Source organism: Nesoenas mayeri (genome assembly GCF_963082525.1).
Source record: "Nesoenas mayeri genome assembly, chromosome: 2".
Taxonomy (NCBI): Eukaryota; Metazoa; Chordata; class Aves; order Columbiformes; family Columbidae; genus Nesoenas; species Nesoenas mayeri.
The window spans coordinates 127487758-127897297 of NC_137543.1; the positions used below are offsets into that span (position 1 = coordinate 127487758).

At 40.4% G+C, this 409540-nt stretch overlaps 2 protein-coding genes across 3 annotated transcripts; one reads left to right on the top strand and one right to left on the bottom strand.

Moving 5' to 3' along the window:
* Positions 1-95763: 95763 nt before the first annotated feature.
* Positions 95764-98058, top strand: TRIL (TLR4 interactor with leucine rich repeats; the record flags this gene model as incomplete). Its single annotated transcript, XM_080339610.1, has 1 exon — positions 95764-98058. The coding sequence occupies exon 1, from the start codon at positions 95779-95781 to the stop codon at positions 98056-98058; it is 2280 nt and encodes a 759-aa protein (XP_080195736.1). The 5' UTR covers positions 95764-95778.
* A 57581-nt stretch (positions 98059-155639) lies between these two features.
* CREB5 (cAMP responsive element binding protein 5) lies at positions 155640-409280 on the bottom strand (the record flags this gene model as incomplete). 2 transcript variants are annotated; one of them, XM_080339004.1, is made up of 11 exons in its annotated part: positions 155640-155803; positions 156996-157104; positions 158166-158393; positions 164122-164445; positions 221328-221438; positions 223560-223686; positions 324023-324195; positions 356368-356489; positions 364899-364992; positions 368137-368208; positions 409251-409280. In XM_080339004.1, the coding sequence occupies 10 exons, from the start codon at positions 368188-368190 to the stop codon at positions 155640-155642; spliced, it is 1506 nt and encodes a 501-aa protein (XP_080195130.1). The 2 variants fall into 2 exon arrangements, with proteins under 2 accessions (XP_080195130.1, XP_080195129.1); XM_080339003.1 differs by lacking the exons at positions 324023-324195; positions 356368-356489; positions 364899-364992; positions 368137-368208; positions 409251-409280 and adding an exon at positions 252520-252566.
* Positions 409281-409540: the final 260 nt, after the last annotated feature.

Consider the following 409540-nt stretch of genomic DNA (forward strand, 5'->3'; position numbering starts at 1 on the left):
GAAGCGGCGGCGCTGCCGGCCGGGCTGCCGGCCCCGGCTGAGCGGGCAGGGTGGGTCCCGGGCGGGCGAGCCCCGGCGGAGCGGCAGCCCCGCCGAGCGACGGCCAAGCTCCTTTCCGGCCGCCGCCGCCTGGCACGGGGCTGGCGGCGAGCGCGGCTCCTGCCATGTGCCGGCGCCCGTCCCGCCTGGCCCGCCGGGGCGGCAGCGCCTGTTGAGCGCCTCGGCTCGGCTCCCCCCTCGGCGGTGCCGCAGTGTGGGCTCCGCGCTCGGCTGCGCTCCCGCGGGCGCGGCGCCCCGCCACCTCCTAGCCTTGCCTGCGCTCGCCCCCCCGGGGCCGCCGGAGACCAGCGCTGGAGCGGGGCTGCGCACCTGGGGCAGGGCTTCGCCCCCGCCACCCTTTGTCCGCCCCCCTTCCTCTGCAGGTTGCCCTCTGTTCCCGCGGCTCTGCTCCCCCCCTTCACTTTTCTTTTATATATATATTTTTTTTATTTTTTTTTAAATTCCTCCTGGCATACGTTTTCTTAAAATAAATAAATAAATAAATAAAGGAATAGGCTGGCACCAACACTGTGGTCTCCCTGTTCTGCAGGACCCCGGCCCAGCCACAGTTGGGGCCTGCCACCCCGAAGTGCTCCAGTTTTGGGGAAACACAGAAGTCACCCACTGGGCCGGTTGCCAGACACACAAAGGGGGCACGGTGGGTCTACGGCAGACCAGCCTGGGCTGCTTGCCCTGTATCCTAATGGGCAAGTGGGAAAGAGGAAGAGCCAAGAAAGCATTACTTGTAGGGTTCCTCTTGTTGACTGCCCTTCATGTTTCCTTCACAGTGGTTCATTGCCAGCCAAAGCTTCCATCTCATTTTATATAACAAGGGCAAGAAGACAGCAGGAAGGTGGTCGGCTGCCCTGTGGTTCTTAACAGCCAAGTGGCATGGCAAGTCTTGCTGGCACAGGATCTGTACAAAGTCTACAACCCATTTGCCTTGATGATGATTTATGAAAGACTTCCAGGTTTCGTAACAGAGAGTCTGTAACACAAAGTTACTTCTGTATCAGCGAGGAAGTCCATTAAAGTTTCTTTGGCAAACGAAGCCCTACCCACCCAGCTACACAGTGGGTCAAACGAGCGTGCAAGCCGCCTGGCCTCTCTGTAACCCGCACCCAGCCCCTTCCCTTTCTCCCAGAGCCAAAATAGAACGAGGGCTCCCCAGGCCCTGCAGTCGGCTCCCATTTTTAACTCCGGAAAACAGGTACCGAGACCCCCTCTAGCGGCAGAGGCACCGGTAGCAGCGATCCCGCAGCCGCGGCGAGCGGGACCGCCGCGTCCCGCACCCTCCGCGGGATTCCTGCCAGTAGCTCCGGGGACGCGGCCGAGGCCAGCTTGCTTTTCCAGGTTTTATTTTGTAATGACGGCTTGCTCCATACGCGAAGGAACAGGCTTTAAACCAAGATTTAGCATTAAGTTTCATTAATCTGTAAATTGCCCTGTGACATACTTAAAAACAGGACAGGCGTGTCACTGCTTTTTGGGCTTTGGCCAAATCTTTTGTGTCACGCATTTTAAAGATTGAATGCTGAGAGCAAAATAAGTAAGGTAGAAAGTTATTTTATCTGCTGGATTAGGTCATAAAACCAGGGTGATACCTGGGATGTAGGAAAATACTGTAGTAATATGGTAAACGTCAAGATTGTAATAGTAAATTTTTCATTTGCAGAGTACATAGTATTGAAGTCATATTTGCTTGTCTCCTACATGTTTGTTTTTTTCTCTTTCTCCTGCTATATCTTTCTGTCTAGTATTTGTCTCCCCGTAGTCTGTTATATGTCTTCATTTTCCCTCCATAATCTAGCACTGTCTTGCCCTCTTGTCTCTCCAGCAACTGTTGGAAAACCATGTCATATGAGGAGTGAAATACAGTGGTGTAAAACACACTAGCAGAATCTGCAGGGAAAGAGAGAAAAACCCCTTCACTCTGCTGAGACTTTGCAGACAGGAAAGTATTTTCATAATTAATTTTAAATTATCTTTCCAGCTATAGATCTGGATAAAGCAAGAGAGGAATTTCTTCAGTGAATGGCTACTCCATGTATTCCAATAATTGCAAACAAAGTATATTCTGTCTGAAGTCAGTGAGGCTGGACATATCTGGTTATGAATGTGTATGCCTTTAGAGGACAGGCAACTGTTGATAATCTTTGTGATAATAAGAGGTATGAGGTCAGGTAGTCTCAATTTCTACAACATTGAAAGGTAAATTAATAAAATGAAATGTACTGTAGATTAAAAGTAACTTTTTCACATTTCAAGACAGGATGGCTTTTTTCTTGTTAGTAGCGAAGAACATAAAAGCCATGAAATTAGAGGGGAAATTACTAGATCAAAGGGGAAGCAAATTTAAAAGAAACAAAAGTAGCCTTGTTATGTGTAGAAGGTGCAAAGTGAAGACAATGCAATCAACTTCTATTCACTTCTATTTTATAGAAACTGTGAACAGATTCTGTCTTAGTCTAATTTGTGCAAAGCCCATATTTACTCATTACTAATACAGGAAATACTCAGATAACTAGAATACACTTTAAATTGTAAACTAAATACTGTCTCTGATGTAGACTATTCCTGAGCTTTCCACATGTATGAGCTTCATATAAGCCTGATAAAAATCTTGCACTTTACACTCCCTATGGAACTAAATGTAGTTCTTGCTTGCATGATATTTGCACTTTTATGAGAAGTCCCCGGTTTCAAAAGTTTTGAGGAACTCAGAAAAATCACATTTCCATATATATATGACCTTAGAAACCCCCCATGGTTGGACACTGCCATTGACATTAGCAGTGACCTGCAAAGGAAAAATATCAAACTGTATGTTTCATGAGAAATATCTGAAAGCTTTCCTTTTTTTCATTCCCGGGGAAGATTCCTTGAAAGTTTCGTTGCCTCTAGATTGATTAAATGCAATTTTTACTGATGGATTTTCAATTGTGTGGTTCTGTGTGTTGTTTTTTTTTGTCTGGTTGGTTGTTGTTGTTTTGATTTTTTTTTAAATGAAGACATTGGGGAGTTTGTCAAAGAACAAGGGTTTAACAAACCATTTCTCAGTATATAACTAAATGACAAAGAAGTGACTGCCTGCCTCAAGCTAACATCCAGCTAGCAACACAATACTTGAAATTACATTAAACTTGCCACAGAAGAGACCATTGTATTGCAAAAGCTAATAGATATGGGAAGCCCAAAGTAATGGCTGTAAGATTAAAGGAGCCCAAAAGCATTGCTGCTAGTTTCCAAATAAATTTATGAAAAGATCTAAAAAGTTTCTCCAGATTTCCAGTGTATCAGGTTATTTCTGTGCCTGACTTTAATTACCCGCTCTTACACTTCCACGTGGTAGGATTCCTATTCAAGCTAGAGCTTACACACATTTCGTTCTCAAATAACCAAAAATGAGTAAATACCATCTAATTATGGCAAATAATAAGTCTTACAGCTCAAGGCCTATTGAACCCAGCAGAAGACTAAGTGACATTACATTTGGCAGCAACTCTTTCACAGTGTAGTCCTGAACCTGTTGATGTGCAGGTCCATGCACAATTAAATTGTCACATTAAGTCTAGTGGAACAACATATTTTGGTTAAAATTACAGGTGTGAGCAGGATGAAGACCTGCATTTGGAGAGCCATTGGTGCAAATCATTGTGATTTTGACAGCTGTGGACATGTCTAAGCTGCTTTTCTGCTGTGGAGTGGCCTTGGTTCCCCAGACAACTGGGCTGTGCTGGTTTGTGTCCTTATTTCAAAACAAAGGCTCTGCGGAGCAGACAGGCCAGCTGCCTTCTGCACAGACATCAGTGGCATAGCTAACTTGTAATGACTTTGTGAAGGTAAGGCAAATCGTAGCTGATAAATAGGTTTTTATGTTCCCATGCAATAAAAGCTAGTCCAAAGCCACCCTCCCCCTGGACAGAGGGAGGAAAACCTAGAAATAACAAATAAAGGCAAGTGAACAGAACTGTGCTGGTTTCCTTCAAGAAGGCGGGTTTTCCCTTTTTGACCAAATTGCTTATTGCATGTCAAAATATGGACACGTATTTAATATCCTGGTTTCCTTTCATTCAACTTAAGACATAGTAGGCACTTCCACTGTGGAGGCAAAGACCTTTGCTTATAATTTCTTTCATTTTCCTGATTTGGCAGAATGCTTTCTGCTGCAGAAAAAAAAAGAGATCTGAAACACAAATATAGATTAGAAAAAAGAAAAACATAGGTCACTAGACGGGGCCTGTAGCAACATAAATCCTGGCATCAGCCTGGCTTACTCAGCCTGAAAGACATTAACCTAAGCAAGACAATAATTTATATCTCTGTCTTCCCTTAAGTTTTTCTTAATATAATATCTAAGAGTAACTCCAGGTAAGAGCAAAGAGAAAGAGCCAGGCTATTGAGCTAAATTATCTGCATGAGTAGGCAAAGGAATGCTACAATATTATCAGAGAGGTACTAGGAGTGATAGAAGCCAGTGTTACTTTAAAAGACTGGAGATGAAAATGTTCCCAATCTTTCTATCACCATGACTTTCATTTAAGAAATCATTACTTTCAATTATCACACAGGATCACAGAATATTTTTCATTATTTTCTCCTTCACTTGTTTATAGAGTTTCTAACCTTCTCTGTTGTCTACACTCTGTAATAGAGATTTAAAAAAGCACAGCTACTAATGTCTTAATCATGTTGACATGAAACCTATATCTTTTCATAAATCTTCGTTTCTATTTTTACCCAGCAGTGGCTTCCTAATTCCATATTTCAGAACCTTTGAGAGAACAGTTAATGCTGTATATACAAAACTCCCATTGCTGTAGTTGATGGGAGCTGCGGCTTGTCTCAAATACAATTTATCTCAAACTTCTATAGGTTATCTCAAAGAGACTGTTGAACTGATAGTTATCAGTTCCACCTGCTGAAGTCTCCCTTATACAGGAGCCATTTCCTAAGAGCCCTCCAGAAAGAATCTCACCCAAAATTAGTGTGCATTAGTGCCCTTAGCCATAAGGCCTCCCCTTCCAACAATGAAGCCAAGCTTCATGTTCAGCTCTAGCAGCCAAGCCTCTGTGGATGGCTGCGGTGCCATCCTTAAAGCCCTTCTGGATTTGCAGTCATGGTATCTCAGATTATGTTTGTGGGATCTGGCGTAAACTGCTATATCTGACTGCAGAGTTAATACACCAGAGTGACAACGACCTACTTTGCACCATAAACCTGGTGGGGAGGACAGGAGTTTGAAACCTAGTTAATGAATTTATTTCAAGATGAAAATTTGTGTTTATTATTGGTGGGTTTAGATAGCTTGGCAAAAATGTTGGGTTTTAATTAATTATGCAAATTAGAGGAAAGTAAAGACATTTGGCCCACTGCTTTGATTATGTAATAGCTATAGAAATATAAATGTTCTGCACAAGACAGCAAGACATATGACACAAAGATTTAGTGTTGTCAAATAACTAAAATGCTAATCCTTCCTTTGATGTTTATATCGCTTAGCTGGAAAGGGAGGAAATGCATTATTCATTCTTTGATGTTATGAAAGGGAAAGGCCTTTATAAGCAATATATAAGCCATATTTATGTACTCTTCACAGTACTTGGAAATTTTACTCAATATAAGCATAAGCAATAATAAAAAATATAAACCAAAACATAATAAATAGCAGATGCACACTGTATTTGGATATTAATAAATTATGTGAGCCATTATGGCTGCAACAGCAGGTGGTGGTGTAGTTCAAGACTCTCTGTGATTTCTCACTTTTTTTCCTCATACTCCAAAGGGGAAGGTTTGAGTCCTCTAAGACCTGGTGCAATTTTTAGCTCTGCACCTTTCATTGATGAACAAACTAGAGGTATCTACTGAATTTTATTCACTCTGCAAAAAACATGCAGCAAACAGGCTGTTTGTCACTGGTGAGTGCTAAACCTGCTGCTATGACTAATTTATGAATGTTCATCCTATTTGTCCTTTCATCTTTCTTCCTGTTTCATACATCCTATTTTAATTAAATCTCAGATTGAGAGTTCACTGAGGCAGAGAATTTCCTTGTTATGTTGTTTTCAAAGTTTTTTTCATACAGTGGAGCTCTAATCTGTAATTGGAAGGTGATAAAGATTTTGAAGTCACTAGAGTCAGCTATGTAACTGCCATCTACCTGATTAAAATAAATAATTGTACAGAAAAATTTCTAGTGAAATTGAACTTTAGTGTTTTGTTTTTTTTTTTCATTTATTAATAATAAGCAGCAACTTTCAGATCCCTTGCCTTAGAGTACAGAATTTGAGAGTCCAAACTACTTGTAGTATAGTTCTCCTTCACATCATTATCAAACTCTCCCTTTGGTACATGATAGCATTTTGCTATTATTTTTTCCTGAGACGGAACCCAAGTCTACTAAGTATTTAAGCAGATATCTATTCTTTTTTTACCAAATGATAAACACTCATAATTTTGGACCATGAAGCCTTTTGTTGGTCCAGGCAATAAGTATCAAACAAGTACAACATATATAGGACAAGAGGTTTTTCGTCCATGTTTTTGTAGCACCTTTCTCTGAACAGAATGGGTCACATTTAAGTGTGAAGGTCATGTTTGTATCTAAGCTACTCTCAACCTCTCTTCTATAATTATTTGAAACAATAGCATTACCATATAATTTAATGCAGGTGAAGAGGTGGAGAAACAAGAATAGAAACAGTTTTGAAGAACTTAACAACAATCAGTCTTTTTTCGCTAGTATTCTGATTCTCACGTTACTCCATACTAAAAACCTGAACATAAGATATTGGCCTATTGTTACGAAACTGAGATTTTCTTATAGAAATGTTCCAAGCAGAGCATCCTTAAAACAAAACTCAATGGCGTACAGTGCACCACTTTTATTAAACTTTGGCTTTTTATCTAGACTGACATTTCAATGAATTCTTTTCCTCATAGTTCAACATTTCCTCGTTCTTGAACCTGCAGTAAAGTCATCATGTTGAATTCACAGCTTCCCAATTACCATGACAATGCAGTGATATCAAAGCCTCAGCTTTACTCTTTCATTAAGGCGGAAGAAAGAGCAGAGCTCAGAGCAGAGCTACTTTAACTCTTCTGTCATTTTTTTTCCTTGTATTTGAATTGTATGCAAACCTATGAAGATTTAATTAATTAATTTATTTGCAATTTCAGCATCCTCAGTGCATTTCTTTGTACTGACAAACTTTAGCTAATAGGTTTGTTTGACAACTGTTCAATACAAAAATGTATTTGGATACTCAAAATTAATGAATTGTGTTGGAGCTGCATGATCCGTTATCTAAGTTATGTGTTATGAGCCTTTTGAAGCAAAATCGGCAGTTGTCCAAAATAAATTTATTTCAGCTACAGAACTGAAAATTGCATTCATCAGACTCTTGCAAAAACAAAGCTTTGCTCATTTATTTGTCAAAAGTAAATTAGTCAAAACATCTATTTAGAAGTTATTTACTTCAGATGTTAATGAATTATTTATCTCAATATTTCTCCTATTTAACTGTGATCCCAAATTCTCTTAATCAGCTACAAATATTTGAAATGATAGAGGGGCAGCTGCTAGAGGAGAATTCTCATCTTAATGTGTGTTTTATTTATAAGCATTTTCTGCCCCTTTATAAAATTCTGTCTAAACATAATTTTGTGTACTTTGTAATTTACTAATATAGACTAGGGTAGCCTCAGGCTTGGCTGTTTTATTCTTAAATATGTTCAGATATGGATGCTCTGTATTACATATGCAAACAGAAAGCCTACAGGCTATAATGGTTTTGCAGTTGGGTTCTGTTTTCTTCATTTATAAAATCAGAGGTCATATGTAGAGATTTTGGATATTTCATTGGACCAACATACCATTCACCTATGTAATACAATTTCCTAAAGACCTCCTGATATTAGGCATCCTAGGTTCCAAATGAAGGCATTTCTCTTCTCCACAGTTTTACTGAAGAGATAAAATCAATATACAGCTCCACATTTGTCCCTTAATGCTTGGACTGGAACCTTGCCTCTGCTGAAGGCAGTAATAGTTATTCTCACTGACTTCAAAGAGGCCAGTGTTTCACCCTTCATTTCCCTGCTGGATACTGCTTTTCCCTTTAAGCTACCATGTATCATAAAAAGAGATATGCTTTGGGAACTATAACACACCACAGTAAAAATTGTAATGCCACAAGGCAATGTCGATATATATTTTTATGTAGTAGAGGAGGGAGGAAATAAACCAGGAGAGACAAATGTTCCTATTCACAAAGCTCAAGAGTTTTTGTTGTATTTATGAATGAAAACACATCCTTTCAAGCAATGAAACCCCCATATACCTGCTTAGTACCATTCCACCAAGGGCAGCTGTCAGGTAAGCACAGCTTTACCAACAAATCTGTTCTTATTATTTCTCATGCACAAAGAAAGTTAGAAATATGATTTTGAGCACTAATGAGTTTGTGAAAAACGGGCCAGTATCAAAGATGTTCTGTATATCTTAGGTACTGAAGCATGATCCTGGGAACTTAAGTTCAACTTTATTATAAGATATGGCATCATGGATTACCTTGCTTATTTAGTTCAGTTTTTATATGTATCTTCTGCCTGAAATGTAGTTTAAAACATCCAGTCCAAAATATATAAAGGATGATACTATGGAGTTCTACCAAAAAGTTAAAAATAAAAGTGCCTGTATCCTGCAAGCAATTCTTGTCTAAATGCTCAAGAAAAGAAGATAACCATTGTCTCACATGCAGAACTGGATAAAGTTATCTTGTAAGCAGACAGTAAGGAGCAGAGATCCATAGAAACACCAAGCAGTAGGGACAGGAACTCCTATGATTTGGGCTGTTGGCCTCTTTTAATTTCCTAAGTCAGGTCCATTCTAAATATGTGAGGGCCCTGACCCTGAAGGGAAGGCCAGGCCTTGGCCCATCACTGTTAAAGCCAAACCTGCATCAAATTCACTATCAACAAAACCTCCCCCTGTGAAATGACCCACAGTAATACTTGGGTGAAATCTCTATGTCTAAACCTGTTATTTGCTGTTTTGGGGGGCATATTTGGCCTGCAAGCATAAAAGCACAACTGAGGGAACATTTTAATGAAAAAGTAGTAATGAATATGTCTACCATAAGCAGTTTGCTATAAGTATGTATATATACATGGTCTATACAATAAATATAACCTTGCTAAGTAAGTATCTGAGATTGGCAATGGAAAAAGCTGACAAAGTGAGCCAAAGCAAAGTGAAGTCTTCAGTTTAAAATCAGTGCCAGAGGTAAACAACAATACCAGGAAGGGAATGAATGTCTCCTCATAGTCAAGCCAGGAGCACAAGAGCCTATCTGCAATACCTGTCATAGCCTTTCTAATTTATTTTTTTTTTTTACAAAAAAAGGATGCTTGATTAAGCCAATTCTTTGGCTTACTCCATTTGGTGCTTAATTAACTGGATATTGAATACTCATTTTGCATGTTATATAAAATCAGTTTAAGTGGGCAGGAAAACACTCAGAGTACAAATGAGCTTTCATCAGTGACTGAAGATCCTATTGTCTATGACTCAAAAGAAAAGTAAACAGCAGTGCCCATGCCCAACCTGCCTTTCATTCCACAGATCTAAAAAGAAAACAAAACATCAGAAGTACTGCTCTTATTATAATGCTGACATTTTGAAACATGCAAAAACATTGAGTCAAATGCAAATTCTAGTGAATTTTATCAGAGGCGAGTGCCTCAAATGATATGGTTCTAAAATTGCACATTAAACTAAAGATCAAATTAGATGAAATGTATGTAAAAGAGTAATAAATAAGTATCTGTGTGTAAATAGCATTAATACATCATGAGTTTAGCTGGGCAGATTGGGGGCTGTAAATCTGTTGAGGATGGTTTGGTTCAAGATTGCAAGGGAAAAGAATGTTGGCTGTCATTCAGTTAAACTCCTGCTGTGAACACCAATAAAAATATGACCTTTTCAGGCTCTGCAGAAGTCCCATTTAGCAATGATGGTTTTGCCCAAGAGCATTAGGAGCACTGTGCTCTCAAAAAGTTAAGAAAACAAAGGGAAAGAGCTCCGCCACAGAAACAAACAGCAGAGTGTATGTCTTCAGGAGAAAATGCCTCAGAAGAGTGGAGAATTACGTCAAGTGACCTGCTAATAACCAAGAACTTATATCAAAGTTTGTCCTGAAAAGAAAACGGAAATGACTGTTGCAAATGTTAAGTATGAAGTCACAGCACATCCCTCTGTGGGAGTGCCACTGGGCAGCTGAGGAAACTTGCCAATGAATAATTCTTCACACTCACCCAAGCTAGTAGAATTCAGGCAAAACGTGGCACAGGGCAAATAAGGTTGTTTGCTAGCCTTTTTTGGTCCTGTTAGCTATCTCTGTCAGCTTATTAAACACTCAGATTCAAAACATACATGAGTTAAGCAAAATTTATCTTCTTTTATCCCTAGCTGGAAAGATGAGCAGAATTTCAGACAGCCTCACGCCGTGGATCAGCCTGGTTGGAAAGAGGCAATGACTGAGAAGGATGTGCTTGTGTGAGTCTGTTAGATGTCACCCACCTACACATCTATGAGCATGTATGTACCACTGCTCACATACATATAGCCTTGGTAAAGCCAGAAACATTACATGACTGGCTGAATATGAAGCCCTTTTTCTCTCTCTACTGGTATAGAAAAAGAAATAATTTCTGTGGTCGTTAGAAGGTTGCAGATAATTTTCTTAAAACATTTTGCCACATCTGGGGGCCTATTTTCCTCTCCATAGGCTGCTTAGCTCTTATTAATATCAATGGGAGTTATACACACATGTGGAGAATAAATTAGATTCTTCATTGTTTCCTTCTGATAAAATTAAATGTTCTTTCCACATGTTAAAATTAGCTAACATACTGTTGTTCTCATGGTATTAGAAATAGAGAACATTAGTCACCTAATGAATCTTAAATTATTTTGCTTCTTAATAAAAGACCTTAGCTTACTTCTTCTGGAATCAGAAACTAGTTGTCAAAAGTCTCAGTCAGAACTTGCGTACCAGATTTGGTATGGTTTTGCAGCTATTTAGTTCATCCTCAGGCTGGATGGAAAACCTTTTTTCCCAGTGTGGTGCATTATACAGACTAGATCTGTGAGTAGCAGTTGCTTCACACTAATAAATTGATAAACTCTTATCCAGTAAAAATTTTTATCAATAAGTGTTTATTTCCTTTTTTTTTTTTCCTTAATTAGTAGCATTGGAAGACAAATATTTGTCACAGCTTGTATCAAGACTGTCTTAACTCATTTTCCTGTGATGCCTGTAAGTGAAAAGTACTAAAAGAATTTTCACTGACACAAATTTGAGTTGCAATTTAACACTCTCATTATACATGGAGTGATTATTGTGCATGATGTGGTATATGTAAGATGCTGAGATGGATTTTATACTGTTTGAAGCGTTTTTTGTAGGACAAATGCTTATATTTATAGAAGACCTATTAATATTTATCCTTGACATTACATCAAAGAAATAGCTACAGAGATTATTTTGTAGACCTTTTGACATTTTTAGAATATGGAATGCTGAACATCAACATTCAACTCAGTCATAAATGCAGTTCCCTGAAGGCTGATGACATCAAACAGATTGGACCATCTTCTTAGAAACTGCATCCCCTGTGGATCACTCAGTAGCAGAAAATGAGTAAGCATTATAACTTCCTAGGACAGAACTGGAGATGCAGCTGCATCTGCAAATGGAAGAGGAATAGTGTGTCAATAACATCTGCCAACTTTTCCCAGAAGTGGTGCGAGATGGGTGAACGTCTACAACTTGAGAGACTGGGAGGTTCTGCAATATTAGAAACCTCTTGTTGTAGAGAAGTACTCAGAAAATTTGACAGAACTCTGTTGAATAAAACCTGTGTGAGCTCGACTTCAAGCTACAGCTAAGAAAAGTCAAGAAACCAGAAGAACTTGTACCTACACCATAGACAGAATCAAGGAACAGGAGTCAGTGAAGTTACCTGACCCAGGAATCAAGCCAGTATAATCAGAGAAAAACTGATAATCTAACTATCAGAGAAGAAATTGTATAACAAGAAATAAAGGTACCAAAATCCAGAATTAGGGTTTTTTTGCTATTTTTTATTCTAGTGTTTAATAACATGAACAGTAGTTTTTCACTGCAATTCATAAACTATTTAGACTTCATTCTTTTTTTCTCAAAACTGTAGTTAACTGTCCTAAGCTACAGGAATTTGGATTTTATTCTAAACTCAATATGCCTCTGTGAGTAGCAGTTACTTCACACTAATAAATTGATAAACTCTTATCCAGCCAAAATTTTTATCAATAAGTGTTTATTTCCTTATTTCCTTTTTTCCCCCCTTAATTACTAGCATTGGAAGACAAATGTTTCTGTCACAGCTTGTATCAAGACTGTCTTAATTCATTTTCCTGTGACGCCTGTAAGTGAAAAGTGCTAAATGAACTTTCACTGACACAAATTTGAGTTGCAATTTAATATTGCCATTATGCAGGGAGTCATTATTGTGCATGTTTGTATTTGTGACCTTAAAACAAGATACAATCTGTTTGATATCTAGTTGTACTTTTCAGATTTGCTTTCAGTTTTTTCTCAAAACATGCTGGAAAATCAAAACTATAGTTTGGGGCTAAACAGATATGAAGAGTAGTAAAATTTATTTTTACTCCTGATTTTTGCTCCTGATGATACTTTTAGTATTCATTTCTGAATGTCTTTCAGGCTTAACTGAAATTCAACATACCTTCTTGGTCCTTAGGTGCTCTTGTTTGTGAGACTCTGACTGAGAAGACTTGCTATGATCCATTCAAGTCATCCCATAGTGAGTGGCATCCACAATATCAGGAGGACTACATTTAGGCACCTAGATGCTTTAGTGACTTAGGTCTGTTATAGTCAGTCAAGATTTTTTCAATAGCACCAATGGACCTTAAAGAGCCATCCAGCTGCCCAGGTAATAGGCATCTGTTTTAGAGAGAGAAGCTGATTCTCCTCTGCTGGAACTGAATCCCATCAAGATCTGAGTCCTACTCAGAGCTTCAAAACAATTGGATGTTCCTCTAAATCTTCCATCTTATTAAACTCCATCTTTTTTAGCCCAGAGGGATAAGATCTGGTTTACTGCTTTTTGTCCTCTTGGTTTACAAGGGTTAGAATGAGGGATTCGTTTTACTATGCCAATCTGTTCTCTTTACTAATCCTGCATTTTGTTTCAGTCAATTGCCCTGTGACGGTCTTAACATCACTGTCTCAGGACACCTTTCAGAGATGAATCCTGGCACTTAGTAGAGAGTTGACAGTTTTAAGATAACCAACTGGCTGATAAGCCTTGGGTACAAGCTCAGGGTAGAGAGTAAGAGCTTTGCACAGGAGTGAAAGCCACTCCTATGCTCTAGGAATAAACAACAGTGTTGGCATCTTGTAGGCACTTGATTTAGTCATTGCTTAGCTATTTTCTCTGGAACTCTCACTATAATATCAGCTATGTTTTGCAAGCTGATAACAAACACCACACCTGTAGCTCCAGCCCCTGCAAGCAGTAGTCTGTGTACTTTTCTGAGCTTTTAAATACAGGTTTTTTTCAAACAGATTAACAGGTAAAATCAAATATCATGAGTTGTTCTCAAGGGGTGAACTATTTGGTTGTTGGACCTTAATTCAAAACTAGTCAGGGAATTTGGGGGCATAAATATACAATAATTTCATTGTTTAAGGCTTTAAGGTCTATTGTGAGGACACAAAGCTGTGCGATTGTGTTTGTGAATGATTTTTTGTCTACTGTGACATCCTTGGTCAAGGTCGATTTGCCACATGTGTTCATAGTGGCCACTAAGAGTGAAGTATTTCAGTCTTTCCTAAAGGGATCCTGTCAGATAACATGGAACAGTAATTATGCTGAAGTATTACACTGAAAGATTATTTTCTTAACTTTTTATGGCTAATGAAATTCTAATTTGCAAGTGTTGGTTCAATTCCTGATATGCATGTGGGTAATATGGAATTCTTCTGGCTAAAACTGTTCAAAGGAGAAGCCTACAAGCCAAATATATTATGCAGGAGAGAATTAGCTGCCTTCCCACCCTCCCCTCCTTGAATTGTGGTTAATCTATGGTCACTTTCTGTCCACCATGTAGGCTTGAATTTACAACCAAATCTTGTATTTCAGCTTTGTTCTCCTAAAAACCAATAAATTATTATATGGCAGTTGAAACATGTTCAGAGATTATGTTGGCTTTCTGATTGTCAAGCATACATTGAAGCAAGAAGTTTCCACAATCTGAATGCCTTAGTTTCTATCAGCGGTACTATGAACTTCTCCAGCTTACACCATAACAAAACACCTTCCAAATCAACTACTCCAAATATTAGAGGAAAGTTTTCAAATTAAGTGCCAGTGCAGTGCCTTGAACTTCTTGATACTTTTAGTATTCATTAACATATCTAAAATGTATTTTCAATAAAATAAAATGTGGCTTATTGCTCTGTGTTTGCATATGGTACAATGCACAGTTATGAATGATTTCTGCAGATGGATTTTAATGCACATTATCTTGCCTACTTTATGTTATGACTAGATTATCCTCATTCTGCAGGCTCAATCCTCTACATCTGTAAGATGCAGTGCAGCTGCAAAAAGCCCCTAGTACTCCTGCCATTTAGTCACATGTCTTAACCACAAGATCCTTCCTTAATTATAGTAGTACTTCTGCAGGGACAAACATATATGACGAAATGTTATACTCGGCTTTTTTTCCCAAAGGAAATATATTGGTTTTGAATGCAGAATCAAACTCCATGGGTGTGTATTTAACTATATACAAATTCAGTTTCTGTAAGGTGGATTCTTGGTATTATTCAGAACTGTGGATGGAGGTGGATGGAAATGCATTTATGTCAGATTTCTGAGCTGCCAGCAGTGCAGTGTGCCTACCCATTTTCCACTGTGCCACATCCACTCTGACAGAAGCTTCATTTTAAAAGTTAATAGTCTGTCATTCATATGGAAAACTAAGGGCTTCTCTATGAGCTTGTTATTTGTAGGTGAGAGATTTAGAAAACATGATGTTCCTTAAACCAGCTTCTTGCAAGACCTCTGCTTTTAGTTATTTCCTGAGAAACAACTTTGACATAAATAAGAAGTGTCTTGGCTTGCCCTTATCTTGAGATATGCTTTAAAGTTAGAACAGTTTCGGATGCCAAATTCTTACCCTTTTCACTTTCGCAGAAGTGCTCATGAAACATGTCACTCAGGATTGGCTTTCCTTCCCCTCTATATAGTCACACAAAAACAATAGTGAAAATAACTGTCTTTAAGTGGAAAGTTTTGGCAATACAAAGACTTGGGCGATCACTTATGGTCTGACTATGTCCAATGTCTGTTACCTACTATCTTAACAGTATCTTGGTTTGCTAGAGGAATTTTATCATTTTTCTAAGCTGTAGCTTGCTGTCCACTGAAGCTTCAGAGCATTGACATGTCACTTAATGGCAATGGGAAAGACCCAAACATTTTCTTTCTGAAAGTCACTTAATTTATCATTCTGTAATACCCATCTGGCTCCTGGCATCTGCACTCTGAGATGTGGAAATCTGCATATCAACCGTTTAGTCAACTTGGTGTGTCTTATAAAAAAAAAAAAGGCTGCTTTTACTGAGATGGGGTGAAGTTTCTCATGACTTAAAGTAACACTGCCAGACCCCAAAATTACCTTAATTGGGAGTGATGTCAAACCATAGTCGAAGATTTTAGATGAACCCTCATTTACACCTGAACCTCTTTGACCTGATAAGCAACTGCAGGCTGCAAAAATGTCTTACCTGTATAGAAGAGGAATGGCAAGAAGGGGATTAGTTTGGTGGCTGACCCTTCTGTCTCATGCAAGAGCTTAAATGAGGTTAGCAGAGGAGGACAGAAATATTTGTTGAGGTTGAGACAGTGTTGTGCCCAGCCGTGTTGACTGATGCATTCCTCTGTGAGCATCTCAAAGCTGATGAAAGCTCACCTACCAGCACCTCTTGTAGGAGCAGCAGAATTTTGTTTAGCTGTTGTATTTAAAATTAAAGGAAATGTTTTGTTACAGTGATCTGGAGTCAGAGAGAGTATAAGATCTACATGCTTTCTTTTTATGCCAAGGTAGGAGAACCGGCAATTATGAAAGGAAGTTATGGTCCCTCACACCTTTCCTGCCTGTTTTCTGGAAGGAGATCTTCCACCCTGCTGGTTACAGCCTGCCAGCTTTTATTTGTGTTGGTTTCCCCTAACTGGTGTTCAAGTTGGTTTTGGTGCCCTCTCCATGCTGCTCCTCCTTTCACACAACCTCCTGTGACTTGCTCCTGCTACATTGTGAAAACATCAATTGAACCAGACTGGCGCATCGTTGTGTGTGGTGGTCGCACTTCCAAGAACCTTGATGGCGCCTCCCAGAAACGGTCTGCTCAGGGTTATTTTCCTCTTATTTGTGCTTCTCACAAATGTATTTCAGCTGCCAAGAGAAAGAGAAATGCAGTCCCTTCAAGTGCAAGGGTTGTGTCTGGTCTCCTCTGACGTGGTGGTGTTCGCTGCCAAACTCTGCTCCAGGGGTGCAGTGCTGTGACCTCACGGTCGGGTGTAAAGCTGTAATGTAAACTGCATAAATCTCTGCTGTGCTTGTTGCCGTCTCTCCCTTCTCTGGAGGAATGAATGTGCTTACCAGATGGTTAAAACACAAGCAACACACAAACAGCATGCTGTCAAAATATCTAACTGACATATTAGATGCACATTTTACACGTCAGAAAGCTTGTCTTCAGCCAGGCTGCTAAACCAAGGCTCCCATTTTAATGTGAATTCCACTTGTATCCCTAATGTTGAACCTGATTTCTGGTTTACATTCATTCATTACTCTATGTGCTCCTGTGTTTTCAGTGAGTCCTTCCACAGGTGTGGATGTCGGGGTCCCACCTGTGATCCTCCCAGTCAAGCCCAGCAAAGGCCATGAAACAAAACCATCCCAGGCTTTTCAGAGTGCTGAGTCTAAGACATCGCAGAGTGACGACTGAAACACCTGAGGTGACTGTATTGCTATACACAAGATTAAATTGAGAATTCTGAAGAAGTGACTCACTGGTATTTTATATCAGAAGCAGCCCAGGGCCGTCCTCATTGTCTAGTCGCTAATCTGTGTTTTCAAGTTTCAGCCTTCCTGCTGTCTCCTTCTTTAAATCCATTGAAAAACTCCCAGTGACAGGCAGCAAGTTCACTGAAGGTCAACTGGTTTTGTACGAACAGAACACGCTTTTGCAAAAGGACAGTTTAGCATTATTTTCTGTTCCATGTCCTTTACTTGCAGACTACAAGCAGCATGGCCTTGCTGAATGGCTGGGAAAGGGGCATTTAAACAGCCTCTGCTCACTTGCTTTTCCTCAGGAATCACTGATGAACTGTGGAGGAATTTTGAAAATGCTTAGAAGTACAAAAAAACCTGCTTGATCCATATACGCATGGTCTAAAAGTCAGCCTTTGGGAAACTCATACAGGAAGAATGTCTGAGGGTTGGCAACTGTCCTGGCAGAGTGACTAACACCTGAAATGAAATTAGCATGATAAATGAATTTTAGCATTGCCAGCGCAGGAAAGTCACATTGGCAGTTTGGTCTTTCTGAGAGACAAGTCAAAGCAGAAAGCAATAGCTGGATCCTGTACTCGGCACTGGTGAGGCTGCACCTGGAATCCTGTGTTCAGTTTTGGGCTCTTCACTAGAAGAAAGACACTGAGGTGCTGGAGAGAGTTCAGAGAAGGGCAATGAAGCTGCTTAGGGGTCTGGAGCACAAGTCTGATGAGGAGCAGCTGAGAGAACTGGGGCTATTTAGCCTGGAGAAAAGGAGACTGAGAGGAGACCTTATTTATGTCTAGAACTACCTGAAAGGAGGTCGTATCATGGAGGATGTTGGTCTCTTCTCCCAAGTAGCAAGTGATAGGATGAGAGGAAATCACCTCAAGTTGCACCAGGAAAGGTTCAGATTGGATATTAGGAAATATTTCTTCATGGAAAGGGTTGTTGGGCAGCAGAACAGTCTGCTCAGGGAAGCGATTGAGTCACCATCCCTGGAGGTGTTTAAAAGATGTGTAGCTAAGATGTGGTTTAATGCCTGAGTTAGGTTAATGGTTGGACTCGATGATCTTGAAGGTATCTTCCAAACAAAATGATTCTCTGATTCTACGGTCTTGATGAGTAGCTGAGCAATGCATCATACAGCTCTCAGAGCATGCTACAGCCGAGAGCAAGCACAGCTTTCCCGGACCCATGCTCCCATCTTGCACACCCAGCTGCAATGAGCCCAGGGAGGGGGAGCTGTATGTCTGCCTCTGGGGTGTGATGAGAGTGACAGTCCTCAGAGCCCCTTTGTGGGCTCTAGAAGTAGATAGGAAGACCATTACTACAATGCTTTTGTCCTTCATTTGCCAGATTGAGAATGCTTGATAAATTATGCCAGCAGCAGAGTAGCAAGTAGCTGCTCTTATTTGAAGAATCTGGCCTACAATACTACGTATTTGGCTCCATCATATTCAGTATGTTTTTACATGGATTTATCAGAAAAAAACCCAGTCTTTTTACTGCACACTTGAACTTGCTTGAGCATCTCAAAATATATTAATTTGCTAGGAATTCTAGGAATTCTTTTTTGCAAAAAAAGGTGTGACTTATACCTTCCCTTCGGATGTAACATTATTAGCTTTCTGTGATGATGTGAAAGTAAGTGATTTTGTTCGAAAAAAACCCTGCCATGTATGATGTTGTTATGAGACCATAATAACTGATATTAACCAATAGCATTCATCCATATCACCTGCATGCATCTGCTCCAGGAGAGAGGCAACAGTGTGGTTCTGCAGTATAACTGTAGGCTAATGATGTCTTACTAATCACACTAACCAGAGCAGTTTATCTTCGAACCCCAGTCAAGAGGAACTCAGCAGGTAGCTTTTGCTGTCAAATTCCTTTAATATCAGTTAATTATCCAATGGGCATTAATTTTCAAAAGCAGGCTTCTGTGGCAACAGTGGGTCAGCAAAATCAATGTAAGCACTATAAGAAGCTTGGTCAGAAAGTGGATTTTTTTCAAGCTTTCATGTATGACTGAAATCCCAGGATACTCTCTCCCAGCCTTACTTTCTTCCTGCTCTGCTGCAAGAAGTCCTAGCACAAGGATTTGCTCTCTCAAGTGTCTTCTTCCAATGGTCAGCACAGTGTAATTAGCATTAACCCAATGGGAAAGGGCATGGCTGACTAGCATGGAGTATCTTTTTAGAGCAGTCTGTGCAATGGCTGTGTCGGGAAATCAGAATATGCACGCAAGTTATATTGTAATGACTTGTGCTTGGTAAATGGAGCACCCCGCATTGATTTCTGCCTTGTAAGAAGTCAGGGAGTGAACAATGCTTATCAAGCAGTATCATCTTCAAATGAATCACTGCCACTAATCCAGATACAGGAGCAAATTGCAGGTTTTTTTCTCAGATTTTAGCAATGTTGTAGTTCAACTATTTCTTTCCTGCAATATTTTTCTTTACAGTTAAAAACTGAAAGGCAGATCAAGGGAACAGTTTAAACTCATCCATTTCTTATGGTTGCGAAATATCTGTAGGTGTAACCACCAAGTTAATTTTGCTACAGACTTCGCAGTCCAAATGTATACTGCAATAGATATTGAAACATGAAACAGCTCTGCTCCAGCATAGCTGCTGAACCCAAATTAATCCAATGATTAACCAAGGCCTTTATCTAACCTGTCTAGGCCTATGGTTTAAGAATAGCATGAGGGAAACATCTTTGCTTGTAATACAGTTGAGCCTTTGTATGAATGAGGTTCCATCTGTAATATTTTGTAAAATCGTGAAGATTTTCAGTAAATGAGAGTTGTACATGAGTAAAGAAATTGTTCTATTTCGTTATTTTCCCTGGGATGTCTCTTTGCTCCAAGGAGTTAAGAAAGGCAACCTTGAATTTTGTTTTCTCATTTAAATACTTGCTTGTAAACTATTTTAGGACATGGAGCATTCAGTGCTGCCTGTTGTAGCCCTGTCGTATGGGCAGGAAAATCAGAATGGATCTCTCCTGGGGAACAAGCAATACTGGTTTCTACCTCTGGAAGTGAGAGAATCAGTAAAATCTGGCACTCACTTCTGCTGGCTTAGAGTTTTAACTAATGAGTCATTTAAAGAGCACCAGCAACAGTGTGGCTCCAGCCCTTTCTTTAGATTGTTTCTCTTGATTCAAATCCAAAAGAATTGAAGCTGAATGAACTATCCTGTGTCCAAAACCACCAAGTGACCTTGCTCACCAAATAGTTCTTTCAGACTTTCATTTCAGCAATAAAAATACCTTTTCCTTCTCTTTTTCCCCGTGATTCAGACAATCTCCAGAAGACTATCAGTTATTTACAGAGCCATATTATACTATTTTCAGGCTGTTGCCACCTTCCTTCCCATACTCTCCAATGTCATACAGTTTTCTTGGCCTTTGAATTAGCACACATATGCCTGTTTTCTCTCAGTCACAGAAGCTGGTGTTTGTTCCATACCTCCTCTAGCATATTTTGTGATCTCTGTTACAAATGCAATTAAAGCCTTGAACGGACATCTTAAGGCATAGTTGCAAACTAGTGATGCTGGTTAGCTAGTTTATTTTGCAGTGTTTTATCTCACCACAGATCCTGTCTTCAAATGAAGAGCAGGTTCTCTTTTCTATTGCCAGCTTTGCACACATGTGGTTGTGGAACTACATTCACCTGCAGACTACCTTCCCCTGTGAAAATCTTGGACCTTCTACAGGAACTGGTATCCTATTGCAGTTTTGTACCATTAAAATCCTTTTAAGAATATAAACGAACTGAGGAAAAAGCCCTCCATCTTTTCTTCTTTAAAATCTAATGTCAGAAGGCCCCAAGGAAGAGCTATTTTCTGTTCTTTATTGGAATAACATCTGAGGCCAAACTCCACAAAATACACGCTTTTTTTCATTTGCTGGAAGTTCCGTAACAGCCTGAAAAACTGTTTCAGGTTTAGATAAAACTGTGTTTAAACCAAACTGTGTTTAAACTTTCTTTTTTTCCTTTATTTTGATAATGTCAAAATGATGAAGTTTATTTTGCTGTACTAGGTGAATATTTATTTGAAACCAACATATATTTGAAAAATGTTTTGATGTTACCAAGTCCTTGGAGTTTTTCCTGGGAGATTTTTTCTAGCTAAAATGTTCCTTCAGTATTCTTCCCACAATCTCAAGGTCCTGAGCAGAGGTTTGTAGGACATTGCATACACAGAAGAAAAAGACCTCTGTCCTGAATAGCTTGAACCCTTCCTAGTCTCTGCAGCTTTTTTTTTCTTCATTGTGACATCAACATATAAAACATTTTAGAAGTGCTGTTTTTAAAATCCAGAATTAGCTTGTAATACCCTGGCAAAGCAGCCTTAGATCTGTATCTGAGAGCTGAACAATCCCAATGTGCAAGAGGTTCAGGACGTGAATGCAAAATCTGTAGCTGGAGCCTTTCTGAAGTTGCAATGTACTGCTTCTGATCCTGCCTTTTAAAAATGTGTTTATGAAAGCTTTCCGCTTCTCCTTCAGTGGTGCCAGGAGGGCACGTTATCTGCTTCCTGCCATAAGTCATCAGAAACTTTCTTTTCCTCTGGTGTATTACTGTGAAAGTGAGAACAACTTAAGGAAGTGAAAGCAGTTCATTCTGCAGGAGATATTAGATAAAGGGTGCTTAGAGGATTCTTCATGCCATGTTAAAATGGGGTTAAAATGGAATGACATGATAGGTCATTAAGCAAAGCAGAGTAAGCACAGCAGCAAAGTCCTTTCATGTCTCAGACCTGTGATACCTTTTCCTGCCTCAGATGATTAAATGGCAGGGTCTAAGGCAACAGCTCTGTTGGCTTTGCTGAGCTGGTGTGGGACATTAGAAATCAGCAGTGGTCTATCTTCAAAGAGATCAAGGACTTCAAACCATCAAGAGAAGATCCAGGGCAGCTGCTCTTGCTTACCCCTTCTTTTGAAAATGCTAACACAGTGAAAACAACTTTATGGACTCCTTGCCCAGCCTTCACTAGGGATCTGGAGGCCCCTGCCACTGCCAGTTTCTGAAGCTCGAAGAGTTAAGAATCAAAGCAAGAGATTAAATGAGACTGCAATGATATAGGTTAATGTACAGCTCAGATGGCAACAGTGGAGCTCATTAACTGTGCCGGTGCTTGAAATATTACTGAATGCACTGTTGAGCTACTAATTTTTAAAGAAATTATTGGAAAATTGAGACCTCTGCTCTGAAAACTTTCTGAAAATTTGAAAACTAAATCACAAGAGTTGCAATTTGCATTAACCAAAGAGGGTTTTTTTTTTTAATCCTTCCTAATAACAAGTTAAAAAGTGCTCACACTTTCCAAATTACTACTAAATATCTAGAAAAATCCATGATCCTATAAAACTATCTGAAGTGAAATGCCTCATAAAAGAAGAAAGAAGATCATTAGCAGGCTAAATTACCTTTGTCCTTCACCGCCCCACCCCTGCATTTTACATGCTCTGTTTTAAGGGAGAATCACTTCTATTTCCCTTCTGGTCCTCAACTCTTGTGTGCTCAGTCGGAGCTGGGCTGGGCAAGGGGGACAAGTCCTTTCCTGGATCATGCTGTCGCCCATGGGAGGTTTTGTCTGGATCCCAGAGGCTCACTCAGTAACTCTTATGCTGCACACTGGGCTGGGCATCACACAAGCTGCAGCAGAAACCAAATTCTTTGTGGCATTTATCCTAAATTAGGAAGCTGATGGTGTGGATTTTCCCTTTCTTTACAGCATGTAAAGAAAGGAACAGCTTCTTTGAGTGTGAATGCCTAAATGGTAATTTTAACTTGGGCAATGGGATGTGTGATATTGGACTATCCCCTTCTTCTCCTTCCATCCATCATAGGAAAGAAATCTCTGTTCATCAGTTTATGCCTTGTAGTGACAGACCCGTTAAACTGAATGGCCTGTGTCTGCCCTTTGGGACCCTGTGCAGCTGGACAATGACCCATTTCTGTCTGCTGAAACCAGGGCTTTTCCTCACCCAGCCACCTCTTTTGTGGTGTGAGGAAGTCTGAATCATCATTGTCACCTTGGTTAGCAGAATAAATCAGAACAAGTATTGAGGTGAAAAATGTTGCATACAAAGACACGCTTTGAACTGTAAATATATTGAATTTTCAGTATATGAGTAAAATGCCTGGAAAGCTTATCAAAATAGTGTATGTATTGGGTTAACTAAAACTAACTTTCTAACAAATGTATTGAGCATATACTCCACTCCTTTTAAACACTTGTTTTAATTTCCTCTTATTCTTTGGGAAGGAAATTAAGTTTGGTTGGTCCCCTCCAAGGAATACGCGTGAAAAGTTATTCCAGTTTCCCAAAAATGAGCAAGACTTGAAGCAGCAATCTCTTCTGAGTCCTCTCTGCCAAAGCAGAGTTATCATGCAAGAGGCTGGCAGAGATAAACCTTACAAAACAAAAACAACCCACCCCCAAACCTCAGCATGGCAGTTCTTTCACTGTTCACAATAGGAAGATGACATTTCAGAAGAAAAGCACTATACCTTAGACACTAGCTATTGAACAAGCATACAGAATAGCTCGGAGTTAACATCTGTGTCATGGAGACCAGATAAGAGCAGTGATTCCTCTGGAGGCGCTCACTTGCACCTTGTGTCCTTTCTCTCCTGCCCACCACATTCTCACCAGCTGCATGTTGGCTCCAAACTGCTGCAGGTTGTTGTAAGAGCCCAGAGTGATCCCAGATCAGCTTATGTGTGTCCGTCAAACTTTGGTGACCTGGCTCAGAGGGCTTTTTGTTTTTCTAAAAAAACAGATGACAGAAGGAGCAAAAAGGTTATCAGAACCTTAGATTCCTTTGTGCTAATTTCCCCCTGTGAATTACCCTCAGTGCGATTCTCTTGCCTCCAACTCATCTCACAAACATCCTTTAGAAATATCTGTCTTCTGTTTCTCCTTTTATCCATCCCCTTTATATTCTTTAGCTGGGAATTATCCCACCATATCTACCTCATTCTTTCCAGGCCTTATGTATCTTTTCTCCAAAAAATTATGGGTGATTGGTCCTGTTTTTTCGAAGAAAGAGTAATTTTAACCTTATAAAGCAGGTTTCCACAGCGCACTGTATCTTGTTACATCCGGCTAGGGTAGTGGGGTGATTCATTTAATGATGTGTGATTACAGCTTTTCTCCTGAGTACCGAAGTAGAATATTTCATCTCAGAAAGCCAGCCTTTTCCAAACTGCTAGCAAAATAGATTCCTTATGAGAAATGTATAATCTACACAGTCACCAAGGTTAAAAAAGAAAATAATGAAAACTAGCCAGCTAGTGTAATTTTGTCATATTTGTCCCCGAGGACCCTGATACTCTGCACCAAGTTGGAGAAGAGAGCCCAGCAATGACTGACTCTCAGGCAGGTATTGCAAATTCTTGGAGGGCATTTAGTAGGGAGAAGCCACCTCACCACAAATCCCGCAGCTTCTTGAAGGGGACTGATTCTGCATTAATGCTGCCATTGACTAATTTCAGAAGTTTGCTCATCTGTATGAGTCACTATCACATGGAGGCAAAAGCATTTGACAACAAGCTGGTATCTTTAGGTTAGAAACAGCAAAGCTGCATGTCCCCACAGGGATGGAACAGACTCCTCTGAGCCTCACGTACCACAGGCACCTCCAATTTTACCCCCATATTTGGCGTTACACATCTCCGTGCTGTGTTGCTCCATCAGCCTTCTTTATTCTGCCTAATTAGGTCGGCGTGAAGGAATCTAGAACTGTTTCACATTTTGGTTGTACGTGTTGGAACAGGAAGGATTGCATATCAGTAAGTTCATGAGACAAGCTTAAATGGAAGCAGCTGCTTCTTAATAAAATAGGTATTTTGATTTTAATACAACCTACAGGTGTTTGGGGTTTTTGTTTTGTTTTGTTTTGTTTTGTTTCTCTCTCTTTAATGTTTTTCTTTCTTATTTTTTTCTCTTTTTTCTTGTTTTCTTTTTTTCTTTTTTCTTTTTTCTTTTTTCTTTTTTCTCTTTTATTTTTTCCTACAAGGATTTGGGCTCCTTATCCTGCATGGCCTGCAGGGGGCATCGAAAGAATTCAGTGGACACTGAACATCGTTTTCTTACTCTCTTTATCCATAGCAACACTTAAATGAATTATTTTACCATTAAATTAAAAAAGCTGAAGAACACACTTTCTCAAAAGAGAGGATGACATTTCACTGCTTCTTTTCTGGGTCTTCTGGTTGCTTGATAAAGAAAGTGGATTTTAAAACACATTCATCCCCTAAAGTCTTGATATCAGAAGATATTTGCAGAGAGGGCCATGGGAGATGGAAATTCTAAATACTTCAGTCACTGTTGACAATAGGATTTAGAAGGCTTTTAAAGTTTCTGGGAAATAAGGCAGACTATTTCAGAAATTCCTGTGTTTTCTCTATATCAATGCAGGCTACCTTCAAATATTAAAGGGCATAATTATCTGGGCAGAATCTTATATGAAGAGTTTTGTTGCACTTGTAAGGGAGAAAACAGCTCTGATGGTAGCATCCACATTTCTTTGCTGCACTGTAAGTGTAGTTATAGAGAATTTGACTTGGAACAATTGAACTAAATTTACCCTACACTTTCTTCTCCTGAATCTTCACTGTTAATACTGCCCCATACTCCCTATAACTTCTAGCCTTGCTGTTTTATATTGGGATCTCTTGACTCAATGTTTCTTCTGATTGTACAGTGCCCCACATCCTAATGGTCCCAATACATAAACCATTGAGGCAAATCTTAAACATTTATAATGCTTTTAAATATTTTTTCTGTACTTTCCTGTAGCTTGTTAGACTTTTTTAACTCTGCAATACCTATTTTTTTTGCTTATCTCCAACATAAATCACAGTTACATTTTGCCCTCAAATAGGAGTCCCTGCAATATGCTTCTGCCTGTCTTTCAGTTCACTGCTTGCTTGTTTGTTGTTTGATACAGGTTGTTTCCTAGTATATAATTTTCAGGAAAAGATGTTATGGATGAGTTACCTAGAGTATACTGTAGTGTTTTCTTTGCAATGAACACTATAATGGTTGTTTCTCTGTTACTTTTATATTTTGAAGAAATGTTTTCACCAACATAATCTCCTCTTTGTGTTTTCTTTGCTGCACACGTGTGATCATAATGTTTCATAGCCTTTGGTGAGGTCTCTTGAAAACTAACATTTATCTTCTGATACAGCTGTTGCTGGATGTATTTTGAAACAGGTAACATTATACAGGAGACTAACTAAAGCTGAAAGAAATTCAGATATCTTATTTTGTCTAGTTGTTCTTCTGCCAAAATAGATTATAGATTGTTCAGCATCTTTTTGATTTCCTTGGAATGATTAAACACAACTGAAGAGGAGCCGTGAAAGCATGAGTGAGAGTTGTGAGTAAAATACCTCAAGGAAGACTGAGCTAGGGTTACACAGGCAGCTTTAATCTGAAATATTTTAGCTTTTGAGTCCTTTATTTGACAATAACATTATTTCAAAAGGCAGGTTGTTGTTGTTTTCCAGTGAGGCATAGGTTCTTCTGACACTTCTTTTCAGCTCCAAGTCTGACCTTCTGATCTGTCTTTCCCCTCTCATCCATTACTGTGCCAGGCCTGTCTCTTCCCTAGCCTTATGTTAATATTTTCCTCCCCATTTTCCCAGCCTTGAGTATAATTTTCCTTACCCAGTCAATCCTTCCATACCTGCCGTCTAATATTGGCATGCTCTGGGCTCCTGAGCTTCTCTCGGGCACTTTGTTCTACCATCTCCACTTTCCCCTGGAACACGGTTCCTCGTTGGATCTTTCTCCCTTTCCACTTTCTATCTCCTTCTCAAGTTGTCCCTCCTGCAGTTTTTCATCCAGTTTTAGTGTTCTACATCCCAAGACACTTCCAAATCCAGCCTTAGTGGGAAGAAGGACTGCTTCCACCATCCTCACCCCAGCCACATGTGTATTATCATTTTACCTTCTTTGTCCACCAACCCATCTTCTCCCATCCTCACTCCTTTCTGTGTCAGCTTCATCTCCCCTGGCACATTGTGGACGGACTAATTGTCCTGCCGAAGTACTTGCTTCGAAGTCCAGAAACACAGGACATGTTTAAAGGGAAAACCACCAGGATGCTTTCAGATAACTCTTGGAAATGTTTGAACCAGCAGAGCTGAAAATATTCTCCTCTAAACTCTCTTGGGTCAGAACACTTGCATGGAAAATTTCAATTTAACATGCCTGAAATTGGGCAACTGGAAACAGGTCTTACAGTGGAAAGGGTCCAGCACTTATAATACAGAACATACTGGGAAAATACAGTAGCTGCTGTGTCTCTTGTGCACATTTTCCATGGCCATATTAATTTTATGACACTGATATTATAGCTATTTCTAACATGTGCCACTGGAATTAGTGGCACATGGATGTATTTGGAATACCAAATGAGAAAAAATGCAAGTATATCTTGGCTATATGAAATTTAGTGGGCCTAAGTGTAATTTATTTATTTTAATTTCAAGAAGGAACATGATGCTATTTTCCTAGACGGTAAAAGGAAAAGCGGGCAAAACCCTACAAGTTTTGTTAGTGATAAAGAGCTGGAAGCAGGCTTTTCTTTTTCATGTATCCTAGATTTTCTTTTATTGTTAGGTTGGGATTAACTTTAGTTATGATAATGCAACAGGATGTGCAGTAAATGAAGATGATGCGGGAAGGGGTTTTTAAAGGCAAATGCTGCTTCCTTGGTTATATTATTTCTCTTTTTTAAACATTTGCCCTCTGGGCTCCCAGAAGTTGGTACTGCTAACATCTCCTGGGCAACTTCTAAAATCTTTTCAGTTCATATTTTCCTCCTTTACATTTTAAAGAAATTTATGTAAAAACAGGCTATGAAGAAGTTACTGCTTTTAATGATAATTGCTGGTGTTAAGAAACCTCTCTGGAGCACCAAATTGTCATTAATACCTATAATACAAATTTTAAACTGAAAGAAGATCAGAAATAGAAAACTTAAGGGAAAAATAATAGTAGATATTTAAATAATTATTCAAAATAGTGGAAAAAGAAAATCACTTGCCTCAGCATTCACCCTCATAGTACCTGATCCCCACAAAAGAGGCTTGGAACAGGTTATCTCTAGCCAAAAAAAAATCATAAGATTTGTCTGATTCATGTCTTTAAGCTCTTCTTCTCCTGTCTTGGTGTAAATGCTTCCTTTTTTCTCAAAAAAATATTTCTCCACAATCTTGCTTACAAGCATCTGCCTTGATCTTTTTGTGTAAATAAACACACTGTGTGAGAAGTCTGCTTGTGGACTTGAAGCCTGAATCTTTACAAGCCTGTTTGAACGGCTTTCAAAACAGGGCTAGGATTTCAGAGTGCTAATGGTTTCTTCAGAATGGATAGCCTGTTATTAGCTACTAAGATTTTTTTTTTAATTTTCTTAATTCCTAGTTGAAAAAGAGAATCACCTGCTGTTTTGAGGCTTTACTGGTGTTCTGAGGAACAAAATCTTCTTCCTGTATTAGATATGCTTAATTTCCTCCTGATATATTTTCTCCTTGCATCCCTGAGCAGCAAGACACGATCGTGTGGGAGGCTGAACACTGAACGAAATAGGTCAGGAGCACTGGGCTGCATGGAGACAGAGTTTGGAGACCCCAGCACCACCACATGTCCAGGTAGGTTTACATTGTGGCTGTTCTCCTCTGTTAACAAATGTTTTACTTGCTTAATTAACAGGAGCTTTGATTTTGATGCATCTTTTCTTAAGAGTCCTGAAGATGCTTTTAGCTATTAGTTTCTACCCTTGGATCTTGTTGCCGATTTCAGCTGACCTTCTGTGTGGCTATTGACTGAGAGCACGTCACTCCTCTCCTCTTGCATGACATATGAAGAGAAGCTAATTCAAAGCATCCATTGTTTATGGCTGTGTTTTTCAGTTCTTTTAGCTTCAGGGGTTTAAGGCTGGAGAACAGCTAATCAAAGGGTAGTGCAGAAAACTGATTTCAGCTGTCTCTTTATAGGTTTCACATTTTTTCAGGCATCTGACCCCCCTCCCTAATACAGTCCCATTCTCTATGAGTGAGAGGAAAGCAAAGGCAAGTTTAAAATTTCCAGAAAGGCACATCTAGCTACAGGAAATTAAGGGCTGGTGGACCATTTTTACCTTTATGCCCTCCTTTCCTTCACTTAAATACTCAGTCATCGCTGATGGTTGCCTCCAGAACTAAGAAACTTCATTCATAAACCCAGGACCGCTCTCTCCAACCTTGAACATGTTTACTGCTTACTTGTCACCAGGGAGGCACATATAGCACCTCAGAGAGAAAAGAGCCCCCTTTATGGCCAGAGCTTAAACCAAAGCCAGCTACACTCCCCACTCTTTGTCTTTTTGAAAGGACGTATCTGTTTCCATTGACAATACTGTTTATAGCTTCAGCAGATGAAAACTGTCATACCCCATTTCCACTTAGACTGACTGATATCTATTGGCTGGATACAGGATTAAGAAAACAAAACTTAGTTCAGCTTTAATGCTTGCATAGACACCATGCAAATTTCCTTCCAATGAGCCAGGAAATTCTAAATATCATCTTGTTGCAAAAAAAAAAAAAATGCTGTCTCCAAAGGTCAATTTAGAAATGTTGTGACCTGTGATGTCCTTTAGTATTGGCTGCATTTCCCAGAAACTATGTGAATTCTGGATGAGATGACTGCTCAGACTGGAGTTATGCATTCAACACCAAGTAAGGAGACAGTTGTATCTTTTAAAATGCCGTAAACCTAGTAAAATGAGTTTTCTAATGATAAGACTATCATGTCCTGCAAAATCTATATGGAATCCTCCTGTGTATTTCAAGTAAATGTACGTTAAGATGTGTTGCTTGAAGTGGATGAGCATTTCCTATATAAGCCTGATGTATATTTTTATTTAGAGTCCAGCACATTTACCCAGTTTTTCTAGTGATTTCTGTGCTACAAAAAATCATTTCTATGGTACTGGAGAAATGACTTTGGATAACACTTCCCCCAGTCCCTGGAACTATCTTACTTTATAATTACCTGGGTGTTGGAAAAATAAATCTTCATTTCCTTATGCACAGTGACAGAGACGAGTGAACAAAATGATGAAAGGGAAGATTTAGGATCTTCCTATGGTAAGGAGGAGTAGGAACAATTTTCTGTTGTAAATCCCGTATTCCTTCTCAGATGAATATGAAGCATTTGAAATGCAATGTAATTCTCTGCATCAGAGTCTGCTTCTTAAGGTTTCTATTGGCATATTTCAATTTTGCTACAGGATTAGCAAAAGATCATCTGACAAAAGGATGGAGTAAATTTACTATATATCTCACAGGGAAAGTAGTTACATATATCTTTCTTGTTTATACACATTCCTCTCCAGTTCCTTCAGAAAGTTACTTCAGAGAAGCGGTCTATCAGTGGATGCTACCATTACTTTTAAAGTATATGAGACAGATTATTAACCAACTTCCCCAAACTTATTACGGATACATTCTAGATAAACCTTTTCTTTACTGTTTTGTTACTCACTGGATTTATACTTAAAAATTAGAGACCTACCTAAAATGGTGGGTTTTTTTTTTCATTTTAGCTCCTTCATGGGATGCGTTGTTATAGTAAGTCCATGAAACTGTCATTGGAACTTTTACAATATAATCAAATTTCCATCAGGTTTCAATTTTGGCAGAACAGGCAGCAGCTCCTGTTGTTAGACAAGCTTGGATTCTGAAACTTGGATTTCTAAAGCTAGGCTCCCAACAACGTTCGGAAATCAGTAAAGTGCCCTGTAACAAGTCCTGGGGTTCATCTGGAAGCTTGCTAGAGGGTACTTCTAGACATTATCTTTGGAAATAATTTCCTCTAAACAATTTTTTCTACCGGTTGAAACATTTTTATTTTCCATCATCCACCCCATATGGAAGGTTTGTTCTTGGAGACTTCTACTGGTCTTTTTTTCTTTCATTAGAGAAATGCTATGATGTATATGTAGGGGTGCCCTATAGAGGTGCAGGTGTTTTGTTCAACTGTTGGACCTTAAAAATGCTAACAGAAATCTAGGTGAAAAGCTGAAGATTAGCTTTTTTGTGTCTTTCACCCCATGAACAACCATGGTTTGCACCCTGAGCATCACCTTGACTCACATTGCAGAGCTGGCTAAAAGCTGAAGTCTCCTGCTGAAGCTCCTCAAGGAGCTTAAGGCAAAAGCTGAGACACACCATCTGACCATGGTCTGGTATCACCACTGCCTCAACAGACACAGGGAAAAAACATGTTCTTCATTTGCCAGAGCTGCTACTTTATCTCCTTTATCAACTTGAACTCCGTTCACTTGGACCTTGTATTCTCCTGCACCAAATTAGCCATATTCTTGATTCAAGGCATTGCAGAAAACTGAAAAGAATACGAAGACTTTTCAGTTCTTTAGTCACGAATTTAGAGATGACTTTGGAATTAAGTAAAATCAATAATCAGTCTCCATAGGGGTCTCTGGCAGGTGACATTCCTCTGAATTCAACTGCACCTGCAACATTTTCTTAATTTGCTTTCTCAGTCCTGTACTGATATCACTTATAACCAAAACAAGTTATTTCTGTGGAATATTACCTGTATTTCAGATATCGAAAAAAATTAAAAGGTGCTTACTTTTTCCAGGTTGGTGTAATATGAACAAGCTGCTCTTGTAGAAGCACTTGCCAGTGCCCGTTTTTCATAAATAGAGTAACTAGATTCCTATAATTTTATTTCAACTTGCCTGTCTAGTACAGGAAAATAAATATCAGGCCCCTACTGAAGAAAAAGGACCAAACAATCCAACAGAGCTCTTCATGAAAGACACTCTCACTATTTATAAAGAAACACAAATAATGGAAGGATTGTTCACTGGAGAAATTTAGTTCCTAGAAGCCCTATTTTTTTTTCCTTGGCATCTAAAGGAAACCTCCACTTACATTGAAAGCATATAACAATTTAATCTACCCAAAAGGTGTAAATTAAGAAGAATTATTAAATTTCCTTTGCTGACACTTCCTAACATACTTTCACTAAACATACTGAAGCTGCATTTTATTTTTACAGTAACTTAATAAAAGAAAGTATGCCTACCACATTTCAATTAGATTTGCCTAAAAAGGAAGGAAAGGAAGAGAGAGTAATAAGGGTAGGAAATAATTGAATAAAAGATAACAGAAAATAATTTTCCTTGGTAAATAAATAATTAAAAAAAAAGTTCAGAGACAAAACTAAATTTCCTGGTATCCCAAGTAAAACCTCAAACAAACCACAGCTGGGTGGATGAGAAGCTGCTACGTGTCTACCTAAACCTATACCGGGTTATTACAGTGAATGGATTCCACAGGCTATTTTTGAGATATTTGAGAGCATGTGCTCAGTCCTGCATGCTTTTCACTGAGAGGACAATGCTTAAAAGATAAAAATCCATTGAAAATAACAGTTAAAATATGCTTTAGGGAATTCTGCAGTGGAAACCACTATTTTCCCGAATTAATTACAATGTCATGTGAAGTGCTATACAAGAGCGCAGAATTATAGGCTCATGTTGTTTGTTTAAAGTATGGGGTTTTGTCAGGGTAAAGTCTAATTAAGTGTGTGGAGATGAGAAGAAAGAGTAAATGTTTGATTTCATGTGTTATCTTTTGATACTGCTATCAGACAACTCAAGATAATATGCAGGGCCCTAAACATCAGTCTTTTTTCTTCTCCACACTGTACTGTTATCACTACTGTAAGCTCTTTATAGGGACAAATCTTTGCACATGTAAAGATATTAGTGAGCTACACAAAATTCAGCCATCAGTAGTAGCATAGCCCTGGGAAATGTTCATAAATTAACCAGCTGAGGGAGCACAAGACATTGACTTTTCAGTAATGGCACAATAGATTTTAGGGGACTTTCAGAAGAAACAGAATGGTAGTTACTCTGTCTGCTTCACTAAACTTTTCAGTGAAACATCTGGAGTACTTTCTTTCATACAGTATAGTTTGGGTCAGAATTAATTTGACAGTCATGATTTTTAAAGGATAGGGCTGATCTGCTGTTTTATTTAACATTCTTGTCTAGAATAGATATATATATATATACATTTAAATGAAGCTTATTCCCACTTAGCACTATTTTGTTTTAAGGATCTGAGGTGAAATCCTAGACCACCTGCAATTAATGGGAAAGTATAATTTATGGGATTAGAGCCGAGTGTTCATCCCTGGTCTAAATACAGAGTTGTATCAACAAGTGACTATAAGAATTACATAATATCAGAGCTACGGGCTGCTCAGCCCATGATGCTGGCTGTGGCAGCAGAGCAATAGCAACAACTGCAAAAGAAAGTAACAGCAGAACAAGCCCAGAGAGTTCTTGAATCAGATGTAATATTTAACACTGATTTGACAAAACATTTAAATGGCTAAGCCAACAGAAGAGTGTTGGTCTGTTTTCCTGTGGGCACTAGACAGGTTTTGCTTTTCTGTAGGACGGAAGCAAGCTGGGGTCTTCTGTTCGGCTTTAAAATGCTGGGTGTCCACGCAAGGATGTGCTGTGCTGTCACCAAAGCAGTGCATGTTCCTGTGACGAAAAGCCCTTTGAACTTGCTTTGCAGACCGTGATTATGTAGATAGGCAGCATTGAGAAAGGCGGCGACCATAACCGCTAACACATGTGAAATTCTGGTTGGAGGGTATTGTTTTCATTATAGTTTTGTTCTCTGCAGCTACCCTGGCTCTGAAATGTCAGATTCCAGTTTGATTTCTTCATTAGGAAAGCTGCTGCTTCAGTAGTAAGAGGCAACAGAAAAAGCACAAAACCCCCTGATAACTGTTATTTTTGTTTAAAAAGTTAGCCTGGCTTAGACAGTGTCTTACACTAGCACCTGGGATGCGTTCCTTTCGTTATGCTTTGCATTTCTGGAAATGAGGTCAGACTGTTTTCACAGAAATTGCTTGATTCATACAGCATAGGCCAGAAAAGATATATAAAACAGTAATGCTTCTTCTTTTCAAAAAGAAGTAAAATTCACACTACTTCCTGTAAAGAAGCTAAGTTATGCTGTCATTCGGCTTATCTACCACCAGAGCCCATCTTGTAACTTCAACTTAGTGGAAATTTGGTCTCCCATTTCCTGAAGCAGAATTCCGGTCTCACATTCCTGTCAAGCACTGTCCACCTTCAGAGCAAAATGTGATATCTTCATATTTTTTGTTCATAGGAAATATTATGGGATACCTGGATTTTTATGGTATTGAATTTATGTGGCTTTCTACAGATTTATGAGAGTAAATAAGCCCAAGTTCACTGTTCTTTGCCTTTCCCTTAGGGGAATCATGCTTGAACTTATTTTTTTGTTTGTGCTTCAGGAAATTTCTTCTCTTCCTGCCCTGGGCAAAAGCGGAGTTATGGTAATGAAAATATGCACATAATATTAAAGGAAAAAAATCTTTGTCCAAAAGGAAATGATAAGGAATGCTTTAAGGGTAAATTAATTCCATTTTAACTACTAAAACTTTACTCCACAGTCTCTGCTTGCAAGAACTAAACTACTCTTGATAAGAAAAATACTTTCTTTAGGTCCTGTATAATTAGTTCGGGAAATGAGATAGGTGGATTTTGAGGTGATGGTGGAATGTGAAGATTAAATTTTGAAATTTGACCAGCAGTGTTTGGAAGACAAGGAGATGACTGAACAGCAGGAACACCTGCAGCTGCCAGCACAGGTAGCCTGCATTTTTCTGCTGGAATGAGACTCTTCACACTGCCCCCACTTTTCTAGCATCAAAACTGATGAAACAGTTTGAGATTGAATCTTTGTTCACAAAGAAAGCCAAAGGCATATTTTGCTAATGCTGTAGGGATTTTCTAAACTTGGTGATGGGATTATCATGATTTAGGACCTATGTGCGGACCTGAGCAGAGACACAGGCAAGGGAAGATGTTTATGTGCCATTTACTCCTTGTAGCATTTCTCTTTTTTAGTCTTGACCAGAATCACTGCGTTCCTGCCAGATTCAGCTTGTGCCAGCTGCTTCTCATTCAGCATTTGATTTTCTGAAGATGCTCTGGTGGAGTCACTATAAGAAATAGGAAATTCTATGATAGAGACAAGTAAGTCTCACTCTATTACAAATAAGATTAACTTTCCTATCAGATAGCCCAAAGAGCAAGTTGGGGAAGAAATAGTCGACCTCTCACATTTTCTGCCCATGTGAGACTCTGAAATGAGATGTGCAGTAGATGTGCACACCCTACTCTCACAGGACTCTGGTCCAGGTGCCCTGTTGGCCTGTTGACCTTGACTCTTGAGCAAACAGGGAGAATCAGTCTCCTAAATGACAGCAACATAGGACACCACTTTGGAAGCTGATTGGTTGTCAGTAAATGGGCCAGTCAACTCTACGAAGAGTTGCTGGTGTAGCTCTGCCATGAATGCACGCCTGCACACATTAGAAATTTCCCATGGGCATAAGCCCATCAAAGGGTTCCAAAAAGAGCTATCAAATACCATCCAGTCCAGTCCTGCCCCATTCTTTCCCCCGTCTCATGCACCTCCTGGCTGGGTGAATATGGGAATGAGAATGAGTACTTCCCCAGGAGAGTGGTTGGCACCCTCACCTGGGAAGAAGGAGAGGCCTAAGACTCACAGTGAACTACACTGTACGGCATGTCACCCTCAAGACACCCTTGCAGCATAGTGACCCTCATGCCAGCCCAGAAGGAAGTGAAGTCCCAAATGCGGTCCCATGTCAATGTGGTCCTGCTGGCAGCTGCATCCCTCTTCCTCTCTGTCCAAGGCTGCTCTCTGGGGTCAAGCTCTCAGGGCTGGGAGCAGCCAAATGCCACCATGGCTAACATGCTGCTGGGACCTGGTCCGCTGCAGCACAGATACGTTAGCACCATCAGAGCTTGCTCAGGAATCTTTAACAAGGTACCTAGTATTTACAGTTCGAAGGTTTTCAATCGTATACTGAGCCTTACCTAAGGAGAAGAATGACTTGCCAGATTCTGACATTTGCAGGCTACGGATTTCGAAGCCATTTTTCATCATACTCTCAGTTAATGGAAAGGAGTCTTTTCTTTCTTCTTGCCTTCTTTTAGAGGATAGAGGTGAGTTGGAAGACAAGTTTTGTTCTGTACCATTTCGCTGATCTGCCTTACTCCATGTTCAAGCAGGCGCCAGAGCTGGCTCAAAGGAAATGGCAGAGGAGGAGAGCAAGGCCAGTTTGTGAGCAGTTTGCATGTAGAGTGGCTCAGCTGTATCGTAAAACTACACCTTGGTCTCACTGGGATGAATAGGGCACTTGATTGGTCCTAGAGCTGCAGTTCCAGGTGCTCTGCACCTGTTATTCTGCTCAGACATTGGCCTTTTTCTTTGCAGCCATAACCATTATAGACCCTGGTAAAATAAACTTAATATTGTGTGCAGTGAACTAGGAGCTTGAAAACAAAGCTGGTATGTCACGCTTCCATGTTCCTGGATAATGACATAAAATCATTCAGCAAAAAATACTTTTAAAGGATCAGATTTCTATGTAGTTGGACTGCTCAATTTCCATTGTAAGTAATGAGATTTTGTTATTCAAATCCTCCAGTTGATTTGATAGTTTTTGCCCACAGAATCTTGAGTCCCTTAGGTTATGATATTAAGTATAATTTTTGCTCATTAGGAATTGATTAGGTGAACACTGCAAAGAAGTGGAAAATAAAAAGACCAGAAAACTATAGTCACCATATTAAAGCTGAATTTAAAAAATATTGTTGGGTAGTTTAACAGAGAAATCCTCCAGCCCTAACACACAACAGACCACTGTAATCTCATATTGAATCTCATTGAATCAATCACCCTAGTGGTGATTGGAAGACAAGGAGATGACTGAACAGCAGGAACATCTGCAGCTGCCAGCACAGGTAGCCTGCATTTTTCTGCTGGAATGAGACTTGCCCCTAGCGGTCCCCTCAACCTTAAAATGGGAAATCTGCCCCTACTGTTGAGTACTATATTCACACCTATAACCCCAGCTCCCAGCTTCAAAGGAATTGCTTGTGGATGTGGATCATAGGAGCTTTACCTTTTCTTTGTTTCTCTATTCTCTTCTTTGCAATTAGGAAGACTTATTTTTCCTACTTGAAAAAAAAAAAGCCATTTTGCAAATTATTTTCTAATAGCTTTAAACAGCTAGTGGCTGTTAAAAAAAAAATCAAATGTGCTTAACTGTTATTTGTTTTGTTGTCAAATATAAACTGTGTTCTGACATGTTCAGTTTTTTGTTAGAGGTAACTAAAAGCAAACAAAAATTATCTTTCAGAAGTAAAATAGCCTTTCCCCAGGAATGAGTTTCAGATCTTGTATGTCCATCTGAAAGGCGATGGCTGCAGAGTTCCCCTCCCGACATGCTGATGGGGCAGGAGGCAGAGGGGCATGTCCAGCAGCCTGAACAGGCCCCTAAATACCTCCAGCAGAAGAAATGGAGGGATGCCACTAACATACATGCTGAAGGACCTGGCGCTGGCCTTCTGCGATTAAAACCAGCTGGGCGGCCGGGGGTCAGAAAGGGGCACAGGAGAGGTCAGAAGCTGTCTGGCAAAGGTGTCCCTCGTAGTGGCGCCGAGGGGGGAGAGGCAAGCAAGGGGAGAGGAAGAGCTGGCCGCGGCGTTTGCTTTGGCCTAATTTCAAACAGAGCGCCTTCAGACTCTGTTTATACAATCCTGTCTTTCATGCGCTGTTTTAATTCCTTTAACTAAATGTCTGCGAGCCCTGAAGGTTTGACTTATCCCATGGAAATCAGAAGAAATGCAGTCTAGAGAGTTGATGTGGACATGACCACATGGTTTATAAGTTTCACATTGAGGAGCCGCGGCCCTGTTTTAAGGCACATCTGAGCAGGGACTGCGAGGAAGCCTTGTGCTCTCTGATGGATATCACATTGTAGTGGCCAAGAGGGTTACGGTACAGACACTTTCTAAGCACAAAGGAATACGTTACAGAAAGTTCTACTTTAATAATCTTATCATTTATATGTCTAATGTGTAACTTTGCTTTTTCGATAAATATTTGCACATCATATGTTTAAGTATTGCCCATCCCTTGTAGTGGGCCACTACGTGTTTAATTATGTAGCAAAATCAGGACAACTTCCCTCATTAATATTTGCAAAAAAAAGCAACAGACTAAGACAGAAGATAGACTTTTTTCAGAAAAAGTGAAGCACTATTAGAAGTCTTCCAAGAGGTCTGGCAGTGCAGTACTCATTTTGGAGAGGAACGCTTCGCTAGTTTGATAAGGCTGGAGCCTGAAACACATTCAGCGTGGTAAAAAGTTTCAATTGACGTGCTTGCTGAGAGCTGGACACCTTCCTCTGAGTCCTTGGAAATGTCACGTTTGATTTGGGCCAAAACATGAAGGCTCTGCTCAGAGTCCCTTCTGCTGGCCCAGCGGCATGGTGCCAGGGCTGGGCATCCTCCTGCAACACAGCTGGCCCCAGAGCAGCCTGTCCATAACCCTGGGACAGTTGGCCTGAGGACAATGAGATGTTGATATAACTCTGCTGGTCGGTTAGGAGGTGAAGAAAATAGCCCAGCAAAACTGCATATGGGCCAGAGACATCTGCCAGCTTGTATTACCCTGTCTTGTTTGGCTTTTGAGGGACCATATGCATAAGGCACACATTTTGCTGATATGGCTGCATCCACACAAATATTCTGTTGCTGTATTGTTCCTGTGTTTCAAAACCTGTAAAGTCTCTCAGGCAAGGCACAGATCCACCTGACCTGAATTCCCTCTTAGTCCTTAGCTGGCTGTTTCCAATTACCTCAATGCCTTTAAAAGCTTGCAATGAGGCCATGGGGCCCCATGTCCCAGTGTCCCTGCTGTAAAGTAGGCAAAGCTGAGTGTTTTGTCTTGTAAGGATGCTACAAAGGTAAATTCTTTAAAGACTATGTGGTATTCCAACCCTGTAGGAACAAGGTCAGGTAAATACTTGTATATCTGCATCCACATTTGACTAGCAAATCACTTCCGCAAAGATAACATCTGCCGCTTGTTTACCTCCAGTGATGAGATATTCATATGGCTGAAGATAAAATTTGACTCCTGTTAGGGAGCTAAACTTTGGGATATTCAACTTGGAAACTGTGACAGACAATGTTCTCCCAAGGCCTACATTTTTGTTTGTTTGTATCTTTACCTACAGAAAACCAATGTCAAGCTTTTCAAGTAAAGAACTTTACCTTTCCCAACAAATCTTGCTTTTCTTTGCTTCAAACTAGCACTGTCATAAAGTTGCCACTTAGAATATTCCAGAGACTGGATTGAATTTGGATCACTAAATTTAAGACAAATGGCAGCAAAGTGGCAAAACTCATAAATGCCCGCTTAAGTAGGGCCTGATGTAGTTCTCAACATATCCAAAATAAAACATTGCCATCTGCTTCTGTGCTCCATCATGGGATAGTGTTGAGCCCAAACAAAGAAAAAAAATTAATCTGAAACCAAGAGTTAAGATGCTTTGGGAACACCAAAGCCTGTATTTATTCTCCAGCCCAATAACTTCTTTACTAAAACACAGTAAAGAAGGATCTTAGGGTAAAATCCTAAAATATGGTAGATATTTAGAGAAGGACACTATTCTATGACTTGAGCAGAAAGACCTTGTCCTGTTGTGTTCTGAATAACATAAAGGGACTGAGACATTAATGGACTTTAACTTAATGTCACAACACACATGAAAAATAAATGTTTTGAATAACAGGGTGTCAAGTAGAAAGAAAACAAATGTTTGAAGGTGGCTTTCGTAACCTTGCAATAAAAAAATTATTGGACTACAAAGCCAATTTACACTATATGTTCCATTAATCTTCGTCTCAGTAAAAATGAAGTAATGTGTCAACCCTTAAATGTAAGCGAGAATTTTGTGTCTCTGATTTAGTATATTCTAGAGATTCTTTTGTGTATTACATCGGTGTGAGTAATAAAAGCTATCGCAGTACATTAGAAAAGGGGTATTTGTTCAGGCCAGAAGTTCAGTAGCTATGAAGTTATCATTAATCTATCTATTCTGAGCCTACTGTTGCTGGCTGCCATCTTAAGTGAACTAATTTGTGACAGAAATGTCACAGAGCAATACAAGGTGTTCCAGTCCAATTCTAAATCCAATTCAGTGCTTTCTCATATGACCACAAGCTCTCGTGTTTAGAAATGAAAGACCTGCTGTGGGAGCCAAGGTAGAAAGACTAAAAATTTTGTAAGAGGTTTAATGTACCTGATAGGACCTCCAGTAAAACAGTGGAATAAATTACACTATCACTCTGCTTAAATTTCAGATAATTGCTTAAGATTATATTTAAGTGATGTGAAAGTCTTCACAGAAATACATGCCAGGCCATTTTGTGAGACAAGTTCAAACCTAGGGATCACTCCTCTTTCATGGTAGAACCTTAGGGCAAATGATAATTCAGCACTTACTGGCTACCGTTAAAGAAAATAAATTGCATTACAGTTACTTTCAATGAGAATTTTTGTGATAATTAGCCAATACCCCATGCAGTTGAACTTTTCTTATAATACAATGCATGGTTACCATAGGGACTTATAAAATAATAGCTGAAACTACCTATAAAGTAGTTGAAAAAGCTGCATATTTGCTCTCCATTTGCACTGTGCCTGGCATAATGGGATCTGTCTCCTAATGAGTATTTTTAACTGCAATGGTAACACAGGCGAGGATAGTCCTCTGTCAGTCCTGCAGGGACTTGTTATTCAGATGCATGTATAAGCCTTCTCTTAGCCCTCTTTTTAGGGGTGGAAGCAAAGCAGAGATGCCTTTAAAAAACATTAGGCCTCAGGTCTTTTGAAGTAAAATCCAAACTGGAAAGTTTCTCTGAGAACACCTTGAACTGGGCATGAATTCAAGGATTATTGGATGGAGGCTAAAAAATATTGTGAAGTCCTAAAGACCTCAATATTTCAAACTGAATTGTATGTGGAAACTATACAGAATCTAGTGTTTAGGAGGGAAAAAAAGAAAGTGAAGCCCCATTATTCATGGGAGACCACAATATTTCAGTTCAGACTGTGTTTTCTCTATGGTTGATTGCATCTCAGTCGCCAATAGAAAGTGGAAAAAAGGAAAGTTTAATGACTTTGAGTAAATGCAACTACTTACAAATATTAACAGACCTATCTTACACTCTATAAATGGTCTTAAAAGATCTTCCATGGAGAACAGATAACCTTTGACTCCTCTCTACAATAGATCTAGGCTGTAAATTTGAAACTGCTTAAATTAAATAGTAATACAATTCCTTCCAGGTGTGAGGGAGCATTTTATACAATAATATGAAAGCATTCTCTTCTCTCACTGGGGGTTTGATACAAGGAATGTAAACAGTTATTTAATATTAACACCCAGAATGAGATTCAAATATAAACTTCATCATAAAATGACCTAAAAAACAAATTCAAGAAGAAGACACTTTTGATTATAGAATTTGTGTTTTAAATACAGACATACATCTTGGTTTACAGTGATTGTTTCTCCAGATATTATCAGGTTGGCTAAGTAATAGTGAAAACCATCTTCCTTCCCTCCCTAAGAATGTTACAGAGTATATTAAGTTCTATAATTTATTTTATTGCCAGGCAAGCTCTCAGTATAATTCAAACAAATGACCTTGCTATGCCACCCAGTTGGTGTACAAGCAAAACCCAATAGTTTAATGTAAATAAATTTCTTATTCTTATACTAGCACTAGGAAATAGCATAAGTGCACCTAATGAAAAGCTTAGTTTATCCTTGCCATCTACTTGTGCATTTCACAGTATGTCAATCCAAGTGTAGGAGCAGCTCATACATGTAATATTTGACTTATACTCTCCTTTAGGTTAAAGCCTAGACACCTTTAGTGAGGACATTTTGAGACATTAATGAGCTTCTCAACAGCTCTTACATTCAAGCCTGATCATGTTTTATATTAGAGCTTTGTCTCTAGCTAGAGAGGAATTCCTTTCCACACAGATCAGAAACAGAACAGCTTAATTGCATAATCGTGGTCTCACCTCTCCTCCACTTCACTTTTTCGTCAAAGCACTTCCCCTTATGGTTGGGGTTATTTGAACATTGCAGTGGACTTACAAACACAGTGAAAAAGTTTCAATTATTTGGATTATGGTCTGATCTTGGTGACTGAAGTCAAACTGCTAAAAGTTGCTGCTCAGTTTTTTTGGCACTTGGATATGAAATTAGAAGCTGAAATGATGTATCTGATGATGCTCCCCATAACTGTTATAATCCCTTCTAGAGCTAGGATCTTCCTGAATTCTCACAATAATGAGCCAAAATGTTTGATAAGAGTATGTCATAACTGGATGTTTGGGGCCCATGAGAATACTTGCTTAAGAGACTTCTTTGCTTGTTGCTGATATTATAGGTGTCATTTGTTGGTTATTCATACATTTAAGTCAGTCAGAAGATGTTTACACTCTATGAAATCATCTAAAAAGGGGAAAAGAAATTCTTAAAAAAGTCTTAGTTGTACATGCTGCATCTGGGAGGAGATCAGATATTTGACATGACTGATAGCAGCTTTTTTTATAAATGACTTATTGAAGATACAAATTCACCTCAAACCCTGTATGTTTTGCTACAAAGAGTTATTTAAAAGACTAAATTTTAAGCTCAAGTGGTTCATCTCTTCTGTATAAAATACAATTTGTGTCCTATCATGCAGTCCAAAAGCAAAGCCTTATATCTGACCTTGTGAGCATGGAGTTCAACTGACCAGGAATACGCTAAAATACTGCTGAGAGTGGGTTTGATACAATTAGATTCAGTTCATTGCCTGGCATGCATAAAATGTAAATTTAAGTAGCTACTCATTCCCTCTCTCACAGAGGAGGGGGTGAAGACAGACTACGTGTGACACCTTTGCTTCCCTGCGACACTTTCCTCTTGGGAGAAAGTGGGATTGTGGCCGTGGTATCTGAAGCAGGACTGGTTTGCAAAGAAAATCTTCCACCTTACCTACCATTAGAAAACGTGTCATCCTCTGGATCATGGGTGGTGTCTGGTTTACTTTGCTGTTGTTGTTTTCCCCTCTTCTGACACAATGAAATGCATCAAATGATTTAGGACTTCGAAGGGCTAAAGAGAGGTTTCAAAAATCAGGAGAGGTTTTCTTTATTAGTGTAGTCATTTTCATAATATTCCATTGAATTTCTGCATCATGCTGATGGAAATAGGTGCTGACTGTGTTGTTTGGGGTACTTCTTATTCTGTTTACAGCAACTTTCCCAGCAAATTTCCCTTACAAAAGGAGACTGAAGACTGAGAGGATTTTCAAAACTTTTCATTGTTCCCAGAAGTGAATAAATTCACCCACGTGAGAAACTGCGTTTTCTACAACAGGACTGTAGTTGCATAGTTATTAAGTGAAATATGATGAGGAAAATAAAGCCTTCTTAGCTGCATTAATGTGTACAAGAGCTTTTAACCACTTAGTCTCTGGTCTTGTTTCTGTGCAGGAAGAAGTTTTCTCTGCTGCTTATACACTGTCTATATCCTATCTCCTGCCCATCCACAAATCGTTGATCCAGACATTGGGAAGGTTCTGCCAAAGGTTCCCGGTGTATCATAAGAAATGAATCACAGATAAGGTGTTGGTTTTGCTAGATCTGTTCATGTGCTCTTTTCATAATTAGGAAAAACTACTAGGTAGAATATTAATCCTTCTGGAAAATTTCCTGAAAGAAATCACAACCCCCCAAATCAGTAGATGGAAGTTTCAGCCCTAAGGTTTTTGAGTGAAATATCTGGAAAATAAGTTTGTAGTTCTTAGGAGGAAAGAGGGGAATAAAAAAAAATCCACCAAACATCTGAACTCTGACTAGACTCAGCTGTAGTCAAGCGACCACTAATGCACCTAAAAATACAGCTGGATTTATAATACAGCTTGCTGTAACTCACTGTGTGGGATAAGTGAAGGAATGTCCTGTAATAACTGCCGTGATGGGTCCTGGGGCCCTCTGCTCTTTTATCAGGGCATAAGCACTTGTGGATGAAGTACATGCCCAGCGCTTTTTTGTTTGGTACTTGAAATTACATCAGAAAACGTGTATAGCATTTTCTCCAGAAACTGCTTGTAGCACCACTCTCCTTTCAAGTCATGATGTTTTTCTTCAGAGGATCTAATACAAATAGTGTAGTTTTGTTTGCAAGTGGAAGCCTAAACTTTCTTGCAAAAAAAAAAAGAAAAACAAAAAAAAAGAAGCTGTAAGGATGTCTTTGGCCCAGTGAAATGAAGGTGGGGAGAGGGCAACGATGCTGCTGTGGAGAGGTGGGAGCTCTGTTGAATTCAGTCCCCTGAACCATCGGTGCTGGCATGGAGGGCACAGCAGGACCTCCATTGTATTTGGGTAACACAGGTACACAACTTGGCTATGTTCTGGGCATGCAGGACCAAATCCATCCCCTCAGTTCACACATCTGAGGGGCCTGCCCTAGGAAAGTGGCTGTTCACTCCTCATTCAGTGATGAGGAGGACCAGTCACACCCCAGAAGGTGATCTTAGTCTCGGATGAGTATGTCCCAAACACACACCTCACAAGCAATTATCTGCATTTATGTGTCTGGACGGAGAGAGGCTATTCATCATCCTGAAAGACAGACTGCAGTTCTTGAACATATTGGTCATTGTTGCTGTTTTTAAAAGTTGCAGAATTACAATCACATAAAAAAACCAATAGTGTTTCATGTAATCAGCAAGCTAAGCAGTCGCTCTCCAAGACTGAACTGGCAAACGCAGTTTTACCGAAGCTTTTGTTTTGCGAAGTGTTCTTCCAGCAGCTGCTCCAGCCGACCATCTTGCTGCAAAGCTATTACACTTTGCCATTGGCAGTGTCGGTACTCTGAAGAGTTTCTGGCTTCCCCTAATTGAACAGAAGAAACTAATTTAAATTTTAAAAAATATAATTAGTTTGACTTCCTCTACCAGGAGTTCTGTAATTGATACTATGAATAAATTATGGAACACAATTGTGAGGGTTCTTAATTACAAAGGTTCTTAGCGGCACAGCTTCTGTGCTGATGAATGATATATGCTTTGTCCTCCAAAATAGAGCATAATCCTTGTCATAAAATACATCTTGCATGCCACAAGCTGGAAGTATGGGACCGAACTGAGGGCACAAATCCTGACTGAATACTTGCTGAGGCAGGTATCGCTCAGCTTATCTGTGCAGAATGCAAATACAAAGCAAAGCAACTGGTCCAGGCTCGTCCAAAAGCCAGAAGGTATTTTAACTTAGTGATTACAATTAGCTTAAGCCCTGTGCAATATGTTTTATTTTCCATGTGCCTGAATTAATTTTCAGCCATTGTCATGCTTTCCAGCTGCTGAGTGTGAGTTTCTTTTTCTCTGAGCAAATTATCCGCTAAGAAGTAATTCAGCCACTTCTCTCCCCTTTTCCTCATCTATAGACCCAATTTCACTTTCAAGCATTTTGTTAAGCACAAACGACATTGCATATTTGCTCCAAATTTACAGAGAAAACTTTAGTATATGGTTGGATTTCATAGTTATTTGGGGTAAAAATTAAATGAGAATAAATAAATCTCTTTAATGAAACGTAATCTTATTTACTGAAAACCTTTTGATCTAAATAATAATATAGACCTTTAAACATCCGATTTAGTTAAAAATCAGTGAAATCTCAAGCATTAGTTGCCTCTAGGGAATGTATAATGGTTGTGTTTTCTCATTTCTCACTGAGATGAAGCTACCCTTTCACAGGCTTCACTTCCCATGCAGCAGACTTTATTTCTTCATCCCATGTGAAATTACCTCTTTATGTACTTCTTAAACTCAATAGCTAGCATTGACATTACTGAACTAAAGAGGCCAGAGGCTATTCAATATCCCTGAGGCAAAGCATTCTAGCTCATCTTGTATCATAGAATAGTTTGGGTTGGAAGGGACCTTCAAAAGTAATCTAGTCCAAACCCTCTACAATGAGTAGGGACATCATCAACTAGACCAGGTTGCTCAGAGCCCCATCCAGCCTGGCCTTGAGAGATGGGGCCCAGGGATAGGTCATCTACCACCTCTCTGGGCAACCTGTTCCCTACACCTATTAGCGCTTTCTTCTCAAAACTGGATGACTGCCCCCAAACTGCCCTGTCCTAATGAAAGGGAAGGAGGGAAATATCTGTTCTCCAGCCTCAGTCACATCTCAGTCTTGATTGTAATTGCCCTGGACTTGGTGATTTTGGCCCTTACTGCAGTTTTTGTTTGATGCAGCTGTCAACAATTTCCTCACCATCTGCCTACCCAAAATTCACTACCAAGCCTCCTGCAGCTTCTGAAGTTTGTTGTCTTCACTGATTCCAAGGCCTGTGAACCTCAATGCTTGCCTTTCCCCACCTGGCCAGGTGATTCTAGAAATCACCAATAGCCCAGTGGCTGAGTACTCACTGTTCCATACTGCTCTAAAGCACCAAAGAGCAGCCAGAACTAGAAAACCCATCCCACCACTTTGCAGAAGTAAGTGTTTTCTCATGGTACATATCTTCAAACAACTATTGTACTAAAATATTTTTCTTTGACTTATAAAATTTAGATTATATGTATAAAATCTTTCATTTTAAAAAATACAAGGAAGTGGTATTGAACTGCAGTTGAGATAATGTATAAATCAGTCGTTTAAGATAATTATCATTAGAATAACCAGTATGTCCTTAGGAAATCCAGACTAAGATTAAACTTCAAGACAGACAAAACAGATACAACAGTACACAGCTGAACAACTTTTGCATTTGCCTTGGAGCATGCAGGCGAAAAACATCTTCAATACTTTCCATATGCTAGTTGGGATTCAAGCTCCATGTTGCCCTGGTCATAGCAGAGTATTCACTGTGTGGCAGCAAAACCAGGTGGAATTAATATGAAAGCTGCTTTTGTGGCTAGTGGTAACAAGTTGGTTTTGAAAATCAGAGGCAAGAGGTCTTGTTGATAGAGGATTATCAGTATATGTAACTCTTTACTACATAACAATGCAATAGCATTACTGGGCTAAAAAGTTTCTGGGAAACCTTTTTTTTTGTTATAAAAATTAGTTTAAGAGGACTGCTGGAATTACTGGGTGAAACTGGAGGAAACAGAGGCAAGGTGATTGTTTCCAAATGGTTGCTTATGGTCATGCACCGCTCACACTGGAATGCGGGGGTGGATAATTTCCATCAGTTTATCTATTTGATAAATTACAATTATGAGGGAGTTTCTGCATTAGGTGGACTTTTGGCTGGATACTCTTGCAGAACAGATGACTAAATCAGACTCAGTCTTCTGGAGGGATCAAAAACCTGGTGAACTTGCTGCTTCATCCTCTCAAATCACGTTAGGTTCCAGTATGTTTCCAAAGGGGTTTTAATTAATTTGTATTATTCCACTGGAGATAAAATGTGCAAAAACCTTATGAAAATGTTTTCACTGCTTGGACATAGGGCCAGGATTTCTTACCTTGGGCTATTTTTCTGTGCTATAGTTTGGAGGTTAGGCTGTGTTTTTTCTTCATTATTTGAACATATGATTGTATCAAGTTGCCTCTAAAGTAAAAAGAATTTGGTACCTTTCTCTCTCTCAGCTGTTTAAGAATTTCATTGCATTGTTTACAGATTTTTATCAAGCTTTTCAAGAAGATGTTTTATATCACCACTTTCAAGGAAATGTTATACCAACAGGTTTAGGCAGTAATTAAAATATGGCACACGAGAAAACTGGCCATATTTCAAGGGTCTCCCACAACTTTGGCTGTATTGTTCGTACTGAAATTGGAAAAAGACCTCAGGAATTAATTCACATACCTTTAATCTTCTTGCATTAAGTGTTTGGCTGCTGTTACTTGAATTGAAAAAAAAAAAAAGGTGAATGGTAGACTGTATTCTTCAAACCCCCATGACTGTCTGAGAAAGAGATGTGTAAAAAAATGGTAACACAGCAAATTGTCTCATTTTCCCCCAACCCATGGTTGTGCTGTGCCACTGGTATATGAGAACGGTACAAAATCCAAGTACTATGAGGAGCAAGCTGTGGTTGGACAGTCTGTGTTATAATGGCCTGCCAACATGAATTGTGTGCCTCTTCTACTTATCTCCCAAAGACTTGCGGTACATCACTTTTCACTCTTGTGTTAGTTGGCAAGGGATAATTGCAGACGTTGTGGCAGTTATTTGAGGAAGGTTGGATATAATTATTGTTGGCACTTCATTCTATGGTCTTTGTGTTCCAGATTGAGCTATTCAGTTGGGACATTAGATGACTGTTGAAAGCTTTTGTCATAGTTGGATGCTATCCACTCATCTCTGAAAGTTGTTTTGCGGAACCTAAGAAGTGTGCAAGCAAGTGGTCTATAAAGATAAGTGAGGAAATAAAGAAAAGCAAGGACTATCAGCAGTCCATTAACTCTGATTCTGTGAAAATGCAGCTTCCCCATGAAGCTGGATTGGGAGCACGCAGATAGACATGCCAGGGTCAAAAGGTAGTCATGAGACATCTCAGACCTCTTGTTCCTTCCTTTTTCTGCTCTTACACTTCCTCAGAGCACAATGCACCATGCTGCTGGAAAGGGGATTCCTCTACAAAACAGGTCCTTTCTGAAGAAAAAATGGGCTGGATTTCTCCAAAAGTAGGTAAATGATGGCTCTACCTCTACCGCAGAGATATTCCCCCATACAGCTCACTGTTGTGCAGCATGGCCCCCAAGACTGCAACTAAATCCACATCCTTCTCCACTCCTGCCAGTTGCCTTTGCCCATTTTTAGCTAAAGAGATAAAGAGAGGCATGTCCCCAAGAATCATCTTGGTACAAGGTGGCTGTGTCCTGGAGCCCTGCCTGCAGCCTCTGGGCTTCCCATCCCATTGACAGGATAAAACAGAAGAAACTTTCTTATAGGAGAATTCCATAGTGAAGCACTTACAGTCTTTAAATGCAAAGATCTATCTTGCATAATCATGTTTCTCCTTGCCTAATTAATTAAATAGTGAAGAGTGTGTGGCAGATTTGAATAGTCATGGGTGTTGGTGACAGTGCAAATGAAGCATTAGTAATATTCATCTGTGGCTAGACCAGCTTTCCAGCACAAAAGGTATTTGGTAATTAATTCCTAACGATGTTAACTGAGTTGCAATTGTATTTGACTCCTTTTACAGCTAGATAAGGCCTCGGTTCTCATGCAATTTCATTACACATTACTCTTCTTGTAGCAAAATTGGCTTAATGTACTCCTGCTCCCTTGTCACATCAGTCGTGCCTTCTCTGCTGGGCAAATGTGACTACTTGTCAGTCAGGCTGGACATTGGATTGGGAAACAGCATTTAAAAAAGGCAGCAAAGTAAAAAAAAAATCTACATTTTGCTGTCAGCCTCAAAAAAAAATATCCTGCATGTCAAAGCACTGAGGAAGCGGAGAGTATCAGACTGTGGAGAAAGGCAGGGAGATACCACAGCCTGGTAACGTTGCTGAGGATTTCCATGTCATCACATGTTTCACAGCCTCAGAACTTCTGAACTGCATATCAGAACAAGTATTATCTCCTTGGGATTTTTGATAAGCATGCAGTTGGTATTATATTGCTAGCTTTATACACCCGTCATAACACATACATAACAGCAGAGATAACAGATGGGGGTGTTTGGGGAAAGCCGTGTTCAATCTGTTTTCTTCATTACTTCCTCCCTTGCCACCCACTTTTGAAAGATGGGTTTTGTTTTGAAGTCCCGAGCAGTGCCATGCATGGTGTGTATGTGTGTGTGTATAGATATATATCTATATAGATATATCTATCTGGTTAGTGTACGTTTTCTATGGATATGACCATGCTGCTGGGCTTTTTGTCAAACCCTGGCTGTCTGGTGCCTCCATGACCTATGCAGAAATCCTAGATTGTGCTTGAGCATGAGCAAGAGCCCAGCCTCTTGCTGTGTGCACAGGCAGGCGGTACTGGGGTTTAGCAAGGTCTTGGGTACCTCTAAGGACATTTGTTGCAGGAGAATGGGATTTTTATCATTCTCTTTGACCCAGATACTTAGATTCTGCCAAACTCTCAGTATAGGCAGAATCTAGATATTTTGGAGTTTTCCAGGTGTTCTTTCATGGTATTGTCTCTCAGTTTTGTTCTCCATAAATTCTGTTAAAATGGAAAGCCAGAACAGGGGATGCTGGCTTAAAAGAAGAATAGGGGTAAAATTCAGGCCCTTTTCCATGGAGTGCTTATTGGTCACAGCAAATGTGTGCTCTGTGCTAAAGGAGAAAAAGGAAGGAAGGAGAAAAATTTTTAAGTGATCACACAAGTATGGCACACGTTACAGTTTATCTGTTCTAGAAAGATTAAGATATAAAAGAAAATATTTGCTTTTTTTTGGCTTTTGAAAGCATTAGTGATATGTTAGTGTCTCCCATAGGGAATCTGAGGACTTCATCATCTTCAAATAACTTTTTAATGTGTTTCAAATAACTTTTTGTCTGTCACATTTCCCATGTTAAGATTGGCAGTGAGAATTTGACATGTTGGAAGCCATCGACAGTCAGAAACAATTAATGATTGCAATCACTTGATTCACAGCCCCATGTTTTATCCAGCAGATTTTCTCTTTGGTGTTTGTAAATGTTACAGAGTTTTTATAGTGTTGGGTTTTGCTTTCTTTCTAGGATTGCTTTTCTGGTCCTCTTTTATGAGGTGTTTTATTACAGGCTTTCTTTGTGCATCCTTTCCATCACTCAAACCGTATTTGATGTGGCTGCACATATTGCATGCCCTTGATATCCTATCTGACTGTGGCTACTTCAGAGGATCTTCTTGTCATTAGATAAACTCTTCTAGCTACATAAACTAAATTATAAGGAGCAGGAAAAAAAATGTTTAAACTAGCACAGAAAATGGTGCTTGCTCTGATCAGAGTGAGAACTTGCCCTGAAACTATAGGAATTTCCTGATGCTAAAATATTGTCCTAAAAACTTTGCAGGCAGTTGTTTCTCCTCTGGGCAGCTAGAAAGGTCAGTGTGCCTTGGGGTAGGACGTAGGGTTGCAGTGTTTAAGAGTTCATCTAGTCAGGAAATTATGACTGTAAAGTTACATAGCCCTGTCACTTATCATTACACAGCTCATTAAATCTCAGCTAATTGCAGTTTCCCTCTAGTATCCAGGTCCTAATGTTTCTGTGCCTAATTAGCACACTGAAATCCTAAAATCCAAATTATTTTCCTTATTTTACTCACTTCTTGTACAGAAAGCAATGGAATGCAGAGGTTAAACTTGTTCAGAAAAGTAAAAATTGCCCCCTGATTAGTGAATCCTTTAGCTCAGTTTTTCAAGAGTTAAATGCTTATTCCCAGAAGTGACTGGAAATGCAGAGGAAATCATATTTTTTAGGGCAAGATACTCCAGTTCATGCCTGAAAGTTTCTCTTTCATGTATTGTTTATTGTATTTCTTTTGCTTCTTCTGTTCATTCCCATGAATAACTCTCTGAAGAATTATCTATAAATTATCTATTGCGTTTTGTCATCATATGATTTGCTAGGAAGAGTCATGTCTCCTTGACAATCAAAGAAATATTTCATAAGCAAAATCACAAGAAAAAGCATCTAAGTGGTTATTTGCTATAAATAACGCACCTTTACTTTTCATTAGAACATTCAAAGTATATTTTCACATCCAAAAAGTTCTGCTGCCAATGTCCAGCTTAAAAAGTGTGCTGGAATACATCATATCCTGTGTTTGAAATATAGATAGCATGTAATTCTTAGATGCTTTTGACAAAACTGGGTATTTTTTATCATGACAAATTGAGAAAGAAGTTGTGACTTAGACTCACTCATAATTTCACATGAGTGTACTTAAGGAGCCATCCATTAGTTAGCGTTGTGATAGAGTGCTTTTTCCTCCAGAATGGGCTTTTGAAGGTGGAGAAAACACGCACCTTATTATTATCCTTGCTTGAATGACTGATTTTTGTTTTGCATTTAAAGAAACTGATCACTTCCAGTCACGCATATAGGATAATGAGGCAAATATAGCTTTTTTTCTTATTCTTCCCAAACTACCCATTTCAGTTGACAGAAACCTTTTTTTTTGGTCAAAAAACAAAACAAAACCAAAGCAGAATAACCCCAACCAAACAAAAAACCACAAACCTGTAAGTAGTATAGTTATTCGCTGTGCAAGTTTAAGAATTTTTGTAGCAATGGGAATAATTCCATTATAATTTGCATTTAGACCACTGAAATGAATTTAAAATTATTACCTTTTTGCATAAAACTTCTGCCTTGTTAACATTTTCATCATCATTATTCCACCTCAATATGCAAGATTCAGTGTCTTTTCAAATTAACCAACTTGGTAAATAAATTAAATTTGTAGTTAGACCTCCTGTTTGAGATATGTTCTCACTGTGTGATTTTCTATGAGGAGCTGGAATTGAGTAAACCTGCTATTACATTAGGTATTGCTTCAGGTTTTACTAGGTTTTGCTACATTTGCTAACCTAGATTGATTCTGTTAATTATATTTCACTTACCTATGGGCTGTCTTTTCAGACACTGTGTATTTTTGAAAGTGATAAAGATCAATCCCCAAGGGAGAAAACTCATAAAGTTAAAAAAAAAAAAAAGCAGTTAATCTAAAAATCTACCATACATGAGATTTCTCTAGGCTGTAATACAGCATGCATTTAATTTTTACAAAGCTAGCCTTTTATGTGTAGAAAGTGGCAATAGAGTTCTGCAAGATTGCCCATGAATCTTCTAAAGCTAAATACTGATGCCTAGATAATAACTATTAATTGCTCCAAGAGGATCTCATCACAGTTTTTCCTATTCAGAAACTCTGGAGCCCTGATACTGTCTCATGAGACGTATATTTTCCATACCAGAGCAAGTTTATAAATACTAACAAATCAGATCTTGCAGAACTTGGGTGGCGTATGGAATCTCTTTATTTTATAGATGAAAAAAAACAAGAGCCTGAGAGGTCAGCATTGGGCAAATTAGAGAGAAAAATGTCAATGAGCTGGTGCTAAAGCAGGTGGTGACCAAGCAGAGTCATCTTGTGCCACTCTTGGTGTCACGTTCTCAGCCTTTATGGACCTAGAACAAAAAATGGTCTTGTAAAGCGTGATTCCCAGCTCTCCTGCTTGCTGATATGAGCAGCGCTCGTGCGACTGCTATTTTTAACCACTATTCACTTACCATTTGAGACCTATATATGAAATATTGCTATCTAGCCATCATCAGAACAAATGAGTCTTATAGTTTACATCTGGAATAAATGAGGCAGCGTTCCAAGCTCCCCAGGAAAGCCTGCAAGGGCTTCGCATGGCTGTTTGGTTGATAGCTCTCTCAGAGTCTCTTCGCCTTCCTCTGCTGATTGATGCTGGGGCACTCTGCCCCTGCACACCTCCACACAAAAATACAAATGGTCAGCCCTGAATTTACAGTTCATCACAGATCGGTTATTAATTTGCATTAATTTATCAAGTGCTGGAGGCCAGAAATATTCCCTCAGACCCTTTTTTGTTGTTGTTCTTGTTGGCCGTTACGAAGGGGACAGGACAGTTGAGCACTCTGGGTTGGATATTCTTGGTGTGGTCTGTTTGATATACTAAAGCATGCTCATGCTATTACTCTTTTCAAAGCCAGTACTGCTTGATCTTGCTGAAATGCCTCTGTTTGTTACCAATACTGCAGCTATTAGACAATGCGGAGAATTCAAAAGTGGTGGCTCTCCCACAGACAGATTTGTTTAACCCCTGATGTCCTACCAGTCAGGGTGGCAGACTGAGGTCAAGCTGGGAGTTCCTCTGCTCTTTTGGGCTTCACACTTTGCGTTGTGAAACCCTCTGCAGAGGGAAGCTGTGCTGCTCAACATGCTGGTCCCCCAGGGCTTGGAAAGTCATCAGCAAAGCCTGTGCCAGGCTCCTGGGGCTGCACGTGCCACTCACAGCCTTTAATAATTATAGAAAGTGACAGCTCTGGAGCACAGTAACTTTTACTTAAATGCTGGACTTCCTTTACTTTAACTTTCCTGGACCTGAATCATGCAGGAATATTTGTCATCGTAATTTCTAAATGAACTTGAAAATGTTAATGCTGTTTTGTGGTTACCTTGCTCATGAATTTCCAAAGGACAAAATTCATGATGTGCAACTGCCTGTGGCCATACACTTTATTCTGAACTCATCCCACTGCTCAGGAGTGTTATTGCATTGTCTCCAACTCATTGGAAAGCAATTAGCAGAACCGTCTCTCTTCCTAATTAGGTCAGGCACTATGGTGTCTCGTTTCATATTTTGGATCTAATTTTGCATTTACTTTAGCAATTAGGAACACACTGGTAAAAAAATGTAGAACTTCACTTTGAAAAGGCCAAAATAAATACAGATGTTGTTGCAGGCTGTGCGTTTATTTTTCTTCTGGAAAACTGTGGATATCTAAGATTCAAATTGATAAAAATGCATTGATCATTTATTTTCTGTGTAGGAAAAGACTCCACAAAAGACTCAAACATGTAAGCTCCTCGGGCCTCTTTGAAAGCAGGTGATCACTCAGAAGAAAATATTTTTAATTGAAAGATTCAAACACCTTGTGATGTTTTAAAAACCCCACAAAGATATTTTTTCATCCATGAAAGAAACAGCAGAATTAACCAGCCTCAATTCCCATGGCGTTGTTCCTTATAATCCTTACAGTCACAGCCGCAGCACCTCTCGATTCCTCCTGATGCAACATCATTAAACTACTTTGATGTCTCTTAAATCCTCCCACAGTACTGTTGTCTCTCCCCTCTGCCTCCTGAGTGACCCCAGACTGCAGCCTTGGTTTTGGTAGAGTGTTACTTCAGGTTTCTTTCTCTTCTGTTTAGACATGGTTTTACATGAACATTGGATTGAGGTCAGCCAATAGGTTCCAAAGTGGTTGGGTAAGGTGGGGAGAGACAGATGGACGTCAATGCTGCAGGAGCCCCAGATCCTTTGGAAATCAGGTTGAAAATCACACTGTTGCACTCCTTGTCACACTCCAAGTCACACTTAGCGTCACCTCGCTGCAGGGCAGGGGGTGTTGCAGAGGCCCCATTGCGGCGTGTGGCTCTTCTCTCCCTGGGGAGCTGCAGGGGCTGATGATGATGTTGCGGGGGGCTCCCAGGGGATCTGAGCTTGGCTGTGGGTGCTGCGGACTCTCTTCCATCCCTGCAGGTCTTGGCAGCATCCAGCAGCATCTGCCTTTCCCCCCAGGAAGGGACAACTGTGCCAGGCAGGCTCTGCACCGCCTTCCCTGCCCCATAGACACCCTGGGCATGGGGATGTGCTGCAAGCCTGGCCCTGGATGCAGCTGGAGGTGATGTGGGTTCAGAAGAGATGGGGCAAAATGATGGAGGATGGGCCAGGTGGTGCTGCTGAATGTCACAATCCCTCCTCCCATGGGGCAGGGTGTTGGTGGCAGGGACACAGTGACCTCCCCAGGGATGCCAGGCTGGTGGCCGCCAGCGGTGAGCATGGAGGAGGGCAGAGAGGGCGCGGGCAGAGGGCTGTGTGCTGCTGCTGGGGCCAGGCATGATCTCAGACAAAACCCATCACGGCCTGGCCGTGCCGAGCAGATGGAGGGGGCTCAGCTGCCCGCGGATCCTCCAGGGACGGCTCTGCCGCGGGTGCCCGGGGTGCCGGCAGCTCCGCAGCTGCTGAGCCAGGGAGGAGAGAGGCCTGAGCCCAGCTGCAGTTTTTCTCCCCACTGCAGCGAGTGTGACTTGTGACTTGCACAAACTGGCTATTATTTGGTATTACTTGTCAAACAGAAACGTGATCTATATATGCCTTCCTCAAAACATAAGCAGAAAATCAGATCCTTTGATTTGGCCACTTTTAGGCCGTGCTGGCCTATCTGTGGTTGTTCAGACAAGGCGCAGCGCAGTGCACTGTCAGGGGCTGGCATTTGAAAACATCAGAATTTTGGTCTGCTCTTTTCTGCTGGCTGACTGGGTGATTTCGAGGTGGCCCTTTAGTTTCTTGACCTGTGTTTTCGCTTCTTGTTCAGGCTGCAGCTCCTTTGCATGGGGGGCTGCAGCGTGGCAGAGGGGTGAACCTGTGGGGGAGATGCTGGGGCTGCGGGAGGAGGAGGAGGAGGAAGAACAGGGGGCTGAAGGTGTTGCCTTCTGGCAACAGTAGACTCTTAGACCAACTCAGCTGCTCACCAGACCACAGTATTAGGAGTTTTTAAGAGTTCAACTGTTGACTTTAAGTTTGGGGTAAATGTAGACTCAATTACAGCCCAGGCAGTGCTGGAGGAAGACTGTTCTGCACAACTCCCTTTAAAAATTCCCCTTAGCTAGCACCTCCAATTTTTCAGATACTAAAATTTCAATGAGAAAAGTGGGAATTCAGTTTAACTGAGAGAACTGGCTGCAAGTAACTTCAATTACTATGACAGGTTTCAGGTTTTCTGTGTAAAGTGATCTCCAAATTTCTTCCATAAACTTGACCAGAGAAAACTTTTCCAGACTAAGTGCATCTTGAAAAATAGATTTTAACATGGTTTTCAAAATGATAGTGAGCTTTAGAACAGGAGAAATAGGCATTTTTTAGCAGTGACTGTTAGCAAAATCAGAGAAGGAAAGTTTAAAAAAATTATGAAGAAGCTTCCAGATCTGGGAGATTGTCTTTTCTCAGCATCTCATTTTTAGTCAGTCTCTCTGAGAGGGGTCAGAGGGAGCAATGGGAACAGAGCGCTATGGCAACTGTGGACATTTTGAAGATGAATTTCCAAAAGTCAAAGGTTATTATTTCTCTCTTTGTTACTAAGAGACACGACTATAACAGTACTTAACAGAACTTTTGACGACCTTGAGATTGCAGTTATCTTTTATCTTCTCTTGCTATTAATAGTTTAGCTTATTTTCAGAATATCAGAAATAACTTTCCATTTGAGATGGATAAATATTTCTATTTTAATGATTGCATTTGTTTGTGACTGTTGAATGTATACTCATCTCTGTTGGCTTGTTTGACATAGCTCAATGGATTTGATGAACTCCAACTCTGTAGCTTGTTTAAGTGTTTAACTGAAAAGAACTAATATTTTAAGCTGAAACTATTCTTGGTAGATCACATCTTTGCAAAGTCTGTAGTACAAGAGAAAAATGTCATTCAAACTTGCCATTTTTCTATTGTACAGCTTTATTATGAACTTCAGTGATAAACTTTAAATTCAAATGCTCAAACACTTGCGTTATGTGACCTGTCCATCAGCCTTTAAGTGTCTTTGGCTGAAAAAGCACAAACTGATGGCAGTGATTTATCTGAATAGTTTTATCTAAAGTACACTGAACATTAGATAGGTGAATATAAATTTTGGGTTGAAATAATTCCTAAGATTATCTCCTTTTAGTGAAAAGCATTTTGCATAAATCAGAGAATGAAGTAAGCCTTCCTTTGTCTGTCAAATGGAGTATCACAGGTGTGTGTATACACATACACACACACATATTTATACCCATATTGCAGTCTAGTGCAGCTTTTAGAGTCTGGTGTATGATATGGCTACTCAAAATCTTCACATTTTGCCTCTAGTAAACCCTCTGAAATATCACACAATACCATGGTTGATTGATAACTGATTAAGAAAACCCCCAAAACTCTGGACCTTACCTAACTTCTACCTTCTTAAAGCTATGTAACCTCAGCAAACCCAGCTGTATAGCTTGCAATCTGGCAATAAAGACGAGCTGACTGCTATATAGCTCTTGCAGAGGACGTATAGAGGTCTTCTTGCATCTCTATTAACCTTAGAGGGAGCCTGGATGAGCAGTATAGCTTAGATATCAAACTTCTTGATTGCTTTTAGGCCTCTGGGAATACAAGTTGAGTTTACGAATCCAAGTAAATAGGCTTATCCACATAAATGTGTGCAGATGCTCTCCTGATGTACTCATGCAGCCATTTCTGGGATATGGCTGTCTGAAGCATCAAATAATGTTTTCAGCTTGGTGAGGAAAATAACCAAAGTTCACACTCATGGGGACCTGGGCCTCAGAAAGTGCTGGGTGTGCTGCCTGGGTCATTTTTATCCAGAATGTTCGTTCCAAAAAGTTCTTGAAATTGTAGAGTATTTAATAATATCCATACGCTTCTCCTTCAGGCATGCACAGACACTTGCAAATGTAATTGTTTCAGAAGCTGAATAAACCTGCCCTTGCCATGCTGGTAGATGCGATGCAAGCAAATGCTAATTCTGTAGAAACTTTCTTTTCTTTGATTACAAGTTTTATCTGAAAGGAAAATCTTTATTCAGACTCTTTTTGCTTAGTCTTTTCACCTAGTATAGCTCAAATAAAAAGATAGTTATGTTTTAAATAAACAAACTAAAAAAGAATTGCAGGTAAATTACTGTATTGGGTAATGTCTTCCTTGATACATGTTCAGAGTTTGACTCCAGGTTTAGTAAATGTTCTTTTAATATATATTAATGCTCAAATAAATGAGTGAGTGAAAAATACAGTGAAAGGAACTGTCTTTGCCTTGATACTTGTCTGCTCACAGTCTACTAAAACTCTAGCTATAAATCCTTAACAGCATTCTGTTTCTGCTACTTTAAATTAGCCTTAATGAGGTAAATCCAGCCATTGGTGTCTAATCAGGCTTTAATGAACTGAATTCCTCAAGAACAGATTTATGGAGAGTTTACCTGCCACAAGAAATTGCACCAGGGAAACTCCTTCTCCTCCCTTCTCCCCTGCAGCAAGGGAGAAACACAGGAGACATGAAACAGCACAAAGCTGAAACTATTGTGTTGCTGTAGCCGAAAGCGTTCTCAAATTAGCCAGGAATCTCCAGCGGTAGAAGGAAGAAATATGTTATCTTCCTTGCAGATGTTTACTGTTGTCCTGGCTATTGGCTTGTTCTGGTCAGTGAATAGAAGAGCGGACAAAATGCAGACGCATCCCCCTCAGCTGGGATCAATCTGCTGAAAAGAGCCGAGGTTGCTGCTCCAGAGCTTCCCCATGCAGGAAACCACAAAGTGTTAGAGATTAAGGTCACTGGGTCATTAGGAAAGGCACATAGGTTTGTCTACAAAATATGACCTTCTCCTAGAAACAGGCCTAGATGTAATAGAGAAAATAGTTTAAAAACTCAAAAGGAGTTGAGATGGAAGAATAAAACTTCCTTTGCTTCAAGCAGAGAGCCTGAAACAACCTCCAGCTGTTACTGTAAGGGTGTAGCTAAGTGTGTCCAGGAGGGTGTGACTTGTTTGCACGCTTTGGCCCCTCACCTGCTTTTCCAGGCTATGGCTCAGTGCGGAAGGATGTCTCCTAATTTCCTCTTGCTACCTGCACTTTGCTTCAAAAGGACCCTTATTCTGTAAACAGATTTCAAAACCGTTTATGCCAATGGTTCTGAATTTTAAGTTCTTTGTTTATGCTCCAGGTAGGGCTTTATCTCCTTCAAAATACAGATTACTTTATTGACAGTTCTTATCCTCTAAACATCTATGGCTGCATTCTCGGTAACATCATGCATGCAAATGCAAATCTAAATGAATATAACAGGTGTTTGCATGTGTGCTGTTAGCTAGTGATATGAAATGTTGAGCTAATAAATTCTTTAATCAGAGCTTCAAATACAGACACTCTATTTCGTATCACCTAAAAGTAAATGAAGAATTTGCACTGGCAAGGCTGTCCCGCTCTCTGTCTTGTAAATGGAGAACCGTGTATGAACTTAATACAGGTTTTATGGAACAGTCATGAGCTGCTCTGGATCCTCAAGGATATCTGACGTGCCATTGAGCATTCAAAAATCATGAACCAGGCTTCAAATATAATTGGATTGCCATAGGATTGGAACACTTTCTAAATAAATAACAAAACAAAGCAGGCAATTTTTAACTTGTGGCTCTTTTAATTTGCTTCTCTGATTTTTGAGCCTCCTGTTTGCAGCAAATTTAACTTTGCAAATACAGTGGCTAGAAAGTGTCTCTGTGAGGGAGGGAGGGAAATGAGAGTTCATTTTCACAGAAGTCCTGAGCTCTGTACTTTCAGAATAAAATACCATCATATTGGACCCTGCAGCAGTTTCAAGGCAAAATGGGGATTTCCTGGTATTGCAGCAAAGGGTAACTCCTCCTACAGTAGAACAATTTTGAAAAGCATGCAAAGAAACATGAGGTTTTCTGCCAAAAGGAAGATGACAAGACCTCCAGTAGCCTTTTTTTTTTCCCTCTGGCTCAGTGGCTCTGGGCCATAGAGCAAGTTTCTACTGTGAAAGTCTGGAATAAATCTAAATCCTTTTTGCTTCAGATAGCAAAACTCCCCAAACTGCTTAATATTAAATACCTGGCACCAGACAGAGTGCAATTTGAACATGTCTTCAATCAAACTTTATTACTGTTAAGCGTGGAAGGCAGAATATCTTTAATACAAGCATCACTACTTAGAAGCTGACTTGCTGCCAAGCTGCCTCAGACCTGCCTTTCATACGGTTGGCTTTCCTGGGGTCTCAGCTTTCTTATAGAGCCCCAAGCAGACATCCCCACCAGCGACCATGTGCCCTTCATGGCTGGTAATATGGGAAGGAGCGTAAGGCTGGCTCAGAGCCCAGTCCTAATACCGAATCTGCCATAACTTAGCTGCCATGAATATGTCCCCGTGAATTCCTCATCTGAAAATTAATGGTATTTGCTTGGCTCAGTACCTGCATATCTATCACACATTTATATAAGAGGGGCCAAAATACTGGTGGCATATTAATAATTACCACTGAGTGATCCTAGGGCTTTAGGAGGAGAAAAGACAGAGCTGGTCGAGAGAGAAATGATGTCTACCAAAAATAAAGGAAATTCTAGTAAACTGATAGTGCATTTAATAAGTCTCTGGCTGCTTCTGAATAAAATAGCATTAATGAGAAAATGTTTTATATGCACTGGAAGGAATGGTCTAGCTCACCTTCTCATTTTGTATTATTTTAATAATCTGCTTAACACATACAAACCTGCTGAGTTTTCTTGAATGTTAGAGGTCTTGTTCTTTTCAGTAAAAATCATGAAATTAGCAATTCATTCTTCTGTGTCAAATAAGCTCCTATTACAACAATTACTAATGGAGAAAATTATGAAGAAAAGCTATGGTTTCTAGCTGAACTGTATTGTAGTCCCATATTTGTGTTACGTTGGAATACATCTTATTGCATTTTCTAAGTAGATAAAGCCACATACATTTAGCAGTAACAAACAATAGAAGAAATTAATGCCAACAATGAATGTAATCTGAGTGCTTGTTAACATTTCAGAAAGAATACTTTACAAAATAATATCACAGTTAAAATGCATAATCTTGGGTATATAGTAATTTTCTATGTTCTCACCCATAATGTGGTATTTACCACAGATATAATGGTGTCTATGCTGGTAAATAGGGCAACAGCAGAAAATTCTCTTAAAGTTATGAGAAATCCAGACCTCTCAACATCGCTCATAGATATAAACATTGCAAGTATCCATTCATCTAGTTGGGATGAACCTTTTCAAAAAACCTTTTGTGCTTGTCTTGAGATTTTTGGCAGCTCATATAGAAAAGATCTTACTCTATACACAAAACGATCTTTATCTTGGTTTAATCCTACCAAATTGCTGGAAGCTCCTGATTGATACAAAATGTAAATACTAATTCAGCCTGGAATTTTAAAGTAATATTACCCAATGTATTGGGTTTTTTACTATTGATAATATGTCTCCTCTAAACTGATGTGTCCCTTCAGCATAAAGGAGTTTTTTCTTTACTCCTGCTCCGTGGCTAATGGAGAACAAAAAGCACCAGCCTCTTTCCTCCTAACCTGGTGGAGTCCACCCATGATGGAGTCCAAGAATATCTGATTTGCACACTTATTGCAGTGTCTTCTGTGGATTTATAGTTCCTCACGCTGCCATCATGAACCTATACCAGGAGATGCTCAGAAACACGGTTCAGGAGTTAAGTGCATTTTTTACTATATCAACCAGTTTTGTAAACGGTGTTTTTGAGGAAACATTAAATCTTACAGTGTGTGTAAATATTTTATCAAAGTTTTTACCCTGCTTTATTTATATGCTGCAACAGTTATATACCATGTTTTGAATGACAGTTCTTCAAACCGTTCCTTTTTGTACCGTAAGTGCACTTAGGAAAAGACAGGGTAGCATTTTTGCTCACATAAATATGCTAAGGGCATCAAGGGGTAATTTTTCAGACATTGTTAGTATTTGGTTGCTTCTACAGATGCAATTAATTACAAAAATCTTTTCAAACACTGAAATTCTAGTTCAATTACAGTTATGAAAATGTATGGTGAGACTGCCATAATGTTTTTGTTTAATTAATGGCTGCATTAAACTATCTGATTTCCAAACTGCCGTCATATACAATCTTCTGCATTGACATTTAGAGAAGTGTTGATGGAGACTAATCTCTCCGCACTTCCTCTACAGGCTCTGGGAAGAAAGGGGCTCCTTCAGAGCTACGATTTAGAGTGTCTGAAGTTAAGCTCCTGCTCTAAATCATCCCCCACAAAACTCCCTATCATTGACGCGCCTCCCCATTGAAGTGAACCTTTGTGAATTCCTCCTTTGTCATTGAAATATGAAATGTATGTACACTACACAGGAAAATGAATAGCCAGATAAAATCCCACTGAAACTTCTTAAAAAGTGATGCTTTTATTCAGACTCTGAAAGTTCTTAGAAGTCTATGGAGAATGTTGGAGTCAAACTTGCCTTGTAATATTTGGATTTTTAGATCTTTCTGACAGCAACTTTGTTCTAGCACAGTCTCTACAAATGAACTAGTGATCACCAGCTAGTGATAGCCTGCTTAAGAGAGAGGAGCGGGGCTGTGAACTGATGGCTTGCAGAAGCCCTGGTGAAGAAGGAGAAAGGTAAAGTAATTTCACAAACTAGTCAAGAAGGAACTGGTGATGTTCCCCAGGGTCCCCACTGGCTCCAGTACTGTTCAAGATCTTCATTAAAGACCTGGATGATGAGGAAGATTGCACGTTTGCTGATGATACAAAACTGGAAAGAGTGCAACCTGGAAAGAGCTATAGCCAAGGAATCCCTTAGGATTCAAGCTGCCACAGGTACCACTGAATGAGAGCTAGGACAGATAACTGACATCAGTCCAACTTTGCATCTTGGTTTTGTGCCCTTTTGTATTAATAGCTGTGTTTTGGGATGAGGAGTTTAATCCACTGATCCTCTGTGATCCTCTTTAAGGTGGTTTTCTGATAAGTGGCTTCCCGACAACTCTGAAAAACATAGAACACTCCCTCAAAAACCAAAATGCATTCAATCAAGCCACCTGGCTTCAGAAACCTTCTGCTTGAAAATGAAAGCAAATCAGGACAGCTGGCATTGGGTCTGTGCAGTCCCAGGAGATAAATAATTGCTGAGAGTTGTTAACTAACACAGGGCTGGCAGAGGGCAGAAGACAACCCACAGCTGTGGCCACAACCACACTGTGGCCTGTCCCTGCCTTCAGCAAGAAACTTGGAGGCTCAAGACATTTCCTCACTATGACTGTTCTCTTGCTCAAAATCAAAACAAAGGCTTGGGCCCTACTTGAAAAAGTGTTTAATATGGAGATCAGCACTAGTTTCTTTAAATTCTTCACTGCATCTTCAGCCAAATTATCACAGAATTAACAATGGAAATATAAGTATCAAAGGATCCAGGTTCTTTACAAGTTTGAAGCATATTTATAAGGTTCCTGTGATATTTTTCTTCTTAAATATGACCTATTTGTGGCCCTTGTTAAATTTACTGTTAACTGAATTAAAATTCTAACTGTAAGTAATTTCTTTATCACAGTACAGATAACTTTTGTGGGTAGCTGGAGAACACCAGTAGAAGTGCTTGGAGACTGGATGTTGGGGACAAGTGCTAACAGCTCACGGTGCTGCATTTTGCCATACTTTTTTTTCAGAAACTGGAAACTAGCCAGTTCATGAGAACATTCTAATTTTGGAATATAGCTATAAAAGCGGAGAGTCTAGGCCTCTTACGGTCATACTAAGAAGCTTGCAAAATGCTCCACTAAATGTATTTAAATATGAAGGACAAACTCTTGAAGGGGGCTGGCAACATATGGAGATTCATATCACGACTGAAAGCTTCTTTGATCTCTTTATTGACCTCTTCTCAAAACACCAAAATATATATAGGGATGTGATAAGGATGAGTTCAAGTGTGTCATAATGGAAGAAAATACACCTATTATCTTAAATAGCACCTCAAAGCATTGTTTTGTTTTTCTTCAGAGTATTCTTCCAGAACTCTGTCTTGCTACAATATGCTTTAAATAGTCTGTAGTTGCTTCTTGGTTATAAAGAGAAAATTAAAATGTGTTAAAAAATAAATTTGATTTGACTCCCTTCCACTTACACACAAAGTTGTTAAGAAAAAAAGAGCCAGAGTACACACTGATCCTATAGCTAAAGCTGAGAATAATTTTGTCTGCAACCTTCAGGATCCAGAGTCATAAAAATGGTGCCCCTGGAGAGCACAGAAATCCTATGTATTTCTAAGTGCTTTGGGTTGAATTTAGTCTGCACCCACATTTTTTATTGTGCAAATTGAAGTAATCTCTTTTGAGAACAGGTCCATAACTTTCTGTCCTGCTCTGCTCTTCTGGGCTTCCCGTGTGCCTCTGCTCCCTCTTTTGCCCCCTCTGCCCTCCACCCACACATCTTTCTTCTCCCATTCAATTTGCCACCTGGAGAAAGCGCAGCCCTTGGCTGAAGCCCGTGCAGCTCCCTGCCTCTGGAAAGTCACAGAAATGCCTTCTGGATGTTTTGTTTGATGACAGACCCTGTCCAGGGACAAAGATTTGTTGAGCAGCTCGTTGCACAGAGAGCACTGAGCAGCTGCCCTGCATTGCCACACTGCATCGCTCCTTGGCCAGAGACGCTCCTGCCCCTGCTCCTGCCCCAGGAGGGCATCACAGAGGGAGAGGAGGGACCTGCATGCACAAATATGCGTGTTCTGCTGTGGTTCAAGCATGTCCATCCTCATGTGCCACACTGCCCCAGGGCATCCTGCAAGGTTGCTCTGTTTCTCTGCTAAAGCTGGCCCCAAGAGTCTCCACAGTCACGCCAGTGATTCTTTGAAGGGCTGTGGATTTGCTGTGGGTCAGCAGCTGGAGGATTAGCTGGAAGGTTTAGCCTGCTGGAGTGTCCCCTATTGCTGCGTACTTCAGAGTGAAACATAACTAAGCCATCCTGGAGTTTAATCTACTACAGAGAGTGTAAACCATATATCTTAAAGTTGTTTTCTGTTTCGTGTCTGGAGATATATGGTAGGTAGGACAAAAATGCTAGGCACAAGCTTCCCTTTCAAAAACAAGCTCTTAGGAAACACTCAGGTTTTCTTCTGTATTTTCTTTCTGTGTATGCACTCTCCCACATTTCTGCCTGGTTTTGTGACAACTGGTGCTCTTGGAGTACTTAGCAGCCTGGAAGGTGGATCCAATTCAAACCAGAATAAGCCAATTGCAGGTATGCGAAAAGACAAGCAGAATTAGTTCATTGAAAGCCTTATCAGAAACTACTGCCAAATTACAGGGTGCAATTAATTCTTTCCATAAAGTAAAGCACATAATCATAAATAAATACCCTATAGCTGGCTATATTATCATTGCATCTTTCTGGTGAAAAGCTTCTCCAGAAAGAAGTTACACGATTTTCCCTGGTGCCTGTAACAAAGTCAAGGGTAGAATATCTGGGTCTTAGAAGTCTAAGCCTAGTGATTTATCCAACAGACCACACTGCCTCTACTCATATGTTGAGAAGAGATTCTAACATTTCGTAACATTCAGAAAGGGGAAAAAAGAGACTTACATGTGTTTGCGATAAGTAAGAAGTGTTTAATTCTGTATCCAGGCCTTTGCATTTTTATATAGGTGATTTAAAAATTTTGGCAGAGATCCTGTCTTCTCACTGCTCAAAAATCAAATACGATTGTCGAGCAGTAACAAAAAAAGCATTCTCCATGAAACTTGGATCTGTAGAGACTTTACAAATGGTAAGCGTGTGGTAATGGAAAAATGGGCTGTAATTGCTATGGACTTTCATTTTAGCATTAGTTACATAAAACAGAAGCATATGCTTGTGTTGACCAAAATGAAAACTTTTTCTGCCAAACCCTTTGCCTCTTAACTTTAAAACAAACTACAGTATGATAGATGTCTACTGTCTATGTTCAGTGTGTTAAAGAGAAGGGAGAAAATGTTATCTTTAAAAAAAACCCCCAGAAAATTAAGAGCAAAGAAACAAGTCCAAGTAACTGGGTACAGTCAAGTTTTGATCTTCAATGCAGTGCAAGCTCCTTATTCAAATGAACGAAAGCTAACATATTACCAGCTTAAGATGGATTGAGAAAAGTTTAACACAGTTAAGTGTGGCTGACTCACTTTACAATGTATTTTACCTGTTACAATCCTCTTGTATAGATGAGGCCAAGGAAAGGAGAACATGAAGATTTAAGGACATGCTACAACCACGTCTGCAGTTGCTAGTACTGACAGTGATATGAATCTTAGCACATCTGATGAATTAGAGTCACAGTATCATTTAGTTTGGAAAAGATCAGTCCAACCATAAACCTAATACTGCCAAGTCCACCACCAAACGATATCCCTGAGTGCCACATCTATATATCTTTTAAATGCCTCCAGGGATGGTGACTCAACCACTTCCCTGTGCAGCCTGTTCCAGTGCCTGACAACTCTTTTGGTGAAAACCTTATCAGTTCATACATCAACTGACATTTTAGGAACTGGGTAAAACTAAAAGTCAGTCTAGCCTGATGTCCTGCCTCTGACATTGGCCAAAAGCAGATTCCCAGGGAATACTATGAGAGCTGAGCACGGGCTAACCCAGCCTGCAGCCATTGATTGCTCAGGGACTGTCTGAACCAAAAGTGTCATCTATGAAATCCCTGCATAGTGTCCCTTTGATTTCCTATCAGTTTCCAGTATTCACAGTAATGTGAGAGAGATTCATTGCCTGCCTGTGAGTTTGATAAAGAACCACCTCCTTTTTTAAAAAACTTTGCCTAGCTTTATTAGCTAGTCTGTAGTGCTTGCATTGAGAATAGTGAACAACTGGTTTCTATCCACCCTCTTCACGCATCTCGTGATTGAATAGATATATATCTTATTACAACTGTCCTCTTTCAGACTGAGGAGACCCGGGTTGCTCACCCATTCCTTAAGTGGAAGCTGCTCTGTTCTTTTCCTTGTTCTTCCTGCCCTGCTCTGCACCTTTTCCAGTTCTACTTTATCCCTTTCAAGTGGAGGAGGGAGTGGGAGTAGAAAGATAACCTCATGCAGTGTTCAAACCTTGTGTCAATATATGACAGAAATAGAAAACAGATGCAAAGTTGTCACATGCCAATACCTTGGTAAAATAAGAAAAAACCTGCATAGAATGATTACACATTGCAAAGATGGACATACTGGAATGTCAAAATACTTGCAGTAAAGTCACGTTAAAGCATATTTTACTAATAGGCTGCTGCACTTGTACATTGAATATTGAATTTTGATTAATCTTCCAAGTGCTAGTTTATTAAACCAAACCAGAACCAGTCTAGATATATTTGCCTGGCAGCAAAACAAAACCAAAACTCCCCCAAACAAATCCAAATCTCTTTGCTTTAATTTCAATGAAGCAAATGTGTTATTCATCAAACCTTAATGCTTGCAGCATAGTTTTTAAAGCCTAAATGTTACTGTATGTAATGACCTGAGAGAAAGTAGTGCAGAATTTTAACCAAGGCAATTGAATAAATAAAAACAATGCTTAACAACTTTCTAAGCAAGACAAAATATACAGGTAGCACACTGGCAAATGTTAATCAAATATTTCTGCTTTTCCCCATTGCATTACATCATATTAGCCAATCTGCAAGCTGCTAAATAGATTTGGGATAATTATTGCTGGAGCAGCTCTTTCTCAGGAAGAAAACCTTGATTTTATTGTGGTCATTGTTAAATTAAAAATGCAGATGCCGGCTCTGCAAAGCATGGAACTGGACTCACATTTGCTGTTTAGGAACAGCTCTTAGAAAAGAAAACTTAGCAGATAGTTTGGATATGGCACATAGGCAGCATAGGCACTCTGAGTATTTTATACTAGTTCTTCATAGGTACATGCACATGCAGACCGAATAAATGAATGGGTACTTATTTTATAATCATCAGATTCTCCTTTTTTTTCCCTAGAAAAAAAGTTCTTCAGTATATGTTCATTTCACAGCTCCACTACTGAAAACTCAATCATGTATACCAGAGGCCGTGTTCAAAGAAGCTTAACTACACTAGGATTTTGGTTGGGCAGCCAAATACAATAGGAATTAACCCATCTTCTGCATTCTCAAGATAGCAGTGATTTTAAATAGGAAACGATTCCACAAATTAGGAAGTGGCAGAACAGTAGCTTATTGTTGTTCACCATATCACCTTTTAAATTTATATCTTAAAATATTTGTAGTGTTTGTCCATTCTGTCAAAATCTGTGTTTTATTTTTTATTGTGACCCTGCTTATTTTCACAGCTTCTCGTAATCCTAACGTGTTAAACAAACTCTTCTTGTCCAGCCACTGAAAAGATTAACATGCCAAATGATTGGTAGCTTTCCACCTGAACTGTTGCTCATGAAATTGGGATTATATGCCTGCAGGGCCACACGTGGTAACTGAGCCTTGTCTTGGATTCCTGCTGTGTTTCTAGTACTTCTACAGCAGCAGCTGAGGCTTCCAAAAGCAGCCTGAGTAACACAAATGACTGCATGGTTACTTTAAAGTGCAACTTGGAAGTTAACTTTTACCTTTATGGAATAAAAATACAAAAATTACAATTTTTTTCTGACCATTTCTCACTCCTTCTTTCACCTAGTGAAGCGGATGTGAACATCACACTTCAGCTACTTACACAGACGCAACTAAGTAATGAGGTTACTCACAGATACCAAGAAAAATAGTAGTTTCTGGTTGAGGTAAATGTGCAAGTAACCAGGTAGCAAGTGTTGAAAATATTCTGAAAAGAGGACTAATTATCCTCTCACCATACCACCATACTGTATGGAAGTGACCTGCAAGAAGTCATCTAGACTGGACAGAAAATTAAGCCCGAGGATCTGCCTTGGACTCCAAAGAAATACACCTCTAAGTCTGAAACACAAGACAGCTGTAGTTTTAACTAGACATTTCATGGGCACTACTGTAAAATAATATTTTATGATAAAATTATCTAGTTCTGAATGATATTCACATTAAAAAATCTAGGATTGACTCCAGTCTAGTTCATTGATGGAGCCTTCTTCATAAAGCAAGCAACTCCTCCTCTCAGATCTCCCTCCAAGACTTTTCCTGCATTTATTTAAAGTCGATGGCTTTAACTAACTTCAAAGAAGTTCTCAGTGACATCAGTTTTATTTTGAAGCTTCAAATTCCCCCATTTAGTTGCTGAATCACCAGGGATTCCACTGTCTTGGAACAAGACTGAGTGGTGAAGCCGACACATACAACACAAGGGTGGCCACAATGAGCAGCTTAGTATGTGCAGAGTGAAGAACTGCTGCATTCATTTCAGCTGGCGAGGGTCAAACTGGACAGGCACAAGCCACTGTCATACAGAAAATAGCTGAGAAGACACTTTCATTTGTGCTGGAAGAGAAAAAAGGGGCTTTTAATAGCACAATTTTCTTTTTCATAGTAAGAAGTGGCAGCAAATAGAATGGGTCTTTATATGGCCCAGTGTCTGCAGCTGACACAGAGTAGGTATTGCACTTGAAGCACGGACTATGAGTCAGTGGTGACTTATCTGGGGTGTGCTGTGGAGAGAGGAGTGAATCTCTCTGGCACGCTCTTCCCTAGAGACCGCAGGATCCTCTTGCATTGCACTAACTCTTGAAAAAAGTAAAGAAGCAAAGAACAACAAATGGTCCTTTTCCAGTGCTGGTGCAGGGAGCCAACAAAGGAAACACACTTGTTTGGTTCATAAAAAAATTAGACTTGTTATTTTTAACTGTACAATTTGTTTGGATTTTACAATTTTGTTTCGCTGTTCAGGATGCTGTTTCATCTTTTCCTGTTGGGTATGTGAGTCAGTTCACATTAAATTCTCACTGTCTTTATTACTGTAAAGACATTGTAGAAGATCCAGGGTATATTATTAAAAAGAAAGCAACTCATTGCAGTAGTTACGTTTAATTTAAAGTTTAAATTGAAGAAAACTTGAACATGATCCTGGAATGTTTCATGCAGATTTTTTTTTAAATAGAAAATTTTCATTGTTTCAGCATGAAAATAATGAAATAATGTTTCAAATCTGCACAAAATCTGGTTGCAAAAATCTTAACATATGAATTATGTGATATCAATGTTTATTAATTCAGTACTCCAGTCTAGTTTTCTATAGCTACTGGTAACTGCAGATGAGACCATAAGCCAAGACACCCATTCTACACAATCAGAGCTATTCCAAAACCAATCTGAGGCTCCTGGATCCTCACCCACTCCACAGCTCTTGGTCATCTTTCACTTCACATTGAGACTGTTTCCTGCAGTTGCTGGACCTCTGCATGAGGAGTGAAGCTGTATCAGAGTTTGCTCTCCAGTTTTCCCTCTGCAAGGCAGGTCGCCCTGTGAATTTTGGAGCAGAGCTCGCTGCTTCCACAGCACATCTCAGCCAGGGAACAATAATCCCACATCAGGAATCCAGCTGCTCTCCCAAATGATATTGCACTGTATAACCACAAAGCCACAGGGCTGTTCAAAACACCCACAATCAGCCAACTCCATTCCCCTGCCAGAGATCAGAAAACAAGAACACGCTCAGGCTTCTCCGCTCAGCGCTTCCAGCGGTTCACCCCCCCCAGTTATGCTGGGGTCTGCCCACATCTGTTTCACAGTACTTCTCTCACTGGCTTAATTGTACATGCTTACCGATATCCCAGACAAGCCACAAGGAACCACTTGTATAAAGTCAGCTAATGAAGAAAGGAGAAAAGAAAGACAAAGAAATATCAGCATTTTAACAAAAATAAATGTAAAATAATCTTTGTTTCTATGTCATGAAAATAAATGTAATATAAATATATACATTTGCTCTTTGCAGATGTTGCTAATTACACACATGAGTTTAACTGTTGTTTTTTTTTTTTTAGCTTTAAAGCTGCAGCCTTCACTTTGTATCTCTGACTTGTCCTTAGCAATGACTTTTTTTTGGAGAAAGGGAAGGATTCCAGTGAGACCTTGTTTTGGTGAGACCCAAAACAAACACACTTCCCCTTTAATAATCCATTATTTCTCTAATAATATCCTTTAGGGAGACTGTCTACTTCCACTGATTGTTTTAGTACTTACTCTAAACAATAGGCTTATCCATTTAACAAATTAGGTTAAAATTTAGAAGTCACCACTTGGGGTACATTGACATTGTTGCTCATCTAAGCTATGGGACAATGCTGCTCTGTGTTGGAGAAGTCCAGTGCAGAGAATACTTTCCCTCCAGCTGTTTCATGTGCAGTGCTGCAGAAGTGTCCCGAGGACTTTCCAAAGCCTTCCTGACAGCAAGCCACCAGAGATGGCTGTTAGGATTCAGCCCATAGCTGAGCACAGTAAATAACAGCAGTATTTGTGTCCATAATGATCATGGCTTCTCTGCAGGAGGTATGTTGTGGAGACCTGACCACTCTTCAGTAGAGCGGTGTTGATCACAACTACTGGAAAGATTCAGCCAGCAGATAATAGTTATCACAAGTACTGGGGGGGAAGGAAGGGATAGAGGAATGGATATGAAGAGGATTATCTGGAGGCACTTAGTTCAGCTACTGGAAAAAGCCGGTTACAGGAAAAGAAAGCCTTTTTCCTTTGAAATGGTGTTATTTATAAAAGAGGAAAAAGTGGCTTAAAGTAAAAGTAAAGTAAATAAATACTAGCTGGAAAGAAACATTGCCCTGCTCACCATGTCACTGGCCTGTGGGACCTATCATGGCACCAGGCCAGATGGCTGCTGTCATTCCCATCCTAGAGAGGCTGACAATGTTGAAACTGTCATCTGTCCTTGGACATGGTAAACCTGACACATGTGGGGAAGGCAAAAATTTCTATCTGCAGTTTGCTCTGCCTGAGATATGTATGGATTTCTGCATGCAATGAGCATGCAATCTCTCCTGCGAGTCATAATAAAACTAAAAACAGAGACTGAAGACTATACTATTTTAATTGGACTATACATAACAGGAGTAGAACCTCCGAGACACACCACAATGATGTGATTCAACCAACTTGATATTTGTTGATCTTATTTAAACTTCTGATTGTGCCCAGTCATGCAGGGTAACTACATTGACAGGCTGAAAGAGTTGGGGTTGTTCAGTCTGAAGGAAGCTCCAGGGAGACCATATTGCAGCCTTGCAGTACATAAGTACATACAGGGGGTCTATAAGAAAGATAGGGACAGACTTTTTAGCAGCACCTGGGGTAATGGTTTTAAACCAAAGGAGGGGAGATTCAGGCTGGACATAAGGAACAATTTTTTTACAATGAGGGTGGTGAAACACTGGCACAGGTTGCCCAGAGAGGTGGTAGATGCCCCATCCCTGGAGACATTCAAGATGAGGCTGGACAGGGCTCTGAGCAACCTGATCCAGTTGAAGATGTTCCTGCTCATTGCAGGGGGGTTGGACTAGATGAGCTTTGATGGTCCTTCCCAAAGCAAACTAATCTATGATTCTATGATCCTACAGCCAGTGCCCTTCTTCCCAGCAACACGGAGGTCAAAGAGGAAGCTTGGGCCACAGCCAAGGTAAGCAGGGACACCACTTCCCACTGCTGCCCTTGTTTCTCGGGAGGATGCCAATTGCAGCTGAAACATGAGGGGTCAGCTAGGGGACCCTCTCCTGGCAGTGCTTTGCAGCAGAGCCTGGAGCAGGGGGGCTGCAGATGTTCACCCGTCTGACTGAGCCAGCTATTGTCTTGTGCCTGAAGCTCCTGCAGGCCAGCAATTAAGACAGAAATCTGGAAATCCACAGCTCAGTTAGCAGCTTCTGGTCATGGTGGTGATTGGATTAGGGGAGAGAGCGCTGTCTGGAAGGATACAGCACCAGGCGCTCTGGGAATTTAAATTGATCCCCCAAGCCAAAGGAAAATTAGTGTGGTGGCTGTGGTTTTCTTTCCGTTAACATTATATTACAGTGTATATGTCCTAACAAAATTGGCATAGCTGGCAAATCCTGGGAGTAAGGCCTAAAACTGATTTAGCATGAAGCCTGAACTTTCTCTCACCCTTTGAAGTCCAAGTTTTCCTACTCAGTGTCAAGGTGAAGGGAAAGAGTAACACAGTGATGTTTCTCCTCCTGCATTTTCTTATTTGGCGTGCATGTCAGAAATCCTGGAACCTGGAGATTTTTTAATAAATCTACTAATCTTCCCATGGGAATAATACATTTTAAACATGTCTCCAGAAAAGAGAATATCATACTTTAGAAAGTCAGATACAGAAATTTTCTTCTCAGAATTTAATTACACAGGTAAAATGAGTTGGATAGAAGTTTTTTGGGTTTGGTTTTGTTGTTTTTTTTTTTTAAAGGTGAACGTCATGAGTCAAAAGTAATACCCTGGATTAGAGTATTTTACGCCAAAATACAACCAAACATAAATGATAGGGGGGTTAGTTTACATGCTGTTGGACAAAAATGTAGCAGAAAGATTAAAGAAAAGCTGTCATTCTGGAATATAAATCAGATTTTCTCTTATTTAAATTTAGTGGGCTTTTCTTTAAACAATAAAGATTAGCTAACAGACCTCCTTGCTCATGTTTATATATAGTTGGAAGTACCATTCAGATGTTTGATACTGGATGTATCTAATTGTGCTGAAGCTGTATGCAATCTAATACATACTGAGTTAACTGTACTCATTTTTGACATGATTAATCCATTCAAAAATTTTACCAGAGCAAATGCTACAGGAATAATTAATTTGCAAATGTCTATTTGCTAAAGTGTAGGTTTTAAAAAAAATGTATCTTAACAATATGAGGATAAATTTTCAAAAGGTGCAAATTTCCTATTCTCAAAAGCAAGTTGGATGGAGAGCATAAATCACTCATTAAAAAAAAGGGAGGGGGAAGAATGTCAGTCTTTATATTGGTTAAAGGCATTCAAAACCATTCTCCATAATTGCCACTTAAAAATCCTCTGCTAACCAATCAAAGAAATTCAGAAACTTCAACCTGTACCCTTTTTAAGGTGTACAGCATTTTGGAGGTAAGCAAAATTGGCTCTGTACTTCACTAGGTTGCAAAAGACATATTCAGCACTATGCATGAAGAAGCAGCTCAGCAGGAAGAATTACCTATTGAATCAGAATGATTCTGCCCCCGATTAGCACTGAAGAAGTGTCTCTGCATGATGTGAGGAGGCACTGAATGACTTACTAACACCTCTCAGACACTGAAAGATTTGTGACTATTCTCCTGAGCAAAGAGGTTGCAGGAGAGGACTGGATTTCAGACCAAGATGGATGGCAGAGTTTGGATTATCAAAGATGGGGCCATCAAGGAGTTGCTACAGCCATCTGATTGCACTTAACTGTGTCATTTAGAAATGATTTTATGCTGAAAAATAAATATCAGAGAGGGTGCAGCACTAGAATTTGTGCTGATAAAACCGGTGTGCTGCAATCCCTGAAGCTGGAGAGAGGCAACTTAGCTCAGAGCAGGTGGACAGCTGTCTGTAGGTTGCCTTGAAATAGGCCTAGGTAGTCAGGGGATACTGGCTTGCAAACCCAAACTGCTGCAGACCCTGGAAAAGTGTCTGCCTAGTGTATTGATTAATACTGATGCTAATCCACTGTCCTCTGAATACGGCAGAGTTTTAGGAAGACTTAAACATCAGGGTTGCCAGAGAAACTTGGTTTCTTGCTGAGTCTATACAAAGGTGCTGAGGACCAGGGCAATGTAGCTGCAAGTACTTCTGGACTGGATAGGAGTTGCCGCTTTTATTTTAGGATTGGGGTCAGCACCATTTTTGGATGTGAGCTGAAATCCTAACAGGAACTTTGAGCATGGGAACTTCTCTGAGCTAACATCAAGAGTTTTAGAAATCACCTACCCATGCTTCGGCTGTGATGCTTGAGAGAAACAGCTGTCTCTTCCTGAGGTTCAGCCTGGAAGGTTAATAAAAGAGCTAGCTGTTAAGAGCAGCAACAAACACTTTGCACCCCTTTTGTAAATAGGAACATGTATTTCTATTTACGTCTTCATGTGGCAGGGGTATCCTATGGAGTACTGTCAGTGAGTTGCCCTCAGGTAAAACAGGCCAGAAAGGATGAGGCTACAACTCAGGGTTCTCCGGTTTGTTATAGGGCTCTGTCTAAGGAAAGGGCCGTTGTTACATTTAGGGCCAGTGTTTGTTTTTACCATCAAAAACACAAATCCAACCTCACTGATCTGATTAGACCAAAAGGCTACAGAATCTTTCCTGCTGACACCATCCTGAACCCTAACATGAACACTAATCCTGAAATTAAAGCTACACCCAAATTAGCAACCCCTATCAAACTCTGAACTAATTACTGCTCCATGGCTCCTTTGGTGACAACATGAAAATGCACACTAATTAACACCTAGATCTGGGCAGCAACACTGACTCAGTGGTTCTTATCACTTAATCTTTCACCTTGCCCCCACAGGGCCTTTCCATAAACCAGCTTCTTACTCTTCACCAGCAACCCCAGCCACACCAAAAGCCAAGCAAGGCTTATTAGTCCTGTTTAAAACACACTTAAAATATCCCAGCATCCCCTTTTAAATACCACAGTAATGTGAACTCACCCACCACATGTCAGGCTGACTTCTGGCCCTTAAAAATATTTTACCCTTTAAACTAAATCTGTCTAGCTGAAACGAAGGTGCTATCTATAGGAAGTCAACCAGCAACAGGCCCAACTCTAGATCAAAAAGCTCTTTTCAAATGCAAGATTACTGACAAAATCATAACCTTCCCAAGCCTTACATAGTGATCTGACCTGAAGTCTAACCCTGGTCCGCACTGTAACGCATCAAAGACTATCAGTTGCAGTTTTCCATTTCTTGATCCTAATGTTCTGGGGTACAGCAAACTGCACTTGTAATAAAACTGGGTGTGTTTACAAATTATTAACCCTGAGTCACTATTTAGCATCAAATCATCCAGCTACCCAAATTTTATATTCTTAAAACTGGTAATTAAACTTGAAAAGGTACCTTTTGATGCTAAAGAATTAGTGTTAATCCATCCCCCACCATCTCAGAAGTACTTGTTCAAGACATGCACTACCCCAACTAGCCTGAAAGAACACTCGACTGATGGACAGATTTGGCCTGGAAGAGGATAGTACAATAAAGATTAAAAAGACAGTATTAATCAGCTGCCCTTCCAAGTATTTCAAAGAAATTATGACTGAACTTTAGAGAGAACACTGTCATGTGGAAATATCATTAAATTGAGAATGACAGTAATTAAGTAGATGGAAGAGTCCTTTATTTTTTTTCTTTATTCTTTGATGAAAATTATACTTTGATGAAATGCCAGGGAGAACAATGTCTGCACCTCACTTTCTGAAGTTGCCTAGACTTATGACATAAAGCTTAAATCTGAAAAAAAGTGAATCAAAAGATACATAAGAGTTTACAAAAACTACTAAGTATTACATTTATGCAGAAGAGCCCTAATTCCTGCAGTTTCGTGGTATCAAGCATGGATTATTTTTAAAAAGTAATGTAGTTAGTTCTAGAATTAAGACTTTGGTTCTTAGTCGGGAAGATGAAGTTTACAATAAACTGAATTGTTATGACTCATTATTTAATATATTCATATAAATGCTCTAAAGAAATATTCTGTCTACATAGCAGCAAATTTTCAGGCTACCATTTAGGAATACTGAGTTAGTGAGACTGGCAAAGCTCCTGCGTGAATTCATAAACTCCCCAAGATCCTCATAGGCTGAAGTAACTCACATGATGAGGGAAGAGGCTGCGTATCTCACCAGGAACTATTTTATTTGGTCTCCCATTGTGGAATGGGGTCCATTCTGCACTGCCTTCCAAAGTCTTTGCATTTCGCAAGTGGAAAGCAGGCTGGTATATTCAACTAAAATGTTTCCTAGGTCAACTGGAGCTCCCAGCTGACAGAGCACCAGGGCAGTTGGTCCCATTCTGCTACTCCTTACGATATCTGACAATTTTGACAGGCTGATTTTGTTGTTACAAAATGAAATTTTCATAGATGAGTGACACATGGAGAAAGAGCTAAATCTCTTCAATTTTAAGCTTCTTTTTTTTAAGTGGTTTTTTTTTTTTTCCCCCAAAGTGTCCAAGCTGCTGACAAGTCAGTCTGATAGTAGTCATGAAGAAAGAAGACAACCTGTTATTATCTAATGTTAATATTAAAAAAGCAGAGGGGATAACAGGAATTACACATAAAGATTAAAAGGTATTGAAAATCTCACTGTCTTCTTATACATTCTTCATAATCCAGAAACATGGCACCATAGTCTAGTTAACAGCAGCTGAGTGCCAAGACAGAGCATGTGTGTTCTTTCCCAGTCAGTTTAGCAGAATCAGTTTAATAAAAGTAGAGGATCAAAGCACTTCAGATGAGACAAGAAAGAAACAAGAAACACTGTCAGCCAAGTCACACTGATCCATTACACAGAATATAAAAGCAACCAAAAGAAGAGAGAAAAAATGTTTGCATTAACCCAACAGTGGTCAGTTGAGAAAGTCAATTAAGAAAGCTTAACTGATTGGTTTATTTTGGTTTATTGTGCAAGTAATAATTCATATTAAAATTCTTTACTTTGTAAAATTAAGCTTGAAACAACTGTATAAATGCTAAGTAGCTTCAAGAGAAAATTAATTTGTAGTAAAATAAGTAGAGGTTATCAATTTAATATTATCTTAATTCACCAAACAATCCAAATTCCTACAAGGGAATACTATAGATACAAATGTTTGCCGTTGTTAGACAGTGAAACACTGGTCATCAGCTTACTGCTTACCTTGTTGGAGACTACACCATAAAAATTGAAGTGTCATAGGTCACTCTATGATGAATCTTTTTTTTAAAATTTTCACTAGAAAAAGGCTGCAGAGAAGATAACCTAAATCAAGGGATGAATCCTTGAGACAGAAGATTCTTAAAGGTATTGCAACAATACCTCCTTGCACATCACCTATCAATTCCAGTGAGCCCATGAAAAGCATCTGTGCAGGACATGAAATTCAGCCCATGGTTTCAAGCAATTGAACTAAGTGTGGTTTTGTTCTAAGTGCAAATTTTCTCCAACCTTATGTTCTAAAAATTCTATATATTCTTCTCCCTGGAAGCAATTTCAAGATGTGCTCATCCCACCTTGCTAGAAATAAAGTGAACAGAATGAACACTTCTGCTGAATGAAGAACTCACACAACTGTAATAACCAGTTATTCATGATTAGTAATGCACTAGGACCAAGGAAGTGAATAATTAAAGAGATGTTTCTTCTTCAGAAAAAGATTATTAGGCTGAAGGACCGATTACTGTGTCCTACAATGAAACTTACTTCACATAACTGATAATCAATACTGAATTAGGCGTCTTTGTCCTGCAACTGTCCATGAAAACAAGATGGGTGAAAAGCGCAACCTAAATCAGTCCTCCTAGCTGTCTAGATCAAAATTGTAGTTTACAAAGAACACTAAACAGACCCTCCCTGCAGTAATATGAACCAATTTTCTCTCTCAAGTTACCTAATGTGTTCTTCAAAATTTTATATTTAACTTTTTGCCCTCTAAATCACATGGATCATCTGGATGATCAGGCAACCTATTTCTCATGCTCTCCTGCTGATGGACTGTGAAATCAGTCCATCTTCTTTGGTTACAAAAGTAAAAGAAAATAGAGAAAGATAGGCAAAACAATTGACTAAGCTTCTAAATCCACAGTTCGATGTCTAAGTTAGTTCAACAATGGATTTCCATATATCCAACTTTTTTTCTTTTTTTTTTTTTGCTAAATAGTTTACACTGTTATTGTGGAATAGCATGAAAGAGAGTCTGCACCCCCTTTATTCACAGCAAACAAAAGCTGATTGTGAATGAACCTGATGAAGCAACATGTGTGGCCAAGACCAGAGTGGAGATCAAGCATTGAAGCTTCTTTGGATATAATGTGCATTAACAGAACATCATTTGCAGATGTTCTTTATCCAGTTGGATTCCCTGGCTTTTCGCTATCTCTGCTCATATGAGCCATGGCCAAAACAAACAAGTTGTCCTTTCCTCAGCAAAGTGCATTTGATGGTGCTGCACGGATGGGAGGCCTCCAAAGCAATGGTTCTCAGCATTCCAGCTGATGAGCTCTTCTAATTGGCTGTGTCTCCTCGCATCCCAGGATCTTCTCACAATAAATTTGGTTAGGAAAAGTTACATAAAATGCAGTATCAAGGAAGTAACAAGGAGATGATGTGAAAGTAACACTGCTTTTCAAGCTACATTCCTAGCATAGAAGACCAAGAGTTTATTTCCTCTTGGCAGATGTAGAATGTAAACAATCTTTCTTGGTCATTTTGCAGCTTGATCATCTGTTTTTATGTGGCTTATATCCTGTCTTATCATTAGCAAGTATTAGGATGGAAAGCACAAGAAGAAATAAACAAGTTGGGCTGTGCTGATGCTCCTCAAAGTATTAAAACTTCTCCAGGACAGGCTGCTTCACCTTGTGCACACACCCACTTAAAAAAGTCACCAGAATTAAGATCAGAGAGACACGTCCTGCTGGGGTTTTTTTGCCTGTAGCATGTTTATAGACACTATACATATATATATATGTATATATACTTCTAAAAGATCACACAGAAACTACTGACCAAAGGTGGTGTTACTACGGGATCCCAAGGCATTCACAATGCTTCATCTTTCTTCTTATAGCAGTTTATAACTCTTGGCCTTTTTTATAGGCTTGTAGAGTGTGTGGTGGTTAAGAGGTACCAAAGGTCCTTACACCCTTTATGATTAAACACCTATTGCACAGTTATCTACAAACACTAAGACCTGGAGCTGTTGTCCAATGCAATTACTTCTATTCCTCTGTCCTTATAAAGGACCAACACAAGTCATAGATTGTTAGAGGGCTGCAGCTGGAAGAAAAAGTCAATGCTTTAGATAAATAGCAGAGTCTCCTGTATTTGGAGTAAAATTATCTGAGATTATTACAAGGTGCCCAAGTGTAGGATAACATGTAAAGTAGCTCTGGAACCCTGATCCACAACCGCAGCCTGCTAGACTAAAGCTTCTTTAGGTATCTGAGGTTTCTTGCCTTTTTCAACGGTATATAAAAGCCTTACACTTCAGAATGGGCTCCGTTAAAGCAAACATGCTTGTCTGATACAGTAGAAGAAAAGGAAATTGCTATTAACCAACTGTGAAAAGGCTGAGCCAGTTTATTTGATTCTCTAAAGTCCTTCATGCAAAATAAATGCATGTTCTCAATAAAAGTTTGCAGCCAGGAAAGTTCAACTTCAAATAAGAATTGTAATGAATTACAGTACATACTTATAAATCAAATATCTTCAATGACAAATCACAAGTTTTAAACTTGAAAGAAGTAAAATACCTGTTAGATGCAACATTACACAGGTCATACAGGTGGTTTCTGTGAAACTTAGAACCAACTTACCAATAGGAATCTCCAAAGAGCAATATTGTCAGAGATGAAATTTCCATGTTTCTTCCTCTGTAAACCAATTCCTTTTAAACACATTACCTTTTCCAACAAGATTCACCTGCAAATGTAGCTGTAAAGTTACAGCAAACCTATTAAAACTACTGTTTATTTTGGATAGCAGTTATTTCACAGAATGACATCTTTGTTACACACATTCCTAACAAGGCCTAATGATTACATACAACCTAGGTATAGGGAGCTAAAAGTTTGCATTTTTAATTTCCTGTACCTCTCTTGTATTTTTCACTTGGTTATTTGGAAAGCTGATACACATAAATATTGATTGACTTGGCATAAAAAGTGAATCAAATTCAATATCTACCTTTCAGAAAGACTGAACAGACTAATGGATTTTTTAAAAAACTACTTCTATGTAGGGCATTTGAAATATGTTTGCAGTTCTGTTTAAGTAAGAAAAATGCAATGACTAGCTTATATAATCCCTTCCCCACTTGACTGATATATTTCTAATTTTCTTGATTTTCAGTATGCGGACAAGCAGCAAGGATTAAGGAAGGGTTGAAGAAAGTCGTCAGGAACCAGAAACGGATATTTAGAAATGTGTCAGACCGAAGTCACAGAGCTGTTTGCCATACTTACGCATTCAGTTCATGCAGCCTGGTAACTGTGAAGTGAGTACTTGACACAAAAAGGGGGGAAAAAAAAAGATAAATCCTTTTTCTACTTGAGTTTCCAGGCTTAAGAGTTGGCATGACAACTGTAAGTAAGTAGTCAAGTCAGGCACTGACTGAGAGTAAGAAGCCGAAATAACACAACAGAAACATAAAATCCAGGAATACGGAGAAATGCTGGGGAAATAAATGATAAAGTGTGGACATCACAGAGGTTTAGAGGTGCGGGCACTAGCACAAACAGTGAGTAACTGTGTCCCTGCACAGCAGTAGGCAGAGTATCGTATAGCTGAGGTGGTGACTGGCTGTTTCTCCAGCAAATAAAAAGATTGTGCTACTCTAGGCAAAACTCCAGCTCTGTTGTGTGCCAACAGAAATAGCTGATCAGGCTGCACGAGAGCAATTTCATAGTGAACTGCAAGTAGCAATACATAAAGAAGTTTTAAACTTCCTTTACCACAGAAGCAAGTTTGATTTCCAGAAAACAGATATTTCTAGCTAAATCAAAAGGAAACATTAAGAATTGTGTAAAAAATAAGAGCATCTGACAATTTTACGGATAACTCTAAATCATATTAAAAATAAATAAAAATAAGAAGAAAAGGAAGGACAAAAGGAAGAAGAAAAGGAAGAAGAAAAAGGGAAAAGTAAAAAGGAAAAAGAAAAAAAGGAAAAAGCGAAAAAGAAAAAAAGGAAAAAGCAAAAAAGAAAAAGGAAAAATGAAAGAGAAATGAAAGGGAGAAGGTGAAGAAAGAAAAAGAAAAAAAGAAGAAGAAAGAAGAAGAAAGAAAAAGAGAAAGAGAAAGAGAAAAAAGAAAGAAAAAAGAAAGAAAAAAGAAAGAAAAAAGAAAGAAAAAAGAAAGAAAAAAGAAAGAAAAAAGAAAAAAGAAAAGGAAAGAAGAAAAAGAAAAAAGAAAAGAAAAAGAAAAAGAAAAAGAAAAAGAAAAAGAAAAAGAAAAAGAAAAAGAAAAAGAAAAAGAAAAAGAAAAAGGAAAAGGAAAAGGAAAAGAAAAATTAAAAAGAGAAAAAGAAAAAAACCATAAGTTTGTGAATAAAAGGAGACATTCATGATATAGTAGGGCAGTTTATTCCACATCTTCCTCTGTGATTTTTTAGTTTGTCATCATGACCTCAATATTTTCACACAATAGATTCTCTTCTGTCTCCACTGTCAGGCAAGCTGGAGAGCAAAGCATCAGCCCTACTCCACAACACTGTGCACAAAGCCTTAGATTTGCCTCAGAAACCATGATCTTCTTATATTCTGGTACCACTGTCATGTGTGAGGACAATTCAGGCCAGATTAGCACACAGCAGAAGTCTTCAGTCCCATATTTCTCTATCTAAGTACAGTTTTTAAAATGTTATACATTTAATAACTTATTTCAACTGAAATTAGGACCTGAAGTTTTTTGTGCACAATCTTATTCCTTGCATTTTCTTTCTTTCAGAAACTTGGTCGTTATTGTCATGCTGGTCAATTGACTAAAGTCTGAGTATTTTTATTCCACTTTCAAAAACAGATCTATTTTAAACACAAATGTAGCACTGTGTATTTTATTTTCTAGCCTACTGAGGATTTTTTTTTTCCTGCCAGAAGCACACCTTTAAAATAAGAGCAAGACCAGAATCTCTCCCACTTTTACTAAGTAAAATGGGTGGACTGACCCCACTGCCCCTGGCATTTCCTACTTGAGATCCCGAAAGCTGAGGGAAGAGACTCCCACCTGCACTTTAACCTTCCTTTCAAGCAACCCGTTCTGTGTTTAATCTGCCGGTAAGTATATTGTTTCATTACAGATTCCAGTTAAATGAGCATTTTGTTAAAGACTGGTCTCCATACTTTCAGACTAGATAGCAGATAGCACTGGTTTGTGCTAAGCAAGTATCCTGGTGGCATTAGTGGGGTTTTTTTGGTTGGTTGGGTTTTTTTGTGTGTGTGTGGTTTTTTTTTCTTTTGGTATTTGCATTATTTATACTTGTTTCATTACTTAATAATAAATTAAAAAAAAAACCAAGAGTTTAGCTTGTGTGCATATAATAATGAAAGCTGAGGAGGTACCTACAACCCACCTTTTTCTCACATGGACTGTACAGTAAACTAGTAGGTAACTAGTCACTGCAATATACAATTATTTATGAAAGAATAAGGACAATCAAATAAGCCATTTACAGTAATAACAGATCAGAATGACCGAATTCTTCAATAAGTAAGCTGAAAATACCATAAAAATATAAATCAACGAGATTCTTCCCCTATGTCTGCAGTTTTCTCTTCTGCCTCTATTCCCTTCCTCTGCCTCTGAAATCAACCTTCTGAACCTACACTGATTAAGAATGAGATATCTGTAACGCAATACATTTGCACTGATCCTTTAGATTGCTGTTAACAAGCAGTTCATCACAAATGTGGCTTCCATTAAGTTCTATTACTTTCACAATATTAAATTTGGTACAGCTTATTTTTTCCTACTTTTGTGCAAAAACACTGCCCATCATGTCAAACAAATGGAGGTGAGAAGAGGGAAAAAATAAGAGCAAATTATAACAACACTGACAGGACAATGCTGATATAGGTATGTAAATAACCAGCATTAATCACATTAATCTGAAATGGTTTCTTTTTGACACTTAATTTTATAATGACTAATTCAACAAGACTAGGCACAAGCCCTCTCAAGACTCTAGGACATGTTATTCTATTCATATTATACAAGGCTACAGAAATAAAAACTGTATTATATGTGACTATACAAATCTATATTCTAAATTCAGTGTGCTACATGAGAAGTAGATGAGAGTTCTTAACCAAAGAAAATGCTGAGCTTAGAATATAACTCAGCATCCACTGTCCAAGTAACTTCAGACTTCCCAGAAAATTGTGATGTTCAAGCAGGACCGTCAGTTATCATGGTGATACCTGGCAGCAGGTGAGGATTGTTCTTCACGACCTGATATGGAAAACAAAAATAGTTAATATTTAGATATTTTCTTTCATAATGTATGAAGAAAAACACAGTACCACCATAGTTCACAAGAGTATTAGAGTACTTCAAAAGTTAATAAATTAAGTCAAAAATACATAAAAATCACATTAAAACATACTATGATTCTAAAAGTTAAGAAATTCCAGAATTTAGGTTGCAATCAAACCATGTCAGCATTTATGTACGTATATATTAACATACATTCTAATACGAATTATTGCAGAGTTCTTTATGAATCAGCAGGGATCTTGGGGTAGTGTCATGGAAGCTCAAAGGCTTGAGGCGGTTGTCACCAGCAGGAGATGAGTGTGTAACTGTACAGGAGACAAGAACAGGAAGGGTTAAGGAGAAAAAGCATTTCTTTAGTCCAAACACTTAAATGCTGCCACAGAGAAGTAGATTCTATCTTTGTCTGTATCGTAGAACAACCCACAACCCCCACAACTTTGGAGTCCTTTATTTCATGGCTGTGTAATTTGAAACATCTGGGAAGTCTGATTTTCAAAAGAAGTGACCTTTAAATTAAAGGTATAAGTTTAGTTAGGAAAAGCTATACTCTAAATATTTTAATATTACATAAATTTTAATGACTATAAAACAGGTGATGAGCCTCTCAAATTAGACACTCAAAAATTATTGAGCTCTGTTCCTCAGTTAACCACCCTGACAAAAAGGTAATGCTTCGTTGTCTTGCCAGCATGTTTGTAAGATAAGACTTGGTTACAATGGTGAAAATAACAGACATGCACGTTACACCAGCCTATATACCCCCTCCTACTACCAAAACTGCTATAACATCATCCTTGCTTCCCTCTCTGCCTACATTCTTCCCTTTACCATATCCTTTTTGGGATTATGAACTACTTTTTTCCTCAGACCATTTAATTGTCAAGTTAATTTTGAACTTGCACGCAACCCTCCAATATCTGCAGTTCCTCCCCTGTGTAGCCTTGCCAGCAAACAAAAGAACATATTGTATTCCATCATCCAAATTTTTAATGACAGATAACAACGCACAGCAGACACAGGACAAATCCTTTCAGAACCAAAGCTGATAAACCTGACAAGTTTTAGAGTAATTACCAATGCACGTCAGGCACAAGTTTTCCAGACACTTTTACTGCCACCTTACACTATTATTATCTAGCCTACATGTTCTTGGACTCTGAGAATATCAGAGGAACTTATTATTTATGTTAAGCGTTCTTAAAACTCTTTCCTCATCAGCTCTATACATTAAGCTATGTGTCATAGCAAGCCTCTCTTTTGTCCACAATGCTGGACAGTATCACCTACTCTTCTTTGGAGCTAAGTGGAACATATTCAGCTAAAGTAATTTGTAACCCAATACTATGACATATAATGGAATATTACCAATAAATCAGCCATTTTAAACAAGTCTCAGCTCCAGCATGAGCAACAGCTTTGATCCAATACCACATTTCATCATATGGTATTAAGTACAGTGCAATAAAAATGCAAATATTTATAAAAATAGAAGAATGCAATGAGTACAATGCTTTTGCTTCTACTTCATTTTTCTAGGTCCTCTCATTTTAATTAGTAAAAGTTTTGAAAAACTCTAAAAACACTTTATCAAAGTACTTATACAAATGAAGTGGCTGCACAGAGAAATTCCCAATACAAGATTAAAACTATGTATGTATCTGCTTCAAAGGCTCACTGTCTGCAGTGTTAAGAGAAAGCATGTTTATGTCTGCCCCCCTAACTACACATATATCTACAGGTCAATTTATACAGAAATCTCAATGCTTAAGACTGAAGGATTATATAATGCTGCCTTACTGCCCATTTTTGCTAAAAATTATGACTCTTAGTACCACATATGACCATATATAGCAAAAAAGTGGTGTTAAGAAGCAGTGACAAAATTCTACAGATTTTTCAATAAAACCTAGAGGTGTCACTGTTGACATCACAAATATACAAGTTAGTGAAGTGGGTTGAATGAAACGGCCTTAAGTGATTTCAAACTGAGCATAATTTTAAGCATATGAAATGCTCTTCAGGCGCTGAAGATGCTTTATCTGGCTGGGTGTAGATTTCTATCACTCGTATCCAAGAAAGAGTAATTAAAATGAAGACGAGACACATTAGCATCTACAGGAGAATCAAGAGTCTGTCTGTGGCAGCTTAAACCAGCTTGGATTGTTTATCACAGCAAAACTGCCTGAAGGCATAGGACTGGGCTCTCCGTAAATATCAGAAGACTAAATGCCAAAAGATAAGTAGGGTTTTTTTTACATTAAAGGATAATTTAAACCCCCAAGAAGAAACATATACTAAACAGAAAGAAATTATATCAGAAACTGGAAGGTTGCCTACTACAGCCAGAATGTTGTCACAGATGCTTCCAGTAGCAGCAAAAGGAGAAAAAAAACCCATGAAATAACTTCTCAGAAGGACATGAATGGACTCATATGATATGCTTGGATGGCAGATGTCTAAACCTGATGATGCAGTCAGTCTTTCTAATAAAAACTTTGTCATGTGCTTAAATGGTTTCTTAAAGACCATCTTGAACTTGAGACCAGATCTTTGGGTGAAAGCACATGAGCACACAGCTCATTAATGTTCAAGATATGCTGAGTCATTTCAGTTTAGGGTCTAGCACGTAGTGTTCAATTATTTAAGATTAATGTATACTAATTATGCAACAGGAGTTAGAAGCGCATGTTGATGAAGTGTGTTGATGACAATTTTTTGATACAGGTGACTGACAAACTAAGTAGGTGCTCTGTTGGACCTATTTCCACAAACAATCAAGAAGCAGTTGGGGTTATGAAAGCTGAGGGGAACCGTAGCTGCAATGACCACAACATTATGGAGTTTAAAATCCTGAGTCAAGTGAGCAAGATAACGTAAAAAATTTGCAATCCTGGCCTTCAAGAAAGTAGAGCTTGCCTTGTTCAGGGATCTGCTTGGCAGAACCCATGGGATACTGCCATAAATGACAATGGAGCCCAGAAGAGTGGGCTGATTTTCAAGAACAACCTTATCAAAGCACAAGAATGGTTCTTTCTGACACTCAAGAAAACAAGCAAGTATGACAGAAGACCAAAGATGGACACAGAAGTGGAAAAAGGGAGATATGGCTTGAGCATGCTGGGATGCAGACATGAGAGCCAAAGCTCAGGTGAAGCCAAAACTAACTAGAGATATGAAAAGCAAAAATAAGGAAGGCTTTAATGCCAGCAGCAAGAGAGAAGAACAAAGAAGAGGTGGGACCACTCCACAGGCTAGGAGACCTAGTGATAAATAAAAAAATCTGAGATATTAAATGCCTTTGTGCCTCTGTTTTTATTGATAAAGTTTTTTCTTAGGTGTCCCAGTTCCTTCATCTCAGTAGCAGAGTCTGTGGGAGTGAAGCATTACCCACAACGAACGATGATCAAATCAGGAACCACTAAAGCTACTTGTACATAGACAACTCCATGGGCCCAGACAGACTGCATCTGAGTTAGCCAATTTAATTGCAAGGCTGCTCTCGATTATCTTCAAAGGATCATAGGAATTGTGGGAGGTCCCAAATGACTGGGAAAAGGCCATCTTTAAGGAGGGCAATGAGGATCCAGACCACAACTGACCACTCAGCATTGCCTTGGGTCCCAGGAGGGTTATGGAGCAAGGCCCCTGGCTTGTCATTTCTGAGCACATCAAAACGGTGACTGAAAACATCTAGTGTGAATTCATCAAGGACAAACTGGGTCTAACCAACCTAAATGCCTTAGGTGATAACATGACTGGCTCAGTGGACATAGGGAGAGTAAAATATTATGTTTATTTTGATTTCAGCAAAGCTTTCAACAGTATCCTGTAGTATCACTGTAGCAAAGTTCGTGAGACATAGGCTAACTAAGTGGATGAAGTGGATGGAAAATCAGTTGGACTCTCGGACGCATTGGATTCTGATCAGTAATACTAAGTCAAAGTGGCAGCCAGTCACAATGGGCACCCTCCAAGTACCAGAAGTGGGTCTTTACCCACTCTTTAACATTGTTTAATGCAGTTTAACACATTTATTAACAAGCACCACAATGGGACAGAGTGCACGCTCTGCAGCTTCATAGATGATAACACATGGGGAAGCACCTGATATGCTGGAGGGCAAGACTGATCTTCAGAGGGACCTCAACTGGCTAGAGAAAAGAGATACTTGAAACCTCCTGATATTGAACAAAGGCAAATGCAAAGTGCTGCACATGTGACAGTATAACCACCATGCAGCACTACAATCTAAGATGACTATAAAGCAGCTTTGCTGTAAATGACATGGGACACCTCACAGACAACATGATGAACATGAGTTAGCAGTGTGCCCTTCCAGCAAAGGTCAACTGCATACTGGGCTGGATTAGCAAGGGGGTAGCCAGTAAGTCAAAGTGATCACTCACCTTTATTAAGCACTTGTGAGCACATGGAAGTACTGTGTCCAGCTTTAGAATCCCGGAATGGTTGTATTTGGAAGAAACCTCCAGAAATCATGTGGTCCAAGCCTCTGCTCAAGCAGGGTCACCTGAAGCAGGCTGTCCAGTACCATGTTCAGGCAGCTTTTGAGTATCTCCAAGGATGGAGACTCCACAACATCATTAGGCAAACTATGCCTGGTCACGCTCATGGTGAAAAGTGTTTCCTGATATTTAGACAGAACCTCCTGTGTTTCAGTTTGTACCTACTGCCCCTAGTCCTGTCACTGGGCATCACTGAGAAGGGCCTGGTTCTGTTCTCTTTGCACCCTTCTCTCAGGTATTAATATAAATTGATGAGGTCCCCTCTGAGCCTTCTCTGGGCTAAACCGCCCCCACGCTCTCAGCCTTTCCTCACAGGAGAGATGCTCTGATCCCTTCTTCATCTTAGTGGCCCTGGGGTTTTAGCTGCCTCAGTACAAGAACAGCACTGACATATTGAAGCAACCTCAGTGGAGGGCCACAGATGACCATGAGGCTGAAGCAAGTCAATATATGAGTCAAGTCAACGACTGAAAGAAAAGGATTTGTTTAGCCATAAGACAGCTCTGCTGTCTTCAACCAGCTAACGGGAGGCATTGTAATGCCTCCATCCTCAGAGAGCTGACAGAGCCCTGAGCAACCATACCTAGTCAGGAGGCTGGACTAGATGACACCAAGCAATTCCTTCTAACCTGATACAGGTCAACTGCATCAAACAGTGACTTTTTATATTTTATGTGCATCTATCAGAACATGTTTTACCAATTAGTAATAGAAGTCCTGGTCCAAGTGGTACTTCATTTTAGGGTTTTTCTTCTACAGACTCTCCAAATTACAGGATGACAGGAATAGAAAAGAGCATCTATCACACTAAAAACATGGCAAGAGAGCACTATCCATTATGAAAGAGATTGCCATAAGTACACATATCCTTTTATGGAGAAAGAGAAGAAACTGTTCACAAGAACAGTTGCCTGATCTGTTACCCCATTAAGGAAAAACCCATCTAACAATACTGAAAAGATTCAGTATATAAACAGATACTCATGCAAAAGAATTGCAGACACTGCAATAGCTAATTTGCCCCACATAAGCTACAGAAGCGAGGGTTTTACATAAATTGCAGCACTGTTAACCTGACACAAGTAGGGTTCTCTCCTTTCTTACCATCACAGATGTTAAGCTATACAAAAAGTATGTATTTCCATTAAAGAGTTTCTCCCTCAGGGAATAAGTGTTGGATAAAGCAAAAATATATCAGCTAAATAACCGAAGTTTGCAAGTATGATTCAGCCAATCTAACTGATAAAAGCTAATCTGTAAGTGATCCATACTGGCAGAGATCACTGCACAGAACAACTGATACCTACCTCTCCATTTATTGTTATGAAATGCTATTATTATAGCAATAACTATCCATTACTTGATTTGCATTTAATTGTACAGATGGAGCTAGCCGATTTTCACTTACAGACAGAACCTGTGAATACACTGTTACCTGCAGATACAGCTACAATTTGTTTTGCACAGTCTACAGAGGGAAACCCAAAAAAACCCCAGAGTTGAAATTCCTTGGGTAGCAAACTAATACGCCCAAAGGAATCAATTGCTATAGTCAACATGAACTCCTGGAACTGCCTGTCCAGAGGAAGTCTGAGAGGCACATCCTACACCATGGGAAATTCCATGGGTTTGATTGCTTAACAGTGCATGCAAACAATGGCAAGGGCACATCTAGACTAGCATCATATGTCAAAACCCTACAAATGCTTTACTCGATGTTTAATTCTGAAAAGATGTAAAGATATGCACAACCAGCCAAGCCTTGTAGGCCAGAGGCCTCTATGGGTGATAGGACCAGATATCTATTAGGCACCTGGTAGCTTTCGTTCCATGGAGCAGAACAGACATTTCACATTAACTGCTGGCCTGGGAGTTGTGCTTTATTTCTGCAGAACTGAATGTAGCAAGCGACAATTCAATACAAATGAACACAAACATACGACAATTCAATACAAATGAACACAAACATATTAGGAAAAAGTTTTATTTAAAATGTTAACACTACAAAAAGTGCCATGAACATAAATTATACAACATAGGTGAACTGTTTGTGCAATTTCAAAGGAAAAAAAATAGCATGTTTTGCACTAAAATTCTCATGTTTTCCTAAACTATGGTGTTTGCATTATTGGCACTGACATATAGAATAGCACTGAAAATGGTGACCACTTCAAAGATGCTTTAATCCACAAACTGCAGGAGCTGCTAACAAAGACACTGATGGTATATGAACTGTTTTGTTAATACTTTGCCGTGCTCCGCAACATTTTTAAATCTTCAAAAAGCAAAGATACATACAAAGGTATAAATTTGTACACTGACACTTTATCAGCTAGAAAACAGGAATGGTGTAGTATCTTTCTGTTTATCTTTACTTGAGGGTAATGTAGCATGACTCATGAAATAATGACATTTGCCACAATTTCCAATGGCAGCATAAGTCAACTCCAAACTAAGTGTTTACATTGTAACCACCTAAACAGATTGATATATCAATTTAAAGAAGCTTTTTGTCTTCTTTTCAATGGGAATTCTGACACTAAACTCAAATAGTTTAAAGTTTCTATGAAGCCAGCGGGCTCAGTCAGAAATACAGTTTAAAGCTAACACTTCTAGAAACATTTTGCACAAATTGAGATGAAAACACTTTTGATGTGCAGCGGGCAGAAGAATTGTACAGACAATGAAAATTTCCTCTTTTTTTAAAGCTCCAGTTCCACATAACTAGTTACCACTCCTGATAGGTGCACAAAGCTATGAGATATCAGCCCTTAAACTTACCAGTTCAGCACTACGTCTCTTATTCTGGAACCAAAAAAAAGAGTAATTCTATTTAATGGAGGTTTCTCATGGGGATATTGCCACAATCCCAGTATTCGCTGGGACAGGCTACACTGAGCACACTACTTCATTCACTCTGTTTTGCATTCTTCCTACAAATATGTGTTCACCACTTTCAACCATCCGTCCTCTGATCAGTGCCTAGATAATATCTCTAAAAAAAAAAAGAAACAGAAAAGAAGAAAAAAATCAAAGAAGGATACTATGGATACTATTTAGCCATGAAAAAAAACCTGATTTAAAGTTGGTTCTCTCATAATCATCACAGGAATACATATGTATCAGTGAAAAGACAGTATTTCTGGGCTTGCTATTTGTTCTTGGTCTTTAAAAGTCCTCATACTTCAAATCTTCATCATGAAGGTGTATTTTAAGAAAAGCTTTAAAGCTTTTAAAAATAGGCTACATTCTAATTAGTCCCACTCAGTTTTTCATAGTCAGATTTACGCTTTTTCAGTTTGGACTAAAGAAGTTTACTGTTCCTCAATCATGCATTTAAAATGTTATTCTGTGCTTGCATAAGGAACTAAGAACTACTGCAGGTAGGAAGTTCTTATTTCAAAGTAGGAAAACAAATGTAGCATCTTTTATGTGAAGAGATGTTTTCCTAATGTATTTAGAAAAATAACTTCCTACTTCAATTAAAAAAATATTAAAAATCAGGAAAACCTTCATTATATTTGTTCGTTTTGTTTCTGGTATAAAATATCTCCAGTGTGAGAGAAAATGTGATGAACTCTCTTCTTAAGAATCGTTAGTGAAAATTATTTATTAAATTCCTGTCACTTATAATTCCCCAGACCCAGCAAAAACAATAGTATTGGCTGTCAGAAAGCATAAATCAAAAGCAATACACAGGACATAATTTGACTTAAACCTTTAGTATTTGCAATGACACATGACTAGCAAAAGATCTATGGTGCTTCTACAAAAAGGACAGTTCATAAATTGCCATTATAAGCTTAAGCACGTTTCAAAAAGATAAGCCCAAAGGAACAGAAAATAAGCATACCATTATACAGAATGGCTTCTAAAATGTCCCTATTTAAAGTACGCCACAGTGAAGCGAATTTGTTGGGGGAAAAAGTCACTAGTCAATTACACTTTACTCAGAATTAAAGAAAAGTTGGAGAGCCAGGATGTCCTCCCTTGCATTGTAACGGCTTTGAGAATGAGGAAATACATACAGTCTTCGTAGGGTGAAAAAATCCCTCTACTTTGCCCTGAATATTTGACATAATGTGATAGACACCAAAAAGAAAAATCTGGCATATGAAAAGATATTCAATAAGGAAGAAACTGAGCTAAAAGGTCTGCATTCTTAACCCACAGACATTAGAATCATGAACAAATGCTGGATATGCTTCTTTTGTAACCTGCAAAAAGAATTTTAAAAGTTAGCGAAAGTTCCTCCTGTAAAACTTGCTCAGATTTCAGGAAAAAAAATACTGATCAAGTACACACTGCTCAAAATAAAGTGTTTACAAATAACAGCAGAAAGCAGAACCTTTCCACTTCATACATGAAGCTGAAAAACTTCTGTCCACCCTTAGAAAACAAGGCAGTGACAATTTAGGACACAATTTTAAACCAAGTTAAGCAAAGAACATGCTTATTTGATGACATGATAGTGCATATCTGCAGAAGTCAGCAAGTTCTGGAATCTGACAACTCAAATTTGCACCATTGATAATTTTTCATGCAGTATACTGTGATGTATTCCTCTATAAATAGGTTTTTGTGTATAAGTACCTAATCTTTCAGCTGCTCTTTTAAGTTATCAAGACTGCCTATGCAAATGCCAATTCTCACCAAAAAAACCCTTTAGCTTTAAATTTCACAACTGCCTTTAGCCATCCTGCCATAAGCACATTCCACCACATTTTTGTTCACATCAGGTTTTCCCAGTGAGACAGTTATAATTAAGAGCTTCTCACTTGATTTTAGAAGATATTTGCAAAATTCATCTAGATTATCTAAAATATCACCCTCTTGCCCCAAATGTGATTTCCCACATCAGCACTATGCAGCTTCCACTACAAAAAGATTCTTCTTCTTAATGTCCAGCCTCAGCTAACTACAAGAACTAAGATGCTCATGGTGACGTTCCTTTGATCGAGCTACGCCTTATCCCTTCTCAAGGTTTTTTCAGACTTGCCAGTGTGCTTCTGAGGCAAATCTGCTGACCACCTCCACATACAATACTGTGCTTCACACTCCAGAGCACACTTGGAGCACACTTCATCTTCTCCATCTGCTAAAAAGCAGAACCAAAACAGAGTTAGCTCAAAGTAACACCTCTCCATGAAATCAGACAACAGGGACTCAGTACAAACCACCACACCATGCTGCCTGATCATACTGACACCACCACTCAAAACAAAGCTTCCTTGAAAGCTATCAAAATTCTACCTTCTGGTGAGAAAGGGGCATGGCTTGTACATTGCTTCAGTCCAAAAGTGTGTGCAAACTGTATTCAGCTGACTACAACTTCACCTGATGACACAGCTTCCAATGTATTTATTTAATTTGGAACACAGTATTTGGGACACTATCTTCTCTGTCATCCTTGACAGCCCTATACAACTTTCTTATCCAGGTACTTCCTCCTGTCCTTAGACACTTATTCACCCCATTGGCAACATTTTAGGAAAAAAAAAGCGGCGAACAGGAAAAAAAGAGAAGTCATTGAATGGATGGGTACACAATCTATTTTGTTTTCAGTATGCTTTCCAACACATTCCTTTCAGTCTCAATTTGTATGATGTCGAGACGATTCTTTTAAACGGAAATGATTTTAATCTTGAACACTCTTCGTGGAGCCGGAGCTACGTTCAATTTCATCTTCACTGGGAGCACTGTCAGGAACCCACTGGGCAGGATAGCACAGAGAATGAATATTCATTCTTTGATGTACTATAGACGGCTTAGTCCTCTGATCGCCATTTGCTTAAAACAAAGCAAAGACTTTAATCAGTGCTAAACTGAAACTATTGCTTTTGGCAGGTTTCTAAATACAAGAAAAAAAAAAAAAAAGGGTGGGTGGGCAACGACTTCTGTTTACTTCTGTTCCCTTCCCCCTCCTCGATGCGCGGCTCTATCTGCAGCCCATGTGGCTGGGAGGCAGCCACAGCCGGTTCCAATTCCTACTTTCCCACTTTGCGCCCCTGCTCGCTGTCGGGGCTGAGCCGAGCCAGGACCGGCCGCCGCTTCCCCCCTCCTCCCCGCCGCGCCGTCCTCCCTCTCCCCCGCTCCATCCGATCCTCCGGTCCCCCAGGGCACAGTGTGGGAAGTACGAATTTCCGCTGAGTTTTCTCGGCGAGATTCGGAGCTCGTCTTTCTCCAGCTCCCCGCTCCGCCTGCCACCCCCCTCTCCCCGCTCCGCCCGCCCCCTCCGCCCCTGGGAGAGCCGGCGGAGCAGCGGGCAGCCGCGCTGCTCCGCTCCGGCACCCCCGCCCGCCCCCCGCGGCAGCACCGGCCCCGCCGCCGCCGAACCGCAGCCTGCGGGCCGCGACGGGCGGCGGAGCCCGGGCGGCGGCAGCCTGCAGCCCTTCCGGCCACTCCGCGCCCCCGGCCGGCTCGGGCGAGCCCATGGTGCCGGGCACCGCGACCTGCAGCCGCCGCCGCGCCTGCCTGCCCGGCGCGGAGCTCAGCCCGGCGCGGAGGAGAGGAGGGGCCGATTAGCAGCCGCGGAGGAGGAGCGGGGGGATGCCGAAGAGACACAAAGCCGGCGGGGGAAGCAGCCCACGGCTCGTCCCGGGATGGAGGCGCCACGGCGGGTCCGCCTGATGGTGCTGCCGCGGGTGCTTTGGGGCTCCGTCCCCCTCTTCCTCCTGCTGCTGCCCGCGGCTGAGCCCATCTGCCCCGAGCCGTGCGACTGCCAGCAGCACCAGCACCTCCTCTGCACCAACCGGGGCCTGCGCTCGGTGCCCAAGGCTGCCGAGCCCCAGGATGTCCTCACCTACAGCCTCGGGGGCAACTTCATCGCCAACATCTCCGCCTTCGACTTCCACCGCCTGGCAGGGCTCCAGCGCCTGGACCTTCAGTACAACCGGATCCGCTCACTGCATCCCAAGGCCTTTGAGCGCCTAGGTCGGCTGGAGGAGCTCTACCTGGGCAACAACCTGCTGCCAGCACTTGTCCCCGGCACCCTCAGTGCCCTTGCCAAGCTGCGCATCCTCTATGTGAATGCCAATGAGATTGGCCGCCTCAGCGCAGCTTCCTTCTCTGGCCTTGGCAGCCTTGTCAAGCTGCGCCTGGATGGCAATGAGCTGGGCTCACTGGGTGACTCCACTTTCTCAGGGCTGCCAAACTTACTCTACCTGCACCTGGAGTCCAACCGCATCCGCTGGCTGAGCCGCGGTGCCTTCACTGGCCTGGCTAAGCTGCGCTTCCTCGACCTCTCAGGGAACCAGCAGAGCTCCCTTCGCCACCCAGACATCTTTGGGCCGCTGCGCTCCCTCCACACCCTGCTGCTGGCCAGCAACAACCTGCAGCAGCTGACAGGGGGCCTCTTCCAGCACCTGCCCGGCTTGGCGAAGCTCTCTCTCAGTGGCAACCGACTGGCTCACCTGGCCCCAGATGCCTTCACAGGGCTGGGATCACTGAAGGAGCTGCGCCTGGAGGGAAACCTGCTGAGCCACCTGCCCGCTGCCCTGCTGGAGCCGCTGAGCAGCCTGGAGGCGCTGGATCTGAGCCGCAATGTGCTGACCACCCTGCACCCGGCGACCTTCGGCCACCTTGGCCACTTGCGGGAGCTCAGCCTGCGAGACAACGCACTGGCCACCCTCCCTGGGGAGCTCTTTGCCTCTAGCCCAGCTCTCTACCGTCTGGAGCTGGAGGGGAACGCCTGGAGCTGCGACTGCCGTCTCCGTGGCCTCAAGCACTGGCTGGGGGCCTGGCACTCCCAGGGCCGCCTGCTCACCGTCTTCGTGCAGTGCCGCCAGCCGCCCGCCCTGGCCGGCAAGTACCTCGACTACCTGCAGGACGCCCAGCTGCCGCCACCGCAAGACGGCGACCCCTGTCCCGACGGCGCCTCTCGCTCCTCCACGTCCCCCCCGCCGGCACCGGAGGAGCAACGCCAGCCGCCGCCAGCCGCCGAGCGCCTCGGCAGCAACAGCAGCGGCGCGGGGCTGCTCCGCGGGCCGCCGGGGCCGCCGCCGTCCGCCTCCACCGCCCGCCTGCTGGGGGCGGCACCGCCGAGAGCCGCGGCGGAGGCCGCCAGCCCCACGCCGCCGCCGCCCGCCCGCCCGGCGCCGCCCAGCGCGGCCTGGCCTCGGCGGGCCGGCAAGCCCCGCTCGGTGCCGGCCGCCGGGATCCCGCCGCTGGTGTCCGACCCGTGCGACTTCAACAAGCTGTTCCTCTGCAACCTGTCGGTGGAGGCGGTGGGCTCCAGCTCGGTGACGGTGCGCTGGGCCGTGCGGCCGCACCGCAGCCCACGCCTGCTGGGGCCGGTGCGGTTCCGCCTCCTCTTCGACCGCTTCGGCACCGCCGTCAAGTTCCAGCGCTTCGTCTACCTGCCGGAGCGCGGGGAGCCGGCCGCCACCCTGCGGGAGCTCCGCCCGGACACCCCCTACCTCGTCTGCGTCGAGGGCGTCCTCGGCGGCCGCGTGTGCCCGGTGGCGCCGCGGGACCACTGCGCCGGGCTGGTCACCCTGCCCGAGGGCGGCGCGGCCACGGGCGGGCCCCGCGGCCCCGACCAGCAGCTGCTCACGCTGGTGCTGCTGGCGGTGAACGCGCTGCTGCTCTTCGCGGCGCTGGCGGCCTGGGCCTCCCGCCTGCTGCGGAAGAAGGTGCTGGGGCGGCGGCGGCGGAAGGCCGCCCCCGTTCACGTCCGGCAGCTCTACTCCACTCGGCGGCCCCTCCGCTCCATGGGCACCGGCGTCTCCGCCGACTTCTCGGGCTTCCAGTCCCACCGGCCGCCCCGCGGTGCCGCCTGCGCCCTCAGCGAGGCCGACCTCATCGAGTTTCCCTGCGAGCGCTTCATGGACAGCGGCGGCCGCCACGCCGACGACCACCTGCTGCAGCGCTTCGCCGACTGAGCCCGCCGAACTACCGCTCCCGGCAGGCCCCGCGCGGGGGGCGGGCGCCGCCGTGCGGCGAGGCCCGCTGGGAGCCGTAGTCCGTGCGGGGAGGGAGGCGGCCGCCGGGCTGGCAGGGGATGGAGCCGGGACCTGCGGGTCGCGGCCTCCGAGCGGCAGCGCTGCGGAGCCTTTACCGCAGGCCGGGGCTGGAACACCGGCCTCCTCGGGTCACGTCTGCTGGGCGGTCAGCGTTTCCTCGAAGTCATCACTAGCCCAAGCAGAAGCGCTGGCTGTGGCGGGAACTGTTCCTCGTCATGAGGAGAGCAAAACGGTGGGAGCGACTGCAAAGAGCAGCTGGTGCCTCCCTCACCTGAGCTCAGCCTTAATAAGTGTAGTATTTTACAGGTGGTTTGTGTTTTTTTTCATCCTGCTGCAGTTGGGAACGACAGTGCCAGTGAGTGGCCCAGCCCTGCATGAGGACACTTTGAACAGACCTTTTCAAGGCATCGACCCTTCCTAATTAAAAATTTGGACTGAGGGTCGTCTTTGTTGAACTGTGCTGTCTGCGAGTTGGCTGGAGGGCTGGGAATGTCTGTTTGGTGCCGGACAGTTCGAAGGCTGTGCCGTTTTAACTCAAAAACGAATGTTGGGCAATTTGATGTGCACGAGTGTGTTTTCATACTTCTTTGTAAACGGGGAAACAATAATGCAGCTGGTTTTACAGGAATATATTGCTGACACCACTAGGAATAACTAACAGAGTTTTGTAATATGTTTACAAATGAGCTATTTTTAAATTGTTTTTGGATAAATACTGCTTGGTACTTGTACACATTATTGTGTGCTGTAGTTGTCTGGGTCTGTGACGGTCAGTAGGTCACTGACCCTCACATAATCCATCTTCATTTCTAAATAGGTGGATGCAGAGGTGAACTGTTGATGAATAAATAATATTAGTGCCTTTCTCCACAAACAATAATAAGTGAGAATGTGTCAGGAATGTGAAACGGTCTTTAACCTAACAGGCAATTCTCTCTTAGCCTTGACCTACTAAAGTTATAAGCTCCATGTACCTCACTGTGAAATAAACATTTTTGTATATTAATCTAGATTCCGTGTTTTGTGTAGCTGAGTGAGTAATGCTAAAGTTAAACCCTTATGCAGTAGTATATGATGTTTGAGTTGGTTTGTTTGGGTTTTTTTTTTTAATTAGAATTTGCTTTTGGTTTTAGAGCAATGCTAATCATTTTATGATCAGTTGCTCTCTACTTTCTCGGACTTTTACTTTCCTAAATATTTACAGAATGTGGTTCTGTTACTATGAAATATGGTGGTTTAGTTTACATTAATAATTCTCTCTGTGTGGTCTAGAAGTGAGCTAATTAAAAAGGTCCAAACTGTGGTTACACTTGAAATGCAAATGTTTCAGATGGATTTGGGTAAACTGTTGAGACCATTGGTACTACTTCTGCTCCTTTGAATTTAATGTGCAACCTCAGATGAACTCCTGTGGAACTGAATGGCTTGAAGGACATGTTAGTGGACTATGGAGACATTCATCTCAATATCCTCCATTCATTGCTGACCTGAGGTATTCATGACTACAAGTTGTTTATTACCGTAATTGCAAGTAAGCAATTTTTTTTTCTTTTATTTTTTCAATTTTTTTTTCAGATGAATGAGTGTTTACAAAAGACACCATAGTAACTGGTACCTTCAATTGGAGTTCAGGGACTGAATGGAGAGAACAAGACTTTATGTTCTGAGGGAATTTTGTTCAGTCTTTAAATTCAAATAGGAGGAGAGGAGAGAGTGGAGAAATTGATTGTCTTAATCTTTGTTTTTTAAATAGAGAAAAAAAAAAAGATTTAAGTCTCGATTCTTGAGTGGCAAGAAGTCCTTTGGGATTTCATTTTGACAGACAGCAGTTTTCATGAATATCAAGGGCCAAACTCAATTGCCAGTGTATAGATTAAAATAAATAACTCTTATAGATACAGTGTTGAATGGAATTAAAACTGAAAGAACCCAGGATCAGGTTTTATTTTTGTGAAGAATCTCAAATTTCTGGTCTTGTGGACACCTGGGTGCTTTCGGCCATTTATGACTGATTGTGGAATACCCCACTGTTTGCTGTTAGAAATACAGTGGGGATTACTGAGTATAGCTGTGTATCACACTAACGTTAGCTCTATCACCGGATATTCTTCCAATGGGAGATGCATAGATGCTGTACATGGTTATAATCAATTATGTCAATAAATCCATTTGCTGAAAGAAAATTGATGTCTTAGATTGTATCTCATAATGCATCGCTCTTCAATTATAGACCGGCTGTAACTTTTTCATATTACTGAGACTGCTGTTTCTTGGGACTGCTGAGAGTGCCTCATCATTCATTCCCTCATGTCTTCTCACCATACATGATGTTTTCCATTTTAGTTGCAATATGTTTGGATAGTGCAAACCCTTGAAATAATTTAAATGGTCAGTTTTGAAATAAGTAGATCACTGTCCCCACATAGAGTAATAAGCTCCTGTTACATGAATGAACTAATGATTCTTTCTAAGCTAAATAAGAAATTGTTGTTTGGGATTACATATTTTTTTTGTACTCATAGCAAATTACAGTTCTGAGGGTTTTTCAGTAATATCAGGCTAATGATATAATTATGTTGTCACATTCAGCATATACATGTTGTTCTAATTAAGAATTCACTGCTTCTTTTAGAATTTATACAAATGACTGGAGAATTGCTTGAATGAAATATCTCTCTGCTCCAGCCTGGGAGAAGTAAATACATAGATCAATGCAACAACAATAACAACAAAAAGATGGGTAGCAGAATGAAGTTGGTGACTTCTTCAAGGTCACACATACTGTAACTCTAGGATTATTTGGGCTTTGTGTACAGCTCTTTTTGGGGGGGGAGCTGAACTGGTAGGTGTGTGAGGAAATAAATGTCAGTGACATTTGATGACTGAATGATGTAAATACAGGGTGTTTCAAAGAGATGGGCCCAATTTGAAATCGCTGTATTTCTGCAGCCACGAACTGCCCAAGAATGAAACTCTTACCACTTGAAAGAGCAGTGCACAGAGTTTCAAATGGTCCAGATGACCTCAAAAACAGGATCATGGCAGCAGTGACCTCAGTGGAAGAAGACACTTTGAGAGGTGTTTGAGTTGAATTCAACTATTGTCTTGATGGTGTCCGTACGGCAGGTGGAGGGAACATGCAGCATTTTTATATAAAGAGGTTACTAAACCCAATAACTCATTAAACTGCTTGTAAATTTTTGTGTAATTGTAACAGGTTGCCACTGTGAAATACACTGCTTTGAAATTGGGTCCATCTTTTTGAAACAGCCTGTGTTACATGACTCTATTTTTACCAGTAGTAAAATATTTGTAGATATTTGTGTCATTTTTAAAGTAAGATCCTTTCTACAGAATGACTGTAAAAACAGCCCTTTCTAAATGGATTAATCTGCCATCAATTTGTGCTTAAAATGTTTCTCCTTCCAGCAGAAAGAGAGTTTTACTGCCCTGTACCCTCCCAGAACCCATGCACCTTGGGGAAGACTGAACTGGGTGCTGTTCTCTTGCTAAGTAACTACCGAGCATGTTATCTATCATGGATTGAAAATCACCCAAATATTGTCCCTTCAGATTAAGTGGGTGGCTGCTGGGGGGTCCCCACAAGGTACTGGGATTTCCCTGGTGGCAGCACTGCTTGGTTCAGCAGCCTCTGCCCGCCTCCTTCTCCCCCCAAGTCCTCGACCCTTCGCTGCAGTCAGCTGGCAGGGTTGTTTGTGCAGCTGGAAGGTGAACTGCAAAATTGATCCTCCTGGAAAACAACCTTTCCTAGTACCTTCCCGCACCTCTATTTTTCAGCCAGCTCCGTTTCTTTGATTCTGTTCAACTTGCAAAAGTATTGGAAGAAGCAAAATGCGGAGGTGCAGCGCAGGGGCAAGAAAAAACAGTCAAAGATGGGAAGTTGCTTAAAACAATCTCAAGTAGCCTTGACACCCATTCTGTCTACAGCCTAAGAAAATCTAGAATATTCACAATACAAAAAAAAGTCCTGTGTAGATAATATACCTGTACCAGAAAATCGTTAGTGACCTGCAAAACTGAAAACAATTACAATTTCTCCATGAGACCTTAGAAACAGTGATGTTACAGCACAGGGCTGGAGAGATAATCTGAAGAGATCAGGGCTTTAATGGTGTCAGTGAAGGTCAACATGTGCATGAAAACCCTTGTTGAAAAGCACTACTACTTGACTGTCAGAGCCTGTGTTAACCCAGTTGGATTTATAAAAATATTTATTTCTTTATGCAGTGCTATATTTAAGTTTCACAACGCATTGTGAATGCCACTCTTTAAAATACCATCATCATTTAAACCATGTTATTAGCCTTACAAGAAGGAACCTGGTATATTTTATGTCTCTTGTGCCTTTGGAAAATGAGCAATTGGGAGAACAAAGAAGAGTCTACTCCAGTTCCCTCAAGATATTTATTTAAATAGTAAACCTACATTTAGACTATAGTGTGTGAGTCCACAAAAAATCATTTGTCCTCATGACAGTATATGTATTTGCAGAAAACCCCTTCCGTGAGCAAGAGAAACACTACTTCATTTCCAAAAACCTGTCTGCTTACACTAACTCACGTTTCTGTGGCCACCAAGGGTGTGCATATGTTGTGTGAGGTCCATAAGTGAAACTTTGGTTTAAAAAATGATTTTTAAAATCAAATCAGCCAGATCATGTGTACACAGTGATGTACCTGATTTTTCATGTGGGGAACTCTTTTGAGAGGAGTTGGTATATAAATGTTGATCTGTAATCTGATATTTGTTAAGTAGACATGGGGAATTAATGTAAGGAAATAGTGTGTGTGCTGGACGTTGGATTTGTTCTTTTTGGTCCATGCTAAATATAGTGTAGTTTTGGCTGCCTGTCCAACTACTGCTGTTGTGTTTTTCTCCATAAAAAGCTGAGTTTTCTCAAGAGTGTGCTTTAATTCCCACAGAAATTAAATTCCCATAGACAAATCAGTCAATTGTATTTAAACATAAATATTTATCTTAGTATCATTGTACATGAATTTATTTACATAGATGCTCTTTTATCTACTTTTTATAAATAAATCTATATCTCATTTGTTTTCACAAAGAAGACCATAAGAATAAAAATGAATAATACTGTATGAATAAATAGCTGGAAGAAAACTGCCTAAAAACATAACAGGCATATTTACTAATGAAGAAGAATCTGACACTTTAAAGATAATTTAAGAGTATTTTTCATGTGACACATATGTAATTTATTTTTTGATTTTTAAAGGTACATTTATTTTTAATTGTATAATATATGCATAATAATTTTATGTCATAGAAATAAGATATTAGTCAGGGATGGAGAGGCCCCACGTATATAAATATTAAAAGCTACTGAGTCCTACAAACAAAATTGAGGCATTGTTAGAGGTATTAATTATTACTGAAATATTACCTGTTTTTTCATCTTAAAGTGTATTTGAAGTTGCTGGCAGGCAGAGCAGTCCTTAGCTAATACATTAAATGGTGTCTCTTGACTTCAAATAGATAGATGTAATCCTATTCCTTACTTTACTGAGGTTTCATTTAATGTTTAGAAAAACATATTCTTAAATCACATTAACTTTTTTTTCCAAATATTTCAATTTTTTTTGTATTTTGTATTTCAAGATACCTCACTGCTCTGTTGAGATCCATCCATCCATGTGGAACCTGTACCAGGAGACAATCTGAACAAACATTGGAGCAATCTGTCATTCAACATATGTATACTACTTCACAATGTAGCAAGTGCTCAGGGGTTGTGAAGTGAGGGTATTGGTTTTTATAATCTTGTGAGAATGAATGACCAACAAAATGTTCACATAGGGCCATAGCTGTGCCCTCTAGCTATGGCAAATATATTGATGTAATACAGCATCTTATGCATTAGCCTCGTCTAGTTTAGGTCGTTTTGTCATGTGAGACTGGCAAAATAAAAGAACAAAAACTAAAAAAACACAAAAAACTTGATTATGAGACCTGAATTTCAAGGAAATAGAGTGGATAAGCTTTTTATAGACGCCCTTTGACAAAAATCCTGCTAGCCAGACCCTTGCCTAGTTCATTTAACTAACTTCTCAGACATGCAGTTTGTGTCATTGTCATTAGTTTACTGTATGTTTGTTTAGTTGTAGTAAATGTTTAGAAGCCATTTGAAAGCCTGGATATATACAATAGATACAAATCATACATAACAAAATAATGAGACAAATTTTCTCATAGAGAGACTTGATTTACCTCATAAGGGGCAAGTATTTCAGAGATGTTGTCTTTAAAACAAACCTGAATGCCAGTTATAAGACAAGAAAGTTATTCTCTTCTCTTGGAACAAGAAGAAGATAGGAAGGTTGTAGGTAATTACATTTAAAACCTTGCCAATAAGAGAAAATATTTGCATTATGTTAATAAATAATATTACATGGGGATATGCATGTGTCCTTTCTGGATCCAGAAAAGTTCACTGAAATGATGTCTGTGCTATGACTTTTAAACTAAGAGGTGCACTGTTACACTTTTGTGCCTCATCCTGATAGCAGAGAAAGATATGTCCAAATCTGTGTTTTAGTACAGTCATTAACTTCATCTGTCATTGTACCATTGACGTATGTATCAGTGGATATTAATTTTCTTCCCATCTTGCTTAATATTTAAATATTGAAGTTTAAATTCAGTTTAAATGCTGACATTACTTAGCACGGTTAGCAGCCCCTATCTGACTACTATAAAACGATTTGAAATTAGGAAGAACACTCCTTGTTGATACCTATATCAGATGAAAGGTCAGAAATAATTTTACTCTAGATGAATACACTCAGGAAAAACATGCTTTCAGGAAAAAAAAGAAAAAGAAGTTTTGTTTATAACTGTTATAACAGCAGGATAACAGGGTTTATTTGCCATTACTATGTCGTGATCTAAATCTTGAATGAGTGTACTAGTACAAGACAAGGCTCATATGTTATGAGACTTATGAGACAATTTGGAGAGTTGCTCAGTACACATAGCAGATGTTTTAGCATGCCATTTTTTTGCAGCAGCAGCAGCTTGATCCTTCTTCTGGTTTTGCTCTGGTAGATGGAAAAGATTTCAAGACTTAATGTAAGTTCCCATTGGTAGTAAGTCTGTGCCAATGGAATTAATTGTATTGCAGAACTGTGCTCTTAAGATTCAGTGTTCATCTTAAAAAAGAAAAAAATACTTAAGTCTCGGATCTGATCAGCTTGGAGGGAAGAACCTGAGTGTTAACTGGCATGGAAATGTCTTTCTCAGCTGATAATTACTGAAGAGGTGGAATCTTTCATGATCACTGTAGTTAGTTGTTAACTCTCAAACCTAAAGAAGTCAAACCAAACACCAATTTTTTCATTGTTGACAACATTACCATAAGGGCCTAGTTAGCTCGTTTTCCCCAAAACCACACTCCTCCACTTCCTCTTGTTGCCTAAAAAAATCTACTTATAATTTAAAATATTTTATCAAAACCTTCTGTTTTTCTTTCTCCCAACAGCACTCCAGCATTAGATGTCAACAGTATAAAACTCTGCAACCTGTTGCAGCTTTATAATGCAAGATGGGCAGAAGTAACTCAGAGATAACTGTACTCACTGAGTTCAACAGGAAAATGAATCAAGTAGTAAATGTGCCACCCGATCTGGAACTCGACAGTAGTTCTCGTGCAGGTGCTGCAATCCTTGCTGTACTTTCTTATATCTTACTCATTGGCACAGGGTTTCCTCCAACAGATTAGGGGCATTCTGTTTAGCCTTGTATCCATCCAGTTATTTGGTTTTCCTTATTTTAAAAATTCTATATAGTGGGTGTTTGCTTTTGTTTTATCTGGTTTGAAAGACAGATAACAGCCATTTAAAATAGAGCCTGCTCTTAAAAAAGAGGAGGAAGGAGTACATGAACTTTAAACAAATATTGCTTAAACGGAAGTTATCTTATTCAGAAACAATTTGTGATTGGAATGATTCACTGAGATCTTACTGATACAATTCTGCTGGCACAAAGGGAAGTTCAGAGACTTCTGGTTTTCCTGCCAGAATGTATCCCCAAGAACCTGAGACTGCACAGGTCCAGTGGGAACTAAAGACATTCCTTCCTTCCATTTCTGTGGCTCAAATGGAAAAGAGATTCAGAGTCAGCAGCTCTTTTGATGGAATGGCTAAGAACTTTATTTATTCTATAACATATATATTGACCTAAGCTAATTTTGTAACTGGAGAGAGATAAATATGTTTCATACTAAAGCCAGCATCAAAAACCTGTCATTTTTGGAGACAACACCTCCTTACTTTTCCTCTCTAAACCTGAAGTCAGCACAGACTGAAATATCTGACAGTTTGGTGAAGGCTCTTTGAGGTGCCTGTAATGTGTGACTGGGTAAACTTTATCCAGTTAAAATAGTGTCTCATATATTTTATTTAGAGGTATTTAGAATATGTCCCAGGCAGAAAATACTAATTAATTCCAAACCGTTAGGTTGTAACTATACTGACCTACTTAGATTTTGGAGTCATTTGTTGTTTAAATTTGCACTTGCAAGTGCACCTGAGACTTTCCTGAACTTCAGTCTCATCATATGTTTTTACTCAACCTGCTAAAATCACCTGCCATTCCAATTAGCACAACTGTACCTGAAAAACTGCTGCTGTTCTCACTTACAGCTTTTTTTTTTTTTTTTTAGCCTTTTCACTTATACTATGGTAGCAAATCATCTTAATCTATGAACTCTTAGGCCTTGAGATGTGCAATTGCTTATGCAACAGCAGAATGGACAGTTTTCCCAGCCTTCTAAAGACTGCCAGACTCTAACAACCAGAACAGGTTTGGGTGTTGTTTTTTTGGTTGGTTGGTTGGTTGGTTTTGATTAGTTAGTTTGGTTATTGTTGTTGGTTTTCTTTTTTAATTTTCTGTGTTAAATGATAGATTAGAGCTTGCAAATATGCTACTGTTGAGAAAGTTTGCCAGTAGTAACAGTGGTGGCAGGACCCAGATATGTATACACTGGAATAATAATTTGGCTGTTCGGATTGGGAACTCTACAAAATTTGGCCATACACAAAACATCACTAGAACTGATTTTAGATCTTTAGGATTTACTAGTTATGTTATTGTGTTGTTTCATTTTATTTTGTTTTCCTCAAAATGTTCTTTGTCTTCTACCCCATTCTATTGCCTCCTTTTCTGTTTGGCCAGAGGGCTTTGGATTAACGTGGCAAAAGTGACTGGAATATGTGTTTAAAAATGCTGAGTATCCAGCGTGTCTGAGAAGCTGCTGGTGCCTAGAAAATATGATGTTTTAGAAAATGTGTGAAATTCCGGAGGCACTCAAGTTCAACATTGTGGCCAGTACACAGATAGCTGTCTAAATTCAGCTATTATCATCCCTGTTTATCCTGTTATCATGGTTAGCTTCCTTTTATTTCTCTTTGTGATCTGCAATGAGGTGTCAAGTTTTGTACCTCTTACGTTGTGTTTTGACCTGGCCCTGATTACTGTAGCCACTCATTGCATTCCTCTCCAGAGCGGCCAGAGCATGTATTGTGTATTGGTTTTATGTAGTATCAACAGAGTACAAGAGGAAAAAGATTATGGATTTAGAAAACGTGTTTCTTGCCTGAAGCTTTGACATTCTACTGACAATAATTCAGGCAGACGGCCCCAGTGATCTATAATTTGGTCTGATTCTTCAGGAAGACTGCTGCCTCTCTCCTGAGAGGGGAAAAGCTGTCAACCTTCTTCCATTCTGCGTTTGTGATCTTTCCGGTTTGGATGAAACTAGTTTCTGAAGTTTCTTCACAGAAGGAGGTAAACTCCTGACATATGGGCCAACGGAAGAGCTTTTATCACCTGTATGTGTTTTCACATCAAAGAGTTTGTGTAGCTGCCTGTTTCTCAGACTCTGCCCTTTGGACCTAAAGTGTCAGAATCAGACAGGAATGGTCATAAACCAAATTTTTATTCATGAATCTGAATAATCAGACCAAGAGCATTTCACACATTACACAGAGGAATTCTGAACCAGGAACAATTTTTCCTAAAGGCACCAATCTCATTTTAGGCAGCCTTCTCTTTCTGGTCACCAAGGGAGCTGCCCTGCAGAGCGGTCCCTCTCTCCTGTGCTACCTCTCTGTGCGCTGCTGGGATTAGCCTCCATTTCTCAGAAGCCTTTGGAGGCATTTTTTGCTTCTTGTTTTGTTTGTTTCCTGCTGTATAATAGGCCCTATCCATGTCTCCTCTTCTTTGCCTTACCAAGTTTTTAAATGTCAGGATTACAGCAACTGGGTCATTACAACAGAGCTGCTGAAACTGATATAATGACCTCTGTGCATTTTTCAGGCAGGAGTTAGAATCAATGCGTTGTAATGCTGAAACATTTTAAACAATCTTTGTGTCACAATTGCTCTGCCCTTTTTGTGTCCTCAGATTCTCAATTTACTCTTCTAAATAAGTAAGTGAAGCTTTTCTGACCCATCTTTTCCATGTAAAGTCATTATGTCTGACCCATAAATATAAACTTCCAAAGAGCAAATACTTTGCATCTGAAAAGGTCAGAATAGCATGTATTTTCCTGAGGGGAGAGAAGCCCTCTCAATATATCCAGGAAGACTTTATTTACCATTCACTTGAAATTATATAAAGTTAAATACCACTTCGCAAAAGCAATTGTTTTGGAGAACAGCAGGGGTGTAGTTAAAACTATATTTATTATATATTACTAACAAATTTGGACTACAGAATTACAGCATAAAGCCACAGTTGTTTACTAATCCTCCAGATTAAATTATTATTCCTATAATTATTTATCTGTGTAAATACATTATGGCAAAATGGTGCAACACAATGGATCCCAAGGAAGCCAATTTTTTGCTAATTTCAGTGGATCTACATCAGACCTGAACGTGAGCCAGTCTTTCTGTTTTCCTGCTTCCCCTGCAAAAATTAGCTGTGGGTATTAAGAAGAATTGGTCATCTATTTAAACAGAAGTCTGATTTTAAAAAAAATCAATTATTGATCCCTTTAATGTAACCGCAAAGTTATATACTCATAATCTGTGACACAGTGTGTGAAACAAATTAATTTCTGGAAAATGTTCATTTGTGATTCAGCTATGTCTGTTATACTTCTTGGAATATCACACGGAAAATGAAGCTACCAAAAGGAAACATCTGTTTGCATCTGAAAACCCAAACATTTCTGAAGTTTAGCAACATGCATTCTTCTTGGGGCTGCCACCTATTATATTCAGCTCTAGAGCAAATACCAAAAGGATACTTGAGGTGACCTTTTGTATCAGATTAAACAAAATGAGAAAACACTTGGCAATCAGACTTCCTCTGCTGGGCCATGGGAAAAAGCAGAGCAGAGGAACAGATACAGTAAAAACATATTCATTCAATCTCATTTGCTTTAGGAGAGTCCAGCAGTGAAAGGAACAACTAGCCGTGAAAAACCTGAGCTTTCTGTAATTTGGCACCTCTTGAAGCCTGTCTAGATTCTCCTGACAGGGGCTATCTCAAGCAGCAATAAACCAGGAGAGGATGAAGAAAAACAAAGGGCTAGAAAACATTATGTGGGAAAAGGTTTTCTTTCAAAAGCAGTGCCTTAGCAGAAAAATATCCCCAGTGGACTGAAGTTTCGATATCAGTGTTCTGTTTGCATGTTAACACACACTGGTTTGGAATAATTTTTTTCACATGTTTCTTTAAAACACTCTGTGGATTTCAAGGTTCCCCGTGCTTGTGTAAATCTGTGACTCCCTTGTTTGTTGGTGCACTGAACAAAGCTGCGGGAGGGAAACAAACTGTAGTTTCCCGGTGAGGTTAAGCTAGCACAAGCCAGAATGCTGTTAAAATAATAGTCGTGTTTACTGGTGGGTGCTCATCCCTTCCATCTGTCCATCCAACGCATGCTGGGTAAGGACATATTGCTGCTCCTTGGCGCTTGTTGGTGAGATCACTGACTGATCCCACTGGGCATATTATCTGTTCATTTTGAACCCTTCTTTCATATACAGTGTGCATTTGGTTAACTGTTCATCTGATAGGCAGGGATATAAATTCCTGTTATAGCTAAATATTTCCCAAAGAGAATTTGTGCTGGGGTTAGTCCTATGGGTTGCCATGGTGTTTTTCAAACATCCCATAGAGCTAAGTTAAGTGCTTCTGGCTACTTTAATCGAGTGTGTGCATATTCTAGCTACTTTTTCTTTTAATATCTTGTTCATTCTTTCTACTTGTTCTGAAGAGTGTGGATGATTTGGAGTATGCAGATTTTTCTCTATTTTCAGTGCTTTACACTGCTGTTTGATTATGGTTGCTGCAAAATGGGTACCTCTGTCTGACTCAGTTGACTCTGGAACCCCATATCTGGGTATAATTTCTTTCAGTAAGGCTTTTATTACTCCTCTTGTATCTGTTTTTCTTGTGAGAAGGCATCTACCCACCCTCATAGCTGACCTACTGTTACTAACAAATGTTTTTATCCATTTGTAGCCAGCATTTCTACATAATCTATTTGCAATTGTCAAAATGGAAAATAGGCCCGTGGTTGTCCTCCTAACTCTGAGTTTGGTTTCGGATTTGAGAATTTTTGGCTGGTTGGGCAGCTCCTGGTGATTCTTTTTGTGGCAGTGTAAACACCCGGTGCTGTCCACACTCTCTGTACCTGGTTGGCTACTCTGCTCCTCCATGACTTTTGTCATGAAACCACCTAATCACAGCAGTTACATATTTATTTGGTAGTATCAGTTTTGCCCCAGTTGTCTATGTTCCATCGTCATCTTGTTTTGCTTCCCACTTTTCCTATTGTCTCTTTTCTCCTACTCTGCGAATGACGGTGCATGAATAATAGGAATAGTCACCTCTACTATGCAAATGACAGATGTATGATGAAGTGACCCGCTCTAAAAGGTGAACAGATAAAGCAGTCATTAGGGAAGAGAGGATAAATGCGAATGTTTAACTGTTATGATGATTTGGATTATTATGCAGTAGGTCTAGACAGCAGGGCCCTACCTAAGGAGGTTCAACTTTAGACCTTCAGTGTATTAGGAATAGTTCAGTTTGGTTTCCTCAAACCAGTTGTTCAATATCACAAGTAATTCTCTAAATGTTGCAGCCTGGCTCCAGCCTGCCTTGCTCCTTGCTGCTTCTGCTTCCCATCCACAGCAGTTGCACGTGCTCCGATCTTGGAGTCCTTCCCTGTCTGCAAGCATTCAACCTTTCCAGGCTTCTCCTAACTGGATGGGGTGCAAAGGGCAGCCTCCATCTACCTTCCAGAGGGGAGCAGCTGCAGGGAGAGTGGGAAGACATAAGGACACCGAGGTTTCCACCACAGCCATGCAGGGAAGAAGCCCAGAGGACAAAATTCAAGACCTCGTATCTAGCCACTAGGCAAGGATGGGGAAAAAAAGAGAGGGAGACTTTGCCTGGAGACAAAACTGCAGCAATGACAAGGATGATGGCCAAACAAGGGCTTGGTGAGGATAAAAGTTTGCAGCATGGAGAAACTTTGACTGGGTTATGAAAATTCAAGGCCAGAAGCATTCATAGGGTTGTTTTGGCCTTGCTGCATTGTTTTACTTTTACAACCCTGTCGAACATCCAGGAGAGAGAGGTCAGTGTTTACTTGTTGGGTTTTTTCCTTTCAGAATAAAGGAATATGAGTGTTTGAGCACCCTTCCCATTCTTGTCCATCTGTGCACTAAGGAGTCAGAGATAGCAGGTGACAGAATTTTTCTTGACAAAAAAGTGGTCCATCCTTGGCCACTTTTTCTTGAAAAAAAAAGTGGCTGCTACCTCCAGCAGCAAAGTCTCATTGTTTAGCAGTAAGAGGGTCTAAAAGCACTTTCAGTAGGATCACAGACTCTTCCTGGCTCTGGGCAGCTGGAAGGAAAGGCACCACAGCCAAGTTCCACCATTGCTACATAGCTTTGCTGCTTCTCCATTTCTCCCTCCATGTGTTGTAGTATATCACACTCACTCTGCCAGGCACCTGGCATGAGTCTTACGGCTGTAGATTGATGCTGTTCAATCACAAGTAATGGCAAATATCACATTTCTTGGAAATAAAAGTAATTCCTTTAAAAGTTGCTGAAAGTCACAGGAGCTTTGGACTGCTGAATGAGGTGTATGTTTAAGCTCCCATCAGGGTAATGGTGGTGTTGGCTGGATGCTGCAGGGTAATTTTTAGCAAATAGTAGCTGAATTTTTGGAAGTTTTGCAACTAAGGATAGAGAGAAGGCAGGAAGGTGGGTGAGTGAGGAAGCACAAACGCATATACATTTCTTGAAGTGCAACCCTTAGGCTATTTTTTTCTTTGTATTTTTTTTTTTTTTCTTCTCTCTTTTTCCTTCATTTTTTTATGTTCACCCATTTTTCTGAGTTTTCCTTCTACTTTTTCTCTAACTCCCTGCTACTGACATTGCTCTCACAGCTCTGTTAGAGCCCTCACAGTGTTCTTTCTGGCTGAGTGTTCATTAACCTTTTATGTTGTATTGCAGAAAAAAAAAAACAGATTAATTATGTTTTGAAGATTCCCAGCATCTCTACTGACAGATTTTTTCACGGTAACTTTGACCCGTTGCCTGAGCACAGTTTCTCTCTTCTCCCTTCATAAATATGTGAGGCTTACAAATCAACTTATTTAAGTCCCTTGAAAATTCTTGGTTCAAGCATGTGTCCTCACAAGTTCATCTTTGGGGATGTGAAATTTACCTCGTCAGGATTTTGATGTTGTTGCACATAATTGAAGAATTGCTATATTGGAATTATAAATGAACTAGTAATTAATTCAAAAATATATAAACAAAGCTGGATGACACAAAAAAAATCTTAGCATATGTATTCTCTGCCTGAGTTGCCCTAGCAGTCTGCAACATTCATGCCTCCAGGCCTTTTCTCCCTGTACATGGTTCCTCCTGAAACTGGGGAGCATTTCTAGGGCAGTTAGTTTTCTTTGACCCCTTTCTCCCTGTTGTACTTGAATCCCTTTTCACAATACAAAAGCACACTTATCTCTTTCTCTCACTTGTCCAAACATCCTTGTTTGACTTAGTGAATGAGTTTATATGTCTCTTTCATAAAATTTGGAAGTATATTTATTCTGAAACTGGTAACTTTCAGTCTCCAACCACCTTCATAGACATAGAAAAAAAAAGGTTGCTTTATTAGGTTTCAACCTTCTCGTTGCTTGAGTCATATTCAGTTCAGTAGATGATATTTGGTTTAAAGACTATAGACTCCTGTGTGGCAAACTCATGAAATAATCCTGCTCAGATATTGAATGCTATCCCATGATTATGTCATAACTTCAACTGGAATAGATTTCCACATGTTAGTTCAACGGGAAAACATTTTAACATGTTAACATGTGTCAGATCCTTAGGGCCTGCCTGCCCTCATGGGATATGTTGAAAGGATGCTGTTTGAGGAAGCTGGGGCTTACTTCAGCACAGTTTTCAATAAATAGTAACACATTACAGCTGAAAACCAGTTTAAGGTTGTTGGTTCTTCCTTTCTTTTTTTACTGTTAACATAAACCAGACAGATTAATTTCTGGGGAAAAGTGGATGAAAAGTACAGGGTGTTTCAAAAAGATGGACCCAATTTCAAAGCAATTACTTTGAAAATTAATACTGTTTTTAAAACTGGTTCATGTAGTCAAATAGGTATTTTGGAATACATCTGCTTGTTAGGATATGAAGGTGCAAACAGTATTGACTGCATGTCTGAGTACCCACATCTGGCAGCAGATCTGGCCCCAGAATGCTTCTTCATCTCCTAGCTTAGGTTGAAAACCCTGTCAGCCTTTTGGGTGAGAAGGGGCATGGCCTCTGGGAGTTACCTCCCCATTCGACATTTTCCTCGCAATTGTGTTGTTTCTGTGGTAATAATTTTCATGTTACTTCCTGTTGCTTCCTGATCCAGTTTTTCTCTAGAACCTAAATAACAGCATCACCTCTTCCAAGGTACTTAAAGAAAACGAATAGTTTTCACAATGTTTTCTATCAGCAAAGTTTTGCTAATAAGTAACACAAACCGAAGTTACTTTGTCAAACTAAAGAAGTTAAATAATAGAATTAGTGACGAGTTGACTTCACAAACCATTTAGACGTGGTCAGAACTGTCTAGACACAGTCTCAGGTAACCATTTCTATGAGGACCTGCTTGAACAGAAGGGTTAGACCAGATGACCTCAGAGATCTCTTCCAGCCTCACCTTTTCACCTTCTGTGATTCTGTGTCTTAATTTCAGCCTTATCCATTTGCATTATTTAAGCAGTAATGGAAGCTATTTTCACCCAAGGTACAAGCAGAACTGCTAGTTGAAGATATGTAGGGTTTTTTCCCCTAATCACATACACTGAAGTATATGCACTGCTGAAGTTCATTGGGTGAAAATCAAATACCATTCTGTGTCTAGATACTTTGAACATCTAGTGGTGGGGGGGTTGGTTAGCCAGGGGTTGTGGGATTTGTTTGTGTTGGTTTTGTTTTGTTGTTGTTGTCATTTTTTGTTTGGTTGGTTGGGGTTTTTTTGGTGTGTGTGTGTTTTGGGGTTTTTTTTGTTGTTTCGTTTGGTTTGTTTGTTTGTTTGTTTGTTTTGTGTGTGTGTTTTTGTTTTTCCCAGGATGAAAATGCCATCTTTGTAGTCTGATTCTAGCTTTGTGACCCTTAAGCCTGTTCAGATCACTTTCAGCAAACATGTGCTAAATTAAGTAATTCTTCCTATCTATCTACTGTCCATAAACAGTCAGTGGTTTTCCTGTGCTGTACCCAAAACAATTCAGTAGATTTTTGCTATGATCAATCTTTAATCTTGTTTCTCAATGACTTTGGGAGTTGATCTGTGTTTTGGTATTCAAATATTGTAGCTAAAACCACAGTCAGTGTTATAAATAGCCAGCTAAATAGCATGGAAACTTCTGATCAGGTGGCCCCACCTTTGTAATATACTACTTCCTCCTTGGAGTAATCATATCATCACAACAACTATAATCACCTTTAGTGAAAATACAGGCATAGACATCCACTGACACTGGGTCATGTCCAATTTAGAAGTCACCAGAGTAATTGCCAGCAATTTACCCAGCTGCAGTCATCTGTGCTTTTAGTTCATTTATTTTTGTGTGTGTGTGTCAGTTCTCCTTGTAGTTTCACTTTGATCAGTGTCTGGGGTGAAGAAGTAAACAATTGTAGCATTGGTCCACACATGCACATATTCTGTTTTGTTTTGGAGAAGGATTTTGCAGAAATACTGAAGGGAATACAAGAGTGGTTTTCATTTACACTTTCCCCATGCTCTTTTAAAGCCCTCTCATAATGAATAGAATAGTAACTTCTTATTTTATTTATTTATTTATTTATTTATTTATTTTTCTTTCTCTGGAGTTGGTGTTCATTTTAATTTGCTTTCAACAGTTTGAATTGTACTGTTTCCTATCTTAAAAAAAATCCATGTGACTGAAAGAGCTGGAAACATACTTTAAAGTAAAGAAAAACAAAATCTCTCTTACAAAAATGTGGATCAAGAGCTGGATAGGTGAAGGAAAGTAGCAATATTTATGTAAAGATATAAATTTGAAATGCTGTCATGCAAATCAGACTGTAAGACTCATCACCAGAAAATAGTGCCAGATAAAGAAAAGGGGTTGTTTTTTCAAATGAGGGAAGTCTTAGATATGAATGTTTATGTTTAACTTCCTGATCAAAATCCCAGTCCATGTGAGTTTTGTGGCTTGATTTAATGGGTTCTAGACCATTTTGACAATCCTTTCAAATGTTGTAGAGTTCAGAATCAAGTCCCTCAGTTCTAGGTAGAGATTTTCTTCCTCTTACCATCTGATGAGGCATATTTGGTTGTTTAAAAAACTTTGTGAATAACAATTTCTGTAAACAGAGAGCAAAAAAAGTGAAACAGCTATACATGATTTTTAAAAAGTGTGTTCAAGGGAATTAACCTTCTAAAGTAATTTTACATGTACATTTGTGCTACAGTTAAAAAATTTGGCTGTCTTGAGAAATCATGTTCAAACATAAAACATTTGAGGTAATTTAATAGTTGGCACTTAAAGTAACTGCAATTTGATGTTCAATTCAAACCAGATGTTTATTTTTTGCAAGAAGTCTATTCTGTTGTCAGGGGAGAGAAAAAGCATTCAAGGTTATGGAGCAGACATTTCTTAGTGCAATTGATTAGAACAAATTACCAAGAGCTACACTTCACATTTGAAAGACTGAGGCGTTTATGATCTTAGGCCCCAATAATTAAAGAAAACCAAAATAAAGGGATTGAAAGTATACATACTGTGAGCAGTTAAACTGCAAGAATGTTGTGGATCCCAAACAGCTGGATTCCATTTGAACTCAAAAAGTTTAATAGCATAAGCCTGCACATCTTCTTTTCCACTTCTGAGGATCTTCTGCCAGACGGAGAAGCCCCCCCTCTCATTTCCTTGCATTGTACAATTGTGTTACAGAATAAAATGTCTTGATGTGTTGGAGCAGAACCAGTACTTTTAAACCAGGGGATGATATATAGCTCTTAAAGAACATCAATTTGATGTAGAGGAAACAAAGGTAATAAAACATCCAGCTTCAGCAGTTAAATGCCTGCTGGAAAGTTATTTTATTCAGGTACAAAGCAAACTGGCAACATTGATGCGATATTGAAATCTGCATTCCTGGAAAGTCGATTGCCTTAGTGATATTATATTTTAAGGTCATGGAATCTTAAAATGTGCCCAAAAGTTATTTCCTATTCATCATTTTGGAGGATAAGTCTCTTGTTTTCATTCTAATTGGACACTTGACAATGACTCCTCTGCACACTATCCAAATTTAAGATTTGGAAATAAATTTAGTGAGGAAAGAAATAGGGCAAAAAGTAATCCTTGTTCAAGACAGTAGCGATCCAGCAACAGGGCTGAAAGAAATCAACAGTGTACAAGACCTTGCTCTAAGAGGAACTGCAATTTAGTGCTCTTCAGGCTCTTGCTTCTGTCTCTAGTCACACACAGGGTCTGTGGAGACCATCTGTGGTGTGTTAAGGAATGCAAAATTCCTGTCTCACGTCATAAAAGATTGGTTCCCAAGAAGATACTGGTTCTGCTGTCTGTGAGACCCTTTATGCACATGAAAGGAGAGGAAGAATTGCTTTTTGCCATGTAATTTAGCATTGCTAATTAAATAAAGATATCCACAGTGCACTGAGTACCATTAATTACAGCCCATTTTGCAGAGTGTGTGTGTGTTAGGGGGAAATTGCACAGAAGCCAAATCACAAATTCATTTTAAGTACATGTACTGGAACTCCACCAACTCCAGCTCTAATAGCAGCTCAAGTGGGAAAGTCCTGCTGCTGACCCTTGGCACTTCAGGGGAAAGAACTGAAAAATGTCTTTGGGCCAGGCTTGATTTGCAAGCTGGGCCTGTATGAGACAACTTGGCTTTCAGGCAATCAGCTTCCCTTAAGTGCAGCTCAGTCTCAATATGCAGAGATGAAGGGGAAGCCAAAATTGGTGAGATGGTCAGAGGGCTTCTGTGCTTCTTCTGACTTGGTTTACAGTCAAATAAATGCATTCTTCACTGTAGGACAAAAGCATATAGACTTCCAATGCCTGAACAGGTTATCTTTGGCTGTAATGCAGAATTTCAGCCCTGAAGCATAAGCCTGCACAGGAGGATTAGATGGTGCTTTAAGCAGCAGCTAACTGACCCACACTGGAGAGGATGCTGAAATTTTGGTGCAGTTAACAGATCAAGACAGCAAGGCCACAGAGCTGCTGGGATGGATCATTACAGCAGTTCACTGGCTACTAATTCAGCATCTCCCTGGTGCTAAACAAACTACTTCTTATATAGTTCACTTTTTTCCAACAGCGTAGTGCTTCTGACAGAAAATAAAAAGGCTCCTCACTTGAGCCACAGTGTGGTCAAGCTTATAGAAATCACTTGCCACTCCAGTAGTGTGAAAGAATTATATATGATCCTGAGACAAATGTCCTCAGTCTGTTAAGATTTTTAAATCACTTACTTTGGTAAGAACTAACGACATGTGGCACATCATTGGCCTGTTTTAGAGGGCTTGAAAAGAGATACTTCATTTTCATGTTTAGCTTTCTCTAATCATTCTATAAGCTATTTCTTCAGTTTAGAAGTAGAAAGATGCCTTTGGTAACTTTTGGTCCCAAGCTCCATCTGAGTTTGAGGTGGAAGCTGGGCTTTTCCAGTTTATCTGTCACCAGTGATAGGATTTCTGCAAGCTGAAAGATACCTGTGGAAACCTGTTGAGACTACTGGGGCCAAGCATAGCTTACTCAGTATTTATATATGAACATAAAACTGCTTAGAAGTGTTGGTGCACTGTCTGTCCAGACTCATCAGTGGATGGCTAGACATGTGGAGTAAATTTTTTGCAACGAGGGTGGTGAAACACTGGCACAGGCTACCCAGAGAGGAGGTAGGTGCCCCATCCCTGGAGACATTTAAGGGCAGGCTGGACGGGGTTCTGAGCAACCTGATCTAGTTGAAGATGTCCCTGCTCATTCCTGGGGGTCGGAATAGATGAGCTTTGAAGGTCCATTCCAATTAAAACTATTTTATGATTCTATGATATTGCTCTCTGGCTTGAAAGAGATGCGCTTCCTAAACAAAAAAGAATTTTTTGGGATTGAAGAGCAGTGCAAATTATATATGTGATGATACTGAGACTGCAAAAATGTGAATGCATTTGTATCTACATACTTTGCTGCATCTTTCACTGGGACTACCATTCAAAAACATTTTCATTCATGGGATTCCAGGTGGTATTTGTGTCTAGCAAGTCTTTCTTTTTAACTGGTAAAAGAAGTGTCTCAGGTGTGCTGGAAGCACCATGTGTGTACGAAAGCAGCAGGACCCGTGCATTGCCACACTTGACCCCCTCAAAAGGGACTAAAGCTTATGCAGACGGTAAGAGAGCATCTGCAGGACATCCATAGCCTTTTCAAACAGCTACCGGGGGCAGTAAATTGTGGGTTCCGTAAAACCCGTGTGGTTTGTAAGGGATGGGAAACGCTGGCGGCTCCGGGCGGCCGCGCTGCGGACTCTGCTCCCGCCGCAGCTCCGCTTCGCACCCGAAGGCAGCCAGTACCACCCAGTGGTGCTGGGCGTTATTGCAAGTTTCCGTCTCATTTGGCTTCTATTTCGTAAAAATGCCCTGTTTTCCTTCGTAGTGGAAGAAGCAGCCATAAACGAGGCCAATAATATCTATAAAGAAGTCTACGTTTGCTGGTATGAAATGTCCTTCCCAGGGCTGGAAGCAAGATAGAAGTAGAGGGTCACAAAAATATGTGACATTTCCTCCTTTGGATGCCAATGAATTGCTTGTGTTTCAGGTGTTCCAGGATGATTTATTCTGGTTCTGCCAACTCTTCTGCACAATAACGTGTATACTCACTTGCAGACTACAAGTGTTTGGATACCTGCAAATTTTGGGCAGCTTCAAAAAAGTTGTAATGCTGTCAGTGATCACAGCTTCTTTGTAAACGGGAAATGAAAGCATTATTTAATGTATAGAAGGCTATAACAAGGTTTCAAAGATTGTTCAAATGCTGTAAAACCCTCTTAATGTTGTGTTGTTTTGTTTTGTTTTGTTTTGTTGGGGGGGGGATGTTGTGGTGTTGTGGTTTTTTGTGTTTGGGGTTTCTTTTGGTTGGTTTGGTTTTTTACTTGTTTTTTGTTTGGTTGTTTGGTTGTTTTGTTGTTGTTTGTTGGGGTTTTTTTTTGCCATGGAGTTATAAAGAATGGAGAAAATGATTGTTAAACAGTGCAAGAATGGAAAAAGATGTGACTTGAACATATGTTGTAGTTACCACATTATAATTAACTCTGTTATTCTGTTGATATTAGAGCTTAATTCTGTATTGGTTGCAGGAAGCCTTCAAGTCTGAATTTATTTCTCCTTTTCTTTTCTTCTTATTCTTTTATGTGCCAGAGCAAAAAGCATGTTTTAGAAGTATAATTATTCAATTCCTATATAGATTGTGAAAATAAAATCTTGGATCCAACCAGCAGTTTTCATGAAACTCTGAAAAAAAAAAAGCCAGCAAAAATTACAAAAATACCCTGTCATCCTAGTGTATTAACTGTATGATTAGTTAGTGTGTGTGAATTGTGAAAATGAAACCAGAAACAAAGAAAAACTAAAAGGGAAAAGTACTGTAGATAGTGAAAAATACTGAACATAGTGGATTTCCCCCCTTTTATACCTTAATTTTGCAGAGTCTAAAATCTTTTTAGTCACATACAAAACCAGTCAATTAAAATTATTTCAGCAAGGCCTTCATTACAAGTGAAAATGTTTGACACTTGAGCTTAAGATGTAGAGTCTGGAGGGTGCTAGAGAATACACTTGAGATCTTTGTGTGCAGTAGTGTGGTGGATTAGATGATCTAATAAGGCTTTTCCATCTGTAACTTTCAGCAGCTTTATGATTTTTTATTTTTTTAAATATCAGAACTCATTCATGCCCCAAACCTATCGTTAGGGATGTGTGCTGACATGCACAGTTCTGGAAGACACTGTGCTTGTCATTAGGCTTCTAGTCCAAATTTAAATATCAGGCCTGGTCCTGCAATATTTTAACATGATCCGTGGTGCTGAATTTAACTTTCTAGTTTGACAAATTAAAAAACAAACAAACCAAACAACAAAAAAACCCACCCAAACAAAAACCAACCAAACAAAACAACAATGACAACAAAACATACCACCCCGAAAAACAACCAAGTTGAGGAGAAGGAGAGATTCATCCACTGCAACAGAACAAAAGATATCTGTAAACTACTGGGTTTTTTATATTATACCAGGTTGGAAGGCACCTCAAGTATCATAGAATTGTTTTGGTTGGAAGACACGCTTAAGGTCATGAAGTCCAACCATAACCTAGATCTAGCACTAAACCATGTCCCAAACAGCCTCATCCACACATCTTTTAAACAACTCCAGGGTTGGTGACTCAACCACTTCCCTGGGCAGCCTGTTCCAATGCCTGACAACCCTTTCTGTGAGAAATGTTTCCTAATATCCAATCTGAACCTTCCCTGGTGCAGCTTGAGGCCATTTCCTCTCATCCTATCTCTTGCTACTCAGGAGAAGAGACCAACATCCTCCATGCTACAACCTCCTTTCAGGTAGTTGTAGACAGTGATAAGGTCTCCCCTGAGCCTCTTTTTCTCCAGGCTGAACAGCCCAAGTTCCCTCAGCTGCTCCTCATTAGACTTGTGCTCTAGATCCTTTACCAACCTTGTTGCCCTCTCTGAAATCTCTCCAGCACCTCAGTGTCTCTCTTGTAGTGAGGGGCCCAAAACTGAACCTTATAAAACTGTTTAGTTGAAATTCTTGTATTCTTTAGATTATATTTTATGTTTATTTTAAGTATGCAATTAACATTATCCCATTCCTTTGAATGTACCAAAACCTATTGACTCTGCTAAGGATGGCAATAATCTTTGGATTTTCTCATGAATTCACACTTTTGTGCTACAGTTAAGAGATGCCCATTTCAGAGCTTGGGCTGATATTTCAGGAGCTGACCACAGGGGAGCTCGAAGTTTTACAGCAGACTTCATGCAGCATATTCCCACCAGAACCAGCTTGAACAGACAGTTAGACATGCTTAGAATTTACTTTCTTTTTACTTTTGTAGGTGATTTGGTTCTAGTATTGTAGTATAAATCCAGGTGGAGTTATCCTGTTCAGCCTTTAAACAGGTGGGAACTAAGAATGTGGGAACACGTGAGTCTCTACATATTTTGTATGCTGCTTCATTTGGAGCAATACATACATTTACAAGCTGTGTAACAAATTGCTGTCAAGGCCAGCAAGTCAGGGAGGTTGGGAAATTTCATAATTTTAATATTTGGGGACTTTTTTGAAGAGATGTCTCTTACAATTCCTAGTAAATCAGTTCAGTTGTTACTGTAGATCAGTCCTTCTCTCTTTCTGTCCCTTTCTTGTTTACTTGTGGTTTAGCTCCTTCCTCGCCTGCACCACCTTGGGCCACCAATATTTATGGAGGAAGGCAGGTCTGGGAACTGAGCTGGTTGATGAGTAAACCAAGAAAAAATGTGGGCGGTTGCTTTCAGCTGGATCAATTCCACAGAGACACATTGGCACGAGAGAGGTGGTGAGGGCAAGCGGAGAGGGATGCGAGAGGGGAAACATCTTCCTGCAGCAGGACAGACTAAGGCAAATACTGAATCACAACCCTGCCTTAAAACATGGACAGGATGAGTTTTCATTTTCTCATTCTGCATAGTAATGGTTTTCACCTAATAATGAAGCAGCAAAGAAATCTTTCAAGTCTTCCTTTCATGTTAATTCCCATGCCAGAAAACTTCTCAAAACTCCATCCTTACAACTCTTTAACTCTTTCATGTCTCCTCCCACCTCTTTTCCATTCATTTTAACTGTGTACTGGGGTCATAAAGTCCAGTACCCTCTCAAGTACTCTTTGTGTTGCTTTTAAATAAGTCCTTTGTATATTCATTTATAAATGCTTATTTTGGTAACTATGTGCACAGAAGATTACCCAGTTCCTCACTTCAATGATGGAATAAGATTGATTGCACTAAATGTCAACAACGACAGCCAGGCTAGGGAGGCTGCTGTGGGAGGCCCCTGTAAAACTTCTTCTAACTTGGATGAGAACAGAGTTTGGGACTATAATGGCTGATGCAAATAGCCAGGACTGCTATCACTGCAAAGGGTATAGTCCCTTGGGGGTAGGCAAGTGAGGGCAGCTTTGTGCAATAGTTGTCATAAAATGCATAAAATAAGCATTCTTCTTCTCACAATAAATGGCCTGGGGTTTGATTCCTGTTTTTCCTTAATAGAATATTTTCCTGCTCACACAGATATTATTATTCCCAGTGGCTTTAGCTGAACCATTTGGGCAAGCCAGAGATGCAGGATTTGAGCCCGTTTGGCATGTGCAACACACATTTAATAACATGACATAATTTTAAGGGACTTCACAGATGTTAGTGGAGCCTCCTACCACCTTTATGAAGTTAATAGGTGCGATAATTTGGGAAAGGGTGGAGAAAAAGGACCAGGACTGAATTTTATTACTCCAGAAGTGTCTTTCCACAGTCCTTCCTGGAAGCCACCTCCCTGCTTCTGCTGTGTCCTGTCCAGGCTACCCATGTTCTTCTCCTTTCACCTCCCACATCTGCTTGCTCACTCTCCCAGCCCTGCTCTTGGTGGTGGCTTCCTGGTGGCAGTGGGTCATGCAGGTGTCTCCTGCCAGACTCAAACTGTCTCTAATTTGCGGATAATGAAATACGATAGTTTTGGGTCAACAGGTCACGTCATTGACTAAATTAGTGGTTGTAAGTGTGTGTGTGTGGAGAAAAAGATGTGAGTTATGCCTGTGGTTACCAGTAACAGTGGTTGTTGAAACACTTTAAAATATGAAAACTTTTTTTATTGCTTAAGTTTACTGTATTCTGTTTTTTCCGTTGTTTACACACACAAATATGTTAATTGGATTCATTTAGACTCCTTTTCCAGTTCATCTCACAGAACGATACAGCGTTGCTGGGACACAAAAGACTTTTCATGCACTGCTTTCTGGAGAGATCCATTTTGTTTTAATTTCTAATTTGGAAACAGTTCTGTAGGGTATGGGTTTATACTGGCTTCGATTTTATGAAACTAAACAGTTTGTGGGTAAATTGCTTTTCTTTTTAGTTTTCCTGTTAGTTTTCCTTTAAAGTAATTCTCACCATTCCCAGCATGGTGAAACATTCTTGAGGGGAGGGGGCTTGTTCATTGATTGCCTGGGAATCATAATTCAGGCTTGTGCTTATATTAACAAATTACAGACTCAATAAGGTAATTATGATGTCTTTTTTAGTCTTTATTTTAATGTTTTCTTTGTTAATTGGATGGATTCATTTGGAGCCATTACAGTTACAGTCCTTGCTATGAGTACAATCTCTGTACTTGCTTCGTGGGCTTTGGGTAATATCTCCATGCTTTATTACTTTGATCTGGTTTTTCTGTGTTTTTTTTTTAATATGGCTGGACATTTCTATCCCTTCCTCACAGGCTGGTTATTACGGTGATTACCAAGGATGTGGTGACACGACCAATAAACCAAGTTCCTGGCCAAAGCAAATGTTCATGGACAATACATCTGGAGCCTTCACACCTCTCCCATTCTTAGTTTCCTCAAAGAATAGAAAGGACATAAAGGCATCATAAATATGCTTACTAATTCTTATTAAAAAGAGGTAGAAGCACATAATAAATCAGTTGTGAAACTACAACTGGTACAAAACCAGAAAAATATACAGATCTGTTCTCATTGTAGAGCTCGTGATTTGATCCAAGAGGTCATGTACGCCTGTGTCCTGCTTGACGAGAAGAGAAGGTGTGAGAATCCTGCATCAGCACGCATTGGATGACTGGCCTCCCTCATTGGAGTTAGCCTTTAAGGATAGGCTTAACCTCAGAAGTGTGAATTTTAATGTCCTGTCCAAAGTTATCATCATTAACAATGATTTATCCACATGAATCTTTGGTTCATTTTTGACTCTTGCTAAGTTCATGGCCTCAACAGCTTCCCATTGTGGTGAATGCTGAAGCCTGTTTGCACCCCATGCAGAAAGGTGTTTTCTTCAGCCAGCTCAGAGTTTTGTCAACACTTGAATTGAATGCTTCCTTAAGGTCATGCTATGAAGCAGATTAGGAACTTCTCTCTGACCTCTGTTTTGGGAATAGCACATTATTTTATATCCTGTTTCAATGTCTCTTATTGTCTTCTAAGGTGACCTCTCACAGCATTAAGTCCTGCCACTCTTGTGCATGAGGCTTTTTTGTTTTAATTCACATATACAAGCCAAGTCTACTAGTCTCTGACACTGATCAACAGTAGATATCTGGGGGAGAGTTTTAAGAGAGGAAAATATGTAGTGATGCTTCCCTGACAAACCCTCCCAGCCTGCAAATGTTCATTCTCCGGGGTTGCCTGGACCCAAGATGGTGCCTGTAGATTTTTCTCCATAAATTTCACGTCCAAAAATTGACACTTTATGCAATATGTTGTGGATCTACTCTGTACAACTGTTAGTCAAGAGAGTCAAGTTTCTCCTTCTCCTTTAGGAGAAACAATGAGTTGCCTTTCTTTCTTGGCCAGGGCATTATTCTGTACTTCAGAGTCTTGCTCAGGTCTTCTAGAGAGTATCTTCAGGAAAACTGCCTTTGGATTCAACTTGTAAGTGTCCTATTACTAGTCTTCTTTATTTTTGTAGCATTTTGGATATTTCTATATGAAGCAGATAAATATGCCCAAAGAGTTTGAAAGTCTAAGGCAGTTCTAAGCAGATCGGTCTATAGTTGAGTTTAAACCAAAGAGAGCTTTTCCTGCTAATTAGATTTTTTTGAATGAAAATATAAAAGCCTGTTGGTGAAATACTGGATGGCTCTCCCAGAATAATAAGGCAAAATTAACTAGGAGTGAAATTTGGCCACAGTCAACAAGGTCAAGAGAGCAGCTATTTTCATTCTGCGTGAGGTTTGTAAAACAAAGAGGTGGTGACATCCTTTAAGCTATTTATACTGAAAAATTGTCCTGGTTTGGTTTCATAACATACCTGCACCATTTCCCTATGAAATTATTTTTTGCTGTGTGTGCAGTTCAAGCACTTGAGCCCAGTAAAATGGCCATGTTTCACGTGCCTGTGGGAGGGGTATGAGACCTAAGGGACATCTAAAAGAATTAGAGCAGGTTAGTGTAAAACCAAGGAATTCCTCAGACAACATTTTGGCACTGGGGAGCATTATGTCATTTACCCAGGGGTCGGATTTAGCTTTAGCACTTTTCATTGTTTCCATTTGCTGCAATCTTCAGAGAAGGGTCTACAGTTATATATCGCCAGACTAATTCTCACACTTTTCCGAGAAAACGGATCTAAATGGGTAGAACAAACCTAGGCACTTAACGTCTTTCCCTTCTCAAGTCTGCAGCTAGCCCTTTTGAGTTCATGTTTGCGTGCATAATGTTCAACAAAAATATGTGAGCTGTCTCCAAACTTTCTGGGCCATTTAGGATGAATAACCATAGCTATTCTTGGGGTAAAAAAAAAAAAAAAAGAAAAAGAAACTTGTGGCATGGCCAGTGTAGACCTCTAAATGTCCGTCAGCGGGTGAGATTGTTTGAGTGCTGTCAATGGGATTCTGTGTGGGCGAGGGGGGCTGCCACACTGAGGCCATTGTGGGACCCAGACCTTCCTCCCCCTCTTGCAGGATCAGATCTATTTGAGGACCAGGCACTTAACACAGTCCGGTTTGCAGGAGGTAATGAATAACCTCTCATCCTGCTCTTTAAGGCCCCCTTTAGAAATACGCTTTTTCTGAAGTTTCAATGTAATGTCTGGAGGGGGCCGGGAGGGAAATCCATAATCGGTTGCCTGAGTTTTATTTTTATCAAGTGTTGGGAGAAGTGGGGGAAGGAACCCTATGAACCTAAATCTGGTCTCTTCATCAAGCTGATCCACGCAAGCGTGGTGGGGAAGGTACAAATATGGGCTCTCTCTTTGTTGTTCAGATGAACTTCATACTCTGAATATGCTTTGGGGGGAAGAGAAAAAGGCTTCCTATTTTAACCTCCATCCCATCACACTCATAAGTTGCTGTATTTCAAACTCCCATGCAAGAACAGCTGGAGTTGTCTGAAGACAACTGTGTTCACAAATAATAACAATAATTTATTTTAAAAAATCAAATCTCTCTGTGAGTGATGGAGAGACACTGAATCCTTAATTTCCTCCCTGAAAGGCTATAAATCCCTTGAATAAGGGTTTCTTTACACAAAGAAACACAGCACAAAGAAATTACAAGGAAAAAGAAGGGAATAAAATGCAGACCAATTATGCTCTAGCTCTGGAGTGTTGCTGCCAAGGCTATTTATTTTCACAGACAGTGTTAATTTTGTATGCACACACACAGCTTTGCTTGCTGATACCACAGTGAATTTTAATTTTGGAGGAGGCTCTGGTTCTTGTCACCCTTAAATTCACTTCCCCCATTTACTGGATATGAGGATATTTTTGACTTGAGGTCTCCAGGTTATTTTCTTACATCTGTTTCTTGTGTTTACATGACACCATCTAAAAATATTGGCAGGTGATTCTAACAAAATCCTTCTTGAATAGTCAAATAGGCCCAATGGAGTTGAAGCCTTTCCACTGGGTAAGACACAGGCAAAACAACCTCTCTGATTGAAAGTGCCAGGTGAAGATGAAGGCTCAAAGCAAGGCCACTGAGGTGATGGTGACACAGCGTGATGCTCTGGTGTCTTCTCACAGCTGCCTTTGTATCCTTGCTTTTCAGATAACTATAGAAAGAACACAGCTAAATAACGCCACACATGACTTCCAAGTGAATAACCTCTAGAGCATGTCCTGAACCTCTCTCTCCCTCACTGGAAAATCAGTCTTTGAGTTTGTGGTGCAACAATTTAAAAGGAGCTTTGCAGTTCTCATGTGGCATTGGGTTCTTTAGCTAGAAAGAACTTAATTATGAATTAGTAAGGCATAATGCTGACAATCAAGAGTGAAGGTACAATACATGAAGCTTTACTGTAAGGACTGCAAGGATTCACCTAGTATTCAGTCTCTCTTAGGAGGCGCTCTTATACATGTAGGATTGCTCATAATTATTTTCTCTTTTGTTATAAGGCATTCTTTCTTGTTATGACAATGTCCAGTCTTCTGTGATTTAATGATCTTTGTGAAGTGAGAAAGGCAAAAGCAGAGCTGTGTATTTATTCGTTTCTGTTTTAACTTGATTGCTTAGGTGCAGAATTAAAACACTTAAATTTGGAGGAAGGACAGAAAAACACCTGGAAATAAGGTTAATCTGCATAAATAACTGCATCATATTTTATGTTAATTAACTCTTTTGTGCCTTCAGTACACTAATTGAAGAGTGGAATGTCTCATTCTCCAGCCTTTGCAGGGGGAACTGCAGGTGCTGAGTATTTTTGAAAAGTAGGCCAGCATGGTGCACACAGAATCAGAAGCCTCTTTGAAAAGCCTGTTTCTATTTGCTAAACAAAGCTCTTATTTTAACCATGGCCTCTCAATAAATTTATCCTTGGGCTTTCCTAAAAGCCTCAGTGAGGCCAACAGAAGATCCTTATGAGTTGAACCCCTACTGAGGAATGGTGAGGTGAGGAATAGTATAGTTATCTACTAAAGCATCATAAAAAGGTAATTTTGCCCTTTTTGATAAATTCTTTAGCAGAATCTCCAAAATGTTAGTTGAACATGTCAAGTGTTGTTTTGGGAAGTTATTGCTTCTCTTCACAGGAACCACTCCAAAACTTGGGCCACCAAATAAAGCTTTTCTTTTTAACTTTCTTCAAGTATGACAGTGTTTCATTTTGGAACATCTTATTTCACAACATGTGAATTTCACAAATGGAATTCAACAGGTTGTAGGTAATTCTAAAACTGAGGAGCTCTTTGAAATGTAGAAAACTTCATAAATTCTGTGATAGCAGTCATAATCAGGAACTGTGAGATGGTTTGGATGGACCATGAAGGGGCTGTGTTATCATTTGCTGATAGTTTTGGTTGGATCCCACTGTTACTCTTCAAATAAATAGCAAAGAATTATGTCCACATTAGGATTAACATGGTTTATATGCTTGCAAAGTCTCATTGAAATACTTCATTTCCACACATCCAGTATACATTTGGTGTATTCAAAACCACCTCTTCTGGGTTGATTACAAATATACCACTGGGATAATAGGTGTCTTGTCTTGAGATTTCTTGAGCATTTCTTAGAGTGAAACTGCAGCCAGCCTCTTATTGCCAAACAACAGGTGAGATCTGGTGAGCATCTGGTCAGGGTTTGGTGTGATCTGAATTGTTAGACCATACTCTGTGGTTTCTTTGAGTGTGAAAGATGTTTCTGAATTTCTGTTCCCTGTGTTGCCTTTGCAGCTTCATGATCAAACACACCTTCAGACATCCAGCCTCTGTGCTGAAGAATGTTAGTTTATAAGAGTGCATTGCTGTCAAGGTAGTGTAAGTAAAAGCTCTAAAATTCAGGTTGTGTTTCACTAATATTTATCTAACTTTTGCTTAATGGAAAGCAATTAAATTATTTGTGTTATATACACAAATGAGGGTAAATAAAGTGTGTTTCAGTAAAACTGAAGACGTTTATAGTGAAATTTCTGTGATGCCATATGGAACATTATCTTATCTAGACACATTATCCAACTTCCCTGAACAACAAGTTAACAAAATAAAATCGTGGAAGCCCATTAGATCTTACTTTTCTTACTCTCCTAATAGGTCTGCTGCAGGTTGGTATTTTTTTCCTTTTCTGACTTCTGTTATTTGATTGCCATGGGGAATGTATTTTGAAAATTTCACCTCCTTTGCTTGCCAAATGAAAGCAAATCAAGTCCTTTTTCAACAATCAGAAACATACGCAACAAATTGTCCACAGAGAGCGGAGGTATCATGCAATGTACTTGGCTCATGTAGAAGGTATGTGATGACCTCACAGCCACCCTGAAGTCAATGATGGTGCTGCAGTGGACACCATGACAGCCCAGTTGTCTCTCCTTTGTGGTGTTATCATCTACTGATTTCCATGTGGGTAGATGAACTATATCCACACTGGCAGCAGCAGCTGACTGCTACCTCCTTAACTGTACAGGGAAGGGAAAAATACTCCCTTTGAATCCACCTAGTCCATCTGCAAGGTGATTGTTGCTGTAAGCCATTTGTATCAAGACAACAACCCCAGAAAGTCTGGGTGCCCAGCTGAGCTGCAACCGCAAGCTGTTCCAGGGAGTAAATTTGGGATATGGTGCTGGTAATAGAGGGGAGCTATGGTGGCCTGTCTGTGAAAGGGAGGCATTAGTGACATGATGGTAAATATACACAAAAACAAGCAAGTGGTTTTTTGGTAAATAAATAATCACTCTCCACTAAAGTGAGAAATAAAATCTTCATTATCCAAATTTGAAATAGAAGACTCTGTTTTTGTGCCTCTCTGTACCAGATGGAGAGTATGTGGAAAAGAGGAGGGTCTTTGAGGTTGATAACTGATAGCTCCTTGGCATGGCACGTTTCACTTTCACGGCTTTTGGGTCAGTCAAAGGTAACAATAACAGTGAAAAACTCCTCTCCAGAGCTATATGTGCCAGCCTGAAAATCCAAAACCTGCAAGTCAGTCACAGTATGGCTGAGGAGGGTAAACGTTTTTTTCCCATAAATAGAATTAAAGATCAAATCTCAGTTAAGCAGTGATTGAAAATTGTCACCTCTTTTGAGCAGTTTAAACAACTCAGTGGTCTTTTTTTTTCTGTTATGAATGATGTGATGTTTACATCTCAGAGGAGCACAACCTCAATAGGTATCTTTCCATGGACCTGTAGAGAGGCATCATGTGGTAGGCAGGAAGACTGAACAAGTCTTTTTGCTTCCTGGACTTTGTGGGGGATTTACATTTACCCAGCATTGTACTTAGTCCTCTATATTAATGTGCAATGAATCCAGATGAGATGTGTTGCACTGCTTTTCTTGCTTGCAGTATATTACGATGTGAACTCTCACGTGGCGCTGGTAGGGATGGCTCAGGGCGGAAGTGGACAGAGCCATCAGCATCACTAAAGGCACTTTGGTGGGACAGCCTCTTCTTATGATTTTCTAGACAGAAACTCTCATAAGGATTGACAAACTTTATATTTCAGGGTGGTCATTCAAATTTATTACATTTCTGTGCCCACCTCCCCCCTACCCCGCAAAAGAAAAAAGAAAAAGCAGCAAGTACTTGGTTAACAGAGTTTGCACCATTTTTTTCTATAACAATGAGTGCAGTCTTCCTGCATTTGGTAAAGGGCTAAGTCTATGTCAAAGAAGCTTCTGACCCAGGGACTCCCATCCTGAAAACTCCGTATAAATTTCTGCTTACTCCTGTGAGCAATTACAGTGACATTCAGAAGTGTTTGGGTCTTGTGAGGGAAAGCGGATTTTGAAGAAACCACTTCCTATGTGTTTCCACTTACTGGGGTGCAAATACTGCATATTTCTGCTGTAGCAGAAGTTTTCATCAAGTGCTTCTATGCCTTTTAATTTGTTTTGCATATCTGTTTTGCTACATTTTAACATTCCATCGATCCTATAGTACTTTTTGACCTTTCAAGAAGTTAATATTTGCTTTTCAAAAGCTTATGATAGAATCCAACTCTTAAATAATTTTAAAACAACTGAGCATAAAGTCCAGGGGTTATTGCAATTATTGGTGTTTCTGACAAAGTTATGGAAAGTGGGTTGATTTCTTCTCTATGTGGGATGCAGAACTAGAGCTTTTTTCTATTTCTTGGTGGCATTTTTTGTTTTGTTTTTTAATTGCTTCTCAGTCTACATCGGTATCAGAATTTTTTCCAGAGGAGACAGAGAGAGGCTGGCGGTTCAAGAAAAAAAATAGGAGAGGTTCTCAACAAGAGATGGGTAAATGAATTTACTGAGCACTCCCCATCATGCAAATTCCAACACCGGCCTGAAAGGTTTCTGAAGTACTCATCACTTTAAAGGCTGCAACTATTTCTAGTGAGTGGGTGGTAGGAGTGCTGAAGTCTGAAAAGCAAAGTGGCTGCAGCTTGGATCCTCAGTTTTCTGGAAATGCTCCTCTTTCCTTCCTGCCCTGAAGTCTGTGTCTGTCAGGATCTTGTCTGTGGGTCCTTCTTCTCGTGGTATTCATGGCAACATACCCAAGCTTAAGCAGTTTCTGGCCCTCTTTGGCTTTTGTGTAGCTGGCACAACAGATGGCTCAGGAATATACGTACTTTGGGACCTCTCACATTCCAGCTCCCCCTTTCGAAATCCAAACCCTCATCTAATATCCATAATCCTCTGTGTCAACTGTTTCACATTAAATAGAGATATATTTTTGGTTTGCTAAACAAAATTTCCTAAGGGCAGACCTGCTAATGATTAGCTGATGTAACAATGCCCAATAAAAGGAACATGTAGTGGTGAAGTAAATATTACCACACCCAATAACCAATGGTGTAATTTCATTGTTTGCTGATTTGTAGAATTCAATTATGAAAAGTTTTAAGAAGACTAATGATGTAACTCTTGCATTCACCTCATGAATACTTCAGTAAGTTGCTCAAATTTTTACTAGCAATAACCCAGCTTCTACCATCTTCCATTTGAATATTTGAAAGTGCTTTACAAGCAAGTCTCTGAATACTATGACTGCACTAGTTTTTCTGTGTTGCTTTCTTAGTGGGCTGTTTATTTCTTCTCAGATCATTCAGGTGAACAGGCAAGGTTAATGGCTTAAGACATAACAAAAGTTGCATGCAGCCATGGTTTCTTTGCTCTTTTGCACTGGACCTAACACTTCTTTGAGTGTACATGAACTAGTCTACAGCAGGATGCTGAAATGGCCATACAGCTCAGGAAGTACAGCTGAACCCAAACAGGGAAACTCACTGGGACATGAGGTGTGGCATCAGCACCAGATAGGGGAACACACGTGGTAGTGCCAGTCTGAGAAGGGTGACACTGGAAGGGAGGCATTACCAATGTGGTCTGCTGGGTGGGTTATGACCACAGCGAACAGAGAGCCCTTGCTTTGGTTTCAGTTTTTAACCTGTGGCTTTCTCTTTGTCATTTTTTTAAAGTTATGTTTTCAAAGGAGAACACATTTTTACAAAGGTCTAACATGAAAAAGATGGTATTTCATATGATGTTGCTCTGGTGGGATTCCCGTTTACATTTGGGAAACAATCAGTAGTTTTAAAATAGTGGGTTTCGTCAAAGGTCTGTTAGCCTTTAGATTTTAGGGACAATTTTTAGCCAGTTCTACCTGAAATAGGAGAATTACTCAACTTTTTACCAGACTTCATCTTAAAAAAAAAAAAAAATCTCTTGGTGCAGCTACTTTTTTTTCAAGCAGTGCAAGCAGCCCTGTTATAATAAAAATAACTGTCACAAACTCATTTCTCTCTGAAGTTTGGGCAGGATGGAACTTATCTTTAAGGAATAACATTGGCACTCTTGCTCCTGCTCTTGCTGTCTCTTTGGAGACCAATATTCAAATGCAAAGAGTCAGCTCTTACTGCCATACAACTTTTTAATGAAAGATCTAAGTTCCAAGGGTGAAACGTATACCAGATTTTATTGAACCTGGAAAGAAAAGGTTTCTCATTGAGAATGCCCAGAATCAGTTTAACTTGAGCAAAATAATTACCTGCAGTTGTCACAGGTGAAAAGTGTTAGCCAAGGAGGCACATATGCCAGCCTATTAATTTGCTGAGAGACTAGGTAGAATACTTTGAACTGCATTTCTCTGCCTATTGCAGAAAAAAACTATGTCCCTTGACTGACTCCCAAAACGGTATAATTAATGACTCCAGAGAGAGTAAGAAAGTTAGAAAATTCTTTGAAAGGGTATTCTGAGTTCTGAAATGACATATTTTAACACAAAGTAATCAGCAGATTAGATTCCCCAATCCATTTAAATATTCAATACTTTATGCATAGTGACATCAATCATTCTCATAAAGCACAAGCTCCTGAAATATCTCCTATGTTTCTCCTTTCCACCAATTTTTACAGGAAGTATGCAGCACCATTTATTACCTAGGTCTGTGTATGGAATTTCTATTGACACTAGTAAGAGGTGTGTGCTCCCAGTCACAGGTACAGTTTGGCCTTTGGGTAGTTCTCCTCTAAATGAGACCACAGGGAACAGTACCACACTGAGCTGCCAAAGGAGCTCTAGTTTCCATGATTTTGTAAAACTTTGCAACTTTCCAAAAGCAGTAAAGATCTAGTCAAAATGTAAGTTCTAAGCCAAAAACAAAGAAGGTAAGGGAAACATCTGAAGCAACAGATTTTTTTTAAACAGTAAAGATCTAGTCAAAATGTAAGTTCTAAGCCAAAACGAAGAAGGTAAGGGAAACGTTTGAAGAAACAGATTTTGTTTAAACAGTAAAGATCTAGGCAAAATGCAAGTCCTAAGCCAAAAACAAAGAAGGTAAGGGAAACATTTGAAGCAACAGATTTTGTTTAAAGTTATTTTTATTTTATTTTCAAGGCTCTACGTTTGATTAATCTTGGTTTTCTTTAGAATAACTATTCCAGAATTGTTATTTTGCTATGTCTATGGATAGACAGTCTTATTCTGTACAATTCTGATTTCAACTCAGTTCACTTTGGGTAACTACTGCTAAGGACACTTGATCTGGAGTAACTATTTCACTAAACGTTCAACTGTAGAAAAGTGCAGAGACTTTTCCTCAAATCGCAGTGGAGGTGAATGACTCTTGTCAATAGGAACATACTGGTTTCATAAGGTAACTTAGATGAAGCCAATGCTCCTGAATTTGTCTTTTTGCCTTCAAGCATCCTTTACTTCCCTGACTGCTCTGGATTTCCCACCTGCAGCTAACTCCTGAAGGATCTTCCTCTTGACAGGAAGATAGAAGGAGAAATCCAATAAACACTATGGTATCATTTCCATGCATCTCTTCTCATGTGTGTCTACTCTAAAGTCACTACAACATAAACATATTCCATCCAGTCTACTTACTATCTACTTCTTCACGGAGATGCTATTTCCTCTTCAAGTTTATATTGACTTGTAATCTCTCTGACCACCCTCACTCCAGTGCCTTCCCTGCCAGCAGCTTCTGTTGCCTCTGTCTTTCCAGGTCTCAATGTTCTTTCATAAGCTCTTCAGTACGTTCATCTTCTCAGAGTGTAAGTTAATGTCATCAAACACATCACAGCTCAATTTCAGCCTTTACTTTGGTCAATCTGCTGTTCATCCATACTTTTAAAGGCTTATGCTCTTGCCACCTTTAAATAAACACTTGTTGGTCATTTAGTCATCAGTGTTATATACCATGCACTATGGGATAAAAACATCAGAGTAAGTGAATATCTTCTACATTGCCGTAATACTTACTTTTTAGTATTATGGTATTACAAAAGTCTATGCCAGAACTTACTTTATGGTGAGACACAGAATAGGATATAATAAGTAATACAGGGATGCATGCTCTCTTGTGTTTCCCACTAAACCCAGAATCAGAAGAATTTCAAACCTATGCAGGAATAAATTACAATAGTACATAGCAATCTCAGTGCCTAAGCCATAGTAACCAGTGCCATTTCAGACACTCTGCCTGCCCTTCACCTGCTTTTCCAGCAGTCACAGATGTGCTGTAGAATCCTGTGTCACATTTGCCAGCCTTGAGCAGGTGTCTGGGAACTGTAGGATATCAAAGGCTACTTTGCATCTATTGCATTAAGTGCCTGTGCTTTGGTAATTGGGTTGTACTTTCTGTGCCATGAGTCCCAGTCAAATATCTTGGCCACACACATTTTTTCTTATGAAGATGAAAATTCTCCTGTCATTACAACTAGGATGGAATATAATTCTTCATTTCAGAAGGTATTGCAATGGAAGCAAATTCTGCTGAGTGCTTCTCAATGACATAATTAAAGACATAACATGAACATGAAAACTGCAAGTCTGTAAGACATATTGGAAACTTTCTCTCCTCCCATCTCTTTGAAAGAATATTTGGAGTGAAACATGAAAATTCTCAACAATCCCTGTTTTGTAAGACCGCAAACATCTTAAGTGATTTATTATCATGCTAGGTATTTTCTTTACCACACTTGGCTTTGAAACACTCTTTTAAATACAAACATACCCTCTATTACTTGCATAGCGTAATACTGTAAGCACCAGGGTGCAGCAATGGTGGGTGGGCTCTTTTCCTTGCTAAACACAAGAATTCTCTAATGTTGCAAGTACCAGCACACATGAACAATCCGTGTGGGATGGTCCCATTCTCCCACTCCTCTGCTGCCTCTCTTTCCTTTCAGTTAATTCAGTAAAGCCTCATGAGTGTTGGGAGGTAGAAGATGAAGTCATGCAAATCAACACACCTTAAATCACTGGGCAACAAAGGAACCCTGTTGATCTCCCAGATTTTTCTGCTCAGGAATGAAATCCCACATGAGGCATAGTAAATGCTTCTGCTTGTAACAGAAGTGCCGATTCCTCTTTCTGGGCCAAATGCTACTCTTAGATGCACACATGAGGCCCAGCTGAGGGAAATGGAAGCCGAATGGAGCATCCACCAACATAATTTGACCCAGAGATATCAGGGAAATTCCTAGTCCTATTAATTGTCTGCAATGGTGACACTGAGGTTGTTACTTACATCAAAAAGTGATGTTCCCTGCCTTGACAATTTTGCTGTGAAGATCTCCCCTGCAGCACAGGTATAGGTCTCTCCTGTATTTTCCCCCATTCCCATTTCAAGCAACCAATGTTGACATGTGTGATGTGCCACATTTCTTTCCCCCAAAAACCTTATTTTAATATCTCAGACTGTGATTATGTACTCTCAAGAAAATGGGACAAGCAACACATTCTCTTGCTGAAACCTATTAGAAGCTGGGAGAGATGTGAAGAGCCAGATTTTCTGCTGCACTGAGACATTTTGTACTGCTAGAACAATGGGACCAGAATGAGATTGATCTTCCCATCACACAATTTATCCCATTATTGGGAAATCTTTAGCCCCAGTGGCTTCTGCAGCTGGTGGCTGGCAGAACGCTGAAGACATATGACAAGAGCAGTATTGCTGTCCCCTGCCTTTGCAAGCTCTTGATAAACATCTGGTTTAACTTAGAGCAGCCCCAAATCTGTTTTTTTTAAAAAACAAAACAAAACAAAACAAACAAACAAAAAACTCCTCATGAACTTGTTTAGATAAAATTAGAACTGGGAAGTAGCATCCAGCTCCATTGTCATCCTTCTACCTTATAGCTGCAAGTGGCAGCTGCAGGGTACTGCTAAAAATGCCCAGGGACTTGCTGCTTATCCTTGTCAGTGACACAGGAGGCTGTGCTATGCCTGCTGCTGTCTCCACGCAGTTTCCAATAAAGACGTGTTCCCTCCCTCTCTGATGTAAAAATTAACTCCTGCTCCTAAAGAGTCCTGATTGCACATATTCCTTCAGTCTCCGGGACAAAGAAACACTCTGGGTGCTCATCTGCAATGATCCAGGGAGGGAGCAAACAGTGGGTGTCTGCAAACCCACCAGACTACATGCTCAGTCCTTGCTACCTGAGGGGTGGTAGAACCCTGGCTTTGTGCCTCGCATCTGGATGTTAAGGACTACGCTCGCATCTTTGCCTTGTCCCTTGATGATGGGACAAGAGTTCTCTCTCTCCTTTATCTAGCCCTTTCCTTTCCTGAAACTGATTTGGGCTCTGTGACAGCTGCCCATCTGCCTTTTTGAAATTGTCCAGTGGTTACAAAAGTTATTAGCAGGGACATAAAGATGTATGTTCACTCCCCTGCATATAGGGCATAACCATACCTTCCTTAGGAAAGTAGATCTAAAAATAAAAACAAGAAATGCAGCTAATTTTTGCTATGTTCATAATGCTGGATTTACATTAGTGTCACACCAGTAATGCCACTTGTTCATAGAGGCATGACAATCCCAAAGCTTTACCCTTTTTTTACACCCTTGTAATGAATTACACCAGGGGAAAGCAAGTTTAAATTGCTATCACTTGAACAGAGTAGCATTTTAAAATCACTTTGTGGGATATATATCACTTCAGAAGGTTCTGAGTAACCATGAATCAAGACTTGAACCTCTTACTCCATGTAAGGAGACCATCTAAATCTTCCCATCCTCTCAGTGAAGAACCATTGCTTTCACTTGAAGAGACACTATTAATGGCAAAATGGATTAAAAAAAAAAAAGGAGGAGAAAAGGAATAATAATAAAAACCCCTTCAATCAATTGACTTACAGATGCAACTAATTGATTTGAGGGTTGGCAGGGGAATGCCATAGCAGTTAGTTTGATGTAGTAATTAATGCAATCATCCTTCTTTGTTATTACTTTAATAAGGTAAACACCCTGTTAAAATAAACTGAAACAGTTGTCTCTGGCCAAGAGCTTACAGTTGTGGTGAGCAGCGTAATAACCTCACAATGTAAAACTTGGACAGGAAAGAATGAATTACATTAATCCCCGAAGGTTCTTACTGCAGACTTTTGAAGTTTTAACTTCAGAGTTAGAGTGGAAAAGGAGATCTGAAACTTGGAGGCTATTCACCCTGTGGCTCCTGAGAGAAAGCAGTGTGTGTCTGCTTGAGTACCCTGAATCCTGCTAATACAGGCTGGAGATAAGCTCAGTTTCTGCAAACACTCATGCTTGTGCTTATCTGCACTACCATAAATAGTCTCATGGCACTAAAAGTTTTAGGCAGGCACAAAAATCAGCACATGCACAGGTAGCTTTTGTACCATATTGGAGGATCAGTATGAAGAGGGAGGGTTTCAGCTTTGGTTTTAACCTAGTGACTGTTTTTTAGAAGTGGTTTCCAGCAAAACCCACTTTCTGTAGCATGATTCAAAGGGCTGCTTTGTTTGCTTGGGTTGCTCGCTTCTGACGTTCATTCTAAACAAGAGCATTAGGAAGGATAGCTCTGCCATGTTGTTAAGGATCCCTTCAATGAAAGGGAGATGCTGGAACACACAGCAAAATGGAGCAAAACAATTTACTGATGAATAACAATATTTTTCTCTCCTATTTATTTACAATGCTTTAAGAAGTGTCCAACTCAGAATTTTGTTCAGATATTTGAGATTTCTCTTACATTCTAAACCCCTTGTTTTAATGGTTTTACGTAAAATGCACAAGCACTCCTTTGGACTGAAATCTTTGCACATGGCCTGAAAACTTACAAATATTTTATACAAAGCCTAACTGGCTTCTTTGAGAAGTCCCATGTGACCAAAAGATTTGGATTTCTTCTCAGCTCCTGCTCCTCCCATTGATACCTCAGGCATCAATAACCTAAATTATAATTTGCCAGATTCCCAGAAGATATAGTTACAAAGATGAATTATACCATTGGAAATGTATGAGTAACTTTTGCAAGGAATAATGTAGTTTTCAAGGTGGTGAGTGCAGACTATTTTGTACTGGGTTGGATTTACAGTGTGAATGGTAACAAGGGGTAAAGGCCTCCTTATTCATGTCAGCCAACATAATGTGCTCAGGGTGTCACGCACAAAATATTCTCGATTTGGTTTCTGTCTGCCATGCTGGGTGTATTGTTTTCTTTCGGCTCCCACATGCTTTTTGCTGATTTGCCTCTGCTGCTCTTTGCCCTTTACTTGGGTCACCCTTGTCTGTAGTCCCTCAGGGCTGTCCGTGCCTCAGCGCGGGTTGTCAACAGGCCATGGTCCCTCAGAGGTGTCTCCCTCTATGACAGGAGAGCCTCCAGCCAAGAGGCCCCTTCTCTCCAGCTGCCTCCTCCACATCATCTCTAGCCTCATGTCTGAGTCAGGGCACCATGTATTCCTCAAGTTGGCAGAAATTTGGGCAGGTAGTGGGGTGTTTCCACCTGTTTCAGAGATGGTGATGGTTGGCACCTGGCTCTTCATGGCCTCCTTCCACACCAGTCATCCACTGCCACTAACCAAACCCCTGCCACTTATGCCCAAAGCACAGGGTACCTCTGCAGGCTGTGCTGTCACCTCTATAGAGAGCTCCATGCTTCTCATTAAGTTCTTTCAGGGCTAGCATTTTAACAGGAAAAGCTTCAGAAAGCTGAGGACTGCCCTTGCTGTACAGAAGAGAGAGATGCATTATTCACAACACATGGCTCTGTGCATTCTTTATAAGCTCTGGAGCTTTACTCCAACTGAGTATATTCTTGTCAAATTTTCACTTTGTCATTTCTATAACAGTTGAAGTTGGTAACAGAAATAGCAGAGTCCACAGAGAAAGCAGTTGAGATATATATATATTATATATAAAGAGTAAGGGTGCTATTAATGACAACAAGTCTTTTAGTTCCCATGTTTTCATTGTCTGGAATTCTTAAATCACATTCCTACAGCTGCATCTTTATAGTTGGTTTCTTGCTGAAAAATAGAAGTAGATTGCAATTTCAGGTTTGTAGTAAGTTACATGAGAGGACAGTGAAAATTGTCAGCTATGAAATAGGAAAGGAAAGAAACGAGCATTGCAATCCCTTTCCCCTTTGGGCTGGCATTGCGGGAAGAGCAAGATGCCAGCCCATTGAACCCATGGTGTTTTTCAGTGCTCTCCTGCAGATTAAAGAGAGACCCTGAGAATGGACATCCATTGCATGAATCGGGACAGCATTTTCCCATAGCTGTTAACCTGCTGCACTGTGGGGTTGTCACCAAGCTGATGAGCACTGTTCCCTACTCCTGGAAACAAAAAAAAGTAGTATTGCACTGCTTTTTCTTTGTGAGAGACCTAGTGCCTGCGCAACCAAGGCACTGTCTGACTGGGGCAGGAAACAATTCCAGACCTTTCGGTGGTAATTTTGATCTTGCTGGGGTTTGATGAGTTAATTTTCAATCAGATCAGCTCATGGAGACAGTTTGCCCCATACCCACCTGTGTCAGAGCAGGAAGGAAGAACAGCACCACCGCTTTTGATAGAGACCCGCACAGAGGGCTGACATCGGCACCGGCTGTCGCCCCACGTTCGTAGTGGGTCACCCGGCCGAACAAAACAGGCCCCCGGTCCCAGAGCCAGCACCGCAGCCGGGCTGCCCGGGACCAAGCGGCGGCGGCCACCTGAGCTTCCCGGGCGTGCCACAGGGGGGCACGGCCGGACTGGGAACGCACCGCCCGCACCGACCCGCGCCGAGCCGAGCCCTGCCGAGCTGTACCAAGTCGAGCCCTGCCGAGCCCTACCAAGCCGAGCCCTACCGAGCCGAGCTCTGCCTAGCTGAGCCGCGCCGAGTCCTGTCGGGCCGAACTGGGCCGAACTCCGCCCCAGCCGAGCCCTGCCAAGCAGAGCCGAGCAGTGCCGAGCCGTCCTGCTACCATGTTCACTTATGGCCAAGCGACTCTCTCCCCGCCGTGCCGCGCCTCGTCCCGGTTCATGCCCGGGGAGATGCTCCGTCGGTAACGGCCGCAGCCTGACCTCGCCTGCGGCTTGGCCGGTACGGCGGTGCCTGGGCTGCCTGGCCGAACAAAGGCAGCTGCCGGATGCCTTGCAAAACTTGGGACCTCCGCGGGTTTGTCCTCAGCCACCTGCCTGTTTGGCCGTGGTGGGAGAAAGGCTTGTGCCCACCGGGGCTGGAGATAGCAGCAGGTGAAGGAGTAAGCTAGCAGGGCTTTGTAATGCTCACACTCATTGTCAGCCTGAAGGTTTGGGAGTGGATGGCAAAGCCTTTTGCAGTGTCCATGGAGAAACTGGAAGAAGTATGGAAGGCAGACCTTCCCCTTCCCCTTTCCTTCCCTTCCCTTCCCCTCGCCTGTATAGATGAGAGGTTGTCTTGTTTCATGTTGCTGTAGTTGATGAAAAGCTCTGGTAACCATTCACGTAAACCTGATTTTGTGTATGGACCTTGATGATCTCCACACAAGCAAGTGCATTTGGCCAGTTGCAGGAGGAGCAGTTGCTTTTTCACACCTCAGAAAGCACTGACATAAACTGAAATGCAGAAATCCTGTCACTATGGTGCAGGTGATGGCACGGTTTTGTTACACACTACCATGCCCTCACCAGCCCCTCACATATGTGTATCCCAATAACTTGGCCATACTTGGTGTCTACAGTCAGAAGAGATGTCTCCTCCTCACTCTGCTGCCACAAAGGTGTATGAATGTGGAGGACACTTGCTGTCTGCAAAGCAGACCTCTCTCAGGTGACCAAAGCAAGCAGAGAGGCATTTCTTCCCTCAAAATTTCTTGCACTTATTTTACTTGTAGGCCACAGTTCTGTGTATATGTACACGCATATGGAGGTAAACCACTGAGGACTTCAGTGGGACAGTCCCTCTGCACGTGTGTACATGCATTTGCAGGATGGGGGTCTTGCACGTTCCACCCCCGTTATTACAGGTGAAGCTGAGACAGAAGGGGGCCTTTTTAAAACCAGGGGATTTTATAGTGGAGTGAATGGGAATCGGAGAGCAAACACACCTCTAAGGAATGAACATAGAAAGGACCCCGTGCCAACTATAATAATCAGCGTGACTAATAGGGAACACTGAGAACTGCTCCATTATATCATGAGACATTACCTCGTGCTTGAAAAAACAGTATTTGATGACACGCAAAGGACTGGCAAGTGCATTTCAAGGAATCCTCCTTCATTTCTTCAAGGGTTTCAACCCATGTTCATCGTGTTATGCATAATTTAACTTTCTCTGCAGTTAGGTTGAACTCACTGGTGTGGGTTTTATATGTTTGTAATTTAAATTTGGGGGAACAGAAGGTGTATGAACTCATTTTAAAAGTTACTAATTTATAATTCCTTGGAGGAATTAGAAACTGGGACTTTACGATAATTTCCCCATGTATTTCCAGACCTCGCCCAATGTGCTATGGTTTTGTGAAACAGCAGATATTAACAAAGCTCTGTTTGCATTTAGTCTTATGGAATGTATAGAGTAAAGTTTCTATATAAAGTATTGTGATATCGACTCTCATATTGTAATTTTAATATCACAAGTGTCAATCAGGAAGCAGATTGTTGCCTTCATTACAACTAATACAGTAGAGCCAAACAAAGATCTTTTTAGAAAATGAACATGCTCTGGGGAAATTCAATAAATCTTTGTTAGAAGAAAAAAGGTCTTATATATAAATATATAAAAGCTTGCTGTGTATTGTGCAAAATTTGCTTACTGCTGAAGGAGTAATGCATTGTAAATCAACAGTGGGTCCCATAGCACATTATGGTATATTTTATTGGGTTTTTACCTTAAGGTAAGCTCTTTTATTAAGAGTATATAAGAGCACACTCTGCTGAATGCCTTGTTTTTCACAGTGCTCTATGCATAATGGATTTTTTTTTACTTGCTTCATTAAACATTCTTGTAATTAATGCATTTAATGGGAATCCAGCAGTAACAAATATAAAATTTATTGTGTTTTTTTTTTTTAAAAAAAAAACTTGCTTCAGTTACTAGATTTTCCATTAGCAAATGGTGATGACCAAATTCCTCAAAATATTTCTGCACTCACCCCAGAAATCTCCTGCTAAAACAGGTGATGTTTTCAACTGAGTAATGGGAAAGAAACGCCACATAAATAATCCTTGTGAAGGGCTCAGTATAAACGTAGAGGGAGAGAGAACCAAAAAGTGTCTTTAAAATAATCCCTCAAAAAAACCCCGTTCCAAGCTTGATAAGAAGACATCTGTGTTAGCACTGGAGCTTGCTGGGTGAGTTATTAGGTGTTGAAAGACACCGTCTAGGAAGTCTGACCCATCAGAATTTGAATGTAAAAGGCAAGTGACAACTGAATACATGAAAAACCTTAGAGCGCGGTCCCAAAGCCCTCTTTCCCCGCCTGAAAAGCCCGTTTATCTTCAGATGAATAAGAGTTACAGAATTAGAACCTAAGGAAAAAATCGATGGTATCTGTGGCCAAGGGAATGTCTCCCTCCCACCCATTTGATTGTAACCATGTGCAAGTTTGGCTAATGAGACTACAGGGCTTTCCCCTCGCCTCTGTGGATGATTGTGGCATTTTATTTGAATGCCGATATGGTTTACCATTCCTGTTCCTTGCAAGCTTTTGGTCTGGACAAATACAAAAAAAGAAGATGTCAGAACCAGAGATTCTTTTTACAGCTTATAAAAATCTTCCCATCTAATCCAAGAGGAAATAGTAATGCAAAGAACATTGGTGTTTTAATGACTTCCTAATGAGGACAAGCTTGGCCAGAGCTTTGAAGAAGACAAATGGAAAGCAAAACAGCTCATTTCTCCTGGAGGGCAAGGATTACGATTTCTAGAGAGGGCTGCACAGATATGGCTTCAGCAGGTAAATCTTCACCTGCCTGAAGTCTCCTGGCCAGGCCCTGATGTATGAGCTGTTGGCAAGAGCAGCAAAGGGGGGTAGGAAAGTGGGGGGCATGCTCATGTTTTCTGGTTTCTCTGTCATTCTATTCCTCTCTGCGTGCTGCTGGGAAAAAATGAAGACAATTGTATTTACCTAGATCCCTGGGTAATTAAGGCACTAAACCCAAAGCCTGAGAAGCACTTTAAACTCTCTGATAAAAGACCCCATACATGGACAGCGTGCTCATAACCTTACGTGTCTGGGGTTCTCCCTAAGGTATGGAGGATACACAGCAAATACTCTGTTGAGCCACAGATAGGTGATCATATCTAATTTAAAAGCCCTCATTACTCCCTCCCGACAGGCCTGGATGTTTGCCTGCCTAGTTCCAAGGCCAGCGCCGATCCATTTAAAATTAATATTTTTCATTCCTCTCTCCACCGCGTGCATTTAAAAGCTGTCCTTGGCTTCCTCTCCCGGCTGCTGGCTCCGATTAGCCCGGCAGCGGCTGCTGGAGCTCCACTTCGTGGCGCTGGCAGGATCCTGCTGCTCCCATGCCCCCTTAGCAGCAGAGCTTTCCTGGAAAAGAGGCTGCCTTGTTCCTGACATCTTCCATGACTTCGGCAAGCCGAGGAAGCTTCATTTCCAACCAGGAAAAATGGGCCTTTCTCATCTCATCCCAGAAAGGAGCTGTGAGTGCCAGGGTCTTGCTGGGTGTCATGCTTCCTCTTGCACTCGTCTGGAGCTTGCAAGGGAAGGAGAAATGTTTTTGTGAGAGGAGCAAGGACTTCTGTGAGAGCAAAAGGGACTTGGTACAATTCTCCTTGGGCGACATGTGGCATAACATGGCAGAGGAAATTGCCCTCATGAGATACACCTGAAGATTATCCTAAGCAATGAAAAATGTGGGTCCTGTTCCAGGAAGCAACCTTAAAAAGAAGAAAAATATACTTTGTTTTAATCAGCAGCTTGGTTTTTCCTCTGTCTGCACAGTGAGGTTTGCTGACTTTTTGAAGGCAGAGAGCAGGTCATGTTTTAGATCTCCTTTTGGCTTTGTGGGCTTTGGAGGGGCAGTACAACTCTTGCCGGTGTGTTAGCACCAGAAGTGCTGTCGAGTACATAAACCCTGCAGGGGCAGCAGGGTGGAACCACACTGCTGATGGCACAAATTGTGGACAACATCTCTCTCAGGTTTCCATCTGGTGCATTGAATACAGCCCAAGGGTACAGATTCATCATGCAGCAACTCATGAACACCTTGGCCATCTCCAGCCCACCACCTTCCTGTGCTCTGCTGCTCCTTGCCACCCACCTGTGACCCACACTTGCTCTCCAGTGGCTCTGCATGCAGCGAGCTGCTTGGTTAGCCATGACAGTTTGCAAATCTGGCAATGTGAGAAATAACTTCTGTTGCATTTTTCCCCGATTTTAGTCAGTCAGACAACAGATCCACTTTGGTTTAGCTCGGCCCTTGTGGTGTGGTGGCAGAAGCCACCTGCAGTGCTGGAGCTGAGTGGGTCAGCCCACTGGGATCCCTGCAAATCTTGCTGTCAGCAAGGCCAGGGTGCTTTAGTATTGCATTGTGTTGCTGCAGAAACAGTCGGCTTTGGGTGTTCCTGCAGGTCCTCCACCTCATCCCATGGAGGTAGAAACACCTTCACAGAGGGCTGATAGTCCCTCATCTGGTTTAGGGGATGGCCTTAGGAGAACTATTTGAATTAGGGGTAAAGGAGCTGTTGGTGCAGTTTGTAGCTACTCCAGCTAAATGATAAAAACCTTGCCTCTAAGGGCAAGCCACCCTCGTGGCATGACAAAAGCGAAGCTATTGCTTCCCCATCCTCCCTGTTCAGCCTGTGAAAACTGCCTGGCTTTAATTCTAACAACTTAACTTTTAGATCAAAGAGCAGGGAATAGCTACAGCAGAACACCAACAACAAAAAAACCCAAGCCAAAACAACAGCCTGTATTGTGATACCAAACACAATCCTGCATAACCCGAATCCGTGGCTGTGTCCCACTGTGGACGGTTCCTTTTTCTCATCCAGGGCTACATGTTGTCTTTTCAGCACAGCTTCTTGAAGCTAAGAAAAACTTTTACTAAGCTGGAATTGGCTTGGCTACCTTATAACACCGAATGAAAATGATTAGTGAAACAAAAGTGCAAGGAGGATATAGAGTCCTTCCATACAAAGCCTCCTGCCTTCCTGTGTGATCCATTGTGATCCAGAGGGCCCCAGATTTAAACTAATCTGTTTCTGCCTTTATTTATTTTTTTTACTCAATTTCCTACATTAACTGGCCAGTTATGTCAAGTATTTTTCTTTCTTTTAACTTGAATTGCTGTCAGCTGAATGCAATGCCCTGTGAAAACACCTGCTGACCTGCTGTAGACACATATACACACATCTATACCATCTACATCTGTATGTATCTATAGGTCTGCCTATCTGTATCTGCTTATCTATATCTAAATCTATATCTATGATCTGCTGTTAGAGTGGAGCACACAGGTTGCAAATTCCTCAAGATTCTGCAAAATACACCTTCAAGGTCCCCTGTCATTTGGGAAAGGCAGGTGCTCCAGTGATCCCAGTTCAGGCTGCGCTGGCTTGCTCTTCTGGCAAGTCCTGTGGGAATAGGCTGATCAGGTTCACTAATGGCCAGACTCATGTGGTATTTGCTTACTTAACACAATCAGAACACGCGTCTTAAATATTTTATCAGCTCTGTGGGGTCATTCTGATACCATGACATTGTGTTGTACTGGAGGATGGAGCAGACTGGAGGAAAAATGGTGCTCAAGAGTGCTGCAGAAAGAGGGTTTTAAGCTAAGGGCAAACACAAATGCCCTGCTTAGAGCCACTGAAACAAATAACCCTTTTGCATGGATATTTTCTCCCAGGATGGGGTCAGACTCGCTTTGGATCTTTTATGTAGAGGATCAGTGTGATATCAGAGAACTTTGCATCCTTGTATGTTCGGTGTTCCCTCTATCCCAGTATTTTTTAAAAATCACCCAAAACCTAACAAAAATGCACTCATCTGCTTGCTTCTTCGTCCCCCTGCTGAAAGGCTTCTTTAGCACAAGACCATTTCCAGTCTCTCAACTCTTGCCTCTATTTACTTCTGGGGTCCTTTGGGTTTGTGTCTGCCCCCTCAGCCCCACAGCCCTATTTTGGGAAGTGCCTGCTTTCTCCAAACAGTTGTTGCCGATCCGTTATGCTGCCTGCCTTGGGTCAATGCCTCTGGGGACATATGATGCCCTCTATACTCACTGATCATCCTTACACAAACTCTGCTACATTGCCATTACCCTCGAGTGTCCTTACAACATGTAGCTGAGGCTGCAGCCTTAGTCCAGGAGAAAGCTGGGGGAAAGGTGAGCTGCAAAATGGGTCCAGCCAAAGCACAAGGGGCCAGCCCCTGGGGGAAGAAGTCTCTCTACACCGCTGCTCGTACTGATGTAAACTGGAGCAACACTCTTGCTGATTCAGAGCATCCTCAGCACAGTCTAGTTCTGGCTGCATCCTTGCAAAAGAGAAGGGAAGAAGTGTGTGCTCACATTGATTCAATTTTTTCTAATAATAACAAGTTTGTTACGGTGCCCAAAGCAGCCCGGAGAGAGCAATAGTAATAGTGGACTGCCTGGAAGGGGAACAAACACTGCGATCAGGTTTGGGAAACCATGAATCAGCTCTAAAGGGCAGCGTTACCTCAGCTTGAATACATCTTGCTTAGCTCATACTGTCAGATGTAAATATAACTGTGGAGAATAAAACAGTCCTGTGATATGCCTTCATGAGAGGCATCTATTTTTACAGATATGATGATCCCCTTTCAGTATTTGGTACCAGAGCAATAGTCTTGCTGTATAATTACAGGTTAAGCTGTGGTATGTCAGTCCTGCTTTAAAGGCAATGCAGAAGTATATGGCCTCAGAAATGGCTCCAGCCAATGCCAGGCCTTGATGTTTGAGGAAAACAGCTGCTGTAACCTGTTAAAAGAGGAACCATGTACACCCACTGCGCCATCTTCCAGCTTTTACAAGGGGAGAATGGGAATAGGGGGATGGCTCTGCCTTTTTCCTACCCATTTTAGGAGGGTGAATGCTCTTGGCCAGATTTAGCCTTTTGAAAACCAGGGGGAGAGCAGCAGGACCTGTGTCTGTGCCAGGGCCTCCAAGGGAGGAGCATGGCCATGTCGCATGGGGCACATCTCCTGCAGCGTGACACGGGGACCAAGTTCTTGCAGGCAGGCTGGTCCCTGTAGCTGAGGCTGCACCTCTCAGGTCTCGGACCCCATTGGGTGAGCCCATCGCTCTGGGACTGTCAGCAAGGTCATCAAGTTGCATTGATCTAAAGCTGGCTTTCCCACTGAGGAGTTGGGTTCATCCTGACTAACTTTAGATTACAGTTTACGCCTCATTGTGCCAAGGTCTGTATTGGACCAATTTATAGTGAGAAATGAGGTTGGCAAGATAACAGGGGCATCACAATTAGAGCTAATTAGCTCAGCAGGAAATCCATTTCCAGGCAGCTTTTGGCAAGAGGCAAGGTTGGCGGGATAACAAGCATAGAGTGTATTTTGATATAAGCACACTCCAGCTGCAAGGAAAAGTAAAATAACAGCTTGTCTCATCCTTATGCGGAGGCCTCACGTCAGGCTCCACCACGTAAGTCTTTTTGTTTGAGGCTTTGCAGCCTCCATGCTTGGAAAAGGTTCAGAGAACTTGTTCTTGCAAAGTCACCGTGGCTGCCAGAGGGCAGGGGTGGGCTGGAAGGTCTGCACAGCCCCCGCTCCCACCGCCAGATAGGAGTGTGCCCAGCACTGTGGTCCCCCTCCAATTTCAGGGGAGGTGAGGGATGCAGATCAGGATAGAAATCACTGAAGAGTAACTTGGTTTAATTGCAGGAGTTATCCATACTGTAAAATGTCTGGGGTATAGACACAGACAGACTACTGGAAGTATTTGTATTTGAGTGCTTTATTATATTGGAATTGCGGTGATATTATTAACATTTGTACAAATGCACAAAATTCCCGTCTCTTCTAGCTAGAAAGAGATGTAAAAATCTGACCTAGTTGAACAGTCTCAATGAACTCATTGTCCATTTGTAACAATAATGGGTTCACAATGCAACAAAAAGCTTAACATAAAAGTAAACATATTAAATGCTGCAGCAAGTATTTACACTTATGTACCCAAAAAAAAAAAAAATTATCTCCCTCCAGTAAGGAAGGTGGTTGCTTTACAGAATAAAACAAACAGACAAACAAACACAAAACCTTTGCATACAATAAAAACAACCTCAAGCCCAAAACTTACTGTGACAGCACCTTTTTTTTAATATAATATATATATTTATATATAAACGTCGATAGTTTAGGCTTACTCCAAGCAGTGCTAAAAGTTCCTTAAAACCAGGACAATAGTCTGAAGAAGCAATGTTTATCGATGAGTGCTACCCAGTGTTTGAATGGAGCTGCTACAGAGAGGGGTGCAGAGCTCATGGCCATGGGCTGGGAAACACTTGTGTCCCAGAGACAAAGTCCTTGGCAAAATTCTCAGTGGCAAAATAGTTTGTCTTGTGGAAGCATGGTAAAGGTTGTCTCTGACAGGGATCTCTTTGCAATTGCAGCTCTGAGGAGTGGGGAAAAAAATTATCTGGAATTTCCTAAATTCCAGCAAGGAAAACATTTCTCTTGAAATGCCCTATCAGCCTTCCCCCCTCCCTCACTTCCTCACGCTGCTGCATTTTCTGCAAAGCCAGAAGGAGCTTTCATTCTTTATTCAGAAGGCTGTTGCACAGATTTTTATTTGAGAGTTGTGTCTAAGTCTCACGGCATCAGGTGTCATGCTTCTACCGTGGTCTTCGGGAACAGTTCCACCAGGCGAAATTCACCATAACTAACATTTAATTTGCATAAATACAGAACTGGAGATCCTAAATCCCAGGTATTGATCTAAATATAGCGAGTTGCAATTATTGATTTCAGTCCAAGGAGAGCCTGGGAAAAGATCGGATTTCCACTTAGAGAATCAATCTTGTCTGTGAGTGTGTGTGAACACTGACATTTTTGGCCTCATGCAGTTTAGGATTTGCTATAAAGTAATTTTGAAAGCTATGGAAAACCAATAATGGTAAGCAATTTAGCTCTTAAGTATAAAGCCACTGATAAAACTGAGATAACTGTAAGCTCTGGGGGGAAAAAAAAAAGAGGTTATGGATGTAAACAGTCTCTTTTGTCTTTGCAGTAAGATGATTATTTCAGATGACGAAAAATTGAACTTTTTTTTTTGGTGTTCGGATCACTTGAGATTTTATTGCTTTTGTTTGTCCTTAGAAGTTTTTAGTCTCATTTCTTGTGACTTTTTTTTTTTTAAAGGTGCTGTCCCTAGTCAAGTTATAAGGCAACATATTTTATTGATTCAGAACTCTAACACATAGTATGGCCACTGTTATCACTGCAGCTTCGCAGCTACCGTGGGTTGGACAACAGTCAAAGTGCACGGCAATGCACAACAGAGCCAGTCTCCTGACCTGACGATATACAGGACACTTTGGTTCTCGGGATGAGAGATTACAAATGTAGCTTAAATGCTGCCTCACACACTTTGCATAATAAAACATTTATATGCTGTCATGAAGAGGATGTAAAGTCTAAGTCACACTGCGCACTGGCTGTTCTCAGCTTCTCTGTTCAGGCAGGTGTGAGAGACAAGTTGTAGATATGCCACCAGTGAAAGCATATAAATGTGTCTGGTGCAAACGTTTTACAAGAGTATTTATAAATGATTCAACAAGGGAGAGCAAGAAAGAGAGTGAGAGCTAAAGTGCAATTTTAAAATAATATAAATAATTGAAACGTAGAAATAAGATACTAATTAGTTGTAACTGGTCTTGTTTTATAGGCACAGTTTAGTTTTTATGTCTACAAATCAATCTTTTTCTCTTCTTCCCCCTCCAGTAATTTTCTCTGATCTATAATGGAGTTTCAATGGTCTAAATCCTAGGAACACTGCTTAGTAAGAGGACAGAAGAGGCAATGATAAGGCAGTATAGTGCAACTCACTATGTGATATTAGGAAAGAAGTAAGGATGGGGTTAGATCTTCCATGGTGATGTATAAAATCAGCCTTGAAAAAAAAAAAAGGAGAAAAATAAAAGACAGGCTTTCCAGTTATAAGTTGACCCATGCTTTCTAAAAAGAGAGAGCAAGTTTTCCAACACAAAGGGAACAACTGAAGGTTCATAATTTGTTCTGTTGTTAAAAAAGAAATTAAAAAAACACCCACACACACACACCAAAAAAAAAAAGAAAAAAAAAAAGCAGATGCTGCTTTAAGGAAAACATTTAATTCTAGGAATTTCTGTACAACTGACCTCGGCAAGCTTTTCCATCTTAGATGGATAACTTCTGCCTGAGACCCTGAAAGATTAAGATGCACACACACCTAAAGTAGTTTATTGCAAAACTAATATTGTAACTTAAAAAACCCAAACAGATTCTGTACAAGAATACTGTTAAAATGGAATGTGTTAAAATAACATTTATTAATAAATACTTTATAAAATTCTATGTGAATACTAAATTAATAGATTCCTGTTTTAAAATTGCTTTGGTCCTCATGAATTTTAATAAATTCACTCTATACGCTTTTTTTTTTAAAAAAAGGTATTAGCTGCTAAAAAAAGCACATTTTGCCTAAACTAAAAGGCTAGCTTTCAACACTAAATATTGTTGCTTAAAAAAATATGAATCCTCAAAAGTTGGGGATTTAGCAACAGTTATAGCTGGCTTGTTAGTGAATAGGACAGAGTCAGTTAACACACTGAATCCACACGCACTGAGGCACTGAACCATTGACTTTCCACTATTCAGAAGATGGGCAGCAGACATTTAGCTTTGTAGCAGGAATTAACTCCCAACAGCGTGAAATTCTCCATAAATCATCATCATCATTGTCCTTATAAAACACACCATGACAGCACACAAACTACTTGTCTCCCACAGGCAGCGTTACGAATATGGCTTGCACACATCGACTTGGGGAAGGGGGTGAAGGAACCAGATCACAGCATCATTTCTTTCCCATCAAAGTATTGTAGTTGTCCGTGGCTGAGATTTCCAACATGCTTCCGATGTCGTGTGATGAGAGATGCCGTCCATAGAAACGTCTCCTCCAAGCAAGGAGCCTGCTGGGGCTCGCTGCTGTGTTTAACAGCTCCTGGGGGAGCAGGCGAGGGATACGGTCCTGAACATCTGGAGGCAGAAGGACGGGGCACAGGCTGGATTTGCGGGGCAGGAGGAAAGTGGGGCGGTCTCCAGCAGCAGCTTGTGAAAAAGCAGGATTGTTCCTCGATGGAAAGATCCCGGGAAGTGCGTTTCGAGTGACATGCTTGGGAAGATGCTGCTGCCACAGATGGTGCAGCAGGACATCCTGGGGACAGAGGGACGGGGGCTTCTCCCGCAACCCAGGCTCAGGCAGCCACCAGCGCCCGGCTGGACCGGCAGCTTGAGGAAGGGCTGCGGGATCCCTGCCGTGGAAAACAAGAGCATTTTAACGTGGAAGCAAATCTGATGAATAATAATATAAGGTGCCTGGTACGGTTGGTCCTTTTACCGATGATATAGCTGACATAAAAATGCTGCGTGTTGTCTTGGCCTGTGAACCTGCGACAGAGTTACAAGAAGCAATAGCAAATAGCTTTTCATCCTTTACTTATTTCCACATCACTAGCGAGGATTATATCTAAAAGCCAATAGTATAGAGAGGAGACGTTTCATTGTAATTACACATTTAGGCCAACATGTGTGGTTGGCTTGCCTAGTTAGCATTAAAAAAAGAAAGAATTGAGCTATATATAATACAGATCAGTCAAACTGTCAAGTTGCTGAATTTAACAAAACTTAGGCAAGGTTTTTGTATTTTTTTTGCTTTTTTTTTTTCTTTCTAAGGTAGAGGCCTTCAGTTTAACAGCTAAATATTTTAATTGAGGAGACTGAATAAAACAAAGCTAAACCATAATTCTAGTGCAGTTTAGCTCAAATGGGTATTCTAATATTACCAACAACTTTGATTTTTTATTTTTTAATTCATTTAAGTGCTACCCATATAAAGGGAAGGTTGTTGTTTTGTTATTTTTTAATTAACCCTGCGATGGCATTTTCTTTTTCATGGTGAATGATGAAATTCAGACACAGGGGAAATGCTTATTTGGGTTTTTTTACATAGTGGATACTCAGCTGGACCATTTTGCTCGACTGCATATTTGAAAAAAGTTCCCTTGGGAGCTGTGATGAAGCAAAACCATTTGGCTACTACAACTGGAGGTTAAAAAAAATTACAGATTCAGTATTTAAAACACTTTAAAAGTATATGTTTGTCTAAAATATAATAGAAAATCATTTACATTTGTATTTTTTCATAATTTTTTTTTGGTTCTTAGACTATATAATCAAGTCAAGATTTACACTGTACATTAAAAATCTTCCTTTTTTTGAATGTATTTGCATAAATGGAAAGCAAACTGTTAAAGAATACTGATAAAAAGTTAGTTACTAAGATAGGAACTAATTTGGAAATGAATGATCCTCAGAATTTTGCTTTCCCTTCCAGGCGGGACCTGCTGCTTTTGGTGCCTCGTTTGGTGCCAGTCGTTTCACTTTCCCTTCTGCACAGAGAAGAGCTGCCCGGTTAAACTTCGCAACTCCTCTAAAACCCAAAGACACAGCCTTTGAGGAGAACTTCACTTCAGAACAAAGTCCGCTCAGGGCCAGAGGATTTGGCAGGAATAACGTGAATTAGCTTTTGCTATTAAAGCTGCAGCTCAAAATGCTCGAACGTTTACCCCCAGCTCAGAGCCTGCTTCCCGGGTCAGCAGCAGGAGGTTTTGTTGCTGACAGATTTGAGAGCAAAATCAGGTCTCAGTATACAGCAAGGCAGTGTAATTAACTGGCATCATCTCCATCTGATTTTCCCATTAATCAAGCGGTACCACTCAGGGATGCAAATCAGTTGCACTTAGGGGCAGGCCCAGAGTCGAAACAAAAACCTGAATTGTGGCATAAGGCTTTTTTTCCAGACCCTCTTTGTACGACTGAATTTTATCCAGAGTGCAATGGGATTTGCCATTCTTGCAGCACTTTTTAGCAGCTGCATGCCTTCCAAAAATTATTTAGCGTCCTAATGAGACAGTTCCTTACCCGCGGTAAACGAGCTTTAAGTGCCATCAAAGTCAGTGAAGCTACGCTGCTGTCTGCCAGCTCAGGATCGGTCTGTGGATGCTTAAAGGAATGCCTGCAGCGAGCAGGTCTTTCCCTGGGAATTAAAAATGGCATTTTTCCAACTGGTCAAAACCGTTACGCCGATTTACTTCTCATTTAGAGCTGTGAAACCTGAGGTTGTCAGCTTTTGGTGATAGAACAACATAACTGGGTCAGGGAACAGAACTTTTCTGAATTATTATATGCTACATGGATTTTATTTTTTTTTTTCTATGTTAATGACTGGCAGTGCAAAAGAATTGCTGTGATTCTCAGGTGTTGCTCGCTATGCCTGTATCACCCCACAGAAGCTTACAGGGGTGCTAGCATCAACACAGCTGGCTCTCACTCCTGCTTCACCTGGGACTGCGCTGCTTTCGCCTTTTGCTGTTTATTAAAAACACTAAATCAGGAGCATTTCTAGTTTTTTAAAAGCCGAACGCTCAGCACAGCGCAGCTGTTGGTGAAGAGCTAGCGAAAGCTACAGCCGCGCCGACAGCTTTGAGGTGGGCTTGAAGATTTTGTTTGTTCATCACCATTCTTTGAGAAAAAGAGAGGGAAGCGAGAAAGCCTTGGAATGAAAAAAAAAAAAGCAGGTAAAAATTAGCTGAAGGACGAAAAGGGTTTGGGAAGGGAAAAAGAAGATGTAAGAATAATTGGAGGAGAAAAAGGGCAGGCTAGGAAAGAGAGGAGAAGGGGGAGGGCTAGACAAAAGAGCATGTTATTTGGGCTTGATTTTGTCCTGATAGCCACATCCTATATAACCGCTTTGAAAGAGGCTCTGAATGCAAGACAGGGTCTGCTGATAGCACAATGCTAACTCATTTTTTATTATGCTGTCAGCAGATGCCCTCTCTATATATTTATAGCCTAATTACTCCTAGTTACCTACATATGACTCTGTTTAATACTTTTCATGCCTCACGTTGGCTAACAAGCTGCAGTTTAACACAACTCCATATTTCTGAGGCTTCAGGCTAGATTGGTGAGAAGGAAACATGACTATGTACAGAAACAGTTAGATTTATAAACAAGTAACTGGTACCAAAAAAACTGGAGAAAGCACCAAAGCATTTCTCAAGCTGATGATAGCATATTAATTGCATAACTCCCTTTTATGTAACTAAGTATAAAAGACATTTTAATAACTATAAAAATGAAAGCCAGAGTCTTTCAAGAACTGAGGAATCTTCCAGGCTTGAGTTAACAGTTGCAAATGTCCTTAGCACAGAGGACGCTTTGATACGCTACCACACCCCCCTCGCAGTTTCTGAGCAACCACTTTTAAAGGATGGGGTTGATGTCTGTTCTGTGGCTGGCGAGCTGGGTGAGAGTGGAGCTTCCCACGACGTCGCTGACCGAGGAGGAGGTCGTGATGGTGTTGTGCTGGATGACTTGCTGCTGGGAGCAAGCTGGGACCGGGCTCGCAGGAGGACTGCTCTCGGGACCTGGGAAAGGGGTGAGGGCACAGAGACAACACACATTCAATTATCCGTCCGAGTAACGAGCCCAGGTTGGGTGACACTCCTGGAAAACAGATGTACTAGTATGGCAGCAATACTAACAACCTGAGTCATGCACCAAGTCCCAGGATTTCAGAATACACAGTTATCCAGTGCTCTTTGTCTTCTGATCTTTTCCAGTTTTGTTTTCTTTTGTTTTGTTTTTCACCTTTTTTTTTTTTCCTTCTCAGGAAGCTTCTTTGACATCAACCTGACTGGGACCTTGAAAGAAGTCCAAGACCTTAATGTGTACGAAACCAATGTCAGGATAAAAAGCCTGATATCTAAAGGTCTATAAAATCAGTTCGGATGCTTAAATGCTTTATTCACTCCAGCAGGAATCAAAATTAGAGTGCGGTGCACTGCAGCACAGAAAATCTAATTCAAGCAACAGTTGATAGGCATGTAACGCAATTATGTATTTTTTCTTTGAGTACGGTTAAAGAGCCAGATGCATAGTGATGCAGAGAAGACAGAAAAGGGCTCTATTTTAGGAGAATGCTGCAATCTAGCAAATATTAACCCTGAGGCTCTTCTGCGCTGCTGTAGAACCAAGTAAAGAATTTGTCCCTAAATTACCACACTCATAAAATGCATCAACTAGACAGAATCGATTTGATGTCTCCATTAGATGAGATTTTTTGAAAAAAAATTAAAGACAAGAGTTATAAAAGAGTTGACAAACCTTGAAAACCTGCACCACGCCTGGTCTGCACCACTGTCAGAGCAGTACCATTTTTGCCGGAGAGGACTGTAATGTTTTCCTTTATAACTTTCCTTTAGAGAGTTATTTTAAGGTGCTGGCAGCACTGCACCCAGGAGGACTCTTGCAGGTTTGGAGCTGTGAGTTCAAGCAGGATCCTCCACAGGGGGTGAGCATCCATCCGTGTGCCTCTCCTGGCTGTAGTGAGAGCAGGGGAAGCTCTGACACAGCTCTGCTGTGTGGGATGCAAACCTGGGCTTTTTTCGATTTTCAGCAGGGCTGGATAAATAAGGGCAGGAGATCGGATGGCTTGGATGATGTTTGAGAAGACAGGTTCAAGTGAAAATATGACACAGAAGGGGATCTGGAGGGAAGAACTGGAAACTTTGCTTTCGTGTGAGGAGTGTAGAGGCTGCAAACATACCAGCTACTTACTTAGATATCCTTGCGATTCTTTCTGCATAGCTGTTATCGGACAGTCTTTATGCGTTAACAATAACTGTTTCAGCTGTGCTACCTCATTTTTCAGCATGGAAACCTCATTCTAGAAAAGAAAGAGAGGGTTTGGTTTGCCACAAAGCTTAAACCAGGCTCTTCCACAAAGTTTAAACCCAAGACAGACCCTGCTCCACAACTTCAGAAGAATGGCAAAAATGGCACTCAGTGCTCTTGTGTTGGGTTTGTATTAACATTTGACCGTGACATTACAACTTCTTCTGAAGGCAATTTGGCTTCCAAATTTGATGACATAAACTGACAACTGAACTAACCCTTCACATCACCAGAGATACTTCAAGCAGTGTTTTAACCCGCTTCGGAAATATTCTGGCTGTCTGCACTGGGACGGGGGGACCAGACCTGCGGGGGGGAAATAGTAGCCTGCCATGCTGGGCAGCGTGGTGGCAGGGCTGCTGTCACCTACAGTGTGCCACCTACTGATACTTAAAATTTTATGGTATCACTACGGCTCCGCTGTGGCCAGTGCCTGGGGGCTGCTCACACCTCTGTGTTTCGGAGGAGTATTTCTGGGGGGAGTGTCATTATGCCAATAGTCTTTCTGCTCTTGGCAGCACAAAGGCACACCTGTGGATGGGGCAGAAGTACTGTGTCTATCATAAGAAGGGCACCACCACAAGAAGGTCTTTCATTATATTAATTCAGGGTGCTTTCATCCATCCACTTCATTCTTTTCCTTACTGGCCAGCTGATCTATTTACACTCCTATCTCACTGGCTTTGAATGAGGGTTTAGCTACATTCCCTGCTCTGCAGAAGTCTTTTCCAGCCAAGTTAATGGCACTTCCAAAAAAAACCCAAACAAAACCAAAAAAGCGGTGACAAGAAAAGAAAATAAATACAACCCCATCTAGAGAAGGCTTCTAAATCCCAAGACAGCTTTTTCCTGGCTTATCCTGCTAAAATGCAATTATTTCTCTAATTGAGGCACACACATCTTGATGAATCGACTTTGATTATGCCCACGGTGCCGCTAGGAGCCGGCTGTGCCGTGGAGCCCCAAAGGCGGCGAGGGCCCTTCGGCGCCGCCAGCCCCTTCGAGCACAAAGAGCCCCTCTGTGTCCTCGGGGGTGCAGACAGTGGCTCGCACCTGAAGCTGCATGTTTGTCTGGGTGAGCTCTTCTGCTTTCTTTTCCAGTGACATCACCCAGACCTTCCTCTTCTGTCTGCAGCGTGTGGCGGCGGCTCGGTTCCTTTCCAGAAATTTCCGCCTCCTCTCATCCGGGTCTTCGTCCACCACCCTCCTCCGGCGACCTCCGGTCGGCTGCGGCGGCTGTATTGTCTGCGTGGGCTGCATCTGCTGCGCCGCCGGTGAAACCTGCTGGGGGAGAAGAGGTTTGGCATGGGATGCTGAAGGGGGTGAAGTTATGGAGGGGGATCCTGAAAGGGGAAGGGAAATCTCACACGCTTGTCCTGCTCCCCAGCAAGGTCTGCAACAGGCGCACGTTGAAAGGCTGCACCAGATGCCACTGAAATTAGCTGCTGGCAAATCCTTAACATTGGTCAAAGGGGAGACTTTTTTGAAACGACCCCCTGAAAATTAGTAGGGAAGATATTTTTCCCCTTACAGTTAGTTACTAAAAACACTCACTTAGGTACTTTCTCTGCCACCATCTATTTCAAACCTGAAATTTCAAGTTTCTCCCAGCAACAGTTTCAATCAAAGCAGAGGACTGCAGTGCCCTTACATCTGTTCCAATTTCCACCAAAATTTTAGGACATTTCTATTTCACAGGCTCCCCATCTCCATTGCACACTTTAGCACCTCTGGAGACGGAAGCAGCAGCACTCTTTGCACCTGAGTGGAACTGGGAAGTCGCAGGCTGGGATCACGCAAGGCTAGCAGACCTCAAGGCCCCTCAGTTGGGGGCAAAAGAAAGGATTTAAGTACCTGAACTCAAATTTACATTTTGGTATCCCTGCACTGCATGGAGAAGGGACATTCCCCTTATCATGTGTTTCCATTTGACCCCTGTATGCTATACTTCTTTTTACTCAGCAGCCTGGCTTTGACAGTAAAGGCACACCACATCCAGCCCTGATGCTACGAAACTATGGAAAAATATGTATTTATACTTTCTCAAGTGCAGGAGAGCATTGATCCTCCTCCTGAGAGTAACTGGCCCACGCCATTACAGAAAAGGCACGTGGTGGGGGCAGCCCCACATAGTCCGTGCTCCAGCTTCTGGGAAGATGAAACACATGCCCATGTCCCTGTCAGGAACCAGCATCAGACTTTAAATCCAGCTGCCTGAGAACAGCCAGCTTTTGGATTGCTTTGCTGCCTCTCCATGGAACCTGGGCCATGGGGTCTGGATTGCACTGGGGGCTCTGGAGCCCAGCCCAGGGGTCCCATGCTGGCGCCCCACAGGAGCCGCTGGCGCTGCTCCCGTCGCTGCCGCTCCTCATGCTGCAGCTGCCCTGGCACCATCTGGAACAGTCTGGAAACCTGAATTGTTGACTCAAAATTAACCCTCTTGTTCTGGCAAAGGCCCAAACCTCCAAGGTGCTTCCTTTTGACTCCAGGGAGTAGACGTACTCAGCGCTTTGTCAGGCTGAGCCCTGAATTTCAATTGCCGTAATTAACATGTGTTTGCCTAACACCTCTGTCTGTCTCAATTAAAATGATACTATCGTCTTGCAAGGTCGCTTTTCTGTCTAGAATCTTGCCACAAACTGTGAAGAGTTCGCACCCTTCCCCAGCTGACTTGTGTCAATTAAAGTGGCAATTTTATGTGTAATTATTCTGTGCATCTGATAGCACTTTTTGCAGAAAGCTGAATTTATTCCCAGCTTTATGTTGCACAGTCAGGGAATTGCTCTTGCAGGAGCAGAAGTTTATTTAAAAAAAAAAAATCTAAAAAGAAATAAAATGAAATAAGCCACCCTGTACATCCTGATGATGTTTTGAAATTTCAGCTTGTATTCAGTCCCTATGCTCACTGATAAAATCTCCAGTCCTCTGTCCACACCCGGGATTGGAGCCCCAGGGCTATGGCAGCTGCAGTGGCTGCAGCCACCAGCACTGGGCAGGACCAGTGGCCTCTGTCCTTGTCCTCACCAGCATCCCTGGGCTGCTGCTGGAGATCGCTGCCGAGGGATGCCATCTGCTCCCTGTCTACCGAGGCTGGGCACGCCACCTCTTTAGCAATATGTCTAAGTGCAGAGGCCTCAGAGATCCCTTTTAACGTCAACATCTCACCAAAGGCATTTCTTTTTCTCACATAGAACACCTTTCAGGACTTCAGAGATCTGTTATTTATGTTTCTGGGCACCAAACACTTTCCTTATCCCATTTCTCTCCTTTTTCATTTAGCTTTAAAAATACTTAACTCTTTCAGTGGAATTTGCTACACAGGCAGGAAAAGGTAACTATGTGGTTTTTTGTTGTTTTTTTTTTTCTTCTTTGCCCTCATATGGTCATTTTCTCCTTAATAACTAGTGAATCATTTTGGTTTCAGAATGTACCACTCAGTCTTCAGGCAGCTAGAGTGCATTTTCAGAATAAGAAAATCTTCTCTCCATCTTTGGCAGATATTAATTATAAAGGTTGCCATTACATCACTAATAATGTCACGTGGGATAATTAACTGACTCTTACTAGATAGCTCTTAACCCTGAAATCTTTTAGGCTCTTAGTAAATGTCTAAACATCATTCTCTAGCAGTATTTCCCTGCTCTGCCTATGGACATCTGTGCATATATTAAAACTGAGTGAGGGGTTTGTTGTTTTAGAGGATGCTAATCACATATCCATAATCAAGACAAATGTAGGACAGCTAACATAATGAAACAACATCCATACCTCTACTCTGTTTAACCTATCACTCTGGCAAGTTCAATATGAAGAAACCTTCATGGGATCAACACAAGAATAATAGTATCATTTTTGTAGTAGCTCAGACAACAAAGCTATAACTTGATAAAATATCTCTTTCTCAGAAAGATACCTATCAGAAGGTGATTTATGTTTTTACCCTTGATCTGATATATCTCTCTGTTCTTTGCAGCTTACCACAAAGCTAATACCTGTTCATTCATTCAATGAAAGTGTAAGTCCCTACGCTCCCATGTATCAAAATGGCAGCCGAAAAGCATGAAAAGAATTCTGACGTTAGAGAAGGGTGTGGTGTAGACTAATGAATAAGGAGGTTAATAATTAGTAAAATGCACCATAAAATTAACGTCTACTGGAGCAACCTAACCTCCAAAGAGGCCATTACCATGGGGACCGTGGATAAGCTTAGAAAGTAATAACCATTTGGTTACTACTCACTAATACCTTATCTTTCCCCAATTAATGCACCAATTCAGAAGTCACTATTGCCTTCGCACCATGGGAGCAGATGCAAGAGCTGTGCTGTCCCGGGGAAGCTGCTGACCCTAGGAGTCCTAGTTTGACTCATCAGCCATCACCTTCCATTCCCAACCTCTTGGTGACACACCTATGGAAAGCTAAAGACGTGCTTGATCCCTGATGGGGGCCATTGCCTCCAGTGACACACTATGCATGGCAAAGCTCATCTGCCTGCACAGGCCCAGCTCCAGAGACTCTGTGGTGCTGGGACACAGGGTGAATCTGACATATAACTTCATGGCTGCCAGTCAGCCCACCTACCTTGGTGCCCATATCTCTTCTTGCCTGCTTGCAAGGCTTTCGGGAAGCCTAGCTAGCAAGGAATACAAAGTGCAAGAACTCTAGGCTGTCCTAACTGGAGTGAGCATAAGAAAGGCAGGGAACTGCTTGAGTGGGCCCACAGGAGGGCCATGAAGATTATTAGGGGACTGAAGAACCTCCTGTATAAGGACAAACTGAGAGAGTTGGAGTTGTTTAGCCAAGAGAAAGCACTGGCTCCAGGGACACCTTATAGCAGCCTTCCAGTACTTAAAGGGGTCCTACAGAAAAGATAGGGAGGGACTCTTTATCAGGGAGTGTAGTGACAGCATGAGGAGTAATGGTTTTAAACTGAAGGATGGTAGATTTAGATTAGATACTGGGAAGAAATTCTTTATGGTGAGGGTGGTTAGACACCAGAACAGGCTGCCCAGAGAAGCTGTGGATGCCTCATCACTGGAAGTGCTCAAGGCCAGCCAGGATGAGGCTTTGAACAACCTGGTACAGAGGAAGGTGTCTATTGTTCATGGCAGAGGGGTTGGAACTAGATGATCTTTAAGTTCCCTTCTGACCCAATGCATTCAGTCATTCTATGACTCAACACCAGCTTAAGCAGCACATAAGTTAAGAGGAAGGGGCAGCTGTAGCATACTGGCTCATTGGCCTGATCCTTAAAACTGGGAGGTTTGTTTTGTCTTGTAGCCGTGTTTTCTCCTCGCCTATTGAAAATGTTAATATGGACGTTTTAAGCAGTTCTCCATATGTGATATCTGACTCTCTTACATGCTTACATGTTTATCCTCTCTACCCCTTGTTGAGGTGTCAGTACTATAACCTTTGTTTTAAAAGCCTCAGAGAAGTTAAATGACTTCCTCTATCTCATCCATGGAGTCCTCAGTCTGCTAAGCACAACTTCATCCTTACTCTCTCATGGATATCCAAGACAGCCATCAGGTTACTTTTGGTTTCTCTGTTATGAGATAATGTCTTTTTTATTGGAGTTTTAAACAACTCAGAGGAAAATAACTCATTAACAGATGGGAAAATAATTGAATTCACAAAGTAAAAACTGAACTAAACTTAGGAAAGCTCTGGACATCTTCTCACAGGGGAGTCTGCTGCTCTCTTATTTACGCTGTTTCGTTAAAGCTGACAATTCATTTTACATTAGCAAATGCTTTAGGGAAATCCCATGTGCTTGCAGCCTCTGCAATAATAAAGCTAAATGTTAGTAAATAGTTAATGTTGTGGAACACTAGGATGTCAGCCAAATCCTCTCATTTTCTTTAATGTTTTCTAAGAGCTGGTCTGAAAGGTATTTGCAAGCAACACAATACTTTTCACAGGTTGAACTTCTTATGGCTGGCACTCCTCTTTGTCCTCATTCTATTCACTGCCCACTTGTCCTCCTTAAATTTGCTCCCCTGACCTGACATGTTATAGTCATATCCCCCAGAGCTTTATTATTCTTGTGTGATCCTGATTCAGAAGCCTATAATCTTAACACATTAATAGAATTCCTCTTAAAAATGACTCTGCTAACGTTTGTGTTCACTAGTTCAAGAAACATTCCGTTCAGGTACTGAATTATCCAAATTGCTCACGCCAATATACCTGGTCCAAAAACTGAGACCTCCATCTCATTCAGTGGAGACCATCACTGAGTTCGCATCACCTGAATCCAATTTTAAATTGCCTTCCAGGTTTAAACCTCTCTCCTTGGACTGGCTTCACCATCTGTTTCTCCTGACACAACATCCACCTACTATTGCCTGTGCTCTCAGCTAATCTTGGCTTTCTCTCATACTCTGTAGCTGGGGACTGCTATCCCCTCCACAGGGTCTGGATCCTTTCTTCTTGTCCTCTAAGCCGGTATATCTGACCTTAGACCAACCTCTACTACCTCCAGCCTTGGCAGGAAATAAATAGCTCATTAGGTTCTGTGAGGTTAATTACTTATACACACACAGTTCTTGCTTTGAGTATGCACATGAAGTGCCATTTTACTTCACTAAAGATTATACTATGTATTTCTGCAGGTAGAACACATACAGCTCTTCAACTCTTGGCCTGAGAAGTTTAGGATAAAGCACATTAAGCAACGTATATAATATGCTAATCTCCATAATATATCTCGTCCATAAAAGTATACGTGGCAATTTGCAGAGCTCAGAGCTCTGAAAAACCTTGGAGCTTCTTACAAAGTAAGATATTACAAATGTCTGGCAAATTAAGCAACAAAACAAGTTGTTGCTTCACTCTGTTTTCTGAATAAGTTTGTGTTTCTCCACCACTGGTAGCAGACATTTATGAGTGGCCTAAGGGGCTTGTACTTAACAAGACATGCATGCAAGAAGAAACAATACAGGGGTCAGGCTTTAACTCTATGTAACAGCAAAATTCAGTGACACAGCATGGCATGGAGGTCTACCTGTGCTTGTCCGCCAGAGTGCAGCGGAGGGTGCGGCGAGGTCTGGTGATGTGCCGGGTGCGTGTGGAGGTGCGAGTGGGAGTGGTGGTGGGGATGATTCTGCTGGTGGTGAGGCTGAGGATGAGGATGGTGCGCTGGATGCTGGTGCTGATGTGGGTACGAGTGATGAGGTGGCAGTGTCTGGTGCTGATGAGGATGTGAGTGCATGTGGTGGTGTGGCGCCTGGTCCTGCCGTGAGCTCATCATTTCCATCATGTGGCCCATGGTGTTCATGTTCCCGTTCGACATGGCGGCAGGATGATGAGTCAGTGCTGCCTTCAGTCTCTGGAACAGAACAAGGCAGAAAATTCAACATTCATACATGATGATCTCAGCAATCAGAATAAGATTTCTGCTGTTGTAGAAATGGTGCCTTGTCCTGTGTTTTGAGATTTATTTAGTTCTTGCTTGCTGTTCCCTTGATAAAAGACATCTTATTTCAGTTTGAGAAAGAACATATTCTTGGGCTCTAATCTAGTTTTCCACTGTAAGTATGTAAAGATATAAACATGTGAACTGAAATTTAACAGTTACATATTTCCTACTCTACTGCTGAGGAAAAATAACTGGCAGTCATCCTTTTCGGTTTGGCCAGCTCAGTAGTGTTAGCTTCATCAAGCTTGTATTCTTGCAACTTTTAAAAATGAATGTCTGATTAAAATAAACATGAAACAAAGTTTCTTTCTTGTTTTTACTACAGATATTATTTAAAAGACTTTTTGATAAATATATCGCATTGTTATGTTTTCCAAATTCAGGCTTGAAAATACGTTGCAGTTGCACTAGCATCCAATCTGTTCTTTCATCAGAAAGATGGGAAAATAATGAAGGTGATCTCAAACTGACCCTCTTTCTTTGCTGAAAGTACAAATGTCTGCTGCGTTGTTATCACATGATAATCCCTCTGTTTTGTTCTCCTCACGTTTTGCACTGTCACTAGATTGGGCCCTGGTGTCCTGTCAAGGGCAAAACTCTCTTTAATATTAATGGCATTTGTTCACTTTTACCTGAACACCACCAAAGACAGAGTCTGACAGATGTCAGCTAGGAGAAGAGCTCCTTCCAAACCCACAGAAACCTCCTTTGCAACCATGGGTTCTGCATCTTGCTCAGTGTACAACATTCTTTACAGGAAGCCACTCAAGACCTCTTCACCTCTTTACATTTCTGAAGAAGTCGACGTAAGCTTGGTGTACTCTCAATAATGCAAGTAATTAGCAGAAAATGGAAGAAAGGAGGTCCACAGTATCACTTGATGCCAGACTAGCATGATCTGAATAACACATAACTAGCTCATAATTAATTATCCAGCCAGAGGATATAACGAATAGCAGATAGCTCATCAGTAAGAGAGGCCACCTATAGGACAGCCAGCAAGAAACAGCAGTGGTAGGAGGAGCAGAGGTCTGCCTTTCCCCATAGCAGTATCTGTGGGTCACAGATGACAGTCAGAAGATCCTACAAGCCAACGTGGCTAAAATCCGCCAGCAGAGTTTTGTCTTTAAAGCAAAGAGAGTGACTGCCAGGACACTGGGAACCTATACACTGGAATTTCAATATACTTTGTATTGAAATAACATCTGTCTGTGCAAGGCCACAGGTAAAGGCTCCTATGTTCAAAGCTGCTACTTTGTTGTGTTCGTGCACTGGGGAGTGAAGACAAAAACAGTTCTTAAGGAGAAAAAATAAAAAACAAAACAACAACCAACAACAACACCAAAAAAGGCAAAGTTGTGGAAGGCAAAAAAAATAACAGGCTCAATTCAAAGTACCATATTCAAATTTTTGTATCCCACATGTTATTGCAGACTTCAAGAAAGTCATTCCACTGAAACACACTAACAGATCCATTATTCCAAATTTGATGGCTTAGTTCACTAATGATCAGATGGCTGAACAAGACTTATTTTTTTTTTAACGACACATTTGCAAAACACATAAGAGCCTCAATTTGCCTGAAGGAAAACTAGACTGATGACTTTTAAGAAGTTTCTTTAAGAAAGCCTATCAAACCACGACTGCACTACAGCATGTATCACAACCTGATGAGCTTCTCAAAAAGACTGAGGCAAGTATGGCAGCGAGGTTAAACGCCTCCTTCCCTATCTCTAAGGTCAGAACGGAGCTCAATCTAATATCAGTAGCAATATCCATCCTAGATATAAAACAGAGGATTTGAGCAGCTGCTGTCCCTAACTTTTCTGACTTTAAGTGCCACCCTGGTTGCTCAAGTAGCTCTTCACAATGCTCAGAATTACTGGTGTTACCCAGGAGTGTATTAGGAAAAATAGGGAAAACAACACAAGTGGTTAGGCACGTCATTCTTCAAAACTCTCTAAGACCTTTTTTGAGGGGCTGAGCCACCACGCAGGTCTAAGCCAAAGCACCAACAAAACCTGTCACAACTTTGTCTGAATCAAAATGCAAAAAAAACCCAAACTCTTATTAGCCAGCAGTTTTATCAGTGATGAATACTCAACAAAATATACCAATGCTATATTTGTCAAAGAGATCTGAAACTGAACTACAGCACGTCTTATTCTAAACTGCAGACTTTCAAAGTCAAAAAGAAAAAAAAAAAAGGGAAAAACTGAATCTGCGAATAAACATTATTTTTTTTCAGCTGTAAAAACTGCGGCTTATTAGCGTGGCAAGACTTCAAGGAGAATAAATTATTTTGTTTTCTTTCCATAGCCCCTTCTACCACATCCATTTATTTGAGATAGCAAATCAAGAGAGACAGTGAGAGGTCTGATGTGCAGCTGGTTTCAGTCAATAGGGGTCATTTCTATTTGGTCTGTGTATTTTACAAGCTCCTTGTTCACTGTTCCCAAAGGGAGGGTGGGCCAGCTGCCCTGGATCCCAGTCCTGGTAAGAAACCAGCTCTACCTCATCCTGTCCCAGCACGGCCACAGCCATCCCCCAGCCCTCGCCTCCCTTTAGCTCCGTGCTTGGATCTGCCTGCACACTGATCTTTCATTAACTTTCACTGCTGCCCACCAGAAACATTTGAGGAACGATAAACGTGTTTGTTTTTTGGGGTTTTTTTGTGTGTTGTGGGTTTTTTTTTATTTTTTTTTTTAATTTGGTCTTCAGTGAGATCAGTTGTTTTGGGTGTTTTAGTTAGAGCACAGGGGAGGAGGGGCAATCACCAGAATGTGGTGAAGTCTTTGCATTGAGTATGTGTAGAGCTGGGAGGGCAGGCTGCATTTTTGTTATCATTCTTTTTACGTGTGCTAATTGCAAACAGCTGTTTTAGTTTAGCATCAAATAAAATCTGATGGCATCAAAATTGAGCTTGCTGGACTGACCATGTTAGCAAATCACATCTAGAATGAAACGATAAGCCAGGACCCGATCCTGCGGCCATTCAGACTTTCAGGAACTGTGTGACTGACTTCACCAGAGCCTGCAGGTACCTGGCAGTTTGCAAACTGGGGCTGGAACAGAGGGCTCTCTGCTCAGATCTGCTCTCACCAAAAGCTGAAATTTCTGCTGACTTCAGTGGCAGTGGTCTTTTAGGGCACAATTCCTCTTAATTGAAAAAAAGAATCAAATTTAAAGAAAATAAAAAACCAAAACAAAACAAAAAAACCCCACTAACCTCAAGCCAAGAGGAAATGCAGGTGCTCACCTTACCTGGCTTCTGGCCCTTACTGATTACTTTTATTATTTCATCAAAGTAACATAGTGACCAAGAGCAGTCACAGCTGATTTCCACTTGATTATGACACTTCCATTAATGGCTGTCACTGACACATACACGAGAAATGATTTCAGAGAACAGCCTGCTTTGCCTCTGATCGAGTGAATAAAGAAAATTCCCTTTTGATCCTACAGGAAACCAGAAGCACATAAACTCCTATATTTGATGCTTAGGAGGAAATAGAAACAGTGGATATTAGTGCTCCACAGGTGTGAGCATTGTGTTCACTCTGCTGTTGCTCATGGCAATGCCCCTGACACACGTACTCTGAAGCCACCTCACCAAACATAATATGAAGTTAACAACTCCAAGAAATTGTCATTAATTGTCATTGTACCTGGAATATTGGGGGGTGGGGGGTGTTGTTGGTTTGTTTTTGAAACAGACAGTTTTCACAGTGTTTCCTCTATCTAAAGCCTGGCATCATGGTGCAGTGAAATGCTTGATGTTTCTTTATATCAACATAGATGATAATTTATTCACTGAACATCTTTGGGTAAACCCTAAGTCTGCCAAAAATGGGCTGCAAGCATTTGGGATCACAAATGAAAAATATCAGCTTCCCCAACACTTCTGCAGTTCAGGATCTTGCTGTTTTCTCATTTTTCTCTATCATGACATGTATTCCAAGGTTGCCTTGTTTTTTGCTCCCCTTTTCTTTCTCCAAAATGGCTATTGAAAAATAGCCAGCATTTTTTTTCAGTTTCTTAGGAAGCAAAAAATAAAAGATAAAACTGTAGATTTGGAGGTTGCTTTTCCCACAACTAAAAACTCAAATAATTTTAGGGTTTTCATATGTGTATAAATATTTATAATATCTATAGCATGTTGTATTTATAGCACAACAGGCTCTACATTTTATATTATATGCCATAATCCATATATGACTATTAACTGCAACTTTCTCTTATTTATTTCTCAGTATAGAAATGACAAAAAACCCTCCAGTTTTACAGATGTAGTTACCTGAATGGTCTGTGTTTGCATCAAACAATAAGCTATTATATCATCCAGATGAATTTTAGATTGGGACAGTTATGGGAGTCCTGGTTTTGAATAGGACTGAATTGTTCTGAATAACTGAAAAATTGTTCCGAGTGCATAGAAAAACCTCTTCCCTTTCTGGTCTGCATGCCTCTAAATCCCTCTAAATTGGAGAAGAGACAGGACCAGCTGTAGTATCAGCTTAATGTCTGCTATATTCTTATCAGGAGATTATTTCAGACTCCTCTAGGCAGAAGGAATATGATCTCACAGATATTTTCTTGCACTAGTGACTGTGATTCTAGTCCCTATTGCACAGGGGTGTAATAAGTTCCCCACAGGGGAGAGAAGAGGCTAGAGAGGGTTGGGAAATCAGAAAAAAAATACAGACATCAAGCATCCCCACTCATCTACAATTAGGTAGCAATCTCAGGGTAAAAACCTTGATTAGCCGAACTTCATGGCAAGCACACCACTGACTTCGGTGGCACTAATATTTTCTCATCTGCAATCGTCAAGTTCTCTTTTTCGCTCGTGCTTTTCTAAGCATCATATCCAAGGTGAATACACGGAGTTAATCTGATGACAACTAAAGCTGAGAACAGAACTTCAGCCAGCGTATTTCAGAGCGTCACACTGAATTTTTATCCTTTCCTCCAGCTACAAGTGCGATGAGACAACTTAAGCATAAATGTCATTCTGGTCTTTTATAGTTGACTGCTTACAAGCATTTTACAGTGTAAATAACAGAAACCACTCTTCGCAAATGTTCCACTCACATTCATGAAAGCAAATTGGAGGCGATTCATCTCCACCCAGTAAGTGAACAGCAGATACTTACGAGCACATTTCAGAGACTGGTGATTAGAAAGCCTCTGATGCCACATTAAATACTTGCCCCTACGTTTCTTGTGCAGTAAAATACAGCCCTGTGTATGGACTGAAGGAGGAGTGAGAGGTGTGTGAAGGACATGAAATCCAGAACCGAAGTGACACATTACACTAATGTAAAGAGAAAAGGGGGATGTATTTAATTCACAGCTCGCCAATAAACAGCGCCAAACTGCTAATCTTCTAATTATTCTCAGGCTGTTTGGCAAATCTGAATTATACTTTTCCCTTCCTTTGTGCTTTCTTCCCTACTTAGTTGGATTTTGTAACAACACAAACAATGGATCACCATCCAGCCTTCAGCTCTGCTTAGCCTCTAATAAAAACAACAAATTTGCTCCCTTGTCCTTCCAAATGCAAACTGAATTAAACTTCAGCAGAAAGCAGCGAGAATCAACTGCAAACAATCAAAGCAGCAATAAAACTAATAGACACCATGCTGCTCAAGGACGGGTCAGCTGCAAAAGCTGCTCCAGTGTCCCTGAACTCGGGGCACGCAGGAGCTCCAAGCAGCACAGCCAGGCTTGGTGGTGACATCAGTCTGAGTGACACCTCGCCGGAAGACTGCCAGCTTTAGGTAACACAATGCAAGTCCCAGCCAGGGTGGCCCAAGGGTACTCGGCCAGAATTGCCGTCTTCTGGTGACAGCATTTCATTGAGAATGGCCACAGATCCAGGGACAACAGAAAACACGATGGAGTTTACATCTCATCGCCACCCTGTAATTTCCGTCTGTTTCTTTCAAGCACCTTGTGAAGGAGACAAGTGTCACTGTCCTTGTCAATGCACCACCTTCTTGAGGACGAGAAATAGAAAAATATTGTGTTCGCCGTTCCTATTCTACACACATTTTTAATGAACAAGTCAATTATAATCAAGGCAGAAAATACAGTAAAATTATAGTTTGTACTTCTCACTGTATACTATTTCTTGCATGAATCATTTCTCAATGCAGTGTTAAACAACTGGATTTGATTTGCACAGGAGTCAGGAAATGTAAAGTTAAAAAAATCAGATCCCTAATTCCCACCAAGTCTAAGTCAATCCCTGCATGTGTATCCATGACAAGGGATATTTAATTATGTAATCACACAACAGACAGCAAAGTGATTTATTACTGGCAAATGGTGTTATATAATTTCAACATACAATACCAATGGAAGGATCCAAAAAATACAAGCAACTTCTGTCTAATTTCCCCTCTGTGTGCCAGAGTCCAAAAGCAAAGTTGCTACTTAGCTGCTACCTACCCCTGGAGGGGCAGGTTTCTGACAACAAAATGCTTGACATTTGGGGGATTAAGTGCCTGTGCTTGCTATCAGTAGGCAGGCACATATCTAATTGCCGTCCTAATTCTCCAAATAGACAGTTTTTGCTTAATTACTCTGCCAGATTCATCTATGGGATATTCCCATGCATGCTAGGTTATCACTTCGGAAAACACAAAAAATGGAGGCGTCAATAAAATCACTCAATGTTAACAGCACCCTGCAAGGAAGTGGGAAAACTTGGACTCATGGGGACCTGAGTCTGTACTGTCTGTCTGACAGATCTGTTCTCTAACTCCTGTATTAGAGCTTATTCCTACACCAAGAAACCACAGGCGTTCTTCACATTGGACATAAAACACTCTGGCAAAGGGGCTGGAGCTCAGCTCTTCCTCACTCCAACAAGCAAATGCCGTGACAAATGCCCCCATCATCTAGTGCAATGCAAGTGGCAAGTACTTGTTCAACAGTTGCATTGGTATATATATATATATCTAGCCTGAGCCCACAATGAGCATTTATGAATGTATTTAATAGGAAAAGTGGGAATTAATTTCAGAGGAAGTTTGGGGAATTTCCTATGCAAGCCAGATATGGAGCAAATCTTCAGATCAGAGCACTCTGGAAAGAACACTGTGGGTTTTCATATTTTAATCTAGAATCAAAGATCAGACAAAATTAGCACCACAAAAATGTATCTCTGCAGAAGACTGCTCTGGAGCCTCAAGACCCCTTATAGAGTGATCTCAGTTTCTTGCTGAGGATGCAAGCTTGTTGCTTTCTTTTTCCCTCTCATGAGCAGAATATACACACCAAGAACATGAGAAAGGCAGGTTTGAAGTCTTTCTCTGTCGGAAGATTTCTGAACTTTCATTGCCCACCTCTTGCTAAGGTTCATTATGATTAAGTCATTCTTATTCAAAGAAAAATGCCATCCAAGTATATAAAATTTTAGTGTTTTGGGTTTTTTTCCTTTACTGGTGTGATTTTTAATACTCGTTTTTCCTGGATTAAACCCAGCACATTTAAAGGGCTACTAGCAAGCCAGAAATGAGATACATGTGCACTTAAAAGCACTTCAATTTCATCCCAGATGTGCAGTGCTTAAGGGTGTATACACACACACACACACACACACACACACACACACACACACACACACACACTGACTGTGTAGAGGATACAGTCTGATCTGTAGATTTTGTTTCAAGACTATACCAACCAGACTCTGAAACATAAAACCGAAGTCCTGACCACTTACAGCCATTAAGGATCCCAGGGCTCTTTGTGAGAGTATTGATGTTCATTAGCCTATTGGTCCGACTGGAGAATTCAGTGCAGGTAATTAGACATTGTCTCATTACCATGCACTTTCACATGAAGTTATTTTTCTCCTTCATTTCTAAAATTAAGTGATTCCTGAAACATTTTTAAAGTATTCATGGATTGTTTTTTTCTGAAGAAGTAACTACAGTTTTAAGTACAATACAGGAACATATAAAAATGATAATGTTCTTATAGGCTACTTCAGCTTTTTTTTTTTTAATGCTGAATTCCACCATTTGACCCTCAAAAATGAAAAAAAATCTATTTTGGCAGACAACTTTCAATTATCTGCCTGTTAAAACCTAGTGACTATTAACCTTTTAAATGGATGCACTCACGTATGGCATGTAGTACATAGGTACGAACCATAAGGAGTGTGAACAGGTTCATTTTGCATCAGATACCCCTGTTATAAAATAAATGTAACCTATGTTGAGTGTTCTCCACATGGATATAACAAATATTCAGCATTCAACATATCAGTGTTGATATACTGTCCTTTTACACCCTCATGCAAGGTCTCTTATGCCCTCCAAGCTTTCCCCATATTCTCCCACTGACCACAACCCTCGAGCTGCTGCCCTCCACCGTGTCCCCTTTGTTCTTCACCTGCAGCGCCATCCCCTCCATTCCCACACAGCTCAAGTTGCTGCCTTGTTTTCCACTACCCCGTGTGTATCAACTGCTTTTAAACAGCACTATCTTGGGTCAGACGTGTTGAATTTCAAAGCCACTTGAGGCTCTAGGAGCAGTAAAAGCTCAATCCATCTACGAGATACCAGCTAGCTACTCTATCAGTTCCACAGGGTTTTTTAATACACTTTAGGATAGCTACAGTGTGAAACAAGACATCAAGAAGAATCAAACCTCAAAATACTTTTTTTTTTTCCAGTGGAAAGAAGAAAACATGACTGTGATTTATACTAATAGGCTTTACTTTGTGTTTGAAGGGGCTAGGAGAACATCCCCACACATCCCATGGATGGGCTGACAAGCAATGGGTTACTAAAATGCAATATTTCATCTGCTTACTCTCTTCTAGATTGTATCCTTACTCTTTGGCAATACTGCTTTTTAGAGAAATGTGTCTCAGCAAACCAAAAAAACAACCATCTCCAGGGAAGGGAAGGATGTTTCCTGCTTGGTAAGTCATTGACTCATCCTGACGCTTCTGGACAGCTGGATTGGGCTTTCCTACAGCACGTACCACAGGATGCAAACAAACCTGCACAGGTCAGGAGGCCTGGATAGACCCACAGTTGCAGTGCTTGTCACACAAGCAGGATTTCCTTTCCAGTATTGAGTGACAGGTACAGAATACCCTGCCTCACTTGATTGTGGACTCTTCCCTGTCTCTCCTGCCCAAGGCAAAGAAGGAAGAAATAATCACATAAGGGCAAATTCCTGGCAGAGATGATCTGCCTGGGGACAGGCAGGCAGAGGGTCCCCACAGCACCCTGCACCCTGAGGGAGGAAGAACAGGTGGTGTGTTGGGTAAGCATCCCTCAGAGGGACAGGTGATGCTACACCCAGACACCTTTCCACAGTGTCTTCTGAAAAGAACATCAGGGATCCAGCTACTCCTGCTATTACCCTACCTTCCTTCTTTTTAATATTTCTTGTGCACTTCTACTGAATGTGGGAGAAAGGCATAAATATCATCTTGTTTTGGTGCTTAACACATCTTCCTGTCTCTTCTCTCAGCCTTGCCGACAGCATTATCCATCTTCCTGACACCACCATTGTCTGATTCATTTGACACATGCACCACAAAAAAATGTCGTGTTCTGAACAAGATCACAATGCTGTGATCTCATTCCCATCTCAGACTCGTCAGTGACTTCACAGCACCTCCCATTTCTTGTTGCTTTAGAAAGAGAGGGACCAGGAAGATTTTCCAGCTTATAGAGGAGAGGTGTGAGGGAAACCAGCAAGGAAACACAAACACACAATTATGTTGGAAATCCAGGTAATGCAATAGAAACTTCAGCTATTTGCCTCCTACCTACAGTGTGAAACAGCAAAATCTTTCTTGTCTCCTGTTACTCGAGGCTGTTGAGGCACTCTACATAGATATGTGTTATTTCCAAAAGGGAACAGCACTTTGAGAGGTTATGGCAGGGGCATCCTGACTGTATTATGGAAATTGCTGAGTCCTCTGTCTCATTGTTTTATTCTCATTTCAAACTAAAAAGCCTTGTGTACTACCAGCCTCTGTGACATTCAGGACTGGAACTGTGATAAAGTTGTCCCTTTCAGCTGTCACACCAGCGAGACGGTGTAAGGCTTCATCACGTCTTGTCTCCTCCTGTTCTGTCGCATCACTTGTTGCCCCTCATGTGTGGCTTCTGTCTTGGCCACAGGAGCTCACAACTTAAGGGCAATTAAGAGACTGCTGCACCCTGGCAGCTGGGGCATGGGCAGTCTCACTCCAAACAAGTGCCCCACACTCCCGCAGCCTCCATCACACTTTCCCAGGGAATGTCAGCATCCTACCATCGCCTGCAGCCTTAATAACCCATTAGCAGCCTTGCCAAATGAGTTACTCTCTCACGGCTACTTTGGAGATCTGCCAAAAAGAAAAGGGGAGAGGAGGGTGGAGGCAAACCAAATTGGAGGCTTGGGTGGATGGAGGGAGAAGAAAGGGGTGGGAAAAAGCTAGAGAGGAAAGGTTGAGGCAGCTAATTTTTTCATTTTTTCCCTGCGGTTAAAGCATTGGCAGATAATTTATCACACATTTTGATGGTGCTCCAGCTGGCAGGGAAAAGAGCTATCTGTTTATTAATTCAATTAGCCTGCTTATTTATCAGTGGAGGTTGAGAAGGTGCAGTCACAGGCCAAACTCTGCCAGTCTCAGACTGCCTGCTGTCAGGCTGAGAGGATGACCAGAAATGGGAACATCCCAGCCTGGCTTCTCCAGGCAGTGCCCTCATCACTGCACTATCTCAGGTCTCCTGAGGGATGAAAAGATTAAAAAAAAACCAACAAAATTTAATAGCATACATGATGCACATCAATGAATGTGCAAGGTAGGCTTACAGCCAGAGCTGCACAGCTTTGCTGCCACCAGTTCAGTGCCCTAAAAGTATTTGTTATGTCTGATATTCTGCCCAGAACTGATCTTTTAATTCATTAGGATGGATGAATACACTCTGAATTACAAGTTCAATGGGGATAGTGTTCAGACCAACACAGCAATGCAGCACTGTGCTTCAGAGTGGGTAGGAGAGGGCAAGAAGGGTTCTGTCCAGGTACCCATCAACATTCTCCATCTTTGAAAAAGGGACATTTTTGAGGGAGGAAGAAAACAGAGGGGCAAAAAAAGGCTGTCTTTAGAATGGCACAGAAGCGTCCTGAACTAGGAAAGCATTTTGGAGGGCTGGAACAGTGGTGAGGCTGCAGCAAAGCCTCCCTGCTCTCTAACTGCAGGCAAGGTTAACGCTGCTTTGGTTTTAGCCAGTGCCAGGTATTGTCACAACTTTCCTCTGACTCATCCTCAGTTTGCCCAGCTCCAGCCATGGCCCACTTCTTTTCTTTACAGGGCTGCCTATCTAGGATTTCCAGGTTTCTTTCCAGTTCATCAAAATGTCTAAGACTTCTGCTGAGATTCCGAATTCAGAAAACATTGTGCAAAATGCTGCTTGGAGATAACCAAGCCAAGGTGTTTCTAACCACACAAGGTATGTAAAAAATCCATGACGATGGAGCACAATTTCCCTATAGCTAAAATATCCTCTCAGCTCCAGAAACTGCAGACCATAACTTCTCTGCAATAATTTCTACGTACTGTCAATGCTGCCGAAAACAGTGTTTGTTTTTCTTTTGCTGCTTCTGTAAAGCATCCAGCTTCCTTTTCTGTCACATATAGACACAGTTACAATACAGATGTAGTGGCTTCCGGTTTAGTCCTTAAAACACACCATGCAGCTTCCCATTCATACACATAAGTCCTGCGATGCTTTGACTTAAAAATGAGGCTGTTGACAAGGATAGAGAGGTCTCCTTGGGATAAGACTAGGTCGCACATGCTCTCAAATGCTGCTATGATCTTTCTTCTCATTCTGTTCCTACATCACCGGATGCTTAAAGAAAATTTGCATTTTTTTTTTTTTTTCTTCTCTAAGTTTCTTTAGAGGCATTCTTTCACCTTCTGAAATTTTGCAGGATGTTTCAAAGCAGGACATCATACCAAATTAGGATGGCAGCGAATGTTTCCACTGCAGATGAGCTCACAGGAGCCTTTAACAAAAGATTCGCTAGAAACACATTGCCTCCACCCCCCCAGCTCCATGGCCAAGTTTGCCTTTCAGTCTCTCCTGGCTGATGATTAGTTTAATATTCTGAATCCAGATCCTGCTTGACAGATGATTCCACTACCACCAAAAGTTTAGGCCACATATCAACATTTTATAAATTCTTAATTTTCTCACTGCAGCCATATTGAACAGTTTTGTGCAAATGAGACTTATAATTACCCAGATAAATCAGTCCAATGCAGTATTTCTTAGGATCTTTCTCAATTTTCTCCCTGGAGGATGGGATCCCATCTGCTTCACTACATTCAGGCTAATTGAAGGGCACTGACTTTTCCAAATGGATTCATTAATTACTCTAGCCAGATTCTCTGTGGGGTTCTTCATTCAGTGGGTGACACTTGGGCCGTACTACACCATCCACCCATGTTTAGCAATGTTGCTCTGATTCTCAGCTACGAGCTAAAAACATTTGCAGATGCGTTGGCAGGAGTGGTTCTGGCCTTAACTGTACAGTGTTACAAAACAAATGTAATTCTGTTTCTCCTTTGCTTCTAATTTAATATGCAATCTGAATCTATAAATATTGTAACCATGGCTGTTTGAATATGTTTTACTCTTTGCCATCATAAATATAAGCAATGACCACAAAGAAGAAACGGTAAGTTTACAGGTATTGCGTTGTCAACAGCAGAAAAATAAGAGGAACAAGTATTTACTGTCATGTTGCAGAAAATCTGGTGAGTGTAGCAGCATATAGAGAAATTAAACTACTATAAATTAATTGCAAAGCTGCCCTGGATAATTCTGGGTCTGCATTAGTTTTACTTAGTACGGCAGCAACCTGTGTTTTCAATGAGTTCACATGTAATCATATTGCTCACTCAAACATCAGGTAGTTACCAAAGAAAAATAAACAGCCATCTAGCAAAGACCAAACTTAAGATGAGGAAGGTGGTGGTGGTAATCTTCAGTCAGGAGCAGGCAGAAGGGAACCTGCCAGCAGTCACAGAGTCTGGCTCTGCTGGAAGGTTTATCAGCTTTCCCCAGTAGCAGGCACAACTCCATGTTACTGAAAATACTTTACATTCTGAGCGCTTGGTTGGTTAATTCAGCAATATGAGGAAACTGGCCTGGGAATCCATCGGTGACACAATCTGCTGTGAGCGAACACCAAGCCTTCACACTTTCCAGGAATCCCAAAGCATTTTGTATACATCGGACCCAACTGCAGAAGTTGCTCAGCCGCTTTGCATGGGCCCAAGCTGCCGCACCTCATGTTGCTTTAAAGTTGAACCCAATATCACTGAATGTGGTAGGATAGCCAGTTATCAGATCAGTGAACTACAACTCTGAAATTGTCCCAATATCATAGAAATCCTTAGTGGCAGAGCCAGAAACACAGTCCAAGAGCCGACTTGCTTACTAATAGGGAACAGTCCTGCTCCCTTTAACACTTTCTTGCCGATGGTATTGCGAGTCTCCAGGATGCAATAAAGATCTGCCTTCTTGTGTGTTATTAGGAGCAACAACTCCACTTATGTTTATGAACAGACAATGGAAAATCTATATATATTTTAGCTTTAACTATGCAGTTGCTTTGGGCAGTTAATGTCATTCAAAGAAAAACCTAAGATACAATTAATCTAACAAATCAGTGAATGTATAATCCTTCTCATATAACGCATCACAGATGTAAACAAATTACTCATATAAGTAGATCGTGTACATGGGGATGTAGATCGGACCATGGGGGTATAAGTAGAGATGTACTTTGCTCTACCATTCAAGAAAGAATTTCTCTTTGCTATCCTTTCCTTCTTGGGTCAGCAGTTGTGCTTCCCCAGAGCTCTGACTAAGATGGTCTTGATAAGGAACTTTTTTCAGGACAGAAAAACTCTCTCAAAACCTTTCCATCTGATTGCCAGCTTATCTCTTCTAAATGAGGTGCCCCTGCTCTCCCAGCAGCTAATAAATATACTCCTTTGCTGGCCAGTACATCAAGCTACACATCCTCAAAGAGAAAATCTGAAGCAACTGTGTCATCACCTGGCAGGTGAGAGTTCTTCTGAATTTGAGTGTCTGACTATTTGATTTTTTTTCCTTATAATTTTGTTTGTCTCTCATCTCTCCCTGGTTTATAAACAACTGTCTAGTGGTCAAAAAGCAGGTCATAAATTGTTATCAAAGAAAAGTAAAACTAAGCAAGGAGCTGCATCTATTGCTGCTGCTTGTTTATTTGTTTGCTTGGGGTTTTTTTGTGGGGTTTTTTGTTTGGTTTGGTTTGGTTTTGGTTTTGGTTTTGTTTTGACAGACAGGCAGGCAGAGGGACGGGCAGGCAGCCTCCCAGCTGCAGGATGGCTGCCCGGGGACTACAGAGGAGCTGGGCTGAGATCTGCCAGCTGAGAAACTGTCCCCGTCCATCCGAGTCCACACCAGTGCTGCCCGCTAGCAACACATCTGGTTGTGTTTGAGTTCTCAGAAGCTGGCCAGAGACATTTTTGTTTAGGTTAATACATTTTATCACCTTTATGACAGTGAAAATCTATAGCTCAAGTGCTTCGGTTCTTAAAGAGAGTGCCCAGGACCTATGAATCACGAGAAACATTTTGCAGCAAAAGGGACACTCAGTGTGTTTTGCAATGTAAGAAAACAGTCTAGACATTACCAACTTTTAAAAAACAACATGGAAAGCAGACCACTAAGGCTTTTCTGAACTATTTTTTTTTAGATTCAGCAACAGCTCCACATGCCCAAATGAACTTGATCATGAGCCAAAGACAGTAAGCTAGTCTCAACCCTAACTGCAGCAGTGCTACACCGTTTTATTCTAGAGCCGAGGAATATGACATATTATATACACCAGTGAATTGTAAAGTAGTTAATTTTCTGTGCAGCTGATAGGAGTGATCGATTGGGCTCACTCCCTATAACTGCTTCACCTTCTCCCTTCTGCCTCCTCCCTCCTCCCTCCCTGCCCCAGAAATGGCTCAGATCACAACATCCATCAAGTCATATACGCGATTTTAACAAAGAGCTTCCCAGGACAGCAAGCAGGCTTTATGCTCACTCCGTATTTAAATATTACAGCCAGTTTTGCCCTGCATAGATCTGAATCAGACTGTAATATTATTTCCTATCTCAAGCCCTTTTCTGTTGTTGTTGCTTTAAGAACTGCATTAGTACTTTATCTCACATTATATTTTGAGGTGGAGTGCAAAATGTAACAGGATTCAGTGACAGCCAAAACTGCATGTTGTTCAAAATTTTCCCTAATTCCTTCCTCTTAATTTTATTGGCATCTTTTCCCCCATTACAGTAGCATTCTCAAATATTTTAGCAAGATTCAGAGTCGACCTCACTCACTTGTTTAACATCTTTGTTATTTTAAAGGACGGTTCAGAATAATTTCACTAGTCTTCAAAGTCCATACTTCCAAGAAGCTATTTTTTCCATTATACTATTCTGACTGAAAATCACCAAGAGAGAGATTAATGTGTCTTTTTGACCTTAAAATCGCTATAATTTTGAGTAAGAAGTCATGTTATTAAGAGCAATATGTATCTGATAGGATTTGCCCGCAAAAGAAATAATTATGATGTTTTAAAAACTGTTTTGTAAACTGGTATTGGCTTGGGTGGACCAAAATATATCCCTTAAACTAGACGTATACAAACTTAAGCTAGATGTAGACAAATTGCAGAAGCTGCTTCCAGAGGTTATTCATATTAGCCATGTTGATTTAAAAATTAAATGCACATTTGTCCATATACTAGACATATTTTTATTTTCTTTTCTTCCTTTTGATTCTGGAGGTTTAAATTACAGGAAAATAAGCAATAATAAACTTTGAAGTAACAAAATCTTCACCTATGATGCCAAACTACGCAGCTAATGTCACAGCCTATCCACAGTGTAGCATCTGACATGAATCCTTTCTTCAAGATTTGTTTCTCTCATGCTGTGGCAAAATGGGATAAATTAAATACACCACAGCAGAGATATTGGAAGAATTCACTTCACGTATGCAGTTGTTGCCCTGAGACAGCTGAGTAAACAGCTTGCAAAAGTCTATTTGAAGACTGCCAGCTAGTTACACCCATAATTTCATCTCTATTAACAAAAACAACTCAAACTGTTGCAATGCCCCGAGTTGATTACCAATTACCAAGCACCTATATTATAGAGTGTTGCTTGAGTAAACCCCTGCAGCAGCAGGGGCCGTGTTTTCATACCTGTTCAATACTTCCCTCCTTGCTGAGTACTAGAATATCCATCAAAACCAGAAAATGCACAAGAAAAGATACAGGGAGGTTTTGGCAATATTATCCTATGATTGACAGAAAAATAGTTGTGTAATACTGTTCGGCTAAGTGAGTCAGAATAACAAGTCTTATAAATATGTCCTTCTGAGCTGGATATAGAACAATCTGGGGAATGAGAGAGTGATCTGGGGAAAAAAAAATCGACAGTAACTGCTTTTGCAAATAATGCCATCGTCACGTTCAAATAGCTGGTGTTTCTGTTGTGGTGTTCAACAGCAGATCGTCAACACAGATACTTGCACAGTCTTACTAAACTTCAAAGTGATGTGCTGGCAAAAAACCAGAAGTCTGCTTGGGCTGTGACACCAGAATGGAAAATAACAGCTTGCTGGTGACCATCTTACTGGAAATTTGAGAGTCCCTCACTGAGACTACTCAACTGAGCTATTCTACGCTAACATGAAGGTCGAAACATGGCCAGATACCAGGATCAGCAGCTCTGCCTGGTGACTGTAATGCATGAAGCACAGACAGAGTGGACCAAAGCCTTCACTAGTAAAGAAGGAAACTCCATTATAGACATCAACCATCTAAAGGAAATAATCTGAAGTCGGGTTGAATACAAAATAAATCCCCGGAAAATATCAAAGAGTGGCCTGAGTAATTTTCCAGATTCACCTGATGGGTTTGTAGGCTTTTTGTATCTCACTTTCGTTTCTATTCTTCCTTTTAAGCTTCATTAATCCAATCAAGCAAATAGCTGGTATGAGGACTCCACAGATCCACATCATACTTCAAACTTAGGTTTGTTGACTCTTCTTGGTGAAAAAGGGCTACACTAATGCAACTAAAAACAAAATCATAGAATCAGAAAATGTTTAGACCAAGGGTACCCTAATTTTGCTTGTGGAAACAATAGGATGGCTATTCTGCAATGTAGCAAAACATACACGCACTGTGATACATTTAGGTTTGGTATTACATTTAAGCACGTGTTGTGCTACAGTATATTGCCATTTTTGCTACTGTGAATGTATCAACTCCTCTGTAACACATAAAAAAATTGGGGAACTGCAAAGATCTTGTGAGCCATATATTGGGAAACCCTGATTTCAGTGCTGGTGAACATAGCTACAGCATAAGCCATATACGCTTCAGCAAAATCTGAATGACCATCACTCTCAATATTTGTACCAATTTCCAATTCTTTTGATGAATTTCCATTATAAAATACATATTTTTAATCGTACTGAGTTTGATTAAGTTTTTAACTGCAAAAGGACTGGCAAGATGGATGAAGACTTCAGACAAAGATCTAAAAATTATGCATTCAAAGAAACATGCTCCCTCCTGTTCAAATTTGTCTTTCCACATTGTCTTAACATATTAAGAAATCTTAACACATTAAACAGAAATTGTGCAATAATTTTAGAGATTAATGACAAGAGTGGGAGAAGACAATGACTTTTCTTTGAGAAATTATCTGGAGGCACTTTGCCTCCAGTCTCCAATTAAAAAGAAACCACAGAACACCTTTTATCTTCCCCTATTTCAATTTCTTCCTCAAAATACTGTGCTAAAGCAGTATCCTGGACCAAGAAACAGGAATGAACTAGATAACATGAGCAATCTGGGTAATAGGCTTTACGTAGTCCACTGAATTTGAGCATGATTGTGGTTATTTCACAGAAGCTATGTCTATGTACATCCACGCTGAATTGTATAGACCATATGCAAGAGGTGCAGCAAAATGAACAGAATTAAGTATGCATCTGTGTGTATCATTCCCATCAAAACCAACTTTTTCAGCTAGGTTATGGTTCTTTCAATACTGACATCCCATGCAAGCCCAAGCTTAGCCTAAAGTGCCAGCAAGCATACCAGAAATTCCACTATTCGTACTTATGGCGTGACACAGAGTTTGTACGCATTTTGAAGGTCACCTTGCGCATTGCTCTGATGTGCTTTTGCATTAGTGTTGGAAGGACAATGAGATACAATATTAGGTTGCAAATGATGATTGCTGCATTTAGGACATTGAAGGAGAATGGGTGATTCGTGTTGTCAGCGATCATGCATGGAGATTACAGAGATTGCTGCATCTGTGTCTGACAGTAGTTGTACTGAGTCTCTCCGTCTTTCCCTTCATGCTTTTGTTGACTGAGCTCAAGATTGTACCTTTGTGCACACGTGTGTGTCTTTTTCATTGTACCTCCTGTGACTACCATGCCTGTAAAACCCTCCTGTTTACCGTCCTTCAGCTCTTTGCGGAACCCTGGGCAGGGCTCCTGCCATCTCAGCATCTCACTCATTCTGTAGCTGCTGCAAAGAAGTTCAAGGTCACTAGTGAACAGCAGGCTGCAAGCACAGTGTGCTGCCATGGCAGTCCAAGTGGAAATATCTGCGAGGTTCTTCACAAGCCCGAAATTTCCATAAGGTTCACTTCCAAGCGAGTATAGAGTATACGGATGGAGCGTGAAAACAACGGGGGCGCTTGGTAACGTTTATAGTTGTTGTGAAGGCAGCAGCTGAGTGAGAGCTCAAAGAGTTGGCACAGGATCTCCTCCTCCTCCAGCCTAGCAAGGAAAAGACATTACAGGAACGGGGTGGGGGGAAGAAGGAGGGGGTCTAGTGCTGGGGAGGAGCTCAGCGTTTGAAGAATTATGAACATGCCGACCATCAAGGGAAGGACACTGCTGTTGGACACAGTGACCGCACTGAGTGAAATGATTAACTAAAGTTGCAAAATAAGGAAAATAAGGCACCAAAAACTGTGACCCACCCACTCAAACACATATGCGAAAATATAAATCAAACACTAACCGCCCAGCAAATTGGCAGCTGGCACTATAACATTACATGCAGTGCCAGCTACAGGCTTCCTTATATGTTTTTGGGTTAACTTTGTTTTTTAAGGTCTTTGCCACAAAAGAAAACCCTTAAAAATAAATGTACGTGCAAATGAACTTAGGAACAGAGAACTAGAACTGAGAAACTCTAAGACAGCAGCAATGTTACCCTACCATTTATCAGCTCCCACTGTTCGTTACCTTCCTATAAAACCCCGGTGAAGAAACTAAAGGGAATTAGGTTCGACATTTCTGCCAATTTGTCATTTCAACAGGAAGCACTTTCTGCCATGCAGTAATAAATGTTTCTTGCTGGCGAATTCACTTTTTTACCACCTCTAGCGTCTCACTAGGACTGGCGGCAGACAACTTCACCAAACCTTAAAGCTAGCCTTTCATAACATCTACATAGCGTCTTCTACTGTAACAGCATTCAAAAGAAAAAGAAGGCAGCAAACCTTTTAAGTTCTCTCTTTTCCAGTGCCATTGGTGAACTGTAATGAGATTTGTGGTCCAAAAGGCGAGTTTTGTTCTGAATCTCCTATTGAGTATATTGGCAAAACAACAGCTGTTGTACAGTGCTAAGGCTGTCTCCTGCCCACCCCCTGCTTTGGCACCGCTCACTGGGATGTGTTGATTCATACGTAGGAGAAGGGGAAAGCACTGGACCCACTGGCTGCAGAGCGTAGGAAGGAGACACGTCTGCCAGCAAATCTCTAGACTTTGATCACTCCTACTTATTTGCCTCTGTCTCCCTGCTGCACTCATTTTGCCTACAGTCATCCCACCTTGGCAAGGACGTTTGCAAAAGCTCATAAGCCAAGCATAGTCAAGCCTAGTTAGTATAGAGATGGGAAACCTCCAAGGAAAACCTAGCTATCGCAGGAAGATATCCAGCTGGCATGCTGCTTTCTTTTTTAGCGAAAACCAGTCACCTAGCACTGAGTGGTGGGTGAGGGGTAGGAATTCAATCGCAGAAAGCACTTTTTCATTTCTTATTTCAAACTGAAGCCTGGGTCACTTATATTTACAGAAGGACCATAAGAATTTACCTAGAGGAGTCACATGAAAAGACATATCCAGGTGAAAATCTAACCTGATTTGTATTTTACCTCCTCAAAATTATGCCTGCAAATTCAAAACTCATGTTCCCTTTTCCTGTTTTAAGATATTGAGTGGATTTGATTATCTCTCTAAGAAGCTACAATATTTCACCTCAAAGGGTTTTAGTATTAAAAAGTCATTCAAGTTTGTTAAAGGCTTTGGCATGAGACACAACACATCTAACTCTCTTTGCACCTTGTATAGTCATTTGGACCCATATAAAATGCAACATCCATCTGAGCAATGAAGACTGCATTTTACCTAAATGTAAAAAGTCAACACTAGATGCCTGTAGAGTGAGAACCAGTATATCCTGGAGCAGTGCTACTCAACTGGTGGTCTACAAGACACCAGAAGGTGGTCCTTGAAATGCCTGGAAACTTATATATGTTCCTGTGCAGCTGGGAGGTCGGTCTCTATAGGTAGAGCTCTAGCTGGGAGTCAGTTCCTGATTCACGTTAGTATCTAAATAACACATTTGTAATTAGAGAAGCAAAAACATAATTTCACAAAATAATACTTGGTTCATAATAAATGCTGCATATCTTATTTATCACACCACTGCCACCACTGCCTTACCTGCCCAACAGCTAAACAACAGTGGGATGCAACATCATCTATGGGGTTTGCTCGTAACAGTGAGTTGCCCTTTCAGGTTAAAAATGTGAAGAATCACTGCCCTACAGAAACATTTGGGGGATGCTTCACTAAAAGTTTGTATTCCTGGTTCATCCTGCCAGTATGAATACCTCTCATTTTATGGGATTTGCACCTCTGGGTTTCTGTTCTACCACCCACAGTCACTGTAATTTCCTATTACTTCAGCATCCACCCACAGGTTCTCTGAACAATATATTGGGCTCTTCAGGCACTATGACAATACTGATACATAATAATTAAATGACTATACATTTGCATACCCACCCTGCCTTCTCCAACAGCTCCTCAGCTGGGGCAGCAGGAGATTTGAGCTCTACCAAGAGAACTAGACTGTAACCAGCTGAGGATGCTACTTTGGTCCTGGTGGTGCGCAGGAGATGCGTGTACAGAAGAGCTCAGCACTGTTACCACCACATACATTTTCATTTCCATCAAAGTAAGAAACACTTCGTTTTCAGCAGAGCGTGACTCAGAAGCCCACTTCTTGATGGAAAGGAGTCTTTAATTTTGTTTTTGCCTAATCAAAACCAGGAAACAGCTACATTTCACCCAATTTGCTCAACATCATGTGAAAGTGTTTGCAACTGTAAGCAAAGCATTAAAAAAAAAATCATGAAGATTAGCAAGGGGAAGATGGGAACAGCCTGGCAGGATGGTGGCTGACAGCTGATGTTTATTAGGACCGGATGGAGCAGTAAGTTAACAAAACCTGCCACTTCAAAACAACTAAAACCAAACATGTCCTGAGGATCAGACTCCAAACTGGGAAGGGGAGGGGGTGACAGAGCGGGCAACCCCTCCCCATGAATGCTCTGACAGCTTTTGCTTTGGGATATAGCAAATCTTAGCACACAATGTACCAGAGCCTCATTATTGAAAACATCACAGCTTGCTGAGCATGCTAGTACATATGAAGTTTATAGAGACTCCTATTCCTGATGAGTTCTCAAAAAAATTTACTACAGGCTTGTATTACAGACGTGTTATCAATAAACTACTTATTTAATATGCCAGGGCACCTAAGACAACCCAGTCCTCTTCATTCTAACACGGAAAAATGCTAAGCCTGGGAATTATAATGATGTTATCACTACTGCTGTGTAGTAACAGGGGAAAATACTGACTTTCAGTGATCTCAGATTGTTAAAAATCTGTGAGTAATTAAAATTAATGTGGAAATTTCTGCTAGACTGCTTAAGAAATAAAGAAGCTCCTTGCTAACACTGCTGACTGATGATAAGTTAAAAATTTGCTGAGGACACCAGACTATGAGAAAAAGAGGGGGAAAAAAAAGAAACAGCTTTTTTGGGTTTTTTTGCCCCACAGTGGTCCATGCACAGTCTGTCATGGGCCAGCAAACTCTCATGTGCAATACTGTCTTTTAGGGGCTACAATTTTCATTTCAACTTTTAAAAAGAACTACAGCTAGAGTGCCAGCTGGGTGAAAAGCATTGATCATAACATAAGAAAATGAATAGGAGCAGAACTTTTACTGAGTGATACTGCAAGGTTATTTAAAAAATCTTTTTATTGGCAAATTTTGTTGGTTATAGCAAAATCTTCCCTTTCATAGCAACTAAGATTAAAATTAGAGGTAATATGTTAATCTAACAACTCTATATAAACCTGAACCACAAAAAAAATAATTCTAGCGTTTACCCTTGCAAAAATTATTTGATCCAATTTTTAAATTTGGGCTAATTCATTTGGAAACACTGACCTGTTTCTGCTTCCATCCAATCAAGGAAAAAAATTCCCAGTAGGGCAAGAGTTGAACCATTTTACTTTCAAGTTTATTTTTCCTTGATGTATTTAATGTTCTAACCAGACGTCCTACAAAATAAACTACAACAAGCTTGTCTGGACATTTAATAAGGGCCAGATTCAGCAAACACCAGCTAGTAAATTTAGCATTTAATGGCCACAATTCACTGGCCCTATTTTGTAAAACAGAAAGACAGATATTCAGGGAAGGATACTACATGCAGAGATGTCTCAGAGAGATATTGCTCAAGTGTACATCAGTTTTCATTTATATGGTTTAATTCTTGGATGTGATATCTTTACTGTGTAGAGACTTGCACCATTTCAACTTAACAGCAACTGTTTTTCAGTATTTCCAAATACACAATCTCAATAGTCTTGTTCCGTATAGCTCTTTTCAAAGTCAGAGAGAGTTCACCCAGAGTCTTTTTGATTTTTGGCTACAGAGGTCAAAACAGGACATGCTAAAGACACAAAGTACCCATTTCCCTTCTGAATGTCATTAGAGTATTTTTGTATTTTATAATACTTACACAATTAGATCATTATGAGGATACATTTCTCTGTTATTAGTAATATTAATCTATCTCCATTGGTCCAAAGAGTCAAGCAAAGAGGGTAAAAAGAACCTAGTTAATATTAAGGGATGAGTTTTCAGTATTTTTGCTCTAGGCTGTGTGGAACAACAGCTTTACAACTGGTCATGAAAGTACCCAGTTAAGCTGGCATGGTGGACCTGATCCCACTCCCAGTAAAGTCAGTGGAAAGACTTGAGCAGTGCTTGGACCAAGCCTGTTATATGAGGTGAATGAGTAATAAGAATAATACAAGGAATGATTCACATTTAATAAGACTATTGTCAAAATACAATGCAAGCAGGAGTTTTGGATCCCTTGAATGTCTGTCAGTGCACGTCTTTTTGTCCAATTCTCTCTCTTTATTTCTTACCGCAAACTAGGTGGCAAAGTAAGAGCAAAAACCCAGCTCAAACCACACCTGATCACCAACAAATGACAAAACACATAGAGTCAAGGGTGATGCTCCTTTCTCAGCCCAAACAGATGGTAAACATCTTAAAAGGGACTTTCTGAATTCATTTATGTATATTATAAAAGAGTAGGAGAGATTTCCATCGCTTACATTTGAAGGAAAAAAAAAGAAATTAAAATGGAAGAACATAATCAAGTACATTGAAATGGATATCAAACAAAGACATTCAGGGAATGACCACACATGTCGTAACTTATATTGTTTTCATTCTTAAAATATAATTTTAACAATGCAACTGCTTTAACTATCTCTAGTGATAGCAAGTCCTTATAACCGTTGCTTGTATTATAGCAAGAGGCCTTTTAACATCTGAAAACAATGAATAGAGCACTGAAAGGCAACCTGTGCTTTCAGCTCTTTTTGATTTAACAACTCCAAACAGCACTCCAATGAGTAATACTGAAATAGCCAAAACCCGACATTATCTCATGTTGTTGCCATTGTCTAAATGAATAGTATATGCTGAATTTTATAAAGAGAATATGAATGGTAACATACAATATAAAATATTTATCTATGAAAGAAAAGGTAAAAGCTGCATGATACACAAATGGGTAGTGGTGATTTATATAATTCTCACTGACTGTAAATGACCCCACTAAATCTCATTATCCTAAGTATAGATATAAATTCCTAGGTGACAACTGAAATGTGGAAATAGCAGGAGCGTTATAGATCTCAAGTCTCCAATTACTCTAGGTAAAGTATGAAAGATTTTTTTTAATGAAATGACAAAAGCATCAGAGAAAATAGCGAGTAATGTGGTAGGTAAAGACTTTATAATCTACTGCTTTGAACTTCCTGTCATATTAGCAGGAAGTGGCATCTGGGTCTGAACTCCACATAATAAACTTGACTTTGTTCCCATTGACATCAGCTCGAATTTTGCTTCCAGCCTTCATGGGAATGGAATAAGTTAAACAACACACGAAAAAAATCAGTCTAAGCATGTATCTACCAATCCTCTTTAATACAGCCTTTCTGAGGTGCTGAGAAGTAATAGCAGAATTACTGCTAAGACTCTTGACAGAGAAAGTGACTCTTAAGGATGTATACTCTACCGCACGTATGTGCATATATAGACAAACAGAAGATCAGGTAAAAAAATTAATATAAGCATACAGCATTCACCCTCTCTAAACTCAGAGACAGATGAACACGTAGAACTTCAATGAAAATTAATGTGCAATCACACCATACCCCTAAAACGGACTTAGGCAGGAATCATCTCCTGCACAGACATCTTCCATACTAATAGTCAGGTTGCACAGGTGTAAAATGTGCCAGTTTGGCGCACTTTATTCAGCTGCAGTCCCATAAAAGTATAATCTTACGTGATTTCTTCAATGAGAAAATTTGTCTAACCCTGTCATCTAAGCACCCTTTACAGCCTATGCAAGGGACAAGCATTTCCAGAGAGTGATTAATTCCAGCTGTTTCTGACATTTCCTTCATCCCATCATGCTTGGGGCATCTGCACTTCAAATGAAGCAAGTGACAAGGTGTGCCCAGCTCTAAAGCAGAGAGGATGAAGGAGGAGGAGCTGGCAACTACTTTGGTCAGTTATAATCTGCCTGTGTTCACAAGCACACAAGTTTGTACAGTCCTTCTGCATTGTCATCTAGCCTGATTAATTTTTTCTGCTCTTGTCAGTATCAAAATTTCTCCTGAAGCTGAAAAATTAAAAGTACAGAGAAATGTATCTTTTTTATAAGAAGATGGTAACATACATTTTTGTTTGTTTGTTTGTTTGTTTGTTTTTTTATTTCTTTCATATACATTAAAGAGGAATAACATAATTTGGTTTCAGTCTGGACAGAGTCCGATATGCATCAGCCTCTCCCCTCCTCCCCCTGAAAATAAAGCAAGCAGTGGTATTTTCATTTCAGTTCATATCACAAATACGATCTGAATTTGGCTGAATGGTAGAACAAAATCAGAAGAATTGCAGCAAGGCTGCAAGCACGTAAAATCAGAGTGAGACCAAATTTTGTCTCTGCAATGCAAGTGGGGGTGTAATCAGCTTCTGTATACCTGAGAAGCTAAAATACAAGATGAAGCTGTCTCACAGATGCACTCAGCAACTTCAGCCTATATCCCATGTGCCACTGAGTCAATCATCTGTCACAATCAGAATAAATAACCATGAGAAGGTTGCTTCCAATGAAAGTGCCCAACAAGCTCTTCCAGATAGTTTTGAAACAGACACAAGAGTAATTCTTAAATTGAATTCCTTTCCTGTGTTAATTGCATTCTCCTGGATTAGCCTCCAGCAATCTGTATCTATACCACACAAAGTTTGCAAAAAAAACACTCAAACCCCCCATTTACTGTTCTGGCTGTTACCTAAACAAAGCCCTCTTCATTTAATCACACAGATTGTTTAGGTTGAATTAGTTAAACCAATCACCTGCAGAGGTTTATTTAGCTCTGGCAATTACTTATCATTTTGCAAAGAAGTTTGGGGAAAAGAAAGGGGGGTTTGATATGTAAACAGATACCAGGGCTCTCCTCTCAGTTCCAAGGGAAATTCGGGATTGCAAAGGAGAGCAGAGGTCAAACACCTGGTAGGGTCTTAGGCTGTAGAGCACTGACTGCTCTGCTGAGGGATAGCTCAACCCGAGCAGCTTTACCAGGATTTCCCAAACCTGCGCCTCCACCGAGCAGTGCAGAGGCAGCAAGGCGGGTGCCGACTGCCCCTGGGCTGGCTGTGAGTCAGGGCACTGCCGTCTGTCAGGCGGTGAGGAACCAGCCACGCTCCAGCCAGGGCTTGCAGTCAGTTCTCAGAATATGATTTCAGGGACCTGCTAACTGGAGCCAGAAGCCAAGTCCCGCTCTGCTGACGCCCCATTACTTGCAGACTTTTGTCTCCCTCGTTTGAGTCCCCCTCAAAACTTCTCCCCCAGGGGAAACCTTGTGTACGAACACTCCTGCCTGAGCAGATTTGAAGGGAAGGGCTGCAATAGATTTGTCCCCTGCCGGCCCTTTTAGCAGTTCCCTCCCCAAAAGCACACTGCCCTTGGCACAGTCTCCATCATGACCGCACAACAGCAGATACAGGAGACGCCCGCTGCTTCAAGACCTCTCTAAGTATCTCCAAAACACTAGTGGGGTCTCAGGGACAGGAACGCCCATCTCCACCTCCGCAACGCCCCGCCACTGCCCTCGAACCAGCGCCCAGCATGAACCTCAGAGATGTCCCGGAGCTACAGCAAGATGCAGGTCTGCCGAACCTCCCGCCATCTGTGCATCCCCCAAAGGGAGAGTTAGTGATCAGGAAAAGGCAAGGGACAACCATGGTGTCTGTTTTTAATAAGGCAGAACCCTTGCTTAAGAGGAAATCATTTAATGGAGCATCTAGGCCTGGTCTTGAAACCTTGGTAACGAAGCATTATAGACCAACTTAAACATTTCGCCAACAACAGAGATGTTTCTATGAAACAAAAGGAAAAAACACACCTCGTGCATAGTTTAAAGTCACTTGTAAAGGGAATGTTTTTGGCTTCCCTCCCAGTTACTCAATATGTGAGCTCTATGACTTGATCAGAAAAAAAAAATAGGGGAAAAAAGGGCAATGTATTGTAGTTACATTCCTGCTTTTGCCTTTTGGGGCTGTAAGAAAGAACAATTCATAATTGTTCCAAATAACCGTTGTCAAAATACTTTCCTTTATTGGCAATGTAGACATTAATTAATTACATCTGTGTGATTCGGGGGGATCTTTCACTTGCCTGCAATACCTCCATTAAGCATCATTAGAAAGACATCGGCCCCACAATTTGATTTCTGTGCTAGTATTGTATATTTATTTAGTAGCTTTGCAAATAGACTTAAGCTCCTTTATGTTGGAAATATTATTTGCATAATGCCTTATAAGGGAACAGTTTGAACTGATGGATACAGAGCTGTGTGAAATTAAGAGACCCAGAGACCTCTGCTTGAAAACCAAATTAAACTGCTGGTGACATCTGTATAAGTTTCTCCATTTCCTTGTCTAACTCTCCTCTGAAAAAGCCTGACAGGGGCTGAATCCCAAAGTCATGAACAACTCCCAGGTATGAATCTCAATCTCTTTACTGAAAGAACAATTAATGCAGTGGCAGGCAGAGGGATGAAGCCCATGCTCAGAAGGTGCCAAGGCCCTCCTTGAGCCTCTGGGAAAGAAGCTTTTAAAAAGGAAACCAGAATTAAATAGTTTTTAAATGGCAGTGAACACCAGTTAGGTGTTCTGCTCATAGAAGCTAGAATTAATCTAAAATTAGGATCAGTAATCTAAAATACATATCTAGATTATTTCTGCACATGGCAAACCATCCCATGTCTCAGGGATTAATTATGCCCTAGAAGTGATTAGAGGTTACAGGAGGAGTTTAGTCCAGGTTAATAAGAGACACACCATTAATAGCTCATCTAGCTTTGACTCTTAGACCCAGCAGTGACGAGTTACATGTCCCAGTACCCCAAATTGCACAGTCTAGAGGCCTGTGCCATTTTAAGGAGACATACGTCCTGCAAAATCTAACCTGACGTTAGCCTGCACGACATGAGCTGCTTTGCTTCTGTGCCTTAGCGTACCTGCTGTCTTACATGCTCCAATGTTTTATGTGGCCAAAAGGATACAGTAGCTTTTATTAACAAAGTTAATGCCAATTCATGACAAAGAATGTTAGAACTATTACCCATACTTAGTTGGATCCCTTGAGAAAATATCTGAACTGTTTTAATAACTAATGGCTCACCATAATGCAAAAGGAAAACGATAACTAGGAAAGCTTGCGTAGGAAATCACCCTTGAAATAAACTTCTCCTGAGGAGGTATGTTTGTTGTTCAAAACACATTTTCTGCAAATAAAATCAAAACAAACCCAGAAGTTCTGCGTGGGAGGAGAGGAAAAGGGAGGGGAAACATATCTGCCATTTACGCATTGAAGCCCATCAAATAATGGATGAGGAATCAGAGCTGACATCATGGCATAACCAACAGTCTGGGACCTATTTGCATGTGGTTAGGAACTAAGTTCTCCTCTGCTGCTGATGTCATTTGACAAACTTGCATTAGTGATGTGGATTGGCAGGATTTCCTTTTTTTCCACATAATAAACACCCATGGCATACCGCAGGCCTACGGGAACCTGGGCATGTCAGGAACCCTGCAAGGACGCGAGGTATTTGAGAGCATAACAGTTTGCACACTGGGGCTACACATGCCCTGGCAAGGAGAGATGACACCCACTTCCATCCCCTGTATGCACCCGCAAGCACAACTTCAGCTCACCTTCAGCAACAGCAAACAGCACGGCGTTTGTGGTCGAAGTATTTAGTAAGCAAATACTATCGTTAGAATGCAAAAGAAACAAACAGGGTGATTCCTCTTTCACTCCTCCAGGCTAAATAGCTCAAGCCGCATGAATGCACATGGCATGTAAACCAATTAGGCACGAAGTGCAAAAGCCACGGTATTTGAACACCCCCCTGCACGACATAGGAGCCAGTAACACCAATTTGCTTTCCTATGTAATTAAATGAAAGTCTTTTAAGTGTTTGTTCTTGTTTTGGTTTGTTTTTTTTAAAGCCAAAAGTAGAATTAATGTCCACTGTGTTTCTTGTTTATTTATAGCTTTATTTTATGCGTATGTATACAGTGTCTATATACATTTTTTCCTAACATATACTAGAATTATACACTAAAAGCTTTAAAACATTCTGGCTGTTTCGATTTCAGTGTACTGTGACAAGGAAAAGCTATGTAATTAATCATGCTAATTCAAATGAGAATTACTTTTTGGTTGAACTAGTGTTTTTACAATTGCCTCCAGATTTCGTGCTTTTCATTAATACTATTAGTGCTGTGGAATTACTTCTCATTTTATATACACTTTTCTGTAAGTCAACTAACAAAACTAATTAGTAGCTGTGAAAGAGCATATTGATAGAATAAAAATACATAAAATAGTTCTGAGAATTCTCAGGCTGAACCCTATATATCATGGGTTCTCCAGGCCCTGTTCCCTAATATAAATAAACTTATGTAAAATTGAAGGTTTTTAAACTTGCCTTTAAGAGACCATACACTTCCTGAAAGAACCATTTTAAAATTACACATAAACACATGTAATCAATCTTTACTACACAGCTAGGAATTTAGCATATGGTTGAGGGGTTATGTTTTTACTTTTTTTAAGCAGGCACTTGGCACTTGTAGATGAAAACGTACAATTAGCAACAACTGGACTAAGGCAAAAAGCAAGTTTTACAGTATCCTGCAAATACAGCACCACTGTAAGAGTTAAATAATCCAACAGCAGCAGCCGGACCCAATGAGGCCCAGGCAGAATTTGGATTAACAGCTTCACAAAAGCAGAGCAAAGGCAGGGAACATTTTTTGAGTTTGTTTGTACTATTTTAAAGATTATGAGGCAGAACCACACCTGGAGTGAGTCGATGAAAGCACACTGAAGTCAACTGAACAGTGACAATTTACACTTGCCTTGGGAATATATATGCACGTCTGATTTGCAAGGGTGGCTGAAGATGCTGAATGTATCACGTGTGACTTTTCTGAGCGCTCCCCATTTCTGTAAAACTCGTACACGGCTCTTCCCAGACCACAGGCTGCTCAACCGTGTCCCTTCCTAGCAGAGATTGGAGCTGCAACAGGCAAAGCTGCAGGACACATGGATGGAACAACATGATAGTTCTCCAGACACCCCCACAACGAGCTGGGGATGAGGGGTTCACTTGGATCCATATACAGCTTGCCCTGATCACCTGGAGGTGGGCTAGATAAGGGAGGTCTGTACATTTGGGCCAGGGGAACTGACCCTGCTCTGCTCTGTGAGCATCGCCAATTCCTCTGTGCCTCAAATCTTTTACCTCCTGCTCCACTGTTTGGGGGCACCAGGGTGTCAGGGAATTTCATCTGGGCACCACTGAATTCTCACTTACAGCAGTAACCTGACCTGCTGACCATGCAGGGCATCAGAGCAGGAGAGGGACAGGGAGGTTATGCAGCAAACAGGCACCACTAGAAGACATCGTATTCCTCAGCAACAGCCTAGTAGTACCCTCTCCCAGCACAGGATCAGTGTGTTTGGAGGATGCCATCACACAACTCTGCACCCACGTGCCTGCTCTCATTACAGACCAGCGTAACACAGTCTCATGCACCCAACTTCCAGGGTCTTGAGATGTCTGCATAAATACAAAAGCAAATAAAAAGGGGGAGGCTGAAGGATACGAGTACATATATTTAAAATAAGACTCCCTGAGGCTTCCAGAGATGTATGCAAAAATCCTACAGAACTTTATTTTTTTTTTAGAAGCTGTTATCATGCAGGTGGAAACAGATAAATGGTGCAGGAACATCATGGACCAAGACATAATCCTGCTCCAAATTATAGTCACTGATCCTGTACTAGCACAAGGGTGATTCCACTGAGGACAGGCAGGTAGCTTGGCTGGGACTGTTTGGTAGACAAAAATAATTTCAATTGCTCTAGACGGTGCTTGTTACCAGTAACATCAGTTTATCCATCTTCACCAGCCTCCCCTCCCAAAAAAATGGAGCTCCTCCCTGAACTGCCTCTTTGTATTTAGTTTTATGCTCCTAATCCATTAGTTTCCTCAAAGTTTAATTATTTCAAGGGGAATTAAAAAAAAAAAAAACAAAACAGGAGTGCAAAGAGGAAAAAAAGAACTTTCTTGAAAGTGAAATGAAAGCTGCAGGAACAGCACTCAAAGCTGGATTTCCCTGTTTATTTACAGAGCGAGTACAACATAGACAACAGCAGTCTGAGCCCTCCTCTGGCTACCTTGCCAGCTTGCTTTAATGCCAGCTTAGGCAGACCACCCAGGCGAGGGTATCGCGGGCTCGATGCCCACATGGTCTTTGGCCCCGCTTCTGAAGCTGCCAGCAAAGATGCCAATTAGGGCCGGCAGTGATTCGGACACCTGTCTGCTCTGAACCGACATGAGACCACCAACTTTACACGCAGGCTCCAAGGCAGCTATCACTTTCCAGCTCGACTTCTGTGGGCTGGATTTGAACTACTGACCTGGAAGCAAAAGGCTCATTTATGCACAGGCTGCAAGAGCTCCAATTCCTCCCCCTTTGCTTTCTGACTCTCAGCCTTTCCAAAGTCAGACAAAAAGAGGACAGAGACATTTGGGAATGAAGCAACGGCCACCAGAAAATATAATTAAAGCATAAAAAGACCAGGCTTTAAAATGTACATTAAGACAAAGGGGGGTTTTGGCGGGAGTGACGATAATGGGGGAGGCAAGGGGATGCTGACAGGTGGCCAAGGGCAGGAGGAGGAAGGAGAGGGAGGGGAAGCAGAGTGCCTGCTCCTTCCGTCAGTCCTAGGAGTTTCCTCTTGCTTCTGCCCCATAACCTTTCCTTTCCTAGAATAGAATCAGATGCAATTTACACCAAAAGACAGTATTGGAAAGAAACACAAGCATTTACTCTTTTGTGCTGCATTTATTGTGTTCTCCCAATAAAAGCAACTTGTGTGGCATGTCCAGCTCCCAGAGACTGAATGTCACTATTCGTTGTGCTATCTGGATACTTGTTTTTTGCCCACATCTCTCTGGACATCCTTTTCCTTTTGCAGGGTCTTTATACAATTGTGGTGTTTTTTTTTTTTTTTCTTTTCCTGTTTCTGATTCATTTATTCCCCCACATCTATGTTATTCTTCACCCCTCCATTGCTCTCTCATTTACTCACTATCACCTGGGCTCCTGTCTCTCTCTTTGTTTCTCCTCATGCTGCCACAATGCCAAACTCCCAGCTGAGGCTGAGAGAATGAGAAGAAGCCCAAATGTTAGTCCAGCCAGACCAGGGCAGGCCAGCAGTAGCTTTTTAGCAGTGGTTAAGCCGAGCAGCTCACAGTCAGCCATTTGAAGCTGCCTCACAGTCGGATTTTCTGACTCCACGTGGATCTGAAACTACATGTAAGAGAGGGCTTACATAAGAGAGGGCTCCAATGCTTAAGTTGGACATTGTGAGGGCAGGAAAAGCAGAAATGGTTTTGGTGTTTGGGGCATGAGTGGAGCAGAGATAGAAAGAACCTCTGAGCTCCTGTTGCTACAAGGGACACATGTGCTGTCCTGCCTTGCACCCCAGGCTGAACAAGGTCTTGGCTTAGGTAACCAAAAATGGCAAATTTTCCCAGGGAAAAGGCTCTTCACACTCCTCTGTCTGCTTGACCAGCTCCTACCTGGTTTTCCTGTGCTGGGCAAAGACGAGGGTACTGAGTGAGACACAAAGTCTTTCTAAAACTTTTATGATTTTGCTTTGATAACACTTATGGCTCAACCCACTGCCTGTGATGTGAGGAAAAATCTAAAAAAAAGAAAAAAGAAAAAAAAAAGGAGTCAAAAGGAATGAATAAATCCTGGTGTTTGCTTGATCTGAAGCCTTCTGCAGTAGGAACACAATACTGAATGTCCTGCTCTTGGACACAGCAGATGGCACATTGGTCTGACCTCAAGGTTGTCAGTGGCTGTCCGAGGGGACGAGTTTGACAGGTGAGAGGGAAACAGGCTGCTCCTATAAGTCCGAGTCAAGAAGAGTGGTGTGTTCACTGTCATGCAAAGTAACAAAAGAGATAATGAGCAAGATGGTGTTTCTATTTTGGACAAATTTGTTGGGAACTCATGGAGCTGCACTGGAAGCTGAATCTGCAAGCGGCAGCATGGGATGAAAACAGAGCCCCTTTGGCTCCTGCACTGGGTGGTAAGGCTGGGATGGACAGTTTTGTTTGAAATAGCAGCTGCTCCAAGTCTACCCAGGTTTGTGAGCTTGGAGAGTCTTGTGGAAAAAGGGCGAAAAGGGCTTGCTCACTGGGCAGGTTTTTCCAAGTTCTCAGAGCTCTAATTATGATGGTGGGTGAAGAGAGGCAATTTGCCAGTGTACCCTTGGCAACCTGTTTATATGGCCTTTGAAGTTAATACAAGGAATAGGTAAAATATGAACTGACATACAAATTTAGCAAATCTCGCGCTCCTTCGAATGCCACTCTGCTATGTCGCCCTTCCACTGCCTGGCACTCAGACATGCACCCTGGGATATGCCATACTGAATATTTGCAAGAGTTCCCACTAAGTACAAAGGTGACACTCATAGGAAGCCATCAGTCTTTATAAAGTTGAGTCATTTCTTCTGAAAAGAATGAGGGGGGAAAAACCCTTTGATGGGCCAAACACTGCTCCCCCGATGCTGGCATAAATCCTGAACACCAGCGAGTATTACAAAGGGACTGCTCAGGATTTACGCCACATAAGTCAGAGCAGAATGAGGCCTGATAACTGTTTATTTTTCTCTAAATGAAGACTTTAAAATAAACCATATGGATTTTCACTTATATTAGATGTGTAAAGAGGTCTCTGAAGAGCGGTCTGTAAAAGCAGAGGAAACCATACACTGTGCATCAGACCATGCAGCAGAGCCAGGAATGCATCTAGAGCCCTGCGAGAGGCATTCAGCTCTGCAGGCAGTGCCCGTGCTGGATCTGGCTCGGGCAAAAGCGCTGTATTCCTTTAAGCGCAAGCTGGTGCACCATGTAGAAGAGAGGCTGTAGATTCAGCTGTGTTCTTACCTCACTTTCCCTTCTGCAGTGACCTCATCCTGTTACAATGCTACTATTCATGCAGATGGGGTGGAAGACTGCATACAAAAGTTTCATTTAGGCACATAAACATGAATATTTAGCCTGTTTGATTAGAAATGAAAGCGGAATACTTCTACTTTTTTTTGCAATCTGGGAGAGACTTTGTATTTTTTTCAGTAATCCTGATTTTACATGCCAGCATTTATAATCACAATAATGAACCACACACGGTAATTTCTCTGATAACTGTGGTAGTATCTTTGTCCTCAGTGATCCCACAGCATCTTCTTTTGCTTAAAAATATTAGTGAGAGACGGAGAGCATACGCAAACATGCACCAGGAGAAGAGAAAAGATTAAAAAATCCAACCCTGATTCTTAGCAAGTGTAAAATGATGTAGCTGAAGTCAACATAGCTCCATGGATACTAGATTTATTCCTTGCTGAAGACCTAACTCTAACCTGCTAGTAACACATAAGCTATTTCACTAAGCAGTTACCATGTCCCTCTCTGTGACTCGCAGAGTGTTTAATCACACATAACCATAGCGACAAACACTGAATATTCCACTGTTGAACTTTCTGAAGCTTGGAGGATATGTGCTTTCTCACACCACTTGCATCAGGTACCTGGCTGGAGAGCCTTGACTGCCCCCAGTCTCACGGTGCCACCAGAGAGCCATTCAGAGGACCTAATGTTAGACTGTAATTAGCTCTTAACCTAAGTGCTCTATTAACTCTGTTAGGCACACTGGCTCCTGATTTGGACATGTGTCTCAAATTGGTATGTAAATAAATCCTGGATAGTCACCATAGCTAGACCTGTCAAACCACCAATTTCAAATGGAGATGAGTAATTAAATAATTTTGCACCCGATTTCCTTTGCTCGGCAGTTTCTCAGCCATAGTTCCCTCCCTGCCATGTCAGCCTCTCAGTGTTGATTCTGAACAACTCTATGGGGTATTGTAATTTATGTTGCCTGTGTCTCATGTACGTGGGTGGTTACTACTACAGGGCTTAGGTGGTCTTACAGAATTCTGCTGACCATGGTTTTTAGTGTATCTCTCAAATAAGAGAGTTTCTATCACATATTGCTCTGTATAAACAGCCACACAACACAGCTGATGGGAGAAAATTGCAGCAAAATAGGACAATTTACAGAAATTGTGACACCTTTCACTGCTGTAGTGTAAGAGCGCTTCAGTTTGCATGGGTGTCCAGTAACACTTAAGAGTCTAAGTTCAAATAAACACATCACAATTTACATACACAGTGCATTCACCATGAAAGCTATTCATGTGTGGCCTAATCATAAACATATTACGAGTAAAAGGAACCATTTAATTTGACTTGGGTAGTCCCAGGGTTTGTTCCCATCATGGATACATAATTTTCTTTGGCTCTCTTCAAGTGAGCCCTGATGCCTTTCTGTGTTCACCTCACCTTGTTGCACTTTGCAAATTCCCATTCTCCTTCAAAGGTCACATTTCCGCCTGTATCTGAGATTGCTTTCAAGTTTCTTCCTTTCCCTTTGAAAGTTTCCTTGCTTCACACCCTTCTTCGATGGTCTTTTACTTTCATCCTCCCCAGCTTGCTAATAAAAATAGAGGAGTAAGTTGAATTTCTGTCCCATGAGCAGTTTGGGAAGGGACAGAACTGATCCCCCTTGTAGTCAGACTGTCCACCACAACTTGGGAACTGAGATCTGTCAACAATTTAAGCGTTGCTGGCCAACACTGGCTAGGGATTCAGCAAAATATTTTGCCGCTCCTCCCTGCTCTCCATCTGTGGTAATCTTTCACTCCCCTCCTAACCACAGTCTTGCATCCCCAGACAGCCCCATCAACATCTGGAATCTCCTCCATCCTTTGCAGCCAAATCCCAATCTGCTGAACCACCTCAGGTTCATGAAAATATTGCCCATATCAAAATAGCAGTAATATGACCAAGATAATGGTCGGCTCCCAAATGGGACCTCAATGTCCATGGAGACTAGCACCCAACTCAGACTGATGCTGACAAGGTGTAAGCAAAAATACAAAGTATTCTGGGAAAATTATCTCCTGTGATTCACCTGATAAATTGCAGCTCTTATGTCTTGCTGTTCCTACATTTGCAGTTTTCCCACTTACTGTCAAGGAGGGATGGGGTTATGATGAGAAAGGGGAACAGCAGACTCGGACTCTGCAAAGCAGATCTGAGAGTAGATTTTTCCTATAAATTTGCTAGACAGTTAATTAAACACATCTTTACAGGGATCCGTGTAGCTATTAATCTCAAACCAATGATGTTTAGAATTTTACAAGCAATTTGGTATGATAATTCACACAAACTCCTTCAGCTGTCTTGCAGAAGCAAATTCACCAGTAGCATTTATGAATTCACATTTCTGGATGGATTCTGGATCACTCTTATTCCAGAGTAGTGAAAAGTGTTACAACTGCTTTAAATAGCCCCTGCAGTTTACTCCCACCAGCTGTGTTGTATGACTGCTCGTACGTAGCAACACATGATAATAACTCTTCTATTATGAAGAGATAGAGTCACAAAAAACTCCTCTTCCTTTCATGTTTGTCAGGATATGCCGAGGCGCTGAGGGACACCTAACCATGTGGTGTGTGCTGCAAACCAGCTCTCCTTCTTCACTGGCTAGTGGGAAACAGTCACTGGGTGTCTACACACATTTTGGCATCTGGTAAAGGTTTATGAATTCCTCATCTTCCATCCAGAGAATCATCTTTCAAATCAAGATGAACTCTCAGAAGATTACAACTCTGACCCAAAAACCATTTCAAATGCTGTACTTGCAGAAAACTGATTGTTGCAAGATTCCACTGTGATGATTAAGCAAAGGTTTGGGAAGACCCTGAAAGCTGCAGAAAAGAAAAATTTGGTGTTGTTACTCTATGTAAATTTATCCATGAGAGATTAGATTTTACCCAGTGGCACTTTCAATTACATGCCTCAAATAAGGTTTTAATTTAGATTTAATAAGACAGTTATTGCATGCTAATTAAATACTAATGGATTATTAAAAACATATTTTCTGCAGGTTTAACAATCCCATAGTAAGCACATCTATCTAAACTTGAATACACATGGTTTTAATCAGTCATTGGAATTAAGTTAAAATATAATTGCTGGAAGTTGAAGTATGTGATTGGACTCATGAAGACAATTACAGTATGTCTATTACACAAACATGGATTTGATGTAAGAATTAATAGGCAATAATTATATTTATCAGGTAAATAATGATACTGATTTTAAAATAATAATATGTTATGTGTATTAACTGTATTTAAATTTTAAAAGGATATAGAAGAACAAATATATCACATTAAGCAGACTTATATACAGGACTGGTAGTTAATTGTATTTCCTTTAAAAAAATTTCAACTAAAAGACATTTCATTATTCTCAGACACAGATTTTTGCTTAGAACTAGTATAGTGCACTTTTCATATAGTGTATGTTAACAAAAATATATCTTTATCACTTGCCAAGAATGATGTCACATTTTTAGTCTTTGGCCAATTCCTTAGCCAATTGGAGTCTACTTCTGAAGCATGTAAAACTATTTCTCTTTCAAAAAATCTGGCAATCTCATTGAACACTTCTACACATATTGATGTATTAGGTACACCTAGCAACCCAGTAAACAGAAAATAATCCAGAGGATTATCTTAACTAAGGAGATAATTTAGTAATTGCAGGCATTTTAATTAGCATTAGTAAAGACATCCTTAAAAAATTGATTCTGTAATGACCAACCATAGTCTGTTGCTCCAGATGACAGAAGTCATGGTAACCGGCTGCCCCAGTGAAGTCCTTACCATGCCTGAGTCCATGCCAAGAGGATGCAGGCACTGGATAAAGCCCTCATCATGACACCTTTAGTTAACGCTTGGAACTGTAGAATGACAGTTACTGAAGCAAACTATGCAGAGTGAAACACTTGCCAGCTTTTTAGGATATTCTTATGTTTCTCTGTGCTATTGACACAAGTCTGCAAATATAAAGCAATCAGCCTCATCTTTCTGCAATGCAGGCATTACCAGCATTTGTTAAGATATTTGTACTTTCTGCTCTTGGAAGATCCCTCTCAAAATATTTCACAAAACAATCAGCTTGGGAAGGGAATAATATCCCTTTGGTTGCAGCAGCACAAAAGTGGAAACAAGGACTTCCACAGCAGGAACGCCCATGTTAAATACCTTGGCACAAGAGATGCCAACATAGCAGTCAAAAACTAATCATATCAAAAAGGAAAATTAATTTGGTGGTCTCACTGCATATACCAGTTGTGAGCACTTTAAAGTTGGTCTCTGGTTCTGTGCTACGGCAGCAGGACAATCACTGGGGAAAAAAAAAGGTGTTGCAAGCCAGACTAGAGGTACCTTGGCAGGCTGTGTGGGTGAGCTTGCATCGCTCCTGCCAGCACTACGATTATTAGATGCTATCATCCCCTCACATTCACTAGTACATGCAAACTTTTAAAACAAACAAGCAAACCAACCACACAATGAAGTAATGGGCTGTTTTGCATCTCTCATGGCATGCATACAGTATCATTCATCTAATAGCCACGCTACTGAAACTGAAGCACAGAAAACTCAAAGTCAAACAAATGAAAATGCATAGCCTTTTCTTGTAGTCACTATCCCAGACAGTGCAGGAAAGGGGAGACAGTACAGAACATTTGCAGCGGTATCTATGGGATGACAAGTACTTAAAACCATTCCTCAGCACAAGCTCAGAGCAAGCACTTGTGCCAAGTTTCAATGACATGCTTCAGTAACACGAATTGCTTACTGTTGGGCTTCATTTAACCATCCTGTTTCTAGCAGTTCTCTGAACTATGGGTTCTTCTCCCCGAGAATACAAAAGCCCAAGGTATGAGTTCACAGCTAAAGAATGAAAGCATCTCAGCAGCCCAGGCTGCCTGGTGATTTGCTGGGCTCCTCTGCGCCAGTTGTGAATTTTTTTCTAATTTAACTGTTAAGGTTTAAGCTGAAAAGAATCCACTCAGTGAAAGACTCTATCTATGCACACATGATCCTAATCCAAGCCAGGAACCTCTCTCAATAAGATTTTTTTTTGTTTGTTTAATTGAGGAAAAAGTAGTGCTCCTAAAGCACTACAGTGTTTGCAGTAAAGACTGAGGTTATTTGGGTTTTAGAGAAATGCTGTGGTTTGGTCTCACCTTTAGAAGGGATGTAACTAAAGCACATTTTTTTTTGCTTTTTATGAATTGCTAGAGAGGCAACAGGCCTTTTCCCACAGAAAGCCACATTTGCCTCAGTGCTCCAAAGCAATCTGTAAAATTTACCTCTATCGCTGGCTAATTATAACTTTTAAGCAAATGTTTCTCTAATGTGTATACCTGAAGCCATCAGACAAATTGTAATTTGTAACCAGCCTTTGTATGTGGTAATAGCCTAACGTGGCAGAGTCAGAATCCATTCATTAGCTCTGGCAGGCAGCTCCAGCCTCCTGTGCAAGGAGCAAAGATTAATGCGGACATTGTACTCAGGGTGGCCCTCATACTGCGAACCCCATGGTTTCAGCTTCATCTACGAATCCAGAAATCTTTCTTTTCTTTGCTCAGGAGCAAAATTGCTAGTGAATTGAAGCCGTGGTATTTGTAAAGAAACGTACCACATAAGACCTACCCTGATTTTTATAATACTTATCCATAAACTCAGATAGTCATCTTACTTAGTACAAATTATATGCCATTAGATATTCCCTATCCCCAAAAATGCAGTGGGACAAATTTTTTATCAGAGTGGGACTGACAGGGCGGGGAAAGAAAAATGTTCCAACTTAGTAATGAGAATAACACTGAAATGTGAAATAGTAGCACATTCCCAGAAAACAATAGAAAACTGATGAAATTCAGGCATACCCTTTGCTCTATCTTTTTTGAAACAGACAGCCCTGCAGTAAGACATACCGTACATTCCTACATTTCCAATTTGCACTTTCGTTATTAACTAACTTTTTTCCTGGCTTTTTGAGGTGGTTTAATTTATGTCATACTTTTCATCTTAAATGTTTGTTCCTTATTGTAAATTTATCTTTTAACACTGAAATGCATGCTGATAGGGAAAAGTAATTTAATCAAGCAATTTAAGGCTTGATTCCCCAAACGATTTGAGCATCTGCTCAATTAGATGCTGAAATCACACCATGAAGAAGCACAAAGACTCATAGTCTGACTGTGAACTGGGATGTTTATTGTCTGGTTTCTCTATGTTTTAATTTCATTCTATATCTGCCATCTATCAGCCAGGCACAATATGTAAACATAAGTAAACATTATCTAAATTCAACTGTAAACACAACACACAATCATTCTGAATTAAAGTTTAGTAGATTGCAAGAAAATAAGCTACCTTGAGAATATGACACTTAAACTATTCATGCATTTTGAATGTATTAACTTAGCTTAAAAGCAAAACAGAGATAGCATATCTCTTGCAGAGCTCATCAATGACACGAGACAGACTACCCAACATGTGTTGCATAGCATCTTCTTTTACTGAAACAGAAGGACTGAAGAAAAGAAGGCATTCAATTCCATTCCTCCTTCTATAATATATAGAAAATATATAATCTCAAAAGGTACATCATTTGGAAGGGAATTGTCAGGAAATTATGAGTTTGTCCATAACTTCTTAAATTATGTGTTTGTTCATCATTCCTTTATGTGCAGAATTGACAGGAGTTGAACTAGTGTAATAAATCTACTTTTTCTCTTCTTTCTTCAAAGCAAAAGAAGTTAAATTCCATTCAGAGTTATGGCCTCAGGGAATCTAATGTTTCACTAACATAATAGCAGTGAGTTTATACAGTCCAAGACACTCCAGGAAAGCCATGAATAAATGTCAAAATATCCTCTTTGTCTACTGTGTATGTTTCTCTATCTTAGAGTAGCTTTATTTCAAGTAAACCTCATTTACAGGTTCCTATTCCTTTGAACTATTTTTGCATCACTAGAAGTGTATCTGTGAAGTCTAGAGTCCTCTCTGGTTGTCCTACTGCGCGTGTACCCCTAGCAGCACCCTGCCCCTGCACATTAAGACTCCCCCCACCCTAAACAGCCTCCCCCAAGGGTGACGAATCTTTCCATTGCTCAGGGAAGAATTAATGTTTTTGGGAGGCCAAAAAAACCCACACACCTTAGTGCTATCCAAGAATAATGCCTAAAGAAGTAATAGCTGTATCCCCCGGGGCCACATGAAATGACATCACAGGTCCTTCCAGACCCAGAGCTGCCAGTTCCCCTGGGCCCCACCGATTCAGAGGTCTTCCTGAATTGAACATACAGATCATTTCTGCCCTCCAAATGTCACCAAAGCCATTAATCATGACCTCATGGCGCACAGAAGGAGCAGAAAGAAATAGAAAGTGGCAAACTTATCCTTTAAGTGCCTTTTGCTCTTTCCAAGTATTTCTAATAGAGGCGAAACATTTCTTCAGTGCCTACTTCTCTACCAAAGACTATATATATATATATATATATATATATATTTATGTACATACACATGTTATTATACAATGAAAGGTGAGAGGACTGATCTAAATGCATCAGAAATCGAGAAAGCTGAGCTTTTAAGCTCATGAGATGTCAAAGCCTGCTCAGTGTTTACATGCTGTCAGAGAAGTGCATGGACCATGGACCTGCTCGGGGGCAGAGACAGGGAGCAAAACGAATTTGGGAGGACCACAAGTCCAGTAAAGTTCACGGAAAGGCTTTGTGCATGGCACAGTGCATCAATAATATACCTTTTGTTGGATGTAGTAAAGTCTTGGCAAAGACAGGTGGTGACTCAGGAAGTACAAACAAAAATAGAGAGTCTCCAAAAAAGTAAGCAAAACAACTCCAGCCCATTTCAAGTCTAAAAGAAATATTACCGAAATCAAAAGCAACGTTTGGCAACTGGTCTCCCCACCACCCCAGTTTAATTCTGACTGTGCTCCATTAGTGTTCAGAGATGGCTTTAGCAAAGGCCACTAAAGACAGACAGTTCAGAGCTCCTACCCTCAGACAGCTTAGGGATCAGTTCTCCCCTAAGGAAGCTTCTGAATACAGAGCAGAAACACCCTCTATGAAATTTCCAGAATGGAAACCAAAATATTTCTCTGAGGATATTTTTCCTCTACTCTTGGGCTGGTAACCTGATGTGCACCTTCTCACTTGGACTTTCTTCTCTGGGCACTGGCATGGGCTCAGCCTGTTGGGTTGCTGACCCTGCAGAGGGTCTCAGAGCAGCCAGGGTGGCTGGCTCAACTCTGAAGGCAATTCCGGCACATCTGATTTATTTTGCATTTTAAACAGACCATGAACACAGACATAAGAAGCTACCACATCTCAGCTGAGTGAACAGATTAGACTTCTCAGCTTCCATCCTAAGAGCATGTCTGACTATTAAGGAGAGGGGTCCACAGTGCCATGTGAGTGAGCACTGGAAACTCTGTGAGTGCTGTTAGGGGATGACATAGGAGGCATCAGACTCTCCTGTGCTGTTGGGTCTCGTGTTGCAAATGGGTGTGGAGATGGCAGGCAACACGGAAAGCAGCGGTCAGCATTGGGCGTTTTTCATCTCCGAGGCATTGCTAAGGCATGGTATTGCAGGCAAGGTCAAATACGTCAAGTCAAAGGACACTGTTTCTATATGTTTTGGAGGGGGCTTTTACAGTTACTCTAGCTGAAAATGTGGCTTTTCATATTCATTTGAAGAAAACAATACACATACTACTAATAACTTAGAGTCATCAAAAAGTATGAGCCTGTTAATATATCACAGTGACATGTCTCAGTAAAGCATTGGAGACAGAGAGAGAAATACCAGTGGAAGACAGTAAGGTTTTATAGCAGTGGTGTCCCTAGGCCAAATCTATCCTTCGCAAAACTGCACTGACACCATTAAAGACACCCTAAGGATGAATTAAACTCATTACATCTTACATTACATAATGAGATCTGTATAGGGGAATTTCTTACAGTTTTACTGCTACAGCTTCTAATGTTAAATAGGAGTTGTACATCCCTACCTTAAAATGAAGTTTCCAAAATATTTTAAGGCATACATCACCTAGACTATGTAAAACTAATTTATGAAACAGGTTTCAAAAACATACACACTTTGGTCTTTGGCCTGAGCTGTTTCACAGCATCACTATCTGCTGTCAAATTGCAGCTGTAGTCCCACTCAGGACAAGACTGCACTTCCCAGCTGGAAGAAGTGAGCCCCAAGAGATGAGAACATAAAAAGCTGCTGATACCTTGTGACCTCCAGAGAACAAAAAGCAAGTGTTGTCCCCATGGCCAATGATAAAATGAGCCATTCACACACCAAAAAAAACCCTCCCAGCAAAGCTATCTGAAGCCATCTTCTTTTAGGTACCAGAGAAATAAAATGCAAGGCACAGGGCTTGTCATTCTCACTATGGGTTAAACCTTGGTAAAAGGAGGTACATCCAATGGACCTGAATCACAGAATCATAGAATCATTTTGTTTGGAAGAGACCCTGAAGATCATCAAGTCCTGAAGGAGGAGGGGAAGTAAGACCGTCTGTATTATTGCAAGCTCTGTGCTGCCTTCGAGCCTCCAGAAAAAGAACTCAGCTTAACATTGAAAAGCTTTGTAGAGGTTGGTCATTCTCTCAAAACTTGACACAGTCATAAATCCAAGGCACAGTGCAGCCAGGCACAGAGTTATTTTTTCTTCCAGCATGAGAACACATCTGAAACAACACGATCAGACAGTATGGTATTATTTACTTATAGCTGAGCTTACGAGATCGGGTAGCAGCCTCAAAAATTATCCCAATTATTTGTAATTGCAGTATAGTGTAAGAATTCTGTCAGGAGAGAGGAGTGCAAGAGACAGAGCAATGGGAAAAATTAAGATAGCTTTTTTTTTTTTTTTAATGAAACGATCCAAGGTAAGTATTCAAAAATAAGTTACTAAAACCCATTTTATAAACTAGCTTTAAAATCTCTTAATAGCATTAGCTTACCTTCTGTTGTGTCTGAAGAAATATACATGAACAATAATGTTCTCATGAGATTTCATTACTGAAAAGGCTCATTAGAAAAGGCATTAAAATACTAATTACCTCATAAACTATTTAGTTGTGTACCCACTGGGATAGTACTTATGAGTGCTCAAGCTCTTAATAGATCCAGCTAATCAATTAATGCTCATTACAACCAGAAAGAGATGCAGACTGCAGCATGCAGGAGAAATAAATAAGTCAGAGGTTAGCAAAGAAAGTGACTTGGCTGTAATCGAGCCCTCCTTTGTAACACAACTGTTGTCTGCTACGATTTAATTTTAATCAGCCTTTTTGGTACTCCTGGTAACGTGACCCTTCTTGTCTCAAGAATCTCAGTTATTGTTATTGCTCCTTGAAGTACATAATTTATTATGGGAAATACATCAAATGCTACATGGAGATTCAGGTGGACAGGTCTAGTATTCCCTGATACCATGCTAACATTACCTACTGGCTGTGTAAGTGAGGAGGAGAGATGCTGCTGCACAGACACAGATGTAGTGCCAGCTTCCAAGGCGGGGGAAGGGGCAGGAGGTATCTACTGGTGGGAACTGGGCTCTCACAGTGTTTTACAAACACTGTGTGGAAGAGGTACTGCTCTACACCCCACAGAGAAATTACGAATGCTCCTTCACTTCAGGAGCACCAGGACCACAGACTCTCTCTCCTCACTGGATGTTGCTGCCCAATATTGACATTGGGAGCACCTGGAGCCTGGATGGAGCCTGTTGGGCTCCTCTCCTTGTCAAGACTCCTGCAGAGAGGCTCCTGGGGCACATACTGTCACCATTACCCTTGTGTGGACATCAGTCTGTCACTCCTGATGCTAACATTGCACTGAGAGAAAAAAGGACAGAGATCAACCTGCAGGTAGTTCACAACTTTAGGAAAATGCCATTTCCCAACCATGTGTGCATCATGATTTCTCCTGTCCTGTCACAGCCAGGAGGCTGGCAGTGCGTTTCTGAAAGAAAGGTGCTTTGGGAAGTGTAGCCCTCAGCATGACCTGCAGCATCTCCGATTAAAGTTATCCAGGACTTAATCTTAACAACCCCTTCACATATCCAACTCATCAGAGCTTCACTTCTGCTTGAGACCTTAAAAATCTCTGCAGAAAGATCTTGTGTGTTCCAGTAAAATGCATATTCATGGCCTATGTTGTTTTCACTGTGGAAGTGACAAACCAAAGAAGGGAACTAGTAAATTGAAGAACTCTAGAGCTAGTTCATCTAGCTGATCATTGTCCAGGTTGCAGTGATCAACCTAGGAGGAGAGCCTAGGAGGAGAGCACATGCTGCATGGGGACTACAAGTTACAGCTATGTTATCTGGATTTTTGTGGGCATTATTAAACTAGTTTCCTATATACCAGTTTCACTAAGACTAGCATAAACTCATTTTGAGTTTTAGGTGTAGTAGAAAGCAAAGTTTTACTTTCTAAAATATTTAAAATGGGATCAAGCTACCTTGTTTTCTGAAGTAGAAGATTTGGGTATCGTTGGACAATCCCAGAAACCACAAATTTCAGCAAGGGCAATTCGTTCCTATTTTAATTTTCAGCAGTGATGCAGTTATATACCAGTTTTAGATTACCTCTGGGAATTCTTTATCCAACTAATTCAAACATTGCTTGCATCAAGTTTCCAATCTAACTACTCCACCACTAACATCATTTAGAAGACTGATAACTCTCTGTAAATTGATGTAGCAGAACAAATCTCTCATTATTCATGCAAATGGTAGTCACCCTAAATGTTAGTCAGTGATTTTTGGATAATACACATGGATTTTCAGTTATTTATTGTTCTTCAACATTCAAAAGTATTTCAGGAAAAGTGGTTTCTTAACAAAAGATAAGGTAATGTGCAAAAAAATAAATGGACAAAGTTAGCCAAATACGCATAGATAAGATTATGCTTGCACAATAAAAGTGCATGGAATGAAGGAGGAAAAAAACCCACCAAAACCACAGGAAAGAAAAAAAATTACACACATGCACATGTGCACAAACACACACACCTGCAAATGTTTGATGAACAAAGCTGGAGTCTTTCAGCTTGTTCACTGTTACTGTCACCTACTGGTGCCTCTCGTTCAAATGAAGCACTCAGATTCTGTACACATCCAGATATTAATGTTTTGGCAGGATTTTTTTAATTTAAGAGGATTCCTAGAAGATGAAGTTAGAGCAATATCTGTTGCAAAACCCCAAATACGTACTTTTCTCTCTCTCTCACACACACACTGCACACCACCACCAGCCTTCATAGCAGCTGCACATGTCTGTCAGATGGAAAGCAGAGCAGGACTTCACCCACCCTTATCCTGGGTATCTCCTGCCTGTGATGTTGGCAGTTCACGCTTAACCTCATGCTAAAGAGCCTCTGTTAACAGTCAGGGAACACAATCCATCCTCTTTACATATATTTCTCGTGAACCACAAGCAGCACATAAAGCAGCCTCTAGTCAAATCCAGTAATGATGCTAGGTATTTTGGGAAGAAAAAAAAAAAAAAGGCAAAAATTTGGCACAGTAAGGCAAATGTCATACTTTGGTGTATAGTGGTGTTCTGTCAGAAGCCAGACATATGAAAAATATTTACATAATTTAAAATAATTTGTACACGTCTAGTAAAGTCTATTTTGGGCTTTAGGCTTTAATAAAAGTTTAAACATTTGCTAGATCCCATTGGACTTCATGTGTAACCTTGGCATTTGAGGGCAGTATTGAGGATATGCCATTACTAAACTTTTCATATTAGTATGAGTGTGAACTGAAATACCATAATAAAAATATAACAATATTTCTTGCAACTTCAAAACAGCCCTGGACTTTATATATATATATCCAGATGGGAAACTAAAAATGTACTCTATGTTTGCACATGTATACTCAGAGGTGGCTTTTCGTCTAATTTAAACATTCCAGAATAATGTGGCCTAAATATAACAATATGAATCATCCATCAGTTTCAAAGGCATATCTGGCAACTTTTCATTATGAATCACTAGGGACAGGTACCAGTACCTGTCACTGACTGACACAGGAGAGTCAAAAACTCCCGCCGATTGCTCAATATGACGAATCAATTATAAAAATCTCCTAATATTAATCAGGACTTAGAGAAAATAATTTATCTTTAAATATTACCTAGTGAACACCTATAGGAAGCAGCGCTGAAAAATTAAGTCGGACAAAGTTCATGTAAGATGTTGGAAGAGTCGGCAAAACACCAGTTTGCAAAAAGAAGCAGCAAATATGTACTGTATTCTAAAGAAAAGAATAACACTAAACCCCAAAGCCAAAACCAACAAAATCCTTACCTGGCAGTATCAAACTGTGGAAGGCCCACAGCTTGCCCAAAGGAAAATTTTGAGATTCAGACGTATAAACTAGATCCTCAGCTGATGCAACCCCCACACAGTTCCTTTGAAGTAAATTAATTTATACAGGTTTACAGCAGCTGAGGATTAGGGCTAAATTTTAAAAGTAATCTTTGACTCTACTAAAAATGTTGCCTCTGACTTTTTTAAGCTACAGGAGTTCGAAACTCTATCTTAAGCCGCTTATGGGGCTTGTTTCCTTCCTGAACACCTATTTTGGAAAACTGAGATGGAGAAGAGAAACAACTGAGCTGCAGTGAAAAGTTGGCTATTTAATTTTAAATCATTTCCAGTAGACTAAAAAACAAAGCTACAGGAATCCTGGCTGCTGTTTTTCTATTTTACGAAAGCTTTATTTTGCAACATGGTTTTAAGACCAAGCTTTCATGAATGAATCTGTAAGATAATGAAGGTAACAATCCTCCTTCCACATTGATATTGTCACTAAATAAAGAATCTGATACTGTCTTAAAATAAGATTTTTAGAACATTTTTCAATATGGTAATGACTTGTTTTCAGTGTGACTTTAGTATATAAAGTGGGAGAAAAAAAATAGCACACTGGTGATGAGAAGAGGAAGGTTTTGCATAAGTTAAATTCTATTCCTAAAAGATTGGTGATCTTTTAGACAGATCCTTACAGTTAATTTTTAGCTGGTCAAAGTCCATGTTCCTCCTGCTTCTACAATGCTACTGGGAAATGATTCCAGTTGTATTTGCTGTCTTCTTTGTAATGTAAGTAATCTGAAATGGAGTAAACTATCTAAAGCAGGGTAACTTGGAGGTGCCTACATTGCCAGAGAAATTGCAATCGGTGCCCAAGCACATGATCAACAAGCTGTGAGTAAAGCCTGCTCTGGTCCCCTGGCGCGGTCCAGTGTGGTGGGCTACATAGTAGTTGTATTATAAGGAGGATACAGAGTGCAGAGAACACAACAAACTACACTGCATCACATCCAGTCTGACTACAGAGCACATTTGGGAAGATTATTCATAGCATTTCATACACCAAAATCTCAGCTACACATTACTGGCCAGCGACTTGCTAGTAAAAACCGCAAGTGGAGCAAAGTTTGCTGCGTAAGTGTTTCCAGGGTGGGAGACCCAGCCTGTCCCGGTTCTTAAATTACCTCCTTGATAAATCTCTGAACATAAATAAGAGAAGTTGCACTAACGAACATCTGGACGACAGTATATAACCCTCCCACCACTGAAAAGTGTCACCAGCCGTATCTGACAGAAGAAACAACAAATGCTGTGAGCATTTCCTCAGACCGAACACAGCTTGTAGCAGTATTTCAAATATGCCTGTGATCTTAGAAGGAGCTCTACAGGGGTATTTGTTAGTCCTGGTTTGGATATGGTTGACATTATATGTGAAAGTAAGTGCTCTCCTGAGATTTCAGTGAAAGCCACGATGGCAGGGAAGCTGATCTCACAAGGCTTCCATCATCTCGGATGACAGAAGTCTCAGAAGATCAGTTGATTTTTGTCATTCTGAGCCAAAATCTCATTAGTAAAGTTCAGGAAATTTCAGGGGGCATTAAATCCAAACACAAACCATCACCTTCATTTGGATTCGAATCCTAATTTTGAGTCTGCACCCCCTGTAAGCTTGAAGAGTTCAAAGTCTCCCCCTTCTTTCACTAGTCCTGAAAAAACACTGTGTTTCAGCAATTATATTGATATTAACAATATTAATAATTAATATTACTTGAAAAAAATACATATACATAAATCTTACTCAGACAGAAGTTGTGTTTTCTGGAAGTGGCAGCCAGAAATTCTTCTGTGCTTGTTTCAGCTCTTCCACTGACAAATTGTGTGGCCTCCAGTGAGTCACTTCACTTTTCTCTCTCAGTTCAACAGTCTAAAATTACTTATCTCACAGGAACGCTATCATAATTAATAAACTGCTTCATTAGCTACTGTATAGGTTTTAGAAAATGCTTTTTAAGCCTGTCCATAAAGAAAAGATTTATTGCCATGATAATTTTGCTTCCAGCACTTGTGTCTTCCGTGGTTAAAATACGGAGCTGGTAAAGCATGTAACACCATTCCATCCGCCCCAAAGCCCATTGCTTGTCGTGAGATGCTCTCGAACATCCCAAGCAAACACTGGGCTTAATGTGCAGCAGCCTGAAGTGCAAAACAACTTCCATTATTCATCTTGGAAATTTTGGAAAGTGAAAGCTGTACAAATTCCAAGCAAAAGACTGAAACGTATCTATGTGAAGCAGAACTTCCCCGTAACACAGCCTTGTTTTTATTTTTTATAATTTCCTTTTTCCCTGGCTTCACTAGCATGAGGGCTTGGTTTTACTTGTACCAGCTCCCACTGACACACAACTTCACACAAACAAAACCCTTTCTGGAAGGGATGGCTCAGCACCAAACAAATCATCCTCATGTATACAGATGCATCTGACTTAAGTTTCAAAACCTGACCACACACAAAAGCCAGCAGTTCATACGTTGGGCTAGATGATAGCTTCAGCAAGCAAATATTAGGATTGTATTTCAATTATTGCTATGGTTACAAAATCAGGGTGGACACTGGAGGGAAAAGGAGAAAGAGAAACAAATCTACAAAGACAGTAAATCCTCTGAGGAAAGAGAGGGTGGTGGAGAAATAGAGGGAAAGAGAAAGGCTGAGGGCTGGTGGGTGGGGGAGAAAGCGAGGTCATTTTAACACCCAGCTGCATCAAGGCAAACAAAATAATAAAAATCTGAGTTCTTCTAGGGAAACAGTGCTGATAAGATCACCGCAGGACGAAGTGACACTAAGGAAGAAATATGCAAGGAATTGTTACAACTTGAGTCTGCAGCAAGCAACGCAATTCGTATGGACTCGGGAGAAGCCAGATCAAATATTCAACGCGTATTTGCAGCAGCTATGAGGAACTGAACCACCTCACTATTGCACTTATTGAGCCACTGGCAGCTTAAGAAGAATTAGTTCCAACCCAGTCTAGTTCATAATCCAGCATTTAGGCCTGACAGATACAAGATCCTGTTTCAGTAAACAAAAGAAAATATTACTAGCTTCCCCCATCACGTTAATACCTTAATCCACAGCAAGGCATAATGTCTGCAGGCAAAGCTTCTGCCCGGGGAGGATTTGAAAGCGTAGATCAGGAGCACACTGAAAGGCTGGCTTTGGGGACTTCAAAACATAAGAGCAAATGTAACAGAAGATACAATTTCAGAACAGTGAGTTTTGTCAACAGTTGGAGAAGCACCGTGTTTTTTAACTATTTAACAGTCCCTTCCTTGAAAACATTTCTCAGTTACCAGTACAGGAAATTTTGTCACAACTATTTGGCTTTTTGTTTTTGTTTTTGGGTTTTTGGGTTTTTTGGGGTTTTTTTTGGTTTTTTGTTGTTGTTGTTGTTGTTTGGTTGACTTTGGTTTTGTTTGTTTGTTTGTTTTTTTGTTTGGTTTGGTTTGTTTGTTTGTTTGTTTGTTTTGTTTTTTAAGTTGGAAGCCTTCATTTGGAACATTTTTTCTCTGATGTTGCTTTCATTGCTTTATGGTGAAGGACAAAATGAGCAATTCCTGTTGAAAGCTCTGCAGAGATGCGACATTTTTCTTTCTGCTCAGCAGCCCAGAATCTGTGCAAAGAAAAAGCCTTCAGGCCCTGAAGCAATCTGTGTTGCTCTATTAAAGCGACTCCTTTCCCAGTCAGCTTGATTGGAAACAAGGACTTCAAACCAGTTATTATATTTAACAAAATATCTTCAGTCATTAAGTATTAAGCAGCTAAATCAGAGCTTCAGTGGCTCTGATCCTGCCTGGGCTGCTTGTGCCAGACTTCAGCCTCAGGTCAGCATGGAAACCTCACAGACCTGGGCCCAGAGCTGGTACTCACGGGGATGTCCTTCCCAGGGCCACCAGCTGCCCCAGGATGCCACTGCTGTTAGAGCCATGCTTTTGCTTCTGCATCCAATGACTGCTACAACAGCTGGGGCAAGGGCCAAACCAGGGCGAGGGATAAGAGCTTTACTCTAGTAACATCTCCCTTTGCATCAGTTGCACCACCCACAGCTCACGGGCATGGAAATGCATGTTATTTGTAAAACAAGAAGCAGCAGGAAACTCCATCCAAACACAGACCCCAATCTGCATCCCAGGGAAGCTGGCCATCCTTGTGGCCAAGACTTTCCTGCTTGGCTGTGGCGCCGTGTTTCTGGAGAAAGTGAGCAGTGCCTGTCTGACAGCCATAGGAAACAGTCCCTGCCTTTCTGCTGGGATGGAGAGCTGAGCAACACTTGGACAGGAGTTTTCAAAGCCACCAGTAGGATCTGGACCCTTAACTCTCATTAAGTAGAATAAAAATTAGTGCTGATGACAACTGGCTAACCACAATTTCTTTTGCTTCTTTCCTCCTCCTCTGCCAAAGTTGTCCAGCACTCTTCAGTAAATTATGAGGCTCAGTTAATATGGATATTTTACCATTATAAATAGGAACATGCTCATTACTGGTCCATTGTTTTTCTTTTCTGGTATGCTTTTACTCTTACACCTGACAGACCCTTTCAAATTCATTTTCTTGCTATTACTGTTCAACCTAGTAATGCATACAAGGTAAAAACAACAGCACACAGCCCTATACACTTCTGATATGGAAACCACTTATTTTGTTGAAAAGAACCATACAGATTCTGTCAGGAAGACAGGCACAGCCAAGCCACACATATTATATTTTATTTACATTTTACAAAACTATGTATTTAGCAAGGGGCAAAAGGAGAAGGTAAAATTAAAAATTACTAGGTCAAATTGAAAACTGTATTTTTAAGTCAGATTATTTTCATTGCTGGTCTGCTTTTTATACCTCCCTTTAGAGCTCATAAATCTCTACAGGTAAAGATCAATGCCTTGCAAAATTCAGATAGAGCGGCATCAGCTTCACCGGAAAGACTTGCCCTCATACAGCCTTCCAGCAGTTCAGTGCACACTATTTATCTTTCACTCTGGTAATGCACACGATATTGCACTTCTGAGTTATAAAACCTTGAATGCTCTGAAACTGCAAACCAAACTATATGTAAGCAGTATATTAAGGCAAAGGCACCACCAGCAATTCTGGGTTCATAATATTCTCTGCCTACTGAACCACATGTTAATATGCTACATGTGCTATTCTGCATATTTTTAACGTGCGCACTTACAGCTACATGTTTCTTCCACTTTCCAATGCAATATATTTTAATACAAAATCAATGTGTGTTTTTGGTGGCCAGCATAAAGGTTTTATCCACTCAGCTCTGAATCTAAGATGAAAGCGGTATTGATTTAGATGTTCACTCATTCGTTTACTAGGACAGTTTTAAAGCATTAGGTGATAACTTAATTGAGAGGCACACTGTGAGGGAAACTGAAATTGTTGTGATAAATTAAATCAGTTCTGGGATGTCATCTACAATACTTTAATATTTGAAGTAACATTCTCCTGAAAAAATTAAACCAGGAAACAAGTATCTTGTCTGGCACGTACGGGTTTCTGTAAATGTCAGGTAACACAAGCTGATTAAAATATGAATAGATTAATAAATTTCATATTATAGAAACATTAATGCAACACACATTCCATATGTGTCTATGTATGTGTTCATATGTGTATGTATTTATTAGACTGACTTCCATTTGGTACTGCAAACTGATTAGGGACCAATTGAGCGTGTGAATCTTTTGCAATGTATCTGCTTTCTCTAAAAAAAAAAGGGCATCACACAGCATCCAAACTTATACTACTTATTCATATTTATTTTACAGAAGCAAATTAAATCACTCAAGTCACCAAATAGTGTTACGACTGCTGCATACCTGTCCTTGTTTTGGCTGGGATAGAGTTAATTTTCTTCCTAGTAGCTGGTATAGTGCTGGGGTTTGAATTTAGAATGAGAATAATGTTGCTAATACACCGATGTTTTAGTTGTTGCTAGGTAGTCAAGGACTTTTCAGCTTCTTACACCATGCCAGGTGCAGAAGTTGGGAGAAGACACAGCTGGGACAGCTGACCACAACTGACCAGCAGGATATTCCATACCATATGGTATCATGCTCAGCATATAAAGCTGGGGGGAGAAGGAGGAAGGGGGGAATGTTTGGAGTGATGGTGTTTGTCTTCCCAAGTAACCGTCACGTGTGATGGAGCCTGGCTTTCCTGGAGGTGGTGGGACACCTGCCTGCCCATGGTAAGTGGTGAATGAATTCCTTGTTCTGCTTTGCTTGCATGTGCAGCTTTTGCTTTACCTATCAAACTGTCTTTATCTCTACCCACAAGTTTTCTTACTTTTATCCTTCTGATTCTCTCTCCCATCCCACTGGGGGTCAGGAATGAGTGAGCGGCTGCGTGGTACTTAGTTGCTGGCTGGGGCTAAACTGTGACAGTACCAAGTCATGTTTGCATTGCTCAGGTATGTACTTTCATGTGCTTGAGGCCAGAAGGATTTGGTCTCACATCTGGGTCTCACACATAGAGGAACCTGCCCCACATTTTCTCGTATAGGCACAAAGAAAATGCTCATCTATCTGCCACAGATTTTGATGGCTGACGAATCAAGCCCAAAGTCCCCCAGACTTCTCCAGATACTGCAGCCATTAGTGGCAAGCAGCTTAGATGACTCTGTTCAACGTGTATATTCTTTGGAAAGTGGGTCCAGCCAAAGAGAACATATGCAGCACTGGATGCACCAGCATTAATAGCATTAGCAGAATCTGAGGAAATCTGAAATTCTTCCCTAATGTAGGACACAACACAGTAAGGTACTAAGCACCCTCATTTTCCATTTTTTAAAAAAAGTTGCCAGATGCAAAGTCTCATGCTTTACACACAAAGCAAAGTGAAATAGTTAATAATAAGAACAAACATGCCTGTAGTATAGATGACTCAGATTTAAAAATTCATGAACTTAACATGTAAGAAATAATTTTACCCTGAATATTTCCCACATTTTTTCCGCTTTGTATTCATCCAGAGTATTGTTCATAGATTTGTATTTTTCAAAGCAGTGGCTAAAGAAAGATGCTTTTTACTTTACACGTATGCTCCAATAGAAATGCAGTGAAAAACTAGAATATAGGATATATTTTAAAATCCCCTGCCTTTAAAAAGAAGAAAGGTCCTGAAGCTCTAAATTCTGCCTCTTACTCTTAAGAGTTAATACATATGGATTTTTTCCAACTCTGGAAGAGTGTTAGAAAGCCCCTGAGAAGCAAAGGGGCGGCTTGTTCACTATACTGTGTTTTGAAAATGATAGCAATTTCTGTCTGAAAGAACCATGCCTTCATACGTTTAGGTTTAGGGACAAAACCTGCTTATCCAGATTAAAAAGTAATTTGTATTAATGTAGAGTTTCAGCTATTAAAGCACAGAATTCTCACCATATGCACCAATAATTTAATATTTTCTTGAATAGTCTCATGCTTCCAGTAAAAAAAAAAAAATGGCAGGGGGTGGGGGAGAGAGTAAACTACAGAACCTTTAGTCCCCAAAACAGATGCCAGTTTTAGATTTATTCAGCCAAGGAGTATTTAGCTTGGCTCAGCTATGCTTGAGTTAAAAAAACACTTGCCTATTCCAAAAAGTTTTTAACAAGCTCTGCTGCAGATGCTGTTGCCATTTGGCATGTCACGGTCACTGTGTGGTACAGCAGGGAGAAAACTCTTGACCACAGGTTTTCCTTGGCTGGGGCAGCCAGTGTTTTTGGCCATCACTGTCCTTCTGGCCAACTGGCTGCATGTTTACGGAGTGTGGTTTTAGACGGGGTGTTAACAGGGGTTGGGTTAACAGCCTAACCCAGACCAACACGGAGGAAAAGGCATGACCTATCCAATCTAAGAAAACAGAGATAGAATAAGCTCATATATGTTGTTGCTCTTAACCAAGAGTCTCTTGCATGCACCATACCTATAGACAAGAAGATATTTTTCTTTGCCTCAGGATAGATGACAACAACTTTAAAAGCTGTACCAGTCATGCAAAGTAGAAATATATAAAAACATGTGGTTGCTTAATCTTTGTCGGCTTGATTTCATTCTCTCACTTATGACAATTTTATGTTGGCGAAATGCCACTGAAACAAGTTCAATGGAGTTACTCCTGTTTTCCACTATGATGAGATATCTTGAGAGGATAAAAACTCTATGTAGTTAAACTGCAAACCTCTGTCCTTGTATTTCCACCAGCCAGCAAATGGCAGTTCTGAAACTGAAAAAATCTAAGTGTTTCTCCACTGATTAACTTGGTTCCAGGGTATTAGAGCTGAATCCATCTATGAGAATGCATATAAAGCTGAAAAAAAACTTAAAAATGCCCACTTGAAGTTTAGTTTACCTACATTAATCCTGTACTAGTATATACGCCTGACAAGCCTTTACCTTGTGAGACATACAACAACATTTAAAACCACTATAATATTCGATGTGTATAAGTAAATTATTTTTGTCCAAATTCTGACTTTTCTTTTTGATAGCAGAAGAGTTTTATATACATCATTCGGTCTGTTTTCCTAATATTGTCATTACCCTGACACACCATGCACCTATCCGGAAAAAACAAATACCATGTACATTCCCTCCATATCTGACACTTTTTACTTCACTCTTTATAAACGGACAATTTTCTTTAAGTCAGGTTGTGGAACACAGACGCCATCAAAGAACCAGCCAGACCATTAACTTAAATTCTGCCAACCTGCACCAAAAACCCTATTTAACACAGCACGGAACAGATAAGCAACACTACACTTCAGTTCCCTCTCACCGAGAGTTCAGCTAGGACCAGGAACATCTTGAAAGTTCATAGACTGAACTGACACAAAGGCAATTTAATGCAGCATATTAAAAAAGAGTACAACATATGACTAAGAATGAAGTAAGCAGTGTCTGGCTACATCCCCCACTGTCTGGGTAACCAGTATGCAAGAGCAACATAAGAAAAGGAATTTGTTGTTTTAATGTTTCTTCTTTTTACCATTTTGGCTTCCGAATGCATTGGGGGGACTTGAGGTGAAGCACACGGATTATTGAGGTTCGGCCCCTGCATCCCCATGATGTTGGAGTTCATTGACATTTGTCGCTCCATCTTTCAAAAGAAAAAGAAAAAAGAAAAAAAGGTTTCAAAACATCTGGAGACTTTTGCAAGAATTTATGCTCAGTTTCTATTTAAATGGACTCAGCTTTATTTCTTCAAGTCATGACTGGAAAAATAACAATCTGTGCTGTGAACTGCATGTGTGTATGCACGCAGGCGTGTGTTTCATCAGAATCAGCCCTGAAAACTCACAGCCAATTAGAAATAAAAAGCTTCTTTACTAAACAAATGTAGCAGCCACCCAGGTTTGTGCTTTTTTTGTAATGATTTTCTCCCTTTCAGTATAACAACACTTGGAGTTAAGTGGTTTTAAAAGCATCACTGTATAAAGTTGTGGCTTCCCCTGTCAGTGCAGCCCAACTTAGCTTGTTAAAAACATAAATAAAAATCTACAATCTTGAGTATATGGAAAATGAGTTGGTTCTTTTTCCTCCGCTTGGACTGCTCACTTAGGAAGAGTTTTCCGTATGTCTTGTAGGGGAAGCTTTCATGTACTGCTGAGATAGCAAAAAAACAAAGCAGAACACCTCCTGGCTATTCTGGCCACTTTCTGCAAGCTAATCTCACTAGGCTGGGAGGGAAGACTATAATTTTCAAGTAACACCTATTGGCAGTAAGGCCTGGACAAAATAATTTCCTGGAGTGTCTTCCCCAAAAAGGGGCAAGTGCTGTTACGGTGCTAGTCCTTGGCAGGGGCTATAAGAAGGGTTATGGTGCTGCTTTCACCTGGAGCTGAGCATCCTGCCTTTCTTCAGGACAGTCTCCTGAATCTTTGGCTCGTATGAGGAAGAACCTTTGGATCCTCCTGAGCTCTTCCAAGCAGGGGAGCAATTTTTTGTGCCCTGCGGTGAGGCAGTGACTCCCACCTTCCATGATCCCAGCAAGAAGAGGTGCTGGGCCTGGAGGAGAGGACAATACCCTACTGCCTGCTGGTGGGGAGAAGGTGCCTCCACCAGGGCCCCTCACCCTCTCCAAGGGGCAGGAGCAGCTGCCGCCACCATCTCCTCTGCAGCCCTTTCAGGAGGGCTGTGGGGCAGGAGCTGTGGCCTGGGCAGACAGAACTGACAGGGTCTGTCTCACTTCCATGCTCATGTCCCCAAGGCTCTCAGCCAGAGCACACCTGCTCCTCTGCAAGACCCAAAGGACTCCCCAGCAGCAAACCAAAGCCCCTGACCTTACACTGAGGCAGGATGTTTGCTCCATTTCAGGCTCTTTAGGAATCACACCAGAAAAAGAAACCTGCCCACAGTGACATGTCTTATACTTTTTAGGTTAAACTTCCTGGTTGATATTCGAGGACAGCATTATTGATAACTTAGTAATAAGTTAGTCATTGTTATTGACTGCTCAAGCCCTGTGGAATGTCCTCATTGCTCCAGCAGAGCCAGAACAAGCAGAGCTTTCTTCCCTCCCATGCTCCCAGGTTGTCTTCCAAACTGAACGTTGTGGAATGAAAGAGAAACTTCTCCTTTCCCAGCTCGCTCTTCCCCATGCCATCCTTATTCACCTCCATCCCTAATCTGCCCAAATGTCTCATATTGAAAGGGTTGTTAAAATCGTTAAGAATTTGAAGGTACAATTGCAAACCACCCCTTTGTCTCTCGGAAGATGGAAAATATTCCCATCTCTGCAGAAATGAGTGGAAAACGAGCAGCAGTCATGACCAAATTCTAATTAAGTGTAAGTCACCAGGACAGAAAAGTCGCATTTCTTTCTTGCTTGCTGGTTATCTCCCACAAACGAGAACATTACTTAGAGTTCACCGGCATAACTTATGCACATGGCTTTTCCAGTTTTGTCTGACTTCAGAAAAATCTTTTTGTTCCAGCACAGACATACTGATCTTACCTCCATGACCAAGTGTGAGAAATTAAAGTCTCATGTAGACTGTTTCTAATCACTCTCACACTAATTAACATGCCATTAGCTGCATCTCTTCTGTGAGACGAAGCAGAGAAAAAGGTCCGGCTTCCTTAACCCTTTGATTTTTCTTCCGGATTCTTTAACACTTTGATTTTTTAGAAAATCCAGCAGGCGCTCAGCTCTGCAAAGGTTGAATCAAGCAAAAAAATGATCTTCCTCCCCCACAGAAAAACAAACCAAAAAACTTACAGGCATGAGTACAGCAGAAGATCCAGGCATGGTAGGGTTGGGCAGGGTGCCAGGCATAGAGGCAGGCATGGGCTGTCTTTGTCGGTTGTGTAGGTGCAGTAGTGACGACAGAGAACCTGGGACAGGCCTAGGAGAAAAGGAAAAAAAGCTGTCATGGGCTACAGAGAGCAAAATAAGCCTTACTGTGCCAGCCATTCATAGGAACATGCAACTCCAGACAAGCAGCCGCAGATAAGCCAATCCAGCACTTGTCCTCTTCTGCATAAATCAGTAGAACAGAAAGTTTTCAAGAAACAGATTAGTCACTTTCCCTCTGGTATTTATTGGTTAAAGTGCTAGTATAGTTCATCTGATAGAACATGAATGCAAACCTAACAGCTGGTCTGTCTATGCACCTCTGCATCTTACAGTGGCCAGCAAAAGATTTCTACAGACAAAGCAGGAAAATGTCCTGGCATGCCATGACAGTGCATTGCTGTAAATTTAACCCTCAGGAACAAAAATATCTAGATGATAGTTTTGAAGATTATGACAGAAAATTAAACACTCTTAAATTAATTTTGAAATTTTACCACCTGTAAATAAACTACTCTAAAATGAGTATATAATCTCATTCTTGATATACTCTCCTGTGAAATTCTCCCTAGCCTTTGTTCAAAAATGACATTCTTGATTTTACCAGTTAGCATGTCACCAGAGGACAGAAAATGAAAAAAAAAAAAAAAAAGCAAAATTACATTCAGATTAAGCAGATTATAAAGGCAAAAAGTATGGACTATAAAAAGGCACAGTGAGTTATTCTGGCAAAAGCAATTCAAAAGATTTAGAAGGATTTTTCTAAGTACAGCACAGGGAAAAGACTGCCTGTGAGAAATCAGGCCCACTCACAGAGGAGAAGAATCATAAAAATAATGGATTAAACAAAGCTGAGACTACTCTTTCAAAATAGCCTTTAAGAATGTGGTCTTGGGAATTAGTTGAATTCATCACCCTTTTTTTTTTTACTTTTGTTTTGTTTGTTTGTTTTTAGTTTTGAAGAAGGCATGAATTGCTTGAAGTTTGGGGTAAATATAACTTGGTATCTTTTCAAAAAGCATGAAATTAAGAAAGCTTTCACATACAGTGCCTCAACAAACATTGCCAGTACAAGTTAGTTAAATTCTCACAGAGCAGGATGCTCTGCAGTATAGCTCACACTTTACACTGTTTATTAGCCAGGAGACATACCCCTAAAGGTACGAGAAGGACCCGAGTGGAGGGGGCATAGTCCAGAAGGCTGAAGAGCCTCTACAGAGGGGAGCATGGAAAGAGTCTAAAGATGTTTGGAGCCTCTAAACACTAGGGTTAATTGTCAGCCTTGGCAAAAGCATTCTTTGCTTCTGTGAAAGGTCCACAGCTAGCCATTGTAAGCTTCAAAATCAGCCTGGGCTGGTCAGGGAAGCACAGCCATAACCTCGGAGCTGCGAAGGAAAGCCAGTCTTTTCTCCCGCTTGATCTGAATCGTGTCACACCAAATGATGGGGTTTTACTTCTTGCCCTTCCAGTTGTAAGTGATACTCGCAATCATGAATACATAAACTGTAGCTGTCACTTTCATTTATCTAATAACAGGCAAAGAGGCCAACAGCTGTGAGCAATGGGATTCACAGACATCCCTTATGGAGGACATCACATCCGGGCTCCCGAAGCAGAGGTGCCTGTCTCACAGCAAATGAACTTCTTCTGACCTACAACATCCTCTTCTGCCCAGAGCTCAAACCACCTAACCTCGTCTTCCCTAAAACTCCATATTATTCCCATTCTTGGACTTTCAGTCCTTCCTCCCTTCTCTCTTCAAGCCCATTCCCCCCTGAAACACTTCTGTCCGAACAAATGCCACCTCAAAGCCCTTGCCCTGCCCACTCCCTTGTACCCAAACACTCCTGCTCCTCCCACCCCTCTGCCCTCAGCTGCCCTCTCTTCAGCAGCTGCACATGACTGAACCCCTCCTTTTGTCTTGGTTCTTCACACAGAGAAAAAGCCTGTGTTTTGAAGAATCTTTTAAAAATCCTCCCAGACACATACAGTACTTATTCAGAAGGGATTAAAGAAAAAAAAAAAAAGGAGGAAAAAACCAAACCACAACAACAAATGTATCTGAGATACAAACAAGAAGCTTTTCCTATGCCTCTTTGGTTTTCTGCAGATGGAGTAATATGATGTACTCTATATTTATATATCCCCCAAAGAAACTCAAGACAATGCCTCACAAATATGCTGTATAACTCTGTGAGAGGATGCAAGAAGTGCTGTTAGGGAACATGAATCAGCTTCTGGGATAAGGGACTCCACAGTCAGCTCAGCAGAAAGCTAATCTTGGGGAACCATGGAGGTGGTGTGAGTGGAATGGATGTAGTGCAGGAAAAACTAGCTCAGAAAATGTATTTAAAGTACACAGCCTCTGATCCATCCTACTCTCTGCTTAAAACACGTTTCTCCATGTACCAGCACTCATTCACACAAGAGAACTGACAAATTATTAGGACAGGGTCAAAATAGCATGAAAAGCAGATTCAGTGATCCTTTGAAAAAAGTGAGCAGATGCCAGGCTGAATGTGAGGAGGAGAATTATCTCTGTTTGGTTTCTGGAGGCTGCGTTGACCCCACGAGCAGACCTCACTTCCTGCCTGCCCATCCTCACCATGACTACAACCCTGCAGAGAAGCTCAAACAGGTCTTCTCTATCTCGTGCCTTAAGTCCACATGAGAGCCGTCAGACAGAAGGGCTGAGATCCCCATGCTGGGGCTGCTGAGGAGCAGAACATAGAGTTCTGCAGCCCCTCTTGGGGACGCACCCTGGCTCAGTCCCCTCCCAGGAGTGTGGGCTGGGATAAGTGGGAAGGAAAAGAGAAAGCCCTGATGCGATCTCATGCCTGTTCTGGGACAAGACTGAGGTGTGCACCCACCCACCTGCTGGAGCTCTGGAGCCCTCTAGATCCACCAGCTCAGACACAGCCTACAGGAACTGTGCTGGCTAACAGGAGCAATATGTTCGATAAAAATATCACTCAAGTTTTCAGTGGGACCAAAGTAAAACAAGTACCACGACAACAGCCCCCTACCCCACTGCGTCATTCTGAGACCGTCCCACATATAGACCCTTTGTACAATTCACCAGTTTGATAATAAGCTTAGGTGTTAGGCTATTTGACAGAAACTTATTTTGGCCTGACCTATGCAATTTGCGCAAGTGATTCTCAAGGGACTGCACAGTTTGAGTTTTGCTTATATGTTCCAGAGCCAAAAAAATTTCTAAAATTGCTTTAATGAGTTTGAGAATATGGGACGTGGGCAAAAGGGAATTATTGGTATTTATTAAAATGTCAAAGAAGCTTCCTTGCTGTCCCCAGTTTCACCTTTAATGCTGCTTTGCTTTGCGGATCTGCATATGCTTAACTAGAGGGAAAAAAATCCTCAATACTTCAGGTACTTTTTCTTGCTATGCTCCTGCTAGTCTGTGCCCAAGTATGTTTTTGCAAAGAGGTGCAGAGCAGTGAGAGAAACCTTGTGCTTCAAGGTTGACCCTGTTTGTCGAAAAGTCTGCACAGCTCCTGCCACCAGTAAAAGTGCTACATAATACATACCAGATACCATTCCCCATCGAGGAAGCCTGACATTGGCCAGTACTCATGGATACTTCTATGGCTTCCACACTGAATACAGGTCATCGATTAGCATGTGCTTGTGCACATTTAACTCGCACAGAGCTCAGGGAATGTGTATGGCACAGAACTGCACAGGCTGAGATATTCCATTTGTCTAAGATATTTCTTCTCCTTCCAAGGACAACATGATCTCTTTTGTTGTTGCTTTCTATCCTGCAGCAAAGAAAGTCAGTGAGAGTTTATAATTGTTATTTTTAATGCTGGACACGTTGACTCTGCTCTCCTCTCTTTGCTGAGGAAGTGCTGGCTGTAGCCTGTCAGTCAATATTGCTGACTGAGGGATTTTAATTCCTTGGCACCCGTGTTGCTAAATAAACAGGGCTGTTGGGCAAAAAGCCCACAAATAGAGGACAGATAAGACAGTGAACTGTTAAGTGTTCAACCTCACCAAAAATCTGGCCATCCATGGGTTTTTTCGCAATTTTAAGCATTTTCATCATGTTCCAGCAGGAGCCTGCTGTTGGATGCGATGGGGTCCCAGTCAGCTTTTGCACTCTGTCTCATTGGGTGTACGTGGCCTGGATGGATAGCATTACGGTGGCTTAGTAAAATACCACATGTTAGCAAAGCTGCTGTAACTGACCATGTTGGCTCCCCTCCCTCTGCACCATCATGCTAACACCGTGAGTCATCCTTACTAACATTTAAACAGATGGGCGGTACCCTGCTAAGCCATGGTGACTCGATCATGTTCCATCACATGACTCTACCCAACAATTAAAGATAACTCCACCAATGTAATCAAATAACTATGATATATACTTCGCTATGTGCCTTCTTGATTAATACCAAATATTCTGTCTGCTATGATGCAACACCTATTTGACCCAGTTTTCTAGATTGTCTGATGACTAAACACTACTTTTGTCTATTAAAAGACTAGGCTTCCCTTAACTTGTAGTCTTCAAGTACAGTTTCTGCAGATGACAGTTTTCTGCTGAGATCTCATGAGATTAGGTTCATACTGACCTAGACCACTCAGGGCTACATGCAGGAGAACTAATGCTATTTAAAGTATCACTGCAGTATGTTTTCTATTATGGTAAAGTACTCTGGGTCAGTGGATCTTCCCATGACCTCTCTCCTGCTCCTTACTCCCCTGCATGTAGTACTCATGCAAGGTCAGCATGAATACCTACACTACAAACCAGTTCATTCTACTTTAGTTAGATGTAGTATGGAAAAAAGTAAAACTGTAAGTACATGGAGTTGCACTGGAGCAAAGGAACTCATCTCTTGACTTTCTATGGCCTCCAGACCCAGACAGCTTACCCAGGAGCAGCCCACAGGTGGCTGGTTGTGCTGTGGCAATTTGCCATGTTGGGTCACCCCTGGCTCAGGGATTCCTGCATCACGCTCTATTTGCGCAACATCGACTTGCCCAGACTTTCATCTTCTTTATATATATGTATGTACATTCGTATTTATTTATTACAACAGTGCCTAGAAGCTTTAATTTAAAACTGTGGGTGAGGTCCTGCCCCAAAAAGCTGATAGACCAAGGACAAAATGAGGGAGAGTGAGCGGAAGCAACAGGGAGACATGGGTAAATAAGGAAGCAATGGTACCATTATGAATAATGTAATTAGGACTGACCACTGCATACCAGCAGCCCAGACCTTCTCCAGGTACATCAGTACGTACATGTGGTTTGGGTGGCTTTCAGGCTGAAGCATCTAAGTAGACTACCATGTTGAGAATGAGCAGTTGGCTACAGTCTACCCTCTCAATGTCTCATGGACAACCAGGTATCATCACAGTTAAACTTTTCATTGCCAAACATTTCACTGGAGCATGTGGTTTTACAGAACAGCTGCAAACTGTTTCCACAGCAGCTTCTGAGGCCAGAATACCTGATCCAAGTGCTGCTTTTGGCCTTCAATATTTGAAAAATTCAGTCAGAGGGCAAAGGTGTGGAGGGGATGTTTTAGCCAAGAAAAGTGTACTGACTGGAGGGGTTGGCTCACTTACTGCTGGTCTTCTGTTGTTTGATCCACAATGACATTATTTAAGCCTATCAATCCAAATATAGCTTTCCTCATTTGTGGCCCATTATTCAAGGTGCTCCCTCCCCTTCAAAAGTAGGGCAGTTCTGTCCAGTCTCAATGTATTCATTTGTCATTCAGAGGAGGAAAGAAAAAAACAAACACAAAGGAAAGCAACAATAAAGCATCAGAGAAGGACTTGGAATTCCTCGCATAGTTGCAGGGACCTCACCTGACCTGCCGTATCCCATGTTTAATGATGTTTTAATTACAGCATCACCAAAGAGCCAAGCTTTCCAAGAAGTGGGAGGTTTGTGTCACCAGGTTTTTCAGAGAGCCAAACCATATTCAAGGGAAAAGAAAACTGGCATCTAAAATTAATGGCTCTCTGCCAAACTAGTAAAGATCCTTGTTTGTATTTCTCAGACTATTCGGATATCTGCATGATGTGGGTAGATTATTATTATCAGTAGCAGACATTTATACTGTGGTGGTGCCCAAAGGTCCCCGTTGGGACCAGGACCCCATTGAGCCTGGCACTGTACAAACATAGATAAGAGACAATTCTTACACAGTGTGTTTACAATCTAGAGACACAAAACAGATGAAAAGTAGAAGATGGAGATAGTACACAGAAGCAAATAAATATGTTAAAGAATCAGAGACAGTTTAGTGGCACCTCTCTGGTTGTTTTTTTAAATTTCTTTTTATGTTTTTTATTTAAATCATATGCTCAGAAATGAGAGGACCAAGAAAGTTTTAAGGAGGAAGGGAGTAACTAAGACTGAGACAAAGGAAGGGCAATACTCTAGAGAGGGAAAACTGTGGCTCAACTTAGAGGATTTGGGAAGCATCCAGACAAAGCTCTGCTTTCTGTAGAGATTCTTAAGCAGAACGTTCATATGTTTTCATATATGTGTTACTTTAAGGTTTCTTCCTAGTGTTGGATAAGAAGAGATTTCAGGCTGGGAAAGAGAAACTAGCTGATGGTAAAGACACTGGCAAAGAGAAAGTGATGCTTGACACTGTAATGAGAAACTGGAGGACTGAGATAAGATAAGGCTAAGCTGTGAAAAGACTTAAAGACAAGAAGCTTGATTCAGAAGTGAAGGAAAAGCCTATGTAAGTGTTTGAGGAGAGCTGGCACAATTAAGATAACAAGCTATACATTGGCACAGAGGTGGGAGGAATTCAGCAACAAGCATCACAAAAGGAGCAAGATGCAGCAGGCAGATATGAAAGGATATGGGCAAAAGAGATGTTACTTTTCAATTCACTTGATGTCACGTCAGAAGCTGTTCACCAGGAACATAGCAAAGAAATGCATTCTTACTCACTTGCTTTAATTTGCAGGGACAGAACATCTAACTGGAAGGAAAGTATAAGCCAAAAAGAAAGGACGGGGAATGGATATGTGTACAGTAAAATACCAGAAACCTGTGGAAAAATGCCTCCAAAATTTGTTCAGAATTCTGTACTTTTCACCTAAGCTTGTAGGAAAAAACACCCCACAAACCAGCAGCCCTGCCACTGTAATGTATTTAGTGGGCCAAACTCTATTTAAAGATTTAGTCAATGATAAATCTTGCTTTTAGAAACTCCAATTGTGCTAATGCCACCTATATTTCCCGAACACATGTTTAAGGAACCTCTGTAAATTCAGCATAAGTACAAAGACCAGCAGGTCCTTGGAAGCCTCACAGAACCCATTAACATTTGCCTTTTGGCTCTTACGGGTCTTAGAAACTGCTGGTTTCAATCTTCCCTTCCCTCTAAATATTTCACTGGGTCTTACTGCCTGACCCATTACAAGAAAAATAGGAAAAGCTCAAATGGTTTCTTAGACTACAACCTCCTCGAAGAAGTTTATGTTCTGCACAGTGTTATGCACACAGCTGGAACTCACAAATGATACGTGGAGGATAACAGCATAGTTAAAACAAAACAAGGAAACACTGAGAAAGGCAGGTTCAAGGGATTATAAAGAACTAGCTCATATAAAAACATATTCTTGTAATTTAAAAATGTGGGATAAAACCAAAAACCTGCAACATAATCGTGACTTGATTATGAAAGCTAGCAACGATATCAAACTGATTTGACTGTCATCATGGATCTCCCAGTTCAAGCAGGACCAAAAGCTTAATTCTTCAGTAAAATAAGTTATTTTGCATGACCACAAATAAAGGTTTAACAGTTTTAGTTGAAGAAAAAAGGTGGCAGTAAACATGCCAAATGGCAGCTGACTTAAAACCAGGAATAATAACTGCAATAAAGCTTACACAAACACTTTCTAACATGTCCATTCTATCTAAGGGCCAGGCTTAAGGCTCTAGCCTGGCAAGCGATTGCAAGAAAACTTGAAATTTTAAGGCTCATTGAGGAAAAATCTCAACAGGTTAAACAGTCGAAATGAAACCTAACCCCAGCATCCAGACAAACACGACAACTGAACACCAAGTAACTCTTCTGACAGGTTTGTGCTACCTACAAGTGCTGGAGCCCTCATTTGCACATTGCAGCACTGCAAATGGCTTTTATTTTACTTTCATGACTTTGCATCTGAAAAGAACAGCAGGTGTAAATAGGATGGAGAAAAAGCCCCTTTTACTCTCAAAGGGCTGAGAGGGTATCTGGAGAGCCCTGGATGAGTGCTGACTACCAGCAGCTCCCTATACTGGAAATATGGTAAAACTCAATTTAAATTCACTTTCTATTCACCTTTATTATTTGGATCAGTGAAATTTAATAGAAATATTAAGATAAAAGAGCTTTGTAAACCCTACTTTGTAATAAAAATGAAAAACACTTTTTGAAGTGATTTATTTTTCCTTTTTTTTTTTGTACATTTTTTTTAACTTCCCAAACAAAGCCAAAGTTTGTCTCTGAAAATAAGACGGTGAATTACAGTAAAGTCATGAAAACAAAGAACCAACAGTTTCTCCAGTGCAGGCTTGTTACCATGAGCTAATAATTCCAGACTTTAAGCAAGCTGAGCCTCTTTTTTAATAACTGCATGCCTCTAGGCAAAGTATTTCTACTAAAAATTATTGAGGCATGGAACAAGGCAAGGTGTGTGAGCTAATGTTGGATTGTTCAGTTACTAAACCAACTCCTATAGCAGCGAGCCTGCTCTGAACTGACAGATTATTTCTCTGTATACACTTGTATAAACACACTGCTTAAGGTCGAAATCTGTGTAAGCTTTCTTTTCAATTAAAATGTCAAAGATGACAGCACATGTTTTCACTGTCCTCCAGAGGATGATGGATGCCGCGGCAGCAGTTTCATGCCCCTGTGTTTCAGAGATGTTTGCCTGCCTGCATGTCTAAGAAAGATGTATTTGCCGGTCTTTTCATATGCCTACAGCCAGCCAGACAGGACTGCTATGGAGACCTTATGCTTCCAGTGGCTTAACATCTCTTGAATTTCCCTTCCTCAATGTCCCCTCATCTGTCCCCACCCTCAGTGTTGTAAAAGTTAGAACAGGAAGGTTGTTGTGCCCAAGGAGGTTGAAAAAAGCATCCTGAATTAAAAGACCGGGAGGCTATCTCAGTGGCAGACCTTAAATCCCAGGCTGGTTTCTGATCATGGTCAATTCATTTCAGGTACCTAACTGAGGTACCCACAGAAACAGGGTTGCTGTGGGTAGTCAACAGAAATACACCCTGAAAAGGCGCTTCCAGCAATTTTTCAATCAAAAAATTGGATTAATCAGAATCTTTGCATTTCAGCTCCATATCCATGAAACTGAATGAAACTTTATCCATCAGTTTCTCATTCATATTAATCAGTCTACGGTTTGTACAAAGCCAAAGACAGTGGCTCCAAATGTTGCTGGGTCCCAAGACCCCGTGGCAATACCACTCACAGAACACGAAACCATAATGCTATGGTTGGACCTATAGCATCAATTTGGTCACAATTTTGCCAGAAAAAGACTGACTAATGAAAACAATCCTGGTGAGAGAAAAACACTCCAGCATCTGCCACTGGAAGATTTAGACTGTCTAAAGCTGAGAAGACATAACAGTGCTGCATGCACTATGGAAAGTAGAGTTTGCCCACAGTCACTAGTGAGGAAAACAAGTAGGTATACACACGTGAGATTATTTATTTACTGACTTTTTATTACTGAGATCTAAATTCTGCCCTCAACATCAAAATTACTGTAAAAGTAACATATGCTGTAGAAATCTAAAAAAAAAATATTTAAGGAAATGCAAACACGATTTCTTAAACAAAAGACCAAACAAGTAAAATAGAAAATTAGAAGCTTGGAAAAGTCTCAGATGAGATAGCAGATCAGTGGCAGACCAAAATCCAGCTCTTAATCCCATCCTTTAACAAGAACACAATAGACATACTCTGTGTTTTTAACGTTCATTGCTTCCCTAGCACTTCTGCCATCAGCACATGCTCTCTGCACAGCTCAGAGAGAAATTAGCACTTGTGCATGGCCCACCATGGTCACAGCCCCAAAAAAGCTCCGTTTCTCAAAGCTGCTCATTGTTTCAGTGGGTGGCAGTGGGGGAGGAGGGAAAGGAGCACATACATTAGGGTGTGCTCCCAATTATCTGTTTAGCAAGTCACCTCCAGGTGTAAAAATATCTTAGAGCTGCCAAATAGCTATACGTCTTCAGTGACCCTCTTCCCACCCCCAGCTCACTTCACTGATTTCTTTGAAACTTTCATAAATATCAAAATGAATATATGCCATTTCCCAGAAGGAACCTTTGCACCGCTTCATCTCTTAAACATGCTAAAAATCCCAACTGACAGCAGTATTAGTACAGATTATGAGAACCATGGGGAAGAGGTGAATTTTGAGGCAGAAAGAATGAAGTCGTGGAGAACTGCTGCAGCTGTACTTCAGCAGAGATCAGTTCTGAGCAGTGCTGACTGCTCTTGTTACTTGAAGAGCTCATGTTGCCTTCTCTGCCTACATGTCAAGAGGAGTCACCACCGACTGAGAGCATCAGTCGGGCAAACAGGAATCCCAAACTCATCTACAGGATTTTTACACAGCTACAGTAAATTTCACTGGAGGGTGGAAACCACAGTAGCTGCTATTTCCTAACAAAGTACCCCAGAACAGCATCTATTACTGAACAACGTGCTCTAGAAATGCCCTGTGCAATGACAGAAGTGGTACAGGTAGCATCTGCTGCAGATTTCACTGACACTTAGATGCTGACATAAGCCAGCAAAGGTTTACAGCAGCATGCAAGGGGAAGAAGTGACAGCTAGTAAAAGTCATGTCCACTCATGTGAAACCATAGATGCACAAGAAAATTTCGCTCCCTATGCATGTATGCGTGCTAAGAGAGACAGCAAAAAAGGGCAGGCATTGAAAAAATACTGTTTTAATCTTGCAACGAAGTGCATACTGTCATCGTAATTTCAAGTCGCTATCTGTGCCCACTCCCCCCCTTTTAAGTACTGATTCAAGCATGAACCTGCAGCTAATTTTGAGGTTGGAGTTCATTTGTTTTCACATCAATGCAATTAATTTCCACTGGAAAATGCATCTCAGGCATTCAATCAAAATAAGCCTAAAATAATTCTGAAAAGCTCATCTGTCTCCAATCTATATAATGTTTTAAAAATTGGATGCATGCCCTGCAATAACATTGCACTTCACAAAGCTTAAAGCTCTATACTTGAGGGTATCAGTTACATTGAAACTGTAGTAAATTAAAACATCCAGTTTCTGGTTTGCATTGATTTATAAATATCGACAAAACTACTATTGCAGTCATTACCACTTTGGGTGCTTCGAGTTGAATTTTCAACAGTTCGGGGTTATTTTCATTCTATTGTGGCTACAGTAGCCTTTCAAGTTATAGATCAAGTTCCAGATAACATGTAAATCTTAAATCTCAGTTTTAAAAATATGCATACAATCCAGCCAGTACTTATAATAAAAAGCAGCAAGTGTAAGTGGTCGGTAATGTCAGATACCAAGCACAATTTTAAGACTCTCCAGCTTAAAGCAGAAAGGATACTTACTTAAAATGTTTTAAGTAGAAGGGAGTAGAAACAGGATAGAATATGAATAGGCAAATATCTCTAGGAATTTTTTTATTTTCTGTGAATTTGCTGTTCTCTTTTGCATTGTTCTTTGGAATGAAGGAATCAGAAGCATATTCAAAACTTTTCTCCTAAAGAGCTTTGCACATTAGTCTACCTGGTGAGCTTCAAAATGTGCTTGTTTATGAGCAAAGCATCACTGAGGAAATACAAACCTGAAAAATAAAGACAGCTCACAAGGTGTAACCCAGCTAGCACCGTAATTGAAGAAAACAATAAGAAAAGCATGAACATGTCAACAGCAATAGAGCTAGTTCACAATGGCAGACAGCATGCAGCTTTGACAAAGACAATGGATTTAAACCAAATGGGAATCTCACTCATATGCACATACCATATGCACACACACTCCATAAACATACCGTATATAACATACATTACATCTAATTGTAAAACAAGCGTTGACGGTGATCAGTTTTATGCTTCAAAAGAAAACAAAGATCCCCACCCTACAGCTTGACATCTGTGGACTACTACCCAGTAATTTCTCCTGACCCCTGGTGGTGATTAGCTTATGAAGTGAAGCAGGAGGATATATGTTTATCACTATAATACTCAGCATTTCTCCTGAAAGCACTGGCCAAATTCTACCCTTGCTTCTCTTCTTGATACCATCACTGAAGCCAATATGCTGATCGGCAGTCCAGCTTTCCCCTATTCTTTGCATTTATCGTTATTTGCCTTGTACAGTATGTACAGTACAGTTGAGAAAGACAAGGAGAGGTTGATCCTACTGTAGCAGATGTCCTTTTGCACATGATGCTCTTGCCATTGAAGTCCACAGGAGTGCCGCTAATACAGTAATTTAGAACAAAATCAGGCCTATAAGAATGCATAACACCTATGAAGATATCTTCCTAAATTATACCCTGAAATACTGACTTGTGAGTGTTAATGATACACTATGTTACACTAATAAAATAGCTTTATTTTGCATCTTTACCTTACATTTCTATTTATGCTTCCCCTTTACTGTTTTACAGCCATTTTTTCATTGTGTTTTTTTGGTTGGTTGGTTGGTTGGTGGTGGTGGTGGTTTTTGGTTGTTGTTTTTTTTGCCTTGAGAGACATGGTGTCTTAAAGAGGAAACATTCTCCCAAACCAGAACTTTTTGCTGAAGTTTAAGACAACATCCACTGCACCAATTTAGAGTAAAGGGCTTAAGGGTAATTAGGCAGTCATGCAAAAGTTCAGGTCATCCTGTCAACTTCAAAGAGTCTGTAGTATGAATTAACACACTTAATTTTTTTCTGCTTATTTATTTAATATGTCTTTAAACACGAACTGTAAGTGTTCATATGCATACTGTCTGCACTGTTTCTTTTTTGCTCCACTGTCCCTTTGAGAACTTCACTGAAACTGTGCTTTAGCTAGAAAACTGCCATGTCAGGGGTAGTAATATAGCAGCAGTACGAGCAGCAGAGTCAAAGACTGAATTTGTTGAATTTTGAAACTCTGAGGGTACTGGATAACCTTAAGTTTTGCACCTCACAGTTTTCAGCATTACATTTCAGCAAGGAGGAACCATCTTTGCATAAAATAGTTTGAAAAGACCAGGCTAACCGGGCTAGAAGGACCTTTCTAGCTGCATTTGCATGGTTGAAGTAATGGCACCCATCTAGACACGGCCCAAGTCTCCTGTAGACATGCAGCTCTGAAAACAGCCCTTCCAGGAACACAAGTGTCGTTTCAATTTGCACTGACTGCCCGATGCTGTGAAACCAAACTCCAAAGCACAGCTTTTCACTGAAGTGCCACTATAGCCATTGGAATCAACTTCAGCATTTGAATTAAGCATTTCCAGATTTAAACTGTGGGAACTGGTACCCTGGAGTTGTCAGTGGAAGGCCTCTGACAATGTAATTTGTTTCTCCTGCTGGCCTGACAAAGTCAGAGCATGCTGACATGCAAGAAACATTAGCTGATGGGGTTTTTTTCTTTCTTTTTTTTTTTTTTTAAGCTGTTTGCTTGGAGCTATTGGGAGGGCAGAGGAAAAGGGCTGTCAGCTTAGGAAGGGGATGAGAAAGAAGACGGCGAATGGAAAGGAAAAGACGTGGTATTTTCTAGATGTCCCCTATAAAATAATCAGAGTGTTTGTCACACACATACCCTGAGACACGCTGATATAGTGCAAGTGAGCATATCAAAAAATGTTAACTCTGCCTAAACAATGAAGTGGCGGCTCCACTCAGTTTACAATAACATCAGATCTATTTGATTTGGCCCACAGGGAGCCAGACACTTGACTGATCTGGTTAAAATATCTCAACAGTCACATAAATAGGCCCAGTCAAAGCCTGTTGCATCACCTGCATTTATTTTTTACTGTTAATATTTAGCAATGGAAGAAAGATAGAGATCTGTGCTCTACACACTTGCCATCTCCAACAGTATGATCTCAGCTCAGAGAGCAGCAGGAATTTGCACAGCAGTGAGTATGGCTGAGTTCCAGAGGTCGGCACTTACTCGCTCCGCTCCGTGTTTTCTGTTGTCGTTCTGTTTCTTTTTTTTTTTTTCTTTTTTTTCTTTTTCAGATAGGAAAGTCAAATATGAAGACTGCAAAGAATAGTGGCAAAGTCAGATTGCAGGTCAGCATGCTTGTTTTTTTCCCAGTCTCTCTGTCTTTTGGAGCCTGCATTTAGCCCTGGTGTTAGCCAACCAGAAAACAAGTCATTAAAATGGCTTAGGCACAGAATTTGATGAAAAACTGAGTGTTTAGGAATAATGGTTCAAATGTGTACCTTTTAGACCAACATGGAAACCTGCCTTTCTTTCTCTCTAGCAACAAAATGTCTGAATCAACTTTACACCTCTTATAAATCTGACCTGGTGTATGTAGGATATGTAACAAAGGTAATCTGTGGCTTAAGAGAAGAAAATGAAGCAGTGGATATGCAAGCCACATAGCATTTGGCAGACATATACAACCAGCTGTTTGTTCTTTAGCTTGCGGCTATATATCTATTGGGACATCCCCCACCCCTGTAAAACTTGCTTAGCTCCTGGTCTTATTTCCATTGTAGATTTAATCCTAAACCATGGATAAGTGTAGTGTTTGGGGTTTGAAGTTAAGTGTCATTTAGTATCAATTCTGACATCTCCATACATTATAATGAGGTTCTTTTCACAGGGGACTTGGGATCTGATTTTAATTTGTGGTAAGGTTATGGTCACAATAAATGTCTATTTCAAATATATTCATGAGAAGGCCCTAACGCAAATGGAAACAGAAAGTGGCTGTTTTCTTGTAATTTCAAAGCCATGTATGTAAAACACACAGTGCAGATCTGTTCCACATGGAAAACCATAATTGATCCACCATCACGCCCTGGCTCCTGCCCCGGCAGCCGGCACCCCTGTGCAGAACTGTCTCAGCAGGTTTTATAGCTTGCATAATAGAAGAACTGGTTATGAAATCATTAGCACCTTAGCTGAGGCTGCCACAGGGATGCCCCTCCGTGTTCATTGTGAAACGCTTCTTTGGCAGCTGCATCCTAGAGGCATATTTGGATGTTGTTGCTTCAGTATCATAACAGAGTGGGAAGTGAATCAGTATTTTCATGTTCTGCATTTAAGTGTGTGGGGGTGGAGTCTCTCTGGTCCATCTCTAGGCTAAATCTCCCTATTTACACATGCCTGATTTTAGGCATGAAGACCTCTAGGAAGCCCAGACATCTATAGTCACACTCACAGCCCTATGCAGCCAGTGCTGCCAAGGACCTGGGCTGTGCCTAGGGAGGCTGGAACAGACTTCAGCTTCATCAAGCACCATAGTTTCCAGCAACCCTTGTCCCACAGGCAGCCACAGCTAGAGGTGCTTCAGAGCAGCCCAAATACAGCTGAGGGCTGCCCTGCTGGAGGCCTGGCATGGGGTACAATGCACAGCCTCTCGGCACTTTTTCCTCCATAAATGCAAGATCAGGTGAGCTCAGTCCAAGCAGTTGCAGGTAAATTTGCTTGCACTTCCACAGGAGAATCTCGATTGCCAACAGAGAGAAACAAAATCCACTACTGGTCACTGAGTACAGCATCTAGGACCCTTTGGATGTTCCTTATTCCAACCCCGAGACCCTTCTTTCAAGGGTCAGAAATCTTTGTGAACCTTGCCCTTGCAAATGAGTAAGGCAGCATAACTATGATCTGGGTCAAGGACAATCGGTGGCCCTAATTATCTAGGAATATAAATGTAAGAGAAGGGAAAGTTGTGCAACTTGAAGGCAACTACTTGCGCCGGATTGGGAGTGGAACTTACTGGAAGGCAGTGAAATTTTACTGACTTGAGCCACCCAGGCTCACTGGTATTTTCAAAATTGAGTTCAGTCAGTATTACCAACTGCATGAGATAGAGCACTGAAATAAAGGGCCCCTGTCAATCAGGTTCCTGAGCATTAAGTAAAGCCAGCTTGTGTTGCCGTCTTTCTGAATCAATGCACTGGGTCATGATTTAAGTAATTGAGGTGCTGGGGCTTTTTAAAGCAGCATAAGTTAATAGCTAAGCTTGATGTGATATAAAAAGCACCACAACAGAAAGGAGAACTTAATGTAGTAATGAAAATCACTTACCCTTAATCATCCCTGAGACAGTGTTTTTACAACACTACTTGATTTATTCAGCTAGCAAACATGCCTCTTTTGACTTTTCTAATAACAGGCCACCTCAGCCATGCTTGTTGGGATTTGAGTTTGGGGTTTTTTTAATCATCATTCCAAGTACATTATTTAAATGTCTTTGATGCCTTTTCTTTAAAAGGATTTGCTTAGCAATAAATCATATTTATTTGCAAAAGTGGCCCAAAAAAAATAAATCCCAAACAACCCAAAACATTACTAGGAAAGTTCGGCAAAATAAGAGGTTCAGTCACAGGTGTGTAACCAGTGTTGCACATTTCTAGAGCGCATTATTGCTTAAAGACTCACTGAAGCCCACATTCATTGCTGCTGACAAGCATGCCACTTGGTGTACAAGATTGTATGAAAGGTTGTTTGCTGCGTGATTTACGATGGTGCCCTTACACCACGCAGGAAGGACTATAAACTACCTGTGCTCCGCTGAGCAACTCCACGCTTCCTCTCACACGGAAGGGCCTCAGCTTTTAGAAAAGCTGGACAATTTCTCAAGTGAGTACACTCTTGTGACACTGAGGCTAGCCAGACCACAAACTATTTTATTATGTTGTGCAAAAACCTATGTGCAAAAAGAACCCTCTTTAATTAAGATAGAGCAACCAGCACTGTGGTTGTAATTACCTAGGACTGCTTTACCCACGGGCATAATGAAATAAAATTGGGCTCGCTATATTTTTGTTTTTAAACTAAGTAAACTCAAATTAATTTATTCAACTCAAACCAGACACGTTTCTCTTTAAAAGGAAGGCATATATGGTTGGAGGGGCTGGTGCAGGAGGCAGAGTGACATGCAATGATGACTGTGAACTGCAAACTGCTGGCAAAACATTTGGCTTGCCGTTGGTCCGTGGCCAGTATTTTCCTTTGTTAATGAATCCCACATCTTTTCTAAGTTAAGCATTTTTTTCTTCTCCCCCCTCATTTTATTTGAAACATATTTTACATTTTTTGTTTTTATGACGTCGTGGAACATGATACAGCCCCCTCCTAACCCCGAATATGGGAAAATCAATTAAAATTTTGACATTAGGAGCTATGATATAAACATATGGTTCAACTGCTCAGACTTCTTTTTAAGCAACGTACCAAGGATCAACACAAAGGGAAGTAACTAAACGAGAACCTCACATTGTTGGATAAAAATTATACCAGCTGAAAGTGTATCACAGCCAGAACCTTGCTATTCATGAAACACAACCCCCCCTGCAAATTTGGCAGGTTTTGGCAGATTTTCTCTTAGACTTAGGATTACATATTTTTTACTTGTCTTATTTTCTGAGGAAACTTAAAAAAACTTTAAAAAAAACCAAAACAAAACATCCTGAATGTTGCGTTTAATATTTAATACTTTTTGTCTCACTCAAAGTACCTTCATTTTATGACTTAAAGAATGCAACTTTAAAATGGAGTTTTATGGGCTTCCTCATTAACTTCTGACTCTTCCCTGAACAAAATAGAAGAAAAAACAACTGAGAATTTTCCCATCTGAACAGAAACAAGATTTTCAAACACAAGGAACATTTTGGGCCTCCAGTCATACCTGCCCTACTGACCACTAGTTCTCAGGACTATGTGCAAATGAAACCCCCTATAGCTCCCTTTGATATTTCAAATTATTAAAAAAAACCCAGACAGACAAAACGATAAGTCACTGAAACTCCAGGGAATACAGGCACCAAACAGAAGATTTAACTCTTTAGGTCACCATGCACAAGATTCCCACTGAAGCAAAAATGCTCTTTCCCAGAGGTCTTGCATGATTGGAAATGGTATTACAGGCAGCTTAAAGAGGAGAGTTATTTTTAACCTGTTGCTGGCAGGAAAACCAGTTTTTTCAATCATCTTCTATGGACATCTAGTCTCCAATCCTGCAAGCATCTAGCTACATGAATTTACATGCCCTCCTTTAATATTCTTGAGTTTTACAAACCTTGCAAGATTTCTTCAGCCACTGTAACTCGTAGCTAGTTCTACTGATGGCAGAGATGATGAAACTATAGCACGGTGAATTGCTGGCCCTGCAAACCCACACTGAGTGAAGACAAAGATACACTGGAAAACATTAAGTTGCAAAAGCTTTTTCTGCACCAATCCCTTTACTTTTTTTGCAGCGTGAATGATTCTGTGCTTGCGTTAGAAATGCCGAAAAGCTTTTTCTGGAGGCTCCCAGTATGAATTCAAACTCCAAAGTTGTATGAGGATAGAGACTTCAATTATCTAGATTATGTGTGAATTAAACATAGTCTATCTCAGTGAATTCACTTGCATTATAACGGATGTGATTTACACAGAAAAGTGCAGCCAAACTCAAAAGTTAGAGCTGGACTTTTTTTCCCCCAGTCAAATAAGAAATTTACCAAAAGTAGCACTTCCAGGGTGACCAGAATTATTAAATTCACTAATAAATTACATTGAATAAACCTTATAAGTGAAGAAGAACAGATATTTGGAAAAGTATAGCTTCTTAACATTTCTGAATGTTTCAGTTTGAAATGACATATTAATTTGGAAATTTACCCAGCTCACTTTAAACAGTTAATTTTCTTGTAAAGGTGAATTTTTTTTCCTCTCTTTTTTTTTTTTTGCAAAGCATAATTAAGAAATTAAGTCATATTGAATTAACCTCAATTATTATTTTTAATGTCAGTCACTAAATCAACAAGTTTGTTTTTCACGTAGAACTAGTTACTGTTACAGCTCACCTGCCACAAGCACACCAATGACACAAAAGAAACCTTAAATCTGTCAGTTTTTCTTCATTTCCTCTTCTGTTAAAAACAGCCTAACATTCCAACTCACTCCTCTCTTTTATGTCTTCTCTCCCAGATTTTTTCTAACCAATTTTAACAGCTAGTTAAAAAGCTGAATATCACTATCAACGTATTAATGAAAAACAGAACTAACACCGATATTTTCAAAGCTATCTTACTTAAAGATTGATTAGGTTCATTCATAAATTAATCAGGTAGGAATGCTGTTTTCAGGGCAAAGGGAAAAATAATATGTTCTGCAGGAAAGTATTGCACTTTTTGTTTTGTTTTCCAAGGGGATTAGCTCTTCCAGCCAGGAAGTTTTTACCACGCGTCGAGATTTAGTGATTTGCTCTCTGTCCGACAGTGGTGCAAAATCATCTTTGACATTTACCAAAGCGTCAGGCGCAGCACTTTAAAAGGACAAAGCTTGTCTTGATTACAAGAAAAGAGGATGCAAACAAGGTGAATGCATGGCAATAAAGAACGTGCCAGCGGCATAGTGAGAGCCGGGCTGTGTGCTCTAGGACTGCCCTTCTGGAAACTTCATAAATATGAACAGTATCTTTCTCTAAACCTTTTAGCTCAAGATGAATGTAAGATCGGGTCAGCGTCATTGCACAGGCTTTTGTCAGTGAAAAGTCATGTTCAGTGACTGTTCCTCAGGTTTTATGTTATATTCCATAATAAATTATTAATTTGGTAATAATAAAATAACTGAGCATGCAGAAGGGCAAGGCATGATTTTATATGTGATATTAGTGACAGCATATTGGATAGTCATTAGTTAATGGACAAATACAAACAGAAGATAAGGTATACAGGGAGTTCATTGCAAAAAGGCATTAATGTGCCATTACTTTTACAGTGGGAACAGTTTTGCTAGCTAAGTTCCTGTAAAACATACCTTTTAACTTACAGGGATACTAGCAAATGGATCCCTCACATGGTGATGGACAACGCTTGTCTCCTAGTTTTGCAAAATATGCTGAAATTTACCACAAAGACCCAGAAGTTTGGTTTGTTGTGATTTAATTCCCCTATTTTTGTAAACAGGGAAAAAAAAAAAAAAGAGTGGTACTTTAAACAGCTGACTGGTTTGGAAATACCTGAGAGATGCTTTTCTCATAGCATTTTATAGTTCTGTTGTAGTTGTCAACTATAAGCAGAAAATTCAGATGCTTATTCGAGCAGGGAACAAGAATTCATTTAGCTATCTATAACTGGAAAATATATTAGGCTTCATTTGGGCTAATATTTCAGCCAAAAATGGCTGGTTATCAGTGGTTCTTTGTGTATTTATCAAACATCTCCTAAAACTTAGGTGATCATCACTTACAGCCTGGTGGGAAAGATAGAAAGCATCTTGAAGAACAATTCATTCTCTCCTCAGTAGCAGCAATTCAGAGTCCACAGTTACACCTCTTAACATGAGATGTACGTTCTTTACTTCTCAAAACAAGGTGGGCATAAGCAGGCACAGGACATGCTTTAGATGACATTATATTCTTATCTCACCATTTGCCTTTTTTATTGCTTTTTCCTCATCAATATTCTTCCTGCTTCTGCACTCTGTACAGAAAGCCAGTGCTGCCATCATTGCCCAGTGCAGGACCAGAGAATGATTTCAGTCGGAAGGCACCTCTGAAGGTCACCTTGTCCAACCTCCTGCGTCAAGCAGAGCTAAGTGCAATATCAGAGCAGGCTGCTGGGGGCCTTTTCTAGACAAAACGTGTGAAAATCTCCAGCAACCGAGACTGCACCTCCTCTCTGCAGCCTGCTGCTGTGCCTCACCATGCTCCTCCTGCAAGAAACTTTCTTTCTTTAGGTCCCACGGGAACTTCTCTTCCTGAAACTTGTGACTGTTGTCTTTTGTCTTCATGCTGCAAAATGGGGCAGACCCCGTCTCCTCTCTAACTACCCTGTAAGTAGCTGAAGGCTGCAGTTAGATTCCCTATTAACTGTCTTTTCCCCAAGCTAAACAAATGGAGTTCCTCTGCTCTCCACTTCTCCTGATGCTCGCTCCCTTCAGTCTAGGGATGATGTCTGTCATGGTATCAGTGCTCTGTGCAACTCACCCACCTTCCTCTGCTACAGCGCCATAAGTCTTCACAGGCTTACCCAGGAACATATACACAGTTTTTTGGGTGCCCATTTGCTCAGAGCTATCCAACAATCCAAACAGATTTTACCTTAAAGCGCCCAAGGTTTTGGCTGGGTGCAGAGATTTTTTTATTCTCCCCACAACAGAGATCTTTCTAAGTCTTTTGGGGATTGTTTGGGTGAGCCCAAATATCTGGCCGTGAGCCAATCATTTAATTATTATACCTAATGTTTGTCCTGTTTGATAGTTACTATGCACAGGAGACACATACCCATGCAGATGTGCCGTCGAAATCCAGCAGCCCTGTGTTCAATGCTGCATGGGGAAGCTGCAGACTCATACTCTTCCTACATCCATCTCAATCTGACCTACACTCCAAAAAGCCCTCTTCTTGGAGCATTGCTTCTCTAAAACAAGTCTCCCTGAGATGAAGAACTATCTTTTAAGGAAAAAAAAAAAAAGGAGACATTAGACAGCGTTGCTGCTGGCTGTGCTATTAGCCAAGAACTTGTCTCGCACACCAGGTGAGACTGAAGTATAAAACTCTGGAATGTAACACATGTGATTGCCAGAGTATTGTTGTTTGGTTTATCATTTGCTACTCTTCACACTTTCTGGGCATTTACCCACAGAAACAAATCAGAAGTAACAGAAAAATTTAGAAGAGACACTGGCCATCAAACAGAAAAGAAAATGTACAAAGCTTACTAATCTTTCAGCGTGTGGCAAGTGAGAAACTTATTCTCTTTCAACACATTTTTAAATAAGAACAACAAAAAATTCTTAGCAAAAACAACTACCAATTTGGAATAGAAAGCATTTTCTCTTGAAACAATTCCCAATTTCCCCTGAAACAATTGTTATTTGTCAAAAGCCCAAATTTTAACAATTATTGAACCTTGTTGGAAACTTTTCAATTAAACGCATTTCACTTTTCTAAATAGATCTTCATAAATCTGTGATTTTCCAGCTAACTCTATACTTAGTTGGTTTTTTTGTTTGTTTGTTTTTTCTGTAATATTCATTTATTTTCTCATTATATTTTTATAAATGTTGCTGGTAAGGTTCTGTACTTTTCCTGGTGTATGCTGCAGCTCTTTCACAAAATCTTGTCAAAATACTGTAAAGTAAAATAAATGGCTAAATTAACTAGTAGAAGGAAATTAGCTACATATTGTTTTCTCATTCGACATCTTACAATATCTACTGAATTGCAAGAGCTGCATCACGTTTTGCTCTGAATGGAAAAAGTTCTATACTGCACAAGATTAGCAAGTAAAAAATTCAACAAAACACTTATTGATGCACAACAATGTCCCCATTTAGCTGTTGTTCAAACTTTTGCCCAAGATTTGGTTTTACATTCTGAAAAACCTTGAAATGGGAGGTAGAGCTGAGGGGTGCTAATACAGTTTCAGTTTCAAAAAGAAAGAATCTGTCAATCAAATGTATATACCTACAACAGTGCCTTAAGTCATACAAGTTGGAATCTTATGCGATAAATTCTTTCTGATAGGATTGCTTAGGAACAACAGAAGTTAAATTTGCCTTGCAGCCTCAAATATATTTGAGAGTGTAGGCTGACTGTATACATATACAGATCCATGCATACAGGGAATTCTGTACTAAACTGCACTTTGTGCACCACATCCTTGCTTCGTACAAATGGCCACAGGAGATATTTGTCAACACTGGATTCCAACGGTAAGGCATGTGTTGGTTCGGGAAATCTGTAAACTCAGCCTTTGTTTAATCTTTTTTTTTTTTTTTAATTTCTATGTGAATTTACAAAACAAAACTAAAAAGTATTCAGAGCAATGAGAATTTCTGAAGTCCTGTGAGTGACACTGCGAGAGAAGTACGGCTCACACCCTCGGCTGCAGTGAAAGAAAAGTTCACTTCAATCCAGAAACTGAATGACAACAAAGAACACAGCATTGGAACTTTTATAATGTGATACCCCATGCCCTCAAACTGAGGTCAAGAGAGGACCTGGTCCAGTAATTTTTTTTTCTCTTCTGTTTTTTAAGACTCAGTTTGGAAAAAACTACCTCATGTTAAAACTGACATATAAAATTACTGGTGTTCATGGGCTTTTCCAGTGTGGCAAAACATTCTGCTGGTATTATTTTTGACAGGGCTCGTGATAACTAGCTGACATTTAGAGAGAATGTAATGAAATTTTATTATTGTTTTGCTGCTGCTAATGGACACAGATTTATTGATCTCTAGGAAACAGTGCCTATTTGAACCACATTGGCCCGTATTCTTCATGGTCAAGGAGCAGCAGAGAAGCTGTAGATATCTGTAGTAAAACCCTTTACCTTATTATTTATATGAATACATCTTGTATTCATACTAATAAAGAGCTTTAATGTGTTTGACTTAATATGTTTGACTAATGGCTGCAATTTGCAAAACATCCTGTGATGCTCCTGAATGAAGGACATTTTGTTAAAATAAAGATCACCACACAAATACAGGTTGTGCTGATCTGAGAGATTGCAACTCTCACTCTCGACTAGTGAGTTTACTGAGACAATATCTGGTTTTATTATAACGTGCAGAAATCCTTTAGTAAATTTTCAGTTAGATGTTCTCAGTACAGTTATTCATTTTAACATAAGAAGCTGATGCTACAAGGAAACATCAGGACATAAAATAAAGAATGGAAGTGGGGATGGAATAAACAGTGTTCTGCTCAGTAAATGATACTTTCCTGGCTCTGTCAGGATCCAAAAGCCCTAAAAAGCAAAATGTGTGTCACTGGGGCTGAAAAATAATTCATATTATTTGACAATCGAGGCCTTAAAAATGTGTTTGGAGGAAGCGGGGAGGGAAGATGGCAAGCACCACAACACAGAAATTCCATGCCACGTTTAAAAACAAACACAAGCACCCACGTAGAGAGGAAATTGCCCGTTAATAAGGATCCAAGGCTCATCAGCCTCCGCAATCACTGTGGCTGAACAAGTAGTTTTTCAGGAGGGCACATCCTGAATTCAGAGATGTTGAAAAATACGTGGGTGCTCAAAGGAATGGAAAGAGGATAGTTTTACAGACTTCAACCAAAGCCTGTCAAAGCAGCACTCCCATTCACTGCAATAAGCGTTGGATCAGGTTCAACATCCAAACGTAGTCCTCCCTCAGTACAATTGGCTGGTCACGTCGGAAACTGTCTGGGCAAGGTACCCCACCCATAAACAGAGCGCTTGGGGAGAGCATGGTAGTAAGCAACAAATAGTTTGTCTCTTTGCCAAGATCAGGGGTTGTGTCTCCTACTCGTTCACCCTCCGAGACAATAAAATGAGGGCTATAGTATGGTAATATCTCTGAGGCAATCTAAGAAGGAATGCCACATGAATGAGGAGCAAGAGGATAAAGGTTCCTTCAATATTGATGTTAAAAGTGGAAGAAATGAGTAAATGTTGGGGTACAGAAAGTCACTAGCAGATAGATTCATTATTTCCTTCAGCTCTTTTCTGTGGGATCATATAAGTAGAAAAAGGAAGAGAAAGGAAATACAACCATGAGTGTGTAAAGAAGAGTTCCACTACGGGAATTGTCACATCAGCTAGGTGGAAGACAGAGACATGCAAGTCCATTTGCAGGAGAAAGAGAGCATAAACACAGTTAAGTGGATATTAATGAACACTAAACAAGGATGGCAAGCCTGCTCTGAACTTACAAATCACATCCGCATTAATACCAAATGAGTTCATTAAGATTAACATTATTATGATGAGTATCAAAGGGATTAAAAGAGATTATGGCAAATAAGGGAGTCAGATAGGAATGAGATGTAATTACCTTCATATCTGGTTTATCTATAGCTGCAGAGAAAGACCCAGCATTCATTTCACACTGGAGGAACCTAACTCATATTTTGATCTGAAGTGTAATTTTCGGCAAAGCTGATCTCAACATTTTGGGCTGAACGTGGCCTGGGCATGTGCAGGATGAACAAAAGAATGGTGGGAAGGCAAAGAGAGAGAGATGGGCAAGTGCAGAGGAGGCCCAGTCCTGCCCCAGCACCCTCAGCCAAGTGCCAGAAACAACTTAGTCTTCATGATCCCCATGTCCAAAACACAACGTGAGGCCAGCGTTGCAACCACCTCTGCCCAACACCTGGCCTACTCTGATTGAAGCACTCGCCGCGCCAACTCTGAAAACTTCATTTGGCTTCACAAATATCAGCCAAGTCTTCAAAAAATGTTTCAGGGAAATAGTCTTACTACAGAGATAGGAAAAGTGAGGAATACAGGGACAGAGGGATCAAATTCAGTGAAATAAAAACAAGCTCCATATTTTACGTCTTGCTTTTGTACTGCAACCTGCAAAGCCAATAATTCTTTTGTGCATGCAGAGACCAACTAAGGAGCACCAAATTATGGCTTAAAATCACAGAGCTTACGGAGCAGGTATCCTGCCAATGCAGACACTCAATGATGAAGGTGGAAATGTTACTTGGGATCTTGGTGGGGAAGATTTACTGGGACTCTTCCAGCCAGGCTCTGCTCTGAGCAGATTGCCTCTCTTCACAGGCCGGCTGCGGACTGTTGGCTCTCCAGCGCAAACATCGCTTCCTAGCTCTGCTGTGTTTGGCGTCTGGTTTGTTTGACAGGTTACATGTGCTTCTGAATATACCTTCTGATGCTCATTTTCAGTGCTGTTAGTTTCTCTTGGCTGCTGTTTAAAAATGAAGTCCCTGAAGATATCATCCTTCAATAAGAAAATCCTCTTGCCAGAAGGTCTGGCTTCAAACATGTTGAGGCTGACTGTCAGAGTTGTTGACCTCTGACCAGGGAGCTGTAAGTCCACAGCCATAACCTGCACATTGAATCCAAGGTAGTGCATGATGGACAGCTAGCGCTGGAATAATTTAAAATGGGAAGCTACTTTCATTTTTTTGTTGTCCAAGATGAATGTGCATTTGAAAAGCACCTGTCAGCTACAACTGGAGATGTCTGCCTTTCATCAGGACAGTTATACCTCATTAATTATATATTTTGTTGCTTCAACAGGAGATATGCATACACACACATACATATGTATGCATATGGAATTTACAACTACAACTTTTCGAAAGAAGCCTTTAAAACTGTTTTTTTCTGTGGTGCTGTGTTGAAATCAGTTAAGTAGCAGAAATAAATTGTAACTTAGAGTTGTAATGCACTTCTGGAAGTGAAGAAGTATTTACATCTTTACACCCTCTATCTAACTTTCACGAATCAGCAGGGTGGAGAAGATGAAGTTTCTTCGTGAAAGTCATGAGAACGAGGCAGGGTCATCAGTCAGTCCAAACTGAAGCACCAAGATGCGCTCCTTTGCTGCCCTCCCAGCCAGGGGACATGCTGAGAGCTTGTACCAGACAAGGGAGACTCCAGTCCCCAGGGGAAACCTGATGCCCAAAGACTTCCAGGCCTTGCTGCATAGCATATTTTATATGTGATTTTATAAGAGAAAGTGCAAGAATGCGTTTCTGTGTAGGCAAAGAGGGAATGTGACAAACTCTGTCATCCTCTGCCCAGTATCTTGACAACATAGCTAACACTATCCTAGAACAACACTGATGGACTTTTCGCACACATTCTCCAGCCAGAAAAGGCAGGAAGGGAAAGAGTGAAGACAAGTCCACCCCAGCACCTGAAGTGGGCAGGCAAAGGGAAGAATCTACTCTGCTTTACTCTGATGGTCTGTGAAGCGGCACTTCCCAACATTTCTAGGAGAAAATATGAGTCAGAAATCCTACGGGAACTCCTGCAGCAGCACAGCTCCCTCTGCAACCCACACATCCTCAACAGAGCGCTGCGCAATCTAACCCATATGGTATAGCTGCACTGCGACGGGGGCCAGAGCCGGGTGCGGCCTTACGATAGACTCTCAAATGATAAAAGTTTGGCACATGAGCAATTGTTTGTGCTTCAGCAGTTGACTGAGGAGCTTGTAAATCAGGGCATTTAGGAAAACCTGTGAGTAAAGTGCAGGGACTTAACAGGTAGACACAAGATGTCTTGCAGAGGGCTACCAGAGGGAAAGGAAGGCAGGAGCTGGTTAGTGGCTTCTTGCCTTGCTCAGATGGAGATGGGGAGGTTTTGCCACCACCACAGAACAACACAATTTGGTATTTTGCTCAATCAAGCCTCAATACAGATTGTAAAAAAAAATAAAATAATCAACAAACCCTCAGGAGTGTGTTTAAGGCTATCATTAGATAGCCAAGCAAATCTCTGATCCACTGCTTATCCAGTGGATGTGAATACAGTGCTTTCCTCCAAGAGAGAAATTCCCTGAAGGGGGCATTTCCGAGAGCAGCATCTTAGGAGCAGACAGCTCTTGACACAGAAACCTGATGCAGAGCTCCTCCAAGTAGAACGGGTATCCTGAGGACACCAATGCACACCTGGTACTTCGCATTCATCCCACATTTAAACACAAGCAGTGTCCGAGCAGGAGTTTAGTCGGTGTTAAACTCTGCATAGCCCACCCTAAGGGTAATGTACTCTCGGTGAACTTGGGGAAGAGGTACCTTTACTCCCTCCCTCCTAGACCTAGAGGCTGTTAGTTACATGGAAAAAAAGGCTTAAAGGTCAGTAGAGGGACAGACAGATTTAATAAGACAAGTACAGTGCTGTCCCGCAGAGGAAACCCACGTGGGCAGATGCCCCAACTCTCAGGTAGTTCTGGAGAGCATAGCCATGACAGGGACAGGACCTGCCGTGCAGTATGGGGACCTCAGTGGTCCCAGCAACAGCAAAAGAGCAGCCCATCAAATAAGCGATGAGCCCGGGGTTAGCTAAGGATCAGAACGCTACTGACAGGTGTTAGGGATGAAATGCTGAGGCTCCTCGGGATGAGCTCTGTAAACTGCCTCCCTTAAATGTTTTATTTTCTACAGCAGATTTCCAACAGTGGGAGCTTTTTCTCACTCTGCCAGGCAGAGGCTGAATCGCTCTCTTCCTACAGTTTCAAATTCTCCAGTTATACTCTAAGAACCACCCCTTTTTTCCTTTGCCTTTCTCTTTTCTTTTTGCTCTCTCCAGGCTTTTCATGAAAGAGACACCAAGTTTCAAGCCGTTTAAAAATATCAAAAAACCCTGGTGGAAAATAATTTACAGCTGTGATAATATCACATTTTTTTAAATACCGTAATATAATTTTTTCTTTTAATAATAAAAGATAAAAAAAGGGGAGTCTGTGAATAATTAGAGAGTGCAGTCTGAAGCCAGTTACAGTCACTGCAATTGATAATAAACTTAAAGACCCTTGACAGCAGGTAAATGCTTTGCAACCCTGACCCCCTTCCTCTCACATTACTTAACAACCCTGCAGTTCCAGCATTACATCACCGTCCAAGCGATTGGTTCCTGCATTTTAACTCTCTCCGTGTCTCCTCCGATTAGTAGCAACACAATGATGGGGAAAAACAAAACAAACAAACAGCAAAAAAACAACAGCACAACAAACTACCAAACTTATCTCAAGTTTGCTGTGCTCCTTGTTTGGGTTTGGTTTGGTCAAAAAAACAGCTTCTGCTGCTGAGAGTTGAGTTTACACGCACCAGAAAACAAACTCTGTTGAAGTGGAAAAGAGAGTGGGAAAGGGGGACTAGGGAGGGGAGGAGGAGAGGACGAGGAAGGCAACGGGGGTAAAAAAGTATATAGAAATCAGAAAAGGAAAAGAAAATTAAAAACAAACCTCATGGACATCACTGAGCCTGAATTCCCTGCTGAGGTGCAGAACATGAGAGCCCTGGAATGAGTGTATGTAGAACTTGAGCCAAAGCTTAACTAGCCCGAGTGAGTCATATCCTTCCCATTTGATTCCCGTCCAAGTGATGATGTAATGCCCTGGCCCTCTCCCTCCCTCACTCCACTCCTCGCTACACTACCTCCCTCCTCCCCTTTTCTCCTTTTTAGCTCAGTGCTGGTGAAGTCACCATTTAAATCTGGCAGAGCTGAAGCAAAAACTTCAATGTAACCAAAACAGCCCCAGGCCAAGTTCCAGACTTACTGAGACTCCGTGGTGCAATTGCCATTGGAAACGAGTAAACAGAGAAAGAAACAGTGCCGCCTCTGAACGGCCTGTGCAGCTGCCTGCCCCAGCACAGGAAAACCCGTGGACGGGGCTGACATGATTGACGGGGGTGCTGATCAGAAGATATTGCACACAAACATGCTCATTCCCGAATGCCCGCGTGGTCCCAGCGTCCGGAAGATCCAGCAGTTGGGAAAGGAGGAGATGGAGCTGGAGACAAGGAGGGCAGCGGAGAAGCTGCGAAGTGGACGCAGCCTGTTTGTGCGGGTCTGGGGAGAACAAATACGCTGCTTTTTACAGCGTATGTGTTTGACTAGGATTTCTCTGCCTTCGCTGCGCAGGGCTGGAACTGAGCCCTCTGTTTTTGTAGGATAACTACAGGGCTGTTTCTTGGTGTGCCTGCAAACATACAGGTGCAAGACACTTTCTTTCTCCGCTATTTAAAAAGTACCAGAAAAGTCCCGAGCCGTAGAGCACTGCAAGCTTATAAACCAACTCACTGTAGTGCTGCTGCTATTGCTAACCCTGCATTTAAAACAGTTCCCTCCTGGTGTTTATCTTCCAAGTCTGATATTCATTATTTTTTTGAGGCTAGATAAACTTTCTATGTGGAACTAATAATAATTTTTCAAAATAGAAGAAGCTTTTAATGTGTACAAGCATAAGCTATTGTGGTGCGAAGCGCTCTGCTGCACCGGATTGCATTTTCTAAGTCCTCCTGACCTACGCTACAGTGACTGTGGCTGAAATACCTCCCGTGTCCTCCCCCACAGACTTTTTTTTCATTGTTCATCATTCACAATTAATTGTAGTCAACACAGTACAAAACAGTTGCTCCACAAAAGAATACAAAGCCTAAGTAGTAGAAATAATAATAATAATAATAATAATAATAATAATAGAAAATGTTTAAGCAGACCTATCATCCCTCAGCAATCCAAAGACTAACAGTTTCAATGTCAAACTGCAGAGACATAAGCATCTGAAACACTGCAGAGGTATTTAAAAGTGACTTCTTTCTTCATAAACCAGGAACTTCTGCACATTTTACAAAGTCACTCTGTGTCGTGGTGTGATATTCAGTTTTCTGACAGTCAATGGATGTATATAGCCCTCAAAATTCAGAAAACAATAGGAAAACATCAAAGCTAATGTGTTTTATTTTCTTCCTTATAATGCTGTGAGTTTATGGAAAAGCAATTTGTATTGCCTAGCAGCATTTTAGAAAAAGAGGGGTTTTTTTGTGGTGGGGAGGATTCATTACTTGATCAAAGCATGGATGCAAGAGAGATTATTGCAAAGTGCCAAAGTCTCCTCCTGAGGATGCTCTTATGGTTATAAATTATCTTTAGAATATATTTCTATGGATCAACACCATTAGCTTCAGTCATGGATCAGTCTTGAATTCAAGTAGTTTCAGCCATAAATTCAAACAATTTTTGTTTAAAGTATATGTGATTTTTTACAGACAGAATGAGGAGAAAAAACAAATGTTTACCCCATTCAAGTAAAAAAAATACAGTTCTCTGCAGCAGGCTGACCTGCTGGATGACATCCTCAATTGATATTGATGCTGCAGCCACTCAGAGTGACACCTTTATCAAGCAAGGCAGCTTTGAATTAGAGGTGATCGGACATAATTATTGCTGGCGCCACTGAAGCCTGTGGCTTGACAGCATCAGATGTGGTTGTTATAAAGTTTGGTCCATTGTGTCAATGGCCTGTATAACTCATTTATGTCTGAATTACCAGCTATTGATTTTTTGTCTTCTGTAATGTAATAAAATAAAAGTTAGATCATTCCTAAAGCTTTCTTTTAATTCCAGCCTTGCTGATAGTTTCATTTTAAGCTCAGCCCACTCCTCCCTCCCTATTTTTAAAAAATGTGACTTCCAACCCTTTTTCTGTGCATATCTAAGAGGTCATTTTCCCTCCCTCCTCCTTTTCATTTGGTCCTCTTACATTTACACTGCTGGATTACATAGCTTGTACTTATCCAGTTATGCCATCGCCATCACTATAAACCTTGTCATGGGCTCAGGACAGATCCCTGGGTCTGAACAGCTTTAAACTGAGGGGGAATGTGGCTACAGCCGAGGCACAGAGGGAAGGAAGGAAGCTGTCACCAAAGAGAGAAACTATTACCCTGAGGAACCCAAGTTACCTGAGGCTGCTTGTGCATCACACACCCATTCCTGCAGCCTTTGTCAGTGAACCAACCTCTTCTCACCCTTCTGAAAGACCCATGCTTCCACCACCCTGCTCTATTCGGAGCAAAATGCAACCAAAAAGATGATGCAGGAGCTGCAGTGCAGTTCACTGTCCTCCCGAGGCTTTAAGCACTTGCCTGGCAGCTGCGCTCTCTCCAAAAGAAAACTTTGTTCACTAGAAACAAGAGCGGACCCATTGTCCATCTATGAGCATCTTCATCAAGATATTACAGGAGTGACTGCGTTTGTATGGCAAATGGCCCTTTCAATTATTATTACCTGCATAGACACAAGTCAGAACAATTAAACTGCCTTGAAAATAGCCTTTGTCTAATACAAGATATTACCAGAAGTTAAAGCATTTTCTTAAATGAACAAGAAAGAACTAAGCAGCCTGAATTGCCGACCATTTTTTAATTATGTGCTTACACTGAAGTCCCAATTTAAGAAGCAAACTGCTTTAAAACAGAACTCCTGCTCGAAAGGAGTTAAAAACTTAGTTGTGCTTGCTGGTGGGAACACAAAAGGTTCTTTCCAGTCAGGTATTTCCAAGGCCTATTGATTTTTTCTTCCCCCTAACAGGAAACACTGTTTTCCCATTTTCCTTCCTGTGACAGACCAGTTAATGATAAAGAGTGTCCTGTGCTCAGAGGAAATTCCACTTGCATGCAAGAGCTCCTTCTTTATCTGTTTACTTGTCTGTTTTTTCTTTCTCCCCCCACTCCGCCCCCATCCTTAAATTTCCATGTTCAGCCGTGCTCAAGAATAGGGCTGTTGTGATGAGAGTTGTGAGATATTTTAATTCTGATGGGAGTCTTCTTCAAAGCAGCGTCCTGGCTAGCACAGTTATGACTCCAGCTTAGCTGTCTAGTTCAGGAATGCTTGCAACACCCTCCCTGCAGCATGTTTCATCCTTGGGGAAAGGGTGGTGGGGCACACCACAGATGTTTGGTGTAACAGAAACTCAACAAAAATCACTGCTCCTGCTGAAAGTTTCCAGTCTGAACAAGCAGAAAGCTCTGAATTTCAAGAGCCCAAATGGATTATCACACTGGGATTATCTCAAAAGCGTATTGTAACAGGGAACTGGGTGTACTACAGTTGAGATTGTGGATGGACAAATCATCAGTTCTACATGCATTTTAGGTGAGTGTATCACATCCAGCCTTTGGGACTGACTTGTGCCTATTTTATCACTGGCCCAAAGCATCAGCTAAGACCCTGTCTGTGGATGAAAGCAGTATAGCCTGATTATTTTTTTCTCCATTGCTTGGCTCTCAAAGAGGCTTGATTAAGAAAATATTCTGTAATAATGGTCCTACACTCAGGAAAGTCTCATTTTATTCTGACATTATTTTTCATTTCTAACCCAAGAGCCTTACAGTCCCTGTGGAATTAAAGAGGCCAGACAATTTCAAGGTTAAATAAGCTTTAATGACTATCACATGTATGGAACCTTAAACCTAGTATTAAAAATTATTTTTTTAAAGTGGCATCTCTTCCTTTTTTAATTTAAAATAACCATCCAGGTGGTTTCCTAAGGATTTCTTTGCAAATTGCTTCCAGTGAACCTTTTCAGTTACAGACCACTGCAAACCCATGTGGTGTTACTCAGTGTTCGGTTCAACTTGGGTGTCCCGTGTTTATATAGTGGACAGAGGGACTGTCTGCAGAAGTGCCTACACATAGAGACTGTGAGGTCTGAGCAGGCTAGCTGTCACTAGCAAGGATACAAGAAAGTTTCAACAGAACTTAAGTAAGGCAGGGTTAAGACTATTTTTTTTCAAATTGTTAATGACTTAGTGGGACACATATTCCCAGGTCACTTGAGTGCTTCAGAAAAAGCCATTCTTCTTTAAGTAGACTCAGATCAGAGTGCTCAGCATTGAGCTGTATCAGAGGTAGAGCAGGCTTTTCTATGAGCTCTCCAAATTCTTATGAAATAGAATATCTGGAAATAACCTTTGTGAGAACTGCCCCAGATTTCTTGTGCATAAGCACTGTAAGAAACTGGATTTGACTAAGTCTAAAAGAATCCTGGAACAAAGTTCTTCCTTTCTCACTCAGATGCCCAAACATACTGCTAAGTTAGAAACACACTACTGAAAATATTTCAGCAAGAAGAACTAGCAAGAGTTTGAATCCAACAGCTCTGGAGACAGGTGCTCTGTGACAATCCATGGAGATGTGCAATGGGCATGATGGCTGAGAGACCTCCCCACGGCATTTTTGCAATACACCTTAACCCAAATCTTTTAGAACAATCTCAAGATAAGAAGCCTTTCCCCAGTGACAGTCCTAAGCAGGTTAATGCCCGTTGGCATAATGGTTTTGGTTTTGTTCTTTTGGTTTTTGTTTGTTTAGTTGGTTTGATTTGGGATTTTTTTGCTGGGGACACACAACCACTGGGAAATGGAATTGCCTACTTATTATACACTTGCCAAATAGCTGCGGGCCAGTGATGAGCGGCTGACCTGGAAGTGAAGAGCTCTGTATCCAATTACATATCACTGAGTCATCCAGTCCGAGCAGCCAGCTATTTTATTACAGCTGTAAACCACAAATACCTAAGACGAATAATGCAGTAATTTATGCAAAATAATAAATAATGCTTTATATTTTGCTAGAACCTTTCACCCTGAAAGATCCCAAAGCACCTTGAAGGCCAGCCATAAAAAGGCATGCAGTGCAATCACCCTTGATGTGGGATATGGCAGCCAGCCAGAAAACAGTGCAGGACTGCAGAGGGGAGATGTTGACTAAGGACAGAAGTAAACTACTGCAATTATTTTTAAAATGCTGTGTAATCTTTAATATTCATACATAATGAACAGGAGGTTCCCTTCCCCCACTGCGATTCTAATTACTCTAATGGAGTATTTAATGGATAATTAGAATATGCTGGTTGATAAATGGAGGCACTGCGATTTTTAGAGTTGCTTGAAGATGCCTTGCCATCCATGTGCCCTAAATATTTTGACCCCAGATCTCAGATGTCTTAATTTTTAGTGTGAAACTCTACGGGCTTTGTCTTGGACCCAGTTTCAGACTTGCATTACATACAGTCACAGCTGAAATCTTATAAGAGGAAAAGGATATAGTTTTGATGTTATTTCCCCTCTGTACTTCTAACAGACAGAAAGGTAGGCTCAAATTGCAAAATCTAGATTAAAAGGGCAAACTCAGATGCTCTAATTAAATATGTGCTGTGAAGCACAGTATGGTAAGCACTGAATAATAGTACAGATTAGGTCTAAACCAAATTTTTGTCTTTCCCTAAAGTGTCTTCTTCATGCATTTTTGTTAGCCCTCATCTTTGTTTTTCAGCATGAGAACAATAATTAATATTCCAATGAAACTTTTAAAAAAAAGAAACAGGGAAAGATCTGGAACTCAGTTCCAACTGGAAAAGGAGAGTGCTGGGACTCAGGTCACCATTATTACAGATTATAGATTTACAGTGTTATCTGATAAAAACATACACAAGATACCTTGTAAAGATACGTCCTCTTTCGCTAGTAATCCAGCTGGTAGTACAATATTTCCTCTATGAAGATAAACAGCTAGACCTGACCACTAGGAAATGTTTGCTGGACCCTTACTGGACAAACTGACTTAAGCTCTGAAGTTCCATGAATTACAGGTAGCCAAATTATTCTGCTGGTCCTGTCCAGTACTCAAGCACAACATTTACACCATTCAATCACTATAAGCACAATGAGAATTCATGATCGAAGTGGTACCATTTTGAACTTGGCTCTGTCCAAAGATCTGAATTTAATTTACATCCAGCATCTTGACACCTAAACTCCAGCCTCTTTTAGTACATATTAGAAATATTCAATGCTTCTTAAAAAACAAAGAAGTCTGCTGCACAGAGACTGAGATTGTGGCCACAATTCCTGCAGTTCCCTGTTTGCAGTGACTTCCCTTGAAACATAACATTATGTAAAGTTTCCAGCATAACAACTCAGCCATAAGAATTAAAACTCTCTCGTTGATAACAAAGTTGTTACATGATTAGACACCTTATTTTAAAAGGGAAAACCTATTGTCTTGGGGGTTTTGGTTTTGTTTTTTGTTTTTAATTGGTAATGGGAGTTAAACAGGAAATCCTAGTTCAGTTTCTTTCATAGTAACTTCTCCAGTCACAGATTCATTATCTGAGAGATCCTTTCTGAAATTAGGTGAGGTCCATCTGTACCCACTTATGTTTTTAGGATTTACATACTATGTTTAGTCCTCCAATGCTTTTCTTCTGGAAACGTGTGGCTATCTATTACATCTAAACATATTAAAACCTAACAGATCTCTCACAGACACTCACACAAATCATTTCAGGACTCTGAAAGGAAAACATCTGCATTTTACTGACATCAGAGTTACACCACCAGTTTAATTGTAATGATAAATGAAAGAGAAATTATTACTAACTTCACTTCCACATTCGGTGGGGCAGGATGCTGCTTTACTTTTAGCATCAGTTTCTATGAAGGAAAACATACAGCTTTTCTACTCTTGCATAAAAGCCAAAAAACCCCTTCAGAATAAAAAAAAAAAAAAAAAAATCTAGCTACAAAACATGCATGTGCACTGAAATACCCAGTAAGTACATATTCACACAAACCATGTCTACTAGATTTACACATGGAGCAGTTGTCTGCTTGGATTCCTTCTAACACTAGCCTGTTCCTGCCACTGTACAAGACCAAATGGTGATGCTTGTCCTTAGTGATTGCAGCCCACGTCAATGAGACGCTTCTGCAAATTCTGTGTTGGAAAAATTGCACTGGCATGCTGGCATCCCTGGTGACTTTTCACATAAGGACAGCAGATTATTTTTCTGTTGAAAAATGAACCACAGTCAGCTCAATTTTAAAAACCCTAACAAGCTAGAATTTTAAGTTGTTTAGATGGAGAAAAAAATTATTATGGAAACAGGATAAACAGATTAAAACAACAGTGACTAACTCATCTGAGAACCTGCAGAGTTCACTTACAGCCCAAGATTCCCCCTAACGTAAGAGGACACTTCTGTGAATATTGCTGAATAGTTTTGATGTAAAAGAAGCAGCACCAAAATCAGTTTCCCCACTTAACTGGGATATGTCCCTCCAGGTTTTAATCTGCAATACCCAAGCCTTTACTGTTTTTCTCCTGTCTCCCCAAAACTTTCCCTTTTTTTTCCTCCTTCCATGTAGCTTGAATTTAATTTCTTAGGATTTAGAAATTTTCTACTGTCTTTGTCTTTCATGTTCAAGCTTTTGTGTGTTAATTATTCTGCATGGAGATGCCAAGCTGAATTCAGCTTGAAACCACTTCAGGGCTTATATATTCTTGTAATTGCTTCATAACTGGAACATATGTCTCACCACCCTGGACGTCAATAGTTGCAACACCATTTTCTCTGGCTTTTACCAATGCAATTTTACCTCTTTCATATCTGGCCAGACTCCTGCTGCAAAGACCTTGTCCCAGCCCTTTGTGTTGAACATGCCAATGTAATCCCTTAATCAGTTCAGTCGTTCCTCCTGAAGATACTTTCTTCCAGTTTCAAGACCCTTGGTAACCCACTTTGCTCCACCTTCCCTAGCATGTTTTCATCAGTATTAAAAGTCAGCTCCAGATCAGGCCACCATGCCAGCCTAATACCTCCCAATGCCTCTGGAAAGCCATCTTCCTGATGCATCGTTCCTTAAGAGTGCTGGTGCCTAGAAAATGAGCAGACCACCACAGAAGCTTGCTGCCATTCCACAACAGCTTAGCCCTATCCATGAGCCCTCCTCCTACATAGCCATTTCTGGATGTTGAGCTTGTGCTTCTTGTGCTTCTTCTAGAAATTTTTATTAGTCCCCCCAGGCACAGCCTTGCATTTTTTAATATTGAATTTCATTCCATTGCCATTACCTCAGTACTCAAAGCTCATCCAGGATTTTTAGGCTGGTTTATTCTTTTCTTTTTGGTATGATATCCAGGTCCTTCTCTGTATTGCCAATGTCTCCAAATCCTGCGTCACCAGCAATACTTGTTATACTTGCATTACCTTCATTAATGAAAATGCTAAACAAAATCAAGACTGTACTGAACATTGTGTAGCTCCACGAGCAGCCTCCTCCAACCTGACACTTATCAACACCACCCAGTACTTTCCCCTCCAGCAAGCCCCATTTTTAAGCATGCTGAATGAAACCTACCTGCCCTGTTTCCTAGAGCAGATTCCCCCACATTAGCTGTAGCTGCTGAGCAGTCTGCAGCTGTCAGCAGCTTTTATCGAATGGGAATTTGTCAGCACGAATAACAGTGCAGGACAAAGTTTACCCTTATTTACCAATTCACTCCCAGCCCTGCCTGAAATTTCTCTTAGCTGACAGTGTGGGATAAGTAACCTTTCGGAAAGTTTTGAAGAGAATAAATGTTTTAATTACGATGGAGATAAGTAGGATTAATACTACTGAAATATTTAAGCAACAATTCAGATGTCTGCTGCCTCTCGGCACTTTTGTCAGAGGACTTCTGTGTCTGTGCCCCACAGACTTGAGAAGCCCCCCATGTCGCTGCGTGCCATTCTGCTCCGCTTACACTCATTACTAGGCAGTATCATTATGTAGAATTTTCAGTGTTCCTAAAAGGGATTTCAGGAATGCCACAGCAAAAAATGGATGGTTTGTTTACTTGATTAATGCCGTGATCTGTGATTACAAATCTGTCTACTGTTGCTTTCACAGGAAATTATTTCAAGAACTTCACTTCTGGGTGTTGCTTAACATCCAGCACCGACTCCCTATAAACTCATACACATGATTTATCTGGTGGCTAGCATGTGTGGGAGGAAAGATCTAGGAGTCTGACAAAACTCCTTGCTCCCTCTAACTTTCAGGCCATGAGATGTAGAAATCTAGACCGTTACACTCCTAAGCCTGTTTGTAAATCCTCAGCCAATGCAAACTATTAATATTGAGCTAAGTGAGTGCGAAATGAAAGTGATTAGGCACATCATTTTTTAAAAAAAATTCATACGCACATGTTTTACCAGCTCTAAATGTTAAACCAGCCGATTACATCATACCAACACAGTTAAAAAGATTCCAAGGTAACCTAGGGAACTGTTTTTACTAAATAACAACCGAGTCCCTTAATTTAATATCAATTCACACAAAACGCTTACATTTAGCTTAATCCCCCTCCACAGCAATATCTCGTGCTGCAATGCCACGCTGTCTGTTCAGAGCGGCAGGGATGCTCTTGCCGTCAGTTCGTAGGGCAAAGCTCTCCGGGGACTGCAGCGAGGCTTTCTCAGATGAGGGGCCCTTGTCTGTTCTATTTGCTATTCTTGGTGGCCTGCCAGCAGCCTCAAATTTGGCAAGGTTCAGAGCACAAGCTACAGTCGGGTTGCTTGATTATCATGAATGTTATTATTTTTATTGGTCTGTTAATATGTTTTCAGTTTGCTGTGGTTTAATTTTGCTTTGGATGTCCATGTTGGCTATTTTGTGTATCCAGCCTAAAGAGACATAAGTATGGGCATCCATCACAGTCATCATCTAACTCTTACCCAGGATGGCTCATACAATTCTTGTTTCTTTATATTTTGGAGGCCAAATAATGAAATATCTATGCAGTTGCATCTGATTCCTTAGTTGGTCACCATTTCCAGGGTGCTCAAAAAAAAAGGTATTAAATAACTGCAAGTACTGTTAAAAGAAATGGAAGCTGGAGGTGCCCAAAAGCAGCTTCAGGGATTTAGTCAAATGAGAGCTGACCAGGTAAACACAAAGCAAAATGAGAATTAATTTCAGGATATGACTGGTGTGATTTCACCTGCCTTGCTGCTGTGCTCGTAATATGCATATGTAGGAGCATATATCTCACAAACACACACCTAGATAACAGATATTATCATACAGAACGCATTATACATATATCATAAATGTGACTATGTAAAAAGATAAGGCTGACTTAAAAGAAAATTGCAGGATGAATGACATTAGAACTTATGTTTACAGTTGCATCTTCATTTTCATTCTATCTCCCTTTTTTAGATGATACTTTTAAAACCATCCAAAACTTTCCCTTTTTAGGCTGAAATACTGCAGGCCTGGTCTTTGCCAGATAATGAATATTTTAAAAAATATTTCCTTAAATGATTTTGTCTGTCTTTTATGCGGACAGTGAAAAGTGTAAAGAGTTGTTCAGTCAGAAACCCTGGGAACTGAAATTTGAACTTTGCCATGAAAACAGTCCACTAAAAAAATGCTTTAGAGAGCATTGATAAAAATTAGGGGATTTTTGTTGAAGCGCTTCAAAGTTCTGTTATATTTAGCCCAATTATGTTTTCTACGACTTTTCTTGCTGAGCTTTAAATCATGCACCTAAGAAAAACAACTCTATTTTTCATTTCAGCTAACCTGGTTTCCATAAAAAATTTATAGGGACTAAGAAAAAGGTCTGTAAAGTGCAGAGTGCTAGTGAATTTAGAAAGAAGCACAGATGAGAGACAGGCTGATATACCGTCTGGAACTCTGCTCAGCTCGTTCACAAGAAATGTTTTCATATAAGAGCTTTCTGTTTTGTCTTCTTCACACATACATTTGATCTAATCTGTTGGCTCTCCTAGTCTACGATACCAATTTTATTCTTCCTGTTCTCACTTACTCAGCCTACTCCAGGCTACATCTGTGGCCTCCCTAGTCCTTCTGCTCCCTTCCACCCCATCGCTTCCCCTACAATTAAAAATACCAGCACCTTGAAGCCTCATTCTTCTTTTTCCTGAGGAAAAACTCCCAACTTAGTTCACCAAACCACTGCTCTTTTTTTTCAAATCCCACCCAACTCATGTCCTTCATACTGCCTATCTGCCTTGAGCTAATAAGTGGCAAAACCAGCACAAGGAACCATCAGAATTATTTTTTCCACCTAAACGTATTTTCATTGAGCTAAGCTTTCTTTCCTGCAAAACAATCTGCTCTTGCTCTGCAGTCTTGCCTCTCAGTAGCCTTGCAAGCAAAATTGTCTCATTTGGAAACAGCCAGGCCCACTGTACCTTTACAAACTGCTTTAAAAAATGTGGGTTTAGCATGTGCCAGGTAACACTGTAGGCTGCAGGTAGAAAGTGAACTGAAGGGTCAAAGAAGGGATATAAACAGAATAAAATATTAAGGACCATTTTTCTCATCAGAATAGTCTCAATGACAGAGAAAATTCAGAATTCGTATGTTTTACAGTGTAAACTGTTGCTAAAAATGTTTTTTCAAACATTTACCACAAGGTGCCAGCAGTTCTTTAATGCTTTTTTATTTTCAATTCCTGCTGTATACACTCAAAGCAGGGGTACAAAGAGGCAAAGACTTCAGACAGGGAAGTCGTAAGGGGTATGAATGCCAGGATCAGAGACCGTTCATATAGAACAAGAACCACATAAACTAGAAAAAAAAGAAGAAGAAGAAAAAAAAAAAAGGATTAAGGTCAGGTTTAGTAATTTGTACAGAGGTATAAAGTGTGCCAGTTTGTGGTGGTTTGGGATTTATTCATACTTTTGAAACCAGACCAACTATAGTAGTCCAGCCTATAGTGAGGATACTCAGCTACAGTGTCTCTTTTGTCTAGATCTTATCACCTACAAAAATGAAAGAGTAAATACCTTATGCAGTATAATAGTAATCACTTTCTTCAGATTACAGCCCCTCCTAATATTGGGAGACTTACACCATACTGCTATAAGCCACCTATTGGGGGTCTTACGTAGAATGAGAAAATGAGGTGTTCTGTCCAAATCTATTTACCTTTTGTAGATGTATTAATAATAAAATAGCAGTCAGGACTTATTGCAGACAAGTGGAAATGCACTGCAATTAATGTTAGCTGAATAATGTTGATCCTAGTCCTCACTAATGTTCGATATAAACAACCATGTTGGTGAATATCTACTAACCTTTAAGTATCAAGAACAGATTTTCAACAGTGAAATCAGAATAATTCAGTACTGAAAGTGCAGAACTTAAAAAAGGCTGCCTTCCCAGTCTGTTCTACTACATCTTCAATCATATAGCTATAACATGAAAGTTTATTACAAAAATTACCTGAGAGTATCCATACATGTTATATACACTCACTTAAGTCTTTATTTTTTATATATATGCAGCTCTTTTCACTCAGAAAGGGTCACAAAGCAATTTACAAACAATATATGCAGAACTAACTTGGGACATTTAATGCAATATGGTCTTCCTTCATAGAGATACATGACTAAACATCCCCAATGAGTAATATGGCCAGCAGCCATAACAGCCTCAGGCTGTGATCTGGTCTGCTCTCATAAGCTAAACAGGGCTGGTCTTGGCCAAATGCATTTGGGAGCCCTCCAAGGAAATCCCAGGGTGCTTCAGGAAGCAGAGCTGGTGATTCAGTAGGTGGCACGCTTCCCCTGGAGCCAGCACTGAACCAACCCCTCCAAGGGAAACTGTTAGGTGCAACACAATTAACCAAATGGGATTTCAGGCAGGAGACCTCAGCTGAGACTGGTCATTTGTCACACTGTCATGATTTATTAGCAATGCTATGGATTCTGCAATTAAAAACAAAGAAGTCATTGCTGCTGAGCAGTCCCCTCTCTGCAGAGATCCTTTAGTTCAGGGAAGTTCAAAGAATTTATTTCTAGCTTTTCCAGTTGCAAAGATTTTGTTTCAAATGGGAACCACCTGTAAGTGTTGCTGGGCTTTTTGGTCCTCACCAGTACAAAGTGAATTTGTTATCGCCTACCCACATTTTTAAACACAGGTGTGCAAATCCTTTCTTCCATCTCAGCATCAGAAGGTCTCCTTTGAAGTATCACATCCACTCCTAGGCACTGTTCCTAGCTAAAGGTGCGCCAGCCAGAGAGAGCTCTCTGGACAGCTTGAGAAACTTTTGAAGTCTAGAAAAGAGGACTAAGGACAGACTGAGCAGGTTGATTGAGCTACAAAAGACAAGACAGGGATCAGACATAATACATTTTCAAATACACAAGAGGCTGCTGAAGATAGAAAGAATAAATAACCTTTCTTCCTATCTATATTGAGTAGAACCAAAAATAAAAGGAACTTGAATTTGCATCAGGGAGGGTTCAGGTTAGACTGAAAGGAAACTTGTCTCAAAGCAAATACAGCTAAGCACAGCAATAGGATGTGTGCTCTGCATTTCTGGAGGTTGTCAAAAACACATTAGAGATATTTCTGTCAGAAATGATGTAGATGTTACTTAATCCTACTTTGGGCACAAGATTGGATGAACACTTGAAGTCCCCTCCAGCCACATAGCTCAATGATTCCATAATTTTTATGAAAGCAAAAGATTTATAGCTTCGGCATTACAGATTTCTTCCTATTTATATTAAGTTTAAAGTAATAATAATTCCACCCCACCAAAAAAAAAAAAAAAAAAAAAAAAAAAGCTTAAATCACATCACATTTGACAGCCTTAAAAAACTGTGCCATGACTTTAGGAGGATGACAGCGAAAATTACACATTCTTAAAAATTTTAAGCAAAATGAATCTTATGATCTTGCTCTTCTTTTATATAGACAAAACCAGAGCTATACACTGTTCTTTCCTTGAAAAGTCCTAGAGAAGAGCTGAGTTTCACATCTGAGTCAACAAGCAATGCCATGAACGATGAAGAATCTACTAATGCTTGGAGAACTGTCAGATCACTTTTTATTTGAAGAAGAGGCAAAATAGGGGCAAAGGGGAAAAGAAAGACACTCCCTGAAGCATAAGTATGACCTCCACAAACACATCAACTTTTCCTGGAGGCTTCTTCATCAATTGGGTACCTGATGAGCTGCTGAGTTCAGGGTAGTTTGGGTCTCCCCTCTGGAGCAAAAGTTACAGTGCTGGTATTAACTGATCCCACTTTTAGCTGATAGGGCCTCTTGCACCCTGCATTAAAAAATCTAACGATGAACAGAGTCCCAGAGAATATATTGCTGAAGTCCAGCTAATACACCCCTGAAACTTCCTTCCCTTTCCCTATTATTTTTTTATTTTTTTAATATAGGCAAAAAAAGTACAGAGCTACTCAGTGATTCGGAAGAGATCTTTGCCGAGTTATTTTTTGGGGAAGGCCATGTGGGTAGATCATTTCCACATCAGAGAGAGATTAACAGGAAGCATATAAACATAATAAGAAGGAAGGTTTAACACAGCCTGAGCAGTACTGGCATGTGGCTCCGAGAAAAAGCGTGCTTTTGGGTCAGGATGCTGAGTACGGGGGTCAGTGGCTACAGAGGGGAAGCCATCCTTGGTCCTTTGCTCCCCATGCTCATGAGAAAAGGACCTCATTTCCTGCAGTAGATACAAATACATTGAAATACTCCTGATCCCTTCAACAATTCATTTACTAATTCAGAACTACAATAAAGCCCCTCAGGTTTTGCTTGGCAACCTGTGTCAAAGCAGAAAAAAAAATCATGAATGTCAGTAAATTAAATTTCTTATAAACCTTAAAATGCACTTTCCCTATGACTTAGGAAAACACTTTCAAAATGTAGATAGGACATGTATCTGCTAATTGTCTTTGTTAGTTTGCAGGCACATAATCAGATTTGTTAGAAAAATAGCCTCACAGGAGATGGCAGAGTTTATTCTTCAATGAATGGCTCTTAACTGAGATTTACAGTACAGACAGATTACAAGCTTTACTTTCTCTACAGAAACAAAGAATAGAGCCCTTCTAAACAAAATATTCAAACAATTCAAGAGCCTAAAGAAAGAAAGGTCTCTCTTCTTGGCTAGACAGTTTTGATACCTTAATGACTGTAACATTTTAACAACTGTGGGAAAACTGACATTAAAAAAATACCCAGCCCAGAAACATGGTCTGTGTACAACATCTTTGAGCTCTTATATTTTATTAGCAATTTGGATTCATTACTGCTTTAAGGAGGAAGGAAGGGAGGTAGATGTTCTTGAGAGCTGTTTCTCTAAATGTATTAACCAGAGATTTCCAAGCACGATTTAATATAACACAACTCAACCCTGAAAAACTGGCTAACGGGTGAGATGTCACCATTTATCCCTTCATTGAAATTCATGCTCCGACACAAGAGGTCAAAGCAGGTATTTGAGCGATCTTCCTTATGAAAATGAGATAACCTCCTTTCATCCCAAAGCCTGCTCTGATCTTGGCCCCCTCCCTCCCTTCCAGCCCGACGCGAGGCGGCAGCTCACGGTTACCACACTGTCACCTTCCTTTTGAATTATGACGCTCTGAAAGAGCGCTGGAGTATTTAATAGCCTGAGATCACAGGCTCTCCTGACACAATACTTAACCAGGTTCTGCCTTTCTTTCAGTGTGCTCATTATTTGCACATGGTCTATGACATCCAGGGAGAATATGTTATCACAGAAGTTCCCTTTTCTCCCACTGTTTGCTCTTCCATTGTATTTATCTCCCTTACCTGACAGGTTCTTGACTGTACTGTCAATTTTCTCAAAAAAAGAGCATTAGCACAGATTTGGGAGGCCCTGTTCGCTAATCTTTTAGGAATCCTAAGGTGCCCTTTAGGATTTAAAGCAAACACTGAAGCCTGAAAATGACTTATGTTCTGAAGCTCAACACCCACCTCCTGATTATCCCATTAGAAATCCCTCGAAGTCTGTGTTCAGACTTCATCAGTCTCAGCTAGTCAGACCTCAGGGTGGAGAAATTGGACATGATGAGTGTTCAGAAATATTGCACAGGGAGACATTGAGAGAATGTCTTGTGGTAAGAGAGTTTTAAGGGAGTAGTTCTGCTTAATTACAACCATATTGAAGCTGTGCTTTTGGGAGGGATATAAATAAGGTGGCTAACAAGCTGAGACACAAAATGCACTTCTTTTGCCCTTATAGACTCTGAGATCCCAATTTTGTTAGACTTTAACGGGCTTGTTGATTTATTTTTAATAGCTAGCTTCTTCTCCCAGCTCCCTCCCTTTTTAGGATAGGACTGAACCACAAAATGAGATTTTATTATTTGAATGTATTATAAATTTATTTTTTCTCTAGGAGCAAGGCCATTGTTCTTTTAAGTAAGCCATACATCTGTCTAACACAGAACAATCCTCTCCTTTTAATAACAATTTGTATCCAGACCATGGGTATTACATCCTCTTGTGCTGATCAGAGAGCTTTTCAGGGAAAACCACAGCTCTGGATCTAGCAGCATTGGTGACGTCCTGAGCAGGTCACTCCTATAGACACTGGCTTAGGAAATAGTCCACAGCCAGACAAACATCTTCTCAGTGCTGCAACCCATGTATCAGTCAACAAACTCAGGTACTTTTCCAGAATATAAATGGCAGCTCTTGTGTCAATGATAGTTTAGTTTGTTACATTCAGCTTCTTTTAGAATTATTTTGCAGTCTCACTGTATGCAGTGTTAATTTTCTAACATATGCTAGATGCTTAAATACCTGAAATGATGACATCTTTATACCAAGGAGAAGTTCTGCACCTAAAGTAGTTAATAAAACAGCTCTTCCTCCATTTATCTACATTATCTTCTTTTTGTGCCCATGCCTACACTCCCTCAACTGAACACCTTTTCATAAATGAGAAATGTTTGCTGCTCTGCTTTCAACAGCTATTCCGAAATCAGGCAAAGGATGTAAGATCTGACATACGGACTGTTATTTTAAATCTTCCACCTCAGCTTCAAAGCAGCATGAAGGTGCTTCACAGCAACCTTCCCCGTGAACGTCCATCACACACCTGACCATCATCTGCTTCAGTGACATGCAGAGCAAAGAAACAGATTACTTCAACAGAGCACCAGATTTGCAGCCCCTCGCAGAAGCCCATCTCGCTGCTGTCAGCCCAGCCAAGTGGCATTACAAAGTCTTTTTCCCCTCCTTTGACACTAGAAAGTTTTATCCTTCACTAATAACCAGAGGAACCTTAAGTATCACGCTCAAATTGCCCTAATCTCACTCTGCTCTCACCTTTTAAAATCACTGCTAGTGGTTGGCCCCTGGCAACACAACAGCATTTTAACTCAAACTTCCATGCAATAAATAGCTCAGGTTTCCTTTAAAAGGAACACATCCACGCAGCAGACTGGGGGTGCACAGAAGTTTTATGCATCTAGCAGTTTTTTACATATTCCACTGTTATTCATTTAAGGCTGACCAAGTGGTCCTCAGGGGATGGCATGCAGAAGCATAACATTACAAGTGTTAATAAGAAACGGATCTGAACAAAGAACCGCATTTCCCCATTTTCTGCTTTAGTACATCGTGGTAGTTTCCTTCATAGCTGGCTTCTTTGCCTGTTGTTTCAGGGGCAACTATCATTTGCTCATAACTTTCCTTTTCTCACTGTATTTTATATGCAAGTATAGGCATGTGGGATTCTTGCTTTGGTTTTAATATAAAAGGCTTATCTTACAATGTGTTTTGGAAAGCTTGTAACATAAAATGGGTAGCAATTCAAAAATGACAACAGAAAAATATGACCTGTGCTGCCATGCTAGAGAAAAATAGAGTCTAGTCAGCATAAAATGTCAGCAGAAATATAAGTCAGTTAGTTGGCTATTAATATAAACAAAATGACTGGAAAAGTGCAAGGTGAATTCTTGCTTCTTGTTTTAAACTCAAACTCACTGCAGTAATATTCTGTTGCTTATGAGCCCTTAAACTAATTTCCTCCCTCCCAACATATATGCAATTTGTCCTGCAGAATAGCTTTACCTGCTAGTGGCAGGGAGAAAAATCCTCAAAACAAGCAGGAAGAATACCAGAACATGCACTTTGGGAACTGGCTTGTAGAAAGTCAGACTAAATCTTCTGCAGACCTATTTTTAAAGACACCAAGGCAGTCAGGTAAGCATGCATGCCCCTGGCGCTCCTGTGCTCTGTGGACAGTGACTTGTGCAGGCAGTGATGGAGTCCACATATGGGAACACCACTGCCTGCTCCTTCTTCAAAAGCAAATGGGGCAGCATGCTGGAATTGCTTGCACATGTATGAAAAGGCTAACACAGATGTACAAAACCAACTGTATACCGACAAAGCAATTACTACGCTTCCACACTTCAATATATGATGTTTCAGTTAAAACAAGTTTGTTTGTTTTTTTAAAACTCCAGTGTTCTTGTACTTGCTGGGTTTTCAAGAAATATGTACCGTCCTTTCCCATTGCACTCTGCAGTGAAGTTACACCCAAAGCATAATATGACTGTAATTACTTTCTCCCAAACTTACACCACATCAACGTGCAACTTGGAAAAGAGAAAGGTCTTCCTTATTCTCAAAGATTTGCTAAGTAAATAACACCACATTTGCAGCACCCCACATTTTCATAGAAGGATTTATTTCAGCCTCCAGAAAAGTTCCACCAATGACAATAACTCCCAAACACTTCAAAGCAACGTTCAGTCTCAGTTGAAGCTCTGCTTCAACTTCTTTAATACTCTGTGAAGTCCAAGTTGTGTAGTTGTATTCTTTCCCCCACGTTCCTTGCTTTTAAAGATCTATTTCCTAAATGAGGCATGACTCCTTTCAGAATGACAGCTTGTAAAAATCACTTTAGGGTACATTTTCCCTTTTAAGGAAGCAGCCTAGCCACTCCTTTATCCCCAGAATATGTACATCCCATCCCTACGGGCAACAATTCTCATCAGCAGCGTTTCCCATTCCTCACATCTGCTGCTGAGAGAAATCCCAGCCACATCAATCAGCCTCCTACATGCATAGACTAGGCAAAAACATTTGTTGTGCTTTCTGAGCACAGTATCAGAAAAGATACTAAGTTATCAGAAAATATATTAAGCTAGAAGAAAAGCTTTTCATCCACCTTGCCTACTAGGCACCACAGCATCTATCTCTGATCTCCGAAGAACCCATGTCAATATTAATAACAGAGTGAGGAAGGGATGGTTAAAAATATTTTACAAAATTTCGAGAGAGAGAGAGACCTTTGAAAACTAGAACGTTTGTAGTTTCTCATTTTCACAGAAAAAGTTGGCTTTCCGTGAAAACATCCTGATTTATGCCCCCAGCCCAGAAGAAAACTGCTGTTCTGTTGGGTGTTGAATGAGAAGCTGGATATTCCCCACTGAAATTTTTGGCTTTATTTGACTCCTAAAAAAGATGGGGTTTTTTTCTTAGAAATAGCCCCCATGGTTACACCACTCTGCTGAAACAGCTTGTTTGATACCATAGTTCTGATCCAGCTCAGGAAGCTACACCCTCTGGCATAAGTTCTTCTAAACTTTCTAATAGTTATTAGTGCAGTAAACTGTTACCTGTCATGTATGCTACTTTGGAGCATTCGTGATGCTAATAGTGATCTTATTAAAGGGTTTGCAGCACAAAATTGCTCATATTTCAATTTCAAAGGGATCTTAAATTAAGCATACAAAGCTCAGCTGCAGTTTGAAAAGTGTTTTGGAACCTGAAGTATGTAATAGAAGTACATGGGAAGTACAGTAGAAATTTGCAGTCAGATCAGACAAAATATTTTTTTTCTTTTAATATCAACAATTAATTGCATCAGGACTATGTAGATTGCTACTACTAATCTTTAGATTCAATGGTTTGATTATGGATTTTTTATGTAAAATACATTTATTTTTAAAAAACTTGACATGAAACTTGCCCAAGTATTTAAATTCTAGGGTTTGCTACGATTTTAGTGAACTGTAGAATGGAGAAAGAAGCACTTTATGGACCTTTCTAAGTCCCTATAACCTGACAGAGCAACTACTCTTCTTGTACAAGAGACATTCAAGCTGTTGTGTTAATTTTCAGCAACTCAAGGCATTTCATTTTATAAAGAATAAGTAGCCAAAGAGCAAGAGGTTAGTGGAAAGAGGTGACGGCCAATATTCTTCCTCTTTTCCATTATGCAGTCAGCTAAAGGACCAGGTAAGATAATTAAGGAGATGATACGGTATGCAATGGATTTCTTAATTTTCTGGCAATTAAAACTGGACTATATGGGTGATGAGTTAAGCCCAGGAATACAGCCCAAGTGGCTTCATCCTGTCCTTAACTGCAAACTGTACAATGATCTCACTGAAGCCACATAATCTTGAATTTACCTATAAAAACAGTCTTCAGAGCAGAAAATTTAAAGGACACTGGCAAATCAGTTAGGAAAGTATACTTTCAGAAAATGAGTAAGTCTTTGGTAAGTTATCTATTTATAACTACATTTAATTTATTGCACTTTTTGGAGGAGCTATATCATATAGTCCATCATGAGGGAGTATGTTAAGCACCACTTTTTAAGAGACAAAAAAACAAGGGATCAAATTCAGAGATGCTTTACTTTCTGTGTAAGTCCTGTTGGCTAAAGTCACTCGTAGAGACTTTCATAAAGTATATAACTGTGAAGTTTGAGAAATAGGCTTTGGTAGGTTCTCATCCTAGGCATCATAGAATTAAAATGCTTTCTGAGAGTCTTCTGAACTTCATACATTCCTTAGATTCAGCATTACAAATTCTCACCTTACAGGACTTAACATGAGCTAAACTGAGCATAAATTTTCAACAGGCCTCAGTACCAGCTTTAAAATCCTGCCCAGAGCTTTGATAATTGCTATCAGGCACTTTGCAATGTAACAATGACATTTTAGGAGAAGAGTTCTAGGGGAGAAATGCACTTACAAAACCCCTGTGTCACACTCAATACATTTTCAGATTTGAGTTTTCTATGACTTGCATGTTTTTAAGGCAAAAAGGCCTCAACAAATCTCAAATATGAATTTTGCAAACTTAAGGGATGAATGAGAACTAGATTTTATTGTGATGTTACAGCTGAATTCCTACAGTGACAGTTATCTCCTGTTTTATGATACGGCCAACAGCACCAGTATCCAAACCTATCCTCTCTATGAGCATATCCGTAGGTCGTCAAACTAGTACCTCCTTTCCACTCGCTAACACATTGCCTCTTTTTACCCATACCCCTCAGAAAGAAGAGATACTTTTACATGATGCCCAAGAACAAACCATGCCAATTACTTTTTTACAAAAGGACCTCCTGTGACAATTCTAATCACAATGACAAAGTACATAAGCACTGTCACACATAAGTATGTATGTGTTCTAGTTATTCTCAATAAATTCTGTCTGGTTTGTGTCAGACGCTTGTTATGTCAAAGGGTCTTTAGGACAGGGGCTGTCTATATCTTATGTCTTCTACAACAGTAAGTGTTCCTGGTGTTCAGTACATTAGTATCATTTATACTTAAAATTTGCTTACTGCAACTGTCCTGTTTTAAGAGACAGTAAACACAGCACTCTAATGCCTAATTTTGACCTTCTAAGTCTACTCAGAAATGTAATGACTATTTTGTGAATATATGCATATCCTGAAGAAAAACATGGGCATACTAGAATTTAATTTGTTTTTAACTATCTTTCTCTAAAGCTGATTTTCCCATACTTGTGTCTGCTCCTGTGCCCCTTTTACTTCCAGTTGCAAGACAGCTGTCAGCTTCTTCCCCTAACCTCAGAATTGAGACTTGATATGGCCTTAACATTACCTCTTGTTTTAATCAGCTTGGAGCCTGAGAAACCCAGCCTAAGTCCTCGTGGGAGCACTACAGGCTGCTTGTGGGCCAATGTGTTAGATCTCATCTAGCTGTCTATCTGATACCGTCTTCTACATTTCTGTGTGAATCAGTGCAGACGTGCTCTTTTTGGTGCATGCCAGAGCCCTCCAGCACAGCTGTGAGATCTGAACAATCTTTTATAAAGAAGATATAGAGTGGGTAAAAAAGAAAAGATATACGAAAAGATACACATGCATGTACATGCAAAAGGTGCAGTGGAAAAAGCAATCAGGGGCCAGGCTTGACAAGGGGGCACATTTGAGAAGTATTTCCAAAAGCATTATGTATAGATATTGGCAGCCACTGTTATCTGTGGCTGCAAAATGTTCTGATGCAGTCTTTGAAATCTGGCTTACATCTGGACTCCTAGTACAGAGATAATCAATATATCTCAACACAAGGAAACATATGGTTGGACAATTGCCTACAGAGGTGGTGGTGAGCCAGAAAACTGGCATCACGGTATATTAGCAGTAACTATGGGCAGTGCTCAAGCAGCACACGATACGGTCCTGTCCACGTACCTTATTTTGTGCCTATTCATTAAAGAGGTGATAGGTGGCAGGGTGAACAATGTCAGCAGTAGCTGATTTAAAAGCATGAGAGAGTCATAAACCAGGATATTATACCTGCTCAGTAAATGGCCCAGAAATTATAACTAGCAGTTGGCCATTCTGCTCAGTGTTCAGTGTGCACAAAGAGATTTACAAACATAATAAAGCAATAAAAACATCTCCCAGAATATTTCAGTGAATGAGTGTGTGACTGTGCTAACAGCTATGCCAGTGTACATTTAACCAGCCAGTTTAAGATGGCTGATTGGTTCCACTATATTACACAAGAGACTGGCCAGCTAGAATTTAGCAAAATTAATTATTCAAGCAAAAATTCAGAGCCTCAAATGGCAGTGAACTATCCCACCATCACCTTAACATGAGACAGATGCACAGTCCAAACCAGACCTCTGGATGCTAAGGGTAAAGTAGTAGGAGGTATGAATTGAGGCTCTATTTCAGATCATTTATGTATTAATCTGGCAAGCTGTATTTGAAGATCAGTGTTCCACTGATCCTTCGTACTAGGCATTTATTCTGCAGGGTACGGAAAAAAGCCTAAGCTGTCAAACAGGTTGCACTGCAATGATGGGAAATCCTTATAAAGACAGATACATTGAATATAAGTCAGTACACAAAACAAAAACAAGAGCTTCATGCGTGTTGATAGCTGAAAAGCTACATCACAAAACAACAGTAAAGAAATAGTTTAGACATGGCAAAGAAATTGGTTTTAAAAGTAAATATTTCAAGGAAAAAGCTACACTGATGCCAGACTTGGATTCTTTTGGAATCGATCCAAGCAGTCCTCACCATACTCTTGGATTAAGCATCTACTGCACTGACTGTAGCTCACAGAGTACGCCAAGTCAGTTTGATGCTGTGTAGGTCAGACCCTGTAAGCAACACAGTCATGTCAGTAACAAGATTAGTATGGACTACTTGCTGACCTCCATGCAGCATGGGAGCTCAGCCAGCCTGTTGAAAGCAACATGAACAACCAAATGGATGTTCCCAGCCCACAGATAACAGTCATAGTTGGACAACAGATGCAAACAGTGGAAAAGCAAATCTTGTAGTCATTACAACTCACAGCCTAGGAAGTCTAGTTAATTAGCCCAGATCTGATGGCCAACTAAGTCCTAACAGTTATCAGCCGCAAGGAAATCTCAGCATATGAAATTATTATTACATCATGTTTTATTAGGTACTGCATTGCTGTGCAAGATCACATTTTTGGCTTAGTGGCCTCCTAGGAAAACCCAGCCACTCAGTGTTAACAATTCAGTCAGTAGCACTCTACCCTCTGAGTCAAAACTGGCTGAATGTCAATTGACTACAAGTCAAATCCTTGTATTGGTATTAGGAGCTCTTTGGCAGGGCTCTGCAAAATCACATTTGAAGTCCATGTCACCTAGAGTGGCAATTATGCTCTTCTACCATCATTTTTCATAAGATTAATGATTAGCACTTTATTCTCAATGTTAAGTACCACATCAGATAACTTTTTTTTCCTCACAGAATCCTTCTGTAGATAAATTAGGTGCAATATTTCCCTTAATCCCAGATTTTAAACTGTTGATGTTGACTGGCCTACCATCTGCTGTGCCACAAAGTAGTCACACAATGCTTGCACTATATAATACTAAATAATTGGAAGGACTGAAGGTGAGGGGTGGGGAACAATTTAAATTCTACATATCAGATGGTGTGGATACCCAAAATTTACACATGAAACCTCCCACTGCTCCATGGTGTTTGAACACCAAAACAGCAGAGTGCTTTTCTGCAAGGCTCTTTTGCTATTAAGCTAAGCTTACTTTGACCCAAACCCAGGGCAGAGTGCTGCGAAAAAGGAGAAATACCATTCCTTTCAGCCTCGTGCAACAGGCTAAATGCTCAGCCATCAAAAACTCATCAATTTTTACCTGTGAGGTTGAAAGAACAGGCAAAGTAGCAAGGCCAGCTACACGGCTGTCCTGGAGTGCAAAAGGAACAAGTCTGACACATAGTAAAAGCAAAGAATAAAACCTAGGCTGAAATCATGCCATAATTCACCCTAAAATATATCTTTGTCAGAAATACGAATCTCCTACTTCTGTAAGGAGTTCAATGTAGAGCCCAACTTGTGCTGATATCACATGTGTAATTGATTGGGTCAAACCTCCACCTGTTGCACATGCACTAATCATGCAGGGTCCCTAAATCCCCATTTCAATGCCAGCACAGATGGAGCCTATAGGCAGGGTTAACTGCATATGCAAATTACTTGTGCATTTTCCTATACATTTCTTCTGCATGTAGTTACAAACTTTTTTTTAATTTTAATTCAACCCAACAACAAGAATTTTTCTTGAATTCAGTAAAATATCCTGTCAAATACATTCCATCTTAAATAAAAATGTTTTTGTTTCCATTGCTTATTTTTTGGATACTGAACAGCATTTGGTGTCTAACTCACATAACTTTCTAAATAAGCATGTTTTCTTCAGGTCATAAATAATGTGAAGGGACGTGATGACTCAAAGCCTTATAAATGCATGTTTCTGTAGGAGGAACAGAATAAGGAAGTTGGTTTTTTTTTCTTATGATAAATAAAATGGAATCACAGACTAAAGTATAGTCATAGAAAAGGGATGAGTAAACATGTCAGCTAAATGCAGAACTCAAATCCTTATTCTCTTCTCGTTTCAAACAGGACATCCCTTCACTCTGCTGCTCTATAGCTGTGATTATCTGATTAGCATCATCTGCAGTGACTGAATGAAGAAAACAGCTACAAGAAAACTCTGCTCTGAAGAGGTAACCTGAACATTTGAATGAAATCATTGTGAAATAAAATAAAAGATTGCAATCACCTTCCAATTAGGCTTTCTAAGTGAGAAGAAATACTTTCAGATAAGCATCAAACAGGATTATAACAGAAGGTCAAAAATGTGTCACGTGGGAGTATAAAGACAACTGCTAAAAGGGGAATTAAGCCATATAAAGATGTTTTACCTAGATAGGCAGGCATGTAAATAAAGGCTAACTATGTAAGCATTGAGACTGACTATATAAAAATAGGGTTAAACACTTACATGCCTTTATTTTAGAATGCTTTGGTTTATAGGATCCCAGCCCTTCCAGCCTGGTTTTGTCTTATTTCATTTGACCAGTAAAAAGCTGGCCTTTTTCCTTACTTTTTTTAATAGATTCCACATCTGGAGGAATAGCTCATCTTTTTTGAAAAATTGTGATTGATTTTCTAAGCACATAAATAATTTTTCTCTTATTTTCCTAGTTTAGAGTAGTAGCAGAAATCTACTACAAAATTAATAGCAAAACCAAAACAAAATCAAAGTTCAATGGGATATGAATGAATAATCTTGGAAACAGAAATGAGATATATAAATGAGATACATAAAATAGTCAGCAGGCTACTTTTTTTTGTCCCTACTTACAGAAAGACAATTTTTACAGGTTAAATTAGCCAGTGGGTGGTTTTCCTACTGTTCCCTGAATGCAGTAGAAGTACTCTCAAAAGTGAAATAAAAAATATCATAAAATGAAATAGAAGTGCTGTGGAATTAGTGTAAAATGTGATTCTTTGTTCACAAACTTTTACTGCCTATATAATTTCATGCGAAACAAAATTTATAGTATATTTTGTTTCTCTAATAATAAAATAATAAACAACAAAAATTGTTAATAGCTTCTTCATACATAGAGTGCCAATTATTTCCTCTTCTCCTTTCTACTGGCAAAAGTGAAAAAATAGTTTCAAAACTTGGTGCTTTCAGAACACTGTGTGCTACTCACTGCTGAATGTGATTTGATGCAGATACCAACAAGCATGTTTCATTCAGGTCCAAACTTGAACAATGTCATACAAGCTTAACATTACTCAAGGAAATATCATAGCTGAAGTTAGTGCATAAAGCAAAACAATATCAACACAAGTGCACAACAAGAACCACAACCTTTGCCATCCCACTAAGTATCAGTGCAGGTGAGTAATGGAGAAATGGGAGTCTCTGTTTGGCACATGTGAAAAGATATTTATTGCAAAATAAACTTATTTAACTTGCACAGGACGTACTGCCCCTGTTTCTTAGGCTTTGCATATAATGTGTGGCAGATGAGTTTGCATTGTGGCAGACTTCCCCAGGTGGCTTTGACAGATATTGGGGATCCAGGCACAAGATGGAAAGTGTGCCCTAAAATATACAAATAGTCAGGGAAGTGAAGAAATATTTAGTTGCAAATCCTAACTTGAAATAAAAAGTTAATTGAATGTGCTTTATCACAAAAGACACTTTAAAACCTAGAGGCATAGCAGTTGTCCCTCTTCAGCACAGTAAGTGTGTTGTCTAGTAGTCGCTATACCTCCTACAAGACCAGCGTGGCTGACATCCTTTGATATCACTACTGATTAGATCTTCTTTATGTGTGTCCTCCAAACCAGCATCCTTCTCCCAAATGCTATTAGCCAAAGTCCTTGCTCTGCTAAAATAACACTGTTCCAGACCTAGATGGCCCGCTTAACACGTAACAGGAAACAGATTCCAATGCCTGACTAAAGGAGACCAAGTAAATGGAAGGTAAATAAAAACTCCAAAAGGCCACATAATTCTGAGCTACCTTTATTGTAAAAGCATACCGAAACCATGTCTTCTTCAAGCTTTCTCAGTTTCTGCTGGCTACATAACAAAGAAGAGCCTTCACCAGGAAGCACTAGCACGTATTAGTCATCTTTTCTCTGGAAAGTGTAACATAATTCCCTATCTGTAGGGTCTTCAACATTCCCAGGAGCAACAAGAGAGCAGGCTTGACCCTGCCTTTCTTCAGTGAGGCAGCTATTTCAAGACTATAAAAGCAGCCTTCCAGTCTCCATAATCTATTTGATGCAACAGCAGCTGGGCAGTCAGAGGAGTCTGTGGCAGGACTGTTGCTGAGCCGGTGGAGGAGATGGATTGCAAAACCACATAAGAGAAAAACAAGACTAGGGTCCTATCAAGAGAACAATTCTTTGTTTGTTTAAGTGCCCCATCTTGGTGCCCTGACTCCTTCCCAAGAGTTTTCCAGCAGAAACAATATCCTTCTGACCAGGAGAAGACTCCTTACCCATTTAAGCAGCACACAGGCTGCTTGCTCAGCTTGCACCATAACTTCCACTCCATTATCTCTACTTTCCTGTTGTTTAGGGAAACGTAACGAATGCAAGACTAGGTCTGCACAGACTACGGCCCTAATTTCCTTGAACGAACTGACAACTGTTAATCTGAGGAAAAGCACACAATGTGAGGGCCTTCACAGTATAAAAAAAAACCAAAACAAACTTATCTGGCCACCTCGAAATCCAGCTGTAAACTTCAGACAATTCTCGTGGTAAAAGGGAGTGCTAGATTCACATTGCTGTTTGAAGGGTGTCCTTCAGAGGGGGAACATTCTCCCTCTGGTGCACAGGGGATGAGGGGGGCACAGCTACTCCAGCCACTGCTGTGTCTGAGTTCAAGGGGGAGACGAGACAAGAACACCTTGCTTGGCCTCTTTTTAAGGCACCAATTGTGCCTGGCTCTCAGGAGAACCTCACAAGGTCTGGGAAGGCACCTTACACCTCCCTTGCCACCGTGCACCCTTGTAAGGCCAGATGGAGGACAGTCCTTAGCTGTGGATTAGTGGTGCTTAAAAATAGAAGCTGAGATGTGCAAACAGACTGAGTTATAACTACTAAATTCCAGTGTGAAAAGAAAGTGTCAGCTGGCAATGCTGGAGCTTCACTGTATGGGCAAGAAAGGTGTTAGAATGTCAATCCAAGCACCATCTCCCCTTATGGCACGTAGACGAACAGTCCTGGAAGCTTGGGATGTACAACTGCAAATGGTATTAGAGACTGCCTTGTATAATGCTGCTGCATTACAAAATAAGAAGGTGCTCAGCAACATCAGAGATGCACTAACAGTCCTCCATGATGGCATATATTTAAATACCATTTTGACAAGGAAAAAGATGACAATTATTAGAAAAAGCTCATGCAGCTGCACCATAGGACCAGAGCTGCACCATAGCTGTGACTACTACTCAGATACTAATTGTTAATAGTATTTACAGGTATATAAAAGTGTAGGATGCCTCTAGGGCAAATTATTAGCCTAATTTTTACCTTATACTAACATAACCCCATGGGCTTCAGAGGAGTTCCACCAGGCGCACATCAGTGTATTTATTATTACTTATATTGTGGTGGTGTCTATAGGTCACAAACCATGGAGACATGAAAGGAGTACTCCCAACCCCTGACCTAAAGCAAGAGAAAGAACATCTGGCTCTCTGACCCTAACCTCAGGATTCAATAATCAAGAAGCCAGAGATCAAACTGGGAGCAGCAGCAGAAGCTAAAATTACTTTAAAAGTAAATAATCTGTTTACTCACTATGTGTACTTTCTGACTTCTTCTGAGATTTATAAAAAAGTGCACCATGTCAATACACCATTTGAGATATTTTGTTTGAATTTAAAATATTCTGTGATAGTAAAGTTCACTTTGTTTCCAGATGAAAATAAACATTCCCCAGGATAGCAAAAATTCATCTGGAAGTTCGTATCCTGGTCTGCGTTTCACTCTTATTAAAAATGGATGAATGGATATTTGTAGAAAATGAGGACAAGAAAATAGTTTTCCAAGAAGCAACAGCACAGGTAAATCTCAAGTAATTCTATTCTCTTTTCCAATCTTAGTGGCTAAGCTAATAAAAAGCACTTATATTTATGCTTCTATCTTATAATTGAATGCAAAATTTCAGTTCTACCTTATTAAATATGGCAACAGATACACTTTGGTATGTTATCTAGACTACTAGAGGGGAAGTACTCTTAAATTTCACAATTTGCAACATCTTGTTCTCTGCAAGCTGCTTGATCTAATAGTCTTTGGTTACTTGCAATTTATGGAGAAGGCTTAGCCCTCATATGCTATCCTTTGAAAGAAAACAAGGCAAGCTTTCTGCATAATTCACAGTTCTGTTGTTGTACTGGAGAGACAGCAACATCAAGAAATATGGTGAGGATGGCAGCTGAAGAAGTACTGTCCAAGGATTACAGCTGCAGTTCAAGAGATATTGTTCTTTTCTGTCTACATGTCTGGGTGCTTGCGCAGGTGAGAAGTCTTGCAGTAAGTCCAAGAAAACCCTTGCCTTGCAGTAAGCCATGTCCTACACAGCAACACCAATCCAGGAAACATGGAATGACTGATCTAAACTTGCATACTGTGATCTCGATATGCAAGAAAAATTAAGATCCATTGTGAACTGTACACCCTCAGGAGAACTTAGGTCCAAGGTTTTCAAGTTTTCTGAGGCCAAATGCAGCTTACCCCATAGACAAGAAAGGTGAGGGGAAAAAGACAACACAAATGGCTATTAAGCACTGGAATGTATCTGTAGCAGGAGGGAGACTTTTTTTTTCATCTACCAGTTCATATTACCTTGGGCTGAAATCACGTTAGACTGCAAGGTCAGAGGTGGCCAGTAGTATAACAGATGACCTTAAAAGGGGCTATGTATTTTAAGAAATGGCAATGGTGACCCAACAGGTGCCAATAATTCTTTCTCCTTCACTGAGAAATTTTCCAAGGATCTCTCCATCCAGTTTAAATTGCCTCGCTGGTATTTGTACAGGGGACATATAAGCTCATAGACTAGAGTTACAGGTCTGAGCAATACCCTTCCACCTCAATTTGTCTTAAAAAATAATCACCTTTTGATGAAGAATGTCTTTCTAAGACCTATGAGTAGTTACTTAAGACATAACTGGATGTAAAGGCTGGTAAATGAACCTCCCCAACTCAAAGGAGCCCTGTGTTGACAAAGGGTCCTTCTTACAAATGAGTCACAAAACATTTTTAAGCATTAAGGACATGGCTGATGGCAGTATTACAAAATCCTAAACTTCTCCATTTTTATCCATCATATTCACTGAAATCTTTTCTGAGTAGGGGTCTTCTAGGTAATCCGGTATAGTGTTTCATTCCTGGGAAAGATGGTATATAAATATGATTATTATGTAACTGCTCCTTCAAATCTGGAGAGCTCTTAATGAGATATGAAGGGTAACTAGCTCACGTCTGTGTCCAGCTATTCTCTTGTGAGAAATCCTAAGCAGTACAAAGCACAATAGGCCATCTTCTGCATTTTCAAGCTGAGAGCACTAAATTCACATCTGATTAAAGTGCCCAATTGTTCCATTAGGAGATTATTATTGTCAGGCTGCTGAAGAAGGTGTTTGTTTCCATAATTGTTATACCTGGGAAACTCTCAAATCAAATTAGAAGTTTCAGATTCAGAAAAGCCCTTTGTAAACCAAATAGTAAAGTAAAATTTCAGCTTGACCTATAAAAAATGAAATGAAATAAAAAACACAAGTCAGTAAATGCATGATTCTGTTGTGCCAAACTGTATGTTAGCATTAGTAACAGCTTCTCACTTTCTGGAGTTTTAATTATGACTCAAGGGACTGGGAAAAAGAGAGGGTGGGAGAGAATGTAACCTTTAACAGCCTCACTGGTTGCTGTCCCTACCTTTACTGCTGTTGAACTAAAAATCTCCACAGGCTAAAATTCCTTACATTGCAAATAAAATAGTTTTTCCCTGGTTTTTATCAGCCCGGGTCCCACAAGGAACTGACAGCCGGTTTGTGTCAATGAACAAGAGTTATTGTTTTCAGATATTCTGTGTTTCCTCCCCCTCCCCCAGCAAAAAAAAATAGTGACGAACTGAAAGCAAATGTTACTAATAACAAACAGAAGGCCCCAAGGTTGGGTGTTCTACTAAAACAGCATTTTGGGGCATAACATATGGTACAAATAGGTTTGTGGAAGATGCTGTTCCACTGTACTTCTTTATTGAAGTCATTCATCCATGTCACTGATGCTAGACCTACCACCATGAATCTGAAGCGATGTGACCAGACTGCCTAAACCTCCAGTCTTTCTTGGAGTCAACCATCTAGGAAGTGAAGGAGCTACAGATTTGGACAGTGAGTCTCAAAGAGAAGATAATACCACGCTTTCTCTCTCCCATAATACAGTAATTCACAAAAGGTCTGGAAGAAGATGGGGAAATTCACTATAACTGTGTCAGATACTTCCACTAAGGTGCTTTCAAAACCCAACTTCAGACTTTCTCTCAAGAGACAGAAAGTGAATGCAAACAGCCTAAAATACTAGAAACTCTTGTAACATGTTCTCACATGTGGGAGCAACCTCCCCTGCCTGGCTCACTGATTTGGCACAACTGATATTGTGAGATACCACTGTGCCAAACAAAGTAAGAGAGTTTGTGGACAAACAAAGTAAGAGTTCACTGGATGTCCTGTGTCCCTCAGTGTTCATCATAGTGAGACCGAGCGATGGTCTTTATGTAAATACTGTCACGGTTATGTGATGCATGCAATATGGTATATAAGCAGCTGGGAAGACTTGAGGACATTTTCAAACCTTTGGGGAGACAATTTAAAGGAGATATTTCACATAGAAGCAGTTGAAATTCTGAGTCTGCAAAGTATTGTGACTCTTGCAGGCATGGTAGGGTTGCTATTTCATTGACTATGCCCTATTTCCAGCAGCCACAAACACAACATAATGAAGCAGATAATAAGTGAATAAGATGACTGCTCTTAGAAAAGAAGGACTAGAATATACCATTGTAGTAAATGAATATTTTTTTTATGTTTACTGAAAACTCCAAATTATATCCCAGTGAGATATTTGAAGTTCGGTAAGGAAGGAAAAATCTCTGGTCGTTTCCCTTTCGGAGCATTTTAAAAAGATAAGGTGTGTGATCTGGTTATGACACTTAATTGAGTCTCTCAGAAGCTTGGCCTTGGATTCTGACAAGAAAACACTCTTGTTCTTTCCTCCACCCAATTACCTGTTATGCAGAGCACAGCCATCTTATCTCAAGCATTACAAACCAAATCAGAAAGGGAGCTATATTCTCAGTATAGATATAGATAGTATCATTAAGGATTACTGAAATCTTAACAAAATTATTACTTGGTCAACACTACTACTTTGAAAGATGACCCAATTTATTCCTAAACTCCTATCTCAGAGAAGCAGAGATTCATCAGCTTATGAGGCCTTGAGGAGCCAGGACAGAATGAGAGGTGACATGATCACTGTGTAAGGAGAAGTCTAGGGGTAAAATTCCTATTGATATTCAAAGTATATAAACTTTTCTGTACCTTCAGCACCTTTACTTAAAATGCCCAAAATAAATTAACATTTTCACTATTTTTCTACAGCATACAGCCTAATAGGTTAAAATAATAAAAGATACGATTTTCAAAGAAGGAAAATAAATTACACCTTATAAAAGCTTCTTAAATGTTGTATAAAATGCCTTTATTCTCCCAGATCAGCATACAAAAGATAACATGTTAAAAAAGAGAGAGAACTCTGTTAATCAGTATTAGGAGATAAAGTTATGAGTTAACTTCAGATCTGTTCATATTATGTCACTGCAATTAAATACTTTCTTTGTTTCTGAAATGTTTTATTTTCAGATGTATTGAACATTTGTGAAAACAAGTTTGCAATATCCTCTCCCCTCTGAAAAATGCATATCTTTGTTTCCCTATTTTTGTAAAGAGACAGTACTGAATGGTATTATTTCAAAGGGAAGAGTTTTTAACTAAGAACAGAAAGAGAATTGTTCAGATGACAAAGTTCAATATGAACAGAAAGGTTTGCCTTGCTCTAATGAAGAAAATTTTATATTTTCACATTATAAGAGCATAAATTTGAAGTGATAAACTTCAGTATAGGGAAAAATCCTGAAGCTCTGCCTAGGAACTCCAGTAAGCCCCACAGGAAAATAGTGCTAGCATATCAATAAAATCATGACTTTTCATGCTGTAGGTGAAGAAAATATGGAAGATTAAACAGACTGTATAAACAATGTAGTGTATTTCTGAGTTTTAGATTTAAAAAAAAAAAAGTCTATGAAGAAAGGTTATTTTTTTTCTGGTGCTGTCTCAACAGCATCTCTGTTAGCCAGCTGAACAGTCCTGTTTATTACCATGTATCTGAGAGCAGCATGTTTCAATGTAAGTGGAAATGTCAGTCAGTGTGTGGCATCGCGGATCAAAGCCCTGCCTCGGTACATGTACCTTCTCATCTCTTCTCATCGGGGCTTCCAATTTGAGATGGAACAGAAGGAGCGCAAAGTCAGCTTCAAACAGATGTTGTAAAATGTCTGGTGGGAACAAGCTCCCCTCAAGAGCAGTCAGATTATGTGCAATAGCATCTGTTAACTTTCATTTGAAAGTCTCCACACTGGAGAATCAGAACACAGTGAAGGAAAAAATAATAACAGTAATGGAAGAGATAAAGAAAAGGAAAAAAAATAATTGTGTATTTAGTGGTATGTCAGTTTTTTTAATTGAACTTCCCATTTTTCCTCATTTTGCAATATTCAACATATAGAAATTTACATTATTAAAAGCAAAGATATTATTCAATTTGAAAAAGAACATGTGGCCATAGCAAGCAAAAACATGCCCCAAAAGTAGTCATAAGAAATTCCATTCTAAACGTTCTTAATTTTGAGGTACATAACCTAACTTTGTGTAAACCAAGCCCAAACTAATTTCCACCTGTGGAAGATCTTACTTTCTTTTCCTTTGCTTTGAAAAGCTATTGATTTGAAATAATGGATTTCTCCAATCGTTAATGGTTGGGCAGAACATGTGAAAAATAACATATAATCACAGTACTGTATCTCAGTTTGGTCTGTGATAATCTTATTTTTGTTACGGTAATAATAATACTGCAATAAACTAGAAGTTATTTGAAGCATACTTGCCACAGGGTGCTTCAACTAGGCAGATACAATATCCTAAAGGTATTAAAAAGACAGAAGCATACAGAGAGGGGGGTTGCTCCATAAACACAAGCTGTAGCACCTTCTTTCAGTCAAGAATTCAACCCAGCACTAGCCAGACTACTCAGCTGCAGACATCGATGTCCTGTCATTAGTCAACTTCAGGAAATATTCAGCATTTGTTACCCAATCTGCAAAGACAGGAAACAGAGGAAATGGAAACTCTGGGGGAGGGAGAAGGTTCTGCACTTTAGTAGGTGATGGAAAACAGTAAGAACATTACTGCTCTGTTTGTTCAATCTAGTCATCTAGGGACTTCTAGAGGAACAAAGACCTTTATCTCCTTTTGTGGGAATAAGCATTACAGAGACAGAATTTGAAGACAAGTTTTGACCTGAGGACAACATAAAGGAAACTCCAGAGCCAGGAAATGTAAGCTGTGCTCCTGTCTTCTTCCAAACACTCAGTGTTTTAGACTTAACTCAACTTATAGGGAGGGATACAGATCTAAAGTTTGTTGAAGTCAGAGGAAAGACTCAACTCACTTCAACAGGCTTTAGGTCACAGTCAGAGCAACAAGACTCAACTACAACCACCACCTCAAAAGCTGCCCATAATTTGAAGATATTAAAGGGTTTTCTTCCTCAGCAAGTCCCAAAGCTTATTAGCAATACTCTAGAAGTACATCACAGGCAGAGAAGGATCACAAATGTTATTAAATGGATCACTGCAAAAGATAAGGATAAAGGCCATATGCTCGAAGCACTAGCACAGTGGTGATAACTGAATTTTGACCATTGAAAAATGCCAGGGTCTAACAAAGAACAAAATCTTTAAAGAACTCATGAGCTTCTTTCCATATCCTCCATACCCATCTCCCACTGCCTACAGCCCAGAATATAGGCAACCTTGTAAATACATTAATTTGTTTCAAACTTCAAAGAGGTTTCCCTTGTCCAGCTGTTTCTCACATCCTAGTGGATCTCCTTTCCATTACCCTTGCTTAGAGTTAAGTTGACTACAGTTGCTGACTTACAGCCTCCATCTCCCTAAACTTGTATCATTTTCCTTATAACTCAAAAATTACTGTAGTATGTGACAGGAGGCCTCAATGAAGTGTAGGCAGGAAGGAAGGTGGCCACACTACTCTATGAGTGGCAACTGTTGCATCAATGAAGCTTTAGTCATCTGAAGGGGAAGATGAATTACTTGTTGAGGGATCTCACTTCCCATTTTTAATTGTGTGGAAGGAAGGAGATGGTTGTGGTAAGCTCACATGTGATACATGTGAGAGGCAGTGGTGATCAAGAAGGATCCCTGGATGTTGTTGCCCAGGGAGCAAACATCTGAAATCCCATTTCAAGAATTCTAGTGGGCCTGATCTGCAGAAGCATCCTCTGCAATTTCAACACAACTCAAAGCAAGCTGCAGGTACTCACCTTCTTTGGAAATCAAGTCCCTAAATATAGATTTGGGAACCATATGTATCGTCACACACACTTTTAAAGTGATGCATCAGAAACTGGTAAAGGAATAAACAGCTCCTCTCAGACTTCCCTGTCAATTCAAATTCGGCTTCTATCAGTAACAGCTGGACAGCAGATTGATAGCCTCATTCAAATGACTTGTCAGAGAAGCAATGCTATAATAGGCATTAATTAGATTCTCTTGTGGGGATACATAAAAAGACTAAAAGCCTGGAGAGAGCATTATCTCTTACAATTAGCTGAAAAGAGCATAGGGAGTAAGCTATAGGGATAGCCTAAGGGCAACCCTAACTCAGCCAAAATTCCTCCTGGGTTATCTGTGGAGCACGTGTTGCGTGATGCCCAAGTGCCTTGTTCTGACCTCACCAATGGCTTGTCAGCATGTGGCAGCCCCCAGCATGGTCCTCAGTCCAAATATTCAGGCACTTAATACCAGGACAACTAGAAGACTATAGTTTCTGTGAGAGACAGAGCGGCTGCAAAAATCTAGTATACAAGAATGCAAATCCGTATGTGCTCTCCTGTGCACACTTAAAGGAAATTCTGAAAGTGAACTTTCTATAGATGGTTTGTTCCCTTTCTTTTCTAAGGAAAAGAATTGCTTTCAAAAATCATATTTATCAGTCAAATGCATCTCTGTTCATGTGGAAAAGGCATAGCTGGTTTTGTTTCCTTCTTTTCCTTCCCTTTCTGTTTTGTTTTTCAAAAAAGAAAACCCAAACTGTCATCCTTTTTTGTTCCTTTAAAAAAAAAAATTATTCATCAGTTACAGCAAGCTCAGGCTGCTGATCCTTTGAGTGTCTCTCTGATTAAAAAAAAGTGTTTACTGGTCAAGGCTGAAGCAAAAAGTCCCACAAGAAGGGGTAAAATTAGATTGTCTTGCTGTTATCACCTTAGCATATCAATAATAACTTTAAAAATCTAATATTAATTTGTGAGAATAATAATTAGATATGCCACTAGGATACAAGAAGCTATCCTTACATTTTACTTTTGTAGTAACTTTCATTGTTATTACTACAGCCCAGGATAACATCACCCCCTGCAGCAAGCACAACAGATGCCCTTCCTAAAGAACAGTAATGCTAAATACTGTTAGAGCAACCTCACACTCTGCAACAGCACAACACCCTCACCTAAAATAGAATGCCACAGGGCTGTACTCAGCATTAGGATTTGGATGTGTTTTTTTTTTTTTAGTAGATGTGTACACATCTTTTCTCCCCTGTGGATCTACTACACGACATGGTAGTTTCATTGGCTGTTTGGGATCCAGAGGACAGAAATCTCTGATCATGTATCAGCATCTTAATGGGGTCTGGCTGAATGTTGGAGTTCTCCATTATGTAGGTCTAGCGACTCACTCCATTTTGAACATTAATACGATTCTGTTACTTTACCATACATGCTAACATCTTCCCATTACTAGCTTCTTTAAAAATGCAAAAAATTATATTAAGAGGAATACAGAATTAAAATGCCAGCTAGTAGTGATGATACATCAATGCAAACTCTCTGCAGTATTTACTCTACTTCCGAAAAACAAGAAATGTCAGATAATGTACAAAGAAGTACCACTTCTGACAGGTAGGACTCTGTGAGCACTGAATGTGCCACAGTGCTCCCAACTCCTCCACTTTTGAATGGAAAAATAAAACAAAAATATCTTCAAAACTGTTAAACACTGAGTGACAATTCAATGACAATGTGGGTTTTGATCCAAATTCTTTCCCCACACAACTATCTCTCCTCTTAGAAAAAAAAAAAATACAGAGAGCAGATAGGAGAAAAACCTTCTACCCCCAATGAAATTACCTCGTATATAGGAAGAAAAGCAGGAAAACTCATTTGTCTCCCAGGACACGTGATTGTCTACATTTGCCCATTTTTTGTTTGAACTGATCACAAAAAATTTGCAGAAGAGTGCAACAGACGTTCAAAAGGCATGGAACAGCTGTCAGAGTGTCCCTATATTAAGGGTCAAGTTGAAAGAAGATTCCCTCCAGCAGGATATTTCAGTTTGGAGCCATCTTTTGATCAGAAACAAATGCTTCCCATATAATCTGTTTCTTTGAGATTCTAAAAATAAATTGATCTATAAGTGACTGTACTGTAATGCAGTGAGTCAGATCAAGGACTAAGAGCCATTTTTAGGCTATGAAGTAAACCTTATCCTGAATTAAAGGCTATCTCTGTAGACAGAAGAGACAAATTTACTCAGCGTAATAATTTGGGGACACAGAGGAGAGGGAGAAAGGACAGAGAAATCTGTGAGGAGAGGAAAACCAACACCTTCAGAGCAATACCTTGCTCTTCTGTAGTGAAAATGCAGCAATAGTAGAAAAAAAAAAAAAAGAAATTTTAATATTGACTAATAAATTTAAAGTTCTTCAAATTCAGTTAGAGCTGAAGGCACAGGGATAAATGAAAGTGATGCTGTGGCAGGAGCTGGGACATAACAAGCACAGAGGTGTATGTATGAGGCAGAAACCATGTGAGATGGAAGAGTGTCAGTCTCCAATTTTGACACCAGACTATGGCTCCTCATTATCCTTTACTTCATTTCTTAGCTGTTAGACTTTGAAAGATTTGCCTCTCCTGTCTTAAATAGTACCTGTTCAAAATAAGCAGTAATGTGTGGAAGCAGGATTTCAAACACACAAAGAGGTTGGCAGAAGGTGTATAACCTGGTTCATGCTTGCAGAACCTCACACCCTTTTACACCTTCTCTGTAGCAATTGTTCCAGTACAAGCAGCAAATGTCAGGCATTTCCATTTTTACCACTTACCCAGGCACTATCATTATTAAGAGGCAATAGTTGTTCAGTTCTGCTAGTTTAATAAGTGGAACGCAAATCTCACGACACTTGAGTAGTAATTTCTGTTATCAAGGCATATTTTGTTTCTACAACACAACAAAACTGTATCTTTGTTTACCATTGTATGGTATTTATTACTGTTATAGGACACAACATAGTACACCTGATAATTACTAGAGAAGAGTGATTATTGCATGTGACTGCTCTGCAACTCTTCATTAAAAGGTGCTAGACCATTCTGTTTCAGTTTGCAGAATCACGTGTACTTTCAAAATCCAAAACACCGCATTAACTCCACAAAGATCTTTTTCAAATCACGTAACACAAACATTTGCGGTTTGTTCACAGCGGGTTGTGGCACAGTAATTGACATATTACTATCTTTATTATAACTTAATGTGTTCACTTACAATAAAAATGTAAATTCTCAATAAATAAGAGTATTGGAAGCTTTATGTAACATAGCCAGTTGTTCATATATATGACCTGTAAGTTGAAATCCAGAGTGTTTTTCAATGACCAAAACTGAAATATTAGTGTCTATAGTTGAGGAGCTATATACAAGTATTTAGAAAACCACAAAGAAGGATCAAAAGAGAGAGAGAAAGCAAAAGCTAGCTTGCTAGCTTGCACCAACTTGGTGCAAGGTCAGATACCTTCCTCTCAAGTGTGGTTCTCGATCAGGCAGTGATTTTACTGCATGTTCAGTATGTACAACCCAAAAGAAGTTTGGCAGAAGAATCACCTCTGTTAGACAGGCCAGTAGGATTTTGGTTTAATATGCTGCCAGGTGTTTGAAGGATAATTTAACATCTTTCTGTACTGTTGTAAGCATAAATTAAGCATAAATTTAAGTGTAATTATACAACAGGAAGTGTTGAACGTTTCATTGTGAATTAAAGCAACAGGTGCCTACCATATTTACACTAACAATTATTAAAACTCCTAAGTTCTACAGAAAGGGAACCGAAAACTGTGCCAACATATAACATTTAATAAAGAATTCTTCTCAGAACACGGGAAGTTCTATAGCCCAGATTTTCATATATATTTAAGTATCTTTTATGAAGCCAAAATGGTGCAAATGGGACACTAATATAGCTGAAATTTCATCCCATATATGAATTCTAAAATTGTGTAGAGAAGTCACCAATCATGATTAAATGGTATGATCTTTGAACAGAGGTTTTGTGAGAAATACATTTATTATATCAGGTGCAGATTGTCCTTCCTTTGTACATTTATTGATGCATAGTCTACTTATTACAGACTTATTTTTGCAAGAGAATTTTTAATTTAACTTTTGAAGTATGATGTTAAAAAGAAAAATCTTACTTTTTGTTGTTACAGCTGTGATGTCCAACAGCCATCCAGAAAGCAATTAATATTAGTTAACTTGCACGGAGCAGAATCATTAAAAACAAGACAAAACAAAACAAAACAAAACAAAAAACAAAGCAAAACAAAACCAGCTTTCCTTTGTTGAGAGCAGATACAAGATGTGAATTGAGTAGCTGACATTAAGATTTTGTTCATATATGACACCCAATACAGGCCAGATAAGTCAAGTAGTTTGGCTAATTTCCTTGTATGACACCAAAGCAGAAGAAGGGTTTAGATAATAGTTTATTTGCTTTGCTTACAGGAACAATGTGGCCATCCAGAATTCTCTCCGTGACCTCAAGTCAAAGCATGAGTGAAGTTTTAATGCTTCTTTTCCTTACAAAAAGACTCTTTGAACACTGGGTTGTGCCAACAAAAGAATACTAGAGCAAAAAAGCATTTGCTAAGGAATAATTTCTTAGCACCTCTGATCTACATGCGACATGAATATAATGATGTTCTGACAACAATAAACAAGGGCCTCCCTCAGTGTTTTCTGTCCTGATATAATCACTGTAACTGATTCCCAAATTGCTTCCTAAAAACTATCCCACATGTTCCTGCCACCCACCTGCTGACCCAGACTCTGCAGCTCCCCCAGACTCCTGTGTTCAGAAAGGCAACATGTACCCCTCTGGTGCACAGAAGATAAACAAATTAAACCCATCAGGGTGACAGAACAGGATGACACCTCTGAGAGGGAACGACCAGCAGCACCGACGTGTATAAGGACAGTATACTGTGTAAGTGCTACAAGCGTTAAGCGTGACACAGTCCAGTTGAGCAGTGGCCATTTTCTGGCCTAGCAAGGCAAAAATCACAGAGCTAGTAATAGATACATGCCATGTAAGCAAATGCGATGTTGACAGGCTTCTGAGAGTAAAATCACAGCAAAGTCTGTGTGAATGTTTTGTATGTCTTCTATTCAAGACAGACTGCAAGTATTCTCCCTCTTTTTCTTTAAAAGTGTATTGTATTTTGTACATTGTTTCACATAAGTAGTAATTTCCATTTACTTCAAAGGATTCTCTACAGTTTGCAATTCAATGATTCAGGTATATATACAGAAAACAGAGGAAAATATAAACTCCTCGTTCTCATTTTTAGCTGGAATAATTTCACTGTGTCAAGGGTAGCATGTAACTCTCCTTGACCATTTGCAGGAGTTGGACCAACCAGTAAAACGTGTGAACGTTATTGTAACACTTAGGATGTCATGGGCCAGCTAGAATCATACCAAGTCAAATACTAGGTTTTATTGACCAGTACATTAAAAACCATAATCTCCCAAACACACAGTTTGGCACAGAAACAGAATTAACAACAAAGTAAAGGCTGCTTTCTTCTGGAACCCAGTGTCAATTTACCCCAAAATACACCCCGTGCATCTCTGTACAACTGGGCAGGTGGTGGGAATTAATGTGATCAAGGATTTTCTCATGGCCATATCCATGGGACGTCTTTGTTGTATGAGCATACAGATTATATACGTCTCTTCCAATTGTTTCTTCTCTTCAGAGGATAAAGCAAAGCCTTGGAAACTTATCTCCATACTATGGCCAGCTGCTTCAAGAATTCACATCCATTAATTCTTTGTAGAATGTCTGTCTAATTTTCAAAGATATTTTCATGGATATGAAGAAAATGGATATGCAACTACTACTGGAAAGACATTATAGGTAGACTGTAATCCAAGATTTGAATGTAGCATTCACTGCTCCCACATCTTCTCCTCTTCACACACAGTCCCCCAGGAAAACATGCATAACTTCAGATCACAGAATCACAGAATGGTTAGGATTGGGCTTGACCTCTAGGATGCTGAACACTCTTGATCTTTAACTCAGACAGAAGCCAGTTGTGGGCCATCATAAAGTTACAACCCACCCAAGAAGAAATGTTACTGCATGGGCTGTGCGTCAAGCAATAAAATTAAAAAATACAATCGCTCCACTCAAAAAAATCCATCTTTTTAATATGTCTACCCAGAGGTCATACAACAAAACTTTTTAAAAGATTAGTTTTTTCCTGAGACTGTCTACATTATCCAAGCTCTTAAACAGATTCTAATTTGATATGCAGATAACTTTTTCGTATTAGTGGTTACATGCACTTCTTCAAACCCATATAGGAAGGTCAGCATTACAAAAGGTTGACACTTTACATACACCATGATAAAAGCAAGGATCCCTCCCAGGCCAAAAAGCCAGAGTTCAAGACCAGATTATATTTTTACCCTTTAGTAACCCTGTGAGTGAGGGCAGTGGTAGTAATTAAAAAAGCACATTAACTGTACCTAACACTGAGCAGCAGAAGAAAACAGCACCAAAGTGGGACCAGATAGCCACAGGGTGATAACCCACAAGTCAAGAGTGGCCTGAAGGGGTGCAGGGCCAGGATAACGTCTTTAAAGCTCCTCAGGCACAGCTGAAAGGTCTTCACTTAGGGAATAGTACATTCTGAGCAGATCATGGCCACCACAGCAGACCACTGGCGAACAGCAGTGCTGGAATCCTGCAGAGTCCTCCCAGCCTCAGATGGGAAGAAGACAGTCAAAAACCATACCTTTTACATGTCCATCTTGAACTGCACGACAGGGTCTTTAGGTGCTGTCTATCTGGATTTTGGCTAAGCCTACCCTGCTTTCCCTCTGTGTTTTTGTGAAATAAGGGTTACAACTCAGCACGGGCAATGAGCAGAACACTGTGGAAAACAAAACTCTGAAGAGAGAAACAATCAGTTAACACTGAATACTTCTCAAAAAGTCATCACAAAAGCTGAGCATGCAGTGAGCTTTATGACTGCAGCATGTCTTTGCTCAGTATTCACAAATATGGGGAAGTAACCATTATTTATAAAAATCCCATAAAAGGTATCTATTTTTTTTATTCCATAAATGAGTAATGGCTCGACCATGTAGCACCAATGAGTCATAAGTTTTCTCTTGTAAATAGGATAAGATCAAATCCCATGGCAACATGTTCAGTCATATTTAAGTCTTAATTGTATGTTTTCCCCCTTTCTTCCTCTGCCTTCCACCTTTAGAGCATTCTCTGCCCTGTACTGTTCTCCTTTACAAGGACTTGGTCTCATCTACAATTCATCAAAACACAAACCTTGAATTTTTATGCAAGGACATTAGAAAAAAAAAACCCACAACACACTGACACTCTTTTACTTGAGTCCACTCATTCAAAATGCTCACTGTCCTGCTCAATTTTTATGTAATAATTTTCCCCGTTGTCACAGATAATGGGAACACTAATATGTCAAATCTGTTTGGTGGGATTTTTTGTTGTTGCTGTGATTTCCCACCCCACCCCTGACCAAGGGAAAAGGAGAATTGCCTGTAGGCTTTAATCATGATGCAGTGCACATAGGCAGCTAGTGAGACACTCAGTGTTGGGAAGGTAATAAAAAAAAAGTCTTGAGAGAAAATATTTTGGATTTCATTGCTCCCTTGCTATGTCTGTGCTTTGGGGAAGAACAACCAACAGCTGCATTTTTCAATGCCATTTGAGCAGGGTTGAACACACAAATCCCATTATTGTTAATGGGATTTGTGCACATAATTCTGAATACTTTGAACACTCTCCCGTGAAGTTTCTCCCAACCCCTCAAGAAGCAGGAACAATTCTATGTTATTTAAACATAATCTCACTGACAGGTAATTTTGTGACACAAAATTTATTGCTGGCTTGTCCTTCGAGGGCATGTTTCACCATTAATGTTTCCTTTTAAAAACTGCAGCATACATTAAATGCTCATACCAAGCTTCCTGGTGTTTTCCTTGGAAAATCTTGCTTTCTGTGGTATTTCACATTACCTAAATCCCTCTTTACTTCTCCCTCCTCCTCTTTGAATACTCAGGGCACCCTTGAAAATGAAATATTTGATCTCCAAAGACCCTACTGGTCAAATATTTTTTTTTTAAATAAACCCTTTACAGTATTCACCTATTACCTCAGACATTCATGTGGTATAAATTTTAAATAAATGTCTACCAGCTTGCAATTGATCAAGTGAGCTAGAGACCATGAATTTAACATGACTATTCCTGCAGGCCGCCTCTCACAACCTACCACTTGCCACGAGACTTCAATGTAGTCATTACCAAAGCGGGCCACGGGCTCACGGTCCTATGGGCTAAAAGGCTATTTGGGATATCAAGATACTCTGCCTTGGCTTTCAGCCCTTCTGTAACACAAGTGGCTTTAGCTCGTCTGCATTTATGTCAGTGAGTCATTTGTAGATCTCAGACATACCTTTGAGATGGTGAATTGCTGAAACAGGTCGTGCAATCAATTAACATGAAAAACAAAGTAATTTCCTACATGCAAACAGGCGATGGGACTCGAAGGAGGAAATTAAAAACACCATTATGTCACATGGCCCAGCGAGGCTGGAGCACAGCTATTGCACAGATCACAGTCATAACACACGAGAAACGCACAAGCTAGGACTTGATCACGGAGGTTTAACGTACCTCATCATTACCTTAGAGGGAAGGCTCTCAAGTTCTAATAAGAAAAGTATCTGATGAGATGAAAAGTTAAGAATAGGACCTACGTAGCTCACTTAAAATACTTGGGGTGTTCTTGTGGCCGCAGAGCTGGGAAGGGTTTCAACGAACAAGGCTCGTGCTGTCACTCTGCCAAGGATGTCCAGCGTAACTCTGAGACGAAATAACTGAAATCAGCAAATGGTGCCGGCATGATACTGTATGTACAGTCTCTCCGAGAGTCCTTCTGTTGGTCCCAAGTCTTTATGCCACTGCAGTTCCCAGCGAGAGGTTTGCTTAATTGCTGTCAGCACGTTTGATTTAAAAAATATGGACTTTGCACAAAGGATTATTATTAGCAATATTAAGAAGCGGCCCTGGGGCACAAGCCATTCATTGGTTCTACACTGTGGAACCCATTGACAGAAAGATGGTGAGGGGATTTAAGTGTATAGCAGCACAACGAAGGACTTGGCTTCACGTAAAGAGAGGACAGCTCAACAAATAACATGGAAAATAGGGATTTCTCCTGGATCTTCTCCCAGAGAATAAAAGAAAACAATACTCCCTTCAGTAGAGCATAGTTAGAAGAAAAGAATCCTATTTTCTAAACTACAAGTAAGACTCTCATCACTTCGAACACTTCATTTCCCCATTGCCAGCCGCTCCTAAAAAAACAAACTGGCAGCTGAACTGTAAAGTCCTGCCCATGTGGTTCTCCCAGCTCTTGCCCTGAGCAGTGAGCATCGCTCCTCTACAAGACTTGCAAGAAAACTCTGGTGTAATCATAATTCAGTGTCTCTGCTCCTGCTGCCCTGAGACCCCTGGAGAGTGGATAGAGTCCTCAGGCAAAGTATGATACAGACTGAAAAAGCAGCAACTAGTATAAGAGAAAGAGTTTTTACAGGTTTGCTGCTGGGTCTTGCAAGGCTGCTGATCACCTGAGGATCAGCTGAAGCTTCTGGCTCTCAGAAATGTCAGTATGAGCTTTGTAAGACAAATCTCACACTGGGCATCAGAGCTAGATACAGTCGATTTTACTAGGTTGAACTCAAGCAAAAATGTTCCACTGACATAAATGCAAACAAGGCTAAGTCCACAATTTATTAGAAAGACATAACACTGAATAAACAAGTAAAATGCAACATATTTTATGACAAGGTGTTTTCTCCCTTGTGGGAAAAATTATTTCCAGATTCAAACACATCACAGTAATGTATGTTTCCTGAGGATCTCAATAGCAGCCTGCTGGCAAACCTGCTTTCCAGAATTTGTTGCCTTTCCCATTTAAAGAGAGTCTTTAAAGGCTGACTCCAGAAAATCACACAATATTTCCATTCTGTATCATCTTGATCATCTCCATCATCATCGCAAAGCTATTAGTGCCTGCACACACACATGCAAAAGCACACCAGCACATACACACATGCACAGGAATAACTAAGGCAATGGAAAATACAATCCATCTTTGCTCACTTATTCCATATACAGGCTAATTTCTAAACCACAGGGGAGCAAATGTTCTATAAAGCCCTCTTATCCTACAACTAAATACCCTTGCTAACGAAGAGTTAGCAGCACAGTCATCACTATCAAAAGCACTAACTTTTAGATTAGTAGCAGTTGGCGACTCAGTCATCCATTTTTCATTTTAAGGAAACCTTTTTAAGACTGCACTCTTATTTTCAGGAGGACTATAAATGCACTTCTCATGTTTTTATTTTATTTATTCTGCCCTGGGGATTTGGGTCCCTCTTTGCAAGCAATAAATTTTTCTTTAAATCTTGCTGGTAATAATATATTTTAAAACTAATCAGACAAGGGGAACAGAAACACAGGTCTCCTCTCCAAGCGTTTTGGCAAAGCGGTGTTTGTAATCAACTTGCGGTCACTAAGCAGAGTGTTAACGACCTCTGCAAAAATGGAAAGCCACATGTGTCAAAACACGGCTTTCACCCCTCCGCTCTGCGCCACCCCCACCTTCCATGCATGGCCACCTTCCCCTCACCACCATATAAATTAGTAAGGAGGAAGGCAAGATGGAAAGACAGACAGGCAGAAAGAGACACTACGGCAGCTTTTAAAATTGTTGCTGTAAAGGATTTATCTGAAGGTCTGAAGCGACAGCACTCAGTACTTGACAGAATGAGTTACAGCAGTTAGTGGGGGAAGGAGGAGGAGGAGGGAAAGCAGTCTGGGAGGAGAAAACCTCCAAAGTCTCGTGTCTAAAATACTCTTGGAAAATTTCCAATTACCAGTTCAGAACAATGTTGACATTTAGCCTTTTTCTAATCAGCACTGTCCGTCACCCAGAGTAGAGATTCCTGCTGTATGACGGAGCTCTTCTGCAACTGGCAGTGGCGTCCCCTCGCCAGTCTGCTCTTCCCTGCCCAGCACCCACCCCAGCACTCACCCCACAAGTTTTAACTCCCCAACACCAGCCTGGGACACACAGTGGCCGTGGGCTAGGGCCAGTATGTATGGTAGGGTACACTGCAGCAGTAACAGCTGCCTGCAGAAGACTAAACCACTACTGGTGCTTCACAGTCTGGCTCCTGACAGATGGTAGAGCAAGTGGAGAAAAGTCTCATTTTAACACAGGTTCTGTTTCAATAAATTCAACAGATACCATTAAGTGGAATATCACATACAACAAATAAGCCGTTAAAGATAGTTAAATTCAGGTACTGGATTTTTCTTTTACCAAAAAGATGTTGCAGAAACCTGCAGTTTTACTTGCTTAAGTCTCTGATTTTAAGCAGATGAAAAAAAAAAAAAGGTGACAGAACTTCAGGGAAGAAAGTATTTAATTGCTATTAATAACTGTTCCCATTCTTTACAAATCAATTCAACACTCTTAGACCTTTGACAAGTTCAGTGTCATTCGCTGTGCAGATCAGAGAAGCAGAGAGCTAGGCTGAGCTACATCATGTTTTGTCCGTCATCACAGAACAAAAAAAAACAGCTTGGCACAAGCTAGACCTAAGCTGCTGTCAGCTCAGAAACATCAGGACTGGAAAAGGTCAAAGAGCACTATGGAGTTGGCACTGATAGGGTGCGATAAGGCATGTTGCATGGTGATAGCCTGCCTTTGCTATCACAAAAGCAAGGACAGCAGAGAGGGAGGAAAGCATCACTGGCACAAGGCAATGTGCTCTGCAGCAGCTGGCTGTCATCATGGACGCTGAAGTACCAATCCCACTGACACGTCAGAGGGAGTTTCCTTGCAAAGGGAGGCAGAGGATTTTGTTTTCACCTTTACTGTGGATATCCTGCTTAAGGATGGTAGTCATGCAGCTGACATTTAAATTCAGTTCTCTAACCACAGTGATTTCCACTGCATTAAGTCTGTTCATGTGGAAGTAGGTGTGACTACATAAACATCAAATTAGGTAAATGCAGAATTAGGGTTATGGCTCAGTAGGCATAAGTAAATTCATTTTCAGAAGTTATTTAGAAATATAATCAATTAATTTTAATAAAAAACTTCTTTAAAGTATTGTCAAATGTTTCAAGAATATCCTTCAGTTCAGTGTTTTGAAAGACCTCAGGCAGTGAGACTACTCACAAGTAAGTTTGTACATCTCAAGTTCTTGCAAAACAGTAGGATATAGCTCTGAGGCAGTAAGTTATTTCAACTTGGGCTTCACTGCAAGCAGGTAAGCAATGCTGCAAAGTCAGCAGAACGTGTGAAGTTTGCACATCCCAAAGTATTTACAGTGTCCTGGCAGGATGTCCTGAAACTGAAAACAGCCAATTTCAGCTGCATTGGACCTGGACGTGGACCTACCTCTGGGAAAGTCTAGAGAGAAAAAGCCCCTGTGAAACGTAAATGTGCTACAGCCTCAAAAACAGTTTTGACTTAAATCTTACATCATTTTACACTTGCTTCCCTTTTTCTGACAAGTTTCAGCCCATGACAAAATTCTTTCAAAACCTTCACCAAGTTTTTGAGAAGCAACACACACACACAGGGGAAAAAAAAAAAAAATAATAATAAAGTGTCCAGTTAGAGACTTCAAGGCAAAAAAATGGACACAGTTAAGGTTAGAGAAATTGTGTTAAATGGGCAGTGGTGGTGAACAGGGGAGAATAAAGTGCTGTACTGGCTTCATCTCAATCTTCAGACATAGGTCCCAAAGCCACAATAGGCATCACTCATCAAGCAGTCCTTGATTTGGGTTTGAGGAAGCGAAAGGGTAGGTCTGAAGCACAATTTGAGAGGAAGAAGTCAGCTATGGCAAGCTCAGTCACAGTTCAGAAGTAATTCTTTAGATGAACTTTGAGTCTTTAAAATACATTTTTATTTTTGTTCCCAAACCTGTCAGCATTTATCAAAGTCACCATTTAATAAATTTTCCTGAATGCATCTTCCATTTTTCAAAAATTAACCCAATAATTTATCTTCATTATGCTCAGGATAACACGATTTAATTCTGCCATTTTTGCCACTTCTATCCTTCAAACTTATCAACCTTTTGAGAAGCAACAAGAACAAAACAAAGGAAAGAAAGCATGTTAAAGGCACTGGGAAGAAATCCACATCCCGATTCCAGCTAAAGAGGAAGGGCAGTCGTGAATGGAGAAGAAAAGCAGAGGGGGTTCAGGGAAATCTGCCTAGGACAAGATGAAGAAATATAAGAAAATATCTATGCCCCTGTGTCAGAACTGATAAACAATTCTCTTGACCAGTGATATAGCCCAGAAAATCCTGTGTCCTATGCTGTTTTGTGTTTCACAGAGCACATTCTGAAAAACAGACCGGAATGAGACTGGTTTGAAAAAAATTCTTGTGGTAACTCTTCTAAACCAAGCTGCCAAATTAAAATTCATTTATTCAGCACAAAATGCTCTTTCTAGGTGTACTGCCTTTTGGAATGCTCGTGCCTGCGCTCAGGTCTCACAAAAACAGATAGCCTTGGTAAATTCGGTTGTGGCAACTTGCTCAACAAAAAAGGCTGTAGTATGTAACAGAGAAGTCTTAGCTACGCTGGAACTAATAAAAGTTTTGCCAAGAGCTTCACTGGGACTAAGAACCAGCTGAAGAAGTTAACTTCCAAATAATTTCTACATTAGTTATCCTTCAAAGTCTCCATGCAAGTTTGACTAACACATAGGTTCATTTAAAGAAATATATATATTAATTCATTTGGCAGCCAAACTTTTACTTTCTTATTGCATTACTATATGAACACCCCACACATGGGACTTCGCTTTTCAAGGCTTTTCCAAAGCTGGGAGGTGGAAGCCTTTTACCACGCATCCTCTAGCAGGCTGTTCCTCCCTCCTCCCCTCCTTCCCACCCATCCCCAAAGGCCTGATGACTCTCCCAGTCAATTCCCCTCCAGCCAAGGGAGGTTGGACATGGGTCCCTCAGCAGTTTGCCAGTGCCAGCGTGTCAGCCAGACCGTGTCCCTCCCTGCCCAAAGGGCCGGGCTGCACTCGGCTGCAGCACACCAGCCATCCCTGCGTCAGGGCAAGGATTATTTACCAGCTTTTTGTGTGTGTTTTTTTCTTTTTCTTTGAAAAAAAGCAGGGTTACCATCTTTTCCATTCTGTCATCTCCTGTGGGTGGAAAGCTCCTTAACTGGGGTAGGCAACAGCGCCAACAAAAAGCAAGCACCCGGTTTCAATGTGAGCTACCTTTCACGCTGATGAGGGCAGCAGAAAGGCTTCCAGGAGCGTGCCAAAGACCCTGACAGTAGCTAACATCATTTACACTTCTCCCTCTTCACAACTGTAATTTACCACTGTTAAATGCGAAGAAAATATGTACACATCCTGCACTACATACAAATACCAGGAGTTAAGAGGCACCAGTATTTGTAACACAAGCAAAAACCTCTGTTATTTTCTTCATGTGTAAATAATTGTAGGTGAAAACAGACACATCCAGGCAGCAGCCCTTCTCCCGGGCACAGGCTCCACTTAGTGGAGATGGCTGCCACCACCGAGAAAATGAACCCAGAAAATTCATCTGAAGGTCCATGCCAGAACTATAGAGTGGCATTGTGAAATCCCAGAGTTAGGTCATGCCATTCAATATATTTTTCTCTGTCATTCACCTGTAATAGTTCATTTGGTTCTGCCACTTGCTTAAAAGATGTGAAAAGTTACACACAAGTAGAGCTAGAAAGTAACCACAGTATTGAGACAGATGTGGAGAAAACAGGTAACTGAATATCGCCAAGAGATGTGAGACCTTTTCTGGCCTTCCTTTAATATCTCTTCAGTTTGAATATTACTATTATTACCATGAACCTCACTATGTCTTTTTTTTTTCTTAAAATACCACTTCTAGAAGAATTTAAAAGAAAACGTACATTACTAGCCCTCATGGACCCAGAGAAAACCTTGGAAGTATGACTTGAAAGCATGTATCAACATACCCTCACAGGGTGAAAAAACAGATGTCAAACAAAAGGAACACCTTATTTATTATCAACTTCATTAATGTTTGTGCCTTACTCTTGATTAGAGCCAAAAAGATTAAAAACAAGCAAACATCTTTTGCTCTTCTTAGAAAAGTGTTGGGTCGTGTTTTCAAGATTTCTCTCCAGTTGTAAGGATTTGAAATATCTTGAAAATGGAAAACAAACAAAAAAATGCGAAAGCTGGGACTTAACTAAATGAACCCCAAATTGCAAGATATGCAAGAAAATGAGTAGTGGAGAATGTTGTGAGAAAGAGTATCAATGGTTTGGGCACTCAGCTGTAGTGTCTTTCAGACCCCCTACATTCTCTTCATTCTCTTTTTTTTTTTTTTTTTTGAGATCTTGCAAATTAAAATTTAATAGCTATTCTAATATTGTTCTCTCTATTGGTAATATTAGGAACAGTAATAGGCTTACTTTGAAATAAGAAAATACACGTTTCATAGAGCAGTTTGTGGCACTTATTTTCCTTCTGAAAATAACAATGAGTGAAATTTTCTAAAGTCTGTTTTATGCTTGCATTGATCTATAAAGAACCAAGTCTTTGCAGATTCTGTATAAAGCAGACAGAACAGCAGCAGAGAGGCCAGATTGAGGCCCAGAGCATTGACACAACCAGGCCACACAACCAGCCATCAGCAAAGTGCTACTGCAGTATTGCAGGCTGTATTTCTAAGCTCTGCATCCCTTGTGCCATGGCTCCTTCTAAGCACGAGCTCTTCTCATCCACTCATGCTGGTTTACTATTTCTGTACCGTACAGAAATAGACAATGGAGCACATTCAATCCTATTGTTATTTTGGTTTTTTGGTGGGTTTTTTTTCCTGTGGGCCAATTTTTGGCTGATTTTGTTGCACTATTGGCAATTTTATTTCTCCAAATATAATAAGAGTGAGAACCTAAATGATTGATAGCAGTGCTCATTGAAACACTAGCAGTGTTAGGAATTAGTGTGTTCTCTCCCTTTTTATAATGATCCAAAATTCAAGACTGTGACAAAGAATAAGCACGAGGGAGGATCTGGCTCGTGCCTTCCTTTTCAGCAGATGCATCCTTGGGAATAATTTAAGTATCGTATTTCAGCCTTGTTTTGCACACAAAGTGGAGTGGAAAGTAACTGCTGTTTTTGTAGCGAAGGCAGGGGGTACGGTGGGAGAATAGTTTTGCTAATCCTTCATTTCAGCCTAGATGAAGGTCCCTGTGTCCATGATGCCAGAAAGGACTATTGCCCGCTTCCCACGCTGAATGACCTGGCTCTCCGGGAAATCTTTGAACTGCATTTCTTTCAGCACCTCTCTGACATTGCTTTCTGGCAAGTTGTCCTAGCTGAGTCCTAGTGCATTGGAAACATTGCAATGGGACACGCAGGTTTCTACAAAAGGAACAGGAGGCTTCCTTCTTGCCTGGATGCCTGAGCTCAGTGCCTGATTTTATGTGGAGGGAGTGGTGAGAGGGTGGAGGGTGAGAACCGATAAATGCATGTGGCTGTGAAACATTTGGAAACACTTGAGCACGAGCACTTTTCCATTCTTACCCTCTCTGCTGCTCTCTCCCAGCACAGAGGAGTGGTGGCTGAAAGGCTGAGATGAACTCCTGAAGTTTCCACTTAGTGTAGGCAAAGGGACAGTTCCAGGAAAACCCAAAGAAAACATCCTGCTCAGCTTTTTTCCCTTCCTTTCTTTTCTCCCCCCGCCCCTTTTTTTTTTATCTTAATTATCACTCCATCCTGTGAAAAGCAGTTTGGACTTATCGTTCTTTCTTGCTCCTGACATAAAGCTGTTCACCTACCGCTAGTCTGAAGTGAGTGTGCCAGTCCCCTGTACATGGACTCACCTCCCTGACACTTAAAACTTCACCTTTCCACCATCCCTCTTCAGGGACATAAGGGAAGAGGACACTTCACTGCTGGGTGGCAGCATGGTGAGTTATCCTCACTGCCCTCTCTTCTCCAGAGCTGGTGCTTGCTGTGGGCTATACAAACTCACATCCTTCCACTGTGTAAAAGGAGTGAAGTGCAGCTGCCAACATTTGGCTTTTATACTCAATACATTTGTCTTATTACAGAGGTGATGAGCTCACACAGCCCAAACAAAGCAGTCAGGTCACCTGAACTTTTCTCTTTTTGTCCTTCAGTTTCCTTTTTTTGCATTGTTTTCTCTCCTAATTTTAAAGAAAAAAAGTGTGCTTAACAAAGCAAGGTGCTAGACAGCAACATCGCATCACTCTGTAATCTGTGGTGTCATACAATGTGCATCACTCACAGACAGGCAGATATGGGTGTTTAGCATCCCTGGGGGATGGAGAAAAGGCTCCACCGGGAACCAGGTCTATATCTCGTGGTACAAAAAAAGCCCCCAAATACCCTAATGTGGAAGTGGTTCAGTAGTTTCTACCTGGAGTGTATTTGAAAAAGATAGGAGAGATGTCACTTTAATGTGTTACTGGAAAATCAAGGTCTGTACCAGTGCAGCATATTCCCCCTCTCCCAGGCCAATGTGCACAGTCAGCACCGAAATTCACTCCAAGCCTCAGTGGGGAACATGAACCATTGACCTGCTGGCCCAGAGAGGAGAGTGCAACCAAGTCCCTCTGACAATAAACACAGAAAGTATTAATAAGATTAACTCTCTGGCACCAGCAATCTCAGCATCTGTTTTAGGCAGAAAGAGGATGCCTGGTGAACAGAATATAGTGGTGACAAAGGGTTAAATAAATGTGAACTGGGCAGGATCATGCTACGTGATTCTTTTCCATTGTTTGCTGATGAGGTGCAGGCGCTTGGCTGTGCAGAGAGAAAAGCCTTTAAGGGGACCCAGAATCTGGGAGTACACTCCTTTTAAATGGGGAAAGCTGATCTTTAGAGATAGTGTCCCTCACCACTTCATTTTTTAATACATCAAGGCGTCTGTATTTTATGTAATCTTAGTTTTAATGTCAGCAAAATTTGATTATAGAGCCTCTAAAAGTGAATCTGCAGAAGAGGACAGTGCAGTCTCCTTGTTTTAGTAGTCCTGAAGAAAGCAGAGGAGGGAGGTACTGGCAGCCAGCAGGCTAGAGAAAGTTCCGAAACTGAGATAAATGTCATAGAGACTGTTATCTGTCTCACTAAGGGCATCTTTGAAAGGGTGTCTGCTAGAAGGAGATTAGGACAGTGAAGTGCTTGGTCCTGTTCCCAGAAGCAGCAGCATGGTATTCCACATTTAATACTAGAAGTTGTGAAGGGCACAGAAATAAAGCTGGTAACCCAAAGGGAATGTACTCTCCTTCCTAGACTGCTACACTTTCCTAGAGGCACATGAGTAAAATAGACAGGGTGACCAGCAAAGACATTCTGACAGCCAGCATGTCTGAAAGGTCAGATTAGATTGAGCACTTAGTCTTTATCCATTAGCAGAAACTAATAAATCAGGAACACTAGCAATGGCCAAGAAATAGCTGTGTCTTTTTAACATAACCGTGTATTAAACCAGATTGAAAGGGCTCCAGGAAATCTGAGGGCTCTAGATAATACTCTAGATAATTTGAGAGCTGCTTCTCAATGACCTGTTTGATAACCTTTCCCACATAAGGATGTTTATGGGCTGGGTGGCAACTAAGATGTTTAGCTATGCTGAGATGACAACTTTATGAGGTAAGAAAAATAGCACAATGTTTTATTGTTGTTGTCGTCGGATGTGGGTGCAGCTTTGAAAGGTTGCTGCAGCAGTTCTGTCAATAGGACTTTTTGGAAATAATGATTTTCTGGTTAAGCCCCAGGCTGCATTAATTGTTTGGAGGGTGTTATTCTTCATCTGTTGTTAATAGCTTGTTGAAAAAAAAAAAAAGAAGACATGAAGTGTTCTTGGAGTAATCTGTTTTAAGAGCCTTGAAAGTGCACCGGGTGGAAGTTATTTTAGAAAGGTTTTTACTTTGAAAAGCTGCTGGACAGTCTAGTATTTGTGTTTGGTGTGTCCGTGCTCGTGAAGCTGGTTATTTTCAGGGTATGGCACAATGGATTTCCTCCCTACACCTTTAGCTTTGTATTCTCATACCCTAATGAGAAGCTCATTTGCTGTTACGAGAGCACATGCAGCACTTTCCTATAGTCTCTAATCACCTTTCCAGCTGCCTTTTGAGGCCATTGAAGGCCATGAACTCTCATGGAGTTCAGCAGGCTCTTTCCACTGAGTGGGAGCAAAAAGAGTTCTTGTGGATGTATGGGGAAACTTGATTCTCTTCCTTTCTAAAACCCTTTGTCTGATTTAAATAGTCTGCGTGGATATGCCTGTAATATTTGCTGTCATAGCATCACTTTTATCTCTTGCATGTCTGACTCTCCCCATGGAAGGAGGGGGGTTATGGAAGTGTATTGCTTTCATTTTACTTCTGCTATGCAGGCAGTACACACGCTGACAGTACTTCAGGACTTTCGTTAAAGGAAAGGAATTAAGATGGAAAAGGAAAGCTTCCTCAGAGTCTGTCTGCACTGAGTTTGTGTTGTCCGGTCTAGGGAAAACAAGGAAAACACACACACACAAAATATGATGAATTATGGGTACCTTCTGAAGAGGTAGAGAGCAGGCAATAGAGAGATTGAAGACAAAGGAGAGGACTGTAGCCTTCTCTTGACATAAAACTCATTTTTTTAGTATTTTGCAAAAACATTAGTCTGTTTTAGAGTCTTTGGGGGCTACTATAATAAATTAACCAGAATAAGAAAAGAAAAAAATAACTAAAGCATAATACTTTTTTTCAAAAGAAAAATCTGTGTTTGCAGGATTTGTGAATGTCTGATTCAACTGGACATTAACAGATTTATCTTAGACATGATTACATAATATTATAATTCTTTATTTCTGTGGCAAAGAAGTACATGTACAGAAAATTTTCTGATGTTTAGTTACATCAAATGTTGATGTTGTATCAGAGGAACTTACTTTCTGCTCCTATAATACCTCAATTCCTTTTAACATTCCTGTAAAGTGAAGAACTATTTCTTTCCTTATATTACAGTTGGTGAACTGAGGCTTAGAGGCTGAGAAATTTGCCAAAGTTCATAAAGAAATCAGTGGTGAACAAGAAACCAAAGTGAGCTCTCCTAGGTCCAAGCTAGCACTTTAACAATTTCTGATGTTGCTTTCTGTCCATCATCAAACATTTATTTGATTTGATCTGCTGGATTTGTTGTTGTTCTTATAATCGGAATCTGAGTGTTTTCCACACTTACCATGTCTGTTCTACAAAGAACCTGGCAAAGTCCTTTGTTTTTCTTTATCTCTGAGTGATAGAGGGCAGTATTAGAAGAACCAGCCATTTATCCCATTTTATCCTTCCCACCCTGAACCACCCTGCCAAGCCTAGTATACAACAAAAGTAAGAGAGAACAGAGAATGTATCCCCTTCCACTCCACCAGTTCTGGTTCCCACACAGTAAAACAGTCTATATGTATTGGTGTAGATGCAGATTTTCTTCCAGTCCCACCACTCCTTGGAATTCATAAAATCATAGATTGTCCTGAGTTGGAAGGGACCCACAAGTATCATCGAGTCCAACTCCTGTCCCTGCATAGGACAACCTCAAGATTCACACCGTATGTCTAAGGGTATTGTCTAGCCTCTTGAATATTGACAGGCTTGGGGCCATGACTGCCTCCCTGGGGAGCCTGTTCCAGTAGTCCACCACCCTCTGGGTGAAGAGCCTTTTCCTAATGTCCAACCTAAACCTGCCCTGGCACATCTTCCTGCCATTCCCTCAGGTTCTGTTGTTGGTCACCAGCTAGCAATGGCAGCCCCAGCTCCCTGCATTAACACTTAGGAACAGCTCACATTTCGTGAGTAGTACATCAGCCAATGCTTGCAAATGGTGATATAAGGAACCATCTTTTACAGAAAACAAGTGTTTTGCTACATTTTCAACTGAGTTAAAAAACAAAATAATAAATCAACACATATCTTTCCTCTCTAATTGTCTGCTTCTGGAAAACAAGCATGAAATCAGATCTTCAATCTGTTCACCTCGGGGAGAGGAGGAGAGCTTCTAAATTGCTGTCTGTGGCCCGTGGAAAGAAGAGCAGTCACAAAGTAATCTCTGTGATACACCACTCTAGGTTTCAGTCACGCCAAATTGACAGCCCTGTGCCTGAACACGCTCTTTGCCACATCAGCCCAAAAAGCTTATGGGAAAGCGGGGGGGCAGGGACAAAGACAGCTGAGTGGTCAGTTCTACAGGAGGAGCAGTGAGGAAAGCTGCCATACATATGGACACATCAGGACAGCTGTTGGGGGAAATGAGGTCTATCCAACTCAGACCAGCATTGTTCTCTGGAGCCATGAAGCTGGGCTCGGTTGCTCATGGCCAGGTGGCTCTGTGCCATAAAGCAAAATGGCACAAGGTTTACATTTACGTGTCTTGCAGATACAAGAAATGGGTTGGGGGCCTATGAAGTTCTTCCTTCAATGTTGTACAGACAAGAGCTGTGGGCCTGCTCTCTTTTCCCAAGGCCTGAAAGACCTCCCAAAGTCCTGGAAAATGGTTGTTACAGAGCAAAAATGAGGATACAGATCCACTGAATCATCCTGGTGCTAGCTAAGCCAGTCATTTTGTTCCCTCTGAATGTAAACTGCATCACTTCCCTAAAGTTAGATGCAGGACATAGGCACATTCAGCACTGCCCACCTCCACACATCCTCTGGAGGCTTCAGAACTTTCATTCAATCTCTTTGTTTAGCAAATAGAGAGACTGAACACATACCAGTCTGCACCAATTGAACTTCTATTTGCTCCACACATAAGGCCTACCTAACAAGAGCAAACAAGGAGTGTTTGTGAAGAAAAAGCTGCACACACATTTATTTGTTTTTAAAAAGAGGATTGCAAACAAAACACCTATTTTTTTATCCTCACATACTGGTGCTCTTATTGTGCCAAGTATTTTAAATGTCAGCTCCTCAGGATTATCTCAGAGCTGTATGACCAATCCCCAAACTATGTGCATCAATGGGAATATCAGTGGTTCCACAGCACATCCAAACTCACCCTGAAACACAGCAAGCAGAAGCCTGTGGGTTTAGGATTGCTTTTTAAACTAAACATTTATTTTAAAAGATAAGAGAATGGCTATTGTAGTGCTAAAAGCTGAAGACAAAATTACTATATATGTGGTAGTTTTAAAATATATCCCTCATTTATGTTTCTTTAAGAGGAAAAAAATTGGCTGTAGTTACAATCAGTCTTAATTCACTCTTTATTGCTGCTCTGGTTCTGCGTTATTTGAGCTGGTTTAACTGTTAAAAACGTTTCAAATGTTCACATGGTCTGCATTAGGTTACAGAATAAAAGTAAGTACAGCCCACCAAATGTAACTTTCTGAAATGTAAACCACATGAATTTGATTTCTTTGTGGTACAACTTTAATTGGGTTCAGAGGTCTTTCAGTCTTACCTGTCTATCTGCTCTCTGATGGCCCGACCTGATAAAGCTAATATAAAGAATCTGCGAATGTGATCCAAACTGATTATGCTCAGTTACAGTACATGGCTTTATTCTTGACGTTAATGGCCCCTTAGCCTAGTTCATTTTTAGGCAGAAAGTTTGAACCCTGGAGCCACCACTGAACTGGGAATGGAAACGTCACAACTTGTAGTAAAAGACCATGCCTCCTCGCTGCTCTGCAAAACTAGAGAACTAGGGAGAAAAAGAGCATCTAGGTACAACTATAAGTGATCACGTAGCCTAAAAAAACCTACAGGAGAATATGTACGTATGTATCCCTTACACTGTCACAGCAAATGTCAAAACAGGGAATGCATCCAACACACACTACATGATACAGAAGTAACTGCAAACAGAAATTACAACAAAGCCTGGAATCTTCAAAAGTTGATCTTCAACTGATTTTGAATTGTATTTTTTTTTCCTTTGAACAATACACTCTGTTGCCTTAATGACAATGACTCATCATTGACTCATGAGCTCCCATTTCTGTTGCACCATGTTGGGCCATACGCCTTACTGGGGTGAAACAACAGTAATGCTGCTTCCCGTCCAGAAAAGCACATCTCATCTCAGCAGCAACAAATGCAGCACTGTACAACAGGTATACTCACCTCATATCCTGTGACCTGACTTGAAAGCGGAGACCTGTATCAGCTTGTGGGGGCAGATAGGGAATTCAGAAATTTAGGGAGAGAGGGAGCAGCGTGCTGCAATACTAAAAGTCCCTTTGCCTGGGTGGCTTGTTTTCTTGGTTTTGGAATGCACATCATCGATTTTGAAAAAAATACCATGAATGAGCCAGCACTGTGCCCCTGTGGCCAGGAGGGCCAATGGCATCCTGGGGTGTATTAGAAGGGGGGTGGTTAGTAGGTCCAGAGAGGTTCTCCTTTCCCTCTACTCTGCCCTGGTGAGACCACATCTGGAATATTGTGTCCAGTTCTGGGCCCCTCAGTTCCAGAAGGACAGGGAACTGCTGGAGAGAGTCCAGCGCAGGGCAACAAAGATGATTAAGGGAGTGAAGCATCTCCCTGATGAGGAAAGGCTGAGGGAGCTGAGTCTCTTTAGCTTGGAGAAGAGGAGACTGAGGGGTGACCTCATTAATGTTTATAACTATATAAAGGGTGAGTGTCATGAGGATGGAGCTAGGCTCTTCTCTGTGACAACAAATGGTAAGACAAGAGGTAATGGGTGCAAACTAAAACACAAGAGGTTCCACTTAAATATGAGAAGAAACTTCTTCTCAGTGAGGGCAACAGGACATTGGAACAGGCTGCCCAGGGGGTTGTGGAGTCTCCTTCTCTGGAGGCATTCAAAACCTGCCTGGACACATTCCTGTGTAACCTCATCTAAGTGTTCCTGCTCCGACAGGGGGACTGGACTAGATGGTCTTTTGAGGTCCCTTCCAACTCCTAACATTCTGTGATTCTGTGAAAAAGATTCATGGTGCTCAGTAGCTCTTGGAAGAAGATATTGTAGAAAGGAATGCTCAGCAGACCAAACAACAAAATACCATAACCCAGTCTTAAAAATTACTCAACTAAAACTTCCACTGCAATTCGTAATTTTCATTCAAGTAAGTAAATTATTAACAAGTAGAAACATTACAAGTCATCATCTAGTTCAGGCAAATTACATTCTCTTTTCCCCACTGGAAGACAAAAAAAAAAAGACTTTCAAAGCCAATGTAGTAAATATTTTTTAGGTTAATATTTTTCATCCTATTCCCCTAAAGCTGTTGTTGCCTTTGTCATTTATGTACAGTTCTGTTACAGAGCACTGTTCTTTACTGGTAGAACTGTTCTTCCAAGTAATTTCCACCGGTGAACACATGAGCACTAACAAATGAGATCCCTTAATTAGTTCCAGGTTTTTCCAATAAGTAGTGCTGGCAATACAGTTTTTAGCTCTCTGTCCATCATACAAATAACAAGGCATGGCCTGTAAACATGGCAGGGCTGTCTCTATTTTCCTGATCATACAATAGGCAACCAGGAGGAGTAAGAAAGAAATGTATCCCTCAGTGGTGGGTTTTATTGTCAACATGGAATAGGTTTTTTGGCTTGAAGTCACTTACACCATCTTCAAGGACACATCCTACAGCTTCCCAACTTGGTCATAAGGAATACTGAACATTTCCAAGGACAAGGACGTTCCCTCCAAAACAAAAACTGTTGTGTTTTGGGGTTTTTTTTTCCTTTGAGGTTTGAAATGTGCTTTTTGCTTTTGTTCTCAAACTCTGTTTTTATGTATACATGGGGTTTTGCTTCCCTCTGCATTTATGGGTTCTGCTTGTGTCCAATATTCTTTCTAGCATTTGCTTTATAGGACTTAGGGCCCCACAACCCTTGATGTTGCACTAACATGCAACAAAAAGCTCCATGCTACTAGGCTGTGTACAGAAAAAGACCAGACTGGAAGGGACCCCAACTTTCCCCACAGAGAAATACAGTTTCACTTGATGACTTCTGGAATGAACATTGCCTATTATGTTTTATATAGATTTTGAATAAATCCTTTGAGTCACAATTTTTTTATTGGAACAATAGAACTATATAGAGGCCAGGGGAAAATTTGGAAGCAAGTATGGATTTTCTCCCCTGTTGTGGAGCCCAGAATCCATATATTTCTCCACATCCATTTAGTATGGCATAAAGGGAACTCACTAGTTGCTTTCTTCCAGCTTTCTTTGCTACTTCACAGTAGAAATATTATTCTGCTTCCTATTTTATTTCTCCACAGATAAGAAACAATTTAAGGACACTCTAAGTCTGTTTCCAAAGCAGGCCTGAAAGGGATTGCAGAGAAAGAAGAAATTAAAACAGGCTAAAAAAGAAATTAATTGTAAGGAGAGAAAGTTTTCCACACAGCTCTTCCATTTGGTGTACATATTAACCAGCTTTGATTTTATAATCCATTGACCATGTATCTTCACTATGGGCTTAATGTAACTTCAAAACAAATGAAAACACTCAAAACAGGGACAAATTGAAATAAAAATAGGAAATTAGTGCAAATTTGTCCTCTTTTGTTTACCAGTTCCAGTTCATTTCTTCAAATGTAGCCGTATTTCAGCCAAGATAACCCATCTATTAACAGTTGCCTGTTGAGTTTGACAGACCTTCTTGTTTGATGGAATATCTAAAAACTATTGCTGCCTTTTGCGTACTTTCATGTCCTGCCCCAAAAAGTTACATCAACAACTCACAGCAATAATGCATTAATGAAGTCCAGCACGTCCAAAGAGAGATTCCTTCGGCACATTAAGTCAGCAGTTCACCTCTCCAGAGGCAGTTTCCAGTAACAGTACAAAAATACTTGCCAAGCAAGTACTTGCCAAAGCAATACTTGCTTTACCCCTGAGTATGTCAGGGAAGCTTCCTGCACACAACTCTGCCCAAATGCTCCAGGAGAGCATTACCTTTCAGCTCTGTGCATCTCTTGAGAAGCTTCCTATGCCATAGATGGGACAACCCTACTGCATGTTATAGGCCAGGGACATGCAGTATGAGAAGCCAGTTGTCAAGAGAAGGAAGGCTATATGTACAGCTATAGCCTTCCTTTTCTTATAAGCTAGCATTTGCTTCCTAGTTGCACCCCTTTAAGATCAGAGGCTGCCCAGACAGCACCTTTCACCTGAAGTTCATGGCCATGGTCACTCTCTTGACACCAGAAGCAGTAGCCTATACAAGATATGACAAGCAACATCCACTATAAAAGGACTAATACAAAGGGAAAAGTTTGATGATATGTTGTATAAATGCCCAGCTACAGGTGTGAAAATGGATGCTCAAAGCAGTTTGACGTTCATGCCCAGTCAGCTGAGATTTAAACAACCTGGAAACCCAATTCATTACTCTTTAAGAAACTTTTCATTATGTTCTCTTTTTTGTGTCTTTTTTAAGTCATCTTACTTTCAAAGGTGGGGTCATCCTGGCTTTGATTGGGAAATCACAGACAATTCTGTAAAGGGAGAAATGAAGAAGTTGAGAAGAAACTTCTTCATGGTGAGGGTGACAGAACACTTGAACGAGCTGCCCAGGGAGGTTGTGGAGTCTCCTTATCTGGAGACATTCAAAACCCACCTGGACACATTGCTGTGCAACCTCATCTAGGTGTTCCTGCTCTAGCAGGGCGATTGAACTAGATGATCTTTCGAGGTCCCTTCCGATCCCTAACATTCTGTGATTCTGTGATTCTGTGTGAAAAAGATATATTTAAAGACATCAAGGCCCTAAACAAAAATGCTTAATGCCAGGAACACAGACAAGAAGAATAGAATGCTAAACAAACACTGAACAGTCTTCACAGAAAATTGTGACTTCCTCAACATATACAGTATCGAAAATGTCAGGTTGTACTTGAACCCATGCTAGGGATCTTTAGGGAACATTAGATGTACATAACACTCTCAAAAACACCATGAACTGAACAAATTATTCAGAACAACTGCTTTGCTAGGAAGTCAGGATTAATATATCTGACTTCTAACCATGTCTAGAAAGTTTTAAGTTGCTTGAAGAAAACTTACAAAGGCCAAAAGCTACTATTTTCATTGAAGAAATCCTGGGATTGGAAGCACCGGAGGAATTTCTGTCTAGGACTACTTGATGCTAACCATGCCATTTTTTTAAATCTCTCAAAACAAAAGAGCAAGAGATGAAGGGGACAGGAAAGTATTAGGACACAAGCAAGAAATGGTAGAAAATGAACAACAGGCACCACTTTTTTCTTATGTCAAATGTTTGATATGTACACACTGTATTTGTAGGGTTAAAAAGAAGTAAGAATGTTACTTTGAGCCCTTGCATTTACAGCATTGGTCAGCCTGGATGCGCTGGTTAAAGAGCTAGATAAAAGTAATATAATGTAAATCAGAATTCCCCAGGACATACAAACAGTTCTCTAAAGACTGTCAAATAAGCTACGGGTTTGGATTTCACTCATTTGGAGAATTGTCCACTGAAAACATTTTATTACCTCACCAAGTTTTTATGGCCCCTGTCAGAACAGCTGTGATTCACTTCACTTGCAGCAGAGGAAGCTGGTAATAGCTCAAAGATTGCCCCCTTCATTTCATAAACCAATTAGGACCTGGATCCTACAACTGGAGTAACACAACCCCTTCTTTTACTGGCAAAATTCCACTTCATTTATGTGAGCTCAGAATGAAGGTCTCTGTTGGCAGAATACAGATGCTCATAGCAGCAAATGTTTCTAAAACACACTCTCTAATTTGTTCCTTCTTCCAAGAAACATTCTTCCTGCACTCCTCAAAATAAACTCAATATACCTTCAGGTTCTGTCTGGTCACCAGATCCTTGCAATTTGTTACTAAACATTGTTAAGAGAACTTAAAATTATTATTTACCGTGTGGAATTTTGGTAGAAGATCTCCAAAATGACAGATTTGTTTATTTTTTCACTCTAAATCAAGCATAATTTCATTTGTTTAAAATAAATCATTTTAGTGATGTTGTCAGATTTATCTGTGCTTTTGATTGAAATTACATTGGGATTTTGTTTGGTTTGGGGTTTTTTGTTTGTGTGGTTTGGGTTTTATTAAATGAGTATTTGGCCTGTCCATAAGCATAAACAAAACCATATAGATGCCTTGCATGGGACCATAATGTACCACTGATTTCTAAAACTCAACGCATCAATTAATAGGGAGTCCTACTTTTACAGGTGTCAAAATACAATCCACACAATTTACGCATAGTCTGTGTTTTCTCCTAGGCATTTTTCTCTGAGCTACTGTCATTGGTTTTCAGCCAGGTACCAGCTTAAAGAAAAAAAAGAACAAACCTTATAGTAGTTTACTAACTTATAGTACATTTTTACATCCCTTCGAAAGGGTTCAAAAAATACACTGGCAAGCCAAACCATGTAAAATCAAGTGGTTTCTTTTCACCATGTCAATGCCAATTGCCTTATCGAAATAGATACAAACATGATTTCTTAGTAAGCAACTTAATTTTTATTGAGGTTCTTTGCACATGAAGCTCTTCACTTTTTACTCGTTACAGCCATTGTGCCACCCTCAGCAAATATTTAAGCCCTTCTCTGAACTGAGATGGTGTAAGGCAGCATCCCTAAGCTTGCTTTTTCCCTGGAACCTGCAAATTACTCTCTTAAATAAAAAGAAAAAAACCAAAATTTTAAAAGCCTTACACCAAACAAAGTCTATATTGTTTGAGTTAGTGTTTTACTGTGGCTTAGTTACCTGTCAAACAGGCTGACACTTGGATAAAACACATACTGGAATCATGCATCAGGGCATGTTAAGTGCAAACCTATGATGAAGAGCAGAGCTACGTGATTCAGCTGTGCAGAGCTCTAATGATCATTTCTGGTCTAGGAAAACTTGATCTGTTGAATCAAACCCACTGCAACTCTGAGTTCCTCTTCCATCCGAAAATGATTTTACATCTGTTTTAGTTCAGAGAGTCATATAAATCAGAAGCTCTGATGATAAATTTTGATGACACCTTTAAAGAAGATTTATACATTGTGTATCATATATAAACGAGAGGCATACAAGAGATACCAACCAATAAAATTAAGCAATCAATGCTGTATTCTCCATGTTCTGTATATCATACTTAAATTCTATTTATGACTTACTCTGATGTGAGAGCCAACCTATGGCTATGAAAGCTCACTATTTCTGTTCAGATACGGTTATGGGTGCAGTACGCTACTCTGACCTTGCTTTCCTACAGTTCTTGGGTGGGATGAGCTTTCCAGAATGGAAACATCATGATCCATTTCTTAGAAACCACTTATCTAAGAATTGGCTTGAGTATGGTTTTGCTACCTATCTGAAACAACCATCAGGAGAGGGAAAGGGCTGGTTTCTCTTCATAACAAAAGACAACAATCTTAAGCCATGTCAGAGTCCAGCAAGTTACACAATATCCCTGATGCTTTTTTGTGTGTGTGTGTTGTTGCAGTGAACAAGCAACATTTTCAACAAGCTTAGGACTTCTGTCAAGAAAAAAGTACGAGGCATAAGATACTGCATCCATTAATAAATCAAACCAACATGTATAACAAGCACATAACTTTCAGGATTAACCGTTGACTTTAAGTCAGATAAGAAACAGAGTAAACCATCTCCATTCCTGGTTGACAGGCTATTCATTACCTGGCTAATGATCTTCCTTTCAGTCCCCTGAAAGTCATCTTGATATATGTCAATACTTTCCAACCCCTTCCTACACCTTATAGCAAGACAGAGTTTTTGAGAAGGCACGGGAGTCTGTGGCTGGGGATAGAAATGAGATGTTGTGAACAATTACCCCTTTGTGCTGTGTCTGACACACAGACTGGTGCAATTTGTTCTTTTTCTTGCTGACTCAGCTGTGTCAGGAGAGATTGAGTCAGCAGCTACTGAACATGTTGTTGCAAACAACAACAGGGGAGGCTGGGGAGCAGACACAGCTTCCAAACATCACTTGCAGTTCGGTCTGCAGGACAACGTGTGGACCTGGGCAGTGGGTAGCTAAAAGGGATGAAATGGCTTGAAAGGATGCACCTGTCAGATTCTGTTTTCTCCCACATCACCCTGTCTACTAGCCATGAGCTATGAGACAGCTCATTTCTGTGAATGGCTCACTTGTAGCAATTTTCTAAGTAATTCACCTGAGCTTCCCAGAGTCTTGTGGCTTTTGCACACATGTGGCTTGATGGGATTCCATGTTAAGGTTGGCTGAGGTCAGTGTAGTAGAAGGGACTACAGAAAACATCTCCGGATAAATAGAAGAAGCAGGAGAATTAAACAGGGAATAAAGGTCAATTTTGAGTACAAAGACAGAAACAAAAATGTGGACAGAACAACACTGTCAGATGCTCTTTCTTCCCACCTCTCTCTTTTCCTCTTCCAGTGATCTAACTGATATTCTTACATCCTTCCCAATCAAGAATGGACCTCATCAAGTAACCAAGAGATCATTTGATCCTTCATCTCTCACTGCACATTTCTTCTTAGCTCACAATATATCGTGGTGCTTTGGTTCAAATGTGTGAGTTGGAACAGAGGCTTTTATCCCAGGTTTTCTGGAAAGGGAACTGGTCTTTGAATTTCATAAAAGCACATCATTCCATGGCCTCTTTGATGCCACACACTCCTCCATCTTACTAGGGGATTAAAGAGATACTTTCTCTGGTACGTACAAAGACCTTTCTAAGTTACTAGCCTATTTTGAGTGCCTTCCAGAGCTATCTGCATTATAGAAGAATTTCTACCCAAGAACATCTTTTACAGGAGTCTTTTCTGTTTCCTCAAGCTATAAAGGACGACAGCAGGATACTCTGAGAACTCAACCCACAGTTGCAGTCTCAAGTAGCTTGCTGCTATAGTAAAATTCCTGTGCTTGGCAGGGAGGAGCCCTGTCCTTCTGCCACCTCAGGTCCTTCAGCTTAAGACTACAACTGAGAAGTTTCTTTCATTTTCCAAATCCTCAAGGCCAGTCACGATGAGTCTGTTCTTCACTGTGTCACCGAATCTCTGTTAATCCCGTTACATGTCATTTTCATGACCCCTCCATTTTCCATGACTCTCTCTTTGGAAGCCATTCAACCTCAGCAAAAGACGATAAACCAGAAACAGAGAATGAGTTCTGTGGCATCACAAGAGGAAAGAGAAAGGAACAAGAAGAAAATGCATAATGTGTTAAAACGAATGCTGCATGTGTGGACTGAAAGGCTGTCCTCCCACTGGTACCATGATTCTTCAGTACATAAAGTCATCAGAGGCATCTTCCAAATCCCTCTTGTTGCTTTCTCTTACCTGCTTGCATTTCATCAAATGTGGTTGCAATTTTGCCCTTTTGATGCTGTGCCAGAAGTCCATCTTATCTTGATTAAAATGTTCTACAACACTTTGAAAACAGATAATCTACATCACATGCTTAATGCTCTATGTCCACTTTGGTGAGTTCACTGAATCTGAATTCACGTCTCCCTCTCCATCTCATACAGTGTTAACAACTGGCTGGATCTGTGACAACCCTGGGTTCTCCTGTGTTCCCTTTCAGCTACAGAGCTGAACCAGTGAGCTTCAAGCTGGAGTAATTACTAGTTGTGTCTGCTACTAGCTTGAGAAACAGCAGCACGTTACTTTCTTCAGTAATGCTGACCCATTAGGCTGCAAACACCTTTCCTGGCCCGAAGACAACATTAAAAGACATGCCCAGATAAAACAACCAGTGTTCTGCATTGTCACCATTTTGTCTGATAGTTTTCACATACATTGCTGAATACTCAGTCTCTGAAATAATGGAGTTATTTAAAAAAAAAAAAAAAAGGGACAAACACTGCTATTGTACAGCCTGGTTCAGAGTCCCATATCTTGAGCTGATTCAGCTTATCTGCCTTTCTATACCTTTGACAAATGTATGTCTTGTATCATTTTTTCTCCCCTTCCTCCGTACGCCTTACGGCTTTTCCTCCATGTATCTTATCTCCAAATGGTGTGCTATTAATCAGTCAAAGACATCCTTCACTGCTAAGTGTTCCTCAACTGATTTTTCATCAGCACAAGTAGTTACTAGTTACAGCATTCCTCTCACATGCTACAGGCTCGCAGGGGAAAGGAGGAAGGATGGCAAGGAGGTTAGAGACTGCCTCACCACATAAATACTATCTGAGACCTTTACACCAACCTGCCCATTTGCTGTAATGATTTTGTTGCTGTTTGTTCACAAGCAGGTACATGGTGAGAGGAAAGTGGGACTGCACCCCGTCTCATTTTTTAAGCTATTAACCTTCATGCTCTTCCCTTTTCTTGATTAATCTGGCTGGATGCCTGTTCAGTAGTCGCTGAAGCTTAATACCTGAAACAATGTGCATATATACACTGTGCCAGTAAGGCTTGCCCAACAACGCTCATTCTGTCATGTTTTCCCATGCCTTGTGTTAATAACGTGTTTTATATTTAAGCCCCCAGAGCCAGAGGAGGGGATAGGAAAAAAGAGAGAATCAGAGAGGGAGGGAAGGGATGGAGGGAAAGGGAAGTAAAAGAGAAGAAAGTAGGGAAAAATTACATCCCTCGGGTACGATAGCTGCTGTGAACTCACCCCCAACTCCCCACCATGAAACAAGCTGTGTGAGGGCACAGGTGGGTCCCATTCTCTGTTACTGGAGCACAGTCTCTGAGCAGGGTCTAAATGAAGACTTTCATTGCTGTTCCCTGTTTTCATTGGAGTAAGGCCATCACAAACATTTGCAGGTGGCTTGGCCATAGCCTGACACTAAAATATTTGTGGTTGTGATAAAAATCAGAATATTGCTACAAGATGGTTCTATATAACCTTTAGGGCTTGATCCTGCTCTTAAAGAACTAGCTCAATAGGGTTTTACCCAGTTGCTCTCTGCTGGTTTTATTGCTCATTAAAAGGCATATTCCCTGGCACAATTCTCCACAGTAAGGACTCATCTACCCTTTGGGGCAGCTTCAGATGTTTTCAAAAACAGGGGGAACCCAACTCAAAACCACTTATTTGAGCATCTCAGAACATGGACTTGTTAAAAAGCTGAATCATCTCAACTTTATAACGCCAAACCAAAATGACCAAACTTCGCAGAACTCAAACATTTTCTGAATCCATCTGGATTTTTCTTCAGTTGCCTAATATCAAAACTATTGTCCAGTCTGTATTTCTTGTGAATGAGTCTTGGATATAATTCTTAGCACGTTTAGAAGGATAAGATGAAGATAAATGGAAATGACAAGATATGTTCTTTGAATAAATAAAACAGACACCATAGGGAAAAGACTGAAGGAAGAGAAGACAAACAAGAAGGCTCAACACTTTGGCAAGTAGATGAAGTCCAAAATGCAGCAATTATCTCCTAGGACACACCATGAACAAAAAACAAAACCTCCTAGGAACAGGAAAGAATGGGGAACAGAATATGCTGGAGGTGACACCATAAGTCTCATTCAGACAGCAGCTCACACAGAGACTAAAACGCTGACAATTGCCTCCCAATAGAATAGTTTTAGACTCGGACTCAGGAAACATTTTTGCGATTCAGTCAGGGAAGAATTAGGATATGTCATGACAAAGTTTCCCAAACGAGATGCTCACCACTGACTAGGAAATAGGCCTTTTTATCCTCAGCCCCTCCAACTCTGGAGATTCTAATCACTGTGGCCCTGAACCAACACAAACCTAAAACCTGACTGACAGGGTATTGCAAAACAACATGCAGGTTTTTTTCTCATTATACAGACCCAATTGTTTGGGAGCCAAGTACAGTGCCATATAAAACACTTCACCAGTGAGTATTAAAATAGTTTGTTAGGATTTTTTGTTTTTAATTAGGATCATAATAACCACTCGACCTATTAAGTCACAATTTGAACAGGACCTCAATCATTCTTAACCCAAATAATGGCATTATCTATTTTCCTTTCTAAAACTGAAAAATAAACTGTTTCGTCCTCCCTCCTGCTCTCCCATCCCCATCTTTGAATAGAATGGGACATATATAAGACAACTTTCTTGGATTCACAGGCAAATGATATTGCACATGAAATCTCAGTGACCACTGTGTTTTGTCAATACGTAACATATACAAAGGCACTTCTATAAAATATGTTTTACCTTACCCATACTATCAGATTTCTATATTAAGAACCAAATCCTGAAATAGTAGTAAAAAGGAAAGTAGAAAAGCTTTGTCAGGAACACAAAACAGGGGCAGTGGATGGAATCTATGTCCTGTGTGTGGCTGGGTAACTCTTACAGGGGGGTGAGTGCCATGGGCCATCCCTGCCACCATGGCACCTGGGACGCCCCAGCCAGCAGGAGTATGGAAAGAAAACTCAAAAACAACTGGATTTTCAGTTTTCGATACCAGGATTTCACTTTTAGGTTTTACTCTGACAAGACTGCGAGTTGCTTATCAATTATTTAGACAATGACTGGGGACAGAGACTGCTTTTGCATTTATCATATAATGGATGTGACCAAATTACAAATGACAGACAACAAATCTAGACTGCTGCTTCATTCTCAGTCCACTGATTTATCTTTTTATCAGTATGTTTTCATGCATAGAACCCCCCAAATTGTCAGAGTTATGTGACTAAAAAAAATGTACCCTCAAACCATCTGGGTACTTTCTGTATAATTAAAAACAGGATATTGTGACTTACAAGGACCTCACATTTGCTGAAAGTAACTGAGTGTACAAGACACGTGTGTTTTTGTACATGTAGTTCTCCAAACATGAGCACAGAATTGGCATTCAAGCCAATACAATAAGCGTCCGTATTCTCAATCTATGGGAATAAATATCGATCCATCATCACAAATTGAGCAACTACTCAGAGACGTGGCTGTGCCAAGCTCCATTTATCTTGACGGTCTTTCTATTTTGTCTTTTAGCATTTCTCAATTAAACAGAGTACAAAGGAAACAGCCTAATTCCACTGAGCACCCAAAATTCCTGTTGAAGGAAGTGAAAGGGTCAGCTTCAGAAATACTCTTTCTTCCCAGTGCAGTTATAGAAACAATGTGAACTTTGAATGTAAGCAGATAAAACAAAAAACTGGAAGAAGCAAGCAGGACTTCCCTGAAAGTACAGCACTTTGCCTCTTTTGAACCGAAGTGCCAGATCTGGATAAATGTATTATCCTGGCCATTTTCCCACAGACTGCAACACATGTTGCGGTGGTCCTTGCTGCATGATGGCAGGATCAAGTGTGAGCTCCATAACCTCAAGAACCACAAGGACAACATCTGGTCCTGCATACAGCCGAACCTTAAGAACCATGAGGACAACATCTGGTCCTACACGCAGCTGCTGGAGCCAGAAAACTGGAGAAATGAGAAAACGGAAATGGATTTACCCAATCTGTCGATTTGTGGAAGGTGCTTGCGTGATGACCGAACTGGACTGAGGAGATGGCATGGCTTGTTGAATCACAACGCTGGTGTCATGGTTTGGCATCCTTGTATTTGTCAGCTGGTGAGATCCAGGTCCTGCCATTGCTCCTCCAACTGTGTTATGCATGGATATATTCTGTGAAAATAAGGGAAATGTGGGATGGTGGAGAAAAATGAAGAAGACATAAATGTCTTATATTGGTTTTCTGTTCTACAGGAGTACAATTAGAAATCTGAAACTATCAACAATAAGAAAAGTTAACGGCTTGGTAAATCCCAAGTCCATAGATCTTGTTGTAACCAACAACAATAAAGAAATGAAAAATAACTATTTACTTTTACAGGGCAATGTAAATGGAAAAATAGCCACAACTTGACTAATCACTCTTCTGTGATTCTGACTCATGATTTACAACGGGTATACTTAAACACATATTCTCCTAACTGAACATGATGTATATTTTGGTTGGAAATGACCTATGTGGTGAATGCATGGCACCTTGACTTACTGCATGGCTTGTTTATTGTGTACTAGGTCTGCTTAGACTGACAAGCAAATCAAGTTTTATAGTCCCAAAGTAACAAACAGCACATGGTCTGTCACAAAACAGCCTTTTCTATTAGCCTCCATATATTTTGTAGAGCAATAATATTCCAGAGGCTTAGAATAATAGCAATGTATTTGCACATATATAACCTCAGCTTCAGGTAAGGTGGAGCCCTTAAAAAGTTCTTAAAAAAACCCAAACAAGTAGTTCACAGATAACTCGTATCCACACAGTGAGAAAGCCACAAGCGAACAGGGTACTGAGGAAGGAACCTTGGAATAAAACTTCTCTCCTATTATCCCTACACACACAATAGACATTGCTGCTAAACCGCAGGGTTTGATTTGGCTCACATTCAAAAACAAACAAAACTCTCAAGCCAGAGATAACCCACAGTGTATATATATGAAAAATACGGTAACCTTGAGAGCATTATTTTTCCTATCAGGCAGCAACATGTGGATTGTTAGCAGTAAGAGGAAAACACTTTCCCTTGTTACTTCATGCTAGGCTGAGGAAAAGGGAGAAAAAACCTACCTTTACACATACACTCTGACACCAAGACTCATGCAAAGCATCTTCCTGACCACTGCAATACTTGGGATTTAAAGCTGAATTTCATTCAGAATTCCAATTTCTCAGACAATTTTGTCTAGGAAACACATAAAACAATGCAAGACGATAGATATAGCTGGTGAGAAAGGAAACTCAGAGCTCTGCTGAAATGTGGAAGATGAGATAGGCTGACAACACCTTGAATCTCAGAATTATTAATAAAAGAAAGATTGTGTTCTGAATCAAAATGAGAATTAACTACTTAGATGTCATTCCTCATGGAAAAGGAACCAACAATTAGGGTAGCCACATTAAAGGCCTTAGCTGTCATTCCCCCTATCTCCCAATTCTTATATATTTCAGGTGATTTCCCAGGCTGCTGTGGGCATAAGGATCTCTCTGATTTTTGCTTTTCAGTTTGTTGCTTTTTTTGTTTGTTTGTTTGTTTTCATTATAGGAGTTGTTCCAGTCTTCATAAACATATAAAGAGGCAGAGGTGCTTCCTGCAGACACACGGTTGGACAACTCACCAACTCGGAAGAAGATCCAGCTCTGAGTTCCTATTGCACTAAATAATTTACACAGTATGAATCAGATCAAGCAGCAGAACAGCCAATATTCACTTAGTATCATGGACTGCAAGAGGAAGCCAGATCAAGGAATTGAATAGTAACTTTTCATAGTCCAGTAGTATGTCATGATCATCAAGCAAAAAGAGATAATAATCTTAGATATATGGAATATTTTCCAAAAGAAGTTCTCCCTCACCTACTACATTCCTATAAAAAGTTCACTTATTCCATGGATTAGCATTCTCTGATGAAAACCTGCTCTGCTAAAAACAAAACAAAACATATATATATACATATATATATATATATATATATATATATCCAAATCTAGTTCAGGATTCTAAACCACAATGAATTTTTTAAACATTACAGGATTTTGCAGAAGAAGGTCACATATTCTGTTGATCTGCAAGAAAGTCTTTCAGAACTATCACTTCCTAAAACTCCTTTACATTGAATGCACGTGTTTCAATTACAACCTCTCAATACGTGATACTGACTTCTTTCAAAATTCACCCTCATTTAATTTCTCCTTTACACTGCCTCCACAGTTTCTGAATCCTTCCAAATATTTCTGCTTTGCCTCTTTGCTTTCAGTTCTATGTTTATTAGAGAAAACATTAAATTACAAGAGAAGTATACAGATTTCCAAGAGCTACAGAACACTGATCTGCTACATGGGATGATCTTCAAAGGAAACGTGGATAATGTCATGAGTCCACGAGGCCTGAAAAGGGACAGAATGTAAATTCATCATGAGATTTAGACAAGTGATACCCCAGAGCACTTGCCCGCATTTTAACTGGATTTTGTTGTAACACAGCAGGGCAGAATTCAAGAGTCAATATCAGATTCCTCTGCTTCTAGATTCAGTATTGCCATTTCCTTCTCTTTCATTTCTGCTCTGGTGGGGGGATTGGACTAAATGATCTTTCAAGGTCCCTTCCAATCCCTAACATTCTGTGATTGATTCTCCTATAATTCAAGACCTCCCTATGGTACAAATGGTATGAATTACGATGGATATGAAAAATTTTGTTTGTACATAAGACATAATAATTGCTAGCTTACATTCATAAAATTGTAACGCTGTTACGAAATTTTAACCGTTTCCAGTAAACTGTATCTTTCCAGAAAGCAGGCTGAATATGTGATGCGTGGAAAGCAAAAACAGAATGAAAACCTGTCAGTGCATCCAGATGTCCATTCTCCTCAGTAATGCAAGAGCTGTTGTTGAGCAGGAACTATAGCTTTATACTACACTGCCAAGAGAAAGCCCAAGATTTCCCAAGAAAATGTCAAACTCAGCATGACTCTCACATTCATAAGAAAAGGATTTGGCAATCTCAGGATAATTTACATCAGTGAGATGCTTGTGAATTTACAGAGAAGTTCAAGCAAGTTCATACTTAAATGACAATGCCTATGCTTTGAAAGATGGCAGGAAAATAGATCTGACACTGAGCCTATCTGATCTAGTCCTATGCATCATGACATGCAGAATTACTCTATAACACCAGCACATCAAGACTAGGCTCGTTGCATGTGTGATGCAGACAGTCTTCATAATTCCCAAAATGGCCTTGCTGTGTTGAGCTCTGCCCCTGATTCTGAATGGAACCGGGCAGGATATTAATGAGCTCCTTTAGAATCAACTTTGGGCCTTTATAGAAACAGGACAAATTCAGCAACATAGGCTGAAACCAGGACCTCCACTTCATAGTCGAATTGTTACTTGGCCAGGCTGCTTCCAGCTCTACTTCTAAGGAATTCTGTTTGCTTTCCCACCAGGGATCCATGAAGAACATCTCGTTTTGACTCTTCTTTCCATTCCTCTTCAGCTCTTAAGCCAATGGTTAAGATTAATTGCTATGTGTGCTGGAACCTCCTAGCACAGCATCTCAGGAAAGGAGTTGACAGGAGTCATGACAGGGACAGAGCTCTCTCTCTACTTCTAACACTCCCCAAACCTGTCCATACTCTGAGAGAGTATGACACACACACAGAGTTTTCTGAGAGATCTTCACAATTGTCCTTCAGCATTAGAAGAGGGTATATAATCTTATTATTCATTTTATTAAACTGAGCCAAAATGTTTACATGGGGAACAGGACACGCACATGCCAGGAGTTTTAGAGACATGAAAGACATCCCCTGTCCTTAAGATTAATTTAATTGATCTTAATTAAGATCCAGTAAATTAAGAGAAATTTATTTCCTCTGGGGCTAAGTTTCATCTTCACCAAAGTTCCCAGTCGTTCCCACTGAAGAAAAAACACTGAAGAACTTTTATAGAAATGCTCCCCTCACCCCTGTGTTCATACTATACTCTGCAGCAGTATTTAACATTCAAATAAATAAAAGAAAAAACAAGCCATATCCACAAACTGCTTTTAAATCAACGTGCTCATTCTCAACCTTTCCAGCTGCAAGAGGAAAGGGAATAGATCATCATCAGCTTGACTTCTCCCCAGTTACACTGTATTCCCCTTTTTAGCTTCAGACTTTCAAGAAAACATTTGAGCATTTTTCTCCCACATGCAACCATTTAATTTCAGATAGGCAACACGCTTCTTTTTTTTCTAAAAGCTAAAAACTTCTTGAAGTCATGCTTCCATGTTCTGGTGGAGAGGATTACACATCACTCCACAAGAACACACACCCTGTTGGCAAGCACAGCAGAGCAATGACGGCTCCGCAGACACGGGCGAAATACACCCCACGGCTCCAGGCAGTCACCATTTCCACTAAACCATGGTTCTTCCAAAGAAACACCCATCCATGTCACACGGCACCACCTGTATCACACATCACCACCTACTGAAGGCAAAGCATGAAGAAGGTGGACCCGTACTTTACAATCCATTATTATATTCTGAGTTTCAGACCAAATTTGTTTGTGGTTTTAAGCTATCAGAGCTAGTTTCTGAACAAAAGCCAGCTTATATTTTCCTACTACCCTTTTTGAGCTGTGAGGTTAAATGAAAACTGCAAATCTAAGTTTTATATAAACTAAAGACTCATTCAGGACTGTTCTGAGTGAGTTTTTAGATCAACAGAGCTGTCACCTATAACCAATTGTACGTAAATATATTTTGCAGAGTATTATATAAATTCTAAAGTCAGAAGGTAGTTGACATGAAAAGAGGAGATAAAAATCCAATCCATCCAAACAAAGACAAAGCACTGTTTCATATCTTTTTTTCCCATTTTCTGAAAAAAATCATTTACCTGTGTTTTCACAAGCAGTAGCTTTAAATGTTTTTCAAATACCTCAAGAGAAAAAGCATCAACATAAAAAAGAAATAGAAATCAAATAAACAGCAATATTTTAGAATTTCTACAGCCTGGCCTCTCGATTAATTTTAGCTAGGAGAAATTGAATTAGTTTTAACAAGGATAAATATTCTAATTTGTCCCACTTTAAGGCATTTTACAGTTTATGGGGAAAGAAAACGGGTATTTTTAACCTAGTCTTCTAGAAGGCTCTACAAACACACAGTGCTCAGGGCAACCAAAGTACACATTTAAATGGCAGCTACCTTTGCACTTTTAAAGATGTGTACCATAGCATCTTGCCTCATTATGGAGATCATAACTCAACAATATGAAGTAATATAACACACGCATGATTGGAAGCCACCAGTGACACACTCCTCCATTGCACGTGCTGCCCACACAAGCCAAAAAACCTCAAAACCACAACTTAAAAACTTGGAAGACACTGTTGTAATTTAAAAAATAGACTAAATGTGGCAAATAATAAAGGCTTCAAAATTATTTTAATCATATACAATCTCCATCAAAATTACTAAGCCTCTCCTGACAAAAGAGTAAGATCATCTCAAATCCAAAGTTAGTAAATCCCCTGAGAAACAGCACCATCCATTTATTTTCTCATTATTCAAATCAATGTGTAACAAAAACACCCTCACACCTGCCCATCCCAACTCTTTCATCTCTTACTACTGTGCAGCATCTAAACTGCCGTAAGCACAGAACTAAGCTGCTGCCCACACAATGCCAGCAATATAGCAGAGGAACTAGAGAAGAAAACTGATAAAAGATGAATCAGAATACTAATGCAATTGAAGGATCACAGGCAAAAGTGTCTCTTACAAAGATTTAAATTAGAAAAAAATAAAGGAAAAAGGAAAATGGGAAATGAAAAGGAAATTAGGAATGGGAAAAGGAAAAGGAGAAATAAGAAAGGAAAAGGAAAAGAGAAAAGAGACGAGGGAAGAGGAAAGAGGAAAGAGAAAACAGAAAATGAGAAAAAAGAAAAAGAAAAAAGAGAAAAAGAAAAAAGAAAAATGAAAAATGAAAAATGAAAAATGAAAAATGAAAAATGAAAAAAGGAAAAAGGAAAAAGGAAAAATGAAAAGGAAAAAAGAAAAAAGAAAGGTAAATAAAAGGAGAAAAAGGAAAAAAGAAAAAAAAAGTCCATTATATAAGAGATGTGAGAGCATAAACTTGGTGGAGACTGAAATTAAATACTTTTCTTTTAAACTGTAGCATCTGTATAGCTTGAACAAGAAGATGCACTAAGGCAAGAAAAAGAGCCCAAAAAAACCTGCTGGAAAATGCTGTGTAGTAACATGAAGCACAGGGACAAAGCACTTGGAAGATCTTGTTGCAGACTGCTAAAATCCATTTAACTCCCTTACTTAGTGAGAGGTATGAAGTCACTGAACGAGGCTGACACATGAAAACGCAGAACTGATGCCAAAAGATCTATGCCTCAAAACATTTCAAAGAAAGGCAAATGCTCACTTAACAGCTACCTGATAAAAATGGCACATAAAAACCTCAGCAGGCCTGATATATCCCAGAATGCAGAAGGACCCTTTCCAGCCTCCAGGTCCTGTCCAACATCTCCCCCTTAAATGGACACAGCCAGCTGTCCACACGATGCTGGAGACTCCAGGACCAGGAGCAATATGACTCTATCTGACTTCTTGAACCCCAGGCACCACCACCACTCAGTCAAATGTTATCAACCTGATCTCCTTAGGGGTAAAAATGTAAAGAAAAAATGAAACTCCTTACTCAAAAAATGACAAGTAATGATAGGCAGATGGGGAAAGAAGGGAAACATTGCTCTAAACAAAATCATAGAGCTTTGAATCTGTACTTATCAGTCTTGGCCACTGGTTTCCAATTTTTTGGATCACAGACCTCTGTCAACCCTCTGAATTTCTCACAGAGCACTCTATGCTCTTATCATAAATCATGTAATTAAGGCAAGATGGTTCCACAGACCAGCTGCAGATGACTTACCACAGCTTTGCGACCACCAGCAGTTCACAGACCAGAGTTTAACCACCACTCAAATACTGCTTCAGAGCACCGTGACTAGAATTTCTTCACAATAAAGATAAAATTTCTAAAGGCATCTATGGATTTAAGTAGCCCAAGTCCTTTTTCAAAAATGTCTTCAGTCTTTTGGAGCCTTAGTGGACTATTACTGTTAATTAATAGATCAGACTTGTGTATTGGGGCTGGCAAGAGCTTTGCAAAATTTTATCCTGAATATCTATGCTGGAATATGCAGGTTAACTTCCTTTTTGTTTTAAGTTATTATTCTTAAATGTAGACGTGTTGGCTGCTACTAAAGAGGTGCACACACAAAAAACCAAACCAAACATAAACAAACCTGCAAAACCAACCAACCAAACAAGAAGAACAACAACAAAACACCTCACCAGTTTGCAAATTTTTTTTTCCTTTTTATCCTGCTTTTTATCTTGTTTTCTTTCAATAACTGCTATTATGTTATCAGAAAGACTTTCTGAGATACACTGCAAACAAAACCTCAAGTCACTTAATTGCCAGCAAACTAGATGGTGCTGCTAAGAAGCACAGCACAAGACAGAGGACAGGCCTGTGAAGTGCTAAGCCAGGTGTAAGCCATCTCAAGGTTGCAGCAGTCACCACCATGACTCAAAGTCCAAAGGGCCCGTGTAAGCACTATTAATCCTCTTAAGGATGCTGCCTGAAGGGTGATAGCCCTGCACAAAATCCCCACAACAGATCTCACGCTGGGGGCCACCCTCGGATGTGCCTTTCCACTTGGTCTCTGCCCCTTGGGTACCAGCAGCACATTCAGCTCCTCTGGTCTCTCCCTTGCACCTTCTGGAGTAAAGGCACATGAACTTCTTCCAGGAGCACATTAAGCCTCTCTGCCTGTCCTCCACTTTGGCTGCTGGTTTAACGAAATGCTCTGACTCCTCTGATATTCAGAACAAAATGCAGGAGGTTCAGAATTTTTGGTCTTTTATCTTAATTTTTGTGACATGATCTAATTACAGACATTCAGTGGTGCCCTCTAATTACCAGTAGAAATGAATACTGAAAGATGACCCTTGTCTTCCACAATTCCCTCCCTTCTTCCCCCACTACCCTCCTCGTGCCCTTTTCAGCATGTCTGCTCAGACTATACTTTTGACATAAGAAGCCTTCTTTACACACACAGTAACTAACACATGGTGCATACCAGACGTACCCACGATAAACCGTTTACTAGAGGAAAGGAAAAAAAGTGATATAAGGGAAATGCAATGAATATATTTTAAAGGAGAAGGAAATTTTGGAAGACTGGTCTCACCAGAGTTTGAAAGGAAATAGCTTCTCTATGGGAAAAGATGACATCAGATTGCATGCTTATGTCTTGAAGTTTCCTACAGATATCTCCCATTTTCCTCAGGCATGCTTGTTTCATACACAATTACTTGCCCAAGATAGCCATTTAAGCAACATAGCACAAAGAGCTGCTTCTGTTCAAATAAAAGTCAGTAACACTACGTGTGCACAGCCCAGCTCGGGTCACCCAGGGTGTTTTGCACTGCAAACACCACACTACATCCCACTAATTGGGAGGCTGCAAAACAGGGGAAACACAACTGGCTGCCCGGCTCTACCCAGTTCTGTCATACTTTATGCAAAAGCCATAAACTGACTATTTCATTTCTTCCAAGTTGCCTATTGTGACATTTATAAACAGGAACCTGGCAGCATGTCAATGGTGCAAACTGATTTCCTTTTCTAAATACAATTTTAAAAAGCAAATAAACAAGGTTATGCCTGCTAATGAAACATTATATGCCATGCTGGAGCTAGTTTTTCTCAAATGTATTCTCTAGAGCAGATGGAACACCAATAAACACAAAACAACAAACCCTTTTATAAAAAGTATGTTTATAAGAAAATACATTCTCCATAGAACTTTGTCTAAGGAAAAACTGGCTTACTTCTATAATGTTATCTTGGGGACCCAATTATGGTCCCATTAGATTGCTGTAAACAAGGGGGCTTGCCATGAATTTCAAATGGAGAAGCGCTAGTAAGAAACTTGAAAAGGAAGAAAAGAGATTTGCCAGTATACTTACTAGGTGTAATTCCCAGAGGTCTCAGTGGAAATCAAGGCCTTATTGTGCTCAAATCTGTATAGACACATTGATGGACTACACTTGCCCACAAGCCTTAGAGTCCAGAGACAAAGCAAGGAAAGAGGGTGGAAGAAAGAAAGGAAGAAAGAAAGGAAGAAAGAAAGAAAGGAAGAAAGAAAGAAAGGAAGAAAGAAAGAAAGGAAGAAAGAAAGAAAGGAAGAAAGAAAGAAAGAAAGAAAGAAAGTGATTTGTGTAGCCAAAAATCAGGACTCAATGGAAGTGGTCTTTTTTCTAAGTCCAGTGTCTTGTCTACTATTTTTGCACTGTTTCTCTGCATCTGATACTCACATATGAATTCAGAAAATCAGGAATCTTTAAAAATATTAAATGAAAAACCATTTCATAAGCTCTACTCTGAGTTTTTTCCAGCAGTATCATTTCATTTCTGTAAATCAGACAGAATACACATACAAAGTGGGTACTCAAAGAACCGTCTCAAAGTAGGTGCATGTCAACTTTTGCAGGACAAGCAATTAGACATCCAAAAGCAGCTGCCAGATCTGGAGGCCAGTCAGAGAGTAGTTGAAAACCTGGCTTTCCTTTCTTTGTTGTAAGAAGTTTTGTTTTTATCCATCATGAAAAAGAAAGCTGGGAGTTGGGAGGGCAGCAGTCCTCCAGGAATTGCTTTAAACAAGCCTTTGATACTGCTAAGCGAAGGCACTAGGCTTTTCAACATTATGCAAACCATTTATAACCTGTTAATAGCAAATTCACAGAGACAGCACTTTGGCATTTAAATGTGTTATATTTTATTTAAAGCTTCTTTGAAATTCTCATCATTGATTTCACTGGCATAAGTTATTGGCATCATGCATGAGTTACAGCAATGGCTGCTTGACTGCGTTCAATGACCAGAACATTTTTTAGACAGAGCAGTTGGTAAAGGGGAGCAAGAATGGTAACAACAAAACATCCACGCATTTTCCATTCAGGCAGTTTCAAGCAGAAAACCAGCAGGCTTAACTTTTCTGCTGAGAAGTCAAGTGGAAATGCTGCTACCCTGGAAATAAAATGCATCTCCTAAATATTCTTTTAACCCCAATCCACTGTGGCAACGGTGTAGGGCCAAGGTTGGCTAGTACTACATGAGGATTGAAACAAACTGCTGGGAAAGGTCCAAGAGTCAAGGCCAAGGGTGGTCTCAAAAAGGACCCAGACAGACCATTTGCTACATGCAAGGGATCAGAGGTCTAACTGATGGAATGGGTTGACAAGAGAACTGGTAGGAAAATAGTTTTGATCACTGAAAATCATACAAGGAACACTAAATGGTCGAGCTGGGATCAAGTAAATTCATCAGACCTCCTGGGAAGTAATGACAAAGGCAAGCATGCAGTTTTGCAACATCCATGAATTTTTCTGTCAATTTTACATTGATGTTTTGGGAGAGGAGATCCAGTTTAGTCTAGATCTTGGACTGAAATAACTTAGAGAATCATGTTCATCATTTGGAAGCACTCAGACAAAATAAATAATCTCTGTAGCCATAAAAGTTTAAAATATTAGGGTTTAGAAAGGCAATCAGCCTGTCTACATAGAAGGCAAAGAAGTTAAATATATCTCTAGATAAGAAAAGTTCACTTCCAGGGAGTACAGCAAAGGCTACAGACAAACAGCTATTACAGTAAAGTGTTCTCTGAATCCTCCAAGATGTTTCTGACATTCTGCAGTCTGGTTAAGGAGAAATAATCTGCCTTTGCCCATCTCTGCCTTGGTTTCAGCCGTTACCTTCTGCAGTGGCAGAGAGGCAGGATAAAACACTAACAAGACTAGGAGAACAAACGTGCATGGAAGAGAAACCAATAGTGGTCCTCCTGCAAAAAAGAGTTGACCATCCATTGATGAAGACATGTGACTTTGGTCTTAAAGCCCAGCTTGCTGGTGACTGCTGAAAGAAGAGCTACTGTTAAGAGGAAATAAACCAAGTAAGTATGCTGGTGTGGAGTTGGAACATAGAGCTTCCCAGGACTATGACAGCAGAAAAGATCAGAAATATAACTCCTTGGACTCCGAAGGTGTTCTGCAGGTCAGGTACACAGGGAACTGCATAGATGTCCTTTTCCTCACTCTGTAACAGATTTACTGCATGACTTTGTGCACATGACTTCATATTCTTCTGCTTTACACCTAAAATAGGACAAGTGCTTTCAACAAATGCAAAGTGCTTGGAAGTAACAAGTGACCTTTTAGAGACAACACAGTATACCTAGGAAGGCGATATAATATAACAGTGACAGAGCAGAAAGGGTTTTTTTAGTAAGAGGACAACTCCGCAGGACTTAAGAGTACTTTGACTTTCAGCTTCACAGAAATTACAAGAGGTCACAACCAAGAGGCTTTAACTAATACAGAAAAGAGTTGAACACCACTAGAAGAACAGCAGGACAAAAGAACAGTTCTTTGATGACTAGAAACAGGAGAACATAGAAGGACATGTAAATTAGTAAAAGCAAAGAATGAGCATGTGTTCAAGTCCAGAGAGAATTGCAGGGTCTGTTCTTCAGAGAAGGGGAGATCATAATCTCTAGAAAATTGGACACAATTAAAGTATTCCTGACTGTACATCCAAATCTGGGCACTAAAAATCACAAGCCATTTTAGAAGTTGGGCTAAAAATCTTACTGCAGTTATATTACAGTGGTAGTGGAAGGGGTGAATTCACAACTGTAAAAGCAGAACAGGTTTGGCTCAGCTTCTTTCCTGAGTAGAGTAAATGGAGAGAACAACAAACAAGCTGCACTATATTTGATAATGTTACCAGACAATCATCCAGATGCACACGCTTCCAGTTACACTAATTAAATGTGGTGTGGAGCCATCCTGGGGAAATTACATACTGTTCCTTCAGAGTACCACACACTTCTGAAATGCCATGGCAAGACCTTACTCCACCTGAGGAGCCACAATGTGCATTTCCATAAGTAATAAACAATTGGTCTTCCTGTAGTGGGGTGATCCAGCCAGATATACAACTTCATACAGGGAGGCCAAACATAATTCAGGTAGTGAAAAGCAGAAGTTTCAGCTGAGCCATGAAAGAAATAGGGCAGGAATGCATCCTTGAGGAGCAATCTAGTTGTTACTCTCACTGAGGGCCTTTCTCCGCACAGCAGCTTTTGTCTACAAAGTGGATGTCAGTGGGATGTTTACAACCAAAGCCGCTTGATACGTGAAAGTTGGGGGACAGAGCAGAGGGCCAGGAATGCTGGCCTGGCACGAGTAGCATCACAACCCTGTTCTGCAAAGCGGCAGGCTAATAGGGTATCTGCAATAAGAAGAGCACATTACCTTTGAACACAGTAACAACACTGCTCATTTTAAACCCACTTAACTTACAGTTAGGTTGGAAGTTATTGCTACATGAGACTCAAAAAACACCTGCTGTGGAGTCCAGCAATTTCTGTCTGGTTTTAATTCATCATCAGAATACCACGGAAAGGATTGTGCTTTGGAAATCCATTTGATCACACTGTCTAAATACCAGGAAATATGTTTTCCAGTAAGACAGCACTCTGGAGGTGATTCTATGCATGGTTTAGCCTGTTTGACAATTCTCTGGGAAACTTACAGTGGCAACTTCTGGTCACAGACAGTATTTTAAAGACTTCAGCTGAAGATAGATGCTAAATAGAATAAACTTCAGCATTCCTGGTGATTAGTATGTGGGAAAAGGCAGTGTGACCACCATGTGATATTGTGAAAGCCATTTCCCAAATATCTCATAACTGAATGCTTGAACTCATTTCAAATACTTGGCATAAATTGTCAGATTTGAGATCAAAGCCTAAAAAGCCAGTGTCATTTGTATCTCAGTGCAAGGTCTCCTTCAAAACATGGGGGACCATCTCACGTTTCTGGCAGACACCTGTGAAAGGGTTTGCAAAGCTGAAACCAGTGACTCTGGATTGCTAGAGCTGGCCCAGAATTTTGCCCAGAGTTTCACACTTTCAAAAGATCCAAACAAGAAAGTTGATAAGTTTGTCTGGATTCACTCATTGTGTCCCATGTAGTAAGACCAGAAATTTTAATCCACTCAACAAGATTTATCAGGTATTGGCAGGGAAGCATATGTAAGTTTATCATTCAGAGAAAAGCTATTCAACAGAGAAAGAAAAAAAAGAGATGTAAACTCCAGGAGGTTCAAAGCAAAAGAAAATAAAATGAATAAAGATTCATGTGATAGTAGAGAATATTCTTTGTTGTTCTTTTAGATTATTTGCTTTAAGGCAGAAATATGATAGTCTGAATTTTAGTAAGATAAAGAGTCTGTGATGTAGGGAGTCCAAAATGATTATTCTTCCTTCAAAAAGAACAGACAACGTACTACCCTACAATACTTAGTCTGTCTCTTCTTACAGTAAACATTGCTAATGCTCCTGGAGAGGGGCTGACCTTGCCAGCCAATTACATTATGCTAATTTGTCTGTTACTATAACTCCTACAGAGGCATTCACAGCTCAAAGCAGGACAGAGATTTATATTGTCTCTTCCAAGCTCCAGACTACGGACGTTAATCTCCCCCTCTCCTTCCAGTTACAACTCTACGTGGCAATATCTACACACAGCACCACTGCACATTCAAAGTGACAGTTCCTGCCAGCTTTATTCAACTTAGAAAGCAAGCCGTGGTCCTACCTTACCCTTTTAATAACCATCACTCTATCTAAGCAAGCATATGCTTGGTAACAGCTGTTTTCCTATGAAAACATATGGTTTCTCATATGCTTTTGAAAACACCACAGGAATGTATTCCCTTGCTAGACACTAGTGCCATGACACTATATCAAGCAACAAAAATCGTCTAAATGAACAGCGTTACATTTTCTATGTTATAATCAGGTATTACAAAAATATGTATTGTTTTAAAGCAACAAAAAATCATCCAGCTGAAAAGATTCATTGCAAAATAAGGCTCATGATTTAGGAGTTATGTGCACTACATGGGATCAAAACTTTGGTCTTCTACAGACATGTAGCACATAGCAGGCTTCATGCAAGCAGTTGACAGTTCATGTTGTATGATGAAAAAAAAAAAAACCTGTGGCTCTAAGAACTGCTGGAAAGATCAGAAGATTCCCTAACATCTTCCAGTTGAGATATGATAAGCAGAAATCAAAAGCAATTGAGTCACTGCAGTTTATAATAAACTACTGTCCATCAAGTAAACCACAGTAATGACGTTTACATGCTTGTCTCCCTCCATAATATTTAGGGCAAGCTGAGAGTATTTGCATAGCAAGTCACATGTCAGAGGAGATAAAAAGAAGCTACCTTGTTGGGCTACTTTAATTCAGATGTGTTTGGTCTCGGGCCAGGCTAAACTGAAAGCTAATACTTTAGTAAATGTAAGTTCCATCTGTGGTTTTGAAACTGATTTCAACATTAACTGACGTAGAAACTGACCTAAAAACGCAGAAAGTTTTCAAAGTGTTAACAAGACAGTTAGGGAAGTTACAGGTCAGCAGGAAAACAGGAAAAATCCAAAAATGTGGCTTACAAGAAGGTCTTACAGACATTTCCCATTGGCTCTAAAAATAATTCCACTGGGATGTTTGTAGAAAAGAAAGACAGAAAAAAAAAAAAAACAAACTCAATCCAGTTTATGATCTAGGATCAACATAATTGATAAAACCACACAAACTTTACTGCAAGAGCTTCTGAACATACCGGTGTCTCTGGGTGGTATTACAATACTTCTCATGTAACTTCAAAATTTTTACACCTATGTCTTTATGGCAGTTAAATACAGGGTCACACTAAAAAAAACCCAAAACCTGTCACATTGAAATGTTAGTGTTTTATTACCTGTTAACAGCGAGAGGGCACACATAGAAGTGCGCACAAATCCATTTCACTGACTTTACATTTTCCAGCAGCCCACATTGCACTACAGCCTGCAGTTAATGCCCCAAGCAACAGTCTGACTTTTAAGAAGGTTCTCAAGCACATGGTACATAGAGGTCAGGAAAGATGATGAACAGCAAGAACTGGTGAAACTTCTGTGACAGCTCAAGGTATGGCCCTCAGGTGTCTGATCAGCCCTTTTCCATAGTTTATGATTCCCTGTGTGTGGTCTGTGGACCACTTGCCTGGTGGGCACATATGTTGCCATGAGGATCTGGCATTTTGCAGCATGCTGGCAGGTGTGCGGTAAACCCATCCTGACCTTCTTTCTAAAAGCAAGCAGCAACCATAGACTTAATAACGTGCCATGGCTTATGAGACATCCTTGTGCAACTGTTCCTACCAGTGAGGATCTAATGCACCAAGGGCTAACCTAAACAGCCCTCAGAGGAGATTAATACTGGATGTTTCACTTGGAACATAGAGACTGTGTCTGAAAGTGATAAAAGCCAAGGGAGGGAATGGAAAGATACCCTCACCTGACAAAAAGACTCTTTGCAATTAGCAAATAGATGTATAACCTTATTAGCCTGGTTAGACACCACGAGGAAGCTATGAAAACAACCTTCAATACCAAATTCTTAACAGAACCCAGTGCTCTCAATTCCAGAAGGTAACTGAGTACACCTTTTACCTAAGGTGGCTCTTTCAAGCTCAGATGAATAGAAAGTTCAAAAAGCAAAGAGTATGTGTCATGGAGGCAAAAAGTTCATATGTGACACTGGTCAGATCTGCAAAGATTCAGCATAAGAACACAATGAAATCAGATTTGCTTCTTTTTCTGTATAGGGAGAGAAAAGTAGAAAGGAAAAAAAAAAAAAAAAAATATGGTACAGCCTGCCATTCCCAGGTTTCATGTCCTGCCAAAAACAACGGTATTCTTATTTGACTTCAATTTTTTATCCATAACTCCAGTTCTTCCCTAGAAAATAAAAGGAGGAATAAAAGCTTGATTTACAAATATGTGTTTGGTCTTCCCAAATGTATCAAACAGCTTTGTGTGATAACAGGTATTTTCATATGGCACAGCAGTGTAAGAAGACTTAAATGTCCATACAACAAAATGAAATCATCTGCTTAAGATATCATTCAGCACATAGCATATTAAAAATTAATTAAAAACATTTATAGAGTTATATTGTTCACCTACATTTATCTTTAGAATCAGAACATTGGCTCTTCCACGAAGCCAGTTAATTTGCTGGTAATGATCAACACTTGATATATTTCTGAAGTCTCCAAAATTTAATTTTCTACTCATTTTCTAGCTGATGAACAAAAGGAAACTATATAATTAACTTAGCTTATACTCCTATCATGAACAGCCTATACAAGCCTATTTCTGTACTATATATGTGATAAAGTCTCAAATATTACCTTGCTCTGCATACAGAAAAAAATTACACTGCAGACTCCCCAAAACTTCAGGAAGAATGGCCTCATTCTAGAAGTCACCTAAGATTATCTAATTTTACATACATATATCCTCTGTATTAAACAACATTTTCAAAATGTATAGTAAAAGGAGAGCACAGCATGAAAGTATTTTGAGGATGAAGCTTTCCAATCAGTTCAGTGGGTCTGCATGAGCAAATCTTCTCCCTTTGTGAAGATTTTAAATTTCTTCATTGCAAGTATAGCTTCTGGTTATCTCTTTATTAACTCTTACTGGCAGAAGCTTATCTGCTTGACAGGAGAGAGAAGGAACATTTAAAATTACCAGAGCACCACATTGCTTTACATCCCAAAAGGGGTGAGGGTGTTTAGCTGGCACAGCTCATGGAAGTCAAAGTGACACGGATCTGATCCAGACAGTATTTGTACAGACAGCACGTGAGGTTCCTTAGTTGCTCAGCTCTTTCACACTGTATTAATACCCTTTGAAAGCATCAACTCCAGAAAAAGCAGAGATTTTTTTATTTTCTTGGAAAACATGCTGTGGTATTAGGTTAGTAATTTAATCTTGTTGGCAATGTAACAGTTATGGTATAATCCCTCACGTTATAAAAGTAATTGCCATAATCATAACCTACATTCAATTATTTCTTCTGCTACGGTGCAGCTGCAGTGGTTTCCCACTCCCAACCTGCCGTCCGATGGCTGAGGAGACGAGAAGGGACAGAAAGCAGAGCTCACAAAACACAACTACAGCCCATCCCTCTCCCCTGCCTAATAGCAAGTGACTCCTCATGCCAGTTAATAAAGAGCTCCTTGTCCCTCCATTATGCAGTGTAATCTTTAAAAGATTACATTCTCATTTGGGAACGAGCCAAGAGCCAGTGAGAAATTCTCTAGTAAATTGGATAGGGAGACAACAATATGAAGGGCAGCTGGATGGGAGCACATTTTTTTCAGGGCATTCCTATTCCTGGGGCCCTCTGGTATTGTTAGAAGTCCCGCAGTCTCAGCTCTTTTCACTGCTCTGTTGTCAAGATAATGCTGTTGAAGAAGGGGACACAGATTAGCTGGTTTGAAGATGGAATGTGAGGAAACAAATATTGAAAAGTAGTAAGAAAAGAAGGGGAAAGCCCAATTATACTTTCAAATCTTACTACCTGGCATAAAAAGAAAGGAAGAGCACTTTGCTTTAAAACACTGTATTAAGTGTATCAACTACAATAATAAAATATGGTTTTTTCCTTCCCAAACTGCCAGCAAGATGGCAATTTGAGCATTCTGTCACTAGCAGCATATGAAGAAGTATTTTGAAAGGAACACTTCCCTCACTGACTCTTTTCCCATGCCTGCACCTTCCAACAGATGCATTTGCTTTATGGAACCTACTTCCCATCGCACCCTACCTGGGATCCAGGATGGAGAAAAATCAAAACAACACAGGGCAGGCAGTTCTGTCCCATTTATCCCTGCACAAGGAAGGATGCAAGTGAATGAGAAAGGCAACTGGATTTTTGCTGTGGCTTTTTTCTTTTTCCTTTTTTTTTTTATTTTTTGGTGGGGGAGGCTTAGCGTTTGTTTGTCTGTTTTGAGGTGAGGGGTTTTTTTAGGTTTTGTACATATATATAAATAAACACTTTTATTGTTCTTTAAAAGTATTTTCTCAAGAAGGAACACATTTATGTATCCAGAAAACTGGATAGATGTCACATGTTTATTTGGTCAATAATGGCATACATATACTATCATCTTAGTATCACATTTTTTAGTAAATACTGAAATCTCATTTTAAAAAATAAAAGAAAAATAAGTAATTTTTTGAAGTTTTTCTCTAAGTAGCAGATCTTTTTTATTCCTACAGAAAAAAAAAAAAAAAGTTTTTAATCATAACATGAAATTCCAGTCATTATTCTTGCTCATATAACATAATTAGGTTATTTATTGGGAGGAAGCAGAAAAATAGTTGTCACAGCAGGGCATCAGAAAGATTTTTATTTTTTTTACCCTTCAATTACTGTTCAACCAGCTACCACTTTCTTCACCTGCAGGATTCAAGTAACAATAGTTACTGCACAGGAGGCAGTATTTAAAATACATTAAAATAGAGAGGATTGCTTGCAATTTATAATCCTAGTGTTGAGAAGTCCTGATTCAGCAAACTATCTCTATTCAGCAAACCCCTACACACATGCTTGAAGTTAACCACATGTTTAAGAGCGATTGAAGTACATGGACTTTGGCCCCATTTCAGAAAATCAGTTATATACGCATTTAACTGGCTGAGATGGATGAAGCAAAGAAATTGCGATAAGAGAATTGTACCTGAAAAATATTCCAGCCAAACAATAATCCACAAAATAAGAACTTATGTCCAGAGGTGTAATACACTTAATAGCTTTCCTGAAACATATACATCGACATTTATACTTGCATGAGTTTACTGCATAGGAACAGAAAAAATAGCATAAATTGGAGAGAACTATGGTAACAACTTCTCATTAGAGAAACAGGCCTTACATAGATGTACATACCCCAAGGGATATACACATAGATCTCAGACATAAGACAGGAGCGTGATGAAAGAAAGAATATTTTATAAAGATCAGTGAAAGCAAAAACAATAGCATCTAGGCTGGATCTCCCTTCTTTTCTTTCAGGGGAAAAGTATTGGAAAAACCCAACGTCAACTGAGTACCTCCATCTCAGTGCCAGGGAAGGTCACCAAACAGACCATCCTGAGTGCCATCACACAGCCCGTACAAGACAACCAAGTGATCAGGCCCAGTCAGCACGAGCTTATGAAAGGCAGGTCCAGCTTGACCAGCGGGATCTCCTTCTGTGACACGGTGACCCACTTAGTGGATGAGGAAAAGGCTGTGGATGATGTGTACCTAGACTACAGTAAAGCCTTTGACACTGTTTCTCACAGCATTCTCCTGAAGAAGCTGGCAACTCATGGCCTGGATGCATGTACTCTGTGATGGATAAAGAACTGGCTGGAGGGCTGGGCCCAAATAGTTGTGGTGAACAGAGGCAAATTCAGTTGGCATCTGGTCATGAGTGCTCCTTCCCAAGGGCTCAGTATTGGGGCCAGTTCTGTTTAATATCTTTATCAATGACCTGGATGAGGGGATCGAGTGTACCCTTAGTAAGTTTGCAGATGACACCAAGTTGGGTGGGAGTGTTGATCTGCTGGAGGGTAGGAAGGCCATTCAGAGGGATCTGGACTGGCTGGGTTGATGGGATGAGGCCAATTGTATGAGGTTCAACAAGGCCAAGTGTTGGGTCCTGCACTTGGCTCACAACAACCCCAGGCAGCTCTACAGGCTTGGGGAAGAGTGGCTGGAAAGCTGCCTGGTGGAGAAGGACCTAGAGATTTTGGTCAACAGCCACCTGGATATGAGCCAGCAGTGTGCCCAGGTGGCCAAAAAGGCCAACAGTATCCTGGCTTGTATCAGCACTAGTGTAGTCAGCAGGACTAGGGAAGTGATTGTCCTGTATTTAGCATTGATGAGGCCTCACCTTGAATCAGTTTTGGGCCCCTCACTACAAGAAAGACACTGATGTGCTACAGCGAGTTCAGAGATGGGCAATTAAGTTGGTGAAGGGTCTGGAGCCCAAGTCTGATGAGAAGCAGCTAAGGGAAACGGAGCTGTTCAGCCAGGAGAAAAAGAGCCTCAGAGGAGACCTTATTGCTGTCTACAACTACCTGAAAGGAGGCTGTAGCATGGAGGGTGTTGGTCTCTTCTCCCAAGTAGCAACGGATATGATGAGAGGAAATGGCCTCAAGTTGTGCCAGGGAAGGTTTAGATTGGATATTAGGAAAAATTTCTTCATGGGAAGAGTTGTGAAGCACTGAAGCAGGCTGCCCAGGAAAGTGGTTGAGTCACCAAAACTGGTCGTGTTTAAAAGACGGATAGATCAGGTTGTTAGGGACATGGTTTAATTCCAGAGTTTGGTTTTAGTTAGACTCAATGGTCTTGAGGGTCTCTTCCAACCAAAATGATTCCGTGATTCCATCTCTTCTCTTGTACAGCTGCTTTCTTCAACATCTCAACTCAAGATTAAGTACAGAAACTGACTCAGTTTCCTGGGGTTGGGGAATAGGGATGTTGGGGAGAAAAGGAAGTTATGCTTTTCACACTCCTCTATCTCAACTTATCTAATTCTGCTAACAAGTATATCACAGGAATGTTTTAATATCCCACTTCTCAGAAAACAAAGAACTGCCTTTTTCGTGTTGGCCTCATGTGAGTGCTGTTCACTTTTTCTTTCTTCCTTTCTTCCTTTCTTTCTTGCTTTCTTTCACTTCTACAGCCTCATGGTAGCCCCCCTCAGCTTTCTTTGTGTCTGAGTAATACTGCTTTTCCTCTTCTTCTGTATGAATTTTCCTTTGCATTTTTCCTCACCAACTCTGACCTGGGATAGGAATAAGTCCTTTATATAAGTAAAAATAAAGGGTACTTTTCTTCCTTTCATTCCCTTCTCCCCTTCATCAACCCATATTTTCCCATCTTCCTCTGTTCTCTACCCTCTGTCCCACACAGCTTTAGGACGTCAGGGAGGACTCTTCCAACACAAAGGAGGAAAGACTGGCAATACACCTCATTTTTCTTTCTCCTTTGATAGGAAAAGAAAAGGTAAGACTGGAGTAAAAATAAGCTGCCAGACAGAAGACCAGACAACCTGCAGATGGAGCAGCTCCTGCCTTTTCTGCCAGGTGCCATTCCTCAGTGATAGTGATGAAGCCAAAAGCCATCTTCCTTTTCTGTTCCTCCTTTGCATTTCCCTGTGTCTTGATAAGTCCACAAAGAGGGAGAAAACACCATCCCGCCACCTCAGGTGAGGAAGGAAGAAGAGCAAGTATCTTTTCATGTAGGAGGGGAAGCCACACTGTCCACACAGACACACACACACACTTAATAGCTGTTGAGAAGAAGCTGAAACCTACTTAGCTAACAATTGTAGGGTACTTTCAACTTATTGAAAGGTTCCATGGCATGGAAGTCAAACACCTCCATCATCACACAAATTACATGCACAGGCTACACAGTTTGGTGTTTAGTGTTGTAACTTGATGGTTTTTTACTACAGTTCCTTTTGCATATGTCTTTTATTTAGGAAGGGTATTTCTAACCTGTAATAAATACTAGAATGAGCTACAATTAATGAAAAGGAGGAAAAAAATATCAGTGAGACAAAAACAAATCTCCAAATAAAATCTAGAAAATCTAGCACAAAATCAGAAGGAACAGTAGTCATTTTAGTCATTTTCTAAAATTCCAAAGAAGAAAAAAACAAAAACAAAAAAACCCCACAACTTCTCCAGGCTCACAACAATTTTCCTATCCCCATTAAACACATTTTTCCATCAAGAAGATTTCTTTTAATAATAGTATGCCACAAATTATCATTAGGCAGGAAAAACGGGTCAGGGCAGGGATAATAAAGATGAAAAGAAAACTGCTGAGAGTTCACCTCTGCTGTTTATTTTGAAGCACACTTAAGATTCAAGTTGGACTATTCTAATTGTATTCAAAGATTTAGTTCTCTAAAGAACATAAACAAAACTAGTAAGGGCTGTCAGCCAGAATAAAGCTTTCCTCATAATCACAGAGAAAGGTCAGTTTTTGTTTGTTCTTTTATATGATAATCTCAACTCCTCTGTGTTGAGTTTATTTTCTCCTTTTTTAAAAATCAAAAAGTTTCTTAAGACTAATGGCCTCTTTCTGCAGGGGCAGCTTTTTTAGCGTGCTCATATATTTTTCAGGTTTTTTTAGGCTATGCTTTCCTTATCAAGTATTTTGAAGCTTTTACACCTAATCTATGCTAGCATGCTCTGGTTAGCAGCTTGTATCCACTGAAAGGCAAGGCAATAATCCATCTAGGTTTAGGGCATTTTCATAGAACTGATGCAGAGCTGTGTCAATTTTAATGTCATGCTATGGAAAGTGCATGCGGCTCTCTTCACTTTAGAGGATTAAAAGTGACCTCTCTTACCAAAATCAATAAGGGCAGCTTGCTGTGACTAATAGGTTGTAGAAATTCAAAAGAGACCGTTTGTAACACTGAGTTCATTCTCCCCACCCAGCCCCAGACTGGCTGTCAGAGCTGCACTTTGACATGTACGTTCAGATGGTTAACCCATGTCCGGTCCTTCACAGGGACCAGTCTGAGCCACACACAGTTTATTCGCATTTCAAGGGAAAAAGAAAGCTGGTATTTATTTGATAAAAGTGGGCTTGACAGCTTCTGTAGAAAAGCATGTGAGAAAGAAACTAGAATAAGAAAAAAAAAATTAAATGTACTTTTTCTTTTCCACTCCCCAGTATGGTTTTTAAAAGGCCCTATTTTTACATGTTATCAGGATATCAACAAATACCCAGATATTTCACATCATTTCAAGGCTAGAGTTGTTTTGCTTTCTAGTCTCTGTGCAAAGGCTTTTCTCCCTTCAGATCTTTGCCTAGTTGCAATAGGCTAAAATTTTAAATTCCATTAAAGTCAGTTGAACCACCCCAGAGATGTATAAGGCTACACATGCAACTTCAGCACCCATTAACTGCTATGACACGTGCTCAGTTGTTCTGATTTCTTTCTTTTCTCCGCTATTCCTTTTGTTACCTCAAAGTACTTCAGATTTAACAGTCAAGTTTGGGGGCTTTTAGAAACATAGTAATTTCATACAGTACTGGAAACAGGTCATACTACAAAGTGCACCCAACTGGCACAAAGTGAGATTTAAGTTTTTCAGTTTCATGTTTTGTAAGACTAAAGAAATCCAGCAATTCAGATCACATCTCCTACCTTATGGTGAAAATACCTCTATTCTCTTGGATGTCTCCAGTTTCCAATTTATTTTGCTAGAGGTACAAATTAAAAATCCTTACCCACAGTTCATAGCTTGTGGACATTTTCTCCACATAACAATCACCATCATTGTCTTTATGCCAAAAACACAAGACTTGCAGTGGGGGAGCAAGGGAGAAAAAAGGCTGAAGTGGTGGGAGGAACCCAACTGTAAAGGTTTAGGAGTCCCTACAGAGGTTTATAAATAGATGACTGCATGTGCAAAACGTGAAAGAAACCCAGTCAGCATAAGAGCTGTTGCTGTTTTGAAATCTTCTAACTACATCCATTTTAGCAGTGGACGGAATTATAAACAAACAATAAATCAAGAAATTATTAGCATTTGAATTTTGGCAAGATAAAAAAAATCTGTAGGGGTATAATCAGCAAATAATAGGAAAGATCTGCAAGTAGACCCACCAATTAATGATAAATAGGACTTGGCACGGAATGGCTTTACCAATGTGGATCTCATTAGATGGCCATGGAACCTGTTCCCACAGCAGCCCTCTCTGAATGAGGGAAAGGTGAGGTAACCGAAATGTCAGCGTACCCACCCCTTGCAGCTCTCGGGCTCTGGGATTATAACCACCTGGGCCAAAATGACAACCTTATGCTGTGGGAAGGCCATGTCGTGGTTCTCCAGTCTTTAACCCACCGGTTTCCTCGGCCCTGCTTCTGGACCTTTGCTCCGCAATTCCATCTTGACGAAGGTGACCGAAAACATGCAGCTTCACTTGCCTCCTCTGTTCACCTTGCTTTATTAATGATACCTCTTAAAGAGGGAAGTGCCTCCAAGCAAGAGATATCACTTAAATAGATAAATAGTTCACACACCAGGCAGGGGAAAGGAAGAGGGGGAAGAGACCCTGCCTTATTAGACTAGAAACAGACACACCACATTATTATAATACAAAGAATCAGCATATGGTTCTAATAGGCTTTCTTGAAACGATTTATCAGCTGTGATTAAGCCCTCGACCAGCATGTCTATCTTCATAAATAAAGTAAAAGTGCACCTTGCTCTGAAATGTATCAGCAGTATCTTATTACCTACCCAACCATATAGGCTGCAGTCCACTCTGGGGAGCAAAGAGCTTGTGTTTAATAGCAGAGTGTATGCTCTAAAGAGACTGCCAAGATTTAGGGGCTTTACCTAAGAGATAGACTTATAAAAATGCCACTACAGGAAAGGTTTATCCCTTCATCATGTGCAATACAGCCCATACTGCTGCAATCTGAACTGGTAACAAGAAAGCTGGGCCATTAAAAACATTCATAGCAAGAGCAAGGCAAAACGCACAACTATGCGATGTTGTTGTGGAAGAAATGTCAGAATGAAATCAGGCAGGCCTCCTTTTTTTGGGGATAGCCAAAATATACAAAACACAACAAAAACCCAAACATTACAAGAGGGTGACTCAACTTCTTTGGGAACAGAGACAATAAGAAGCAGAAGGAAAGTGAACTGTCCTGACTGAGCTCTGCAGGGTGATTCATCAGCTGGAATTCAGAAGAACATGGAAGGATTATGGTTAGGGAGGTTTAGCTCAATCAAAAACGTATGCCCTCAAGAATTGCCTTTCCACATGATATAGGCACTTACTGCTGGAAAAACATTCAGGTCTTCTCTCAGACTATGAGAATCTAAATCCCTAAAACCATTCAAACACAGTCCATTGCTACAGAAGAAGATAAGACAGACCTGCTTGCCAGCAGATGTTGTAAAAGCACCAATGAGCCTAAGTTGAAGCCCATTCCTCAGAATATTTTTGCAGGGTCATGTTATGAACTCTGTTGTTATGTTCTTTTCCACACCGTTTTCTACAAAGTGTCCCTTTGGTAACACAGTTCAGTGTGGTAGTTAGCTGCCCAGACACAGCTATATGCTCAAAACAGGACTCACCAAAGTAAGGGGACTAAAGTGCCAACTGCAGAATTGCCATCTAAAATATGACATACTGCCCCATATCTGCCACGAAAGCACTACAAGCCAAGAAAAGCAGTTAAAATACAGCAAGCCTACCCATCTGGAGAGAGGAGGAGAGCATTCTTCCTGTCTTTAGCAACACTGAACAACAGCTGATAAATCTTTAATGCACATGGTTTGTGGGATGCCCTGTGTTGAGCCTGAGGAGATATGGAATCAATCCGAGGGCCTGCCACAGACTTCCTGTGCAATTTTTAGCACATCACTTGGGCCCAGATCCTTTATGGTAGCTCACTGATTCACTCCTGCTTTATTTCAGTGAGAGCAAGGCAACAAAATGCCTTTGAAGATGTCTACCAATCTTTTGGGGCCACAATGCTAAATAAAGATACTTAGGAACCAAAAGAGACAGAAAGCCACTTGCTTGGCAGAGCAGTGGAGAGGACCCAGCTCCCCTGCAACTCTCACTCCACATCTGCGATTCCTTCAATATCTTGGTGTCTCACTATAACAGAGCTTTGGAAAATGACATCTTCTGGAATCTGTTTTTCCTCGGAAAACAAGAGACAGAGCATCTCCCTTCTCCATAAGAATGCTGAAAAAGTTAATAATTAAGAAACGGAGAGTTTTATAAACCAACAGTGATTGCATAAAGCAAATTAATAACCTGATACAATTACTGCGTATGAAAAAGCAAAATAACGCATTGGAAAAAGTCCGATAGAGAGTTAAATGTATCTTTACATTACGCAGAAGAAATGCTATGCTGTGCAGATGCTCACATCTTCACGCATACAAATGTCATATTTAGAGTGTAGGAACTATTATACCAAAATCTTTGAATATGGGGTGATTTTTTGGACTTTGAACTTAAGAGTTTTGAGCTATCACCTTGACACCAGCTTAACTGATTGAAAAAGTAACAGCTTGAAGTTATTATTATACAATACCTACAACAACAGTACCCTGGCCTTTAAGCACTACATTAACATAAATCATTCCTCGCCTTATTTTCCATCTGCTATAACATACACACCATATAGGATACTCCACCTCAGACAGCAAGAATTCAGAGGGACCTTTGGCTTGAAAAGAAGAATTACCATTCCGACATCATGTTTAGACAAATGCAGGTATGTGTATTTATGACTGCATAATTTAAGAAAAATAATTAAAATAGTAAGCATTTAAACATAGGTCTTTGCTTTCTTCGCTGTACAGACTGTCAGTCAATGACAATCAAAAGCTCTCCATGAACAGGCTTATGAGTTTGTTTGTATTAATTGGAGGGGAAATTCAGCTGTTTCAGAGCACTTGCCTCTGATATGTCTACCAGCACACTATTCTGTTTCATCTCTACAACCCCACTGGGGTTTCAGAATATTCACTAGAGAAGATCAAAGCCAACATGATGCTGTAGAGGTAGGGCACACACATTCAGGAGTCATACTGAAGTCACACTGTTCTACACCAGCACACTGCAGCATTGATACCACCTCCCACAAGACTACACTTGAAAGGAAATGAATCTGCAGATCTGTCCTGCCTTACCAGAAAACTAGAGAAAAAAAAAAAAAAGCCTACTATTGAACCAGAGTTCTGTGCTGCACATAAAAATCATGTGAAGGGGAAAGAGTCAGGTGAGTGAGAGCATTTGTTTTTCCATAAATGGCCAGTGTTGATTTTGTAGTCTATCAGCCAAGCCAACCACTGTAATGAACCCTTCATCTCTTTTCACTTCTTTCACCAACACAGTGTATTTCCAACATTACTATAGGCATCAATATAGGCCTCCAAAACCCAAATACCTATAGTATGTGCTATATTAACATACGAGTATTTTTTCTTGTCATACATGGGTGCCATATTATTTTAATATCACTCTTTCCTGTCTAAGGTGTGCCATTTACTCTGCTGTTAATTTCAGCTACTGTTCTGTCAATGATTAAATGTAGGAGTAAACTTTCTGCTTGGATGGAATGATGGACCAGATTGAAATAAGATATTAAATACTTTCTTATATCAAATTAACATGGCTCCTGCAGCTTCTCCTACTGGGAAAGTAAGAGGACTTCAAAATGGCATTTGCTGCAGATGAGCAGCATGTCTCCCAGGGCCTGCTTCTCCCACCATCCACATCAGCAAACAGGATTGGACCCTTTTTTAGTTGGTTTTGTCCTTCACTTAAAATAAGTCTCTGAAAAAGAAAAGCAGCAGCAAACCTCACCAAGTCTCTACAATACAAGCAATGCTTATTGGACACTCTTATTTAGCCAAATTTAGGGCTATTAATTTGGTATTTATTTTTTATCTCCTTGTTGCAATGTAAGAGGTTTCCTTAAAAAAGAAAAATACTTAAGTCAAGCAAAACCCATCATGTTTTCTTCTGTCTGCAAGCTTTCCACAAGAGAGGAAAACCTGCAGGTCAGATATACATTGCATTAAATTTCTACACCTTGTTTAAGTGAAGTGAATATTTCCACCAAATTACACCTGCTCAACAGAAAAATTCTACCATTTCCAGCTTCCCTTGAATTAGATCATCCTCCTCACACTCACAGGCTACAGAGCAGAGCTATGACATTCAGCAAATATTTGCAATAATTTTCTTCTGGAGGTCTGAGAGTCACTGAGTGACAGGAGATGGTGAGGTGGTATAAATTTGACACATGCCATTTTATCTACCTTCTTATGCTGGTAGACATAAATCTACCCTGATACATACAAGGTAGAAGGAGAGCATAGAAGGTACAAAGCAAATTCATATATTTCAAATATGCATCAGACTGTAGTATTGTCCCTTGCTTAACACAAATGAACTGAATATTCATACTTCTTAGTCATTCTGTAGACTGAGCCTATTCAACCACCAAATGCCCTGCACTTGGTTTACATTTTTGTTTTTTGGTTGTTGTTGTTTGTTTCCCTTCACTTCAGCCTACTTCAAGTTGCTGATTCTTTTCTAGCAGTGATGCGCCTGCAGTGGGATAGTATACTTAGAACAGGAATATTAAGTCATGTAGAGAACTTGCTGGCTATGAGCTTCCTGAACTGACACTAAACAACACACATTAAAACCAAGCCATTTCCCTGCTTTGTTTGCATAATTCACATATTATCTTGCAACATTGAGCACTGGTTAGAAGATTTCAAAATGGCAGGATAAGCCTTAGGAAGTGACGCATCTAAACTCTAGTATAGGGAGAACGTGATTTTAAAAATTCCCTCATGTTGAAAATAGTCAACTCACTATTTCTAAATACTACTCAATGTAGTACTCTACATGCTAGACTAAGCATATTTTTACTCTTTCACATTTCATGCAGAGAGGTCAGGCAAGATGCATTTTAATGAGGCAAGTCCAATTAGTTGTTCAGAAACAGATTCCAACTTTTCCCACCTTTGACATTTTTCCCTGAGACCCAACCTTAATACTCAACAAGATGCAACAACAGGGCCTATCCAGCAGCAGCAAAGGTCACATGTTTGCACGTATAACCCATTACAAATGTTTTGGATAGCTGATGCTCTGACCAGTGCAAACCTAAAACCTGCAGCTAGTAGACTAACATGATCATCTGGTCTGCCAGCACTACCTGCCCTGTTGACTTGAGCTGCAAATTCTGTTGGGGCAGAACTGTAAATTACTGCCTACCTCAGGCTCCTAAGACCTTTACTATTTACACTTCTGTGAGCAGAAATACAGTATAGATATGCATTTACTTGTACTAATTTTGATGGCAAATTTGTCAGGTAGCATGCTTGTGTCAGGAAGAGTGCCATCAAGAAGATGCAAAAAGCCTTTTTCTGATTTGCTTATCACTTGCTGATCTATAGCATCCTTTGCATTTACATTTAGGGACTAGGCCTTTCTCAAGCAAAGACTTCCAACTAATATTTCATGGTATAAGCAACAGAGGAGCCAAAACAAACTGACATCACTTCCATTTAAAACTTTACTTTTCTAATTTCATTTCATATCCTGGAGGTCATCATCATTATTATTACTTGAGTCCACTCAGTCCCCAAGCAAAGATTAATCCATGTATATATTAAGAGATGGTCCTTGACAGATGAGGTTACAGTCATAAGACGTATCAAGTATAGGAGGCAGAGACACTACTTCCACTTTACACATGAGCAACTATGGCAGAAAGATGCTAAGTGATTTGTTCATGAATAACCAGCTGGGATATTAATGCAAGTGTTTTCCCCTCAATACTGCCTTTACAAAAAAGGCACACATGGTGTCCCTAGAACTGTACACTCAGCACTTCATAGGTAATATGGAATGTCACCAGTCCATGTAACCAGATTAATCACAAATAATTCTCATGGATTATCCATGGGCTCCCACTCGGAAGAGAAAGAGGGGAAAAAAAAATGAAAGAATGCAGCTAATTGGACTTTATTCTTTGAGATTTCAAATGATGACTTTCAAGGACAAAAAAGAAAAAAAGTGTTTTTCTCTTACAAGATTTCAGTGTCAAGCTGTGTGCTAAGCCACAGTGATATACCAAAATAAACAAAACTATTTCTTCCAGAGTACAGAGAAACTAACACAACCAAAAATATTTTTGGAAGGCTTTTCTGAGCAATGAGTAAGATTTCCATGCTGCTAGTATTAGTCTCCAAGTGTTGGTAGGTCCATTAAGACAACACTACATTGCACTCATATTCCAGGGAGAGGCTGTTAGAAGCATTTATTTAGTGATAGCTCCAGCCAGAGGAGTCCCTTTCTGTCATGGCCTTTGTCTCCTGCATTTGTGTAAAGCCCTGCTGGGGCCCACTTCAGATTCCTATCTGACAGTCAGTCGGTAATGTAAGAACGAGCATACAGCAGACTAATTGGAAACACAGAGCAAATGTTACAGGTTAGCTAGCCAGTGGGACTTTTGCTTTTCGTTTTTCTCCCCCCTTTATTTCTTTACTGATTTCCTCCTCCCCCTCACCCCCCCACCACTGCTTCCTGGAGATCACCAATGGCAGCTGCAGGGGTTGGTAGAAAAAGGGCAGAACAAGACTTCCAGAGGCTGTTTAACAACTGGTTATCAGGTAACCTGATGCCCTTGTCTATGTTTTAATCAGATTGTGCAGCTATCCTTTGTGAGTTGAAACGGACTCTGCAACATTAAGCGTGTCAATCTGTGGCTAACTGCACAGCACTCCGCATCAGCAGATATCTCCTCATCTCCTTCTCCTGCAAAAGCAACACCGTGCAGAAAGAACTGCTTCAGAATCCTCTAATTCACAGAGAAGGAGGAATGTACAGAAATGTTCTCCTTGATTTTGGCCTAGTCTCCCCTCTGCAGCAGACAAGAAACATAGTATTAACAAGTTAAGTCTAAAATTAGACACATTCATCTCATTACATGGCTGTTTCCTAGCCTTTGTCCTGTACACAAAGCTTTGAGGGTCAGTCTGGGCTATTTTCCCAATCCTTGACCAAAACTTGGACTCTCTCACATTTGGACACTCTTTTTCCTTGCTCAGCATACCACACTGCAGCCTCTCTCCTCCTCTAGCTGTCTCAGCCTCTTTCTGTATGAGCCACAAATAAACCACCCCTTGACTCCCTTCCCTATAAGCCAAAACCAATCCACTTGTAGACTCCCTTCTCATCTTCTTTCTAGAAGCCTTGTCTCCCATTCTATACCTCAGCAATCAGCTTTATCTCTCCTTTTGGAAAAGCCTCCTTGGCCCTTTACTTTGCAGAACTCAAGATCTCCAAGTGCTGCTATATCCAGATTTCACAAGACCCAGCAGCACACTTATGCCTCACATGTATGAATTCTGAGTTGGAGAGCGATTAGAGACAGGCAAAGCAAATGACACTACACAGCAGCTATAAGAAATGGTAGCTATTGAGGAAGCACTTGCAATTGAAGGCACAGACACTCTGAAAGGCAAAATAATGTTGAGGCTAGCTAAGGAGAGGTATCCTCTGGCTTTAGCGCTGTGGCTGCTGCATGATCGCCTTTTCCTACTTTTACTCTATGGTCCTGGTTAATGTTCAAATTAGACAAATAGAGACTACCGTGAGAACTAAGCTAAATAACACAGTGTTCAATAATTGGGGAATTCCTACGGTAAGGGATGCATTACCTAAGAATTTCCAAGAGCTGGAGAAATGGGAGAGGGGAAAACAGAGGCACAAAAGGGAACATTGTGAAGGATAGGCACTGTGCAGGTTGTTGGAGGGCAGCAGGGAGCAATATGGTCCTGTAGGAAGCCCCACATTACTCAGGTGTTTTAGTTCTCAAAAGAAACCAGAACTTTGGATGCTTATTTGAAAAGTTAAAATTTCACACATTACCTATTGCTGGCCTCCATAGTGCATTAAGCTCTTTTACAATTCCTTGAAAATTTTAACAGCACTTTAGGATCCCTCAAAACACTAACAATCTTTGGGTACAGGAGTACGCTTAACACCATACAAAGTGGCCTGTATAATTCAACATTAACTTACAAATACTGAGACTAAAAGAATACTAATTGGAAATGGGATGTGCTATCTACTAGGTAGTACAAGTTAAAGTTTCCCCCTTCATTATGAATACTTTATGAGAAATACAGAAACATGATAAAGCTGGTAATGATGGCAAATATACCCCATTGTGTTGCAGAGAAAAGAACAAAACCTCTCTCTGTGTGTGTGTGTGTATGTAAAGTGAATGTCTCCTTATAATCCACATTCCCCTGTAATGTATTTGAGCAACTTTGCAATCCTTACTTCAAAGATGATATACTTTTCCCAAGCCTCTCCCTAAAGAGGTGTGTGGTTTCTGTTATAGTTTACTTAAAAGCAGAGGCTTGGAATCAAACCCTGGCAAATACAGTTACACACTTTTGGAAAATTAATGCTGGTTTTTTGTTGGTTTGTGGTGGAGTCTTTTTGTTGTTGGTTTTGTTTGAGTTTTTCTGGGTTGTTGTGGGTGAGGTTCCTTTGTCAACTGTTTCAATACTTCAAAAAGCATGTCACAACTTACAGTGCCACCTAGTTTCTAACCAAAAGGTTACTAGCAGGTACTGTCTGCTTTCACAGAGTATCTTTTAATATTTTAAGGAACAAAATGGGATGGAAGGGTTTGGTGTGCTCACACTCACCCTTTTGTTGTTCTCTTCTTCTTGTGCCTTCCTAAACTCGTGCTCGAGGGAGCAGTCAATGTCGTTGAAGAGGCCCACTTCCTCACAGTTCTTCAGAAAGCGTGTTGGAGTAGGAGTCTGATCTGAGAATATGACAAGAAATAACCACTGGTATTTAATATTAAAAGGAGAGGGAGACAGCTAATCAGTCTTCCAGGAAAACAGAGGTTCTATCTACCCTTTCCATGCCTTCCCACCCCTACCACACCGTCACTAAAAACAAACCTCACAGCACTGAATTTCAACACTATGTGCTACAGGCAGGCAGTTCTTGCTAACAGTGTCCAAAAACAGGCAGCAGTCATCATTCAACCAGAAAGACAACCAGCCAGATTTTTACAGGGCACATAACACAAGTGCACATCCTTAACCTGTGCAAATTCTCATTATAACTGCCTATAAACATCCAATAAGAGGTGCATGGCAAAACAGTGCAAATGGTAATGCACATTTACACCGCAGCATGCAGATAAGTGCTGCAGATATGCACTAGTTAGTGCCTTCAGGTGCTTGAAAACCACCTCAAACATACACATAATTTGCAAAACACATGAAGTTAGCCACAGTGAGAAGTTATTCTTCTAACACAATTTTTGAAAAAAGAGTGAAACAACATTTAGAAAAGCTACCACATGTTAAATTTTGACCACAAAGAAGTGTTCTTATGTGTTCTATACCTAAAAGTGTTAGTAAATACAGATAAGCCAGGAGATTTTGAGTCAAAACCTTTTTTTTTTTTTTTTTAATGCATGCCTTCCTCTCTAGGAAGTTTTTGCCTTCTCAGAAATAAATCAGAGGAGGATAGGATTCTATTTAATGTCACAGGCAGGTGGGACTCAAGAAGGTACAAGGTTTTCAGCTGCCTTTCCAAAAACCTGCAAGACGTGAGCTAAATTGCCCGGAGGACTGCAGCTTCAGTGATGACCTTGGCTGGTCTTTCTTCAGGAAGTGAAAAATCAAGCCCAAACTTGGGAACCGAGAACTCCGCAAAGGTCAGCTCTGGGGCACCTCCATTCATTCCAAAGTGAGTTCTTAACTATATCACCTCAGCTTCCCCATCTCACTCTCAAAATTAAAATACAGAACCATATTAGTAAAAGCGGGGGAGACTCCAAATGGTCCTATCAGCTTTACACACATTAAAAAACAAAAAATTCTATTGCACATCAGTTTCTTTTTCCCAAGCCCCTATTACAGCTCAAGATGCTTTGTACTTAATTTTATGGAGAGACTGGACTCACTCTCTTCAAAAATAATCTTCTGCATAGTCATTGACAATCACCCTATTGTTTGAAATTCATTGTTTAAGGAATGAAAACTCTGTCATACTAATCTCAGTTACCCATACTGGGCCAATTCTGATCTCAGAAAAAAAGCTTCCCACTTCACAGAATGTCAGGGATTGGAAGGGACCTCGAAAGATTGTCTAGTCCAATCCCCCTGCCGGAGCAGGAACACTTAGATGAGGTTACACAGAAAGGTGTCCAGGCGGGTCTTGAATGTCTCCAGAGAAGGAGACTCCACAACCTCCCTGGGCAGCCTGTTCCAATGTTCTGTTACCCTCACTGAGAAGAAGTTTCTTCTCAAATTAAAGTGGACCCTCTTGTGTTCCAGTTTGAACCCATTACCCCTTATCCTACCGTTGGTTGTCACCGAGGAGAGCCTGGCTCCATCCTCATGACACTCACCCTTTATGTATTTGTAAACATTCATAAGGTCACCCCTCAGTCTCCTCCAAGCTAAAGAGCCCCAGCTCCCTCAGCTTTTCCTCATAAGGGAGATGCTCCACTCCCCTAATCATCTTTGTTGCCTTGTGCTGGACTCTCTCCAGCAGTTCACTGTCCTTCTGGAACTGAGGGGCCCAGAACTGGACACAATATTGCAGATGTGGTCTCACCAGGGCAGAGTAGAGGGGAAGGAGAACCTCTCTGGACCTACTAACCACCCCCCTTCTAATCCACCCCAGGATGCCATTGGCCTTCCTGGCCACAAGGGCACAGTGCTGGCTCATGGCCATCCTGTTGTCCACCAGGATCCCCAGGTCCCTTTCCCCTACACTGCTCTCAAATAGGTCATTCCCCAACTTATACTGGAACCTGGCTTTGTTCCTACCCAGATGCAATACTCTACACTTTCCCTTGTTATATTTCATTAAATTTTTCCCTGCCCAACTCTCCAGCCTGTCCAGGTCTCGCTGGACGGCAGCACAGCCTTCTGGCGTGTCAGCCACTCTTCCCAGCTTGGTGTCATCAGTAAACTTGCTGATAGTACACTCTGTTCTCTCATCCAAATCGTTGATGAATATATTGAATAATACAGGCCCCAGTGCTGACCCCTGAGGCACTCCACTAGATACAGGCCTCCAACTAGACTCTGCCCCGTTGACCACGACTCTGGCTTCTTCCCTTCAGCCAGTTCGCAGTCCACCTCGCTACTTGGTCATCCAGACCGCACTCCCTCAGTTTAGCTGTAGACTCCCTCAGTGAGTTCTGGAAGAAAAATTTGATTTCTCACATGTAACTAAGCTGGGTCAAGTTCTGATATTTTGCCCCTTACAGGGAGCAGTTACCAGACACAATGAATTTTACACGATCAGATAAAAACACACTGTGACCCCTAAATAAAAGGCAGCACAAAAGCAAAGCATGCCAAAGGAAATGCAGTTTTCCCTGAGAAACTAAGGGGGAGGATCAGCCTTCTCCATTAGAAAGCCAGCTGAAGCCAGTTTCCACCTGTAGCAGGTGTGGTCCTACAGGTTTCCCCTTCTCAGGTAATCCAAGGGCAGACACACTCATTTGCATTTATATTTCTGATGGAACATATTGATGAAACATAAAAACCAAGTCTTTAATGTTAAAATTCTGTTTTATTTCTTTTGGCTCGAGCATCTTACTTGTGGGCTTAGAGGAAACAAAACTCAAGTGTTTGGGAATGCACACAGATTTACCCATTAGCTTTCACAGCTGACTACTGTATTATCAGAGTCAGAAACATAAGACTTTCCAAGGATCTTGCAAGAACTCAGCACAAGCAACCAAGTCAACAAGCTGCTGACACTGATGGGAACTGAGGACACCCGGCACTTCACAGGTCTATATCTTACATAAGTAATACCAAACTAATCTGTAGGGTAACCTCACTGAACTCAGTAGATTTACACCCAGGTTGTCTTTGACCCTTGGACTGGAATTTTTACTGGAAATGAAGTGCATTAAAAAGCAGGAGAAAGAGATTTTATCTCCAAAAAGGATTAAATATTACTTTAGTAAGGAACATGATTGCTTTGCAGAAAAACAAAGCCAAGCCTTCCTGAACATGAAGAGCATGTTAATACTTGAATGCAAGGCAAATACAGGAAATATTTATTTTCAGAAGTGGTATATCCATATCAAATAAACAAGGTATCAATTTCGTCATCAAGATGAAAAACTAGGGTTTCATAAAGAAGTTGATGGCACTACTTTCATTAAAAATCAAAAATCCTGTTGTCTTTGTTTTCAGAGTTACTTGAGCCCTTAATTTGGGCCGGTAAGGCAGAAGAGAGTACAGTAATATAGATAAGGCCTTGTTATTTTTCACCAAGGCACATAGCTGATCCAGAAATCAGGCATTACTACAACAGGCTTACATTATGTCAGCAGCAACTTCATGGGTAACAAGGTGGTTAAAACAGACAGACCCCCTTTTCTCCCAGTCAGGGTGGGAATACCACCAACCACCCAGCCTAAACTTCATCCACAGACCTACTGGAAGCCAGTTAAGCCAGATATAAAATAAGAGCTGTCTTTCTACCTTATAATACTGCATCCTTCAACATTCACAGAAACCACAAGTCCATGAAACCTTCGTGTTTATATGAAAGCAGAACTGATAGAGATCCAGACTTTAAAATGTTGAGACTTTACATAGTATAGTAGTCACACTGTGCATTGACTGCACTCACTGGGTTCAGGGCTCAATATATTGCTTTCAAAACAGCAGCCCAGGAAATGCAACATTAGCTTGCTATATAGAGACTTTATTTGAATGCGTTTTGTAAAACTACCTTGGATCATAGAGTTTCATCCCTCAAAGCATGAATGAAAACTTTAAAGCTTGATACCAGTTAAGAAAAAAATGGAGAACCAAAGGACAGTTATGTGAAGTAAGCTTTCATTTTGGGAAAAAGATACATATATATATATATATATTCAGTAAAAGATATCTAACAGCACAGCTCCAAAGTGTGTAACTTGATTCTTTGTCCTTCTTAAAAAAAAAAAAAAAATTAAAAAAAGTTTAGTCTGATGTGCAGTAATAACAGGCATTTGGCTTGTTCAGCTGTGGGCTCTGTTGAAGTTGTATACTTACCCTTGTTATACTTTCACACAATGATAACAAAGTCAGAGGAATAGGGCTAGAACTGAAATTTGAAGGGCTGCCCATCAAGCAGCCAGAAGGAAAGAGGAATGTCCTGAGAAATTTGAGAAGTTTCCTTCATCAATGTGGCAGGTTGATTCCCAAGTGCACCAAGAAGCTCAGGATCACAATACCCCATGCAGGTGATGGAAGAGGAGAGGAAGCAGAGGTGCACGTTGTCATACCTGGTAGAATTGCCCTCACCCTGGGGCTCACAGCTGAAGTCTCCCAAGAACTTTACTGCTTAAAGAAGCACTGTTTAAAGCACTCATTTGACTTTCTGTGGGGGTACACATACTAGGTAAAACACATCTTTAACATCTTCTGGTCACTCAGATCCTGACCAGTTGAATTTTAGAAGACTTTTCATTTCCTTATTTGATAAAGTAAGGGACACAAAGGTACACAAGAAATCAAACAAAATTATTTTTTGTTATATCAAATCATTTTGCACTCCACAAAATTCAAGCCTAGATAAACCTTCTTGTGTAAACAACAAGGCAAAAAAATGTAACCCAACCAAGGACGACAGAAGTTACCTCACTGACACAGGCATTACCTGAGAAAAATAACAGATTTGCACTACCTTTAGCACATACACTTTTTTGTGTAGAGAAAACTGTTTCTATCTCCACAGTGAGCTTTAGCCCCAAAAATCTAGACTATTGGATGTCAGTAAAGAGAATCAAGAAGAAACAAGATTTCTATATAGATAATCCTGGCCTCTCCTGCATCTGCCAGCAGCACTTTTGGAAGGACTTCTCCCCCTCCAACGATCACAAGGCATCGCTCCTCTTCCCAAATTTTATTCCACAGGAATTTCAATGTCCCCAGCTCCCAAAGTTCAGTTCCACTTGGCTTTTAGTACTTACATGGAGGGAACAATCTGTCCCATAGACATTAACATTTCAGTGTTAAAAAAGCTTTGACACACAACAAACTACAGAGTCTCAAAACAGTGCAATGTTCAGTTAGCACAACAGCAGAGAGATTACCTCTATTTCAGTCAGCCTAACTACAAAGTCTCCTGCAATGATGACTAGCATGCAAAACTTCCACAAGATATTGTGTTTTATCTCAAGTAGCTCTTTCTCATCTAAGAAAGATGGAAGTGGAAACCTTTGATGACTTTCTACCCATGCTCATAACAAGACTTCTTAAAAAACAAAAATGAAATACATACACACACACACAAAAAAGGAACAAATAATATTAATTTTAAAAGACAGAAAAAAATATTGCAATGTCAAATTATCCAACCAAAGAATCACTTGTATTTTAATTAAATTACTCTAGCAGACTTTCCTTCATACAGTCAGAGAATAGAAAGCTATTTAGTGTATGTATGTACCTGGAGTTGCTGAATTAGTTCAAGAACCACCAGATTTAATAAAATTGTTCTTCTTCATCCAGTATGAAAAAAATGGAAGAAAATATAGTGGAACTAGTTGATAAGAAGGAAGCTTCTGGCTGGACATACCTGATAAACTAGCATAGCACCAATAATTTCAGTCAGGTCACAGAACCTTGTTTATTAAAGACTGACCTCACCTACATAAGAACATATAACATAACTTTACCTTTCACTTACAAATTGATATTTCAGACCTCAGCCTATTTCACAAAAGAAACAAGTTCCTACTTCCCAAGTCATTTTATCCTTAGTTTCTAAGATGTTATATTGGTACAAGACCAACAGCCCCTCAGTTCCAGCACCTACCTCCAATAATAGTTAAAATAAGACATGCTTAGTGTGTGTTAAATATTACTGATACTATACTGACCCTGGACTGGGGATTAGCTGTCTCTGGAAACAGAGTAGATAATTCTAACAGGTACCTGAAAGCATACAGCCCATTATTTTGCATGAGTAATCACTAATAATGAATGGATCAAATACAATACATTAAAAGATGATAGTCTACAACATACAGGAAAAAAGGATAAAGTCTGACTTCTAGGCAGATTAACAAAAAGAGGCAAAAAAACCCACCACACACTAACACTGCACCTGGCTTATTGCAAGGCAATTGCTACTGCAATTCTTTGAACCAACTGACAACAGAAACAATAAAAATTTAAAAAAAAAAAGGGCCAAAAATAGCAAAAATGCAAAAATCCAAGAAGGAAGACATGAAGACAAATGTCTAAAAGAAAAGTCTGTCTCTTTTCCCCATATATCATTAATTTTTCATTATGAAATCTAAGAATAAAACATCTTAAACTTTAAGGTATTTAGATTACCCCAGGGTTTAAGTGGGTAATGAAACAACTATTTTTCAATGTCTCCCTGCAGAGAGTAGATGATCTATGATGCTTCCAAACTAAGGATTGCAAAATGCCAAACAAATCCACCAAAATGAACACAAAAAGAAAAATCAATACACAGCAGCACCAGGTTGCTGGGCCAGTACAGTCAGACACATTTGCCACAGTACTTCAGAACACATGCAGCTTTTTACTCTTTCATTACTACAGAGGATCGTTATACACAAACCACAAGGAATAAATCCCTCAGAAGCAATCTGGGAGCCTTTCTGGCCATGAAATTCTGCATTTCTACACACTTAACTGGCTAACTGCAGGTCTAGGGGCCCCACTACTGGTGGCAGTGGTGGAAGCCAGTCAAAGCTTTCTGCCTGGGGAAGCAAACCGTTGAAAGGAGCAGGACAGCTAAGTCGTAGAAGTTAACAAACATAAAAAGAGCTACTCAGGGGACTCCTGATGACAGAATATACTCCTTAGAAACTGCCCTCGAGGAAAAGTCTTGCCAAAGAGAAAGTCCTAACAAAAGCCAGCACTTTCAGAGGACGACTGTGCCCACAGCACAGATGTCTTCCAGCAGTTTCCCTGTCAAAGGACATGGCCAAGTGCAAGAGCAGCATTTTCTCATTTGTGCTTGCAAACACAGGATTCTGTGGGCATAGCTGGCATGTAGGCACTTTACAAGACCTACTCTTCAATGTGCTGTGTACTGTTCCTTTCTAAGCTTAGTCCGCTATGGCACTTTCAAGTGTAAAAGGAAAATAAATTCTATTTACCACGAGGTTTGTATGATTTCTCACTGGTGCCTAAAATCCCCCCCAAAAAAGCCTAAATCAACTATTTGCAAGCAATTGCTACCCAATTATGATTTTCATAAAAATGGAAATGGTTTATCCATTAAAGAGTTAGTCTGCTGGAGGTCATATTTGCACCTAAAATGGCATAATTTAGCTTGAAAATACCCATTTTAAAAGATAAATATCAGACACTGGCTAACATACACACACACATTTGCATCATAATTTTTTCCCCACAATTACTTTGAAGCCTGAAAAACCCTAGTGATATTTGTCTTAATAATCCATTTCTATAGCCCAAGAAATACACAACAGGAAAGAGAATAGGAGAGAAGGGGTAAGATTATGGCTAGCTTGACCTTACCCAGCACTTGCTGAATGCCAGCAAGCCACCAATGCATGGTTACTCAGACAAGAGCATGTAAAAACTACGTAAGAAACTAAAGGATGTAAGTGTACGTAATACTAAACCTATGTGTACGACGGGAAGTACAGAGAGAGATGGTTACCTTTAGGGGAAAAAGTAGTGAATATATTACCCACTGGCTTATCTTTCTGGTTATGGTTATTTATAGTGGGCAGATCTTGAGCCACCTTAAAGATGGCTCGTACAATGTGGCCTCATACAGCTGCTGAAGTGAGTCTGTCAAACTTAAAATAGTGAGTCTTATAGGAACGGGCAAATGCACTTCATTAACACGCTCACCGCTGGGCTCCCAGGTGACACATGCTTAAGTGCCTATATTTCACTGGCATGTTGACACGAGAGCCAGCAATAGAGCTGCCGGCATGGACAAGGTTCAACAATTTTTTTCCCCCTCTCGTGCTAAACCCATGGGAAGGCATAAGAATGGCAGCTTTTTGTCCAAAGATATGCATTCTAGTTTATTCCATCGCTACTTGTAATTTGATTGCAGCTGGGGCTTTTAAAAACCAATCTTGGAGGTATTTTGCCAGTAGCTTTCCAGTAGGAGTCATGCTTTCAACATCATCTGAATAGTTATCTTGACTCTTGAATTCATGTCTTCTTACCTGATAACATATTATCTGTTTTTATTGAAGGAAACTTCAAAGTCATTTCATGTTTGTGCCTGTGAATCATCAGATGATCCTCTGTTGGAAAACGCTGTCAGGCAAACACAGAAAGAGAGAGAGGAAGAGGGAACAAAAAAAAAAAAAAAGAGAGAGAGAAAAAAATTTAAATCTCTAATAAACTTTTGGCATTAGACAGAATTTCAAAAATGAGAGAGAGACAGAAATGTATCCAGCTAGAAATGTGTCCAAATGGCACAGGAAACAAAATATTTGAAAATTCAAGTAAATATGAGTAACAAACAGCTGTGCTCTACTTAGAAATGTATTTGCTGCAGTTCTCTCTGGCTTTGCAAACCACAAGGTGTAACATATTTGCTTGAAAAAGTTTCACAAGTTTTGAATTCTAAGGGTCTCAGACAGCAGCTCCAGCTACCACAGCCTCACAAGTCACCACGTGCCTGAGGATCCGTGATAACTGCTGTCATGTATGCTCCTAGCCCACGGCAAACACAAAATAATGCAGTGTATCTTAAATCACTTTCCTGGATTTTTCTGCTTTGTGTCTTTCTGCAACCCATATCTGCTGAACAGCAATTAAAAAAAATCAAATAAGTCAGCTTTTCCCTACCCAAAAGTATTCAGGCAAAATGCATCTTTAGTTTTGGAAACCTCTGACATTTTGACTCGATTCAGTGACAATGCAATGGTGCTCAGTATATAACAACTATTTATGACTATTTTACCAAATTAAATTATTGTCTTTTGTCAAGCAGAAAAGGTGGAGAGATGTGCTTTGTAAGAAACTAATCAGTCTGCTAAATTTGTTTTACAGTCTGATAGTAGACTTCTACAACAAATAGCTTCTTTAGAACAAGACAAAGAGGAGACGAGCTTGAATAAATGTTCGAGCACTTGCACACTTGAGCTCTAAGACCACACTGGTTCTGTTAGGTTTACTTCACCAGAACATATATACACAGACAATTGCCACAAACTACTGTAACAGTTTCAACAGGGTTATTTCAGGACTAGCAAGGCCAAAAGTTGTATCGCTAGGGCTTGAAGGGCTGGGGGGGGGGGGGGAGCAGGGGGGGAAAAGCAGCTTTTTAAAGTAATAGATACATAGGAGACTGTAAAAAACTGGCAACAACAGAGTTAAAGTGACTTAAAGCTTTGAACACTGTATATTCTTGGCTGACTTTGCTTGTGGTTATAGTGTAAATAGTTGCAGTATGTTACACTTTCGGAGAATCTCTCTTAACCCATATACGAAGCAGCATAAATAATGGAAAAGAATTATCTGGGGAAAAAAACAATCCCAAAGACCTTTTCCTCTCTGAAATCCTGGTTCGTTGCTTACTCATCCGGAAGAAATGCAGCACTAGAAATTTATGGTAAGAACAAAGGGAATATGTGAAAGACCTTGCTCAATGAAATTGTGAGGGGGAGGAAAAACAAAACAAAACAAAAACAAAACAACACCACACCACGTTTTGTTCTCAAGGAAATTAATTTTCCTTCAGAGATGCCATGCTCTGTCTTCAGGGTGAAATCTGCCAGCTTAAAGAGGGCATGGGCTGAGGAGAAACTATTCCTCCAGTCCAGACTTCTCTGTCTTTTCTGTAAGTCTACTTTCTTCCTAAAGCAGGTCAACTCCCTCAGCCCTCAATACACATCCACGCCAGCTGATGGAGAAGCAAGTCCCCAGACAGCTTAGCTGGATAGCAGCGCTACACTATATTCTTCTGTCAAGTCCTCATTTACAATAAACAAATGTCACATCTTGAAATGAGAAATTAAATGGTTTTTTTAAGATGAAGTCACATGTACATTGCTTGTCTTCTCAAATGGTGACAGCATACAACCAAACCTGCTCTCTGAACACCTAAATGAGCTTGTTTGACTTGGCTTCTCCTCCACTGAGGAAACTAATTAATAGCTGACATGAAGACACTCAAGTCCACCAATTTGAGTGGAAGTCAGTTTTAAGATTAAACAAAAAGTTAAATAAAACTTGACTGTAAAACTCAGATACTTTTATCCTACTTCTGTGACACACTGATGAAAGTTTAACTCTGCACATGGACATCTGAAGTGACAAATCCTCAATCAGAGGCACAATCCAAAAGGTAGAAAGGTTCCCACTTAGCAGAACAGCAAAGTTGCTCAGCCAGTTGTTAACTGGACCTCAGGCTTCTCTCTTTCCCTATTTCAGATCTTGGCAAAATCAACATCTACACTCCGGTAATAGTCACTCATCGTTCCACCAGAGAAACCTAAAGGGTTGTAAAAATATTAGCCAGCTGAAAACTCACAACATACAGTTAAAGCAGGAAAATATTACCCTCATTAAGAGAGGAGAACCCTGGGAAATGGGTAATATAAATCACTTTAAAGAGATTCCTACAGGAAGCCTGTGGCAAAAGCACAAAAGATGCCCCTGCCTGAAGATTTCACTTGCAGATTCTTGTCATTAAGCCAAACTAGGGTCAGAAGTGCCACATGTGGGACTTTGCTCACCACTGCAAAATCAGTGACTTTGCAGAAGAAACCTGTAAATGCCAATTCAAAATCTCAGCGGGTAAAATCCTTGTCACTTCAGTTGTTTTAAGATCATTAAACATCTAATGCTGCAGGTCAGATTATACCTTCAGAGGCACAAGGCAGATCACCAGTTAACAGGAATCCCAAATGTACATCCTGGGGCAGAATTTATCTATAGATGCATTTTCAGAAGATAATATTTAGTAGGAAGATGTCTCAAAGATTTTTGTGTGTCTTGTTTTTTCAAAAGCTACTAAGATAGCGCTGTATTTAAGCATTAACAAAAAAAATCTGGAGGCTCACCACATCCACTAGGAAACTTAATGTATTTCATCATACTTACAAGCAGAAGAAAGACAGGTGTGTCCTGCCTAGTATGTATTCTTGCTAACCATTAAAGGAGTTTGCGATATCTGGCTTGAAACATTAGGTTTAGGGTCAAAGGTAGGAACAGAAGCAGCCTGAGAAGCACTTTCACCAACTCACTTTTGACTAGCTGTTATAGTTGTTTTAAATATTTTGTAATAGTACATTGTAGGGTAAGGAGAGAAATGAGGGGGAGGTGAAGGACTTAAAAGAAAATAAAAAGACAACACACAATATTATTAGACATGTTAATATATCAGGAGGCATTATACAAGCCAGAGCTAGTGCTGAGGACTCAATTAATATCACCGCTGACTCCACTCACCTGTGAGCAGCCTGGGGCACTGCAGACAAAAGGCCTCTCCTGCTCCAAGTTCATCTTTGATTCCTCATAAATCTACATGTTAAAAGGGAGAGGGGGAAAGAAAGGGAACCTATGAATATATACGTTCTAAACTTCATACATACATGCAATATACAATCGTCATGGTTTCTGCTTTTATTTCAAACTCCCAGAACAAAGTTTACATCCTCAGAGCACTAAATTTGCTAATATTCGGCAGGCTCCCTACAGTCTAAGTTCTTATTGCTCCTTCCTGAGCACATATTTACTTTGAAGAAAGAAAAAAAAAATAACCATTAAGCTTTCACAGCAGAAATCTGCCTCAGAAAAAAAGCATATGTTCGGTGTTGTTATTAGATAAGACCGTATCTGCTCAGAAATATCTCTAATTAAGAGTTTTTACCTCTCCTTCTTCAGTTCCTGCTGAACAACATTAAAACCAGACGTCTAGGTTACTTCTGAGAAAGAACCCACTTTTTGAAGTTCTTCATCCATACCATTCAATATTAATAACTTAAATACATTACATACATGCTCTCTTTGCACACAAGACAATCATGCATCCCCATCCTTTAAAAGGTCAACTAGACTCTCAGAATCTTGAGAAGTGAAGTTTTGCCTAAAGCTGCAGCTCCCCAACAGTAGTTCCAGTCCTGTAACCTTGAGCTAAAGCCTGAGAGCGAGCTCCCAAGCCTCAAATAAATCCGAAGGAGGAAACATTCACCCTCAGAACACAGCAATGCAGCTGAATTTAGGTCAATATTACAGCAGCACCCCGACCAGCAAAAAAAAAAAGAAAAAAAACATAATATTTAAGTAACATTTTAGGACGTAAAATAAATAAGTCACTTCTATTGGAAATGTTTTGAGGCTGTTCGCACAATTGGCATTACAAGCTGGCATATAGGAGCTGACCTGCCTTAAAGAGCAATATATGACTACTGCTTACATTATGCCTCAAATCCCTTAAAAATCAGCCGCATGGCAGCCACGCTTAGACACATACCCGAGTTGTGTTTGTGTAATTTTTTCATAAAACAAAGAGAAATATCTTGGTGGAGAAGCACGACTTGATTTCAAGTCTACAAAAACCTGCAGAAGGACAAGTACTGAAATTATTTAACCCTGTTGTCATTTTTTAAATTACTTGCTTCCTATTATCAGAAATATCTTTACCACACTCACATTTGCTAGAAAAGCTTTATTTTCAGAAGAATTGCTACCATCCCCTGCAAACAATAAATACACAGCCTGAACATCAACAGGACCTGTACTTAGGGCAATTATTTTCAGTGCCATGAGCGCTCTCTCAAAAAAAAAAAAAGCCTTTAGATTATATTTTTTCTTTGTAATTAAAATTCATTCTTGCAGACATCATTAGCCTGACAGGGTATTTTCATATTTGTGACCTAAAAAGAATAAAAGAAGCAGCAGAGCACCCTTTACCTGACTCCTCTGACTCCCAGAAACAGCACCCAGAAGTTAAGAATTTCTCTTTTTATTGGCCTTTTAACCTCCACAAGGACACTATCCCCTAAAGGTGATAATTAGCACCAAATGTTTTTCTTGATGTGGACATCTCTACCAACATCTGGCCTGAGATAAGTGATTTATTGCACCAAATACAAAATACAATCAGATGTCAAGAAAGACCCTAACTCAGGACTAACCTGTCTCTCTACACTAGACTGGAACTGAAATAACTAAAATTGTACCTAATTTACTCCTTTAAGATTATTCATATCCTGTTTTGACTTAACTTACACCTATGCTAAGCTGAAATAAGATACTCATAACCAGAAATGAAAGAGTATGTTCACATAAAGGCTTATACTAAAATACCTAAAGGTGTTAAATTACTTCTAATTTCAGTTATTTCATTTCCAGACGGTGCATAGACAGGTTCTTCAGGGTTGAAGCAATAAAAATGCTCTGAATTACGCTATCCTGTCTGAAAGAAACACAGAGCAGAGGGATAACGGACAAAACAAACAAACCCTTGCAAAAACAAAAACAGAACCTCCAGCTAAGTTTGATTTTAAAATCCACCTCTATTTATGGGATGTAGTCCGGGGATGTTGTCTTTCCTAAAGACTTTTTCACAGACAGATTAAAAAAAAAAAGCTACCTGTGGCTAATGAAAGGCTTTATCTGATATCTCAATTACTCCTGCAACTCAAGCACTGCCAAAACTTTCTGTTACCCGTTTCCCCCCTCCTCAGGGGAGAGTGACAACTGCATTTTCAATAGCAGAACAATGGATGAGACTCAGTTAAAGAAAACAAGAGAGTAACAATTCTGGTCCCAAGTGTGCAAATGAATTTTGAAACATTACCAGGAATTATTTGGAGTTTGTTTTCTTATTGAGTATTGCAAGTCTAAGACTTCCCTCCCCACGCTGAGCTTGAGCTGCAGTCCCTAAATCCATCAATGCATGCTCTGACAACAATTAAATGATTCTCAAGGTTATCTAGATAGATAAGCATGGACTAAGCACCAAAATAACATATTCAATCAGGACCAGAATCCTGAGCGTAGGAATCAGCTCCAGGAGAATACGGACTTGGGGTTTGTTCTCAGTACTTTGAAAAGGTGTCAGATTCAACATCTAGTCATTTACCACAAACGTACAAGCAACTGCTAGTTCCCATGAGAATCACTCTTTGCAGACTATTCACAGACACTAAGCTTAAAAAAAAAAAAAAAAGTAATAATCCATGTGTGCCCTCCAGGATATTGTCTAGCATAGCTTGACCCATACAATGTTACCAGATGGTACAATGCCCTCAAGCCAAATTGCACCATGCAGAATTCGTATTTACAAGTGATGCTATCACCACAGCTGAGACTGAAGTACTATTGACTTTCTTGAAATATTAAATGAGTGAAAAAGTTTGCCTACTGCCTACAGTTTCTGAGAAGGTGTCCTGTGCTTGGCTACCTCACATCAGTAATTCAAGCTTTACGCCTGAATGTTGACCAGAAACAAGTAGCTGAAAACCTGTGAGCGTGAACCTCCTGCGCCCCCCATTCCCGCTGAACTCTGCAAGAGCTGCAGATACACAAGCAGTGCAGGATCTCACTCCAGGTTTACAACAGCCTGGGAGCCCTCAGTAACAGGGGTGTTCCAGTTGTGCACAGCACAGTTTGCACAGCATCCTTGTCAAGATGCAGGGACTCATCTCCCATCCTTCGGTTGTACGCAGCCTCTGGCACACAGTTCACTTTGCACAGCTCACATCCGTCACTGGCCACACAACCCAAGTCTCCTTTTTCCACTATGTGTGCAGGTGGTTGAGCATACATGAAGGAAATAATACGATCAACAGCAACTTCACCTAATAAAAATAAATCACAGCAACCTTTCCATCTAAATTAAGGTGCTTATTAACCTTTGGGATCTTAAAAATTCAAGTTACACTCGTGCATCTTTCATAGTACTACATATGAGTAGTGAGCATGAAAAATATCAGGCAAATCTATAATGACTGAAAAGTTTAAAAATTGCTCAGGCCTGAATTTTTTACTTCTGTTATCAATACCTTAATTTATGGCAACACAAACAAGGATTACAAATATAAGCAAGCACTAATATTTATATGTCAGCATTGGTTCTGATATTATTAACAATAGGCATGAGTGCATTACGGAACAGAAAATGGGGTTGAATTTTAATAGATGTGTTAACAACATCTGTCAGCATTTATTGCCCTATTGTGACCATGTAAAGAGCCTTATTGGCAGAATATAAAAGTGAGGAAATCTGCAACACTGTTGTAGCCTGCCATTCCCCTGAAATATCACTCTGCTTAGGAGAAGTGAAGGTATTGTTATTAGAAAAATGAATAAACAAAAATACAGAAGAAACATAGAAAGACTTCTCCAAGACATGTCTTATGGAAGAAAATCAACTAAGTTCTGCAGCAAGCCGAGATTTTCTTGTATTCCTTGATTTCTGCATAAGATATTTCTAAGCATCTTTTTTATAATTAATAAAACTGAAGACCGCAGCAAGCAATGCAAGAACGTTACTAAGAAATAAAAAGCAAACAAAAGAAATAAACCCAGCCTCAGAACAGAGCAACAAACTACATTCCCTCTCAGCAGCATGCAGAGCGAAATGCCCTGCACCCCTGGGCTCCTCAAGGAGATTTTGCAGAGCCCCATAATCACCCTTTTTGAATCAGAAAAATAGTTCTAACATCTAACACCCAGAAAACATGCTCCTTTTTGTCTCACTCTCCCCATTTTTAAACTCAGCAGTAATCTTATTGCCTTACTGGTAAAAACATCAAGCAGGCTTGTTTCCTGTTTCAATGTTATTCTTGAAGTGGGCTGCAGTAAGAATCTGATTTTCATTGGGCTATTATTATTTGCAGCTGCGTGACCTTTTTAACCCTCTTTTAAAAGTGACATTTCAGCCTTCAACCTCAAGCTGTCTAAATGTTGCAAGGTTTTCAGTCCCCTGATTAACAGTGAAAAAGAATCGATGGGGAGGTGTATACTACAATGTGTCTAATACAGGTCAGTGCACCCATCCTGCCATTTGCACAAGTGAGTAATTACACTCTTATATGCAACCTGTTTGTTGAAATTAATCACCTGGGCACATGCTTGCAAGACAGGTTTCTTCAGGCTGGTGTGACCAAGGTCACTGAGATTTTCAAATACAAGTACAAAATACACAGTCGCTAGTGTTAGCAGCAGTATGCAGAGACATGAGCAATAAATGAAGCATCACCTATTTTTTAGGGTCATGGCCACAATGTATAAAAAGTGAGAGGAGACATGGTTATGGTGCACTTGTGAATATTAAAGAAACCCCATCCGTATATGCAGTGTTTTAAACTGCTAGTCATGGCTATGCAGTACAGCACTATTTACAGATAATTAGTGTTATTACAAATACTATTAAGACTTGTTGGTTTTGGAAGTGTAGTACATGCAGGGTTAATGCCTACAGTTGTTCCCGATATGTCCTTGCATGAGCAAAGCCAATTTTAAGTATCGTTGTGCTGAAACGGCGCATGGTGTTTTTTGTTGGCCTGCGCTGCTGAGTGGAAGCGCTTATTTTCTGAAACTAGCGTTGTGCTTTCCACATGCACCCGTACAGGGCTCATTATCACAGCCCTGCCTGCTTCAGCTGCTACAACGAAGGGTCTGTCAGCATTTCTATTAGAAACCCCCTCGGTTCAGGATTAAAGCATTTCCAAATGGTCCTGGATGCTGGAAAGCAATTTGTGTCTGGAGTCCCCAAGAAGGACTTTAATGTGATGCACATTTGAGCTGGGGCTCGAGCCCTCGCTTGTACTCCAGTGAAGTTTTTGTGATTGCATTTATGACATTTATATGTGGAAAAACACTCAGCTTGGGCCTTTATTCATTTGTTTTAAAAGAAGAGAGCCCCATAAATCTTGATGCAGAGCCGAGTGCTCTCAAACAGTGGTTGATGTGTGAATTGCCTCTACAACAAGCAGCCTTCGGTCCTTTTGCCGGGGTTGGCAGCGCAGCCGCTCCATAGCACGCACCCCCTATGTGGCACAGGGGGTAGGGGGCACTCTGCCTCGCTAGTAGTTAGCCCCTGGCTACCTATGAAGCTGCTGGCCACTGGCTTGCTTCAGGATTATTTGCAAATGGAGTACCAAATGTTGCATGTTTCATGCTGCCAAACACTCCAGTTTGTTCTAAACGGCCACTCGCTTCGCTTAGTGCTTGTCTGAACAAAATTCAGGAGTTCTAAGGTTTTGTCTCATCTCTCTCTTCCGGGTATACCCATTTGCCTCCAAATCAGCTGAGGGAGAAGAGTTTTTTGCTCCCCTACTCAGCATTTGGCCACTAAAAACCAGTTTCTATTATCAAGGAAAACCAAATAGCTGTCTCCTGCCTTTCTTCTGCTTACACAGAGTCGCTTTCTTCTAAAGAAAGAAAGAGTAAAACCGGGGATAACTAAAAAAAAGAAGGGCCAAAGATCGGAAATCTCAAAAGGGAACAAGAATGAAGTTTGAAATACTCAGGAATTAAAGAGGGGGGAAATAAGGGGCAGAAGAACCCTAAATGGGATAGGGCAACGAGACATGGGTGAAAATGGAAAAGAGGAAGAAAACGGAGGTGAGGACTGAAAACCACTGAGGACCAGGCTGAAAACCACTGAGGACCAGGAAGGGAGTAAAAGGATACCTCTGGAAAAGAAACTCAAAATAGAAAGCAGATGACCTACTGCCTTCCCACATAACTGCAGCGCGAAAGCCCAACGCTCTGTGCCATCCATGCAAGATAAGAGTATTTGGTAGAGGGCACAATTTGTCCTCTACGCTGGATAAGCTGTATCTGAAGCCCAGTAAAAATGCACAAGTTTAAATTATTACTCTACATTCCTTGGGCTCCCCATTTCAGTATAGGAAAGCCACCATGGATTTACTTGGTATAGAGCAAAAGGATTTGCTGGTTTACAGGAGCAACCATGGGGTTATTAAGCACAGACAAAAGCAGACAAAAAAAGAGGAAATATGAGAACAGAGGTAGAGAGTGAATTAAAAACAAACAAACAAACAAAAAACCCACAACATACCACTTCTGAAAACAGTTCATGAAAGTTATCTCAGCACATTCTATAGGAGAAATCAGATCTTTATAGGGAAAGATGGCTATTATTTCAACTCTGGAAAAACACTTCAAGGAATAACGTGGTTATTTTGCACTCTGCGATTGGCCAAGTGGGGCCAGCATGACCTGGAAGCATCCCAAGCTTGTAGCTCTGCAACTGTCCCCCATTGATGGCATTTGCAGAACAACCCTAATACCTGCTCTCTCAAGTTACAAATCTGAAATGACACAAGAGACCAGGCTGTAACCTCGCTGACAGCACAGAAGGTTCCTTAACAGAACATGCAGCAGCACAGGTTGTACCAATATAGCCACAAAGCCAAGCAACGCAAGGAAAAGGCACTATTTGACAATTAACATTTCAGGCAGCAGCAGACAGAAACAACACCTGTATCACATATCCATTTTCCCTACTTGCAGTTTTGCTGCTAGCTTTTCAGTGTTGGAAATTCACCTGCTAACCCACACCTACTGAAGTAAAACCAGTATCTGGGTCTATGGACTTAACCTGTTATATGTTGGGGGAATGTCAAATGTCCATGGGGAGACAAACAGCATCAGAACTTCATGTTTATCTCAACATGAAGAAATATTCTTGCTCTGTACCATCAGGTATTCAACTTCAGTGGTCATGTTAGAATGCTAAGTTATACTTGAGAGCGTAGGGATACTCAATGGAAGTGGAAGACAATGTTAAAGCAGGATTCAAACAGATGCTTTACATCATCTGTTACAAAAGGACTCTCCACTATCTCCAAAGCTTCAACAATCAGACTTTGATCGGATGCATGTACTTGGTTGTAATATCTGCCCTTACTTAAGTCACTGTCAATTTCCCAAATTGTTCTGCTCAACCAGAGAGGAGGGAGCTGAAAAGCAACTGCAGTAACACAAGTGACAGTAATCTTGCTTCAAGAGACAACCACTAGCAGCTAGTATCTTAAAGGAAAAACATATTTGCTCTGTTCTTTACGAGCAAGTCTTGGCTTCTCCCTGTTTGGGACACAGTCCCTTGGGGCATAGAATGCACAAACAGAAGTTAAAACCACCATTAGCTGAAATCAATATTTACTACCAAACTCTTGAAATATTTAAAGGAGAAGATACATGCAGAGAATGCCTTTCCAGGCCCTTGTAGTCATTATTAACATGAATCCGATAGCAACCACCCTCTCTCACTACTAATTTTAGTGGGTTACATGCTTAGCAGCACTACAGTGCAATATTTGATGCCCCACCAACTTGCTAATAACATAAAAACAGTCTGCTTATAATTGTACCTACAGCTATTTTCCAAGCAAAGGGATGAAAAAGAACAGAAGATGCTCAGTCTGCCAGACAGTCTGCCCTAATTTTCACTCTCCCCAAGATTAATAGTATTAAGTGAGGTGGGTCTTCTGTCTTCTACAAACCCCTTCACAAACACAGCCACATTCCCAGAGCTTGAGAAGTCGCTGTGCTTCATATCTGTGGTTCCTGTGCCAAGAGCATTATCATGGGTGTATGAAAGCAAAACAAAGAGTGTCCAGATCATTTCCACAAGTTAAGATGGTTCATCATGCCTATTGCTGAGAAACAAAACAAAACCAACCCAAATAAAAAACAAACAAACAAACAAACAAACAAACAAGTACCACACCCTACTTCAAGGAAAAATTCAAGTGTTATGCACTGGAGAAGATCTTCAGGAAGCCTGCGAAGGGCAGAAAAGGCAACTGCAACTGTGGTAAGAGATGAAGCCCATGAGGCAGAGGGTGTCAATGATGAACTCCCAGTAACATCTGGCAAAGAAGCTAATCTTTTGGGACTTTCCAATGTTGGCAGATAAGCGTGTTGTCCATCCCTTTAAAGGCTGACCTCATTTCTATCCTTGGGTTAATGGCATGCAAAGCTCTCTGCTACACTTACTTTTGTCACTCTTTACCCCACCCCCAACAGTTATTATTAAATGACAAACAACTTTGCCTGTTGTTGTAGTTTGCATACAATTTAATTAAGAGTTTTCCCTCCAGGAATAATATTGACTGAAGATTTCGAAGGGTTGATCTGGTTTTTTAAGTGTACTGTAACTGCAGTATGCTAATTGTGTTGGTTTATGATACACAAATAGATAAAAGAATTCACCTACCTTGCATGCAAATAAACACTTGGATTTCCAAAGGGACAGAAGAAAAAAAAGAAAACATAAAAGATATCCTAGGGGAAACAACAACACAAGGCTGCTTAGTTGACTTTCATAGCAGAAGCAATTAGGGGCTTCAACACGAGCTTTGAAAATTCTGCCGGACCAAATTTTCCTTCTAGTTTATTATATAAAATAAGCCCTAAACCAGAAGTCTGCAAACGAACTTTATACACTTTATGGATAAAACTCTGCAATTCTGTATATTTAAAATAATTTAAAAATAACGCTAGGCTCACTTTTTACTTTTCTTTGGCTCTATAGTTAACACACAAGACAGTTTAAGAATTTCATTACATAGAAAAATGAGGTTATTAATAAATCAGCTACAAACCATTAATTATTAAATTTCACCAATTTTTAATTACAGTTTTTAGAGATTTTTTTTTTAATTGGGAACTTCTCTCTCTTCAAAATGACCAAAAAAATCCTGAATCAAACCTTCAACATTCGCTGTTCTTGGTGTAAGATAAAATCCGCTGGGGTAACAAATCTCTGCTGAGAACAATGGCAGCCCACACGGCCCCTCAGGCAGTACTCAGCACTAGGAAGTCTCAGACATTAGCAACTAAAAATGGTTTTTTTCAGCCCTGACAAATCAAGGGCAGGCTGATTTGCAGCACTTTAAACTTTGTGTATATATATCTACCAGCAGTTTCCAATACATACACTTTCTCTTCAGACACTTAGTTTCTCACTGTCATATAATGAGTTTTAGTAACAGCAGCATAACAAACTATTTTGAGTAAGTTTCATTTGGATTTAGGCTTATCCATATGTTTTTAGGAATATAAAGACAGATTCATCATACTGTTAAAATATCTTCACTGAAATAGGAAGTTTTGCATTTTGGAACCAGGTTAAAAAGATGTTTCCAAATCATCCTTCCAAGTTGCATTGGAAATATACAACACAACTGGACTTCGAAAGGGCAGTAGGCAAGTAAAGCAGTAAGCAAGAATTTGCTTGAACTAGTAACTCAGAAGAAGAAAAAAAAAATTTTAAAAAAAAATATATATATACACTCAGAGATGCTGCAGACATTAAAGCATGAGTTTCTGTATTTTGGTGGCCCACTTCCACATTACAACCAGTTCCTTCTGGACTAGAGTCTTTCATCTTATCAAAATGGTTAAAACTATGGACCAGAAGAACAATTCACAAAAGTTAATGAAAGCCTTTGGCAGGGGGAAGGTATTTTAGCCTCAGTCTCCTGGAGTACGTGAAGCAACATCAGTAATCACAGGACACGTCCAGTGCAAGTATCATCAACTCCACTGCAGGCAGTGCCCTCCTCAGGGCTCAGAAATCAGGAGCCACTACCACGGCCTGGAGCCAGGAGAGGCAAGCAATGGTCAGGGCAGTCAGGCTCAGGCCGTGGTTCCCTCCTCTCCCCCCAGGACACAGGCCAGCAGCACAGAGTCCCCCACACCACTGAAGACCTCCTTCCAGCTAGCGCCAGAGCGAAGGCTGAGGGCCATCTGCCCTGGCAGCTCAGGTATCTGACTTGGAAAGAGCACGGGAAGTCCCACAGACTGCTTGGCACACATCCAAAACAAACAAACAAAAAAATTGTGCTGCCTCCCACTGACCCCCCAGCTTGGGTCCGATACCCCCTCTGCTCTGGATGTGTCTGCAACCCTTGGATCAAGTTCCTTGACCATGAAAGGACTGGACCCAAGAGAGGGTCTAACTTTGATGAGAATCCAACATGGGTCTTCAAAGACTTTTGTGCAAATATATGCCTGCTTTGAGCACAAAAGTGGTTATCCTCATCTTACCTGCAACTCGAGTGCAAGCGGGAGTGCTCCAGAGATATTCCTGAGGGCCTGAGCCACTCCTCCAGCCCCCAGTGCTAATAACACCCTGCAAATAGGTCTGATGCACGCGACAGACAAACGAAAGTCTGCCTCTCACTCCATACCCCAGAACAGCAGCTCAGCTTGAATCTCAGCATCACAGAGGAGCCGCAGGACAGGCAGGGAGGTGCCGATGCCCAGAGTGGGGGCTGTGGCTGCCCTGCTCCCTGGCTGGGTCCTGCCCTGAAACCCCCAGGAGCCCTTTGCGGTCCCAGCCCCTCTGGTGCCTGACATCTAGCTTTCCCGGTGGGCTCTGCTGGATTGTTAAACAGCCTGAGGCACTTGTTGGGAGGCTGCTCAGCTGCTGGTCCCTTGGGAGAACTCCCAAGCCAAAGCAGTCTAGGGCTGGACCCGGGGCTCTGCAGCCAACATAGACAGGTACAGCTTGTGTACTTCCATTTATGCTGATCTCAAGCACTACCTCAAGGAATTAGACTTGGGATGCAGAAGCAGGGGACATCTGAGGCAGGTTGTCACTCTGCTCTCAACTAATACAGCTGCCACCAAGCAAACTGCTACCAGTGGATGAGCAGGGGGATGAGTCTGCTTTCCAGAATCAAATAAAACAGCACCCATCATTAGGCAAAGGCACATGCAAGCTATGTGAAACCCTCCCAGGAGCAGATAGACACAGGGAGATCTGCTGGGCAGGCGCTGAGGAGAGCTCTGTGGGGCAGGAGGGAGCGTGCATGCACGTGTGCACATCTGTAGGGCAGGTGGGAGTGTGCAAAGGGACATTTCTTTGTCTCCAAAAGGCCTGCAAGTACCTCTCAGCAACACAAAAGTCTCCAGAACTCTTCCCAGAAGACCACTGTATCACATTTTAAAAAATCAGCCTTTCTGGCTGATGGATTGTTGCCTCTGTTAAGGAAGCAGTACATCAAAATGAAACAATTCTCAGCCAGTGACTGGCCACAAATTTCTGGCAGTGACCAATTCATAACTACAAACAAGAATATTAAAAACCAACACATATGAAAAAAATATTACTTTTCCTAAAAAGAAGGAGGCAAAGTATGGAGTAATTCTCCGTAGACTGTACATTCACAATCTGCGAACAACTTACAGCAACTTATAACCTACTGCAAGTGTAAAGCGGTGAAATTCAAACATCTCTAAAAACCACAGATTTGTAACTTGTGCTTATGTAAATACACAGCTTTCAAGCCTCAGCCTTTCTGGCCATAGCTCTTCTGGGAAAAATGAAAAACTCTTGGCTGAGATTTTCAAGAGCAAGTGGTGATATCAAGCACCTCCAGTTTTTAGGTGTCCAATCAGAAATACTTTAAAAGGCTTCATTTTCAACTCATGCTGCACACATCCTCTTCAAATCATATTCCTTTAGGGAATATTTATCTTAGAAAGTAAGCAAATAAGGAAAGGTCAGACACATACACATTATTTTTTTCATTCTTCTCTCAGTAATCTCTCTGACATGAAGATGTAATACTGTGCCAAAATTATAGACAATAGCCTAAAGAACACTACATTCAAAGACTGTTTTGTTTTGTTTTGTTTTTTCAACAGAGCTTAAAGATGCCCAAAATCATAATAAACTGCAAGGATCTTTAAGTATATTATATCTGTACATTCATTTGAAAAATCTTAGCTTACACAATTTATCCCAAGTCATGCAAAGTTGGTGGCAAAGCCAGGAAATAAATATATATATAAGTATTTATAGTTACAGTGTACTGATTAACTACAAGATCATTATTTTGGGATTTGACTGGATAGACTGATCTGGCTTTTTGCATTTTTAATTAACATAATTTATCTGATTTTTAACTAGGGTGCAGAGAGTTATGAATAACGAATTCTTGGTATGAGAAGTTAAAATAGAATCTTAAAAAAATCTAAAAAGCTATCTCAACATATAATTGCCTCAGTTTCTAAAAAGAAGATTTCATATATAGGCTGTTTTGATGGTCTAGCAAGCATATGAATACATAATTCCGTTGTACTTCCCCTTGCAGGAACAGAAGATCACGGAGATTTTTACCAGAACAGTGAAAAAATGCCCTTATTTTGAAAGTAATCAGAATGTAAGCATTAATATTCCCTAATAGTATAGATAATAAAGGCATAATTGAGGTGGCAGAATTCATGCAGAGTTTACAGGTTAGTAACGTGAGTGACTGCATCTGATAAGGAGATTTCAAATGCAGGCTTCATTGTCTGGAGCTGCAGAGCACTTTTTGAAAGACACTTTCATCCTAAGTGCTTGACAGATCCTTTCGATGCACCGTCTGCCTCCAATCAGGGACCTGAGGAGGGTAGGGAGTTCTTCCCAGAAAGCTGTATTTCTGCAGAATACTTCCTTCCAAGTATATGTTAGCGATATGAAGGCCATTAGGTCTATATACCCTAGCTGTCATAATTTTGCGTGACAGATCATCCAATATTTTTATAGGTAGGGCTAGGTTTTATTCACAGAGAAAGCTATTTATACGAACGCTTTGGGATACTGACTAATGCTTTTGCATTTATCAATGCCACAAATAGTTTTTTGAATATTAATACCACCTGATTTTCTTCCAAGACAGTTATCAACAATTATAAATTGGTTCTAAATGAAAATGTTTGGAGAGCACAAAGAACAAATGGGACTATTGTGACACTTTATTTTATGCATTTTTGTATTATTTCATAGTATGCATGTGGCTGTAGTACACTTCTTATGAACTCTTCATTGTTAGGGTATTTAAAAAAAATGAGGTCCTTCTTTGAGACACTTTATTACTACACTGACACCTCTGGTATCGTCTTGGCTGGGCTGTAGACCTAAGAAGCTGGGTCCTTCATGTGGGCAGAGGTAACAAAAGAAGCAGCAAAATATCCCTACTCATGAGAGAACATCTGGGCTAACTAACTGATCTATGTAAAATACAAAGATTTCTCCTGGTGACACTTCATGAATAACAAAAAACATATGGTGAGATACAGGCTACATCTCTATTTGAAGGTAACCTGGAAAAAAAATTACTGAGCATTACCTAGGCTGTAACAAACATAGTAGAGCAGAGATAAATACATTGAGAATATATCTCATTTCAATTAATTGTTTGTGAGAAGCGTTTGCAGTTTGTCTTGTTTCTAGCACCAGTGCTTAGCTCTTTAAGTAGACTCTGCATTTTTCTTTACAGATTCCAATCTTAGGTGTCCAAGGAATCAACTGAAGAATTTTGGTAGGTAAGTATCAGAGCAAAGGAAAAGAAAAAGAATTTCAGCCATTGTGGTCCTTCACACTAACAAGAAACTTTAGGAATGTACATCATTTTTTCAAGCAATTTCTCTCTATCTTCTTTTCTCAATGGCCTTCGCTGACAATCTCATTCCTCTTCTCCTATTTTCCTACTGCAAAAGAAAAGGGAAAAGAAACTGAAACCACAGTGAAAAAAACATTTTGAGGAGGGTGTTCATGTGACAGAGTTTGGGGCAGAATTGTGGAAATATTTGGGTTTCAGCCTCAATGCAGTTTCTAGGGAATTTTATCATTCCAGATCAGATCTGTCTACACACGACACAACTGACTACGAAATCCATTTTACAGGAGTTGACGGGGCAATGTTGGTAAACCCATCACAACTTCCAGAGAACACAGTCCTGCAACTCAAACAGTGAAACCTCATAGTGGTGAAGATCCCAGTTTCAAGATCTGTTAGAGAGGTCAAGCCCATTTCACTACTGGATGTGTCTTTATATTTGTGAGACGGGGAGGAGGAAGAAAGCAAATCAGACTACATATATGCTGGCAAAATCCCGTCTTGTCTCCATCGCTTTTCATAAATCCTGTAGAGCTGTGCTTTTTGATGGAAGGTTTTAATTGTGTGATAAATCATAGCTGGTAAAACAATTCTCTCCTATTTAAATCAAGTCCCTTTTGGAGAGCTTTACCAGAACAGTTCTGCCTGCAGATCTTCAATAACACAACTAGTTCAGGCACTTGCTGATAGAGCATGAACGTGAAAATGCATATCCACCATGGACTGTGGTTTTATGATTATTTTAAAGAAGCATGGCTAGAATATTGCAAGACTACTCTTTTTGGTGTGTGAAAATCCCTTTGGTGTTTTCCAGTTTAGAAGGATGAAAGAAAATAAAAAAAAAAAAAAAAAAAAGGAGAACAGAACATGGGAAAAAAATTATAGGGCTGCATAGGCAGCCTCGAAGGAACATGGACTAAACAACCTTTGAAGTACCCAATTCTAAAATGAGATCATATGAGAATTTTCTAAAGCAATAAAAGTGAAGCCTCAGAAACAAGTGTAAGTTACAGCCTGAAGTGCTTTATCACAGCTTCATGAACCCCCTTCCATAAACCCTAGTTGTTTGAAAAGTTTACTTACTTCAAGGCAAAAATGGAATTGATTGTGGGGGGATGAAAGGGAGGGTTTCCCCAGCAGTGTGTTGATAAATAAGGCCTGCATCTCATGACATCAAAATAATTACAGAAGGAGAATTGTCTCCTGCAAGCCTGCAAGGAGGCATTCTCCACTCGAGGATAAGAACAACAAATGCCAGTGCCTTACGTGCTTCTTCAACAGAACTCCTGCCCTCTGGATAGCAAAGCCTTCAGTTCAACAACATGGTTATAGGTATGTAAAATCACAAACTAACTTCTCACTGCCTGGGCTAATGGTACGATCCTGCTGTGCCACACAAAATACCCAAGCTGATTATGAGCGAATGTGCTGGTTTCCATGGCAGGATGCAGAGCTGGGCAGAGATAACCAGCTCACATCACTGAAGTAATATCAGCACAACGTTGCTCTTGAGCTAATCAGCTGTGTCTTTCAGTGGGGCTGACTAATCCACACACAAAACTCTGCTGATGTGTACATGCCCCTTACAGACAGAAATCTGCCCACCCATGCTAATCTGAGAGGCTTCTGTTTTTATGACACACATATAATCAACTTGACTTTAAGCATCATCAGCATCTCCATCTCAGTCTATCATCCTGGACTTCCTCTGTAATCAGTGGAAAGACAATAGGCACATGAAGACTATCCATTTGACAAAGACATCCATATCAGGAATCATGAGCTAAAATTGACAGTTTCTGTCTACTGACTCTGAAAGAAGCCTGGAGGATTATCTCAAACACTACATAGGTGCCTGTATGTGGTCAGAAACACCCATTCCTCCACACCTGAAGTTACCACAGCTGTCTGAACCAGAATAATGCTGGCTGCCTGTCTGTACAGTGCCTTTAAACCTATGGATGGCAGCACCCTCAAAAAAAGCATGACACTGTTGCTATTCATATTCTTATGGCAGAAAGTAGAGAGAAAGCAACAGGTTAAGAAAGTTTCCAAGATACATCACTGTTTGGGCTTTTTTTTGCAACCAGATCGTGTTTTGCTGCCACCAGAGCTGAAGTCTGGCTCCAATCTCAGCACTTCCATTCACGTGGCATCTCCCTCTCCCTGGACCAGCTGGAATTAGCAAAAGGAAATATCTTGCACCGTCCCAGGGAAAAGGAGCTCTTCTCCCTGTGCACGGTGACCTGCCTGATGACATAAGACGAATCTCCAGCTGAGTACGCGCAGACCTTCCTTAGGGGGAATTCAGCGGCAATGCGGAACCCTGAGCAGCATCGGGTATCTCATGCTAAGGGGACAGTCGAGCACAGAACCTGCCTGATTTACTGACAAAAAGGTGTGTTTTCCCATCCTTCTTTTCCCAAACTCCAACTGCGTTCAGATAATAACTGTAAAAGACATCACTTTAGATATCGAGTTTATATGCTACTGCATACAGAAGTTACTTTTAAATGTATTTAAATGATAATGTTATTGATATAACTTGTGTTGGGAAGCTGAAAAATAATTGTAACAGTTTCTGTTTCCAGCCTGCCACCAGGTTCTGTAAGACCCAAATTTTGAACTCTATACATGCATCTATTTGTTACATTGTTTTAAAGTAACCCACAGGAGCCCTGGGAAGAAATATAGCTAGGCAGCTGAAGCAGAGAAATTGTTCAGCTCCAAGGCTTGCTCAGAGCCATTTAGAGATCTGTCCCAATTTTACAAATGAGATAAGAAGCACAGATTTTAAAATTATACAAATGCTGAACCATTTGTTTTGGAAGATTTAGCAAAATGAAGCCTTTAAATTTGATTCTTCAAGTTATAAAAGACTCCGTCCAGGGCAGCTGTTTCAGTAGGTTGACTTCATCCTCTGAGGCAACTTCCCTCCTTTATTCCTAAGCCCTGTAACACCCTGCAAGCCTCAAGGGCACCCCTGCAGCAATCTTCAGAGAAAGAAAGACAGAGAGAGAAAGTTGTCCTTGGATTTATTTAGCGTGAAGGAGGCCAAATCTGGGACAGGGAAAAAGGTTTGCATAGAGTCAGAGCTCTCGTGGATTTATAAAATCATCTATGCACATGGAATATATTGAACCTTGAACCTAAACTAAGGTCATGCAAGTTTAAGGCTTGATACAGATGTTTCACAGAACTCTGGTAAATGAAGGTGAATGTTACTGTTAAAGCAAGAGAAAAAACAAGCTATAAAAATGGTTGGTTGGTTGATTGTTTATTTTTCTTTTCAGACCATTGTCGAGTTTAGTTTGTCCCCCTTAAGCCCAGCACTGGTATTTCCTGCATCTGGGTGATGACAGCAATCTCTTATACACCACATAAAACAGATTTAGAAGTTTGAAAACGACTCCTGGCCTGGTTTCTCCCCGGAAATACAATTCATTATAAGTGAAGTACCAACTCCAAGTGCTTTGGAATCAAGATTACTATTTATTTTTTTTTTTAATTAAGTTACAGAACAATCCAAAGAGAAGTCCCTCGAGGAAAATTAACATAATGACTTTTAAAAAAAGATACTATGATCACTTGTTTTTAGACAATTACTTTTTCTCCTTTGGCATGAATGAATCTGAAATGGTGCTCGGAAAAGGGGAAAAGGGGCCAAGACCTTCCAAGTGTTCGATGCCATGATGGAGTGTGGGCCAATATGGAAGAAACCCCCTTTCCAAGCAAGTTCTGACTAACAGCGATAATGTTATTGGCTCTGAATTTGGAATGAATCTGAAGATTTGGCAAATGCAGGAGAAATGCAAATGTGGAAAGAATTTGTAAAAGTTAAAAACTTTTAGGAGATCCACAGTAAAATAATGCTGTAATAATAGTAGGCACTTGTCAGTTGCAAAGAGCTTAGCATACATCAACTTTCAACATCAGAAGGTATGGAGGTGTTATTATCTCTGTTCTACTGACAGGGCTCATGAGCAAAGGGACTTCAGCTGAGAGATGGCATCAGAATGAGAACAAATGAAAACAAGAGATGATTGGCCATGAAGTCTTGCATTCAGAACAAATGAAAATGATACAGGATTCAAAGTTAAAAATTTAAGGAGAGAGAGGTTTGCAAAACAGACAGGAGTATTCTTTTTGGTCTTCCCAAGCTAACTCCATGAGTAAGTGGGTTGCAGGATTAGCACACCTGCTTCTGTAAATCAGCTTTAAAGACTGTCACTTGCTTTGTTTTCTTCACATTCCCACTGAAGTCCCAGGAATCCTGGTTCCAATTCCTCACTGGTTTGCACCTTGAGTAATCATCAGTACCCAATTCATCAAAGCACTCAATTGCATGCTTGAATTTCAGGACACACAAGCACTCTCAACTCTCAATTACCCATGGGTGGCTTAACCAGATTCAGTGGATTAACTGTGCTACAGATGGAGAAACACTGGACCTGGTGCTACACAAAGCCCATGAGGCTCTGGCAGGGCCGTGAGTTCAGGCTGATGGTTTAAACACCACCCTTCTGCTTGAGCTATTATCACAAAACCAATGCAGACTGGTTTGCACCATATCACATTTACCTTGGTAGGACTTAGAGCACTAGAAAACATAGTCCAAAGACACCCGAGTGGCTCTGCGGCAGCCAGGTCTGCATCAGTGTTGTTTCCCATGGGTCGTGCGGACCTGGATTGCCCTGCCTTAAATCACAACAGTGACCCTGCACCAGCCCGTTCAGGGTGTGCCGGGTATGCAGGGCTTCCCTGCACATCAGTAGGCCAGGAGATGACAAGCAGTTGATTGCCTTTGTCTTTACTAAAACTGCCCACAGGTTTAGAAAATTAAGGAGGTATTATGCAGCATTTTGCATTGACAAGAGTAGCAGGCTATTTTTTATTTTTAAAAAGTTTTACTCTTGAAACTGAATCATCTAGCACTAATAACCAGCATGCAGCACGTTAAAAGCAAGGCAGCAACCAGACAAGTGGGATAACTGCAAGGGAGAAAGTTAAAAACAAAGACACACATAGCTTTTAGAAACAAAGTACTGGCAGCATGGAGGGATCCAAACTAACAGAAAAGTTAGATTTTCAGACAAAAGGCAGTCATAGGAGCAAGACCTGAACTTGTATAAATTTCTAAGAGCCTTACTACTTTACTCTTCCATCATTCCCCCAGCATAATAGTGAAGAGTATAGGGAAGAAATGAACAAATAGTAAATGAGAAAATTATCTTTAAAATGCTAGAAATATTGGGAAAAGTTATAAATTGCATACAGTGAGTTCAGTGACCTCAAATAAAATTATACTGTAAAAAAAAAAAATCAACCTGATACCATGAGACATTAAGAACAAACGGATGCTTGCATTAGATAATTAAGAATGCGGCCATCCGCTTCAAGTTTAGAGAGACAAAAATCATTATTTAGGGCAAGAGCATTTGTAGAACGATCAATGGAAGGAAACAAATTTAACCCAAGGTAAATATCTGCAAACAACACAGGCAGCTGAATTACACAGGGAAAGGATCAAAACAATGATAAGTTCTAGTGAAGATTAAGTACATAGAGGCACATTTAAAGAATTTAGAGGGCGAAACAAAGACAGACTAACTGAGATTGCTGGCATCCTGATCCTGTCCACAGGATCTGGAAAGCATCAGGAAAGACTGAAAGAAAAAAAAATGTGTAGACTATGGCCAACTGTGGGAAACAGAACTACTTTATATACTAGTGCTGCAGTAATCCCAGGGAGGGAGGTAAGTGAGTAGGTCATGTAGTTGTACAAGTAGTGATTGAGGACAGAAACGTTTCCTATAGGAAGAGAATATCTGGAATGTAACTTCAGCAAAGACTGCCTGTGTACAAATACTGTGCAAGAAAGCTGTCAGCTATATCTGCAACTGTGCCACCAGATCAAACAACCAGCCAGGTTCCAGCTGGGTGGTGGAGCCGGCTGCAACACGATCACTGCAGTTGTGATGAGCAGCAATATTAGACGGGAGAAATGTGACCAAGTGCTGGTGATGCACGACGCTGCCAATAAGAACATCGTGAAGTGAAAGATGCTATCATTTGGCATTTATAGTAGATGACTCACAGGAGCACCACCCACCGCTGGGCAACGGGGCAGAGCGAGACACTGATTTGAACGCAATACAACACCACAACTCCTTCATCTTATACCCTGAGGATGAACAGTCACTGTGGGTCACGCAGTGTCCTGACTGAACACGCAGCTTGAGTTTCAAAGACAAGAACACCTAGAAAATAAGGTAGAGCCAAGCAAAAACAGCCAAAATGAAGAGTTTTTCATGCTTTAGGAGAATTGTTTAATCCAGCAACCCTGCAAAAAGGCATTCTACCTGTAGAAACTAGTAAAGACTAGATAAGCGGCCTTAACAAAACAGAGTGGGGAAAAATCAGAGGAGGTAAACTAGTTCAAAAAAAGCAAAGAAAAAAAGGCACAGCAAGGACGTCAAAAAAAAACCAGCTGAGGCAATACTACCAAGATATATCCAGGGCATCTTTGTTTATGGTGATAAAAGTAGGTCTGGCACATTGCCACATCTACTGGCTACCAAATATAAACACCAAGGACACCATCCTTGCCTACTGTAAATTGGACCAGATGTGAGAAGAAACTCATGTCTTAATGTTGCTCTCACTGTAGAAGACGATGTCAAGGAAGAGGCATTCCGGGACTGTAAGAACTGATTTCAGTTATTCCTAAACACAAATGAAGTAAGAGGCTGAAAACCAGTAAGCTGAAATGGAAAAGCAATGTGACTTCCTGCTTCAGACACGGGGACTCAAAGCTAAATCCTAAGAAATCCAAAACCTTCAAGAAACACCCAGACACAAGTGGGTAGAGTGTTTGACCATCGTTCCAGATTTGACATGCATCAGCGATGTGATGCTTGTATTCAGTTAATACCCAGCAATGCACAGGGGGATGGGAGCAGTGGGGAGCCTGGAAGTCAAAGCCCAGATAGTGACAACAGGCAAAGGCAGCTGGGAGATGCCAGCTCTAAGGCACTGCAAGCATGAGGCGCAGCCAAAGCAAAAATATGAAGAGGGAAGCCCAGGAACAAAGCTAACCACCCACAGACTTGTGTTAGTAATGCCCAGCAGACACATTTAAAACTAAAAAGAGAGTATGTCAAATTGAGAAGGATCTACTGGCTAAGACAACTACAACAATCCCAGCAGTTCACTCCTAAGCCACGAATGGGCACTTGGTCATCAGTCAGAACTGAGCAACAACCCAGCAACCCCCAGATAAACAAAAAAACAAAACAAACCCAAACCCACTGGTGTCCACTTGTGAGATCACCCAAGTGACTACAACTCATGAACACAGTTTATGTACACCTGGATTTAACAACAGTCAAAGCTGCAGTACTCATGTCGATAGTTATCTCATGGAGAGTAGCTTCTCTTAGTAACATGGTGTCCACTCATGGTAATGCCCAGAATACTGTACATTAAATACCCACATGCTCTGTAGTGCCCACTGCCCCTTCACAGCAGGAATCTCTTTTCTGTTTCCCAGTAGTATGTTTTGTATAGAATGGGGGAGCTATAAAACAGAAGTTTTTTTCTCACAGTTGTCCCTGTCGTAGCCAAATGCGTTACCGTCACAGACCTACTAGCACCTGGAAAAATGAGAAATACTGCAATCGTTACTCTCCTGCATGTACTGTACCCTACATGCTTATTTACATACTCTACTTGTTGGCATACATTTGTTTAAATACTTTTGTATGGAAACAAATCTATTTCCTGTAGTAAAGTGACTAATCATATATTTTCTTGTCCATTACTAGAACACAAAGTTTCTTATATTGGTTAATTTAGGGGTCCTGCACTAAACTGGGAGACATCACTCTGCAATGCTTATGTTACTAGTGTATACGGTAGTACATGCTGTGAAAAGAAAACTATGCAGAGCAACTAAATATTCACCAATAAAACCACTCGCTATAATTGCATAAAGCTTTTCATCAACAGAAATCTGGCCTGCAGCAGTACATAGGTCCAAAGCAAATACCTTTCACTGACGGTGCACTGATGGCTCCAGCTGACCACAGGGAGAGCAGTGTACACCCAAAAGAGTACTTTCAATTTTCAATCATGTGCCTGGCTGCACTTTGAAGTCTCACATTCAGAGTTAACAAATTTCCATGTACACTAGGTAAATAACATTAGCAAAAGTAAATACACATATATACATAGTCTGCTGGTGTGTCAGATATGTATTTCATGTTCAGACTGGGCATAGCATTAAGACATGCGGAACTACTTCACCAAAAAAATTAAACTCCCCTTGTCTCACTAGAAAAAATTTCCAATAACTTTCAACATGGGCCAGCTGTTAGGATTGTAATTAGACTAAACTGTAGATGTTACACACTTCACAACAGCAATTATGCAAACACCAGAACTGCAGTTGTGGGCTGACTCCAGCAAGCCTTCTTTATGGACTGTCCCCCACCGCAGCTCCTTTGGAGAAAGGCTTCCAGCACCAAGCAAGTGGGTGGTGAATTTACAAACTACAATGTGTTGACATGAATTAATAATGTAACTTTACACCGCTGAAGAATATGACCTCCTCTCTATCCCATGTATTTCTCCATTCCTCTCCTCCAAAGCTGAACCCTGTAAGCAGACTGAAGTAACTTGCAGCAAGTAATTACCAGTTATTATTGTTGCATTGGAGTGAGTAGCTATTCAGTAAATTAGTAACGTGATATTAACTAAAACTATTCATTCAAAGAATGCAAGAATCAGTTTCAAAGTAATAACATTTATTATTAATAATAATATAATTCACCAGTGAAACACTGACTTCTTCCGTTCAGTAAACACAATTTAAGCAGATGGTATGGTCTCAAAAAGCACAAGACCTGTACTTAAATAAATCAATGTTGTTGGATGTGAAGCTCTTACACTGATAGTCAGCAGAATTTGTGGAGCATCTCCTTAAGATTTAGCAATGATTTACTACTATGCTGAGAGAACAATCCCCAGATCTACAGATCTGAGTCTTGCTGATTAAACCCCATGCACCCCGGGCGAGGGGAGGAAAAAAATACCACACACACACACCAAAACAAACAAAAAAACCACAACAGAGCTCTCATTTGTCTATACAAAATAATCACTGACACCTATGATGCTCTGCTTTTTTTTTAAGAGTAGTGTACAATCACAGAAATGTTAACGTACACAGTGGTTTTAATGCTGCAGAGCTGCACTTCCAGCCGGGCCGTGTCGCCAGCAGCCTCTGGTGGTGAGTGGGTGCAGAGAGACGGCCCAGCCCGACAGCCCGAACACGGGAGAAAGGCTGAGCTCACCATGGACCGGCAATTTTAGCAAACATTCGATGCTGCATCGGGCTAAGCGAACCGTGGCTGAGCATCTTTGCGTCGGCAGGCAGATGGGCACGGCCTGAAGCCATTGCTTTAAAAAACCTGAGATAGCAAAGACGACAAACCTGGGCTTTTACTGGGCAGATTGCAACACATTACAGCATATACATACTAACTTTTTTTACACAAACCACAGAACTGAGAAGGAAGGCTCTCACACAGAGGAAGACAAGATTCTGGAGGCAGAATACAGAGCAAGAGGCCACTACAAGTCGCTGGAAAGTAAAACCAATCCCTAACACCAGCGTAACTCACTTGCTGTCTTAATTTGCTGGTAAAAGAGTTGCTGAGTGAAGATCATTTTCCAATTGATGTGATTAGTACAAACAATTTTAGCCTTCATTACCCACTATGTTTAGTTTTTCATGAGACTATTTTTCCAAGGCCTTTGGAAATGCAGAAATTACAAGCACCTTAGAGCAGAGTCCCAGCACAACAGCAGAAACAGCAGCAATCTGGTTTAATACCATACCAATTTACCACAAGATTTTTTATCCAGCTGGCACAGGAAAAACACCTAACCCGGATCATTTGGCTCATAAGAAATCATAATCACTACACAACCGGGTAAAAAAGAACATTAAAAAATTAAGAGCATTTAATAACCTTGAAAGTAAATTTGTTCTAATACACAAAAAGTCAAAGTATAAACAACAGTATCATATTGCAAATAGTGTAACAGTGTTTATAGACAGAAAAGAACTTGTCTTTTAACACAAAGTACCTCCACTGACTTACAGATTCTTCTGAACTAGCATTTCCCCTTTGCTTTGAAATGAAAGCCAACATTGTTTTGGAGTCTTCTGTTCATGATAAGAAAACATACCTTATCTTATGGAAAATGAACTTTATCCTGGAGTTGTGGGAGGGGCTGAGAACATTAATGATTGGGAAATATCACATTTCCACACTTGCATCCCTCTTCCAATTCACCTGGGGCTGTTTCCTCAATTGTTTTTTTTTTTTCAGCAGCCTTAGGAGACTCATCACAGGAGGCCACCAGAAGACACTGCTCTGGGAGCACAGTTTCCCTTCTTGTCAGCATGGCTTGCCAGAAATCAAAATCCCATCTTCCAAACTGAGTCCAGCTCATGGGCAAGGAGCGTTCACCTACCTATCACAACTCTTACCACCACTGAGTATGTCCAGAAAGCTGCTTACACCCGTTCTGCTCTGCTACACTGGTGCTTCCCATTCGAAACACTGTTGCACATCACATTAAGACATAGCTAGGTTTTGGGGAATTCCCTGATAATATGCCACAGCTTGTGTTTAGGCAGAGAGCCCAGGCAGACCACTTACCGAAAATATCACAGGAAAATGCAGGGCAGGGGACTTGTCTTCCCCCTGTCCAGCAGATACCCATGAAGGGAGGACAGATGCATCCTCCCAGGCAGGAGTCAGATGCATGGCAAGAGCTCACACAGACCAAACTCAAAACCAAGAGCCCCAGCTCCCAGCAGGTCCCAGTTTTTCTGCTCCCCCTGATGCAAAGGGAGCATGTGGTCAACCACCACTTGAAAAAAAACATACCCAGGGTGACAAGCAAGCTCCTGGCTAGGCCAAGCAGGCCTCTTATTTCCAAGTTTGAAGCAAAACTTACACTGGACACAAAGTCCTGTAGCTGCTTTTTTTTTTTTTTTTAACATCATAGGTAGGTGAGGAGGGGAGGTAATGAGCTGTGAGTTTCTCAACTGCTAACAGGTTTGTAGCTGTAGTTTCATCCGCATAAAGTTGACCATCACACAGGTACCTTATAGAAAATCTAAAATGCATTTCAATTGAACTGAGTTCTCCCAACCAGGCCATGCACAAACAAAAGTTAACAAACAAGGGAATTCATCATCACCATACCCACAAGGTTTTGTTGGTCCTTTTCCTTTTTTTCTTTTTTTTTCTGTTTTGTTGTTTTGGTTTGATTTTTTAACTCCTCTAAACTTGTATGACCTTTACCTAACACTCCAAGCACCCATTCTTTCTGTATTTACAGCTTCACAGTCTTCTACACTTCATAAGGGATTTGGTAGCTCAGTGGAGAGACTTTCCAGCCATCAGACTGGAGGCTGGACACAAAGCTGAGTGCCACCTAGAACTTCACTACGAGAACTGCCAAGCAGGGGTTTGGTTTAAAGTTTGTGCACGGTGTAGAGTCTTCTGTCTTGTCCGAGGCAGACTGTAAAGCATTCGTGCCACAAGAATAGGACATATGCTGTTTCTAACACTTCTAATATATGAAAATCTTGAGTGAAAGGAAGCATGAAAGCAGATGCGAGGAGGGACAGCATCACCTTCTTTTCTCCCCTACTACAGGCTCTGCATCTTTTTTTTGTGATTGTCGGCGGAATTCCCCTGTAAGTCAATGCAAGGTTTTACACCAATGAGCAGCAGGGCTTTTGTGGCTGGTTTAGGGGAAAAGTAAAACAAACAAAGAAGCGCACATGCAAGCTTCTCTGACAGAATGTGGATCAGATGTTATTCATCAACTGTGAGTTATCATATCATAGTCAAAACAGAGTAGAGAGAGGAAAGTAATTCCTTTCTATTCTGGTAGTACCTTACTTTGCTGGAATTTTAAACGCACAAATCCTAATACTAGAATTGTTGTACTGAACTTGTATCAAGACTTAGGTTTACTGTAAAAGATCAACAGCATCTAGCAGGGATGGATTCCACCTACGGAGGCTGACTTTGTGGCTTTTTTCAGAGCTTCCACAGAACACCAAGGCTTAGAGAAAGAAGCAGATTTCACCCTGCTTTTGGCTAGCCTGACCCTGGCTCTACCCCACCTCCCACTTCTGAAGCCACCTCTAGATAGTCTTAATCTTTCTCACTTCAAAAACAGACCAGAAAACTGACTCCCAGCTCTTCCACCTCTCTATTTGTAAGGTTTTGTTTATCCCTCTCCTGCTCTGCCATGTTGGTGTATCTGGTTGCCTTACACCCTTCTGGTCTTATTCTCTAGGGTTCAGTCTCAAAGAAACATTTTGCGAACACTTGGTCATCTGGGAAAGGACAGAGCCTTTACTTTGCCCAGGGCATACAGCTTTTAATTTTAACTTAAGCTGAAGGCCAATTCGCTTGGTAAATTACTAAATATCCAGCTACAAAGAGTTTGAAACAAAGGTGGAGATGTGGTTAAAAAATAAAACTGAAAATAAAATTTAAAACACCCAATAAAAATCAGAAAATCAGTTATCTGCACGCTGAAAAATAAAGAGTGAGTTGGCCGTAAAGGAATATGTCAAGACTTGTAAATTCTTAGTGAATTAATTTTTGGGAGGTTGCAGACACAGGAAACAGACAGAACATTGGGAATTATCACACACCAAAGCAACCTCTTTTTCATCTTGCAGAAAGTTGTTTTGCCTTAGCAATATATATTTTAATGTCTATGTGATCATACTGAAAGAAAAGCAATACTTCTATTCATTTTCTTGTTTGAAGCAAAAGAGGTATAATAATATATATTTCACATTCACACCCTGGTCTCCCTATATACCTTTAGATATTCTCCACACGCAGTTATCGTGCTTAATTTCTGTGAAGGGCTTAGCCCCAGTTGCCCATGCCATGCATTCATGGTAGTCATGTGGCAATCTGTTCCCATTAGGTAAATCAAATTAAAAATATATCCCAAGAGAGAGCATTTCAGTCACTCATTGCATGTGGCTAATAGATAGACTCTGGACAGAAAGTGAAAGCTATGTTAGCAACAAGTTAGCCTGGTTTTCAGCGCTTGGGGATGAGAGGAAAAGTCCTTATGATATACTGTTAAGCCTCACATAGTGGGTTTTTTCCCCTGTATTTATTTGCATCTGAAAGGTATACCAGCAGTTTTTGTAGGTTCTATCTGTATAGAAATCACAAAGGAGCAGTATGTAGTAAGTAACTGATAGAAACAGACTAAAAAATAATTTCTCTTCATTGACAAAATTCCAGACTGAGAAATCTCAAAGCTCCCTAGAAAGATTTTTCATTGATTTTTAGAGGATGCATACAGATAAAGTTACTAGACATCTTTTTTTTAATTGCATTTTAGATACCTCTGGGATCTGTCTTCTGTACAATTTCTCAGCTTTTTAATTAATTTGGGAGAAAATATGTTTTGTCTCATTTCTAAGATTTTGGATGTTAACCAAAAGGACCTTGTAGTTACTCTTTTGACAAAGTAAGATTTTGCTATCTGTTTTTTCCAATCAGAAAGAGGTAGCTTTTGCATCTTGATTTGGTTAAAGAAATAGGCAACTCCAACTCTAATCTAGAAGATCCTGAAGTCTGACAGGAGGGGTAACCAAATTACCAATTCAATTCCTGAAGCAGAAAAAGTCATTAGCATTGGTCATGAAGCTCAATTAAATGGATCACACAAAACCTGACAGCCTGAAATTCTGTTACACTTGAATCTGACAGCAAAAATCTCACAGATTCCAGCTGGTGCATCAGTAGGCTATGACCTTGACTGAGAAACAACCTGGAGCTTCATAACACACGTGGCAACCACTTCCCAAGGACGTATGATCATATCCAGCCATAAATGTAATTTTCTTTGCGGTGTAGAGGAGGCATCTGAACCGATTCACAGACGGTGCTGCCAGAAGAGATGGACAAGCCACCAAGAGACTCCACAGCAGTCTTCTAATAAAGCCTGCCTTTTACAGAGCCTGACCTCCTTTCACCTTGTTAAAAGCAGTAAGTAGTAAGTAATAGATCTTGTCAAAGGTTACTCTGTAGAATAACCTCTGGAGATATTAGATAGAGGTGTCCAGAGAAATACCACAAAAAGGTGCTGACAGGGAAACCAAGGGGATTATGATTAGGAAGTGTGAATAAGCTAAGGTTTCAAACATACTCAGATTTTGGTTAGAAATGCTGAAGTACAGGAAGGAAATGTTCTACATACCATCAAGCCACCAAAAAACACACTTGAAAAGACAAGTTAAAGAGCCATCACATGGAGATTAAATACTCCACATGATTTAAGAAAAGCTGCAAGAAATGCAATTCCACACTTAACTAGAATAAGCAAGAATTTCTTCCTTCCCAAAACCCAGTAAGTCTCACGTCAAAAACTGAGAAACTCATTTGCTCAAAGGCAAACAAAAAATCTGAAATCTATACCTATAAGACATGAATTGTTCCTTCAACTCCCTTTTAATCCATCCTTGAATATTCTAATTAATCTAACCTTTTATCAGAACTTTCACCAGATAATTTCCAATAATAGGTTTCCATTTAAGACATCCACATTTCCCCTAAAGAAGAAATAAATTTTAAAAGACCCTAAAAGCATAAGCCAGTAGCATAACCAAGGACTATTTCTCCATTTGCTCTGATTTCTGAATTCAACAATTATGCAATTCTTTAACTGAAAAAAAAAAAAATCCAAGGTATTTCCAACCACATTCTTATGACATCTTCCATCAAATTTATTCTAAGCAAAGTTGCCATACAAAGACTTGGGTTCTTTGAGCCATTTTTTTCAGATCCCATCAGTTGATGAAGCCGATTTTGCACTGCCCTCCAGGGAAGGCAGTCATCATCTCTCTCCCAGTCACATCAAACCAGATTCAAATAAGTCTTAGGAAATATTCAGGAGATCTGGCCAACAAAAGCCCTCTATCGAGCCATTTGAAGTTCTCAACCAACACAGCCTTCCAGCAGCTTGCCCCTCTCTTACATGCACAACGTTATATTGTGCAACCAAGAAAGGTAAAGAGACCCAAGCCCCCTGAACTACTGAGAATAGACAGATAAAGACAGATAAACATTAAAATGTTTGCATCAACCTGAAAGGCTTTATTCAGCACTAAAAAACAAACCAAAAAATCCAACTCTGAAAGAGTTAGTGCTTTGTGTCTGCCTTAATATAAGTCAATTTTCAAAGGAGATGTATCTCAGTTTGAAAAAATGTTGAAAATTAGTATTTCGACTTTTTCACATATTTTCCTCCCCTTTCATTTTGGCTGAAGCTAGTCACAAAATCTGATCTGTAACTGTGAACACGTTCAGGCCGCTGTATTTTCCAGTGAATTTCTTTGTGTGAAAGCCTTTGGTGAATATTTTTTTTCCTCCAAAAATGTCACCAGCCTGTCTGCACAGGACAGATGAACTTCCCTCCAAAGCTGCTGCTCGTAGGATGCCCACCTTACCCCTGGCAACTGCTACATGATTTAACTCAGGATCAGATGGGGCTGCAGAGAAACCCCGTGGCCCAACTGTCTTCTCTGCACAACGGCAAGGAAATCCCCTCTGTGCTAAATATGGGGCTTGGCAAGAGACAAGAGGCTTCATCAGGACCTTGTCGCTGTAGAGGCCACCTCGCATCCACCATACTTGAAGCCACAGACAGCTCTAAGCCAAGTTGGCCATTATAGGGAGAAATAACCAGTATTTTAATGTGGGCACCAAAAGGATGACACTTTTTTAGCATATATTTTGAAGATGGCTATTAGGGAGGCACTGGGTAAATGAGCAAAATGTTATCCACAGAATTACAAAAGGCTAAAAAAGTACTGTGTTTTGTGTTTTCATTTCACTCTCTCACAACCAGCCTTTAACAAAGATATGTTATTTCCATAGCACTCAGCACTTGATTTTGCCTTTTTTCTCCCCCAGCAGTAAGCTACACTGTTTATTGCCATGTATCGTTTACTATGTACCTAAGAGTATCTACATACAAACCAATTTGCCTGAATGCAGTTTTGGTTTTTTCCCTTAAAATTCTGCAGTGTCAGAAATACAAACACTCAGTATTTTACAAAATGCATTCTCCACATAATACCTGCACATTTCAGGTACTACACAGCACTAAAACCTCTGTAAATGCACACATGGGCATTTTCCTGCCATAGATCAGTATTTTCTAAGCACTGGAGCCAAGGAAGAGATTTGCTTGAAATCTTTCTCAGGCTTTCTGAAGGCACTTGAAGCCTGGTGGCTGTCAATTTTATTAGTGGAGAAAGGCATAAGGTGGCTTCCACAGCCACATCAGCACCCACCATACAGTGTGTGCTCACACAACACGCAACGTGGCCATGGGGCCCAGCAGCCCTCCCAGCACCATGTCTTCCTCTGTTTAAAGGATGTTTGCTCAAAATAATGGTACAGCAAGGACCTCATCTTACACAGCATGTCAAACCAACACTTTGCTGCAAGGCATCCTCAGGACATTTAATCTACCCGAAACCAACATAGCAAATTCAAATTTAAAAAAAAAATCTATTTCCATGTCTAGCTTGATAAGACAGTCAGCATCACAGCTCTCATTGTCCTCATTATAAATTAATTTAGCATTAATTACAATGCCAAAAATATTTTTCCTATGCTTATTCTGTCCCTGAAAACTTTCAGTCTGCTGAAAAGCATTTGGCTGACAGTGCACTGACTGAAAACTCCGAAATTAAAACTGGAAGACTGACAGCCTAGAAATAGGCTGTCCTAATATTTTGGAATACCAGCTTTTTAGCAAGAAAAATTGTATAGAATCAGACATCACGCAAGAGAGAAAATACAAGATGTAGCATCCGAACTGCTATAGAGGGAACAATATTTTCAAAAAGTTTCCTTGTTTAGCCTGTAAGCTCCACCCAATTTAGTTAATCCAGTAAAAGGTACAAGTGTCAGGTCACAGTATAGCAGTAAAATAAACTAGCTGGAACCCCTACATTTTAGGGTGTTTTTAGCTTGATTAACTCACCTGGGATTCATTTACTTTAACTATGTTAAAAAGAACCCATGGTAATTTTTCAGTGAGCAACAAAAAAAAGGAGGGCAGGTGACAGGCACATCATTTCATAGCTTATTTTTCACAGCGCCTATTTGACTATATGTACCTACATCCATTAGTCCCAAAGCTTTTTTATTTAACACTGGGGAATATAAAAACATTCTTGATAGCATTAAAGATCACTTTCAATAGAATAAAATAGGAAGCTGTATATTTTACGTAATGTAACAGAGGCCAAAAATATTTTTCTCTGAAGCAGAATTTTTGTACCGTTGAGGTATGTGCAGAATATCAGCTCTTGTTTTTGCTCGTTATGTTGAAGGGCTCCTTGAAGGCTACAGAATTAGAGCACATACTTTTTTAGCTCTCTATTGAAGAGATGGAGGCTATCTCGATCTTTGCTTTTCACCCAAGAACTTGCTAGGAGTTTGAATTTATGAGGATTTAAGTTTCATCTCAGCAATTTTACTGAACTTCAGAGAAAAAGGACACAATACCACTAGTTCATGAGTGTCCTCAACACCCCTTGACTCCAATGGGAACTGAGACAGGTCCTCCTTTTAGTTGACACAGCACCTTGCAGAATTAGATCCAATCCACATTCCCTCCTCCCAGAAACGTGTTTTTCCCCACCAGCTGCCTGATTTTTAATTTGCTTTTAGCAGAGATTAAATTAATGTGGATGTTTTGATGCTGACAACCCCCCTGTCAAATTATATAGTGACTTCTCATGCTAAAACTTGTTTGTTTTCACACCATCATCACTGATGATCTCAGCACAGCAGCACTCTGAGAATAATGGTTTAGTCAAATAGAAGGCCAGCAGAAGGAACATAAGACAATGTGTGCTTATATAGGGCCTACATAAATAGTGCTTTTTTAAAATGTTTGGCAATGAAATAATAGTTGTGGGTTTGTTTGTTTTTTCTTTTTTTTTTTTAATAAATGAACCTCTGGATTGTTAAGGGTGTGGAGAACCTTTCCACACCAGAGTGGTTACCAGGCCTAAAACTTTTTGTTACATCCTTCCACAAAAGATTATATTAAGAAGTTGCCCATGGTGTGCCATTAATAAAAAACTGTGGGCCATACCCTCACTCCACACAGTTTTAGAGAAGTCAATGGATTCATACCAATTTCAAAAGCTACAGAGCTGACCCCACATATCCTGGGTCAAGTGAAGAAAATTGGAAGCAAGTGCGGATGATTAGGGCTGGGGGAGGCGGGGGTTGTACACCAGACACTGTCTATTTATCACTCTTTATGATGTTTTTGCTATTCAAAATTCCATTATAATTGCTGCTTGAAAAAATCAGAGTAGTTCAGGCAGTGATGAGATTTTTCACAATTTCTGAAAGACACTGTCTGCTCTCACTTGCGGGTCAGCCTGGAAACTGTGCAAGATGCTCGAGTGGCCTGAGCCTTGCTTTCCACTCCAAATACTTCAGTTTATTAAAACTGCGGGGTTACACTGCCTTCTTGCTTCTTTCTCCTTCCATCTCTTTTTTAAAAACAAACAAACAAACAAAAAACCTTCACAAATAAAACATGACTGAAATCTAAGGCATTATTCCCAATTCACAACAGCATTGTTAAGCGTAAAAATGCACGTCATATTTAGGAGCAGAATTATATCCTGCCATGTTTAACTGAAAATCTTGGTGGGCTTTTCGTCTCCGTCGCACAAGCCCGAGGCCAGAGCGGTGACTGTCACAGCCAAAGAGACACAGACAGATAGATGATGGAGAGTGCAGACTGCGCACCCACACATAAAGCGCGTGAGAGGAAGGAGAGTGCACGGAAGGAATATTAATTGAGCACAAAATAAGTATTCTCAATATCCCCCTGCCCCCTGAAAAAGTAGTCACAAGATGAGGAGAGCTACAAACGTGTTCATCTTGGGGAAACAGCCGTCCTTAACGTGACATGTCAGGCTATTACTTTAATAATGGGATTTGCACAGCGCACAACTGGTAGGCTACATTCAGAATAGACCCCGTGAATCTAATTTTCTTCTCAATGAGTGTTACTGCGGTCGGTAACTCTACAGATTTCAATAGAGTTGCTCCAGATTTGTATCAGGGTGAGTGGAGAATTAGGCTTCTACTATGATATTTTTTAAATCCACAAGAATGTAATTCTCCTTACCCAGTTGTAAAACCCGTGGCTCTTTTGATCCTTTCTGCTTTCATAGAAAGTTATATAGAAAAACTTGTCTTTTAAAGATTCACATCAAAATAGTTAAATTACTGCTTTCTCTCACTTTTTGTGATAAACCAGCAATTACTTGAATTTAACCTGTTGTCATGCTTGAATCCATGTGCTGCCTTATTAGCGATAAAGAATGAAAGAGCAATACAGTAATTGCAGAAAGCAGTTTAGTTTTGACATAATTAATTTTTTCCCCACTGTCTTTTAAAAATACTTTTCCATTGCACAACCAGTAAAAGAAACTTACACTGACCTTATTTAATAACAGGTGTAAGATAATATTTCAGTGCAACACAGATACACTCCAGAGTAAGAAGAGAAAGAGGAAACTTGGTTTTAACTACAGAATCTCTTCCCTCATTTTGTGCACACTCTGGGAAATTATGGAAATCTCTGCAGATGTTGATCCCAATCTCTTCCATCTCAAAAAAATAACACCTGCAAATGTCCACCCTCCACTTGCCCACCACTAGCAAAAGGAGTTGTGCTTTGGTTTTGTTTTGGTTTCAGTTTTTTTTTAAGTCACCAAAAAGGAAGTCGATGTGGTGATTGAAATCCTCACAAACCCTTAACTAAGAAATCTTCTTCCTAAAATGTTCACTCAGTAATGAAGTTAAGCAGTAGGCAGTAAAAGATAATCCTGAACAAAGCAATTTATTATATTTTTCCTACTCTATTGCTCAGCTTTTAGTTTCTTCAGGTTGCATTTTACTACTATTCTGAGAAATTAAGTTTCCTATAAGTGAGGTATTGGCTTCCCCAAATTTCTAATGCAGACAGTGCTCATTTCTGGACAAGTACAATTCCAGACTCTTTGCCATCACACACTCCGGTCACCTTTGGAGTTCCTGCTGGTCTCTTAAAAATATTTAGTGACAAACTCATTCACTGACCTGACCAGAACCAAAAGCAGGCATAGATTTAACCAACCAGCTAAAACTAATTCCAAGTAGTATCCATGGAATTATAATTTACTATGCACAGTTTGAAGCTCCTCACCTAGCAACTGACTATTCCTGTTGAATATAAGTTTTTTAAAAAGTTAAGTGAGAGGTATATTTGGATTGGGAATAACGGTAAACTAGTTCACATGAGACCAAATTATTGGCAGGTGGTTTGCAGCATCAATGCGCAACTGAGTGACCTAGTATTAATAGTATCATCATCCATATCTTGGAGCTCCTCATTGCTTACTTAGACAGAATACAGGTAATTCTACAGATAATTACCATGCTAACTCAGGATTCCAACATGGAAAGATTTAAAGCACAATAAAGGAGTTGGGGGGTGAAATTAAAAATAGAGAGAGAGTACAATATGTTAACATCTCCACTTAGTGCTTACCGTTGTAGCCGCTCCACACAACACATCCTACACCCAACCTCAGATCCCGTTTATTGTGCTACAGAGCCCCCTGTGTTGAGCATTACATATTAACTAGCATTACTTACATTTGGCCAGAAGAAAAAAACTCAGATGTTAAATCCAGGAATCACTGGTCCGGGTTAATTTCCCACATGAGGCAAATTAATTTCTGAGTAGTTGCAAATAGCTCAGAAAAAAGCTGGCTATGAACAACACTGTCTTGCATGCAATGAAAGAGCAACTGAAGGCATGAGCCCAGAAAGGAAATAGGTAAAAATACGACTTCTTCCTCTAAATGAAAAGAAGATCAGCCTAATTAAATTTAAATTTCTCTGATAACCCTTGTATTAAATTTAGGCACTGTGTTTGAGAATGACCAGTTTAAGCTCAGTACATGCCTGGACCAAAAATTTCAAAATACACAAGTACAGTGAGACTGGGACCAAGCTCTTCAACCGTATTGAAATGTTCACTGTGTGGTGGCCCTTAGGAAGGAAGGAAACTGAGATGAGAGCAAAGAAAGCCATTTTGAGAAAATACTGCAAAGGACAAAAAGGCGATAGAAACTATTTGTAGAGTTTATGTGGGGCAGAGAGCCGAGGGTGAGATTGAACCATGCCCAGATCCTGAGCTAACGGCAGTCTCGGTACCCCGGTACGAGTAATGAAAACAGTCCGAGTCAAAGAAAAGCAGAATTGCCTCCTGATACTGGCAAAGGTAATAGAGGATTTGTAGTATTTTCCCCCAATTAAAGGCAAATCTCATTCCTCCTGGCTTCTTCTAAAGACATTGCTGTTTTCATCACCTGCTGAGTGGAGCTCTCTGGCCAAGTGGGGCTGCACCCCCTGCACCTTCAAATCCCCGTACGTGGAATAGTGTCACAACAGTGACATGAGCTGCCTCAAAGAACGAGATTATTAAAACTGCACACCTAGACAAACACTGCTGATGACAATGTTTTGAGACATTTATTTTGAAGTTGTGTGCAGGACTGACGTCTTGAACAAATTCTCAAAAAAAGCATGAGACGGAAACAAGAACCAAAAGCAAAACATCTCTTAAGCTAAGGAAATTGTCATAAGCTTTCAATGTTTTACTTTGAAAATCCTACAGCCTTCAGCAAAATCCTTGGAAAATCTCTTTGTGTTTGTAAAATAGCATTTGATATCGCCATCTAGAAACTACAAACCAATGCAACCAACCCTTTCTAAACTCTCTAAGGGCAAATAACAGCTGCATTTCTCATGTGATGGGAAAATAATGCTGATTCTCAGTATTTTCAGTTACAGAGTAAAATAACACCTTACTGAAAAATAGTAGATGTGCTATTATTTTAAAGTGTGGGGGTTGCCCCTTCAACCTGAGCCATAATAGGAGCAAATGATAAGTGCACGAACCAACAGAACAGCTCCTTGGATGTAACAAGACATAGCAGCTTATCTGCTTCAACAAGTATTTTCACCGCATCACCAAAATAATTATTTTATGTATGTGGTACTTGTTATATACACCTGAGCTAATTTAGATCATTTCTTTGATTATATGTAAACAAACAAAAACCCAAGTATTTCCATAACACCATTTTTTTTTCACTGTCAAGTCTACGAAGACTAATTTCTGTACTTACTGCCGTAATATGGCTAATGTTCAAATACAGCATGATAAGATACTGTCTGAGATCATTGTTTTGCCTGTGTCAGAGAAAACTACACCTGAAAAATTGTAAATGAGCTTAGTAATATAAGTTTTGGTAAGAGGGAAATGTGTTTTCATAGTTCCTATTTGAAACTGTTGCTTTAAATTGCAATCAACTTCGATAATATCTCAAGGCAGAAAAATGCAAAAGTCCTAAAAATACTATTTTAGGGCTAGAGCCCTAAAAGTCCTAGAGCACTGTAATTTGCAGAGCAGAATATATAATTTACCTAGAAATCAGGCTTTTTTTTCAGGGGATAAATAGGATGCAGCATGGAGAGAGGGAGAGGACAAATCAACAGAAATTGTTTTGAGATATCGCAAAATGGCAATGACCTACCAAGCTGTTTGATCGGCCCAGCTACTAGTACTTGTGACTGGCAGAGTCTCAAAGCATTTTAAATATTTCCACTAGGACTCATACATATTAGGTGCAAGGAAAGTTTATAGAGGAAAGATTAAGCCAAATATGTCACCTTAATTATGTGTGTCTTCCTATTAATTTGTTTAGTATGCGATAACCAAAACCAAATCAAAGCAAAAGAATCGCTGGACCTATGAAGCAGAACTGAAGGACCTGTTGCTTTATACATGTATCCGTGTTTTCAGCAACTGCGTCTGAGTAGAGTTTTCCTGTAATGAGTTATATGAAAATCAGTATTTGCGGGCCTTGAGAAAAATGACCATTTTGTTCCAATAATAAATCATACGGTCCTTAATAATTAAAAAAAAAAAAAAAAAAGCTTTAAGTAGAAACAGTTTTGCTCTGCCTTTGCTCTGCCTTTATTGCAAAATCTTGTCCAGAAATAATTTTCTCATAACAAAGGGTTTATAGTAAAGATGGTCCCTGGAATTAAAATTAAGCCTGAAAGACAGTTAATAATACATAAACATGGGTATAAGTCTGCAAAGCAACAGGTTTATAGAAAATCCAGAAAGTTAACTAACAGCAGGAATCAGAGACACCAGATGACTAAGATTAGAGGAAAAGTCTTTGATTAAATAAATTGTTTCAAAAGCAACAACCTTGCAAGAGCTCTTCTAATATTTAAGATCCTCATGCCTTGATCAGGGGCACAGAGACAGATTTTTAAATGGGACCACAAGCAGACAAGTTAATAACCAAGTTTCAAACCATTCTGCAAGACTCACTGAGCTCACAGAGATTCTGCCCACACAAAGCTAGAAGGTTTAGTACATAAAAGCTGCCTTTGGAAGGCACTGTCAGATTGCCTCTGTCTTATCAACTATGGAGTGAACTCTGGCTCTCACTGAAACAACCTTTTACAGAAGACTCCTCTGCAGTGCACAGGATAAATGTAAGCGATTGCGGTGTATTTTAGATTCTCAAAGTGAGGAAGTGAATATCAAATTAAAAAGCAACTATTACACTTTATCTGTGAAAGTCTTTTTGATAAATGGTGCTGTAAATAAAATGACATGTACAGTCTCACTTCTATCTTTTCTTTTAATCTATATACATGGTTTTCTTCCCTTCACATTCCCACGTTTAAATTAGCAGAGGTAGAGTTTGATAAATTGAAGCTGAACTATTAATGGAAAGGGTTCTGATTGTTCTAGAAGTGTAAAGTTTTTTAAATACTGCAATTTTAACTCCTGGAAGAATGCCATCCAATATTCAAGAGTGCCAGAAAAAGCTTATTGCCTTTTTCATATGCTATTACAAAACTTTTTGATTTTAAGCATTAATCTGACTACTCCTAACAGTCTCCAATTAAAGCTGTAACAATAGGAGACTACAGCAGTTGCTTTTTCATGGCATAAACTCATTATTTCTATTTCCTGCTTCACTCAAGTTTTTCCTTTAAAGTTTTGAAACTTTTATGATCTCCACAGATGCAAACAAACATAAATCCCATATAAGCTAACGGCACAGCAGAAAAATCCTTAAGTGTGTGGGCAGCAGTAGGTACCAGTTCTTCGCAATCCGCGCGTGATAGAGAGTAATCAGAAATCCCTAGCTAGTTGTCACAAAACCAGACTCCTTACCATTTTCTGTAGAGTACACTCAGGTTCAAGTTGTTTTGTTCAACCACCACACCAATGATTTTTTCTTTTTAGTGACTTAAAAAAAAAAGAAAAAAAAAGAAAAACACACACACGCAAAACACCACCAAACAAAAAACACCTGACTTTGCAAGTGATAGATGAGGGGAAAACTCCCAAGAGCTTTTAAGCTTCGGTAATTAAGGCCGTCAGAACTGTACTTCATTAAAGCAGTATAGAACAGTTCAATGACGAGTTACGTCTCAGGTTGAAGATATTTGTCTTTCTCTCCTTCTCTCCGTCTTTCTCTCACTCACCGTTTCTTTCAGTAAATGAGACTAATTTTTCCAGTAGCCTTTAACTCGCGAGATTAACTGACGTGGAAAATGTGACTACGAACTCGTAGCACCGTCTAGCCTCCAACCCAGCACAGAATCAACTTTGTTGTAAGTGTTGAAGGACACCTAGCAAGCTGCTACTTGCTAAGTTCATCATCACCCAAGGACCGAACGCTCACAAGGAGCAAGACTGCGCCATCTAGTCCAGCTGCCAGCAGGCTCTGCTCTGCCTGCTGGGAGCCGATGCCTCGGGATGCAGGGCTTGAGCACTTGGGAATGTGCCGTGTCTTAAAGATTCAATTGTGAGGCTGGTTTAAAAAAAATATATAAATAAAAAATAAAATAAAATAAAATATCACTACTGAGATAATCCACATCTCGTGGATATGGGAAAATTTAGGCTATAATAGCTCAGCGAACTTCTACATCTATCTTTGATTTACAAGATAAAAGCAACTTTTAAATTAAAGAGCCTTTCTGCTAATAGAGCTTATTATGCCAAAGACAGGAATGATTTTCCTAGAAAGTTGTCCCTGTGTGCATGCCTATTATCTTTGCTTTCCCCCTTCCACTAATGAGCATTTATCTAAAGAGCCTGTTAATCCTCTGATGTGTGCTTCTGGTCAGAGGTAACAGTTTGAATAAAACCACTAATCACTTATCACTAATCACTGATCATTAATCACACTTTTCCCTAGTGCTTTGCGACCTGTACAGCTCCCTTTAGGATTAAGGAGTCACAAATAAGGATTTTAGCAATTTTTTATAAAGAATTTCCAGCTTTTGAGACCGACAACCTCATTCACCACATGAAAGTTACAAAATACCGAGCGGGGACTTTCAACGCTGTACACTTTTCTATTGAAAATAAACCATACCCTTATGAAAGTGCATCGCCTTCAGCGAAATCCCCACAAATTACGCTACATTTTTGCATTCGGCTCTCACCTACCACCTCTCAATTTTCTTTCAGTCCGGTTTCTGGATTATTTCTGCATGACAGTTTCTTACAAGAAAGTTTTCCTCAGCCACTGTTACTTGACACACTGCTGCTTGTCCAAATGGCCAGATGAGGAAAGTCTGGTGCAAGTCAGCGGGTGAGTATCTCTCCAAAAACTGCACGGTCTCAAGGAAAGCCCAAGCAAGATGCTTTGCAGTAATTATTATGCTTCAATTCAAGCTTTAATTTTATCTAGCGAAGCACTGTTTCTTACTGATAATATATGGAAATCTTCTAATCTTGCTGCTTAAAATACTCCTAATATCGTTCTGGATTTAAAAAAAAAAAAAAAAAAAAAAACAAAAACCTTAAACATGTGAACATTTATTTTTCCTTTATTCCTACCCGGATCTGTGAAAGACCTCTCTCTTTCCGATTGTAAAGCTTAGATTAAGTCCTGGAGATGAAGGATCACTCACCATGCTTGGACATAAATAATAGAAGAGGCAGAGTTTAGCAAGTATTCCCCTTACACTCCTGAAGCTCTTAGCGTCCTGAAAACTTCGCTGGGGAGAGACCCCTGTAAGAGAGGACAGTGGCGGGGTGCGCGGAGCTGGGGAGGGGGCCGATGAGCTGAGCAGCTGGACTGAAAAGGGAGAGCGGGGCTGCAGAGCGGGGACCTGCTTGCCAACACTCCCCCCCTACCACTCCGGACCCGATGGCATCACAAGCGGAGCATCAGCCCCGCACTGGCCCGCAGCATGACGTAAGGGCCGGGAGCAGCCCGGCACCCGGGGTGTCTCACGGGGGAAGGCGGCAGCGCACCGCTCCGCGGCCACCGCCGGCGGGACCCGGTTCGGTAGGGCGCCCAGGCGCCGCCGCCAAACTTGTGCAGAAGTTTAGGGGCGGCGGAGAGATGGGGCGACAAGGCAGCGCGCTACCGAGCTGTCACTGCCGGGTGCCGCCGGGGCAGGCAGAGGCGAGGAGCCGTCCAGCCCGCCGTGGGGTGCGGGGAGACCGCGACCCCTCCGCCGACAGCTGCCCGCCTGCTCGCCCCGCTCGGAGTAGAGCGTAGCGGGGTGCTGCCTGCGCCCCGCGACAGCCGCCCCATCCCGTCCCATCTCATCCCACCCCATTCCATCCCATCACATCCCACCGCATCCCATCCCGGGAAGCGGCGCGCAGAGATTTCCCAAACTCCCTGAGATGCGGGCGGGGAGCCCGGCTGCCCCGCAGCTCGGCAGCCCTGCGCCCCGGGACCCCGTAGCCCTACCCTGCCTGATCCTCCAAGGGACGCGAGGGTCGCTCACGCCCCCTCTCCCTGCACCGCCACGGCAGGGTACCGCGGGGACGGCGGGATCTCTGAGCCCGGCAGCGGCGCGGCGGGGACTGGCGCTCCCGCCTCCGGAGCAGATGCGGTGGCGGAGGGAAGAGCCCCTGCGCCCACAGGCTGCCCCTTCCCCAGCCGCTCACCCAGGCGCTGCTGCCCCGCTCCGAGCCGTGCCGTGCAGTGTCGTGCAGAACCGTGCGGCGGAGCGCGGGGTGCGCTGCGCGCCGGGCGCCTTCCCGGGGCAGCCCCGTATTTTTAGGAACTTACCGCCCGGCGCGGCGCGGCGGGGACGGGACCGGCAGCGCGGCCGGAGGAACCACGTTGGACTGAGGGACGGTTACAATACGTTCTATTTAGAGAAGCATTACATCACCCTCCGTGACGTCACGTGGGATTCCTGAACTTCTAAATCATTGCGGTCCGTGCCGGGCGG